Here is a 576,716-nt window from a genome sequence, read left to right as displayed (position 1 = left end):
AAGTGGCATTTGGGAACCTGCCACTGAGGTACCGCACATTCCACAAACTCACGGAAGGGGGCAGAGTCTACCAACTGAAAAGGCAGCAGTTGAAGTGCTAGCAATTTAACCAAGCTAGCATTCAACCGCTGGGCATGTGGATGGCTGGAAGCAAATTTCTTTTGGCGCTGCAGCAGCTGGGGCAGGGAAATTTGCCTGGGACAATCTGACGTCGGTGTAGCAGATTGCCCGCAAGTACTTGGCTGTGACAAACCTAATTCTACACCTTAATTCCTCTCAGTGCAGGTTTCAGAGAGGACTGAAGGTATAGTGGGGTTGGAGATGCCAGCTGATGAGGAGCAGGGAGAGGTCCGCTCTTTTTGGTGTGGGTCTTTTAGGTACTCTTGGCAAAGAACTGCATGGCACGTCGACATATGTCTGGTCAAGCACGTGGTGCCCAAGCGGGTAAAGTTTTGGCCTCGTGAGATACGCTTGAGGCATATGTTGCAAATAGCAGCAGTGCGATCTGATGCACTCGTCTCAAAAAGGCCCACACAAAAGCGCCCTGCACATGCAGAGCGATGCAGTCGGTGTGCTGCCCTTAAGTTGACCCCTGAAGGGCATCCTGCCTTGTTGGAGATGTGCCTCCTTCTCCTCTCTCCTATCAGGCACCCAGGTGGAGTCAGTGACTTCATCATCCCCTCCTTCCTCATCACTGTAGAAAACCTGGCAGTATGCTGCAGCTGGGGGAACATGACTGCCAGATTGCTGTCCTTCTTGGGCACCCCCTCTCTCCGGGGACTCTCTGGGCTCACGTTGCTGCCTTCTTCTAGCTGGGTACATCATGGGAGCCTTCAAAACGCTGCGCATTCTCCTGCAGCATGTACCCAACACTGTGTTCAAGTAGTTGGGGGACTCCTCAGGAGGACATGGTGGGGCTAGGGAAGGAGTGACTGATGCCATTGAGCAGAGGGAAGAGGCCGCGTTTGCAGCTGCTTTGCCAGACAAAGTACCCTAAGCCTGGGTGAGAGAGGATGAGGACGGCTTGGTCATCCACTCTACCAAGTCTTCGGCATGTTGCGGCTCAAAACGGCCAGCTGCCGAAAAAAAGGACACGCCTGTGCCACGGCCATGTGCTGATGAGGATGCACCGCGTCCACGACCAGTACGGTTGCCTCGAGACGCAGAGCCTGCTTGCCCTCTGTCAGGGACCTGCCAATAGGCTCCGGTGTGCACGCATGCGCACACATACTAATGGCCAGAATCAGCATCAGTCATCTATTCATGTGCGCAGGCGCGCGCCAAATGCACACGGTTGTGCGCCAAATGTGCGCGCATGCGCCTACTACACGTGCGGCGCCGATTGCACGCGTGGCAGGAACGCACGCGTGCTCGTTAACGCGCGATTGGCGCCACTCTACCTTTAAAAAGCTAGCAGCTGCCGTGACACTTTGCTGTCTGATCTGCAGCGTTGTATCTGTAAAACCTGTGACCTGTTGAACCTGTTACCCCAACCGACCCGGCTCTGTCTGACCATCCGAACCTCTCCAATTCGACCCCTGGCTTGCTCTGACTCCGCTCTCCTGCCCACCGTTACCAGACCCTGCACCTGAATCTGACCACGCTTGCATTAACCACCTGATTACCTGCTTGACCCGGCTTGTTGTCCCTGACATCAGCTATTGTTCTGCCTGGCTTGCTCCACCAGCTCCTGCTATCCAGTACCTGTGCCGGCTCCAGAGACGCTGTCTCCTGCACCAACCGTCCTGAAGGACCACCAACCGTGCCGGACTGCTGTCATCACCAGGCACTCCTACCTCGCCCCCGAGCTTGCTGTCCCCACTCCAGCAGCTCCAGGGCCGGGGCTGTAAGAGAGGCCTTCTCCTGCACACTAGGCTCTGCCTACAAGGTACGTTCCAGATCAGTACATAACACCCTCTTTTTTTGGCTCGTGACTGTCTGCCTCTCCGTGTTGTCCTTCCAGACATACTAATGTCTTGCAGAGAGATGTAGCTGCACAAAGCTGGGATGTGTGTGTGTGTGTGTGTGTGTGTGTATGTATATATATGTGTGTGTATATATGATTGATTGATTATACTGCAGCTAGCAGAATCAACTGCCTGCCTGTAGTATTATTAGTAAGAGAACACCAGCAATTGTCTTCAGTTAGCTTTAGGTGCACACTGTGCAAAGGACACAATACACTAACTGGCAATACTTGCAGATCCCTGCCTGTGGTATTAGTATGAGAACATCAGCAATTGTAGTCAGGTACTTTAGGTGCACACTGTGCAGAGGACACAGTACACCAAGTGAAAATACTTGCAGATCCCTGCCTGTGGTATTAGTATAAGAACACCAGCAATTGTATTCAGGTAAGCTTTTTGGTGCATACTGTGCAAAGGATACTAAAACAAACTACTGGAGGTCCCTGCCTGTATTTGTATGATAACACCAGAAATTGCATTCAGGTAGCTTTAGGTGCACACTGTGCAAAGGACACAGTACACTAAGTGAAAATACTGCAGCTAGCACAATCACCTGCCTGCCTGTCAGTATATTATGAAGAGAATAACAGGAACGGTTCTAGCTAAACTGAATACAGTGTATAAATATATATACAACACTTGGGATGCATACAGTATATATCCTCTACACACTGTAACTGCAGCTAACTGACTCGCCTGCCTGCTCTATCTAACTCAAATGAAATGACTCTCTCTCTCTGCATACCGGAACACACTACACAAGGCCGACTTCCAGGCGGCCTTATATAGTGTGGGGCGTGTACTAAATCCCCTGAGGCATAATTGGCCAAAGCCATGCTGGCTTTGGCCAATTATGGCTCTACGTTTTTTCCGCGTTGTGATTGGCCAAAGCATGCGGGTCATAGTGCATGCTTGGCCAATCATCAGCCAGCAATGCACTGCGATGCCGCAGTGAATTAGGGGCCGTGACGCGCCACTCGAATTTGGCGTGAACGGCCCATAAAGTTCAAAATTAGACGAACGATCGAACATAAAGTAAAGTATATGCAGTCTTCACTCAGGTCCTCCTTGACCATGCAAATGAGGACTTGAAATAGTCAACAGGGATTGGTCCAATAGCTTGGATAGAAAGACTTGTGTATTGAGACAGAAGCCCCAGGGGGTAATCAATGTACACAATAACCCGGTCTACTTAATTACTACCTCTGAGAGGTTACATTCCTTTAGACAATAGAATGCTAATTCAATACAGCTGACAGGAGGCTTCTGACCTTTAGAACAATACAAAGTCCCTTAGCGTAAACACATACATCTTCAACCATACATAATAGATTCAATTAACCTTCAATCCACAATTCTAGCCAGACGGACTGTCTCCGACACCGGCTCTTAACCTGCAGAACACAATAAAAGGTATTTCACAAGCTAGTTCCACTTCGCATTTCAATAGTCTGAGCTAAGCATTGAAGGGTCATTGTCTATTGACCTAGTCAGAACAACTAAACCACTTGTAATGTGTCCAGTATCTCCTGCAATGAACTGTCAGTAATGCCCCATCTTCTGAAATACATGAATTAGGATTTCAAGTAGAAACATTCCAGCACTGCAAGGCCAGGTCCATGACAGTACTGTATGGTATCATTGTGGTTCCCTACTGCCAGTGGGTTCCACAATCACATTATTGTCCAGTTGTGTCAAGGGAGGGTTTGAGCCAAACTTCTGGGGTTGATAGGCAAAGCGTAGGCCCAAATCGAATCCAGCAGCTCCTATGGGGGTAGCGCTACATATTGTTTTGGCAAATTATTTATAGGCCACGGTGTTGTTCAAGGGGTAACCTGATAATGTATTAAAATAAATTATGAAGCCATTCTGGCTATAATGAATTAACATAAGAATTTCACGGTTTCCATCCAGACAATGTTGGACGACTATTCCCCACTAAACAACACCTATGACTAATTTCTGAAAAAAAGGGGAGGGGATGGTGGGAGTCTTGTCATGAAGTGAGGGGGTCTGCAGGTAACTTCCTCCTTATATATGCTCTGGATTTGCGGGCTTTGGCAACCCGCCAATTCTGTCCAATCCTCATGCCGCGTACAGACGGTCGTTTTATGCGATGTAAAAAAACTATGTTTTCTGTGAAGTAAAAAACGACGTTTTTGAAACTTAAATTTTTAAAAACGATGTTGCCTACACACCATCGTTTTTTCACAGTGCTCTAGCAAAGCGAGGTTACGTTCACCACGTTTTTCCATTGAAGCTCGCTTCATAACTAGCTTCTGGGCATGCACGGGTGTAAAAACGTCATTTGAAACGTCGTTTTTTGCTACACACGGTCAATTTCTGTGAAGTAAAAAACGACGTTTTGAAAAACGACACATAAAATTGAAGCATGCTTCAATTTATTTTGGTCGTTTTTCAGAAGACATAAAACGACGTTTTCTCCCACACACGGTCAATTAAATTGACGTTTTTAAAAACGTCGTTTTTTTACATCGCATAAAACGACCGTCTGTACACGGCATTATTCTGTTGATGCGCAGATAACTACCACAGTAACCAATGACAACCTGTTAAAATATTAATCGAAAACAGCATCCCCCTTCGAGCTTTCCCATGTTGGTTCCGCATACTGCATGAACCTTTCGTTTTCTAAAACAGCAAACGACTTGCGTTCTTATCAGACTCATGTTAGACCCAAACCAGAACATTATCTCCAAATATAATCTTTTAATTTCAAACAAGCTGAACCTTGAGTAGGTGTCTGACATTTTAGGATGCATCTGAAGGAATTAGCATCATTTTGGTACAACTGTAAAAACATTAGTGTTAATTTAGTTTGATGTGTAAAACTGAATACATTTTCAAAATGTGGATTTTTTATTAAATAAAATATTTTATATGAATATTTAGGATTTTGTTTATCTTATTAACTAATGGATTAGTCTTTTGGCTATGGGGGCCAGGTGCTGAAGTGAGATCTCCTTTACATCCTCACACTAATGCTACATCAGTAATAGGTTTCTTGTGGCACTATCATTTTTTTATCCTTTCATTTGAAATGACCTATGTGCACAGTTTAAAGGAGTTGTAAAGAAAATAGTTTTTTTTTTGCTGAAATTACAGGGTATAGAGACATAATAGTTAACTGATTCCTTTTAAAAATGATTAAAAATAGATAAAAATCAATCATATAATGTGCCTGTAGTTTAAGTTTCGTTTTTCATCTAGTTTCATGCTTCTATGAAGTACAGAGACACAGAGCCAATACAGGGCAGTGTTTGTTTTTAAAAATGAAACTGATTGGTTCTGAGGGGTTTTAGGCACACAGTAAAAGCTCCCATGACTTTTTTCATAAGGAAACAGACAGCCAGGGAGTGTCCAGAACAGAGAAGAATTACAGCAACATCATAGCAAAAACAAACAATGAGGACATGAAACCAGGACTGCAGTAAGGTAAAGGAAGCTATTTAGCTAAAGAAAAATCCTTTAGTGACCCTTTAAGTTTGTTTTCATAAGTGTTTCCATAAACACCCGTGCAGATTTAAGGGCATACAGTATTTTACCCAATTAATCTTGTGACGTGTAGCACGCTGATAAGGTTTTATTGTGCCATCTCTTTTACATTTTTCAATTGAATGTTGGCAATGTTGCACTAGCCAGAACACTGAGTTGTAACACGTTGATCAAGCTGTTTTCAAGACTTGGTAATGAACCTTTATACTAGCTATTGCACCCTTGTTAGGCTCACCACACGCAAAGATCTGCCTAATTGGATACAAATTGATTGGATAGTTTAGGTAGATACTCATATTACATAGTTTTGGTAATAGTACATTTATTGTTCATTGATTGTATGGTAATTGGTAAGGTTGTAATGTGTATGGTAAGCCTTAAGGATGAATAAATTGATAAGCTATTTTGTTGCTCATTATCACAAGGTGTGTCCTATTGACTGAAAAGCCTTAGAAGGCTGTAGCACAGTGGAGCCTGTAACCGTGTACTTTAGTTATCCTAATGTATAATGTACAATATGTATATATCCTAATGTATAAAGGAAAATACCCTGACATTATAACAAGAATCCTTGATAATTGGATAGTTACTTCAGCCTCCTAAAATTCAACTTATACAATAACTAATCAAGTGTCAAATGGTTAACTAACAAAAGCTCACTTGTTAAAAAAAAAAAAAAAACATTCCTAAATGTGTCAACATTTTTCTACATAGGTAAGCACTCAGATTACTGGATTACCACTTCCTGTAAATTATTAATGTTTTGTGAGTAATGGAATGTTTTACAGCACTTTATTACTTGTGAAGAGCAATTACTAGCAAGAACTTAGGTAAAAGATATAGCAGTAGTTAAAGGCAAACAAACTGTAATGAAGATCATTTAGTCTCACGAATTTGCATGAAGGTCCAGGTAAAGTAATTTTTTTTGTGAGTTACACAAAACACCTGATTTTTTTTTACTTAAAAATACAATGAAATAAAAGTTCTCATAATAAAGCAAATGTATAATGTTCCTTTTAGCTATGTACAATGCAAAATACGTGTGACCACAATAAGTAAATATGTATTACTGCCACCTTTGCACTGTCTGCTGTTGATAATTGCGTTCCTATGACACTTGTTTACTAGGCCTTGTTAGTTGAAAAAAAAAAGCGTGCAACAGGCTGAACATTGATAATTGATAGCCAGTAATTGTTTTTTAATTTTCAGGCAATATAAAAATCCAAATATTTGCCTGTTATTCTCCTGTATTATAACATCTGCTTCCTGTGGGACCAGTGGTGTAGCAGAACCTAGTTTATAAGGTTGAAAAAAGACATCGATCCAGTGCAACCTCTGTGTGTGTGTGCATTTTATTATCTAACAATTTCCGGAGCTCTGTATATTCTGCTTCCTTAAGCCTCATACACACGATCGGACTTCCAACTGACTTTTTCATGGATTTTGCTCCGAATGGGCGTTGGCCATGAACTTGGTATGTATACACACGGCAGGAATTTTTCTGCCAACTTTCACCAAATTAGGTGTTTTTTCAGCTCTTTACCGCCACCCTGTGGGCAACTTTGCTATTGTTGTCTGATCTTTAGCATTGGTTCTAAGCATGCGTGTTTGTACTTTGGACTTTAGTCTGATAGACTTGTATACACACGATAGGATTTTGCTCCATCGGACATTTGTTGCCGGAAGGTTTGTCTATTCTCACTGTGAACATTTGTCTGATGAAAAGCGAAAATGTTTGTCCGATGGAGCGTACACACGGTCAGATTGTCCAATCAAACAGGTTCGTCGGACATTTGTTGTTTAAAAAGTCCTATCGTGTGTATGGGTCTTAAGAAAGACATCTAAAGCCTTGTACACACTTTACGATTGTTGGCAGGGGATTGTCTGTTGACAGACTGTTGTCCTAAAATCTTTCCATTAGTATGGTCTGTTTGACAATTGTCCAACTTTCCGCCAACAAATGTTGGATGACATACTAGTAAATTTTCTATGGACAACGGTTTGTCATCAGATTTTCTGATGGTCAGTACACAAATCCGTCACACAAAAGTCGAAAGTACAAACACGCATACTCAGAATCAATGCTCACCAAACACAAAATTAGCAGAAGGGGCCCAAAGGGTGGCGCTCAAGAGCTGAAATTTCTCGTAGTACGTCACTATGTTCGTGTTTGTGGCACGAAAATTGTGTACCGTTAGTATGCAAGACAAGATCCTGGCACACGCCCTTTTGACAAAAATCAGACATTTGGTTGGCCAACAATCGTATCATGTGTATAAGGCTTAAGGCTACGTTCAAATTTGTGTGTTGTGGGAACTTGTACAAAATAATGCACACATATGGAGGTGCCAATAATTCTTAATGGCACCCCCCACATCTTGCTAACGCGTGTGGCACAAAGCACCATGCGTTTTTGGTGTGGTGGGATTTTTATTGCGTTCTTTATTAAATTGTATTCTTCCAAAAATTTCAATAACGTGAATCCATTCAATTATCACAATCAGTGATGTGACATACAGTATATTGTAATAAATGCAAGCTATGTAAATATATACTGTAGCTCTCAAAATATGCCTTTAGAGCAGTACAGAAAAAACATTAAAATCAATGTTAGATGAAAAATAGTTTCATGAGATATGGTCTATTCGTGTGTAACACAAACATTGAAATGCCATACCATGTACATTATCTAGCTTCTCTTTCACTGCTGTCATTCCAGAAGCATTGGATTAGGAATTTCTTGATCTGTAACAGAAGAAGTAGGTCCACCAGGAATAAGTGGTCCAATAGTACCATGTCTTGTGAAATTTGTCATATGTATTTTTCAGGGAACTTATCAGATTTTCCATTGATCTAATGTCCAATTGAATCTTTGTTTTAAGGATTGTGGAGTTGTAGATCGTCAGATCGTCAGAGAGTAGGGATGCACAAGCAAGCAGAATTTACTAAATGGCACACTACAGATTACTTGTATGCCTGCAGTGGCAAAGTGTTATGGTGTAAAATTAAAAACGTGGGACTTTTTGGTACCTAGTGATCAGTAAACTTCTGTATTATAGTATGTTCTCAGGACCAGAATGTCTGAAGGACTGGACAAGACCAAAAGATATGCAACATATCTCCTTTATACAACCCACAACACCAAAGCTCTGACACAGTGGAGGTCATTTACTATAGCGCCGCGGTGCTTATTAGCTACTCAAGCTAATTGGTGCTAAAGCAGTATTTACTATAGCGCTGGACGTGGTGTGTGTACTGTCTGTGTCCTCTGCACATTGTGCACCTAACGTAAAGCTGGTGTTTCTCATATTTACTCCTAGAGGCAGGGATCTGCTCATATTAATACTACAGGCAGGGGATATTTCTGCAAGTACTTTCACGTGGTGTACTGTCTGTGACCTCTGCAGGCCATTAGTATGTCTGAAAGGACAACAAGGAGAGGCAGAGAGTCACAAGCCGATAAAAGAGGGCAAGCAGGCTCTGCGTCTAGAGGCAACAGTGCTGGTCTTGGACACGGTGCATCCTCATCAGCACATGGCCGTGGTACACGCTCGTCCTTTATTTCGGCAGCTGGCCGCATTGAGCCGCAACATGCCGAAGAAGACTTAGTAGAGTGGATGACCAAGCCGTCCTCATCCTCCTCATCCTCTCTCACCCAGGCTCCGTAGTATTTTGTCTGGCAAAGCAGCTGCCAACGCGGCCTCTTACCTGTGCTCAATGGCATCAGTCACTCCTTCCCTAGCCCCACCATGTCCTCCTGAGGAGTCCCCCGAATTGTTTGACCACAGTGTTGGGTACATGCTGCAGGAGGATGCGCAGCACTTTGAAGGCTCCAATGATGGTACCCAGCTAGAGGAAGGCAGCAACGTGAGCCCAGAGAGAGGGGGTGCCCAAGAAGGACAGCAATCTGGCAGTTATGTTCCCCCAGCTGCAGCATACTGCCAGGTTTTCTACAGTGATGAGGAAGGAGGGGATGATGTGGTCACTGACTCTACATGGGTGCCTGATAGGAGAGAGGAGGAGGAGGGAGGAGAATGCCCTCCAGGGGCCAGCTTAAGGGCAGCACCCCGACTGCATCACAGCGCAGAGCTCTGCATGTGCAGGGCACTGCTGTCTCTCAGGATTATTCCAAAAGTTCTTTGGTGTGGGCCTTTTTTGAGACGAGTGCATCAGATCGCACCGCTGCTATTTGCAACATATGTCTCAAGCATATCTCGCGTGGCCAAAACATCACCCGCTTGGGCACCGCATGCTTGACCAGACATATGTCGACCTGCCATGCAGTTCGTTGGCAAGCATACCTCAAAGACCCACACCAAAGAACAAAGCGAACCTCTCCTTGCTCCTCATCAGCTGGGATCTCCAACCCCACTATACCCTCAGTCCTCTCTAAATCCTGCACTGATAGGACTGAAGGTGTAGAATTAGGTATGTCACAGCCAAGTACTTGCGGGCAATCTACTATCGCTACTCTGACAGCAAATTGTACCAGGCAAATTTGCCTGCCCCAGCTGCTGCAGCGCCGAAAAAAGTTCTCTCCCAGCCATCCACATGCCCAGCGGTTGAATGCTAGCTTAGCTAAATTGATAGCACTTCATCTGCTGCCTTTTCAGTTGGTAGATTTTGCCCCCTTCCGTGAGTTTGTGTAATGTGCGGTACCTCAGTGGCAAGTTCCCAAACGACACTTTTTCTCACGGAAGGCGATTCCGGCTCTCTACCGGCATGTGGAAGGCAATGTCCATGCCTTGCTGGACAGGGCGGTCAGTGGTAAGGTGCATATTACCGCTGACTCATGGTCCAGCAGGCATGGACAGGTAAGTTACCTATCTTTCACGGTGCATTGAGTGACTCTGCTGGCAGCTGGGAAGGACGCAGGACAAGGTACAGTAGTGTTGGAGGTTGTTCCGCCACAACGCCTCCAAAATGCTACTACTGGTTGTGACACACCTCTCTCCTCCACCCCCTCCTCTTCTTCTTCCTCTGTGGCCTCTTCCTGTGCTGATGTGTTCTCGGAACCAGCGAACCAGATGCACACAGACAGCAAAACAAATGTTACAGGGGTGATAACCCTTCTCTATGTGTTCAGAAAAGCTTAAAAATAGATTTTTTGGGCTGGAGCTACACTTTAAAAAAAAGTACCAGTTCAAAATTAGAAATAGATTCTACTTAACAACAAACCTACAGTCCCTGTCTTGTTTGCACCGCCTGTATACTGCTGTTCAAAGAATATAGGGCCGAATGGGCTTGTAATGACCTGGGGGGAGGGGGGGAAACCCATGCTATTTTTCTCAATGATTTTCATCCATATTGCAGGGACCAGACATTACATTAAAGCCGCAAGCAGTTTTAAATTACTTTTTTCTTATAGTAATCTCATTTTGTGAAGGGACAGTTCTAAACATGTGCCACTTCACAGGCATACTATAGACACCCAGCAGGTACGATATTTAAAGGAATTAAAAAAAAATATTTCACTTTAAGCATCATTAAAATCACTGCTCCAGAAAAAACAACCGTTTTTCAAACTTTTTTTTTACATTGATACATGTTCCCTGGGGCAAAACCCGGGTTCTCAAACCCATTTTACGACAATAACTTGCATATTAGGCTTTAAAATTAGCACTTTAGAATTTTAAATGTTCGTGCGAACGTTCGGTCTGTTCGAAGGTTCTGGTGCGAACCGAACGGGGGTGTTGGGCTCATCCCTAGTCTTTACCAAGTAACTATAGACCTGTTAGTTTAACTTCTATAGTTGGGAAGATACTGGAGCATGTAATAAAAGACCACATAGATGAATTCTTGCTGGAAAAAAACAATTTAAGCAACAGACAGCATGGATTCATGAAAGACAGAAGTTGTTAGACAAACCTGATTTATTTTTATGAAGAGGTAAGTCAGGGCCGTCTTACTGAGCGGGCACCCCTGGGCACAGCCCGGGGGCCCCATGTTCTCCTGGGGGCCCAATCAGGACCAGACGTTTCAAGCACCGCCTGACTCGCTCCCTCCCGTGTGGCTTTGACTCTCAGGTGTTTCCTGTAATCCGCCGCTCTCTGCGCTGATACGATGCAGACATCGGGAAGGTGGACAGTAAGGAGCAGCAGGGCCGTCTTACAGAGCGGGCACCCCCCCCACTCCCAGAACTTGGATACCTCCACGGTCCTCCTCTCTGCTCCAGGAACCTGCGCCGTGCGACCCGGGCCAGAGGCTGGCTGGGAGCCCGGTAAAAAAGAATGACAGGTGACAGTGGCAAGTGACACGCTGTAAAGTAGGTGCGTAAATTGGGGCTTGTAGGGGCCCCATAGCATTACTTTGCTAGGGGCCCATGACGCTATTAAGATGGCCCTGAGGTAAGTAAAACCTTGAACAGAGGGGTGGCGGTGGACGTGGTATACTTGGATTTTGCAAAAGCGTTCGATACAGTTCCGCACACACGGCTCATGTGTAAGGTAAAGTCTACAGGATTGGAAATATCAGTTTGTAAATGGATAGAAAACTGGCTGAAAGACACTTTTAATATATTTATAAATGATATTGGGTCTGAGATCAAAAGTAACATTTCTGTCTTTGCAGATGACACCAAGCTATGCAGTGGAATAACGTCCTTACAGGATGTCTCCAATTTCCAACCTCAATGCTCTGTCTAATTGGTCTAATTGGGCGACTATGTGGCAGATGAGGTTTAATGTTGATAAGTGTAAAGTTATGCACTTGGGGGCTAAGAATATGCATGCATCATACATACTAGGAGGAGTACAACTGGGGGGATCCGTAGTGGAGAAGGATCTGGGGGTTTTGGTAGATCGTAAGCTCAATAATAACATGCAATGCCAGGCTGCGGTTTCCAAAGCGAGCACAGTCCTTTCTTGTATTAAGAGAGGTATGGACTCCAGAGAGAGAGAGAGAGATAATTTTGCCCCTGTTCAAATCATTAGTACGACCTCATCTGGAATATGCAGTTTAGTTTTGGGTACCAGTTCTCAAAAAGGATATCGGGGAACTGAAGAAAGTGCAGAGAAGGGCAACCAAACTGATAAGAGGCAGATTAGAGGAACTGAATTTATTCACTCTTGAGAAGAGGAGAATAAGGGGAGATATGATCAACATGTACAAATATATAAAGGGGTCCATATAGTGAACTTGGTGTTGAGTTATTCACTTTACGGTCAACACTGAGGACAAGGGGGCACTCTTTACGTCTAGAGGAAAAGAGATTTCATCTCCAAATACAGAAAGGTTTCTTCACAGTAAGAGCTGCGAAAATGTGGAACAGACTCCCTCCAGAGGTGGTTCTGGCCAGCTCAGTAGATTGCTTTAAGAAAGACCTGGATACTTTCCTAAATGTACATAATATAACTGGGTACTAACATTTATAGGAAAAGTTGATCCGGGGAATATCCAATTGCCTAATGGGGGCTCAGAAAGGAATTTCTTCCCCTGCTGTAGCAAATTGGATCATGCTTTGCTGGGGTTTTTTGCCTTCCTCTGGATCATCTGTGGGTATAGAATTGGGTATATGTGATTGTATGATATTATTATTATTTTATTTCTTATGGTTTAACTTGATGGACTTGTGTCTTTTTTCAACCTGACTAACTATTTAACTATGTAACTATGTAAAGGGTCCTGTTTTTACGAATCATACTTTGTCCCCCCCCCTCTAAAGGACCCTTCTCCAAACAGACCATGGAAGGGGAGGTAAAACAAATGAGCAAGAGAGCGGTCACTGCCTCACAGGTATCCTTATCACAAACTGAGAGAGGAAGTGTATCGATGAGAGGTGCACCAAATGGGGGGACTAGGGGTTCCCCATCAAATAGAAGCAAGCTTTTTCCTAGGAGGGAAAGTGGTGCTATACCCAAAGTGCTGCGCACTATGTTGGATGATTTCTTGGACAAAAACGATGTACCTCAGGTGCCCCCTTTGCCGCAGATACCAACAATGATGGAGATTCCCCCCAAAATTGGACAGGAGGTGGACTTAACATCATCATTCTGCCCCAACAGCGGTGTGGATACCTTTGAGGCAGTGAAGGATATAAATCTCTTTGCCTGTAGACTTTTTTATAGAAGTCTGTACGTCAAACATACAGACCGAACAGTAGACTTGGCTCCGAATTTAAAAACAGCTGATTTCAAGGCTCTATGAGACCTGAATCTTTTGCTCCAGGAGAATGCCACCCTGGATGGAGCTTGTGATGTCGACGTGTTGGGGGAAGTGGATATTGGAGAAAAGGAGGGAACTAAAGACAAAATAATTAAATTTAAACGTAAATCCAAAAAAATTCCCATACTAAGTCAGAACCCTGCCATTTCACTTTTTGTCGGACAAACCTCCAAGGAGTTGGAGGCAATGAAAAAGGGCAACACTCACCTTAATTTAAATGTGGAGCAACAGCAAGCTTTAAAAACTCTTAAAAATTTACCAGAAATAACTATAAAAGCATCAGACAAGGGAGGCAATGTTGTACTTATGAACAACCAAAATTACGAAAAAATGTGTTTAAAAATCCCAAACATCAATGTTATTGCAGAATTTCATCAGCTGCTGTCGATGGATTTAATAATGAGTTTTACCGACTAGTTGATGATTTTTTCAGCAGAGGTATTATCATCAAAGACCTATGGGACTTTGTTCGAACTCAACACCCACGGCAGCCCACAATGTATGCCCTACCAAAAGTACATAAGAACGTATTGGACCCACCCGGGAGACCCATTATCTCGGGGAATGGATCTATTTCAGAGGGTGTTAGTCAAGTTATAGATCAGTACCTGATGCAATCCTAGTCACCATCGATGTTGAGTCCCTATACAATAGTATTCCTCATAGTTTGGGATTAAAAGCTATTGAACATGTATTAAAACAACGGCCGACTACAGATTGGAAGTTCAACAGTTTCATTTTGACCATGTTGGACTTCATCCTCAAACACAATACTTTTCTCTTCCAGGGCTCCCACTACCTCCAGGTACAGGGTGTGGCTATGGGGACGTGCTGTGCACCCTCCTATGCCAACCTGTACCTGGGGGAGTGGGAGCGGGATTTGATCCTGGGAGAGAATGCATCTATGTGCGCTGCCAACATTCTAATGTGGCAGCGCTACATAGACGATATCTTTATTGTGTGGGATGGCCCTGAGAGCAAACTAGTGGAATTGCTGAGGTTAATGAACATCAACAAATTCAACTTGTTTTTCACCATTTTCTTTGATCACAGTGAGGTCAGCTTTTTGGACATCTGTATCAAAAAGGATGATGAAGGAAAAATCAGTACTACACTTTTCAGAAAAGAGACTGCAGGAAATACATTACTTCACGCAGAAAGCGTCCATCCAGAGCCCTTAAAAAATTCAATTCCATTCAGTCAATTTCTCAGACTTAGGAGAAATTGTTCCTTGGATGCCGATTTCCAGGAAAAATGTGATTCCCTGACACTTCGTCTCCTTGCTAGAGGATACACTAAAACATGCCTTAGAAAAGCTTTCAATAGGGTTAAAGTTATCAATAGACGCATCTTGATTTTCAAGCCTAAAATCAACAAAACAAAAACAGAGGAGAACAACTCAAGAATTATTATTGGATATTCGAATGAACGTCTATGAATAAGGAAAATAATTTCAAAATTCTGGCCGATCCTGACAGAGGACCCCATCCTCAAAAATCTTCTATTAGATAGACCCCAACTAACTTTCAGACAGGCTGGATCAATTGGGACCATGCTGGTCCAAAGTGAATACAAGGGGAACTCCAAAAAAGACCCCTGTAAAATTCACGGTACTTTTCAATGTGGGGCCTGGTCCCTATGCAACACCCACGGCAGCCCACAATGTATGCCCTACCAAAAAGTACATAAGAACGTATTGGACCCACCCGGGAGACCCATTATCTCGGGGAATGGATCTATTTCAGAGGGTGTTAGTCAAGTTATAGATCAGTACCTGATGCAATCCTAGTCACCATCGATGTTGAGTCCCTATACAATAGTATTCCTCATAGTTTGAGATTAAAAGCTATTGAACATGTATTAAAACAACGGCCGACTACAGATTGGAAGTTCAACAGTTTCATTTTGACCATGTTGGACTTCATCCTCAAACACAATACTTTTCTCTTCCAGGGCTCCCACTACCTCCAGGTACAGGGTGTGGCTATGGGGACGTGCTGTGCACCCTCCTATGCCAACCTGTACCTGGGGGAGTGGGAGCGGGATTTGATCCTGGGAGAGAATGCATCTATGTGCGCTGCCAACATTCTAATGTGGCAGCGCTACATAGACGATATCTTTATTGTGTGGGATGGCCCTGAGAGCAAACTAGTGGAATTGCTGAGGTTAATGAACATCAACAAATTCAACTTGTTTTTCACCATTTTCTTTGATCACAATGAGGTCAGCTTTTTGGACATCTGTATCAAAAAGGATGATGAAGGAAAAATCAGTACTACACTTTTCAGAAAAGAGACTGCAGGAAATACATTACTTCACGCAGAAAGCGTCCATCCAGAGCCCTTAAAAAATTCAATTCCATTCAGTCAATTTCTCAGACTTAGGAGAAATTGTTCCTTGGATGCCGATTTCCAGAAAAATGTGATTCCCTGACACTTCGTCTCCTTGCTAGAGGATACACTAAAACAGCCCTCAAAATTTCCACTCGCCTACTAGCATTTGGCGAGTAGATTTAAGCTGGGGGCGAGTGATGACAGGGCTGCATGACCAATCTCCCTCCAATCTGTGCCTACACTTAGAGTCCCGATGAGATTGGCGGCCGAAGAGGAAAGGTTCATGCTCGGGAAAAGTAGTCTGTTGAGCCGCGCACAGGCAGAGCAGTACACAGGTGCTCTCCTTACAATTCTCATTAAGCCATGGGACCTAACAGTATGACCTCTCTGAGCCTGCCCCCCTCCCCCGACCAATGTAGCAGGAGAGCAGAAAGTAATGAGTGAGGTGGAGGATTGCAAAAATTACCACTCCGGTGCAGCGCTCACTGAAAGTTGCCCTGACATGAGAGCGGCAGCCTTCTAGTTTGTGCAGTTTTCTTCTCCTTGTGCTCTATGCAAGTGTCCAGCAGTTCAGCCTGAGCACTGTGAACAGACTGGTCTCAATGTGTGCTGTGCAGGGTCAATGTGCACTGTGCTATGGTGTCAATGGCTGTGCAGTTGTGTGGATCTCAGCGCTGGATAGTACTCCCTCCCACTGTGCTGCAGCTCCTCTCCTCTCTGCCAGCCTGAATAAAAGGGGGAAGTGGGGACATGCAAGCGTGGAGCCGCACACACAGGCTCCTGATGATGAGATGAATGGGAGAGAGAGAGAGGATGGGTGGGAGTTGCAGAGGAGACAGCAAGAGAATGGGGAAGAGACCCAGTTCTAGTGCCCTGTCCCTCTGGTCTGCCCCCAGTGCCCTGTCCCTCTGGTCTGCCCCCAGTGCCCTGTCCCTCTGGTCTGCCCCCAGTGTCCTGTCCCTCTGGTCTGCCCCCAGTGCCCTGTGCAATTTTTTTTAAGTTGTTGTTGGTAATATTTAATGTTGTAACTTGATTCTGCATAAAACATTGTCATTCCATGAGATAATCTACGAGGGCGTGTTTACGGGTGCAATTAGGCGCAGGGCAGTGTATGAATTAGGTGGGGCAACTGGTGGCGAGTAACTCTTGAGGCCTGGCTAGTAGCTCAGGACTTGAAATTTTGAGCCCTGCACTAAAACATGCCTTAGAAAAGCTTTCAATAGGGTTAAAGTTATCAATAGACGCATCTTGATTTTCAAGCCTAAAATCAACAAAACAAAAACAGAGGAGAACAACTCAAGAATTATTATTGGATATTCGAATGAACGTCTATGAATAAGGAAAATAATTTCAAAATTCTGGCCGATCCTGACAGAGGACCCCATCCTCAAAAATCTTCTATTATATAGACCCCAACTAACTTTCTGTCAGGGCTCCATTCCCGGCTCCATTGAGCTCCCGCGCATGCGCGGTACGGCAGCGCGCCGTGTGCGTGGAAGCGCACACCCTGGGGCCAATCAGAGGCCGGACACTCCTATTTAAACCAGCAGCCTTCCCTGAACAGGTTGCTGGTTTGTCTTCAGCTCCTATGTGTTTACCTGTTGCCGTACCTGCCTGTTTTGACCCGGAATTCCTGACGACTCTCCTCTCACCTGGAACCTCTGACCCTTTGGCTAATGTTACCTGGATTGCTGTTGTCTCCTGCCCCTTGACCTTGGCTTGCTCTCATGGACTCCCTCTGAACTCTCCTGCCCTTGACCCTCGGCCTGTGACTCGGATTTGCCTTCATCTCCTGTGGACCCTACCAGACGTACCTACCAGTTCCTGCCTGACCAACGCTTGTCTCCAGTCTTCTGCACCTGCCCTGCTTCTGTCAGCTGCACCAAGTCTGCCTGCCAGCTCCCGGCACCGGTGCCTCCTTGTGCCGTCCCTCCTCTGTCCCAACTCCAGGGAGTGGTCTGCACAGGGTCGCAAAGGTGAGCCGCCCTCAGCATCTCGGTCTCGGTGAGTACAGGCTCTGACAGTACAAACCAGCCAGATGTCTGAGACCGACAGGGCGCGCTCACCCTTTGAGACGCTGTGCCAACAGGTCTCCGCCTTAACAGAGGCAGTCCAGAAGCTTCAGGAAGGCTACCTCCAGATTGATGGCCGCCTCCAACAACTGGCCGGTTCCCCAGGTCCATCCGCTGCAGCCCTAGCCTCTTCACCTGGACCTTCTACTGCCCAAGCTCCTGCAAGCCCTGCCATGATGGGGAGTAATCCCGAACCCCGGGTCTCCATGCCCGAGCGATTCTCAGGCGACCGCCGGAAATACCGGGCTTTCAAGAATGCCTGTTCCCTTTACCTGGCCTTGCAACCTAGAACTTTTGTGACTGAAGCTGTTAAGGTTGGATTCGTAATCTCTCTCCTTTCTGAGGAGCCTCAAGCATGGGCACACTCCTTAATGGAACAACGCAGTCCAATACTTGACTCTATGGACACCTTCTTCACCCACATGGGGAAATTATACGACGATCCTCTACGTGCAGCCACAGCGGAGGGTACTCTGCACAGCTTAAATCAAGGGAGACGGCCGGTGGAAGACTACACCGCCGAATTTAGAAAGTGGTCTGCTGACACAGGCTGGAATGAGCTGGCCCTCAGGTACCAATACCGCCAGGGCCTCTCTGAGAACCTAAAGGATGAGCTTGCAAGGTCGGCACCCCCTGCCTCTCTGGAGGATTTAATCCAAACCGCCACTCAGCTGGATAGGCGCCTTCGAGAACGTCGTTCGGAGAGTTTCCGGTCCAACCGGCCTAACTGGGTTCCACCAAGATATGCTCCAGTACCTCCGCCTCACCCAGCTCCACCAAACACCTCATTACCCGACCCAGAGCCGATGCAGCTTGGTATAGTACGGGCCCCTCTGACTCCAGAAGAGAGACTCCGGAGGCGTCAATCTAACCTCTGTCTGTACTGCGGAGCCGCCGGACACTTTTTGCGGACACTTGCCCAGTAAGGCCTTGTAAGTCGAAACCTCCATCTGCTATCAATTTCCCTGTTACCAGTTTGCCTCATACTTATGTTATCCTCTTTCTTTCCCTACAGCTCCCGGAAGGGGCAACACGTCTGCCGGCGATAATTGATTCCGGGGCCTGCAGCTGCTTCTTGGACTCATCCTTGGCCCAAAAGCTGCGTATCCCCTGCCGTACCAAGGATTTTCAGCTGCAAGTTCATCTGGCTGACGGCTCTCTTCCCCGTTCCGGATTGATTACCCAGGAAACCCTTCCTCTTTGTGCCATCTCAGATTCTGGGCACCGGGAGTTCCTCTGTTTGGACTTGATCCCGTCCCCCATGTTCCCTATCATTCTGGGTCTCCCCTGGCTACAAGTTCATCTGCCCTGCATTGATTGGCTCAAGAAAGAAGTCAGCTTCCCTTCCACCTACTGTTCCCAGCACTGTCTCGCACCCGTTCCAGTCTCCTGCTCCACGTTAGCTACTCCACCTGAAGACCTACAGCATGTTCCTCCAGCCTACCTAGACTTCAAGGATGTCTTTGACAAAAAACAAGCCGATTGTCTCCCACCACATCGGTCATATGACTGCCCCATTGACCTCTTGCCCGGATCTGAAATTCCCTTTGGGCGCATATTCCCCTTGTCAGAGACTGAGTTGAAGACCCTCAAGGCCTATATTGAAGAAAATTTAAGTAAGAAGTTCATCCGTCCCTCCTCCTCGCCAGCGGGGGCGGGGATCTTCTTTGTCGAGAAAAAAGATGGATCGCTTAGACCCTGCATTGATTATAGGGAGTTAAACAAAATTACCATCAAGAATCGGTACCCGCTGCCTCTAATCCCCGAGCTCTTTCAAAGGTTCCGATCAGCTCAGGTTTTTTCTAAATTGGACCTCCGGGGCGCCTACAATTTGGTCCGAATAAGGGCAGGAGATGAGTGGAAGACTGCGTTCAGGTCCAGATTCGGGCACTTCGAGTATCTGGTCATGCCCTTTGGGCTTTGTAATGCGCCCGCCACTTTCCAGCATCTAGTCAATGACATTTTTCGACAATTTTTAGATGACTTCCTCGTAGTCTACTTGGACGATATTCTCATCTTTTCAGCCACAAAAGAATTACATCGGCAACATGTCAGGCAGGTTCTCACCATCTTGAGACAACACCGGCTTTATCTCAAATCAGAAAAATGCGAGTTCGAAAAGACATCAGTGCAATTTTTAGGATTCATAATTTCTGTGAATGGGGTAGCCATGGATCCCCAGAAAATCAGTGCTATCCAGGAGTGGGCACCTCCAACAGACAAGAAGGGCGTTCAGCGCTTCATTGGCTTCGCCAATTTTTATAGACGATTCATCATCGGTTTTTCATCAATTGTTTCTCCCATCACCAAGTTGACCCGCCAGGGGCACCGCTTCCAGTGGCCACAAGAGGCTCAGGAGGCCTTTATCAAACTCAAAGCGGCCTTTACCTCGGCACCTGTACTTTGTCATCCGGATTCTACGTTACCTTTTGTTCTAGAAGTGGACGCCTCGGAATCTGCTACAGGCGCTATTCTTTCCCAGAGACAGGGACCGAAGTCGCTTCTTCACCCAGTAGCCTACGCCTCTCGGAAACTAAGTCCTCCTGAGCGCAATTATGACGTAGGCGATAGAGAACTACTGGCCATAAAATTTGCACTGGAAGAGTGGAGGTACCTGCTGGAGGGGGCAGCGCATCCCATTATCATTTTCACTGACCACAGGAACCTGGAATACTTACGGTCTGCAAAACGCCTTAGGCCCAGACAAGCCTGTTGGGCTCTTTTTTTTGCTCGCTTCAATTTCCATATTACCTATCGTCCTGGCGCAAAAAATGGAAAAGCTGATGCTCTCTCCAGGATGTTTCCAGAGACGCCCGATACTTCCGAGCCCAGCACGATCCTGTCACCTCAAAATTTTTTGCTTCTCCCTCAAACAGATTTGTTGACTGCTCTAAAGACCGCATGCCAACGGTGCCCTGATCATGAGGTTTCCTCCTTGGAGAAAAAGGACGACCTGCTGTGGTCTCGTGGGAAGATTTTTGTTCCAACAGAGGCAAGACAGTTAATTCTCAGCACCTTCCATGATCGTAAATTGGCTGGCCATTTTGGTGCTCGTAAAACTTCCGAACTGATCTCTCGCTCCTTCTGGTGGCCTAAATGGAGGTCCGACTGCAAGGATTATGTCTCTTCCTGTATTCGCTGCCAGCGGAGTAAGGGGCCAAACACGAAGACCTGGGGGCTGCTGAAACCCCTTCCTATCCCAGAACGGCCCTGGATTGACATCTCCATGGACTTTATTGTCGACCTGCCTCCTTCAGCCGGGTTTACCACGATCCTAGTCGTGGTGGACCGTCTGTCCAAGATGGCGCATTTTTTGCCCATGGTGGGTACGCCCTCCGCGGCAGACACAGCCAAAGTCTTTTTTAAAGAAATTATCAAGCTCCATGGAGTGCCCAAAAGCATAGTATCTGACAGAGGTACTCAATTCACATCCAAATTTTGGAAGGAACTTTGCAGAGCTTTGGAAGTGGCGATCTGTCTGTCCTCGGCCTATCACCCTCAAAGTAATGGCCAGACAGAGAGCACTAATCAAACGCTAGAACAGTATCTACGATGCTTTTGCTCAGTCTCCCAAGACGATTGGTCCTCCTTGTTATCTACAGCCGAGTTCGCTTACAATAATTCCATACATTCTTCCACAAACCAAACCCCGTTCTGGGCTAACTTCGGTTTCCACCCTTCCTTTTTGCCGGACTCCATCCCGGAAACATCTGTGCCAGCGGTCCAGGAACGTGTGACCTGCATCCAGCAAAACTTTCAGAAGTTACAGGAAAGCATGCAGCAAGCTCAGCAGGACTATAAGAGGTTCCATGACAAGGGGAGGAAGGATTGCCCTGTCTTCAAAGTGGGTGAGAAGGTCTGGCTATCCGCCATCAACCTCAAGTTACCTATTCCCTCTCGGAAGCTGGGTCCAAGGTTCATCGGGCCATTTGAGATCAGGCGAGAAATCAACCCAGTAGCTTTTGAGTTGGCTTTACCCAGGTCCTACAAGAGCCACCCTGTGTTTCACGCCTCCCTGCTTAAGCCCGTTGTGTCTGACCCCTTCAACGGTAGAGAAGAACTGCCGCCACCACCAGTGGAGATTGAGGGGGAAAAGGAATTTGAGGTGGAGGCCATCTTGAATTGTAGGAAGAGAGGAAGACAATTACAATACCTCATCAAATGGAAGGGGTATCCCCCTGAAGACAACTCCTGGGAGCCTTCCCGAAATCTCCATGCCCCTCGTCTGATTCGGGCCTTTCATGCGGAGCACCCTGAGGTGATGGACAGTTTGGGCGTCCGGAGTCCGCCCCTTGGGAGGGGGCACTGTCAGGGCTCCATTCCCGGCTCCATTGAGCTCCCGCGCATGCGCGGTACGGCAGCGCGCCGTGTGCGTGGAAGCGCACACCCTGGGGCCAATCAGAGGCCGGACACTCCTATTTAAACCAGCAGCCTTCCCTGAACAGGTTGCTGGTTTGTCTTCAGCTCCTATGTGTTTACCTGTTGCCGTACCTGCCTGTTTTGACCCGGAATTCCTGACGACTCTCCTCTCACCTGGAACCTCTGACCCTTTGGCTAATGTTACCTGGATTGCTGTTGTCTCCTGCCCCTTGACCTTGGCTTGCTCTCATGGACTCCCTCTGAACTCTCCTGCCCTTGACCCTCGGCCTGTGACTCGGATTTGCCTTCATCTCCTGTGGACCCTACCAGACGTACCTACCAGTTCCTGCCTGACCAACGCTTGTCTCCAGTCTTCTGCACCTGCCCTGCTTCTGTCAGCTGCACCAAGTCTGCCTGCCAGCTCCCGGCACCGGTGCCTCCTTGTGCCGTCCCTCCTCTGTCCCAACTCCAGGGAGTGGTCTGCACAGGGTCGCAAAGGTGAGCCGCCCTCAGCATCTCGGTCTCGGTGAGTACAGGCTCTGACACTTTCAGACAGGCTGGATCAATTGGGACCATGCTGGTCCAAAGTGAATACAAGGGGAACTCCAAAAAAGACCCCTGTAAAATTCACGGTACTTTTCAATGTGGGGCCTGGTCCCTATGCAGGGTTATAGGTAGGAGGACCACACTGGCGCTGCCCAATGGAGAGGCTTTCTCCCTGAGACACTTTGCCAATTGCAAGACTCAGGGGGTTGTGTACCTCATGCAGTGCCAGTGTGGTTCCTTCTACGTAGGAAAAACTAAACAAGATTTTTGTAAGAGAGTGGAGAAACATATCCACTCGATGAGGATAGGTAATTTATATCTACCTCTAGGCAGACATGTGGCCAAAAGCCACAATTATCATATGCCTCAATTTCACTGTTCTGGATAGGGTCCATATTCCACTCCGTGGGGGGATTGGAATAAAGTTCTGCTCCAGCGCGAAATGCGCTGGATCAGATACCTGAAGGCCACTACACCCCCCGGATTAAATGAAATGGAGAGCTACAGACCCTTTCTCGAGGGCTTTAGCTCAGGGAAAACTGATTACGTTTATTTCATATTTCTTTTTCTCCTTTTCCACATACTCCATTTCAACAATATCCACATGCAAAATTCTGTGAGCCACATTCCTGTGGTCTCCCCCTGATACAAATACCCCAGGTAGTAGACCTGATGGGAGACTCTTTCTCCCTTTAGATTTGGATCTAGTCCTTTAGGATCTGAAAATAGGATTTTCTTTTTTCTTTTCTTCTCTTCTTCTTATGTAAGGAAATGTTGGGCCAGATCCTCAAAAGAGATACGCAGGCGGATCTGCTGTTCCGCATGCGTATCCCTGTTTCTATCTTTGGAACTGATCCACAGAATCAGTTTCCAAGAGATAGACAGAAGATCCGACATGTGTAAGGGACTTACACTGCCGGATCTTAGGATGCAGTACCGCATCCGCCGCTGGGGGCATTTCGAGTTGAAATGCCGCCTCGGGTATGCAAATTAGCACTTACGGAGATCCACGAAGCTTTTCAGCTTCGTTTTTTCTCCGTAAGTATTAGTTTGCAATCGTAAAATTAGGGCTGCTTTTACAAAGTGTAAAGTTAGTACACCTTGTAAAAGCAGACCCTTCTTTCCAGCGACGCTGTCTTTTTTTTTTTTTTTAATTTTTTTTTCCCGCCGCAACTCGTTTTTTTTTTCCCGACGCAACTTTTTTGACCCGGCGCAATTCACGAAGCTCGGCGTAACGTAATTTCGCGCTATGCATGTCGGGAAAATGACGTCACGAGCATGCACAGTACGTTCGGCGTGGGAGCGCGCCTAATTTAAATGGGACTCGCCCCATTTGAATTGGGAACGCCTTACGCTGGCCGGATTTAAGTTACACAGCCGAAAATTTCTAGGTAAGTGCTTTGTGGATCGGGCACTTAGGTAGAAATTTTCAGCAAATGTAACTTAAATGGGAATATTTAAGTTACGGCGGCTGGCTGTGGATCTGGCCCGTTATTCTTTTGTTATTGACAAATATGGTTTGAATATAATAATTGTATTTGTATATTCGTATATATAATTTTTTGTTTTGAACATGTGGGCATTCATTGAAGAGGTGTGCTTGAGACTCCGGGATTGTGCAGCTCTTGGCCCTTGCTATCTGTTTGGTTTTTGGTGCCAGGTGTGATCTTGGGGTTTCCCAATCCCTGTCCCATCCGCTGCCGGGGGGGGGGGGGGTAACACAGGTTATCCTATTTTTCCTTGCCCATTGTGATGTAGGTTACATCCATTATGGCATAATACCCCCCGGCAGTGGTGGTTTTCGTTCCTTACTTTTGAATGCTCTGCTTTACCATCAGCATTGAGCATTCCTAGACATTTTCAGGGACTTTTTCCCCCCTTTGAGTCCCCCATAATAGGGTCAATATTGATCTGTCTCTTTCTTTCCTTTCCCTTTTGAGATTAGGAAAGAAATAAATAGAGACCTCAGACCTTTCTTCCATCCTCCCTTAGCCTATTTTGTATTTTTATACCCCCTTTTTTCTTTTCCAGTTTACAACAAGGTCAGGCATTTTTTCATAGTCCGATAATGGAAGTTATTTTCTATGGTTGAAACATTATATTAACCTATATGGCCCCCTTCCCCAATGGGAACTGTGGTTGGATGACATCAGGAGGTGTCTAAGCCTTGAACCCCGTTTGTTTGGAGCTCATGCAAGTTTCCCTTTTATTTTTCGGGATGTCCTCCTGTGTCTCCCTACTTTGCCACTACTTTGATAAACTTTTCCCATTTTTAAAATGGCCACTTTGTCGTTTCCGGTATCGACAACGACGTGGGCGGAGGTCCATGGAGTGCCCTGTCTTACCGCTTGCCGCGCATCTATGACGCGGCACGTATGCTGTGCCTGCGCCTGTAGTGACGCGGCTGTATGATGCAGTATGTTTGGGATCTTGCGTGCAGAGGGATCCTTCCACAGGACATGGCACGCATGTGTCGCCGCTGACTGTGTATCGCGCCCGAATGACGCGGCACGCATGTGACTCGGCAAGCATGCCTCACCGCTGACTGTGTGTCGCGTCTGAATGACGCGGCACACATGGCGGGGACACAGTATGAGACGGCAGTTTTTTGGTCTGTTTGTTGACCCACCTGCTTCTTCTCCCTTTTTCCGCTAATGAGGCACAATTAGGGGAGGCTCTTACCACCTGGATCGGGGACAAAGGTAAGTATTTAAGGACGCCAAGGGGGCCTCTTGGCATTCATTCCTCTCCCAGTTCTTGGAGGAGTGGGAGTACATGTGTGTGAAGGAAAATTTCATCCCTTCTCATTCCATATGGAGGGATAGTCGATGCTTCCCACTTTGGTTGGGCAGAAATCATCTGGCTTTTGAAAAAATCTCTTTCCCTCTTCGTTCTTTCCGAGGCTGGTGAGTTATCTTGAAAACTTTACCCCCATTTTATTATTTGGGGAAATCTTTATATATAGATACCCCATTGACCCTTTCAATGTAAGAATGATTTCTTGGTGGAACTTTTTGTATACTTACACACATACATACATATCCCTTCCTCCTCCAGTTACATGCCGGCCAAATGGGAATTTCCTTTTATTCCACCCCCTATGGATTTGAGGATTGGGGAACACCCATTTCTATCTTTTGTGCCCTTCCGAGCTTCCTTGCTTGGGTTCTTGAGAGCGCACATTTCGAATGCTTAGGCACATGTCTCTTCTGAAGAGAGTGTGAGTCATGTTTTGTGTCAACTCATGTTGGGGGACCTTCTGGATGACAGCCCTCTCTCTATGCCTAATATGTTCTCGATTATTTATTTATTCTGTTTTTATTTCTCTATTGTAGAAATTGATACTGTACAACTTTCCCTGAGGAAGAATGTATATCATTTGAAACGCGTTGGAAACTTGTCCTGCACGCTTACAGCTCGCTGTTATTGGGCATGCGGTGACTTACAGTATTCTCTTTAAAAGTTTTTATTACTGTTCTTGACATTATCTTTGTTTGTTTTTTCAGAATTTCTTTTTTTGATAAATATTTATGTGTTGTAATAAATTTATAATCTTTTATGACCTGGTTGTCGCACACATTTTGTTGCCTTAAAAATCCCATTCCTATTGAGTTTTTTTCAGTTTTTCAATTTATTCAAGGGATGATGGCAACTACATGCCACTATACATGAGCTACATTTTTCTTCCTCTCTAAAGGAGTTTTCTTTTTCTTCTTCTTTTTTGGGAGGTGGGGTTGTATCATTCGTGCATGTATACATCGTCGTGTAGTGCTATATATACACATGTGCGATATATTGTGGCCAATATTTTTATTTTATAGTTGGTTATGTTTTATTGTGATTTTCATCTGTATTTGTTTATCTATATATATATTTGTTTTTGGATTTGATAAGTTACAACTTAAACATATTTCATAGTATGTTTTATACAATGCGTCTGAATAATGGGGTTAATAAGAGGTTTTATATGTCTTTATTATGTACATAAAATGTATAATAGTTGTAATGATTATGCTTTAAACAGCTCGTCACTCATCTGTGCATATACTGATTTAGGTACGTGTCAATGGACACATCGTCCGTCGACATCTGGTGGTGTATGTGCCCATTGATTACGTCCATCATTCTACCATATATATTTTTTAATTTGGATTTGTGCCTATTCATAGATTTCTTATGATATACATTTGTCATTTCACTTATTCATTCACTTGTCTAGTCGACACTTATTGATTTATTTGATTTATTAATCAACTTAATTAATTAATTTAGTGACACCGTATATACATTTATTACGTAGCATGATATATATATGAAGGATGTCATTCCGTTCATTATCTTCATGCTTCATTCTTTCACAAGGGTTTTTGTTTATATCTATGTATGTATCATACATTATTGTCACTTCTTTTCTTTTCCCTCCTTTTTGGTTGACACTTTTACTGGTATATATATATATATATATATATATATATATATATATATATATATATATTGTAAGGGGTTAGCTCGGTAGTGGGGTGTGTGACCTCCTGGATGGGTTCACTACACACTGAATCTATACAGACAGGCAGTCGAAGACGGTTGAAAACAAAGATTTTGGTTTATTCTTCCATCTTGCTGGAAAACAAGTGCAAGCATCCAAACCGCATAAACAAAATCAAACATAAAATAAACCCTGGCCACTTGGGGCGTCTACCTTCACCACACAGGAACCTATCTAGGGAGTCTGGCACAGCCTAGTGCTGGGCAGACACTGCTGGTCATACGGCATAAAAACAGTCTCTTTTTGATTTTTGTCACACAGAAAAATCAATCACCACCTCACCTCCTCAGAAGACTTTCAGCTACTGCTCTCTTTCACTCAGAAAGCCTCAGGATGCAGCAAATCAGTGGTAATCCTCTGGATTACTCATAGAGGCCTTAATTGCCTCATTCTGAACAGCTGAAGTTTTCCAACGCCCTTAAACCTTTTCTGGCTGCTTCTGCAGCCGACGCCTAATAACAATTGGTGTATTGTCTAAACAAGGCAGAAATGTATCTCCCATCTGTGACAACACCCACAGATTTACCTGACTTCCTGTCACATACCCCCCCTCTTGTTTCAACCCTAGGGTTGGGACACAGGTTGCCATGCAGATTTGCACTCGGGACAACCCATCTGCATTCCCCATTTTAGCACTGGGGCGATGCGTTACCACAAAACTAAATTCCTGGAGTGCCAGGAACCACCTATTTATTCTCCTATCGGTCTCTTTGTTCTGTGCCATCCACTTCAATGGGGCATGATCCGTCACCAGTTCAAACTGTCTACCCACGAGAGAATCCAAAGCCCATTTCACCGTCAAGCGCTCTTTTTCAATGGTGGCATAATTCTCCTCATGGGCCTTCAACTTTCGGCTGAGGTACATAACAGGGTGTTCCTCCCCCTTGATAATCTGAGACAGTACAGCTCCTAACCCCACATTTGACGCATCTGTCTGAACCACAAAGTCCCGTGAAAAATCAGGTGAATTTAAAACTGGCTGACTACATAAAGCCGGTTTTAAAGCCTAAAAAGCTGTTTCTGCTTCGGGAGTCCATTTGGTCATGACAGACTCCTTCCCTTTGGTCAAATTGGTCAGGGGAGTAGCCTGTGAGGCAAAATGGAGGATAAAGCAGCGATAATACCCCGCGATCACTAAAAATGCACGAACCTGTATCTTGTTGGTGGGACGTGGCCAATCCTGAACAGCCTCAACTTTGTTTATTTGGGGCTTGATTAGACCTCTTCCAATGGTATACCCCAGATACTTCGCCTCTTCTAGCCCAAGGGTAAATTTTTTTGCATTGGCTGTAAACCCGGCTTTCCAGATAGAATCCAACACAGCCTGAACTTTTGGCAAGTGTGATTTCCAATCCTCACTGTGGATGACAACGTCATCGAGGTATGCAGCAGCATAGGCTCGATGAGGCCGAAGGGTCTTATCCATGGTGCGTTGAAATGTGGCGGGAGCATTTAGTAACCCAAAAGGCATCCTCCGATATTGGAAAGATCCGTCTGGAGTTACAAATGCTTTTTTTTCCCTGGCCGACTCCGAGAGAGGAATTTGCCAATAACCCTTGGTCAGGTCTAATGTTGTCATCTACCCGGCAGTGCCTAGGCGATCAATCAGTTCATCTATGCGGGGCATAGGATAGGTGTCAAACTTAGTGATTTGATTCAGGCGGCGAAAGTCATTACAAAACCGCCAACTTCCATCGGGTTTGGGCACTAAGACAATGGGACTGGACCAATCACTATTTGACTCTTCTATCACCCCCAGCTCAAGCATTTTTTTACTTCCTGGCGAATTGCCTCTCGCCGGGCTTCTGGAATTCTATAAGGCTTCAACTTGACCTTATCCCCTGGTGTGGTGATAATGTCATGTTCAACTCCGGAGACCCAACCTGGCAGGTCTGAAAACTTCTCCTTATTACGGAGCACAAATTCTTTAACCTCCTGTTGCTGAGTTTTGGATAGAGTCTCCGCTATCTCCACATCAGGGACAGCCAGGTTAAATGGAGCAGAAAATTGGGTAGTCTTTGCGACCAAGGACTCTCTATCCTTCCATGATTTCAGCAAGTTCACGTGATAGAGCTGCTCAGGTTTTCGTCTTCCCGGTTGGCTAATTTTATAATTCACCACTCCCATTTTTTCCAACACTTCATATGGACCCTGCCATTTGGCTAGGAATTTACTTTCGACCGTGGGGACCAGCACCAACACCCTATCACCAGGTGCAAAGGAACGGACCTGGGCCCCACGATTGTAAATCCTTCGTTGAGCCAATTGGGCTAAATGTTCCTTCATAATCGGCATCACTTGGGCAATTCTATCTTGCATTTGGGCCACATGTTCAATCACACTTCGATGAGGGGAACTCTCACTCTCCCATGTTTCCCTGGCAATGTCCAGTAGACCCCGGGGGTGCCTCCCATACAGTAGCTCAAACGGAGAGAACCCGGTGGACGATTGGGGAACCTCTCTTATGGCAAACATCAGATAAGGTAGCAGATAATCCCAATTCTTTCCGTCTTTATCCACCACCTTCCTCAACATTTGTTTTAAGGTTTTATTAAACCTTTCCACTAACCCGTCTGTTTGAGGGTGATATACCGATGTACGTAATTGGGTCACTTTCAGGAGTTTACAAAGTCCCACATGGCTGAAAACCTGAAATAACTCTTTGGCAATTGTTTTAGCAGAGATGTTTCAGAGAGGAATCGCTTCTGAGTAACGGGTGGCATAGTCCATTATTACCAAGATGTGCTGGTGCCCTCTAGTGGACTTCAGTAAGGGGCCAACCAAGTCCATGGCGATCCTCTCAAAAGGGACCTCGATAATGGGCAGGGGTACCAACGGACTGCGGAAATGTGGCATGGGTGCAGTAATCTGACACACTGGACAGGAAGAGCAGTACAATTCCACTTCCTTAGTGATCCCAGGCCAATAAAACCTCTGGGTGATCCTCTCCCGGGTTTTTTCTGCTCCCAAATGTCCCCCAAGAATGTGCCCATGGGCCAGTTCCAAAACCATCTTGCGGTACGGTTTAGGTACTACCAGTTGCTCAATGGTGTCCTCTATCCTCTGAATGAATGAATGAAAACTTATATAGCGCAACACATGCAAACTTAATCGCCTCTGGGCGCTTGTTGTTCCTGTCTCCTTTGGTATCAAAAGAGATGAGTCTTGATCTTTCTCCTGAACGCCAAGTGGTTCTCCTCCAACCGAATGGTGGTTGGTAAAGCGTTCCATAGTCTAGGCCCTTGGACCGCGAATCTCCTTTCTCCTTTGGACTTGTGGTTGGCTTTCGGTATCTGGAGGAGATTTTGATTGGTGGATCGCAGAACGCGATTGGGATTATGAGCTTTTATTTTTTCGCATAGATAATGGGGAGCATTCCCATAGATACATCTATGCGTTAGACAGAGTGCTTTAAAAGTGATTCTGTCTTTTACTGGTAACCAGTGAAGGGTTCTCAGTGAAGGTGAGATTGATTCCCAAGGTTTTTTCCCAGTCACAAGTCTAGCGGCCGTATTTTGAACGACTTGTAGACGAGCGATTTGGTACTTGGGGAGTCCGAGGTAAAGGGCATTTGCATAGTCCAATCTTGAGTTTACAATAGCTCTCACCACGACCGCTATGTCTTCCTTGGGAATAAAAGGAGCAAGTCTGCGTAGTAGGCGCAGCAGATGGTGAGATCCGCTGACTACTGACCCTATTTGTGCATCCATTGTCATGTAGGAGTCAAAGATGACCCCAAGACTTTTGACTTTGGCGCTAGGGGTGATGATTTTGCCCAGAATGGGCGGGGGGGGTCCAAGTTGTTGCAGGTTGATTCATACGTTTGGCGTGAAACAGGAGAAGTTCTGTTTTCGCTCCGTTAAGTTTAAGATAACTCTTTGTCATCCAGTCCTCTATCAAAGAGAGGCATGTCTCTAGATTGAGGTGATGATCCTTTTTATTGCAAATGCGGAAATATAGTTGCGTGTCGTCTGCATATGAGTGGTAGAGCAGTTTTTGACTGCTAATAATCTCAAAAAGAGGGCGAAGATAGATGTTGAATAACACCGGCGACAGGGGGGATCCTTGAGGGACTCTGCACGATAATGTGCGTTTCTCAGAAGTGAAAGGTCCTAACTTCACTATTTGCGATCGGTTTTCCAAAAAAGAGAACCAAGATAAATCGCCTTCTGCGACTCTGGCTACTTCAGCTAGCCGAGTCAATAAAAGCTTGTGGTCTACTGTGTCGAAGGCTGCGCTTAGGTCCAACAGAACCAGAAGACAAGATTCTCCTTAGTCTGCGGCCTCGAGAGCGTCGTCTGATATTTTGAGCAATGCGGTTTCTGTCCCGTGTGCAGGCCGGAATCCCGATTGAAATGGATCAAGTAGGTTGTGGGTATCTAGATGCTGTTGCAGCTGTTGTACCACTACTTTTTCCATTACCTTTGAGAGTACATTTAAGCCTGTTATTGGACGACGGTGGAGTGGGTCCTTGGGGTCCAGGTTGGGTTTCTTCAAGATGGGTCGAATTATACCCTCCTTCAACTGGGAGGGCACTATGCCTTCCCTGAAGGATTGGTTGATAAGCTGCGTGATAGTAGGTGCCAGGATGTCGGTGCATTCCTTCAGCAGTTTAGTGGGGATGATATCATTCGGCGTGGTGCTGTTACGCAGAGTACCGATGATATTTTTTGTGGCATGGATAGAGATAGGTTCCAGCGTGAACTTACCTGGTTGTGGTGAATTACTGCAGGTATTGTGTAAATCATTACGGGGAGGGTTGAGGGGGGAATTATTTTGCTGAATGCTTTGTCGGATCCCCTCGATTTTATTAATGAAGTAATCCGACAATTCACTGCAAAATTCTTGTGAGTCCGAATTGGGGGCTTCAAGACATCCTGGATTCTTGGTCTGAGTGACCAACTTGAAGAGTTCGCGTGGGCGATTAAGGGCGCTGTTGATAGCCTCGGAAAAATAGTTTTTCTTGGCTTTGAAGATTTCTTTGTGGTATTTTCTTGTTGTTGCTTTGTAGACGATGAGGTTCTCATCTGAAGAGCTTCTTTTCCAGGCGGCTTCCGCCCTTCTGCGCTCTTGCTTCAGTAATGCCAGTTGGTTGTTGAACCAGCTGGAGTTATTTTTCCGGATGCAGGTTTTACGTTTCGGCGCTATTAAGTCGGCTGACTGTAATAGGGCTGTGTTTATGGAATCCAGTGTTTCTTCAGCCGTTTGATGCGGCTGAATTGTATTTATTTTTGTTCCTTAACGTGGCTTTGAAGAGTTCCGAGTGGAGCTTCTTCTGACATCTAGTCCAGTGTGTTATCACTGGATTTGATGTTTTAGTTAAGGGTGGGAAATCGGAAATAATTAATTTAATTGCATGGTGATCTGTCCATGGCAATGGTTAATTTTCCAAGATTTTTATTTCCAGATCTTGTCTGAAAATAAGATCGAGTGTGTGACCTGAAACATGTGTGGGCCCACATACTAGTTGTTGTAGCCCTAATCCTTCGAAGTGATCAATGCAGGCGTCGGCAACGGGGTCTTGCGGGGAGTTGGCCCAGAGATTGAAGTCCCCGAGCAGCAAAAGGTGTTTGCTGTTAAGGGTATAGGTGGAGATAAAGTCCGTCAATGATGGGAGAAACTGCGATTTTGGGCCAGGTGGCCTATAGCAGAGTAGAATCCAGACGGTACCTGGGAGTTTGTTTGTAGTTGCAGGGTAAGGGTTTCCATGAATGGAAGAGGGTTTTGAAGGACAAGTTTAGTGATTGCAAGATGAGTCTTATGGATCACCGCCAGTCCTCCTCCTCTTTGCCCTATTCTGTTTTCAGTTATGATACGATGGTTTTCTGGCACCAGTTCTCCTAGAATGGTGTTGCAGTCGGCTGTAAGCCAGCTCTCTGTAACAAAGAGGCAGTCTAAATCGTATTGTAGAATGAAATCATGGATTTCCAGTCTGTGTTTTCCTGCCGATCTTGTGTTGATAAAAGCACATGATATATGCTTAGGCTGGGGTAAACGGCTGAGATTTTTAATAGTCGATCGTCGATCGATTCTCAAAAGTCGCCCAGTTTTTAGGGCTTTTTTAGTGATGGCTGGTAGTATTGCGGCAAATTGCCTCAAATCCCCAATGGTTTCTGCAGAATATTGCAGATTAACCATAGTCGCCAAACACCAGGGGGAGGAGGGAGGGGGGGATTATCAAGGATTAACTTAATCCTCGGTCCTGACTTGGTCCAGAGGAAGGCAAAAAAAAACCCTGGTCGTGCTACGCCAATATGCTACGACAGGGAAAAAAATTCCTTCCTGACCCCTTGAGAGGCGATCGGGCGAACCCTGGATCAAGTACAAATGGTATTTGAGAAAGGGGGAGTGGGGCTAGGGTGTTGCAAGATGACCACCACTCCGGCTGCAAAGAGCCAAGGTGGTGACCTCGAGGGGGGGCAGGGGGGGGATTGCCAACTGGTAGTTATTGAGTCAGGAGATGGTGGTAAGTGACCCAATTACAAAGGGGTAGGAGGCTGGTATCTGGAGAGGAGGAGTGGGGGGCCACTCGGTCGCCGCGATGAAGGGGGGGATTGGGCCCTACCTATCTACATCCATGGGCCACACGTCCTACTCCTAGGAAGCGTGCGCCGGTAGCTGCCGGGATGCAGTTCTAGCCCTAGGGAAGAGGGGGGTCCAGCTGGTGTCCGGGGGGGATTGATGAACAGCTGGCAGGTCGCGGCAGTGAATCGGGGGATGGGGCCCTACCCATCTACATCCCGTGGGCCACACGTCCTACTCCTAGGAAACGTGCGCCGGTAGCTGCCGGGATGCAGTTCTAGCCCTAGGGAAGAGGGGGGTCCAGCTGGTGTCCGGGGGGGATTGATGAACAGCTGGCAGGTCGCGGCGATGAATCGGGGGGGCCCTACCTATCTACATCCCGTGGGCCACACGTCCTACTCCTAGGAAGCGTGCGCCGGTAGCTACCGGGATGCAGTTCAAGCCCTAGGGAAGAGGGGGGTCCTGCTGGTGTCCGGGGGGGATTGATGTGCAGCTGGCAGGTGAATGGTGTATCAGGGGGGGGGCGCCAAGCCAGGGAATGCCAAGTTGCCGCCGGGGGCTACGCGGCTGGATTATGTGAGGAGGCGGCTCAGGGGGTGGCTGGTGGTATCACTATCGATGGGGTGAGCAGACTAAGGTGAGAGCGTCTGCTGCACCACTGAATCTATATAACAAGAGTTCCAACTTTATTAGCTGCAAGCTTGTTCTGGATCAGTGATTGAAAAAAAATAATGAAGACTCCTGTCTTACCTCCTGTTTTAAACTCCTGGTTTTTAACTCAGGCACTTTTGTTCAAAGAATGCACTTCTGGTCAGAGAGTCCACATGTGAAGCCACCATCAACTGGGAGCCAGCTCCAATGGGAGTTTGTACAGACAATTTATACTCACCTGTGAAGACCTGTGAACAAACACACCTGTGAACAATTAAACCCTCCCCTTAATTAGCAGAAAGGAAAAAGAAAAAAAAACTGTTTAAAAAGTGTCAGAGAAAATCAACCCTTGCAAGCAGAAGCAGTTGATAGAAAACTCCTGTTTTTTAACTCAGGCACTTTTGTTCAAAGAATGCATTTCTGGTCAGAGAGTCCACATGTGAAGCCACCATCAACTGGGAGCCTGTGACACTCGATATAACAGGTCCCTTTCAATAATGAAGTAAGGGAGGGCAACCCTCTCGTCAGGGTTAACTAACTCCCCATCTATCTTCACTACATTCTCCCAGGCTCTCTGCAATGTGGGGTCCCTCAATTGCTCAGTGACAAAATTTTCTCTGCGCACCTCGAGGTCATCAAACCCTATCGGCCGCTGTTCCTCTTCTGAGGTAGCAGGCTCCTCCCTAGGGACTGGTGTTTCCCCTGCTAATACTGAGAATGGAAACTCAGGAGAATCCTCACAGTTATAGGTTTCTGGAGTAGATGGTTCATACTCAGAAGAACCACCTACTGAGGAATCTGGGCAGTCCCAGAGTTCCCAGAATTTTGGGAAATCCCTTCCCACAATGGCGTCATGTGGCAGTTTGGGAACTAAACCCACCTGGTGACACAAGTTACCGAGGGAGGTTTCAAAGGAAACCGTAGTCACCGGATATTCTCGAGTGTCCCCATGTACACAAACTACAGCCATTTTCCTCGGATGTAAGGTTTTTCCCACCACTAGATCACTTTTCACTAAGGTGACCAGGCTACCCGAATCCAACAATACCACAACATTTTTACCATCTAAGCACATTCTATATAAAGGTTTCTCATTTCCCTTTACTGCAGTGCATGTGGTTGCAAAAAGGGACTGGCGTCTCTCTGTCAGAAAGTCACACTGCATGGGTTCATCACCCGCTGGGCAAACCGCTGCTACATGTCCCTCTTCCCGGCAACGGTAACAAATCAACCTTCTGGTCCTCTCCTGTGGGATGGGTCTTCCAGGCTGCTCTCGCCAAACATTAGCAGTAGTCCCGATAATTCCTCTAGTTGCTCCTTGGTCCCTCTCTCCACCCCCATCTCTTGATGCAGTCTTACCTATAGGTGGGGAGGGTCTGGTCTTGGGGTCAAAAGTCTGTGCGTCTCTGGTGGAAGAGGACAAATTCTCTGTTGTTGGGTACCTTTCGACCAGGTCTACAAGTTTGTCTGCGGTTTCCGGACCACCATGGTTCACCCATTTCTGCAGGGTGTTAGGAAGAGACCTAAGAAATTTTTGGTCCAGACAGAGTTTCTGGCTGCAGCCATTTCCTAGCCAAATGAATGAGGTCATACATCTGCGACCGAGGTGGCTTCCTCTGCTGATAACTCCAATTGTGGACCCGCTAAGCACGGACATCCAGGGTTACACCGAAACATGCCAATATTTCCTCTTTTAATCGATCATAGTTTTTTGCGTCTGCAAGCTCCAAATCAAAATATGCCTTTTGGGCTTCTCCAGATAATAGGGGGGCCACTAGTCCAGCCCACTGGTCTTTAGGCCAACTCTCTCTTTCCGCTGCTCTCTCAAACGTGGTCAGAAACATCTCAGGGTCCTCATCTGCAGTCATCTTTGGCAATAAGTGTCTTACCCAAAAAGTCGGTATGTCACTGGCCTGACTCCCAGCCTCGGTCTGCTGTCTCTGAAGCTGGTGAGCCTGTTGTTGAGCTGCAAGGCTCTCTTGGTGAGCCTGTTGTTGAGCTGCAATGCTCTCTTGGTGAACCTGTTGTTGAGCTGCAATGCTCCCTTGGTGAACCTGTTGTTGAGCTGCGTGAGCCTGTTGAGCTGCAATGCTCCGCTGCAAACCTGCATTCGTCTGCTCTTGATTTGCATTTGCTATAGCCAGCTGTTTCAGTATCTCCTCCATTTTGGGTTTACTTTAACTGCCCGCGGCACTCCACCATGTGTAAGGGGTTAGCTCGGTAGCGGGGTGTGTGACCCCCTGGATGGGTTCACTACACACTGAATCTATACAGACAGGCAGTCGAAGACAGTTGAAAACAAAGATTTTGGTTTATTCATCCATCTTGCTGGAAAACAAGTGCAAGCATCCAAACAGCATAAACAAAATCAAACATAAAATAAACCCTGGCCACTTGGGGCGTCTACCTTCACCACACAGGAACCTATCTAGGGAGTCTGGCACAGCCTAGTGCTGGGCAGACACTGCTGGTCATACGGAAGAAAAACAATAGTCTCTTTTTGATTTTTGTCACACAAAAAAATCAATCACCACCTCACCTCCTCAGAAGACTTTCAGCTACTGCTCTCTTTCACTCAGAAACCCTCAGGATGCAGCAAATCAGTGGTAATACTTTGGATTATTTATAGAGGCCTTAATTGCCTCATTCTGAACAGCTGAAGTTTTCCAACGCCCTTAAACCTTTTCTGGCTGCTTCTGCAGCCGACGCCTAATAACAATTGGTGTATTGTCTAAACAAGGCAGAAATGTATCTCCCGTCTGTGACAACACCCACAGATTTACCTGACTTCCTGTCACAATATATATATATATATATATATATATATATATATATATATACACACACACACACACACACATATATTTTTTTTCTATTTCCTCATTTGTTTTTTCATATGAATCTGTTCATTTTATAAACACACACCTGTGCATTCATTGCCTTTTGACTTCTTTCACAAGGTGCTTTCAATAAGGCACCTCTACCATTAATTAGCCAATTAGATCTAATTCACATGGTTTTAGGAAGGTTGTGTATAATTTGAAATGATTTGCTGTATTTGCTAGCTATGATTAAGCACTAGACTTAGTGCGAAATGCGTCAGCTGCCCAGGTTTCTGATTTGTTTTCTGTGACTTGTAGTGCTGTTCCTAATTCAATAAAGGCAACCATTGTTCAGAGTGCGGCTGTCCAGAAACATCCTTTGTTCCTACCACACCCCAACTCTCGCTAGTAAATGGGCAATCCCGAGTCACCCCTTATGGCAGTGTCCTCGAATGGGACTGGGGGACCCCTTGCAAAGGTCACGTTACCTATACAGAGAAGACCTACCACTTTCCTTGTTGACTCGGTTGCAGCCAAGAGAGTTTTGAGGGCTGAGGACCTGCCTGCTAATTCTTTTCCTATTGATGTTTCCTGCGTGGGTGTGGGAGGAGTGCCCTGCTCCAGTCCACTTACTGAGCCACTCCAAGTGGGGACATTTCTTGATTTGCTTGCCAGATTTGTGGTGTCCTCTACATGTCCCATGAATTTTCTGGGAGCTGATGTGCTGTCCAGACTACAGGCCTCAAACATTTTTACGCCTGAAGAAGGAGTGAAGCTACATACTCCCCTATCCTTAGAGATACTCATCTGCCTTGTATCCTCTGTCTCTCATGATGATATTTCATGAAGCAATAACTCCAAGTTCAATACCACAAGAAGTACTTGACAGAATCCCTGCGTGCCTATGGTCCTCAGGACCGGAAAACATCGGTCATTTGAAAGTGCCACCAGTTTCATTGCCCCAGAGACCACAATACCCCCTGAAGCCAGCTCAACTCTGCAGCTATCTCAAAACAGGTCGAGACCCTTGTGTCCAATAGAGCTCTGATACCCTGTACTTCCGAATGCAATACACCATTGTTCCCAGTGAAGAAACGGACCCCAAGAGGAGAACCAGAGAAATACAGAATGGTACAAGACCGAGCAGTTAACGAAGCCACAGTGTTGGATACCCCAATTGTGCCAAACCCACACCCATTATTATCAGGTATACCTCAAACGGCTGAGTACTAGAAAATCCATGTATCGGCTTTTCCTCTATCGTGTCTGACAGACGTGAGTAGAGGAGAGCCAATCGGCTGCTCTCCTGAAAGGGGGGTCTGTGCTAATTGATTATCAGCACAACCCCCCAGAGGATGCCCACACAGGACCACCAGGACTGCCACCAGGGATGCCCACCACTGATGACCACCAGGGATGCCAATCTGTGTCCGCAAATGATGCCAATCAGTGCCCCACCACTAATGCCTGCCATTGCCTGCTTATCAGTGATGCCCATCAGTGCCATCTATCAATGTCTATCAGTGTCACCTATAAGTGCCCACCAATGCCCATCAGTGCCACCCATAAGTACCCATCAGTGCAGCCTTTCAGTGCCCATCAGTGCCGCCTATCAATGCTCACCAGTGCCACCTCATCAGTGCCCATCAGTGCAGCCTCATCAGTGCCCATCAGTGAAGGAGAAAACTTATTTACAACATTTTAAAACAGAAACTAAGAAAACCATTTTTTTTTCAAAAATTTCCATTTTTTTTTTTTTATTTGTTTTGCAAAAAATTAAAACCCCAGAGGTCATCACCACAAGAAGAAAGCTCTATTTGGGGGAACAAAATTATAAAAAGTGACAGCGCTGAAGGCTGACAATTGGCCTGGGCAGGAAGGGGCAAAGTACCTGGTATGGAAGTAGTTAAAGGGTCACTAAATTATTTATGTGCCATGCTCTAAACTCACACTCTGCTTATCTCTAAAGTCATTAGTCTCATACTTTCTAACGTTTCAGTTTATTGTATACTCACATTACTACGGTAAACAATGAAAGGTCATTTACACTGTCATAAAATTCAATGTATTGCCTAATGCACTAAAAGCACAGCTATTCTTGTTTTATTGTATGTCATTTCAGGTTTCTATTCCTCCGTTTACAATGTTTTTTTCTACCATAAATGCAATAAGCCAGCAAATGAGTACATATGTTTTGATACAACCTTGTGGCAGTGACCAACGAAAGATTCTTTGTAGGGGTTTAATTTCAAATTAGTGAGGCCTGCAACGGAAAAGACAAAAGAAGAGTAGTGCAGGGCCGGGCATGACAGTGTGTTTAGGGGATACAACACATAGGGTTAACAGGAAATATTGAGGGGGGAGGTGACTGAGAAGAAAGTCCGAGGGGGAGTGGCAGTATTTAAGAGAGAGGCGGGACCAGGAGGGCAATAGTAAGCTGAGGAAGAGAAAGGAGGAGGCAGTTTTACCACCCGCCCTCCCTATATGTTGTTGGTATATTGTTTGTGTGTTTTCTTTCTTTCAGGAGCATTGGAAGACGGTCGTCATAACAGCTCAGGATTGGCAGCGTTTTTGTTGGTCTTTGATGGTGGCAGTAAACAAATGTGAGGAAAAGGGGTGGGGGGCTCATCAGTAGTATGTGCCCCTCCGGTGTATTCCAGCTGAAAGGTTGATGGAATACTGTAATGGTTGCACTGCGGGACAGGGTTTGTCTCCGAGTTGATTCCACGGCTAGAGGACTATCATGCTATAAAGAACTGTAGTGTATTGGTGGTATATGTGTTGGAGTTTGGGGTGCCGTCAAAGACTAACAGACTGGGGTTGAACAAGTTGTTTACAGATGTTATATTTTGTTATATTTTATAATGGAGTATTTATTTATAGTGTGTTAATAAGTAGGCTGTTATGGCCATTTTACTCCAAAATTAAGGTGTGGTTTCATCATTTTAGGAGGGTAAGAAATGGGGGTGTTGGATTATAAGTGGTAAAACAGTAAGGCCTCGTACAGACGAGGGGACAGTCCGCTGAAAACGGTCCGCCGGACCGTTTTCAGCGGACATGTCCCCTCGGAGATTTCTGTCTGATGGTTGTACACACCATCAGACAGAAATCCGCGCGGACAGACAGCGCGGTGACGTGTCCGCGCCGTCGCCGCGACGATGACGCGGCGACGTGCGCGACGCTGGAAGGTCAATGCTTCCACGCATGCGTCGAAGTGATTCGACGCATGCGAGGGATGGCGGCTGCTCGGACATGTACGGTGAGTATGTACAGACGACCGAACATGTCCGACGAACAGGATTCCAGCGCACATGTTTCTTAGCATGCTAAGAAACATTTGTCCGCTCGAAAACGGTCGGGTGGACAAATGTCCGCTGGAAATCTGTCCGGTCGGCCGTACAGATGACCGAACATGTCTGCTGAAACTGGTCAGCGGACCAGTTTCAGCAGACATGTTCGGTCGTCTGTACGAGGCCTAAGAGGAAAGTTGGGTACCTCTGGACTACACTGGTCAAGTGCACAAACCTCTATTCTTATAGAAATTGATTACTAAACCTTGAAAAATCAAGTATCTAAATAGGAGGCTATGGCCCAGATTCATGTAGATCGGTGCATCTTTATGCCGGCGTAGCGCATCTCATATGCGTTACGCCGACGTAACTTAGAGAGGTAAGGTTCGTATTCTCATAGCAAATGTGTCCAATTTTGCGCCGGCGTAACGTAAATTAGTTGGCATAAGCCGGAGTAATTCAAAGTAGGAAGGAAGTGGGCGTGATCCATTTAAATGAAGCGTGACCCCATGCAAATGAAGGGCCAAACGAACGGCGCATTCGCCGTGACGTGATCGTATGTCCTGTGCCCCTCTGCACATGCTCACAACTACGCCCGGGGTAAACCCTGAGATACGCCGGCCCACCGTTTACGCCCAGGGCATAAATACGCCCAGACATGCGCCCATCGAGTGCAAAAGTACACCCGTCTGTTTGTTAGTGGTGTAAGTGCTTTTGCGGTCTTCCTTTGTGCCATGTCTGCTCCCTGCAGTGATAGGAGGAAGAAAAACTTCTCCCCAGAGGAGAGAGCCATTATCATATCGGCCATGGAGAGGTATGATGCTCGCCTCCATGGGGCACAAAGTAAAGACACAAGCAAGGGGAAGAGGGATGAGATCCTGATGAGGATCACCACCCAGGTCAATGCCCTTGGGAATGAGGTGAGGAGGCCCAAGGACATTGTGAAAAAAATGAACGACCTGTGTAGGAAGGTCAAAGAGAAGCTGGGCAAGATGAGGAGGCATGCCAGCGCCACTGGAAGTGGACCAGCCTCTACTCTTAGGCTGACTCCTGAGGAGCAGGTGGTTGCCCGGTGCTTAGAGAGGGAGCAAGTGGAGGGAGTGGAGGGCTATGACTCAGTTGAACCGGCCTTGAGGACAGGTAAGTGTGTTTTATCTCCTATCCGGTGTGTAGCATGTGAGGGGGTGGAAGGGAATATGTGACAAGTGTGTGGGTCCTCCAACATGTGAATCTTTTGTGTCATCCACAGATGTCCAGGAGGGAGCTGGGCCATCATCTGCCTCTACCCGTCCCACACCATCATCCCCAGAGCATCATGACCCTGACCCCCTGGGAAGCCAAGAGACATTGGTGGAGGGGAGTGCCCAGACCTCCAATGAAGAGGTGGTGGAGGATGATGTTGTCCCTATGGGTGAGGAGATGTGCCTGTATTTGGAGGACTCCTCCCTATTGGCTGAGTCGTCGTGAACGTCAAGCCCCATCTCTTCCAGCCCCTCGGGATCCATCCCCAACACACCCACTCCCTCAAGTGCCTCCCCGTATGCCAGGCCTCAAGCCTCTCCTGGCCCCATGAAGGCTACCAGGAAGACCAGGGGGGTTCCTGAGTTCCTTCCGGAACATTTAACCAGGGCACAGGACTCCCAGACCCGCCATATGGGTGAGATGGCCGTGGAGATGTGGCGTGTGGCAGACAGCCTGGCCTCCATGGGCCACATAAATGACGCCCTTCAAGATCTCTCTGGCAACAGTGCAGCGGTCATCACCTGCCTGGGGCAGCTGCAGGCCACAACGGCTACCCTCGTGGCAGAGGTGAGGTCCCTGACAGAGGCCGTACAAGGCAACACAGCTGCCATTGAGGCGGAGGGGAGGCAGTCGCGGCTGGTGCAGGCAGAGACAAATACCATCCTCACCCGTATTGCCGTGGCTTTAGAGGGCAGGCCTCCAGCCAGGGAGAGACCAGGGGATGCTCCTCCACCTGATACCCTTGCCTCCCCCCACCTGAGCCTTCTATCAGACAATTAAGGAGCCATGGCCGTGGCAGTAGGCTTGGCCCACGACAGGGCAACTGATTTTTTTGTTTTGCCTTTTTTGTGCTCTGGTGAAGAGCGTTTTTGTTTTTTTTTCCTCATGTCATGAGGTTTTTTTTTTTTCAATTACTGCACACGGTGAGGCGTGCAGATTATAGTGTGACTGGTGTGGGAATGGGGGGGTGACACTCCTGCCAGCAAAGGGGTGTCACCCTCGGTCGTTGGGGAGAAGTTATCCCCATGACCGTGTGAATGTGGTATGAATGGACAGCGACATAGTTGGGGCCTTGGCGTGGCGTTGCTGCTCCCAAGTCCTGCATGGTGGACTTGGGCTAATTCAATGTGATGTGGATGTGGTGTGTGTGAGCTAGGGACCACAGTGGTGTGCATGCGTGCATTCTCCTTGTGCCATGATGAATGTGTGTATAACGTGCAAAGATGCGTTCCACGAGGCAAATCCTGACTGCTGTTCCCTCAGCTGACGGGGGTAGCCTCGGGCAGGGGGTGATTGTGTGGTTTCGGGGGTCAGGTCATCACATATGTCAATCTCCAGGCCCTTTCTCTCGGCAAAGTTGTGCAGCACGCAACATGCACCGATGATCTGGCACACAAAGTTTAGGGAATACAACAGGGTCCCCCCGGACTTATCCAGGCATCGGAAACGGGACTTCAGGATGCCAAATGTGCGCTCAACCACTGCACGGGTACGTATGTGTGCTTCATTGTAGTTTATCTCTCCTCTGGTTTGGGGATCCAGGAATGGAGTCATGAGATGGGGCCCAAGTGCATATGCAGAGTCACCTGGAAGGGAAAAGACAGGAGGATGTTAGTCGTGCATGTGCCCCACGTGATGTCTGCATCATGGGGTCGGACAGTCATGCCTGACACCCATGTCACTCACAAACCATCCAGCTGTCCCCGTACACGTTCTGTTCAAATTCTGTTGGGATGGTGCTTTGACGGTATATGTAGCTGTCGTGGCTGGACGCTGGGTGTTTGGCATGGACGTGACATATGAGGCCTTGGCCATCGACTATCACCTGTACGTTGATGGAATGCCAGTGCTTCCGATTGTGGTATATGTGCTCTGTGGCACGGGGGGCCGTAGTGCCACATGTGTGCAATCAATGGCCCCCACGGTGCGTGGGAATCCTGCATTACTGACGAAATCCTGCATTGCCTTATGCCGCAGCTGCTCCTGGGTGGGTCTGATGATGTGGTGGGACATGCGTCTGAGGATTGCGGGGACAACCTGGTGCACACATCTGCTCATGCTGGTTTGTGACATCCCAGCCACTACTCCACTTGTACGCTGGAATGATCCACCGGGGAGGAAATGCAGTGTTGCCAGGACCTTGACCAGTGGCTGCACTGCATGTGAGCGTTGTGTCTGGCTGGTGATGTCATCATGCAGGGTTGTGGCTAATTCCAGGATGGCATCAGTGTTGAATCTGAAGATACAATACACCTCCGAATCCCCCATGCCAAAGACATTCATGCGCGTTCGGTATATCCTCTCCTGTGCCCTCCTCCTTCTACGCGCCTGGGCACACACTAGTAGTGCTATGACCATGCCTGCCCCTGGCATGTTGGCATACGGATGTGTTGTCCTGCAAGTGTGGTTGCTCAGCTCGTCCGTAACGGTGCTGCTGAAGCTGCTCTCCAGCTCACCTGCACACGTCTGGTGCAAAGTTACCCCTGCTTTATGAGGGGTAACTTTAGGCCGCATGTACAGCTTACGCGCACCGCGCGTAGCCTGCGCTGGACAAACGTATGTTCGGGAATCGGCGTATCTCCTTCATTTGCATATTTGAATACAAAATCAATGGGAGCGCCAGATGCGCCCAGCATAGATATGCGCCCACGCTACGCCAGCGTAGAAAAGTTACGTCGGTCGGAAGAAGCCTATTTTCAGGCGTATCTGGTTCTGTGGGTACAGCGCATAGATATGCCAACGCATATATACAATTACGCCGCGCATCTCGAGATACGCCGGCGTAACTTCTTTGAGAATCTGGCCCTGTGTGTTTTATTTGTTAAAAATTATGTTATACATTTGTTATGGCCCTAGGTTGGCAGCCTGATGTGCTTGCTAGTTAACCTATTTCCCTCTCTCTTCCCTTCACACACACACTCTCTCTTTCACTCACTCGCCCCTACCTTTTCTCCATTTCTCTCCCTCCCTCTCTCAACTTTCTTTCCATCCTGCATCCCCTCCACACCCTCTCTCTCCCTTCTTTTCTCACCCTCTCCCTCCCTCCCTGTCTTTTCCTCCCTTCTTCTCCCTCCTTCGTTTGTCAGAAAAAAATTGAGTTAAACAGGCAGTGAGGAGGCGTTGCATCGCTTCCTTGCTGTCTGTCTGTAGCCTAACACCTCTGAATGACTTACTTTCATTAAACTGAACCAGACCTGGATGACAAAACTCCTACAGGTGATACTCCCCCGAAAAAATGTCACTGTACATATTGCCAGCTCCTGACATTACTGTTGGCCTACCACCAATACCGGTTGTTGTTACATTTGCTGGCCTACCACTATAACCAGCCTCTACCATCATTACCATCTCCTCCTACCTTTGCTGGCCTGAAAACATTACCATCTCCTGCCACTGCTGCCGGCCTGCTACCATTACCAGCTCATGTCACCTCTGCTTGCCTACCATCATTACAAGCTCCACCTGTCTTGGACCATCATCCAATCCTTACTCCTGCCACCTCTGCTGGCCTGCAACTATTACCAGCTCCTGCCATCACTGGTATCTTGTCCCTGTCACCATGATTAGCTCCTGCTACCTCTGCTGACTTGCCACCATTACCAGCTCCCTGACGTTACTATTGACCTGCCAATATTAAGAGCTTTAGCCAACCAGCCTTTTGCTGCCTCCAAGTCCAGTTCCTGTCACCTCTGCTGTCCTGCAACTATTCACAGCTCCTAAACTAAAAATTAATAACGAATTTTCGAAAAAGATCACTCTTGAGAGGGGGACGAGACAGGGGTGCCCCTTGTCACCCCTGCTCTTCGCCCTAGCGATGGAACCGTTGGCAATAGCCATAAGGTCAAGTACTGAGATAACCGGATTTCAGAGGAAGATGGGAGATGAAAGAATCGCGCTATATGCCGATGACATTCTCCTCTTCCTGGGGGATACGGAACAATCATTGGTAAAGGCAATGAGTCTGGTAGAAGCATTTGGGAGCTTTACGGGTTTAGAAATAAACTGGGGGAAATCCGAGCTACTCCCGATAGATCCACTTGGAGAAATGGCGATATTGGAAATGCCACAATTAACGGTGGTAGACACAATGAGATATCTGGGGGTATTGGTGACGAAAGATCCGAATCAATACATTCACAAAAACCTAACCCCGCTATTGGCTAAATTTAAACAAAAAATCCATATTTGGAAACGGCTTCCGTTGTCAGTCACCGGCAGATGCAGTTTAATAAAAATGATTTGGCAACCACAACTGCTATATATACTGCACAATTCTCCAATGTGGATCTGCAAGAAGTGGTTTAATAAAATCGAAACTCTCTTTAGAGAGCTTATATGGAAAGGGGGGCAAGCGAGGATCCGTCTCCGTACATTACAGCTTCCGGTGGGGGAAGGAGGACTTGCAGTCCCCCAACCCGAGATTTACTACCTAGCGGCACAATTGCAACAAATAGGAGGATGCAATGTTCCGGGAGGAGGTACCCCTAATGGGAAGATACTGCTAAATGGGGTTCCCCATGATACCATCATTGAAGCACTAGAGGCAGATTCCTTTAGTCACAGGAACCCAACAGTAAAAATGATAACTAAAATATGGAAAACGGTTAAAAAGCTGATGGGATACACCGGGTTTACTGAATACTCTCCATTGTGGAATAATATTAAAATTGAAGGAAATCCTCCAGATAGGAAAAGTTAGGACATGGGAAACAAAGGGTATTAAAAGGTTGAGGCAACTGTATAAAGAGGATAGGTATAGGAAGTTCCTGGACCTGAGAGAGGAATTTGATATACCGCAACACTCATTTTTTACCTACATGCAGGAGGGGCATGCCCTTGGGGCCCAATTTGGGTCACAAACCCCAGAATGGAGTGAAACGCCCCTCTTCCAGGTTTTTGTTAAGGCAGGATCAACTAAGGGACTCATTTCGGAGATATACGGACAGATAAGTAAAAAGGTTAATATAGGTACTAGTCTCCCAAAAATAAGAGAGAAATGGGAGGAGGACATCGGGGAAATAACACAGGATCAGTGGAGGAGGGTCTTGGAGATGGGACCGAAGGTCTCGGTCTCACCTCCACAGAGGGTCTCCCATCTGATGCTGATAAATCGAGCCTATTATACGCCTAAACGTTTGTTTAAATACGGAAGAAGAATAGATGATAAATGCCCTAGATGCCAAGGGACTGGAGACCTAATACACATGATGTGGCGCTGCCCAAAGCTGTTCCGATACTGGGAGGGAGTGATAAACTATCTAAGTGACACATTCGGAACACCTTTGGAGGCGGAGGCCACACTGTGTGTATTGGGATATAGGAAGGAACGGGAGGAGAAGAAGACTACAACAGTTGTAATATTGAGATGCCTGTTCCAAGCCAGGAAATTAATAGCTACAAGATGGCAGGCGACAACACCCCCGGCAATAAGAGATTGGATCAGGATAGTAAATGAGACGATTTGTAAAGAAAGAGCAGTCTATATAAAAAGAGGCAATCTTAAGGATTTTGAGGAGATGTGGAAACCATGGTTGGAAAGAAGGGATATTCCTCTCTAGAGGGTAAGAACCATAGACGGGCGGAGAATAATTTAAAATAATACCGCAAGACAAAAGTATATGTGAGTTAACCCAGAAAAACTAAGGGTAACCTTGAAACCTCACCGGGGAGGGGAGATATTGGACCAAGGGAGTAATGCTACAGGCCTAATGGCGAAAAAAACCTTTTTTCCACCTTCCTCTTATTGTGTGTTTTTTCTTTATATCAGAAAGTTAGTTAAGATGACTCCACTCTTCATACTCTCTGTATTCTGTAATAAGATGATGATATATACGCGGAATAATGTTTGTTCCTGATTTTATTGAATGAAATGTTAAATAACTGAATGTGAAAAAGAAAAAAGATAAATAAAGAATGAATATTTAAAAAAATAAATAAAAAAAATATTTCCAACTATTCACAGCTGACACCTCTGCTGGCCTACCACCGTTCCCAGTTCCTGTCACCTCTGCTGGCCTGCCACTGTTACCAGCTCCTCCAAACACTCCTGGCTGGTCAGTGCCACCTTTATCAGATCCTGTCACCTCTGCTGTTCTAATAAAGAGCTTCAACTCAGTGCTTGTGATAGCAAAAAAAAAAAAAAGTATCAGAAAAATTATGAACAATCAAACTTTACAAAACCTAAACGATTGTGCAAATATAAATCCAAAATATAGTGAATCCAGTGCAAACTAAATTGTGTCAGTGATATATTTACAAAAATAAAATGATAAAGTTTGTTTTAATTATATAGAAATCCAATCCCCTTGAATGCACATGCGATGACTCTCGGTCTTACAGAGGTCGCGACTCCGCCACAGCACTGCCTGACACAAAGTCCTTGATTGCAGATCCAGGCCAGGGTCCCAAGAGTGAGATCTCACCCCCTCACAAGCCTTTTATCTCCTTTCCCAGCATCCGGTTCTTCTTTCTCAGCCGGCTGTTATTTGTAGTTCAAAACAGTCCAGCTGAAAGCAAAATCTTGGCTCCCTGGACTACACATCTCAAGATGCTTTGCTTTACCATTGGAACACAGTCACTCTATATTCAGAAAGTAATGGCACAGAGTCCAGGCTTAACACTAGGAGAAAATGGGTTCTTCAGAATGATCTGATGCAGAATTTGATCCACTCTGACAACATAGACAATCTTTCCCTTCTGCACTGGTGTGTTTGCTCATAAATCAGGTCAGGTAGCTTCTCCACTTTTCCGTAGACAGCAGACAAAGCCTTGATGTAGTCCATTGCCACACAGACTGGTTTTCCTCTTTCCTCTTCGGATAACTTCTGCTGCTGGGCTTCTGAGACTCTTGCTTATCTTCTGTCTCTTCACTGTCTCTGGCATATTCCACTCTTCCACTGCTTGCATAGCTTGAGCTATCCAGCTCTCAAACGCTTTTTCCCCTTCTGTGGTGCGGATGCAGCCCAAGAAGAACTGCAGCTTCCTATACCCCTGGTGGGCTGAGATGGTACTGCTCTTTATCAAGCTTTCAACCAATCTGCTCATGTCAGTATGGAAAGAAGCTGGTGGCATTTCCATGGCAGGGGTGTCTGCTTCCTCTGAGACTGGACTCACAGACGTGAGCTGGGTACATTCTTCACCTGGGTCTCCTGCTGGCAGTAATGAGATTATTCGTGCCTCCAATTCCTCAGCCAAACTCACCAGGCTCTTCCTAAACCTAGCTGGGATACTCTTCCCGCCACTCCATCAGGATATAGGTGCAATCTTCCTGGTGCTCAGACCTCATATCAATGATGTAGGCCCCTTTTTCTGGAATGGCCTTCCTCACTGACGTACCTCTCTTTCGGCCATCCGATTCATGGCACCCTCAACACAGTGGTCAGGTCTGGTCGATCTCCATGCTCTTAACCCCAGTCAGTGGCGGTGACCGAGTCCATTCTCTCTTCAGCCCTGGATTTGTCACATGACTTGCTTGGGCATCCAATGAGGGGTAGCACTCATGTAGCCCTACTAATGTGAGGGCCACTTGTTGAATCAGTACCCCACTGGTTGCTCCGGCCTTGCAAGTCCTCTGACACCCTGGGTTCAGACATTTTTATCAGTGTGACGGACCCATCCGTATACTGGACATATTGTGTTCGTCTGCTTGCTATTCCCCAATAATATGCCCTCAGTTCCAGGCTATCTGGGGATACGTTATATGAATATAAAATGTTCGGCAGTTATAAAGTCATAGATTTTAATGTACGTCGTAACTGGGATGCATGCTGGGAAATGGTGGGGATGTATGTTTGAAATGTCCCCATGTCGTTCTGTTATTTCAGTCTCCCATCTGGTCCCCTAGGGGAGTGTCCACCAGGCGGGAGACCTGCATAAATACGGGCGGGTAGCCCACAGTAAACAGTTCGTGTTTTACCCTCATGATGGAGCTTGGTCTCGTTATTGGAGGGGATTGGGTTACTGGCCACTAAGGACGGTGTATGGAGAGGGTTGCCGGTTGGAACCTATTGCACTTCGGCGGTTAGCAGCGGTTCGTGCACTTTGGAGCTCGGGAAGAGAGGTACCGCAACAATCAGTAACCAAGACAACCTCTTGGTAAGTACTGCTAATGACATAGACAATAATAGCAGCAAATAATAACTGATGGCAGAATATAAAGAGCAATTAGATATAGTCAAAACCCTGTTCAGACAAATGAAACCTATGGGAACATGCAGAAGGAGGGCAGGGGAATGACCTTTACCTTTGTCAGACCACTCCCTTCTGCACCTCAACTCACAGGTCCAGACAAAATAGAATATCGTATGCAATCCAACGCAAATGGCTTAACCTGTAAAAGTTTAACCTGCTCCCTTAAGAGGTAGAGTCCCAGGTAAAACAAGACCCTTTTAACACTACAAATATCATCCCTTGTAAGGGGGAGGTTAGGTGTAGTCCCTTGAATCTTTGTCTAGCACTTAGGTGATGTTCTGACACAAGATGAACACTGCTTGGTGTAAGTGTGGCAGAGTTCTACAGATGTAGGAAGAAAGAAAGACAATGTTGTCTGCATGCAGTGTCTCTATCAGAAGAGGATGGGCAGGTGCCCGCCTACTGATCCCTGTGACTGGTGGTGTTGAAGACAAGGTGTGAAGGCTTTACAGCAACTCCCTCAGGGTCCTGGCTCAGGGCATGGTGTCCAACCTCGGGTTGCACCACGGCCCAGGTTGATCTGGTGTGGATGGAGTAGGAACAGCCTCCAGACTGCTGCCAAACAATAAGATGAAGCTGGCAATGAATGCCCCATGAATGCACACAAGATGACTCACTCTCTCTTTCACAGGCTGCGAATAAGCCACAGCACTGCCTGACACAGAGTCCTTGCTTACAGATCCCACCTAGGGTGCCCACGTGTCCCGGATTGCCCGGGACTGTCCCTTAATTGGCATCTGTGTCCCTGTTCCCGGGTGCCTTCATTCCGGGACAATACAGTGTCCCGGAATGAAGCACTGGGTAAAGTCATGATAATTTCAGTGGGGGAGTCTAAGCCGCGGTAGTGCTGTCTCCGGCATGCAGAACCACCTCCGCTCCACCTGACTTTCATTGTACTCAGTGCTCACTGGTTGCTAGAGCCGCTTGGCGTGTAGCAACCAGTGACATCACGGCTGCAGTGCACCCCCTCTGTGTTCAGAGCTGAAAGCGCGGGAGGATTTCACTTCCTTCTTCTGCTCTGTCTGCCTCCTGGGACCCAAAGCAGCTGAGCTCTGAGGCTGCCCCTTGACATACCAGAGAGGGACAGTTTCACAGCATCTGATGTGAGAGGGAGAGCAGCAGCATCTGAGAACAACAGAGAGTGGCGGCCCCGGGGAGCAGCAGGAGGCTGACTGGAAGGAACAGTACGAGAGGGAGTGAGAGAAGACCTGACCTGAGCAGCAGTGACATCCTCCCAGTCCCAGAGCCTGCTGCACACCTTCCCCCAACGTTGGCTCCAGCTGTGCCTATCATCAAGAAGGCTGACAGAGAGGACAAGGATGGTCTGGAGGTAGGTGCATACATCACCCACACCTACCCACAGACAGGGGCTGGGACAGGGGGTACAGGAAGGACTGCAGGCCAGCTTAGGGGGTCAATTTCACTCACCACCCCCCCTCTCTCATCCATCCACCCCTCTCTCTCTCTCTTCCATCCCCCTCTCTCATCCACCCCTCCTCTCTTTCACCCCTCCTCTCTCTCTCATCCACCCCCCTCTCTCTTTCTCCCATCCCCCTCTCTCATCCACGCCTCCTCTCTCTCATCCACCCCCCCTCTCTCTCTCATCCCCCCCCCCCTCTCTCTCTCTTCCATCCCCCTCTCTCATCCACCCCCCTCTCTCTCTCTCTCTCTCTCTCATCCACCCCCTCTCTCTTTCATCCACCCCCCTCTCTCTCTCATCCACCCCCATCTCTCTCTCATCCACCCCCCTCTCTCTCTCTCATCCACCCCCCTCTCTCTCATCCACCCCCCTCTCTCTCTCTCATCCACCCCCCTCTCTCTATCTCTCATCTACCCCCTCTCTCTCTCTCATCCACCCCCCTCTCTCTCTCTCATTCACCCCCTCTCTCTCTCTCATCCACCCCCCTCTCTCTCTCTCTTCCATCCCCCTCTCTCATCCACCCCTCCTCTCTCTCACATCCACCCCCTCTCTCTCTCATCCACCCCCTCTCTCTCTCTTCCATCCCCTCTCTCATCCACCCCTCCTCTCTCTCTCATCCACCCCCCCTCTCTCTCTCTCTCTCTTCCATCCCCCTCTCTCATCCACCCCCCTCTATCTCTCTCATCCACCCCCTCTCTCTCTCTCTCATCCACCCCCTCTCTCTCTCATCCACCCCCTCTCTCTCTCATCCACCCCCTCTCTCTCTCTCATCCACCCCCCTCTCTCTCATCTACCCCCCCTCTCTCTCTCATCTACCCCCCTCTCTCTCTCTCATCTACCCCCCTCTCTCTCTCTCATCCACCCCCTCTCTCTCTCTCATCCACCCCCTCTCTCTCATCCACCCCCTCTCTCTCATCCACACCCCCTCTCTCTCTCTCTCATCCACACCCCCTCTCTCTCATCCACCCCCTCTCTCTCTCTCTCCCACCCCTTCTCTCTCTCTCTCTCTCTCTCCCACCCCTTCTCTCTCTCCCACCCCTTCTCTCTATCCCACCCCTTCTCCTCTCTCTCCCTCCCTCTCTCTCTCTCCCTCTCTCTCTCTCTCCCACCCCTTCTCTCTCTCTCTCCCACCCTTTCTCTCACCCTCACCAAGCCCCTCTCCCCTCCCAAGTGGACACTAACAGATGACAGCAAGTGAGAGTTAGTGATCCCATCCCTTCCCAAGCACTGCCACTTAACCCATGCCCCCAGAACTGCCAGTCTGCCACTGACATCATCCTCCTAATGAAGGACTACAGGTCCCAGCATTAGTCCCTTAGAGCTGAGGATCTGACATGCTCCCCCAATGGACGGGGTAGGAATCGGGTAGGTCAGTTTAATGATCAGATAGGTCAGTGTAGGAATCAGGTTAGTGTAGTGGTCAGGTATTTCAATGCAGTGTAGAAATCAGGTACAGTAGGTCAGTGTAGTAGTCGGGTAGGTCAGTGTATGTGCAGTTTTTACCCCAGATCCCTTGGGTCATTTGTATTTCTTTTGTGGTATAAAGTACAGGGTTTTATATACAACTTTAGTGCCTTAGATATAAACAGCATTTGTTTCATGTATGTTAGCCCAACATTGCAAGAACAATTACACTCTGTGAATCTAAGTGGCTGCCTGCAGCTGCAATGTTGGGCTTCCATACATGAAACAAATGCTTAAATAGGTAAGGGGCGGGGCCTCTCGGCCACGTCATATGGCGGCACTGCCTCCTTGTGATGTCACCGACCGCTGCTTGCTGGGGGGGGGGTGTCCCTGAATGGCTGTATGGAAATGTGGTCACCCTAATCCCACCCCCTCACAAACCATTTATTCCCTTTCCCATCCTGTTCTTCTCTCCCAGGCGGCTGTTATTTGTAGTTCAAAACAGTCCAGCTGAAAGCAAATCTTGGCTCCCTGGTCTAAACGCCCAAGATGCTTTGCTTTACCCTTGGAGCTCAGTCACTCTATTTTCAGGAATCGACAACAGAGTCCAGGCTGAACACTAGGAGTAGCATTACTAGCAGTAATGCTGCACAGTGTCTCCTGTCTGCAGGAAATAATAGCCGACTCTGGGCTACATATCATAGAGATTATCAACTCTTCTCCTCCATCTCTCCTCAGTGTACAACTGGTATTTCAACATAAATAACTTCTTAGTGTAGGATGTAATAAGATTTTTATAAATTACATATAATAATCTACTCACAGGACAATAAGTACAACAGCCTCTAAACTGTCAATACTGCAGGAAAATAAAAGGCTCACCGGAATTTTTTTACCTGCTAAGTTTTTTACCAAGCAAATCCAAAGAGCACACTTCACATAGGGTCAGCAGGATATAATTTTTCTTTTCACCGACACATTCCACATACATACAGGCAGGGTTGGCCCTACCATGGGTCCCAGTGGGTCAGTGGGACACAGGCGGCACTTTAAGAGGAGTGGCAACAGGGGCGCACTGCCCAAGAACCCGATGCTCCCTCTAGCGTGCAGTCAGGGCCGGCAGTAAGCACCCGCCTAAAGCGCACGTCAGTGTGGGGCGCTGCCAGTGGTGTGCAGTGGCATAGCGTGGAGAGGCAGGCGGGTTGCAGGAATCCAGGATTAGTGGTGGCAGTGGGTGACCGGACATCTATCTCCACTCAGGCACAACGGGTGTTTAGCAAAAGGCAGCGGTGGACTGACCGATCGGGTCATGAAGTTCAGGTCCGGTGGTGGGGAGCAGGCAGTGAAGGCAGTGAAGGCCTCGGAGCACGGGTGTTGCATACCATCTGGGAGAGCCTGACAAGGGAGACCGTACAGCCCCGGCTCAAGGACCACTGGAGTTCTAACAGTGGCCGCGACAGCATGGTGATGTAAGAGCGCCTGCAAAGTGGTAGTGGCAGCTGATGAATAGCAGGACCAGACCTGATTGCTGAGCAGCAGAAGGTAGCAGAAACAGCTGATGCAGGTATGCTGTTGATGCAGGACAGCGGATGCAGGTAAGTTGTAGATGCAGGATGGCAGTACACAGGCTGGAAGCAGAAGACTGAAGCAGAGTCAGACAGGCCAGGTCATACAAGGTCTGGTATGGATATTAAGGGGAACCATGCGCCATTTTTTTAAATGGCATGGGGTTCCCCCTAAAAATCCATACCAGACCCTTCAGGTCTGGTTTGGATCTTAAGGGGAACCCTGCACCAGAATAAAAAAAAAATGGCGTGGGGTTCCCCCCAAAAATCCATACCAGACCCTTATCCGAGTACACAACCTGGCAGGCCGCAGGAAAAGAGAGGGGGATGAGAGAGCGCCCCCCTCCTGAACCGTACCGGCCACATGCCCTCAACATGGGCAGGATGTCCCCATGTTGATAGGGACAAGGGCCTCATCCCCACAACCCTTGCCCTGTGGTTGTGGGGGTCTGCGGGTGGGGGGCTTATCGGAATCTGGAAGCCCCCTTTAACAAAGGGGACCCCCAGATCCGGCCACCCCCCTATGTGAATTGGTAACGGGGTACATTGTAACCCTACTATTTCACAAAGAAAAAGTGTGAAAATGTTAAAAATGACAGACGACGGCTTGGGACAAGTCGTATCACAAAGTCCTGTTTTGAGAACTTCTGGAGGCTCACCTCAAGGTGGGGCTTCAAGAGGTTTTGATTCCCCCGTTTCTTCATCAACTACTTCTCCACCTGGATCCGAGGTTCTGGTCAGGAAGAACAAGTAGATAGCTCGGTAAGAGATATGTTTACCAGAGGATTAACAATTGTAGGATCTGCTACCCCACTTGTACGCCCACAGGGTAGCTAAATGGAACTAAGAAATCGACCAAATAGACAGAGGAGACTAGATGAGATAGAGGGAACTCAATATCATCCTTTTATGACTATAGAAAATAACATGAATAAAAAAGATGATTGATATTTAAGATATCAACCGCATTGTTAAACATTGTCCAAAACCAACTCAGTCTGCCTCTGCAGCCTTGTCCTATTTGAAAAAGGCTTGTAGTGGGAGAAATTATACACAGGAAGATATGCGATTGATTGTGGATGGTGTCATTGGACACACATCCGCAATTGATTGGACTAAAGTAGCATCCATAAATGAAATTGAAGATCCAAAAACAGTAAAGGCTGATGCATATAAATTAAATACTGAAGGGGGAAAAACCACCATGTGCGATCAATTAGAAGCCAAATTAAATAATGCCTTTAGAGCCGGTTCACATTGGGGCGACTTGCGATCCGACTTCATGTCACCTCAAGTCGTCCCAAGTCGCGCTGTAGAGAAAAACAATGGAAGTGAATGGGAGCGGTGTTAATACACACGACTCAAGGCGATCCGACTTCAGAAAAGGTTCCTGTACTACTTCAATCTGACTTGTAGGCGATTTGTACCCATTGATTTCAATGGAAGTCGCCTCAGAAGTCGGATCACTGTCTTAAGTGAAGCGACTTTCCAGGAAGATAACATACATTTCTCAGGCAAACCTCTCCTGCCCCCCTCCCTCCCCCTCCCTCTCCCAGAGCTGATTGTTGTTTTATTGGCCACTGGAAAGTCTTCTGTCCTGGAGACGACTTCAAGTTGTGTTGTAAATCGCCCCAGATCGCCCTGTGGTTCATGTTCAAGTCGTGTCGGAGTCGCCTCTGAAAGTCGTGCTGGAAGTCGTGTCGCCCTAGTGTGAACCGACTCTTAACCACTTAAGGACAGAAGGTGTTTTTCAGATTTGGTGTTTACAAGACCAAACCATTTTTTTTTGCTAGAAAATTACTTAAAACCCCCAAACATTATATATATATTTTTTCTAACACCCTAGAGAATAAAATGGCGGTCATTATAATACTTTTTGTCACACCGTATTTGCGCAGCGGTCTTACAAGCGCACTTTTGAAAAAATTCACTTTTTTGAATTAAAAAATAAGACAACAATAAATTTGGCCCAATTTTTTATATATTGTGAAAGATAATGTTACACCAAGTAAAACGATACCCAACATGTCACGCTTAAAAATTGCGCCCGCTCGTGGCATGGCGTCAAACTTTTACCCTTAAAAATCTTCATAGGCGACGTTTAAAACATTCTATAGGTTTAATTTTTTGAGCTACAGAGGAGGTATAGGGCTAGAATTATTGCTCTCGCTCTAACGATCGCTGCGATACCTCACTTGTGTGGTTTGAACACCGTTTTCATATGCGGGCGCTACTCGCGTATGCGTTCGCTTCTGCGCGCGAGCTCGTCGGGACGGGGCGCTTTAAAAAAATTTTGGGGGGTTTTCTTATTTTTTTTTATTTATTTTATAATTTTGTACACTGAAATAAAAAAAAAAATGTATCACTTTTATTCCTATTACAAGGAATGTAAACATCCCTTGTAATAGAAAAAAGCATGACAGGTCCTCTTAAATATGAGATCTGGGGTCAAACAGACCTCAGATCCCATATTTAGACTTAAATGCAAAAAAAAAAAAAAAAAAAAATGGAAATTTTGTAATTTGAAAAAATGACAACAAAAAAATGTCTCTTTAAGACCCTGGGCGGGACTGACGTTTTGACGTCACTTCCGCCCAGCAATGCTATGGGGACGGATGGGGGCCATCTTGCCCTCACTCGCATCCCCACAAAGCAGCTGAAAGGACCCGATCGCCTCCGCCGCTACCGACGGCTCCGGTAAGTGGCGGAGGGCGCGGGAGAGCGGCAGGAGGGTGAATCCGCCGCGGAGACCGTCGTTATCGTTGACAGGACCGCTCACTGAAGAGATGGATATCTCGGTTGTGGCAGCAGCTACTGCCATTACCGAGATATCCATCTTTAAAAACAGGACGTATATATACAGTGGGCGGTCGTTAACCGGTTTTAAAAACAGAACTTCCCTTCCTACTGCCATAGCTTATAAACAAAAGTCATGAGAAATTGCATTTGAATTTTGAAAGAGATTTATGGATGTGTGGACGCAGGAAGCTGAATTATCAATACTACCAGATATGCATAGTTTGATGATTCAGACTCATTGGTAACCTAAAACCACAACATGGTTTAATGGTTAAGCAAATTATTTCTGATTGGCCTACAAAGACCATACCGGAATTCCTGAAAGCAGTCACAGAGAAGGATGCAGCAAGATGTTTTGACATACCGAAGGGTCCATGTACACACTTCAAGGGAGGACTGTCACAACAGCAGACCTACCCGGTAAGTGGTGCGCAGCAGAATAGAGACAGTGACAGAGGAAGAAGGAATTATAGTACATTCTAAAAAGATTTCCATTCGAAGGCAATTTCTCTTTACAGAACACAATGATGGTGATTTACTAGGCAATTTACTAGGCCCTACACACAGTTTGGTCCTCAGACAATTTAGATGTTGGGCTCAATTCATGCACCCCTTATGGGGCTATGTTGAAGCCCGTAGCCCAACCCATTTATCATAAACAAATTCATCATTCTAGAGAAAGGTAAGAGGGGATTGTGTCTATTATTGAAAATTTTCTGAAACAAGGCATAGTGAGAGAAATCACCAGAAATAAATGGAATACCAATAAATCCTGTAAAGAAGCCTGATGGTTCTTATAGACTTGTACAAGATCTTAGGGCCGTTAATAATTTAATTGTCCCCATAGCTCCTATAGTGTCTGATGTGCCATCCCTCCTTACCTCCATACCATCCGATGCAGAATATTTTTCTGTTATTTACCTTAAAAACTCATTTTTTTCTCTGTTCCTGTGGACGAAGAGGCACAGCCCATTCTTGCTTTCAAAATTGCCAAAAGACATGGGCTGGATTCAGAAACGAGTTACGACGGTGTATCTCCTGATACGCCGTCGTATCTCTGAGTGCCGGCCGTCGTATCTATGCGAGAATCAGTTACACATAGATTTCCCTAAGATCCGACTGGTGTAAGTGTCTTTCACCGTCGTACCTTAGGCTGCATATTTACGCTGACCGCTAGGGGCGCTTCCCTAGACTTCCGCGTAGAATATGCAAATTAGGTAGTTACACCGATTCAGAAACCAACGTCCGCCCGGCGTATTTTTTTTACGTCGTTTGCGTTAGGCTTTTTCCAGCGTAAAGTTACCCCTGCTATATGAGGGGTATATGCGGCGTATCCTATGTTAAGTATGGCCGTCGTTCCCGCGCCGAGTTTTGATTTTTTTTTACGTAGTTTGCGTAAGTTGTTTGCGAATAGGGCTTTGCGTAAGTTATGTTCACGTCGATACCAATGAGGCTTTGCGGCGTAATTTCGAGCATGCGCACTGGGATTTTTTCACAAACGGCACATGTGCCGTTCACAAAAAACGTCAAATACGGTCAAGTGAAATTTAAATAAAACACGCCCCCAACATCCCCATTTGAATTAGGCGGGATTATGCCGCCACACATACGTTACGCCGCCGTAACTAAGGGCGCAAGTTCTTTCTGTATACGAAACTTGCGCCCAAAGTTACGGCGGCGTAACGTATCAGAGATACGTTACGCCAGCATAAAGATCCGCTGATCTTTCTGAATCAAGCCCATGGTGTAGAATGCCCCAGGGTTATGTGGACTCCCCTGTAGTCTACTTAGTTGTGCTCTATGCCACATTGCGGTCCTGGACTCCCCGTCATGGTTCTGTCCTACTCCAATATGATGTAACCCAAGCCAGGTACCCTGCTAAAACTGCTAAATTGGTTGGCAGATAATGGTCATAAAGTTTCCAAAAAGAAACTTCAGTGGTGTCAAGAAACTGTTGAATACCTTGGTTTTACACTCACAAAAGGTAAAAAGAAAGTCAGTTACAAGAGAGCTGTGGCTATGCTGTCCTTCCTTGGCATGATTGGTTACTGTCGCCAATGGATACCTGACTATTCCTACTATGATAACATTTTGAGATAAACCACAGGTACTGACATACCAGATTGTATAAAATACACCTCGAAACATCTGGTCTTGGCCTCCTTGAGCATAGAAAAGGGTTTCACCCATTTCCTAGGGACAACTGTTAGGCCTTGTACACACGAGGGGATATCCGATGAAAACGGCGGACCGTTTCCATCGGATATGTCCACTGGCGGATTTTGATCTGATGGCTGTACACACCATCAGATCAAAATCCCCGCGGAAAACATCTGCGGTGACGTGTCCGCGCTGTCGCCGTGACGATGACGCGGCGACGTGCGCGACCCTGGAAGGTAAATACTTCCACGCATGCGTCGAATCATTTCGACGCATGCGAGGGATGGGGATCGGACGGACTTATCCGGTGAGTCTGTACAGACGACCGGATAAGTCCGAAGGACAGGTTTCCAGCGGATAGATTTCTTAGCATGCTAAGAAATTGTTATCCGCTGGAAAACCGTCGGCTGGACAAATGTCCGCTGGAAAATGTCCGCTAGGCCCTACACATGACCGGATCTATCTGCTGGAACTGATCTGCGGATAAATCCCAGCGGACAGATCCGGTCGTGTGTACGGGGCCTAAAACCATGTTGGAAGTCTTAGCGCAAAGAACATGGGGGCAAACTGCGCACTATTGTTTTTTTCTCAAGAGTGATGCCTATGCCAGTTCAGGGTATGCAGGCGTGTCAAAGAGCTCTAGTGTCCTGTGCTATGGTTGTGACAATGGCCACATTTTTCACTTTAGCTCACCCAACATATGTTCGCACAGTGGCTGAGTGGGTATGAGGTAATTTTGCTCTCAAACCCTAATTTGGAAATAAAATATGCCTCCCCCACCTCAGGCCCAGCCCCAATCTTGAATGCTCTCCTGCAATACTGGGAGCTTAAAATGTGTTTGTAGATGGGTCTTGCTCAAGACCAAATGACCACACTCATCATGCTGGATAAGCTGTGGACCAGCTCCCTGACATTGTACTTGAGGCAAATCCAGTCCTATTTTAATCTGCACAAGCAGCTTCCAAACAAGAGGCCACTATCAGGTGCCTTCTCTAGCCCCTGAAATACCTTTGCTTGACCAAATACTCTCAGACTTACAAACATATGCCACTGAAACTGACATAAACAAAAAATTGAATATTGCAGGTGTGCAGAAAAGTACAGAGTCTGGGCTTATCTGCAAAGAGGGGAAACCATGTACAGTATATCTGTAGCTAGTGCCCCATTATTCATTTCATAATACCATGGGGTGGGACACAGAGGCTGGCAGATGACATGTGAATTACTGCATAAAGATTTTTTCATCCCAGATCTTCCCTCTCTTGTAAAATCATATGTTTTTAGGTGCATTACATGCATCCGGAACAATCCAAGGAATTCACACAAGGCACAACATGAACACTTGATATATCCATCCACACCATTCACTCATTTACAGATTGATTTCACCCACAGACCCACATTAGGCAAACAGGAAGATGGGTAGAAACATTTGTAACTACAAAAGAAGATGCTCAAACACTGGTAAAAAAAAAAAAAAAAAAATCCTCATTCAGGAGATTATTCCTCGATGGGGATGCCCAGTACAGATCAACTCAGACAATGGCTCTGCTTTCATAGCCAAAGTTTGCCAAGATCTGGTAAAAGCATTACAAATAAATTGGACGTTTCACATTCATTACCATCCTCAAAGTTCAGGAATTGTAGCAAGAATGAACAGAACAATAAAAGATAAGACCAGGAAGGCTACAGGTGGAACTTATACCAAATGGAAAAGGGTGCTGCATGCAATTCTAGCAGAGGTAAGAATGACCCCAAATAATAAAACAGGTTATTCTCCCTTTGGAATTCTTATGGGCAGACCATTTCCCACTCCCTGGGCCAGACAACCTTTAAATGTTAGAAAGAGGGGATCTTGATCTTATTCAGGAAGAATATGCAAGAATATTAATTGAAATGTTGGACAAAGTTGAAATAAATGTCGCTCACCTCTCCTTCTTCACAGGAAGTAATACACCCCTTTAAGGTCGGTGACCTAGTGGTGGTCCAGCAGCTGAGCCGAACCAAAAAGCAGGAATATCCTTTTGGACCCCCAACTACTGTGATCGCGGTAACCAGCACAGCAATCCTTGTGGAAGGACAACAGTTTTTTTTTTTTTATAACCACTTCAGACTCAATCACAGCAAGAGACTTGCTTATGATTTCATTCATTTATTAATACAGGCATACCCCGCTTTAAGTACACTCACTTTACATACACTCGCGAGTAAGGACATACCCACGAGTGTATGTAAAGTGCCTTACAATTACTGTACAGACATTTTGCAGCCACAGTAGAAGGAGCTAAAGCTCTGAGAGCATAGCCCGTCCTGTTCCAGTGTGCCCCTGACACCCCCAATACAGACCCTGAGACCTCAACTACAGCTCCTGACACCCCCACTACAGCCCCTGACCCCCTACTACACCCTAGAAGTGAAAAAATATATTGTTTCACTTTAAGTACATTTTCGTTTTACATACATGCTCTGGTCCCATTGTGTACTTAAAAGTGGGGTATGCCTGTATTGTCTCTTCATCGGTTTCGCATCATTTGTGGTTTTCCGAATACTATTTTATATATTTATCTTTACTTAATTTGTTTTTCCTTTTTTTTAATATTATTTATCAGTTTATCTATCAAGTTTAATTATAAACCCTACCCGCCCCCCTCCTACCCCTGTCCCCTAATGGTTTGTTCCTTCCTCTTTACTTCTTTTATCTTCCGTTATCCACTAATATCCTCTATTATTTTTCCCAAGTATTCCTCCGATGATTTAAAGTCTTTCCACTGTCTCCATCTTTTATTATGTTTATTGAGTTGGCCCACATCACAACTACATAGATATTCCATTTTATTATAGTTTTCCACTCTTTCTAACCATTCTTTTATGTCTGTTTTTTGTACTTAACCAGTTTTTTGGTATCAGTCCTTTTGCGGCATTTATTAATGGTGGAATTAATGTTTTCCTGTAGCTTATATTTGATTATTTTGATTTGTGAAACACACAAGCTTGTATGCTATTAGATATCTTTTCTCCAGTTATTACTTCCACATATTCCCGGATTTCCTGCCAGTATTCCTTTATCTTTGGACAGTCCCACCATATGTGTGTAGTTGTTCCAATCTGTCCACATTCTCTCCAGCACAATGGGGTTTTGTCTTTACTATATTTATGAATCACTTCGGGTGTCCTATTTTTTCTAGTGCTGTTAATTCCTTTTCATCTCTTATGCCACGTACATCATCTGACGAACCGATCGTGTGTGGGCCCCATCAGTTTTTTTCCCATCGGTGAAAAAACGTAGAACCTGTTTTAAAATTATCTGATGGTTAAAAAACCGATAGAAAAAAAACGATCGTCTGTGGGGAAATCCACAGGTTAAAAAATCAACGCATGCTCAGAATCAAGTCGACGCATGCTTGGAAGCATTGAACTTCATTTTTCTCAGCACGTCGTTGTGTTTTACGTCACCGCGTTCTGACACAATTGTTTTTTTAACTGATGGTGTGAAGGCAAGACTGATGAAAGTCAGCTTTATCGGATATCTGATGAAAAAATCCATCAGACCGTTTTCATCGGATGAACCGATCGTGTGTACAGGGCATTATAGGTGAGGGTATTGAGTTTACCAGGTGTTTTAATTGTAGGTATTCCCATTCATTGATATCCCACCTGTTTTTTCTTTTATCTCCAAGAGTGTTTTTATCTTTCCCTGTTCTATGATATTCTTTATTTGTGCTGCCCCCATTTTATTTGCCAACCGAGTCCCTTTCCCAGGTATAAAAAAAGTAGTTTCCGTGAGTGAAATTAAAGATGAGTTATAAGTCCATTTATTCTGTCTATAAATTAAATCCCAAACTTTGAAAACATTTTTTTGTTAATCAGTGCGTGTCTTCATCCAACTCTCTATACTTTCGTGGTATCCATACATTTTTGTGCAGTGTTGTTTTACTTATAACATTTTCCATTCAAACCCATTTTTTCTCTTTCTGTTTGTGTTTATTTCCCCATTCTACCATTTGTGCAATAATCGTGGCCTTGTAATATCTATTTATGTCCGGTGCTGCTAATCCTCCGTGTTTTTTTTCCTCTTGATAACGTTGCAAAATTTACTCTCAGCTTTTTATTTTTCCATATAAATGTTATCAGCATTGTTTTGATGATCTTAAAAAAGCTCTGTGGGAAGTCTATGGGTAGCATCTATAGTTTATATGTTATTTTTGGGAGGATAACCATCTTGAAAACATTTATCCTTCCTAGCCAGGTAAGTGGTCTTGTTATATTATTTTTTAGATCTGTTTTTATCTCATTTAGCAGAGGGATAAAGTTAGCAAGATACAGGCCATCTACTGTAGGTGTCAATTTAACCACCAAATAAGTCAACTCTCCTCTGACCCACGTAAATTGATATTGTTTTTGCAACACAAGTTCTTCTTATTTCTCTACCCCGATATTTAAAAAAAAAATATTCTGTTTTTATAGGATTTATTTAAAGTTTGAAAGTTCTTCGTACTTTTTTATTTCCATAGCTACGTTTGGCAAGGTCACCCTTGGATTAGTTATGTACATTAAGATATCATCGGCATATGCCGCTACTTTGTATTCTTCTTCGCCTATTCTCGCCCCCTCTATATTTTGGTTATTTCGCAAGGATGACAGAAAAGGTTCCAGCGTTAGTACATATAGGAGTGGCGAGAGCGGGCACCCTTGTCTAGTCTCATTATGCATTTCAAAGGGCAATGACATCTTACCGTTAATCTTGACCATTGCCATTGGTCTACTGTATACATTTTGTATCCAGTATCTGATTCTAGGTCCCATTCCCAGATGTTGAAGCATGCACATCATAAATCCCCAGTCTACCCTGTCAAATGCTTTCTCGGCATCTATTGACAGGAGTAAGACTGAGGATTTTCCGCTATTGTTTCCCTGAAGTAGTAATATCGTTTTTAAACTATTGTCTCTTCCTTCTCTTCCCGGTATAAACCCAGTCTGGTCTGGGTCGACCCAATCTGGCATTAAGTTCTTTAATGCCAGATTGGGCATTAATGTGTCTTCCTTTCTAATTGCATAAAGTGCACTATAGTATGTTTGGAATGCTGTTTCGATATCGGTTGTTTTATTCACCATTTCTCCTCTTCCATTCTTTATCTTCTCTATATAATTTAGTGACTTATTACGCCTTAACATTTTTGCAAGGTATTTTCCGGGCTTATTTCCTCCTTTGTATCTGTCCTTTCTAAGTCTATTAAACTCTTTTCTTGTTTCCTGTTCCATAAGATCTTTCAATAGTTCCCCTTTTAGTATTAAGGCTCGTTGGATTTCCTTTTCCGAATTTCTTTTATGTCTTTGTTTCAGGTCATGTATTTCTTTTAAGATTTTTTGCATATTAGTTTCTCTTTCTTTCTTTTTTCTAGACCCAATAGCTATCAGTTGGCCCCTTATAACGGCCTTATGTGCTTCCCAAATTGTTGCTTTACTTAATTCTGGTGTATCGTTGGTCAGGAAATACTGGTCAATTTCTGTTTTTATAATCTTCTCTACTTCTTGATTTTCAATTATATCTTCATTTATTCTCAAAACTCCTCTCCCCGGCACTTCCCTTTTTAATTTTAACTTCATTGTAACTGGGGCGTGGTCTGATATTGTGGCTATTCCTATTGCTGTTTCCTTGACTACTTCCAGTGCTCTATGTTCGATCAATATGTAGTCCAGTCTGGAGTACATTCCGTGTATCATTGAGTGATATGTAAAGTCTTTTACATTAGGATGTTGGATCCTCCAGATGTCTACTAATTGATGTTCAAATAGTTTTCCTTTTACCCTTTTTAATACTTTTTTTTCTTTCTCTGCACCCCCGGAAGTGGAATCAAATTTGCTGTCCATAGTAAAATTTAAATCTCCGGCCAGTATTAAATAACTTTTCTTAAATTCGCCCAGTTCTTTTAAGATCTCCAGCAAATATTTTTTAGGGTGCTTATTGGGACAGTATACATTTGCCAAGGTATATTTTATGCCTGATATAATTCCTCTTAGAAACAGCAATCTGCCTTTGGGGTCAACCTTCCTGTCCTCAATCTCAAAGCCAACGTTATTTCCAAAACCAATTGCCACCCCTTTTGCCCTTTTTGTGAGGGAGTCTCCGTAATACCATGTAGGAATCTTCCTAGAATATAATTTAATATTAACGTCCAATGCCAGATGGGTTTCTTGTAAGAATATTATTTCTGCACCCATTCTTTCTAGTTCCCGTAGCGCCATATGTCGCTTCTGCGGAGAATTTAACCCCCTGACATTGTACGTTATAAATTTTATCGAACCCATTCTTTTTTCCTTTCTTCTTCTCTCCCTTTCTTCCCTTTATACAGGGATGGAAAGACCCCAGGCACTGATTTGCGCCGGGGGTCTCTCCCTCCCCCCGTTTCTGGGGACATCAGATCACCTGGGAATTCTTTTTCTTCTCCTTTTTTTTTCCCTTTAACAAACCATTTTTTCCCCCATGAGAGATATACAAGCTGAAGGAAAAAAGGAAGTAAGTCTTACTGATAAAGATGCTTTTATTAAAATTTAAATATAGCTATGCTAATAAAGCCTACCTCATTATGTATTACAATAAGGCAGCTACCTATATTACAATGAAGGGAAATTGAGCCATTTAATGTCTCCTTTAAAATTGCAGAGACCAACACCTTTGACTGTGTGTGTGACGTCATGTCCGCTAAATGTCTGTCGTCATTCCTCAGAATGTGGCCAGTTCCTGTCACCTCTGCTGGCATGCAACTATTAACAGTTACTCCAACCTCTCCTGGTTGCCCCCCGCCACCATTACCATATCCTGTCACCTCTGCTGGTCTACCACCATTACTAGCTTCTGCACCACTGCCATAATTAACAGCTCTTGCCACCTGTGCTAGCATGTCTCTATCACCAGCTCCTGCAACCTTTGTTAGCCTGCCACTAGGGATGAGCCGAACACCCCCCCGGTTTGGTTCGCATCAGAACCTTCGAACGGACCGAATGTTCGCGCAAACTTTAGAACCCCATTGAAGTCTATGGGACTCAAATGTTCGAAATCAAAAGTGCTAATTTTAAAGGCTAATATGCAAGTCATTGTCCTAAAAAGGGTCCTGCCCCAGGGAACATGTATCAATGCAAAAAAAGTTTTAAAAAAACAGCATTTTTTTTTCGGGAGAAGTAATTTTAATGATGCTTAAAGTGAAAAAAAGTGAAATATTCCTTTAAATATCATACCTGATGGCTGTCTATAGTATGCCTGTGAAGTGGCACGTGTTTCCCGTGTTTAGAACTGTCCCTGCACAAAATGAAATTTCTAAAGGAAAAAAGTCAATTAAAACTGTTTTTGCGGCTTTAATGTAATGTCGGGTCCTGGCAATATGGATGAAAATCATTGAGAAAAATGGCATGGGTACCCCCCCCCACCAGGCCATTACTAGGTCCTTTGGGTCTTGTATGGATATTAAGGGGAACCCCGCACCCAACTTAAAAAAAGGAAAGGTGTTTTCTTCTGAAAAAAAAGGAAAGGTGTGGGTCCCCCAGGCCCTATATACTTTGAACAGCAGTATACTATTAAGTAGAATCAGTTTGTAATTTTGAAATGGTACATTTTCAGCCAAAAAATCTATTTTTAAGCTTTTTTGGAAACCTAGGAAAGGGTTATCACCCCTGTAACATTTGTTTTGCGGTCTGTGCATCTGTTAAGATGATTTCACCTCACTTTCTGTCCCAATGACAAATGTTTTTTTTTTGAAAATTTGTTTTTTTTAGTGAAACAAGGATTGGTGATAAAGCAGCAGTGGAGAGGAGACACCTCTTACAGGAGAGAATTTCCCTTCCTAGGGGTAGATTTCCTCTCACTTCCTGTTTGCAAGTCGTTTGTAAGTTGGATGTTTGAAAGTAGGGGCCTGCCAAATTTGGGCCTTAGGTGTTGGTGTTGCCACAACACTGTAAGCCCTCACAGTTAGTCTTGGTGGGCACTGGAACACTCCGCTGTGAACTATTATATCAATAATTGTAACTGCATGCCATTGTTGAACAGTGGTAGAAAAATCTGGCCTTTTGTGGTGGTGGTGGTGTTGGCCTCAAAACACTGTAAGTCCTCACAGTTACTCTTGGTGGAGCGCAGGAATGGGCCCTGCTGTTAAATAGTGATGTCGCGAACCTAAACTTTTCAAGTTCAGGGTACGTGGCCTCTGAACACTGGGCATTATTCTAGGGCCAAAGGGAATCACAGCACCATGACCACGACGGCCCCTGCGGGGTGGCCTGCCTCTGCCTGTCATTTTTTTAGATTAGTTTAGTTGTACTATGCGTGCAAGCTACTGTGCCACCAGATATGAGATGTGGCACTGGACAGGTGGGCACAGTTTACCCTGTGAGGCAAAGACACCCTGGCAGACAAATGACTACTATTATGTATTGCAGTGAATTTTGTTTTTATATCTTATCAACTGTGCCAACTAGGGATGAGCTTCGAGTTCGAGTCGAACTCTTGTTCGACTCGAACATTGCCTGTTCGCCTGTTCGGCGAACAGCGAACAATTAGGGGTGTTTGCGGCAAATTCGAAAAGCCGCGGAACACCCTGTTAAAGTCTATGGGAGAAATCTAAAGTGTTAATTTTAAAGGCTAATATGCAATTTATTGTCCTAAAAAGTGTTTGGGGACCTGGGTCCTGTCCCAGGAAACATGTATCAGTGCAAAAAAAAGTTTTAAAAACGGCCTTTTTTCAGGAGCAGTGAATTTAAGAATGCTAAAAGTGAAACAATAAAAGTGTAATATTACTTCGTACCTAGGGGGGGGGGGGGGGGTGTAAAGTCAGCATGTGAAAAAGCGCATGTTTTCCCATACATAGAACTGTCCCTGCACAAAGTGTCATTTCTGAAAGAAAAAAAGGCATTTAAAACCGGACTTGCGGCTCTAATGAATTGTCGGCTCTGGCAATTCAGAGATGATTCATTCATAAAAAATATAAATAAAAAAGCTGGGGGTCCCCCCAAATTCCATTAACAGGCCCTTCAGGTCTGATATGGATATTAAGGGGAACCCCGCCGTCAATTTAAAAAAAAATGACGTGGGGTTCCCCCCAAATAACCATACCAGACCCTTCAGGTCTGGTGTGGATTTTAAGGGGAATTCCACCCCAAATTAAAAAAAAAATGGCGTGGAGTTCCCCCAAAAATCCACACCAGACCCTTATCCGAGCACGTTAACCTGGCCGGACGCAGAAAAGAGGGGAAGACAGAGTGCGGCCCCCCTCTCCTGAACCGCACCAGGCCACATGCCCTCAACATGGGGAGGATGTCCCCATCTTGATAGGGACAAGGTCCTCATCCCCACAACCCTTGCCCGGTGGTTGTGGGGGTCTGCGGGCGGGGGGCTTATCAGAATCTAGAAGACCCCTTTAACAAAGGGGACCCCCAGATCCTGCCCCCCCTATGTGAATTGGTAATGGGGTACACTGTACCTCTACCATTTCACGAAGGAAGTGTAAATAGTTAAAAAAACACACAGACACCGTAAAAAATCCTTTATTAATAAAAAAAAAAAAATCCAGCGATGTGAATCCACTCTTGGCCCGCTCCAACGTGGTCTTCTATCCAGCGACGGATGATCTCTCCAGCGACGGGTGATCAGCGGCCCGGTCCAGCGATGAGAAGATCCATCAGTCCAGAGCGCAGCAGGCAAGCTCCTCTCTCCGCTGGACACAGCCCAGCGGAATGACGCGTTGGAGCTGTGACATTTCTTATATAGGGGAAACGGCCACCCGTCACGTGACCCCGTCCCCTCTGACGCACCCTCGTACGTCACTGGGAAAGCCCGGTCTTTCCAGGTCTTTCTCAGTGACGTACGAGGGTGCGTCAGAGGGGGCGGGGTCACGTGACGGGTGGCCGCTTCCCCTATATAAGAAATGTCACAGCTCCAGCACGTCATTCCGCTGGGCTGTGTCCAGCGGAGAGAGGAGCTCGCCTGCTGTGCTCTGGACGGATGGATCTTCTCATCGCTGGACCGGACCGCTGATCACCCGTCGCTGGAGAGATCATCCGTCGCTGGATAGAAGACCACGTTGGAGCGGGGGGGCCGGGCCGAGAGTGGATTCACATCGCTGGATTTTATTTTTTATTAATAAAGGATTTTTTTCTACGGTGTCTGTGTTTTTTTTTTTTAACTATTTACACTTCCTTCGTGAAATGGTAGAGGTACAGTACCCCATTACCAATTCACATAGGGGGGGCAGGATCTGGGGGTCCCCTTTGTTAAGTCTTTTGATAATTTTTGGGGGAACTCCACGCCATTTTTTTTAAATTTGGGGAGGAGTTCCCCTCAAAATCCACACCAGACCTGAAGGGTCTGGTATGGATATTTGGGGGGAACTCCACGTCATTTTTTTTTTAAATTGACGGCGGGCATCCCCTTAATATCCATATGAGACCTGAAGGGCCTGTTAATGGAATTTGGGGGGACCCCCAGCTTTTTATGAATGAATCATCTCTGTAATTGCCAGAGCCGACAATTCATTAGAGCTGCAAAGCCGGTTTTAAATGCCTTTTTTTCTTTCAGAAATGACACTTTGTGCAGGGACAGTTCTATGTACGGGAAACATGCGCTTTTTCACATGCTGACTTTACACCCCCCCTAGGTATGAAATTTAAAGTAATATTACACTTTTATTGTTTCACTTTTAGCATTATTAAATTCACTGCTCCTGAAAAAACGTCAGTTTATAAAACTTTTTTTGCATTGATACATGTTTCCTGGGACAGGACCCAGGTCCCCAAACACTTTTTAGGACAATAACTTGCATATTAGCCTTTAAAATTAACACTTTAGATTTCAAATGTTAGAGTCCCATAGACTTTAACAGGGTTCTAAAGTTCACACGAACATTTGGTGTGTAGGCAAGTTCTGATGCGAACCGAACAGGGAGGTGTTCGGCTCATCCTTAGTGCCAACACAATATAGATGAGATGTGGCACTGGACAGGTGGGTACAGTTTACCCTGTGAGCCTGGGCCCCTTACATTACACAGCACCCCACAGCTCTGGGCCCCTTTACATAGCACCCTGCACCACTGGACCCCTTTATATTACACAGCAGCTTGCACCACTGGGCCCCTTACATTACACAGCACCCTGCACCACTGGACCCCTTTATATTACACAGCACCTCTGGACCCCTTTACATGACACAGCACTGCACCACTGGACCCCTTTACATTACACAGCACCTCTGGACCTCTTTACATTACACAGCACTGCACCACTGGACCCCTTTACATTACACAGCACCTCTGGACCTCTTTACATTACACAGCACTGCACCACTGGACCCCTTTACATTACACAGCACTGCACCTCTGGACCCCTTTACATTACACAGCACTGCACCACTTGACCCCTTTACATTACACAACACTGCACCACTGGACCCCTTTATATTACACAGCACTGCACCACTGGAGCCCTTTATATTACACAGCACCCTGCACCTCTAATCTAACTAAACTATACAGTGTATACATATATGTACAACTCCTGGTGATGTGTATATATCCTCTACACACTGTAACATTAACTGACTAGCCTGCCTGCTCTATCTAACTCCAAAAAATTACTCTCTCTCTCTCTCTGTCTCTCTCTGTAAACCACGCAGCACAGATTACAGAGAAAAAAAAAGCAGACTGATTGATTAGCCCTAACAAGGGCTGTTTGGGGTGCTGTTCTAACAGCAGAGATCAGATGAGTCTTTCAGGACTGGAGTACACTGGCCTAAGCTAGCGCTTTCCCTATAAAATCTGTCCCTCCTCTCACTAAGAATGCAAGTTCAGAATGAATCTAAAATGGATGCTGCCCGAGAGGTGGGAGGGTCAGGGAGGGAGGGTATGCTGCTGATTGGCTGGAATGTGTCTGCTGACTGTGAGGTAGAGGGTCAAAGTATGCTTAATTTTAATTAATAGGAGGCGGATCGAACATCGCATATGTTCGCCCGTGGCGGCGAACAAGCGAAAAGCACCGCAAACTATTCGCCGGCGAACAGTTCTGTACATCTCTACTGTTAAATATTAGATCAAGAATTGTAATTACATGCCCCTGTTAAACAGGGGCAGAAAAAATGGGCCTTAGGCACTGGTGCCACAACACTGCAACCCCTCACAGATACTCTAGTTGGAGCGCAGGAATGAGCCCTGCTGCAAAGTATTGCATCGAAAATTGTAATTACTGCCCCTGTTAAACAGGGGCAGAAAAATTGGGCCTTAGCCACTGGTGGCGGTGCCCAGAACCAAAAATGTTCTTACAAGCTATCAGCATGATCATTGAGGAGGAAGAGGATAGTCACTCAGCATAACAGGATAGTCACTCATCAGCAGTCTTGAAGGGATCTGACATTTAAAAAAAAAATATTCTGTTACATCAGGATCAGGTGCTTGGTAGCTGGTGGTGATCCAAGACTGATTCATTTTTATGAAGGTCAGTCGATCGACCGAGTCGGTGGACAGGCGCACCCTCTGATCGGTTACAAAGCCTCCAGCAGCACTGAATGTGCGTTTCGAAAGAACACTGGATGCAGGACAGACCAGTAGCTCAATTGCATACTGTACAAGCTCTGGCCAGTGATCCATCCTCAAGACCCAGTAAGTCAGAGGATTTTAGGTGGGAAAGGTATCCAAGTCTGATCCCCAGGTATTCTCGCACCATGTAAAACAGACGCTGGCGATGATTGCTGGAACCAATCATACCTTGGGGCTGCGGACTAAAAAATTGTCTGAATGCATCGGTCAGAACGCCACCTTCTCCACCGCTCCTTCTTTGACTGACCGAAGCCTAAGCAAAACACAATCACAAGCCGGAGGCATTCAGAGGAGACGTACGACGGCGCTGTGAACGCTGCGTCTTGTATTACTTTATGCCCATATCTTTTTAATTCATGTAAGAGTCCATTCTTAGTTTAATAAAGACCATCCTAGTTTACAATACTTCACTATTGGAGGCATCCTTCTTTTCCTTCCCTGCATACATGGTGCTCCACCTACTAGGTACATTAATCTGTGGAATTAGCAAGATCACTAGGTGTAAGTGGCAACCCCACAAGAGAGGACCTGGAAAGGATTGATTCCTGGACACGCTAACATCCATGCTACATGCACTAGCCAACAGCCGTAAGGTGAGAGTTCTGGGAGACTGAGCACGGATTTTCTCACTCCACTAGAGAGATTCACATCCTATTGGACTCTAAGGGAAGATTGGGACATTATTTTAATCACTCATACTCCATTTGTTAAGGACATTGGGCCAGATCCACAAAAAAGGGCGTAACGTAGAAATTCCCATTTAAGTTACACTGCCTTAAAATTTCTACCTAAGTCCCCGATCCACAAAGCACTTACCTAGAAATTTTCGGCTGTGTAACTTAAATTCCGCCGGCGCAAGGCGTTCCTCTTCAAATGGGGGCGATTCCCATTTAAATTAGTTATATTTAGAGTTACGATTGCCCTGGGGTGGTAATCAAACACCCCTTAGTATAAGGTGCCACATCCTAAATAATGTAGATATATAGAAAAAGACTGTAAAGTCTGAGACTAAGAGAAAGTGGACTTTGTAGGCACCAGATTTAAAAAATATATAAATAATTTTAATTTAAACAGTACAAAAGCACAAAAACACTGGACAATTGCTCAAATGAAAGAAAAAGAAAACAAAAAATACAATAAGATGCACAAAGAACTCAATTCCTATCCCTTTCTGAAGACACCGCTGATAGCCACAGGGCTGGATGTATGAAATACACAATGAGCGCTGGGTGGCGTTGTAACTTCGAGAGGTAGTACAGGATGAGTTTTGATAAAAGTGGGGTTCAGCTCGACATGTTTCGCGACGTTGTCGCTTCTTCGGGAGCTTCTGGGTATTTAAAAGACAATACAATGTTGCCATTAGAGATATGCATATAAATAAATACAATACAATATTGTTTTACATTAGGCATATTGTACATAAGTACATAGAGGCCTCTGAGCATGTTGAAAAAAAGCATTTTAACTGTGACCATAATACTCACCGGAAAACGGTGTATAGTAACTTTGGAGAATGCTCAGCAGCATCCTGATACGATCAGACCATTTGCCTTAGGAGGTGGAATAAGATACCATGGGTCACACCCACATTGACCATGCTCAGTCGGGCAAAATTGAACCAGTTGGGGTATCTAAGAATGGGTGGTAAACAGAAGTAATGGGTCCAAAACTAAATGGGACCATAAAAGGTAAGAAACGGATTTTTGAAAAAAGGAAAAGGCAGGTATAAAGAGAATATGAATAAAACAGTATGTATATATATTTTTATAGCTAATATGGCATACCTTGGAAAGAGGTATAGACGCCTGGGCATTGAGAAGACAATTCCAAGGGTTAGAAAAAGGGAACACCCTTAGAGAAAAATTATTGTTGGAACAGCAGAAGGAAAACAGTCCATATGAATCCCCTCCTAACTGTAAAAAATCCAAAAAGTAAAGAATGAAAAAAATATATATGAATATAAAAAACAGATATAAATAGTCTTATTAATTGCCAAATCGTAGGCTTAATATTGATGAACACTTGATTTGTAAGGAATGTTGTTAATGTTTTTTAAACAAAAACTAGGCACTGTGCAAAATGTTGGTGCATTAACAGTCTATTACCTTAATTATGGAAGACTGGATGACAGGTCAATTCAAAAACTGCCACAAGATGGCAGCGGTGAGCGTTAAGCTGATACAAGGAGAAAAGAAACCCCCAGGGAGGAACAGCAATCAGCTGTTGAAAATACAGAGAAAACGCTCTTAGTGAAGGCATAGTCATATACAAACGCTAACAAAAGTAATAAAAGAAAGGATGTACATACCCAGAGTTTTGCTAACAAGTGGGAAAATCGTGAGCAGTGAGATGGCATGCGGTCCCGCTGGACGTCAGTCCCAGCTAGCAATCAACAAGAGCACCTGCAAACACAGGCTCTTGTTGAGTTTAAATACCCCGCACGGATGACGTCATGTGATTGACAGTCATCCGGCTGGCCAGAGAAAGATACACCGCGCATGCGCGTGCGCATGCGCACTAGGAGCCGCGATTGGGCTCCTTGTAGAGATGAAAAAACGGGTGTATATAATATGGTGTTTCCCAGATGGAAAGAAAAATAGGGAAATTGAGACACCATATTGAAGATGCCATCACATGGTCTAAGGTCTAGATGAAAAACATCTGACCAGACAATGTGATGGCTTACCTGGCCACTGGTTCATTCGCTCGGCGGCGCATGGTACTGTGGTGACTAATGGTAAGACAGGCATTGGTCTGAACATAAAAAAACGCTTGGTGAGCAAACAGTAAGAAAAAAATGATGAGACATTTATATACAAAACATGCAAAATACATGCGTAACAATGTTAAATCCATCATATGATGGACGTATAGGGAACATTAGTAGGTGGTAATCACGATGCTGTTTCTACTTATTGGGAAAATAAATGAAGAAACTGCACAATATTTGTCGCAGACCATACTTTAAAACCTGGAAAATGGGAAAGGGAGATGGAAACGGCCAAAAATAGGGCCAAATGAGCCACTAGAACAGACTAGCTGAATACTGTAGCTTGATCAGGTTACAGGAACTTAGGATAATAATTTTATCAGATTGATCTGTAATAGAATTTTTTGATAAAACAAAAACAAAAACAAAAATAAAAACAAAAACAAAACAAGAATGAAATCCACGTTTGTTTCGGTTAATGATAATCAAACCAGAAACGGGGGCTCAAACGTCAAACATCAGCTAATATTGATTTGATGAGTAAAACACTGGGTATGGGAGCTGCCATACAGGTCCCTCAAAGGAAGGGCCTGTATGACAGCACCTCATTGATCCCAGGTAATTTGGTGGCACCCAGACGCTCTATCCACAGAGTCTCCCTCTGAAGAATAGTTTTGTCCCAGTTCCCCCCTCGAGGGTCACGTGGGACAACCTCCAAAACAAGAAATTGAACAGAAGAAGTATCAAATTGATGAAACAACCCAAGATGGCGACTTATGGGTGTGAGCATCTTAGCATTTTGTGAATAGTAAATGTGATCGTAAATTCTTTTCCTCAATTTGCGTAGTGTTTTACCAACATAATAGGCCCTGCATTTACAGGTCATTAAGTAAATGACCCCCTCGGTGTCACAGCTGGCTTGAAAACGAGGTCTAAATGTTTCCCCATTGGGCAGGCTGAATTGGTGCCAGCCTGCACCCATGGGCAATAGGAGCAATGGCCACATTTAGAGATACCTAGACTTTGATTGTGGGTCAATGGATTGGTTTTAACTTGGTAGTGGCTTGATGTTAATTTATTTCCAATTGAGGTGTTCTTTCTAAAAACTATTTCAGGTCTGCATTTGACATATTTGCCGATGGTCACATCTTCGCTCAAGAGGTGCCAATGTTTTTCTAGGCAGCTGCGTAGTTGATAATGTTGGGACGTATACTTTGTTATAAATCTGGTGATTTGTTGATCTTTGTTTTCTTGTTTATGGGGGTGTATGAGAGAGGGTCTATCTCGATTGAGAGCTTTGTTAAAAGCTTTCCTCAAAAGAGATTTGCTGTAGCCTCGCAATAAAAGCCGAGAGCGCAGCTCATTAGCCTGAGATCTAAAATCCGTATCATGTGTACAATTCCTCCTTAGGCGGATGTACTGAGCATACGGAATACTGTGGATGAGATGTGTCGGGTGGCTGCTTTGGGCGTGTAGCACCGTGTTCCCTGCTGTTTGCTTTCGATACAGCCTAGTTGCAATGTTGTTGGAGGAATCTCGATATATTGATAGATCTAAAAATGATAAAGTGTCTCTATTAAATTCAAAAGTAAATTTTAAATTGAATGTGTTTTTGTTCAAACAGTTTATAAATTCATGTAGACTTTGTATAGTGCCTGTCCATATGAGAAAAATGTCGTCGATATATCTATACCAACACAGTACTTGGGCCATGAAGTCATCGTAAGCCTCATTGGAGGCTATTTCCCTCTCCCACCCCCCCAGGTACAGGTTCGCGTAAGCCAGTGCGCAACAAGTGCCCATGGCTACGCCCTGTACCTGGAGGTAGTGGGAGTCTAGGAAAGTGAAACTATTATGGTGGAGGATAAATGACAACAGTTTCAAGATAAAAGATTGAAATTTCCAAGTACGATGATCCTCCTTCATGAGGAAGGATCTGATGACTTCAAGGCCCAAATCGTGCGGTATACTCGAATACAATGCCTCAACGTCAATGCTAACAAATGTAGCGTCCGATGGTATTGTTACGCCATCAAGATGTCGCAATAGGTCTGATGTGTCCTTGACATAAGATGGGAGGCTAATTACATAAGGCATCAAAAAGAAATCCACCAGTCTGCTGGCATTTTCGGTAATTGACCCTATCCCCGAGATGATGGGTCTACCCGGTGGTTTGGATTTGCTTTTGTGAATTTTGGGGATGGCATAAAATATCGCCTCCCTAGGGAAGGCAGTATTTAGATACTCATAGGTTTGTTGGTCAATTAGGGCTTCGGAAAAGGCAGAGTAAAGTAATAACTTAAATTCCAAATGAAATTGGGCAATAATATCTCTTGAAATGGGTTTATACCAGTCTTTATTTTTTAGAATGTTAAAGCACATTTCTTCGTATTGGTCACAAGTGAGTAGAACTATATTGCCCCCCTTATCCGAAGCCTTAATGACTGTGTCCTGCCTAGCCTGTAGGGATTTAAGTGCTTTTTGTTGGTCGATACTGAGATTGGAAGGTGTAGATGAGGTAGACATATTTTTGACCTCATGGACCATAGCAATTAGGAATGCTGAAACTTGTTCATTAGTGTGTAAATCTGGGAATTGATTTGATTTGCGCTTAAAAGCACTGATGTCTTTTTTGCGTGGTAAAGAGTTAGCATTGGTTTCATTGAATGTAGGGATGATAGTGCCTTCATTTTCCTCAAGTAACAACATAAGATCTTTTAAAGCTCGAAATTCTTTTATTGTATATTTTTTTATTTGTTCTGAAAGTTCTCTCTCTGCCTTTATTCGCTGTTTGTCTGGGTCAAAGATGTGTTTATAGGTGAGTTTCCTAGCGAACAAATAAAGGTCCTTGATCACCTCATATTTGTCCATGTTGTTACTTGGGCAAAAGCTCAAACCTAGTTTGAGGACGGCTAACTCATCATTCGATAGGGGGTATGGTGTGAGATTAATCACGCTCAGTTCCTCATAGGTGATGCTCCCAGGAGGGTCTCTCCTAAAGGGATCTCCAATTGCACTGAACGTGTGCCCAGTGCAGTTAGAGAACGTGATTGGTGGGAAGGGGTACCTGACGAACTAGGTATTCCCGTCTCCACCAATCCTCCTTCAGGGTGCAGGCTTGCATTAGGTCTGGAGGTTTGCGGTGTACTTGGCGGGTGAAGTTGTTTAACCGCTTTGGCTGCTAGGGGTCCCGTGTAGGAAAAATGAGATAGTCCTAGATTATGTGAAGACCCTTCACCCCTAATGGGAACACCTTGTGAGTGACCCTGCGTGGGATTGAAACCTGCCACAGTATTGGGTTTCTTTTTGGTGCTGGGTGTGTTTGGGTGCCCACCACCTTGGTATTCCCTCTTACGTGTCCGAGAATTCGCCCGTGCTGCCGTCGGTCTTTGTTGTATCTGCGAAAAGGAAGAAGAGGATAAGGATGAGTCAGATTCAAGGTCTTCTTCAGATAGCCCTGAGTTTCCAAAGCCAAGTGGTGGGTATTTGCGAAAGCCTCTACCTCGACCCTTGGCTGGAAAATCCCATCTATAGGCATAGCCTTCAACAAAGGCCATGCGATCTTTAGCCCATTTAAATTAGGCGCGCACCCGCGCCGGCCGTACTGCGCATGCTCGTGACGTCATTTCCCGACGTGCATAGCGCGAAATTACGTTATGCCGAGCTTTGTGGATCGCGACGGGTCAATAAAGTTGAGTCAAAAAAAAAAAAAAAGATACGGCGAAAAAATAAAAATTAAAAAAAATAAAAATAAAATTTAAAACAAAAAAAAAAAAACGCGTTGCTGGACAGAAGGGTCTGCTTTTACAAGGTGTAAACAGTTTACACTTTGTAAAAGCAGCCCTAATTTTACGATTGCAAACTAAAACTTAAGGAGAAAAAACAAAGCTGAAAAGCTTTGTGGATCTCCGTAAGTGCTAATTTGCATACCCGAGGCGGCATTTCGACGCAAAATGCCCCCAGCGGCGGATGCGGTACTGCATCCTAAGATCCGGCAGTGTAAGTCCCTTACACATGTCGGATCTTCTGTCTATCTCTTGGAAACTGATTCTGTGGATCAGTTCCAAAGATAGAAACAGGGATACGACGGCGTATCAGTAGATAGGCCGGCGTATCCCTTTTGAGGATCTGGCCCATTATTCTTAAATTTTTGATAATTTCTCATCATTTGTTTTTTCATTATGTCCTCTCTGTGAGCACTCACTAACCTTTGTTTGTTTTATACTTTGGTGCACATTGCTTTTTATTGTGTTTTATATGATATTATCACATATCTTTTGTGGATACGTACCTCAGTAGTTTTTTTTAATCACAGTTTTGAGCGCTTATCACCTTGGTATTGAATTTATATTTTGTGTACAGTGAACACTATCAGATACTGCTGCTTAGAACGTCACTACTCATTTATGTATTTTAAAGCGGGAGTTCACCCATTTCTAAAAAAAAATTTTTTCTTCCCCTAGATTCCTGCTCGTTCGGTCTAGGGGAATCGGCTATTTGTATTAAAATATGAGCCGTACTTACCCGTTTTCGAGCTGCATCTTCTTCCGTCGCTTCCGGGTATGGGTCTTCGGGAGCGGGCGTTCCTTCTTGATTGACATTCTTCCGAGAGGCTTCCGACGGTCGCATCCATCGCGTCACTCGTAGCCGAAAGAAGCCGAACGTCGGTGCGGCTCTATACTGCGCCTGCGCACCGACGTTCGGCTTCTTTCGGAAAATCGTGACGCGATGGATGCGACCGTCGGAAGCCTCTCGGAAGACTGTCAATCAAGAAGGAACGCCCATTCCCGAAGCCCATACCCGGAAGCGACGGAAGAAGATGCAGCTCGAAAACGGGTAAGTACTGCACATATTTTAATACAAATAGCCGATTCCCCTAGAGAAAATGAGCAGGAAGCTAAGGGGAAAAAGTGCCCTCTAAGGGTGAACCCCCACTTTAACACTGATTTACTCATAGTAGCGCAGAAGTTTTCACACATATCACCTAAGCAAAACACGTTGTCCAGGACCAGGATTTTGTAACCTCCCAGTCTCTGGGAACGCATTGCACAGACCTTTCTGCAAGGCCTCCCGAAGATGTTTCATCCTCTGCTCCCTCTGCGATGGCAAGATAAGGTCCGCAACCTTACCCTTGTAACGTGGATTTAAGGAGGGTTGACAGCCAATAATGATCCCTCTCCTTGATAGCACGAATACGAGGATCCTTCCACAGGCTTTGTAGGATCAGGGAGGCCATGCAGCGTAGGTTTGCTGAGGCATTCGGTGCGGAGTCCACTGGGTCACTGAGGACAACATGATCCGCAGCTACCTCCTCCCAGCCACGTACAAGTCCATGGGTTTCTTGGGACTGTAATTGATCCCCTTGAAGACTGCTGCTGATGCTGAGTGCTAGGCTCCACCTCCATGCTGGCACAATCCTCCTCCTCCTCGTCCTCTTCCTGTGTGATAGGCGGGCAATCAGGAACACTGTCTGGATAAAGGGGGCCTTGAGAGTTAAGGAAGTCCTTCTATTCCTCCCTCTATTCTGCCTCAAGTGCCCTGTCCATTATTCCATGCAGCGTGTGCTCCAACAGGTGGATAAGAGGAACAGTGTCACTGATGCATGCACTGTCACTGCTCACCATCCTCGTGGCCTCCTCAAATGGTGACAGGACAGTGCATGCATCCCTGATCATGGTCCACTGGCGTGGTGGAAAAAAACAAACTCCCCTGACCCTGTCCTGGTGCCATATTGGCACAGATACTCATTGATGGCCCTCTGCTGCGTGTGCAGCCACTGCAGCATGGCCAACGTAGAGTTCCACCTGGTGGGCATGTCACAGATTAGGCGGTTCTTGGGCAGGTTGTGTTCCTTTTGGAGGTCAGCCAGCCGAGCACTGGCATTATATGACCGTCGGAAATGCACACAGTTTCCTGGCCTGCTTCAGGACATCCTGTAAGCCCGGGTAACTGCCCAAGAACCGTTGCACCACCAAATTAAGGACGTCGGCAAAACAGGGCACATGGGTCAGTTGTCCCTGTCGGAGGGTAAAGAGGAGGTTGGTGCCATTGTCACAAACCACCATTCCTGGTTTAAACTGGCGTGGCATCAACCACTTCTGAGCCTGCCCCTGCAGAGCTGACAGAACCTCTGCCCCAGTATGGCTCCTGTCCCCCAAGCACACCAGCTCAAGCACCGCATGGCATATTTTTGCCTGCGTAGCCCCTTGAACGCCTATGGAGCACCGCTGGTTTAGAGGACAAATCAGCACAGGAAGAGGCCACGGAGGAAGAAGAAGAGGGGTGAAGGAGAGAGGTGTGTCACAATCACCAGTAGTAGCATTTTGGAGGCATAGTGGCGGACCAACCTCCAACACTACTGTACCTTGTCCTGCATCCTTCCCAGCTACCAGCAGAGTCACCCAATGCGCCGTGAAAGATAGGTAACGTCCCTGTCCATGCCTGCTGGACCATGAGTCAGCGGTAATATGCACCTTACCGCTGACCGCTCCCCTGTCCAGCGAGGCATAGCCATTGCCTTCCACATACCGATAGAGAGCCGGAATCGCCTTCCGTGAGAAAAAGTGGCGTTTGGGAACCTGCTACTGAGGTACCGCACTTTACACAAACTCACGGAAGGGGGCAGAGTCTACCAACTGAAAGGCAGCAGTTGAAGTGCTAGCAATTTAGCCAAGCTAGCATTCAACCGCTGGGCATGTGGATGGCTGGGAGCGAACTTCTTTTGGCTCTGCAGCAACTGGGGCAGGGAAATTTCCCTGGTACAATCTGACATCAGTGTACCGATAGCAGATTGCCTGCAAGTACTTGGCTGTGACACACCTAATTCTACACCTTAATTTCTATAAGTGCAGGCTTCAGAGAGGACTGAAGGTATAGTGGGGTTGGAGATCCCAGCTGATGAGGAGCAAAAAGAGGTCCGCTTTTTTCTTTGGTGTGGGTCTTTTAGGTACACTTGCCAACGAACAGCATGGCAGGTCGACATATGTCTGGTCAAGCATGTGGTGCCCAAGCAGGTGATGTTTTGGCCACGCGAGATACACTTGCGACATATGTTGCAAATAGCAGCGGTGCGATCTGATGCACTCGTCTCAAAAGGCCCACACCAATGAACTTTTGGAATAACGCGGAGAGTCAGCAGCTCTGCGGTGTGATGCAGTCGGTGTGCTGCCCTTAAGTTGGCCCCTGGAGGGTATCCTGCCTCGTTGGAGATGTGCCTCCTCCTCACTTCTATCAGGCACCCACGTGGAGTCAGTGACCTCATCATTCCCCCCCTCCTCATCACTGTAGCAAACCTGGCAGTATGCTGCAGCTGGGGGAACACGACTGCCAGATTGCTGTCCTTCTTGGGCACCCCCTCTCTCTGGGCTCACGTTACTGCCTTCCTCTAGCTGTCTACCTTCATCAGAGAATTCAAAACACTGCACATCCTCCTGCAGCATGTACCCAACACTGTGGTCAAACAGTTCTGGAACACCTCAGGAGGACATGGTGGGGCTAGGGAAGGAATGACTGATGCCATTGAGCAGAGGCAAGAGGCCGCGTTGGCAGCTGCTTTGACAGACAAAGTACCCTGAGCCTGGGTGAGAGAGAATGAGGAGGATGAGGACGGCTTGGTCATCCACTCTATCAAGTCTTCGGCATGTTGCGGCTCAACTTGGCGAGCTGCTGAAAAAAAGGAAGAGCTTGTCCCACGTCCATGTGCTGATGAGGATGCACCATGTCCATGACCAGCACCATTGCCTCTAGACGCAGAGCCTGATTGCCCTCTTTTGTCGGCTTGTGACTCTCTGACTCTCCTTGTTGTCCTTATAGACATACTAATGGCCTGCAGGGAGATGTAGCTGCACAAAGCTGGGATGTATATACAGTATATACTGATTATACTGCAGCTAGCAGAATAAACTGCCTGCATGGTCACCTGGTGACCACGCCCAATGTCTATGTAAGTCGTTGCGTAGCGCTCACACGGCATTACAGCGGGAGAGCTCGTCGTGTCAACATCGCTAGAATAGAAGACCCGGCCCCCTCGGTGGAGCCCGGCAGAAGAGGCAAGAGAGAAGACAGCGGAGAAGACCGCCTCCCCCCCGGCAGAAGGTGGCGGTGAAGTCTGGCTCCCCCCCGGCAGAAAACGATGGAGAAGACCAGGCGCACCCACCCGAATGTAAAAGAGCTTAAAGGGGGAGGGTGCCCCGGCAGAAGGCTGTGGTGAAGTCCGCCCCCCCCCGGCAGAAGACGGCGGTGAAGTCCGGCTCCCCCCCGGCAAAAAACGATGGAGAAGAGTGGGCGCACCCCCCGAATGTAAAAGAGCTTAAAGGGGGAGGGTGCCCCGGCAGAAGGCGTCGGTGAAGTCCGGCTCCCCCCGGCAGAAGGCGGTGGTGAAGTCCTGCTCCCCCCGCAGAAAATGGCGAAGACTGGGCACACCCACCCCCCATGTAAAAGAGCTTAAAGGGGGAGGGGGCTCCGGCAGAAGACCCCCGCTGACTAATAAATTACTTCAAAAATCTGTGTCGTGTGTTTTTTTAACTTAACATTTTTCCCACAGGTGAATGGGTAGGGGTACGATGTACCCCATACTCATTCACATAGGGTGGGGGGGCTGAAATCTGGGGGCCACCTTATTAAAGAGGGCTCCCAGATTCCGATAAGCCCCCTGCCCGCAGACCCCCATAACCACCGGGCAGGATTGTGGGGATGAGGCTCTTGTCCCCATCAACATGGGGACAAGGTGCTTTGGGGGGACCCCAAAGCACCCTCCCCATGTTGAGGGCATGTGGCCTGGTACGGTTCAGGAGAGGGGGGGGCGCACTCTGTCCCCCATATTTTCTGCGGCCGGCCAGGTTACGTGCTCGGATAAGGGGTCTGGTGTGGATTTTTGGGGGAACTCCACGCCATTTTCTTTTTATTTGGGGTGGAGTTCCCCTTAAAATCCATACCCGACCTGAAGGGCCTGATATGAATATTTGGGGGGGAACCCCACGTCATTATTTTTTTTTTTTACAGAGGGGTTCCCCTTGATATCCATCGCAGACCTGAAGGGCCTGGTAATGGAATTTGGGGGGACCCCACTCTTTTTATTTTTTATGAATGAATTTGCTCTGAATTGCCGGGAGCTGACAATTCATTATAGCCGCGAGTGATTTTTTAAATTACTTTTTTTCCTTCAAAATGTCATTTTGAGCAGGGACAGTTCTAAGTACTAGAAACATGCGCTATTTCACATGCTTACTTTCCCCCCCCCCCCCCCCAGGTACAAAATTTAAAGGAATATTTCACTTTTATTGTTGCACTTTAAGCATTATTAAATTCACTGCTCCCGAAAAAACGGCTGTTTAAAAACAAAAACAAAACATTGATACATGTCCCCTGGGGCAGGACTCAGGTCCCCAAACACTTTTTAGGACAACAATTAGCATATTAACCTTTAAAATGAACACTTTTGATTTCTCCCATAGACTTCTAAAGGGAGTTTGGCGGCGGCTTTACATATTAATTGCATTGCGCCCTCTGCTGCGCTGGTTCATGCGCCTAATTAAGGATTCATCCGGCGCACTAATTAAGCCATGAACCGGCGCAGCGCATTGTTAATAGTAAATCAGCCCCAGTGTGTACTACAGATTTTACTTAAACGTAAAAATTGCTACAGCAGATACTGTGATGGGTGCGTGTTTTTCTGAAAGCATGTGGTGAAAGCTATTGTTCTGTGTGTAGTGTGTTAACTGTACAGTTAACCAACCTAAGTGACAATGTCACTCAATGTTCCCCTGTAAGATGGAAAATCTCTGTGCAGGGGAGGCAAGAGTGCCCTTGTCGCACATGTATATCTATACGCATGTAAGTTAGTGTATTTCAATAAAATAACGCAAAAGAAAAATATTATTTTAGTGACAAACTGTAACTGGGGTGAACCAACAAATCCCATTGTTTTAACAATAACTTTAAATATTTATATGCAAATTTATTTTAACCACTTTCTTGAATAGCCTTCATTTTTTCTTTGGACTTTACAAAAGGACATTTTCAGAGTTTTCATAGGTGTTCCTTAACTGTATCACTTGGCAAAGTGTATATATTTCCATCAACTATACCTGATGTATTACAGTATGTAGCTTGTTTATTATCTTTGGTTTATGAAAGCGTAAAGTATAAGTGTAGCCAAGGCATTTTTTTTATTATGGTTTTTACTGTTATCTGAACTAGGGATAATGGTAGAAGGACAAGAGGCAGCTACAATTGAACCTCTGTGGCTCCAAAACTTAAACAGGATCTTTAGAAACTTTGTAAAGACCTCTCTGTGGGTAGTGATGAGTTTATTGATGAATATTAGGCATTTATGGTGTAGGCAGCCATCTTGGATTCCTTCTCTCTGGATATCATTCAATGGCACACATCAAATAGGCTGTTGTAGGACAACTCTGAAAAAAAGGACAATTGGACATGAACAGAAAAAAAATGCTTTTTCTGGTCCTTCCTACTAAACATATCTGACACATATTTATGGTGTTGCTGTTTGATATTTTCTGTAGTTTGAAACTGCTGTCATAATAAAAATATATATATATTTTTAAAAGCATTCTTTATTTTAATATGTAACGCGTAATAGAACAGTGTGACGTACCTCCTGTCACTCAGCCTGAGTGCCTCCACTAAGTTACAGCTTCTTCCACTCTGGAACCAGGTATTACCATGTATTATAGTTGAGAATTGCACTCAAGTACTAGACGACACAAGCTTAGGTGCAAACTGTAACTGACTCCTTATTGTAAATTCACACCGAATTTATACCACACAAAATCGGATAAGAGCTTGATCATATTATCCTAAACAATGCAAACTTTAAACAGTAATATTATTAGTACATCTAACGGTTTATCTCAGGAACAGTTAACAGTGAGCTAATCAACAGCTAGCACCTGACAAAGCTTTGTTTAGTCAGGGAGTCTACCCCCCAGATAGTCCAGCACTAGTATTCAAGAAGATCCAAGACTTTCCAAATCTTATTAACCAGCTTGCTTTTCATATCCATCTTCTTACTGAGTTTCAAGTTGGCAGAGACCATCATGGCTTGCTTGACTGTTAAATGTGGTAAAAATATGTCATCTTGCATGATATAACAGGACATCTTCCTTAATGCTTGTGGCTCCCTCAAATGCTAGGGCTGATAGTCAGTAGGCAAAAGGCTACCCTGCAGTCCCATCCAAAAGCCCCTGTACTGGTTGGGTCTGTCACAGACATGTAGCATTACAAGTAGTTTTTTACTTTTCCAGATGTGGAAGCGACACAGTTTCAACAGACCATAAAATAATGGCTCATAAAAAGAAAGTATAAAGTACTGTAACAATTAATGAACAATGTGGAACAGTCAAATCAGACTTGTACATATTGAACTTGTAGCACATAACAATCCAGGAAGAGGTTAAAGTAAAGTGTTACAGCTGCACAAAAAATGTGCGAGGAGTAACTGAAAGACAACCTCTTAGGTTTTGTAAGTAGAGTCATAATTATACGGTATTATAGGTATGGAAGAAAAGCGTCAGAAAATTGAGAGAAAGAGGGAAGGGGGACAAAGTGAAGAGGTGGGAAGGTTGGGGATGGGAGACTGGGGAAGGGGCAGAGAGGAGGGCTTGCCAGGCAGGGGGGTGCCCACAGAGACATATTCAGGAGGTGCAACAATAAAAAGGGCCAGTTTTCAATCAGACAGTGATCGGGTAAATTCATCGTGTACATCGAAATTACCATGTAGCAGTGTGTTTAGAATTTTTATCTTTAAGCGAACTTGTGAGAATCTCCATTGATTATCCTGATGTCCTCAACCTGTCTTATCCATTGGTGATTCTAGTGAGTGAGGGGGATTTCCAACATATCAGAATATACAAGCATGCCGCATTACAGAGGTGCCTCAGTACAGAATTTTGATATACTTTGGTGGGTAAGGAGTTGTAATATAGTAGGTAGAACACTGGTGACTATGGAATGTGTCTGTCTATAGACCATACCTTTTTGAGTTATTTTGTACACTTTGGACCAAAAAGAGTCTATTGCAGGATATGACCAGAAGACATGTAACATATCCCGGGGGGACTGTCCACACCGCCAGCAAGTAGGTTTGGGTACATAGTATGGAGTCTGGTTGGGATGGGATACCAGCAGGTGATAATTTTATAGCCAAACTCCTGGTAGTAAGAATAAATATTTTTAACAGTGCTCAGATAATAGTAAATCTGTGACATGGGCTCTCATCTTTCGTCACACTATTCAAAATGAAAAAAAAAAAAAAGTTTTAGTAAGACATACACTTAAAGGATCACTAAAGGAAAAAAAACTTTGGGCTAAATAGCTTGCTTTACCTTATAGCAGTCTTGATTTCATGTCCTCATTGTCCGTTTTTGCTTTGAAGCAGCTGTAATCCTTTGCTGAAATCCTCACTTCCTGGTTGTCTGGCTCCATAGCAAATTTCTCATGGGAGCTTCTCACTGTGGTCTAAGCCCTGCTCGTCCCCGTTCTCTGAACTACAGCACTGCGTGTGACCATGCAGCAGGGAATTGAAGGGGGTGTGAGCATTGTGTGGCTAAGACCATAGTACCGCCTCCCTTTGAATAACTTTTGTTTCTGTTTCTGTCTGCAGGGCGTCTATGTCTGCTGCTGCTGTGTCTGGCTGGCTGTGTGGGTGGGTCGAATAATTGTAATATTCATCGTTGGCTGGTATAGTGGGAGGTATAGTGGGCGGGCTATTCAAATCTTTGAACAGAGCGCGCGTCCCGCCTTTTTGTAACTGCGCATGCGCGATGCGCAAAGCATACTGGGAAATGTAGTTCCCGCAACGATCTCAACATCGCTGTCACGAACGAGCGGCGAGAATCAGGAAGTAAAAGACTGAAACGAAACCAGCTAGACGCAGGTAAGAGATAGGATTGAATTGAATGACTTTTCACTAATTAAAAAAAAAAAAATCAATAAACTATTTTGAGTTTAGAGCATACCGCAGGTCATTTTAGCTAATAAAATGTTTTTGTTTAGTGATCCTTTAAGGAAACAGTCAATACGTACCTAAAGCCGTATTTAGTCCTTACAACCATGTGCAGATGAGTGTATAGAACTGGCCAAAACTGTGTGTGCCAGTCGTTACTTTCATTCTGAGAAAAAGAAAAACACTAATGACATTCAGTGTATTACTAAACCACACAGGCAATCCTTGTATGTGAAAATATATTCTGAGAAGAAATGGCAGTGGAATGCATTATAATAATACACTATTAGGCCCCTTTCACATGTACGGATCCCGTGACGATCCGTACCTTTCTCATCCAATTGCTCAGCGGGGATCGCTCCGTTGATCCCCGCTGAGTCGGCAGGTGACAGGGCAGTCCCTGTCAGATCTCCGCTCTCCTCAATGGGGGGGATCGGATGAACACGGACCGTCTGTCTGTGTTCAACCGATTTGATCCGCAAACGGATGGAAAATAGGATTTTCCTCCGTCTGCAGAATCGGACCGTAGCGGGTACCGATGAGATTGGGTGTCAGCGGATGTTCATCCCATAGGGATACATGTATGTCCGTATTTCATCCGAAAACGGATGGATGAAATACAGACATACTGTTCGCACGTGTGAAAGGGGCCTTATGCCGCGTACACACGACCGTTTTTAATGTCATGGAAAAAACTTTTTTCTCGATGTGATTCTTGTCAAGCCTGCCTTGCATACAAACAATTGTGAAAAAAATGCTCTAGCAAAGCGCGGTGACGTACAACACGTACAACGGCACTATAAAGGAGAAGTTCCATTCCAATGGCGCCACCCTTTGGGCTTGATTATGCAAATTTTCCTTCTCATAACTTGCTTCTGCGCGTTTTTTCCCCGTCGTTAAAGCCTACACACGACCATTTTTTACGACGTGAAAAACGACGATGTGAAAAACAAGAAAAAATAGAGCATGCTCTAAATTTTTAATGCCCATTTTTCACGTCGCAAAAAAAGCTCTGAAGCCTACACACAATTTTTTTTTAATGACCAATTTAAAAAATGCCATTATTATTACATGGTGAATTTATGGGATTTGTAGTTTATGCAATAAAAGGTAAGGTTCTTTAAGATTTATTTTAATTTCTCAGAAAGTCAGAAGGACACTACAGTTCTGGCAAGATCAACAGGTATTCAAAATCTACTGCTGCAGGATTACATGCAGCAAAGGCCTCTGGTCTGCAAGTACCTAACACAAAGATGTGCAGCAAATATCTACCCTATACCCAGAACACCAAGCCCCAATGCCAAGAAAAATAAAGATAAGCTATTTCATGAAAAGCCATAAATGCACAGATATTTGTGGTCTTTTTCCCAACAACAGGCAATTGCCTATTTACTGCAGATATAAATAGCAGCATGCAAACTTGGGAGGAGCAGGCCCTGTGGCACCTGACCAGTGTAGATAAGATGTGCCACCTTGTTTTGTGTCTGCCCGACCATGGGTACTGTGACAGGAAGTCAGGTAAATATGTGGGTGGTGTCACAGATAGGAGATACATTTCTGCCTTGTTTAGACAATACACCAATTGTTATTAGGCGTCGGCTGCAAAATTAGCCAGAAAAGGTCTAAGGGTGTTGGAAAACTTCAGCTGTTCAGAATGAGGCAATTAAGGCCTCTATAAGTAATCCAGAGGATTACCACTTAATTGCTGCATCCTGAGGCTTTTTGAGTGAAAGAGAGCAGTAGCTGAAAGTCTTCTGAGGAGGTGAGGAGGTGATTGATTTTTCTGTGTGACAAAAATCAAAATACTATTGTTTTTCTGCTGTATGACCAGCAGTGTCTGCCCAGCACTAGGCTGTGCCAGACTCCATAGATAGGTTAATGTGTGGTGAAGATAGACGCCCCAAGTGGCCAGGGTTTATTTTATGTTTGATTTTGTTAATGCTGTTTGGATGCTTGCACTTGTTTCCAGCAAGATGGAAGAATAAACCAAAATCTTTGTTTTCAACCATCTTCGATTGCCTGTCTGTATAAATTTAGTGTGTAGTGAACCCATCTAAGAGGTCACACACCCCGCTACCGAGCTAACCCCTTACACATGGTGGAGTGCTGCGGGCAATTAAAATAAACCCAAAATGGAGGAGATACTGAAACAGCTGGCTATAGCAAATGCAAATCAACAGCAGACGAATGCAGGTTTGCAGCGGAGCCTTGCAGCTCAACAACAGGCTCACGCAGCTCAACAACAGGCTCACCAAGAGAGCATTGCAGGCTTGGAACAGAGACACCAGCAGCAAATGGAGGCCATTGTGAAACAGTATCAGAGACAGCAGATCGAGGCTGGGAGTCAGGCCATTAACATACCGACTTTTCGGGTAAGAAACTTATTGCCAAAGATTACTGCACCCATGCCACATTTCCGCAGTCCGTTGGTACCCCTGCCCATTATCGAGGTCCCTTTTGAGAGGATCGCCATGGACTTGGTTGGCCCCTTACTGAAGTCCACTAGAGGGCACCAGCACATCTTGGTAATAATGGACTATGCCACCCGGTACCCAGAATCGATTCCTCTCCGAAACACCTCTGCTAAAACAATTGCCAGAGTTATTTCAGGTTTTCAGCCGTGTGGGTCTTCCTAAGGAAGTCCTAACTGACCAGGGCACCCCGTTTATGTCCAGGGTGACCAAAGAACTTGTAAACTCCTGAAAGTGACCCAATTACGTACATCAGTATATCACCCTCAAACAGACGGGTTAGTGGAAAGGTTTAATAAAACCTTAACAAATGTTGAGGAAGGTGGTGGATAAAGGCGGAAAGAATTGGGATTATCGGCTCCCTTATCTGATGTTTGCAATAAGAGAGGTTCCCCAATCATCCACAGGGTTCACTCCGTTTGAGCTACTGTATGGGAGGCACCCCCGGGGCCTACTGGACATTGCCAGGGAAACATGGGAGAGTGAGAGTTCCCCTCATCGAAGTGTGATTGAACATGTGGCCCAAATGCAAGATAGAATTGCCCAAGTGATGCCGATTGTGAAGGAACATTTAGCCCAAGCCCAATTGGCTCAACAAAGGATTTACAATCGTGGGGCCCAGGTCCGTTCCTTTGCACCTGGTGATAGGGTGTTGGTGCTGGTTCCCACGGTCGAAAGTAAATTCCTAGCCAAATGGCAGAGTCCATATGAAGTGTTGGAAAAAATGGGAGTGGTGAATTATAAAATTAGCCAACCGGGAAGACGAAAACCTGAGCAGCTCTATCACGTGAACTTGCTGAAACCATGGAAAAATAGAGAGTCCTTGGTCGCTAAGACTACCCGATTTTCTGCTCCATTTAACCTGGCTGTCCCTGAAGTTGGGATAGCGGAGACTCTATCCAAAACTCAGCAACAGGAGGTTAAAGAATTTGTGCTCCGTAATAAGGAGAAGTTTTCAGACCTGCCAGGTTGGGTCTCCAGAGTTGAACATGACATTATCACCACACCAGGGGATAAGGTCAAGCTGAAGCCTTATAGAATTCCAGAAGCCCGGCGAGAGGCAATTCGCCAGGAAGTAAAAAAAATGCTTGAGCTGGGGGTGATAGAAGAGTCAAATAGTGATTGGTCCAGTCCCATTGTCTTAGTGCTCAAACCAGATGGAATGTTTGGCGGTGAAATGGGCTTTGGATTCTTTCCGGTACTACCTCGTGGGTAGACAGTTTGAACTGGTGACGGATCATGCCCCATTGAAGTGGATGTCACAGAACAAAGAGACCAATAGGAGAATAAAAAGGTGGTTCCTGGCCCTCCAGGAATTTTGTTTTGTGGTAACGCATCGCCCCGGTGCTAAAATGGGCAATGCAGATAGGTTGTCCCGAGTGCATGCCTGCCTGGCAACCTGTGTCCCAAACCTAGGGTTGAAACAAGAGGGGGGGTATGTGACAGGAAGTCAGGTAAATCTGTGGGTGGTGTCACAGATGGGAGATACATTTCTGCCTTGTTTAGACAATACACCAATTGTTATTAGGGGTCGGCTGCAAAAGTAGCCAGAAAAGGTCTAAGAGCGTTGGAAAACTTCAGCTGTTCAGAATGAGGCAATTAAGGCCTCTATAAGTAATCCAGAGGATTACCACTTAATTGCTGCATCCTGAGGCTTTCTAAATGAAAGAGAGCAGTAGCTGAAAGTCTTCTGAGGAGGTGAGGAGGTAATTGATTTTTCTGTGTGACAAAAATCAAAAGACTATTGTTTTTCTGCTGTATGACCAGCAGTGTCTGCCCAGCACTAGGCTGTGCCAGATTCCATAGATAGGTTCCTGTGTGGTGAAGATAGACGCCCCAAGTGGCCAGGGTTTATTTTATGTTTGATTTTGTGTATGCTGTTTGGATGCTTGCACTTGTTTCCAGCAAGATGGAAGAATAAATCCAAATCTTTGTTTTCAACTGTCTTCGACTGCCTGTCTGTATAAATTCAGTGTGTAGTGAACCCATCCAAGGGGTCACACACCCCGCTACCGAGCTAACCCCTTACAGTACTCATAACTAAATTAATGTGACCACACATGAATTGGAGTACAAATGGCTATAGCAGCTTTTGTATTAACAAAAACAACTTATTGGTCTTATGACGCACCCAGAACTCCAACTTGTTCCACTTGTAACACTGCAGGACCTTTTACCATACCAGGCCTCCAGCCATAATACACCAGCTTGGAGACAACCCACACCCGCAGTGCAACCATTACCGTATTCCAGCTAACCTTAGTAACTTGAATAAACCAGAGGGGCACATACCACTGATGAGCTCCCCACACGTCCATCCCAACCATATTTTCTTCCACCGTCAAAAGACCAACCACCGCCACCGCCCACTAGGGTGACACCTTACCCTTGGGGGCCCCTCCACACCCGCAATGTACATTGAATGCCATCCTGCAATCCCCAAGGACCACAAATCAATACACACCCAAGATAAATGAACCCCTATCCCCCCTTGTAGTATCGCCCGGTATCAGACTCCAATACTAAATGGCAAATGACCATGCCCCATTACGAATAAAATTTGACCCACCACTTTATAAACTTTTTTTTTTTTTAAATCTCAGAAATTACAGTGCCATACGCCAAGTAGTCCGAGCCACCATGTCGGACTACATGACCAGCATATATGCAAAGGCTATACAGTGCCGCCGGAAATGTAATTCAACCTCCCGAATTAGCTAAATTACTGTAGTACCAGAATGTCCAGTGGCCTGTTAAGGCGTGCAGAGTAATGCACCTCATTCACTTCCTTGCTCCACCTCATGCCCGGTACCCCTAACCAGCGAATACCCGCCTCCCCCCTGAAAAATGCCTAGCTACCTACCATCTGTCTTAACAGCAGCTCGCCTGGCCCCCAGAACATAAGGGTAACCCCAGATCCAGATGAGGTGTGCTGCACTCCATCTGAAAGAAAGAACAAAACACTGTTTAACCCCCACACAACCATGGATACTTGCCCAGCATGCTAAATCCCACACCCCCATTTTCCACAATTAATCAGCCACCACAGAGGGCGAATGTAACTTCGGAATGTTCTGGAGTCCCATCTCCTACTCCGCTCCACAGCTGCCTCATCCAACCCATACAGAGCAGCCACTGTGGCCACCCTGATATGGAAGGAATGCAAGGCATACTGTCTTTTTCCAAAATAACGCTGCCCGTAGACCCCCAAAATTGGCTAAAACTGAAAATTGGACAACGGGACCCATGCCACAGCAATGCCCCCCCCCCCAACTAGCGGGCAAACCTCCAACAACTGCCACACCACCCTCACCGAACAAACCGTGGAACCTGGCAAGGGAAACAGTTGCACCCATGCATCCTAGCCCTCCTGGTCAGCCTTTGACCTGTGCAACAAATGCGCTCCACCTGTCCTTACTACCAGAGCACCTCCTGTACCCAAATACCCCCGAAACCTCCTAGCCGTACTGACCAGCTCGAAATGGCCCCAAAAAGCCAGTGAGAAAAAAAACCTCTCGAATAAGGCAACTTCGTAGCTGAATGAACGCAGCGATCCCAGCCATGCCAAATTGGCCTACAAATTTGCAAAGACCACTGGCCGCTTAACATCCTAGCGTTTTTTGTGATTACCGATATCTATTTACTATCTGTCTAACCCAAAATATTTTTGTAACATCCACCCCGCCCTGTAACTTAAAGAAAAAAGCTAAGTCCGCCAGCTTCTTCTCTATAGAAGACACCGACACACCTTGCACCATGTTCCTGGAGACAAAATAAAGGACCCTCATCCTTACCTCTGACTGCACCTGATCCACCCACGCTAGCCACCAGACCTACCACCATTACCGTTATAACTTGGTGTAGGCTGTCCCCGTAATCTCATTCACCGACCTCCTGATCCAACCGGTTCCAATACAATCTTCCACAGCCACCCGTGCCAAGGAACCACCTGTTGCTTGGCCGCTGGTGCCAGCCCTCTGAACCTATCCTACTGAACCAAGACAATGAGTACTCTAGTGTATTGTCTACCCCAGGGAGGTGAACAGCATATAGAAAGATGTTCAATTCTAGGCAGCAAAGCACCCTGTGGCGCAACAGCCTTAGACCGGGTTGGGACGAACTGAGATGCGGTCAATGACTTGAACCACTCCCATGTAGTCACAATTCAACCTAATTTTAATTTTCAAATGACTTACCCCAGATTTTCATGGCCAGCACTACTGAAAAAAGTTACCGAAAAAAACTGCGTTTATAACATGATGACCCTGTAGCATCCATAAAAACCCCAATTCGAGTTATCTCACCCCCCTCCAATATATAAACCGATCTCCCATCATACTCTACCAAAATGTGTGACACGCTCTCAAGTCCGCCCAATTTTTCCAATTAAGACGGAAAAAATGTGTAGGGGACTTAACCCCCGCCGTAGCAGCCGATAACCGGCTGCAAAAAACCCACCCCATGGGGAGAATGCGACAAGCAAAATTAACTTACCCAACGGTGATTGTAGCTTTTTAAGCTGTAACTTGCGCATTCCCAACATCCTACAGATCTCTGCCTTGAGGGCCACCAATGTATCCTCTGAGTGAGTGAGTGAATTACTTATATAGCGCTACAAATGCGAACTGAATCGCCTCTGGCAACCGACACTCCATAGTGTCTGAAACGATCACTATATGTGAAACAAAATAAACATGGCAGTCTCCTTCCCACCCGCCAAGGGAATACCGACTCTGCCCTAAATGTGCTGTAATATAGACACAAGTATCCCACGAACAATGGATAAGGCAAAACTTGTGTGATTCACCACCCCTTGAGGCGCAATCCCTAAATCTGGCAAAGGCATCACCGCCCATGCGACCCCAGCTATTTTCTTACCCAGCTGTACAGAGACCCCCCTGGATGTTGTAAAGCGGAACACAAATACCGTGACACAGGCGTAGCCGCCCAAACTGAACCAAGGGTTCCTAACCCTCCAAGAACCCCACGCAGCAACCTCACAGCCTCATGGTCCGGATAACAAATTAGGAAAGGTTGCATTCTTATCCTCCCTTACTGGTGTCTTCCCTCTTGTTTGTAGGCTCCCGACATGTCCCTTGCCCTTTTTATTTAAAGAAAACCTTGGTACCCAGGAGAAGAACCTCCCCACCTTGGTGCACTCGTGAATAAAATGACAGAAGCTTGCACACTTGCAATTGCCCTTGTCGTACTGCCCACATAAAAACCCCACTGCTTAGTGGCTGGTTGTCCAGGGCAAGCTGCACCACCGGCCCCTCCTGTAAAACTGTTTTGGAGCCTGTGCTAAGGACATGAGCCTTATCCAGGGGCTGATGTCTTAGTGGTCGCCATATAACAACAGAGCGTTGAACCGTACTCTGGATTCTTTTACCTAGGACACTCCCCCTAATGGCAAACGCATGTAGCCAATTGGCGAAAAACTTTGGTATCAGTCTGTACTGCCTCCTTCCTCATCCTCCCTCTTTGAATCCTCTGGCATAACCCTATCCGCACAGTGTCCAGCTTTCCCAGGACCCCTGCAAAGTTCCTTCCGGCCTCCTTCCCTGATGCTGCAACAGCAGCCACCTGTTCTGGGGGGGATACTATGGGCCCTGCGGTAGTGGGTGCTATCGCCGTAACCAGGGGGAGGGGGGTACCACACTATATCCATTCTCTATCCCCACCACGACTATTCCACCATGGCGCCACCTGTGGGGAATTTCCCCGTTCCCTCCTGTAAAACGGTGCACCAAATTACTCAGCCCCCTAATAAATCCTGCAACTGCACTTCCATCCTGTGCTGTGCCGAGACCACCGGGCGCGTGGGATGCTCCGCCCCCCGCTACTGACCTAAACCCTAGGCCTCAGTTTCCACTAGTGTGACCCTTCATGCGACCTGGGGCTGCAAAGCCGCATGACAAGATATGCCCCATGATTTTTAATGAGTATTGTCTCCTTCCCACCCGCCAAGGGTAGGAAGGAGGGATTTGGGTTTCTAGAGCACTGGGCTGACTTTTCATTGGGGTGCAACCTATATGCTAAAGACGGTTTGCACTTGAATGGAAGGGGGTCTGCTGTGCTGGGGGAGAGGTTTATGGGAATGCTGGAGGAGTATTTAAACTAGGATTGAGGGGGAGGGAAAACTAGAATTACATCGGGCACACAGGTCAGCTAGGGGTCAGACATTAATGGAGAGTGGAATGGGGATAGGTGGGGGGAGGGTTATGGCAGGTGACAAGAAAGTTCCCATGTTGCAAACAGCCATTGGAAATAATAGTGCCATTTGTACTACTATAAATTATATGAAAAACACCAGAGAAAAATGTAACAATACATTTAAGTGTTTGTTCACCAATGCCAGAAGTCTGCCAAGCAAAACAGGTGAGTTGGAAGCTCTGGCGCATGAGGAGAGCTATGATGTAATCGGTATTGCTGAAACTTGGCTTCAATCCTCACATGACTGGGCTATTAATATTCCTGGCTATGCTCTCTTTCGGAAAGACAGGGTAAAAAGGAAAGGTGGAGGGGTCTGTCTCTATGTGAGAAGTGACCTCAAAGCAAGCGTGAAAGAGAACCTGGTTGATGGAGAGTGTGATGAGGCTGATAGCATTATGGGTGGAACTGCATACAGATGTGCGTAGTTCAAAATTAATCATTGGAGTTTGTTATAAACCACCCAATGTTAATGAGGAGGTGGAGACTCAGCTCCTTGCACAGATGGAAAGGGCTGCAGGGGCTGGGACGGTGATAATAATGGGGGATTTTAACTACCCAGAAATTGACTGGATTAATGGCACTTCTGGGACAGTTAAAGGACAAAAATTTAAAAACCTATTGCAGGACAATTTTATGGTGCAGTTTATTGAGGCCCCAACTAGGAATGATGCTCTGTTGGACCTGATAATCTCAAACCATGCAGAGCTTATTACTAATGTTCAGATAAAGGAACACCTGGGTAGCAGTGATCATAACATGATTTCATTTAATGTTAGCTATAAGCAAGAAATACATACAGGAAATATTAAAACACTACATTTTAAGAGAGCAAATTTTCCAAGGATGAGGGCTGCTCTCCAGGACTTGGACTGGGAGGGATTTTTGGCAGCGATGAACACAGAACAGAAATGGGAATTCTTCAAAAAGACTGTGTGGAACCTCACTGCAAAGTATGTTCCCATGGGCAATAAGTTTAAAAGGCTAAAAATAAAACCTATGTGGCTCACGGTCAAAGTTAAAAAAGCTATAAACAATAAGAAAGTAGCTTTTTAAAAATATAAAAATGAAGGAACACTAGCGTTGTTTAAATGTTACAAAGAATATAACAGGATATGTAAAAAGGAAATCAAGGATGCAAAAATTCAAAATGAACGACAGATTGCAAAAGATAGTAGGACAAACCCCAAAAAATTCTTTAAATATATTAATAGTAAAAAGGTGAAGTCCGAGCATGTAGGCCCCTTACAAAATAATCTAGAGTGGGTGACTGGGGACAAAGAGAAGGCAAATTTATTAAATGCTTTCTTCAGCTCTGTGTATACAATGGAGCATGGGGGAGCTCATGTCCAAAATGGGGGTGGGAGTGACACAGCCCCAAATCCACAATGGCTCAAAAGTGATATGGTCCAGAAATATTTAGACAGAATAAAGGTGGATAAAGCACCTGGACCAGATGGCATCCACCCACGGATCCTAGGTGAGTTGAGCTCTGTCATTTCAAAGCCACTGTATCTAATATTTAGGGACTCATTAATGACAGGAATAGTACCACTGGATTGGCGCAGGGCCAATGTGGTGTCCATATTTAAAAAGGGAACAAAGTCTTTACCAAGTAATTATATACCTGTTAGTCTAACTTCTATAGTTGGGAAGATACTGGAACGTTTAATAAAAGACCACATGGATGAGTTCTTGCTGGAAAAAAACTATTTAAGCAGCAGACAACATGGATTCATGAAAGACAGAAGTTGTCAGACAAACCTGATTTCCTTTTATGAAGAGGTAAGTAAAACCTTGGACAGAGGCGTGGCTGTGGACGTGATATATTTGGATTTTGCAAAAGCATTCCATACAGTTCCGCACACACGACTCATGTGTAAGGTAAGGTCTACAGGATTGGATACATCAGTTTGTAAATGGATAGAAAACTGGCTGAAAGACAGAATTCAGAGAGTCGTGGTTAATGATTCTTACTCTGAATGGTGAAAGGTTATCAGTGGTGTACCCCAAGGTTCAGTGCTGGGACCCTTACTTTTCAATATATTTATAAATTATATTGGGTCTGAGATCAAAAGTAACATTTCTGTCTTTGCAGATGACACCAAGCTATGCAGTGGAATAATGTCCTTGCAGGATGTCGCCAATTTACAAGCTGACCTCAATGCTCTGTCTAATTGGGCGACTGAGTGGCAGAGAGATGAGGTTTAATGTTGATAAATGTAAAGTTATGCACTTAGGGAATAAGAATATGCATGCATCATACATGCTAGGGGGAGTACAACTGGGGGGATCTGTAGTGGAGAAGGATCTAGATCATAAGCTCAATAATAACATGCAATGCCAAGCTGCGGTTTCCAAAGCGAGCAAAGTCCTTTCTTGTATTAAGAGAGGTAAGGACTCCAGAGACAGAGATATAATTTTGCCCCTGTACAAATCATTAGTAAGACCTCATCTGGAATATGCAGTTCAGTTTTGGGCCCCAGTTCTCAAAAAGGATATCGGAGAACTGGAGAAAGTGCAGAGAAGGGCAACCAAACTGATAAGAGGCATGGAGGAGCTCAGCTATGAGGAAAGATTAGAGGAACTGAATTTATTCACTCTTGAGAAGAGGAGAATTATGGGGGATATGATCAACATGTACAAATATATAAGAGGTCCATACAGTGAACTTGGTGTTGAGTTATTCACTTTACGGTCAACACTGAGGACAAGGGGGCACTCTTTACGTCTAGAGGAAAAGAGATTTCATCTCCAAATACGGAAAGGTTTTTTCACAATAAGAGCTGTGAAAATGTGGAACAGACTCCCTCCAGAGGTGGTTCTGGCCAGCTCAGTAGATTGCTTTAGGAAGGTCTGGATACTTTCCTAAATGTAGATAAAATAACTAAGATTGTAGGTAAAGTTGATCCAGGGTAAATCCGATTGCCTCTCGGGGGATCAGGAAGGAATTTTTTCCCCTGCTGTAGCAAATTGGATCATGCTCTGCTGGGGTTTTTTGCCTTCCTCTGGATCAACTGTGAGTATGAATGTTGGGTGTATGGGATTATACTGTGTTTTTTATTTTGTTTGTTTATTTTTTGTGGTTGAACTGGATGGACTTGTGTCTTTTTTCAACCTGACTAACTATGTAACTATATATGATATCTGTGCAACTTCAAGTCGCAGGGACTTCAAAGTAGTCCCTGCATCACTTTGATCCGACTTGAGGTCCATAGACCTCAAGAATATACAGGAAATTGTTTCAAGTCGCATCAAAATCGCTGCAAAAATTTGCAGTAAAATCTCGGCAAAATCATGCGCCTTTAGGGTTGTAATAACGAAAACAGTTCAAAGTCCTCTGTCCCCCCCTTGAAGCTGCCGCAGCCGTGCCTGGATCATGCCCACCTGTCCATACTTAAAGTGGTTGTAAACCCTTTACAACCACTTTAACCTACAGGTAAGCCTAGATTAAGGCTTACCTGTAGGTGCTTGAAATATCTCCTAAACCTCCACGGTTTAGGAGATATTTACTATAATCATGGGTGCCGCTGTCTACGGCAAATGCGCACTGTAGTGTGCCATTCCTCATTGAGGCTGTGCCATTACTGCTGGCTCCCGCTCGCATAACGTCATTGCGGCGCCGGAGCCGCGATGCGCGGCAGTAACTCCCAGGTAAGTATTACGTAATGAGCTACAGTGGGGATAGAAAGTTTGGGCACCCCAGGTAAAAATTTGTAATAATGTGCATAACGAAGCCAAGGAAAGATGGAAAAATCTCCAAAAGGCATCAAATTACAGATTAGACATTCTTATAATATGTAAAAAAAAAGTTCGATTTTATTTCCATCATTTACACTTTCAAAATTACAGAAAACAAAAAAATGGCGTCTGCAAAAGTTTGGGCACCCTGCAGAGTTAATATCTTGTACTGACCCCTTTGGCAAGTATCACAGCTTGTAAACGCTTGTAGCCAGCCAAGAGTCTTTCAATTCTTGTTTGAGGTATCTTTGCCCATTCTTCCTTACAAAAGTCTTCCAGTTCTTTGAGATTTATGGGCTGTCTGTCACGCACTGTTCTTTTAAGGTCTATCCATAGATTTTCAATTATGTTGAGGTCAGGAGATTGTGAAGGCCATGGCAAAACCTTCAGTTTTACGCCTCTTGATGTAACCCCCCGTGGATATTGAGGTGTGTTTAGGGTCATTATCCATTTGTAGAAGCCATCCTCTCTTTACCTTCAGCTTTTTCACAGATGGCATCAAGTTACCATCCAAAATTTGCTGAAATTTTATTGAATCCATTTTTCCTTCTACTCGTGAAATGTTCCCTGTGCCACTGGCTGTAATACAACCCCAAAGCATGATTGATCCACCCCCATGCTTAACAGTTGGACAGAGGTTCTTTTCATTAAATTCTGTGCCCTTTCTTCTCCAAATATACCTTTGCTCATTCCGGCCCAAAAGATCTATTTTAACCTCATCGGTCCACAGAACTTGTTTCCAAAATGCATCAGGCTTGTCTATATGTTCATTTGCAAAGTTCAAACACTGATTTTTGTGGTGAGGATGTAGAAGAGGTTTTCTTCTGATGACTCTTCCATGAAGACCATATTTGTACAAGTATCTCTTTATAGTGGAATAGTGTACCACAACTCCAGTGTCTGACAGATCTTTCTGGAGGGATCGTGCAGTCAAACATGGGTTTTGAATTGCTTTTCTCACAATCCTGCGAGCTGTTCTGTCTGATATTTTTCTTGGTCTTCCAGATTTTGCTTTAACTTCCACTGTTCCCGATGACTGCCATTTCTTAATTACATTCCGAACAGAGGATATTGACATCTGAAAACGCTTTGCTATCTTCTTATAGCCTTCTCCAGCTTTGTGAGCGACAACTATTTTCAGTTTCAGTTTTCTAGACAACTGCTTAGAAGAACCCACGGTGCTGATTGTTGGGGCAAGGTCAGATGAGTCTGGGCATTTAAAACCTTTGAGATTGACATCACCTGGTCTTCCCAGACGATGATTGAGAACAATCCATGACATTGGCAGGTCTCAGCTTTTCAAAGGGGGCAGTGCATGCTATAAATTCTGCAGGGTGCCCAAACTTTTGCAGACGCCATGTTTTTGTTTTCTGTAATTTTGAAAGTGTAAATGATGGAAATAAAATCTAACTTTTTTTGACATATTATAATAATGTCTAATCTGTAATTTGATGCCTTTTGGAGATTTTTTCCATCTTTCCTTGGCTTTGTTATGCACATTAATACAAATTTTTACCTGGGGTGCCCAAACTTTCGATCCCCACTGTAGTATGCCATGCATACTAGCTCATCATGCCTTTGTCTTGCAGGTGGTGTCCCCCCCGGGTTTACTTCCTCTTTAAAATAAATAGTTTTTTATGACAAGCAGCGGTGTGGAATAAACTGCCTGCTTGTCATCTGTCCCTTCTCTGCTGTCCAGGAGACCCCAGCTATTCCTTAACTAACTACCCCTCCTCATCCTGTTGCTCCAACCAATCCACCTCTCCCCCATTCTCCACCTTCAATCCGGCCCTGCACTATCTTTCATTTTATTTTCTCTTGCTCCAGGCCTTACTAAGCAGGCAGCAGAGTGAACATTGTGTGAATATGGACAAATAAGAGTACATCTTGTCGGGGTGATCGTGGATTGATTATTGGAGCGAACTTTTAAGTCCACTGGAGTTAATTACATTAGATATACAGTATTTAAAAGCCACAGGAAATACCCTTAGTGAAACATGGCTAGGAGGAAGTCAGTCACGTATTGATAAAAAGGCAAGTTCCTAATATCATTTACAATTAACATTATTCTGACTCCGATTGTTGTGAAGCGATTATCCCTTGTGAGACCTATATGCCTGGCCTGTATAAGCAGATATAATCACTGAGGTCAATCCTCATCAGATAGCTTGAACTCACCAAGTACCGATTCGCAGAGGTGCTTTAATCCGGAAACAGGTTACAGAAAAAGACAGGATACAAACAGATGAATAGGTTGTGGTACTTATGCGGTCAAAAGATGATACTGTCTGTAGCTTACTATGCAGGATACATGTGCCCACATTAGATGTGGCCTGTTAGCTATCTCCATTACACAGGAAGTACAAAACTCAGGAAGAAGGGTGGAGCATTACATAGAAAGGAAGTGTGTCATAAATCAGACAAAGAAACATAGAAAATAGCTGCACCCTCTGATAATCAACTTCTCTGTGCTTTAATCTGCTCTATTCCTCTGTCCAAGCTAGGACTTAAAACCATGTGTAAGCTCAGGGTTAAATGGTGTTGGAGCTAAAAGAGGATTAACCTCTTACTCCTCCTCTTCAGTTAATGGTGTTCCAGCTCTAAAGTGGAAGCACTATCAAATGAGATGGTAAATACTTAGGTTTTCCCGGATGTTGTGTCAGGGTTTTAGCAAACAAAGCTAGATAAAGACATTTCCATTCTTACAACACAACTGGAAACTTGCCAGAGCTGTAAACCATTAAAACGCATGACTACATAAGATAAGGAGTATGAGGTAAGCAATGCGTCCTCTGAAATAGTCAATCACCTGGAAAAATTTGCTTCATATTGTTACGTGTTTTTTTTTTACCTCCTGGTTAAATGGAAAACTCATCACTACAGCATTAAAATAATAGAAAACATCAAATCATGTTTCCTGCCTCTAAAACTGTATTGCTACACAAAGGAAAACCAGTCAACCAAGCCATCTATATATAAGAGTTTTTTTTGTAGGAGAATAGGTACAGACACTTACACCCCTTTACCTTGGGCCCTGGAGAAAAGCAGTAAAGCAACATGTAGTGCACCTTGCGTGGCACCAAATGACGTGTGTGGCCAATTGGAGGGCCTTAAAGGAACATTAATTAAATTCAAATATGAATCTATTTACTGGATTCACAGCATGCATATCCCACAGTCAATGTACCCACACAATATGCTTTAACTACTGTGTCGCAAGCGAGAGTCAGACAGACATTTACAATACTCAGCATAATCATTTTAAAAACACAGACAAAGGCAGATAAATGACAGGAGACCATAACTTAGTTGGCACTTACTTTTCGTTATTATGTCAAGGTGGAATGAAAGCTTCCTGTTGTCAATAGTTGCTAAGGAAGCAACTGGTACCTGCACTTGTAGTGCCTTGACAACCACTGACATCCCCAGGGCCACTCATTTACATGGCCACTATTTAGATTTGGAGTTCCCCTGAACCCCCAGTATGGTTCATGTAACACTACATAGAACAGGACCTTATGCCGCATGCACACGACCGTTATTCATGTCATGGAAAAAAATGAAGTTTTTCTCGACGTGATTCCTCTCAAGCCTGCCTTGCGTACACACGATCGTGAAAAAAAAAATGCTGGAGCAAAGCGTGGTGACGTACAACACTTACGACGGCAATATAAAGGGGAAGTTTTATTCGAATGGCGCCACCCTTTGAGCTGCTTATGCTAATTTCCCCATCCCAAAACTTGCTTCTGAGCATGCGTGTTTATTTCCCCCTCGTTAAAGCGTACACACAACAGTTTTTCACGACGTGATAAACGACGAGAAAAAATAGAGCAGGTTCTGCATTTTTAACGGCCATTTTTCTCCCGAGAAAAATGCTCTGGAGCCTACACACGACCGTACAGACTCACCGGATCCATCCATCCAAAGGGATTCCCCGCACGCGTCGTAATGATTTGACGTATGCGTGGAATTCCTTATATGACAGCGTCGCGCCCGTCGCCGCGTCATAATCGCGGCGACGGCGCGACACGTCATCGCCAGAGGATTTCCGTGCGGATTTCAATGCGATGGTGTGTACACTCCATCGCATAGAAATCTGCGGAAATCTTTGAGAGGATTTTTCCGTGGAAACGGTCCGCTGGACCGTATCCGCGGATAAATTCTCTCGTGTGTATGGGGCCAAAGAATGCTTTGTGAAAATGTGTGAATCTTGGGTAACAGTTGTGAGCCTCTTGAGTGAAAACATTGATAAATAGACCCCATTGTTCGTTACTGAACTAATACAGTTGGGATTTAAGCAGTTTATATAATAGGTACAACTACATTTTAAAGTGTGCACAGTTGATTATTTTTTTGTACTTCCCAGCACATCTTTAATGCAAGTAAAATTGAAAAGTTCAGAGCAAATCCAAAAAACTCCCTTACAAAATCAGCATGTACCATAAGTTTTGTAAGTAAGCCCAGATCCAATAAACGTATTTAATTGGTTGTTTTCTGTTTTTTGTCCTCATAATCATCTCAGGAATGTGCTAAATCTTTTAGTTGACCTATTCTGTGAGCGTGTTGGTTCCACAGTATGGTTTACAGATCTGACTACAATGACTAGGTGAGTTACTTCAATTCTAAAATCTATGTGATTTTTTAATATTGGTTCGGGTAATTTTAATAGTTTAAACTTAATGACATACATTACTGAAACGAAAAAAATGAATGCAGTTGAGTTATAAAGCTGTTGCATAAAATCTTTAACATGTCTCACATGCACCATCATAAAATCATGTAATATGAAGATGTAAATTAATTGCAAACTACAGTCATGTATGTTTCTGTATATTTTTTAAAATTGATGCTTTAAACACATTTAGGATATAAAATTAAGAAAGCAGTTTTCAGTGTGATATAATGCGGTTTCAATATCTTTCCAGCTTTTTGTATATTATAATGCTTTGGCAAATGTTTGTTTTAAGCATTTAAATGTTTAATTGGAGGAGCAAGACATTCATTTAACCAGGTGATTTATGCAAAAAGTTTTAGATAAGGCAAACAAATTGATTGGTGAACACTGCTTGCTGTTAATAATCAAAACATGTGTTTATTCCTAATGAGAAAAAAGATCAGCACTGTGGCTCTGGGCATATTGCTACCACAGTTATCTTCATGAAGTTTAAAGCCACGTACACACGATCAGTCCATCCGATGAGAACGGTCTGATAGACCGGTTTCATCCATTAACGGATGAAGCTGACTGATGGCCCGTCGCGCCTACACACCATCGGTTAAAAAAACGATCGTGTCAGAACGCGGTGACGTAAAACACGACGACGTGCTAAAAAAAATGAAGTTCAATGCTTCCAAGCATGCGTCGACTTGATTCTGAGCATGTGTGGATTTTTAACCGATGGCTGTGCCTACTAACGATCGGTTTTGACCTATCGGTTATGAATTAAATTTAAAGCAAGTTGGCTTTTTTTTAACCGATGGGGCCCACACACGATCGGTCTTGACCGATGAAAACGGTCCATCAGACCGGTGTCCTCTGTTTAACCTATCGTGTGTACGAGGCCTAAGTTCTCTTTCAGGTAGATCCTTCTAGAGAACCTAGAAGCTGTCAGTCACTGTAAAGTCAGTGGTACTGTGGAATCTCTAGTGTCAAAGTGGTATTGTATCTCAGCTAAGGGAGGGTCCAGTAAAATGTGTGTCCATACTGCTGCAGGCAAGCTGCATTGTAACTTACATTGGGTGAAAATTTGAAAAATGTTTGCTCTACTATATCATTCATGCATTTTCACTGGTTTTTAAAGTAGTGGGATATTGCCTTATTGAATTGTTAGCATGAATCCTTGCTTGTTTCTAACCTTACCTGTGCTGCCTTGTGACTGTTTGACCCTAAATGTACACCTAGTGGAATTTAAGTGACTCCAAAGTAAACTATAGCTTGGACACATGGGAACATCCTTGACTGTACAAGTGTAGAACCCTCTCAGATTTATAAGGAAGCTGCTGTCCATTGCAAGCAATCTCTCATCCAATTCAGAGTACAAGGCAGTGCCTGCAATACTCATGTCTTTGGGCATTGAGGCACTTTGTGGCACATTGCATTAGGCAGCCCATTCAAAAATGAACGGGCTGCAATGCAATTTGACAGATTAAACAATAGTGCAGGATGCATTTTCTTGTTGTGCACAACATTGCAGCACACAGAGCACTGTGTGTTGTAACATTTTGCAGGGCACATGCGTTTAGTACTACAGTGTTGCAAGTGGTGTGAATAAATTGTTATGGATTATGACTTTTTGATGTCTTGACCCCTAGATTGGATAGTATAAAGGTGCGCTAATGTAAAGGGTGGGAAAACCCACAATGATATCAAATATAATGCACAATAATGTTGTGCAATGTGAACACAATGGGTAAATTGGAAACAAGTGCGTGGTCTAGATTGACCTGTAACACATGTGGATAAGCAACATTTCTTAAAACTGTATATGCATAATCCAAAAATATAAACAATGCAATTCAAACACAACATGGCTATAATCTAAAAAAAAAAAAAAAGACTAGAGAGTAAATATATATCATCAGTCTCTCTCAGGTTCCAAATAGTCTATGTGAAAGCAAATCAAATTCAGCAGAGTGAATAGGCTGAATTGAAAACACATCCAATTATCTTGTGAGTCCCAAATCGAAACAGATGCCTATCTCAAAGTGTTTAGTATGCAGACACCACGATGCTCAAAAGTAATACAATTGTCTGCTTACCAGACAATAATGCACATTATTGTGCATTATATTTTATATCACTGTGGGGTTCCCCACCCTTTACATAGAATCAGCGCACCTTTAGGCTCGATTCACACGGATGCGTTTTTTGGTGCATTTTTCAGAAATGCAGGGAAATTTTTTAACATGGATTCCTATGGAATATGTTCACATCAATGCATTTTTTTGCCTCTGCGTTTTTGGAAAGGGTCGGGGACTTTTTGCCGCAAAAAGCAGCGTTTTGCATGTAATAGAATTCAATGGACCTGCATCCAAAATGCAAGTACCGCGATTTTGCTGTGTTTTTACTGCGATTTTGCCGCGATTTGCATTTTTTTAAACCTGTTTATAGCTGGTTGCTAAAGGAAATGTAAAAAAAATATATATATAAAAAAAACGCAAAACGCAAATCGTGTAAAAAATCACGGTAAAATCGCGGTAAAAACGAATGACGAAAAACGCAGCAAGCATCGCAAAAAGCACTGCAAAAACGCTCAAAAGCAACATGCATAGGTGTGAATCGAGCCTTACACTAGCAATCATTTTTCATTCCTAGTATTCAGAGTTTTTCAGGTGTAGCAGACTTAATTAATTGAATTGTCAGCACTTCACTTCACCTACACACATTGACCCCTAGATTGTTAATGAAGTTTATTCTTGCAAAATTTCAATGCATGGTAGCATCAATGCAATGAGCATTAAAAAGTTCAAGGGAAAGAAAGGCCTTAATGGTTGCGGAAATGGATAAGTATAATTGACTTTCTAAAGCATTCGATCAAAATGTGGTTTATAAAAATAATTCTTGCTTGCAGGATATACTTATGTTGGTAATATTAGTAATATCCATCATCTTGTATAGCTGTTGGTAAATAAAACAATGAAGGCTTAAATAGTAAATAAACCCCCAAATCTAAAAATACAAAATATTGCTGCTTACTAGTGCTTAGATGTGATTGTTGGTTTGGTTTTCCATCTCCTCATCTCTTTATCATATTTAGGGTGTAAAATGTAACATGCTCCAGCTCCTGCAACCCCTGATTGCCCCCCCCCCGCAATGACAGCGGGAGGAGGATCCTCTCTCCACACTCACTGCCACATTTCAAAATTGGTGCGTCATTCATTCACAGGAATCTCTGGATGATTAAATTACTGCTATGAGGGCCCTCGCAGTTCATTCACACTTCGTCCAGCTTTCTAACCAAAAGTCGGTACCAGGGGCGGACTGACCATTGAGTCACTCGGGCACTGCCCGAGGGCCCCATGTCACTAGGGGGCCCCATCAGGGTTGCCAGGCTCAGTAAAACCAGGGACAGTATGTAAAAATCTATGTTTTTTTTACATCTGTCCCTGATATGTCTGAAACCAACATGCTTCTGATGTGAAAATACCGAGATTTTAGCTGCCCCGCCTCTGCACTGCCGCCTGGTGTGGTGGCCATCTGTAGGCCCCATAGTCTTCTATTGCCCGGGGGCCCCATGAGTTGTCAGTCCGCCCCTGGTCGGTACAGGTTTACAGGCACAAAACTGGAGGACATGTCAGAATAAAATAATAGATGAAAATATTCCTGACCTGCCATTTGCATGCTCGGATAAGGGTCTGGTATGGATTTGGGGGGGGGACCCCACACCATTATTTTTTCTTTTGGCGTGAGGTTCCCCTTAAAATTCCATACCAGACCCGAAAAGCCTGTTATGGATTTGGAGGGGACCTAACGCCGTTTTTATTTTTTCAGATTTTTTTCCTGTTTTTTTTTTTTTTACATTCAGATGTCAGCAGGGAACCCTGCTGACAGCTAAAGACTTATCAGTTTTTAAGAATGCGGCTGCGGGCTTCCCGGCCCGCTCCTTTGGAACCAGCATAATGCATAAAAAATGTGTGCAAAAACTTGGGTTTAAAAATGCAAAACGTGCGTGAAAAATGCATTGATATGAACCTAAACTTAAAGTGGTTGTAAAGGTTCAGGTTTCGAAAGTCCGGCGTTGAGAACGCACTTGATTTCGGCCCGGTCTTCTCGGCTCTTCGTTGGATAGATTGATAGCAGCGCAGTTATTGACTCGCACTGCTGTCAATCAAATCCAATGACGTGGGCGCCGGGGTGTGGGGCCGAGTACAGCATTTATGTCTATGGACGTAAATGCTGGACTCGTGAGCGCGCCCGCAAGGTAACACCCTTGGGAAAGTGCTTCCCAGGGGGGTTAGCTGATGCGGGGAGGAGCCGAGACAGCCGCCGAGGGACCCCAGAAGACGAGGATCAGGGCCACTCTGTGAAAAACAAGCTGCACAGCGGAGGCAAGTATGATATGTTTGTTATTTTTTTATATTTTTTTTAAACAAACCTTTAGTAACACTTTAAGGTGCTGTTATGTAATCATTATGTTTAGACCCTCCCAAGTATATTCTTATTAATTGACAGTACATTATATTGCTTACAGTTGTTACATGCTTAATTATTCCATTCCAAACATGTTCTTATGTCTGTTACACACCTTTCAATTCATTGTATTCCTTCTATATAATTTGTTTTATTATATAAAAACACATATTTTACTAATGTCTACCATTTATTGTACAGTTCAGCTTTATTTAATAATTTTTTATTACTTTGTGATAAACTCCAGACAAACTGGTTAAGAACATTCTACTGTGGATTAATAAATCGCACAACACACTCCTGGAGCAGGTCATGAAAAGTTATACTCCTCTTAATTGGATGCAGACATGCATCCCTTTGATTAAAAGAATAACAAACTCATCAATATGTCCCCAGGGAAAGTTTTAGGTTGGGCTTGAGCAGGCAGGGAGGTTTTGATGTTGGCTGGTCAGATGTCCAGTGTGAGGTCCACAGTATAATGATTAATGTTAGTATAATTATAGCTTTAAACTATAGGGCTGTCCAATCACAGAACCTACACAAAGTCTACTTGCTTATTCATTAAATAAAGGTTTACATTCATTATCTGATTAGATACACAGAAACACACATATAAGTTTTAATGAACAACTAGGACACACCTCTCCGGTATATGTTTATAACAAATATGTGTGAACAAATGCAACGATGGCACACGTTTACTTATATACCTACCAAAATTCAACTCTTTTGGCATGAAGCATTAGATACATTCATGCATTAATTCAAGAATTTCTATATTGCTTTTACAGGTTGTGCATAGATCTACTCAGGTCGAAAAGTTCATAACATTTGTTAAACTATAACAAAATGTGCGTTCAGCTAGCAATTACCTGCACTTTTGTTACAATTACATGATAACATTTATTGAATCTTATCACTGAAGAATACATATAAATTATATGTTCAAAGGTTATTTTTTATGACATGATGTACTAGGAGAGTTATTTTCAAATCATGTTTCTTTTAGCAAGCCTGTCACAATATGTGTGTACATTAAATAGAAAGGATGATGATAAAGCACGACCTTGGTACCTGAGTCCAAAACCCGCAACAAGTATCATGTAGATTAAACCTTTGTACAAGTGTATTCCCTGTCAGAGATTTCTGTTCATCTGATAAGAAATACATGAATTACAAAACATGAATTGTACGGTAAGTTCACCTTTTCAGAAAAAAAAGAAAATGTTAACTAATACTGTAAACCCTCCCCACCGCCCAGTCCCCATTGCCCCAGTCCCCACTGTACCTACCCCACTGTGGGTGATGAGCTGCAGAAAGAAGAGGGAGAAGAGTGGGGGTTTCATATCCATGGCTGCTGCACTGGCTGTGTGGGCAGGCACTGACAGCTCATCACTCATGGAGGTAAGTACAGCAAGGACCAGGGTGATGGGGAAGGGTGTAGGGTCTTTTTATCTGAAAAGGTGATCTAACGCTTTAGGCTGGGTTTACACTATTACGATTTGGATGCTCTATGGAGCCGGTTCACACATCTTCAGAGCAGCTCTGTTGCGAATCACACAGTAGTCCTGTGCATCTTCCGGTCTGTTTCAGGTCCGAATTCAGCCAAATATTTGGACTGAAATTGGACTTGAATTGGTGAACGGGGACGCACCGGACCCCTGCTGTGAGCCGATCCGTGCTGTGGTGTGAACCCAGCCTTAAAGTGCAGCTAAAGCCAAATGTTTGAAGAATGAAATAATGTAACAACATAACGAATGATCTGAATTGATTAGGATCTATTTGTTTTTATTCTAATGATGAGCATACAGTAACTTGAATATTTTAATAAGATCCTTTTGTAGTGGGGTTGAGAGACCATTTATTTAACAGCTTGCTGACATGCAGAAGCACATATGCTGTGGGGGGGGCGGGCGCAGGTCGTACAGGCATTGTAATGTACTAGTACACTGCTGCTTTCTTCAGGGTTCAAGGTGTGCACGCACCCATGCCCGTCGGCTCTGCTGTGATTGAACACAGTGGGACTTAGTCAGTAGGGTTCCAGCCAATGATTTATGGCTGGGACCTGCTGATCGACTGTGTCCAATCACAGCCCAGAGCCCAGATTACACATTGTTAGGCACACAATTAACCCCTTGATTACCCTGAGATGTTAACACTTTCCCAGTCAGTGCATAGTATTAGCTCTGATCACTGTATTAGTGTCACTGGTTATGTCAGTGTCAGTTAGCCAGTTCCCACAAAGTTTCAGTTAGTGTCAGATTGCTCACTGCACTATTACAGTCCCACCATAAGTCGTGATCATCTCCATTACTAGTGTAGCGCTACCCCCGTAGTGGCCGCCGGGGATTGTGTTTTTTCTCCCACTCTGCATAGCCTGTCACAGAATTTCCAAGCAAACCAAGTCAAGAAGAAGTCCTTGTACTTTTTTTTGTTTTATTAGAGGAATTAAACTTGGATGGGGATGGGGTACATATGGAATGTCCACTTGATTGCAGAAATATACACTGGGACTGAACTATATACACTCCGGTATATACAATTTCTTCTCCTCAATCTCCAGCACAAACACTTGCTTGCAGACTATCACTCCCAGGACCAGCTAGCACCGTTGTGGGGACCTGACACTGACTCTGTTAGGCCCAAAGCAAATGCCCTTTTCAGGCAGGGACCGTGGGCCCCTTTGGTATAGCAAAAATAAGGTAGTCATTTATGCTAGCTGTTCCACATGTGGCTACTGCTCCCAGTACCACTTCTTCAGGCACTGCCATCCCACCTGGCTGCAGCTGCCCCTTTCCACTGCCCCTGCCACCACAGTCCTCCTGATTGGATCGACACCCATCCCAGACTGCTCCACCCCAGTCCCCTGACTGTGTGCCACTCACCAGCTCTCTTGGCTGTTACTTGTCCTACTGGAGACGTGCCTGGCAGTGTTCTCCCGCTGTCCTTTTGCTCCCAGTGCCTCCTGGCCAGGACACCTCTGTGACTTTATGAAGGCCCTGTCCACACACAAGCCCAGGCCCAAGATCACCCCCCACCCCCCACCCAGACTGGGGAGGTCCCTCAAAGGCCACGGCAGCCTAACACTCCATCTCCAGCTTCCACCCGACCTCTGCTCCCCAGTTGGGCTGACCCAGTGTATTTGAGGGGACCTGCCCCCTGCCAACCCAAGTTGGGGATTGATCAGGGCCCTCAGAATACTCCAGGCAGCTCTACCTCACTTCCCTTCTCATCTTTCTAGAAGGTTCCAGCACATTCTAGAATTACAGGGGAGGTCTCAGTGATGCTGCCGGTTAGTCATCCAGCTCTCCCTCGATCTCTGCCCAACCCAGGAAAAAAAAAGCCTGCATACATTTACCTAAACCACACTACTTACCTAGCACTCTAGCAACACAGCTAGGGGGTGCTACACAAGTATTGTTACAACTACCTTAGAAATCATGGAATGGCCAGCTCAGTCTCTAGACCTAAACCCACTCAAGCAGATTTGGGATTATATAGTCAGAAAGCTAAAAACAAAGCAGCATTTTTATTTTTCAAACACCTCTCTAACAAAATGGATAAGAATTTTGTAAACACGATGGCTAAAATTGTGTTCAACTAAGTATAGAACTTAAAATAAAGTAACACATTTTTGTATGTTTTATTCGGAATAATATGAAATATTGCATATGAACATATTGTATTTGCAGCCAGGGAGTGGTTTTCTGTAGTGTCTTTGCATCTATTTCAAAGATGGTTATTAATATGGTGTACTTTAATCTGTAGCTTTTCAGCTCTGTTGTGAACACAGAGACACCTGGACGAGAGGGGGAAACCCCCCACATATCTGTTCATAAGGTCCAGTATGCATTTTTCAGTATATTGCAAAGAGAAAATCGATAACTGCAGAGCTAGTGCAACCCCTGAAATCACTAAAGGATTGCACATACTATTCAGTAAATGTAATTCATAGAAAGATATCAGAGACTGGGGACATCATATACTGTAACAAGAGTTTATCCAAGACTACTAGGATGCTAGTCGCAGACTGCAGACATGGTAAACGAGATGGTAAGAAACTGCAGGTGTGCTATGGAAGTTGTTAAAAACTGTGGTAATGTTTCAGGAGACAGTCATTTTCATATGAGGCTGCTAGAGTTCACTGCTGTTACAGCCCCTTTACAAATCAAGGCACTCACAATTGTGTTCCCACAGCCCCATTAAAAGTGCCATATTTCATATGTCTGTAGCGCTATCCCCGTAGGAGCCGCTTAAGTATGTTTGGTTCCGTACTCTGCCTCTCAACCCCAAGAACTGTCCCAGCCCCTCTGGCACACCTAGCGAACAGTGTACTTGCAAACACAGTAAAACAGACACAAATGCAGTGATCTGCTAACTTAATAGTAAAGAATGGCAAACTGTGGTTTTTAATAGTGTTAATCAAAACCAAAATGCAGACTTCAAAATAGCGCAGTCAAACAACTAAATAAATCTAGAGTGGCCTATGCACCCAGGCATACAGGGGAACAGATCTGACTTAACAATGGTCAGTCTGTTTCCCTCAAATCCTGAAATCACAGACCCAGGCAATAAACATGTGAGGCAATAGGCTACAAAATGCAAATTATTACTTTAACAGTTAAAGTGAGAGAACCCCTTTAAGAGGTAGTCACTGGAATCACTAAATTACTGATGCAGAACAAATAACAAAAAGGGTCCTTATGATAGAGATATCCAGGATTTTTGGCTAGCCTGGTGTTGGTGCACTTGATGTCCTGTTGAGCAGGATAAACAAAGGGGTACTTGAAAGTATCCTGGTAGGCAAAGTGACATGTAGGATGCTAGCAGTATCCTGGTAGGCAAGTGGAATGTAGTGACTGTTCAGCAGGGTGTAAATGTTCCTACACATGTGGGCACTGTTAAGGTAATGTAGCCTGACTGACTACCGTGTCTTTGAAGATAAGCAAACACCGATCACCTGTCCTGCGACCAAAGGATCAAGCGACAGGTTCCCCCAAAGTCCTCACTGGCCACTGTGTAACCGAAACGGCCCACGCCCTCAGAGATGCCTAGAGATGCACCCAGGATACCTCTCGGGTTGGGAGGTCCGTCACCGTCTGACTACTGGAACTGTGGCAGGATCATCACACCGACTTCTGAAGCTGTTTCAGGATCAACACACTGACCTCTGGAACTGTGGCTGGATGGATCTCCTTCGTGGGTAACAGAAGCCCCTCAGATCACGTCTATGTCTTTCTCTGACTCGTGGAGAACTCTCCAGCCTTCCAAAATGTAGTCCTTAGCCAGCCCTCTGCTTTGCAGAGCCCTCTGGTATTTTCAGTACCGCCCTTTTAAGAGTAAGTTAGGTTTCTCTGTGCTGGGACTTAATGTCCCATGATTCTCTGCTGCTGTTGCCTTTCATTGGTTCTCTCCCTGGCAATAGGGTTACAGGGGAGGAAGCAGAGCAGCCTAATGCCTGTGTGTGAGAGAGGAGAGGGAGGGGGGAGAATCCCCCGCAGGAGCTGGCAGGCAGTTCACCCTGTGTGAATAGCCTGTGTAATTCTGGTGGCGACCAGCTTGGTATGGCAACCACTACACACTCCCCCACCAAAAAAACTTTGGTCCTCCAAAGGAGGTAAAGAGTCTAACGTTACAGCCCTGAGGCATGTGGTCAAATTAAAAGAACCCCACCAGGGTAATGAATGCGCTCTTCTCCCGATCCTCAGAATGCATGGGGATTTGATAGTACCCGCTCTTCAGGTCCAGCACGCTGAACCATTTTCCCCCTGACAGGCTCTGCAAAGCGTCTTCTATCCAGGGGGTGGTGTACTAGTCGGGAATGGTCCTTCTGTTCAGCATTCTGTAGTTGATACACAGCCTTAGCGACCCGTTCTTCTTCCATACCACCACTATCAGAGAAGCATATGGACTTCGGGACTGTCGGATGATACCTGCTCTCTTCAAATCTGCCAGTTGTTTACACAGGTCTTCCAAGTCCCCTAAGGAAATCTGTCGGACTCTTTCTCTTAACGGCTTATCTTCTTGTAGACGGATCCAGTGTTGGGTGCTCTTTGCACACCCCACATCAAATTCACTCTTCGAGAATGCAGCCTGCCATCTCAGGAGCTGAGTCTTGGCTCTCTCTTTCCATTTGGGTTAGAGAGGAGTGTTCTTCGGATACAACTCCTCATCAGGGATCCCATCCTTTTCTCTCCCTACCAAATCAGATGGTGAGACTTGGGTAGCCGGATTCTCTTGTCTCAGCAATATCCGAGCCGGCATTTTCACTGGCGAGGCTCTTATGTTGGGGACACTGACCGAGATCTTCCTGTTACTTCTCTGCAATACTTTAGTTGAAACCACTTCAGGAATCATCTCAACTCCCATGTCTTCTCTCTGTCTGTCTGCTTCAAGGACAATGAAAACTTGGTTGCTTCCAATGTAGTTTGACGGATGCCCGTAAACAAACCACTCCACCAGGCTGTAACACCTTCTCACACCGGTCCAAGCGCCAAATCTTTCCCACTCCTTCAGCTATGGTTTCTGTTCTTGTACCAGGCGCTGTTAGGCTTGTCTCAACATGAGGTGCACACTTGTAGTTGAAGTGTCCGTCTCTTGGACAAAATGTGTCAACAGTCTTCTGACAAGATAAGTATTAGTCCTGATGATGACACAACTCTTACTGACCCCTGGTGGGAAGTGAGGACAGACCACTGCCAAAGTGTCAAAGGTCTCAGCTTTCCCAGCTACGGAGGGGTGGAAAGTCAGCTTGACTGGTAGATAGCCATCATAGGGGAAGTACTGCGTCCCAATGCCCCATATCTCTAGCTTTTGTAGAAGGTAAACCACCATGGAAAAAGATCCGAAATGCATTGCCAACATCCCTGAACAATGTATAAAAATTGTACATGTACTCCTCTGTACTTTGGGATTTTTAGGGAAGGCTCAGTGGGAAGTGGTAGCCTTGGCCTGTTCAGTGGCTTGTATCCGTGCTCCTTTCTTGCAGAAGTTCTGATCCGGCTTGAGTATCCGTTAAGCTCTGGGAGTCTGCTGTGCACTGACTCTCCGACGTCAGGTGACATCTGTCGAAAGGAGCAGGACACTGGGTTGCTTAGAGACAACCACAGGAGCCCTCAGAGAGGGTTGGAACTCCCGCTGTGTTCTCCTCTCTTCATTGCTTCTGGAGCTAGCTGCTGTAAGTGGGTACCCGGTTGGCTCCTTCACCAGGGCCCTCTGGAGTTTCCCGTCGGCTTCTGGCACTCCAGTTCAGGCTTTGCTGGGCTTGGACACACCAATCGACAATGTCCCACTCCTCCACAGTTGAAGCATACTTCATTGCTTATCGGCCCTTTTGCCAGAGGCAGCAGGTGGGTTTGGAGGCACCTCTAACACTCTCGTCTGGGTTCTTAGATTTTCACAGCCAGCAAGGTTATCATTACCATTATGCCGTTTGAGACTTCAGGGTGGCTATTTCAGAGTTTTGCAGTGCCCTCCAGTGCCACCTGCCAGTGCCCACCAGTGCCACCTACAGATGCATATCAGTGCTGCCTACCAGTGCCCACCAGTGCCCATCAATTCCCAACTGTTTCACCTATCAGTGCCCATCAGTGCTGCCAACCAGTGCCCATCAGTGCCTCATCATCAGTGCCCCATATCAGTGCTGCCTATCAATGTCACCTACAAGTACCCACCAGTGCCACCCATCAGTGCCCTTTAGTGCCGACCATCAGTGCAACCCATCAGCGCCACCTCTCAGTGCCCACCAGTGCCACCTTATCAGTGCCGCCTTATTGGTGCCCATCAGTGTAGTCTATCAGTGCCCATCAGTGCTGCCTCATCAGCGCACATCAATGAAGGAGAAATATTACCCGTTTTAAAAATTTTATAACAAACTATAACATTTTATTTTCTGTTTATTTTATTTATTTTTTGAAAAAAATTCAAAACCCAACAGTGATTAAATACCACCAAAAGAAAGCTCTATTTGTGTGGAAAAAAAAATAAAATTGTCATTTGGGTAGAGTGTTGCATGACCGTGCAATTGTCATTCAAAAAGTGCGAGCGTTGAAAGCTGAAAATTGGCCTGGGCAGGAGGGGGGTTTAAGTGCCCAGTAGGCAAGTGGTTTAAGCTAGGAGGTGGGCTTCCAAGTTATGTGGGTGTCGTCATTGGCTGTCATAATGGTCACATTATTTGGGGCACCCAATCATAAACAAGGACCTGGAGATGCCCATGACAGCTTGGTCACTGTGCTGGGAGCATGCAGTAAGCACGCTCTTACAACAGAATGGAAGCATATGTACAGCACCTGGGCATTAAGTCCTATATTATACACATGCGGCCAGCGAGAACAGGTTAAAGGCATCTTCCTAGCATGTAATTTTAAAGGATTTTTCTGTGTCACCTTAGAACTTGCATTAAAGGAGAATCCTTTCTCCACTGTACAGTATGTAAAAAAAAATATACATGCCAATCATGCTCCCCATGCCCTTTATTTTACATTTTCTCATCCCTATTGTTTGCGGATAAACTGAAACTTTAGCTACAAACTAGTCATAATGTATTTGGGAACAGTAATTACCGTATTTATCGGCGTATAACACGCACAGGCGTATAACACGCACCCTAACTTTAAGAGGGAAGTTTCAGGAAAAAAATGTCCACAGCCCCCTGCGTATAACACGCAGGCACAGTTTACAGTCTATTTTTAGGGTAAAAAAGTGAGTGTTATACGCCAATAAATACAGTATATTAAGAATTATAAATATATCAAAGAAAATGTATAAAACAGACTTTTATTCCACCTTGTTACCAAATTCTAGTTTCCGATAATATTTTTTATTTCATTTTATATCAGTATGACAACCAATCTTTACATTATGAGATATACTGTAGATGGCATTGCAGACGGTATAGATAGCTGATCTAGGGAATGTTTGGCATTTATCCAAAGCGGCCATTCAGCATTCTTGTATAATTTTTTTAATGAAATTAAATGTTTTATTTTATTTAAAAAAAAATTTTTATAACAGGGACAAGGCCCACATGGGCCGACATGGTACAAATAACATAATGACAGGTCATAGGACATAATATCATATTAAATAGAACAACATTACAAACAACAAGATGCGTCATGTTGGGCACCAACATTACATCATAACCATAAAGTGGCTCACTTGTGATTGCCCAGACGTATCTGATTTAAGAGGCTTATAGTGATAATAGAGGAAGCCTCCATCATGGAGGCGATTATTTGTTGTGTCCATATGTACTAAGATGTCGGGGGCCATGTGCCGATCCCTCCAATTTTCTCTTTTTGTCAAAGAAAAGACCACCAATCTTGGGAGTATAGAAAAATAGTAAGATTGAAAATAGAGAGAAGTGAAAAGAAAAAAGTGGTCAGAGGATAGAAGGTGAGGGGGAGGGGAGGGGTTTGGACCCCCCACACATGTAGTGCCGGGGGGAGTTCACCAATATTACGATCCTGGTCGCCTGCATTTGCAATGGCCAGGAGTGGGAGGGAGCCTACTAAAGAGTGTACATTCATACGTCAGCAGCTGGTCCTCTCAAAGCTTGACCCTCAGCCGAGTATATGAAAATGTTCCATAGTTGCCAAGTTTTAGTAAATGTTTCCTGCCTATTTTGCGCTGTGAGGACAAGATCCTCCATGTGCTTAATTGCTTCCACTTTCGTGAGCCATAAGGGTATTGTCGGTGGAAGTGTAGCTTTCCAGTGAAGCAGAATGCAGGCCTTGGCTGCGTCTAGTAGGTGTCTAATCACTGATTTTTTGTATACTTTCTCCAGAATGTTAGACGCATTCAGGAGTTTGTAATTGGTCTTCTGGGTTTTGGCACAAATGGAGGACTTGTGTGTAAATCTCAGGATTCGCTGTCTTTTGGTTGCGTTGAAATTACAATTTAGTTCAGTTACCCACTTAAGTAAACCCGAAGGTAGGAAATCTGCCTGTGGTGCATTTAAGAGACTATAGGCTAGGGATAGCGTGTGCTTCACAGTGCCTGCGGTGCTACAGTGTTCCTCCAGCGCTGTGAGAGGTTGGTTGTTGGCGACAGGGGGCACCAAAGAATGAAGAAAGTGGCCTAATTGACGGGACCTCAAAAAGTCCAAGCGAAACGGGCCTGGGGGGGTCGGAGAGTTTAGAATTGTACTAAAGTTGGAGGCCTGGTGGAGGCCCTCCTTGCTTAGCCTCCGAAAGGCCGCATCCTGTATGCCCGGCGTGAACCCGGGGTTACCCAGTATGGGATACAAGGGTGAGTTGGGGAGAATATGGATGTCTGAGAGATAAGTCGGGCGCAAACTCGTGTGGTGTTGCCAATCAATGGGTGGCGTATTTCTCAAATTCCCTTAGCAGGTTCGGGAGAGAGATGGAGGGAGTAGTAAAGAAGAACATAAGATCGTCGGCGTAGGCCGACACCTTTTGTTGGAGTCGGTTGATCATCACTACTGATATGTTAGGATTTAGTCGTACGTGGCATAGGAATGGTTCCAACGAGAGGGCAAGTAGTAGGGGGGACAGAAGGCAGCCCTGTCGCGTCCCATTCGTGATTGCCAAAGAGTCAGAGGTCACTATATTAGCACGGACTCTAGCCTGTTAACGCTCAGACCTATATGTTGTAGCGTAGCAAACATGAAGGTCCAATTGACCCGATCGAATGCTTTTTCGGCATCAGTGCTTATATAGACACTAGGGCCCGGATTCACAAAGCACTTGCGACGTAAGTGCAAATATGTGCTGTCGTATCTGTGCGCTGGACCCATAAACTAAGATACGCCTAAAAATAGGCTTCATCCCACCAACGTAACTTGCCTACGCCGGCGTAGAGTGGGCGCATATTTACGCTGGACGCACGGTGGCGCTCACAATGATCAGCTTTTCAAATATGCAAATGAGAAAAATACGGCGATTCACGAACCTGTGCCCGCCCGACGCAGGCTACAAGAGGTGCGCGTAAGTTGTACGTCCGGCGTAAAGTTAAGCCCCATAAAGGAGGTGTAACTCAGCAGCAGACATGTAAAGGTCTGCATCAGGGACCAGAAGCCGGCGGTTTTTACGTAGTTTATGTTGGATGTGTTTCTGGATGGGCGCAGATTACGTTCATGGTGTAGGCAGTGATCCGGCGTATCTTAGGCAGTTGTTCCGACGTGTTTGTGAGCATGCGCACTGAGATGCGCCCACTGGGACGGCGAATGCGCCGTTCGTTATACGTATCTGTCTGGAGCTCGGCCCATCATTTGCATGGGATCACGCCTCATTTGCATGGCTCACTCCCACTTCCACCTACGCCAGCTTACGCCTAGGAAACCCTGCACAGTTTTGGGAGCAAGTGCTCTGTGAATTCCATGCTTGCCTCTCTGCGCTGCGTCAGCGTAGCGTACAGGAGATACGCTACGGCGGCATAAATGTGCGCCGCTGTCTGTGAATCCGAGCCCAGGTGTTTTATTACGGGTGGCCAAGTAAAGCAAGGTCAGGACTTTGGTGGTATTGTCCCTTGCTTCCCTTGTTGGGACGAAGCCTACTTGGTCCAGAAGGAATTAGGTGGGGTAGGTGAGACTGTAGTCTAGTGGCTATAATTTTGGTAAACAATTTAAGGTCTGTATTAAGTAGGGATATAGGTCGGTAACTCCCGCAGTATGACGGGTCTTTACCTTCCTTAGGGATGACAGATATCTGTGCCTGTAACGTGGAGGCAGGTAGTGTGCCTCCCTCTTTAAGGCCGTTAAACAATTTAACTAGGAGATCGTCTAGTGACGGTAGCAGTGTCTTGAAGTATTGAAGCGTGAGACCGTCCGGTCCAGGGGCCTTTCCTAGTTTGGTGCTGCCTATCGCAAAATGTATCTCGGGTAACGTGATGGGGTCTTCTAGCAAGTCGTGCATCTCAGTAGGTAGAGTGGGCATATGGGAGGAGGTTATTTCGGAAAATTCGTAATTTCTAAAATTTAAAAAATCAAATTCCACAATTTCGAAAATCCGATTTTTCTAATTTTTCAATTTTCGAAAATTCTAATAATTCGAAAGTTCGAATATTCGAAAAGTACAGATTCGAAATCCGAAAATTCAAATAATCGAAAATTTGAAATTGATAAAAACCTGAATTTTTGAAAATCGGAATATAACAAATTCGAAAAAAATTTAAAATTCGAAATTTAGAAACTGTAACATTCAAAAATCTAAAGTTCGAAAATCTAAAATATGAAAATGGTAAATTTCCGAATTTTTTGAATTTCCGAAAAAATACATTTTTCATTTTCGTTTCATTCGTTTTTTTCCGAAATTTCGTATTTGTTCCGGAAATTTCATTTTTCCAGTTTTATTTGTTTTTTGCTTATTCGAATTTTCGAATTTCCGAATTTTCGAATTTACCGAATTTACGAAAAAAGCAAACAAACTAATAAAACGGAAACATTTTTTTTCGAATTTCCCGAATTTACGAAAAAATAAAAAAAACGAAAATAACAAACGAAAAAAACTAATTTTTTGGCAGTGCACATGTCTACTTGCAAGTATTTTACAGATACTTTAGTTACCCAGCTAGGCTGGTTAGTGCCCGCTGCGGGCTTACCTCTTCAGTGGACGCATCTCCCTCCCCTGCAAAATTCAGAATTTTCAAATAAATTTTTTTTTTAATTCGAAAATCCTGAATTTCGAAAATTCGAATATTAAAAAAATAAAAAAAATCGAAAATTCAGAATTCGTAATTTTCGATTTTTTTTATTCGTAAATTCCGAATTTCGAAAATAGGAAATCCAAATTTCCAAAAATACGAGTTTCCGAAATTTTGGAAAATTCGGAATTTCTAAAATTAAAAAATTAAAAAATCGAAAATTCCACAATTTCGAAAATTCCACAATTTCAAAAAAAAAACAAAATTTCGAAAATTCATATTTTTGAATTTTATAATTTTTCAATTTTCGAAATTTCTAATTTTCTAATTTTTCTATTTTTTTCTCGAATTCGAATTTATGAATTATTTAATTTTCGAAATGTTTAATTTTCGAAATGTTTAATTTTCGAAATTTTTAATTTTCGAAATTTTTAATTTTCGAAATTTTTAATTTTCGAATTAAAAATATTTCAGAATTTCGAAAATTCGAAACCCAAATTTCCAAAAATCTGAATTGCATAATTCGAATAAAATTTAGAATTTCCGAAATTGAGATTTTTTTTTTTAATTTCCGAATTTTCGTATTACCGAATTTTCGTGTTTCCGAATTTTCGTATTTCCGAATTTCGGATTTTTTAAAAATAGAAAAATTCGAATATTAAAAATCTTTTAATGCGAAAATTTTGAATTTCTAAAATTGAAAAATTAAAAAATTCGGAATTTCGAAAATTAAAAAAATCGAAAATCAAAAGAAAAATTATTCGGAATTTCGAAAATTCGAAAATTGCAAAAATTGCAAAATTTGAAAAACTAAAATTCGAATAATGTTTGTATTTCCAAATTTCCGATTTTTTTTTAATTCCCGAATTTTTTAATTTCTAAATTTTCGAAAATTCGGAAGTTAATAAATTCGAATTTTCGAATTTTAGAATTTACCAATTTCCGAATTTTTTTCGTTTCCGAATTTTCCTATTTTCGAATTTCGAATTTTTGGGAAATTTGGAATTCGAAATCGAAATTTGGAATTCGAATTTTTTAATTTTCGAATTTTTTAATTTTCAATAAAATTCAAAATTTCGGAAGTCCGAAAATTCGGAAATACGAAAATTTGGAAATTCGAAAATTTCGGAAATCCGAAAATTCGGAAATAAAAAATCCGGATATACGAAAATTTGAAATTAACTAATTTCCGAATTTTCGTTAAAAAACGAATTAGAAACTAAACAAATTGGACATGTCTACTTGCAAGTACGCTCCCAGTGTCACCTGGGTAATGAGCGTCGTCCAGCAAGGGCTCATGGGAGGCTCCCAGTCCCTTCCCGACCACACCAGCCATATCTGAGTGTGTGGATGTGGGCCATAGATGAGTGATTGGTGGTGCATGGCTAAGAAATGTGTGGAGTTATACAGGACATTCAGATGACATGGAATTACATTTTTTTACTTTCGTGGAAGGTGATTTTTCCACAGACCTTAGGGGTTGGGTGCGTCAATCATCCTGACACCATAGTACCGACGCCATGTTGGTGGTATGTTGTTAGGACGATCGAAGTTCATTTGATTATTTATATTATTACATTGTGATATATAATGAAATAATTCAACTCACCATAATTAAAAATCAATGGGAGCCCTGGGCTTGTTTTCCTGCAACTAGAAGATCACTTGCCACTATAAAGCCTGCCACCAGATGCAGTTTGTCACTTGCCAGTGTAGCCTGCCACCAGATGCAGCTTATCACTGTAGCCTGCCACCAGATGCAGCTTATCACTGAAACCTGCCACCGCATGCAGCTTTGTCTGGATTTTCTCTGTGCAGTAATGTAAAACCTCTGTCTATATGCAGCCCCTCTCCAGCACTATAACCTCTGCTCAGGCATTAGTCCCCGTTCACACCTAGGCGTATATACGCCTGTAGTGCGATGCCGCAGCCGCCCCTGAGACGCCAGAGGGATGATTTAGCATGCACCTCTATAGAGATGGTTCACATCTCCACGCCCAACGCCGAACGCCGTACTCCTGCCGCCTGAAAAAAAGTCCCGGGCCTTTTTTTCAGACGGCTTTCGGCGTTCGGCATAGGAGATGTGAACCATCTCCATAGAGGTATTAACAAATCGCGCTCTATCCTACAGTCACTCCTCCTCCCTCAGTCATTGCCTTCGGCCCTTTCTCCTATGTAAAAGGCTGATCCAATCAGCGACCAGTAAGTCATATCCCAGCGTCGTGGCGCTTTTTGCGTTTCACAGATGAAACACAGACTACAGAGACTGACTTGCTTGACTGTAGACTGGCGGTAGTAGTAGGTGCTGTCAGCATGGCAGAGGCTGGTAGAAGGAGTCAGGGCAGAGTGCGGGCCAGGCGGCCAGCAGGAGGGATCTGATCTCCCGGTCTGTACAGAGTGCGGAGCAATGTCTGCGGGATCACGACTATGGCTGCATTCACAATCGCGGCGTTTTGTCGCCGCGAATCGCGGTACAAAACGCCGCTATTTGTCGCCGCAATTCGCGGGACAAAACGCTGCGATTTTGTACGCCGAGGTGTGAATGCAGCCTAAGATTCTCAAGCAGCGGTAAACCTTGGAATGGGACATGTACAGTTGACAAAAGGGTTCCACTCCTATGAGAAGTGAATGCACTGCTGAGGAGGTTGGACCCCACGGAGGTGGTGCAAGCGCCACTGTAGCCAGGGCTGGACTGGGACAAAAATTTGGCCCTGGACTTCATCCAGACTGGCCCACTTTGACAGGTCTCTCCCACAGCGGCCGGACAACTCCCGCACCCCCCCCCCCGGCCACCCAAGCCCCCTCTCCCCCTTCACTAGCCACTAGCCGTTTTACTTTATTAGAGTAGAACGGCTGGTACTGGTACTCTTATAGGCAGTACCATTGGGGAAGCTAGACATTATTTCTCCCGGGGCAAAGAATCAGTTTGGTGCCCCCCCTTATGGGACAAGATTAGGCAGAAGTGAGAAACTCCCAGGCTGCTGTCACTGAAGCCGGCCCACTGAGCCATCGGCCCACCGGGAAACTCCCTGTAGTCCCAATGGCCAGTCCATCCCTGACTGTAGCCATCAAACCAGGTCTCTGCTCACTCACCAAGCACCTCCAGAAGTGTGGCCTGTATGGCCCGGTTTCAAACAGGCCACAGGGTCCCCAAAAAAGGTAAGCCAATATTGGCACAGAGCAAATATGTAGAACTTTTTAAAATTATTTTAATTTAAAAAAAAAAGGTTTAGTATCACTTTAAGTGCAACATAAAATAGACAATAGTTCATGTTAAGAGTAACTTAAAGCGGTGGTTCACCCTCCTTAACAACAATGCAGCATAAAATCCGGCATAGTAGCGCGAGCTACACTATGCCGGTCTTAATTTTTTTATCCCCGTACTCACGGTTATATCGTACATAGACGATTCCGTCTGCCGCGGGGAATGGGCGTTCCTAGCAAGAGGGAGGGTGATTGACGGCCGGCTCTGGCACGTCACGCTCCCCGAAGACAGCCGGAGTAGGTCTCGGCTCTTCACGGCGCCTGCGCACAGGCTATGCGCAGGCGCCGTGAAGAGCCAAGCCTATTTCGGCTATTTCCGGAGAAGCGTGACGTGCCACGGCCGGCCGTCAATCACCTTCCCTGTCCATAGGAACGCCCATTCCCCGGAATCTTCTATGTACGCCAGGGGTGTCCAAACTTTTTTCAAAGAGGGCCAGATTTGATTAAGTGAACATGCGTGAAGGGCCGACTATTTTGCCTGACATTCTTTGAACCATTTAAATTCTGCCTAAGTGTGTTCGTCTGAGCGACTAATACCCGGCCCAACAAGAATTCTCTTACCTTTGTGGCTGTGTGTGGTGAAGAGATGAGCTTGGGCGTGTTATTTGGATCTACTGTATATATTTTATTTGTGGCCCCAATGGATCCCAGAGCGCTGCTTAGGACTAAGGATGAGCTTGGGCGTGTTATTTGGATATACCGTATTTATCGGCGTATAACACTCACAGGCTTACCATTGCCATGTATGCAGCCTCACCATTGCCATGAATGCAGCCTTACAATTGCCATGAATGCAGCCTTACCATTGCAACCAATGCAGCCTTACCATTGCAACCAATGCAGCCTCACATGTGCCATAAATGCAGCCTTACCATTGCCATCAGTGCAGCCTGAACGATGCCCATCTGCAGCCTCGGAGGGCAGAGGGAGGGGGCGGGACGAGTGCCAACAGATTACAAACAGGAGAATGTCTTGTTTATCCTGTGGCCTCTTTAATAGACAGAACAGTCGTCCAATGGCATCCCAGGAGACGGGACTTATAATAGAGACGCTGCTGAGTAAACAGGAGATCCTCTTCATGTAATCTGACGGCGCTCGTCCTGCCCCCTCCCTGTCCCCTCCAAGGCAGCGCCAATAAATACAGTATATATCTTTTGTGGCCCTGGGGGCCACAAACAATATATACATCCAAATCCCCAGGGGGGCCATATTAAATCAACAGGGGGGCCGCATTTGGCCCCCGGGCCTGACTTTGGACATGCCTGATGTACGCTATAACAGTGAGTACGGGGAAAAAAAAATTAAGACCGGCATAGTGTAGCTCGCGCTACTATGCCGGATTTAATGCTAGAGGGAAAATTTTTATTTATTTTTTTATATAGGGTGAACCCCCGCTTTAATAGCAGTGGCGGCCGGTATTTTTTTTTTTTTTTTCGGGAGCGGCAAATAGTTTCCTCTCTCCTCCTCGAGGGCCAATTGGGACTTTTTTCTTTTTGGCTGATCGGAAAACGGATCTCAGACCCGCTTCTGATTGGCGGTTTGAGGATCAGTGTTTCAATAACGAATATCCATTCGCTGTTGTAACACCTGGGTGGGCTCGTAGCTTATTGCTCTGGACCCGGAGCTGACCCTATTTTGAAGCCTATTAGAGCCTCTGGCTTCAATCAGGTGCTTTAAAAAAAAAACCCGGTCCGGACGCATGACTAGAGGGTGGCAGCCGTGGTTAGAGGGGACGGCGCTCGGGCACCCTTAATGGACGGGTCGCCACTGCTTAATACGTACCTTATGCACATTTGGTCTTTAAAACTTTACCTAATAACGATGTTCAATTAATTTATGACGTTTAAATATTCTGTTGTGACATTATCAGGGAGGAAGATATAAATAAATAAAACAAATTAATCAGGATGTAATTTTCCTTTTATTGCTAACACCATATAATGATGATGATAGTAATAATAGCATGTTTAAATAGAAACAAGATAAAACCTTTATACAATGTTATAAAGAGGACCTTTGTGGCACTAAGTTATGTGAACTCTACAGCTATATACAGAGATAGCTGACCTTTGCACTCCAGGCACTTAAATATTTGACACTCAAAGTAAGTTTTAGTTAAAGGAGTTGTAAAGGAAAATGTTTTTTCACCTTAATGCAATCTATGCATTAAGGTGAAAAAACATCTGATGCTGCCGGCCTCCCCAGAGCCCCCCTTACTGTATACTTACCTGACCCCTCAAAAGTCTCCCGACCTCTTCGCCTGGCCGCTGATTGGCTAGAGCGGGTGGATTGAGAGCAGCACAGCCATTGGCTGGCGCTGCTGTCAATCACATCCAGTGACGCGGCGCGCCGAGGGGCGGGGCCGCGTGATACAGTGAGTGGCTATGGCCGCTCGCTGTATCACGGGAGCACGCACGCAATTACTGACCACCATGCAAGCTCTCTCATGACTGTGGTGAGTAATTGCGGGGAGGACCAGAGATGTGGATCGGGGCCACTCTGTGCAAAACAAACTGCACAGTGGAGGTAAGTATAACATGTTTGTTATTTTAAAGAAAAAATAAAACTTTTTTTTCTTCATTTGTACATGTTTTCCTTTAACATAATTACAAAAAAGGACAGCTTTCATTTTCCAGTATACATCCCACCCTTTATCAATATCCAAGCCATTTTAATATTCCTAAGGGGACTTTTTGTCTTCAGGTGTACATCACCCGTACAAAGCACTATAAGCACACTCTCTACTGCACAGCAGTAAAAGGACACTATTGACCCATTTGCTATTTTTATAAACATAGCTGTTCCTTTTTAATTACACAGTCTGGTCTGAATAATGTGTCCGTGTTTCAGGCAGACATGAATTAAACCCTGGACAGGTGGCAACCCTAGCAGTGGCGTCCCGCGCTGCCCCCCCCCCCCCAGTTGTATCCCTACTTGTGCTCGAAGGTGGGATTAGGGGATCATATATGTGCTGTATGTGCTGGGGGGAGTACTTCGAGAGTAGAGTGGGCTTGTGCTAGAAGGGGGAGTAGGGGGCAGATATGTGCTCGGGGGCGCTTTGGGACTGGAGAAGACTTGTGATAGTAGATGGGTTGGGGAGATTTTAAATGAACCACCCTTCTAGCACAAGTCCAGCACATATCCCCTTACCCCCCGGCACCCTCCTCACCAAATCATTCCTCCAAGTGTACACCCTTACCTACTCCACTTCACCTACCCTTCCCAGTCACTGTACCCCCCTCCCCTGTCTCCATCCATATTAAACACTGCAGACCTCAGATTATCAATGCGGCTCATGCAGAGCGGTGTCCCTTCTCCCCAGCTCCACCTCCTGTGTATGCATTAGAATGTCAGAACCGAGGAGGCGGCACTTTACTGTATGTTATACAGGCAGCCAGTGGAGAGAAATGCTGGCTGCCATAGAGGTGTAGATTGGATTGTGGCATGTAGAACCCCAGATGCTCTGCAAGAGATGCAGGGCAGGTGTGTTGGGTGCCCATGCTAGCATGCCCTTGTTAAGCCAGTTACTTGAGCTTAGTGGCAGAACTTATTCCTGCATTGGGCTCCGGGATTTAGCAGAGATTCACAGGGATGCTGGGATAAAAATCAAATTTCGAGATGGTCCCAGCGAAATCCTGGACAGGTGGCAAACCTAGCAGCAATACCCCTCTCAATGCAGGCCACACGCTCTCCCTGCAGACCCCCCCCCCCTCCCTAGTTTCGACCCTGCCAAGATGCATTAACAGGCAGGAATAATAACTTAAATAACAATGACTTGGCTATACTGCCGGTATGCACTAATGACATGAGCGGGAGCTGATGCGCGTGGCCGGGATGTCCGCTGGCCAAGCGCGTTAGCTCCACTGAGAGGCAGAACGGGCATCTGCCTATGTAAACAAGGCAGATCCCCACTCTGACAGGGGATGACACTGAGATCGTCTGTTCCTAGTAATCAGAAAACACGATCTCTGTGTTGTCCCAGACAGTCCACCCCCCACACAGTTAGAACACGCACTGAGGCAACACGGTTAACCCTTGAATTGCCCCTAGTGTTAACCCCTTCCCTGCAAGTGTCATTTATACAGTAATCAGTGCATTGTTTTAGCACTGATCACTGTATTGGTGTCACTGGTCCCCAAAAAGTGTCACTTTTTGTTAGATTTGTCTGCCACAATCTCGCAGTTCTGCTAATAATTGCTGATCGCCACCATTACTAGTAAAAGCAATAAAAAAAATGAAAAGTACCTAAATCTATCCCCTATTTTCTAGATGCTATAACTTTTGCGCAAACCAACCAATATACGCTTATTGGGATATTTTTTTATTAAAAATATGTAGAAGAATACATTTTGGCCTAAACTGATGCAGAAATTAGTTTTTTTTACCTTTTTTTGGGGATATGTATTATAGAAAAAAGTAAACCCTTATTTTTCACTTTTACCTACAGGTAAGCCTATAATAAGGCTTACCTGTAGGTATAAAGAATATCTCCTAAACCTGTACGGTTTAGGAGATATTCCCCTCGCAATGCGCCGCTGATTGCAGCGGCGCATGCGCAGGGGGAATCCATGGAGAAAGATCCGGCAGTCGCCGGACCTTGCCGATTTTAAATCTCCCGCGCGGACGTCATCGCCGCTTCACCCAATCACAGCGCTGGAGCGGCGATACCCGGAAGACACGCCGGAGCAAGATAACATCTCGCTCGGCGTGAACCAGGTAAGTGTTCTTCACCTCGTTTTGAGGTAAGTATTTCATAATCAGATATTATGCGGTGCATACTAGCTGATTATGCCTTTTGCCTTGCAGGTTTAAAAAAAAAAAAAAATTATATATGCGGTTTACAACCGCTTTAAGTGTATGCTCAAACTGACATACACTTAAACCTAGCTAAGATACGACGGCCTGCGCCGGCGTAACTTAGGGTGCAATTTTTCACTTGGCCGCTAGGTGGCGCTTTCGTTGAGTTTGGCGTAGAATATGTAAATGACTAGATACACCGATTCACGAACGTACGTGCGCCCGTCGCAGTAAAGATACGCCGTTTACGTAAGGCGTTTTCCGGCGTAAAGTTATTCCAACAAATAGCTGGCCTAGCCAATGTTAAGTATGGCCGTCCTTCCCGCGTCGAAATTTGGAAATTTTACGTTGTTTGCGTAACTCGTCCGTGAATGGGGCTGGACGTCATTTACGTTCACGTCGAAACCAATACGTCCTTGCGGCGTACTTTGGAGCAATGCACACTGGGATATGTACATGGACGGCGCATGCACCGTTCATTAAAAACGTCAATCACGTCGGGTCACAAGTAATTTACATAAAACACGCCCCCCCCATCCTCATTTGAATTAGGCGCGCTTACGCCGGCCCCATTTACGCTAAGCCGCCGTAAGTTAGGAGGCAAGTGCTTTGTGAATACAGTACTTGCCTCTCTGACTTAAGACGGCGTAGCGTAAATACGATACGCTACGCCGCCTTAAAGATGCGGCGACCTACCTGAATCTGGCTAATTGTTTTTTTTTTCAAAATTGTCAGTCTTTTCTTGTTTATAGCGCAAAAAATAAAAACCGTAGAGGTGATCAAATACCAGTAAAGGAAAGCTTTATTTGTGGGGGGAAAAAAGGACATCAATTTTATTTGGGTACAGCGTCACTCGCCCACACAATTGTCAGTTAAAATAACGCAGTGCTGCATCACAAAAAATGGCCTGGTCATCAAGGGGCAAGGGCAGACTGACAACTCATGGGGCCCCCGGGCAGAACAAGAATATGGGGCCCCCGGGCTTACAGTTGGCCGCCATACCAGAAGCAAGTAACAAACAAAACAACATATTGAGTACAGCAGTCAGGATGAGCGCCACGCTCACATCAGAGTCCTGCCTTACACCAAAGTCCCAACATCCTCCCTATACATCACAATCCGCAGAGTCCCACCCTATTGCAGAGCCCCCCCCAGTGTGCCACCCTATGGCAGAGCCCCTCTTTCTGTGTCACACACACCTTTGCACCTTAGTGCTTGGTGTGGCAGGCAGATGGCAGGAAAAGGCTTTTAATTAGAAACAAAAAATCCACTTGTTGCAGGCTCTGAACTTAGAGCCAGCGGAATAGTGAACTGTTGTGGTTGGCCTCAGATCGGGCAGTGGGGCATGTGAATAAAAGCCATGCTTGATGTGTGCCATGATATCACCACACCGCATGCACCCATACCTGCCCTGCTCCCTGATCTGAGGCCGGGCTCAGCAGTTCACCATTCAGCGGCCTCCGAATGGCAACAAGTGGATTTTTCATGGGCATGGGATTATTAGATCGACTTCTGTTGAGCAGCAGTAGGCACACATGGAACATACAGTGTACACACACATATACATATACACAAAGTATACATATATACACAGAAACACAGTATACATATATACACATAGACACACATTATAGATATATACACAAAGACACACAGTATACACATAGACACACATTATACATATATACACATAGAGACACACTCAACAACGTTGATGTAAAAAAACAAAAAAATATCACCTTCCCGCGGTAGCACCCCATACCCCCTCCCCCCCACCGCTCATCAACTTTGATGTCAGGTAAAAAAATGTGAAAGAATGTCCTGCAATTGAACTTTGAGTTGGGAGGTATGGTATACATATATAAACATAGACACACATTATACATATATATATCTATATATATGTGTGTGTGTATATATATATATATATATATATATATATATATATATACACATACATACATACATACATAGACACTAAGGGCCAGATTCAGAGAGATCGGCGCATCTTTAGATAGGCGTAGCGCATCTGATATGCGCTACGCCGATGTAACTTGGAGAGGCTTGTACTGTATTCACAAAGCACTTGGTCCCTTTTTTGCGCCGGCGTAACGTAAAATGGCCGGCGTAAGCCCGGCTAATTCAAAGTAGCAAGGCAGTGGGCATGTAGTATTATAATGAAGCGTGACCACATGTAAATGCATGGCCGAACGAACGGCGCATGCGCACGCATTCTCAGAATCACGTCAAATTTACTCCCTAAGATACGCCGGCTCCATTCATACGACGTGAACGTAACCTACGCCCAGCCCCATCCACGTACAACTTACGTAAACAACGTAAAATACGACGGCTGTTCCGACGTTTCCGACATCCATACCTTAACATGACTTACCCCTACTTTATGAGGGGTAAAGTTACGCTGGACGTACGCCTTACGCAAACGGCGTAGCTTACTGCGACGGGCGCAAGTACGTTCATGAATCGGCGTATCTAGCTCATTTACATATTCAACGCGTAAATCTACGGAAGCGCCCCTAGCGGCCAGCGTAAATATGCACCCAAGATACGACGGCGTAGGAGACTTACGTTGGTCGTATCTTGGCAAAATTCAGGCATATCTTGTTTCCTGAATACAGCGCATAGATACGACGACGCATCCTTGAACTTACGCCGCGTATCAACAGATACGTCGGCATAAGTTGGCTGTGAATCTGGCCCACAGTATACATATATACACATAGACACACATTATACATATATACACATAGAACATAGGCGTGCGCAGCCTATTGGATTAGGATGTGCACCCCAAAACTCAAACACACACGTGTGTGTGTGTGTGTGTGTGTGTGTGTGTATATCTATCTATCTATCTATCTATCTATCTATCTATATATATATATATAGACATATATACAGACACACACACACACTCTTTTAAATAAATGTAAACAAACATTTTGAAATGTGTTAAAACAAGTTTTAATATTTCAATACATTTTACATCTTATGGCAGATCTGATCAGAGGGAGAAAGTGGGGGTGAGAGAGGGGGAGATGGGATCAGTTGGCAGTGGTGGTGGGGGGAGGGGAATGGATTCAGTGGCTGGGGTGATGGAATGAGTTGAAGTGCTGGAGGGCATGGGATTAGTGACAGTGCTGGGGGGGGGGGTGATCAGTGGCAGTGCTAGGGGGTTGATGGGATCAGTAACAGTTGTGGTGGGGGTAATGGGATCAGTGGCAGTACTGGGGTGGGATGAGAGGCAGTAGTGGGGGGGTGGGGATCAGTGGCAGTGCTGGGGGATGGGATCAGTGTTAGTGTTGGAAAGTTGATGGGATCAGTAGTGTTGATGGTGGTTGTGGTGGGGGTAATGGGATCAGTACTGGGGGGAATGGAATGAGTGGCAAGGTTGGGGGGGATCATTGTCAGTGCTGGGGGTTGATGGGATCAGTGGTGATGGTGAGGGTTGTGGTGGGGGGATTTGTGGCAGTACTGGGGGGGTGAGTGGCAGTGGAAGGGGGATCAGTAGCAATGCTAGGGGGAGATAGGGTGAGTGGCAGTGTTGAGGGGAATGAGATCAGTGGCAGCAGTGGTGGAGGGGTGGGATCAGTGACAGTGCTTGGTGGGGAGATAGGATGAGTGGCAGTGCTGGGGGCATGGGATCAGTGGCAATGCTGGGGGGGCATGGGATCAGTGGCAATGCTGGGGGGGCATGGGATCAGTGGCAGAAGTGGTGGGGGATGAGATTAGTGGCAGTGCTGAGTGGGGGAGATAGGATGAATGGCAGTGCTGGGGGGCACGGCATCAGTGCAGTGCTGGGCGGGGGGATGGGTGGGATTGGTGACAGTGCTGGGTGGGGGATGGATGGGATCAGTGACAGTGCTGGGTGGGGGATGGATGGGATCAGTGGCAGTGCTGGGTGGGAGGATGGATGGGATCAGTGGCAGTGCTGGGTGGGAGGATGGATGGGATCAGTGGCAGTGCTGGGTGGGGGGATGGATGGAATCAGTGACGGTGCTGGGTGGGGGGATGGATGGGATTGGTCTCAGTGCTGGGTGAGGGGATGGATGGGATCAGTGGGTGGGGGAATGGATAGGATCAGTGACGGTGCTGGGATGGATGGGATTAGTGGCAGTGCTGGGTCGGAGTATGTTTTCATTTTGTTTTTATTCAATTTTTTAAAACACAGATATAATTTACATTTCGTTGCCAATAAGCATACAGAAACAAGTTCACATTTAAAATAAGTTCAACATTTCATACACATATATAACAAAAACAACTACACATAAAACAACAATATGGGTCAATCCTGCATTCTCCTGATCTTTTACTCTCTTTTCCGTCTTTGCCCTCTCCCCCCCCCCCCCCACCCCAGGAAGACAGGTGAAAAAGAGGAAAGAAAAAAAAAGGGGGGGGGTGAAAAAAAAGGGGGTTTAAGTGCTAGTTGCCCAATTCCCATTTCTAATCCTTCAGTGCCTGTGCCCTCCACTTTCTATTGTTATAAGGGGACAAGGGTAACACTCTTGCCCTATTACCTATCCTATATTATTGAAAGTGCAAAATGCATATTTATCCCATCATTTATCTTAAGTTAATTCTTGTGACTCCTATAAATTTCTATCTATAAAGAAAGAAGAAGGGGAAGAGAGGGAAGCTGGGTCGGGGTATGGATGTTTTTTTTTTTTATTGGTTGAACTAGATGGGCTTGTGTCTTTTTTTTTTAACCTTACTAACTGTGTAACTATGTAATGTGGGCCCAAAGCCCTCTGAACGACATCCAGAGATGGCGTTAAGCTTTTTGGTGGTTGAAGGGGCCTCTTTGGTACAGTTCTGGTGCTGCTGCAATCCATTCGGCAAGAAGGAGGAAGCTGGTGAACTCTCTGGTCTCTCCAGCAGGCCCATCAGGTCAGCAAAGCTGGTCCTTTTGACAACGTCACTTCCCACCTTGAGCTCTCTAGGGCTGGCTCTCCTGCTACCACAGTCAGGTCTCAATTTACAGACTCCTATAGAGCAGGCTTTTCCCAGGCAAAATAATATATTGGCCCCTTCGGTTCCTCCTGCATCCAACCTCTTGATGGGATCAGCAGTTAAGAAAATTGGTTGTTTCGTTACCTGTCCGATACCTTGAACTATACTTCCCAAGATTCCAGATGTCTTTCCTAAAAGTCCATGGGTATGCATTGACTTTGCATTCTCCCTGCTGGCCCGGAGGAGAATTTTAAAGGTCAGCTTTTAACTCAGACAAGGGAAAATAGATACATATCGATGTCTTTGTTTCCATATTGTCGTAGCCTAGTACCTGGCTACAATAATTTCAGAGAATATTCACATATAAACCTAAAGTAATACTTTTACTCAGTTTGCTTTTATTTTCACAGCTTGTCTTTCAAATTCAGTTGATTCCTAATGTGAAGAAAAATGAAAGATAAAGATTGTAGTCAATATTTGTGGCATCAGGTGAGACAAAGCAATGAAAAAGTAATTTTCTGTCACTAAAGTACACTGAAAATATAATGTTTTTTTTTTTTTACAAGTTTTTTATCCATGTCTCAGGTAAAACCCTGAACAGAATGAAAAAAAAACAAGGGTGCCACAATATCCTTCAGTAAGAATGTAATAAAGTAGAACTATAGGCAATTTTTGCCATATATGCCCCATTGGGGAGATTTCCCTTCACATCCTGTCCCATAGCCAAAACCGTAAGTGAGAGAAAATCCTGCAAATTAAGGGAATCCCTTGGGGACCCTCAGGTCACCAGAACCTTTCTTGGGGACAAGCCAAAATTTTACTCTAACATGGGCACAGACAGAAAAAAAAATTGACAGATGTTCTAATCCCTCTCCACTCAAACAGACAAGAGTCAGTTCAGGGAGGGAGAGGAGCACAGAGCAGGTACAGAAAGTATAGAGATTTTTGTTATTTATTAATTAATTTATTTTTTCATTACAATCGCTTTAATCTTGATAAAATATCAGAGGATGATGCCAAAGCATTTAAGGAGCTCAAAACTCTTAATTAGGGCTGACAAACACGCTTCTATAATATATATCAAAAGATCTAAAAAATCCAAAACAATGACCACTTATAAAAACATAGTATACTGTAAAGTCATATGTGTAACTCTCTAATAAAAGTATACAGTATATATAAACAAACTAAAAAGAGAAACTGCCTACTCAAAAATAACAAGCGCTCTTGGAGTAGTGAAATTAACCTAATTATTTAAACCAGCCAATTAGGCTACAGCTGCTACCTAACAACTAGCTCAAAAATCCAGTGAAAACAAATTAAAACAATAAAGTCAAGTAGACACAGGCTGCGCTATGCACACAATTCTTCAAGGCGCATAAAAAAGTCAATATATGCACATTCGATGTAGTCCATAAACTATTTCTAGACAGGCTGTTGTATGAAACGAAGGTAAAGCAATTCAATCCATGGCTATCACATATGTAAGTATTGCAGGAGAAGAGGGGGGGGGGGGTGTGCAGAGAGACCCCCTCTTGTAAAAACTCTTACCAAAAAGAGCTTGATCAATGCGCATTAATCACAAAGTATAAGGCCCCATACACACGACCAAACATGTCTGCTGAAACTGGTCCACGGGCCAGTTTCAGCAGACATGTTAGGTCGTGTGTAGGACCGAGCGGACAGAATTCCAGCAAACATTTGCCCGCCGGGCCTTTTCCCAGCGGACAAATATTCCTGGACTTGTTTTAAAACAGTCCGCTGGAATCCTGCCCGCTCGGACATGTTCGGTCGTCTGTACAGACCTACCGTACATGTCCGAGCACCCGCCATCCCTCACATGCGTCGAATGACTTTGACGCATGCGTGGAAGCATTTAACTGGCAGGCCCACCCACGTCGCCGCGTCATCGTCGCGGCGACACCGCGGACACGCCCCGCGTATTGTTCTCGCGCGGATTTCTGTACGATGGTTAGTACAGCCATCGTACAGAAATCCCCGGGCAGACATGTACGGTGAAAACGGTCCGGCGGACCGGTTTCATCGTACATGTTTGCCCGTGTGTACACGGCCTTACACGTTCTCCATGGGTGTCTCCTTTACCAGATCGAGCAGTGCCAGACACTATGATCCCTCAGTCATTCATATAAAAGAAGGGACATATAACATAGCGTAATCCCGTTTTGACAACTTTTAATTTAGTTTAAAACAAACCCTCCTTTTAAAAAATACACTTACAAAATCTACATATAACAAGGCATTGTTCACATATAGTCAGCCTAGATAATCGAATAACCAGCAGTAGTCACTGGCCGTGTCCCCGAATGTGCCGACATCACAACGGCTCATCATATGCTCCAGCCTGACGCGTTTCGTCATTCACAACATCATCTGAGGGTGTGGCCATACGACATACACCGCTCCTATATACACAAACTTAGATAGCGGTAATTAACCCTCTTTTTGACTGCGCAGATCTCCACGTCCAGCCAAAATAGCCCACATCAACTAAGTTGATCAGACAACAGACTGAGCAAAGGAGGAACAGCCTGCCCAATAGTCAATAGGGCAGCTCCTACACACAGACCGATGTCTGCAAAGCCCATCTTCTATACGGACAGAGTGTGGCATACATTATAACAGGGTTATCAACATACATAACACTTATTAGCACATATCATACAGTCACCTATATTTACAGCCAAAGCGTCATACTAAATATTCATTCTTAATAAAGCACACTAGCAAAGATACAGCCTAAAATCAATACAAGTGGGCAGAAAAACAATATGTATAAATAATTAAAATAGACATAAATATCAACAGTCTATATATAAATGAATCTAAAATTACAAGTTATATAATTATATATACCCGTTATCCTGTCTCACTATCTAGATATATAGGGGGTTATTTATGAAAGGCAAATCCACTTTGCACTACAAGTGCAGTCGCTGTAGATCTGAGGGGAAGATATGAAATGAGGGGAAGCTCTGCTGATTTTATCATCCAATCATGTGCAAGCTAAAATTATGTTTTTTATTTTCCTTACTATGTCCCCCTCAGATTTACAGCGAATGCACTTCCAAGTGCACTTGCAGTGCAAAGTGGATTTGCCGTTACTAAATAACCCCCATACTGTCATCAATTAAATTATTAGCAGTATGTAATACTCACTAACCAGAGTGTCCCAAGGGGGCCCACTGAGGATGGGGGATCTTTCTATTATAATTCATTATTAAAATCAAGGAAAGGACGATATTAAATTGTCACCCAAAATCCAGCATCTCAATGGGTGATGCTCAATATCTACAGATTGAAGATAAATAATACGCTACATATTAATTCACCTAAGTAAGATGGATACACAAATTGATCAATTCACCATACTACATCTACTCCACACTTCCACCACAGGGTGTAAAGTCTGTCAAAATTAATTTAAAACTTAACATTTTTAAATTTCAAGATTGTTATTATCGCTGATGAAACAATTGACATCCAGTTCTACATTTAAGCCACTGGGCGTCAATGTATTCAACTGGAATATCCAGCGAGTCTCACTCTTGGATATTTCTCATACTAAATTTGAACCTCTACAATTTGGGTGAATCCTATCAACACCCCAAAATTTTAAACCAGAGGGGCCCTGATTGTGGTATCTTTTAAAATGCACAGAGACACTATTTAAACCCATCCGTTACTGACACTGCAAGAACCCCATCCATGAGCGCATGGTAAGTGCGGAGGTTGTAACCTCTAACCAAATGAGCTTACTTGCTGTAATGCTCTAATTTATACCCTCTTGCTTTCTTTTCCTTTTTTCCCTTTAGGGACTCTGCTTGATACTTATTGCAGACTCTATCCCCCACTTTACATCTGTCAGCGCTCAGGGTGCTCTCAGTGTGTATGCACCCTAATGATTCAGTGTCTCTATATCTAATGTCAGCCGCCTTAGACCCGTATTTGATTTCATCTTTGGGATCTCAGGTAGGCTCAGCTGCTGTAAGATGCCTTATTTATTGATTTTTTGCTGCTATGTATGTTTCTCAATTATTGGCTCTGTTGCTAAATTAGTGATATGAATTTATTATGTGGTAATACTAACATATTAATTATTTAATGCTCTGCTTTAGCTGCCATATTGAGGCCAGATCATTTCACCATTCCCCTGAGGGGCCACCTCACTAGGCTGCATGCAGTATTTTGGGTAGGTGCCTTTCTACCCCTATGGATGTCTGTGTCCCCCCCTTTTCTCCTTAGCGTGGTTCAGTACTTGGGTTGGTGGGGAACTTTGGGTCATGCTTTGGCGCCCCTTCCCTTTTTGGGACCATGGTTCTTGACGCCCGACCACTTATCCCAGCCAAACTCGTTATTATTTAATACTGATTGTTAATTATAAATCTGTCTATTTGATGAATTGTTAAAACTGTTCTGTTTCATTCTAGAGCCTTTTTCTTTGAGACGATCAAGTCCTAAAACCCCTGAGGAAGCCTAAGGGCGAAACTAGTAGGGTAGACTTGTTCAAGAAAAATTTGTCTCCACATATAGCTCCCACCATTGGATGTTGTTAAGCTGATTTTAATCTTTGTATGAATTGAATAAAATATTTTCTATTTTTGATATAACAATACGTCTGTTTTTTATAATTGGCACTGCAATAATCCTCCATCCTCTCAAAACCCTCTATTTAACCTACTTGGGATGAGGTGCCATATGCTTAAGAGGACCTTCGATCACTAACCGCTCACCCAATCTCAATATTATATATGTGTTCAGAGATGCGTTTCTTAAGCGTTTTGTCCGTGCGACCAACATACATCAAGTTGCACGGACACTGCAAGACATATACAATATGTGTAGTACCGCAGGTTATGAATTCTCTGATCTTAAAGGGGTTGTAATGGTAAAAAAAAATGTCCCTAAATAGCTTCCTTTACCTTAGTGTAGTCCTCCTTCACTTGCCTCATCCTTCGATTTTGCTTTTAAATGTCCTTATTTCTTCTGAGAAATCCTCACTTCCTGTTCTTCTGTCTGTAACTAAACACAGTAATGTAACACTTTCTCCCTGGTGTGGAGAAAGCCTCTTGAGGGGGCGAGCTGGAGTGTCAGGACGCCCACTAACACACAGCTCCTTTCTCTATCTGCAAAGTAGATAGCGTCCTGACCCTCCTGCTCGCCCCCTCCCCCCTCAAGAGGCTTTCTCCACACCAGGGAGAAAGTGTCACATTACTGTGTTTAGTTACAGACAGAATAACAGGAAGTGAGGATTTCTCAGAAGAAATAAGGACATTTAAAAGCAAAATCGAAGGATGAGGTAAGTGAAGGAGGACTGCACTAAGGTAAAGAAAGCTGTTTAGGGGAAAAAATTAACTTTACAACCCCTTTAAAACTCTTATTGTTGCCTGTCGAGGTGAATTCAGTCAAACCACAAATTGGTTAACTCACTTTGGCACAAGTCTGGCACCTTCTACAGGCGAAAAACCCTGCACAGTCCCAAAACATCACCAGTCTCACAGGTGGATCTAGAACTTTTTTAACGTCCCTATCCCCAAAATTAAGGACTTTTATATATATAAAAGTGGGATTCGGTGGAAGAGCTTGGTTAAGAACTTTATCCATGCACAGTATGTAGAGAAAACAAGCTGCGCAAATAAAGGTGAAATTTCAAACAAAAAACCAACTAGCATACAAATTTGAAATAATTGTGCTGATGATGTGTTTAAATCACTGTAACAAATAGGCTGCCATTTTTGTATCACATTCTAAAAAGTCCCAGTGAAAAAAAAGTGAACAAATCAATGTCCTATTTTAAAAGAAAGGATGCATCAGATGGTGGTTTGAAAACTGGAAATGTACTGCTCTCCTACAGGTAAAATGGTGACATCAAACCAAAAGGAACCACAGAACAGTGATGTGATAGAAAGGAAATCCTCCACCTTCTTAAATGACTGCCTCTTACCGAAAGGGAAGATCCCAACCAGAGATCTTCTGTTGGCATGTGGCTTTCTTTTTTTTTTTTCTTTTTTTTTTCCACGTCAGACATAACCACAGCAAGAGACCTGCTCATGATTTTATTCATAATTCCGTCTCTATTTCAGGTATAGCATCATTTGTGGTGGTTTATTTTATTTTATTTTATTTTTTTGCTTGATTCTATATTTGTTATTCTGCTATTTGCATATTGCTTAATAGTTTTTTTTTTTTTTTTTATTTATTATAAACATAGCTTCTTTCAGCCCTTTAACAATTTAAACGGGCTAAAGCGTTCCTCATATATACTCGGTCCAACATGCTATCATTACGTGATAACGTGGCGCAGCACCCCATCCTAGTCCCTTCCCTCCCCTCCCCCCCCCCCACTACCCTTCCCACCCCTCCCGGACCATCTCCCGACTCCACCTAGTATTTTGATTTCCTGTAATGCTGCATTCTTATTCCTCTCTCATATTTTCTGCGTATTTCCGAGACTTTTTGAAATCAATCCATGTTTCCCAAATATCCTTATTTCCTGCCTGTTTCTTTTCGACACCGTATTTTACTTTCTCCCTCCTATAAGTACCCTCTACAGAGTCAAACCACTCCCATATTTGCGGGCTTACCGGGTTTCTCCATTTTAGGGGTATCAATCGTTTCGCGGAGTTCAACAAATGCGGAATTAGTGATCCCCTATATTCGTTCACTGGCGTTTCTCCCCCGTGAAAGAGGACTATCCAAGGGTTATTTTCCAATTCTTTTTTAGTTATCTCCTTTATCAAGGCCAAAACTTTTCCCCAGAACGTTTTGATTTTTACGCAGTCCCACCACAGGTGGGCCATCGTTCCTCTTGCCTCACATCCTCTCCAACATTCCTCTGACTCCCCTACTCCGAATTTGGCCATTTTATCTGGGGTAGTGTACCATCCTGTCAGACACTTGAAGTTCATCTCGGCGGTTTTTACATCAACCGCCGAAGTATGAGTCAAATTAAGGATTCTCCCTATTGTCGTCTTCCCCCTTGGAACTCCTAGGTCTCCCTCCCATTTCTGTATGTAGTTTAGCGTATCCGACTCGTCTATTTTCTGCAAATATTTATATACTTTGGAGATATTTCCTTTTGAGCTTTCGGTACTGCACATCTGTTCCAGTATAGTGTACTCCTCTCGTGACCTTAATGGGTGTGGGAGGCACTTAACGAATGACACCAACTGAAGGTATCTCCACTCGCTGAGTGCCTCCATTTCAATCCTGATTTCGTGTAGGGCCATAATTTTGCCCTCTAGTGTTATGTCTTTTAACTGTGTTCTATTTTTAATCCACTTACCACCTACCTCTTTAGTCCCAGGTGCAAAATATTCGTTTTCTTTCAAATCTATAAGGGGTGAGTTGAATTTAGTTTTTAATTGTTTGTGTAATCGATCCCATATCCTTAAAGCGTTATGTGTAATTGCGTGTGTTGACGTGTGTAGGGTTCTACAATGTGGGGGGTTCCAGATTAATCTCCCTAACTGTGCCCTCGCTAAAGTGCATTCAATACTTATCCACCTTTTATCCTGTGACTCTTTAGCCCATTCTATGACCCGTGTGAGGACCGAAGCGTTATAGTATAATCTAATGTCAGGTACAGCCAGGCCGCCTTTTTTCTTAGTTCGTTTTAGAGTTTGGGCAGAGACTCTGTGTTTTTTATTGTTCCATATGTATTTCATTAGAAGGGAGTTAATTATTTTGATATATGACGGGGGCAAATAAATTGGGACCATTTGGAATTTATACAAAATTTTGGGGATAAGTACCATTTTTACCACATTTATCCTCCCAAACCACGATATTGGTCTATTGTATATAGTTTTAATTTCTCTTTTAATCTCGTCGAGAAGGGGGATGAAGTTTATTCTATATATTTTTTTCAAAGTATTTGCCATTTTTATACCCAAATACTTTATCTCTCTTTGCCAGGAGAAATTGTATTTCTTCCGCAAATATAGTTCTTCATCTTTGTGGATATTAATATTCAAAATCTCCGTTTTTGTTGTATTCATTTTAAAGTTTGAGACCTCGCCATATTGTTTTAAGGTATCTATTAACTTCGGGAGAGTGACTCTTGGGCTGCTTATGTAAAATAATAAATCATCTGCAAAGGCCGACAGTTTATGCTCGTCTTCACCTACTTCTACCCCATAGATTTCTGGGTTTTGTCGGACCATTGCCAGGAGGGGTTCCAATGATAGGACAAAGAGGAGGGGGGATAGGGGGCATCCTTGCCTAGTCCCATTTTTCATCTCAAAAGGAGCGGATAAGGATCCGTTAATTTTGATCCTTGCACACGGGTGGAAATATAGGGTTTTGATTCTCCTTATCCTCCCTGGACCTATTCCTATGGATTCTAGGGTTTGTATCAGGAATCCCCAGTCTACCCTGTCGAAAGCTTTCTCAGCATCGACCGACAGGAATAGACCGGGGGTCCCACTTTCTTTGATCTGCTCAAGGAGAAGGAGCGCCCTCACACCATTGTCTTTTCCCTCCCTCCCAGATATAAAACCTACCTGGTCTGGGTGGACGATGGCTGTCATCGCTCCCTTCATTCTTTCCGCTAAAATTTTTGCATACAGTTTCGTATCTGCGTTCAGGAGTGAGATCGGTCGATAACCCGAGCAAGTCGTATTATCCTTTCCCTCTTTTTTGATCACTGTAATCGTTGCTGTTAAAGCCTCTCTACTCATTTCATAGTCAGTTCCAAGACCATTAAAGTATTGGCAGAGTCTGGGGATTAAGATGGTGCTGAACTTTTGTAGGTAGGCAGATGTAAAGCCATCTGGCCCGGGACTTTTCCCCTTAGGAGTGTTTTTTAAGGCCTCCCTTATTTCCTGTTCCGTTATTGGACCTTCCATCTCTTCTACCTCCTCTTCTTCTAATTTTGGGAGATTGGCTAGCTGTAGTATTTCCCTACTCTTTTCCATTTTTTCGCGTGGGCACCTGATCTTTTGTTGGATATCGTAAAGTTCTTCATAGTAGCCCCGGAATACTTCTGCTATTTTATTTGTCGCATGTACTAAGTCACCATTCCTGTCTCTGATTTTTTCTATAAAATTCCTAGTTTTCTTTTTTCTTACCATTCTGGCCAAATTTTTACTAGGTTTGTTTCCCCAGACATATCTTTCTCTCTCTGTCCGGTCTATATATTTCTTAGTTTCTTGTTCCACCAGAGCTCTATATTCATCCCTTCTTATACTCAGCTTATGAAATATTTCCCTCTTTTGCCCCTGTGATTTATGCTCCTGTTCTAGCCGATATATCTCCTCCCTTAATGTTTTTAATTTACTCGTTCTTATTTTGTTTTTCCTTGCCCCTTCTACAATAAAGATTCCCCTTATATACGCTTTATGGGCCTCCCAAAGGGATGCTCTTGAGATACCCTCCTTGTCGTTCTCCTGAAAATAACATTCCAACTCTTTCTGTATCCTCTCCACTACCCCCTCGTCCCCCAACAGACTCTCATCCAATCTCCATTCTGGTGGTGTGTCTTTTTGTATAGAAGTTTTTATTTTTAAGGTTATAGGGGCGTGGTCTGATAACGTCATGATCTCACACCTTGCTTCTATCACACTGTCCAGAAGTCTGTGGTCGACGAGGACATAGTCGATCCTCGAGTACGTCCCATGCACAGGTGAGAAAAACGTGTAGTCGCGGGCCCTCGGATTTAGGATCCGCCATACATCCACCATTTGATTTTGTGTCATTTGTTTTATCAGTATTTTTAGTTGCTCACGATTTGTCCCCTGTGCACAGGACGTACTATCGAGGCTTGGACTCATACAGATATTGAAATCTCCCATCATAACTACATGGCCCTCTTCAAATTCTTTTAGTTTTCTCATGATTTTACTAATATATTTAACCGAGTTTACATTGGGGGCGTATACATTAGCTAGGGTATAGATCTCTCCTCCAAGTTTTATTTTCAGGAACAGAAATCTCCCCTCCGGGTCTGTTTGTCTATCCACCAATGTGAATCGGATTCTACGAGCGAATCCAATAGCAACCCCCCGGGATCGCGATGAAATTGTATCCCCATAATACCATATCGGATATTCTGTTGAGTAGAGCTTTATATTGGATTCCAAGGTAATATGGGTCTCTTGAAGATAGGCAATATCTGTTTTATGCTGTGTTAATTCACAAAGAATTTTGTGCCTTTTAATATGGGAATTTAGTCCCTTTACATTATATGAGAGAAACTTGACATCTGTCATATATGTTTTTTTTGTTTTGTTTTTTTAAGTGTTTGGAATATTTTCTTGTGAAGTCGGTCAGATGGTCTCCCTGCCCCCTCCCTTTTTCCCCCCTCCCCCCCCCCAGCGCCCCAGCCCCCCCTCCCACCCTCCCCACCCCCGGCCCACACTTGGCCTGGGAGCCTCTGATGGGGGATTTTTCGCCCTCATCCTTGACTCCTCATTCGTGGTGGTGCTCGAGGCACTCCCCCGACCCCCCCCCCCTCCCCCCCTCCCCACCCCGAACCCCAACCTCGGGTCGTACAGAGCCCAACTAATCTACCCATTCTGGGAGCTCTGGTGTCGTTAAGTCCATTTTGGAGCAAAATTCATTCAATTCCTCCGGGTGTCTGAGTCGTGCTGTTTTACCTCCTTTGATGCCAATGAGGCACGCCGGAAACCCCCACTGATACCTTACATTTTGTGCCCTCATGAGCTCCAATAGGGGTTTCAAATGCCTTCTCCTGGCCAACGTTTCTTTAGACAGATCAGAGAAAACTTGTAGCTCAATGTCTCTATATCTCAAGGGAGGTTTTCCCCTGAGGCTTCTCCAGATTTCCTCTTTATCCACATAGTTCTTAAAACGTACAATCACATCCCTTGGGCCATATTTTCCTATCTGTTGGGGGTTTCCCACCCGATGTACTCTCTCAATCTTAAGGGGCTTGGATTCTACTGATCTTACTAACAAGGGGTTCAATAGAGTGTTCGTAATGTCCCTGAGGTCTTCATCTTTTTCTTCTACAACCCCTCTAATTCTGAGATTCTGTCGTCTATTACGATTCTCCTGATCCTCCATCCTATATGCCGCTAATCTCTGATTTTCAGTCAGGGCTTTTACTTGCTTTTTCAAGGAGTTTATTTCCTGGTCCTGCTCCTCTATTCTTCTTTCCGTCTCGACCACTCTGTCGCGGAGCCCACCTAGGTCTGCTCTTACCTTGTTAATTTCTGTCTTGATGATGTTTTCCATGGCATTTTCCATCCTCATCAGCATGGCATTCATCTCTGCCTTCGTGGGGGGGTGTGTATCTTGATCTGACTCCCCTACATTATATTGCTCTTGCTCACTTTCAAGTGTCGTTTCACCTCTAGAGCTCTCAGCGCTACCTGTTCCTATACCCTTTTTTGTATCAATCTTTTTTTTTTCAGATTTTTTTGCAAGACCTGGGCTTTTACTATTCCCTTCTTGAGTCATGTATTGTTGTATGGAGCTATTCCCTGAAGTGTTCTTAATTGGTTTTGTAGTACCCCCTCTCGTTGATCTATTCATTTTATTTGTGGGTCTGATTCTCTTCCCCAGTTTGAAACGAAAAAAATAATAAAAGGGGCCACGGGGAAAAGTAAAAAGATAGGGCAGCAATCTAAAGGGCCCCCCTTTACACCCGATCAGTCCGTTGTTCCAGGTGACCCTGTCTCCTTTCCCCTTTTTTTTTTTCCCTTTTCTTCCTTTCTCTCACCCCTCGGGTTAAAAAGCCTGTTTACTTCTTTTAGATTGAGTTCTCCTAGTACGGCCTGATTGTTATTTTACTGGGGAATACCTTCTGTGTTTTACCGAGGATGTTTCCTGTATTACGTCAGCCCTGTTTATCGTGTATGTTCCTGAAGTAATGCAGACGTAAGGATTTTGAAGGATTTTGTAGCTGCGATATCCAAAATTATAGTGCCTCTATGGCCACTATTCAGCAGTAGGGGTCTTTCCTCCAAAAGTCATTACAACAATATCCAGGACACTAAGATACCGTTAAATCCGCTTAATCAGTTCTCGGTAGGGGGTGTTCTCAATGGGGGGGGGGAATTATAGTTGAAATCCAGCTCCAATCTATCCCCCTGTTTATCTCTACAGGCCCGTCAGAACCGGCAGAGATGCTCCATAAAATTCTGTTCAGTTAGAACATTGGGCCAGAGTCTTACTATATCTAAGGCGGACAGCAATGCATGGGAGTCACTACCAATGGAATAATGAGTTAATCATAAGTTATTCCAAGTATATAGCTCTCAGATATTCCACTTTTACTTCTCCCTGCACCGAGCTGGTGGTATATATTAATTTCAATTTATAGTCGTTCTCCTCCTGTTCACTTCAATTGAACTCTCCCCACTGTTGAACCCCGTAAAAAACTCTGCAGCTAGATATAGTCCATATGTACACATAGATCTCCTTATATGCTATAGTTGAGGATGTTTATGGGGCATGTTCTATGCCTGAGTTTTACTCTCCACAATAAGGGGTCTCCTACTACACATACAGGTTTACCTCCTGCACTCAGTTCGGCCCGCTATGTTCTAGTGATTACAATCCCGCCTTGTTATTTGTCTCCATATGTAGAGCTATAAATTTCATTTGGGCTGGTCGACTCATTTATGCCCGCATTTAGCAATCAGAATATTATGCCACTTATATGCTGTGGGGGGGGGGGGGTTGCAAAGACACCCCTGTTTATGTGGATAACTCTGCTCCCCCTTTTTTTTATAGCTTCCAGATACTTCCAGATACTCCAGTCAGAAAAACAAAAGGAAGGCTTCTTGCACTGATCCTTTTTGTATCAGCTGGGCTAAGCATTTGACTCCCAGGTTGGGCATACAAGATAGGAGGGGGGGGGATGAAACCAGGGGGGGGGATGCAGCGGGACAGCGCCCGACCCAGCTCGGCTCACTGAGCGTCTCACCCGACCCGGTATATTCAAATCCGCCTGCTGCCGCCGCGCAGTTCCCCTTCCCTGCAGCGCTGCTTCCTCCTTATCGCGGTTGCTCTCGGCATGTCCTCGGTCAGCATCCAGCTCCGGGTTGGGGTTGGGAGATCCCGCAGCTCCGCGGCGTCCGTCCTTTTGGCCGTTGAGTCTCCGTCTCAGCCGTCGGGGGGGAGTCAGCCTCTCACGCTGACATCTCTCCGATTCCTAGGCTGGGATGATCGAATCTTCGGGTCCCGCCGCCACACGCTACAGCGAGCCAGGGAGCGCTCCGGCACCTCCCACCCTCACACACGTCACGTCCGCATCCACATGACCGATTGCCCACCGGCATGTGGCTTTCTAACCCAGCCTAGGGGTCTATGTAGTAGGATATCGTTTCTCCGGTATCCGGGAGAAGGGAGGGAGAAGGGAGGGGGGAGAGGGAGAAGGAAGAGGGGGAGAGAAGGAAGAGGGGGAGAGAAGAAAGAGGGGAAGAGAAGAAAAAGGGGGAGAGAAGGAGGGGATGAGAAAAGGAGGGGATGAGAGAAGGAGGGGGGAGAGAAGGAAGGGGGGGAGAAGGAGGGGGGAGAAGGAAGGGGGAGAGAAGGAGGGGGGAGAAGGGGGAGAGAAGGAGGGGGGAGAAGGGGGAGAGAAGGAGGGGGGAGAAGGGGGTCTGGTCACAGTGCTCACTTACTTGAATGGTCTCCGGGGGCTCTCAGTCAGTGACATTGTAGTCTTTGGCTCCTTCATCCTCCCGCCCCCTCATCCCCTTCATAGACGTAGCAGCACACATGCAGGGAGAGAGGGGCGGGAGAAGGGATGTGTGTCATGCTGGAGGGAACGTGACGGAGCAGCGTGGGGATCTCTTCCAGGACGGCCACACCTCCCGAGTCGCTTGTCACTGCACATTGAGCAGTGAGGATGGAGCGGATCAGCAGCTATGAAAAGAGGGGAGGAGAGGAGAAGCTGGATTGAACTACAGGTTTCCTGGCCATTCCCGGGTGTGCTGCTGATGTTCCGCGAGTGACGGAAGGTGTTTCTGAACTTTCTGGTGCTGTGGAGAGACTTAGCTGGTATCTTCGGCGGTGATGTGGAGCTGTACACCGCCGAAAATACCAGCTAACTAAGGCTCTCCACAGCACCAGAAACACCTTCCTCCGCTCGCGGAACATCCACAGCACACCCGGGAATGGCCAGGAATAAATGCACCCTACCAAGCTTCCTCCCTCACTTCTTTCCTCCTATAGAGCGGCCAACTAGTACTCATTCAGCGCACCTCGAGCGCACCAACCGACACTCCCCTGGCTAAAGCTATTTATCCAGCTCTGATGGGGCCCCAGATGAATGTGGGGTGCTCGCTCAGTAAGACGGCCCTGGACACCAGTACACGTAGGTACACTTTTCAACCCCTGCACCCTTCCCCCTGTCACTGTGTCACCCAGTGCAGTGTTCATATTTTCTTTTGATCACTGTATTGGTGTCATTAGTGACAAAAATCTGTGTTAGGGTAATTAGTGGTAGTTTCAGATAGGTCTAGGGCCCTCCCCTAACCCCCCCAATAAAGGTTTAACCACTTGATCACCCCTCGTCACCAGTGATCACCATATTACTGTCACGGTTGACTCCGGTTAGTTCGTTTTTTTTTTGCATCAGGGCACCAGCCATATATTACCTAATAAAAGTTTAACCCCCTGATCACCCGGCGGGTGATATCAGGTTTTAGCGTCAGATAGGGTCTGCGTGGCCCAAGGCAGCATGAGATTAGTGCCAGTAGCGCTAACACCCTTGCACACACCATACACCTCCCTTAGTACTAACGTCCCCAGCATTTTAGGGTTCCCAAAAACACAGTGTTGGTGGGATCAGCCCAGATACCTGCTAGCACCTGCATTTAGCCCCTCCGCCCAGCCCAGCCCACCCAAGTGCAGTATCGATCGATCACTGTCACTTACAAGATACTAAACACATAACTGCAGCATTCGCAGAGTCAGGCCTAATCCCTGCGATCGCTAACAGTTTTTTGGTAGCGTTTGCATCAGTCGCTGACAGTCGGGAGCTTTTTTCCAGTGAGTCTCACTACTGTACCAGTAAATTTAGAGACCAAAATGTCAAATCGAAGGTACAATAGTGAAGAGGCCTACATTTTTTCTGAGCATGGCAGATAGTGAAGAAGAAGTCACCCATCTGCAGGATTTAGGCTCAGAATACGAACCAGTAGACAGCAGCGGCACCCTGACAGATAGCTCTGATGACGGAATAGTGGTCCCTGGTAAGGTCAGGCGTACCCGACCCCGTTCTTCTGCTGTCGTTGAGGTGCAAGAACCGCAGGGCTCTCGTATGGAGCAGAGAGCCAGTACTAGTGCCGCTCATCCTTCTGGTGAACTGGCAAGCACCAGCGGCCTAGCGGTCTTGCATCCAGCACTGCAGTATCACCTGGTGACGTGGCGAGTCCCATAAGTGCAGTTCAAGCTGGCGAGGTGGCTGGCAGGAGTAGAATCATGCTGCCATGAAGAAGAAGACAAACACAGGCCCATCGTGCCCATAGTGCCCTTCCTGCTGCATTTGCCAATCCTAATTGGGAGCCCCCCACTTCTGCAGCACCCGTACTTCCCCCATTCACTGGCCACCCCGGAATTCAGGTGGAAACAGTTGATTTTACGTCACTTTTTCACGGAAGATCCGTATAGATCTTTTGTGGACCAAAGCAATTTGTATGCTGGTCAATTCATCGCCACTAATCCCCAGTTGCACCTTGCCAGAGATCTCCGAATTAAGACCTTCCTGGGCCAAACACTCCTAATGGACATAACAAAAAAGAGTGAGTTGTGGTCATATTGGTCTACTGACCCAATTCATCATATGCCGTGTTCTCTGCCTCCATGACCAGGACATGATACAAGCAGATCTTGCGGTTTATGCACTTCAATGATAATTAACTCTGTTGTCCTCGGGGTGACCCTGAATTTGATCGGCTCTACAAAATTCGGCCCCTCGTAAACCACTTCAACCGACGTTTTGCAGCCTTGTATACTCCCAATCAAGTTGTCTACGGTGATGAGTGTCCGATTACGTTTTTTAGCCGCTTGTCTATCAAACAGTATCTTCCCAGCAAGCGTGCCAGATATGGGATCAAGATGCATAAGCTCTGAGACAGGGCAACAAACTATACATCTAGTTTTATGGTTTACGAGGGAAGAGATAGTCACGTAGAGCCGGAGAACTGCCCAGACTACATAGGGAGCACTGGTAAGATTGTGTGGGACTTGGTGTCACCCTTATTCGGAAAGGGGTACCACTTGTACGTGGACAATTATTACACGAGCATGCCACTTTTTAGTCACCTTTTTGATTGTGGAATTGGTGCATGTGGCACTGTGTAATCTAATCACCGGGGCTTCCCCCAACGGCTTGTAGAATCCCAACTTAGACGGGGGAGAGAGCCTGCTTGAAGTATAATAATTTGTTAGCAGTGAAGTGGAGGGATTCACAAAATGTTTCGTTCTGTCCTCCCTTCACGCAGATAAGACAGTCCGAATTTCTATGGCGACTGGTGTTGTGGAGAAACTCCTCTGTGTTCACGAATACAACCTTAACATGGGAGGGGTGGACCTCAACGACCAGTTGTTGGCGCCGTACCTAATTGCCCATAAGGCCAAATGCTGGTACAAAAAAGTGTCTGTATATTTATTTCAAATAGCTTTGCTGAATGCTTATGTGTTATACAAAGCTTCAGGACTAACTGGATCCTTCCTAAAATTCCAGGAAGAGATCGCAGAGCCTTTGTTTCCATGAGAGGCATTTTCAGTATGTCCTCCCTGGTACCCCTAGCCAAAGAATATCCCAAAGAAGATGTCGTGTCTGTAGAAAACGTGGATTTAGGAGTGACACTGCTTTTATTGTCCTTCCTGTCATGACCAACCTGGTCTCTGCATCAGTGAATGTTTCCAACGCTACCACACTAGTGGAGTATTAGCGTTGGGTACAGTACTGCACAGTCCTAGGCACACTAACACAGGGTCTCGTAAGATGAGATGGCCATCTCAAATTGAGAGAGCCTAATCTGGAAGGTTCACAGTTTACAGTTTTTTTAAAAGTGCAAAAAAAACACACACACAAAAATGTAAAAAAAAGCCAAAAATAGTTGTGGTTTTATTTTTGTTCTCTATCTCTTTCGTTCTCTCTCTTATGGTCGTTCTCTATCGTCTGCTCTATTGTTCGATCACTATTGTTCTATATATATTGTTCTCTCTCTATTTAGAAGTGTAATGTTTTATTTTTACTATGTTTAATTGTATTTGCTTTGCAGGTATGGTATGTATTACTGTTATACTGTAATGTTGTTTTATTGTTAATCATCATTTGCTTAGCAGGTATGCCATTCAGCTGAAGCATGGATTTATTTATCTTGACAGCGGTTGCTCCCACAATACGTAAATCAGTGACTCCAGCGATGTAGGATGTGATTTCACCACCAGAGTTAAAAATAAAATGGTGCATATATGCCCATCATTAGAAGTGGGTGGATGAAGGGAGGTATTCTAATGGTGGCCATATCCACCAACCAATCTCTTTTTTTTGTTCAGCCCACAGGCTGCATGAGATTGGTATGTTGCCTGGACTTTGAGTGGTTATACCAGAATGATACCTGCAGGTTTAGGTATCATCTTGGTATCATTCTTTTCAGCCAGCGGTCGGCTTTCATATAAAAGGCTAATTAGCCTCTAGACTGCTTTTACAAGCAGTGGAAGGCTACGTCCCCCCACTACCACCGTCTTCTGTGGTTATCTTGGGCTCTCCTGTCCCAACAGAGAATCTTAGAATGCAGCTGGTGGTTCCGCCAGCTGACCATAAAGCTGATCAGTGACCAGAGTGGCTCCATTCATCTCTATGGCCTAAGAAACCGGAAGCTATGAGCATTTCAGTACTACTTATTGCTATCATAGGGGATATTTACATTCCCTGAGATAACAATAAAAATGATAAAAAAATTAAAGGAACAGTTTAAAAAAATTAAAAAAGGACCCTTGTCCCCCCTGTGCTCATGCGCAAAGGCGAACGCAAGTGTCAGTCTGGCATTATATGTAAACAGCAATTGCACCATGCATGTGAGGTAGCACTGCGAAGGTCAGATCGAGGGCAGTCATTTTAGCAGTAGACTGTCTCTGTTAATCTAAAGTGGTAACAGGTAAAGGCTTTTAAAAATGTATGTAGTTTGTTGCTACTGCACGTTTGTTCGCAGTTTTAAAGCATGTCGTGTTTTGTATCCGGACTAAGATCATCTCTTTTATTTCATCAAACATTTGGGCAATATAGTGTGTTTTAGTGCATTAAAATAAAAAAAGTGTGATTTATCCCCAAAAAAATGCATTTGAAAAATGACTGCCCAAATACTGTGTGAAAAAAATGCAACACCCACCATTTTAATCGGTAGGGCCTTTGTTTAAAAAATATATAATGTTTGGGGGTTCAAAGTAATTTTCTTGCAAAAACATTTATTTTTTCATGTAAGCAAAAAGTGTCAGAAAGGGCTTTGTCTTCAAGTGGTTAGAAGAGTGGGTGATGTGTGACATAAATGCCAGGACAGTTCAAAACCCCCCCAAGTGACCCCATTTTGGAAAGTAGATACCCCAAGCTATTTGCTGAGAAGCATGTTGAGTCAATGGAATATTTTATATTTTGTCATAAGTATCTGGAATATTATTAAATGATATATTGCTCAAACATTCCATGGGCATAAGTGGAAATACACCCCAAAATACATTCTGCTGCTTCTCCCGAGTACAGGGATACCACATGTGTGAGACTTTTTGGGAGCCTAGTCGTGTACAGGACCCCGAAAACCAATCACCGCCTTCAGGCTTTCTAAGGGCATAAAATGGTGATTTCACTTCCTCACTACCTATCACAGTTACGGAGGCCATGAAATGTCAAGATAGCACACCCCCCCCCCCCCCCCCCAATTACCCCATTTTGGAAATAAGACACTTCAAGCTATTTTCTGAGAGGCATGTTGAGTCCATAGAATATTTTATATTTTGCCACAAGTTTCTGGAATATTATTATTATTTTTTGTCACTAGATGATATATTGCTCACATATGGCATGGGCATATGTGAAATTACACCTCAAAATACATTCTGTTGCTTCTCCTGAGTACGGGGATACCACATGTGTGAGACTTTTTGGGACCCTAACCACGTACAGGACCCCAAAAACCAAGCACAGCCTTCAGGCTTTCTAAGGGTGTACATTTTTGATTTCACTCCTCACTGCCTATCACAGGTTCGGAGGGCATGAAATGCCCAGAAAGCACAAACCCCCCCCAAAATGACACCATTTTGGAAAGTAGACACCCCAAGCTATTTGCTGAGAGGCATGTTGAGTATTTTGCAGATCTCGCTTTTTGTCACAAAGTTTTTAAAATTGAAAAAAAAAATAATAATTCTTAATTAAACAAAAACAAATGAGAGCTGCACAATATTCACCATGCCTCTCAGCAAATGCCTTGGGGTGTCTTCTTTACAAAATGGGGTCATTTGGGGGGGTTTATGCCATCTGGACATTTCAAGGCCTCCAAAACTTTGATAGGTAGTGAGGAGTAAAATCAAGAATTCACGCCCTTAGAAATACTGAAGGCGGTGATTGGTTTTCAGGGTCCTGATTGCAGCTAGGCTTCCAAAAAGTCTCACACATGTGGTATACCCATACTCAGGAGAAACAGCAGAATGTATTTTTGGGTGTAATGTCACATATGCCCATGGCATGTTTGAGCAATATATCATCTAGTGACAACTTTGTGCAAAAAAAAAAAGTTTGTAATATTCCCGCAACCTGTGGCAAAATATAAAATATTCTATGGACTCAACATGCCTCTCAGCATATAGCTTAGGGTGTCTGCTTTCTAAAATGGGGGGGGGGGATTGTGCTATCTTGGCATTTTATCGCCTTCAAATCTGTGATAGGTAGTGAGAAGTGAAATCAAAAATTTACGCCCTTAGAAAGCCTGAAGGCGGTGATTGGTTTTTGGGGTCCCGTACACGTCTAGGCTCCCAAAAAGTCCCACACATGGGGTATCCCCATACTCAGGAGAAGTAGCAGAATGTATTTTGGGAAGCAATTCCACATATAAACATGGCATGTGTGAGCAATATATCATTTAGTGACAACTGTGTAATTTTTTTTGTTATTTTTCAATCACTTGGGACAAAAAAAAAATATTCAATGGGCTCAACATGCCTCAGCAATTTCCTTGTGGTGCCTACTTTCCAAAATGAGCTAATTTGGGTGGGGGGGGGGGGTTGTACTACCCTGCCATTTTAGCAACTCAAGAAATAGGATAGGCAGTCGTAGACTAAAAGGTGTGTAAATTCCAGAAAATGTACCCTAGTTTGTAGACGCTAAAACTTTTTTACCAAAGACATGTGGCTGAATACATTTTGGCCTAAAATTGAGTTTATTGGATTTTTCTTATAACAAAAATTAGAAAATATATATTTTTTTACAAAGTGTGAGGTCTTTCTGTTTATATCGCAAAAAATAAAAATCGCAGAGGCAATCAAATACCATCAAAAGAAAGCTCTATTTGTGGGGAAAAAGGGACGCAAATTTTGTTTGGGTACAACATGGCATGACCGCGCAATTACCAGTTAAAGCAGTGAAGTGCCAAATTGTAAAAAGTGCTCTGGTCATTCAGCAGCCTAATCTTCCGGGGCTGAAGTGGTTGAAATGTTCACATCCAAAAAGTAAATCTGATCTCTGTTGAACTCATAATCCAACACTATATTATTATTGTTGGAATTAAGTTCAACCATAAATTTGTGTAATGAACTTTCTGTACCCTCCCATATAAACAGGAGGTCATCTATGTACCTGTAAAAGAGAAGACATTCCCTCCTCTTGACAAATACAGACTTTATTAGCTAAGCTGGGGGCAAACTTAGCCCCATAGCAACTCTTTTTTCTGTGAATAGAACTGGTGATTGTACCAGAAGTAGTTATAAGACAGGCAAAAATCCAGTGCCTGTCTTAAAAAAACGTTCTGCTCAAAAGGAGTATCGTCTCTTTGACTGAACACCCAATTCAATGCCAACAAGGTGTCATCATGTTGAATAATGGTGTACAATGAAGAAGAAGAGAAGTCTGCTGTCACCAGAAAAACGGCATATTAAACAGATAAATCAATTTGGCTAATAACCTGTAAAAGATTCTTTGTATCCCTTTTGTCCGTAAGACACTAGCCTGTAGAAAGGTATCCAGGTACTGTCCAAGTCTAGCAGTGACCGATCCAATACTATTTACGATTGGACGTGCTGGTGGGGTCTTGTGATTTTTATGTACTTTAAGTAGTGTGTAGATAGTTGGAATTCTACAAAAACTGGGCACTAAGGGCCATATTCACAGACAGCGGCGTATGTTTGAGCGGGCGTAGCGCATCTCATATGCGCTACGCCGACGTAACATAGAGAGGCAAGACCAGTATTCACAAAGCACTTGCTCCCTAAGTTACGGCGGCATAGCGTAAATGGGCCGGAGTAAGCCCGCCTAATTAAAATTTGGAAGGTAGTGGGCGTGTTGTATTAAAATTACCGTGACCCCATGTAAATGAATGGCCGAACGAACGGCACATGCGCGCGCATGCTCAGAATCACGTTGCATATACTCCCTAAGATACGACGGCTCAATGCGTACGACGTGAACGTAACCTACGCCCAGCCCCATTCACGTACGACTTACGCAAACGACGTAAAATCCGACGGCTGTTCCGACGTCCATACCCTAACATGACTTACCCCTGCTTTATGAGGGATAACTTTACGCCGGACGTACACCTTAGGTAAACGGTGTCGCTTACTGCGATGGGGGCAAGTACGTTCGTGAATCGGCGTATCTAGGTCATTTACATATTCAACGCGTAAATCAATGGAAGCGCTCCTAGCGGCCAGCGTAAATATGCACCCAAGATACGACGGCGTAGGAGACTGACGTCGGTCGGATGGAGCCAGAATTCAGGCATATCTGGTTTTAAGAATACGGCGCATAGATACGACGGCGCATCCTAGAACTTACGCGGCGTATAAGAAGACACGTCGGCGTAAGTCGTTTGTGAATCTGGGCCTTAGAATTTAATCTCTTTTTTTTGTTCAAAACTCTTTTTTCTGATCCTAATTTAACTAGCTTTTGGAGATCCTTTTGATAGAATGAGGTGGGTTCAGAGTTCAATTTGGCATATGTACTACTCACATCAGACAGCATTTTATCTAACTGGGTGTCATAAAATATTTTGTCAAGAATGACTACCCCCTTTGTCCGCTGGTCTTATTACAATGTTGTTTCTATCTTCCAATTTTTTCGATTCCATCTTGGATTTATATTTTTCTTTGGAACCACTTGTTTGAGATCCTTTAGAACTAAATTCCTAAAAACCTCCACGTGTTGGTTTGCAGTATTTAAAGGGTTAAATAGTGAAAGTTTTTTTAAAACCACTATTAACATCTATCACATTTGTGTTCGCCCTATTAATATTTCCAGGTCCATTATTCATAAAGTATTTTTTTTTTATTAATTTTACGGATATATTTATGAATATCCATATAAACGTCAAATTTGTTTAGTGATTTCTTGAGAGCACATTTTAGTCCAGACTGCAGAATATTTATTTCCCTTTGTTTTAATTCAATTTTACTAAGGTTATAAATTCCTACTGTTCCAACTCCCTCCTTCTTTTTTTGTTTAATTTGGATCCTCCTGCCTGCCTGCCCTACATCCTCTACTTCCCTTACTGGGGGTTCTGGTGGGTGTGTGTATGCCCTCTCTTCGTAGGGAGGTGCTACAGGGCCTGGAGGCCAATTCCTGTATGGTCTGTTCCCTTGATAATCTTGAGTCCCCCTCTTCCCTCTCCCTAAAAAAGGACGCGGGGAACTAGGGTTTCTCCATTCATCTTGTCTGATCAGAGGTTCAAATCTATTATACGTAGGTGCCCCTGCGTATTGTTCATTATAGGCATACGGTTGTTTATATTGCGTGCCACCTCTATTGCCTCCCCGTGTGTCTCTTCCTCTACCTCCTTTACCTCTAAATTGTGGGTGCCGGTACCCAATGATGCGGCTGGTAGGGGGATAGATTGTTCGAACGGGATCAGATTTCTTTCTATAGATCTCATTTGGGGTGTTATGGGGGAATTAAGCATAGACCTTGGAACTGATGGTGGAGTAATTTTATTTTGCCACGTATAAATACATTCATTTTTAAAATTATTCATATCCATATGGAATTTTTTAACTTTTTTCTTTTGTGTATCCTTATCTATTTGATCAAGTTTTTTATTTATAACATTATTAAAATCAACACATTGCTAAATATTTTTAATGGTGTCCAATTTACTATAAAGATCCTCAATCTTTTTCTCAACTTTTAACATTTTCCTTTGTTTCCTCTTCAAAACGAATTTAAAACCTACCCCATTAAAAAAATCTAACCATTCTGTCATTGATTCTAGATTGTCAAGACCATTATGAGGAGTTACCTTATTACCTTATTTATTAATTTATTAATTTTTTCATTACAATCGCTTTAATCTTGATAAAATATCAGAGGATGATGCCAATGGATTTCAGGGGCTCAAAACTCTTAATTAGGGCTGACAAACACGCTTATATAATATATAGCAAAAGATCAAAAAAATCCAAAACAATGACCACTTATAAAAATATATTTAAATGTAAAGTCATGCGTGTAACCCTCTAATAAAACTATACAGTGCATATAATGGTAATTGCTCAAATGTAGTGCCTCAAGGACACAGTTCACTCACCAAAAGTTACATTTTAGGATTTTCCTACCTACTTTTATTTAAAAGGAGTTCAAAATCACAAAAGGTTATTTACTATCTCTTTGCCAAAAAGAGTCCTGTTGCTCTTGCCTTTAGGCCTAGGGCCCTTGTCTGTTTCTTCTCTACACAGTTCTTTCAAACTCCTTGGTGGAGACCTCCTTAGTCTTCCAGGGTGAAGCCTGAGCCTGCTCCCTGACCATACACCTAAAACATCACAAATAGCTGCGGACTATCCACATGAAGCAGCTGTGATGCTTACATTCATTGTCATTGCGAACTTAAAGTGGTTCTAAAGGTAGAATGTTTCTGTGTGCCTCAGCCCCCCTAATACTTACCTAAGCCCATCTCGATTCAGAGATGTTGCACAAGAGGCTGTCCGGGACGCCTCTTCCTCTTTGTCTGAGACAGCAGCGGGCGCCATTGACTCTTCAGCACCATTAGTAACAGGTTATGACTGTAAACCCTCATTTAAAAAAAAAAAAAAAAAAAAACAAGCATATACTTATCTCCACTGTGCAGTTAGTTTTGATTGAGTGGCTCCGACCCTCGACTTCTCGGGTACCACGGCGGCACTATCAGTTCCTCCCCACACCAGTAAACCCCCTAGGAGAAGCGCTCCTCCTGGGGGTTACCGTGCGGGTACGCTCCAGATACCAGCATTTGCGTCCATAGACACAGAATGCCAGACTCGGCCCCGCAACCCCCGCGCCCGTGTCATTGGATTTGATTGACAGCAGCAGGAGCCAATGGCTATGCTGCTATCAATCTACCCAATCAAGAGCCGAGACAACGGGCAGAGGTAGAGCGCATCTCCACCGAGGGAATGAACGGCTCAGGTGAGTAAAATGGGGGGCTGGTCAGCATTAGAAGGATGCATTAAGGTGAAAAAACACAAGGGTTTACAACTCCTTTAAGGTTATCTTCTTGGTCACAGCCTTTCAAGATTGGGGATACCAACCTGTATGTCTGGTGTGTTTGGCTGTTAACTTTTGGGGGTAGGGGAGACGCAATATACTTTTCTTAAATACAACAAAGTACAATAACAAACAAAAAAGGAAAGGATTATTCCCAAATTTTAGTTGAATAAGTCCAGTCCCAGAGTAGAAGTTTGAACTTTGAAGATTATTCACTCATCTCTACTATAAAACTTTGCTTTGTTAGAAGCACACACCTATTAACTTTTCATTGCTACAATCTGTTTTATAACCAGAAATGTTATCAAACTGTAAACATGATTGCAGCAAGATATTTTGTGTAAATGATGTGCTTATTATATTATCCTTCCTACAAGTGGAGGAAATTTTTTTTTTCCAGAGCAGAGCCATTGAGAAGCACAATAAAAACAACAGATCTTTAAACTGCACTGATACTGATAAGGCATTAATAATTAGAAGAGCTCATTTGCTGAAAGTTTTGCTGACATTTCTTTCTGCTTTAGGTGGTGCTTTTTTCACATGAGTGCCAAAGGTTCACTATAAATACCATCTGCTTACATTGAGAGTCATCACTTTCATTAAACATCAGACTGTGCTCTTTCATCTACGTATGTAACAAGAAAGTGACATCCTTTACATCATGGTGAGGCTTGTGCTACCAAACCCTGACCTGGAAAGCAGGATACAAACATATGAGGAGCTTGAAATACTAGAAGAAAAAGAGGCAGGTGAAAGACCACAATGGGATAACAAAGCACAGTATATGCTTACCTGTATAGGTTTTTGTGTAGGACTTGGAAATGTATGGAGATTTCCTTACCTGTGTCAAAGCCATGGAGGAGGTATGTACCTTAAGATGTATTATGATAAAAGTACAATGTAATAACCAAACTGTAGAAAGCTGTGAATATGTTTGAACAAAACAGTTTTATTCCTCTCTTTATTTAGCATATAAGTATGAAAGTGCTTATTTATATATATAAAAAAATATATATCAGTTTGTATAGGCTTATACGGGAATGTTAATGAATGTGTTTTTTTTTTGTATGTTGTTATTAGGGGTAAGTGAGATTGACACTTTTCTATTTTTCTGGAGACTTCTGTGAAATTTTTGTTGAAATTTATTAGTCAATAGGGAGGATGAAATTAGGGTGGCTTTTGGTTGTTCTTAGGGGGAAAAAATGCTTCTAACTTTAGGAAGCATTCGTTATCACACACATTGATTTTTCAGCTTGTTAAAAAATCTTAGCATTATGAAGCAAAGAGTGAAAATAAGCACTTCTGACTTTAGGAAACACTGGTTATAACAAACATTGATTTTTCACCATCGCAGAATGGTAAAGCAAATTTTTAAGAATAACAAAAGAAATTGCTCACACATGTACCTCTGTCCATAAGACAGGTAGAAAGATATGTAGTAGAAGTTACTGGTGTATTCAAAGACGGGCAGGGGCGTCTTTAATAGGGATGAGCCAAACACCCCCCGGTTCGGTTCGCGGCAGAACATGCAAACGGACCGAAACTTTGCGCGAACATTCGAACACCGTTAAAGTCTATGAGACTCGAACATCAAAAATCAAAAGTGCAAATTTTAAAGGCTAATATGCAAGTTATTGTCATAAAAAGTGTTTGGGAACCCGAGTCCTGCCCCAGGGGACATGTATCAATGCAATGATTTTAATAATGCTTAAAGTAAAAAAAATAAAAGTGAAATATTCCATTAAATATCGTACCTGGGGGGGTATATATAGTATGCCTGTAAAGTAGCACGTGTTTCCTGTGTTTAGAACAGTCCCTGCACAAAATGACATTTCTAAAGGAATACAAGTCATTTAAAAGTGCTTGCGGCTATAATGTAATCTCGGGTCCTGGCAATATAGATGAAAATCATTGAGAAAAACTGCATAGGTCCCCCCTTTGGTTCTGGTATAGATATTAAGGGGAACCCTGCACCCAAATTAATAAAAAAAGGTGTGGGGCCCCCAGGCCCTATATACTCTGAACAGCAGCATACAGGAAGTCCCTGGGTTACAAACAAGATAGGGACTGTAGGTTTGCTCTTAAGTTGAATCTGTTTGTAATTTGGAACAGGTACATTTTTTAAGTGTAGCTCCAGCCAAAAAATCTATTTTTAAGCTTTTTGGATAACATAAGGAAGGGTTATTATCACCCTTGTAACATTTGTTTTGCTGTCTGTGACCCTGTTCAGAAGATTTCACCTTACTTTCTGTCCCAATGACAATTGGATTTAGAAAATTTTGGGTTATTAGGGAAACAAGGATTTGTAATAAAGCATCAGCGGAGACACCTTTTTCCCATATTATCTCTTACAGGAGAGAATTTCCCTACCTAGGGGTAGATTTCCTCTCACTTCCTGTTGTCTCCCTCCATTTGTAAGTAGAAGTCATTTGTAAGTTGGATGTTTGAATGTAGGGGACCGCCTGTATATACTATACGGCCTGCCCTATATACTCTGCAGAAAATTGGGCCTTAGGTGTTGGTGGTACCAAAACACTGTAAGCCCTCACAGTTACTCTTGGTGGGCGCTGGAACGGGCCTTGCTTTAAAATATTATATAAAGAATTGAAATCACATGCCCCTGTGGATCAGGGTCAGAAAAACTGGCCCTTAGGCAGTGATGGTGGTGGCACAACACTGTAAAGCCTCACAGATACTCTTGTTGAGCACAGGAACGGGCACTGGTGAGAAGTATTACATCAAACATTTTAATTATGCGCTACCTGTAAAACAGGGGCAGAAAAATGGTGCCTTAGGCAGTGGTGGTGGTGCCACAACACTGCAACCCCTCACAGATACTCAATACTGCAAAAATTTACAGCACAAATTGTACTTGCACGCCCCTGTTAAACAGGGGCAGAAAAAATGTGCCTTAAAAGCTATCAACATGAACATTGAGGAGGGATAGGATAGTCACTCAGCATAACAGGATAGTCACTCAGCATAGGCAGTCTTCAGGGGATCTCACATTCATAGTAAAATTATTAAGTTACATCGGCATCAGGTGCTTGGTAGCTGGTGATCCAAGACTGATTCATTTTTATGAAGGTGAGCCGATCAACTGAGTCTGTGGACAGGCGCACTCTGTGATCAGTTACAAAGCCTCCAGCAGCACTAAATGTGCGTTCCAAAAGAACGCTGGATGCAGGACAGACCAGTAGCTCAATTGCACACTGTACAAGCTCTGACCAGTGATCCATCCTCAAGATCCAGTAACCCAATGGATTTTCAGTTGAAAAGGTCTTCAAGTCTGATCTTGCCCCTAGGTATTCCTGCACCATGTAAATCAGACACTGGTGATGGTTGCTGGAACCGATCAGACCTTGGGGCTGCGGACTAAAAAATTGTCTAAATGCATCGGTCAGGCGGCCACCTTCTCCACCACTCCTTCTGTGACTAACCGAAGCCTCAGCAACACGTTGTCCAGGAGGACCAGGAAATTGTAACCCCCCAGGCTCTGGAAACGCATTGCACAAACCTTTCTGCAAGGCCTCATGAAGATGTTTCATCCTCTGCTCCCTCTGCAAAGGCTGGATAAGTTCCGCAACCTTACCCTTGTAACGTGGATCAAGAAGAGTTGCCAGCCAGTAATGATCCCTCTCCTTTATACCACAAATCTGAGGGTCCTTTCACAGGCTTTGCAGGATCAGAGAGGCCATGCAGCATAGATTTTCTGAGGCATTCGGTCCGGAGTCCTCTGGGTCACTAAGGACAAAATGATCCACAGCCTTCTCCTCCCAGCCATGTACAAGTCCATGGGATTCTGGGTTCTAAAAACAATCCCTTGAAGACTGCTGCTGATGCTGAGTGCTAGGCTCCACCTCCGTCCTGATTGGTGGGCCAGCAGGAATACTGTCTAGACAAAGGGCCCTTAAGACGTAAGGAAGACGTGAGGAAGTCCTCCTCTTCCTCCCTCTGTTCTGCTTCAAGTGCCCTGTCCATTATTCCACGCAGTGTGTGTTCCAACAGGAAGACAAGAGGGACAGTATCACAGATGCATTCACTGTCACTGCTCACCATTCTCGTGGCCTCCTCAAATGGTGACAGGACAGTGCATGCATTCTTGATCAGTAGCCACTGGCGTGGCAAAAAAAGCTAAGCTCCCCTGACCCTGTCCTGGTGCCATACTTGCACATGTACTCATTGTTGGCCCTCTGCTGCATGTACACCTGCTGCAGCATTGCCAACATTGAGTTCCACCTGGTGAGCATGTCACAGATGATGCGGTTCTTGGGCAGGTTTCATTCCTTTTGAAGGTCGGCCAGCCGAGCACTGGCATTATATGACTGGCGAAAATGCTCACAGATTTTCCTGGTTTGCCTCAGGAGAGATCCTGTAAGCCTGGGTACCTGCACAAGAACCACTGCACCACCAAATTAAGGACGTCAGCCAAACAGAGAACATGGGTCAAGTGTCCCTGTCGGAGGGCGGAGAGGAGTTTGGTGCCATTGTCGCAAACCACCATTCCTGGCTGAAGCTGGCGTGGCATCAACCACCTCTGAGCCTGCTCCTGAAGAGCTGACAGAATCTCTGCCCCAGTGTGGCTTCTGTCCCCTAAGCAGACCAACTCAAGCACCGAGTGCTTGTGTAGCCCCTAGAATGCATACGGAGCACCGCTGTTTCCGAGGACAAATCTGCACAGGAAGAGACCATAGAGGAAGAAGAGGAGGGGGTGGAGGAGAGAGGTGAGGCAGAATCACCACTACCAGCATTTTGGGAGCGTGGTGGCGGAACAAGCTCCAACAATACTGCACCCTGTCCTGCATCCTTCCCAGTTGCCAGCAGAGTTACCCAGTGCACCATGAAAGAAAGGTAATGTCCCTGTCCATGCCTGCTGGACTATGAGTCAGTGGTAATATGGACCTTACCGCTGACCGCCCTGTCCAATTAGGCCAAGACATTGCTTTCCACATGCTACCTAGGACATGACAGAGATCGCTGTTCCCGATGACTGGGAACAGAAGACCTCTGGCATGTCACTAGGCAGAACGGGGAATCGCCTTGCAGTTCCCCGTTCTGCCTCTGTACACAACGATCGCGGGTCGCTGGCGGACATCGAATCTGCTAGCCTCCCTGCACAGACCAACGTATACCTACAGCTGTTTGCGCAGGAGATGACCTGCTGCCGTATAATGACGTTAAATACTGAAATTTGCAATTAAAACTGTAATTTTGTAACTTGTGGAAATGGCAGTAAAAACTTGGCAGTACATTTTGTGTGTTGTGTCAGTAAATTTCAATCTGGTAGGTTGGCAACACTGGCTGTAATCATTACTTCCTGTGTGGTCACAAAGGCAGTTAGTGAGCAAAATCTCATCTAATCTTACAGTAGTGTGGGGAAAAGTGGGAGCTTCTGTAAGGTTTATTAAAATCAATTACTCAGTTAAACATACATTTAACAAAAATATTTAAAGTGTGTAAATATGTACAGTATTTATCGGCGTATACCGCGCACTTTTTTTCCCTTAAAATAAGCGGAAAATCGTGGGTGCGCGATATACGCCAATACCCGTTTCCCGCGCTGAGTTTGAACTGCGCCGCCGACATATACCGAGCGCAGTACACTCGGGTACATTCGGCCAGGCTTGGCTTCGCTTGCGGTCACGCTCTGTGACGCCTCCTAGCCTTTATGCGTGAGAAGCCGAGCGTGCCCGAGTGTACTGCGCTCGGTATATGTTGGCGGTGGCGTTCAAACACAGCGGGATTTGACTCAGAGACAGCGTGGGAGGACACCACCGAGGCCGCAGACGGACGCCAGACCGGACAAGGTCGCCGATGGACGCCGGGCAAGACACCAACGAGGGGCATTCAAACTGTAAGTATTTTTTTTTCTGAAATTTCCCTTCCAGGTTGGGGGTGCGCGCTATACTCGGGTGCGCGCAATACCTCGATAAATACGGTATTTATTTATAGATAATAATACTATTTAAAGCAGGGGTCAACAATTTTCTTAAACAAAGAACTTGTTCAGAATTCATCAAAGTGTTTGGGGGCTGGACTGTGAGTAAAAACATTTTTTTATTGCATCGAAAATTACTAATAGTAACAATGAGCTCCATTCACAGAACCAGATCGCATGCAGTGTATAGGTGTTTTGACAAAATACAGCATGCGATCCTGAAAAAGTAAATTCACCAATGCTTTATGCGGTAATTACTGCATAAAGCAAAAGCGCTTGGTAAATACAGCATAAAAAACGTGAAAGCAAATTCACAAAAAAAATAAATGCATGCAGTAAATACCGTAAGTAGTCGTCCTGGCATGCGATATTTAAGGAACCGGCTTTCCCCAGCATCATTAACAAGTCATCAGCAGCAATAAAAATTAAGAAAAGGCATGGGGTCCCCCACAATCATATCCTTTGAGTCTGGTATGGATTTTGAGGAGAACCCCCAAGTCCAATTTTTTTTTCTATACCAGACACTTATCTGAGCATGCAGCCTGGCAGGTTAGGAAAAGGAGGGGACAAGCGAGCCCTCCCCCTCCTGAACCATACTTGGCCGGTGGTGGTGGGGGTCTGCTAGCGGGGGGCTTTTTGTAGTCTGTAAGCCCCCTTTGACAAGGGGGCCCCCAGATCCCAGCTCCCCCCATATGTGAATGAGTATGGGTTACATGGTACCCCTACTAATGCGCTAAAAACAGATGTACAGTAGTGTAAAAAAAAGTCCTTTATTTAGAAAATAAAAAATTTATGTCGGCCAGTGTAGATCCATCATCAATCATGATGCCCGCTGCCACCGCTCACCCAAAAAAAGTTAAAAAAAAAGCTCCACTCGCACTAAAGGCTTTCGCCATCTGCCAGCTCCACTGCCTGACAGTTCCTAAATAACTGAGGACAGGGCCACTGATAGAAATCATGGGGCCCCGTACAGTCTACCTGACGGGGCCCCCTTCAGCCCCACCCCTGGCCCCTTCCTAGACCGTGCCTTGAAACAAAGTGAAGATTTGTCTTCAAGTGATATTTATCACTGCAGACAGTGCCACCCAATAGTATAATGCATATTGCAGCATGGGTGGCACTGTCTCTGCAGGTAGCACATGCGTTATGGCATTAGCGTCATGGGTGGCACTGTCTTCAGCACATTACGGCATTGACGGCACTGTCTCTGCAGACAGCACATGCATTATGGGCCATAATGCATGTGCTACCTGCAGACAGTGCCATCCATGATGCTAATGCCATAACGCATGTGCCAGTGGTGTTGCTATGGGGGTGCGGGGGGTGTGGCCCGCACCAGGGTGACACCCGCCAGAGGGTGACACCCAGCTCAGACTGGAGCCGCATTGGGAGGGGCGCGGCGGCTCCCTCCTTCCCTTCCTGGATCTGCACTGCTCCATGCGATGTGCGGGGAGAGTGGGGGAGGAGGGAGTGAGGCAGAGACAGACTGGGTGCCTGGGGTCCGGCCGTCCCCAAACAGACGGCTATACCCGGCTCCGACTGGCGCCACATTGAGAGGGGCGCCGCGGCTCCCTCCTTCCCTTCTGGGATCTCCTCTGCTCCATGCGATGTGCTGGGAGAGTGGGGGGGGGGAGAGGGAGTGAGGCAGAAAGTGTGCTACCTGCTGACAGTGCCATCCATGCCGCCAATGCCAAAATGTGCTGCAGACAGTGCCACCCATGCCGCCAATAGTATAATGCAATTGGCAGCATGGGTGGCACTGTCTTTGCATGCAAGTAGCACATGCGTTATGGCATTAGCGTCATGGGTGGGACTGTCTGCAGCACATTACGGCATTGGCAGCATGGGTGGCACTGTGTCTGCAGACAGCACATGCGTTATGGGCCATAATGCATGTGCTACCTACAGACAGTGCCATTCATGACGCTAATGCCATAACGCATGTGCTACCTGCTGATAGTGCCACCCATGCCGCCAATAGCATAATGCAATTGGCAGCATGGGCAGCACATGCGTTATGGCATTGGTGTCATGGGTGGCACTGTCTGCAGGACATTACGGAATGGGTGGCACTGTCTCTGCAGGCAGCACATGCGTTATGTGCCATAACGCATGTGCTACCTGCAGAAAGTGCCACGCATGCCGCCAATGCCATAATGTATAGGTGCTGCTGGCTGCAGTAGTAGTAGATCTTTCAGCCCCCCCCCCCCAAGCAAGCACAGTAGCACACACTTGTGTAGTGTTGTTAGCTGGGCCCAAGGAGTCCTGATCCTGCTGCTGCCTGGACTTGTGTCTCCACAAACTATTCATTTAGATGGGATGCTGATGCCTCTGCCGGTGTCCTGTGCCGCCGCTGCTCGCCTGAGTCACCCCTCACTGCTACTTCTCACTCGGAGAGAGAGGAGAATCACTCCACGGCGCCAGGGGGATAGCACTAAAGAGGGTGCGCTGTCCTGGACTTGAGCCAGCGTGAGGAGCGGACGCAGAATAATGCCTCTTCCGCGCCCGAAATACAAGAAATAGTCCCTCCCCTGCAGCCACCTAATCATCCACATCGCTATTAAAAAAAAAACTTAAAATGTAACGGAGGGTGATAGGTGAGACGTTAAGGGATGACTGGATGTTTTTTTAAATTAAACTAAACAACTCTACTGTTTAGTTGGCTGGACGGGCCCAGTACAACAGGGCCAGTTGTACTGGCCTATCAGTGGCCCTGACTGAGGAGCAGGGCCACCCGGTGACGTCAATGGGTAATCCCGCCCCCTTGTTATATAGTTACATAGTAAGTGAGGTTGAAAAGAGACACAAGTCCATCAAGTCCAACCTATGTGTGTGATTATATGCCAGTATTTCCTTGTATATCCCTGTGTGGTGTTGTCATTCAGGTGCTTATCTAATAGTTTCTTGAAACCATCTATGCCTCCCGCTGAGACCACCGCCTGTGGAAGGGAATTTCATATCCTTGCTGCTCTTACAGTAAAGAACCCTATACATAGTTTAAGGTTAAACCTTTTTTCTTCTAATTTGTTATGTCGTCAGCCAGGGGGGGTCGATGGTGTCACAGGGGAGCGGGATCACCGGGTGGACCTGCCTCTTAGTTATTTAAGAACTGTCAGGCGGCTGAGCCAGCAGATGGCGGGAGCCTTTGGGGAGAATGGAGCTTTTCTTGTTTACTTTTTCTTGGTCGGCGGTGGTGGAGGGCATTGCAATTGACAATGGATTTACACTGGGGGACATGGTTGGGGGGAAAAAGGCACTTGTCCCCATCAACATGGGGACAAGGTGCTTTGGTGGAGGGCAGATCCCCAAATTCCAAAGCACCCCCCCATGTTGAGGGCATGTGGCCTGGTATGGTTCAGGGTGGGGACAGCGCTGGCTCACCCCCTTCTTGCCAGGCTGCATGCTCGAATAAGGGTCTGGTATGGATTTTGGGGGGGACAGCATTGCGCTTTTTCACATTTTTAAATTGTCGGCAATTGTTTTTTTACTTTCAGCAGGGAAGCCCACTGACAGCTGATGACTCATCGGTTGTTAAGGACGCAGCGGCCGCCCACTCTTTAGTGTTTAGTGTTGTTTAGTGGTTGTTAAGGACACGGGCAGCTGTCTGCTTCTTAACAATGCCTATTATTTAATGTTAATAAATATGCCGGCTGCCACTAGGTGTTAAATTTCAGCACTTGTTCACTATTAAAATACTGCTTAACTTCATAAAATAATGAATGTGGTATTTTAGTAGCGTTTTTTTTTGTAAATGCTAAAAAACTTTTTGAAAAACGCTATGCGGTAAGACACTGCTTTGTGAATGAAGCCCAATGTCTTTTTATTGGTAGTTAGTAAGAGTGAAACGAATGCCTCTGCATTGGTGGTCAGTTAGAGTAAAATAATGCTTCTGCGTTGATGGTCAGTGGGAGTAAAAAATACCCCTGTGTCTTTGGTCAGTGGGAGTAAAAAATGCTTCTGCTTTGGTGGGTCAGTGGGAGCAATTAAAGGCCTATTTCTCCATCCACCATGGGCACTTGTGTCAATATTAACCACTTCAGTACAGGGCAAATTCCCCCTTCCTGCCCAAGGAAGTGTTCAGCTTTCAGCACTGTCACATTTAAATGACACGGTCATGCAACACTGTACCCATTTTTTTTTTTTTTGTATTTTGTTCACACAATAGAACTTTCTTTTGGTGGAATTCTGATCACCACTGGGGTTTTTATTTTTTGCTAAACAAATAAAAAAGACAGAATATTTTGAAAAAAAAAAAAGTTTTTCTTTGTTTCTGTTATAAAATTTGTAAATAAGTACGTTTTCTCCTTCACTGGTGGGCACTGATGAGGCTGCACTGACGGGCACTGATAAGGCGGCACTGATGAGGTGGCACTAATGAAGTGGCACTGATGAGGGGCACTAATATGTAGCAATGATGGACACTGATAGGCGGTACTGATGGGCACTGAAAAGTGGCACTGATATGCAGTTCTGATGGACATTGATAGGCGGCACTGATGGGCACTCATAGGTGGGGCTGATGGGCACTCATAGGTGGAGCTGATGGGCACTGATAGGCGACAGTGATAGGCACTGAAAGGCTGCACTGATGGGCACTAAAAGGTGGCACTGATGGGCATAGATACTTATGGGTGACACTGATAGGCAGCACTGATGGGCACGGATAGGCGGCACTGATGGGCACTAAAAGGTGGCACTGATGGGCATAGATGGGCACTGATAGGTGGCACTGATGGGTGGCTTTGATGGATACTGATAGATGGCACTGATGGGCATCACTGATATGGAGGCACTGGCAGGCATTAATGATGGGCCTTGATTGGCATAATTTATAGGCACTAAGAGGCATCCCTGGTGGTCATGGGTGGCATACCTGGGGGTTATCCATGGTCCTTACATCAAAGTCCACAGGGCACCCTTTACCTTGCTTTGAGGCAGGAGGGAGAAGGGAGGGAGGGGTGATACTTTGGTTACAGACATTGGATGGTGAGCTCACTCACCCGAGGATGGAGGCTCTGGGATTGACACCTTCAATCCACCATGTATCTGACCTAGTTGTAATTCTCACACTGTCCTGTGGTACCAGTGACACCTACTGGCAAAAGTGAGAAATGCACAACTCAGTCAAGTTTAGAACAAAACCAAATATACAATCAAATCTGAGCTGTTGACATCTCAGCCAAAATTTACACTATAGCACCATTTTTAGGAACAGGGGGCTACACATAGATTGTACTGTATACTGTATTATTAGCGCCCCCTTTGACCTACAAGAGCTGCTCATCTTTCAGCACAAGAAATGTGGATGGTGGGCGGTAATCATACAGTGTACAATTTGATCTATGGGTCCAGCCAGTTTCATGTGCTGTATAGAGAAGCTCTGGTATTACAGGAGGGGGAGAGGTTTGTAGAGGGGAGGGAGGGTTGCTATTTGCACAAGTAAGGTACATTTGGGCAAGGGTATTTTTTCTAGGAGGAAGAATGGGGGGGTTTTGACCCCCTGTACCCTGCCCTATTGACTCCTATTCTCTGTCCTGCTGACCCCTGTACCCTGTCCTATTGACTCCTGTCCTCCATTCTTTTGACCCCCTGTACTCTGCCCTACTGGCTCCTGTCCTCCGTCCTGCTGACCCCCTCTACCTTGCCCTATTGACTCCTGTCCTCTGACCTGCTGACCCCCTGCACCCTGCCCTATTGACTCCTGTCCTTTGTCCTGCTGACCCATGTACCCTGTCCTATTGACTCCTGTCCTCTGTCCTGCTGATCCCTATACCCTGCCCTATTGACTCCTGCCCTCTGTCCTGCTGATGCCTATACCCTGCCCCATTGACTCCCGTCCTCCGTCCTGCTGACCTATGTACCCTGCCCTATTGACTCCTTTCCTCTGTCCTGCTGACCCATGTACCCTGCCCTATTGACTCCTGTCCTCTGTCCTGCTGATCCCTATACCCTGCCCTATTGACTCCTGCCCTCTGTCCTGCTGATGCCTATACCCTGCCCCATTGACTCCCGTCCTCCGTCCTGCTGACCTATGTACCCTGCCCTATTGACTCCTTTCCTCTGTCCTGCTGACCCATGTACCCTGCCCTATTGACTCCTGTCCTCTGTCCTGCTGATCCCTATACCCTGCCCTATTGACTCCTGTCCTCTGTCCTGCTGATGCCTATACCCTGTCCCATTGACTCCTGTCCTCCGTCCTGCTGACCCATGTACCCTGCCCTATTGACTCCTGTCCTCTGTCCTGCTGATTCCTATACCCTGCCCTATTGATTCCTGTCCTCTGTCCTGCTGACCCCTGTACCTTGCCCTACTGAGTCCTGTATTTCGTCCTGCTGACCCCTGTACCTTGCCCTACTGAGTCCTGTATTTCGTCCTGCTGACCTCTGTACCATGCCCTATTGACTCCTGTCCTCTGTCCTGCTGATTCCTATACCCTGCCCTATTGATTCCTGTCCTCTGTCCTGCTGACCCCTGTGCCTTGCCCTACTGAGTCCTGTATTTCGTCCTGCTGACCTCTGTACCCTGCCCTATTGACTCCTCTCCTCCGCCGTGCTGATTCCTGTCCTCTTTCCTTGTGACCCTCTTTCCCTGCTTTATAAACCATGGGTCCTGCCCTGCTGACCCCTTTATATGACTAAGCATTGGTTATCAATGTGAAACTAGTTAGCTCTATTACCCCACTGTTTGCTGTTTTTTTCTTGCTTTTGTAGTATTTTTTACCAGAATAAAAGGCAATACCTTTTTACCTTTTATTGGAGTGCGGCTGTCCAAAATTTCTTTCCTCCCATTTATGCTCTGTGCATTGCCTGCACCCACTGGATTTTGGGCTATTTTATTTATCACTGAGGCACATCATCTGGAGCGGCGGTTCTTTCTTTCTACTGACCCCTTTATAGGTACAAGGAAGCCCAGGTTTTGTTTAACCACACTCTTTAAGCCCCTCCCACTGTTAACTGTCTGGCCCCACCCACATTTTCCTACACGCGCCGCATATCATTTCCATCTGGAGTCCCTCATTTTGAACTTCAAAAAGTTGGGAGGTATGTCCTTGGTTTGTATTCTAGTACCTGTAACAATAATATTTAGTATTTGAATTATTTTATTTTCATTTGTATGCTTAGATTTATATTTTTCTTTTCATTTACATATACATACAAAAAAACCTGCATAACAAGTTGCAGGGAACACATTGCTGGGGAGTTAATTACAACAGTTAAATATTGTTTAAAATGTTATTTAAAAAAGGACAAGTGCTGTAACTGCTAAATAAAAGTGATATCTGAAATTGGGATGCAGTTTGTTTGTCATTTATTTAAAGTCCATCCTATTACGGTTGTACTGCACATTAATACAACACAATTATGAGAATGGGCTCTACAAGTATTCTGCATTTTGCCATTTGCCATTAGGGAAAGTCTCATTCATGCACGAAGAAAGGATTTAAATGATAAGAGGTGACATCTAGTGGCTCCTACAAGTAATTATAAAGTGGAAAAATGCTTTAATTGGATCTGTAACAGAAATAAGAGCCTGTGTTATACAAATGACTACCGATAAGAAGCTATGAGATTTGGCCAATCTATTTTCTGAATGGGGGCACAGAGCACCTTTTTAAGCACAGATCTAAAGTATGGGAAAAAAATCACACAGCACACTGAGCACTGAATGAAGATTAGGGGCCAGATTCACGTAGATCAGCGGATCTATAGATCCGCTCGATCTACGTGATTTAAGATCCGCTCCCGCAAGTTTGGGAGGCAAGTGGGTAATTCACAAACCACTTACCTCCAAACTTGCGGCGGCGGATCGTAAAACCCCCGGCGGAATTCAAATTCCGCGGCTAGGGGGAGTGTACTATTTAAATCAGGCGCGTTCCCGCACCGATTTAAATGCGCATGCGCCGTCCGGGGAATTTCCCAGCGTGCATTGCTCCCACTGACGTCGCTAGGACGTCAGTGGTTTCGACGTGAGCGTGACTTGCGACGCGCGTGTTTGTGAATCGGCGTACGCAAACGACGTAAGAAAATTCAAACTAGACGCGGGAACGACGGCTATACTTACCATTGGCTGCGCCTCATAGAAGCAGGGGTAAGTATACGCCGGGAAAGCCGCTACGGAAACGTTGTAAGAAGACTGCGTCGGGTCCGCGTACGTTCGTGAATTTGCGCATCTCGCTGATTTACATATTATTCAGTGTAAATCAGCGGGAACGCCCCCGGCGCCATTTTTAAATTGAAAATAAGATCCGACAGTGTAACACAGTTTAACACTGTCGGATCTTAGCCATATCTATGCGTACCTGATTCTATGAATCAGGCGCATAGATAGGACCAATTTCAGGCAGTGTAAGTCAAAGATACGACGGTGTATCTGGAGATACACCGTCGTATCTCTTTGTGAATCTGGCCCTAGATGTTCATTTATTCAATGAGTTTGGGTTTATGTAATGATTTCACATTTTTAGTTTGTGCACTTTTCTGTTTGGTGTATTTTTTTTATATTTAAAGCGTGTAGCAGGGATATATTCTATATGTCGTTAACTCGTTACACATCAAAATAGTGCCACTAAGCGCTTTTATTGGAAACCCAACCCATTCACAATATCTATGTTAAAATTTCTGACCCTTAAAAAATGTCTAATATGCACTGTCATGACAGACAGGGATATTTCAGAGATTAACAATATAGTAGCACTCTTCAAGGAGACAGGGATTCTTTAAGTTCAGGTTACGTGCATTAGAGATAATTTAACTTTTTAAAATATTATTTATTAAAGTATAACTAAAGGCAAAATGTCCTGTTTGGCTATGGGACAGGGAGTGAAGGGAAATCTCCCCAATGGGACACAGATGGCAAAAAAAAAATCTGACAGGGGTTATAACCCTCCATTGCTCTGTCCAAAATGAAAAAAAAGTTTTGCCTATAGGTCTCCCTTAAGAGAGAAAAGAAAAAAACATTAAAAGAAATATAAAAATAAAAATAAAAAAAATAAACAACAAAATTGTAAAAAAAAGAATAGATAATAAGATAATAAAAACCAAAAAACTACTGACACCATCCACTAACCTACTGACACTGTTCGTGTCCTCTGTCAGTGTTTGTAAATTTTTTGCCAGTCAGGGCACACTTGAAATATACCCCTAGGGGAATGGGGCTGCACTTCAACCACTCCAAATCAGGGTTAAAACAGGCGGTCAGTAGGCAACATATTGCCTCTTTACCGGCTGTCAAATGCCTCTGAAAAGCGATCTGTGCATGGATCACTTTTTGGAGGAACAGCATTTTATTGCTGGCACTATGAACAAGCAAAAATAAAATAAAAAAATAGGTTCTGATTGTACGCATATAGGGGGTCAGGATTAAAACCGCATACATTAAATGTGCATACATACATGTAAACACACACACATATAAACCAGTGGCAGCTGCAGCTGGTGCTCAATTTTTTTAGGGTGGCGCAAGCAAACTGTAAATAAAAAAAATAAAAAAACACCAATTGTAGCCACTGTGCTCATCAACTGCAACTACAGTGCCCATCAAATTCTGCCACTGTTCCTATCAAATGCCACCACTGTTCCCATCAAATGCCGCCACTGTGCCCATCAAATTCCGCCACTGTGCCCATCAAATGCCGCCAGTGTGCCCATTAAATGCTGCTAGTGTGCCATAAAATGCTGCCACTGTGCCCATCATAAGCCGCCACTGTGCCATCAAATGCCACCAATGTGCCATCAAATGCCGCCACTGTGCCCATCAAACTCTGCCACTGTGCCCATAAAATGTTGCCAGTGTGCCCATCAAATGCCTGTGTGCCCATTAAACACTGTCAGTGTGCCATTAAATGCTGCAACTGTGCCTTCGAATGCCACCACTTTGAATCCCCACCGCCCGCTCGCCCGGCACTTACTCGGTGGGGCAGCGGTTGACAGCTACGAGCGGGGTCCTCCATGCGTCTCCTGCTGTCCTAATCTCCAGTCCTCTCATCCTGATAGGCGTCCAATAGCCACGTCTATCGTTTCAGCCAATTAGGTGACGGGTAACAGACCCGCACCCCCAATTGATGAAGAGGTGGTTCAATGTTAGGAAAGTGAATATTATTTTGCTTTTCTAAAACACCTGGGCGGTCGCAGTTCACGTATTTTGAAGCCTATTAGAGCCTATGGTTCTAATCAGGTGATTCAAAAACACCCCCCCCCGCTGTAATTCAGGCACCCAGTGCTCGAAAAGGGGACAGGCACCTAAATATGGGGGTGGCAGTGGTGGCCATGGATCGATTCATGCTATGCATGAATCGATCCATTGGTCATAGAGGGGGTGGTTGGAGAGAGGGGGTGGCACCCATATGGACGCACCGCCACTGATAAACACATGCATACATACATGCACACACACATACATGCACACACACATGCATACATTCACATACATACATGCACACACATGCATACACGTATAAATACACATACAGTAGATAGTCATAAAAAAACAGTAGACCTTTACCTTGGCTCTTCCTGCTGGGTACTGTACTGTAGGGGGAGACAAAGAGCACAGCACACACTGCTTTCACTTTAGGTTAATGTGACAAGCTCCCTGCACAGTTCGGCTGGTGTTCGGGGAGCTCGTTTTAGCCACCCCTGCCGCCCCTCAAGGGCCCCCTCCAGCAAGGGGCCCAGTCGCCATGGCGATCTCAGCGACCCCTATAATTCCGCCACTGCTACCCACCTCCATACATGCCGCACTCCTCTCCTGCACATAATACCCACCACCAAACACACCCACTCCTCTACTCATCTCCATACACTTCATACCCTTCTTCCTGCACATACTACCCACCTCCATACCCCCCGCACTCCTCTCCTGAGCATAATATCCACCACCATACACTCCACACTCCTCTCCTGCACATACTATCCACCGCCATACACTCCGCATTGTACATTCCCTATTTAACATTACTGCATTCTGCACTATGTAAGTCATCTCAAACTCTATTAAACCACACCCCATTAAGCCATGTCCAATATTTTAGTGCACACATTTTAGCCACACACATTTTTTGCCGCATTTTTTTTCTGTCACTAGGGCCCACTTTTTAGCTTGCACATGGGCCCACTTATTTCATAATACACCCCTGCGTACAGGACTCTTTTTCAAATTGCATGTCTCTGCAAGCAAAATCTGTGCTGTTTTCCCATCAGTTTTCATGAATGTATGGGAAACCAGCGAATGCACAGATGTGCCACTGGCTCTCCCAAGACCGATGCAAAGGGGTTGGGAAGAAAGTCTCACCTAGGCGAGAAATGTGGAAGTTCTGCTTTACAACATACGTAAAGCACCTTGTTAAAAAATATTATGTCCACTTGTAAAAGAGTGACAGGGAGGAGTCAGGGCAGCACAACATGACATTGGGGGTGAAGAAATGCTTTACCAAAGTCCTGGGCTCTTTGGGTTCCATAAAACAGTCAATGGCATAAAATTGTTTAGATTCTGTGGCTTAATACAATTTGGCAAAAGATAGGCATATATCACATGCCACAATTAGGGATAAGGCAATGGTTCAGTCTGAACCTTGGTTATTCGGGTGTTAAGCTGAATGATCAAGCTTTTGACTGTTCTCAGGGGATCATATAAAGAGGCAGTATTTCTACAGTTTCTATAAATGACAGCTGCCCACTGTCAATGGTTCCTAAGAAAGCAATAAGTGCTAGTAAGTCACTGCTTACTTGCAATTTTAAAGCAACAAGGTTGCCCACACAATATTGGGGTGCTCAGACCTCATCATCACACCATTCAGTGGTTATTACCATTACCATTAGACTATGTTGTCTAAAATCAGCTAATGTGCAAAATGCTATAATCAGAAGGACTGATGGAACAATTTGTCGCCAGGATGCCTCAACCGAATGGTTTGCTGTATCCCTGGTTCCAGGGTTTGGCATGTGGTGGACCGGGTTGATAAATTACTGGGATGGGGCTGGGCATGACCCAGCTGTCTTGGTCCAAGATGAAACCAATGACAGAATATATGGAATGTGAAGGCTTCTTAAGAACCAATTCAAAGAACTAGGCTGCAAGTAGGGATGAGCTTCGAGTTTGAGTCAAACTCATGTTCGACTCGAAAATTGCCTGTTCACCCATTCGCCGAACAATTTGGGGTGTTTGTGGCAAATTCGAAAAGCCGCGGAACACCCTGTAAAAGTCTATGGGAGAAATCTAAAGTGCTAATTTTAAAGGCTTATATGCAAGTTATTGTTATAAAAAGTGTTTGGGGTCTTGCCCCAGGGGACATGTCTCAATGCAAAAAAAAAGTTTTAAAAATGGCAGTTTTTTCGGGAGCAGTGATTTTAATATTGCTTAAAGTGAAACTATAAAAGTGAAATATTCCTTTAAATTTTGTACCTAGGGGGGTGTATAGTATGCCTGTAAAGTAACGCTTGTTTCTCGTGCTTAGAACTGTCCCTGCACAAAATGTAATTTCTGAAGGAAAAAAGTAATTTAAAAGTACTTTCGGCTATAATGAATTGTGGGCTCCCGGAAATACAGAGAAAAGTCATTGAAAGTCATTGATAAAAAAAAAATGCGTGGGGGTCCATCCAAATTTAATTACCAGGCCCTTCAGGGGTACATTTTTACACTTTCTTTCACATAGGGGGGTCGGGATCTGGGGGTCCCCTTTGTTAAAGGGGTCTTCCAGATTCCGATAAGCCCCCGCCCGCAGACCCCCACAACCACCAGGCAAGGTTTGCGGGGATGAGGCCCTTGTCCCCATCAACATGGGGACATGGTGCATTGAGGGGTCACAGACCACCAAAGCATCCTCTCCATGTTGAGGGCATGGCCTGGTACGGTTCAGGAGGGGGGGCACTCTCTCGTCCCCCCTCTTTTTCTGCGGCCTGCAGGTTGCGTGCTTGGATAAAGGGTCTGGTATGGATATTTGGGGGGAATCCCACGTCATTTTTTTTTAAATTTGATGCAGGGTTCCCCTTAATATCTCTACCAGACCTGAAGGGCCTGGTAATTGAATTTAGGGGGAACCCCACGCATTTTTTTTTATCAATGACTTTCAATGACTTTTCTCTGTATTGCCAGGAACCGACAATTCATTATAGCCGCGAGTACTTTTGAATGACTTTTTTCCTTCAGAAATGACATTTTGTGCAGGGACAGTTCTAAGCACGGGAAACAATCGCTACTTTACAGGCATACTATACACACACCCCAGGTACAAAATTTAAAGGAATATTTCTCTTTTATTGTTTCACTTTAAGCATTATTAAAATCACTGCTCCCGAAAAAACGTCAGTTTTGAAAACTTTTTTTTGCATTGATACATGTCCCCTGGGGCAGGACCCGGGTCACCAAACACTTTTTATGACATATAAGCCTTTAAAATTAGATTTTAGATTTTTCATGTTCAAGTCCCATAGACTTTAACGGTGTTCGGATGTTCGAACAAATGTATTGCCTGTTCGCATTGTCTGATGCAAATCGAACTGGGGGCTGTTCGGCTCATCCCTAGCTGAAAGTTGAAGGGAAGGACTTCCATGGTGATATTTTTTGAAATATTGCCTGTTCCATGCGCAACACAGGAAAGTCAGGGGAGAGATTAGAGAACCTAATGCTTGAGCATGTAGGCCCTTTACAAAATAATCTAGAGTGGGTAACTGGGGACAAAGAGAAGGAAAATGTATTAAATACTTTCTTCACCTTTGTGTATACAAAAGACCATTGGGGGAGCTCAAGTCCATAATGGGGATTGTATTGACACAGCCCCAAATGATCCACAATGACAATATGGTCCAGAAATATTTAGACAGAATAAAGGTGGATAAAGCACAGGACCAGATGGCATTCACCCACAAATCCTAAAAGAATTGATCTCTGTAATTTCAAAGCCATTGTTTTAGTACCACAGGATTGGCATAGGGCCAATGTGGTCCCCATATTTAAAAAGGAATCAAAGTCTTTACCAAATAACTATAGACCTGTTGGTTTAATTTATATAGTCTGGAAGATACTGGAGAGTTTAAAAAAAGACCACATAGATGAGGTCTTGCTGGAAAAAAATATTTTAAGCAACAGACAGCATTGATTCAGGAAAGACAGAAGTTGTCAAACAAACCTGATTTATTTTTATGAGGAGGTAAGTAAAACTTTGGACAGAGGGGTGGCGGTGGACGTGGTATACTTGGAATTTGCAAAAGCGTTTGACACTGTTCCCCACACACGGCTTATGTGTAAGGTGAAGTCTAGAGGCTTGGAAAAATCAGTTTGTAAATGGATGGAAAACTGTCTAAAAGATAGAATTCAGAGAGTAGTGGTTAATGAATTTTACTCGGAATGGTCTAATGTAATTAGTGGTGTACCCCAAGGTTCAGTGTTGGGACCCTTACTTTTTAATATATTTACAAATGATATTGGGTCTGGGACTAAAAGCACCATTTCAGTGTTTGCAGATGACACCAAGCTATGCAGTGGAATAACGTCCTTACAGGATGTCTCCAACTTACAAGCCGACCTTAATGCATTGTTTAATTGGGCAACTATTTGGCAAATGAAGTTAAACAATCAAGTCCTCATGAGTGAAACATAAATAATGATAAGAAATGTCCAAAAAAACTGAAATTCCGGAACGAACAACACCCAGTGCACTGGTAAATATGTGAGCCGCCACCACATGGACTGAGGCTTACCAAAAGGTGGTTAAATAACAGCGTTATTTATAATCCACAGCGGGATAATCCAGGGTATAGGATCACAGCACAAGATGAATCAAGAATGCCAGACAGACTACAGCTGATCACAAGATCCACAGCGGGATTTAGCCAGACTCAGCATGGGATACTCCTCCATTGCTGTACTAAAGTGAATTTCCTGGCCGGATCTTCCCCCACACTACAAGCGTTGCCTCTATGCAGCCGTCACGTGACCCCGCCCCCTCTGACGCACCCTCGTACGTCACTGGGAAAGACCGGGCTTTCCCAGTGACGTACGAGGGTGCGTCAGAGGGGGCGGGGTCACGTGACGGGTGGCCACTTCCCCTATATAAGAAATGTCAAAGCTCCAGCGCGTCATTCTGCTGGGCTGTGTCCAGCGGAGAGTGGAGCTCGCCTGCTGCGCTCTGGACGGATGGATCTTCTCATCACTGGACTGGACCGCTGATCACTCGTCGCTGGAGAGATCATCCGTCGCTGGATAGAAGACAACGTTGGAGCAAGGAGCTGCATCGAGAGTGGATTACCACCGCTGGATTTTTATTTTTTTTATTAATAAAGGCATTTTTTCTATGGTGTCTGTGTGTTTTTTTTTAACTATTTACACTTCCTTCGTGAAATGGTAGAGGTACCCCATTACCAATTCACATAGGGGGGGCAGGATCTGGGGGTCCCCTTTGTTAAAGGGGTCTTCCAGATTCTGAGAAGCCCCCCGCCCGCAGACCCCCACAACCCCCGGGCAAGGGTTGTGGGGATGAGGCCCTTGTCCCCATCAACATGGGGACATCCTCCCCATGTTGAGGGCATGTGGCCTGGTGCGGTTCAGGAGCGGGGGGGCCGCACTCTGTCCCCCCTCTTTTCTGCGGCCAGCCAGGTTAACGTGCTTGGATAAGGGTCTGGTGTGAATTTTTGGGGGAACTCCACGCCATTTTTTTTTTAAATTTGGGGTGGAGTTCCCCTTAAAATCCACACCAGACCTGAAGGGCCTGGTATGGATATTTGGGGGGAACCCCACATCATTTTTTTTTAAATTGATGGCGGGGTTCCCCTTAATATACATATCAGACCTGAAGGGCCTGTTAATGGAATTTGGGGGACCCCCACGTTTTTTTTTTTTATGAATAAATCATCTCTGAATTGCCAGAGCCGACAATTCATTAGAGCCGCAAAGCCGGTTTTAAATGCTTTTTTTTCTTTTAGAAATGACACTTTGTGCAGGGACAGTTCTATGTACGGGAAACATGCGCTTTTTCACATGCTGACTTTACGCCCCCCCAGGTACGAAATTTAAAGTAATATTACACTTTTATTGTTTCACTTTTAGCCTTATTAAATTCACTGCTCCTGAAAAAACGGCCGTTTTTAAAACTTTTTTTTGCATTGATACATGTCCCCTGGGACAGGACCCAGGTCCCCAAACACTTGTTAGGACAATAACTTGCATATTAGCCTTTAAAATTAACACTTTAGATTTCAAATGTTCTAGTCCCATAGACTTTAACGGGGTTCTAAAGTTCACATGAACATTGGGTGTGTTCGCAAGTTCTGATGCGAACCGAACAGGGGGGCGTTCGGCTCATCCTTACTCCCCATGTTCAACTCCTGCAAGTTACATTGCCCCGAAAACAAAACTCAAAAAGACAAAACAAAACACAACAAGACAAAACAAAACAAAATAAAAAGACGTAAAAGGGAGGAAGATAAAAATAAAGGTAAAGCAACCAGGAATGGGCACTTGGACATCACCTCGCTCATCCCAACTCTAGTCCAGGTTTAAATCTTACAACAATCCTGTAAAAATATTTTGCATTTCAGCAGATTCCCTGAACAACTTCCAAGGGAGCCAGATTTGACAACATTGTTCATATGTGTCCAATTCATGTGACAGGATTGTCTCTATCCTCTCAATATGGTCAGAGGACAAGGGGGCACTCTTTACGACTGGAGAAAAAGAGATTTCATCTCCAAATACAGAAAGGTTTCTTCACAGTAAGAGCTGTGAAAATGTGGAATAGACTCCCTCCAGTGGTGGTCTTAGCCAGCTCAGTAGATTGCTTTAAAAAAGGCCTGGATTATTTCCTAAGTGTACATAATAATAACATTTATAGGTAAAGTTGACCCAGGGAAAATCTGATTGCCTCTGAGCCGATCAGGAAGGAATTTTTACCCCTGCTGTAGCAAATTGGATCATGCTTAGCTTTTCTTTTTTTTTTTTGCTTTCCTCTGGATCAACTGTGGGTCTATAATTGGGTATATGGGATTGTATGATTTTCTTTTTTTTTTCTTTATTGGTTTAACTAGATAGGGCCAGATTCTCAGAAGAGTTACGATGGTGTATCTCAGGAAACACCGTCGTATCTCTGTTTCTGAGCCCGGGTATCTATGCGAGTGATTCCTAGAATCATTTTCGCATAGATACGGCCAAGATCCGACAGGTGTAAGTCACTTACACCGTCGGATCTTAGATGTAATGCGACGCTGGCCGCTAGATGGCGTTTACGTTCAGTTCTCATTTGACTATGCAAATGAGCCTGATACGCCGATTCCCGAACGAATTTGCGTCGCGTAGTCGTCGTTTACGTCGTTTACGTAAGCGTAAGGTTACCCCTGCTATATGAGGGGTAACCTTACGCCAGTCCGCCGTATGTCATGTTAAGTATGGCGTCGGGTCAGCGTTGTCTTTTTCCATCGGTTACGTCGTTTTACTAAGTCGTCCGCGAATACGACTTTACGTCAATTACGCTCACGTCGGCGTCATTGACGTTTTCCGTCGTGAGCTGGAGCATGCGCAGTTCGATCGGCGCGGGGGCGCGATTAATTTGAATACAAGCCGCCCCCTTTGAATTACGTGGCCATACGCCGGGCCATTTACACTACGCCGCCGCAAATTACGGAGCAAGTGCTTGGAGAATACGGCACTTGCTCCTGTAAGTTGCGGTGGCGTGGTGTAAATGGCTTACACTACGCCAACGCAGAATCTTAGAGAATCTGGCCCATAGTCTTTTTTCAACCTGACATATGTAACTATGTAATGTATGAATGGAATGTTCCTTTGTGAAGGTTGGCCATTTTAATGTTTTAGTGCGTAGCTCATTTCAAATTTGAATAATTTTAATATTTAATCATCAAAATGGAACTAAAATATGTTGCAAGTGCACTTAGAAGTTCACTTGGAAGTGCAGTTGCTGTAGATCTGAGGGGGACATGCAAGGGAAATAAAAAAGCTTCCGCTCATTTAAGATCTTCCCCTCAAATCTACAGCAACTGCACCTCCAAATGCACTTCCAAGTGCACTTGGAGTGCAAAGTGGATTTGCCTTTAGTAAATCAACCCCATAGTTACATAGTTAGTCAGGTTGAAAAAAGACACAAGTCCATCTAGTTCAGGGGTGCCCAACCTTTTGAGGAGCGAGGGCCACCTTGGCAACTTGCTAACCGGTCGCGGGCCACAATGAGTGTAGCAGGCGGATGGCAGGTCCATGTCCACTCTGCATACGTAGAGAGACATGGATGTAGGCTGCTCTACCCTAAGGGCCCTCCGATCTGCCCAGACAGAAGAGGATCGATCCACCTTCTGTTTTTATTAAGCAGATTGGATTTCAGATAGGCAGGTGTAAACATCTGCTGCTCTATAGAGATGAATGAAGGGTCTGATTGGGTATGCCTGAAAAACAGACAGGCAGACCCGATCGGACCAATCGTGTGAAAGGGGCCTAAGGATGCTTTCGCACTGATGCACAGCGGTTTACATGCACCTCAACTTACCTCAATCTTTACTTCTTTCTCAAGATTCCTGCAGCTGGTTGCTGCTGTCCCCCAGGCGGTTATGGTTGATGGCTGCTGCTGGCTGTCCTCCAGAGCTGATACTGGTACTGCTGACGTAGAGAGACATGGATGTAGGCTGCTCTACCCTAAGGGCCCTCCGAACTGCTGTTGGGTACTGCTGGCTGATACTGCTGGCAGGTACCGCTGGCTGGTACTGGTACTGCTGGCTGGTACTGCTGGTGGGTACTGGTACTGCTGGCAAGTACTGCTGGCTGGTACTGGTACTGCTGGTTGGCACTGCTGACAGGTACTGCTGTTGGGTACTTTCTGCTGGTACTGCTGGCAGGCACCACTGGCTGGTAATGCTGGTTAATACTGGTACTATTGGCTGGTACTGGTACTGCTGGCTGGTACTGCTGCTTGGTACTGGTACTGCTGGTGGGTACTGCTGGTGGGTACTGCTGACTAGTACTGGTATTGCTGGCTGGTACTGGTACTGCTGGAGAGTACTGCTGGCTGGTACTGGTACTGCTGGCAGGTACGGCTGGCTGGTACTGCTGACTGGTACTGCTGTCTGATACTGCTGGTGGCTACTAGTACTGCTGACTGGTACTGGCACTGCTGGCTGGTACCGGTACTGCTGGCAGGCACCGCTGGCTGGTACTGCTGGTTGATACTGCTGGTGGCTACTAGTACTGTTGGCGGGTACTGGTACTGCTGGCTGGTACTGCTGACTGGTACTGGTACTGCTGGCTGGTACTGGTACTGATGCTGATACTGGTGACTGGTACTGCATGGCTGGTACTGGTGGCTGGTTCTGGTGACTGGTATTGGTGGCTGGTACTGGTGACTGGTACTGGTCACTGATACTGGTGACTGGTACAGCAAGGCTGGTACTGGTGACTGGTACTGGTGACTGGTACTGATACTGGCACAGCTGCTGGCTGCTGTCCCAGATCGCGGGTTCCCATTAATTAATTTGACAGAAGCACGCGGCTGCAGTAGAGAGCCGATGCTTCCTGTCACAGGCGTGGTACATTTGGTATCACTCCGCCTGTGAAGGAGCCGAAGCTATAAAGGAAGCACTGGCTCTGCTTCCTATAGCGGCGGCTTCGTTCTTCATGCTGGTGCTCAGAGATGGCGGGTCTGGAACCGGCGATCTGGGCTTGCCGACCCGCCATCTGAGAGCAAGACGTGGCGGGCCACATCGGAGGATGCCGTGGGCCGGCCAGCGACTGGGCACCCCTGATCTAGTTCAACCAAAAATAAATAAATAAATAGCTATTTAACTTTATTTATGAATACACCCCTAACTGTCTTAGAAAAATACTGTAACCCTCCACCATATGCAGTGTGAAAGAGTGTGTGAATCAGTGTTGGCATTTACATATATGATACATACAATGCACCTGTGCATAGCCAGCACCTTTTTGGTTAAGCGGGATGGAAGCAAAGCCAAGGGATCAGCAGTTTTTACAGCGGTATCATCTCTCACGGCATAATCATAAAGTAGTGAATCTGACATTCACCAAACTTTCATTGAAGATGTATCTTCAAGTGTATGCTTTACAGTGATTGATTCACTTTCAATCAATGTTAAGTAAATGTCATATTCACTACATTATAAATATAAATATATTAGAGTGGGTTTACAGTTGTCTATAACAATGCTAGTAAATGCCACATCTGTGTAAAATATTGCTTTTTGCCAGTCCACCATTCCTCTATCCTCATAAAGACGTTACAATGTGTCATTTAATGAAGATGGAAATTCTAAACATCAAAATTGTTTGCTAATCATTGGGGGTTATTTACTAAAGGCAAATCCACGTTGCACCACAAGTACAAACTACAAGTGCAAAGTCCACTTGAAATTGCACTGAAAGTGCACTTGGAAGTGCAGTCACTGTAGATCCGAGGGGAACATGCAATGGAAATAAAAAACAGCATTTTAGCTTGCACATGATTGGATAACAAAATCAGCAGAGCTTCTCCTCATTTCAGATCTACCCCTCAGATTTACTGCAACTGCACTTCCAAGTGCACTTTCAGTGCAATTTCAAGTGCACTTTGCACTTGTACTTTGCACTTGTAGTGCAAAGTGGATTTGCCTTTCGTAAATGTAACAGGAGTAACTTTTGGGCACATGGTGACCAAGAAAATAATGAACCCTGAGAATATGATTGGATTACTTCAAATGAGACCGTAATATTCATTAACAATAACTTTCAAGAAATATGAAGATGCTGCCCCCTGTACACTGTGAGGGCTATGCCCAGGAAGTATACCTCCTTATATAGGCATTACAGGAAGTTCAATGTAAGAGTCATTAGATCCTCATTGTTGCTTGTGGTAATTAACTCTGCTATTGTGTGAAGGAGTTCTGTGTTGATTTGTGATAATGTTGATTGTGTCTTCTGAGCTACCAGACGACAAGTCTAGCCCAAAGGTAATGTCTCTGAGTTATTTAGGCTGTCAAAAGGGATTAGTTAATGAGCTCATGTTAATTAGGCTTCTGGTCACAGGTGTATTGCTGGAGTGGTATGAGCAGGTTGTAGGAGCCTCCTCTCTTTCTGTATATAATATTGTATTCCTTAATAAAGATATATATTCCTGTTTGACCTTCAACACGGACCTCGTCTCGTGTTTGGGGGAGAATTATTCGTATGGGTTTCTTCTTCGGTTGGTTGGAGTGTCCGGTAGCTGCATTTGTGTTCGGGAATGGACTGTCCTAAACGACGTTAACCCCTTTCATACTCGAGGTGTCGTTACAGTAATAACCCCCATTGTGTTGCATTCACCTAAAGATGGTCAATAAATGATGGTCAGTAAATTATAGGTGTGACATGCTTTCTTATTTTATATCTACTGAACTGTAGATTTATGATGAAACTATAATTATGGCAAAGTACAGCTGTCACAAAGGTAACATGCAGACTGCCATTGCTGACGTTTCCTTGTGAAAATGTTGGTTGCCTGGTTGTCATGCTGATGCACTTTCATAGCCAATAACCTGGAAAAAGTATCGAAATAAGGAATTCTAAGCTTTACTACTTACCAGTTCAGAAGTACTGAAATACACAGCCATACAACTACAGTTGTATTTAAATAATAGTATGGATTGTGAAAACAATAATGCAAATTTTTCGATGTTACATTTTTGCAAGTAATGTTCTGTGCACACATTAAATAAACATTAAAATACTGCTTTTTACAGGAGCGTTCATGATCCCCTTCCTTATACTGCTGGTATTTGAAGGCATTCCACTTCTACATGTAGAATTTGCAATTGGACAACGTCTAAGAAAAGGCAGCGTGGGAGTATGGAGCTCCATTCACCCAACACTAAAAGGCGTTGGTAAGCTTTATTACTAAGAATTAAGCAATTTAGGAACAAGAAACGTAAATTAACAAATATACATATAGTGTATGATGGCAATGTCAAATGTCGTTATATAAAGTTATCTTCATTTGTGGTCCTCAAGTACATTGTACAACCATTGGTGTGTATCCATACTTCCAGTTAGTTGCACATCTGTGACTTATTATACTTGTAATAAACCAAATTGTATTGTTTGTAATGGTAAATAATTTGGTTTACAAATATCGATACAGTGGAACCTTGGATTACGAGCATAATCCGTTCCACGAGAATGCTTGTAATCCAAAGCACTCGCATATCAAACAGAGTTTCCCCATAGAAGTCAACGGAAACAAAGATAATTAGTTCCACATTGACTTCTATTTTATGCAGTACAGCATGTGACCAGAGGTGGGGAGGCCCCGGAGAGACTCGGAAATACTCGCCGACAGTTTGGAGCTGCTCGGATGCACTCGAAAACCCTCAGAGACGGAGTCTTTCCGAGTATTTCCGAGTGTTTTCTAGTGCATGCAAGTGGCTTCAAACAGCTCAGAATGTCACCGGCGCCCCCGAACAACTGGCTAAATGCAGTACTTCACACCGCAGAGGCTTGAATCTTGCTCATTTTGTGAGACAACACTCGCAAACCAAGTCAAGATTAAAAAAATGAATAGCTCGTATTGCGAAATGCTCATTAACCACGTTCCTCGCCCTGCCAGTGCAACACCTCAGTGTGAAAAGCTTTTTGCTTGCCTTTATCTTAATCCTCACTTCCTGTTCTTCTGTCTGTAACTCCACACAGTAATGCAAGGCTTTCTCCCTGGTGTGGAGTGTCGTGCTTGTCCTTCCCTTGTACTACAGGAGAGTCAGGACGCCCACTAACACACAGCTCTTTTCTCTATCTGCTCTGAAATCGTCCTGACTCTCCTGTAGTCCAAGGGAGGGGGCGAGCATGACGCTCCACACCAGGGACAAAGCCTTGCATTACTGTGTGGAGTTACAGACAGAAGAACAGGAAGTGAGGATTTCTCAGAAGAAATAAGGACATTTAAAAGCAAACTGGAAGGATGAGGTAAGTGAAGGAGGACTGCACTAAGGTAAAGGAAGCTATTAAGGAAAATAAAGTGTACCTTTACAACCCCTTTAATGGTGCTTCACAGCGGCTTTCAACGCCTCCATTGAAGTCTATAACAAAGCGTGTCCGAAGCCATGTTTTGAATCAAGTGTAAACTAGCCCTTAGGATTTGATGGGGCTTTGGTGAGTCTTTGTGGGGCTTTGATGAGGCTTCAAGCAAGCTTTGCCATAGACTTATATAGAGGCTTTGAAGATGCTTTGAAGCACCACTAAAGCTACATAGGGTATCATTTTTGAAGCGTAGCCAAAGCAAAGCAAAAGCAAGGTGTAAACAGGACAGTAAGATAACTATTTTATTTAGTGACAGGAGCTTTAACTGGAATTCAAAGAGCTTTAACAAAGCCTGTCCGAAGCCTTATTTTGAAGCAAGTGTAAACTAGCCATTAATATGTGTTGAAGCCGAAGCAAGTGTAAATGAGCCCTTATTGTCTCAGGTCTTTTAAACAAAATTTTAAATAAACATTTTCTTTCATTCATTAGAAAGTTCAGCATGCTTTATAATGAACATATTACGAACGCATCATGTATTAAATGTTTATTTATAAAACAAAACTTATTTCAAGTATAAAAAAAATCTAAAAGATCAGGTTATAAACTTGTTAACACTAACAAATTAAAAAGCCTATCATAGTTTCCCCTAAGTATAAATAGCATCTGTCTTTAATCACATCTAAAAACACACACACAAAAAATGGTAAAAATTTGCTGAGTGGAGGGCTTGTGAAAGAAAAAGCTCAAAGACGCTCAAAGGAGCCCAAAGAAGCTTAGTAAAAATGTGTAAAAGAAGGCAAAAAAGTACAAGCTTCTTCAAGCTGAAATAAAAGCTCAAATGCCTGTAAAAACAGCTTTTTTTTAGCTACAGTGTGCATGAGCCCTAAGGCCTTTTGACACAGGGCGGATCCGCCAGATGAATCCCTGCTGAGCAAGTGGATGACAGGTCCATCTCTGCTCACTGTGCAGGGATGGACATGTCACAGCCCAGCCGTCCTCTATGGGGAGATCGGATGAAAACGGGCAGCCTGTCTATTTTCATCTGATTCCATCCAATCCGTTGGACGGATGGCGAACGTATCACCATCCATTTGTTTTGAGCAGGTCTTGTCAGATCGAATGGCAGGCGGGTGTCAGCAGACACATTTCCGCTGACACCCGCCTGCCCATAGAAGTCAATGGGTTGCCCACACGGATCCGCCTGAAAAATGGACAGGCAGATCTGAGTGGGCTGATCATGTGAGAGGGGCCTGATGCTGCGTATACACGACCATTTTTCATGTCACGACGCGATTCCTCTCAAGCCTGCCTTGCATACACACGATCGTGATCAAAAATGCTCGAGCAAAGCACGGTGACGTACAACGCGTACAACGGCACTATAAACGGGAAGTTCCATTCGAATGGTGCCACCCTTTGGGCTGATTATGCAAATTTCCCTTCTCATAACTTGAAAAAAATAGAGCAGATTCTAAATTTTTAGAAAAACACGACTGTTTTTAACAAACAAATAAAAAAAGAGGCATTTTTCTCATCATGAAAAACGGTCGAGTGTACGCGGCATTAGAGTTCAGTGACCATTTGGTGTCAGTATTTAGATAAAGCAACTATCAACAACTCATTCAGGGATTTCCGGGATGAAAAAGTCCTTTGTGACCCTGGCCCAAGCTTTATTCTTTGAATTTGAATGTAAATAGAAATAAATTAATAATGAAAAAAATGTTTTTTGTATGTTTATCTTTTAGGAATTGCATCAATGCTGGTGTCTTTTTTGGTGGGTTTATATTACAATACCATTATAGCCTGGGTTATGTGGTACTTTTTCAACTCATTTCAAGAACCTTTGCCATGGAGTGAATGTCCACTAAATCTAAACCAAACAGGTAAAACATTTAGAATATTTTTGTATATTTAAAAAACGATACTGTATTTTCAATGATCATACATGCTAGTCATATCAAACTTTTCTGATGATACAGTATTTCATATATTGTACATATTTTTTAGATTCTTCCTCTAGCAAATTTCTTTGTATAAGGCATTGTTGAACAACTAGTTAGATACATAAATAATTTATGGGATAACCCATCTTTCCAAGGTTTCATAGCATACAACTTCACTCTTGTTTGTATCATTATTAGGGCCAACGTGTGCCCTAGAAGATATACCAGTACTTCTATTTAATTTAAAAATTGGAAGTCAACTTATTTCAGACTGAATCCTAACTAGGCTAAAACAAGTTTCAGATTTGAAGTCCCACAGAAAGTACAAATCCTATGTACTTCATAAATAATCAGTGCAGTGCTACATCAATAAATAAATAAAAAACAAATTCCAAAAATACATAAATAGTGTACAGAATATACATATGAAACACACTCATATGGCATTAATAAAAAATAGTCCATAACACATCCAAGATGTAGGGATAAGAGAAAAGCAAAAAAAAACCTGATAGATTAAGATCCCCACAATTTGTGACAAGTGTGCTCAGAAGCTTCTCATCTGAGTGCATCCGTATCAGTGCCTCTACCATAGACAATACAGGCCGCTCACCTCCTTGTGTGGACCTCTGAATCAACAGGTCAAACAAGCCTTCCCATAAAGCAGGGGTGGGGAACCTGCGGCCCGCAAAATCATTCCATCCGGCCCCCCCCCCCCGCCGCTGAGTGTGTGTCTGCGGAGCTGTCTGCACTACTGTGGGGGTTACTGTCTGAGTTCTGCACTACTGTGGGGGTTACTGTCTGAGGTCTGCACTACTGTGGGGGTTACTGTCTGAGGTCTGCACTATTGTGGGGGTTACTGTCTGAGGTCTGCACTACTGTGGGGGTTACTGTCTGAGGTCTGCACTATTGTGGGGGTTACTGTCTGAGGTCTGCACTACTGTGGGGGTTACTGTCTGAGGTCTGCACTATTGTGGGGCTTACTGTCTGAGGTCTGCACTACTGTGGGGGTTACTGTCTGAGGTCTGCACTACTGTGGGGGTTACTGTCTGAGGTCTGCACATTTTGTACGGCCCCCGAATGATGTTACAAAAATCCAAATGGCCCTTGGCAGAAAAAAGGTTTCCCACCCCTGCCATAAAGGGTGTAATGAATGATTATTGCATCTGTGGGGCTCCGATTTCACTATGATCATTCCGTTCCAGACAGCCAGCTGGTTCTCAGACTCAGTACAGACAGGACAGGATCGTTATACTATTTAAAATCAATAAAAAATATATAGTGCTCTTTGCATGGTTTAAAGCGTTTTAATAAAAAAAAAAATTGCAGTGAATATAGTGAATGAAAGGTAGCTGCAGATGACGTGACAGAGTCGTCCCAGTGTGTGGGACTTCTTCAGCGATTACGGAGACTCGTACACCATTACACTTAAATAAGCACCACCTAATCAATTAGCATAAGTGAACCACCTCCTCTAGTTATCAGTTGCCATAGTGACGGGATGTTAAGCCTCACTTAATTGGTTGCCATTGAAACCTATACACTAATCTAGCTCGGCATAATGGGCACCCGAGCCAGATAGTGTTACCATCAACTAGTCAGACATAATGCTACAGAGGAGTGGAAATAACAAGTTAAAAATGCAATGTTACAGTGGGGATCGAAAGTTTGGGTACCCCAGGTAAAAATTTGTATTAATGTGCATAACGAAGCCAAGGAAAGATGGAAAAATCTCCAAAAGGCATCAAATTACAGATTAGACATTCTTATAATATGTTAAAAAAAGTTAGATTTTATTTCCATCATTTACACTTTCAAAATTACAGAAAACAAAAAAATGGCGTCTGCAAAAGTTTGGGCACCCTGCAGAATTTATAGCATGCACTGCCCCCCTTGCAAAGCTGAGACCTGCCAGTGTCATGGATTGTTCTCAATCATCGTCTGGGAAGACCAGGTGATGTCAATCTCAAAGGTTTTAAATGCCCAGACTCATCTGACCTTGCCCCAACAATCAGCACCATGGGTTCTTCTAAGCAGTTGTCTAGAAAACATCATCTGTTCGGAATGTAATTAAGAAATGGCAGTCATCAGAAACAGTGGAAGTTAAAGCAAGATCTGGAAGACCAAGAAAAATATCAGACAGAACAGCTCGCAGGATTGTGAGAAAAGCAATTCAAAACCCACGTTTGACTGCACGATCCCTCCAGAAAGATCTGGCAGACACTGGAGTTGTGGTACACTATTCCACTATAAAGACATACTTGTACAAATATGGTCTTCATGGAAGAGTCATCAGAAGAAAACCTCTTCTACGTCCTCACCACAAAAATCAGCGTTTGAACTTTGCAAATGAACATATAGACAAGCCTGATGCATTTTGGAAACAAGTTCTGTGGACCGGTTATGAGGTTGAAATAGAAACTTTTTGGCCGGAATGAGCAAAGGTACGTTTGGAGAAAATAGGGGACAGAATTTAATGAAAAGAACCTCTGTCTAACTGTTAAGCATCAGGGTGGATCAATCTTGCTTTGGGGTTCTATTGCAGCCAGTGGCACAGGGAACATTTCACGAGTAGAAGGAAAAATGGATTCAATAAAATTTCAGCAAATTTTGGATGGTAACTTGATGCCATCTGTGAAAAAGCTGAAGTTAAAGAGAGGATGGCTTCTACAAATGGATAATGATCCTAAACACACCTCAAAATCCACGGGGGATTACATCAAGAGGCGTAAACTGAAGGTTTTCCCATGGCCTTCACAATCTCCTGACCTCAACATAATTGAAAATCTATGGATAGACCTTAAAAGAGCAGTGCGTGACAGACAGCCCAGAGATCTCAAAGAACTGGAAGACTTTTGTAAGGAAGAATGGGCAAAGATACCTCAAACAAGAATTGAAAGACTCTTAGCTGGCTACAAAAAGTGTTTACAAGCTGTGATACTTACCAAAGGGGGCAGTACAAGATATTAACTCTGCAGGGTGCCCAAACTTTTGCAGACGCCATTTTTTTGCTTTCTTTAATTTTCAAAAGTGTAAATGATGGAAATAAAATCTAACTTTTTTTGACATATTATAAGAATGTCTAATTTGTAATTTGATGCCTTTTGGAGATTTTTCCATCTTTCCTTGGCTTCGTTATGCACATTAATACAAATTTTTACCTGGGGTGCCCAAACTTTCGATCCCCACTGTAAATAGACTAGAGCAGGGAGGGTTTAGAAACCCTGTTTTTTGCTGTCCCTATTCTACATTTAGTGCTGCTAGGCTGTACTTGTCCCTGGGCATGGATTGATAGTTCTGCTTTCCCTAGTTTCTTCCTGAGGTAATTTCTATAGGTGTGTGCAGCCTATTGCATTAAGGTGTGCACACTAAAGCTCAAAGCCAAAAGCTGCAGCGGATGGTGGGTAGCAGTGGATGGTGGGTGTGGCCAAATTTTATTAACAGTAGTAGGGGGCTTAAAGAGACATGTTTAAAAAAAAACGAAAGCCTTCCTGTACCCATAAAATATGCTTTTGGTCCTCTCTTGCCCCAGTAGGTTGCTTTCACACTGATGCAGTGGGGTTTTCCCGCACCATGGGTGCAGTGCAGTGTACCCATGGTTTTTGTGTGGGATAGCCACAGATGCACTTTCTGAAACATAAAACTGAAAGTGTGGTTTTGATGCACTTTCTGAAACATAAAACTGAAAGTGTGGTTTTGGTGCGCTTTTGGAAAGTGCATCAGAACTGTCAGACATAATAGAAGTCTATTGCAGATAACCCAACTCGACTACGCAAACTCCCTTTACTTAGGACTACCCAAATACCAGATTTTGCATCCACAAGTCGTCCAGAACACTGCAGCCAGACTGGTAACTGGTAAAAAAAACGTGGGAAACAATATCCCCGGTCTTGAGGTCCCTCCACTGGCTAGCTGTAAAGGATCGGGTCACATTCAAGACCCTCTGCCTCACTCACAAATGCTCACAAGGAAACGCTCCTCAATACTCAAGCGAGAAAATAAGACCCTACGTCACCAATCGCGTCTTCCGTTCAACCAATCAAAACCTCCTCCAAAGCCCCAAATCCCGCTACAAATCTAAGGGAGAACGAAGATTTGCAGTCCAATAACCTTGGCTCTGGAACACTCTACCCACGACCATCCCCATGGAAGAGAACCATCGGGCTTTTAGGAAAAAACTAAAGACCCACCTATTCTGAAGGAGCAGGACGACACTGGATGCAAAAAGCGCCTTGAGGCGATTTAGTTCGCATTTGTAGCGCTATACAAGTTACTCACTCACCTACATGAAAACCACAGGTACATTGCTGCACCCATAGTGCGGGAAAACTGCACTGCATTAATCTGAAAGCCAAGCTGTCTATTAATTACTACTGAACTCTTGATTTATTACTGCTGATCCTGGTGCTTCACTTACTACTGACCTCTGAGTCACTTCTGAGCTCTGCGTCACCAACTACAGTGTTCAAAGGTCAGTGATAGGTAATACAGAGTTCAAAGGTCAGTACTAAGTGAGACAGAGGTCAGTGCTAAGTAAGGCAGAGTTTCCAGGTCAGTGCTAAGGGAGGCAGAGATCAGAGCTAAGTGTGGCACAATTCAATGTTAAGTGATGGAGCATTCAGAGGTCAGTGCTAAGTGAGGCAGAGGTTGGGGGTCAGTACCAAGTGAGACAGAGGTCAGAGCTAAGTGATGCAGAGTTCAAAGGTCAATGCTAAGTTTAGAGGTCAGTGCTATGTGAGGCAAAGTTCAGAGGTCAGTGCTAAGTGAGGCAGAGGTCAGGGGTCAGCAGTGACACAGAGTGCAGTAGTAACTGTCTGTCTCACCTCTGCACTGATGCAACAATAATCTAAGTTATGAATATTTATGTCTCCTTCGATAACCACTAGGAGGTGTATTTCCTGTGGTACATGCTGGGGAAGTATATAAATATTTCTGGTGACTTTGGAAAGCTTTCTTTCTCCCAGGCCTGCGGACTGGGGAGGGAGTCTTTTTGAGGTTCCCGGCTTCCCAGACCTGCTGCTTTGTGATGGTGGGCCATGTTCAAGTCTGGAACCTGAAGCTTCCAGCTAGAGGCTAAATCCAGGGGCAGGGGTGCAGGAAGATGATTACCTAGATTGGGGCACCAGGGATTTTCCATTTCCTGAAGAGCTGGATACAAGCTATAGACATTGCAGAGAGTTCTAGTGGTGTATCTAAGGAGTACAGGTGCTGCATTAAAAATGCTTTACAGTCTGAAGAATACAGAGTGCCAGTCAGGGCTCAAGTCCTGCGGGAACGCGTGGGAACTGAGTTCCTGCACTTTTTTCACAGCAGGAACTCAGTTCCCTTTGCAGGACTAGAGCAGCCGAGAGCAGCTGAGCCGCCCGAGCCAATCGTTCACTAAGCGGCAATGCCCAGCTCGAGTCACTGTCAGGGGCAGGCGAACCGTAGTAATCCTTTATGTTACTGGCCGCTTCCTGTATATGGATTCATCAGGTAGTCTACGGGTATTCTGTCACTTCCTCAATGCCGCAATGTCTCCTTTTGTCATTGTTCCCAGGAGACATTGCGGAGGTCTGCCACGAGTTATCGCAGGATTTAAAAAGAACTTGCTTCTTTCTAAATCCTGAGATAACTCGTGGCAGACCTCCGCAATGTCTCCTGGGAACAATCACAAAAGCTCCCAGGAGACATTGCGGAGGTCTGCCACGAGTTATCGCGGGATTTAAAAAGAACTTGCTTCTTTCTAAATCCTGCGATAACTCATGGCAGACCTCCGCAATGTCTCCTTTTTTTGGTGGGGGAGTGGATCTTGGGGGGGAGTTCCCACACTTTTTTCCCAAGGACTTGACCCCTGGTGCCAGTTCAACTTAAAGGTCATTCTTCTGTATTCAGATTCAGAGTGTTCCTTTAGTGGTCTTTTTGGGTATCCCATTCTCTAACCTCCCTCTCACTGAGTTTTTTCATCTTATATAAAATTCTGGTAAACTGTCTATAGTGACTGCTTAAACTGCTTAAAGTGACCTACAGCGATTCCATCCTGAGGTTAAATGCTAGCCCATAGAGTCACATGTGGGTCCCTTGCCACTGCCTAGGAGAGGACCAATACACTTTAACAATATTTCCTGTTAATATATGGTCATGGTATACTCTGTACATCAATGATATATAGATTTGAAGTGTATTTTGTGTTTCTCTGAAAGTTGATACTTAATCATTTATGAATGGTAGTAATAGATTAATGTTTCTTTACCAGCGACCTACTTTTTATATTGGATGTAATTATTGAATATGGACATTAGAGGGTGATATTTCATTTGGGATTTTAATCATGAGTTTTGTTACAAATACCTGCAATACATATTGTTCTAATTACATACAGTTTGTGTTAATGTGAAGCAACACTTCCTTTGCAACATAGTAAAAATAGGTTGTTTATTTCTGTTTTTTCATATTAACTGGTAACACTTTTTCATCATCATTTGCATTTGAAAAAAGTTCCATTCACTCAGAAATTACCATTTCTATTAACCAGAAGTGGAAGGCTAAAAGCCTAACTAACTGCATAGCTCCCCAATTTAGAACTTTAGATGAGTTAAGGGATTAGGTCTCAGTCACCTGCTCTCAGTATACTTAGCCAGTCTGCGGGTACTGGCCAATGATTGAAAAATACCTGCTAATCAGCGAAGAGGATAAACAATACAGAGCTCTGTCCTGTCAGCGGAGATATGCTGGTTTTTATTTCCCGCGCAAACCAATCAATATATGCTTATTGTGATTTTTTTATAAACTATATGTAGCAAAATAGATATTGGCCTCAATTTATGAAGAAATTCGATTGTTTTAATTTATTTTATTGGACATGTTTTATATCGGAAAGTAAAAAATATATATATTTTTTTCAAAATGTATTTTCTGGTGTAAAGTGCAAAAAAAAAAAGAAAACAAGAAAAATCCCAGTGGTGATCAAATACCACCAAAAGAAAGCTCTATTTGTGTGGTTAAAATTATATAAATTTCGTTTGGGTCCAGTGTTGCATGACCACGCCATAGTCACTTAAAATAATGCAGTACCTGGTCATGACGAGGGGTAAATCTTCTGGATGACAAGTGGTTAAGAATTACAAGCTTCACTGTATAAAAGTAATATTACAAGTACATGCCAAATAACATTTTACTAAACATTTTAGGTATTAACACTGAGTGTGCACGGAGTTCACCTGTGGATTATTACTGGTACAGAGAAACACTGAATATTTCTACATCAATTGAAGATTCAGGCACTCTACAATGGTGGCTTGTGATAAGTTTGGCTTGTGCTTGGGGTGTTCTGTACGTGTGTACCATCAGAGGCATTGAGACAACTGGAAAGGTATTTTTTTAGCTAAAAGTGATGCATAGTACATTTTTTGGTGTCTTTCAGATTGTTAGGAATAATGGATATTTGATACTGTGGTTCTAAAGGCAAAAGTTTTTTTTTTTACCTTTATGCATTCTCTGCATTAAGGTAAAAACCTTTATCTGTCTATGCCTCCTGCCCCAAACACTTACCTGACACCACTCTTGATTCAGTGCTGTCCCCTCAGTAGTGCTGCTCTCTTCTTTTCCTGCATTTGCTTTCTTCCTCTTCCTGTCATTGGCTCCCACTGCTGTCAGTCAAATCCTGTGAAGAGGGAGCAGGGGGTGGGGCTGAGTCACTGTGTGTGTCTACAGCCATGGACAGCTCAGCTTGGGAGTGAGCCCGAGTTCCCTCATAGCAAACAGCTTGCTATGGGGGCACTCATAGAAGAGGAGGATCTAAGTGCACAAGTGGGGGACCTTAGAGGGATTATATTTTTAATAAAAAAGGAAGCTTTACAATCACTTTAAAATCACTTTAATATAACCCTCAGAACAATAGTAAACTGATGGGATCCTAAAAACAGTAGACTAAGGCCTCGTACACACGACTGAGGAAACAGGCCGTGTGTACATTTTTCATCGAGGAAACTGTCGAGAAACTCGACGAGCAAAAAAGAGAGCAAGTTCTCTTTTTCCTCGACAGTAGTCTGAATTTGCTTGTCGTGTTCCTTTTTTGGGCTGGTTTTCGATGAGAAACTCGAGCGTGTGTATGCTAAGAAACCCGCGCATGCTCAGAATAAAGTATCAGACGGGAGTACAAGTAGCATTTGTAATGGAGATAACACATTTTTAAAGCTGTAACAGACTGAAAAGTGCAAATCGTCTCTTACCAAACTTTTATTTAACACGCAAACACATAAGATTAGCAAAACCAGCCCCAAGAGTTGTGCCAGTGGAATCGAACCTGTATGTGTTGTACATCACCGCGTTTGAGAACGAGGAGATTTTGTCTTGACAGTGTGTACGCAAAGCAAGCTTGTCGAGTTCCTCGACAACCTAACAAGGAACTCGACGAGGAAAACGATGTGTTTCGCCCAACGAGTTCCTCGGTCGTGTGTACGAGGCCTCACAGTTGGAATTAGTGTATACAGTTGTATAAAACCACAGTCACTGGAGTGACCGCACATGGACATAATAATGTAGCCAAAATTATTTAGCTGCTTGATGATCGCACACACAGGTTGAATGATTGTAAACACACACACACTTCTAGTCAAGGATAGATCAGTAAATCAACAATACAATACATATACAGAGTAAAATGCAGTCACTCTAGCAGCTCTTAGCCAAAGATAGATTCAGCAGAGGAGCCTTCACCTCCCAGTGATAGAATTCAATGCATATAAAAGATAAAAGCAATCAATTCCCATCCACTGTTAATTGATAAGGATGAGCCGAACACCACCCGGTTCGGTTCGTACCAGAACATGCAAACAGGCGAAAAATTTGTGCGAACAAAAACTATGGGACACGAACATGAACAATTAAAAAGTGCTAATTTCAAAAGCTTATATGCAAGTTATTGCCATAAAAAGTGTATGGGGACCCGAGTACTGCTCTAGGGGACATTTATCAATGCAAAAAAAGTTTTAAAAACTACAGTTTTTTTCAGGAGCAGTGATTTTAAGAATGTTTAAAGTGAAACAATAAAAATTAAATATTCCTTTAAATATCGTGCCTGGGGTCCCCTTAGCCTGCTTGTAAAGTTGCGCATTTGTGTGATGAGTTTTTACAGTCCCGCAGGAAAATTACACTTCTAAAGGAAAAAAAATAATTTAAACTTGCTCGCAGCTGTAACGTATTGCTGGCTCCCGCTAATATAGATAAAAATCAAGTAATGAAACGGAGTGGGTCCTCCCCCAGTCCATACCAGCCCCTTTGGGTCTGGTATGGATATTAAGGGGAACTCCACGCCAAAATTTTTTAAAAATCAGCGTGGGGTCCCCCAAAATCCATACCAAGTCCCGTCGGGTCAGGTGTGTATTTCAAGGGAAACTCCACGGCAAAATGTAAAAAAAAGAATTGTTGTGGGGGTCCCCCCAAAATCCATACAAGACCCTTATTCGAGCATGCAGACTAGAGAATAGGATAGGGAGGGGGCGAGCAAGCCCCCCCCCTCCTGAACCATACCAGGCCACATGCCGTCATCGAGGGGAGGGTGTTTTTGGGTCCCCCCCCCAAAGCACCATGTTGATGGGGACAAGGGCCTCATCCCCACAACCCTTCCCCAGTGGTTGTGGGGGTCTGAAGGTGGGGGGCTTATCGGAATCTGCCTGCACGCACTAACTAACCTGCCTGCCTAATCTAGCTCAATCTATGTCAGTCCACACACTATACATGGCCGCTATGTAAGAAGCCTTATATAGTGTGGGGCGTGGACTTAGTCCCCCTGAGCCATGATTGGCTAAAGGCACCCTGCCTTTGGCCAATTATGGCTCTCACACCAGATCGCACTGTGATTGGCCAAAGGATGCAGGTCAAGTGCATGCTTTGGCCAATCATCAGACGTCAGTGTGCTGCGATCTCGCAGTGCATTATGGGGTGTTCCGTGGCACTCAAATTTCCCGCGAACACCCCATATGTTCGGTTCGTTTGCGAGCAAATGAACACCCAATGAATGTTTGCTTGCAGTCAACTTCAAATCACTGCTAGTGAAGTAATGTGCCTTACTCCCTGCATGCCATCTCACTCACCGCTAATTATTGCTTCTCATTTCTGATTGACAAAACTTGCCTAATACACCAAGCTCAGCACAGATCAGCAACCTTGTTCCCGGGTACTGTTGAAAGTTAAAACATAGAGGACACAAAAAACTCATAAAATATTGTACACCCTTACAATGTTTAAAAATAAAAAAAGCTCATCAATATTGTATCAGGCTACTGCCGTCTGTGTATTGCATTGCGTCTAAAGCCGTATGTGACGTAGACCTGGGAGAGCGGCAAGACACTATGCAATACATAGCCCGATACAATATTGATGAGTGTTTTTTTCATTTAAAAAATTTTGAGTGTGTATTCTACGAGTTTTTAATAAAGAATGTGAAACAGAATTACACTATGAGGATCACCTGTGTCCTCTGTTTTAACTTTCAGCCATACGAGTTTGCTGATCTGTGCGGAATTTGGAGAATAAAGCAAGTTTTGCTAATCAGAAATGAGAGGCAATAATTAGCGGGGAGTGAGGTGGCATGCAGGGAGTAGGGCCGCGTACACACGATCGTACATTCCGACAACAAAACCGTGTTTTTTTTTTCCGACTGAATGTTGACACAAACTCGTCTTGCATACACACGATCACACAAATGTTGTCGTAAATTCCAAACGTCAAGAACGTGCTCATGTAAAACACTACGACGAGCTGAGAAAAATAAAGTTTAATGATTCCGAGCATGCATCAAATTAATTCCGAGCTATGCGTAGGATTTTTGTGCGTCGAAATTGGCTACAGACAATCAGAATTTGGAAAAATTGAGAACCAGCTCTCAAACATTTGTTGTCGGAAATTCCGACAGCAAATGTCCGATGGAGCATACACACGGTCAGAATATCCGACCGAAAGCTCACATCGAACATGTGTTGTCGGAAATTCTGACCGTGTGTACACGGCATTAGGCACATTACTTCACTAGTGATGATTTGAAGTTTACTGCAAACAAACATTCATGGACTGTCAATTAACGGTGGATGGGAATTGACTGCTTATATCTTTTATATGCACTTCTATCACTTTGAGGTGGAGGCTCCTCTGCTGAATCTATTTTTGGCTAAGCGCTGCTGGGGTGACTGTATTTTCTCTTTATATGTATTGTATTAATTTTGATAAAGGCAGCAGCTATATTGAGCAACATTTTTGGGATGATTTACTTAACTCCAGGAGCGCATAGTATTAAGATCATTTTAAATCAACAATATAGTATTTGATTAATAAAATGTATTTTACTTTTCAGGCAGTTTATGTGACTTCAACGCTTCCATATTTGGTTCTCACTATTTTCCTGATAAGAGCTCTGACCCTTAAAGGTTCTGTGAGTGGAATCAAATATCTGTTTACTCCAGACGTAAGTTTTGTCATCTTACTACCATTGGATTTAATGAAAGTTGTTTTATTTTTGTTATCCTGCTGTTTCTAGAACAATTGTCAGCTGTGCTTTTGTAAAAATTCCTTCCACTAACATCATTATGGGGCACCATTCTTCCCACTGACACCAAATATGGGGCACTATTTCTCTCTCTTACACAAACAATTGGGCACAGTTCCTCCCACCAACACCATTGATGGGGCAATGTTTGTTCCACTGGCCACAAAAATGGGTTATGATTCCAACCACTGACTCAAATGGTGGCGCACAATTCCTCCTACTGACATCAATGATGGGGCATAACTTCTCACACTGACTCCAACAAAGGGGCACAAATCCTCCATCTGACACCAAGGGAGCACTATTTCTCACACTGAAACTTACAATGAGGTATTGAGGCATTACTCCTTCCATTGACACCAACAACCATTGACCACAGACACTAGGTTTGTTGATACTCTCACTGAAGCTTAAGCATTGTTTCTTCCCACTAATGCTAATGAAATTGTATACTTCTAAGGGCTACAGTATGACTCCTGCTTTAAAAAGTATATTATAGATACAATTTTTGACAAAGGTCTTTACCCATTGTTGTTTGCAGTTTTCTATTAAACATTTTAGATCTTGTTTGCATGTTGTACTATATATACAGTATATATAGTGATATGGGGGATGTTTAGCTCAGTGATAGAAGCATTTGTAAGTGAGACCATGCCATTCCGAACTGTGTTTTAGGGCAGGGGTAGGCAACCTTTGCCATCCAGCTGTGATGAAACTACAAACCCCATCATGCCTCTGCCTCTAGGAGTCATGTCTGTGATTGTCAGGGTCTTGTAATGTCTCATGGGACTTGTAGTTTCAAAACAGCTGGAGGGCTGAGGTTGCCTACCCTGTTTTAGGACTTGCCAGCCCACTTTTATTAAACACAGAGGGCCAGATCCACAAATAGCGGGCGTAACTTAACTTTTCCCATTTAAGTTACACTGCCGCAAATTGTCCAAGCTAGTGCCCGATCCACAAAGCACTTACCTAGAAATTTGCAGCTGTGTAACTTAAATCTGTCCGGCGCAAGGCGTGCCCAATCTAATGGGGCGAGTCCCATTTAAATTAGGCGCGCTCCCGCGCCGGACGTACTGCGCATGCTCCCGACGCGATTTTCCCGACGTGCTTTGCGCGGATTTACGTTGCGCCGAGTTTTGAGAATTGCGACGGGTGTAAAAGAAAAAAAAGAGTTGCGGCGGGAAAAAAAAATGTGAAAAAAATTTGACAGCGACGCGGGAAAGAAGGGTCTACTTTTACATGGTGTACTAAGTTTACACTTTGTAAAAGCAGCCCTAATTTTGCGACGGCAAACTAGCACTTACGGAGAAAAAACGAAGGGAAAAAGCTTTGTGGATCTCCGTAAGTGCTAATTTGCATACCCGACGCAGAATTTCGACGAGAAATGCCCCCAGCGGCGGCCGAGGTACTGCATCCTAAGATCCGACAGTGTAAAAGTATTACACCTGTCGGATCTTAGGAATATATTTATGCGTAACTGATTCTGTGAATCAGCCGCATAGATAGAAACAGGGATACGACGGCGTATCAGTAGATACGCCTGCGTATCCCTTTTGTGGATCTGGCCCAATGAAACTAAAGTCCATAAAGATTTCCCACGCCAGGGTTTTAATTTCACACAGCAAAACAGGTTATGAAAAAAACAAGCTACCTGGCTCGCTCTTCAGCAGCACTGCTGCTCTTGTCAGTGATCCCTCAGACCTTCTAACCAGCTCTCCTGGCTCTCTGAACTCTCTTCTGGCTCACTCAGCCTATACTCATAGCACTCTGCTTTAGAGACCCACTTCTGGCCTCTCAATATTCTCAATATCCTCTAAATGTCTCCTGACATTTCAGGCTCTTTGACTCCTCTGAGACTAAACTAGGGTATCCACTTTGAGTTTTTTTTTTTTTGTTTAAAGGGGTTGTAAAGGTTTGCTTTTTATTTTCTAAATAGGTTCCTTTAAACTAGTGCATTGTTGGTTCACTAATCTTTTCCTTTCTAATTTTTTTTTCTTTGTCTGAATTTTTCACTTCCTGTTTCTCCTCAGTAAGCTTGACCCCATCATCCGAGTGGGGGTTAGTCAGCCAGAACAGCTTACTGAGGAGGAGGAACAGGAAGTGAGAAATTCAAACAAACAAAACAAAGAAAAAAACTTTAGAAGGGAAATTGAAGGAAAAGGAAAATAAACCAACAATGCACTAGCTTAAAAGGAACCTATTTAGAAAATAAAAAACGAACCTTTACAACCCCTTTACCAGCGGGTTGAACGAAATCAACTCTCAGATCCCTGCATCTACACAAGTGAAGTGGATGCAGGGATCTCCCCCACTGCGCTATTTCGTCAGTGGGGGTTCTCACAGAGCATGCTCTGTGGATCTCCAGATCAGCTGTCGGGTGCAGCCACCCCGATTCCTGGTAAGGAAACCCAGCAGTGAAGCCTTTCGGCTTCACAGCTGATTCCCTACTACACATACTCAAAGCGTGCTGCGCTTTCTAATTGGTCCGGTGGCGGAGGAAGGAGGAGGGGGCCGAACTTCTGGGAGACAGGGGCCATGGCCTCATCTTCCGGAAGTGGTGGTAATCCACTCTCGATCCCCGCTCCCCACCCGGGTGATCTCCTCTCCGCTGGGGTCCAGCGATGAGAAGATCATCCAGGTCCGGGATTCAGCATCGCCGGCCGCCTGTCTCCACCGGAGACAGCCCGGCGAATGACGCTGCTGGAGCTAGTGACAGTTCTTATATAGGTGAAGTAGGCCACCCGTCACGTGACCCCGCCCCCTCTGATGCAAGGGGGAAGCCTGGGCTTCCCCAGTGACGTAGCAGAGGGTGCTTCAGAGGTGCGCTCTGGATCTGGATGATCTTCTCATCGCTGGACCCCGGCGGAGAGGAGATCACTCGTCTCTGGATACTGACAAGGTTGGAGCGGGGAGCAGGGATCGAGAGTGGATTACCACAGCTGGATTTTTTTTTTTAATAAAGGACTTTTTTCCATGGTTTGTGTGTGTTTTTTTACAATTATTTACACTTCCTTAGTGAAATGGTAGGGGTACCCCATTACCAATTCACATAGGGGGGCCAGGATCTGGGGTCCCCTTTCTTAAAGGGGTCTTCCAGATTCTGATAAGCTGCCCGCCTGCAGACCCCCACAACCACCGCCCAAGGGTTGTGGGGTTGAGGCCCTTGTCCCCATTAATATGGGGACATTCTCCCCATGTTGAGGGCATGTGGCCTGGTACAGTTCAGGAGGGGGGGGCGCTCTCTTTTCTGCGGCTGGCCAGGTTGCGTGCTCGGATAAGGGGTCTGGTGTGGATTGTTGGGGGAACCCCACGTCATTTTTTTTTTTAAATTGATGGCGGGGTTCCCCTTAACCACTTAAGGACCGGACCAATATGCTGCTAAATGACCCAAGGGGTTTTTACAATTTGGCACTGCGTCGCTTTAACAGACAATTGCGCGATCGTGCGACTTGGCTCCGAAACAAAATTTGCGACCTTTTCTTCCCACAAATAGAGCTTTATTTTGGTGGTATTTGATCGCCTCTGCGATTTAAATTTTTTGCGCTATATACAAAAATAGAGCGACATTTTTGAAAAAAAAACTATTTTTTACTTTTTGTTATAAGAAAAATCAAATAAACTAAATTTTAGTCAAACATTTAGGCCGAAATTTATTCAGCCACATGTCTTTAGTAAAAATAAAATCGCAATAAAAAAAATTAGCTACCTAGCGGCAACAGTGACACTAATACAGCGATCAGAAAAATGATCGCTTAGTGACACTGGCAGTAGGGAGTGAGGGTTAACTAGGGCGGTGATCAAGGGGTTAAAACTTTATTAAGGGGGGTACGGGGCTACCCTGAACCTAACACTAACTGCCTGTCACACTAACTGTCACACTGACACTAAATGCAGTGATCAGTACATATATGATCACTGCATTCAGTGACACTGTGACAGGGGGGTGGGGGGGGGTGATCGGGGGGTTAATGTGCCTATGTGTAGTGTGTGTCAGTGTAGTGTTTTGCAGACTTACTTTGTGATGTATTCTGTCCTCAACGGCAGTTGAAAATACCGCCGAGAGGAGAGAATACATCACTTCCCCCTTCCTGTGTTTACACAGGAGGAGGAAGTGACACACGGGGGAGTGCTCGCATTGACTGTGAGCGATCCGGAGGGGGCGGACAAAAACGAACAGCCGCCCCCTCGTCCCGGATCACTCCTGAAGCCACGGGAACCGCCGCATGTACCGGGGGGGTCCCGATCGGACCCCCGACCCACGTCTAGGCAGGGACGTACAGGTACGCCAATGTGCCTGTCCGTGCCATTCTGCCAACGTAAATGTACATGCGGCGGTCCGGAAGTGGTTAATATCCATACCAGACCTGAAGGGCCTGGTATTTGAATTTGGGGGACCCCCACGCTTTTTTTTTTTTTTTAATGAATGAATTCTCTCTGAATTGCCGGGAGCCTGAAAATTCATTATAGCCGCAAGTGATTTTTAAATGACATTTTTTCCTTCAGAAATGACACTTTGTGCAGAGACACTTCTAAGTACGGGAAACATGCGCTATTTCACAGGCATACTTTACACCCCCCTATGTACGAAATTTAAAGTTTAAATATTTCACTTTTATTGTTTCACTTTAAGCATTATTAAATTCACTGCTCCCGAAAAAACGTCCGCTTTTAAAACTTTTTTTTCATTGATTTATGTCCCCTAGGGCAGGACTCGGGTCCCCAAACACTTTTTAGGACAATAACTTGCATATTAGCCTTTAAAATTATTTCAAATGTTCGAGTCCCATGGACTTTAACAGGGTTCTAAAGTTCACACAAACTTTTGGTCTGTTCGCAGGTTCTGATGCGAACCGAACAGGGGGTTGTTTGGCTCATCCCTAGTGATGGCAGTGGGAGCATGGTCTGATAACGTGATAATTCCAATGTCGGCTTTAACTAAGTTAATCTGATCTCTTTGGGATACAAAAATTAAGTCCATTATTGAGTACCTTTTGTGGGGGGTAGAAAAGTATGTATAGTCTCGACCTGTGGGGTGTATTGATCTCCAATAAATCTACCAAAGCTAGAGATTGCAGTAGTACTTTAATGCGTTTTAAGATTTTGTATGAGACATGGGAGTGACCTGTTGATGTGTCTTGAAGTCTCCCCCTAAAATTATGCATCCTGCAAACCAATTCAATTTGTTAACTATTTTATTGCAGAAGGTCATATGAGCTTTGTTTGGGAAATACACATTCGCTAAAGTGATAGGGGAACCATGTTCCCTTAAGAAAAATATATCGACCTTCAGGGTCTGTGATTTGTTGTTTCAATTCAAACGGAGAGTTATTTTTCAGAAGGATGGTGACCCCTTTGGTTTTAGCTAATGGATTTGTGTAGTGATATGCTTTAGTGAAGAGGTTGTTGTTAAGTTTTGGGAATATTTTGGTCTTTAAAGTGTGTTTCTTGGAGATAGACTATTGATGGGCTTGCTTTTTTAAGTTATTTTAATCATTTTGATCTCTTTTCGGGAATGTTGAAGCCGTTTACATTGTGGGATATTATAGTTGGCGATTTTCCTAGAAAGGAGTATGCCATTTTGGAACTGGGTCTGAAAAAAAAGAGGGGGGAGAAGCAAGGGGGAGGGTTACAAGAGATGTAGGGGATTGGTTTAAGGAGGGTTAGAGAGGATGGGGATGTAATAGTAGTACCGTAAGTGAGTCTTAGCTCAGATATACGCCTATATGGCGTAGAGCTAGTTAGTGTTTTATAAAATAAACACCAAATGTGACTCTGGGGGGGTAGGTTGGAGGTACGTTTATAGATAGAATGTATTGATTTAATATAGTAGAGATTTCATTAGAACATAGGGAGTTCCGAGAGAACTTAGGAGCAGGTATCATGAGTTTTTAAGTACTCTTGTAAGATTTGAAAGTAACTTTTTAATGTGTGCGCTAGTCTCTGTGGTTTTATCCGCCATATCATGTCACAGGTGCTCCAGACATGATGTCCACCCTTTCCATAGTACTCTGATATTCCTGGCCTGAGGCCCACTTTCTGGAATAACGAATGTCCACACAGGATGCTTTTTCAATGCTTTACTGCAAAATAACTTGCATGTCAAACTGGCACTGTTACATCACTTCCTTTGTACACCCAGCTCTGGATCCTTACATGAAATTTCTCTATGGGCCTAGACCCTGAAGGCCTGCCACTCTAGTCTACAGACCTATATTATATAAATTAGGGGTGGCCAGTTTCCATCCACCTTCTGTCCAGGGCTCCCCCCACACCAAGATATGTTCTGGACATAACTCCAGCCACTAACATCACCAGGTGAGTGGTCTCTCTAAAAGGGCACTACCACCTGCCAGCACATTGAATGCCTCTGCCCAGTCTTACTGCTCAGCCCTTCCCAGTGTTGCCAAGCCACCTCTTGATTTATGCTGTTCTTCTTATTAGGGACACCAGAAAAACAGTGCAAGCATATGTGTGTTACAAATGTTATGCTTAGGGCACAACACTGTATACTCCTCTCTGTGTAACATAAATGAATGAGGAAACTGCAGCTGATATACCAATGTATATATTTTTACACTTTAGACATCATATACATTTATGTCTAGATCATTTTAGTAGAGTAGATACTTAATGTTACTTGCTTAAACATGCAGATGCATGGTGAGGTTGGTAATGCACATTCAGGGCAGGTCGATGCACACAGTGAATGGTCTCCATGCTTATTCTAGCCTGTCTGCTTTTGATGTGCTTTGATCTCATAAGCATAAATCCAAAATGAAGTATCTACATAATTGTAAAACGGTCATTTAATCTCAAAACCACTTCCATTAGCATATTTGCTTCAAAATGAAGAGATTATTCTTGAAATAGTTTTGCTTGCTTGTGTGACCTTTGTTCCCTAGAAATCTAAAACATGTAACTTATTACAACAAATAAGTAATCTATTTCTTAAAATTAGCACTAGGTTTGGTAAAATCATCGGACCCATAAAACAGTCAGCAATATATTTGTCTGTTAAAGTTGAATTCTAGGCAGCTATATAAATATAATTTAATGCAGTTAAGTATTCATTAAAAAATATTTAATTAGATTGTTAAATGCAGTTAGTTTAATTACCTGGATTTGCCTTGTTATCAGTTATTATCACACACAATGGGCCAGATTCACGTATCTGGCCGTATCTTTGTGCGGGCGTAGCGTATCCTATTTACGCTACGCCTCCGCAACTTGGACAGGCAAGTGCAGTATTCACAAAGCACTTGCTCCGTAAGTTGTGGCGGCGTAGCGTAAATTGGCCGGCGTAAGCCCGCCTAATTCAAAATAGTCTGGTAGGGGGCGTGTTGTTTATAAATGAATCGTGACCTCACGTTAATGACGCGCCTAACGCGCATGCTCAGTATCACGTCGACTCTACTCCATAAGATACGCCAGGCCCAATGCCTGTGACGTGAACGTAACCTACGCACAGCCCCATTCACGTACGACTTACGTAAACGACGTAAAAAGATACGCTTGCCGACGTCCATACTTTGCATTGGCTGCGCCTCATATAGCAGGGTTAACTTTACGCCGGACGTAGGCCTAACGTAAACGGCGTAGCGGGCGCAAGTACGTTCGTAAATCGGCGTATCTACCTAATTTACATATTAGACGCGTAAATCTACAGAAGCGCCCCTTGCAGCCAGCGTAAATATACACCCAAGATACGATGGCGTAGGAGACTTACGTCGCTCGTATCTTGGCCAAATCTATGCGTAACTGAATATGGACATTTTTTTTCTCAGTCTAGGCGATACGTATTCTTCTACATATTTTTTGGGGAAAAAAAAAAATCGCAAGAAGCGTCTGGTTTGCGCAAAAGTTATTGCGCTTACAAAATAGGGGACAGAATTATTATTATTATTATTATTATTTTTTTTTTTTACTACTAATGGCGGCGATCAGCATTTTTTTCGTGACTGCGACATTATGGCGGACACATCGGACACTTTTGACACATTTTTGGCGCCATTCACATTTATACAGCGATCAGTGCTATAAAAAATGCACTAATTACTGTATAAATGTGACTGGCATTGAAGGGGTTAACACTAGGGGGGTAAGGAAGGGGTTAAATGTGTACCCTAAATTGTGTTCTAACTGTAGGTGGAGGGGGGGTGACTGGGGGAGGTGACCGATCTATGTCCCTATGTACAAGGGACTGTCAGAACCTGTACTCACCGAGACCGAGATGCTGAGGGCGGCTCACCTTTGCGACCCTGTGCAGACCACTCCCTGGAGTTGGGACAGAGGAGGGACGGCACAAGGAGGCACCGGTGCCGGGAGCTGGCAGGAAGACTTAGTGCAGCTGACAGAAGCAGGGCAGGTGCAGAAGACTGGAGACAAGCGTTGGTCAGGCAGGAACTGGTAGGTGAGTCTGGTAGGGTCCACAGGAGATGAAGGCAGATCCGAGTCACAGGCCGAGGGTCAAGGGCAGGAGAGTTCAGAGGGAGTCCATGAGAGCAAGCCAAGGTCAAGGGGCAGGAGACAACAGCAATCCAGGTAACGTTAGCCAAAGGGTCAGAGGTTCCAGGTGAGAGGAGAGTCGTCAGGAATTCCGGGTCAAAACAGGCAGGTACGGCAACAGGTAAACACATAGGAGCTGAAGACAAGCCAGCAACTTGTTCAGGGGATGAGGCCAGTTTAAATAGGAGAGCCAGTCCTCTGATTGGCCACAGAGCTGTCACGTGCACGGCCGTGCGCGCGTCCACGCACACGGCGCGCCGCTGTACCGCGAATGCGCGCGCACATATTGCGCCCGTGCCCAGTCGCCCGTGCCCAGTCGCCCCGCGCATGCGCGGGAACTCAATGGAGCCGGGAATGGAGCCCTGACAGGGACACAGATTGGTCTCCTCTCTCCCCTGACAGGACATGGATCTCTGTGTTTACACAGAGAGCTCCACGTCTTGTCCCTGTAGCCGCCGATCCCGAGTCCCAGGCGGACATCACGGCCGCCAGGCACTCGCATCGGCATCTCAGCGATGCGGCGCCGATCCGCTGGATGCGCGCGCAGGCCGTAAAAACACGGCCTGTTAGAGATTCAGAACCACCCCGCAGCCGTATAAAGTCGTACGGCCGTCGGGTAGTGGTTAAAGGGAAGGTATCCTGTGTAGATGTAGGCCAATGTGAAGGAAGTTGACTGAAGATATATAAAGTAATGAATGTGATTGTAGACATGGTATGTTCATTTTGGGAGATAACTGAGCAGTAGAAATCTCTTCACGAATTGCACCTACCTTCGTTTTTAAATTATGTTAAATACTTAAAAGCGTTAGTGGATGGCAGCTGTGGGAGACAAAGTAGAGCGTTAAAGGTAGAAAAAAGTTGGCAAAGATTGGATGAGGGGGTGTTAAAAAGAGTGATAGCATAGGTCTTTATGGCAGCACAGAGTGAGGAAGTACATTTTAGGAGGGCAGCTTTATACAGGATGAAGTCTTACAAGGGCCTAGTCTTACACACACTCACTCAAGAGCGCAGCTATGTCTTTTGACTTTTGGTGTGGCCTGCCTGCCAGGGTTGTAGTGGTTGGGGCCTAATTTTTAATGTAGTGAGGGGGCAAGAATGTCCAGAGAGGAAAAGAGTGAGTCTGGTGTGGCAAGAAGTGGCCAGATCAGGGCAGAATAGAGAACAAAAGGGTTAAAGAGTGAATGTGAAACTAACAAGGTTGTGTCAAAGACAGGACAAGGGGTGTTGAAAAGGTTGCAAGAAATGCAGTGGCAGGAGAATACAAAGTCAATGGTGTTGCTTAGGAGAACTCAAACAGGGAAAAGGAGGGGCAGTACTCTGGGCAGATTAGGCTATACTACATGAACATGTGTTGATCTGGAAAATGTTGCATAAATGAGGAGAGAAAATGCTTTCTTGTTGAATCCCAGGATGAGGAGAGGGAGGTTATCAAGATGTATTACTTGAATACAGTGAAGGAAATTGAGGTCACCACCAACCTGGTCTTCAGCTTTAAATAAAATATTCATAAATATGCTCTGGTTTAATAACAAACGATTGTGTGTTTATAATTAATGTTATGATAAAAAAAAAAACCGAAATGTTTTGTATTTATATGCATTAACACTGTTGTTCTATAGCCATGCTTTACAATATACAATTAATACCATATTTTTACAAATAAGCATTTAATACATGACAAAGGACAGCAGCATGTTTTGGGGCTAGAATTAAACTTAGGAGTTAGCTGTCTCATGAGGGATGAGTCACTGCTCTGAGCCATTTGCTTGTCATTGAAAATCCTGTTTAACCACTTCAGCCCTGGAGGATTTGGCTGCCAAATGACCGGGCCACTTTTTGCGATTCGGCACTGCGTCGCTTTAACTGACAATTGCGCGGTTGTGCAACGTGGCTCCTAAACAAAATTTACGTCCTTTTTTCCCACAAATAGAGCTTTCTTTTGGTGGCATTTCATCACCTCTGCGGTTTTTATTTTTAGCGCTATAAACAAAAATAGAGTATCAATTTTGAAAAAAAAGCAATATTTTTTACTTGCTATAATAAATATCCCCCAAAAATATATTTTTTCAGTTTAGGTCGATATGTATTCTTCTACATATTCTTGGTAAAAGGGGCTACAAAATAGGGGATAGTTTTATGGCATTTTTATTAATATTTTTTTTACTAGTAATGGTGACAATCAGCGATTTTTTTTATCATGACTTGCGTCATTATGGCGAACATATCGGACACTTTTGACTCTATTTCGGTACCATTGTCATTTATACAGCGATCAGTGCTATAAAAATGCACTGATCACTGTGTAAATTACACTGGCAGGGAAGAGGTTAACCACTAGGGAGCGAGGTAGGGGTTAAGTGTGTCCTAGGGAGTGATTATAACTGTGTGGGGGCTGGGCTAGCAGGGACATAACACTGATCACTACTCCCGATGACAGTGAGAAGAAGATCAGTGTCCTATCACAAGGCAAAACAGGGAGATGTCTTGTTTACACAGGCATCCCCCTGTTCTGCAGCTCTGTGACGCGATCTTGGGACACCAGCGGACATCGAGTCCACGGGGTTCCACAGGCGCGGTCATGGAGCTTGCAGCAGGGGCGCATGCACGCCCGTACGGCGTGAAATTCAAAGAGGCGTATATATATGTTGCTTTGCACAGCTGTTACTATCATATAATGTATATTTAGCATTGGCTAGTTTTGTAAATAGCACAGCTTTTTTTTATATTTTATTTAAAAAGTTACCTTATATTCATGCTGCTTGGGCATTCCCATCTTACTTGTGGGCAGGCGAAGCCCACAAGCATAATCTTCCTGGATACGGTGCTGCTGTATAACCAGCATGCATCGCCCATGCATGAGCAGTAAGGACACCTAGCGGCGCAGGAAACTTCTGAGCTTGCCATCACAACGGAAGTGTCCGCACTGTTGTGATGTCAACTAAGATAAGCCTTAAATCCACCCTAAATCCCGTCATTTCCTGTCTGGAAATAATGCAATTTTTTCACATAGTCCTGCCCACTGACTTCGGGGAAATTACTCACATTTTCCAGGAGCACAGGCAAGAGAGGAAGTGATGTGGAGTGCCGCGGAGCCGAAAGTGGCAGATTAGGAGCCACCACCTAGCAACAGGGCACTTCTGTTAAGTAAAAAAAAAAATACTCCAAATGTTTTTTTATTATTAATAAAGGACTGGGAAAATGTAAAAATATACTGAAGCTCCATCTGCCTGCTCAAATAAGGAATAAAACATGTTAATATGCAATTTCAGGTTTACCTTGGTTAAAAAAAGAAAATCATAAAAAACATTAAAAAACATTAAAAAACATTTCAATCGTAGTAGGCCTGACCATAGTAGACCAGACCATGAAAATAGGGCATGGCTGGTCAGTGGAGTAGATGGCTGCTAAAGACCTCTGCTCTCAGCACCCGTGGCTTGTCAGAGTCTTTATCAGCGGCACTGAGCACCGGAGGACGACCGTTTTTAGCCCCTGAGGGTCGGGCACACATGAGCTACAAGTCCTTAAGGAGGAAAGAAAGATCCCAGCTGGGGAAAGTTACTGATTTTTTCTCCCAGCCTTGCAGGCACATTTTCCAAGATGGCACTGGTGGCTCTCCTAAATCTCCTCACTCCCCACATGACTGCTTGACAGACCCAGAGGGCATCCCACAGCACCACTCATTGAACCATAGCCCTAAATAACATCAAAAGGACTCATCATCCAGGACATCTTCTACCACCTCCAGCCCAGTGAAGACTAAAATGAGAGTGCAGGTTTCATCTCAATCTTTTCCAGAGGTGAGTGGGAACGACTTAGGCCTAAATGACACCAGGGAACTTTATGATTCCATACTAGAATTCCCCACAAGTGATCAACCTGTCCTGAAGGACATCACTTGTCCTTAAGGAGCACCAACAGACATTTTGTCACTAGCACAACAATTTAAGTCCGACTTAAGAGAGGTGGAAGAAAGTCACACATATTGAAGAAAAAATGGGGGAAACCTTTAATAAATGATTAGATGCGCACAACAAGAGGGAAGATGACCCAGTCTGGATTAAGTCAAAACTAACGGATCTAAAAGACAAATCTAAAGGAAATAATATAAAAATATAAGGCATTCCAGAATTTGTCAAACGCCCTGATTTGAGAGCCTATCTAGTCAACCTCCTATGGGAAACTCTACCTGACGCACCTCTGGAAGAGCTAATTATTGATTGCATTCATAGGCTACCTAGGCCAAACCATATTCTGGCTCATCTCCCCAGGTATACAACTGCCTGCATATATCACTTCCGCATACATCACTTCCACATTAAAGAGCAATTTGTGTCAGTTTCTAGGAAAGCAGATCCACACTCGGAATGTCTTCAGGGGTTTTCTGTTTTTGTCGACCTTTCCGCCTATACAATGCAGCAAAGGAGGAAGCTCGCTACCATCACCAAACCGTTGCACGATCATTGCATATCCTATTAATAGAGATACCTGGCAAAGCTGCTCATTAACAATAATAACCGTTTTCACTCATCACTATCCAAAGGCAAAAAAAAACTGGAAAATCCTGGGAAATAGAAGCTCTACTGCTGACGCATCACCTTCACCAGAGCCAGACCTTCTCAAACATCAGTATCTAGCAACTGAGTAAGGCCCACTATCATTTATTTTATATTTGGTCTCCAGCAGGCCCACACGGTGCATTAGCTGATGATATACAGTGCCTTGCGAAAGTATTCGGCCCCCTTGAACTTTGCGACCTTTTGTCACATTTCAGGCTTCAAACATAAAGATATAAAACTGTAATTTTTTTTGAAGAATCAACAACAAGTGGGACACAATCATGAAATGGAACAAATTTTTTTGGGATATTTCAAACTTTTTTAACAAATAAAAAACTGAAAACTTGGGTGTGCAAAATTATTAAGCCCCCTTAAGTTAATACTTTGTAGCGCCACCTTTTGCTGCGATTACAGCTGTAAGTCGCTTGGGGTATGTCTCTATTAGTTTTGCACATCGAGAGACTGACATTTTTTCCCATTCCTCCTTGCAAAACAGCTCGAGCTCAGTGAGGTTGGATGGAGAGCGTTTGTGAACAGCAGTTTTCAGTTCTTTCCACAGATTCTTGATTAGATTCAGGTCTGGACTTTGACTTGGCCATTCTAACACCTGGATATGATTATTTGTGAACCATTTCATTGTAGATTTTGCTTTATGTTTTGGATCATTGTCTTGTTGGAAGACACATCTCCATCCCAGTCTAAGGGCTTTTGCAGACTCCATCAGGTTTTCTTCCAGAATGGTCCTGTATTTGGCTCCATCCATCTTCCCATCAATTTTAACCATCTTCCCTGTCCCTGCTGAAGAAAAGCAGGCCCAAACCATGATGCTGCCACCACTGTGTTTCACAGTGGGGATGGTGTGTTCAGGGTGATGAGCTGTGTTGCTTTTACGCCAAACATAACGTTTTGCATTGTTGCCAAAAAGTTTGATTTTGGTTTCATCTGACCAGAGCACCTTCATCCACATGTTTGGTGTGTCTCCCAGGTGGCTTGTGGCAAACTTTAATCGACCCTTTTTTGGATATCTTTAAGAAATAGCTTTCTTCTTGCCACTCTTCCATAAAGGCCAGATTTGTGCAGTATACGACTGATTGTTGTCCTATAGACAGATTCTCCCACCTCAGCTGTAGATCTCTGCAGTTCATCCAGAGTGATCATGGGCCTCTTGGCTGCATCTCTGATCAGTCTTCTCCTTGTATGAGCTGAAAGTTTAGAGGGACGGCCAGGTCTTCATAGATTTGCAGTGGTCTGATACTTTGATTTCAATATTATCGCTTGCACAGTGCTCCTTGGGATGTTTAAAGCTTGGGAAATCTTTTTGTATCCAAATCCGGCTTTAAACTTCTCCACAACAGTATCTCGGACCTGCCTGGTGTGTTCCTTGTTCTTCATGATGCTCTCTGCGCTTTAAACGGACCTCTGAGACTATCACAGTGCAGGTGTATTTATACAGAGACTTGATTACACAGGTGGATTCTATTTATCGTCATTAGTCATTTAGGTCAACATTGGATCATTCAGAGATCCTCACTGAACTTCTGGAGAGAGTCTGCTGCACTGAAAGTAAAGGGGCTGAATAATTTTGCATGCCCAATTTTTCAGTTTTTTATTTGTTAAAAAAGTTTGAAATATCCAATAAATTGCGTTCCACTTCATAATTGTGTCCCACTTGTTGTTGATTCTTCAAAAAAAAATTACAGTTTTATATCTTTATGTTTGAAGCCTGAAATGTGGCAAAAGTTCGCAAAGTTCAAGGGGGCCGAATACTTTCGCAAGGCACTGTATATTTTTTTATATCTGCACCTCCATATTTAGTGGCTGATATCCCACCCAGATTTCTGTTAGGGACCACTGTTTTTTCCCGTTTGTTGTTTTGTGACAATTGCTTTTTATTCTTCCTTTTTGTTTTTTGCTCTTGCAACCTTTCTTCTTCAGCCTCTTCCCAATATTGTAGCCTATTAGCGTCAACTTCAGCCAAGTGTCGCAATTCTCCTTTTCGTCTTCTTCCTGAGAGTACACTGGCAGACCTTTATCATCACTCCTACTTCATCCACTTCATACCTTTCTCCGCACTTTTATTTGGAGTCTGCCTTTGGGTCAGCTAGTTTTTGACTACCTTTCCCCAGCCCACACATCCGCCTAAAGCACCACATACTGCTGGATAAATTTACAGTAAAGCCACGAGATGCAATTTAAACTGTTCTCTTTCAACGCCAAAGGCCTTAACAGCCCAGCCAAATACAATATGGTATGGAGAGAGGCTTTCAAGCCTACAGGAGACTCACTTTAAACTGAGCAAGCCTTCTTTTGTTCCTGAACAAAAGATACCCAAATGTATTTTGCGCTAACGCCACCTCTAAAAACAAGGAGGGTGTATATAGCAATTAAGGAAACGTTGACCTTCCAACTTCAGGCATCTTTGACTGATCCACAGGGTCATTATCTGGTTATAATCTGTACAACCAACGCTACCACAATATCGGCCCTGGAAGAAAGTACAACATATGTGCAAGGGGCATATTATCTTATGTGGAGATTTTAATGCTGTCCCTTGCAAGTTGATGGACACTTCAGATCCCTCCCGCAATCGGGCACACCGAGCAACTCTATCACATTTTCTTAAATAAAAAAAAGTGATCAGTGCAAATGTAGTTAAAAAATCACATGTATGTGCTAAACTGACTAATAAATCATATGCAAATATCTGCTGTGCAAGATGAGCAATATATCATACTGTGCAAAATAAGCAATATATCAAACTGTGCAAAATAAACAAAGTGTCAAAATTACTGAGCAAAGAAGCAATAACAAATCCGAAATTACTCTATAAGTAAAGTGCTGAAATAACATCTACAATATCTCAAGTAAACAAATAAATAAAGTTCTAAAGTGACGGTGATGAAAAAGTGGTGTCAAAAACAGTGTCTTCTCTAGGGAATCTTCGTGACTACCACTCAATGTTCTCTTGTAAGTTCCCATTTGGCAGTTTAAATAAACCTATTTTATTATAATGGGAGATTTTTCTTTATCCCCTTTATATGCCTGACTCCTGTGAATAAATCACACTGGGGAGTTTGGAAGCCATCATCCTTATTTGGAACACATAATTTGGAGAGACACCACTGGCCATTACTGGAGTTAAAGACCAGGAGATCTACCCCGTTCCCCCAGTATAGGAAATCGTCAAGGCAATATATACTCCGTACTGAGGTAAGAGTCCAGAGAGCATTGAGTGGTAGTTACAAAGATTCCCTATAGAAGACACTGGGGCAGATCCACAAAGATCTGCCCCGGCGCATCGTATCCGAGATACGCTACGCCGCCGTACCTTACCTGGCTTTAAATCGAATCCATAAAGAATTTGCGCCGTAAGTTACGGCGGCGTAGTGTATCACAAGCGGCGTAACGGTGCGGAATTCAAATCGGCGATTAGGGGGCGTGTTTCATTTAAATGAAGCGCGCCCCCCGTGCCAAACGAACTGCGCATGCGCCGTCCCTAAATTTCCCGCCGTGCAGTGCGCTAAATGACGTTGCAAGGACGTCATATTTTTTAACATAGACGTGAATTACGTCCATCCCGATTCACGGACGATTTACTCAAAAAAATAAATAAACGCAGGAACGACGGCCATACTTAACATGGCAAGTCTAACTATACGCCGCAAAACACCAGCTTTAACTATACACCGGAAAAAGCCGACTAGAGACGACGCAAGAGAATGCGACGGCCGCGCGTATGTTTTTGGATGGTCGGAAATAGCAAATTTGCATACTCGACGCGGAAAACGGCGAGAACTCCACCCAGCGGACGCCAAAGTATTGCATCTAAGATCCAAAAGCGTACAAAGCCATACGCCTGTTGGATCTAACCCAGATGCCGTCGTATCTTGGTTTGAGGATTCAAACCAAAGATACGACGCGGATAATTTGAAAGTACGCCGGCGTATCAGTAGATACTTTGGCGTACTCGCTCTGTGGATCTGCCCCACTGTTTTTGACACCACGTTCATCACAGTCACTTTAGCACTTTATTTATTTGTTTACATAAGATATTGTGGAAGTTATTTCAACACTTTACTTATCAGAGTCATTTTGGATTTGTTAATGCTTATTTGCACAGTCATTTTGACACTTTGTTTATTTTGGACAGTTTGATTCATTGCTTATTTTGCACAATATGATATATTGCTCATCTTGCACAGCAGATATTTGCATATGATTTATTAGTCAGTTTAGCACATACATGTGATTTTTTAGCTATTAGAAATTTGCGCTTATCACTTTTTTATTCATTACCAATGTATGTGCACTGTGTACACTTTAGTTCTAACAGCAGTTTTCCACATTACCAATTAGATTTGATTTATTCACTTTATAGCGTGAAGGACTAAACTTTCCTATCACATTTTCTTACCTTCTCCCAGTTCTTTGATGTGTGGCGCTGTCAACACTCAGCGGAAAGGGACCACACTTATTCACATATAGACTTGGTAAATATGTTTTTACTCCAAAATGCAAGCAGATCTGAGCTTGGTAATATTACTTGGTCAGACCACACTCCTGTGTCTATCACGGTGGGTGGGTCACGGGTGAGGACAAGGACCACAGTTGGAGAAATTATGTACTTTTGATGTCACAACCCAAAAATAAATCAAAAATCCAGGAAGTCTTACCGGAGTTCTTTGAAACTCAAAATCAATGGCCCCTCTACCTCAGATCCCTTCACACTGTGGAATTTACACAAGGCGGTTTAGAGAAGTCATCTACTCCAAATTAGTTCCATTGCTAAGAGGCACAGGACGCAGTGGCTTGATAGCCTCCTCCTATCCATAAACCAGTTGGAACATGCACACAAGCAAAACCCAATGCCTCTCTTATTAGAAAAGTTGAATCGTACAAGAAATGATCTTAGACTACTTTTGTTGTCGCAACATCATAGACTAATTAAATATATACAATGTAACAGTTATTATCACAGCAACAAAGCGGGTAAACTACTAGCACAACAACTCCAAGAAAAGTTAGCAAAACAGAAAATTCCACATCTATTTCACCCTACTAAGGGCAAGAAACTCTTCAATCTGCAAGATATAGTGGATGCCTTTAGTTCTTAATATAGCTCCCTATACAATCTTCACCAAGACCCCTGCACTGTTCAACCAATCCCCAAGCATATTTTCCATCTGAAATGCTTGAACCAACCATTAGTACACTGGCTAAACCGGGAAAATATCCTATTTCCCCACAGAACTTTTTTTCCTATCTCTCTACTAAATGTGGATTTGAAAATCTATGCTAGACCTATAACAAACAGACTTATTAATTTCCTACCTTCATTAGTGAAATTTGATCAGGTAGGCTTTTTTCCAGGTCATCAGGCTCCAGATGCTGTCACATTCTTAACCTATTGCGCCATGTTGAGGTCACTAATAGACATTCTCTGCTCCTTACTTTGGATGCAGAAAAGGCATTGGATAGGGTGCACTGGGGCTATCTCTTACAAGCAGGGCCGGACTGGGAATGAAAACCAGCCCTGGAAATAATTTCATACCAGCCCCACAGCATTAATATACCAGCCCAAAAAAAAAGAGAGAAATCCATGAGAGAGCCAGAGAGGGGCCGGGCTGCAATGGTGAGAGAGAGGGGTGCAACGATGAGAGAGGGTGCAACGGCGAGAGAGAGAGGGTGCAACGGAGAGAGAGAGAAAGGGTGCAACGGCGAGAGAGAGGCGTTTCTACTGAAACTGCGCCCCTGTGAAAACATTTGAAACCCATCTTTCAGATAACCATAACAAAAAAAAAAACACCCAAGATTGCAGTAATATAAGCACCCATAATTGCGGCCTTATCACCCATAAATATGGCCTTACCAGCACCCATAAATGCGGCAATATCAGCACCCATAAATGTGGCAATATCAGCACCCATAAATATGGCCTTACCAGCACCCATAAATGTGGCAATATCAGCACCCATAAATGCGGCAATACCAGCACCCATAAATGCGGCAATATCAGCACCCATAAATGTGGCAATACCAGCACCCATAAATGCGGCAATATCAGCACCCATAAATGCGGCAATATCAGCACCCATAAATGCGGCAATATCAGCACCCATAAATGTGGCAATACCAGCACCCATAAATGCGGCAATATCAGCACCCATAAATGTGGCAATATCAGCACCCATAAATGCGGCAATATCAGCACCCATAAATGCGGCAATATCAGCACCCATAAATGCGGCAATATCAGCACCCATAAATGCGGCAATATCAGCACCCATAAATGCGGCAATATCAGCACCCATAAATGCGGCAATATCAGCACCCATAAATGCGGCAATATCAGCACCCATAAATGTGGCAATATCAGCACCCATAAATGTGGCAATATCAGCACCCATAAATGCGGCAATATCAGCACCCATAAATGCGGCAATATCAGCACCCATAAATGCGGCAATATCAGCACCCATAAATGCGGCAATATCAGCACCCATAAATGTGGCAATATCAGCACCCATAAATGTGGCAATATCAGCACCCATAAATGCGCTGTATGCGTCGGTCGGATGCCTGTCAGTCAATTAGGAACGCCCATCCCCACCATCATACCAGGAAGCGGCGGTGAGAACACAACGGTATGTATGGACGTATTTTCTTTAAAAAAACAGCCGATTCTAATTGTCATTAATCTCATAAATGCAATGTTAAAAGTTTATTTTTAGGGGAACCTCCACTTTAAGGCCTCTTTCACACTGGGGCGGTGGAGGCATCGGCAGTAAAGCGCCGCTATTTTTAGCGGCACTATTCAGCCGCTAGCGTGGGCAGGGGTGCTTTAGGAGCCGCTCCTACTGCGCCTCAAAGATGCTGCTTGCAGGAATTTTCTATGTCCTACCAGCGCACCGCTCCAGTGTGAAAGCTTTCGCATTGGAGTGAGAAAATAGGCTCTTTCAGGGCGCTCTGCAGACGCTATTTTTTGCATTATAGTGCCTGCAAAGCGCCTCAGTGTGAAAGGGGTCTTAGACTACTTTCACACTGAGGTACTTTGTAGGCGCTACAAAATAGCGCCTACAAAATGCCCTGAATGAGCCTATTTTCTCACTCCAATGCGAAAGCTTTCACACTGGAGCGGTGCGCTGGCAGGATGTGCAAAAAAGTTCAGCTAGCCGCATCTTTTAGGCCCTGTAGGAACGGTGTATACACTGCTTCTAAAGCGCCCCTGCCCATTGAAATGGGCAGCAGCGCTGAACCACCAGCAAAGCACTGCTGCAGCTGCGCTTTGCGGACGTTTTTTTTATCCTTTTGGGCCGCTAGCATTGTGCTGGCAGGACGCTCAAAAAAGTCTTTGAGGCGCCCTGCTAGCGGCCGAATAGCGCTGCAAAAACGACAGTAAAGCGCTGCTAAAATAGCGACACTTTACTGCAGACGGCGCAACGCCCCAGTGTGAAAGTAGCCTAAGTCACATGCCCCTCCCCCATCCTCTCTGAGATTATTATACAGATTTCAATTTTATTGCAAGGGCAGCAAAGGTAGGTGACAGAGAGAGAAGGGGGGGGGGGGTGCAGATATGGGACACTGGGATGGGAGCACAGGGGGACACTGGGATGGGGGAGGGAAGTAAAGGGGGGACACTGGGATGGGGGAGGGGAGTACGGGGGGACACTGGGATGAGGGAGGGGAGTACGGGGGGGAACACTGGGATGGGAGCACAGGGGGGACACTGGGATGAGGGAGGGGAGTACGGGGGGGACACTGGGATAGGGGAGGGGAGTACGGGGAGGAACACTGGGATGGGAGCATAGGGGGGACACTGGGATGAGGGAGGGGAGTATGGGGGGGGGGACACTGGGATAGGGGAGGGGAGTACAGGGTGGGACACTGGGATAAGGGAGGGGAGTACAGGAGGGGACACTGGGATGAGGGAGGGGGGACACTGGAATGGGGGAGGGGGGACACTGGGATGGGGGAGGAGATCACAAGGGGGACACTGGGATGGGGGAGGAGATCACAGGGGAGACACTGGGATGAGGGAGGAGATCACAAAGGGGACACTGGGATGAGGGAGGAGATCACAGGGGGGACACTGGGATGGGGGAGGGGAGTACGGGGGGGGGACACTGGGATGAGGGAGGGGGACACTGGAATGGGTGAGGGGAGCACGGGGGGGACACTGGGATGGGGGAGGAGATCACAGGGGGGACACTGGGATGGGGGAGGAGATTACAGGGGGGACACTGGGATGGGGGAGGAGATTACAGGGGGGACACTGGGATGGGGAAGGAGATCACGGGGGGGACACAGGGATGGGGGAGGGGAGTACGGGGGGGACACAGGGATGGGGGAGGGGAGTAAGGGGGGGACACAGGGATGGGGGAGGGGAGTACAGGGTGGGGGGACACTGGGATGAGGGAGGAGATCACAGGGGGGACACTGGGATGGGGGAGGGGAGTACGGGGGGGACACAGGGATGGGGGAGGGGAGTAAGGGGGGACACAGGGATGGGGGAGGGGAGTACAGGGTGGGGGGACACTGGGATGAGGGAGGAGATCACAGGGGGGACACTGGGATGGGGGAGGAGATTACAGGGGGGACACTGGGATGGGGGAGGAGATCACGGGGGGGACACTGGGATGGGGGAGGGGAGTACGGGGGGGACACAGGGATGGGGGAGGGGAGTACAGGGTGGGGGGACACTGGGATGAGGGAGGAGATCACAGGGGGGACACTGGGATGGGGGAGGAGATTACAGGGGGGACACTGGGATGGGGGAGGAGATCACAGGGGGGACACTGGGATGAGGGAGGAGATCACAGGGGGGACACTGGGATGGGGGAGGAGATTACAGGGGGGACACAGGGATGGGGGAGGGGAGTACAGGGGGGGGCACTGGGATACAGAAACATTACTCCCCTTCCCCATCCGATCACCCCTCCCTCCTGTACATTGTATTACACACACACACCCCCCCCCCCCCTACTGCAATTGTCCTATCCTGTCCGTCCCTCTAATATTAGAGAATGTCAGTCTATTTCTTCACCTTGTGCTTCAGGCAGGGTGGCGACGCCGTTCACGTCTCCTCTGCCCTGCGACTCTCCCCTCACTCGTGACCCTGAAGAGACATTGTGGGCGGTGCTGGCGCCGCACGGGCCGATGGAACTAGTCCCGATGTTTGTTTCTTCTTCTGCTCGGCTCCTCCCCTTAGACACATGATCAGTGATGCTGCTCAGTGCTCACTGATTAGCTAGGTAAGAAGCAGGGGAAGTGCGACGGCGAGCATGGCGGCTGCAACACGCCGGCCCGCGCGGCTGCTTTTAACTACCGGCGCAGTGACACTGACAGTCTGATGCAAAAGCAGCCCCAGGGTTAGGGAACTCAGTGCAGCCGTCACCCCTGCGCAATTGATAAGAGCGGCGGCCGCAGCAGCGGCGATGGCGGCCGCGGCTACGGCCCGCCGCTGATTGCATTTGATTGAAAGGCAGTACAGCAGGCAAAAGCAAGCGGCCTACCGGGAATTTTCCCGGTATCCCGGTAGGCCAGTCCGGCCCTGCTTACAAGTAGTATAGGGAAGGCACACTTTCCTTCGTCAGACATTTTTTTATATTTTAATATTTTATCATATTTTTTAACATATATAAGATGTTTCAAAGAAGTCTTAAATATGCTGGCATGTGGTGTTATATCATTGTAATAATATGCGAAAATCAAAGTAAAATATTTCGGCTCTCCCAGCAGGCCAAGGGATTAAAGAAAACCCCTGCCCATTGGCTGGGACACCCACATACCCATATCCTGACCTTGGGTTGCCCTTCTCATATCTACTACCACCAAGTGCCCGGCCACCTAATGGTAGAGGAGAAAAGTACAACAAGGCCAAACTTAGGGAGAAATCAATGGATCTCTAACTATTTAACTATGGTAGCTACCCCTGCTAAGGGATTTGGTGAGAAGTTCCCTGACTAAACCCCAGGGCACTACATAAGCATCAAACCCAATTCCCTCAGGCCATTCTAAGTATTAATATTGATATAATTCCCCAGGACTTAAGGCCTATAATCATGCATGTGCTGTTTGCAGCGTGACTTATTTTACTATGGAAATGGCAATCAAATTAATTTCCGAACATAGACAGATGTCAGGTGACAGATGTCTATACATTGGAACAGATCATGGCTTGTAAGGAAGGCAAGCTGACTAGATTTTTTAAACTTTGGGCTCCCTGAAGGGCATTTAGAAAGGACAATACCTTGCTGTCTTACCAACTTTAAGTTGTTCTGTCAAACCCTTTAATGAGGACTACTCAACTGTAAGGCGCTATGTAGGGATATCTTGTTCGACATAACTTCTGCCTCAGAGGGCAAACATGCTGGTCTGCAGTAGGGACCTTTATCACAGAGGTACTCAGTCCTACGTACCTTATGTTTAACACATAGCATTGGTAATGTTATTATACATGTTGACGTGTAATGGAGGATGATTTTCTATTTTTCATATTTCGACTCTGGTGTCGATATGAGTCAAGATATCTATGACTATTTGTTTTCTTATTATTGTTATCAGATCCAAGTCCTAGTTGCATTATACCTTGCAATGTGTTCTTTCTCTTTTTTGTTTATTCTTTATTTTTTTTCACCACTTCAGACTCCACCAAAAACAAGAGACTTGCTCACAGTTTATTTGCTTATGTCGTCTCTGCTACGGTTTGGCATCATTTGTGTTTTTTTTCCCCTCCCCTTTTTACTTTTTCTTTTCTTTTCCTTTTCTTCCCTTTTTAATTACTTTATATATATATATATACATATATATATATATATATATATATATATATATATATGTAATCAAATATATATATATATATGTTATCAAAAAGTTCCAATCGTAATTACTCCACTACAATTCCAAAATATACAAATATCGAATATATGACCGTATATGAACATTTAAGAAAACTCCCTGTTTTAACCCTTATCCCCACCTCCCCCCCCCGGGGGAGGTGGGCACTTCACCTCCTGCCATTTTTTTGGGATCAACCTTTTAGCCGCGTTTAACAAATGTGGTATCAAGGATTCTTTGTAGGATTTAACCGCTTTCTTACCTCCATGAAAAATTACTATCCATGGATTGTTTTTTATCTCCCTCGTGGTAATATCTTTTATCAATCCTAATATTTTCTCCCCAAATGTTTTAACTTTTGGGCAATTCCACCATATGTGGACCATTGTGCCTGGAGTCTTGCAACCTCGCCAACAGTCCGCCGACTGTCCCTCTTTAAATTTGCTCAATTTATCTGGTGGTGCATACCAGCCCGTTATGCACTCATAATTAATTTCTGCGGTCCTATTGTCCACAGCTGAGGAGTGGGTCAGTTTTTAAATTTTTCCTATAGTGGTTTTATCCTTCTGTGTTCTTAACTCCCGTTCCCATTTTTTGATGAATAGGGGCATCTCTAGTTTGTCCACTGCCAATAATATTTTATAAAGCCTTGATATAATGCCTTTAGATTTATCCGTAATACATAACCTTTCCAATGATGTAAGCTGTTCCCCTGACCTTAATGGTTGGGGTAAATTTTGGACAAAGTGGCACAACTGTCGATATCTCCACTCGTCAACTACCATTAATTCCTTATTGTGTTTTAACTCCTGCAATGGTGTAATTTTCCCTTTTTTTATTATATCCCTTAGCGGTGCTTTATCTTTTTTTTATCCAATTCCCACCCACTGTTGTTTTTCCTGGGGCAAAATATAAATTTTCCTTTAAATCTATGAGGGGTGAATTATAGTCCTTGGGCCAGATTCAGAAAGAGTTATGCCAACGTATCAGTGATACGCCGGCATAACTCACACTTTGCGCCGGCTTATCTGTTTTTCTGTATGCAGAAAACAAGATAAGCCGGTTTGCAGCAAAGATCTGAAAGCTGGGGGCGTTCTCGCTGTTTTACGCCGAGAATATGTAAATCAGCGAGATACGCCAATTCACGAAGGTACGCGGGCCCGACGCAGTCACTTTACGCCGTTTACGTAAGGGTTTTCCCGGCGTAAAGATAAAGCTGCCCAAAGCAGGCACATCCTATGTTAAGTATGGATGTCGTGACCGCGGAAAATTTGACATTTTTTACGTCGTTTGCGTAACTCGTCCGTGAATGAGGATTTACGTAGATTACGTTCACGTCGAAAACACCGCCATAATTCGGAGCATGCGCACTGGGATTTTTCTAAGGCCGGCGCGTGCGCAGAACGTTCGGCGCGTGGACGCGCCTAATTTAAATAGGAGACACCCCCTACCCGCCTATTTTGAATTAGGCCGCCCAATTTACGCTACACCGCCGCAACTTAACACGCAAGTGCTTTGTGAATACAGCACTTGCGTGTTAAGTTGCGGCGGCTTAACTTAAATAAGAAAAGTTACGCCGCCGCAACTTTGCGCGCGGCTTTCTGAATCTGGCCCCTTATCTATTTGTTTGTGCAACATATCCCATATTTTAAGTGCATTGCGTGTTAACTCGTGAGTATTCTCATCCAGTGCTCTATACTGAGGGGGATTCCAAATAATGCCTCCCAATTTTGTCTTGGACAGTGCATTTTCTATCTTTACCCATCTTTTTTCCTGATTATCTCTGGCCCACTCCACGACCCTTTCTCTCTTTTGTTTAATACAACCATCTGCGTATCACTGTAACTGTGAAAATTTCTCAATAAAAATTATTTGAGTTAAAAATTGATGAATAAAAAATTATAATCTAGGATAATATTTTAACCTTGTATTTTTTCTAGATTGCTGAACTGGCAAATCCGGTTACTTGGTTGGATGCTGGTGCACAAGTCTTCTACTCTTTTTCTCTTGCATTTGGTGGCCTTATTTCCTTTTCAAGTTACAATTCTATACAGTAAGTATACCTTTTATGTTTATTTTTTCTAAAACATCTACTACAGTGAGAGATATATGCCACAGAATTTTATTTTTAAATAATTATACATGAACATAATTTTTTTAATTAGCCCTTCCCTAAATGCTCATTTACTCCTATGCAAAGCTAGTAGTTGCAAATTTAAATTAACAGGGAAGCAAGGAAAGTAGATTTTTTGGACAGTACAACTTTCACTAATATATAGTACAAATATGTGCAGCAATGTAGGCAATCATTTGGCAAAACAAAAAGTGGCCAGAAACCCTGTGCCATGAATGAGAGTCTCAGACACAAATAAAAAAACGCACAATCGTTTTTTTTTTAAACTGAAACCTCTGTTACATATGCATTTCTGTCCACTGAATATAGGTCTAGAACTAACACTGAGTCTGCCTTAACCACTTAAGACCCTGACCATTATGCAGGTTAAGGACCTTGCCCCTTTTTGCGATTCGGCACTGAGTCACTTTAACTGACAATTGCGCGGTTGTGCGACGTGGCTCCCAAACAAAGTTGGCGTCCTTTTTTTCCCACAAATAGAGCTTTCTTTTGGTGGTATTTGGTCACCTCTGCGGTTTTTATTTTTTGCGCTATAAACAAAAATAATGCGACAATTTTGAAAAAAAATCTATATTTTTAACTTTTTGCTGTATTAAATATCCCCTAAAAATATATAAAAAAAGTTTTTTTTCCTCAGTTTAGGCCGATACGTATTCTTCTACCTATTTTTGGTAAAAAAAACGCAATAAGTGTTTATCGATTGGTTTGCGCCAAATTTATAGCATTTACAAAATAGGGGATCGTTTTAGTGCATTTTTATCAATATTTTTTTTTTACTACTAATGGCGACGATCAGCGATTTTTTTTTTGTGACTGTGACATTATGGCAGATACATCGGACAATTTTGACACATTTTTGGGACCATTGTCATTTTCACAGCAAAAAGTGCTATAAAAATGCACTGTTTACTGTTAAAATGACAATTGCAGTTATGGAATTAACCACTATGGAGCACTGTAGGGGTTAAGTGTGACCTCATATGTGTTTCTAACTGTAGGGGGCGGGGCTGGACGTGTGACTCCAGTGATCTTCTTTCCCTATATCAGGGAACAGACAATCACTGACACTGCCACAATGAAGAACGGGGAAGGTGTGTTTACACACACCTCTCCCCGTTCTTCAGCTCCGGTGACCTATCGTGGGACACCGGCGGCGATCGGGTCCCGCCTGCGCGGTCACGGAGCTTCGGACGGGCGGCGGCGCGCTCGCGATCCTACGGCTGGGCTTGAAGAGACACGTACAGGTACGTGATTGTGCCCAGCCGTGCCATTCTGCCGACGTATATCGGCGTGAATGGGTCCTTAAGTGGTTAAAAAGCACTGCATTGAACTAGCCAGGGGCTAATTAACAACCAGCAACTGTTACGACAATGAACACGTCAGATGGCACTCAGGAGTATGTAATTACAATACAGTGCCTTGAAAAAGTATTTTTACCCCTTTTTCTACATTTTGTCATGTTACAACAAAAAACGTAAATGTATTTTTATTGGGATTTTATGTGATAGACCAATACAAAGTGGCACATAATTGTGAAGTGGAGGGAAAATGATAAATGTTTTTCAAAATTTTTATACAAATAAATATCTGAAAAGTGAGGTGTGCATTTGTATTTAGTCCCCTTTACTATGATACCAATAACTACAATCTTATGGAACCAATTGCCTTCAGAAGTCACCTAATTAGTAAATAGAGTCCACCTGTGTGTAATTTAATCTCAGTATAAATACAGCTGTTCTGTGAAGCCCTCAGAGGCTTGTTAGATAACCTTAATGAAAAACTGGCATCATGAAGGCCAGGGAACACACCACACAGGTCAGGGATAAAGTTCTGGAGAAGTTTAAAGCCGGGTTAGGTTTTAAAAAAATATCTTAAGCGTTTAACATCTCACAGAGCACTGTTCAATCTATCATCTGAAAATAGAAAGATTGGGCCAGATTCACAGAAAACTCTGGCGGCGTAACGTATCGTGTTTACGTTACACCGCCGCAAGTTTTCAGCGCAAGTGCCTGATTCACCAAGCACTTGTGTGTAAACTTACGGCGGTGTATCGTAAAGACGTCCGGCGCAAGCCCGCCTAATTCAAATGTGGCGTGTACCATTTAAATTAGGCGCGCTCCCGTGCCGAATGTTCTGCGCATGCTCCGTTCGCAATTTTCCTGACGTGCTTTGCGCGAAATTACGGCGCCCCAACGTGTTTGTGAATTGCGACGTGCGTAACGTACTTACGCCGAAAAAAATAAATTAATTAAATTCGAAGCGGGAACGACGGCCATACTTTAACATGGCTGGTGTAAAGTTAAGCAATGAAAAAAATTGCTTAACTTTGCGACGGGAAAAAACGACGTTACGCACGCGAGTAGCTTCGTGGATCGCCGTTAAGGCTAATTTGCATACCCGACGCAGGAAAACGATGCAAACTCCACCCAGCGGCGGCCAAAGTAATGCAGCCTAAGATCCGAAGGCGTATGAAGCCGTAAGCCTGTCGGATCTTAGCCAAAAGCCGTTGTATCTTGTTTGTGAATCACAAATTAAGATACGACGTGGCAAATTTGAAAATACGCCGGAGTATCAGTAGATACTCCGGCGTATTTGTTCTGTGAATCTGGCCCACTATGGCACAGCTGCAAACCTACCAAAAAATGGCCATCCACCTAAACTGACAGGCCGGGAAAGGAGAGCATTAATCAGAGCAGCCAAGAGGCCCATGGTAACTTTGGAGGAGCTGCAGAGATACACAGCTCAGGTGGGAGAATCTGTCCACAAATCTGGCCTTTATAGAAGGGTGCCAAGAAGAAAGCCATTGTTGAAAGAAAGCCATAGGAAGTTTGCAGTTTGCGAGAAGTTATGTGGAGGACACGGCAAACTTGAAAGAAGGTGCTCTGGTCAGATGAGACTAAAATTGAACTTTTTGGCCTAAAAGCTATTTGTGGCAGAAATCTAACACTGCACATCAACCTGAACACACCATTCCCACCGTGAAACACGGTGGTGGCAGCATCATGTTGTGGGCAAGCTTTTCTTCAGCAGGGACAGGGAAGCTGGTCAGAGTTAATGGGAAGATGGATAGAGCGAAATAGAGGGCAATTTTTTAAGAAAAACTGTTATGCCACGTACATCCGATCGGTTCATCCGATGAAAATGGACCCATGGATTTTTTCATCAGATATCCGATGAAGCTGACTTTCATCAGTCTTGCCTACACACCATCAGTTAAAAATCCGATTTTGTCCAACGCGGTGGCGTAAAACACAACGACGTGCAGAGAAAAATTAAGTTCAATGCTTCCGAGCATGCGTCGACTTGATTCTGAGCATGCGTGGATTTTTAACCGATGGACTTGCCCACAGACGATCGTTTTTTTCTATCGTTTTTTTCTATCGTTTTTTTATCCATCAAGTAATTTTAAAACAGGTTCTAAGTTTTTTCACCGATGGGGAAAAAAAAACGATGGGGCCCACACACGATCGTTTCGTCCGATGAAAACAGTCCATTGGACCGTTTTGATCAGACGAAGCGATCGTGTGTACAGGGCATTAGAGTCTGCAAAAGACTTGAGACTGGGGTGGAGGTTCACCTTCCAGCAGAACAATGACCCCAAACATACAGCCAGAGCTACAATGGAATTGTTTGGTTCAAAGCATATTCATGTGTTAGAACGGCCCAGTTAAAGTCCATACCTAAATCCAATCTGTGGCAAGACTTGAAAATTGCTGTTCCCAGACACTTTCCATTTAAGTTTAAGCTATTTTGCAAAGAAGAATGGGCAAAAATGTCACTCTCCAGATGTGCAGGGCTGGTGAAGACATACCCAAAAGACTTGCAGCTGTAATTGCAGCGAAAGGTGGTTCTACAAAGTATTGACTCAGGGGGGCTGAATACAAATGCACGCCACACTTTTCAGATATTTATTTGTAAAACATGTTGAAACCCATTTATTAATTTCCTTCCACTTCACAATTATGTGCCACTTTGTGTTGATCAATCACATAAAATCCCAATAAGATAAACTTATGTTTGTGGTTGTAACATGACAAGATGTGGAACATTTTAAGGTGTATGAATACTTTAAGGTACTGTATATAGCATATATAGAGTGCAGGGGTCTGGAGTAAATAACACACAAAGGGCCAGATCCACAAAAGGGATACGACGGCGTATCTACTGATACACCGTCGTATCCCTGTTTCTATCTTTGGAACTGATCCACAGAATCAGTTTCCAATAGATAGGCAGAAGATCCGACATGTGTAAGGGACTTACACTGTCGGATCTTAGGATGCAGTACCGCATCCGCCGCTGGGGGCATTTCGAATCGAAATGCCGCTTCGGGTATGCAAATTAGCACTTACGGAGATCCACAAAGCTTTTCAGCTTCGTTTTTTCTCCGTAAGTATTAGTTTGCAATTGTAAAATTAGGGCTGCTTTTACAAGGCCTAAACTGTTCAGGCCTTGTAAAAGTAGACCCTTCTATCCCGCGTCGCCATCTTTTTTTTTCAAATTTTTTTTTTCCCGCCGCAACTCGTATTATTCTTTTTACGCCCGTCGCGATTCTCAAAACCCGGCGCAACGTAAAACCGAAAATGACGTTGTGAGCATGCGCAGTATGACCGGCACGGGAGCGCGCCTAATTTAAATGGGACTTGCCCCATTTGAATAGGAACGCCTTGCGCCGGCCGGATTTAAGTTACACAGCCGAAATTTCTAGGTAAGTGCTTTGTGGATCGGGCACTTAGGTAGAAATTTTCCGGCAGTGTAACTTAAATGAGAATATTTAAGTTATGACGGCTGGCTGTGGATCTGGCCCAAAGTGCATTGACTAGGAGTACGTATATCAAGTACAGCTCAGCAAACCAAGTGCAGCAGCCTTAAGTATGTAATGTACAACAGTAAAGGATATGTACCATGCAGCACAGGGTACACACTATGGCCCAGATTCTCGTAGATGGGCGCAAAAATATGCGGGCGTAACGTATCTCATTTATGTTACGCCACCGCAAGTTTTTCAGGAAAGTGCTTTATTCACAAAGCACTTGCCTGTAAAGTTGCGGCGGCGTAGCGTAAATCACCCGGCGGAATTCAAATTCGGCTGGTAGGGGGCGTGTTTCATTTAAATGAAGCGCGTCCCCGCACCGAACGAACTGCGCATGCGCCGTCCCTAAAATATCCCAGCGCGCATTGCTCTAAATGACGTCGCAAGGACGTCATTGGTTTTGACGTGGACGTAAATTACGTCCAGCACCATTCACGGACGACTTACGCAAACTACATAATTTTATAAATTTTCGACGCGGGAACGAAGGCCATACTTAACATTGGCTGCGCCTCATATAGCAGGGGCAACATTACGCCGGGAAAAGCCTAACGTAAACGTCGTAACTTTACTGCGTCGCGTACGTTCGGGAATTCGCGTATCTAACTAATTTGCATACTCAACGCGGAAATCGACGGAAGCGCCACCTAGCGGGAAAAAAAAAATTGCAGTTACGATCCGACGGTGTAAGAGACTTACGCCTGTCGGATCGAAGGGATATCTATGCGTAACTGATTCTAAGAATCAGTCGCATAGATACGACGGCCCAGATTAGGACTTACGACGGCGTACATGACGCTGCGCCGTCGTAAGTCCTTTGAGAATCTGGGCCTATGTTTCTAGTAACAGGATTCACATCTCTCAGTCTTTGACTCTTTTCTTCCAGCAAAGCTTCTTCCTCTCTAACCTCTCGTATCAATTCAGGATAGGTTGGTACCACCTGGGTCCTTTTCAGTAACAGCTTCAGCACAATAGGATGATTTGGCCGAACCCCATGTAGCACCCGATCCAGTCGTGCTTGGTCAGCTTCTTTGGGGTCAAGACCTCTCTTGAGGATGATTTGGTGTAGCATCTGATCTACCCAAGAGATGTATTTGGACAAACTTTCCCCTCTTTGTTGATGATGTGGTTGACCTTGAAGATCAGGTCAGCAATTGTCTCAACTCCAAAAACAGCACACAAATCTTCAATGTAGTCCATGGCAATACAAATCTTCTTGCCCATCCCTGGATTACGGATCACGTCGGCTGCTGGGCCTCGAAGGCTCTCACTAAGCCCCTGTCATTTCACAGCCTCTGAAACACTCCACTCTTCCATCGCCTGTAAAGCTTGACTCATCCAGGTTTCAAACTCGTCTGCTCCCAAAGGCGTCGGCAACTGTCCTGAGAAAAATCGAAGTCTCTGATAACTTTGATTTGCATTCCCAGGCCCATTCTTCACCAAGCTAGATGACTCATATCTGTGTAGAAAGAGAGTGAAGGGGCGCTGTCCCCTTGAGAATCAGTCCCCATAGGCACAGAGCTTTTCTCGTGAGCCTTTGTTGGAGGTGGCTTCTCACTCCCTCCTCTCTCGCTTCTGAGGGGGAATACCCTTGCCATTACATCCTCCGTCAAGCTGATCTCTTCCTCCTGAAAGCACACTGGTACTTCTTCCTGACATTCTATCAGTGCCCTGACTTCAGCCATCTCCATTGAGGCTTCAGTTTACACCAGGCAAGGCCAGTGTCCTGGCACTAAAGCTCTCAGATACCTTCTGATCTCTCTCTCGGTATGTTCACTCCCCGAGTTCTCCAGAATGGTGTTTCTGTCGATGGGAGTCCCATAACTTTTACCCCACTCGATCGTGGTCATGGATGCGGCTTCCTACTCAGGTTGAAGCTCTGATTTAGGTCTACTGGGAACTGCTGCAGATAGCATCCTGGACGAGCCCTCAAATGTAGCACTGCCCCCTTGAGGAACTGCTAAGAATTACCTGCTCATCTGCAAGGCCATGACCAAGTGAACCTTCCAACTCGTCTGGCATTCTGAGTTCAGAAATCCTGTTAATACTATAAATCAATAATCAAGCAAATAGGGAAAGTTATTTTACAAAGAAAGGAGTAAATCGGCAGATTTGTGATGACAATTCAGGAAACAGACTCCTCACAAACACAACAATGGTTGAACAATGAATAATTTTATATTCACAATGGTACACTATATTCAGATCCTAGGTCACCTTATAGTGGATGTTTCAGTTAACTACACATGTGGCCACACTGAAATAAATGCAATCTAAACAGCCTATGCTATATTCATGGTAGAGCTAATCTCCCACTGATGTTATATATGTATATGTTGTAGTATTGGGGGTGTTTAGCTCTCGTGGTAGATGCATTTTTTCGTGCAGTCGACACCAAACAGGCATATAACGTTAAAGGCCTGGTGGCCCACGTTTATTAAATCAGGAAAAACAAAACAAAAGTCCACTCTGGATTTCCACGCAGGGGTTTAAACGATGATCAGAAACAACTGAAAATACTAGACCACCTGGCTACTCTTCGACATGCACTGCTGCCATAGGTACTGGTCCCTTAAACCTGCAGCTCCTCCAAAACCACAGTCCTGGATGCACACGGCTCCGAAGCCCTTCAAAGCACACAGCGTCTGTCCCAACACAGAGACACCAGCAGCCACTGCTGCAAATCCACCTTCCTCTCCCCAGCCCTTCATTATATGAGCTGTGTGCACTGGGGGACACAGCTTGCAGGCTGTCTTTAAAACCTGGACACAGGGTTGGAGATCCCGTCCCACCCATATCTCTGAAGGATCTCCAAGCCACAGAACCCCATGTAGAAAAAAGAAAAATCAGAGAAAACTGCCAGAGCAGTTTTCTCCGTTTTTAAATTTAAGCTCTGCAGCTCTGCATTCAGCCAATATTCAGACTCTGTGTCTACTTCAACATCATTTTCATTGGGACAGAGCCTCGCTCTGCCACAATGTATACAGGTTTCCTATAGGTGATGGCAGTGGAGTTCCACATGGCAGATCTGTTATTCTTAGCTAGCTAGTTGGAGCTCATTAATTGTAATCCGTTTGATGGCAGATGAAACAATAGATTACAAGTAGTGTAGGCCTAAGGTTTCTGAGTACACTGACACAGCAATGCAATAAAGTGTTGGCGCTATATAAATCCTGTATAATAATAATAATAATAATAATAAAGTGTTCTTGGGTAAAGATGTGTGTGCACTGTGTTTGGCAATAGTGGTAGTGGATAGGTAAGGATTGAACAGGTTGCTCTCTCACCAATGAACCAAACATTTTGCTGTCTTCCACACAGAAACATAGATTGCAACACTCCGGCAGTTGCTTCTCTGTCTCGGTCTTCTGTAGCGACTTTCCCCACATGTTTGCACCGATGGTTAGGCTCTGTAGATAATGCTAGTAACAGGATGTCCATCAGTGGGTAACAGGACTCAGCCTCTCAGGCCTTGTGGTGGAAGTAATGTTCCACGTGGTAGGGAGCGACCTCTCTGAGAGGCCACACAGAGAGGTCCGTCTTACATCAGGCCCAGCAACCTTCAGGCCACTGCAAGAGTCCCTGGGATTTGTAGTCACAGGATACAGGAATATATAGCAGCAGGTTCCAGAAAGACTATACACCCCATAACTCACTCCGCTGGCGCACAGGTATGAGGTCACTCACTGTTGAATCACAGGGCAAACAACATTCAAAACACTGGAAGGTATGAAACTTTCTGGTTACAGTCCACATCGCTATATATACAGTAATTGTAACTACTGCACACTTTACACTGGCCTGCATATTACTTTGCTCACTCCTAACTACTGCATTCCCAGCAAACAAAGTGGTTGCCCATTTAACCTATAGCCCAAAGTACAGAGTTCAGAGGTCATAAGTATGTAACATACAGCCCCACTTAAGGAGAGCATTGGTCAGAAGTATGTAATGTACACCCTAGCGTACAGAGTACAGGACTTTGGAATATGCAATATACACCCCACTGTACAGGGAGAAGCACTCAGTACAGTCCAATGGGCAAGTACATAACATATGAACATACAGTACGATGTATGTAACATATAGAACGTTATACAGAGTAGGTTGGTCAGGAGTATCTAATGCACATGGTAAATTACATGATCCTGACCTCTGCGACCTGAATGCAGTGTCCTACAGCACATACTGTACCTGTTGCCGAGAATGTGTTTCCAGCACGACAGCATTACGCTGATTCTCGGCGACAGGGTGCCTACATCTCGCACTCGCTGGAATAAACAAAGCAAATTCCAGCGAGAGCGTCATAGAAGTGACAGGGATTCGACTTGGATTCCCGCCAATTCTAGCTGCGGCGTTTGGTATGCATCCCGAGAAGGAACTCCACGCCAAATTTTTAATAAAAATCCGGCATGGGTTCCCCCCCCAGGAGCATACCAAACGCTCTTGAGGGTCTTCTCCGCTCTCCGGGGGTCTTCTTCTATCTTCTCCACTCTCCGCTGTTGACTCGGCGCTCCCCGGTTCTTCTCCCGCTCGCTGTCCGGTGCCTTCTCCTTCAGGGCTGGTCGCCGCTATCTTCTTGTGTTAGCTCAATTACTAGCGGTGGCCAGCCTGGCTCTTCTGTGACATCTTCTTCTCTTCTTCTGCCTTCTTCCAATGTTGATCCGACGCCTCTTCTTGCTGCAATGACAGGTGCGCGATTTGCATCCGATTTATATAGGCCTCTCTTATAATGTCACAGTCCCATCATGCTCCGGTACCTACCCACGTGGTACCTACCCACGTCGTGTGTTTATTTACTTTTACACTTTGCCTCCAGGTGAATGGGTAGGGGTACGATGTACCCCATATTCATTCACTTAGGGTGGGGGCCGGTATCTGGGGGCCCCCTTATTTAAGGGGGCTCCCAGATTCCGATAAGCCCCCCGCGCGCAGACAACGACAACCAATGGCCATGGTTGTCGGGAAGAGGCCCTGTCCTTATCAACATGGGGACAGGGTGCTCTGGGGTGGGGGGGGGGCCGCAGTGCGCCCCCCTGCCCCAGAGCACCCAACCCCCCCATGTTGAGGGCATGCAGCCTGGTACGGCTCAGGAGGGGGCCGCTCGCTCGTCCCCACCCCCATTCCTGACCGGCCAGGCAGCGTGCTTTGGATACGGGTGGGTCTCCTTACAACCCATACCAGACCTAAGGGCCTAGTATGCTCCTGGGGGGGGGAACCCATGGCTTTTTATTTAAAATTTGGCGTGGAGTTCCTTCTTAGGATGTATACCAAACGCCGCAGCTAGAATTGGCGGGAATCCAAGTCGGATCCCCGTCGCTTCTATGGCGGCTTTGTCTCCATCGCGGCAAGCCAGCTCGGCGCTGGCTCCCGCGATAGGGCTCGTAGGTGGTCAATCTCGCTGAGAAAGGGAGCGAGATTGACACAATATCGCAGTCACCCACTGTACTCTTCACTTTTGAACTCTGTAAGCTGTGATGTTCCTTCCCCTCAAGCAAAAATCTCTGCATTTCCCAACTTGTTGAAGGCTCACCATAATTCCACAACTTATTTTTTCAGCCCCCCACTCTCCTCAGCTGTCTCCTTCCTTCAAATAGCATGACCAGCTCATTTCACTCACAGTGTGGGCCACAAACTTTTCCACTTGTGTCCATGCTGCTGCCTCCTGCTTGTACATTGCATTGAGAGTTTCTCAACACATTTAACACAACTTCAGCCACAATTTGACCAACAGGCACCTGGGGAACCAGACAAAAAATGCTGGTCACATACCCTAAGTGCTGCCACTAGTGATGTCCCTGGTTTAACGGAAAGCTAAAATTATAATTTAAGGCCAAATCTGGATAGCAAAGGTCTCACTACTTTAATGCCAAGGAAACATAAGCATATTGTGTGCGCCACATATTAACATCTAGCCAATACTGACATATTATTGAAACATTGCTTGTTCCCAAAGAAAATGTCAATCTTGGTTTTGACCTTAGAGTAAATCAAATTAACTGATATAACCACTTGGGGGCACCATTCTGACCCTCTTCCCGGCTGAATAAGCCATGAGGTAAATCCTGACGCACCTTGAATGACTTTCATCCCTATCTCTATAGGCTGCTAATAGAAAGTCTTGTCTAGTAGGGATAGAGGTAGAGAAAAGGGATGAGCTGAACCAACCCCCCACCCAGTTCGGTTCTCATCCAGAACATGCGAACTGACCGAAAGTTTGTGCGAACATTCGAACACCGTTAAAGTCTATGGGACTCGAACGTGAAAAATCAAAAGTGCGAATTTTAAAGTCCAATATGCAAGTTATTTTCCTAAAAAGGGTTTGGGGACCCGGGTGCTGCTCCAGGGGACATGTATCAATGCAAGAAAAAGTTTTAAAAGGAAGTTTTTTCGGGAGCAGTGATTTTAATGATGCTTAACCACTTAAGCCCCGGACCATTTGTCTGGTTAAAGACCGGGCCACTTTTTGCGATTCGGCACTCCGTCGCTTGATGTGCTTTTTTTCCCACAAATAGAGCTTTCTTTTCGTGGTATTTGATCGCCTCTGCGTTTTTTTTTTTTTTTGCGCTATAAACAAAAATAAAGCGATATTTTTGAAAAAAAATCAATATTTTTTACATTTGCTATAATAAATATCCCAAAAAAAGTCCATTATTACCAAGATGTGCTGGTGCCCTCTAGTGGACTTCAGTAAGGGGCCAACCAAGTCCATGGCGATCCTCTCAAAAGGGACCTCGATAATGGGCAGGGGTACCAACGGACTGCGGAAATGTGGATTCTCGATATTCTCGAGTGTCCCCATGTACACAAACTACAGCCATTTTCCTAGGATGTAAGGTTTTTCCCACCACTAGATCACTTTTCACTAAGGTGACCAGGCTACCTGAATCCAACAATACCACAACATTTTTACCATCTAAGCACATTCTATATAAAGGTTTCTCATTTCCCTTTACTGCAGTGCATGTGGTTGTAAAAAGGGACTGTGGTCTCTCTGTCAAAAAGTCACACACTGCATGGGTTCATCACCCGCTGGGCAAACCGCTGCTACATGTCCCTCTTCCCGGCAACGGTAACAAATCAACCTTCTGGTCCTCTCCTGTGGGATGGGTCTTCCAGGCCGCTCTCGCCAAACATTAGCAGTAGTCCCGATAATTCCTCTAGTTGCTCCTTGGTACCTCTCTCCACCCCCATCCCTTGATGCAGTCTTACCTATAGGTGGGCAGGGTCTGGTCTTGGGGTGAAAAGTCTGTGCGTCTCTGGTGGAAGAGGACAAATTCTCCGTTGTTAGGTACCTTTCGACCAGGTCTACAAGTTTGTCTGCGGTTTCCGGACCACCATGGTTCACCCATTTCTGCAGGGTGTTAGGAAGAGACCTACAGTGGGTAACCGTGATATTGTGTCAATCTCGCTCCCTTTCTCGGCGAGATTGACCACCTACGAGCCCCATCGCGGGAGCCAGCGCCGAGGTGGCTTGCCGCGATGGAGACAAAGCCGTCCTAGAAGCGACGGGAGATCCGACTTTATGCATTCTGAGAGGGAGAACTCCACGCCAATTTTTAAATAAAAAACCAGCATGGGTTCCCCCCCCCCAGGAGCATACCAGGCCCTTAGGTCTGGTATGGGTTGTAAGGAGACCCCCCTACGCCGACGTAGGGGGTCCCCCTACAATCCATACCAGACCCGTATCCAAAGCACGCTACCCGGCCGGTCAGGAAAGGAGTGGGGACGAGCGAGCGCCCCCCCCTCCTGAGCCGTACCAGGCTGCATGCCCTCAACATGGGGGGGTTGGGTGCTCTGGGGCAAGGGGGCGCACTGCGGCCCCCCCCCCAGAACACCCTGTCCCCATGTTGATAAGGACAGGGCCTCTTCCCGACAACCCTGGCCGTTGGTTGTCGGGGTCTGCGGGCGGGGGGCTTATCGGAATCTGGGAGCCCCCTCAAATAAGGGGGCCCCCAGATATCGGCCCACCACCCTAAGTGAATGGATATGGGGTACTTCGTACCCCTACCCATTCACCTGGAGGCAAAGTGTTAAAGTTAAAAAAAACACGACACAGGGGTTTTAAAATAATTTATTGGTCTGCTACGGGGGCCCCCCTGTCTTCTTTAGCTCTTTTAGCAGGGGGGCCTTCTTCTTTCGCTCTCTGGGGGGTCTTCTCCGCTTTCCGATGGTCTTCTCCGCTCTCCGGGGGGTCTTCTTCTATCGTCGCCGCCCTCCACTGTTGACTCGGCGCACCCCGGTTCTTCTCCCGATGTCCGGTGCCTTCTCCTTCAGCGCTGGCCGCCGGCTATCTTAGTGTGAAGCTCAGTTACTAGCAGGTGGCCAGCACCCTCTTCAGTGACATCATCTTCTTCACTTCTCTTCTTCTCCCTTCTTCCGCTGTTGACACGTCGCTTCCTCCCACTGCAATGACAGGTGCGCGGCTTGCATCCGACTTATATAGGCCTCACAGTCCCATCATGCTCCGGGAACCTACACACGTGGGTAGGTATCACGTGGGTAGGTACCGGAGCATGATGGGACTGTGACGTCGTAGGTGGCCTATATAAGTCAGTGCAAGCCGCTGCACCCGGCATTGCAGCGGGAGGAAGCGACGTGTCAACACCTAAAGGAAAGAAGACAGCAGAAGGCGACAGAAGAAGAAGCAAGAAAGAAGACAGAAGAAGACAGAAGCCGACAGAAGCACACCACCCCCCGCCGAAGACGTCGGAGGAAGCCCGCCGGGGGGGCGCTTTTATAAAAGCGACCCCCCGGCGGCGGAAGAGAACCAGATGGCGGGAAGAAGAGCGGCCCCCACCCGAAGACGTCAAAGAAGCAAGCCCCCCTTGTGAAAGAGCTAAAGAAGAGAGGGGGGGCCCCGGAGCAGACTAATAAAATATTTTAATACCCTGTGTTGTTTATTTGTGTTTACACTTTTCTTGCAGGTGAATGGGTAGGGGTACGATGTATTCACTTAGGGTGGGGGGCCGGTATCTGGGGGCCCCCTTATTAAAGGGGTCTCCCAGATTCCGATAAGCCTCCCGCCCGCATACCCCGACAACCAACGGCCAGGGTTGTCGGGAAGGGGCCCTGTCCTTATCAACATGGGGAAAGGGTGCTCTGGGGTGGGGAGACCCCGTAGTGCGCCCCCCTGCCCCAGAGCACCCGACCCCCCCATGTTGAGGGCATGCAGTCTGGTACGGCTCAGGAGGGGGGGCGCTCGCTCGTCCCCACTCCCTTCCTGGCCGGCCGGGTAGCGTGCTTTGGATACGGGTCTGGTATGGATTGTAGGGGGACCCCCTATGCCGTTTTTTCGGCGTAGGGGGGTCTCCTTACAACCCATACCAGACCTAAGGGCCCGGTATGCTCCTGAGGGGGGAACCCATGCCAGATTTTTATTTAAAATCCGGCGGGGAGTTCCCCCTCAGGATTCATACCAAATGCCGCCCACGTGTAGAATTGGCGGGAATCCAAGTCGGATCCCCGTCGCCTCTATGACGCGCTCGCTGGAATGTGCTTTTACTATTCCAGCGAGTGCGAGATGTCGGCACCCTGTCGCCGAGAATCAGCGCGATGCTGTCGTGCTAAAAAACACATTCTCGGCGGCAGGCACTGTAAGAAATTTGTCCATGACTACTCGCTCCAAAATCTTTGGTCCGGACAGAGTTTCTGGCTGCAGCCATTTCTTAGCCAAATGGATGAGGTCATACATCTGTGACCGAGGTGGCTTCCTCTGCTGATAGCTTCAATTGTGGACCCGCTGAGCACGGACATCCAGGGTTACACCGAAACGTGCCAATATTTCCTCTTTTAATCGATCATAGTTTTTTGTGTCTGCAAGCTCCAAATCAAAATATGCCTTTTGGGCTTCTCCAGATAATAGGGGGACCACTAGTCCAGCCCACTGTTCTTTAGGCCAACTCTCTCTTTCCGCTGCTCTCTCAAACGTGGTCAGAAACATCTCAGGGTCCTCATCTGCAGTCATCTTTGGCAATAAGTGTCTTACCCGAAAAGTCGGTATGTTACTGGCCTGACTCCCAACCTCGGTCTGCTGTCTCTGAAGCTGTGTCACGATGGCCTCCATTTGCTGCTGGTATCTCTGTTCCAAGCCTGCAATGCTCTCTCGGTGAGCTGCAAGGCTCTCTTGGTAAACCTGTTGTTGAGCTGCCATGCTCTCTTGGTGAGCCTATTGTTGAGCTGCGTGAGCCTGTTGTTGAGCTGCCAGGCTCCGCTGCAAACCTGCATTGGTTTGCTGTTGATTTGCATTTGCTAAAGCCAGCTGTTTCAGTATCTCCTCCATTTTGGGTTTACTTTAACTGCCCGCATTCTCCACCATGTGTAAGGGGTTAGCTCAGTAGTGGGTTGTGTAACCCTTTGGATGGGTTCACTAAACACTGAATTTATACAGACAGGCAGTCAAAGACGGTTGAAAACAACGATTTTGGTTTATTATTCCATCTTGCTGGAAAGGAGTGCAAGCATCCAAAACAGCATAAACAAAATCAAACATAAAATAAACCCTGGCCACTTGGGGCGTCTATCTTCACCACACAGGAACCTATCTATGGAGTCTGGCACAACCTAGTGCTGGGCAGACACTGCTGGTCATACAGCAGAAAAACAATAGTCTTTTGATTTCTATCACACAGAAAAATCAATCACCTTCTCACCTCCTCAGAAGACTTTCAGTACACTGCTCTCCTTATTCACAAAGCCTCAGGATGCAGCAAATCAGTGGTAATCCTCTGGATTACTTATAGAGGCCTTAATTGTCTCTTTCTGAACAGCTGAAGTTTTCCAACGCCCTTAGACCTTTTCTGGCTAGTTTTGCAGCCGACGCCTAATAACAATTGGTGTATTGTCTAAACAAGGCAGAAATGTATGTCCCGTCTGTGACAACACACACAGATTTACCTGACTTCCTGTCACAATATATATATATTAAATGCACTGCAGCTAGCTGAATCAACTACCTGCCTGAAGTATATTAGAAACAGTACACAGTGGAGAGGGAGGAACTGGAAGGAGGAGTGCTGATGACAGCATTCAGGTGCTGCTTCCAATGAGCTGTGTGGTGAAAAGTAACGTGTCTCTTCATACACGTGATACCCAAATGACCAATGGTATTGCCATGCTTGATGAGCTTTAGACAGAGATTGCAAATTACTGTCATGCTGTTTGCAGCACGTGTGTTGAAAAACGCCCACAGAGTTGAGGTCTGGGAAAAGACTGGGGAATTAGAATGCCCTGTACCTATAGAGCTCTGCCATCTAGTGTAGGGTGACCAGACATCCCCAGTTTCAGGGGACAGTCCCCTGATTAAGGACACTGTCCCCAGACCAAGTCTGTCCCTGGTTTTGTCCCCAGATTGGATTTAATAGGGGACAGGGGCAATTTCAAAGACAGTCAGTGCCGAATTAAATTAACAAAAATTAGAATTACACACCCCCGCTCCGCCGTGCCTACTAGCATAGGAGGTTGTATTTTTCCCATTATCTGTGCCCACTTCTGATGATCATGTGCTGGTCGGGGCGGAGGGAATATTTCTTCAGTTTCGGGGACATGCCCATTCAGCTCCACTCGCATGTTCTTCTGCCTTGGCTCAAATCCTGGCCAGCCACCTGCCTATCTCCTTGCCTTCCTTGGCGAAGAGATCTTCATCCGCTCCCCATCCAGTAGTAGCCGGGGCCCAAGGCCGCCATCAGGAATAATGGGGCCCCTTACACAGCTTTAGGCATGGGCCCCCTGTGGCAGAGAACCGGGGGGGGGGGGTGCTGCCGCCTGAAATTGAGAAGCGGGGGGGCTGCCGTGAATTGAGAAGCAGGGGGGCCCCTTTACACAAAAAAGAAGAAATAAAAAAATATATATATAAAAAAAGGGGGTAGCCATCCGGGGCCCTGGGGACCTCTGGGCCCTTTAATAAAAAGAAAAAAAGAAATAAAAAAAATATATAAAAAATATATATTTATTTTTTTTAAAAGGGGGGTTGCCACCTGGGGCCCTGGGGACCTCTGGGCCCTTTAATAATTTTTTTTGTTTATGAAATGAAATTACAAAAAAGGGGGGTTGCCATCTGGGACCTCTGGGCCCTTTAATAAAAATTAAAAAAAGAAACCTCTGGGCCCTTTAATAAAAATATATAAAAAAAAATTAAACATTTATAAAAAAAAAAGGGGGTGGGGGTTGCCATCCAGGGCCCTGGGGACCTCTGGGCCCTTTAATAAAAAAATAAATAAAAACAAATATATAAACAAAAATAAAAAAATAAACATTTATAAAAAAAAGGGGGGTTTGCCACATGGGGCCCTGGGGACCCCTGAGCCCTTTAATAAAAAAAAAATATATAAAAATATAAATATATAAAAAGAAAAAAAAATGGAATTTTTTTTTTTTATAAAAAAAAGGGGGGTTGCCACCTGGGGCCCTGGGGACCTCTGGGCCCTTTAATAATAATAATAATAATAATAATAATAATAATAATAATAATAATAATAATATTATTATATATATAAAATAAATAAAAAAATATATAAAAAAATTATTATTTTTTTATAAAAAAATATGAAAAAAGGGGGGTTGTCATCCGGGGCCATGGGGATCTCTGGACCCCTAAAAAAAATTGGCCCTTTAATAAAAAAAATATATATATTAAAAAAATATATATATTTTTTTATAAAAATAAAATAAAAAAAAAGGGGGGTTGCGATCCAGGGCCCTGGGGGCCTCCAGGCCCATGGGGACCTCCGGACCCTTTTTAACGGGGGTTGACCTCCCGGCCCCTTACAGGTGTACTGCCTATACCCCCCTGATGGCGGTCCTGCCGGGGCCTGAAGAGTAAAACTTGAGAGGCTGTGAGGCAGGCAGCGACGGGAAGAGAGTCGTTAATTGCTGCCATTGCTAGTAAACAAAACATATGTCCCCGGATTACATTTTAAAAATCTGGTCACCTAAATCTAGTGGAGTAAGATGGCTGCTCCCACCACTTTTCTTACTGCAATCTGCCTCTGGATGACATCCTGCCTCCCTAAGTTTGGTCAGACCTCATCATCACTACCCCCCCCCCCCCCCAATCACTAGAGCCAACTTGGCAGTAGACTGCATGTGTGCCAATCGGTTTCTTGTATGCTCCTAATTCTCTCCACCTCAACCTCAGATGCAATTAATTTCTGCACATCCAGGTGGTGGGGTAACAGCAGGAGTAGAAGAGGAAGAACAGGGCACGTTAGTGCTGCTGATCAATCTACGCTGCATAAAGAAAGGAGGGTGATAATAAATGCTTAATTAGCCATTTCTTCAACTTTTTTCCACAGGCTCTGCGTGTATAGAACGCTCAGTGCTATAAAACACATACTCTGCCTGTAGATGCTGCACCCAAACCATTACTTTGATCTGTAGACATGAATGCTGCTTGCCCCCTAATCACTGCACAGGAACTACTTCTACTTCTGTTGGGCCTCCCAGACATGATGTTAATGTGCTTATTGTCTAATTTTATTCTGTACTCTGGAAAAAGGTGAATGTGGGGCATGTGCTTAGGTGCACAGGCCAAACTGCTCTTGTGGACAAAACTGTACCACAATAATTTGCCATGCTCAGTTGCAAGCAAATGCCAGTTTCTGCGCTGTTACCAATAACCTCACACTGTGTTTGCTGCTGCTGACCCTGTCATGATAAATAAACAAATTAAAAAAAAAATCCCCCTTTGTCCAATGACAGATTTTGCAAAGCATTGTGGAACACTTGGCAGAGCAATTCTTGCAAAATGTCCCAAAAGCTCAGATTTCTTCTGTACAGCCAAAATATGGTCCAACTGTAGGTTTGGACCACACTCTGTGCTCAACGCTGTATCTTGGCCTAGGCCAACAAGGACAAAACTTTGCATGGGGGCAGCATAAAAAGAGCCCCGCCGGCTTGCGCTACACTTTTAGTGTAGCCCCAGTCTTATGAGGTGGACAGGGCCGCAAGACAAGTCGGTCTGACGCCCCCTTAAAGCGGCTGCACTGCTGCCGGTATGATAGGGATGGTGCAGACGCAAGGGACATCGACATGGTCACCTATGCCTGGCAGGTAGGTAGTAGGACTCTCCTGCAATCTTTTGCTTGTGTCAGTTGTACATATTAAGGAATCTTAATTTTATTTCTGATTGCTGATGCAAAAAATAAACAGTTGGATTTATTTGTTCCAGCCTCCAATCCTTCCTTTGCTCAATGCCTGGACCACATACTGATGAACTGATGAAGGTTTTACCAGTTCACCAGTGTGCTACACACTTCACCAGTGTGCTACATGTTTTCTGCTGCACCACTGGCATGGTTATATCCTCTTAGTCCTCTAGAAATTTAGCAGAAATTTGTGCTTAAAGTAGAACTATAGGCAACAATTTTTTTCTGATTTTGGATAGAATAAGGGATGGTTATAGCCCCAGTTATTTTATTTTTTTGCCATCCGTTCCTTTCCCTTCATTTCCTGCACCATAGCCAAACAGGAAGCGAGAGGACATCTCTGCAGATTAGGGTCATCTCTCCACCCCAAGGCTCTCAGAACTAGTGTCCCCACTGGAAAATTTCAGGGCAGGTCCTTAACAGGAAGGGGTGTGGTGTTGACAAGAAGGGGTGGATCATATTTAAATTAGGGGTTGCACAAGTTTAGTCAGGCTTAGGGCAGCACAAAACCTAAATACACCACTGTCTGTGCTCATCCCTACTGCTAATCCGATCTGCTAGTTGTTTAGTGGTGTTTTGACTTAGACCCCATTCACATCTAGGCGTTTTTACGCCTGTAGCGCTACGCCTCTGCCGCCAGAGGGCTGGAAATACATGTCCCTCTATGGAGATGGTTCACATCTCCACGCCGAACGCCGGACGCCTGTCGCCTGCGGCGTGAAAAAAGGTCCCGGACCTTTTTTTCAGGCGTCTTCGAGCGTTCGGCTAGGAGATGGCAATCATCTCCATAGAGGGGGTCATCTTGGGGCACATCTAGGCGGACAATACCCGCGTTTTGTCGCCGCAAATCGCGGTACAAAACGCCGCTATTTTTACCGCGATTTGCGGCGACAAAACGCCGCGATTTCGTCCGTCTAGATGTGAATGCAGCCTTATTACTGCATGGAAAACTTTTTTATATCTTTTGAATTTTTGTTTGAAAAATCTTCATCAGTTAATATTGCCACATTTCAATGGTATTGCGATTCTGGCTAGGCTATTTAAAAAAAGTAATTGCTTTCTTTTTTAGCCACTGTATGATCGTTTTTGTTTTTTGATTTAGATTAAAGATTTTATATAGATCACAGATTGATACCATTATATTTTGTTGTGAAAAAAGTATGGTACAACTAGGAATAAATTGATTCCTGAATGATACCACACATCATAACTTTCTATTAAATAAGGTTTAATGAGGTTTCGGTGTTTCTCCAAACATACTGTTACATACATTTATCATCCTAGGGTTCTTATCACTTGTTTGAGAATTGAACTGCCTGCCCTTGCACTAATCTTTTTCCATGATTTAAATTGCCCTCTTCCTAGAGATTGACATTCTTTGCTACCAATTATCTTGATTGCTTAACCTATAGGACCTGATTTACTAAAAGGAAATACATAGGGGCAGAAAGAAATGGATAATTGTCACACTTGCAGTGTGGGTGCAGATTACAATCACGATCCCCTTACTGATCTACTTAAACGTACACCCATGTTCAATGCAAAAATTGCTTTCCTAGATTGCAGTGTGCCTAGAACATATAAATAGCACCACTGTGTTCTTGCTTTTATGCTGAGTGCACTAGGAAATGTGTGTGTTCAGTTTCTAACCTAATTTTCATTTTATTTTTTAAAGTGACTAATGTTCCAATTGCTATGAAGTGCCCATGTGCCAAAAAGGGAGCAGCCGCAAAAGACCCACAAATTATGATATTGGAGTAACTGACTTCAGCAAACCTTTGTGAATTTATCAGTTTATTCTCCGTTCACAAGAAGCAGTGATTAAAGCGGGGGAATTTTTTTTTTTAACATTAGATTCATGCTCATTTTGTCAAGGGGAATCGGGTAGTTTTTTAAAAACGAAGCAGTACTTACCGTTTTAGAGAGCGATCTTCTCCGCCGCTTCCGGGTATGGTCTTCGGGACTGGGCGTTCCTATTTGATTGACAGTCTTCTGACAGGCTTCCGACGGTCGCATACATCGCGTCACGAGTAGCCGAAAGAAGCTGAACGTCGGTGCGGCTCTATACGGCACCTGCGCACCGACGTTCGGCTACTTTCGGAAAATCGTGACGCGATAGATGCGACCGTCGGAAGCCTGTCGGAAGACTGTCAATCAAATAGGAACGCCCATTCCTGCAGCCCATACACGGAAGCGGCGGAAAAGATCACTCTCTAAAACGGTAAGTACTGCTTTGTTTTAAAAAAAACTACCCGATTCCCCTAGACAAAATGAGCATGAATCTAATGTTAAAGATTAACATTTTCGGGTGAACCTCCACTTTAAAATGATTTACACATGCTCGATGTAGCCAAAGCCTGTGCTTCTGCATATACACATCATATATGTGCATTGTAGAACCTCCACCTACCATTGGCTGGGGCCTTTTTAAATGTTAGCCCCTTTTCACACATACAGATTATCTAACAGATGTCAAATAGCTCCAAAAACTTTAGAAAGAAAATCTAATTTTTATTGTAGGTACACCAGAACGTGGTGTATGTGTGGATGCTGATGCATACAACTTTTAACAAAGCACATTTTTAATGAATTTGTATGCCAACTAGTGTCTGTGTATCCATGAGCATCATGGGTCTTTATTATTGTGAGGATACAATTATGTTGTATGGTCTGTTACGTGTGTGCACAAAACATAAAATGCTGCATATAATGATTGTCAAATAACACTGTCATTAATAATATAACTTTTTTGAAAGTCTGATCATATTTTGATAATCATTTGTGCAGAAATCCAAATTATTTTAAAGGGTTAATGTGATTTCTCTTAAAGCTGCATTTGTAGTTATTGTTTACCAAATTGAAATTACAACAAAGGTGCTTCATTAATATTATGCATGGAAATAAATGTGTTTTTATTTTACAGCAACAACTGTGAACGGGATGCCGTTATTATCTCTATCATTAATGGTTGCACATCTGTATATTCTGCCACAGTTATTTACGCAATCATTGGATTCCGTGCTACAGCTAGATTCGATGACTGCTTTGCCAGGTGAGCAATGGAAAGGAATCCTAATGTTGCTCTTTATAAAAAATGAGTGTTGAGAGGGAGTAAAATTGTTAAAGGGAGGAAAAGGTTAAAAATGACCATGTAGAGGAGTTATTAGGTATATGGTACTAATCTAGTCTGTTTACACATATAGACTGAAGATCTAAAAAATGAAATGCTCCGAAATTAGAGATTGCAATTTACAGTTTTATTACTAGGGATGATCTTGGCAAACTCGATTGTATGTTTATGTTTATATTAGTAGTTTATGTTTATCAACATTTTTAGAAAATCCGCCTCTAATTTTGCCTTGTGGCACTGCAAGAAAAAGACTACAGTTAAAATGCTTGCAATTTGAAGGCAAGAATTAAAATGAAAAAAAGTAGGATTGTCCCGATATACCTAGCATTTCCCAGTGTACTTGTTCTCTGGGAAATGCTTTGATGCTTCACCTGATACATGGGCAGTCAGGGATGATTGGTGCGGCAGGGGAGTTACATGCACCGATCTGACGTACACATTTCAATAAAGCCTGACAGCTTCTCCCGGACCCCCCTCCCCCCTTTTCAGCTCCTTTAGTGAAATTTATACAGCAGTGATTGGTGCTGCTCTCCTCCACGCTCTGTGTCCCGTGTCCTCCTCCATGATGCTGCTCTCACCCTCCGCGCTCCGTGTCCCCCTCCAGGCTGCGTGTCCCCCTCCATGCTGCTCTCCCCTTCCGGGTTTGTTGTCCTTCTTCGTGCTTGGTGCCCTCCTCGGTGCTGTGTGTCCCACTCTGTGCTGCTCTCCCCCTCCGGGTCCTTGTCCCCCTCTGTGCTGTGTGTCCCCCCCCGTGCTGCTCTCCCCTTACGGGTTTGTTGTCCTTCTCGGTGCTTGGTGTCCTCCTCGGTGCCCTCCTCGGTGCTGTGTGTCCCACTCTGTGCTGCTCTCCCCCTCCGGGTCCTTGTCCCCCTCTGTGCTGTGTGTCTCCCTCCATGCTGCTCTCCCCTTCCGGGTTTGTTGTCCTTCTCCATGCTTGGTGTCCCCCTCCGTGCTGTGTGTCCCACTCTGTGCTGCTCTCCCCCTCCGGGTCCTTGTCCCCCTCCGTGCTGTGTGTCCCCCTCCGTGCTGCTGCTGTCCCCCTCAATATCCACCTCCACGCCCTCTGTCCTCAAGGACTGACTCTGTCCATTCACATAACTGAAACATCGTAACCTGTGTTTACGATGCTTTAGTTTATGACGGGAGAGGACCTTCTGTTTCTATTGATTTTAGCTGAGGCTGAAGAGAAAGGGACTGGGTAATCTGTGTGCTTAGTCCCTTTCTCTGTCTCAAAGGGGAGATGTCACATGTGCCACTGTCACATGACATTAAAAAAGTATCGGTAATCGGTATCGGCGAGTACTTTAAAAAAAGTATTGGTACTTGTACTCAGTCTTAAAAAAGTGGTATCGGGACAACCCTAAAAAAAAGAGATCCTCGTTGTTTTAAAACAACAGTGTGTGATATAAAACCATAGCTACTGTCCCCTATCCCCCTCTTCACACCAGGGTCACTCATGAGAAAGCTTTATTCAGTAGACCATGCCTTCTCACTTACAAATCTCCCAATGAAAAAGTAAAAATGTACAAAAATATTTTTGGGCCTTTTCCTTTTTTTTGTGTGTGTATTTTGCTTTTTTTTAGACAATAGGGAAAAAAGCTAAATTAAAAAGCAACTTAGAAATGAAGAGAGAGTACACCAATTTTTGTTTTGATACATTTTTTGGTATATGTTATTAATTATATGGAAAAAAAAAACATACATTTTTTTAATTTACATAAAGTAAATAAGGCAAAAAAATCGCGCAATTTAAAATTTTTACCATGATGTTTTTATTAATGTAAACAATTAAATTATAGTCCAACACTATATAATCTGTATATATTACAATCTGTAATTGAAAGGGACAATGTATCTTTCCTATTTTTGTTCCTTATATACCTTTAAAGCGGTAGTTCACCCCCCCCGACACATTTTACCATCGAGACAGGCATTGTAGCGCGAGCTACAGTATGCCTGTCCCGATTTTTTTAACCCCGTACTCACCTTGTAGTCGTCCATCATAGATTTTGGCTCCCGCGGGGAATGGGCGTGCCTATGGAGAGGGAGGATGATTGACGGCCGGCCCTGGCACGTCACTCTCTCCGAAGACAGCCGGAGTAGGTCTCGGCTCTTCACGGCGCCTGCGCACAGGCTATGCGCACGCGTCGTGAAGACCAAGCCTATTTCGGCTATTTCCGGAGAAGCGTGACGCGCCAGAGCCGGCCGTCAATCATCCTCCGTCTCCATAGGCACGCCCATTCCCCGGTATCTTCGATGGACGACTACAAGGTGAGTATGGGGCTAAAAAAAACGGGACAGGCATACTGTAGCTCGCGCTACAATGCCTGATTTTAAGGTAAAAGAAAAAAAAATGTTTTTTTCCCGTCGATAGGGTGAACCCTCGCTTTAAGTTCTGACTTGGGGAAATGTACATTCAATGCAAAGCAAATTTATGATGAAATTTGATTTGTTTAATTTTTTTATTGCATATGTTTTATAGCAGAAAGTAAAAAATTTTTTTTTTTTTTTAAATTCACCGATCTCATGATTACGATTGCTTAGTAGCCGCAATCGCGGCTTTGTTTACTTACGGGGACCCGGGCGTGACGTCATCACATCGCACCCGGGTCCTCCGACGGTCATAGAGATCTCTATCTCTAGTCATCTCTATGCTTCCTGCCAGCGCTGGACGATTCTTTCTCTGGGCCCCCGATGGCACGGGAGACCCCCGGAGAAGCACCGGATGGCGGCGGGAGGGGGGATGTCCGGAACCGCCGCTATGATCATTCTTATGTTGCACAGAATCGCCGGCAGAAGAGAAGGATATCTGAATAATGCCTCCACAAAGTCCAGGACGTCATATGATGTCCACACGGGATGGGAGATCCCCTCTGTGGACGTCATATGACTATGGGCCGGTATTGAAGTGGTTAAAACAATAAAAAAAAATGAGCCCAATTGTATGATCTATACTTGATGTATATGTACAGTGGGGATCGAAAGTTTGGGCACCCCAGGTAAAAATTTGTATTAATGTGCATAACGAAGCCAAGGAAAGATGGAAAAATCTCCAAAAGGCATCAAATGACAGATTAGACATTCTTATACAGTACAGACCAAAAGTTTGGACACACCTTCTCATTCAAAGAGTTTTCTTTATTTTCATGACTATGAAAATTGTAGATTCACACTGAAGGCATCAAAACTATGAATTAACACATGTGGAATTATACATAACAAAAAAGTGTAAAACAACTGAAAATATATTTCATATTCTAGGTTCTTCAAAGTAGCCACCTTTTGCAGCAGACACATCTCTAGAACTGTTAAGAGGAGACTGTGTGAATCAGGCCTTCATGGTAGAATATCTGCTAGGAAACCACTGCTAAAGAAAGGCAACAATCAGAAGAGACTTGTTTGGGCTAAAGAACACAAGGAATGGACATTAGACCAGTGGAAATCTTTGCTTTGGTCTGATGAGTCCAAACTTGAGATCTTTGGTTCCAACCCCCGTGTCTTTGTGCGACGCAGAAAAGGTGAACGGATGGACTCTACATGCCTGGTTCCCACCGTGAAGCATGGAGGAGGAGGTGTGATGGTGTGGGGGTGCTTTGCTGGTGACACTGTTGGGGATTTAATCAAAATTGAAGGCATACTGAACCAGCATGGCTACCACAGCATCTTGCAGTGGCATGCTATTCCATCCGGTTTGCGTTTAGTTGGACCATCATTTATTTTTCAACAGGACAATGACCCCAAACACACCTCCAGGCTGTGTAAGGGCTATTTGACAAAGGAGGAGAGTGATGGGGTGCTGCGCCAGGTGACTACCTCTTGAAGCTCATCAAGAGAATGCCAAGAGTGTGCCAAGCAGTAATCAAAGCAAAAGGTGGCTACTTTGAAGAACCTAGAATATGAAATATATTTTCAGTTGTTTCACACTTTTTTGTTTTGTATAATTCAACATGTGTTAATTCATAGTTGTGATGCCTTCATAGTCATGAAAATAAAGAAAACTCTTTGAATGAGAAGGTGTGTCCAAACTTTTGGTCTGTACTGTATGTCAAAAAAAGTTAGATTTTATTTCCATCATTTACACTTTCAAAATTACAGAAAACAAAAAAATGGCGTCTTCAAAAGTTTGGGCACCCTGCAGAGTTAATATCTTGTACTGCCCGCTTTGGCAAGTATCACAGCTTGTAAACGCTTTTTGTAGCCAGCCAAGAGTCTTTCAATTCTTATTTGAGGTATCTTTGCCCATTCTTCCTTACAAAAGTCTTTCAGTTCTTTGAGATTTCTGGGCTGTCTGTCACGCAATGCTCTTTTAAGGTCTATCCATAGATTTTCAATTATGTTGAGGCCAGAAGATTGTGAAGGCCATGGCAAAAGCTTCAGTTTACACCTCTTGATGTAATCCCCCGTGGATTTTGAGGTGTGTTTAGGATCATTATCCATTTGTAAAAGCCATTCTCTCTTTAACTTCAGCTTTTGCACAGATGGCAACAAGTTACCATCCAAAAATTTGCTGAAATTTTAATTGAATCCATTTTTCCTTCTACTCGTGAAATGTTCCCTGTGCCACTGGCTGCGATACAACCCCAACGCATGATTGATCCACCCCCATGCTTAACAGTTGGACAGAAGTTCTTTTCATTAAATTCTGTGCCCTTTCTTCTCCAAACGTACCTTTGCTCATTCCGGCCAAAAAGTTCTATTTTAACCTCATCAATCCACAGAACTTGTTTCCAAAATGCATCAGGCTTGTCTATATGTTCATTTGCAAAGTTCAAATGCTGATTTTTGTGGTGAGGACGTAGAAGAGGTTTTCTTCTGATGACTCTTCCATGAAGACCATATTTGTACAAGTATCTCTTAATAGTGGAATAGTGTACCACAACTCCAGTGTCTGCCAGATCTTTCTGGAGGGATCTTGCAGTCAAACGTGGGTTTTGAATTGCTTTTCTCACAATCCTGCGAGCTGTTCTGTCTGATATTTTTCTTGGTCTTCCAGATCTTGCTTTAACTTCCACTGTTCCTGATGACTGCCGTTTTCTTAATTACATTCCGAACAGAGGATATTGACATCTGAAAACACTTTGCTATCTTCTTATAGCCTTCTCCAGCTTTGTGAGCGTCAACTATTTTCAGTTTCAGTTTTCTACACAACTGCTTAGAAGAACCCATGGTGCTGATTGTTGGGGCAAGGTCAGATGAGTCTGGGCATTTAGGGCCAGATTCACAAAAGGGATACGACGGCGTATCTCCTGATACGCCGTTGTATCTCTGTTTCTATCTATGCGACTGATTCATAGAATCAGTTACGCATAGATATCCATAAGATCCGACAGGTGTAATTGTTTTACACTGTCGGATCTTAGGATGCAGTACCGCGGCCGCCGCTGGGGGGAGTTTGCGTCGTAAACCAGCGTCGGGTATGCAAATTAGGAGTTGCGGCGATCCACGGAGGATTTTCACGTTCGCTACGTCGCCGCTAGTCTAGTTTCCCGTCGCAAAGTTAGTCGTCGTTTTGGGTGCCCTAACTTTAGTCAGCAATCGTATTGCTGTCTAAAGTATGGCCGTCATTCCCGCGTCGAAATTTAAAATTTAACGTCGTTTGCGTAACACGTCTGGGAATACGGAAGTACGCTACGCGCGTCGCCGTTCGAAAAAATGACGTCACGGCGCGCAAAGCACGACGGGAATTGCGAAACTGAGCATGCGCAGTAGGTCCGGCACAGGAGCGCGCCTAATTTAAATGGCACACGCTGCCAGCGTAGTTTTCATCGCAAGTGCTTTGTGAATCAGGCACTTGCGATGAAAACTTGCGGCGGTGTAACGTATCTACGACACGTTACGCCGCCGCTCACCTACGTGAATCTGGCCCTTAAAACCTTTGAGATTGACATCACCTGGTCTTCCCAGACGATGATTGAGAACAATCCATGACACTGGCAGGTCTCAGCTTTGCAAAGGGGGCAGTGCATGCTATAAATTCTGCAGGGTGCCCAAACTTTTGCAGACACCATTTTTTTGCTTTCTGTCATTTTGAAAGTGTAAATGATGGAAATAAAATCTAACTTTTTTTGACAGATTATAAGAATGTCTAATCTGTAATTGGATGCCTTTTGGAGATTTTTCCATCTTTTCTTGGCTTCGTTATGCACATTAATACAAATTTTTACCTGGGATGCCCAAACTTTCGATCCCCACTGTATTAGACAAATATAAAATGATGCATTTTGTTTTCCATTTTAGCATCACACCTAAAATATAAGTATATGACCTACTAAATTTATAGGCAATATACATTTTCTGTTACAGCAACATCCTGCAACTATCAAATTCCTTTGATGCACCAGAAGGGGTTATAAGCGTAGATAACTATAATGAAACACTCTACTATTACAATCAAACACATCCAGACGTGATTGCATCTCTTAATCTTCCAACATGTGATTTAGACAAAATTTTGTCTGAGGTAAGTTTTCTTCTCATGCAAACTGATTAAATAAGCAAAATATCCATAAATGTTGACTTTTGATTCAGATTTTTAACCCTCTAATAACATTGTATAAATATGGCCTCGTATTGAGGTAGTTATAACGGAATTATGGTTGAGGCTACAACCATGATTTTTCCACCTGGCAATTCTCTTTCATGTAAGAAAACTGCTGGATCACTTTTACAGTAGGTGGAGGAGGGTGCCCTCCTCCCACCACCACCTTTACCAAGCTCTCCTGTTCTATCAGGGAGCCTGGTACTGATGTGACCGCTTCAGTCAATTTCACTGAGAAGAGGGGCAGCATTGAAAGTTCTTCTTCTGTGAGGTCAGAAACTGCAAACGGGATTTTGTCACTTCCGCTTTCAATTTGCTTGTTGAAAGGCCATTACCGGCTTGTACAGCATCTGATATTTAAAAGCACAACTTTGGAGTGCCAGTTGGGCTATTAATTATTATTTTGTTCTTTCTAGGAGGAGGAGTAAATATTGTTTGGACTTTTACATGTTAATCTATCAGCAATTTCTATGTACTTCTTTTTTAATTTAAATAATGCAAATATATAAAAAAAAGTCAAAGTTTCTATTCTAATCTCTGCTATCTCTTAACCCTAGCCCTAAAGCCTCGTACACACGATCAGTCCCTCCGCTGAAAACGGTCTGAAGGACAGTTGTCCTAGGTTAACCTATGAAGCTGACTGATGCACCATAGGTTAAATAACCGATCGTGTCAGAACGCCGTGACGTAAAACACAACGACGTGCTGAAAAAAACAACGTTCAATGCTTCCAAGCATGCGTCGACTTGATTTTGAGCATGCGCGGGTTTTTAACCGATGGTTTTGCATACTAACGGTCGGTTTTGACCTATCGGTTACCATCCATAGGTTAAATTTTAAAGCAAGTTGCCATTTTTTTAACCTAAGGTTAAATAACCTATGGGTCTTACACACGATCAGTTTGGACTGATGAAAACGGTCCTTCAGACCGTTTTAATCGGTTTAACCTATCGTGTGTACGAGCCTTAACACGTAGATTTACACCAATTTAGCTTAATCCTTAAATAACCCCTATTCTGTGGCATACCCACCTCATCTTGTGCTGATAGAAAGCAGTCCCTTGCCATAATCATACTGCACCAAAATCTTGGCACCAGAAAAAAAAAATGTGTTTTGGATACAAAGGTAATTGTGTTAGTTCTTTGTTGTAGGTATTTCAATTGCTATAATAAACATCACTATAATCACTTTTTCTACATTTACAGGGTGTGGAAGGAACAGGACTGGCATTTATTGTGTTCACTGAAGCTATAACAAAGATGCCAGTGTCTCCCCTTTGGTCTGTTCTGTTTTTCATCATGCTGTTTTGCTTAGGCCTGTCTTCAATGTTTGGAAATATGGAAGGCGTGTTGGTACCATTAATGGATCTTAAGATAGTACCAAAATCATGGCCAAAAGAAGCTGTGACAGGTAAGCTGAAATATTAGTAAGCTGGAAATCATGTCATTTTGAAATACACACTGGTCCATATAATAATAATAATAATGATAATACCATAGAAATAATGAACAGAAAAGGTGTAAAAAGGCAACTAAACTATCTATTATTCTTTTCTGTAATATACTGTACATACTGTGTATAAATATATATATATAAATATATATATATATATATATAAAATTAATGTTTGCTTTTGGGATTAATACCGCTTTGCGTTATAGACACACTAAATAACACATCTTTTGTTTATTGTTGTTTTTGTTTATTTTGTTTGTTGTCCTAATGAAAAACAATGGGCCAGATTCAGGTAGAATCGGCTTACTCTGCGGCGGCGTAACGTATTACATTTACGTTACACCGCCTCAAGTTTTACGGGGAAGTGCTTGATTCACAAAGCACTTGCCTGTAAAGTTGCGGCGGCGTAGCGTAAATCCATCTAATTCAAATGGGGCGGGGACCATTTAAATTAGGCGCGTTCCCGCGCCAAACGTACTGCGCATGCTCCGTCCCTAAAATTTCCCGACGTGCATTGCGCTAAATGACATCGCAAAGGACGTCATTGGTTTCGACGTTAACGTAAATAGCGTCCAGCGCCATTCACGGACGACTTACGCAAACGACGTGAAATTTTAAATTTTGACGCGGGAACGACGGCCATACTTAACATTGGCTAGACCACCTAGGGGGCATGTTTATCTTTACGCCACGTATCTCTACGGAAACAACGTAAATTTACAGCGACCCGCAAAGCGTACATTCGTGAATCGGCGTAACTAGTCATTTGCATATTCTACGCCGACAGCAATGGAATCGCCACCTAGCGGCCGGCCTAGAATTGCAGCCTAAGATCCGACGGTGTAAGTCACTTACACCTGTCGGATCTTAGGGAGATCTATGCGTAACCTGATTCTATGAATCAGGCGCATAGATACGACAGTTGTATCTCAGTTGTATCGCCGTCGTATCTCTTTTATGAATCTGGCCCATTATATATATATATTGTTTTTCATAAGGATAACAAACAAAATAAACAAAAACAACAATAAACAAAAGATTTATTTCTCTCCTTTATTTTCATCTAGTAATCTGACCAGTAAGTCTGTTGTTTTTCAACAGAACAAGCTCTCCTGCAAATGTATCAATTTGTGTTCAAGAGTTGTGTATCAAGAGTGTTGAGACAAAAACTTCATCCCAAAAGGAACAAAATTGCAGCTGTAACTGCTTAAAAAGTGTGAGCTGGAATTTAGCTTCAATTAGTTAGTATATTTAAAGTGGAGGGTCACCCTCAAAACAATTTCTGACATCACACGGAGCCGCGCCATCCTACCGACAGAATGCCGGTGGTTTTTTTTTTTCTCAGCACATACCTCTTAATCACGGCAATCCCGCGGGAGTGGGCGTTCCCAAGCACTGCCTGTGATTGACAGGCTTCCGAACGGCGCATACTGCGCATCACAGGTTGCCGAAAAAACCCGAACGTCGGTGCGACTCTATACGGCGCCTGCGCACCAACGTTCGGGTTCTGTCGGCAACCTGTGACGCGCAGTATGCGCCCCGTTCGGAAGCCTGTCAATCACAGGCAGTGCTTGAGAACACCCACTCCCGCGGGATTGCCGTGAGGTCAAAATCGTGATTAAGAGGTATGTGCTGAGAAAAAAAAAAAACACTGGCATTCTGTCGGTAGGATGGCGCGGCTCCGTGTGATGTCAGAATTTTTTTTAAAGGGTGAACCTCCACTTTAAGTCTGCTAGTGCATCTAGCACTCCCCTCCCTAAAGACTGACAATACTAGAGCAGCCTTCCTCAACTTTTTCAACACAGAGGAACCATTGAAATAACTTTACAATCTAAGTAACCCCTATACTATATCTACAACTCATGATATATTAGTGTATGAGTCAGTAGGGAGAATTATCCTTGGGAAGAATCCCCCCTTACAGATAGCTAAAAAGATCATTAGTGTCAATGGAAACTTATCTGAGAGGCACTAATCACTCATTGCTCAAAGAACCCCGAGCAACCTCTGAAGGAGCATAAATGTTGTTATTCTTTCTCTCGTATGTGATTAGGTATTGTTTGCAAAGTGAAATTTCACCACTTTCACTAAGCTCTGGGGCAAATCCCCTTACATAGTGAACAACCCCAATACTTCACTGTTGGTTTAAGCTTGTGTTATGTTTTATTTTAGCTATTAATTAAAAAAATATTGTTAAACCAAGTATGAGGTATGCATACTTTTATTTTCCTACTTGGTCTTGTTACAAGTTGTGTTCAACTAAACTGCATACTGGCAAAAGGAAACAAAAATAGTTTTTTTCTCATGTCAATTTTATTATTTATGATTTATTTATTTGTTCTGCAGGTACAATATGTATCGTCTCATTTTTGATTGCTCTCATATTTGTCCTGAATTCTGGAAATTATTGGCTGGCATTGTTTGATGGATATGCTGGATCAATTCCTTTGCTGATAATTGCATTTTGTGAAATGGTTTCTGTCGTTTACATATATGGAATAGACAGGTATGTTTAGAATTGAATATAAACAGGTTTAATGTGTGTGTATATATATATATATATATATATATATATATATATATACACACACACACACGTTTATCTTTTTAGAATATAAATGTGATAACGTTTTTCTTTACTTTTATAAACAGACCTTCATCTTTATAATATTTTTTTGTTCCAATTTCTCTGTCAGTAGGGTTGAGAAATATAAATTGTAAATCAAAATAATAAGATAATAAGTTCCCCAAGGGAGTGGGCATCTGTTTTATACTTCTATTGGTAAAGTACTTTGGAGAATCCAATGATCATGAAAAAGAACACTGAATACCACATTTAATCATGACAATCCTCATATTTGTAAGTAGGAATGGGTTTGGATATTCAGAGGGTTATTTATGAAAGGCAAATCCACTTTGTACTACAATTGCAAACTACAAGTGCTTGAAATTGCACTTAAAGTGCACTTGGAAGTGCAGTCGCTGTAAATCTGAGGGGTAGATCTGAAATGAGGGGAAGCTCTGCTGATTAATTTTTCAATCATGTGCAAGCTAAAATTCAGTTTTTTATTTTCCTTGCATGTCCCCCTTGAATCTACAGCGACTGCACTTCCAAGTGCACTTTCAGTGCAATTTCAAGTGCACTTTGCACTTGTAGTTTGCACTTGTAGTGAAAAGTGGATTTGCCTTTAGTAAATAACCCCCTCAGGGTGGAAATCGTCATCTCAAAAGTCAAGCTAATGCCTGCCATGTTTCTTGAGTTAGTGTGTTGTTAGGGTTGCAATATTGTTACACGTTCTATCTTGCTACAAAGGCAACGTGTGCTTGGCATCTGTGAGCAGGGCCGCCATCAGGGAGGGACAACCCATATACTTGTAGGGGGTCTCGGCTTCCTGAGGTGCCCGGCCACCCCACAGGGATGGGAGAAGGCAGTGGAAGAGGAAGACCTCTTTTACAAGTAGGGGCTGTGTGTACAAGTGAAAGGAGGGTGCTGTTTGTGCACAGGGGAGGCCAGAGCTGTGTGACATTGCTAGACTGGAATATCTTGTTGCTTTATGGAAGTGTCTAGTTGCTATATGAAGAGGTCTCTTTGCTGGATTGGGTTGTCTTTTTGCTAAATGAGGATGTCTATTTGCTATTGTAAGATGCCTCTTTGCTATATGAGGATGTCTCTTTGCTGGATTGGGCTGTCTCTTTGCTATATGGAGATGTCACGTTACGATATCAAGATGTCTCTTTGCTGGATTGGGCTGTCTCTTTTCTATATTGGGGTGTCACGTTGCTATATGAAGATGTCTCTTTGCTGAATTGGAATGTCTCATTGCTATATGGGGATGTCTCTTTGATGGATTTGGCTGTCTCTTTGTCATATGGGGATGTCTTATTGCTATATGGAGATGTCTCTTTGATGGATTGGGCTGTCTCTTTGCTGGATGGGGCTGTCTCTTTGCAATATGTGAATGTCTCACTTGCTATATGGAGATGTCTCTTTGCTGGATTGGGATGTCTCTGTGTTATATGAGGATGTCTCTTTGATGGATTGGGCTGTCTCTTTGCCATATGATGATGTCTTGTTTCTATATGGAGATGTTGCTTTGCTGGATTGGGCTGTGTCTTTGCTATATGGAGATGCCCCTTTACTGGATTGGGCTGTGTCTTTGCCATATGGGGATGTATTGTTGATATATAGAGATGTCTCTTTGATGGATTGGGATGTCTCTGTTGGATTGGGCTGTCTATTTGCTATATGGAGATGTCTTTTTGCTATATGGGGATGTCTCTCTTTGCTATAGGGAGATGTCCCTTTGCTGGATTAGACTGTCTCTTTGCCATAGGGGGATGTCTTGTTGCTATATAGAGATGTCTCTTTGACGGATTGAAATGTCTCTGCTGGATTGGGCTGTCTCTTTGCTATATGAGGATGTCTCTTTTCTATATGGGGGTGTCTCTTTGCTATATGGAGATGTCTCTTTGCTGGATTAGGCTGTCTTTTTGCCATATGGAGATGTCTTGTTGCTATATGGAGATGTCTCTTTGCTGGATTGGGCTGTCTCTTTGCCATATTGGGATGTGACATTGCTATATGGAGATGTCTCTTTGCTGGATTGGGATTTCTCGTTGCTATATGGAGATGTCTCTTTGCTGGATTGGGCTGTCTCTTTGCTATATGGGGATGTCTCTTTGCTATATGGAGATGTATCTGCTTGATATGCTGTCTATTTGCCATATGGGGATGTCTTGTTGCTATATGGAGATGTCTCTTTGCTGGATTGGGATTTCTCATTGCTATATGGAGATGTCTCTTTGCTGAATTGAGCTGTCTCTGCTGTATTGGGTTGTCTCTTTGCCATATGAGGATATCTCATTGCTATATGGAGATGTTGCTTTGCTGGATTGGACTGTCTCTGTCATATGGGGATGTTTTGTTGCTATACGGAGATGTCTCTTTGCTGGATTGTGTTGTCTCTTTGCTATATGGTAATATCTCCTTGCTATACGGAGATGTCTCTTTTCTGGATTGGGATGTCTCTTTGTTATATATAGATGTCTCTTTGCTATATGAGGATGTCTCTTTGCTATATGGAGATGTCTCTTTGCTATATGGAGATGTCTTTGTTGGATTGGGCTGTCTCTTTGCTATATTGAGATGTCTCTTTGCTATAAAGAGTCTATCTTGTCATGGTGGCAGGTTGCATATTTTTTGGCCAAAATATAATTCCTTACTGTTAAATCTAGGAAGCACTGATGACTTGAATTACACTTTTCATTTTCACATATTACGTTTTAAGCGTGTTAAAAGGAAATTGGTGGCCCTGAAGGACTGCCATTGGACGGATTCGGTGGGATATAGGGAATATTGGCGGTCAGGCCTGGGGGGCGGGGGCAGTCCTTATGCTGTGTAAGTGGCCCCAACATTATTCATGGCTGCCCTGTCTGTGAGTGCTTTCTTTCTAATCTTTCTTTTTTCCTCTTTAATCTATGATAATATATATAATCTATTGTACAGCTCTTAAGTGAATTGAACAGCTGTCTACATAAGTTTGTCCTCTACAGAAACATTACAGTGTGAAATGAGAAAGGTAATAGCAAAAGTACAAAGAGACAAAGGACTGAAGAGTAGGGATTAGTGAATATGATTGGGTTCAGATCGTGGCCCATTTGTTGAAGCCATGGTAAATCTTGTAATTTGTGAAACTAAGTGGTTGTAAAGTTTCGATTTAAAAAAATAAAAATAACAAACATGTACTTACCTCCACTGTGCAGTTCATTTTGCACAGAGTGGCCCCAATCATCCAGTTCTGGAGTCCCACGGCGGCTGTCTCGGCTCCTCCCCGCAATAGCTAACCCCCTCTGGGAAGCTCTCTCCCGAGGGGGTTACCTTGCGCGCTCACTCCCGTGTGATACACTCAGCGTTCATAGCCACCGAGTGTATGACTCGGTCCCGCCCCCTGGTGCCTGCATCATTGGATTAGATTGACAGCAGCGTGAGCCAATGGCTGTAACTGCTATCAATCTATCCAATGAAGAGCCGAGGAAAAGCCCAGGAAAAGATCTAGCGTGTTTGCGATGCAGGACTTTCCAGGGCTCAGGTAAGTAAAACTGGGAAATTTCTCACCGCTCCAGGTGAGCCCCGTAGGCAATCAAGGGCTGTTGAACCACCAAGGTGCTGGCAATGCTGATGATAGCATAGAGAGAGAACGAAAACTGGATAGCCGCACTCCAAAATCACTTAAAAATAAGTTGTCTTTATTTTTCAACCGTACACACAGTCACTGCAACCAACAAAAAACAGTATGGCTGACGCGTTTCGCACATACATTTAGTGCTTAGTCATGGCTAAGCACTAAATGTAAGTGCGAAACGCGTCGGACATACTGTTTTTTGTTGGTTGCAGTGACTGTGTGTACGGTTGAAAAATAAAAATAAAGACAACTTATTTTTAAGTGATTTTGGAGTGCGGCTATCCAGTTTTCGTTCTTCTATTTGCTAAGTAAAACGGGGTCGGTAAATTTCAGATGCGTTAAGGTGAAAAAACACAAACCCTTACAACCCCTTTAATTCAAACCATTTAAGTTTATAGGGGGAAAATCTGTAAAATCAATTCTGGTCATTTTCAAGGTTAACAGGGAAGGAATTGTCAATCAAAGGGTAAAAGGGTATGGGGACCTGGGCACTGCCTTGGGGGACAAGTATCAATGCACAAAAAATGTAAATACCATTTAGCAGAGGGAGAGAGTCCTTTGTTATGCAACCTTGAGGGCACCATTGGAAAAGCACCAACCCTTTAATTACATATTTTCAACATGCGTCTATGTAGTGTTACAGAATAGCGACATTTCCACAAACGGCCACAGCGACTCTGTACTCTAGCATCACATAGCTTGCATTTGTAAAACATATTTTCTTCTACATTATTCCTCGGCTATAATTTTGCCACCTCATTCCCATTCATTGTAACCAAAAAAATATAATTTTTAGGTAGTTTTATTAGCAAAATCTAATTATTTATAACAGTGGTAACAGACATGAATAGACCAGTGGCAGTAGCACCCACAACAGATATAAAAAGCTATAGGAAAGTGTACACAAAAACAGCTTAAAGCGGGGGTTCACCCTCAGAGGGCACTTTTCCCCCTTAGATTCCTGCTCGTTATTACTAGGGGAATCGGCTATTTATTTTAAAATATGTGCAGTACTTACCCGTTTACGAGACGCATCCTCTCCGTCGCTTCCGGGTATGGGCTTCGGGAATGGGCGTTCCTTCTTGATTGACAGGCTTCCGAGAGGCTTCCGACGGTCGCATCCATCGCGTCACGATTTTCCGAAAGAAGCCGAACGTCGGTGCGCAGGCGCAGTATAGAGCCGCACCGACGTTCGGCTTCTTTCGGCTACGAGTGACGCGATGGATGCGACCGTCGGAAGCCTCTCGGAAGAATGTCAATCAATACCATACCCGGAAGCGACGGAAGAAGATGCAGCTCGAAAACGGGTAAGTACTGCTCATATTTTAATATAAATAGCCGATTCCCCTAGACCGAACGAGCAGGAAGCTAAGGGGAGATTTTTTTTTTTTTTTAAATGGGTGAACTCCCGCTTTAAGGCCACGTACACACGGTCGTTCCAAACCGATGAGAATGGTCCGACAGGCCATTTCCATTGGTTCCTCGCTGAAGTGGCCTGATGATCTGATGTGCGTACACACCATCGTTCCAAAAACCGATCGGGTCAGAACGCTGTGACGTCAAACACACGACGTGCTGAATAAAACGAAGTTCAATGCTTCCAAGCATGCATCGACTTGATTCTGAGCATGCGCGGGTTTTGAACGGATGCTTTCTGTACTAACCATCGGTTTGGACCGATCGGGCAGCTGGCCATCGGTTCGATTTTAAAGCATGTTTTATAATTTTGGACCGAAGGACAACAGACCGATGGCCTATACACACGGTCGGTTTGGACTGATGAAACTGAACCTCGGTCCATTCTCATCGGTTTTGTCCGACTGTGTGTACGCGGCCTTAGCCCTCAACATAGTACAAATTGGTCAGTGGAACAACAATTTCAAGTGTAACTAAAGGCAAAACTTTTTTTTTATTCTGACTAAAGTAAGGAGTGATTCATTTGTAACTTTAGAAGTTTATTGAAAACGTCACAGAAATACAAATCAGGACAAATAAGATGGCAATTACATTTCTTAACAACGTATAATTGTGTGTCTTTCCAGCAATGAGTGCAATAAAGGTTATTGAGCACAAAAATAAATTTACGGAAATACAATGTTTAAGATTAACTTTATCCAAACAAAGCTGTCAATCGTGTATAGACTTGTGAAACTAGTTTCCTTCTATATGTGATACAAAGACAAAAGAATAAGGAGTGATTATAACCTCCATCAGTTTTTTTTTTGCCACCTGTGTGCCATTGGGCAGATTTCACTTGCCATCCCATAGCCAAAACAGGAAGTGAAAGGAAATCCCTCCGAAGTGATGGAATCCTGGTTTGTCACCAGAACGAATGTCCTCGTTGTAAGAGATCCTCTCTACAGTATTACTGTTCTGGTTTAACCCCAACACTTTTACTTTTGATGATAACAATAAACTGGGCAAATTTCCGTAATGGGGGTGCAGACAGCAATACAAACTGACAGGTGTTGTAATCCAACTCCACTCTATCCAAAACTAAAAATAAAAAAAAGTTTTGCCCTTAGTTACACATTTTAATAGTATAGTTTGTACAGTTTTTTTTGCACCGTACAACACAGCATTGTTTTGAAGGTTTATTAGAATGTCTAAACCGAGTGCAAGAAAACAATAATGTTATAGATGTTGTTGGTGGCCTGTTATTTGCTAAAACTGTATATATTGTATATGTTTTTTGCTTTCTTTTACAGGTTTAACGAAGACATTAAATTTATGATTGGTCATAAACCAAACATTTTTTGGCAAATTACATGGAGAGTTGTCAGTCCACTTATTATGTTAGCTATTTTTATTTTCTACTTTGTGATCAAAGTTTCAGAAAAGCTGGTCTACATTGTTTGGGATCCAGACTATGTAAGTACAATAAAGAGTTACACTGACATATATATCAATATAGTTAGAGTGGTTCTAAAGCCTAAATATTTTTGTTGCCTTTATGCACTCCTTTGCTGTGACAAACGTGCGTAGGGCAGTCTATTCAAGTGATTGGGCTACCCTGGGTATAACGCGGAAATAAGTGAGAATCCCTCACACAAAATTGCGAGCGGGAATGCAAGTTTCTGCTATACTCGATATGAATGGGGCCTTAGAGATGAGTGAATAATAAAAAAAATCTAATTTGTCTGTTGCTCTGCTCTTTGAGCTCTTTCAGTGCAGCACAGGGTATTCCTGCTAAAGAATATTCTCTGCCTTTTGATAGGCCCTTTTGACAACTAGCCAAAAACCATTCCTGTTTTGGAGGTCGTCTCATTGTTGCCCATCTAGTGCAACTGTTGTTAATTTCAATTAACAGCAAAGCAGCTGAAACTGATTAACAACCTCCTCTGTATACACCCCTCTCCCTCTGCTACTTAACTGACCAGATCAATATCCCAGGAGTTCTGATTCAAAAGTGTTCCTTTAATTCTTTTGACCAGTGTAGTAGCCCATTCATTTGAATAAGCTGCCCTATGCACAACAAAAACGTTCTACTGTTGGCCATGTTTGAGCTTGTATTGCAATTTTATGGCACCGCAAGAATGATGCATTTTTTTCACAAGATCTGGAAATGGGTACAAAATTGCGTGTTTCTGTGTGTGTTCCTGGAACATGCAGATTTGAATACAGCCTAAGCAAATTGAGAAAAAAAGTAATAAAAAGGAGAAAGGCATACAATTGGAAAAATAAAAAAACACAGCAGCAAATATAACTAAAAACAAAAGAAAAGCTAAACGTGTAACTTGACGTGAGACTTAGGCCCCATACACACGAGAGGATTTATCCGCGAATACGGTCCAGCGGACCGTTTGCACGGATAAATCCTCTCGAGGATTTCAGCGGATTTCTCTGCGATGGAGTGTACTCACCATCGCATTGAAATCCGCGCTGAAATCCTCTGGCGATGACAAGTCGCGCCGTCGCCGCGATTATGACGCGGCGACGTGCGCGACGCTGTCATATAAGGAATTCCACGCATGCGTCGATTCATTACGACGCATGCGGGGATTCCCTTCGGACGGATGGATCCGGTGAGTCTATACAGACCAGCGGATCCATCCGTTGGGATGGATTCCAGCAGATAGATTTGTTTAGCATGTCAGCGAATATTCGATCTGCTGGAATCCATCCCAGGGGAGAAATATCCGCGGAAACAGATGCGCTGGAGTGTACACACCATAGGATCTATCCGCTGAAACCCATTCGCTGGGATTTTTCAGCGGATGGATTCTATCGTGTGTATGGGGCCTAAGGCTGTCCATTTGTAAAATATACTATTTTGTTTGTAACAGTATTGATACTTTTTTACACAGTTGACATATATACTGTATATTAGCTGTATTTTGTAGTACAAGGTTATGAAAAAAGCAGACATAGATGGTCATCTGCATCCTTGCCTAAACTTTGTGATAGATTAAAAAATTTTGAGAATCACTCATATAAAGAGTATGAAATATACTGAAGTCATTCAGAAAATTGAAATAAAATTAGGCATATATCTTACATTTCTATAATCTCACATGCGGCATGAAATCAAGATTATGATATTTTCTAAATATGTGCCATCTTACTACCTTTATCATGACCAATTTCAAAGCAACTGTCAGTCCCGTAACAACTCTGTTTTAAAAACGTTACTTAAAATCTATTTGGATTTAAAGGGTTAGTTCACCTTTACCATAACACTGCCTGTGCAGGTAAGGGCACTTATAAATAAAAACAAACTGTGCAGCTTTGACTGAAATTGGGTAGGTCCCTTGCTATAGGTGTAGGCCCTTTACATACTTCCCGAAGCCTGGCCGAAAAAACTCCCATACATGGCATCATCCCACCCTGCCTTGTTGCTATGATGTTGCTAAGACACTCCCATCCATTTATGCTGACCTCCACTATCGTAGGAACAAGACTCAAACCCAGAGATAGTGTGGTCCACTATCTTCTCCATTGCAGCATCCTTGAGCTCAGAGGTATGGCGAAAAAGGAGAAAGAGTGCATGCAAGAGGGTTTAAATCTACTGGGAGTGCTTTAGCAATGTCCTAGCAACAAGGCAGGATAGGATGATGCCATCTCTTGGAATTTTTCAACCAGGTAGGTACCTTAATGGCCTACACCAGGGATATGCCATTAGCGGACTCCAGCTGTTGCAAAACTACAAGTCCCATCATGCCTCTGCCTTCGGGTGTCATGCTTGTGGCTGTCAGAGTCTTGCTATGCCTCATGGGACTTGTAGTTCTGCAACACCTGGAGGTCCGCTAATTGCATATCCCTGGCCTACACCTATAGCAAGGGCATTATATAACTTTGGTTACAGCAGTTTGTTTTTATCTACAGGCCCCCCTTACCACATAGACAGACAGTTTTTTGGTAAATTCAATATATACATTCTAGGTGCATCAAAACAAAAGGCTTTTCAAGTTTTACAGTTCATTTTTTTTTCTAAAGCTGTCACAGCCACAGTAGAATAAACTGTTTCTTGGCAGTAGCTGCAGAGTTGGACACTTGCTCTCAGTGTGAAAACAGTTTGCATGCGCCCCACGCACCCCCTGCAGGGCACGCGCTGAGATCACGAGTCACCGATCACCGAGTCACTGAGACTGGGGTGATCATGGATCCGAGTAAGGGGCCCCTTACCACGTGATCAGCTGTTAGTCAATGTCACCTACCAGTGCTGATCAGTGCCCATCATTGCCACCCATCAGTGCCCATCACTGCCACCTATCAGTGCCACCTATCAATGCCACCTATTAGTGCCAATTCTCAGTGCCCACCAGTGCCACCTATCAATGCCCTTCAGTGTCACCCATCAGTGCCACTTCTCAGTGCCCATTAATGCCACCTCGCAGTGCCCACCAGTGCTGCCTTTTCGGTGTCCATCAGTGCAGCCCATCGGTGCCCATCAGTGCAGTCCATCAGTCCCACCTTTCGGTGCCCATCAGTCCAGCATCATGAGCGAGCGTACATCAATGAAGGAGAAAAAATACCCGTTTGCAAAATTTTACAACAAAATATAAAACGATTTTGGATTTTTTTTTGGATTCTGACTTTATAAATATAAAAACCGCAGAGGTGATCAAATACCACCAAAAGAAAGCTCTATTAGTGGGGAAAATTATAAAAATTTCATTTGGGTGCAGTGTTGTATGACCGCGCAGTTGTCATTCAAAGAGTGAGAGCGCTGAAAGCTGACAATTGGTCTGGGCAGGAGGGGGGTTTAAGTTCCCAGTAAGCAAGTGGTTAAGATAACACCTTATATTTTGATGCACGTGGAATGCATTTGGCAGATTCAACGTGAGGGTTCAATTGGATTTCCAGTATTTTTTTTTCTGCAGCATTTTCCCCTTTTAACCATGTAGGATTAAGAAGTTATTGTATGCATGTACATGAATATGTACTTAACATTTCTTATGTGTATCACTTACAGAGTGAATTTCCTAAGTCAAAAGAAGTACTTCATCCAGACTGGGTTTATGCCATTGTTGTTATTCTTGCTGGAGTTCCAAGTGCAGTAATACCTGGTTATGCAATTTACAAGGTTATTCGAAACTGTTTTACAAAGGATGATGACCAAAGAGAAATTATAAATGCTACATCTCTTGCATCTATCAATGGTGATACTAAAAAACTATAAAGTTTACATGCAAAATACTTTGTAAAAGACATTCCGTTTTGAATCATACTTGTATGTTTCTGTAATTGAAAAATGTGAAGGAAAGTGAAGAACTGATATCAACAAAACATCTCAAAGAAGAGTTTCAGTGAACATTGTAGATAACAGAATGACGATTCTGTGTTCATGTGCTGGATAAACACCATCATGTTTCTTTTACAAATATTAAAAACACTGTTTTGTATTCAGGATTATTCTGATTGCTCTGATATTCTACATTTTAAGACTCTAACTAATTGTAAAGTGTACTACTCGAAGTAGAATACATAGAAATGTACATTGTTTGATTATTATATAAATATAAATAAACCAAACTCTTTTAGTGCAGTACCAAGAAAAATATGCAGGATGCCATTGCTGACCTTTCTCCTGAAAAAGATAGTTGCCTGGGGGCTACACTGATCCACTTAGTTCAAATATTTGATTCAATGACCCTGATAAAGTATACAGGGCAAGAGTTTTGACATCCCTGGATACATGTTTATTCTGGGCAAGTCACTAAAATGCTACAAGTACAGTAAATGACTCATGAGTCATACTTATGACAGTTTTTTTTTTAAGAGAGCTGTAATGAAGAATTTCCAATGCTGGTTTGCTTAACTTTGCATACTGAGGTTCGCCAAAAAGGGAGGCTTCATTAATGGAAGGGTTCAATTGGATTTCCAGTATTTTGCCTTTTATCTCATTAGGCATATCATGGAAGATTGTGATTTTTTTTATAAACAACTCAGGGTGCATGCCAGGTTAAATATGTGTGCTTAGACTAGTCTGGTTTTATTTCATGGACATTACCTTGCCAGGGTTTAGACTTTTTATTACTTCTATGTGGCACCTATTTAGTTGCAAACAACCACCTCTTACAACCACCTTCCCTTCCCAGAACTTGATAGTCTCTGTGTTCTCTCTCATTGACCACGGCCAAAACCAAAAGGTGTGGTTCCAATTTTGAAAAAGAATAATCAAGCCAGACTTCATGTCTGAGCATGAATTACTGAAACAATTGTGTTGTTGTGGTTTAGGTTTCTGAAAAAATGTGCAGCCTTCCATGGTTCAGATTATTAGAACTGAAAGTCTCATTACAGTCAATAGGAATCTTAACCAGACTCCACACAACTATATTAAAGTGTATGTAAAACCTAACAATTACCTTCTCTTATTTGCTCCCTTTTGTCCTGTTATACCATTGAATGTGTTTTGTTTTATCTGTTCAATTAGTGCAATAAAAACATTGTTGATCCCATCAGTATTCTTGTGAACTGACACCTTCATGTGCTCTTTGCCTATGCTTCATTTTTTTTTTTTTTTTTCAGTTAGCATTGTTCCTAACTCTCTCTGTTGACTACTAAACCCCCCTCTCATGTTATAGCAAAAAAAGTTTTGTAAACCCTTTTATCCTAAGGTGACTAGTGTTGTCACCCTAATGCTGGCCATGCACTATACGAAAAATCAGCCAATAGTTTGGCCATTTAGACAGTTCGTTTTTCAGCCAGTTAATGGGCACAAATCAGTTATTGGTTGGGGCGTTTTTGAGCCGAAAAAAGGAAGGACAAGTTTGAAAATTTTCTGCCGAACCATAACCATAAATTGAAAGGTTAATGTGTTTCCCGTCCAAACTGTTTGCACTAGGTATATGTGAAAAAACAAACATAAAATTGATTAATTTATGTCCATTGAACAATTTATCAGTCATTACACGATGGCACTATTGTTTGCTCTCGTAGACTAATGTTTGTTTTTCGAAAATGGGGTTGAACAATTTTTCGTATAGTGTATGGCCAGCATAAGACACAATGGGGGATTACATAAACTAAACTAAAAACATGAACACACAGAATTTGGTGCAGCTGTGCATAGTAACCAATCAACTTCTAACTTCAGCTTGTTCAATTAAGTTTTACAAATAAAACCTTGAAGCTGAATGGTTTCTCTGCAGAGCTGCACCAGATTCTGTGTGCTTCAGTTTTAGTAAATAACCCCCACAGTATGTTACTGAAAGGAGTACTGGGTAAAAATAAAATAAAAAACCTAAAAGAGAAAACGAATACACCCCCACATCTAAGGACTGGTAAGCTACAATATATACAATTTTTATTCTTGGGTTTACATATGCCTTATAGATTCAAAAAAGAATACAAAGATGTCCAGAATGTTTTGGCAAGCTCCTGGCATCCATGCCCAATGAGATAATGAGGCCAATTTTTTTTTTTTAAAAGGGCAATTAGAAAAAGCAGCAGCAGCTTTTAGCTAAAGTCTGATAATATGTTAATCTTTCTGGATAGGTCGGCATAAATGCAAAAATAGCACTAGAGTCACTTATTGCAAAAACTTGAAAACTTGGGAAAAAAATGCTTTTTATAAAGTTGCAACACCCTATTTTGTAGCCAGTCTCTTCTGGTAATAAGTGGGGGCCCACAGGAAGCTTCAAGGGGCCACCATTAATGTAGAGCCCCCACATGGACCTCTTGACACCTGGAGAATGGTTGGGGGCCACACACTATCTAAGGTTCACACTGCATCTCCGAGGCCCAGCCAGGGGTGGAAGCAGTGTGTGGGCCCTTGCATGCCACTATGGCTCCTTGTGACGAGTCCCAATACAAGTATCTATTGGAACAGCTGAATATTACCTTTAAGGACTTTTGTATACCTCAGCAGAGGCTACTTCATCACCTTTTGGAGAAACACTTGTTGGTGCAGACCACCATTCTTGGGGACTACAAGTTGATTAAAGCCATCGACCACCCATTTCATACAGGGGAATACACAGCCCAACCGAGAGCAGTTTTGCCACATTCCCCCAGCGTTGTGCCAAGAAGTCAAGGAACTGCTTCACATTATAAGGTGGGGTGATCCAGGAAAGTCACGGCCCCTGGGCAGCTCCCGTTGTGCTGGTGCACAAATAAGATAGCAGTCTGCAGTTCTGTGTGGGCTATCACAAACTTAACACATGTACCCACATGAGCATCTACCAAATTCCTTAGCTTGAGAAATCTCTCATGGCACTTGGATGAGCCAGACTCCTCTCCACTTTAGACCTGACCTGACCAAATGAATATTTGCTTTCTTAACACTAAACCACCTCTACTCCAATCAGGTGCTCGGAGTTGTTACCTGTCCTGTACCTGATTGGCTGAAACGACAGGCACTGTGATTGGACACCTATCAGGAGGAGAGGCATGGAGGACACTGCTCAGAGGACACCGCTGGTATGGTTCAGTAGGGGGGGTTCTCGCTGCCCCCCATCCTGTCCTCCAGGCTGCATGCTTGGATAAGGGTCTGGTATGGATTTTGGGGGGGACCCCACGACATTTTTTTTTGGCATGTAGTTCTGCTTAAAATCCATACCAGACACAAAGGGCCTGGTATGTACTGGGGGGGGGCATGCCAATTTTTGTCTTGATTTTTCATCTATATTGCCAGGAGCCGCCAATACATTACAGCCGCAAGCAAGTTTGAATTACATTTTTTCCTTTAGAATTGTAATTTTGCTGCGGCACTGTTCTACACATCACACAGATGTGCCATTTTACAGGCAGACTAACGCATGATATTTAAAGGAATATATAATTTTTATTGTTTCACCATAAGCATTATTAAAATCACTGCTCCTGAAAAAACTGTCATTTTGAAAAACTTTTTTTTTGCATTGATACATGTCCCCTAGGGCAGTACCTAGGTCCCCATATTCTTTTTATGTCAATAAATTACCATGTACCATAGACTTTAATAATGTTCGCATGTTCGCTCAAACTTTTTGCCTGTTCGCATGTTCTGGTGGGAACCGAACCGGGGGGGGGGGGGGGTTGCTTGGCTCATCCCTAGTGTTAAAACAGGAATAGAAATGTACTGAATGTGAAATGTAAAAACATAAACGTGTGAGATATATAGAATGCCACACCACTGAATGTTACATGTTTAGGCATTTAACGATGGATGGGTTAATGGATTAGTAGTGTTTACTTAAGGCAACAAATTCACGAATACCCTTAAATATCTGTTAGAGATTAACTTTCTTTGTAGTTTCCTGTAAATGAAAAAAGAAAGTAATTATAAAATCAGAAACCTCATCCTTTTCATACCAATTGTTTTTTTAAAAGGTATCTGCAAATGTGCATATTAATGCTGGTGTAACTGAATACATTATTTTCCTGGGTGTTTAAAAAGACGATTTCTTTGAGCCTACTGAGAAGAGGAACACAGATACGGCCATGTCAAGTAAGGAACTTACAAAGGTCCCAAATGAACAGGAAAGACCAAAGTGGGATAATAAAATCCAGTATCTTTTGACATGTATTGGATTTGCAGTGGGCTTGGGAAACGTATGGAGATTTCCATATTTATGCCAAACATATGGAGGAGGTAAGCACATTTGAAAAAGATTAAGCTTAGAATTTCCAAAAACGTAATTTTATAACCGGTGGGACAGAGGATTTGTAATCCTGTCTGACCAGAATGTTTTTTTATGTTGTAAATTCATTATTTTAGAACCAATTAATTATTTTCATAATAGTCTGATGTAATTACATATCTTTTTTATCATTTTAACATTGTAGTATTAAGACTATGAATGCCTTTACTATAAAATGTAACTACAAGCAAAAAACTTTTAAAAACATAGCGGAGAAAGATTAGAACACCTGTCAGGTTTTTATCTCTGTCCATGTCCTCATTTGAGAGATTCACTCTATTTATTTGTACTGTTTATCATTGTCAGTGAGAGTGAAAGTGAAAAAATCCCAAATTTTGGGTTGGCCCCAGAACAGTAATAGAGGGGAAGTCTTCCTAAAGGTATACTAGTTCTGGTGACCCTGGTAACAATGAAGAATTGCCTCACTTTGGAGAGATTTCCTGTTTTGGCTATGGGACAGGGAGTTAAGGGAAATCTTCCCAATGGGACACAGATTGAAAAAAAAACTGTGAGTTTTAGGTTAAACCGAGGACAACGGTCTGATGGACCGTTTTCATCAGTCAAAACCGATCGTGTGTGGGCCCCATAGGTTATTTAACCATTGGTTAAAAAAAAAGCCAACTTGCTTTAAATTTAACCGATGGATTCCTAACCGATAGGACAAAACCGATCGTTAGTAGGCACGACCATCGGTTAAAAATCCATGCATGCTCAGAATCAAGTCAACGCATGCTTGGAAGCATTGAACTTATTTTTTTTCAGCACGTCATTGTGTTTTACGTCACCGCGTTCTGACACGATCGTTTTTTTAACCGATGGTGTGTAGGCGCGACGAACCATCAGTCAGCTTCATCAGTTGACTGATGAAAACAAGCCATCGGTCCGTTCTCATCAGATGGACCGATCGTGTACGCGGCATAACCCTCCCTTGCTCTATCCAAAATGAAAAAAATAAAATAAATTGTCTTTAGTTCTACTTCAAATTTACAGACTTTAATTTGGAAGTAAAAAAAAAAAAAAAAAAGAAATCCCTATTCTGAAATTCTTTATAGTGTATCTACATAATAAGTACAGTCCCAGAAACAGAAAATTGCTTTCCTGAATACTGAAGGTTCTCCGGTCTGGTCACACAATCTCCCCAGCAGCTGGCTTCAGTGAAGAGGAGAGATTGTCAACAATGGCTGCAATGCCTCTGCGGTGATGTCATCCATAGGCTTACTATGGGGCATCCTTTGCCAGCTGTCCCTGCTCTAAACTGAAGGGGTTGATCATGTGACTGGACTAGAGTGCCCTCAGAATGTGTAGGCATAGACATCTTTCCTTTATAGGATTTCGTTAGAATAGGCTTAGAATGGGTGTGGGAGAAGGCTTTAGCTTAGAAAGTATTTGACTAGACTTCTACATATTATGTTATAATAACTGTAGTGAGATGCTTACAGGCTTAAAGTTTTGTTAACCCCCAAAAAATAATTCAGATCCTGGTCCCTTAAAGCAGCTTAAACAGCACAGTGCTTGTGCACTTAATCTGCCCCCCTCTAAACTGTAAAACTGCTGAGCCCTGACTACCTTGGTCAGAGTTTGTCCCTCCATCATCTGCAGCCTGCTCTCAGCTCTCCTCTCCCCCCACACCCCCTCCCTCCCTGCTTGTCAGCTCTGTGTCTGCCCCCCCCCCCCCCCGCCGCTATTGTTAAAAATGAAAAACTTTCAATGGTCACTGCCAGCCCATCTATTATAGACAGGCATACCACACTGTATAAGTATCTATTTAGAGTGATCTTCAGGCCGGTCACGTGACTCGCAGCCGCTTTAAATCTCCGATACAGGGATTCTGCAGGAGGGGCTGAGTGGCCATGTGACCTCCCCGGTTGACGTCAGAGGGAGATCTCGGCCCCTCCTGCAGAAGCCATGTATTGGAACTGTAAAGCGACCACAAGTCACATGACTGGCCTGAAGATCACTCTAAATAGGTATTTACAAGCCTCGTTTTTAGAAAAGACTTACATAGTGTGGTATGTCTGTCTATAATAGAGGGGCTGGCAGTGATTTTTAATTTAGATTTAACACACACTTTAAGCGTAGATAGTATTTGACTGGACTTAAAACTTAAGACCCATATTGTCTGCATGAAAGATATAGTTACTAAAAAGTATCTTGTATAGCAGCTCACTAGCCAGGGCTATCCCTAGATCATTTAATATAACATGCAAAGAATGCATTAGACAGTCCATTCCAGCACTAAGCATTCATTGCTACTCTACATTGTCCTTCTGGTTTTACCCAACTCCTTGCAGAATACTGGACACATGGGGCCAGATCCACAAAGAAGTTACGTCGGCGTATCTATTGATACGCCGCGTAACTTCTAGGATGCGCCGGCGTATCTTTTTTCTGGATCCAGAAAGCAAGATACGCTGGATTTTTGCTTAGATACGACTGACGTAAGTCTCTTACGCCGTTGTATCTCAGTTACATATTTACGCTGGCCGCTAGGTGTCGCTTCCGTAGATTTACGCGCAGAATGTGCAAATTAGGTAGATGCGCCAATTCACAAACGTACGTGCGCCCGGCGTATCTATATGCGTCGTTTGCGTAAGGCGTCGGACCGGCCTAAAGTTATCCCTGCTATAGTCGTTTGCGTAAAACGTTCGCGAATAGGGCTTTGCGCAAGTTACGTTCACGTCGTCTAGGCATTGAGCGGCCGTAATTAAATTTAAAAATTCGACGTGATACTGAGCATCCGTGAGCATGCGCCGTTCGAAAAAAACGTTATTTACGTGGGGTCATGCTTAGTTTACATAAAACACGCCCCCCTGTTCCTCATTTGATTTAGGCGCGCTTACTCCGGCACATTTACGCTACGCCGCCGTAACTTTAGACGCAAGTGCTTTGTTAATACAGAACTTGCCTCTCTAAGTTGCGGCGGCGTAGCGTAACTACGATACGCTACGCCCGCTTATATTTACGCCTATCTACGTGAATCTGGGCCATGGTGCTTGATGCTGCACCCAATGACAATGAAGTCCTAGGCCCTAGTCCACTAGACCCTAGTGGAAATCCAGCCCTGCTGAGTCCACCATCAGGGAAAAGAACCCACTCCAGGTGTCTAGGTCACAAAAAAAATCTTCTCCTCAAATGATGATAATTCAATCCGGATGGCCGCACTCCAAGAACAATTTTTTTATTGGTTAAAAACCATACAGCAAAAGATGCAATCAACAGCTGACACATTTCACACCGTAACTACTGGTGCTTACTCATAGCTGATTGCATTTTTGCTGTATGGTTTATAACTGGAGTTGAGCGGACACCTGGATGTTTGGGTTCAATGGGTTCGGCCGAACTTCGAAAAAAAGTCCGGGTTTGGGACCCCAACTTGACCCCGAACCCGAACCCCATTGAAGTCAATGGGGACCAGAACTTTTGAGTACTAAAATGTCTCTAAAAAAGTAATGGAAAGGGCTAGAGGGCTGCAAATGGCAGCACAATGTTGGTAAGAGCATGGCAAGTACTCTGCAAACAAATGTGGATAGGGAAATAACTTAAAATAACATAAAATACACAAAAAATATATATATAATCTTGACCTAGGAGGACGAGGTCCATATGGAGTAGGAGGTTTAGGTGGCGGTGGATGTGGCAGTGTAGGTGGAAGCGGCGGTGGAGGAGGACGAGGTAGCCAACACAGGTTTTTGTTTTTAATTTATTTATTTTTTAAATTAGGGTACACCCCAAAAGAGTGAGAAAGATCAAAAATACAAGAATGGCTGGGTAAGGCCGGTATACGTGTCCATTCTGCACAAGGTACGGACAAGTCCTGTGGGATCCATGCCTGGTTCATTTTAATAAACGTGAGCTTGTCCACAGTGCCGGCCCAAGACATTGTGCTGCCTGGTACCAAGAATGAAATGCTGCCCCCCCCCAAAAAAAATTACGCCCACCAAAATGCCCCCACATCCATTATTTTATATCATGATAACTAAAATGGACCTATCATGGCTCTATACATGTATATAGGAGTATAAAAAAGACCTGTTATGGCTCTATTCATGCAATTAACCCCACAGTGGAGCCGAGAGCGGAACGGGAGGAGCGGTCAGGCAGAAATTAGCCCCAAAGTGGAGTGGAGAGTGGAGCTGGCAGAATGGGATGGCGTGCAGGCAGGAAATTTGCTGCCCCCCTGAAAGTGCTGCCTGGTACAATAGTACCATCGGGACCCATGGTAGGGCCGGCCCTGCTTGTCCACATTGGCTCTGGACAGGCGGCTGCGCTTGTCTGTGATAACGCCCCCTGCCGTGCTGAATACACGTTCAGATAATACACTGGCTTCAGGGTAGGCCAGCACCTCCAAGGCGTAAAGGGCAAGCTCAGGCCATGTGCCCAATTTGGAGACCCAGAAGTTTAAGGGGGCAGAGCTGTCATTCAGTACGTGTAGGCATGTGCACACATACTGCTCCAAATGTAGGATCTTGCCCTAAATGAGTGTTTTTTGAATAGCACAATAGAAGAACAGTATCTAAAGGGTGTATCTCACACGTACAGATATGCAGGAAACGCACCAAAAAAAATTATTTGCCCTAAATAATTTTTTTTGAATAGCACAATAGAAGAACAGTATCTAAAGTGTGTATCTCACACGTACAGATATGCAGGAAACACACCAAAAATTTTTTTTTTCCCTAAATGGGTGTTTTTTGAATAGCACAATAGAAGAACAGTATCTAAAGGGTTTATCTCACACGTACAGATATGGAGGAAACACTGCAAAATATATTTTTTTTCCTAAATGGGTGTTTTTTGAATAGCACAATAGAAGAACAGTATCTAAAGTGTGTATCTCACACGTACAGATATGGAGCAAACACTGCAAAATATAATTGTTTGCCCTAAATGGGTGTTTTTTGAATAGCACAATAGAAGAACAGTATCTAAAGGGTGTATCTCACACGTACAGATATGGTGGAAACACTGCAAAACATTTTTTTTTGCCCTAAATGGATGTTTTTTGAATAGCACAATAGAAGAACAGTATCTAAAGGGTGTATCTCACACGTACAGATATGGTGGAAACACTGAATTTTTTTTTTTTTTTTGCCCTAAATTGATGTTTTTTGAATAGCACAATAGAAAAAAAGTATTTAAAGGGTGTATCTCACAGTAACATATGCAGTGCTGGTGTAATTTGATTTCTGAAGCAGGACTGACTCCTATCTATTTATCTCCTAAAACCAACACCAGGAACCTTTCCCTAAAGTATACAAAGCAGAGTGACTTGCTGTGCTATGTAGATCGCTGAGTAATTTGATTTCTGAAGAAGGACAGAGTCTGACTCCTATCTAATTCTCTCCCTCAGAGCAGCAGCAGTGCCTGCCTTTCCCTACCCTAACTAAAGCAGAGTGACGTGCTGTTGTGCTATGTGCCTCTAGCTTATATAGAGGCTGGGTCACATGCTGCACTGGCCAATCACAGCCATGCCATTAGTAGGCATGGCTGTGATGACCTTTTCAGGTCACACGAGTTAAACAAATGTTGATTGGCTGCCCTGCAGTGCGCCATTACATTACCGAACCCGAACTTATAGTAAATTGTTCGGGTTCGGGTCCGGGTACCTAAAAACCAAAAGTCTGGTACGAACCCGAACTTTACAGTTCGGGTTCGCTCAACCCTATTTTTAACCAATAAAGAAATCTTTGTTGGACTGAGTCTACCATCACTCGGTTTTTATCAGGTATCAAAGTGTTTCCAAAGTCACAAAGTCAGGCGGCCCTTGTTTGGAGTAGTAAGACATCCAGTGGTCATCCTGAAATCTAGTATGTAATATGGTGCGCAATTGAGAGGCGGCACTTGACAATAAATTAGTGACAAGGATTTTTGGAGTTTCATAGTGTGAGTATGCGACTGGGACTGGAGGGTGTGTCTCAACTGCAAGAATTGGAAAAACCAGTGCCGTGGAATCGCAAATTCAGTACATATTTGTTCAAATTATTTAAGAGTATCATTATTATACAGTTGTGCAACAGATTTGATCCTTTTATTGTACCAAACTATGAAGCCTTCAAGATTATATAACTCCCCATATTTGGCATTCTTCCACAAGGGTGTACAGTGTAAGAACCCATCGATTTACATTATTCTTTTATCACTTCCTATTTTGAGCCAAGAATTGAAGGGAAATCTCCCTAATATAATGCAGACCACAAAAAAAAAAAAAAAAAAAAATCCTGACAAGGTTTATAACCTTCCCTTAATACAGTACAGTATATCCAAAATGGAAAAACATGTCTTTTGTTCTGGCATTAGGGAGAGACCTGCTCTCAGTTTGTGTTCTTGCCTTTTATTTTGGAAAGTTTTGAAAAGACCATCCCACCTGGGCTATCCTTTTCCCACTGATAGCAAAAGCTTAAGCAGTCAGTCTAGTATATACTGTGTATATATATATATATATATATACAGCCCTCAAAATTTCCACTCGCCTACTAGCATTTGGCGAGTGGATTTAAGCTGGGGGCGAGTGATGACAGGGCTGCATGACCAATATCCCTCCAATCTGTGCCTACACTTAGAGTCCCGATGAGATTGGCGGCCGAAGAGGAAAGGTGCATGCTCGGGAAAAGTAGTCTGGTGATCCGCGCACAGGCAGAGCAGCACATAGGTGCTCTCCTTACAATTCTCATTAAGCCATGGGACCTAACAGTATGACCTCTCTGAGCCTGCCCCCCTCCTCCGGGCCCCGACCAATGTAGCTGGAGAGCAGAAAGTAATGAGTGAGGTGAAGGATTGCAAAAATTACCACTCTGGTGCAGCGCTCACTGAAAGTTGCCTTGACATGAGAGCGGCAGCCTTCTAGTTTGTGCAGTTTTCTTCTCCTTGTGCTCTATGTAAGTGTCCAACAGTTTAGCCTGCGCACTGTGAACAGACTGGTCTCAATGTGTGCTGTGCGCTGTCAGTGTGTGCTGTGCTATGGTGTCAATGGCTGTGCAGTTGTGTGGATCTCAGCGCTGGATTGTACTCCCTCCCTCTGTGCTGCAGCTCCTCTCCTCTCTGCCAGCCTGAATAAAAGGGGGAAGTGGGGACATGCAAGCGTGGAGCCGCACACACAGGCTCCTGATCATGAGATGAATGGGAGAAAGAGAGAGGATGGATGGGAGTTGCAGAGGAGACAGCAAGAGAATGGGGAAGAGACCCAGTTCTAGTGCCCTGTCCCTCTGGTGTGCCCCCAGTGCCCTGTCCCTCTGGTGTGCCCCCAGTGCCCTGTCCCATTTTGTTAAAGTTGTTGTTGGTAATATTTAATTTTGTAACTTGATTCTGCATAAAACATTGTCATTACATGAGATAATCTACGAGGGCGTGTTTACGGGTGCAAATAGGCGCAGGGCAGTGTATGAATTAGGTGGGGTAACTGGTGGCGAGTAACTCTTGAGGCCTGGCTAGTAGCTCAGGACTTGAAATTTTGAGCCCTGTATATATATATATATATATATATATATATATATATATATATATATAGAGAGAGAGAGAGAGAGAGAGCAGGTTACCTCTATATACTCGTTGTCCAGGGTAATAAAAGAGAGTCTGAGGAATTCCAATGTCCACAAGATGTGCTTCTTTTTCTAAGATTTATATGCAGAATGTAGTAGAAAAGAAGATAGAGGGGTGGAAGGGTAAATAGGTTCAGGTGCAAACTCTCAAATTAGGAAACACTCCTGCTTTTAGCAAACAGTTCTCGTCGCCACTCTAGCCAGAGTGGATATTGCTCACCCGGATAGGTCCCTCTCACTGGCCTAGCAGCCGGAATGACACACGGAATATTGTACAGTCTCTGCCACAGACCTTCCTTTGTGAGGAGACACTTTTAGTCCAGAATCCTCTGCCTCAGGATTCAGCAACCGGATCTCTCCAGATTAACTTTAGTAGAGCTTAGATTTGACAGGCGATCGTCATCAAGCCTCTCAGTGTATGGTGCATCCTTCGATGAAGTCTCCAGGCCTTCTTCCAAGATACCAGCCTCTTGCATGGTCCTCCCCTGGTTTCCTTCATCAAGTGGCTTCTTCCCGCAGGACAGACAGCACAGGATCACCTTTAAAGAGCAGGCCCTAGTCTGACTATTGGGCCTACCAGCGAAGCCGCAACCCTAAACCAACGTGGTCCCGGAGCCAGGATTCAGGATACGCACCCCAGGCCAGGCAGGCCACGAGGCGCGTGGGACGACAGACCCCCGCCAATAGTGTCTGTCCCTTAAGTACCCCTCCCCAGCATGCACAGTGGGGAAACAGCTCCCACTGATTGGCTGCTGAGGGGAACACCCAATACACGTGGGAGAATGGATGGACAGCCGCACTCCAAAAAGTCTTGTTGAAAAAAGACGTGCTCTTTATTGTAAAAAGGAAAAAATGCACAGCACACAACAGCATACAGTGGGATAGACAGCTGACGCGTTTCGCATTAACAACTAATGCTTAGTCATAGCTATGTCCATCCATTCTCCCACCTGCTTAATTCTATGCATTGCCAGCACCCGTGTGATTCCTGAGTGGACATTGATTACCTGCCTGTGCTCACCTGGAGCGGCGGTCTCCCTACCTATCGAACACCCAATACACACTGACTCTGCTGCTGCCACCCTTGGCCTGGGACGGCAATAACATCCCCAGGCGAACAATGGTGGTTACTCCCAGCACAGCCATGGCTGGAACAGAGGCTAAATTGCCCATAATTACACATGTCTGAGTCGAATAACAACTCAGACCCCCTCTAAATTTACAGCAGCACCTGTTCAACAGGAGCTGGCCGCTACATATATATATATATATATATATATATATATATACTGCATCCAGTGTAGCCTATATCTACAGTGCATTCTGTGGTGTATTGTTTCTAATACACTGGTGGTGTATTAATATATATCACATTTTGTGAGTAGATTTTGAGGGCTGGCGAGTGTAGGCTGCCTGGGAGCAGGGGGTGAGCACCGCTGGCAGGTGGGTTGTATGGGAGCCATTCTCCCAGTGATCGGAGGGGAAGAGAGTGGAGAGCCGCCGCTGCCTGGTTGATTAGAGCACTGGGAACATAATAGCTTTCATTTCAATTGCTGTGTTTCCCGCCCACGCTGTCATATACAGTTCCTCCTCTTTGTCCGGGCACTTTGATAGACAGATCACCCGTCCAATCCTGGGGCTGTATATGACGGTGTGCGGCAGGGAACACACAGCTATTGAAATGAAAGCTGTTATGTTCCCAGTGCTCTAATCAACCAGGTGGTGGCGGCTCTCCTCCCTCTTCCCCTGAACAGGTAGGCTGCATTGGGGACACAGGCTGCATTAGTGACACAGGCTGCATTGGGGAGACAGGCTGCATTGGGGACACAAGCTGCATTGGGGACACAGGCTGCATTGGGCATACACATGCCTGACCAATGGGTCCTGCATGACTCTGAAACGTTGCACTCTCCTTGTATTGTGATCATGCAATAAATTATCTGTTTGGAAGCTATTCATGTCATTCCATGGTGTGCTGGCAAATATCTTAATACAGGCTGCATTGGGGACACAGGCTGCAATGGAGGACACAGGCTGCATTGGTTTTACATGCTGCATTGGGGACACAGGCTGCATTGGAGACATAGGCTGCATTGGTGAACACAGGCTGCACTGGCGACACAGTGTCACGTACCTCGGAGGGTGAGCCCGACGTGCAGGAAGTGGCAGCCGTTACTCCTCTGATTCCGGGACCCCTGGTAGAGTAGACAGGGGGAACGGAAATACAGAGTCGCACAAGCGCCTGGAGTGACGCTGATGCAGGGGCTGGTTGATGCTTCTGCAGGATCTGATGGAGTCTCTGGAAGGCAGGTGCAGCCTGGCAAGTAGCAGACCGGAGGGAAGGTGTTTTGTAGATCAGGCAGCAACAAGTCCCAGAAGACAGTGAAAAGTCCCAGAAGCCGGAGAGAAGCTGGACCAGCCGATCAGGCACAGGAAGGTCAGGATGGTAGAGGGGTCGTCAAGCCGGGTCAATAACAGGCGGGCGGCAGAGTACCAGGGATGAGGCAGAGGGATGGTCGGAGCAAGCCAAAAGGTCAGGGCAGGCGGAAGACAGGGTCAACAGGAACAAGCCGGGTATCAGGATCTGGATCAAGCAGGGGTAACAGGTACTGGTAGGTTCAGGAAACACTTTAGACCGGACAGCAAGAGGCCAGACTCTCAGGACGCCTTAAGTACCCCGTTTTGGCGCCGAATTGCCGTTTGCGCGCGCCCGTGCGCCGTTGCCGCCGGTGCGCGCGCCTGTGCGCGCCGTAGTACCGCGAACGCGCGTGCATGCGCGCCATTGCCGCGATTGCGCGTGCCCCGCGCCGATGCGCCGCTAGCGCCATCTGGTGGCTGGGGTATTTCATGACACACAGGCTGCACTGGCGACACAGGCTGCACTGGTGACACAGGCTGCATTGGTGGACACAGGCTGCATTGGTGGATACAGGCTGCATTGGTGGATACAGGCTGCATTGGTGGACACGGGCAGGCTACATTGGTGAACAGGAGCAAGCTGCATTATTGGGCATGGATAAAGTTTCATGAGATAATTTATGAGGGCGTGTTTAGGGGCGGAATTAGGGGCAGGGCAGGGTAGGGGTTGGGCGGGGCAACTGGTGGCGAGTAACCCTTGAGGCCTGGCTAGTAGCTCAGGACTTGAAATTTTAAGCCCTGTATATATATATATATATATATATATATATATATATATATATATATATAAAAAGAAGGCCAGTATGGTGGCCTGAATTTATGGGAGGAGCCCAGAGGGTATTTAAGCAGCCCACTCACCCATGCTTTTTGTCGGTTCAGTGCGCAATACTACACGTTACTGGGTCGACTCTTCCCAGCTCACCTCATGTTCGTGAGTCTGCGCATTCAATCGCAAGTGCATTGCGGCTTCTTCATTCGTGGTCTTCATCAGCGGTTCCCGCTCACTGTCACAGGTAATATTCAAACCTTTTTGTATCATGTGCAATCTTGCGATTCGTCATGCTTCCTATCCTGCATCCCTTTTTGTAAAAATCTGCCTCTGAGTTGTTGTCACTCATGTCCCGACATCGTTTGGCACAGGCGTTGTACATTCGTAAGCTCCTTCTGCCAAAAATAAGATTCATTTATAAATCCAAGCCGCTGTCAGTCGTTGTCCGATATCATTTACCATAGGCTTCACTGGTTATAAGATTCACTGTCCATGGGGTTGCCGTCTCATCTATTTGGAGATTAGCATGTATTGTTTGTACGGGTTCTGTGGCTGATTGGGGTGGTAATCAGACCCACCTGGTACCTTGTCTGCACTGGATTAGCCTGGGGGGATGGGTGGTTGGTAGGTGTTCTGTTTCAGAGCAAGGGGTGGCATACACTCTACAACCAATTCGTATCAGATTTGTTCAATACTCCTTACTACCGATTCGTATCGGATTCATTTCATACATTTTTACTAGGGTGGTGGAAATTAAAGATGAATTCCTTGATTCATCGTAAATTTTTTTGATCGATCAAAATTTTGATCGTACTAGTGGTGCAATGGATCGTAAATGATCCGTGATCCGAACGGGTCACCATATGCAGATCGGCACACCACGTGATCCGCGGAGCTCCGCTGCTGCCTCGGCCATAGGCCCTGTCTTCGTCCTAGCTCCTGGAGCAGCGGCCATCTTGGTCTACCCGGCGGCGGCCTAGGTGAGCCTAGAGCGGCGCGCTGACATCATCACCCGGCCTCAACTGCTCGTGTTTGGCCGGCTTCTCTGGTAAGACCAAGCAAGCACTAATCTTCCTAAACAGTGGGGGGAGATGTGGACCATATTACAGTGGGGAGATGTCTGTGGATTACAGTGGGGGGGATGTCTGTGGATATTACATTGGGGGAGATGTCTGTGGATATTACAGTGGGGGGTGATTGTGGATATTACAGTGTGGAAGATGTATGTGGATATTACAGTGGGGGTGATGTCTGTGGATATTACAGTGGGGGAAGATGTCTGTGGATATTACAGTGGGGGAAGATGTCTGTGGATATTACAGTGGGGGAAGATGTCTGTGGATATTACAGTGGGGACTATATATAGTGGTGATCCAAAAAATGTATGCGCGTTATAATTAATCGAAGTTAGTCAATTAATCGATTTTAAAAAAATCGATCAATCGAACACGAAATTTTTAATCAGTAACAGCCCTAATTTTTACAACCGATTCATATCATAGTAATTTCTCTTTACTACCGATTCATATCAGATACATTGCATACTTTCTACCATTGCCATTTGTTGTATACCCCATGCCATGTGTTTTAGTTCCCGCAGCGGAACGTAAGAATCGTTTGTACACGGTGCTTCTCTCATTTATTTACCAAACCAAACTAATTTTCTGTGTGTCATGCATGGCATCACACCACACTTTTCGGATGTGTTGCGCACCCACTCCAGTCCAATGTGAACCAGTTGCACGATCACTGGTAGGGTTTGCTACTGTCATCTCAAAATTCGTGGCCACTCGCAGTGTCGCCCCTACCATGTTCGGTTCCCGCAGTGGAACTTACGAGTCATTCGTACGCACTTCTTGCAACATAATTTCTACACCAAACCTTGCTCTTGCCTTGTGCACGGCATCACGCCACACCTTTAACATGTTGCACGCCTGCCACAAACTCATTCGCATGGCCCACTGTCGCAAGTAAGATTCGTTACCATAATCTTTATGTCCTATCAATTCATTACCATTCGTTACAAAAGAAAAGCCGCGCCACAAAAGTCTATTAGGTCACATTCAATTAGGATGTAATAAGTCCGTGGTTGATCAAATGGCACATATACGATCACAGGTATTCTGATACGGTCTTTGTAATGGCAACTCCTACATTCCACACCACCCAGTGACACATATACATGAAGTGACCCTCCACCGGAAAATGGAAAGCCGCTTACCGGAAGGCAAGCGGTTTAGACCGGATGGCTATAACCCAGCCTAGGCCTTTAATCCTTGGATGTTTCTACCAGGAAGTTCTCCGTCCCCTGATCGTGATGTACTCAGCACCACCATTTAAATGTAAAATGAAAAAAGAGAAGCGCACATAGCGTGACTCTGCGACATACACTTTTATTTAAAAAAAGGTAAAATATATACTCACAAACGAGCATTTAAAATCAGCATAAACAATAAATTTGCCGGCCGGCATTCAGGAGCCCTACTCATTGTCGTGGTGACGTCACTGCGTGATCCTTCCCAGACGCGTTTCGTCGCTAATTGGACGTTGTCAATGGGGGTAGGGCCAAGCAGTACTTCACCATCTATAAATAGACCCACCGCCTATTGTGAACGGCTGTCTATGAGTCCAGGTGCGCCATCTTTAGTCCGCTCAACCTCACTACCGCCATCTAGCGCATGCGGGGGAGTTTGCTTCCCTCAAGCGAAAAACCAAAAAGATATAAGAAATGTACTCATACTCACCGCAATCCTACCAGCAGCTACTCAAGCCACATGCAAGATCGAGGCAATCATGTACAATCATGAAACTAGATTCTTCTGGAAATGTATCCATAAAAAGGAAAAATATTTAACCAATGAAAGTGTAATATATTATTAAGAACAAATTATAACACAAGTGTAAACTTATTACTAATTAATTAGTGAAAACCTATATCAATTATGATGCCATCTGACACTATCAATGTCAGTTAGCCACCTATTTGTTTATATACGTGCTAAATGGGCACGAATTGGGCAAGCAGCAAAAACTTAACCCTCTAAGTCATATACAGGGAATTAACCCCTTGTGTTTCACAAAAATTTATTGACGGTGTCCGTGAGATGTTGGCTATTCGCCACACCACAACATTTACCAACCACAGTGTTAGTGTGAGTGTACATTTAAATGTGAAAAAAGGGAAAAAGAAAAAGAAAAAAGAAAAATATTTATGTGACTATAAGAATAGCTTTTGTGTCTACGGGGACTGTTGTCCCTGAAGTGCATAGATCAAGGCAACCCTGCACATATGATCTATCTATTGACAATTAATCACCAAAAATGTATTATTTACTATCTAAATAAATTATATACATGTGCAAATTTTAAATATTAGATACCTGTACAAAATGATTATACACATACAAAAAAATGTTTTAAAAGAAAAAAAGATGGATAAATACCCAAATTGATGGTGTTACTTCACAGAAGCATTTATCGTAGAAAAAACTGTTAATCCCACCCTCATAACAGCCGATCACATTAAGCTTACATTAGGCATTGTTAATGAAGGCGTTAACATCTGTTTCTATATTCAGGCCGAAAGGGGTATAAGTTTTAAGGCGAAAAATCCACCCCATTTCCATCTGTGAGATTTCACGTACCAAATTCCCTCCTCTCCAATGGGGCCTATATTTATCAATCCCTAGGAACAGTGTATTAGAGGGATCCTTCTTATGTTTAAGCCGGTAGTGATTTGAAACGGAATGGTTTCTGAACCCCGAGAGTATGTTTGTGATATGTTCATTGACACGTATTTGAAACGCCCGTTTGGTACGGCCTACGTACTGGAGACCGCACGGGCATTGTATCAAATAGACCACGCCTAAAGAGGCGCAAGTCACACAGGGTCCAATCTTAAATTCCTTACCCGTTGCCGTAGAGGTGAAAGATCTAACACATCTTTGTCTGTTTGAATTTAAAGCACAGACTTGACATCGGCCACACCTATAGTAGCCCTTTAATTGATCGAAAATAAAACCCGATCCCCTGAGGGGAGGGTCAATAACATTACTAGAGATCTTGTTCCTCAAAGGCTGGACCCCCCTGAAAATCACCCTAGGTTTCGGAGGCAAGATGTCCTTTAGGTGTGGATCACTCATGCCAAAGCAGCCTATACCACTGGCTCCAGAGAGAGAGCGACATCATTTTGCTCCTGTACAAATCATTAGTAAGACCTCATCTGGAATATGCAGTTCAGTTTTGGGCACCAGTTCTCAAAAAGGATATCGGGGAATTGGAGAAAGTGCAGAGAAGGGCAGCCAATCTGATGCATGAGTTCCTCCATGCAAGAGGCATGGAGGAACTCAGCTATGATGAAAGATTAGAGGAACTGAATGTATTCACTCTTCATAAGAGGAGATTAAGGGGGGGGTATGATCAACAAGTACAAATATATAAGGGGTCCATGTAGTGAACTTGATGTTTTGTTATTCACTTTACGGTCAACACAGAGGACAAGGGGGCACTCTTTATGTCTAGAGGAAAAGAGATTTCATCTCCAAATACGGAAAGGTTTCTTCACAGTGAGAGCTGTAAAAAAGGGGAAATGACTCCCTCCAGAGGTGGTTCTGGCCAGCTCAGTAGATTGCTTTAAGAAAGGCCTGGATAATTTCCTAAATGTATATAATTGTTAACTAGTCATGTGATTATGTGCATACACCTCAATCATTGTAGTTGTATGAACATACACATATCTAGCTCTGAGAGATCTTGTACAAAAGGTAGTTTGTAGAGGAAGTTCAATCAGCAATAGACATTTATTGATAGGGTTACATCATATATACAAATTACACACCACACAGTATTTACAACACAATGTACAGTGTAGGTCCCCTGGCTTACATGGTATTTACAAATTACCCACAACGTCCATATCTACAATACAATATAAGATACAAGTATAGAGTTAGATTACCTGGTGCCAGGTCAGCCCATGGTGGCTGCTTTCTGTTCCCAATTCTGCAGCCCCCTTAGCTTGCATACAAAGCATTATATATCCTCCCTCCTTTCTGTAAGGTGGCTAATATAATTCTCCCTAATTGGTCACTGTACCTAGTAAATGTATATTGGGCACAGCCTGATTGGATGAGTCACAGCAGGCTTTTGTTTACAGCCCATGTGCGATGTAAACAGGAAATCATTTCACACACACGACCCATCTACCCTTATCGTAGAATATATATATATATGTACAATTATGGCGATTAGACAAAACCTTTCTCATAAGGCAACAGATGACCCCTTGTGGCAAGCTGAGACAGATGAGACGAGGCCACACTTAAGTGAGTAATTGTTTATGTCTAATCTCCATTAGAATGTTAAGTTTCTCCCTCTGCCATTTTAGAAGTTGGCTCAGATATATCATAATGCCCGTCATGAAAATCAATACCCTACATTGCAATATGAGAAGACCTTTTATTCTTATTTCCATCCAGGTCCTAGTGGTGACTAAGCTAAAATCCCCATCATGTAAAAGTTTGTTCAACCTTTCCTCTGTTTTCACCATATCATTACTAATTTGAATTATATGGGTATCCTTCCTTGCAAGCAGATTGTGGAGGTTTACTGACAAAGTATACATTTTTACATCAAAATGGGGTATGTATGTGCTAGGATCTAGGACATCAGGGGTACTCTCAATGATATAGTCTTCTGTTAACACTGGTATGGGGGTTATTATAGTTTGCCCAATAGTAGTGTACTCATGTGGAATGAAGCAAAAATTTGGATAGGGTATTGGACACGGCTGACCCCCATAGAGAAATGTCTGGTGATTGGTAACGAAACAGTACAGTCTATCCATGTGGTAGGTGACCCTTGTGCTTGGTGTTCTCCATTTTGACAACTTCACTGGGCAGTTAGCCTCCATTTCACTTGGAATGGTTTCTTGAGGTGGTTGGCGTGGACTTTAGAGTTGGGGGTCCCTTGCTACGTTGGCTGTGGGATCCGGGTCATTGTTTAGACCACAGACTGGAGTGTCAATTTCAAACACATCACAACTGCATAAGTATCTATTGTCTTTAACAGTGCAGCAGGCAGTGTGCGGTGCTTTCCATCGCCCTTGAACTTGAATGAGCATTTCGAGGAGGTGCAGCCTTTCCTTGTACACGTCGTTCTCGAGGTATCCGAGGAAGTGTATGGACGCCATTGTGTTAAAGTAGTCCTCTTGTGGATGGAACACGGGCAGCGACATTGTGAAGGATATGTACATTAGGTTTACGTTAGGTGCACAGTGACTGGATTTTCTTGCAAGCAAATGGCCCTCTATTTGGGTGTGGTGTCACTATCCCTATACTTCGAATTGTGGAAACTGGCAACGGTTTGCACTTGTCTCCAAAATGTACATTCATTCCACCACTAGTATTAGTGTAAGTACAATACCATTGTGTTAGATCTGTATCTTTTAAAATAAAATTTCCATACGCAGTGCATATTACCTTTTGGCCCATACCATCCTCTCTAGCTTTATGTTATAAACCGTAAAAAAAACAAAATAACAAAAACCTTTCCTCCCCTGCAAGCCCCTCAACACCCTGCAGAACTGGTTTCAGCACTTGCCGACCCTCTTCCTGTTGACAATTTCCGATATGCCTGCGAATCGCTGACAAATCGGCTTGGTTCCAAATTGACATGTCAGATCCAAAGAGTTCTGGGATGGATGCAAGTATGCTGTCTACGCCCTTTAACTTTCTGGATCTGAAAATGCCCCTGTGGGGAGGAAGGTTTGGTTCTGCAAATGGATCCTGAGTTTGGCTTGCATGGGAGGCAATCACATCTACTAGCAAGGAAGAGTAAATCAAAGATACATTTGTCCGGGCACATGAGCCAAATTCAGCCATGTTCCACTGGGACAAATTAAGTACCACCTGCACATGAATGAACTTAACGTTATTAAACAATATTCCAGGGATTGAGGTTTCCGTTAGGCCACTAGGTGGTCCCTCTTGCAGTGTTGGGCATTCCAAAGAGGTTGGTTTGTAATAGGGGATTGCCGCTGTATGTTTGGGCAAAGTTGTAGGAGCAGGGGTGTTGGGTTTTGGGGACACCTGCAAGGTAATTTTCCCTGGGACATACTGAAGAGTGGATGCATGAGTGTTGCTGGACAATGGGATGGAGATACCAAAAGAATATTTCCACTCTCCGGCATCCCTCAACCCTGTCTCTTGAATCAATAAGGATCCGTTCTGAAAACTCATGACTCTTTTCTGATAGTCCGTGATATTCCCAGCAACGCCATTTATCCAGACTAGATGGTTATCAATGGGACTCCACCAATAAACTTGCTTCCCTACAGTCCCTACAATGGCCACAGGCAATAAGACGGATTCCCCCTCTAGATAGTAGACCGGATTCTGGTCAACGATCACGCTGATGAGCGGTCCAGTCTCCTCTCCCTTGGTATGTCCGATCAGATGGAGCAGGATCACAATCCACATCGACTTCATGGCTCTAAAAGGGAAAAAAGCAAAACATTTTAGTTGCAGAATTTTGTGATGGCACAAACGATGGGGCACAAGACTGAGTCCAGTGCTGATATGACTTGACATTATCAAAAGATTGATGTTTGGGTCTTTGCATGTGGATCGATAATGTAAATTCCAAATCCAGCATGTGGGGAACCCTCCACGTAAAAACATGATCCATCTGTGAAAATTGGGACTGCATTTTCCGGGACCTTTTCATTTGCTGACAAAGGTCTAGAGAAATGTTGTGCCGCTGATTGTGGGGTGATAGCACATTAATGTGGTATTCCTTAGTAAAGGAGGCCATGGGCCCTAGTGGAACAAATATTTGTTTGTTTAATGTCTTGATTTTGGAGCAACAGAGCCCAATGGGCCTGTCTGGCATTGAATACCTTGCCATCCTTCACTCTGTCTGTGAGTAGAAACTTAGTGGGTGTGTGCAGAATGACTGTGTTAAGTCCTATGATGTATGTGTAGTATTTCGCTGCCCACAACGTGACAAGAAGGTGTTTTTCACATAGAGAGTACTTAATTTCCAAAGGAGATAATGCTTTAGAAGCATATAATATGGGGGAAACATACTCTGTCCGAGATGAAGTGGTGCACGTGAAGCACGCACGTCTGAGGGAGGAGCAGCTCGCGCCATGGATCTGACTCGGCTAGGGGAGATGGAAGGACAGAGACCCGGTGGATCTCCAGCGGCAGCGGACGCGCCGCAGAGAGGGAGCCCACCGAGCGGTTAGCCTGTCCAACCCTCGGACTACACCTGCCCCCGCCGCTTTCCGGGATCCCCTCATCCTCCGGCCCCCCTCGCGTCCCCCTGGGAGACACCAGGTGAGGTACAGCATGGAGGGATAGCAGGGAAGCCTCCACTCGTGGCGCGTTGGTCGGCCGCCCCCCTCCCCCCTCTGCACACAGTGATTCCAGGCTACCTTGCCACCGGTGAAAAAAAAAACAACAACAAACAGCTAACAGGTAATACAAAGCCTTTTTCTTTCTGCTATAAGATTGTACCGTCGCAACGAGTGGAACCTGAGACCTGGCCCTGACAGGGTAAGAGAGCTGTATCTGCAACTTTATTTACAGATATCACAAATGTTGTCACTGTAAGTGTGAGGAAGGAACGAATAATGTGGAGATCCTGAGTAACCCGGTAAACTTGTGGAACACCAGGGGGGTACCTGCTGTGAAGTTGTCTGTATAAGTTTTATATCTTTCTCCTCATATCTACCTACTCATGAATTCATGCATTTATGGTTTAATAGCCTTATACACTGTGGCCATTTGTTTTGGCGGATAAGTTGAAAAGCATCAGTCATCCCAGAGACACTGTACCTGCCTCCACAAAATACAGTCAAATCCCGGTGGGGTTTTGTACCGGAGCACTGGTTGAAACATCAGGGGTCGGCATGAAATACGTCCCATTTTATTAAATAAGGCTGGCTACGAATTCAAAATAGAAAAAATTTAACTGCCTTACTCAATGAGCTTAAGCACGTAAGGACTACAAGTTCCCAGTCCACATATACTGCGGACATAGACCTTGGAGACCAGGGGGAAAGGTGTCAGCTGTTTGAGAGACCCTACTCCTTCCTCCACAAAACTTCTGCTAAACCACTGGGGGGTGGGGAGGACATTACCAGCGTACAGCGTATAGTACGCCCCACTATATCCAAAGTGTCTATTAACTATAAAAAAAAAGGGGGGTGTAAATACTGCCCCCCCTAGGATTGTTGCTGCTTAAAGACCGCCAGGTCCCCTGCAGTGGAAAAAGCCCTAAGAAGGCCTCTAATTTAAACAGGGGTTGCATCGCCTTCAAAACAGAGGGCGAGCAATCCTCCTTTTCCGAACTCGCCTAAGGCCCCTTTCAGACTGGGGCGGGAGCTGCGGTGGCGGTATAACGCCGCTAAAAATAGCGGCGCTATACCGCCGGAATTGCAGCGGGTATCAGCCGCTAGCGGTGCGGTATTAACCCCCGCTAGCGGCCGATAAAGAGTTAATATCGCCCGCAATGCGCCTCTATAGAGGCGCATTGCGGGCGGTATTGCCGCGGTTCCCATTGTTTTCAATGGGAAGGAGCGGTGAAGGAGCGGTATACATGCCGCTCCTCTCACCGCTCCAAAGATGCTGCTGACAGGAGATTTTTTTGTCTCCCGCCAGCGCATCGCCTCAGTGTGAAAGCCCTCGGGCTTTCACATTGAGTCTGCAGTGCAGGAGTTTTTCAGGCGGGATAGCAGCGCTATTTTTAGCGCTTTACCGCCTGAAAAACTCCTCAATGTGAAAGGGGCCTTAGTGCAAACGGGTGTATCCCCGGAATCTTCTTAACCTACGGAAATACCCGGTGCTCAATATCCATCAAGAATTAATTAACACCCCCAAAATTTCACCTAATTGCTCCTTAGTGAGCTATAAAAATCTCCCTTTAAAAAAAAAAAAAAAAAAAGGGGGGGGTGAAGCTCTTCACTCACCGTTCAAACTGGGGAAACGCATCAGAGCGATAAAGAAACATAATATGAATAGATCAACAAGGGGGGCTGCCCCGAAAATCCCTAAAGATATCTCCTCTACTAGTACGATTAGACACTACATGATGCCCGAAGGGAGTTCCAAGAGCCCAGGCCTGACAAAAAAAGCAGAAAAAACTGGGACAAACAAAAAGGGAATAGGGGGGGCGGCAACCCCAAGTGCTGATACCTCAACAGAACTTGAACATGTAGTCAGCCAAATGGAAGATCCTAGTTTGGAATCTCATATCCCCACCAAGGGGGAAATGGATGCTATGTTAAAGAGGTTGGAGAATGTAATAACAGAGGAAATCAGTACATTAAGAACGGACTTATTCCATATGCTAGAACGGGTAGAGGAAGCAGAGAAAAAAATAGAAAAGCAGGATCTTGAACTAAAAGAATTAAAAAACCAACATCAGACCATGAAACAAAATCAGAGGTGGCTGCAATACCGATTAGAAGATCAAGAGAACCGCAACAGAAGGCAAAATCTAAGGATACGATCTGTTAAGGAGGAGAAGGGTGAAGACCTGAGAAAAATTCTCAATGATTTGCTCCTCCCCCTCCTTGACAATGGCTCGGAAGGACCCCTCAAAATAGAACGGGTTCATCGTGTGGGAAAGAGTAGGGAGGGAGGAGGTAATTGGCACAGGGATATAATTGTTAGGTTCAGACACTTCGAAGATAAAGAGGAGATCTGGCAAAAACTGAGAAGAAAGCCTCCCTTATCCTATGACGGGACGGAGATCCAGATCTTCACGGATTTGGCCTGGGAAACCCTGGCCAGAAGAAGGCACTTAAAACCCTTATTGGAACAGATGCGGTTGTTTAACATAAATTACCAATGGGGGTTCCCGGCCTGTCTGATAGGCCATAAAGAGGGGTTGTCAGCAAAATTAATATTCCCTGAGGACTTGGTAGGGTTTTGTCGTAAATTGGATATCCCTGTTATGGAATTACCCGGTTGGGTTGAATAGAAAATCGCTGGCCCCCTTGGGGCGGCCTGGAGAGATGCGATTTGGCATAGTGGGGGGGAGGAGGGGGGAGGGAGGGTGGGGGGGCGACTAGAGAGGGGAATAAGGAGGGCAGATCCGTAACCCCACCCATACAAGATCAAGCCCCCGGGAAATCCCTGGGGATAATGGGTGGGAGGGGCGCTGGGTGTTACACCTCATCCATGAGAACCGACGGGTAGGGGGTACCGAGGGTCCCCACGGTTCAGAGGCAATGTTCTGGCCTAGGCAGGGGGGGGAGGGGGGAGCGGAGGTGGGTGGGTGGGTTCGGAAGGGGAGAGGAAACTTTCCTCCTTCAAAACTGTGAGGGAATAGGGAATATGGCTCCCAGGGAATCTCTTAGAAAGTTCAGCATGTCCAAGGAAATGATTTAGTTATAGGAAATGACAGAAGTAAAATTTTTATCTTACAATGTAAAGGGATTAAATTCAGCCGTTAAAAGAATGAAGGTCCTGGCTGAGATAGAACAACTCAGAGCAGATGTGGTATTTATCCAGGAATCTCACCTGACCATAGAAGCAAATATTAAGCTTTACTCCCCGGCGTACCCTATTTGGTTTTACGGCGATTCCATTTCAAAACGCGCAAGGGGCGTGGCTATCGGGTTTACAAGAGGGTTTGGGTTTACTCTTGAGGCGAGGATGACGGACCCAGAAGGGAGATTTCTATTACTTAAAATAAAGATTGATAACATTGTTTATACCTTAGCAAACATCTACGCCCCAAATGTACACCCAATCCAATACTTAAGTAAAATCTTGGGAAAACTGAATAATTTTGCCGAGGGATATATAATCCTGATGGGTGATTTAAATTTTGTCTTCAATCCGACAGAAGATAGTACGTTCCATGGGAAGGTGACAAATAATGCGCATCTACAGAGAATCAAACATAAGCTCCACGACCGCCAACTAGTGGATGTTTGGCGGATTTTCCATCCAAAAGAACATGATTACACATTTTTCTCTCCTCCCCATGGAACGTACTCCAGAATTGACTACATCCTGGCGGACCATGGGCTGCTCGACTCTATCACGGAGACGGAAATTGGAATCATGACTGTCTCAGACCATGCTCCAATTTCTATGAAAATTATACTATCTACACAAAAGAGACATCGGCCGATGTGGCGCCTAGATGATAGCCTGATTCGAGACGAAGGAGAAGTAGGGTGGAGGCCGAACTAAAACAATTTTTTCTCATCAACGATACAGAAGGGATTTCCAGCGCAACCCTGTGGGAGACGCACAAAGCTTACATGAGAGGAATTCTAATTGCTGAGGGCGCTAAAAAAAAAAAAGAGAGGAAAAGTAAAGCTAACTCCCTGATGAAAGATATAGAGACCCTAGAACGTAAACATAAAGCGCAGAGATTAAAAGAGACCCACCACAATTTGACCCTGAAAATAGACGCACTTAAGGAAATCATGGAACAGGAAGCAAGGCACAAACTAAACTGTATTTCCAAAGAGAGGTACTTATGGGGCAATAAACCAAGTAAGCTCTTAGCTAAAATGGCTCAAAAAAAGAAAGCTAGGAATTACATCGAAAAAATCAAAAGGAAAGACGGGAATTTGGTTTACGCAACCAGTGAAATTGCGGATACATTTAAAAAATATTATGAGGAATTATACACAATAAAATACCCAGGTTGGCAGGAAGGGGAAAGGGTGGAAGAGACCCGAGATTTCCTCAGTAAGGCAGGACTTTCTAGAGTGGAGGAGACGGAAACTTTGAACATGGATCGCCCCATAACTGAGGAAGAAATAAAAATAGCTCTAAATACCACCACTGGCGGAAAGAGCCCGGGGCCGGATGGGTTTTCCACCCTGTACTATAGGAGATTTAGTAACATTCTGATACCAAGGATGTGTAAATATTTCAATGGGCTAGGGTCTGAATTCGAAACTAGTAGTGAAGCTACAGCGGCCATGGTTGCTATAATCTTGAAAGAAGGGAAAGATAGCTCTCTCTGTTCGGGATACAGACCTATCTCCCTGTTAAATACAGACATCAAGCTTTTCGCCAAAATTCTTGCGGGGCGCCTGAAAGGGGTTATGCACTCCTTGGTGCACCCCGATCAAGTAGGGTTTGTATCCAACAGAGAGGGCAAAGACAATACTTTAAGGGCAATTCTCCTGCTTCAGACCATAAGGCAGAACGAGTCCCCCGGTCTATTCCTGTCAGTTGATGCTGAAAAAGCTTTTGACAGGGTAGACTGGGGGCTCATGATGGAGACCCTTACTGCAATGGGAATAGGAAGCAGGATGTCCCGTTGGATTGAAGCACTTTATCTCCATCCCATCGCAAAAATTAAAATCAATGGTATGCTATCGGAACCCTTCGAGATGAAAAATGGGACAAGACAAGGGTGTCCCTTGTCTCCCCTCCTTTTCATCCTATCATTAGAGCCTTTGTTGGCTACTATTCGTAACAACCCCGACATTAATGGAGTCAGAGTAGAAGGGGAGGAACATAAATTATCGGCTTTTGCCGATGACATTCTATTTTATCTAACCAACCCGGTCAAATCTATCCCAAAGCTCTCCAAAGTATTGCAACAATACGGTACCATTTCAAACTTTAAAATCAATGTAACCAAATCAGAAATCTTGAACATTAATTTAAATAAAAGAGAGGTAGGCCTAGTGAAGGAAGTCTGCGCGTTTCCCTGGACTAAAGAACTAAAGTACCTAGGTATCAAACTTGCCAACGCAGTACAGTAGATGTATAAAATAAACTATGTTCCCTTACTAAACGAGATCAAGAATGAATTAAAAAGCACGGTAAATAAACCCATATCATGGATCGGACGCATAAATATGCTGAAGATGGTAGTAGTTCCAAAAATTCTTTATACATTCTTATTGGTTCCAATCGCTCTCCCTCAGCAATTTTTGAGAATTCTTAACACCTTGTTACTAAACTACGTTTGGAAAAACAAGAAGCATAGAATATCCCTCTCCACACTAAAACAGGGAAAGCCACTCGGCGGTCTGGCTGTACCGGATATCAAAAGTTATTACAAGGCGGCGGTTCTATCGCGAGCGGTAGAATGGGCACGGGACAGGACAGATAAAAGGTGGGTGCAAATTGAGAAAGCGCTAACTAGTAAATATTTGAATAATATCATTTGGATCCCTGCACAACACAGAGCACTAGATCACAAAATACACAATATAACAGGAGACACTTTAAGAATGTGGGACAGGATTCAGGCACAATTAGAAGGCAAATTCAATTCCCTATTAATGAACTTAAAAGAAAATCCTTATTTTGCACCCGGGGAAAATAAAATCGGAGGGAATTCCAAAGCGAGCAAAGTCCTTTCTTGTATTAAGAGAGGTATGGACTCCAGAGACAGAGATATAATTTTGCCCCTGTACAAATCATTAGTAAGACCTCATCTGGAATATGCAGTTCAGTTTTGGGCACCAGTTCTCAAAAAGGACATCGGAGAACTGGAGAAAGTGCAGAGAAGGGCAACCAAACTGATAAGAGGCATGGAGGAGCTCAGCTATGAGGAAAGATTAGAGGAACTGAATTTATTCACTCTTGAGAAGAGGAGAATAAGGGGGGATATGATCAACATGTACAAATATATAAGAGGTCCATACAGTGAACTTGGTGTTGAGTTATTCACTTTACGGTCAACACTGAGGACAAGGGGGCACTCTTTACGTCTAGAGGAAAAGAGATTTCACCTCCAAATACGGAAAGGTTTCTTCACAGTAAGAGCTGTGAAAATGTGGAACAGACTCCCTCCAGAGGTGGTTCTGGCCAGCTCAGTAGATTGCTTTAAGAAAGGCCTGGATTCTTTCCTAAATGTACAGAATATAACTTGAGTATTAAGATTTGTAGGTAAAGTTGATCCAGGGTAAATCCGATTGCCTCTCGGGGGATCAGGAAGGAATTTTTTTCCCCTGCTGTAGCAAATTGGATCATGCTCTGCTGGGGTTTTTTGCCTTCCTCTGGATCAACTGTGGGAATGGAGTTGGGTGTATAGGATTTTACTGTGTTTTTTATTTTTGTTTTTTTATTTTTTGTGGTTGAACTGGATGGACTTGTGTCTTTTTTCAACCTGACTAACTATGTAACTATGTAACTATGTAACTATGGAACTGGATTAGGAAAGACACTGTGCACTTAGGAGATATTATTAAAGATGGAGAGATAATGACCTACGGAGATTTGAAATCCAAAACGGACTATTGGAATCTTGATAGGTGGCATTATTCCCAGTTGCATCACTTTGTGCGGCACCTCCCCCGCCCATTACGGACGGAGGCGGAGCTGACTCCACTCGAGAGGATTTGCAAATCTAAGAATTCAAAGGGCACTATCACTAAACTGTACGGGATACTGGTCAAGATAGGTTCTCGGGGTGAAGCACCCTTCATAGATAAATGGGAAAGAGAGCTAGGTACCACGAGAGGGACAAACACTTTCCAGAGGATCATTCGATGAACTCACTCATCTGCAATAGATATACGTACAGCCGAAGTAAATTATAAGTGTATTTCAGGGTGGTATATCACTCCGGACAAAGCAAATAATTTTAAAGCGGACCAGACAGCAGAGTGCTGGCGGGGCTGCTCAGAGAGAGGCACAATGGCCCATTTATGGTGGCTATGCCCAAAAATTCAAACCTATTGGGACACAATACTGAGCCAAATAAAGGCCATTACGGGCGAGGAGATAAAGAAAGACCCCTGGGTCGTGCTCTTTCACGGCAGCCAAGAGGGGGTAAAAAAATACAAGCAGTCCTTACTCCCCCATCTTTTAAACGCAGCCAAGAGACTCATACCCAAAAAGTGGCAGGAGACGGAAAGTACACACGTTTGGAATTGGATAGACGCAGTGGAGGAAACGTACAGGTTAGAGGAGCTAAAGGATAGTCACCTGGAGATGAATAGCGAATATAGGGAGAAATGGGCAAAATGGAAGGAATACAAAAAAACATGGAGCTATGCTGAGAGAGTCAGGGTATGCTAGGAACAAGATATGTGCAAGTAGATCCTAAACTATATTCATCCCTTTCACTGTCTTTTTCTAGAGAGACATACACACATATTTTCCATAGTTGAACTTCTGAGGTAATTTCTTTGAGGGAAAAAGTATGAGATCCCTGGGAGCCATGAGGGGAGGGGGGGCGTAAATATTTTTAAGAATTTTTGTCATATGGCACTTTGTCTCGACCAGCCCAGAAGGGGCATAGAAGGTTATGTAGTAGGGTTAAGGCCTTGCTGCCCCAGCAGTTGGCCGACATATAAATTGATATGCACACGATTAACTTTCAAAAAAAAAAAAAAAAAAAAAGAGAGCATAGAATATATACCACATATGATGCAAACCACAACCTGAGACGTAAGAAGCATCAAATCATGAGCTGGTCTCTAGAATTTGGTAAAAAGCTGAGGTGGTAAATAAAGAAAAAAAAAAGAAGCATATAATATGGGTCTCTGTTGCCCATGGATTTCCTGTGACAGAACAGCTGACAGGACTGTCTCTGATATGGCAGTCTCAATGTGAAAGGGCAGTTGGTACTCTGGGTTGGCTAATACTGGCGCTTGCGCTAAAGCTTCTTTAAGCTTCTGCACTGGATTGGTGTGTTGCTCAGTCCCGTGCCTTTGGATATCCTTTTTCCCCCAATCATACAGTGGTGCAGACTTATGCGTACCATCAGGGATGAAATCCCACAAATAATTTACCACTCCTAGGAAAGATCTGAGAGTGGGCATACTCACTGTTAGAGGGAATTGTAGAATGGTTTTTACCTTCTCCATTGCTATCTTACTACCGTTTGCTGCCACTGTAATCTCTAGAAAAGACACAAATTCCTGCGACAATTGTGCCTTAATGGGATTACACTTCTGTCCCGTTTTTCCTAGGATCCGTCGGAGCTCCTCCAATAGCCGCAAATGCTTTTCTTTGTCGCATGTGGCTATAGGCAAATTGTCAATGTACTGAAAAATATTCTTAGTAGAAGAAAAATCAGTTAAAATATCTCTCATGGTTACATGTGAAGTATTGTGTTCAAAAATGTTTGATTTCCTTCATTAGAAGATAAGATCTGGGGAGTACCTTTAAATTTTCCTTTCTTAGGCCCCATACACACGAGAGGATTTATCCGCGGATACGGTCCAGCGGACCGTATCCGCGGATAAATCCTCTCGAGGATTTCAGCAGATTTCTATGCGATGGCGTGTACACACCATCGCATTGAAATCCGCGCCGAAATCCTCTGGCGATGACGTGTCGCGCCGTCGCCGCGATTATGACGCGGCGACGGGCGCGACGCTGTCATATAAGGAATTCCACGCATGCGTCAAATCATTACGACGCGTGCGGGGAATCCCTTTGGACGGATGGATCCGGTGAGTCTGTACAGACGAGCGGATCCATCCGTGGGATCCGATTCCAGCAGATAGATATTCTGTGCATGTCGACAAATATTTATCTGCTGGAATTCGGAAATATCCGCGGATAAATATCCGCCGGAGTGTACACACCATAGAATCTATCCGCTGAAACACATTCGATGGGATTTATCTGCGGATAGATTCTATCGTGTGTATGGGGCCTTAGATTCATGTAACTGATCTTGCAGCACTTTGTATGCAATAGTTACATGGTCCAGTTCAGTTTCAACTTTATTTAGCATGCTTTTATATTGTACCACGTCTTTTTGGGACAATTTGTAATTTTTTCAATTTTCCTCCTGTGAGGCATTAACTATTTGATTAAGGGTAGTTAAGGTTTGTACTTGGCTTTGTAAAGCTGTATTCTCCTTTTCCCTTTCAGAAATTGTAATATTTTTATTACAGACTATACCTTCTAATTTCTTTATTTTAGCATTCATAGCCATGCAAGCAGCAAACATGCCTGCTAAGGCTAGATTTTGAAGTTTTTTGTTATTTTTGGTTGCTTTTGCTTGTTCTTCCAATACTTTAGTATCACAGGCAAAATCATTGGGCCAGATTCACAAAAGAGATACGACGGCGTATCTCCTGATACGCCGTCATATCTCCTGATACGCCGTTGTATCTCTGTTTCTATCTACACGACTGATTCATAGAATCAGTTACGCATAGATATCCCTAAGATCCGACAGGTTTAATTGTTTTACACTGTCGGATCTTAGGATGCAGTACCGCAGCCGCCACTGGGGGGAGTTTGCGTCGTAAACCAGCATCGGGTATGCAAATTAGGAGTTACGGCGTTCCACGACGGATTTTCGCGTTCGCTACGTCGCCGCTAGTCTAGTTTCCCATCGCAAAGTTAGTCGTCATTTTAGGTGCCCTAACTTTACACAGCAATCGTATTGCTGTATAAAGTATGGCCGTCGTTCCCGCGTCGAAATTTAAAAATGAACGTCGTTTGCGTAAGCCGTCTGGGAATACGGAATTACGCTACGTGCGCCGCCGTTCGAAAAAATTACGTCACTGCGCGCAAAGCACGACGGGAATTGCGAAACGGAGCATGCGCAGTAGGAGTAGGAGCGCGCCTAATTTAAATGGCACACGCCCATTTGAATTGGCCCGCCTTGCGCCGGACGTCTTTACGATACACCGCCGCAAGTTTCCAGGTAAGTAGTTTGTGGATCGGGCACTAAAACTGGAAACTTGCGGCGGTGTATCGTAAACGGGTTGTGTTACACCGTCGCTCTTGTACGTGAATCTGGCCCATTGTTCTCATGTTTAAGAGAAAACATTGCTACAAAACTTTCTAGACAGGCATCCATTACGAACAGCTAGTATGCACAATTTGTGAGCTGAATTAAATTAATTGTTCCCCTCTACTATAAAGTCATTTACAGTAAAGGAGAAAGAGAAGCAGAAAAAACAACCAAACAAGAACTCAAATAAGATAAAATGCCCAAAAATACAGTTTAAAAAAAAACAATATTTTCAGCTGTCCCTTTTTAGATTAGAGGGGAAAACAAATTATCCTTAACGAAGCATTGTGCCTACCTTGTCTGAATTTACATAATAGACAAAGGGAACAATAGACGCCCCCAAGGATCAATTAGGATGAACACCTCTAAGCTTTCAATAGCAAAGGTAAATATAGGAGTGTTTACACTACTCTGTGTAGCACTCAATTCAGTAAAAACTGAACTACAAAAAAAAAAAAAATTCAAGGTATAATGTATTTTTTCTTTCAACGCAACTTATTTTACATTAATAAACATCTTTCTCAGATGTTAGTTTCAGTGTCAAGCCTTCCACAGTCTTGTACTTTAATTGACATTAATGAGAACATTACTGCTTGTAACTTCCCACAGTTAAAAAAAAAACAACACAAAACTAAAACCAAAGAACAAAATCTATTGGACATACAATTTAACTAACAAAAACTTGTTGAACTCTTTCAACAAAAAAGTCCAGACTACTTTTTCAGTGTCTTTCTATAGACAACAGAAAACCAGCATGTTTCTGTGTCAACAACAAAAATTTATAAAAATAAAAATAAAAGCTAAAACTAATACTATATATAAAAAAACTGAAATCTTAAAACAAAACAAAAAATTGTATAAATTGCAAAAAAACTATAAACATTTATTTTTTTCCACAAAACCAATGACCGGCTCTTTCAGTGTGTCAATAACAATTATAATTAAAACAAAAATGTTTCTATCCCATATATCCTCCCCATTAAATTGACTGGTTATAATGGTACATCCAAGATACTTTATCAATTATGATTTTGGGATATTAATGAAACAAACAAAAATAAATTGAAAATCAAAAAATAACTATATATTTTTTTCCTAGATAGATAGATTGAATAAGCTGACTCAGCTTGAATTTCTCTACTAACCTTAAAAATAACCTGTGGTATATATTTTCTCCTTAGAGGTAATACCCAAAAAACAAACAAAAATATTTTCCCTAGATAGATTGGATAAGCTGACTCAGCTTGAATTCCTCCTAATAAGCTTTAATCTCTAATACACAAATATTCTGTTATTATATTAAATACTTTCAGTCTGTACATATATTCCGCCAACTCTTAACAATTAATTCTATATTTAAGATTTAATATCTCACATATATGATATATGGTTAAAATAAGAGAGTTCTATTGTCCAGAGCGAAAGCTTTAACATAACACACATTTATTAGAGAAAAAGATATTAGTCTATCTAATATACTGCATACATTTACAGTCTTTAAAGTAAGGGAGTAAAAGTTCATTTCAAATACAAGATAAGTACATTACACTAAGAATATTAAGAAAACAAATTATGACAACGTATATGGTAAGTGCGTGGGAGAAGATAGATTCTGATAAGTTACCTTGCTACTGACGTCCCGGCCCGGGAGATCTCATCATCTCTCTGACCGTGTACATACCAGCAAACATGTACGATGAAACCGGTCCGCCGGACCGTTTTCACCGTACATGTCTGCCCGGGGCTTTCTGTACGATGGCTGTAGGTGTCCCAAGTACTTGCAGCCAATATGCTATCAGTACACCATCATCATATTTTAGCAGGCAAATTTCCCTACCCCAGTTGCTGAACCGTAAAAATAAATTCTGTCCCAACCACCCACATGCTCAGCATCTAAATGTTAGCTTGGCCAAATTGCTAGCACTGCAACTGCTGCCTTTTCAGCTGGTAGACTCTGCCCCTTTCATGAATTTGTGGAATGTGCTGTACCTCACTGGCAGGTTTCAAAATGCCATTTCTTTTCACAGAAGGCCAAACCGGCTGTCTACCTGCATGTGGAAGGCAATGTTTTGGCCTCATTGGACAGGGCGGTCAGCTGTAAGGTTCATATTACCGCTGACTCATGGTCCAGCAGGCATGGGCAAGGACGTTACCTTTCCTTCACGAGCACACTGGGTAACTTTGCTGACAGCTGGGAAGGATGCCTGACAGGGTTCAGTGTTGGAGCTTGTTCTGCCACCATGCCTCAAAAATGCTAGTGGTGAATCTGCCACAGCTATCTCCTCCACCCCCACTTCTGCAGATTTGTCCTCTGAACCAGCAGTGCTCCGTAAGCACTGTGCCATGCCATCAAATGCAGCCACTGTGCCATCAATTGTCGCCACTGTGCCATCAATTGTCGCCACTGTACCCACTGTGCCAGAGGGTCATCAATGAGTACCTGTGCGAGTATGGCACCAGGACAGGGTCAGGGGAGCTTGGCTACTGATCAAGTAGCACTGGGTTGATATTTTTATGATTTTTTGGGGGAATATTGCACATTGTGATTTAAAATACTTTATAATATATTTGTACTTGATTTGTTTTGCACACTATATTTATTAAGCACCAGCTGTAGGATTTCCTTTTCAAGCAGCAGGGTATATTTACCCACATATTTATATATGTATTTTGCACGATAAAAGATTGGCAATAATAGTCAGCGCAATCCACAATCGGTTACATCTTAAAAAAAACTCCCTACTTCTAATTTATGTACATCTAGCAAGCTTTTTAAAAGGTTTTCAGCTATAGAAATGACTTTTATTAATTTGGCGTGATCGATGCAACACTTTTAGGGATTTGGGCACTAGTCAACCTAATTTGGTCCAAATGCCCCTGCATGCTCATGGTAAGTAGAACAGCCACTGCTTGGAAACATTTCTGTACGGTATTGTTTAAAATCACACAAATGCTAGCATTCTGTAAGGACCCAAGTAGCATGTTTGTGATTCGGTCATTTTACGCTCATTTTAGAAAAGCTGATAGATTTTGAAATATTGTACCTAACACCCATCTAGTTGGCTTTTTGTTATAAGAGCTGATAAATTGATAAATGAATGCTTGTAAACAACTTCATGCTTACATGTGTGTAAAAATAATGTGATGCTGGTTGCTTTGGTGTGATAATGGTAGAAATTAAAACTGCAATGCCTTTTTATTCAAAAAGTGTAAAAACAAAAATGATTATGCAAGTTGTTTAGATAAAGATGTGGAAGACTGCATAATTCCTTACACCAAAGCATGTACACCCCACTCTGCTCCACCATTGAGCATTTTCATGGTTGCATATGTTTGTAAAGCTGGCTCTTACAGTATATAATGTACGAGTATGTCAGGCCTGAACAAATGTTTCCAAAAACTATGTGACTAAGCTGACACGAGGAGGTGAATTGCAAAATGCAATTAACGTTAAAAGTATTGCCATTGTTAATACTTACTACTAAACAATATGTTTTCTTTTTTGTTTAGGTGCATTCTTAATTCCATATGGCATAGCTCTTGTATTGGCAGGAATACCTTTATTCCACCTAGAACTTGCAATTGGACAACGTTTACGGAGAGGAAGTATTGGAGCCTGGAATACAATTTCACCATACTTAGGAGGCGTTGGTATGCATGTATTATTTTAATACACTTACAGTTTGGCAGAAATTCAGCCACCATGGAGGGTCAGGGATGGACTGGCCATTGGGACTACAGGGAGTTTCCCGGTGGGCCGATGGCTCAGTGGGCCGGCTTCAGTGACAGCGGACCGCCGCCCCCCTCCCCCCTCTGTCTCTACCTCCCGGCAGAGCTCACCTCCTCTCCCTCCCCGCAGCGCTCACCTGGGGGGAACAGAGAATCCGGGGGAGGACCAGAGGAGCAGGGGGGACAGACAGCTGACTCAACAGCTATGGCCTGGGAGTTTCTCACTTCTGCCTAATCTTGTCCCATAAGGGGGAACACCGAACTGATTCTTTGCCCCCCAGGTGAAATAATGTCTAGCTTCCCCACTGGTACTGCCTATAAGAGTACCAGTACCAACCGTTCTACTCTAATAAAGTAGAACAGATAGTGGCTAGTGAAGGGGGAGAGGGGGCTTGGGTGGCCAGGGGGGTGCAGGAGTTGTCAGGCCGCCATAGGAGAGACATGTCAAAGTGGGCCAGTCAGGATGAAGTCCAGGGCCAAATTTTTGTCCCAGTCCAGCCCTGTGGAGGGTACACATGTTGGTTCCTTTTCCCACTTTGGAGGGCATTTGCATGTTTAGATCTCCAAAAGGCAAGCTCTTTTTTTAAAGAGCAAAGCTTTATTATTTTTTTATTAAAATAACAGATACAGCCATCAGATATGGAGGGGGCAAAACCCCACATCAAGACACCAATAAACAGATATTCAGTACATGTCAAGTACATTGTATGATAAGCGGTTTATATCAGATGACCAATGGGCAGTGGCTCTCCCTATCCCCTACGCAAAAATGAACTCAATTATTTATTTTACATAGGACTTATCATACACCTTAAGAAGTTATTTAAATGGAAGCATAGAGACACACCCGTCTGCCATTAATAGCTCACTCACTAAAGGCCCGTCACTTAATGAATGTTTTACAGGACAACTTAATGTCCCAAATCGTGTACTAGAGCAGCCTTTCTTAACCAGTGTGCAGAGGTTCTCAGGTGTGCCGTGGGGTCAGTGAAGAGAAGGCAGTCAGATGAGCTCTCCTGCCGAACTGTGAAAAGCTTTGTCGGCTTCAAAAGTGAAAGAAAAGTGCAGGGGAGTGTGCTGTGCTCTCTGCTTCCCCCTAGAGTGCAGTACCCGGCTGAACGAGGAATCTGGCAAGGTACTGAGCTAGAAGCTAGATTAATTTTAAAATGGCTTTATACATGTGTCTGTGTGTGTGCACATGTGACTGTATGTGTGTGTGTGGGTGTGCACATGTATGTGACTGTCTGTATGTGTGTGTGTGCACATGTGACTATCTGTATGTGTGCACATGTATGTGACTGTCTGTATGTGTGTGTGCACATGTGACTGTCTGTATGTGTGTGTGTGTGTGTGTGTGTGTACATGTATGTGACTGTCTGTATGTGTGTGTGTGCACATGTGACTGTCTGTATGTGTGTGTGTGTGCACATGTATGTGACTGTCTGTATGTGTGTGCATGTGTATGTATGTGTGTGTGTGTGTGTGTGTGTGTATGCGTGTGTCTGTATGTATGTGTGTATGTTACTTTCCTGTACCATCAGAATGGCTTTTGTAGGGCTTGTTTGATAGCAGCAATGACTGCTGCTCCTCTGAAAAGCAATCCATACACAAATCGCTTTTCAGAGGCATTTGAAAGGGTAAAGAGGCATTATGTTGCCTCTTTACCATCTGTTTTAAGCCCGTAAATGCAGTATCACTACACCGCAACCGTGCAATGCACACAGTTGCGAGGTAGTTGCAGTGCAGCACCATTCACCCTCAGTATACCTCCAGTTGCAGCCACAGCATGTGAACACCCCCAGCTGCTGCCTCTGCAACTAAAGGTGGAGAAGTTGGGGTGGTAAAAACGGCTCAACCATGTGGTTTTACCACCTTATGACATGTGAACAAGCCCTTGGTTCACATCTGTGTAGCTGCATATAGGGCAGCCTATTCATTTCAATGGGCTTCTGTACCCACAAAAATGCAGGAAAACAAGTCCCCAACCTTCTTCTTTTTTTTTTTTTTATTGCACTGTAGCAAAAGCACCCCACCAAAATGGTACCCCTAAAGAGCAGAGCATTTGTCTGTGTGTCAGGAATGAGCGGGATTTTGCGCATGTTCTGCGACACACCGTAATGTGAACCAAGCCTTGGACTAGGGTGCCTCAAGACTGAAAATACTTTTTAAGGGTGCATCGACTGGAAAAAGGTTGAGAAACACTGTACTAGAGTACTGGTGTACAGTAAATGTATTCTCGCTGGAGAAAGGACGCTTGAGAGGGGACATAAAGATTCCCAAATATCTTAATGGGGATCCCAGCATCGGAAATAAACTATTCAGTCCTATGGAGTGTAAAAGGACAAGGAGCCACACAATGAGACTGTCATAGTTGCCAACATTGTAAAAAAAAATGGGACAGCAGGCAGGACCCCTTACCAATTAATAAATAACTTTAAAAGAATAACAAACTAACACTTGCATGGAATAAATAAGGCCGCAGCTGCTTTTATTATTGGTTTAAAGACAATTTAATTCATAAAATTAATTTATTAACACTTAAACATACCCAGCCACTACGGCTCAGGCTGTATAAACTTCAGATTTCAAAATAACCCAAAAGACACGTGACAACAAAGTGGTCACCTGTCACCAACTACCCCAAACCGCGGCCATTTCCATGCAAGTGCCCAAATTAGCATTGAAAATATCCAAACCAATGTCGGATAAATGAACCCCATCTGTCCTATAAAGACCTTTAACAAAACCCTCCAACTCTGAATGCCTAAAAGACAGAATGTTCAAATGTGTTAGCAACCTAGCAACCGCTCTATTGATACGGCGCCTAATCTTCTCAAAAGGGTGCTTGACAGGCAAGGAAAGCCAACAAATCCTTTGCACCACTTCAGAAAAGATTATCACTGTGTTAGGAAAAGATATCTGAAGCCTAAGAAGATCATCCCTGATCGTAAAAATAATTTTCAATGATTTAAATTTACCTATATCGTTACCCCCTAGATGGATTATCAAACCATCAGGAGGGGGAAACTTCTGAAGAAGCCTACCAACTTCTGGCAGCAAATTAGACCACACCATACCCCTTTTACCAAACCACAAAACTTCAAAACGTAATGGATCCAAACCTAAATTACAGCAGCTCTTTATTGCGCCCAATAAACAAAAGAATGGCCAATAATCCATATCGTTCTGTAGGGCTGGACTGGGACAAAAATTTGGCCCTGGACTTCATCCAGACTGGCCCACTTTGACATGTCTCTCCTATGGCGGCCGGACAACTCCCGCACTCCCCCCCCCGGCCACCCAAGCCCCCTCTCCCCCTTCACTAGCCACTAGCCGTTCTACTTTATTAGAATAGAACGGTTGGTACTGGTACTCTTGTAGGCAGTACCAGTGGGGAAGCTAGACATTATTTCACCCAGGGCAAAGAATCAGTTCGGTGCCCCCCTTATGGTACAAGTTTAGGCAGAAGTGAGAAGCTCCCAGGCCATAGCTGTTGAGTCAGCTGTCTGTCCCCTCCCCCATGCTCCTCTGTCGTCGTCCCTGCTCCTCTGGTCCCCCCCCCTGATTCTATGTTCCCCCCAGGTGAGCGCTGCAGGGAGGGAGAGGAGGTGAGCTCTGCAGGGAGGGAGAGACAGAGAAGCGAAGGGGGGCAGCGGTCCGCTGTCACTGAAGCCGGCCCACTGAGCCATCGGCCCACCGGGAAACTCCCTGTAGTCCCAATGGCCAGTCCATCCCTGTCGTTCTGGCATGACCTATAAAGAGTGGTTAGGGTGAACATATAAAAGATAGCTGTTCGACTTCCATCTACCCACTTTCTTAATAAAATCAGTGTCTAATCCTAACTTAGCTGCTTCAGTAGCAGCACCGATTCTGAAAGAATGCGATGTAATATGAGAATCTTGTAGATGTAAGGTTTTTAAACATTTTTTAAAAACACAAATAAATTGATATTTTGTCAGTCGGGCACCGGATTCGTGGATAAAGAAATTATTACCACCTAAAGGTCTAATCTGAGAATAACAGTTTAGTAAACCTACCGGGCAACTAACAGAATTAGAACAGGAGAATAAATTTATCCAAGCACCTCTACCAAACTGATCCGTTTTAGAACGACGAATGAAAATTCTAACCATAGTAGCTAAAATGAAAACATCAGAAGCCTGAATGATATTCAGTTCTGAAACCTGAAGAGCTGCAAAAAGTATAGCCTCAAAACTAGAAAAACAAATAACCGAAACGACTGAACAAAGCTTCTCCAGAATAAGGGGGTGATGGGCGAACGCCGATTTTTGTGAAAACGATCCCTCTTATACCCCTTCAGAGCCTGTTGAACAGAAAAGAATTGAAAACAAGAAGGTTGGTTGTGTAATTTTAGAAAAAATGAAACACCCGCTAGAGTCTTCTGGACATAAGACCATGAATACTGCTTAATGAACAAAGACTGTAAAAATAACCAAATGTTCAGAAAAGGAACCGATAGGTTCTTGGGTAGAGGCCAAAAATGACAGCAACATGAACCAGGCCGATCGGTATCCAGCCATGGTTGAAGGAGCAACAGAATTTTCAATAGATTCAGAAACCGGCATCAAATTAGGTCCCATAAAGCGGGAGGGCACCGCAGCCCTACTGGATTTGCATCCGGACAAAGCTGAAAAAAATCGATCCATCTGAAATCAAGATAGAGAATCCGCCATATCATTATCCTTACCTGCCACATGAACTGCTTTCAACCAAATATTAAGACTCAAACATTTAAAAATCATGAGGCGCAGAAGGACAATGACAGGCGGAGATTTTGAAGTTAGACAATTAATAGCAAACATGACCCCTTTATTGTCAGTTCTTACCAAAATGTGTTTATTCTTAAAGAAGGGGCCCCATAGCTCCAAGGCTACGATGATTGGAAATAATTCCAGTAAAAAAATATTTTTCAGAAAACCTTTTGCACGTCAATTGGAACTCCAATTGTGACTGCCAAATAGCAGCAAAACCGCAGGACCCGGCAGCATCAGTGAATAGAAGGAAGTCTTTGTCTAAGGCCCCGTACAGACGACCGAACATGTCTGCTGAAACTGGTCCGCGGACCAGTTTCAGCAGACATGTTCGGTCGTCTGTACAGCCGAGCGGACAGGATACCAGCGTACATTTGCCCGCCGGGCCTTTTTCGAACGGGCAAATATTTCTAAACATGTTTAGAAACATGCCCGCTGGAATCCTGTCCGTCGGACATGTTCGGTCGTCTGTACAGTCCTACCGTACATGTCCGAGCAGCCGCCATCCCTCGCATGCGTCGAATGACTTTGACGCATGCGTGGAAGCATTGAACTGCCAGGGCCGCGCACGTCGCTGCGTCATCGTCGCGGCGACGGCGCGGCCTCGTCGCCGCGTATCGAGTACGCGCGGATTTCTGTATGATGGTGTGTACAGTCATCATACAGAAATCTCCGGGCAGACATGTACGCTGAAAACGGTCCGGCGGACCGTTTTTATCGTACATGTTTGCCCGTCTGTACGAGGCCTTAGACAAAGTCCTCCTGCCAAACAGTCCTACCGTTAAAATGTGTGGGAAATTGTAGCCATACTAACAGATCTTCTTTCATATCCTGAGTGACCCTAACATGTGAATAGGGGGATTTTAAACCAGAGATAGCAAGGTACAATCTCTGAGAAAAAACCTTACCAACCGGCATGATTCTGGAGGCAAAAGCCAACAAACCAAGTAGAGACTGCATTTCTTTTAAACACATTTTCTTCATTCTTATCACAGACAATAGTGAAGATCTAATCTTGAGTATTTTTTCTTCTGGTAAACGAAACTCCAATAGGTCAGAGTCAATGGTGATACCTAGAAATTCAATACAAGTCGAAGGCCAGGCTGTTTTTTCCAGAGCAAGCGGAATGCCGAAATGACTGCACACTTTGAAAAAAGTATCCAGCAAAAAAGAGCACCCCAAAGAACCTGAAGGGCCTAAAAATAGGAAATCATCTAGATAATGCAACAAAAATTCCGAACTTTCTAAAAAAGATGAAAAAGACTCAAAATAAATACAAGATAGAGAACAACCCATGGGTAAACACTTGTCAAAATAAAACTTGTCATTAAAGAAAAAACCCAGGGAATTAAAACAAACTGGATGTACAGGTAGCAAACGAAAAGTGGATTTTATGTCCGCTTTCCCCATAAGGGTCCCCTTACCTAGTGTTCTAAGCTTGGCTAATGCATCCTCAAAGGAAGCATAACATACCGAGGAAAGACTACCATCAATTTGGTCATTCAGAGATTGGCCTTTGGGGAAGGACAAGTGATGAATTAACCTGAAGGAATTTTTTTCTTTTTTAGGAACAATACCCAAAGGGGAAACTCTGAAATTTTTAAAGGAAGGGAAATCAAAAGGACCTGCCACCCTTCCTTCAAGAATTTCTTTAAAAAGAAAATCAGAAACAATATCAGAGAATTGATAAACAGATTTAATTTTTTTTACCAAACAACAGCCAGTACCAGAAAAAGGGGGCAATAAAAATCCATCCCTGAAACCCTCAAGGAGCAACCTGGCCTTCGACTTGTCTGGGAACACTCTGAGCCACGGGAGCATATTTCACCATTTCACTGGAGTGTAGGCTCTTAGGAACAGGTCCTGACTGCTGGGCAGCAGACATTCTCTTGAAACACTTAGCGACCGAGTGTGCTCCTGAGGAAAAAGCACACTCATGTCGGTACCTACAGGAATTGGGCCATCATTGTAATTGAAACAGATTCCTTTTTTGTAAGTGGTTTTAGAGATCTGTGGAGAGGATTGGCTTGGCTTGGGAAAACTAGCTCTTTGGGGGAGAAAAAGATTGAGCCAGAGGCCCACATCATTTACCCCCCATTTCAAAGAAGGGTGTACAGACAATTTCTGTCTAAAGGCTTCGTCGTAGTTGAACCAAGCCGTGCCACCAACATTTTTGAAAGCCTCTAAAACAATATCCAAGTGCTGAAAAAGACCAACACTCTTTTCAGGATTTTTTTCACAAAGAACACCAGAGAATATGCAGAAAGCCTGTAACCAGTTGTTAAACGACCTAGTTACAGGCCTTCTCCTCTCTTCCTCATCTTTTTTATCTTTATCAATAAATTCCTTGGCAGAGGGAAGTAATGATGGAATATCCAAAAATTCCCCACGTTAAATTTTTTCTTTTAATACAGAAGAAAGATGATAACCTAACGGGGAAATTTCACAAGAAATCGGTTCTTTTAAACTTTTTAAATTTTGCAGTCTAGCAGAATTAAAATTAACAGATAATTGAGAATCAGTATTAAGAAAAGTCTGCTCGTCATTTGCTAAACCTCCACTAGATGGTGCCCAGATTCCAACAGAATCCTGAGCCTGAACCTGAGCACTGCTGACAAGCTGAATGTCCTTAGCTACTTGTGTCAGTAAGTCAGCAATGGTTGACAATGTGGGTGTATGAACAGACTCACCACCTTGCTGTGGAGCTTGCTGGCTAGGAGGAACAACTGGAAACGATCCACCTGAAGACTCCGCAACGAATCTCCTATGGCTCTCTTGAGGCGTCGTTGGTTGCCATGGCGATGAACTTACCACCGAGTTCAGGGAGCTCCGTGCTGAAGCACCGCCCCCTGCTCCGCCCCTAGGTCTTCCCCCTCTGCTGGCCACGCCTCCCGCCGAACGTACGGCCGGGGTTTCTTTCACCTCACCACGGGACGACATGCTGGCCGCGCCTCCTGACGCTCCTCCTGCTCTGCCTCCTTGAGTGGTCGAAGACCGCCCCAGAAGGGCACAGACGATCTCGGAGGCGAAGGGGAGTGCCTTTTTGGGGGGGCGCGCCTTCTCTTCTGGGCCCCGCTCCTTCTGTTGGAGGTGACGCTGCTGCTCCTTCTGCAGCTTGGCCCCGAGACAGCCTCTTCCGGGCACAGCATGGGCTCACCGACGGGGGAACCACCAGATGAGGATTTGTCTTCAGCCACGGGAACGCAGGGTCCAGGCGCGACCGATGCAGCTCCCACCGGAGCCTCTTGACCCGGAGCTGGAGGTAGGTCAAGGCATCGCCGGATCCAGGCTTCTCCCATTTCTTCGCCTGCCCGCTTGATCAGCCGCCTCAGAAGGCTCATCTTCTGGCCTCAGAGAACCCTGTTTGCCCAATGGAGATAACTCCTAGGACACCACAATCCTGTTCTCTGAGGCGACTGATCAGCTGCACGGAACCCTCTCTTTTATAGCCCTAACTAACACTGGACCTAACTGGCTAAAACTGGTACTGGGCCCAAAGAACCCTAAAAGCCCGGGAAAATCACGTGCAACCCTCTCCCAGGCCTCGTGAACACCAGGTGTTCAAGGAAAGCCCGGGAAAGTCAAGTTTTTTGCTTTCCCAAACCTCGTGACAGGTAACCCTTGCAGAGCCAGAGCAGGCCCCTTCAAGGGGAGCCTTGAAACCACCTGCCCTGCCGCTCTCCCATGAGAAAAGGGGGGAATTGAAACTTCTCCCCCTTTTCAGTATAGGGACACTTTTTTGGCTGTAGGTGGAGTCTTATTATAATTAGGGGCAGGGCATGCGTTTGTAGGCCTGACATCACAAAAAATAATAAAGCGTAGTGCGCCGCCGTGGAAAATGGGCGTGGTTTACATGGATAGTGGGTGTGGCTTAAATGGGCGTGGCTCAAAAGGGTGTGTGGTTAGAGTCTGAGATGAATGAGGGATGGAGGGAGAAAGAAAGGGTGAAAGAGGGAGATAGAGAGAAAGCAAGGGGGAAAGAGAAAGAGGGAAGGCGAGAGGAGAAAGGAAAGAAAGAGGGATGGAGGGACAGCAGGCCCAGATCCTACACCACATTAGAAATATGTATATTCCAGAGTTTAACAATCAGCAGATAAAGATACTCCAAACACCTGGTGTTAGCGCTTCAATCATTCCGACACCATGGTCGTTATGGAATAAAACAAGGAAAGGGGCGCCTCTTGTATATATATCATACAAGCAATTTATTAAACAGCAATATCCACTCACATGAAAAAAGAGGAGTTGCATTCAGATCCATTTGCTGGGCTGAAGAGATGGGATGGGACTACAAGTCATAGCAGATCCTGAGAGGCTGGCACCACATCAGATCCAGGCAGGATAGGATGGGATGGCTGAACGTAGCACAGTCTCCTTCAGTTATCCAGACTTTTATATATCACAGTCAGAGAAGGTCCATTAGACACGGATATGGGTTAGGGTGACCATTCAGGGACCCCCCTTCCCAAAAATCAGCTTGTGCTGTAACGAATCACAGCACAGTGATTGAACACAACAGGCATGATTTATGATTTCTCCAATCACAAGCAGGGGCGGGGACTTTGCTCCTCCAGGCATTCCCGGCCAGGACAAGTACTGTCAGTGAGTAAAGTGGTGATGTGGTGGCCTTTTTTGGGGGCATTAGTTTGACTTGGGGGGGTGGCTGTGTTAGTTTCATTCCGGGACACTGCATTTTCCTGGAATGAAGGTGCCTGGGACAGACCTGCAAAATGCGGGACTGTCCCAGGCAATCCGTCTGTCCGGCAATCCGTCTGTCCGTCGCCACTCCAACTAGAGTGGCGACGAATAATAATTTGGTACTTCATTGAGCAAAGACTGCTTAATTAATATCCGGGCCTGACACTGCAAGGTTCTCCCTTTTCTTCATCAACCTGCTCTTCCCATTTGATGTTGATGTTGGCCGTGTTTGGCCTGGAATAAAGCATTGGCAAACCCTTTATTCACTGTCTGGACCTTCGCTCACTGCTTTGTTCTCCAACTGCACCCATACGCCACACTAAGGTAACTCAATATGCCGATCCCAATAACAAATCAGCGGCTCCTGCGGGGGTAGCGCTACATATATATATATATTTAAAAAAAAAGAAAAAAAAATATATAATTTTTTTTTATTTGTTTATAAAAAAAGGGGGGTTGCCATCCGGGGCCCTGGGACCTCTGGGGGCCCTTTAATAATAATATATATATATATATATATATATATATATATATATATATATATATATATATATATATATATATATAAAATACATTTTATTTATTTTTTTATAAAAAAAGGGGGGTTGTCATCCGGGGCCCTGGGGATCTCCTGGGCCCCTGGGGACCTCCGGACCCCTAAAAAAAATTGGCACTTTATTAAAAATTCAAATAAAAAGATATTAATTTTTTTTTTTTATAAAAAATAAATAAAAACAAGGGGGGGGTTGCTGCCCGGGGGCATGGGACCTCCGGACCTCTAAAAATATATATTTTTTTAATTGACCCTTTAATAAAAAATAAAAGAAAAATATATTGAAAAAAATATATATTTTTTTAAAAAAGGGGGGTTGCCATCTGGGGCCCTGGGGGGCTCTGGGCCCCTGGGGACCTCCGGACTCCTAAAAAAAGGGGGTTGCCATCCGGGCCCCTTACAGGTGTACTGCCTGTACCCCCCTGATGACGGCCCTGGCCACGATGATCAGGAGTGCCTGCGCCTGCTACTTACAGTGCCCAAATGATGATCAGATGTACCATTGGACTCTATGTGCATGGGGTCACCATCCTGCTGTGGGCACTGTGTATGGGGTCACCTGTCCTTCTGTGGGCACTGTGTATGGGGTCACCTGTCCTTCTGTGGGCACTGTGTATGGGGTCACCTGTCCTTCTGTGGGAACTGTGTAATGGGTCACTGTTGTGCTGTAAGCACTGTGCATGGGGTTAATGCACAGTTAATTGTGCTGTGGGCACTGTGTATGGGATCACCATTGTGCTGTGGGCACTATGTATGGGGTCACCTGTCCTTCTGTGGGCACTGTGTATGGGGTCACCCATCCTGCTGTGGGCACAGTGTAATGGGGCACCGTTTAATGGGTCACCGTTGTGCTGTGGGCACTGTGTATGGGGTCACCATTGTGCTGTGGGCACTGTGTAAGGGGTCACCTGTCCTGCTGTGGGCACTGTGTAATGGGTCACCGTTGTGCTGTGGGAACTGTGTATGGGGTCACTGTTGTGCTGTGGGCACTGTGTAATGGGTCACCGTTGTGCTGTGGGCACTATGTAATGGGTCACCATTGTGCTGTGGGCACTGTGTATGGGGTCACCCATCCTGCTGTGGGCACTGTGTAATGGGTCACCGTTGTGCTGTGGGCACCGTGTAATGGGTCACCCATCCTGCTGTCACTCCTGTCAGATATTCCATCATTACTTCCCTCTGCCAAGGAATTTATTGATAAAGATAAAAAAGATGAGGAAGAGAGGAGAAGGCCTGTAACTAGGTCGTTTAACAACTGGTTACAGGCTTTCTGCATATTCTCTGGTGTTCTTTGTGAAAAAAATCCTGAAAAGAGTGTTGGTCTTTTTCAGCACTTGGATATTGTTTTAGAGGCTTTCAAAAATGTTGGTGGCACGGCTTGGTTCAACTACGACGAAGCCTTTAGACAGAAATTGTCTGTACACCCTTCTTTGAAATGGGGGGTAAATGATGTGGGCCTCTTCTGTTGGAGGTGACGCTGCTGCTCCTTCTGCAGCTTGGCCCCGAGACAGCCTCTTCCGGGCACAGCATGGGCTCACCGACGGGGGAACCACCAGATGAGGATTTGTCTTCAGCCACGGGAACGCAGGGTCCCGGCGCGACCGATGCAGCTCCCACCGGAGCCTCTTGACCCGGAGCTGGAGGTAGGTCAAGGCATCGCCGGATCCAGGCTTCTCCCATTTCTTCGCCTGCCCGCTTGATCAGCCGCCTCAGAAGGCTCATCTTCTGGCCTCAGAGAACCCTGTTTGCCCAATGGAGATAACTCCTAGGACACCACAATCCTGTTCTCTGAGGCGACTGATCAGCTGCACGGAACCCTCTCTTTTATAGCCCTAACTAACACTGGACCTAACTGGCTAAAACTGGTACTGGGCCCAAAGAACCCTAAAAGCCCGGGAAAATCACGTGCAACCCTCTCCCAGGCCTCGTGAACACCAGGTGTTCAAGGAAAGCCCGGGAAAGTCAAGTTTTTTGCTTTCCCAAACCTCGTGACAGGTAACCCTTGCAGAGCCAGAGCAGGCCCCTTCAAGGGGAGCCTTGAAACCACCTGCCCTGCCGCTCTCCCATGAGAAAAGGGGGAATTGAAACTTCTCCCCCTTTTCAGTATAGGGACACTTTTTTGGCTGTAGGTGGAGTCTTATTATAATTAGGGGCAGGGCATGCGTTTGTAGGCCTGACATCACAAAAAATAATAAAGCGTAGTGCGCCGCCGTGGAAAATGGGCGTGGTTTACATGGATAGTGGGTGTGGCTTAAATGGGCGTGGCTCAAAAGGGTGTGTGGTTAGAGTCTGAGATGAATGAGGGATGGAGGGAGAAAGAAAGGGTGAAAGAGGGAGATAGAGAGAAAGAAAGGGGGAAAGAGAAAGAGGGAAGGCGAGAGGAGAAAGGAAAGAAAGAGGGATGGAGGGACAGCAGGCCCAGATCCTACACCACATTAGAAATATGTATATTCCAGAGTTTAACAATCAGCAGATAAAGATACTCCAAACACCTGGTGTTAGCGCTTCAATCATTCCGACACCATGGTCGTTATGGAATAAAACAAGGAAAGGGGCGCCTCTTGTATATATATCATACAAGCAATTTATTAAACAGCAATATCCACTCACATGAAAAAAGAGGAGTTGCATTCAGATCCATTTGCTGGGCTGAAGAGATGGGATGGGACTACAAGTCATAGCAGATCCTGAGAGGCTGGCACCACATCAGATCCAGGCAGGATAGGATGGGATGGCTGAACGTAGCACAGTCTCCTTCAGTTATCCAGACGTTTATATATCACAGTCAGAGAAGGTCCATTAGACACGGATATGGGTTAGGGTGACCATTCAGGGACCCCCCTTCCCAAAAATCAGCTTGTGCTGTAACGAATCACAGCACAGTGATTGAACACAACAGGCATGATTTATGATTTCTCCAATCACAAGCAGGGGGCGGGGACTTTGCTCCTCCAGGCATTCCCGGCCAGGACAAGTACTGTCAGTGAGTAAAGTGGTGATGTGGTGGCCTTTTTTGGGGGCATTAGTTTGACTTGGGGGGGTGGCTGTGTTAGTTTCATTCCGGGACACTGCATTTTCCTGGAATGAAGGTGCCTGGGACAGACCTGCAAAATGCGGGACTGTCCCAGGCAATCCGTCTGTCCGGCAATCCGTCTGTCCGTCGCCACTCCAACTAGAGTGGCGACGAATAATAATTTGGTACTTCATTGAGCAAAGACTGCTTAATTAATATCCGGGCCTGACACTGCAAGGTTCTCCCTTTTCTTCATCAACCTGCTCTTCCCATTTGATGTTGATGTTGGCCGTGTTTGGCCTGGAATAAAGCATTGGCAAACCCTTTATTCACTGTCTGGACCTTCGCTCACTGCTTTGTTCTCCAACTGCACCCATACGCCACACTAAGGTAACTCAATATGCCGATCCCAATAACAAATCAGCGGCTCCTGCGGGGGTAGCGCTACATATATATATATATTTAAAAAAAAAGAAAAAAAATATATAATTTTTTTTTATTTGTTTATAAAAAAAGGGGGGTTGCCATCCGGGGCCCTGGGACCTCTGGGGGCCCTTTAATAATAATAATAATATATATATATATATATATATATATATAAAATACATTTTATTTATTTTTTTATAAAAAAAGGGGGGTTGTCATCCGGGGCCCTGGGGATCTCCTGGGCCCCTGGGGACCTCCGGACCCCTAAAAAAAATTGGCACTTTATTAAAAATTCAAATAAAAAGATATTAATTTTTTTTTTTTATAAAAAATAAATAAAAACAAGGGGGGGTTGCTGCCCGGGGGCATGGGACCTCCGGACCTCTAAAAATATATATTTTTTTAATTGACCCTTTAATAAAAAATAAAAGAAAAATATATTGAAAAAAATATATATTTTTTTAAAAAAGGGGGGTTGCCATCTGGGGCCCTGGGGGGCTCTGGGCCCCTGGGGACCTCCGGACTCCTAAAAAAAGGGGGTTGCCATCCGGGCCCCTTACATGTGTACTGCCTGTACCCCCCTGATGACAGCCCTGGCCACGATGATCAGGAGTGCCTGCGCCTGCTACTTACAGTGCCCAAATGATGATCAGATGTACCATTGGACTCTATGTGCATGGGGTCACCATCCTGCTGTGGGCACTGTGTATGGGGTCACCTGTCCTTCTGTGGGCACTGTGTATGGGGTCACCTGTCCTTCTGTGGGCACTGTGTATGGGGTCACCTGTCCTTCTGTGGGAACTGTGTAATGGGTCACTGTTGTGCTGTAAGCACTGTGCATGGGGTTAATGCACAGTTAATTGTGCTGTGGGCACTGTGTATGGGATCACCATTGTGCTGTGGGCACTATGTATGGGGTCACCTGTCCTTCTGTGGGCACTGTGTATGGGGTCACCCATCCTGCTGTGGGCACAGTGTAATGGGGCACCGTTTAATGGGTCACCGTTGTGCTGTGGGCACTGTGTATGGGGTCACCATTGTGCTGTGGGCACTGTGTAAGGGGTCACCTGTCCTGCTGTGGGCACTGTGTAATGGGTCACCGTTGTGCTGTGGGAACTGTATAATGGGTCACTGTTGTGCTGTGGGCACTGTGTATGGGGTCACTGTTGTGCTGTGGGCACTGTGTAATGGGTCACCGTTGTGCTGTGGGCACTATGTAATGGGTCACCATTGTGCTGTGGGCACTGTGTATGGGGTCACCCATCCTGCTGTGGGCACTGTGTAATGGGTCACCGTTGTGCTGTGGGCACCGTGTAATGGGTCACCCATCCTGCTGTCACTCCTGTCAGATATAATGTCTAACATAAAACACTATAGTACAGTAGCTATCTCTATCCCTTTGTTAAGACCACCAGGCAAGAGAACATCAAGACAATAGATCCAGAATATGAAAAGAAATGCTACCGTCGCAAAGGAAACATATAGATCTCTGTTAATTAGGTATGCTGCAATCAGATGTATGACACTCTAGAGTGGGATGAATGTAATGTAACCAGTTGTGGATTGCGCTGACAATTATTGCCAATTTTTTAATTGTACAAAATACATACCGTATTTATTGGCGTATACCGCGCACTTTTTCCCCCTGAAAATAGAGGGAAAATCACAGCTCGGTGATTTCCGGCAGGCGCTCGTCCCCCTCCTTCCCCTCCGAGGTATGCCATAGGTACGCCACTACGCTACAGTCTCAGCCAGCGCTATAGCGCTGCCCGCGTTTAAGGGTTTCCTCACCCTCCCCTTCACCACAGACTGCTGAAGCCTGCTTAGAAGCCCTAAGGTACTGTACATTTTTTTCATTTGTGAATGTGATTGGACCTATTTTATTTTATTCATTGTTGTGGAGGAGCACTTTTCATATATTCACTTGGTACACACTATTGCATGAATTATTTGGTATGCATCCTATTTAATATTGCATATATATTCACGTAATTTACTAACCTGCTTAGAAGCCCTAAGGTACTGTACATTGCTGTTTATCTTAAAAAACAATTTTTTCCCGAAAATTCCCTCTTAAAATTGGGGTGCTCGTTATACGCCGATAAATACGGTATATAAATATGTGGGTGAATATACCCTGCTGCTTGTAAAGTAAATCCTTACAACTAGTGCTAAATTAATATAGTGTGCCAAACAAATCAAATATCATGTAGTATTATAAATCCCAATGTGCAATGGTCCAAAAAAAAAAAAATCTCATTAATAAATCCACCCAATGTGGGTGCCCAAACACCTGTGCAATGTTCTCAATTTTTTCAAGCCTGGAATAACAAAGTGCAAATGCAAATAATGGACATATAAACCAGCAACAATAAATGCTACCCTCCAACTTGTTCCAGTATATCCGTAAAGTGCAATGTGCAAAAAAAAATAGAGGGGGCGTGGCCTAGCGTCGGACTGTGATGGACGCCTAATCCCTTTCCTCTAGCACGTGTGGGCAACTAACTTCAGCCACAGGCAAAAAGAAGACGCTTACCGGCCGAAAAGCAAGCGATCGGGCCGCCAGAACACCCGTGGACCCGATGGAGCCAGGTCAGCAATCCTCCCCTGTAATCCCGGAGATGTTCCGGGCGGCGCAGATAATAGGCCTCAAAGCCGCGGCCTCGAGTAAGGCCCCTATGCTGCTCGGCGGCTCCAGCACCTCCGCGGACGGCGCGATCGGCGCCCAGAACGCCCTGACACCCCCAATCTTACCACAGCAGGCACAATTCCTTAGCCTAGCAGACCTGCAAGCTAATCTGCAGGCAATGGCCATGGATATTAAATCATCCTTTGCTGCAGCCATAACGGACATAAGAGCAGACATCCAGGGCATAGCAGTGAGGACAGGAGCTATAGAACAGGCCTCAGCCCGCCAGACAGATGCCATTAAACAGATACAAAAAAATGCTGACATGCATCTTGGCCACATTATTGAAATACACCGCCATTTAGAAGATTTAGATAACCGCGGAAGAAGACACAATATAAGAATTAGAGGAGTCCCAGAAATGCCTGACCAAATTCCTGTGGAGAGAACTGCAGAAACCATATTTAATGATATTCTGGAAAGACCTCCTGATTCTCCGATTGAGTTTGAGAGAGTCCACAGAGCCCTAAGACCCAGGGGAAGAGAAAATGATCCCCCTAGAGACATAATCTGTTGCCTGGTAAACTTCCCTCTCAAGGAGGCCATATTGAGAAAAGCCAGAGAGAAAAATAGAGTCATCTTCAACGGCACAGAAATAAAACTCTATCAAGACCTCTCAAACATCACTTTACAGCAACGCAGAGCACTCCGCCCGATCACAGAACAATTGCGATCAAGAGGTATACCATACAGGTGGAAATTTCCGTTCTGTCTCTCAGCCACTTCAAGCGGACACACGGCACTACTCCGAACACCTGATGACCTCCGAGCTTTCTGTGAAGCCATGAACATCGCTAGAACGGAAGTCCCTGAATGGTACAACTCCTTCATGCTGAATGAATCCTGGATCACACTCTCCAACAATCTTACTCCAAGAGCACAGAGGCAAAGAGAACGACGCCCCAGATCGCCGTCTCCTCAACGCAACAGACGAGCAGACTCCCCACCCAGACGCAGAGATCGACCCGATCATCAGGACCATATGGACACCTAAACCATGCCTAAAGAGCAGAAGATGAACGTGCGAATCAACAATGGAGCAGCACACGTGTCCTTTCGACCACCTAATTCTTTCCGCCACAGCCTGATATTACAGAACCTCAACACGGAGATTTTGAACTTATGTCTCCCAAAGATATCAGACCTGCTATCAACCAACCAGATAGACAGACCTTCATCACACCGAGTTGACAAATTTTGTCATAAGAGATCTAGATACCTGTGAGTATCGCTTCCTTACACCCACATATCAAAAAGCAAAAAGACATCCATTAAATGAACATGCTATACAGATTCCAAGGTTGGGTATCCACTCCAACCCACACATATATGGTCCTCCTAATAGAAAGACTTGAATATGCAAACTCAGCCTCCGGCCATACTCAAAGCCTAATTCTAATTGTGGCGGATTTGAATGTGGTCAGAGACGTGTGATAAACTGTACTCCTTTTTTTTTATTATTATTCTATGTTACACATTCTTGGTTCGTATACTCTTACCTAATCATCTGACTGCCAATACCTGTAATACATGACTGGGTGAGACATGGCGGTGATCAAGCTGCAAATACTCTGAAAGCTAGTGATCCATGACACCAATGTGAGTTAAACCTGCTCATATGCTCAAATACTAAGAAAAAGCGTCCAAATTACTGAAACATGTCACCACCTGATCCACATGATGTGGAATGTTAACCACACATATAGTGAATGTTCTTGATCATAGCAGTGTCTCATGCACATGTTAAATTCTTCAGGATGATGTTCAGGAACACAGCATAAGTTGAACAAGTTAAAACAAGTTAAAATGTTTGTTTACCCTGGTTATTGCTTTACACCCCTTAAAGCGGGGGTTCACCCTTAGAGGGCACTTTTCCCCCTTCGCTTCCTGCTCGTTATTACTAGGGGAATCGGCAATTTATTTAAAAATATGTGCAGTACTTACCCGTTTACGAGACGCATCCTCTCCGTCGCTTCCGGGTATGGGCTTCGGGAATGGGCGGTCCTTCTTGATTGACAGGTTTCCGAGAGGCTTCCGACGGTCGCATCCATCGCGTCACGATTTTCCGAAAGAAGCCGAACGTCGGTGCGCAGGCGCAGTATAGAGCCGCACCGACGTTCGGCTTCTTTCGGCTACGAGTGACGCGATGGATGCGACCGTCGGAAGCCTCTCGGAAGGCTGTCACTCAAGAAGGAACGCCGGCTCCCGAAGACCCATACCCGGAAGCGACGGAAGAAGATGCAGCTCGAAAACGGGTAAGTACTGCACCTATTTTAATATAAATAGCCGATTCCCCTAGAACGAACGAGCAGGAAGCTAAGGGGAGATTTTTTTTTTTTTTTTAAATGGGTGAACTCCCGCTTTAAGTTGTTACACTGGTTTAATACTTATAGGAGAAAAGTGTTCAAACTCACAATACCTGACATACACCTTGGATGGATTAGTAAGGCAACACTCCCATCTAGTGGATAAAAATATAATTGCCTTCAGATACTTTTTACACCTATTATCCATGATTCTGACTCCTTGAAACTCTTGAATTAAAGGCAGCTTCCCTCCGGTTCTAAATTTACCCCACAGGTGTATTTATACAAGTAAGCTGGCTAACCACTGAGACTCAGAGCAAAACTAAAAACTTACTTTTTAGTAATATTCAGGCCCAACCTTCCAAAATTTTCCCTGTGAATACGCCTGCTTTCTTTTTATAGTTGTCCCAGAGTGCTGACTTAATTGGTATACAGACAGAGTAGAAAGACAGAGAGAGTATAAGGAAGAATAGTTAGACAATCTTCTCTGGCTGTGTACTACTGTGACCAAAACCGTAGCAGATCCGATAATAGCCACAACCCCACACAAAGGGTTTTTTCCTTAAATGCCCTTTGACCCAGTTTTGTTTCTTCCCTTAACCCTCCCCCCTCCCTCTTCTTTTTCTAGCTAAACTTTTTCTCCTTTTCTCTTTTTTTTTTTTTTTTTTTACTCCGCCCCCACACCTACTCTATAAACATGACTTCAAATACTCAGCAAAGCATACCACTATCCATTAAACTTCTTTCTGTGAACGCAAAAGGCCTCAACATACCTGAAAAACGAACCAAGTTCCTTAACGAGTTTCACAAACAGAAAGCAAATATCATATGCATACAAGAGACACACTTTAAATCAGATAAAATCCCGAAATTTCACGACAAGAGATACCCCACCACTTTTCATGCCTCAAACACAGAAGGGAAAACGAAAGGGGTCTCAATACTAATTTCAAATCGAACCCCCTTCCAGGTACAAGATACCATGCTAGACCCTGGGGGTAGGTATATATTCATCAAAGGTAAACTTGAAAATCATCCAATGACAATTGCTAATGTTTATGCTCCGAATTCAGGACAGGTAACCTTCTTTCGTAAAATCAAAGATCTGCTGACAACCTTTGCCTCGGGCATTCTAGTTTTAGGGGGAGACTTTAATATCCCACTAGACCCCCTCATTGACACCTCGAACGGAACATCGAGCCTTCCCTACAGGGCTTTAAAACAAATCAAAATACAACTGAAAGAGCTGATGCTTCATGACACTTGGAGAACCCTGTATCCCCAGACCAGAGATTTTACCTACTTTTCCACCACCCATCAAAAATACTCTAGAATAGACTACTTCTTCCTATCACAACCAGACCTAACCTTCCTAACAAACTCGACTATCGAACCTATGACACTATCTGACCATCATCCTATAACCCTTTCGCTGACTTTCCCTGAAAAAAAAACAGTGACAAAAACGTGGAGACTAAATACTGCAGTACTAAAAGACCCTGCTGACGTATCAGAACTACGCGAGAAACTTCTCGATTATTTCTCTAGAAACGAAAATGATGAAACCTCTTCTCTAACGCAGTGGGAAGCACACAAATGCGTCATCAGGGGTGAATTCATCAAAAAACTAGCGAGGCTAAAAAGGGAAAGCCAACTTAAAATAAAATCCCTCATAGATCAGATCCACAAGCTAGAAATGTCACACAAAAGAGATATTGCCATCTCAACGCTTGATGAGCTAACTAAAATGAGAGCAATTCTTGCAGAGGAACTAAATTTGAAAACAAAAAGACAATACGTACTGAGACATAGGATATATTATGAGCAGGGTAATAAAAGCGGGAAATTACTTGCAAAGGCAGTTCAGAGCAAAAAAATTTCTTCAACGATACATCAAATTAGAGATAATCAAGGGAAATCATATTCCACAAACGAGGAGATCGCCAACCAGTTTGAAGCATATTACCATTCCCTTTACAACCTTCCGTCAGACCCAAAATGCCCCCAAAATTCAGAGAAAAGAGCTAAAATGATCCAGGAATTTCTAGAAAAGTACAGCCCACCTAAGCTTGCCACAAATAAAGCCCAAGAACTAGAAGCCCCTATTTCAGGACCAGAATTTGATAAAGCAATTAAAGAGATGAAAATAGGCAAGGCGCCAGGACCTGATGGTTTACCCTTACAATACTACAAAAAGTTCATCGACATCCTGAAGCCAAGATTCCTGAAGACATTCCAAACTCTTAAATCTGAACGCCAACCTCCAAAACAATTATTAGAAGCTCACATTACAGTCATTCCCAAAGAAGGTAAGGATACCTCACAAGTAACTAATTATAGGCCCATATCTCTTATTAATGTAGATGTTAAAATCTACGCCAAGATCTTAGCTAATAGAATAGTGCCCTTACTCAACTCCCTTATAACTTTAGATCAAGTGGGTTTCATCCCAGGAAGAGAGGGTCGCGACAACACAATTAAGGCCCTTAATATTAGTCACTGGTTAACTTCAAATAAGAAGCAAGGCTTCTTTCTGTCTTTAGATGCTGAGAAGGCGTTCGATAGAGTGGCCTGGGATTTTATTGACGCAGTACTAGATCACATAGGCATTCTACCCCAAATGAAAGCTTACATCACTGCACTTTACACCAATCCAACAGCCAGAGTACGTGTCAACGGCCACCTATTGGACGCCTTCCAATTAAGAAATGGTACGAGACAGGGATGCCCCTTATCCCCTCTACTGTTTGTTCTAACTCTCGAGCCACTCCTAAACAGAATCAGATATAATCAGAACATCAAAGGAATTGAAATTCATAAAAACACTTATAAAATTGCTGCATTCGCTGACGACATGCTTCTATCCCTCGCAGAACCCCACATATCCATACCTAACCTCTTAAAAGACCTGGATCACTTTAAGTTATTGTCCAACTTAAAAATCAACCACTCTAAATCAAATGCCCTAAACATTACACTCCCCTTAAAAGTTGTAGATCTGTGTAAAAAGAATTTCCCGTTCACATGGGCCAAACATAATATAACCTACCTAGGAATAGAAATCCCTTCTAATCTAAATGACCTCTTTAGACTTAACTTTTTACCTATACTAAAAGAAGCGCATGAGGATCTGAAAAGATGGAATACTCTAAACGTCTCTTGGTTTGGTAGAGCCTCCCTAATTAAAATGACAATACTGCCTCGCTTTTTATATGCTATGCAGACAATACCCATCTTTCTACCCTCATCTTTCTTTTCGTCATATCGTAAAGCTTGCACTTCCTTTATTTGGAGAGGCAAATCACCTCGTATTAAACTTAGCAGATTAAACTTACCAAAGAACAAAGGTGGAATAGCACTACCAGATCTTAAAAAATATCATCAGGCGACTCTCCTCACACGGATAGTAGACTGGAATATTCACCAGGCAGTCAAAGATTGGGTTAAACTAGAGCGTATCCAGTTCCCCCAAGACCTGCATATCTTACCATGGATCCACCCTAAATACCACTCGAAGGCTATAAAAGCACACCCCATGATAGGTCCTACTTTAAAAATCTTTCACAGCACATTCAAACAATCAAATGCGACCCCCTGGCTCAGCCCCCTGACGTCACTGAGAAACAACCCTGAATTCCCCCCCGGACTTGAGAAAAACTTTCTAAAGCTCCATTGGCCCCATGAGCGAATCTTATCCATGCATTTCTTTAAAAAAGGGAAAATATTATCTAGAGAAGACCTAAACGATATCATTAAACCCTTCGTAATACCACACTGGAACTACATACAAATCAGACATTACCTGACCAAAGCCGACAGTACACATATCTGGACAAAACCACTCACAAAACTGGAAGATCTGTGTACCAAAAAAACCCCCCACAGACACATCATCTCGTATTTATACAGATCCCTGTTTGAGGATATGTCAGACTTCTCAAGTTCGTCATGTCGAAACTGGGAAAGAGATATAGATTTTTCTCTAACAGATGAAAACTGGGAAAAAAATGTACGTACGCACATAAAGGGTCGCTCAACGTAGCCACACAAGAATGCAGTTTTAAAATCATTACCAGATGGTACAGAACACCATCAGTTCTCCACAAATTCTCTCCCCTTATCTCTGACAGATGTTGGAGATGTAAGTCAGAGGAAGGCTCGATGATCCACATTTGGTGGTCCTGCCCATTGATACAAACCTTCTGGAAAACAGTCCATGAGACCATCACTTTAGTCACCTCAGAGAACCTCTGCTATACTCCTGCACAGTATCTCTTACATTTTAATTCTCTTCCAAGAAAACGCTACATGAAATCGCTAGCAATGTTCATGATCAATGCTGCACGACAATGTATTCCCACCCATTGGTGCTCCGATGTTATTCCCTCTAAGACAGAATGGTTCAGGAGAATAAATAACATAGAGAAAATAGAGGAACTCATAAGCATTTCCCAGGAGAAAATAATGAAATTCTCAGAAACATGGCGTGATTGGATGATTTTCAAGGACTCACAGTCAACTAGCACAAATATTCATTGAGACTCAAAAGTATCAGCAGCAGAACTATAAAAAATGTACATTGAAGTGGAAGGATTATACTTGATAAACACCCTAAGTCAAGCAGATCTGTGTTAAACCCTCTACCCCCCCCCCCTTTTTTTTTTTTTTTTTTCTTTTTCTCTCTCTCTCTTCTCCTCTTCTTCTTTCACCTCTCTTCCTTCCCTTTCCCTTCCCCAACCCCCCTCCCTACCCCTCTTGACCATTAAAGAATTACTACTACTAAAAACCCTATATACTGGTCAAGATGGACATAACAAAAATGTTCTAGGATGAACCCTATGGTTCATAATGCATAATGAATATTGTACAATCTTCTATGTCTTACCTGTATGCCTTGTATATGCCCTCTTCAGATGAGGATTGACTTGCAACACATGATTGTATGCTGAAGTTTAAAAAAAAAAAAAAAATGTTTGCAGTAATTTCTGTTCATAGCCAAAATAAGCTATATTCTCGCTACTTTTTTTTTTTCTGGTTGTATCATTGTACTATCCTGTATGCTCTCATGTTCACCCAATAAAAACTTATGAAAAAAAAAAAAAAAAAAAAATATGCAAAAATTGACAAATATCAAATATAAGGTAGCAAGTATAAATGAATTTCCTTAGTGAGTGATTACTCTTTTCACTGCTGTTCCTATTTCGTGGTTCATTGTTTCTATTTCCACCTTTAAAGTGCCCGCCACCACCATCTAGTAAAAATGGCCACTCACCAGATGGATGTTTGGCTCTAATATTTCTCATAGAAAATTAATAGCCATCATAGTGTAATATGTTGCCACTGGGGTAGATTCAGGTAGGGCTGCGCACTCTTACGGAGGCGCAGCGTACCGTTTTAACGCTACGCCTCCGTAAATTACTTGCTCTACGCTTCATTCACGAAGCAGTAGCTCCGTATTTTGCGCGGGCGCTCCGTAAAACTGGCCGGCGTAAGCGCGCATAATTTAAATGATCCCGTAGGGGGCGTGGATCATTTAAATTAGGCGGGTTCCCGCGACGAACGTAGTGCGCATGCTCCGTCGGGAAACTTTCCCGACGTGTGTTGCGGTAAATGACGTCGCAAGGACGTCATTTGCTTCAACGTGAACGTAAATGGCGTCCTTTTGACAACGTGTACTTACACGAAACGCGTCAGAGATGACTCCAATGTTGCCATCACTATATTGAAATGCGCTGTATTCTCATCTGATATGTAAGTGCAACCTTTAAATTAAACATTTATTGATTTTTTACGGTGTTACACTATGGCGTCCCCTCTTCTCTTTTCCACGTTTACATGTGACCTTTAAAAACGGATGACCATCTCCTGCATTCCCTGAGCGAGAGACCTTCCAGCTTCTCCCCAGGTTATTGTACTAGGATCATTCGCTGACCCCTTCCTGAAGTAACTCCACACCGTGGTTTCCAGTTTATACCAAGCCTGATTGACTCTGGAAATATACATTTCGCAGAGTCCACACGTTCCGGTAAGCCTGCATTCACACTGGTGATGGGATATTTCTTCACTTGGAAATTCACTTATATCCATTTATTTTATCTCTGGAAGATTCCATCTCACTTCCATTGATTCTTCAACTTTGAACTTTGTGTCATTCACTCAACACTTGGTTTACTTTGGACTTTTATATTCATGTTATGACATCTGTGTCTTCATATACATGTGCATTTCACATTTTTGCACATTGACCACGCATGGTTTTGATTTTATTGTCATACTTTTTTTGTATCAGAGCGCTACACTTTTTTGTCCATATTTCGTTTTTTGCTTCTTGTTTTTCAGTAGCTGTGTATAGCAGCTTGATACATGCACACTTAGCAGCGCAGTAATTCACACCACACCATTTTGCCATTCACGATTCACTTACGCAAACGACGTAATTTTTAAAAATCGCGACGCGGTTACGACAGGTATACTTAGCATTGGCTGCCCCTGCTAATAGCATAAGCAGCCTTACGCAGAAACCGACGAACGCAAACGACGTAAAATGCGAACGCAGGGCGCGCGTACGGTTGTGAATCGGCGTGAGTATGCAATTTGCATACTCTACGCTGACCACTACGGGAACGCCACCTAGCGGCCATCGTAAGAATGCAGCCTACGATACGACAGCATAAGAGCCAGTCATATCTTAGGCTGCAGTCGGCGTATCAAGCTTTCTGAATACAGAAAAGTCGATACGGCGGCGCAAATTAGCAATTGCGCTGCGTATCTATGATACGCAGACGCAATTGCTTTCTGAATCTACCCCACTATTTATTAAAAAAGGTTAAAAACTAAAAATTGCCATTATGCCAGCACTAAGCTAATCCAGCCGTGTATGCAGGGATGGTGCTATGGGCTATTCCGCCGCTGTGTGTTCTCTGTCGGCGTGCGCCTCACCCCTTGTTCTCATATGTCAGAAGAATATAGCAGATAAAATCTCCCAGTTTGCATCGTCAGGACTCAGGAGCTTTGATTTTCTTTACAAGCAGCAGGGTATATTCACCCACATATTTATATATGTATTTTGTACGATAAAAGATTGGGAATAATGGTCAGCGCAATCCACAACTGGTTACAATAGATCCAGAATTTCTTAAAGCGTTCGGCCTCTGTCATCGATTAGGGAATTTGCTCGATGGCCCAGACTGTGACTCATTGCCATATATATTTATGGGTGTTAATTAAATATGGACCTGTTAAAAGATATAGAGATTCATAGACACAATGAATTAGAAGAACTGTATACCATCTTACCCTCTACCATTTTCTCCAAAGATACTAAATCAGGGGTGCTCAGCCTGTGGTCCTTCAGCTGTTGCAGAACTACAAGTCCCATGAGTCATTGCAAGGCTGACAGTTACAAGCGTGCCTCAAAAAGAGGCATGATGGGACTTGTAGTTCTGTAACAGCTGGAGGGCCACAGTTGAGCACCCATGTACTAAATTAACTGGGCCCACTAGGTACACACTCTGTGGTAAATTTAAACACCTATAGCCGGATTCTCGTAGTGCGGCGCATCTTTTGGCCTGGCGTAGCGCATCTCATATGCGATACGCCGACGTAACATAGAGAGGCAAGACCAGTATTCACAAAGCACTTGCTCCGTAAGTTGCGGCGGCGTAGCGTAAATTGGCCAGCGTAAGCCCGCCTAATTCAAAGTAGCAAGGAAGTGGGTGTGATCTATTAAAATGAAGCGTGACTCCATGTAAATGAAGGGCCGAACGAACGGCGCATGCGCGCGCATGCTCAGAATCGTGTTGCATATACTCCCTAAGATATGACTGCTCAATGCCTACGACGTGAACGTAACCTACGCCCAGCCCCATTCAAGTACGACTTACGTAAACGACGTAAAATGCGACGGCTGTTCCAACGTCCATACCTTTGCATGGGCTGCGCCTCCTATTTGGTGGTTTAACTTTACGCCGGACGTACGCCTTACGTGAACGGCGTATACTACTGCGACGGGCGCAAGTACGTTCGTGAATCGGCGTATCTCGGTCATTTGCATATTCGACGTGTAAATCAATGGAAGCGCCCCTTGCGGCCAGCATAAATATGCGCCCAAGATACGACAGCGTAGGAGACTTACGTCGGTCGGATAGAGCCAAAATTCAGGCGTATCTTATTTCAAACGACGGCGCATTAGTGCACTTACCCGGCGTATCAGAAGATACATCGGCATAAGTGTCTGTGAATCCGGGCCCTAGAGAGAATTGTTAAACACACCAATCAACAATGGTGGGACAAATTCTTCCTAGAAAAATATATTTCTACTAAGGTCTCACCTAGAGGCCTTAGAATTACCAAAAATTGTCCTTTTCTAAACACTGCCAGTCAAAAAGAATGGGAAAATATTTCTGAATTCTGTACATTAAAGTGGATGGAAATCCTCATTGAACACAGATCACACCTCTTTAAGAAACTCAGACTTGAAGCCAAAACCATAGCAACAGGTATTATTGATCGGGAGGTCATTGTTCCGCTCTACTGGCTTGATGTTCTCAAAAAAAAAAAACACCAAATCTGATGAGGACTTCCTGATTAAAATGAAATTAGGTAAATTCAAAAGAGACCGATGCCCCATATACACGTACGGATTTCCTGGCAGACTTTTTACCGCCGGGAAACCCGAGGGGAAACCCGAGAATCGGCTCGGCAGCTTTTTCCCCCTACACATGGCCGGTTTTCCTGGCAGGAAAACTGCCATGAGAGCTTTGGCCGGGTAACCCGGCCGTGTGTATGCTCCACCGCAGTGTTTCCCATGGGAAAACTGCCGGGAAAAAGACCGCCGGGAATCGCGGCAGGAAAAAAGAGATTCCAGGCGGTTTTCCTGTCGGGAAAACTGCCATGGAGCATACACACGGCCAGTTTTCCCGGCCAAAAGCGGTCATGGCAGTTTTCCCAACAGAAAACTGATCGTGTGTACGAGGCATTAGATGATTTAAATTTAAATAGAGTTTTCAATTGAAAATTGAAATCTATGCCATCCACTTCTGATACCAAACCTATACGTCCTCCTCCTCCCCATCCCTCACCACTTATCCCTTCTCACAGACCCACGCATATTCCTCATTCCCATCGACAGCCTCCTATTTCGCTTCCACCCCTGCACCATTATCCCCCTCCTTTAATGGGAATTTCCATCACTCATAGGAATCCTCGGGGCACCCCTTCTACCTGTTCTGGTCAGCTTGTTGATCTTAACAGATTCTATAACAGACCCTCCTATAGTTTCATAGTCACATAGTCACATAGTTACATAGTTAGTCAGGTTGAAAAAAGACACAAGTCCATCAAGTTCAACCATAAGAAATAAAATAATAATAATAATAATATCATACAATCACATATACCCAATTCTATACCCACAGTTGATCCAGAGGAAGGCAAAAACCCCAGCAAAGCACGATCTAATTTGCTACAGCAGGGAAAAAAAATCCTTCCTGATCCCCCATGAGGCAATCGGATATTCCCCGGATCAACTTTACCTATAAATGTTAGTATCCAGTTATATTATGTACATTTAGGAAAGTATCCAGGCCTTTCTTAAAGCACTTTACTGAGCTGGCCAGATCCACCTCTGCAGGGAGCCTATTCCACATTTTCACAGCTCTTACTGTGAAGAAACCTTTCTGTATTTGGAGGTGAAATCTCGTTTACTCTAGACGTAAAGAGTGCCCCCTTGTCCTCAGTGTTGACCGTAAAGTGAATAACTAAACACCAAGTTCACTATATGGACCCCTTATATATTTGTACATGTGGATCATATCCCCCCTTAATCTCCTCTTCTCAAGAGAGAATAAATTCAGTTCCTCTAATCTTTTCTCATAGCTGAGCTCCTCCATGCCTCTTATCAGTTTGGTTGTCCTTCTCTGCACTTTCTTCAGTTCTCCTGCGGTGTTCCTGGTTCCGCAGCCATGCTGACCCAGAGCATCTGAACAGGGACAGGGACCCAGTGAGTGACTGGGTTCCCACCTTTGAGGATCCCAAGCTGTACTGCTGTTTGGTGGGGAGTCTGAGGAGCGCCATTGAGAGGCTGGCGGTCCAAAAGGGCCTGGACAAACCACCCGGGATCGAGGTAGCCGGACACTAAAGAATTAATCACCTGTCAGTCGGTACCTGGGCGACAAGTTGAAGGCGATCCAGACATAACTCATCTAAGGAGAGATATCTCCAAGAATTCAATCCAGAGAGGGCCTGTGGCAGAGGTATCTTTCTGAGGCCGGGTACACACGGACAAACATGTATGGTGAAAGCGGTCCGTCGGACCGTTTTCACCATACATGTCTGCCAGAGGGCTTCTGTACGATGGTTGTACACACCATCGTACAGAAGTCCGCGCGTAAACAATACGCGGGGCGTGTCCGCGGTGTCGCCGCGTCGATGACGCGGTGTCGCCGCGACAATGACGCGGCGACGTGCGCGGCCCGCCTTTAAAATGCTTCCACGCATGCGTCGAAGTCATTCGACGCATGCGAGGGACGGCGGGCGCCTGGACATGTACGGTAGGTCTGTACTGACGACCGTACATGTCCGAGCGGGCTGAATTCCAGCGGGCTGTTTTAAAACAAGTCCAGGAATATTTGTCTGCTGGGAAAAGGCCCGGCGGGCAAATGTTTGCTGGAATTCGGCCCGCTCGCGCCCACACACGACCAAACATGTCTGCTGAAACTGGCCTGCGGGCCAGTTTCAGCAGACATGTTTGCTCGTGAGTATGGGGCCTGAGGCTCATTGAGAGGGGTCTGTGGCAGAGACTTTCTCCCAAGTTCAAGTTCACCAAGTAGGGTCTGTGGCAGAGACTTTATCCTACAATTGTCCGAGTGATACTCCGGCTGCCAGGTCAGTGAGAGAGGCCTGTCCGGGTACGCTAAACCCACTCCGGCGGGAGTGGCGCAAAAAAGTGTTACGTTGAAAGCAGGGCGGTTTCCTATCATTACGCCTGAATCTGCTATTCTCCTTTCTTCTTCAACTTCATTTTCCTCACCACAAGTTTACTGTTTTTACCCGGCTGGGTAATAAAGAGCACAGCAAAGAGCACCTGTCGTGGACATTCCTTTACTTCTACTTCATGCAATACGCATCATTTACCCCTAGGAATTTCGGAGGAGCCATCAGGTAACATGCCGCCCAAAAATCCAGCAGCTCCACTGGGGGTAATGCTACAGTTACTTTTAATCTCAGACCCAATATCATTTATAAAGATATTAAAAAGTAAGGGTCCCAACACTGAACCTTGGGGTACACCACTGATAACCTTCGACCATTCAGAGTAAGAATTATTACCCACTACTCTCTGAATTCTGTCTTTTTCTGTCGTTTTCTATCCATTTACAAACTGATATTTCCAATCCTGTAGACTTTACCTTACACATAAGCAGTGTGTGGGGAACAATATCGAACGCTTGTGCAAAATCCAGGTATACCACGTCCCCTGCCACGCCTTCATAAAAAGAAATCAGGTTTGTCTGACAACTTCTGTCTTTAATGAATCCATGCTGTCTGTTGCTTAAATAGTTTTTTTCCCAGCATGATCTCCTCTATGTGGTCTTTTATTAATCTCTCCAGTATCTTCCCAGCTATAGAAGTTAAACTAACAGGTCTATATAGTTACTTGGTAAAGACTTTGGGCCAAATTCTCAAAAGAGATACGCAGACTTAACTCAAGTTTTCTAAATTTACACGGCGCGTATCTTTGCGCGCGATCTTCAAAACTAGTTAAGCGCAGATTTCCGTATTTTCAGCCGTACTTAAATTAGTTACACCTGCGCATCCCCGGGCGCAAATTATGCTAGTCCCGCCGCTGTTTTTGATAGGCAAAGATGCAAATGAGGGAGTTAGGGCGATTCTCAAAATTAAGTGTGTGCGGCGTATTTTCCGCCCTGTGCGCACCTGTTAGTTTCCCTGACTAAATTTCCACATTATAAAACCAGCCCTAATTTTACACATGCCGTGGAAGGGTTTGCTGTAGGTAGTGACTAGAGCTATAGTTGAGAAGGATCTGTCTTTAAAAATGCCAGGGGCATCTATGATTCTTACGGCACTTGCCGCCTTACAGGCACAAAGGAGGAGGAGGGCACAGAGGAGGAGGATGAGGGCACAGGCGAGAGTTTATCGGCCACGGCGTGATCTTTTACAAATGCCAGATTATGAGGTGTATGGCAACTACAGGTTTGATAGGGAAGCCATCCTGGAGATCACCCAACTACTTCATGAGGATCTTATCACCCCAACCAGACTCTCCCATGCCCTGACACCTCTACATAAAGTGATGGCAACCCTCCATTTTTTATCCAGTGGCTCATTCCAGCGTGCATCTGGAGGTCTGGCTGGGATGGTGCAGTCGACAATGAGCCGATGTGTCGATCAGGTGGTTCCTGCCATACTGCGGCGCATGACCAATCAATTTGTGAAGCCCACCCAGGAGGAGCAGCGTCTGCAAGCCATGACTGACTTCTACAGCATTGCTGGCTTCCCAAGGACCATCGGGGCGATAGACTGCACCCATGTGGCACTACAGCCCCCCCATGAAACTGAACACCTGTTCAGAAACAGGAAAGGCTGGCATTCGATCAATGTCCAGATGATTGTAGATGCCCATGGCCTCATCTGGAACGTTTGTGCCAAGTTTCCAGGGTCGTGCCACGACAGCTTCATTCTACGGCAGACCAGGATCTACCAAGACTTGGAGCAGAATGTGTATGGAGACAGCTGGCTGATTGGTGAGTGACATTGGTGTCAGGTATGCCCCCCCCCCCCATGATGCAGACATCACAAGGGGCACATGCATGACTAATATCCTCCTGTCTTTTCCCTTACAGGTGACTCTGGATATGCCTTGGGACCCCACCTGATGACCCCCTTTAGGAACCCTCAAACACCCAGAGAACGGAAATTCAACGAGGTGCACATCCAGACCCGGGCAATAGTAGAGCGGACATTTGGCCTTCTCAAGTCCAGATTCAGATGCCTTGACAAGACTGGGGGTACACTCTTGTATTCCCCAGACTTTGTCTGTCAAATTATTGGGGCATGTTGCATACTCCATAATTTTGCTCAGAGAAGGGGCCTGCATGTTGAGTTATGTCCTGACCTAACACCCCACCCAGGCAATCCCCCCCCCAAACCCCTCTACCCGGGCTGATGAGGGCCAGGCAATAAGGAGACAACTGGCTGAAGGCATCTTTGCCCAGTAAATGGACCCTAATTATCTTTATTTTTTTGCTTTGCCAAGAATAAATCACATAGATTATGTGACCTTTAAACATTTTCTTTGCACATAAAATGCACATTACTTATATGTCAATGAGAATGTCTTTTTTGGTACAAAACGCACATTAATTATCTCACAATGAGAATGCATGAATGCACGTCACTGTGGTCCCTAGCACAGACACATCACATGCACATCGAATTGGTACTTGGGAGCAGTAACGCCCCACCACGGCTCCAATTATGTCACTGTGCATTCATACACCATTCAGGAACCTAGGATGACTTCTCCCTGGTCCTGGGGATCCCTACTCCACCAAAACTGAGAGTGACACCCTTATGTTTTCAGGAATGCCACCCCCCCCACATTCACACATCATTCACACACATAAACCAAATCATAAGTACAGTATAAAAAATCAAAAAAAAAAAATCAAAAGTACCCCTGCAACTTAAGGATGTTGCCGAGTGCTCCTTCTGGGCTGCCCACGGGCACGGGCACGGCCACGGGGACGGCCACGGCCGACTGGGGGATCTTCACGGGGGGGGTTTGTGCAGGGGAGGGAGTATTTTCATGGGGGGGGGTCTGTGCAGGGGAGGGAGTATTTTCATGGGGGGGGGTCTGTGCAGGGGAGGGAGTATTTTCATGGGGGGGGGGTCTGTGCAGGGGAAGAAGGAGCCTCCCCTGGTGTCTGTCCTCCTGCTGGCCTTCCCTCCAAGGCAACGGCTATCCTTGTCAGACAGGAAGTAATGTCAGCCGTATTAGCCTGGCCAGCCCGGGTATTGGCCTGCACAGCCCGGGTATTGGCCTGCACAGCCTGGGTGAGGGCAGTCACCTCCTGGGCCACGCCTGTTGTTGCGTTTTTCAGGTCCCACAAACACGTGATGACCCCCACTGAGTTGGTGGCCACGTCACCCGGTGACTCCCTCATTGCACCCAGGCTGTGCTCCACCTTGCTCATTGATTTTTTGATTTCAGCCAGACTGCGGGTCTGCCGGGCATTGTCCCTCAACAGACTGACCGGCAGACGCACAAACCCCCCCCTGGTTTCCGGGGTCGGCCTCCTACTTGCCCCTGAGGCTTGTGGCCTTGGAGGAGGGGTTGGAGTGACCCGTGGGTGCTGCTGCATGTTGGAGGAGGGTTGGGAGGGGCCACCCATGATGGTGGCCTGACTGCTGGGCGCCTCTGGGGTTCCCTCAGGGGATGACTTAAAGGTCATATCTTGGCCCATCATGATTTGCTGCCCAATCTCAATATTGTCATCTTCCTCCCCCTCATCCTCCTCCCACTCAACATCCAAATTAGGGGAGTTGTGGGCACTCCCCTCCCATGGCAAATCCTGCCCTTCTTGGGACTCTGCATCAGCCTGTCTTGGGGGTGGTGCAGCAGCCTGCCCTGATGGGCCAGCAACCTCCTGCCCTGATGGGCCAGCAACCTCCTGCCCTGATGGGGCTGCCACCTCCTGACCTGATGGGGCTGCCACCTCCTGGGCTGATGGGGCTGCCACCTCCTGACCTGATGGGGCTGCCACCTCCTGACCTGATGGGGCTGCCACCTCCTGGGCTGATGACCCAGCAACCTCCTGGGCTGATGGGGCTGCAACCTCCTGGCCATCTGGGGAGGACACAAAACAATCACAGGTTGGTGGATCCACACACTTGGCACATCTTCCCTTCCCCCACCCACACATGCTAATCACCAGATAGAAATTCAAAAAAATTACCTGTCCTCATAAGAGGATCAGAGTCAAAGCCAGGCAGGCCCACCACCTGCTGTGGGTGGAAACACTGGGCCACTGCCCATTCCTCCTCACTCATCCTGACTGGGCAGGGTCCCCCTCCTCCAGTGCCCCTGGTATGGGCATGCAGCGTTGCCAGCTTGTTCCCGGGACACGCTCCTCAAGTCATTGATCTTTTTTTGAACTCCAGCGATGGTCCTGGTCTCCCCCCCCGCCGCATTGATCCGATCGGTGATATTTTTAAGGATCTCCTTCCTCCTGGCCGGGGTGGTGTTGTGGCTCTCAGGGCCATGGAGAAATCGCCCATATTTAATGACGCCCTGAGCAAGTATATGCTTCTCTGCCACTGTAAAATTTAGCTTCCTGCACTTGGGAGCCATGACAGACAACACCCAGCAACAGGGAACTCACCCAAAAAACAAACAACAATACACACACACAACAAAGAAAATAAAAACAAGCAAAAAAACAAAAAAAAAACAGACAGCTACTATAAATTCAAAAACAAACAGGCAAAAAAGGGAAACAAAAAACAATCACACACCAAAAAAGAAACACTTATCAAAAACAATCAGGCAAACAATCAAAACAAAGAACAAATTATCAAAAACAAACACCAACTATACCCTCCAACTCCACAAAAACTTTTCTCACAAACAAATCTTACCAACAAACACTGACAAACGTTCAAAGCAGAAGCAACTTGCTTTAGAAAGGGAACACAGGGAAATACTTTTGCAATAGAAGTGTGTTTGACTGGGGCTATTTAGACACAGGGCGATCCTCAAACTAAGTACGCTTGGCCTTTTACCTATCTCACTGATTGCGATGACCAAAGTTCTGCACATGCGCAGTGAGGTCCAGATTCTTCCTCGCATGCGCAGTACGGCCGGCCCTTCATTTGCATGGGGTCACGGCTCATTACAATGAAGCACGCCCACTTCATTCCCACTTGCCATAACCATGCCTTACGCATTGGAACTTAGGTTAAGGATGGCGCAATTTTGTGCGCAAATGCGCTGTGGATACGGTACTTACGACACCAACTTAGGGCGCCGTAACTTAAATGACATAAGTTAGATAATCCTAAATTTGCAAAGCTTTTTGAGAATTTGGCCCTTTGTTCCCTTTTTAAATATGGACACTACATTGGCCCTGCGCCAATCCAGTGGTACTATTCCTGTCATTAATGAGTCCCTAAAAATTAGATACAATAAGCTAGATTCACATAGACCGCCCTAACTTTGCGGCGGCGTAGTGTATCGTGTTTACTCTACGCCGCCGTAAGTTAGCGAGGCAAGTACATGATTCACAAAGTACTTGCCTGCTAAGTTACGGCGGCGTAGCGTAAATCGGGCGGGTGTAAGAAAGGCTAATTCAAATTCGGCTGAGGGGCGTGTTTTATGCTAATGAGGGGTGACCTGACGTGATTGACGTATTTTACGAACGGCGCATGCGCCGTCCGTGTACATATCCCAGTGTGCATTGCGGCAAAGTACGGTCCTATTGGTTTCGACGTGGACGTAAATTACGTCCAGCCCTATTCACGGATGACTTAAGCAAACGACGTAAAATTTACAAATTTAGACGCGGGAACGACGGCCATACTTAACATTACTATTCCAGCTATTTGATGGAATAACTTTAGGCCTGAAAATGCCTTACGTAAACGGCGTATCTTTACTGCGTCGGGCAAGCGTACGTTTGTGAATGGGCGTATCTACTCATTTACATATTCTAGGCCGACTGCAATGGAAGCGCCACCTAGCGGTCAGCCTAAAAAGTACACTTTAGGATACGACGGTGTAAGACGCTTACGCCGCTCGTATCTGAGCCTAATTTAAGCGTATCTGGTTACCAGAATACGCTTAAATTTGCGTCGGCGCAGATTCAGACTTAGGCTGGCGTATCTACTGATACGCCAGCCTAAGTCTTTCTGAATCTAGCTAACAGGCTTTAAAATGACAGAGCTCAACTCTTTTAGGATCTGTGGGTGGATGCCATCAGGCCCATGTGCTTTATCCACCTTTATTTTGTCAAACTATTTCTGGACCATATCACTTTTGAGCCATTGTGTATCATTTGGGGTTTTGTCACTATCACCCCCATTGTATACACAGAGCTGAAGAGAGTATTTAATAAATTAGCCTTCTCTTTGTCCCCAGTCACCCACTCTAGATTATTTTGTAAAGGGCCTACATGCTCAGACTTGACCTTTTTACTTTTAATATATTCAAAGAATTTCTTGGGGTTTGTCCTGCTCTCTATTGCAATCTGTCGTTCATTTTGAGTTTTTTTGCATCCTTGAGCCATAGCTGCGCTGTCCCATAAGCCGCCATTATAATTATGGTCATCTGCCTTTAAATTGCTAAAAACAATAAAAGGACTCAAAAGTAACTGGATCCTAAAGCGAATATTACTCACATGCATGAATGGTGTCTGATCCGCATGTAGATTTAGTAATAGAGCCGGCAGATCGCTCTGTATACTTCACTCTGCCACTCAGTGTGTAACCCGTAACTCCATGAGTCATGTGACACAGTAACCCGGAAGTCCACAAGTCATGTGTCACAGTAACCCGGAAGTCCACGAGTCATGTGACACAGTAACCCGGAAGTCCACGAGTCATGTGTCACAGTAACCCGGAAGTCCACGAGTTATGTGACACAGCCGCCCTATCAGGAACGCTCTGCATTCCTGCGGCTAGAATTACCATATGCAAGATGGGCAAAACTGCCCTTACTGATAGAAAGGCACTATGTGCCTCCGTTACGAGCCCAAAAACAATACACTGTGCACACATATGGTGCATCACTGTGAAAGAGAAGGGACGGATGGACAAACCACTAGTTAGCCTGAACCAATACAATAAACCGCATGTTAATAACGGCCAATGATAAATTAATGTTAGTCTGCTCCCACCATATTAACTATGGGCACTTGCTCTACTCACCCCCATACAGATAAATCCATGATGGCCAAATGGGTGTAAGTTAGGGTGCAGGCTACCACCAAAAAATAATATTGTTAATCTAACTTTTGTTTCGTATCGGAAGGATAACCAGACATACCCCACTCTGACATCAATTAAGATATCTAAAGCGGGTACGTCAAGTCAGAACTCAACAGCAAAGAACCTCAACTGCACTGTATATATATAAAAAAAAATATTTGGTTAAAAATAAAAATTAAGAAAGCTGGACATTTACAAATGGCTTGTAAAATATAACATTTATGGTCATGGCCCTATGATCGAGAGGGAAGTGAATCACATAAACACGCGACAAGACTTACAACATAAATAGACCTGGAGTGTGCTTTGATGGTCTGGTCGGAATGCCCAGAAAAAGGGGGCATACAGGAGATAGATAATGGTAGTTGTGTGGAAGGATGTGTTTGAGAACTGCCTTGAAAAGGGAAGGGTGGGAGGGTATCGTGCACTGGAACCGACAGTGAGTGTGGCTGAGTGCTCTGTTTAAATAGTCTCCGGGCTCCTCCCATAAACTCAGGCCACCATTTTGGCCTTCTAATTTGTATTTGAGAAGAATAATCAGAGTTCTGACTTGGTGTACCAGACTAACATTAATTTATCATTGGCCGTTATTCACATGCGGTTTAGTGTATTGGTTTAGGCTAACTAGTGGTTTGTCCGTCCGTCCCTTCTCTTTCACAGTTATGCACCGTATGTGCGCACAGTGTATCGTTTTTGAGCTCGGAACAAAGGCATATAGGGCCAGATTCACAGAAAAAGTACGCCGGAGTATCTGCTGATACTCCGGCGTACTTTTAAATTTGCCGCGTCGTATCTTTATTTGTAATTCACAAACAAAGATACGACGGCATTTGGCTAAGATCCGACAGGCTTACAGCTTCATACGCCTTCGGATCTTAGGATGCAATACTTCGGGACCGCTGGGTGGAGTTTGCGCCATTTTCCGCGTCGGGTATGCAAATTAGCTGTTTACGGCGATCCACGAAGGTACGCGCGTTCGTCGCATTCTCTTACGTCGTCGCTAGTTGGCTTTTCCCGTCGTAAAGTTGCGATTGCTATTTAGGTGGTGTAATATTAGACAGCCCATGTTAAAGTATGGCCGTCGTTCCCACGTCGAATTTTAAATTTTTTTTTTGCGTAAGACGTCCGGGAATACGAAAGGACGTAACGCACGTCGCCGTTCAAAAAACACGTTGGGGCGCCATAATTTCGCGCAAAGCACGGCGGGAAATTTCCTAATGGAGCATGCGCAGAACGTTCGGCGCGGGAACGCGCCTAATTTAAATGGTACACGCCCCATTTGAATTAGGCTGGCTTGCACTGGACGGATTTACGCTACGCCGCCGCAAGTTTACAGGCAAGTGCTTTGTGAATCAAGCACTTACGCTTAAAACTTGCGGCGGTGTAACGTAAATGACATACGTTACGCCGCAGCGCAAGTACGTGAATCTGGCCCAGAGTACCTTTCTATCAGTAAGGGCAGTTTTGCCCATCTTGCATATGGTGATTCTAGCCGCAGGGATGCAATGCGTTCCTGATAGAGCGGCTGTGACACATGACTCGTGGACTTCCGGGTTACTGTGACACATGACTTGTGGACTTCCGGGTTACTGTGTCACATGACTCGTGGACTTCCGGGTTACTGTGTCACATGACTCGTGGAGTTACGGGTTACACACTGAGTGCAGAGTGAAGTATACAGAGCGATCTGCCGACTCTATTACCAAATCTACATGCGGCTCAGACACCATTCATGCATGTGAGTAATATTCACTTTAGGATCCAGTTAATTTGAGTCCTTTTATCGTTTTTAGCAATTTAAGGGCAGATGTCCATCATTATAATGGTGGCTTATGGGACAGCGCAGCTATGGCTAACCATTTGTGATTGCAGGAAGATGGATATGATTTTTAAATTTACACACTTTCTGTCCCTCCTACCTGTTGCTAAGTTTGTGTAGGTATTCTCGTTGTGATGAGGAGAGAGGGGGACTGGGGCACCCAGTGGTTTAGTGCTTTAAGGGCATCTTTCCCAATATGGCAACTTTGGTCATGGGGATTCTGGAAACTCAGATGGGGGCGGTCCTGCCTATATTGGAGATAAAATAGCAGTGAGTCAGCATGCCGCTCGTGCCCCAGGACGAAGTCGGTTTGGACGAAACGTCGTAGGGAGAAGCGGTGTGCTGACGTCATCACTAAACAAGAGAGTCCCAGAGTGAACGGGCTGTGTTAGCTGGCAGGCTATACAATTTTCACATGTGATTTTTTTATCTTTACACTGTAAGTGTAATTTAATCAATTTTTATATTAAATGTTTACTGGATTACGCTATGTTGGCCTTTCTTTCCTTCCTCACCTGGCTATGATCATACATGACTGCTTGTGAGTGGTTGGGGAACGATTTATTGCCGAAGAAACGACATCCAGTCGCATAGACCCTTAGGCCGGGTTATAAGCTATAGATCTACAGAAGATCTCTAGTTGGGATCTTCACCTTCGGTAAGAGGCAGTTATATAGAAGGTGGAGGATTTCTTTCCTATTACATCACTTTTCCTCGGTTTGCTCTGGTTTGAAGTCACCAACTTACCTATGGGAGGACTGTACATCTTTAGCCTTTTTTGATCATCATCTGATGTGGTTTTTTTGAAAAACAGAACATTCACTTGTTCATTTTGTATTTGGACACATTAGAATTTACTGCAAATAGGGATACCTGTTTTGTTTTATGATATCAGGAATATCCACAATATATGCATTCACTTACTTGGTTATATTGGTTTTCTTGGATATTTTCACGTTCATTTGTGCAGCTTGTTTTTTATATATGGTTTGAGATTACCAGGTCCAACTGTCCCAGTAGTGCCATTACTCCAGGTAATTTCTGGGTAGTTAAAATCCCCCATTATTATCACTGTCCCAGCCCTTGCAGCCCTTTCCATCTGTGCAAGGAGCTGAGTCTCCTCCTCCTCGTTAACATTGGGCGGTCTATAACAAACTCCAATGATTAACTTTGAACTATGCACATCTGTATGCAGTTTAACTACTACTCAAAAGGCAAACCTACTAAAAAAGAGAGTAAAAAACAGACCACTCCACGAGATTTATTACTACTTTTAATTCCCACATACTGAGCAAACACTGGAATATCTTGCAACAGGACCCCCTTCTTAAAACCATCCTTCCACCAGTACCCAGATTCACTTACCGCAAAGCCGCAAACTGACCAGACCACCCCCAACTTCACCACTAGTAGGTATGTACCAATGCAATTGAAATCAATGGGAAAGCACGGTAATACCTGCTGTAATACCGCGGTAATACCGCCGCAGCGCGGGCGGTATTAACCCTTTTTCGGCCGCTAGCGGGGGTTAAAACCTCACCGCTAGCACCCGAATATCGCGGTAAACACGATGGTATAGCTGCGCTACAAATAGCGCGGCTATACCGTCACCACGGCTGACGCTTCAGTGTGAAGCCAGCCTAAAGGCAGAACCTACCCACTAGACCACTTCTACAACTGTTCATTCAATTTTGTTGTGTATGGCCTCACGTGCCCTTGTGGGTTGATTTATGTTGGGCAAACAATCTGCCCCTTAAGGCAGCATTTCGGCCAGCATCGATGGCTTATTGAGGGTGATAAGGACATGCATTAGACATGTGCAATTCGTTTAGTTTCTAATTCGTTTTTTTAACAAAAATTCGGAAATTCGTTAATTTCGAATTTTCGTTTAAACAAATATTTTATTTCCAAATTTTCGGACTCCCGAAAATTTTGAATTTCCGAATTTTCAGATTTCCGAAAAATCGAATTTCCGTATTTCCGAATTTCTCATTTCCAAATTTTCGTATTTCGGAAATACGAAAATTTTTCGTTTTTTTATTTTAAAAATCATGAATTTTAGACATTTCGAATTTTTCATTTTTTATTTTCGATTTTTTCAATTTTTTCAATTTTGAATTTTAAATTTTTTTAATTTTCGAATTTTTCATTTTCGATTTTCAAAATTTCGAATTTTCGCATTTTTAATTTTCAAATTTTTCAATTTTCGAATTTTCGAATTTTCGAATTTTTCAATTTCGAATTTTTCAATTTCGAATTTTCGAATTTTTTAATTTCGAATTTTCGCATTTTCGAATTTTTCGAATTTTTCGAATTTTCGAATTTCCGAATTTTCAATTTCGAATTTTCGGAAACTGGAAAATACGAAAAATTTTCGTTTTTTTTAATGTTAGAAATTCCGGATTTTCAAAATTTCGAATTTTTCATTTTCGAAATCTTTCATTTTCGAAATCTTTCATTTTCGAAATGTCAAATAAAAAATTCGAAAAAAAAATATTTTAAAATTCGAAAATTTAAAAAAATCAGAATTTTCGAATTTTCGAGATTGTGAAATTTTCGAAATTGTGGAATTTTCGTTTTTTTTTATTTCGAATTTTAGAAATTCCGAAATCCCACATTTTCTAATTAAATTTTTTTCGTACTTTCCAAATTTCCAAATTTTCCCGAAATTTTTGAATTTCTGAAAATTATTTTTATTAACTTTCGTTTCATTCGGAAATTTCGTTTTTTCCGTTTTATTCGTTTTTTGCTTTTTCGGAAATCCGAAAATTCCAATTCCCAAATTTCCGAAAAAAAAAAAAAAACGAATGAAACAAACAAATTTTTTTTTTTTCGATTTTTCACGAATTTTTTGGCAGTGCACATGTCTAACATGCATAGTGTCCCTCTGCATTTTGCCGAGCACCACAAAAAATCCACTACTGGTCTCAGTCTGGGTCATTGAGCAAATTCCCAACTCGATGACAGAGGCCGAACGCTTTAAGAAATTGTGTGCCAGTGAGACATTCTGCATCTATTGTCTTGATGTTCTCTTTTGCCTGGTGGTCTTAACGAAGGGATAGAGAAAGCTACTGTATTATAGTGTTTTATGTTAGACATTATATCTGACATTACTATCAATAATATGTTCTCTTATGGTATCATTTATTTATTTATTTCATCTATATTTATATATATGTAGCACTACCCCCGAAGGAGCTGCCGGTTTGTTTTGGGTGGCATGTTACCTCCGCCTTCTAAGGGTGTATGTAGCATTAACGGAATGTCCATGACAGGTGTCTTTTTCTGTGCTCTTTGTTGTGATAGAAGAGTTGAAGTAGAAAGGGGAAATAGCAGATTCAGGCGTATCAAACACTAAGGCCCAGATTCTCATACATTTACGTTGCTCCTGGGCAGCGTAACGTATGTGATTTACGTTACACCGCCGCAGGTTTACAGGTTTACAGCCTGATTCTCAGAACACTTACCTGTAAACTTGCGGCGGTGTATCGTTAAATCGCTCTGCGCAAGCCCGCCCAATTCAAATGGGGCGGGCACCATTTAAATTAGGCGCGCTCCCGCGCCGAGCGCACTGCGCATGCTCCGTCGGGTAAATTACCCGACGTGCATTGCGCTAAATGACGTCGCCCCGACGTCATTTGCTTAGACGTTTACGTAAATGGCGTCCAGCGCCATTCACGGACGTCTTACGCAAACGACGTAATTTTTTTTAAATTCGACGCGGGAACGACGGCCATACTTAACATTGGTTGCCCCTCCTAATAGCAGGGGCAACCTTACGCGTCGCATACGCTACGGAAACAACGTAAATTCTCAGCGTTGACCGCGCGTATGTTCGGGAATCTCGCGTAATTACCTAATTTGCATAGACGACGGGGAAAACAACGATGCGACACCTAGCGGCGGGAAAAAAAATTGCTTTTAAGATCTGACAGCGTAACAGCCTTACACCTGTCAGATCTAATGGGTATCTATGCGTAACTGATTCTAAGAATCAGTCGCATAGATACCCGGGGCCAGATGAGGAGTTACGGCGGCGCAAATGGTGTTGCGCCGTCGTAACGCCTTTGAGAATCTGGGCCTAAGTCTTCTTCGCCACTCCAGCCGGAGTGGGTATAGCGTACCTGGACAGGCCTCTCTCACTGACCTGGCAGCCAGAGTATCACTCGGAACTTAGAGGAAAAGTGTCTGCCACAGACCCTCCTTAGGATTGAGGTAGCGGAGGTAATTATCCTTAAAAGAATTTGGCCTGGATCTCCTTCAGGTAGTTTACAGGTCACTACTGACAGGCGACCAAGAAGAAGAACCCAGAACAATGGCGTCTGTCTCAAAAAATACCCTCCCCCAGCATGCACAGCGAGGAGAAACCCTCCTGATAGGCTACTGGGGAAAAGCACCCAAACCTCCACTGCTGCCACCTATCGTCCTGGAGTGGGAACAGCACCCCAGGAACAACAGAATAAGCCCACAGCACAGCCAAGCTGAGACAGAGACCCAATTTGAATAGATTAACTGGATCAGAGCCAACTAACTCTCTGATCCCCCTCTAAATTTAACAAAGCACCGGTACTTGGAAGTAACCAGGTGCTACATATATTTTTGTCATTCTTCACCGCAGGTCTCTTTATATTTTATCTTTTTTTTATACATGGGGGTGGCAGGTTAATTTTTTCAGTAAGTATACAGTAATTTTAGAGGTAGCATGATTTTATGCCCTGTCTTTAGTACTATCCCATTGTACCCAATATTCATTGCTCCTCTGCCTCCCCCCAAAACCCTCCAGTCCCTTCTCTCCCTCCCCCTCCATCCCTTCCCCCCTCCCTTCTCATACCCCATCTAAGATTTACTTTGTTTGATCTATTGATTTAATATAGATATTTATTTATTGATAGCCCATATACATAGTATTAATGGACTAACTTAATTTGAGATCCATTACTATGTTCTAGATATTAATTTGAGATATTCATTTGACATATCTTATAATGGTATTGACCTATATCCATGGGTGTCCGCTCCATAGGGCAAGGGGGGGCAAATGACCCCCCCTGGAAAATCAAGAAGGTCTGAGCAGTCCTGGGCCGGATGTCACACAGGCACAGTGAGCAGAGTGAAGCCGCCTCCCCCTCCTGTGTTTATGTGTACACAGAGAGAAGGAACCTGCTGCCTGTGCTGCGCTGATGGCTGATCTGAAGTACTGAATGGGATCGGGGAGGGGGGTCCATCTGTGCTGAAGGGGGGGGTTTGTGCTGAATGGGAGTCCATCTGTGCTGAAGGGGGGTCTGTGCTTAAAGGGGGTCCATCTGTGCTGAAGGGGGGGTCTGTGCTTAAAGGGGGTCTATCTGTGCTGAAGGGAGGGTCTATGCTGAATGGAGGGGTCTGTGTGGAATGGGGGGGTCTGTGCTGAAGGGGGGTCCATCTTTGCTGAATGGAGGGGTCTGTGCATAATTGGGGGTCCATCTGTACTGAATGGTGGGGTCTGTGCAGAATGGGGGGTCTGTGCTGAAGGGGGGTCTGTACATTCTCAAGGCTATATTTATATGGGCATTGAGTGAAGCTGAATTATCTCAAGAGCTATTTCACACTGCCAGCTGGCCGCGTTATCAGTAAAGCGCCGCTAAAAAGCGGCATTTTACCATCGTTTTAGCTGCGCTATTCGGCCGTTAGCGGGGCACTTTTAATCCCTGCTAGCGTTTGAAGAAAGGGTTAGATGCAACTGTATCGCCGCTGCCCCCCCCCCCCTGAAAAAATTTCAGCGGATGCCCATGCCTATATACTATCAAATCATAGTGGTTTTTATTCATTAATTCATGTCTATTTTTATCATGGAGTTTAACCACTTAAGGACCGCCTCATGTACATATACGTCAGCAGAATGGCACAGGCAGGCACATGTACGTATATATACGTGCCCTGCTTGACGTGGGTCGGGGGTCGGATCGGGACCCCCCCCCGTACATGCGGCGGTCCCCGTGGCTTCAGGAGCGATCCGGGACGACGGCGCGGCTATTCGTTTATAGCCGCTCCGTCGCGATCGCTCCCCGGAGCTGAAGAACGGGAGAGAGCCGTGTGTAAACACGGCTTCCCCGTGCTTCACTGTGTCGGCGCATCGATCGCGTCATTCCCTTTATAGGGAAGACACGATCGATGACGTCATTCCTACAGCCACACCCCCCTACACTAGTAAACACACACAAAGTAAACCCTAACTCCTACAGCGCCCCCTGTGGTTAACTCCCAAACTGCAAACTGTCATTTTCACAATAAAGAATGCAATTTAAATGCATTTTTTGCTGTGAAAATGACAATTGTCCCAAAAATGTGTCAAAATTGTCCGAAGTGTCCGCCATAATGTCGCAGTCACGAAAAAAATCGCTGATCGCCGCCATTAGTAGTAAAAAAAAAAAAATAATTAAAATGCAAAAAAACTATCCCCTATTTTGTAAACACTATAAATTTTGTGCAAACCAACCGATAAACGATTATTGCGATTTTTTTTACCAAAAATAGGTAGAAGAATACGTATCGGCCTAAACTGAGGAAAAAAAAATGTTATATATGTTTTTGGGGGATATTTATTATAGCAAAAAGTAAAAAATATAGCATTTTTTTCAAAATTGTCGCTCTATTTTTGTTTATAGCGCAAAAAATAAAAACCGCAGAGGTGATCAAATACCACCAAAAGAAAGCTCTATTTGTGGGGAAAAAAAGACGCCAATTTTGTTTGGGAGCCACGTCGCATGACCGCGCAATTGTCTGTTAAAGCGACGCAGTCCCGAACTGTAAAAACCCCTTGGGTCTTTAGGCAGCATTTTGGTCCGGGGCTTAAGTGGTTAATGTAACGACACCCCAAGTATGAGAGGGTTTAAAGTCATTTAGGACATTCCATTCCCGAACACCAAGGCAGCTACCGACACTCCAGTCAGGCGAACAAGAAACCCATACGAATAATTCTCCCCCAAATACGAGACGAGGCTCTGTATGAGGTTCAAGCAGGAATCACAATCTTTATTGAGGAATACAGGCTTTTATATACACCAAAAGAGGAGGGTCCTACATTCTACTCATATTACTCTAGCAATACACAGAGACATAAATTAACATGAGCTAATTAACTAATCCCTTTAAGCAGCCAAGATGACTCATATGCATGACCTTTAAGTTTCCTAGCCTGGCTGTCTTCTCTCCCTAACTACAATACACATTAACACAGAACTCTTTCACACAAAAATGGGGTCAATTAGCACAAGCCACAATGAAATATCCTTAGAAGTTATCCTAGACTAATTTACATTATAACAGACAGACAGGTGGCTGGAGTTGAACACATTAGCATCTCCTTACAGTATATGTCCCAATATGTCCCAGCATCCCTGGAGTATACACGTGTAGACTGAAGTCCCATCCACTTGTGGTAGGTGAAAATCCCCCAGTGCTTGCAAAGCAAGGCTGGCATCCTCCTGTGTCAATGTCGCACCATTTTCTGGGGTTGTGTCAGTGAAGACCAAAGTCCCATTCACTACCACAGGAACTCCCTCTTCTGTTAGTTGAGGGCAGAGGCCAGCAGGACTCTGCTCTGTTGCCAGCTCTTCTGCTGGGTTGCTGTGAGTGGAAACCACAGTCCCATCCCCCGATATCAGCTCAAGATGCAGTTGTGTGCAGAGGCCAGTAGCATTCTGCCCTGCTGCCAGTGATTCAGCTGGGAGTAAAAGCTTTACTACCTCAGCTTGTCGCTGGAGAGAGGGGCAAACTGCCCCCACTCCCTGGAACTTCACAGTTGTTGCCGGTGCTGGGCAGAGGTTGGTAGGTCTCTGCCCTGTTGCCAGCACTTCTGCCTGGGACTCCACATCATCCGCTTCGGAGATGGCAATCTCCTGATTCTCTGGCATGCTGCTGGACAGGTACATTCCTCCATCCAAGATCATCCTAAGCAGAAACAGGATCATAAAGGTCAGTCAGCACTTCAGCTTTGGGGATGGCAATTTCCAGATTTTCCACTGCCGATTCTTCAGCCAGGATTTTAGAGTTGTCAACTGGTGTTTCCTGATAGTCCCAGGCAAAGGGAGCCCCACACTGCTGCTGAGCAGAGTCTAGCAGCTGTCTGTAAGGGGTCTCCAGCTCCCATTCCTGAACGGTCAGAAACTCCAAATCTTCCTGTGCCCAGATCCCTTCTGAGACATTCAGTATTTGCTCTCTGTGCTCCATTATTTCCTCCAAACGCCACTCCCAATCATTCCCAAAGTCAGGGTCCCTGGACAGCCCTTCAATACAACAATCCCAGGCCATCATAGTCAAGGCTTTCCATGGGGATGTCATCCACTGACCACGGGCACTCTTGGGCTACATACCACCGGAGGGCTCTGTAGCTCTCGTCCAACCACATCTCTGCCCGGATCAGCCTGCTTTACTCAGCTGTCCACTCCTGCTTCGGTTGTTCCCCCAATAACAGAATTCGTATTTCATACTGCGACCAGTACCTTACATGGATGGAGGAGAGAACTTTTCCATGGTGTTGCTGCTCGAGAGCTAGCGCTTTCTTTCCAGAGTTCGTGCGGATAGAATCAGCCCATCCCAGCAGGACCTCCTCTGATACTGGTCCTCTATGCTGTATCTTCATCTCTCGCAACCTCCTTCTGAATTCCTCTTCCATGGCAGCTGGTATCAGTACCTCTCCTCTCCTTTCTCCTTCCTTGGTGCTGCTGTGACTTTTTTTTTATTTTTCAAATAACAGTTTTTATTAAGCACAGATCAACACCGTAATACAACAAAAAGAAAGAAAAAACTTCAGCACAGCAGCAGCAAGAAATAGTGCATGTCAGAATACTGTACCTCACAGGGCAGACTGCAGGGGGAGCACGCTGACTCCACATAGAAATTGCTAGACCACAAACAAAATCTGCTGAAAACGACATTAAAATTCACAGTAAGGAGAAAAAACATGAGAAAAAAGAGAGAGAGAAGGAGGAGGGAAGAAGAAAAAACGAAACTGCAGATAGAAGAGAAGTAGAGGGGGGAGGGGGTGGAGAGGGGGGTGGCGTTACCTTAGGGCGGGTCCTCACGACGATGCCACTCCTACCAAACTGTATCATGCATTTCCAGTCTATCCTGCATTCTGGCTGTCATTTTTTCCATCAGCTCTATTAGCTGGATTCAGGTAGGGTCTGAATCTACGCCGGCGTAAATTTAAACGTATTCTGGAAACCAGATACGCTTAAATTAGGCTAAGATACGAGCGGCGTAAGTCTCCTACGCCGTCGTATCTTAGGGTGCAATTTTTTCGCTGGCCGCTAGGTGGCGCTTCCGTTGAGTTCGGCGTAGATTATGTAAATAAAAAATCCAAAAATGCAGCGCTAAGCAATGACTAATAAAAAGACAGTGATGTCTTATGTTGAACACACATATAAATAAACAAAAAAACGTGAGTCCATGATAGGTGTATAATTCATATAAATAAATAGTGTGATGAGACACCTTAGACCTAAGTCTAAATGTTTATAAAATTAAAAGTCCATAATGTGAACGTGAAATCAGAAATCAAGATGGTCAATCAAACGACAGTGATGAGACACCCACGGTGATTCTAATTAATCTGGAATGTTAGTGATAACGCCCACCACCAGGAGGGAAGGCTTACCAGATGCGATGGATCCAAGTGAGCTTATGCCCAAAGGATCAGTAAAGCTTTGTATATGAGATGGAGAGATATACCAGGACACACCAAACAGAGCGACCAGCAGGTAACGATGGAATCTTCGCTTAGTAACAGGTGGAAGGAATAACCTCAGCTGGGAGATGACTCATGGGAGTTGGAAAAAATTAAGTTGATAAAAAGGACATCAATGTGGAAAAGTGCATGGCAGCACTAGATGACTAGATACGCCGATTCACGAATGTACGTGCGCCCGTCGCAGTAAAGATACGCCGTTTCCGTAAGAGGTATGCCGGCGTAAAGATAAAGCTGCCCCCTAGGTGGCGTAGCCAATGTTAAGTATGGCAGTCGTTCCCGCGTCGAAATTTGAAATTTTTACGTCGTTTGCGTAAGTCGTCCGTGAATGGGGCTGGACGTAATTTACGTTCACGTCAAAACCAATACGTCCTTGCGGCGTACTTTGGAGCAATGCACACTGGGATATGTACACGGACGGCGCATGCGTCGGGTCACCACACATTTGCATAAAACACTCCCCCTCATCCTCATTTGAATTAGGCGTGCTTATGCCGGCCCCATTTACGCTACGCCGCCGTAACTTAGGAGGCAAGTGCTTTGTGAATACAGCACTTGCCTCTCTGACTTACGGCGGCATAGTGTAAATACGATATGCTATGCCGCTGCTAAGATACACACATGTACCTGAATAAAGCTATATGTCTTTTATCCGTGTGTACAAATCCTCCTGAGAGGGAGGGGATTGTCGCTTCTAGTGGAGAGCAACCAGGCACCTCGCAGCTGTCAAAACATGTCTAAGCAATTTCTTGGAGCACTTTGGAGTTTGCAGAGGTGACACCCCCAGTAAGAATAATTTCGGGGTCCTGGGGACCGGTACCCCCAGAAAACGGGTCAGCAAGAGCTGTGTTTCCGTCCAAAATAGCACTATCTTGGCAGGTCCAGTATATATGGTATAGGGTCCCCCTGGCTCCCTGACAGCGCCAACACCTATCTGAGCTGGAGGGATAAATAGCGTGGAGTACATCTGGTGTCAGGTACCAAAAATAAAGAATTTTGTAGGCGTTCTCTAAAGGATTACTAAGGTACAGTGGATCGGGAAAAAAAACATGCGGTTTAGTAACTAATTATGCATATTAATGTATCATTTTTTTTTGGTAGGGGAGTGAATCTTGGGTGGAAGTTCCCACACTTTTTCCCTAGGACTTGACCCCTGCCCAGCACCCCTTCCCAGCGGAGCATGTACGCATTGAAATAGATTGATTCCTGATACAACCTCAGGTCTAACCCCATTTCTGCTGTTTGACCCAAATCATAATAGTGAGACATGCAAACCAGAGAGACTAAAAATTTCACATCCTCACCTTTCAGCGTTCAGCCAGCAAAGAGACCAAACCCCATTTCTGCCGTTTGACCCAAATCATAATAGTGAGACATGCAAACCAGAGAGACTAAAAATTTCACATCCTCACCTTTCAGCGTTCAGCCAGCAAAGAGACCAAACCCTTTATTTCCTATACAGTAGCTTTATAAACATCATGACATCATTCACATGAACACACTGATTGGTTAATTCATATAGTCCAGTCCCATTCTACACGCCCCCCTGTGACGTCTATTCTTCGCACATGGCACACATTCTCCTTGTAAGTCCATATAAGGGTCTTCCTGTGGGTTTATTCTTGGCATGCTGTACACGTTTCAAAGTCTTTGGGGGCTATCTTCTTCACTCAATGGGATGGGCCGGAAGGAGGGAGTTTAGGAGTGCGTACAAGGAAGGGATAACAGCTGTCTTAATTTAATTACTCCCTGAAGGTTCCTTTAACCCTATAATGTCTCCTAAGGAAAGTAACAGCACTGTGGTATATTTTCACACATACATATGTAACATTTGAGTAGCTCAGAAGGAAAGTAATCATAACACAAAATAGCATAAAATAAAATATTCATTTTATTTCACTTCCATCACAGCATGCTTATCCTGAGTGGGGAAGGAGCAAGAGTTTAGGAGCTGGTATATGTCTGATATCAGACCTCAGCGAGCAGAGCCCTCTAATACCAGCCTTTCGAAGGGGGTTGGCGCAGAAAATTGGAGATTCGGGGAAAAAGATTGTGCATAGTGTCAGTAGCCACCTTTACATCCGTATCCCCAGTGCAGCAGAGCCCTCCTTTACATCCGTGTCCCCAGTGCAGCAGAGCCCTCCTTTACATCCATGTCCCCAGTGCAGCAGAGCCCTCCTTTACATCCATGTCCCCAGTGCAGCAGAGCCCTCCTTTACATCCATGTCCCCAGTGCAGCAGAGCCCTCCTTTACATCTGTGTCCCCAGTGCAGCAGAGCCCTCCTTTAGAAAAGGTAGTAGTACTCTTGCGCTATCTATACTGGACACCGGGGGGCACTGCTGCAATCACCTAAAAGTCTGCCTGACACAGAAAAAATTTAAATATGGATAAGTGATGGTAAAGCGCTGTGATAACTAGTAATAGAAGGGAATCTCAATACCCATGTGGGTAGGTGACCCTAGGGTGAAATAAATAAATAAATAAATATATACTAAGTGATAATTATAAAGCAAAGAAGGTGAATAAACGACATATAATGTGAACATAGAATGACACAATGTACCAGGCTGAATAAGCCAGAAACACAGTAATACAAATTGGTGCACAAAAAGAGCCCTCCTTTACATCTGTGTCCCCAGTGCAGCAGAGCCCTCCTTTACATCTGTGTCCCCAGCAGGGCCGCCATCAGGAATTATGGGGCCCCTTACACAGCTTCAGGCATGGGCCCCCTGGAGCAGGAGAACCGGGGGGGGGGTGCTGCCGCCATAAATTGAGAAGCGGGGGGGCTGCCGCGGATTGAGAAATTGAGAAGCGGGGGGGGGGCCTTTACACAAAAACGAAGAAATAAAGAAAAAAATATATAAAAAAAGGGGGGTAGCCATCCGGGGCCCTGGGACCTCTGGGCCCTTTAATAAAAATAAAAAATATATATAAAAAAAATATATATTTTTTTAAAAAGGGGGTTGCCATCTGGGGCCCTGGGGACCTCTGGGCCCTTTAATAATATATATATATATATATATATATATATATATATATATATATATATATATATATAAATGTATGTGTGTGTGTGTGTGTATATATATATATATATATATATATATATATATATATATATATATATATATATATATATATATATTTTAGATATATATATATAAAGAAATTGCAAAAAAGGGGGGTTGCCATCCAGGACCTCTGGGCCCTTTAATAAAAATGAAAAAAATAAACCTCTGGGCCCTTTAATAATAATAATAATATAAATATATATATATATATATATATATATATATATATATATATATATATAATTAAAAATAAACATTTATGAAAAACAGGGGGGTTGCCATCCAGGGCCCTGGGGACCTCAGGGCCCTTTAATAATAATATATATATATATATATATATATATATATATATATATATATATATAAAAACAAAAATAAAAAAATAAACATTTATTAAAAAAAGGGGGGGTTGCCACACATGGGGCCCTGGGGACCTCTGAGCCCTTTAATAATATATATATATATATATATATATATATATATATATATATATATATATATATATATATATATATATATATAAATATATATAAAGACAAAAAATATATATATAAAAAATATATATATAAAAAAAATTATATTTTTTTTATAAAAAAAGGGGGGTTGCCATCCGGGGCCCTGGGGACCTCTGGGCCCTTTAATAATAATAATAATAATAATAATAATAATAATAATAATAATAATAATAATATTATATATATATATGGGGACCTCCGGACCTCTAAAAAAAAAAATGGCTCTTTATTAAAAAATAAAATAAAAATATATATAAAAAATATTTTTTTTTTATAAAAAAAAAAAAAAAAAAAAAAAAAAAGGGGGGTTGCCATCCGGGGCCTCGGGGACCTCCTTTTTTTTTTAAAGGGGGTTGCCATCCGGGCCCCTGGGGACCTCCGGGCCCCTTACAGGTGTAATGCCTGTACCCCCCCCTGATGGCGGCCCTGGTCCCCAGTGCAGCAGAGCCCTCCTTTACATCTGTGTCCCCAGTTCAGCAGAGCCCTCATTTACATCCGTGTCCCCAGTGCAGCAGAGCCCTACTTTCATCTGTGTCCCCAGTGCAGCAGAGCCCTTCTTGTCTACAGCAGCGGCGATCGTCTCCTTCATGTGCAGCGGCAGCTACACAGTTCCCAGCTTCCACGTATGTTCAATGGAGAGAGGAGGGGCCTCCGATCGATCCATGCAGCCAATAGGCTTAAGTGTACAAAAGAATACTTGTACACTGAAGCGAAAAGCCAATTGGCTGCAACCCCTCTCTTCACTGAACACAAGGCGAAATGTACTGGCAGAGGCGACGGCAGCCATTTTTTGTAGCCCGTCGGCTGTTTTTTTCCCTAAAACATTTCCGGTTTTCCTGGGACATAAGCAAAATCCAGGGAAATTTCAGTCTGACACACCGAAACACCAATCTCTGTAAAGAGCCTCTGACAGAGGCTCTTTACCATGTGATCAGCCATGTCCAATCACTGCTGATTACAGTGTAAACAGGAAGAGTCATTTATCGTTTTTTCCTCACTTGCGCCTGACAGACGTGAGTAGAAGAGTGCCGATCGGCTGCTTTTCTGACAGGAGGGTCTGCGCTTATAGGTTATCAGTGCAGCCCCACCGCAGTTGACCACACTGGACCACCAGGGCGCCCACAACACATGGATGACCAGTTATGCCCCCAATGGACACCAGGGATTCCACACAGTGCCTTAAAAGATGTCAAGTGCCCACAAAAGGTGCCAGTCAGTGCCCACTACAAATGCCTGGCAGATGTCTCCTCATCAGTGATGCCCAGCAGTGCCACCCATCAGTGCTACATACCAGTGCCACCCATCAGTGCTGCATACCAGTGCCACCCATCAGTGCCGCCTATCAGTGCACATTATCAGTGCTCATTGGTGCCACCTTATCAGTGCCCGTCAGTGCATGTGTCTGTATGAGTGTGTGTATGCATGTGTTTGTATGTGTGCGTGTGTGCGCGCGCATGTCTCTCTCTCTCTCATATATATATATATACAGTACAGACCAAAAGTTTGGCCACACCTTCTCATTCAAAGAGTTTTCTTTATTTTCATGACTATGAAAATTTTAGATTCACACTGAAGGCATCAAAACTATGAATTAACACATGTGGAATTATACATAACAAAAAAGTGTGAAACAACTGAAAATATATTTCATATTCTAGGTTCTTCAAAGTAGCCACCATGGGTGTAGGAACCCTTACAAATCTGGGGGGGACAGCATTTTTACTCGCCAATACCCACCCCTCTCATGTACATACTACCCACCCCTCTCATGTACATACTACCCACCTATACCGTATAGGTGGGTAGTATGTATATGAGAGGGGTGGGTAGTATGTACATGAGAGGGGTGGGTAGTATGTCCACAAGAGGGGTGGGTAAAGGTGGGTAGTATGTACACAAGAGGGGTGGGTATTGGTGGGTAGTATGTACATGAGAGGGGTGGGTAGTATGTACACAAGAGGGGTGGGTATAGGTGGGTAGTATGTACACGAGAGGGGTGGGTATTGGTGGATAGTATGTACATGAGAGGGGTGGGTAGTATGTACACAAGAGGGGTGGGTATAGGTGGGTAGTATGTACACGAGAGGGGTGGGTATAGGTGGGTAGTATGTACATTAGAGGGGTGGGTATTGGTGGGTAGTATGTACATGAGAGGGGTGGGTAGTATGTACACAAGAGGGGTGGGTATAGGTGGGCAGTATGTACATGAGAGGGTGGGTATAGGTGGGTAGTATGTACATGAGAGGGGTGCGTATAGGTGGGTAGTATGTACATGAGAGGGGTGCGTATAGGTGGGTAGTATGTACATGAGAGGGGTGCGTATAGGTGGGTAGTATGTACATGAGAGGGGTGGGTAGTATGTACACGAGAGGGGTGGGTAGTATGTACATGAGAGGGGTGGGTATAGGTGGGTAGTATGTACATGAGAGGGGTGCGTATAGGTGGGTAGTATGTACATGAGAGGGGTGGGTAGTATGTACACGAGAGGGGTGGGTAGTATGTACATGAGAGGGGTGGGTATAGGTGGGTAGTATGTACATGAGAGGGGTGCGTATAGGTGGGTAGTATGTACATGAGAGGGGTGGGTAGTATGTACATGAGAGGGGTGCGTATAGGTGGGTAGTATGTACATGAGAGGGGTGGGTAGTATGTACACGAGAGGGGTGGGTAGTATGTACACGAGAGGGGTGGGTATAGGTGGGTAGTATGTACATGAGAGGGGTGCGTATAGGTGGGTAGTATGTACATGAGAGGGGTGGGTAGTATGTACAAGAGAGGGGTGGGTAGTATGTACAAGAGAGGGGTGGGTAGTATGTACAAGAGAGGGGTGGGTAGTATCGAATACACCACTGATGCATTAGTGACCAGTGCCAGTTATTTAACCCCTTTGTGCTGCATTAGTGGCACTGGTATATGAGTTTATGAACCCTTTGATGCTGCACCATAAATGCAGCACAAGGGGGTTAATTAACTGGTCACTAATGCAATAACCCCTTCCATGCTGCATATTTCAAATACCAATGTAAACCCCCCCCCAAAGAGTTAAACACTTCAGGCAGGTTGACACAGCTAAGCCACTGTGACAACAGTGATTTAGGTTACGTTTTTAGCTTGGAAAACTTACCTGCACTTTTGCAGGGGCTTCACTGGCTCCTCACAGCAGCACTCTCCTCGGCTCTTTCTTCCCGCCTCCCGGTCTGTGAATGACATCACGCCGGGCGGGACTAGGAAGCTCCTGTCGGGCGGAGAACACTCTGCCTGAGTCAGGCAGCCTGACAGGGAAGTGAATGGTCCGTGATTCACTCACAGCACACTCGCACCGCTCTGCTGCAGACAGTGTACCGGCGGCCGGCAAGGCTGTCTTCAGCAGTGCGGAACAAGCGGCATCCTTAGCCTCCCTTACCCCCCTCAGTCGGCTCCTGGCGGGTTCAGCAACTGTCGGCCTGGCCGCTCCGCCTCCACCTCCCCTACAGCGCAGCCCGCTCATGCTGCCAGCTTGTTGGACACTGACTGGACGAGGCTCGGCGGGTGGGGGGGATTTTACCATACCTGTCCCCCCCGCATTATTATCTGGGGGGGATCCGTCCCCCCCGTCCCCCCCGGTTCCTACGCCCATGGTAGCCACCTTTTGCAGCAGACACATCTCTAGAACTGTTAAGAGGAGACTGTGTGAATCAGGCCTTCATGGTAGAATATCTGCTAGGAAACCACTGCTAAAGAAAGGCAACAATCAGAAGAGACTTGTTTGGGCTAAAGAACACAAGGAATGGACATTAGACCAGTGGAAATCTGTGCTTTGGTCTGATGAGTCCAAACTTGAGATCTTTGGTTCCAACCCCCGTGTCTTTGTGCGACGCAGAAAAGGTGAACGGATGGACTCTACATGCCTGGTTCCCACCGTGAAACATGGAGGAGGAGGTGTGATGGTGTGGGGGTGCTTTGCTGGTGACACTGTTGGCGATTTATTCAAAATTGAAGGCATACGGAACCAGCATGGCTACCACAGCATCTTGCAGCGGCATGCTATTCCATCCGGTTTGCGTTTAGTTGGACCATCATTTATTTTTCAACAGGACAATGACCCCAAACACACCTCCAGGCTGTGTAAGGGCTATTTGACCAAGAAGGAGAGTGATGGGGTGCTGCGCCAGGTGACTACCTCTTGAAGCTCATCAAGAGAATGCCAAGAGTGTGCCAAGCAGTAATCAAAGCAAAAGGTGGCTACTTTGAAGAACCTAGAATATGAAATATATTTTCAGTTGTTTCACACTTTTTTGTTATGTATAATTCCACATGTGTTAATTCATAGTTTTGATGCCTTCAGTGTGAATCTACAATTTTCATAGTCATGAAAATAAAGAAAACTCTTTAAATGAGAAGGTGTGTCCAAACTTTTGGTCTGTAATTATATATATATATATATATATATATATATATATATATATATATATATATATATAATGTGTGCACAGATCGCTTTTCAGAGGCATTTGACAGGTGGTAAAGAGGCAATATGTTGCCTCCTCACCACCTGTTTTAAGCCCATAAATGCATCATCACTACACCACAACTGTGCAATGCACACAGTTGTGGGGTCACACCTGACATGTAAACAAGCCCTTGGTTCACATCTGTGTGGCTGCATGCAGCGTGTAGGGCAGCCCATTAATTTCAATGGGCTTCCCTAGCCACAAAAATGCAGGGAAAGAAGTCCCTGACCTTTTTTTTTATTATTGCACTGCACCTAAAGCACCCCACATTTTCCAATGTGTGAGGTACCATTAAAAATTAACGGTACCCCTAATGATCAGAGCATTTGTCTGTGTATCAGGAACGGGCGCGTTGTAGCGCGTGTTCTGCGACATACAGTAACGTAAACCAAGCCTTGGACTGGGGTGCCACAAGACCGAAAATACCTTTAACCACTTAAGCCCCGGACCAATATGCAGCCTAAAGACCCAAGGTGTTTTTACAGTTCGGGACTGCGTCGCTTTAACAGACAATTGCGCGGTTGTGCGACGTGGCTCCCAAACAAAATTGGCGTCCTTTTTTCCCCACAAATAGAGCTTTCTTTTGGTGGTATTTGATCACATCTGCGGTTTTTAGTTTTTGCGCTATAAACAAAAATAGAGCGACAATTTTGAAAAAAAAGCAATATTTTTTACTTTTTGCTGTAATAAATATCCCCTAAAAACATGTATAAAAACATATTTTTTCCTCAGTTTAGGCCGATACGTATTCTTCTACCTATTTTTAGTAAAAAAAATCGCAATAAGCGTTTATCGATTGGTTTGCGCAAAATTTATAGTGTTTACAAAATAGGGGATAGTTTTATTGCATTTTTTTTTTTTTTTTTTTTTACTACTAATGGCGGCGATCAGCAATTTTTTTCGTGACTGCGACATTATGGCGGACACTTCGGACAATTTTGACACATTTTTGGGACCATTGTCATTTTCACAGCAAAAAATGCATTTAAATTGCATTCTTTATTGTGAAAATGACAGTTGCAGTTTGGGAGTTAACCACAGGTGGCGCTGTAGGAGTTAGGGTGCACCTAGTATGTGTTTACAACTGTTTGGGGGTGTGGCTGTAGGAATGACGTCATCGATCGTGTCTTCCCTATAAAGGGAATGACGCGATCGATGCGCCGCCATAGTGAAGGACGGGGAAGCCGTGTTTACACACGGCTCTCCTCGTTCTTCAGCTCCGGGGAACGATCGCGACGGAGCGGCTATAAACAAATAGCCGCGCCGTGGTCCCGGATCGCTCCCCGAGCGGACCCGACCTCCGCATGTAGCGGGGGGGGTCCCGATCGGACCCCCCACCCGCTAATAGGCGAGGACGTACCTATACGCCCATGTGCCTGTACGTGCCACATTGTGGACGTATATGTACATGCGGGGGTCGGGAAGTGGTTAAGGGCGCCCCAACTGGAAAAAGGTTGAAAAACACTGGTGTAAGCTTAATTGAACAAGCAGAAGTTAGAAGCTGATTGGCTACCATACACAGCTGCACCAGATTTTGCACTCACTGGTTTTAGTAATACAACCCCTATGTATGTGTCACTGAACCTCAAGCAATAGAAGCAGTGAAAAGAGTACTGGGACAGAACAGGCAACCTGTCTATGTACCATACAAAGTAAATTCAAATGTCAAATATCTATAACCTACTGTATATGATTGTCTAGGTATTTGTCAGTCATTTATATTTCTTTTATATTCTGTTTTACAGGTATTGCTTCATTGCTTGTTTCCCTTCTGGTAGGAGTGTATTATAATACTATTATAGCATGGATTCTATGGTATTTCTTCAATTCGTTTCAAAATCCACTTCCATGGAGCTACTGCCCTACAACAGAATACAATAATACAGGTAGTAACACTCTTGTGGTAACAAGTGTCTAATTAACTATACTGAGGCGTAAACCTGTTCCACTGAGGCCACATAGTGCCACTATGACAAAATGCATTCCAATAGCAGATCCTTAGTACTATACAAGAGACACAACCCAACAAGCTGTTGCCCTTAAGTGTACTACAATGTAGCACTTTGGTCCCACATGTACAGACCTAGGGTGGGTGAACTATAATCAGGGCTTTTTTTCAGCGGGAACGCAGGGTACCTCTAGCACTGAATGTATGTGATGTCAAGGGGTGCTGGGTTGTGCTACAGTGTCGATTGCTGCTGGGGGATATAGTGTTGCTGGAAGGAATCTATTTTTGCAGTGGGAGAGTCCATTGTTACGGAGGAGGTATATTTTTGCTGACGGAGTATCTATTGTTGCTGGGGTGGGTCTTATGTTGCTGGGAGAGTCAGTTGTTGCCTGGAGAGATCTACTGTTGAGAGAGAATTCTACTGTAGCTGGCTGCTGGATAGTCTATCGATACTGTCTGCGGGGGGATCTTTTGTTGCTGCTGGGGGTCTCTTGTTGCTAGGGGGGTTTATTTTGTTGAGGGTGGTCTATTGTTGCCGGGGGATCTATTGTTGCTGGGGGTCTATTGTTATTGGCTGCAGGGAATCTATTTTACTGCTTTTCTTGTCATCATTAACAAATTAAAGGGGCAGTACTGGGAGGTGGTTGGAGGTGGGACCAAGGAATGGTGCTCGGAGGTAGGTAGTGGTGAAGACGGGGTAAGATGGGGTAAGTCCAAAAGGGAGAGTTCCTGCACCTATTCTCTGAGAAAAAAAAGCCATGACTATAATTAAACCATACATTACACCAACAAAAATGCACTAAGCGTACATACCACAATGCCGACCTGGATGGATGGCACTGTAGAGAAAGGCACCAGTGTGGAACATTTTATTATAAACATAAATGTGTTACTGACAGCAACATGATATTTCACCCCCGTAGCATTGCCACCTTTGACAGTGCCTTGAAAAAGTATTCATACTCCTTGAAATTTTCCACATTTTTTCATGTTACAAATAAAAACGTAAATACATTTTTTGGGGATTTTATGCTATAGACCAACAGAAAGTGTCACATAATTGTGAAGTGGACAAAAAAGGATACGTGGTGTTCAACATTTTTTACAAATATCTGAAAAGCATGACATGCATTTGTATTCAGGCCCCTTTACTCTGATACCTCTAACTAAAATTTGTGGAACCAATTGCCTTCAAAAGTCACCTAATTAGTAAATAGAGTCCACCCGTGTGTAATTTAACCTCAGTATAAATACAGCTGTCCTGTGAAGCCCTCAGGTGTTTGTTAGAGAACCTTAGTGAACAAACAGTATCATAAAGGCCAAGGAACATACCAGACAAGTCAGGGATAACATTGTGAAGAAGTTTAAGCATGGGTAAGTTATAAAAAAAATATCTCAAGCTTTGAAGAATCAATCACCTGAAAATGGAAAGAGTAATGCCCTGTACACACGATCGGTTCGTCTGATGAAAACGGACCGATGGACCGTTTTCATCGGACAAACTGATCGTGTGTGGGCTCCACCGTTTTTTTTTTCCATCGGTGAAAAAAAGAATAGAACCTGTTTTAAATTTTTATTATGGTTAAAAAACCGATAGAAAAAAAAACGATCGTCTGTGGGGAAATCCATCGGTCAAAAATCCACGCATGCTTGGAAGCATTAAACTTCATTTTTCTCAGCACATTATAGTGTTTTACGTCACTGCGTTGGACACGATCGGATTTTTAACCGATGGTGTGTAGGCAAGACTGATGAAAGTCAGCTTCATCGGATATCTGATGAAAAAATCCATTGGTCCGTTTTCATCAGACGAACCAATCATGTGTACAGGGCATAAGGCACAACTGCAAACCTACCAAGACATGGCCGTTCACCTAAACTGACAGGCTGGGCAAGGAGAGCATTAATCAGAGAAGCAGGCAAGAGGCCCATGGTAACTCTGGAGGCTCTGCAGAGATTCAAAGCTCAGGTGGGGGAATCTGTCCACAGGACAACTATTAGTTGTGCACTCCACAAATCTGGTCTGTATGGTAGTAGCAAGAAGAAAGCCATTGTTGAAAGAAGCCATAAGAAGTCCCATTTGCAGTTAGCTGGAAGCCATGTGGGGGGACACAGCAAACATGTGGAGACCAGATGAGTCAGATGAGACCAAATTTGAACTTTTTGGCCTAAAAGCGAAATGCTTTGTTTGGCGGAAAACTAACACTGAACATCACCCTAAACACTCCATCCCAACTGTGAAACATTGTGGTGGCAGCATCATGTTGTGGGGATGCTTTTCTTTAGCAGGGACAGCAAAGATGGTCAGAGTTGATGAGAAGATGGATGAAGCCAAATACAGGGCAATCTTAGAAGAAAACCTGTTATGCCCTGTACATACGAGCGGAATTTCCGTAGGAAAAAAGTTGGATGGTTTTTCCAACGGAATTTCACTCAAGCTTGCATACACACGATCACACAAAAGTTCTCTGAACTTTCGAGCGCTAAGAACTCAGTGACGTATAACACTACGAAGAGGCGAGAAAAAGAAGTTCAATGCTTCCGAGCATGCGTCGAATTGTTTCCGATCATGGATGTTTTTTTCCCGTTGGAATTCCATACAGACAAACAGATTTTCTGTCTAAAAAATTGAGAACCTGCTCTCTATCTAGGTACATCGGAAATTCCGACACAAAAGGTCAGATGGGGCATACACACGGTCGGAATATCCGCCGAAAAGCTCCCATCTGACTTTTTCCCCATGGGAAAATCTGATCGTGTGTACACGGCATTAGAGTCTGCAAAAGACTTGAGACTGGGGCGGAGATTCACCTTCTAACTGGACAACGACCCTAAACATACAGCCAGGGCTACAATAGAATAGAATGGTTTAGATCAAAGCATATTCATGTATTAGAATGGACCAGTCAAAGACCAGACCTAAATCCAATTGAGAATCTGTGGCAAGACTTGAAAATTGCTGTTCACAGATGCTCTCCATTCAATCTGACAAAGCTTGAGCTATTTTGCACAGAAGAATGGGCAAAAATGTCACTCTCTAAATGTGCAAAGCCCACTGCTTGTGGGCTGTGCAGTACAGGTTCAGAGCTATGTGATTAGGGCAGGCCACATCTACCTAATGCTTACTGCAACTATTTGTAATATCTATTTTAGATATTGGTCAACAAAATAGTGATTAGTGTGTCATTCAGGGCAGCTCTATTACAAATCTTTGTTAGGCCCCGTACACACGACCGAACATGTCTGCTGAAACTGGTCCGCTGACCAGTTTCAGCAGACATGTTTGGTCGTCTGTACGGCCGACCGGACAAATGTCCGGCGGATCGGACAGGTTTCCAGCGGACAAATGTTTCTTAGCATGCTAAGAAACATGTCCGCTGGAACCATGTCCGTCGGACATGTTCGGTCGTCTGTACAGACTCACCGGACATGTCCGATCGGCCGCCATCCCTCGCATGCATCAAAGTGATTCGACGCATGCGTGGAAGCATTGACCTTCCAGGGTCGCGCACGTCACCGCGCTGTCTGTCCGCACGGATTTCTGTCTAATGGTGTGTACAACCATCAGACAGAAATCTCCGGGCGGACATGTCCGCTGAAAACGGTCCGGCGGACCGATTTCAGCGGACAGTCCGCTCGTCTGTATGGGGCCTTACAGTTTGGGGTATTAGTCGTATATATCCCCTAGATGTTACATTGTGGTGGGTCAGTTATGGTTTATATTATGCATATAATGCATTGTGAAATCTACATTTTTTTTTTTTTAACTGAAAGATCTATTTCTAAAACACTGTCAAATTATTTAGGTGCGTATGAGGAGTGTAGTAGAAGTAGCACAGTTAACTACTATTGGTACAGAAAAACATTAAATATAACCACAACTATCAATGAAAATGGAGATTTGCAATGGTGGATGGTGATTTCTCTAGCAGTAGCGTGGGGCGCTGTATATCTGTGCACGATAAGAGGGATTCAATCTACAGGAAAGGTAATTCTAAAAAAGTTTATGTTTTGTAGTGTGTTAATGCTTGCATTGTTTCATATATAAGGAAATGCTGTTTCTCTTTTAGAAAGAGGGTATTATGCAATGTTTGAGGGCCCATTTAGATATAAAAGATCTGTTGCGGACTTGCAGTGCATTACTGTACAAGCATTAACAAGCTGTATGGTGCATGTTACTATGCATTGTGTTAAAGCCACCCATTCATTTTGAATGGGCTGTCAATGCACCTCAGTTGAAATAGTAAGTAACCATTTTAAATTGCAGTGCACCATCTTGCGCAGCAGTACAGCATTGCATTGCCAGCTGCTGTATATACTGCATATTTCTTATAACATCAATATACTACACAGGAGAAAATAATGGAGGCAGACTTCTCTTTAGTATTTGTTTTTGTTGAATACTGTAGTGCAGAAAAGACTAAGGCCGCGTACACACGATCGGTCAAAACCGATGAAAACAGACCGAAGGACAGTTTCATCGGTCCAAACCGATCGTGTGTGGGCCCCATCGGTCAGTTAACCTTCGGTCAAAAAAATTAGAAATTGCTTTAAAATTTAACCAATGGACGCCTAACCGATAGGTTAAAACCGATCGTTAGTATGCAAAAGCATCGGTTAAAAACCTGCGCATGCTCAGAATCAAGTCGACACATGCTTGGAAGCATTAAACTTCGTTTTTTTCAGCATGTCGTTGTGTTTTACATCACCGCGCTCTGACACGATCGATTATTTAACCTATGGTGTGTAGGCACATCAGACCATCAGTCAGCTTCATCGGTTAACCGATGACAACGCTCCTTCGGACCGTTCTCATCGGATGGCCTGATCGTGTGTACGTGGCCTAATCCTGTATAATATAACATGTATTAATGCATATTACCCAGTCTAATTTACTTGTATATTTATGTTTCTTTAACAGGCAGTTTACATTACTGCTACATTCCCTTACATTGTTCTAACCATATTTCTCATTCGTGGTTTCACATTGCCTGGTGCAATTGATGGACTGAGGTACCTTTTTACTCCAGATGTAAGTTTTTTTTATTTATGAACATCATATGAAGTGTGACAACCCCAGCCCCAGTGCTGTATTAATCCTGCAACATGTAATGTCTTTGAAGACTATAAATACAGGCAGAAGAAAGGTTTACGCTCTTATTATTGTTATCTAGCTTGGCTATAGTCTCAGTCTGCAAGCCATTGTAATACAGCTACATTTTTGACAAAGCAAGACATTTCTTGTGAAACGCATTAACCTCATCACCTTTTGCCTGTCTGTGCTTGATTGTTTTTATTCAATTTTTTGATACCAATAAAGTCGATATTGCATTCGTCCTTTTTTCTTTTCACAGATAACAAAAAGTTAAATGTCAGTTTAACTGGCATTCACTTTCACAGTCCATCAGCTTTGTTTTTGTATTTTATTGGGGGATTAGAACTTGGATGGGGTAAAGGGATGCCCAGAAAATGATTAATGCATGGTATAGGATAGTTTGGATATTCTCTTCCTTCTGCACAACACTTGCTGCAGACAATCTCTCCTTCTCCCTCCAGCACAATTCTTCAGGCTCAGCTAACTCTGGTTTCAGCCAGGCCTTAACAAAGTTCCTTATTACAGGCAGGGACCATGGGTCCCTTTTAGTTTAGCAACAAAAATAGGAAAAGACTTTAGTGCTAGCTGACCTTTTTGGTGGACTACTGATCCCAGTCAGCCCTTTGCAAGCCCTGACAGTCCTCCTGACTGCAGCAGCTTGACTTTAGCGCAAAAAATAAAAACCGCAGAGGTGATTAAATACCACCAAAAGAAATCTCTATTTGTGGGAAAAAAAGGAAACCAATTTTGTTTGGGAGCCACGTCACACGACCGCACAATTGTCAGTTAAAGCGACGCAGTGCCGAATCGCAAAAAGTGGCCCGGTCATTGACCAGCAAATTGGTCCGGGGCTGAAGTGGTTAAAAAATGCTCTGCGGGCGTGGCCTAGTGGAGCATGTGAATGGAAGCATCTCAGCAGCGCATTGTGTATCCCCTGCATCTACCCATGATCTCTTTGGGAAACCCCCTGATTCCTCTCCGCAGTCCTCCCACAGTCCTCCCCGGGTGTCCCGGACCCGGGTCATCCTACCATATTTGGTAGCCCCTAGCCAAGAATGAAGGGGATGGCGCTGATGGTGCGGTCCGCGGGCATGAGCCTACCATCAAGGTGAATCATACTGATCTAATGGGGATGGTGGCTGAAATTCAGACTGACTTTGCAATCATCTAGCAAGACATAAAAAAGATATGGGGTCGGGTTACTGAAACCGAACTCCGCATTAGTGATCTGGAGGACACTGTTAACCCCATACTGCCTAAACTTAGTACATATGGCAGGAAAATCACAACCCTGGAGAACAAGCTGGATGACTTTGAGAACCGCCTCCACCGGAACAACCTGCGGTTTGTGGGCCTCCCTGAATAAGTGGAGGAGTCTGACCCGGTGGCTTTCCTAGAGAGCTGGCTGGAGCAGGAGTTCAGCCGTGACCACTTATCCACGTGTTTCCCAGAAGGAAATCCTCCCTGCACCATGGTGATCCGTCTGCTGAACTACAGGGACCGGGATTCCATCCTCCGTGCTGCTCACCTGAAGGGGGAGCCTCAAAATCAACAGGGCGGTGGTCTCGCCATTTCCAGATTACTCCATGGCTGTTCACAACCAGAGAGCCAAATTCCAGCAAATCAAGCAGAAGCTCAGTTCAATATGCCATGTTGTTTCCTGCTACCCTTTGGGTGGTCCACCAAGAGAAAACCCACTCCTTTAATCTCCTAAGGATGCCTTACTGTGATCAGAATCACTGCCACGGCTTCCTCAGCTCCCCACTTGAAGGGTGCTGTGTTAAATTTCTCTTACCAGGAACTGTGGAACTTTCAGCAACTCCTTCACTGTGTGACTTGACCGCGTACACATGATCGGTCAATCCGATAAGAACGGTCTGATGGACCGTTTTCATCAGACAAAACCGATCGTGTGTGGGCCCCATCGGTTATTTATCCATCAGTTAAAAAATTTGAAACTTGTTTTAAAATTAACCGATGGATACCTAACCGATAGAAAAAAAATTATCGTTTGTAGGCACGTCCATCGGTTGAAAATCCACGCATGCTCAGAATCAAGTTGACCCATGCTTGGAAGCATTGAACTTCATTTTTTTCAGCACGTTGTTGTGTTTTACGTCACCGCGTTCTGACACGATTGTTTTTTTTAACTGATGGTGTGTAGGCACGACTGACCATCAGTCAGCTTCATCGGTTAACTGATGGAAAAATCCATCAGACTGTTTTCATCTGATTGACTGATCGTGTGTACAGGGCATAAGACTTTTTAATTTCTTTCTTTTTGGTTTATGGAAACAGGCCATGCACCCCACACATGGTACAAGTTTAGGGCCTAGGCCCGCTCTGTTTTTCAGGAGTTGGGCAGGGCCGTTGTTGCCTTTTGGTAACTCCTAACTTTGGTAACTTTGGTCCTGCTAAGACTTACTTCATATGTTCTGGAGTTGCCTGGGGCTGGCCTCTTACAGGAGGGAACGGTTCAGTTTTTTTGAGAACCAAATTACACTTCCTTTACCTCAGACTCAAGAGGTTGGGTATATTAAAGGACTTTGTACACAGAACCCATACTCGAATCCAACTCCGCACAGTTCTGTATTATGTACGGAAAGTTATATTATTACAATGGAAGGATGTAAAATCTCCAACGACCCAAACCCTCTATCGCATTATCAATGGGGAACTCCCCAAGCTCAAGCTAATATATAAAAGTAGAGCTTGTACAAAAAAACTCACTAAAATATGGCAGCCATGGCTGGATGTCACTAATTCATTGTGGGGTACAGTTTTTTCATCCCAGACGACCTAGCCTAGCTGGAGTTACAGTGAGTGATACCCTTGCACTCAAGGAGGAAATTATAGTACATAGTGAAACCAGGAGTGAGGTGGGCTGAGACCTAGGTAGGTTTAAGTTGCATAATTTGCGTATGCCTGTATGAGTGTGTGTATGACTGCTGTTGTCTTGTTATAGGTACCCTACTGCTGCATCCTAACTCCATGAAACCCCCCCATGGATTTGGGATTATGATTGTGATTATTGAGTTATGACATTGCTCACAATGGGTCACCAAGACCTCCACAACTGTACTTGTTTTAGGCAATGGGTAACTGGTGCCTTGTTGCCCCCCCCCCCCCCCCTCCCCATTTTTTTTATTCACTTTACTGTAATATGACTTTTGTGTTTAATTGCAAAACTTATAAATAAACCTTTAAAAGAGCCATCTTCTCCTTCTGCTGTATTCTCCCCCTGCTGTCGTCTTCCTTGACGCCGTTTAACTGCAAAAAAAACAGAAAGTCGCTCTTCTTCTGTGGCGGTCTTCCTCAATTGTGTTGTCGCCCGCTCTGTGGCATCTCTTATATAGTCATGGGGCGTGGTCATCCGATGAGGTCACCCAGAGAGCCCACCCCTTGTGACGTCAGTCAGCTGATGACTCATCTGTTAATGATGCGGCGGCCAGCTTCCTGCCACCTTCATAGCAACCAGCTATATTCAGTGTTTTAAACAGAAAAATAAAAAAGCAAAATCCAAAACGCATACAAAAAATCACATCACAAACACAACACTTGTGTTTCTGGTGCGATTCCATTGAAGTCTATTACACGCAAAAAAAATCCCTGACACTTTTCTAAAACGCATCGGCCGCAAAACGCTTAGATGTGAACGTGTACCATAGGAAACCATGTTAAATTGATAGTGCATTTCTGCAAACTGCAAAACACACAAAAAAAACGCATAGGTGTGAACCTAGGGTAAACGTGGCGCATCGTGTGACAAATTCAAGTACGATTTCTAGTACTTTTAGAACGCATGCAAGAAACATTCTCAAAATCTGCCTGCACTAGTTGCAGGGAGTCCTACTGAGATGAAGTTAAACTGTAGGAAAAGCAGGTCAAATGCTGGTTCTTTTAGGGCCAGGTTCACACTATGAATCGCACAGGAACGCTCAGCGCATTCCTGTGTGTTTTACATGCAGTTAAATGTGATGCAAATTGTGCCCATTCATTTAGGGTATAAATCACTCTGCACCACACTGGATCAATAAAAGAATTTGGGTAGGGGGGTTGGTAAGGCACAGCAAGTGGCAAAACATTTTTTACGCATTAAGGTAAAAAAACGTTTACCTTTTTAGAACCATTTTAAATTTTGCAATTGTTACAACTGAACTAACCATATATCAAATATAACTAGGAACATCTTTAACCATTATACTGCACCTCTATAATATTTGCGCAAGACATTAGGTGCTAGCACTACAATAAGGCCTCGTACACACGATAGGTTAAACAGAGGACAACGGTCTGATGGACCATTTTCATCGGTCAAAACCGATCGTGTGTGGGCCCCATAGGTTATTTAACTATCGGTTAAAAAAAAGCCAACTTGCTTTAAATTTAACCGATAGATTCCTAACCGATAGGTCAAAACCGATCGTTAGTAGGCACAACCATCGGTTAAAAATCAAAACATACTCAGAATCAAGTCGACGCATGCTTGGAAGCATTAAACTTTGTTTTTTTCAGCACGTCGTTGTGTTTTACGTCACCGCATTCTGACACAATCGTTTTTTAACCGATGGTGTGTAGGCGCGACGAACCATCAGTCAGCTTAATCGGTTAACCGATGAAAATGGTCCATCAGACAGCTGATTGGAGGAAAGGCACACCCCCCCCCTCCACATAGGCAGAGGAACGAAGAAACTTGAAACTTGCAAAACTGTACTGTGAATAGGCAAGCTCTCTGCTTATCTATCTCTAATTTCCCTCCCCGACACAAATTTCTAGCTGCTTTTATCTCATGTGTCGGAGAACTTTTCAGAAGTTATCATGCTGATAACAGAAGAATGGAGCAGAAGAAAGATACAGGGCTTTGGAGAGAGATAAGTAAACACTACAGATATATGTTTGGCTCGGGAGCGAGAGGCACGGCTTGCTAAGGGGGCACCCAGTGGAAGAAGTGCTGGCAGGAGACTCCAGAATAGAATATTGTTGCATAGCGCAGGTATTTTTTAGCTGGAAAAAAAAACTTTAATATCACTGTATTCAGAGGTAACGGTTTCACCCCTAAAAAATGTGGATGATGTCTGTACCTTAAAGGAGTTGTAAAGGTTCATCTTTTATTTTCTAAATAGGTTCCTTTAAGCTAGTGCATTGTTGGTTCACTTACCTTTTTCTTTGATTTCCCTTTTGAATGTTTTTTTTCTTTGTCTGAATTTCTCACTTCCTGTTTCTCCTCAGTAAGCTTGCCCCCATCATCTGAGCGGTGGAAAGTCATTTAGAACAGCTTACTGAACAGCTTACTGAGGAGGAACTGGAAAAGAAGCTCTTCAAAGGAAAACCACACCACCTATAAGATAATAACCAAGAAATACCACAAAGAAATCTTTATGGCCAAAAAAAATCACATCTCCAACACAATCGCAAATGCCCCAAACCACCCCTGCAAACTCTTCAAACTGGTCACTCAAGACTATGAACCCAGTTTGTTTAGAGGCCCCCAATTCCAACTCACAAGAATTTTGCAATGAATTATCGGATTATTTCATCAATAAAATTGAAAAAAATCTGTGTAAGCATCCAGCAAAATAGAGCCGTCAGCAACCCCTCCCCAAAGCCCGAACTAATTACGCACATAAAACCATCCCAATCAACCAATTTCTCTCTAAAACCAATTTCCATCGAGGCCACTAAAAATATCATCGGTACTCTGCGAAACAGCTCAGCGCCAAATGATATCATCCCCACCAAACTGCTGAAAGAGTGTGCCGACATATTGGCACCATCTATCACGCAGCTCTTAAACCAATCATTCAAGGAGGGCACGGTGCCCACCTTGCTGAAACGAGGTATAATAAAACCAATCCTAAAAAAAAACACCCTCGACCCAAAAGACCCAAACAACCGTCGACCCATAACAGGCCTAAATGTCTTCTCCAAGGTAATGGAGAAAGCAGTTGTACAACAGCTACAACTTCATCTTGACACCCATAAATTACTCGATCCGTTTCAATCGGGTTTCCGTCCAGGTCACGGAACAGAAACGGCGCTGCTCAAAATATGGCGAAAGAGAATCTTGTCTTCTGGTACTGTTGGACCTAAGCGCTGCTTTTGACACGGTAGACCACGGATTACTACTGACTCGGCTAACAGAAGTAGCCAGAGTCGCGGAATGTGATTTAGCTTGGTTCTCCAACCGATCACAAATAGTGAAACTGGGGCCTTTCACTTCTGAAAAATGGACGGTATCATGTGGAGTCCCTCAGGGATCCCCTTTGTCGCCGGTTCTGTTCAATATTTATCTCCGCCCTCTTTTTGAAATCATCAGCAACCAGAAGTTACTTTATCACTCTTATGCTGATGATACACAACTGTATTTTCGCATATGCAACAAAAAGGATCATTCTCACTTGAGAAATCCCTTACTCTGATAGAAAACTGGATGACAATGAGTTATCTTAAACTCAACGGTTCGAAAACAGAACTTCTCCTGTTTCAAGCAAACCGGAAAAATCATCCAACAAAAACATGGTCACCCCTGCCCATTCTGGGTAAAACTATCACCCCTAGCACCAAAGTCAAAAGTCTCGGAGTCATCTTTGATATCAACATGACAATGGATGCACAAATAGGGTCAGTAGTCAGCGGATCGCACTATCTGCTGCGCCTACTACGCAGACTCACCCCCTTTATCCCGAAAGAGTACATTGCAGTCGTGGTGGGAACAATTATCAATTCCAGACTTGACTATGCAAATGTCCTCTACCTCGGACTTCCCAAATTCCAAATCACTCGTCTGCAAGTCGTTCAAAATACGGCGGCACGATTAGTGACAGGCAAAAAAACATGGGAATCAATCTCATCTTCACTGAGATCCCTTCATTGGTTGCCGGTAAAAGACAGAATCTCCTTCAAGGCACTGCGCCTAATGCATAAGTGTATTCAAGGAAATGCCCCACAATATCTATGCGATAAAATAAAAGCTCACAACACCAATCGTATTCTGCGATCCACCAATCAAAACCTTGTCCAGATTCCCAAAGCCAGATACAAGTCCAAAGGAGATCGAAGGTTTGCCGTCCAGGGACCACGACTGTGGAACGCTCTACCAACCACCATCCGTTTGGAGGTGGACCACTTGGCCTTCAGAAGAAGGATTAAAACCCATCTCTTCTGAGGTCAAAGGGTTTCACCCACGAAAGGGTTACAGCGCCCAGAGGCGATTCAGTTCGCATGTGTTGCGCTATATACGTTTTTCACTCACTCAGGAACAGGAAGTGAGAAATTCAGACAAAGAAAACAAAGAAAAAAACATTTAGAAGGGAAATGGAAGGAAAAGGTAAGTGAACCAACAATGCACTAGCTTAAAGGAACCTATTTAGAAAATAAAAAACGAACCTTTACAACACCTTTAAAGCAGTGGTTCACCCTCCTTAACAACAATGCAGCTTAAAATCCGGCATAGTAGCGCGGGCTACACTATGCCGGTCTTAATTTTTTTATCCCCGTACTCACGGCTATATCGTACATAGACGATTCCGTCTGCCGCGGGGAATGGGCGTTCCTAGCAAGAGGGAAGGTGATTGACGGCCGGCTCTGGCACGTCACGCTCCCCGAAGACAGCCGGAGTAGGTCTCGGCTCTTCACGGCGCCTGCGCACAGGCTATGCGCAGGCGCCGTGAAGAGCCAAGCCTATTTCGGCTATTTCCGGAGAAGCGTGACGTGCCATGGCCGGCCGTCAATCACCTTCCCTGTCCATAGGAACGCCCATTCCCCGGAATCTTCTATGTACGCTATAACAGTGAGTACGGGAAAAAAAAATTAAGACCGGCATAGTGTAGCTCGCGCTACTATGCCGGATTTAATGCTAGAGGGAAATTTTTTTTTTTTTTTTATATAGGGTGAACCCCCCGCTTTAAGTTTCACTTTAAATTGATAACTTATAACACTCTGTTATGTCAGTTTATTGCTAGGATCTATTGAAACGATTGCAACTGTTACATAATTGTACCGCTATATACGACATGGTTGTAAATAGAGTACCCGGTATATGCTTTTCTTACAAAGTGTTTATAGTAATATATGCATTGTTTTTTTTTTCAAATGTAGATACAAATTTTGTTAAAGCCACGAGTATGGTTGGATGCTGCTACTCAGATTTTCTTTTCTCTTTCATTGGGCTTTGGAGGATTGATAGCATTTTCAAGTTACAACCCTGAGAAGTAAGCAATTTTATGTATTTGTTTGTCAGGATTACTTTTTTTTTAAAGTTTCCATTTCTCATTCAAGCATTTGTTTTTAATGCATCAACTTGCCTTTTAAATTAAAAGGAGTTTTGACCACTCTCCGACTGCCCTATAGAAGGGCGGCAGCTGTGCGCAGGATCACATACTGTGTATGTATGTATGTATGTATGTGTGTGTGTGTGTGTGTGTGTGTGTGTGTGTGTGTGTGTGTGTGTGTGTGTGTGTGTGTGTATATATTGTACAGGACGCCAGGGTTGGGTCCTGGACAGGTGCTATACAGCACCACTATTTGGGCTATGGTCCCTTTAAATAGCTGTAAAAGTGTTCAGGGGGTCACCCAAAATGATGAAGGATTCCAGGCGTAAGAGTTAATCCAGAGTGGACTGGCTCGCAGTCCTCTCTGTCTTGGTAGAGTCATTTGGGGCCTGGAATTTTGGAGGCTCTAAAGTGCTATTCGGGTGGGAAAGAGCCTCCACCCCTAACCACTGGGAGTCGGCACACAGAGAGTTAACACTTCCAGAGAACAGCCCATAAAACAGGAAGTGGTGCTAGAGGTGTGTGGAGGAGTATGGGGATTGCACCTGTGAAGATGAGCTGGGAGTCTGCTGGGTGCCGTTAAGAATACAGTGAGGACTTTTGAAATACGGGGGGCGAAGACCCGTCTACAACCAAACTGTATGTGTTTTTGCTTTGACATATATTGTGCTGAAGAAAAGCAGACTTTTATTTAATGCCGAAGCTAAGCGGACTTTTGTGTTATAGTTTTTCCCTGTGAATAAAAGCCTTCCCCCCCCCCCAAACGGTTTATGCACTTAATCCTGCTGAGCTATAGCCCCCAAACTTTACAACTGGTGTCGAATGCGGGCCAAGTGCATTTGCAGGTGCAAAAAAACGTTTAAAAATAAAAACTGACATTTAAAAAGACAGTGTGCTTATGGCATGTCTTGGGTGAAGTCAGCTCAGACATTGCAAGCAGTGGCATGGAGGAGGTCATCAAGGCTTTGGCACAAGCCAATGTGACCCAGAAGCAAGCTTCAGCAGAGGCAAACCGTCACCATGAGGAAGCGATGGCTCAGCAGCAGCAGGCCCTGGCACAGGCTATAGCTGCGCAGCAGGAAAACACACGGCTGCTAGCCGCCCAGTTTACGGCCCAGCAGGAGTCCACTCAAGCTCAGGTAGCTGACTCTCAGAGTGGGCGGTACAGCAGCTGGCTCAGGGACGAGAGCAATCGATCGTTGCCACTGGCAACCAAGTGTCCGTGAGAGCCAGACTTTTTTTACAAAAATTAACACCCAGCGATGACGTAGAAGCCTTTCTTACTACCTTTGAAAGGATAGCAGAGAGAGAGGGGTGGCCTTGTGACCAATGGGCTGGCATTATCTCCCCTTTCTTCACCGGTGACCCGCAAAAAGCCTATTTTGACCTCCCATCTGAGCACATCAGCGACTATGAGCGACTGAAGGCAGAGATCCTGGCTCGCCTGGGGGTAACCACGGCTGTCCAGGCTCAGAGGGTGCATCGCTGGCAGTACAAACCTGACAGACCACCCATATGCGGAAAATTGCAACAAAGGGAATTTGGGACTTTAAATGAAACAGTGGGCTAAATGGGGACAAAGTAATGAAACAAACCATAGATGAAATGTTCATGTATTGAGAAAATAGAATATTTGGTAGAAACAAATAGCTTGTACAAAAGTACAGAACATACATTTCATACATAATACAATAGTTGATATAAAAATACATTAAATAAATAACAGTCGATGACAACATATATAGCCACATAGAGGTTGGACATAACCACGCAATAGGTGAAGTATAAAATGTAAATAGATCATAGAAGTACTGGTTGATCAGAATGGGTCCCATAAACGCGTATAGATACATCTTTATAAGCCCGACGCGGCGTTTCGTGTATATGAAAAACACTCATCAGGGGCGGATGTAGTGGGATATCTGGAATACAGATTTGATTAGTGATCAAGGTATTAAAATTGGATCCACCAAAAAAGAGGTAGTAAGTCAATTCTGGTTACTTACATAGTATATAGAGTTTAGCTCTAGGGTCCCCAACCCGAGAGCAAAATGGGGGGAGTAAATGGGCCATCGTTGGACTATCACGGTACTGGTAGTATATGTGGGTAGTGTACAACAAAACAAGTAAAAAATAATAGAAAACAATTTTATTAAATAAAATGTCGATAACGACACAAAGTGGATACATTGGTAACAAAACAACACATAATGTATGACCAACAAAATCGCCAGTATAGTAGTCCCCAGAAGGGGGAGAAGCATAGTGGGTAGAAGGTCATATCACGACATCTTAACTAGTTTCGTGGCTGTGCGCCACTTCATCAGAAGAGTCTAGAGTTAAAAATAACAAAGATCAGACAATAATACATGAAACAACAGTACAGTAAAATACATTGGGGAAGGGTAGACTCCGCTGCTCACCTAAAAACCCCCCCACATATGAAGCCAGCGGGGGAGGCGGCCATCGCCTCAGAGGGTCCCGTGTACCGACCATGGGGCACGTGTATGGGCGAATGGACCTACTTCTCATGTACAAAAGATAAGGATATGATAAATATATAAAGCCCAGATTGTAAAAAGGGAGGTGGGTGAATCACGCGTGATGGAAGCCGGTGGTGCGATATCACAATGAAATGCACAGGGATAAGTAAGTGTAAAAGGTGACATGGTGTGATGGTGAGGGGACAAATGAATAAGGATAGGGAAAGGAAAAAAAATAATAAAAGAGGGAGATGAGGGGGAAAAAAAAACAGGAATGGGAAAGGGTCAAGTAAAAAAGATAAAACAGCCAATAAAAATGAAAAATGAGGAAGGTGGAAGGTGAAAATAGTACCTTGAATACAGGGATTTGTAGTGCAAGTAGGGGGCCCCGAGAACAGGAGCCCGGATAAGGATTTCTCGGGCCACTAGTAGCCTCCACAGAGGGGGATCCATGGTATTGGACCCGCAAGAGAGGGGGACCACATAAGGTCCCATGGTGGCCTCGGGGTAAGGACGCCTACCAGTGGTACCTAGAAAACGTAGAAATGAGTGAATAATAATGAATGAATGAAAAATGGTAGTGGGGGAGGGGGGGAAAGAGGAAGGGGAAGGGGGGGAACACTCACTGTGCTTCCCTTCCTCCCCTTTGGGGGAACGGGCGGTTACCGTCAGTGCATCGGCGTTACGTGCTATCCGAGTGATGTCCTTATTGGGCGTCGCCCTGTTGTATGGCTAGTATCCATCACAGCTGATCAAGTGGGTGTGTGTAGCATCTCTTCAGTACAGGCAATTGTGCTGTCTGATTGAGGGCCCCACCCCCACACTGTCCAGCTAACGTGACGTTGGGGGCAGTCTGGTGCATTTGCTGGAAGTATTTAAGCACCTTCCCAGCTATTCAGCCAGTGGCCATTTTCTATGCAGGCCTTACAGCCGTCACTAGCTGTGGCCATCCTACTCGCATTCCAGGTATCCTTTGTTAATTTCTATGTATTTGCTATGCCCTTATCCCCCTACCATGTGGGTCACTGTTTGATGGACCTATTCATTCATTCATTACAGATACCTACCTGTACTATGAGGATACACTATAATTTTATTTTACCCATGGTCGCTGTGCTGTCTGGGAAGGATGCTTTATGCGCTCTGCTGTTTGCCTGCTGGTCTGCCACCTCTGTCCCGGGACGGGCATATGTTTGGTCTTAACTGTATTTATATTACCACTTTGACATACTATGTAAGTAACCAGAATTTACTTACTACCTCTTTTTTGGTGGATCCAATTTTAATACCTTGATCACTAATCAAATCTGTATTCCAGATATCCCACTACATCCGCCCCTGATGAGTGTTTTTCATATACACGAAACACCGCGTCGGGCTTATAAAGATGTAGCTATACGCGTTTATGGGACCCATTCTGATCAACCAGTACTAAGTACTATGATCTATTTACATTTTATACTTCACCTATTGCATGGTTATGCCCAACCTATATGTGGCTATATATGTTGTCATCGACTGTTATTTATTTAATGTATTTTTATTATTTTTATTTTTATTGTATTATGTATGAAATGTATGTTCTGTACTTTTGTACAAGCTATTTGTTTCTACCAAATATTCTATTTTCTCAATACATGAACATTTCATCTATGGTTTGTTTCATTACTTTGTCCCCATTTAGCCCACTGTTTCATTTAAAGTCCCAAATTCCCTTTGTTTCAATTTTCCGCATATGGGATGGAGATATAGTATGGATGTAATCTCATATAAAGTCCAGACACAAGGATGGAGATACATCACAGAGGTATTCTCATTTAAAGTCCCAAACACCTTCGGGTGGTCCCCCCCCTTTTTTCTGACAGACCACCCAGGTCCCAAATGCACGAACTGATACGGTCAAAAAATGGCTGCAGCCAGAAAAATAGTCAGGTCCACAAATGGTGGAACGAGTGGTGATGGACTGGTACCTACGGTCCCTGCCAGATGACCTACAGTGCTGGGTAAGTCATGGAAACCCTACACACGCTGACCAGCTGGTCGAGCTGGTCGAATGGTACACTGTGGTGGAGGACCTGCTTGGGCCTGCCAAGCGTCAGGAACCCACACCAAGGACACCCAGACCAGCCACCGCCCCTGAGGAGAGAAGTCTTGCGGGACGTTGGAATCCGCAGGTCTACACCATCTGCCATAGAACCACGGAGGTCGGTTCCAGTGCCAAAGATGGAGGACATACAGTGTTGGCGATGTCAGGCCTGGGGGCATACCCAGGCACAGTGCCTGCTTCAGGAGGAGCATATGGATTGCGGGACTGCCTGAAGAAGCTCTTTTTATTTGCAAAGAGCGTGTGCCACGCATCTTGATCTTGCTTCCGGACGGTTTGAGTGTGAAGTGTGGGTGAACCACCTTCCTGCCAGGGCTCTACTGGACTCCAGTAGCATGGTAACACTGGTACATGCCAGGGAACTTGGGAGGCTTGGTCCAGTAACTAAGACTCTACAGGTAGTATGTATCCATGGGGACACTAAGGAGTACCCCTTGGTCCCGGTGACGGTTTCCTATGGCCATACCTCAGTTACACAGGAGGTTGGGGTGGTAAAAAGTTTAATTCATGACATCATAGTGGGGCAGGACTGTCCACTATTTCTGGAACTATGGAACCAGGTACAGATGGGGCTGCCAGGAGAACTGAGGACAATGGGCCTGGAAGGGACAGGGTCTGAGGGTTCCGATCCTGAAACCTCCACAACACAGCCCTCTGAGATGGAGATACCTGTCACCGATAATAAAATTGCAGAGAATGCTAATGTGGAGGATAATGCCCCTGTCCCAGGTCTTAAAACTGAGTTGATCTCTGAGGGGGGGGAAGTCTTCCCATTACAAGTTATGCTGGGGGAGGATGAGGAGGAGCTCTCCCCGGTTGAGGAGGGTGAAGGGAAAACATCCTCAAGGCCAGTACATCCAGACCTGGATGTATTCAGGGGTGCATTTGGCACCGCCCAATTACAGGACCCTACTTTGGTCAATGCTCAAGAGCAGGTTTCTGTTATTGATGGGGTCTCACAAATTCCAGGCGCAGATCAGAGGTTTCCTCACTTTGCATGGAAGGTGGACTTGGTATATCGAGTGGCTGAGAGCCGAAGGGAAACTATAGAGCAGTTGCTGGTTCCCCAACTGTATAGGCGGCTGCTCCTTGATCTGGCCCACAACGATGCACTGGGAGGACACCTGGGGGTGGAGAAAACAGAGGCCAGGATAACCGACCGGTTTTACTGGCCAAGGGTGAAGGCCGAGGTTAAAAGATATTGTGCGTCTTATCCCATTTGCCAGTTAACCGCCCCAGTGCCCCACTATAGAAACCCTCTGGTACCCTTGCCAATTATTGAGGTCCTGTTCGAGCGGATCGCTATGGATCTTGTGGGCCCCCTGGTAAAGTCAGCACGGGGGCACCAATACATATTAGTCATCCTAGATTACGTGACTAGGGATCCAGAAGCGGTCCCTTTAAAGGAAAACCTCCTATAAGGCCATTGCCAGGGAATTATTTCAAATGTTCTCACGAACTGGGTTCCCCAAAGAGATACTGACAGACCAGGGTACCCCTTTTATGTCAAAGGTGATGGCGGACTTGTGCAAACTGTTTCAAATTAAGCAGTTGCGGACGTCCGTCTATAACCCACAGACCGATGGCCTAGTTGAGAGGTTTAATAAAACCCTAAAGTCCATGTTGAAAAGAGTGGTCCAGAAAGATGGGAAGGATTGGGATATGTTACTCCCTGCCCTGTTGTTTGCTATCCGGGAGGTTCCACAAGCATCCACAGGCTTCTCACCATTTGAGTTAGTGTATGAACGAAGGCCCCGGGGGTTACTCGATCTGGTAAAAGAAACGTGGGAAAGTGAGTCCTCACTGCATAAAACTGTGGTAGAGCATATCTCTCAAATGTGAGAGAGAGTGGCTAAGGTGATGCCACTGGTGAGGGAGCACATGCAGAAGGCTCAGGATGCCCAAAGAAGAGTGTATAACCAGTCAGCTAAAATTAGACAGTTCCAAGTAGGAGACAGGGTGGCTGTTCTAATACCCACGGTGGAGAGCAAATTCTTGGCCAAGTGGCAAGGCTCGTTTGAGGTGGTAGAGAAAGTCGGTGAGGTAGACTACAAGTACACCAGCCAGGGAAAAGAAAACCATACCAGATCTATCACGTCAATTTGTTCAAAACCTGGAGAGACAGAGAACAAGTGTCCGCTGTAGTAGGGGTACAGTCAGGGGATCATTCATGGATCGACCTGGTGCAGGTTGCTGCTACCCTGACTAGGCCACAAACCCAGCAAACAAAAGAGTTTCTATAAAGAAATAGGGACATGTTTTCAGGGTTGCCCGGTCTCACCAACGTCATCGTCATGACATTGTGACCAAGCCCAATGTAAAAATCCGGTTAAAGCCTTACCGTATCCCGGAAGCTCATAGGGTGTCCGTGTCGGAAGAGGTCAAAAGAATGTTCGAGCTTGGAGTCATTGAAGAGTCGCAGAGCGAGTGGTCAAGTCCAATCATGTTGGTACCCAAACTCAATGGCACCCTCCGCTTCTGCAACATCTTCAGAAAACTTAATGAAGTCTCCAAGTTTGACGCATTTCCCATGCCAGTAGATGAGCTAATTGAGATGTTGGGTCCTGCCAGGTACATCACCACGCTGGACCTCACAAAAGGGTACTGGCAGATTCCCCTGACTAAGGAAGTCAGGGAGAAAACAGCCTTCTCTACCCCGGAAGGCCACTTCCAATATAAAAGGATGCCATTTGGTCTACACTCAGCCCCCGCCACGATCCAAAGGGCCATGGACAAAACTCTGCGTCCACACCAACGGTACGCTTCCGTCTACCTAGATGACATAGTCATCTTCAGCACCGATTCGGATCGTAGACTCCTTGAGAAGAGCAGGGTTCACCATCAATCTGAAGAAGTGTGCCATTGGGATGGAGGAAGCAAAATACCTAGGGTATATTGTGGGTAGAGGGCAGGTGAAGCCCCAAATGAGTAAGGTGGAAGCCATACAGGGCTGGCCCCGTCCCCTAACCAAGAAGCAGGTCAGAGCTTTTTTGGGCAAAGTTGGCTATTATAGGAGGTTTGTCCCCAACTTTGCCACTATTGCTGACTGACTTCACCAAAGGCAGAAAGTCGTGATGATAAAGTGGAACGCTGAGGCCGAGACAGCTTTTCAAAAGCTTAAGACAGCATTGTGCCAAGATCCGGTGCTTGTAGCTCCAGATATTACAAACGATTTTGTAGTGCAGACAGATGCTTCAAGTGAAGGGTTGGTAGCGGTCCTGTCTCAGGATATCAATGGAGAGGAGCACCCCGTGGTTTTTCTTAGTAGGAAGCTGATGGCAGCTGAGAGAAACTACGCGGTGGTGGAGCGGGAGTGTTTGGCCATCAAGTTGGGCTTTGGTCTCCCTACGATATTTCCTCCTGGGTAGGAGGTTTCGCTTGGTGTCAGACCACGCTCCCCTTCCCTGGATGAGACAGAACAAGCACACCAATGCCAGGGTAACAAGGTGGTTCCTTTCGCTCCAGGAGTTCAATTTCATGGTAGAGCACAGACCCGGGAGACAACATCAGAATGCTGATGCCCTCTCCCGAGTCCATTGTATGATGTCAAGTGGTGCCTCCAACACCTCCGCGTTGAGGAAGAGGGGGGGTATGTACAGGACTCCAGGGTTGGGTCCTGGACAGGTGCTATACAGCACCACTATTTGGGCTATGGTCCCTTTAAATTGCTGTGAGAGAGTGTTCAGGGGGTCACCCAAAATGGGTGAAGGATTCCAGGCGTAAGAGTTAATCCAGAGTGGACTGGCTCGCAGTCCTCTCTGTCTTGGTAGAGTCATTTGGGGCCTGGAATTTTGGAGGCTCAAAAGTGCTATTCGGGTGGGAACCCGAATAGCACTTTCACCTAATTCCACCCCTAACCACTGGGAGTCGGCACACAGAGAGTTAACACTTCCAGAGAACAGCCCAAAAAACAGGAAGTGGTGCTAGAGGTGTGTGGAGGAGTATGGGGATTGCACCTGTGAAGATGAGCTGGGAGTATGCTGGGAGCCGTTAAGAATACAGTGAGGCCTTTTGAAATACGGGGGGTGAAGACCCGTCTACAACCAAACTGTATGTGTTTTTGCTTTGACTTGTTTTGTGCTGAAGAAAAGCAGACTTTTATTTGATGCCGAAGCTAAGCGGACTTTTGTGTTATAGTTTTTCCTTGTGTGCTGAGCAAAGCCTTATTTTGGTTTGTCTGTGAATAAAAGCCTCCCCCCCCCCCCAAACGGTTTATGCACTTAATCCCACTGAGCTATAGCCCCCAAACTTTACTAAATATATATATATATATATATATATATATATATATATATATATATATACTGTATTTATTGGCGTATAACACTCACTTTTTTACCCTAAAAATAGAGGGTAAACTGTGCCTGCGTGTTATACACAGGGGGCTGTGGAAAGTTTTTTTCCTGAAACATCCCTCCTAAAGTTAGGGTGTGTGTTATACGCCGATAAATACGGTATATATAAACAGTATTTCACAAAAGTGAGTACACCCCTCACATTTTTGTAAATATTTTATATCTTGTCATGTGACAACACTGAAGAAACACAATTCTACAATGTAAAGTAGTGAGTGTACAGCTTGTATAACAGTGTAAATTTGCTCTCCCCTCAATAACTCCACGCACAGTCATTAATGTCTAAACCGCTGGCCACAAAAGTGAAAATGTCCAAATTGGGCTCAAAGTGTCAATATTTTCTGTGCAATATTTTGTGTGGTCACCATGATTTTCCAGCACTGCCTTAACCTTCTTGGGCATGGAGTTCACCAGAGCTTTACAAGTTGCCACTGGAGTCCTCTTCCACTCTTCCATGACGGCATCACGGAGATAGCGGATGTTAGAGACCTTGCGCTCCTCCACCTTCTGTTTGAGGATGCCACACAGATGCTTAATAGGGTTTAGGTCTGGAGACATGCTTGGTTAGGCCATCACCTTTACCCCAGCTTCTTTCGTAAGGCAGTGGTCATCTTGGAGGTGTTTTTGGGTCGTTATGTTGGAATACTGCCCTGTGGCCCAATCACCAAAGGGATGGGATCATGCTCTGCTTCAGTATTGTGAATTTCCATCTGCAGGAGGCTTCTGTGGTAATAGCTGTGTAGTTGCAAGTAGGGACCATAATAGCGAACTTGGAGATATTATCCACAAACACCAGGGCATATCAATATCCTGAGGAGGTTTTAGACACTGTCAGAAAGACCATAGTTACTAGTTTAAATGGCTCTGATGTGTAAATCTCAAGGGCAGTAGCGTGTTCGGGCAACTCTTTTTGGAGTGCACAGTTCTGAAACTTGACGCAAACCTACTGTACCGAATCAGACAATTCTGGGAGTATGAATATCGGCAGGTATGAGTTTCAGTCCAGTCTGCCCCAAAATGTCCCATCGTGCTGTGTACGACTTGGCAGAGTTTTTAGGTCTGTGGACTGTGAAATCAAGAGTTGAAAGGTGTCTTGTTGTCGACTTTTAATTGTGCAAAATCTCTGGTTGAACTGTATCTCGTGTCTAATTTAATCCCTCTGTTCATCGGGTCATGTTCTTGTTTTATGTATTTTTTTGTTACGTACTCACAGGTGTTCCTAATACAACCCATACAACTCCTGCATGGGTATGTTATGTTCAAACCCTGACTGTAACACAACTTAAAGCGGAAGTAAACCCATCGATTGGATAGTTTAAAAAACAGTTAACATTCCTGGCATGCCGGAAATGTTAGCTGTCGCATTGGTTGTGCTGTCAACCAAACTTTCACACCATCCAATAATTGGTGTCATAACTGATCACATGTGCAGAATCATGGCAGTTGAAGGTTAAACAAAGGCCAAGATGGCAGCTGCCTTGGATAAAAACGATAGGAGGGCTTACTTCCACTTTAATACTCACTGTATACGCCATGTCAGAATGTTTATACTGAAGTATTAAACAGTTTTATACTTATGAAAATAAGCAAGCATAATTAACGAGATTTACATAAGTCAACATAATAACTCAAATTTGTTTATTCGCGCTAACCTTAAGACAAAGGGAATACAAAAGTGTGCAAATTATATATATATATATATATATATATATATATATATATATATATATATTTATTTACTAAAAATCTTTGCAAAATAAGATCAAAATATAATAGGTTACATGCAAAGAATATGGATCAACATTTCAATAATGTGGCTAATACCAATGATAAGAATATAACCTCAGGATCTTGTTTCAAAATATCATTGTAACAAAACTGAGTAATTCATTAAGAGTAATTAATAGCTTATCAGTGGCTCAGCAGAATGTGAAAACAAGGTTTCGACACGTGACCTTTTTCTCAGTCAACAGATTTCGTAAGCTCAATTACTTTAACAGCACATGGACAAACTTGTTATACCATGTACAGAATTGGTGCTTTAACCAGGACTTATATTTAAGGTAAAGATCATTTCCAATAAATTATTTTGTTTTAAGCATACATCATAACTAAACCATTTACTAGAAACTGAAATCAATTTCAATTGGAATAATACATATATGTGTATTGCTCTGTTTGATTGGAAAAAGAACAAATCATACTGCAGTTAGAATTATTACAATTCCAAATTTTCTATGCTACAAGAATTAAACAGTCATCCAGGTATATGTCTCTAGTCATTGCCTACAGATATATAGAAATCTATACTTTACCAGAAATCTCAAAATCTTTTGTCTGAGAGATGTCAGCTTTCTTTCCTTCTGGACAATTCTTCCGTTCTTCTTTTTTTTTTTTTTTTTTCGTTCTCCTAAATCTTACTTCAAACTCCTATCCCCCAAAGAAAGCAGGCATGGATATGTTTTACATGTAATTATTGCCATCAAATGACATATTATTTGTGAATCAGGCACTTATGCTGTAAACCTGTGGCGGTGTAACGTAAATGGGATAAAGAAGTGATAAGCGGCACTTGGCTCCACCCTCAGATGATGTACTTGTGACGAAACTAGTCAGGGCGGAACCAAGTAAAGCAGGTGGAACATCAGACGGCATCAGTGATCGCCCCCCTCCTCGCAGCTAGACCAGCAGTGAGTGGTAGGAGACGCCGACGGCTTGATGCTAGCACTGACGCGGGTATTTTTGTGATACATGCCGATAAAAAGTTTACTTCATGTGAGTGTATTGGATGATGTTTTTATTTGGAGATTAAAAGTTTGAAACAGGATCACGCTATGTGTTGGTTTCCTGTGTCTCTTTCTATGGTTGAACCCTGTTTAAATCAGAGAAGCTGATCGGAGATCGTGGCTGAGATTGTACTGCTGACACTCTGATAGACTTTCGCTCTAGGGTAAGAGGATACTCAAGAGGGGGTCTCTCTTCACACATCCCCCTCTAATTTCTACGAGCACATGCGTGGAGGTGTTTTTCGCTTGCATCTAACGTCTCATCTTGGGTTTAATTGGACTCCGCTTTGAAATAGACTTTTTCATCCCAGTCTTTTCACCAAAGATTGACACTATTATATAAGGACTTTTTAACCAGAGACACTGTTTGAAATTTGTTGAAAGTTTTAAATTTTTTGTTTTCTGCTTAGCGCTGCCTGGTTAATTTTGATACACTTTCTGATATAATATTTTCAGGTCTCATTATTCACCCTACAATTGATTAAAATTGATATTGGTGAACATTATCAGTGACCTCGGAGTATATAGTGGGGGAAACAATCATCCGAGAGGCTTGCTTAGAGGTGGTTTGAACACCAATCACCATCCAAAGGAACGGAGGAGGAATTCAGTTCCCAATCGGGGAGCGTAATGGCTACTAGCTGTTCCAGCTAGCTCCAAGGTGGATGCCGTGGCTAGATGGTAACCATCAGGAGTGGTGGAAAGGCAGCCTGTATGATGATGACCGTTCCAGAGGGAATCACAGCAACAGAACAGTGGACATCTGAACAGCTGACTTCAGGGCACTTCCCCTTTCATCCACGGCATAGCATTGACGTCACAGGAGGCGCGCAGGCGCACTGAAAGTATCGGCTCTGCTCGACTTGCTTGTTCCCTCTGGAGCCATCATCATCATATAGGCTGCCTTTCCACCCCTCCTGCTGGTTACCATGTAGCCACGGCATCCACCTTGGAGCTAGCTCTTCCAGCCATTACACACCCCCTTTGGGAACTGGATTCCTCCTCCACTTCTTTGGATGGTGATTGGTGTTCAAACCCCCTCTAAGCAAGCCTCCCAGATGATTGTTTCCTTCACTATCCACTCCGAGGTCACTGGTAACATTCACCAATATCAATGTCAAATTTTGACTGTGAACTTTAATTTCTTATTAACTTTATGAATTAAACAGCACTGTTCATCTTAACGGTAGCAAGCATTGTTTATACATACAGCATTACTTTGGAAATTTGATCATTCTTGCAGAGCGCTGCACTGTGTTGAATGTTAATTTATGAAACTACATGGATTCCCCTTTAATCTAGACCACAATGTGGAACTTATCAGATCCACATGTATAGCAAAGCGATATAATAAATTGTTGAAAATGTAAATATAATACCATTGCTCATTAATTACCAGGAATAAATGATTGGCTGTTTTACCCCAATAGAAATGGATAACATGCATTTAACAATTTTTATATAAATAAATAAATAAATAAATATATATATATATATATATATATATATATATATATATATATATATATATATATATATATATATATATATATATATATATATATACATTGTGGCAAAGTCGCTTGGGTTAGTAGAAATAGTGAAACATGCAGCGCAGCAAAGTCACCAAAATAGCAATAAATATGGCTTTATTGCATCAAAAATAATAATACAAACAAAAAGGCCTACTCCAGCTTAGGAGGCTAACTAAACAGTAGTGTCCCTCACTACGGGTTACTGGAGCGGCTATTCCGGCCTCCAGTATAAACAAACAAAAACAACAGTTCAATATAAACAATAAGTTCTGACAGACCTTGTTCCTCAGATACACAGACAGACTTCAGTCTGCCCATCCAGCACAGCCTGGATCTCACACTGAGCTCTCCCTCTCCCAGACTCTATCAGGTGCAGGCTAATTAATAGGGAGAGAGAGGAGGTTTACCTGTTGGGCCAGGCTTAACCCTTTCTAAGACAGGGAAAGCTGACCTTTCCAATCTCACACTGACATACCTGGAATCATGTACTCTGTCACATATCCTCCCCCCCAGCTTAACACCTGTGTGGGAAGCGGCCACCTCTGCAAACCCTTGTACTCGGGACAGAGCATCTGCGTTACTGTGGAGGAGACCTGCCCTGTGTCGTACCACAAAAGAAAAGGGCTGTAGGGACAAAAACCACCTCGTAACCCGAGCGTTCTTGTCCCTGTTGGTGTGCATCCATTTTAACGGAGCATGGTCTGTGACCAGGGTAAACCGTCTGCCCAACACGTAGTAGCGGAGTGTTTCTACTGCCCACTTAATCGCCAAACACTCTTTTTCGACTGTGGCGTAGCGCTGTTCTCGGGGTAACAACTTCCGACTCAAATATAGGACAGGGTGTTCCTCACCATCCACATATTGGGACAACACTGCACCCAAACCCACCTCTGAGGCATCAGTCTGGAGAAAGAACTCCTTCCCAAAGTCGGGAGCCACAAGCACGGGTTGGGCACAAAGCGCTGCCCGAAGACCAGCAAAGGCTTCCTCAGCCTTGCTGTTCCACTTTACCGTGTCTGAACTTCTGGCTTTAATAAGGTCAGTGAGCGGGGCAGCCCTTGTAGCAAAGTGAGGAATAAACCTCCGATAGTAGCCTACGATCCCCAAAAAGGCTCTGACTTGTTTTTTCCTCAACGGCCTGGGCCAGTTCTGTATAGCTCCTATCTTGTTCATTTGCGGTTTAACAAGTCCCCTGCCAACCAGGTAACCCAAGTATCTAGCCTCAGCTAGACCCAATGCACATTTAGAGGGGTTAGCTGTCAACCCCGCGCTTCTAAGAGTGTCCAAGACTGCCTGCACTTTGTCCAGATGGCTTTCCCAGTCCGGGCTATGAATGATCACATCATCCAAGTATGCGGCTGCATATTCGGTATGGGGCCTGAGCAACTTATCCATTAGCCTTTGGAAAGTGGCTGGAGCTCCATGGAGGCCAAAAGGCATAATCCTGTACTGGAACAGGCCATCAGGAGTGGCAAAGGCTGTCTTCTCTCGAGCATGCTTTGTCAACGGGATCTGCCAATAACCCTTTGTCAGGTCCAACGTGGTGAAGAACCTATCTTTGGCTAATCGCTCTACCAGTTCATCCACCCTAGGCATGGGGTAGGCGTCAAACTTAGACACCTCGTTTAACTTCCTGAAGTCATTACAGAACCTGATGGACCCATCAGGTTTAGGCACTAGAACAATGGGGCTGCACCACTGGCTGTGGGACTCCTCTATCACTCCAAGCTCAAGCATTTTCCTGACTTCAGCCCTTACAGCTTCCCTCTTGGACTCCGGAATGCGGTAAGATTTCACTCTTATGACAACCCCTGGTTCTGTAATAATATCATGGGTAATTTCTCGGGTTTGTCCAGGGTCAGGGGAGAAGACATCACTATTCCTCTCAACCAGGCCTCTAGCTTCCTCTACTTGCTCAGGTGTCAGCTCTGGAGAGATTGTCACTGAAGAACTAGGTGCCTGTGGAACAGGTGGGTTGTCACCCACTGTGGCCATGCAGTCCTCTCTAGCCCTCCATGGCTTAAGGAGGTTTATGTGGAAGATGGCCTCCTTCTTCCGGCGTCCTGGCTGACTAATTTTATAATTTACTGGGCTCAGTTTTTCCAGGACCTCATAGGGTCCCTGCCACTGTGCTAGAAGTTTGCTTTCTGCGGTGGGTACTAGAACCATTACTCTGTCCCCCCTTTCAAACTGTCTCACTAGGGCCCTCTGGTCATAGTAGGACTTCTGCCTACTCTGCGCCTGCTCCATATGCTGGCGAACAAGAGGGGCAATCTGAGCCATACGCACCCGCATATCTTCAACATACTGGAGGACATTGGTCCCAGTTACCCCCTGTTCTTCCCAGGTTTCCTTTAGGATATCCAGTATACCCCGGGGATGCCTACCATATAAAAGCTCAAATGGGGAGAAGCCCGTAGAACTTTGGGGAATCTCTCGAACCGCAAATAACAGGTAAGGAAGTAACAAGTCCCAATCCTTCCCATCCCTGCTAACGACTTTTCTCAACATCCCCTTTAGGGTCCGGTTAAACCTTTCTACCAAACCATCGGTCTGGGGGTGATACACTGACGTTCTCAGAGTCTGTACATTAAATAGCTGACATAGCTCTTTCATAATACGGGAGACAAACGGTGTCCCCTGATCCGTGAGCAATGTCCTGGGTATCCCCACCCGTGTAAACATCTGAACCAGCTCTTTAGCAATACTTTTAGCATTAGCCTTGCGTAGTGGAATGGCTTCTGGGTATCTGGTGGCATAATCGAGGATGACAAAGATGTACTGGTGCCCTCGAGCTGTTTTCTCTAAGGGACCCACTAGGTCCATGCCAATCCTCTCAAACGGAACATCAACTATAGGGAGAGGTATGAGTGGGGCTCTCAACTTCGGTCTGGGAGATGCCAGCTGGCATTCCGGGCAAGAAGCACAATATCTTTAAATCCCCTCATATACCCCAGGCCAAAAGAACCTCCTGAGCACCCGTTCTTGGGTTTTCTCCACCCCTAAATGTCCCCCCAGAAGATGAGAGTGAGAGTAATCCAGGATTTTCCGGGTGTATGATGAAGGCACAACCAGTTGTTCAAGCTCTTGTCCCTCATCGGAGGTCACTCTGTAAAGGAGATCATTTTTAAGGACAAAATAGGGATAGGCCTTTCCCGTTACCCCTTCCACTGGTACCCCATTAACCTCCACAACATTACTCCTGGCTTCCTGCAACAGGGGATCATCTGCCTGATCCCGGCCAAAGCCACTACCCGAAATATCCAGGACATCTGTATCCCCCTCGTCCCCTTCACTGGTAGCCTCTGGGGGGGGTTCCGGTTGACCAACCTCTGCCTCATCTTCTGTCTGTCGTGGGGCCCCGACTCTCCTGGACTGCTCCCCACGCTGATTCAACAGGACTTCCTTGACAGCCCTATTAAATCTTAGCTTGCTCCCCCTGCGTTCCCGTCTCGTTTTACCTCTTTTTGGATTAGAGATATACAAGTCAGGATGAGCAAAGGGAAATACTTCATGGACCCCTGTATTTCTCTGCTCCACTTCAGGTTCCCCTTGTTCTCCCATCACAGGGGACTGTAACAGAGCATGGAAATTAGGGAAATTCCTTCCTATTATCAAAGGATATGGTAGACGAGGAACTACCACTGCTACGATCCTTACCAAACTGCCCTGTACTAACACTTCTATGTTGGCAGTAGGATACCGCACAGTACACCCATGAATACACAATACCCCCATGGTTCTATGCTTCTGTATCCAACAAGGTTTTACCAATTTACTGGCTACCAAAGTCAGGGCACTGCCAGAGTCCACCAGGGCCACTGTCTCTTGTTTGTCCAGCAGGACAGGTACTCGGAAGGTATGTCCCCCTTCTACCAGGCCTGCTAAACAAATGAGTCCACAAAAATCATAGGAATCTTCCCCTAGACCACACTGCATGGGCTCAGGAAGATTGGGGCATCTCGCCCTGACATGTCCTTTGGCGCCACACTCAAAACAAGTTATGGAGTTTCTCCTAGGGTGGTCCTCTTTCCCAGGGTTTTGACCTCTAAAGTCTGTTTTGGAAAAACGGGCTCCCGATCCGAAGTCTGCTTCCACTCCACTCCTCCGGTCTCCTGTTCTCTGTGTTTTCCCGGTCGTCCTAGAGAGAGATCGGTCCAAATTTTTGGTAGACAGGTACCGCTCCACTTGTGCGACCATACTATCACAGTCCAGGGGATTTCCCTGAGTGACCCACTCTCGGAGGCCACTTGGAAGCTCTCTCACGTACCGGTCCAGTACAAGCGCTTCTATAATCTGTGCAGGGGTTTGAGTCTCTGGTTTGAGCCACTTCCGAGCCAGATGAATTAAGTCAAACATCTGGGATCTTGGCGCTTTTCCTTCTTTGAACCTCCAGTTGTAGAAACGTTGGGCCCTCACTGTGGAAGTCACCCCTAAGCGAGCCAGGATCTCTCCTTTCAGTTTGGGATAGTCTGCAGCAGCCACCTCATCCAGATCAAAATAGGCTTTCTGTGCTTCTCCCAGGAGGAAGGGTGCAAGGATTCCAGCCCACTGTCCTGGGGCCCAGCCTTCTCGGGTGGCGGTCCGTTCGAACGCCAGTAGATAAGTCTCCACATCATCATCCGGGGTCATTTTCTGCATACAGCTGCTTGCACGAATTTGGCTTACCCCCCCTGCTGGTGGGTTAGTAGACCCTTGGGTAGTCATCTGATCCAGGGTTGCTTTGAGAACAGCATGGTCTGACTGTTGTGCTTTAGTCAAAGCTTCAATCTGCAAAGTCAGGAGCCTGTTGGTCTCCTGCTGTACTGCAGCTGCTGCAGCGGCCTGTCTATTAGTCTCTTGCTGCACAGAGGTAGCTTGTAACAGGGCTTTTACAATATCTTCCATTTTCTGGGTCCTGTACCTTTAAGGCCACTGTAACTGTAAAGTGACCGGTACAACAGCGAACATCCCACTTCTGACACCACTTGTGGCAAAGTCGCTTGGGTTAGTAGAAATAGTGAAACATGCAGCGCAGCAAAGTCACCAAAATAGCAATAAATATGGCTTTATTGCATCAAAAATAATAATACAAACAAAAAGGCCTACTCCAGCTTAGGAGGCTAACTAAACAGTAGTGTCCCTCACTACGGGTTACTGGAGCGGCTATTCCGGCCTCCAGTATAAACAAACAAAAACAACAGTTCAATATAAACAATAAGTTCTGACAGACCTTGTTCCTCAGATACACAGACAGACTTCAGTCTGCCCATCCAGCACAGCCTGGATCTCACACTGAGCTCTCCCTCTCCCAGACTCTATCAGGTGCAGGCTAATTAATAGGGAGAGAGAGGAGGTTTACCTGTTGGGCCAGGCTTAACCCTTTCTAAGACAGGGAAAGCTGACCTTTCCAATCTCACACTGACATACCTGGAATCATGTACTCTGTCACAATATATATATATATATATATATATATATATATATATATATATATATATATATATATATACACACACAGTACAGACCAAAAGTTTGGACACACCTTCTCATTCAAAGAGTTTTCTTTATTTTCATGACTATGAAAATTGTAGATTCACACTGAAGGCATCAAAACTATGAATTAACACATGTGGAATTATACATAACAAAAAAGTGTGAAACAACTGAAAATATATTTCATATTCTAGGTTCTTCAAAGTAGCCACCTTTTGAGCAGACACATCTCTAGAACTGTTAAGAGGAGACTGTGTGAATCAGGCCTTCATGGTAGAATATCTGCTAGGAAACCACTGCTAAAGAAAGGCAACAAGCAGAAGAGACTTGTTTGGGCTAAAGAACACAAGGAATGGATATTAGACCAGTGGAAATCTGTGCTTTGGTCTGATGAGTCCAAACTTTGGTTCCAACCCCTGTGTCTTTGTGTGACGCAGAAAAGGTGAACGGATGGACTCTACATGCCTGGTTTCCACCATGAAACATGGAGGAGGAGGTGTGGGGGTGCTTTGCTGGTGACACTGTTGGGGATTTGTTCAAAATTGAAGGCATACTGAACCAGCATGGCTACCACAGCATCTTGCAGCGGCATGCTATTCCATCCGGTTTGCGTTTAGTTGGACCATCATTTATTTTTCAACAGGACAATGACCCCAAACACACCTCCAGGCTGTGTAAGGGCTTTTTGACCAAGAAGGAGAGTGATGGGGTGCTGCGCCAGGTGACTACCTCTTGAAGCTCATCAAGAGAATGCCAAGAGTGTGCCAAGCAGTAATCAAAGCAAAAGGTGGCTACTTTGAAGAACCTAGAATATGAAATATATTTTCGGTTCGGTTCGCAGCAGAACATGCGAACAGGCAAAACATTTGTTCGAACACGCAAACACCGTTAAAATCTATGGGACACGAACATGAAAAATCAAAAGTGCTAATTTTAAAGGCTAATATGCAATTTATTGTCGAAAAAAGTGTTTGGGGACCCTGTTATCAATGCAAAAAAAAGTTTTCAAAACTGCAGTTTTTTCGGGAGCAGTGATTTTAATAATGCTTAAGGTGAAACAATAAAAGTGAAATATTCCTTTAAACTTCGTACCTGGGGGGTGTCTATAGTATGCCTGTAAAGTAGCACATGTTTCCTGTGCTTAGAAAAGTCCCTGCACAAAATGACATTTCTAAAGGAAAAAAAGTAATTTAAAAACTACTCGCGGCTATAACGAGCACACAACCTGGCAGGCCGCAGGAAAAGAGGGGGGAAGAGAGAGCAGGCCCCCCTCCTGAACCGTACCAGGCCACATGCCCTCAACATGGTGAGGATGTCCCCATGTTGATGGGACAAGGGCCTCATCCCCACAACTAGGGTTGTCCCGATACCGATACTAGTATCGGTATCGGGACCGATTCCGAGTATTTGCGGGAGTACTAGTACTCCCGCAAATACCCCCGATACCAAAATAGATTACTTCCCCCCCCCGTCGCCGCCGTTACGCCGCATCCCGCCACCGTTACGCCGCATCCCCGCTACCGCCGACTGTGTAATACGCACCGGGAACATTACAGCTTTGAATAGCTGTAATGATTCGCGCCGCGCATAGACACTCCCCCTTGCTCGGGTGAACTGTCCAATCCCGAGCGAGGGGGAGTGTCTATACGCAGCGCGGTGCCAATCATTACAGCTATTCAAAACTGTAATGTTCCCGGCGCGTATTACACAGTCAGCGGTAGCGGGGATGCAGGTAAGCGGGACATGGCTGGATATGAGGGGGAGACATGGCTGCATGGGGGGGAGACATGGCTACTTGGGGGGAGACATGGCTACATGGGGGGAGACATGGATACATGGGGGGAGACATGGCTGGATGGGAGGGAGACATGGCTACATGGGGGAGAGACATGGCTGGATGGGGGGGAGACATGGCTACATGGGGGGAGACATGGCTGGATGGAGGGGGGGGAGACATGGCTACATGGGGGGAGACATGGCTACATGGGGGGAGAGACATGGCTGCATGGGGGGAGACATGGCTGCATGGGGGGAGACATGGCTGCATGGGGGGAGACATGGCTGGATGGGGGAGACATGGCTGGATGGGGGGGAGACATGGCTCGATGGGGGGGAGACATGGCTGGATATGGGGGGGACATGGCTGGATATGGGGGGAGAAATGGCTGCATGGGGGGAGACATGGCTGCATCTGGGGGGGACATGGCTGCATCTGTGGTGGGACATGGCTGCATTTGTGGGGAGACATGGCTGCATTTGGGGACACATTTAAAAAAAAGTATCGGTAGTCGTACTCAGTCCTAAAAAAGTGGTATCGGGACAACCCTACCCACAACCCTTGCCCGGTGGTTGTGGGGGTCTGCGGGCTTATAGGAATCTGGAAGCCCCCTTTGGCGCAACGCGGGTTTCTCATGACGCATCGGGGGCGGGGTCACCCGTACACATCAGTGGGTAACCCCGGCCTTTCTCCGTGGGTGGCCCCGCCTTCAGCTATAAAAGAGCTGTCACACCAGGAGAGCGCCATTTTGCCGGGCACCTCCTATGGAGGGGGTATCGTTCGTTTATTTTTAATAAAGGACTTGTCCCAAACTGTCTCCTATGGCTTCGTTATGCACATTAACCACTTAAGGACCGCCTCCTACACATACTGTACTTACAAACTGATTATGATAACACATTTACTGTGGCCTTTGCAGTAGCATTTGCCACTGGACATCCAGAAAACATGTCCATACAGACAAAATGCATACTTGTAAGATCCTGACTTGGGCATCTGCATATATCTTTTTGTAATCTCCTAAATCTATTATTAATGTTTTAATTGACATAGTTATTAATTTTATTTTGGTCATATCACATCTATGTCACATATGTCACTTATGTCACAGTAACACTACATGTGTTTGTTTTAATCTTCAGCATGCATTTATTGTGTGATATTCCAAAGCGCAGCATATAATTTACTATTAAAAACTATAAAACAATAGGCTGCAGGTGGCATCTACCCTAACAGGGTGTGTGGACTTGATGTGATGGGTCTGTTATATTTAAATTGTATTTATTATTACTCTCACATCATGGACCGCACATTATTATCAGACCTTTAGATTTCATTTTTTGTAGAAAATCTTCTTATGCCGCGTACACACGATCGCATTTTCTGTTGGAAAAAAATTCCACTCAAGCTCGGCTTGCATACACACGGTCACACAAAAATTCTCTGAACTTTCGAACGTCAAGAACGCGGTGACGTACAACCCTAAGACGAGCCGAGAAAATTAAGGTTAATGCTTCCGAGCATGCGTAAAATTGTTTCCGAGCATGCGTCTGAGTTTTGCGTGTCGGAATTGCTACAGACGATCAGATTTTTTCAAATGGAATTTTTTTCCATCTGAAAATTTGAGAACCAGCTCTCAATCTTTTGTTAGCGGAAATTCCGACAGCAAAAGTCCGATGGAGCATACACACGTTCGGAATTTCCGTTTAAAAGCTCACATCGGACTTTTACTGTCTGAATTTCCGATCGTGTGTACGGGGCATATGGTATCCCACCCATCTTGGCATTGTTAAATATTATGGCAGCTGTATTCCAATTAACAACCTCATCTTAATCTTTTTTTTCTCTCAATAAGGGTTTATTGTATAAATGTAAAATTACAAAATTATTATCTTAATCAAAACTAATCCCATTTTACAAATTTCCCCAATAACCTGTATTTAATTTCCAACCAAAGATTGTCTAAACCAGTTACAATATATCTATATTATTAATAATAAAATTGTTAAACTCATATCAAAAATGTATACTCAAGTGATAACTCAACATCGCATACTAATTCTAATATGTATCCACAGATATATTTCCTTAATGGAGGACATTTTACTTAAAATGTCTCTCTTTTCCTTTTTTCCAATATCAAAGGATACTCAATCTGTGTAATAGTTAAATGTAACCTTTATTTTACCATGTTTGAAAAAAAGAGTCAAAAATATTTGTGATCACATTGTTTATTATTAGATTAATCAACCCAGCACATTTTATTATGATATACCGGCACTCGACTTTGCCAACTTCTATCCCTGCACATTCTTTCATGAGATATGGATAAGGGAGGGGTACATGTCTTCAGGCTAACGTGACACACACACAAGATTTAGTACTAATGCCGCGTACACACGATCGGAATTTCCGACAAAAGTTTGATGCGAGTGTGTGTGTAGGCCCCATCGGACTTTTTCTGTTGGAATTTCCAACAGCAACAATTTGAGAGCTGGTTCTGAAATTTTCCGACAGGAAAAGTTCTTGTCGGAAAGTCTGATTGTCTGTATGCAATTCTGACACGCCAAAAAAAAAAACACGCATGCTCGGAATCAAGCCGACGCATGCAAGGAAACATTGAACTTAATTTTTCTCGGCTCGTCGTAGTGTTGTACGTCACCGCGTTCTTGACGGTCTAAATTTTGTATGACCGTGTGTATGCAACACAAGTTTGAGCCAAAATTAATTCGGAAAAAAATCCACGGTTTTCTTGTCGGAATTTCCGATCGTGTGTAAGCGGCATAAGAGTTCCAGTATTTACACACATACACTAATGTGTGCCTCAGGCTCTTATCACATGCTTCTTAAAAAAATTAAATAAAAAATAAAACCCCCATTGGTATCCATGTGCTCAGCACCCTGCATGTAAATTAGGAGCCGGGATTAGGGGGGAGTGCCCCTGCACCCTGTATGGATGGGCCGCCGCTGGAGATGAATTTGGACTTTTTATTCTAATGTTGACTATATTTGCAATAAGCATAAAATACTGTATATGCATTAAAATGTCAAACTTGAGCAACCAGCCATAAAAAACATTTACTTCATTTCAGGAATGACTGCGAAAAAGATGCTATAACAATAGCGATTATCAACAGTATGTCATCGTTATATGCTTCTATTCCAATATTTTGCATCTTGGGATACAAAGCAACACTTGCTTACTGGGATTGTTTGGACAGGTAACAATTATAAAATGTTTGCCATGGCATGTAAGTGTTATATTTTATATATAATATGAATGAACAAACATATGTCATTTTTATTTCAGCAATATCCTTTCCTTAATAAATGAGTTTGAAATAAGTGAATGGAACATTACAAGAGATAACTACAATGCGGTTTTAGATAGTCTCAATGCTACCTACCCTACAACAATTCATCATCTTAATCTAAAAGGATGTAATCTTCAAGCATTTTTGGATCAGGTAATGATCTTTACTTATTAAAGGGGCAGTTTACCAACAATTATATTTAGGTAAGGGTGGAATCAAAATTTCACCTAGGTATATTTTTTTTTCATCTCTTAGGAACTGTAATTACAACATCTCCCTGCTATACTTTTAAGTTTCTACCCATGTGGGAGTTGTGGGTATTCCCATCCTGGGTATCCCACTCATTCTCCTGCATTCTTCATAACATGGATTTAAAATCTAGAAGAAGAGCTAGTGGGATGCCTTACAAATTGCTGAAACCTAATTGAGAAGGTCAGCAGAATCCACAAGAGATTTAAAAAAAACATATGATTACAAACTATGGTCGTCTATGTAATTAAAATGATTTAAGCTGAACTCCTGGCAAACATAAAATTACACAGATGAAATGTAGAAAGAAAAAATTGTTTTACCAGCCAAATTATTTTGTATTTCTGTCCATCCATTCCTGACATTTAAACTAAACATTTAAACATGACACTACTTTTTCTGTTAAAGTTGTGGACTGCGGAGGGTATGCTTTAGTTTCCTCTCTGCATCCCCAGCATGTTGACATGACAGTGAAAGAATAGCAAACAAATAGAGCCATTTCATTGGGGTAGATTCAGATAGGTTAGCTGATCTTTAGATCGCGCCGATTTAACTGCGCACGCGCCGTCTGCGTATTTTCCCGGCGTGCATTGCTCCCAATGACGTCGCTAGGATGTCATTGGTTTCGGCGTGAGCGTAAATTACGTCCATCCGTATCCGCGAATGACTTACGCAAACGACGTAAAAATTCAAAACTCGGCGCGAGAACGACGGCCATACTTAATATAGGATATGCCTCACATAGCAGGGGTAACTATACACCGGAAAAAGCCAAACGCAAGCGACGTAAAAAAAAAACGACGGGCGGGCGTTCGTTTCTGAATCGGCGTAAATGCTCATTAGCATATTCGACGCGTAAAAGACACGGAAGCGCCACCTAGCGGCCGGCCTGGAATTGCAGCCTAAGATCCGACGGTGTAAGTCACTTACACCTGTCGGATCTTAGGCATATCTATGCGTAACTGATTCTATGAATCAGTCGCATAGATACGACAGGCCGGCCTTAGAGATACACGGCGTATCCTATACATTAACATCAAAGGATGGGAGACGCAGCTCTTGATTTTGCTGCTCAGGAGGGGCCCTACAGACCATAGATGCCGTCCTTTAGAGGTTCATCAACGGGTAACTATAGCCGCAACTCATTCCTGTAATTGTTCCTGTAATGGACTGTAATCCAACGGTGAGTCACTTTTCGATTTTGCTTTTTGCCTATCGATGGTCCCTCTGTAAGAAAAATTGGTTATCGGTACTCAGATGGACTGACGAGGTGAGACTATTTCATATTTTTATCCATTTTTTTTTTTGAGAACAAATTTTTTTATCAGCTTTACATAGCCTCAAATATATGATTTTTTGCTTGCAAATCTGTCGTTTTGCCACTTAGCTCCCGATCTGCTAGAAGATCTGCTAGAAGGGAAATATTAGCCTCACTACTTATTTCATTAGTCCGCTATTTAACCGCCGGAACTGTCTGAGTGGTCAGTAGTGGAATAACTGTTCAGGATTGAAAACTCTCATAGCCGATCAATTGGCTGTGACCAGGGCATTTGGGTGGTCGACCATCATCATTTCTGTGCAAGTATCAGAGTATAAGGTATAAGAAATGAGAGGTCGCCCAGTTAGGGGTGCCGTAGTCAACGCCCCAAAATAAGTGCCAGCCCTGGCACTATAAAAAAATATATGACACAAAATACTTCCAAAGACTGTCCTAGTGAAACATCTGGGGCCAAAAGTAGATTATCATCAGGCCAACAAAAAAATGGTCAGAGAAGATATTCTGAAACAGTGTCAATCAGAGAGACAGATGAGGATGTCGCGGAACTACAGGGCGCCACCCATAAAGATTTACCTCCATCAAAAACAGAGTTATTAGAGATGTTTTCACGATTAGAATCATCCATCTCACGAATGGAGCTCTCGTTAAAAAACGAGATATCGATTGTACATGAAGACATGAGTCACCTATTGAGAAGAGTGGAAGAAACTGAAGAAAAACTGGATAATCAAGCAGCAGAGGTGACAGAGTTAAAAATGCAAATGAAGGAATTACAAATGGAACAAAGGAATTTGCGGTACCGAATGGAAGATCAAGAAAACCGTAACCGGAGGAAAAACTTGAGGATCCGCGGTTTACCGGACCAGGAAGGAGAAGATCTCCAAGAAAAACTTGATAAATTATTCGGACACATTTTGGGTAAAATAGAAACGGAAAAAATCAAATTCGAGAGAATTCATAGGATTAGAAAACCGGCGGAATTGGCAGCAGAAATACCCAGAGATGTGATCGCAAGATTTCATAATTTTCAAGATAAAGAACAGATTTGGCAGCGTCTTAAAACCATCAGGCCGGTTACATTTAATGAGACTGATTTACAGATCTTTCCGGACCTTGCTATTGAGACCCTCTCTAGAAGGAGATTATTAAAACCGCTACTCGCACATTTAAAAATTCACAATATCCAATATTCTTGGGGTTACCCAGCGTGTTTAATTGGGAAGAAGGAGGGCAGGTCCGCGACCCTAAGGTTTCCTGAAGAGATGACAAAGTTTTGTAAGAGACTGGAGATTCCATTGATAGAGATACCTGGTTGGAGTGAACCACAGGAGAAGATATCTCCTATACCGGGTCATCAGACATGGCACCTTATGTCACGAAATAAAAGAGGAAAATAATCAAGAAACGATCCGCATAGGATAAATAACCAGAATTGAAAATGATGATGCAAGATGTCGGGGGGTGGGGTGCGGGGGGGATGGGGTGGGGGTTCGGTGGTTGGGGGGGGAGGGTATGGGGGGGGGGGGCCGGGTGGCTTGTGCTCGGGGGGTTGCTGGGGCCCCGGGGCTACTCACCTGCCCCCAGCCCTTGGGTTGGGGGGGTTGGTGGTGACAGTCCTGGATGTAGCCCCACATGCAGAGCTCAACCTCCGGGGCGTGAACCGTAGGGCCGGGTGGAGTAGGTTGGCCACGGATCCATGTGCCTATTTAAGGCCGTAATGCCCCAATTGGTAGGGGAGGGGGGAGGGATAGGGGGAATGGGGTGGTTATAGTGCAGAAGAAGTGGGGGGGGCAAGGGAGAGGGTTCGGGGGGGAATATCTCCGATTATCTGTTTCAGAAATACGTTACCTGTTGAGGTTTTGCCCTGATGCTTATTGGAAAACCTGTCTATACAAGATTAAGATTAATATGTCGCAATCTACAGAGACCTACAATAATAACAATAAAGTAGCGGGAGTGGTTGGGGGGAGATTGACTATCTGGTAGATAGAACAGGAACCTTAAAAATACTCTCATATAATGTACGGGGACTAAACTCCCCTTTAAAAAGGGGCAATATTCTAAGAGAAATAAAACATCTTAAAGCAGATATAGTACTCATACAAGAGACACATATCTCGCAGGAGTCAAATCTTAAAATAAGTTCACCGGAATACCCACTATGGTACTACGGAGACTCACCGACTAAACGGGCAAAGGGAGTTGCCATAGGTTTTGCCAAGGAAGTAAGATTTGTCCTGGGAGAGAGAAAAGCAGATCCCGAGGGGCGGTATCTTTTACTTAGAGGAAAAATAAATGAAGTGGATTATTCTATTGCAAATATTTACTGTCCAAACACGAACTCCATGAGATTTCTTAGGGGGGTCACCGAGATGTTTATGGATTTCAGGATAGGCCGGGTAGTTGTTGCTGGCGACATGAATCTCTGTCTGGATCCAGAAGTCGACTGTACGTCTCGTGTACAGCGGACTGGAGATGCACAAAGAAAATTACTTAAAAAAAAATTACATCAACTTCAACTGATAGATGTTTGGAGAATACAACATCCGAAAACACGGGATTACTCATTCCACTCCGCTGTACACGGGACGTACTCCAGGATCGACTTCTTTTTAGTGGATCATAGCTCACTGGATGTAGTGACAGGTTCGGGAATTGGAATAACTACCCTGTCGGATCATGCGCCAGTTTCAATTAATGTAAAAATCGAGGGAGCTCCGAAAAGTAACACCACATGGAGACTTAACGAGGATTTAATACAGGATGAAGAGGTTGTAGAAAGGATAAAACGGGAATTAGAATGGTATTTCAAGGCAAACTGCTCAGAACATATGCCGGAATCATTAGTTTGGGAGGCTCACAAGGCATACTGATCGCAATAGGATCAGCGAAAAAAAAAGAAAGTAAGAAGAAATACGATGAGTTATATAAAAGTATCTTTGATCTTGAACAGACCCATAAACAAACAGGAGGGCATGAAGCAGAGCGTAATGTTATCCTAAAAAGAGAGGAATTAAGAGATCTTATTGAATATGAAAATAGAGCGGCATTTCATAGACGTAAGAAAGAGAAGTATCAATGGGGAGACTTGTCGGGTAAATTCCTAGCAAAAGGGCTCAAAAACAAACCTAAGGGTAATTTTATAGAAAGCATTCAAACGGGTAAAGGGGGTAAGGTACATACAACATCTGAGATCGCAAGAGTATTTCAAGAATACTATGGGAAGTTATATTCGATATCGCAAGGGGACCCCCCCGAAAAAATTAAAAGGAGAAGTGATAATGCAAAAAAATTCCTAAACAACACAAGTTTAAATAAAATACCCGAGGATAAAATTAGCTTTTTAGAAGAACCTATAACGGAAATGGAAATTCGTAACAATTTAAAGGAGTCACCAAAGGGGAAAAGCCCAGGCCCCGATGGGTTAACAACTGCATATTACCTAAAGTTCAGTGACATTCTGATCCCCAGGATGTGCTCTTATATAAACGGTATTGGTTCAAATTGGGATATTCGCCGAGAGGCATTAGAGGCCGCTATTACAATAATTCCCAAGATAGGTAAAGATCCCTCCTTATGTTCTAGTTTTAGACCCATCTCGCTATTAAATGCGGACGTAAAATTGTTTGCTAAAATCTTAGCCGGGAGAATGAAAATAATCATGAAAGATTTAGTACATACTGATCAAGTAGGCTTTGTCCCTGGGAGGGAAGGTAGGGACAACAGCATCAGAACACTCCTGTTAACACAGATATTAAAAGATAGTAAATCCCCAGGTCTACTCCTGTCTATAGACGCCGAAAAGGCGTTCGACAGGGTAGACTGGGGATTTCTACTGAACACATTGGAGTTCATTGGGATCGGTCCAAAAATGATGGGGTGGATAAATGCTCTGTATAAACACCCAACAGCAAGAGTCAAGGTGAATGGGATACTATCAGGGACTTTTGAGATGTTCAATGGGACCAGACAGGGGTGCCCCCTGTCCCCTCTTTTATTTATCTTATCTTTGGAACCATTGCTGGACGGGATTAGAAATAACCCGGACATCAGGGGGATTCAAACAAATGATGGGGAACATAAACTCGCAGCATTCGCCGACGATATCTTATTATATATAACGAATCCAACTATAACCCTCCCGAATCTATTAAAAACTCTTAAATTGTATGGAGATGTGTCAAATTTCAAAATCAATCCTCTAAAATCAGAAATCCTTAATATTAGCGTGAACGCACAGGACGTACGGAGATATAAGCAAGAGTTTCCATTTATTTGGAAAGATATCGAGATAAAATATTTGGGAGTTAATATCACAGCATCCCCGGAGCTAATTTACCTACAGAATTTTATCCCGTTATTAAATGATATTAAAATTGATTTAAAGAGAATTGCATCTAGACAAAGATCTCTACTAGGGAGAATAAATTGTTTTAAAATGTTTATTCTCCCTAAGATATTATATAAAATTCAAATGTTACCAATCGTATTACCGGGTGCTTACTTTAAAATATTAAAACAGTTATTAAATAGGTTTATATGGCGGAGCAAAAAAACGCGCATAAGTATGGAAATATTAATTAGAGATAAGGAACGTGGTGGTTTGGGGGTACCTGATATCTACACATATTACACGGCTATTCACATGGCACGGGTGGTTGATTGGGTTAGAGATAACAATGAGAAAAGGTGGGTTAGATTAGAAAGTTGCTCAAACAAGTCACTGTTAGGAAAAGAGATTTGGATACCGCCACATTTCAGACAACAAAATACGCACATGCACATGATCACATTGGCATCCATGTCCATATGGGATAGGACACACAAAAAGCACAGATGGGGCTTTAACTCCTCATTAATCCCTCTATTCGACACAAATTTTTTTGCACCAGGGAAAATAGGCCTGTTTGGTAACTGGATTAAAAAACCAGATGCACAATTAAAAGATATATTAAAAGACGGCAAAATTCTTACCTACCAGGAATTAAGTAAAAAAAAAGAATTGTTTGAGCTGAACTGGTGGCGATATATGCAGCTGACGCATTTTGTAGATTCCTTCCCCTCCCCCCGAGGTCAGATAGAAATCTGCTCCCTTTGGAGCGTTTGTGTTTGGCACCAAAAGGAAGAGGCGGGATCTCCTCAATTTACAAAATTTTGATGGGATTGAAAGATCCCGGTTTCCCTCCTTATATTAATAAATGGGAAGAGGAATTGGAAACGGGTAAAACCGAGTTAGAGGTCAGGAAAATATTAAAAAAGACGCATACTAGTTCAACTAACTGTGCATTAATCGAAATGAACTTCAAATGTTTAGCACGGTGGTATATAACCCCGGTCATAGCACACCGTTTTCGAGATGACACCTCCAAATATTGTTGGAGGGGCTGTCTTGAAGTGGGTACTATGTCACATATATGGTGGACCTGTCCAAAAATTAAAACATACTGGAATAACGTATTATTAGTAATTGAGGAGATAACCGGAATTAAAATACCTCCTGATCCATGGGTCTGTCTGTTCCACGGGACAGAAATGTCAACCAAACAGTACATGAGAACTTTACTTCCCCACGTACTAGATGCAGCAAAGAGTCTGATCCCCAAACAATGGAAGGACCCTATGAGTCCAACAGAGAGGAGCTGGTTTTGCAGAATCAATGATATATATTATGCTGAACAGCTCAGGTTCATGGGAGAGGAAGGAGAAGGAGGATTTAAATTAAAATGGCAGGATTGGGTTAATTTTAAACTTTCACCGCGGTATATAGATAGGATGATATAGTGTAAGAAGTATAACGGGCAAAGAGAGATACAATACGAGACAGAATTTCGGAGATAGGGGAGGGCGGAGGGTGGGGTTAAGGGATGAGGGTAGGATGAGGGTCTGTTCGGCTAGGGGAAATTAATGTATTCATTCACATATTTAAGTATTTTTTTTCTCTTTTGTATATTTATTGACATATATTTAAATGCACTTTTGCAATAACAAAATAACCAAAAAAAAAAAAAAAGTTTCCCACCATGATGTGAACTAAGGAGACTGCGAATGAACGCAAATTGATTAAGTCTCCTGATAGTTCTCTGAGGCGGAACAAAAAAAAAAAAAAAAAAAAAAAAAAAGGAGATACGCCGTCGTATCTCCTATCTGAATCTGGGCCTCTGTCTCATTCACAGAGGCCCATACAGCATGTATGAGGTATTTGTTTACATGTCTGGAGCTGCTTGATTGGGCATGCAGGCAGCCTTTAAAAGCAAATGGAGATGCAGCCACTGTATGGACATACTGGCACATCCAAGTTTGAAAGGCCTGCAGGGGCGGATGCATGGCCTTGAAAACACTATGGCCTGGATTCACGTAGCACTTACGCCGACGTATCTACAGATACGCCGCGTAAGTGTAAATGTGCGCCGTCGTATCTATGCGCCGTGCCCATAGAATTAGATACGCCTGAAAATAGGCTTCCTCCGACCGACGTAACTTTCCTACGCCGGCGTATCTTGGGCGCATATTTACGTTGGCCGCCTCATTGGAAATATGCAAATGAGTGAGATACGCCGATTCACGAACGTACTTGTGCCCGGCGCATTCTTATACGCGGTTTACGTAAGTCGTACGTCCGGCGTAAAGTTAAGCCTCATAAAACAGGTGTAGGTCATGTTAAGGTATGGACCAGGTAACAGCCGTCGTATTTTACGTAGTTTACGTAGTAGTACGTGAATATGGCTGGGCGTAGGTTACGTTCACGTCGTAGACAGTGATTTGACGTATCTTAGGGAGTATTTCCGACGTGATTCTGAGCATGCGCATTGGGATGCTTCCACGGGACGGCGCATGCGCCGTTCGTTCGGCCCATCATTTGCATGGGGTCACGCTTCATTTAAATGGATCACGCCCACCTCCACCTACTTTGAATTAGACCGGCTTACGCCGAAGAATTTACATTACGCTAGCGCAACGTTGGGAGCAAGTGCTTTGCGAATACTGTGCTCGCCGCTCTGCGCTACGTCGGCGTAGCGTATATTCGATACGCTACGCCGGCATAACTATGCGCCGAGGTACGAGAATCCGGGCCACTGTCTGCATTTGGGGCCATGCAGCTCTCCCTGCTGGCCTGTCAAACTGGGATGTGCAGGTATACCCATACAGCTGCTGCATCTCAATTCAATTGTATAGGCAGCCTGCAAGCAGCTCCAGACATGTACGTAAACACCTCAATCTTGCTGTACTTGCCCTTGTGAATGTGTGAATGACGACTTAGTGCTGCTGTACAAAGGATTTCAAGAGGCTAACAGCAAGTCAAATTTTAGTTCAGGTTCTTACACTGGATGTACTTATAAATTATAGTTTTAATGACTTATAAAACAATACTTAGCTACATTCATTTGTATATTTTAGATCTGCTGGGAGCTCGAGCTTGTAAGCAGGTGCTTACAAAATGGTCTTGTGTTAAAAGGTTTTTCTTCTGTTGTGGTATATGCTTATTTCAACTGTATTTATGTGCAAAAGCCATTGTAAACGTATGACACTGTCTCCTTGGTTAACCTGTGAGTTTGTGGTTTCTGAGAAGGAAGGGTTATTGCTGCTGGCCAGGTTTTTCCACTCTTTTCAGGAAGGTAACTGTCCCCTACAGGTCATTTCATGAAAATAGGGGCTCATGGTGCCCTGGAGAGGTTGTTTAAGGGAAAGTCTGCCAAAATGTAGCCATTAGTCTATTGGCTTGTACCACCCCTTGGGGGGAGCCCAGTCATGGTTCCCAATGGGGTAGGAAGCCTATGGACTTCTAATACCTGTTACTTATGAATTATTGCTACCTCATGTGGATTTACTGCCAGTTATGGAGTCTTGCATTGGAAAGGACTCTTGTATGGATTTTACTACCTAAACAAAGTATGACTACCTCATGGCACAATATTCAAGGGCACTTAGAGAGCTTTGTTAGGGATGTGTTGAAGATGTTATCAAGTGTAGCATTACCCCGTAAGGGCTTCTAATAGACTCTATACCCCACTGATTACCTTGACTCTGCAAGTCCTCCCTTACCTCTGACACCCTGGGTTCTGTCATGTCACCAGCTGTGGTAGTAAATAAAGACTCACACAATATTAAAGTAACAACTCAGATATGTGTACTGTAATATCAAAACAAAAGATACATGTACTGTATATATCAACTTTGTTCCAAATGTAAATGCTTATAGAATAAACACAGTATATTAATGTAAAGGCCCCTTAATTGTGAATACACACAAATATTAACTCAATACAAGAATCTATGTGAACAGGTTGACTGGAGAGTAAATATCTGGCACTGTATTGTAGGTGTCAGATGTCTGTCTCCCTTCTATCTCCTCCACCCACAGGACGCAATCCTGCACAATATAAACAGTATAAACAATATTGTATTCAAAAGGATGACTCTTCTGGAGTTCAATGCAATAGAGTTGATGGGAGGAGAGAATTATAAAAAGGGAGAGGAAAGGTATTCCAAGAAATCCAGATGTCTTCAGCTAGCCTCTTTATGTTGTAAAAGAAGAAATCCAAAATTACACATTGTAAAAGAGTTAGCAAAGCAGTGATTTATCCTGGTATTAGTGCAAATTTCGTATTTTATGAGCCTAAAGATGTCATAAAATGTGACTACTGAAATCAGTAAGGTGTACTGAGCACAGGCATCTGCTTGCTGTGTCCGTTAAAAGAGGATGCAACTCCTGTGGAACTGCAAGTACCACCTGCTAAACTGTGTGGGTGATATCTAACAGCAGTGTCCTTAATTATAACATGGGCAGCCCGCTCACCACTTTGGATCTCTGATGGATTAGATGACTGTATAAATGATGAGAAGACTCCAGCCAGGCTTTCTGTGTCTTGTCTTTGCTTTGTGTAATGGGGGCCGTCGCGCCACTCTGCAGCTCACTGGATCCTGAATTGCAGATGCCTCCGGAGGACATGGAACACCCTCCTGTCCACAGCGCTGAAGAGCGATGCTGTCCACAGAGATCCCTCTGGGCGTAGCTATCCGGCTCCCCGATGTGTAGGCTGAAAATCGTCAACAAACCCCCTGTCAAACATCTACTGATACGCCGGCGTAATTTTAAATTTCCCGCGTCGTATCTTTGTTTTGAATCCTCAAAACAAGATGCGACGGCATCTGGTATCGATCCGACAGGCGTACGTCTTCGTTCGCCGTCGGATCTAAGATGCAATTTTTCGGCGACCGCTAGGTGGTGTTCCCATTGAAATCTGCGTTGAGTATGCAAATGAGCTATTTACGGCGATCCACGAACGTACGCAGGCCCGTCGCTTTTTTTTCCGTCGTTTGCGTTCGGCTTTTTCCGGCGTCAAGTTAAAACTGCTATACTGAGGCGTACTCAATGTTAAGTATGGCCGTCCTTTCCGCGTACAATTTTGAATTTTTTACGTTGTTTGCGTAAGTCGTTCGAATAGGAATTTGAGTAGAATGACGTCACCGTTGTAAGCATTGGCGGGTTCCGGTTTAATTTCGAGCATGCGCACTGGGATACCCCCAGGGACGGCGCATGCGCAGTTAAAAAAACGCTGTTTACGTCGGGTCACGACGTATTAACAAAAAACACGCCCCTATCACTCCTATTTGAATTCCGCGCCCTTACGCCGCAACAGATACACTACGCCGCCGTAACTTACAGCGCAAATTCGTTAAGGATTCGAAACAAAGCCAAGTAAGTTACAGCGGCGTAGTGTATCTTAGATACGCTACGCCTGGTGCAATAATGCACCATTGTACGAGGATCTACCCCCTTCTCTCTTTCTCCTGAGTAGAAATGGATCTCCAAATTGCATCAACCTGCATAGGTTCAGCTGTGTCAGAATCTGGAGAAACTCTTGGATCCTTCTGAACAAATTGAATAGCAGGAAAACGCATGCCACCATTACTTCCAAACATTCTCAGTCTCTCCTTCCTCCTTTCTGTAAGTCTTTGATCAATTTGGATACATAGTTGGATGAAGGCCTCAGGATCATTAAGAGTCTCCACTCTGGCAAGTTCATCTTTTACCTGTTCAGAAAGCCCTTGGCGGTACTAACTTTTTTGCACTGCTAGGATCCAAGTGGTATCTGTGATCCAACGTCTAAATTCAGCTGTGTACTCAGCAACAGAACGTTTACCCTGCCATAAACTATGCAACTTTGCTTCAGCATTAGCACAGCGATTAGGATCCTCAAAAACCTGATTCATCGCAGCCTCAAAAGTCAGGAGGTTGATAACAAACATTACCTTCTGTTTTTCAGAAATGAACGCAGCAGTTCGCATTTGGAAATATATGTGACACTGGTTAAGAAAACATCTGTAATGGTGGCGATGACCCTTAAACTTGGGTCGGTGAGGCATTTGTGCATTAGCGTCATCTCGGGATAGTAGGTCCAGCAATTGTTTTTGCAGAGCATGGATCTCTTCATGTTTCCCTTTCACCACATTTTCCTGTCCGGCAAATTTTTCTTGGTAGGGGACACCAAACTCCTGCAGCTTCGCAATTTGCTGCCTGAAAGGAGCCATGGCATTTGCTATAGCGGCTTCCATGTTTTAGGCCAGGTTATTCTGTCAGGATCAGACGTCGGGCTTGCAGGACAGGTATACAGGCAGTCACTTCTGGCCGATGACACAGGCTCACCTGAGGTGCAGAGTCTAAATACTAGCCAGTGTTCACCAGAGCTCCTGATGGTGGAGATGGATTTAGCTGCGTGCTAGTACCAGGTCGCAGTCCTCGAGTTTTCCCCAGCAGGGTGTGAGCAAGCCGGGGTCCAGTAGCAGATGAGTAGATAAGGGTTAAATAGCAGCATGGTCAGTAAACAAGCCAAAAGGTCGGTAACGAGCAGTTGCAGGTTGGGATCAGGCAGTAGAGTAGTCAAGTAACAAGCCAAGGGTCAATCACAAGTGGTAAAAAAATACAGATGGGAGCAGGGAAGTCCAGAGCAAGGCACTGGCTGAGAAGGCACAATAACCTGGCAAATAGGTAGTGCTGAAACAAGGTTTTTATAGGAAGTTCATGGGAGGAGCAAGGAGTTCAAGGTTTAATAGCAATCAAGACACAAGGCAGAGTTGTCCAATGGATCAGATAGGATTGTCCATCAGATCAGGCAGGGAGCTGTCCAGCATCCCAGATAGCTCAGTGGGAAGAGTTGACGCTAGACACATAAAAAGTCCCAGGTTCAAGCCCAGGTCTGTCATGTCACCAGCTGTGGTAGTAGAGACTCACACAATATTAAACAAACAACTCAGATATGTTTACTGTATTATCAAGATACATGTATATATCAACTTTTAGTCTATTAATGTTAATGCCCCTTAATTGTGAATACATACAAATATTAACTCAATACAAGAACCTATGTTGATAGGAGAGTAAACATCTGGCACTGTATTGTAGGTGTCAGATGTCTCCCTTCCATCTCCTCAACCCACCGGCTGGCAATCCTGTACAATATAAACAGTTTAAACAATATTGTATTCAAAAGGAATCCTCCCTTCTGCAGTTCAATGCAATAGAGTGGATGGGAGGAGAGAATTATAAAAAGGGAGAGGAAAGGTATTCCAAGAAATCCAGATGTCTTCAGCTAGCCTCTTTATGTTGTAAAAGAAGAAATCCAAAATGACAAATTGTAATAGGGTTAGCAAAGCTGTGATTTATCCTGGTATTAATGCAACTTTCTTATTTCATGAGCCTAAAGGTGTCATATAATGTGACTACTGAAATCAGTAAAGTGTACTGAGCACAGACATCTGCTTGCTGTGTCCATTATAAAAGAGGATTCAACTCCTGTGGAACTACAAGTACCACCTGCTAAACTGTGTGGGTGATGTCTAACAGCAGTGTTCTTAATTATAACATGGGCTATGCCCGCTAACTACTCTGGATATCAGATGGATTAGATGACTGTATAAATGATGAGAAGACTCCAGCCGGAACTCTCTCTGTGTCTTGTCTTTGCTTTTTTGTAATGGCGGACGCCACCCCACGCTGCAGCTCACTGGATCCTGAATTGCAGGTGCCTCTGGATGACACAGAACACCCTCCGGTCCACTGCATTGAAGATCAATGCTGTCCGCAGAGATCCCTCTGGGTGTAGCTATCCGGCTCCCCGATGTGTAGGCCGCAAATCATCAGCAAACGCCCTGTCACACAGACCTCTTGCTGGCAGAGTCAAAACGGTGTCCAGAGAGAACGATCTAGGCCGCACCAGCACCTTTTATATCATCTCCTAGCAGTCTGTTCGGTTTACTCAGCATTCTGTTCCCTGTAGTTCAGATCAGTCCTGCTGGTAGAGTCACTTCAGCATTCTGAACTACACATCCCATGATGCTTTGCTCTATATCCTTACACAGCAAGAAAGGAAATTCAAACATAGAGTCCAGTAAACACTAGAGGAAGCCAACGCTGCAGTAACAACACAGAATATGTCTCTAACTTGTGAGCATAATAGCTAACTTTGGCTACACAAGTATTGTTCAAATATCTAATTTAACTACTTCAGTGAAAAAAAATCTTTATTGTTCCTTTAAATTGCATTGTCTGAAGTCTTCAAAGATGTGCATTAAAGGTATATCCAAAGAACCGGGCTTAAAACAGAGGACAGTTAGAGAAGATACAGTACATAGGTCTAATGAGCAGAGAAGCTGTCCTAAGGAGGCTATCTTGCCTTTGCAAAGGACTACAGTGTTTGTGTCACTTGCTTAAGTATCCAATCAGCCAGGAAAAGGGTGACATGGCAAGAGTGATGGATATTCTGGTGAGGGTTGTTATGCTTGACCCCTTCACTAGTGACTGGTTCCCCGCATAATGAGACTTTGATTTTTGATTTTGTGACACAGAGGGCCAGATTCACAAAAGAGATACAACGGCGTATCTTCTGATACGCCGTCGTATCTCTGAGATCCGCCCGTCGTAACTATGCGCCTGATTCATAGAATCAGGTTACGCATAGATCTCACAAAGATCCGACAGGTGTAATTGACTTACACTGTCGGATCTTAGGCTGCAATTCTAGGCCGACCGCTAGGTGGCGATTCCATTGCGGTCGGCGTAGAATATGCAAATGACTAGTTACGCCGATTCACCAACGTATGCTTTGCCCGTCGCTCTAAATTTACGTTGTTTCCGTCGAGATACGCGGCGTAAAACTAAGGCTGCCCTCTAGGTGGTCTAGCCAATGTTAAGTATGGCCGTCGTTCCCGCGTCGAAATTTGAAAATTCACGTCGTTTGCGTAAGTCGTCCGTGAATTGCACTGGACGCCATTTACGTTAACGTCGAAACCAATGACGTCCTTGCGACGTCATTTAGCGCAATGCACGTTGGGTAATTTTAGGGACGGAACATGCGCAGTACGTTCGGCACGGGAACGCGCCTAATTTAAATAGTGCCCGCCCCATTTGAATTAGGTGGGCTTGCGCCGGGCGGATTTACACTACGCCTCTGCAAGTTTACAGGCAAGTGCTTTGTGAATCAAGCACTTACGCTGTAAACTTGCGGCGGTGTAACGTAAATGGGATACGTTACGCCGCCGCAGCGTAGCCGGATTCTATGTGAATCTGGCCCAGAATGTCCAGAGACCTAGTCTGGAGTCATGGAGAGAGAGAAAGATGTAGTAGGGGCACAAGGAGAAGAACAAGCATTTGTGTCTCTTGCCACCTTACTTTCTAAGCATTCCATTAGGAATCAGTATGATCAGTATCTACCTGTATAATATAGAATATTTTTTCTCTTGTAGAGCGTTTCTGGCACTGGTTTGGCATTCATTGTCTTTACTGAAGCAATTATTCAAATGCCAGGTTCCCAAGTGTGGGCTGTTCTCTTCTTCATAATGTTATTTACCCTTGGTCTGTCTTCAATGTTTGGAAACGTGGAGGGAGTACTGACACCTATATTGGACCTTAAAATATTTCCAAAGTCTGTTCCAGTGGAGGCTATTTCAGGTAAATTTATGAAATAGACACGATATATGTTTTTTCTAAAAGTGCATTGTGTCATCCATTATATATTTCAATGCAGTTTGTCCTGCAGTGAACAAAGGTAGGGTATGTGGTCTACAATGGCAACAATGCTGCATATGCCTTTTCACATTGTTGCCAAAGCTTCTTAAAAGTTTCATATCTTCTCTAAAATTGTCTTCCACATATCAGTTCAGCACTTTTATTTAAAGGTACCCTTAAAGGGGTTGTAAAGGATTTTTTTTCCCTAAACAGCTTCCTTTACCTTAGTGCAGTCCTCCTTCACTTACCTCATCCTTCTATTTTGCTTTTAAATGTCCTTATTTCTTCTGAGAAATCCTCACTTCCTGTTCTTCTGTCTGTAACTCACCACCATAATGGGAGGCTTTCTCCCTGGTGTGGAGAAAGCCTCTTGAGGGGGGAGGGGGCAAGCAGGCAAGTCAGGACACTCTCTACTTTGCAGATAGAGAAAGGAGCTGTGTGTTAGTGGGCTACCTGACACTCCTGCTCGCCCCCTCCCCCCTCAAGAGGCTTTCTCCACACCAGGGAGAAAGCCTTGCATTACTGTGTGTAGTTACAGACAGAAGAACAGGAAGTGAGGATTTCTCAGAAGAAATAAGGACATTTAAAAGCAAAATGGAAGGATGAGGTAAGTGAAGGAGGACTGCACTAAGGTAAAGGAAGCTATTTAGGGAAAAACATGTTTTCCTTTACAACCCCTTTAAAGTATATGTGAACTCTTAACTTATAAAACAACCCATTCAGTTTAAAATCAAAATTCAAAACATTGGTGTGTGTGTGTGTATATAAATACAAAACAATCAGTGGGGCTGATTAACCACTTCAGCCCCGGACCATATTGCTTGTCAATGACCGGGCCACTTTTTGCGATTCGGCACTGCGACGTGGCTTCCAAACAAAATTGGCGTCCTTTTTTTCCCACAAATAGAGCTTTCTTTTGGTTGTATTTGATCACCTCTGCGGTTTTTATTTTTTGCGCTATAAACAAAAATAGATCGTCAATTTTGAAAAAAAAATAATATTTTTTTTACTTTTTGCTGTAATAAATATCCCCAAAAATATATAAAAAAAACTTTTTTTTTCCTCAGTTTAGGCCGATACGTATTCTCCTACATATTTTTCGTAAAAAAATGTGCAGTAAGCGTTTATTGATTGGTTTGCGCAAAAGTTATAGCGTCTACAAAATAGGGCATATTTTTATGGCATTTTTATTAATATTTTTCTTTTACTAGTAATGGCGGCGATCAGCCATTTTTATGGGTACTGCGACCTTGTGGCGGACACTTCGGACACTTTTGACACATTTTTGGGCCCATTGGCATTTTTATAGCGATCAGTGCTCTAAAAATGCATTGATTACTATAAAAATGCCACTGGCAGGGAAGGGGTTAACACTAGGAGGCAAGGAAGGGGTTAATTATGTTCCCTGTGTGTGTTCTAACTGAAGGGGGGGTGGGACTGACTTGGGGAAATGACTGATCACTGTTCATACATTGTATGAACAGATGATCAGGTATTTCTCCCCCTGACAGGACCGGGAGCTGTGTGTTTACACACACAGCTCCCGGTTCTCGCTCTGTAACGAGCGATCGCAGGTGCCCGGCGGTGATCGCACCCGCCGGGCACATGCGTCAGGACCAGGGGTGAGCAGGCGGCGCACGCGCCCCCTATTGGCTGAATCGCGAGATGACGAATAGCTACGTGATCTCGCGCAGCCGAGCCAACCTGCCGCCGTATAACTGTTATACGGCGGCTGGTCGGCAAGCGGTTAAAGACCTCCCCATGCAGCTTTGCAGCTGCTATATGGAAGGCTGATCAGAACTATGACAGCTCTGCTTGACCCAATTAGAGCTTTCTTTTGGCGGTATTCAATCACCACTGAGTTGTTTTTTTTTTTTTTTTGCGCTATAAATAAAAAAAGACCGAAAATATAGTAAAAATTTTAACATTATAAAAATTTTCAAATTAGTAATTTATTTTCATAAATTTTGGACGATATTTATAGTGCTACATATCTATGGTAAAAATAACCAACATTTGTGTAAATTATTTGGTCTGTGTGAAAGTTAGAGAGTCTACAAGCTATGGTGCCAATCACTAAAAATTGATCACACCTGATATACTGACGGCCTATCTAATTTCTTGAGACCCTAACATGCCAAAAAAGTACAAATACCCCCCAAATGACCCCTTTTTAGAAAGCAGACATTCCAAAAGTATTTAGTAGGAGACATGGTGAGTTTTTTTAAGTTTTTCCACAATTCTTTGCAAAAAAAAATGTTTATTCCCCCACACACAAAATGTCATATTAACAGGTTATTTCTCTCACAAGACCTTTGCATACCACAAATGACACCCCAAAACACATTTTGCTGCTCCTCCTGAGTATGGCGATAGCACACATGTGAGACTTTTTTTACAGCCTTGGCACATACAGAGGTCCAACATGCAGGACATAAGCAGGTGTTCTAGGGACAAAAATTGCACATTTAGGGCCAGATCCACAAAAACCTGACGTAACTTAAAAAATCCAATTTAAGTTACACTGGCTTAAAGTTTCTACCTAAGTGCCTGATCCACAAAGCACTTATCTAGAAATTTCAGGCTGTGTAACTAAAATTCCGCCGGCGCAAGGCGTTCCTATTCAAATGGGGCGAGTCCCATTTAAATGAGGCGCGCTCCCGCGCCGGCCGTACTGCGCATGCGCGTCGGCCGTACTGCGCATGCGCGAAGTTACGTTACGCCGAGTTTTGAGGATCGCGACGGCTTAAAGTTGCGTCGGGGAAAAAAAAAATGACAGCGGCATGCATTCCTGAGGGAGAACTCCATGCCAATTTTCAAAGAAAAAACCGGCATGGGTTCCCCCCCCAGGAGCATACCAGGTCCTTAGGTCTGGCATGGGTTGTAAGGAGACCCCCCCACGCCGAAAAATTGACGTAGGGGGTCCCCCTACAATCCATACCAGACCCGTATCCAAAGCACGGTACCCGGCCGGCCAGGAAGGGAGTGGGGACGAGCGAGCGCCCCCCCCCCCTCCTGAGCCGTGCCAGGCCGCGTGCCCTCAACATGGGGGGGTTGGGTGCTCTGGGGCAGGGGGGCGCACTGCGGGCCCCCCCACCCCAGAGCACCCTGTCCCCATGTTGATGAGGACAGGACCTCTTCCCGACAACCCTTGCCATTGGTTGTCGGGGTCTGCGGGCGGAGGCTTATCGGAATCTGGGAGTCCCCTTTAATAAGGGGGCCCCCAGATACCGGCCCCCCACCCTAAGTGAATGGATATGGGGTACATCGTACCCCTATCCATTCACCTGGAGGCAAAAAGTAAAAGTTAATAAACACACAACACAAGGCTTTTTAAAATATTTTATTATTCTGCTCCGGACGCCCCCCCTGTCTTCGTTATTAGCTCAATTACCAGGGGGGGCTTCTTCTTCCGCTCTCCGGGGGTCTTCTTCCACTCTCCGGGGGTCTTCCGCTCTCCGGGGGGGCTTCTCCGGACTCCGGGGGGGCTTCTCCGGACTCCGGGGGGCTTCTTCCATCTTCTCCCCTCTTCCGCTCTTGACTCGGCGAACCCCCCGGTTCTTCTGCAGCTCTCCGGTGCCTTCTTCTTCAGCGCTGGCTGCCTGCTATCTTTGTGTGTTAGCTCGATTTCAAACAGGCAGCCGGCGCGGTCTTCTGTGACGCCAGGGTCTTCTGGTCTTCTGTTCTTCCGATGTTGTCTCGTGGCCTGTTGTCGCTGTAATGATGGAAGCGCGCCTTGCATCCCATTTATATAGGCATCACCGTCCCATCATGCTCCGGTAGGTACCCACGTGGTGGGTGCACGTGGGTAGGCACCCACCACGTGGGTACCTGCCGGAGCATGATGGGACGGTGATGCCTATATAAATGGGATGCAAGGCGCGCTTCCATCATTACAGCGACAACAGGCGACGAGACAACATCGGAAGAACAGAAGACCAGAAGACCCTGACGCCACAGAAGACCGCGCCGGCTGCCTGTTTGAAATCGAGCTAACACACAAAGATAGCAGGCAGCCAGCGCTGAAGAAGAAGGCACCGGAGAGCTGCAGAAGAACCGGGGTTCGCCGAGTCAAGAGCGGAAGAGGGGAGAAGATGGAAGAAGCCCCCCGGAGTCCGGAGAAGCCCCCCCGGAGTCCGGAGAAGCCCCCCCGGAGAGCGGAAGACCCCCGGAGAGTGGAAGAAGACCCCCGGAGAGCGGAAGAAGAAGCCCCCCCTGGTAATTGAGCTAATAACGAAGACAGGGGGGGCGTCCGGAGCAGAATAATAAAATATTTTAAAAAGCCTTGTGTTGTGTGTTTATTAACTTTTACTTTTTGCCTCCAGGTGAATGGATAGGGGTACGATGTACCCCATATCCATTCACTTAGGGTGGGGGGCCGGTATCTGGGGGCCCCCTTATTAAAGGGGACTCCCAGATTCCGATAAGCCTCCGCCCGCAGACCCCGACAACCAATGGCAAGGGTTGTCGGGAAGAGGTCCTGTCCTCATCAACATGGGGACAGGGTGCTCTGGGGTGGGGGGGCCCGCAGTGCGCCCCCCTGCCCCAGAGCACCCAACCCCCCCATGTTGAGGGCACGCGGCCTGGCACGGCTCAGGAGGGGGGGGGCGCTCGCTCGTCCCCACTCCCTTCCTGGCCGGCCGGGTAGCGTGCTTTGGATACGGGTCTGGTATGGATTGTAGGGGGACCCCCTACGTCAATTTTTCGGCGTAGGGGGGGTCCCCTTACAACCCATACCAGACCTAAGGGCCTGGTATGCTCCTGGGGGGGAACCCATGCCGGTTTTGTTTTTTACAAATTGACGTGGAGTTCTCCCTCGGGAAAGCATACCAAATGCCGTCGCTGCAATGGGCCTTTACAAGGTGTGACTAACTTTACACTTTGTAAAACGAGCCCTAATTTTACACTTGCAAAATAACACTTACGGCGCAAAAAAGAAGCTAGAAAGCTTTGTGGATCGCCTTAAGTGCTAATTTGCATACTAGCAACGGCATTTCGACTCGAAATGCCCCCAGCGGCGGATGCGGTACTGCATCCTAAAATTAGGCAGTGTAAATCAATTACACATGCCGGATCTTCTGTGTAACTTTGGAAAAAGCCTTTTGAGGATCGTTTCCAAAGTTACACACAGACTGAACAGCACTTAAGTCGGAGTATCTCTTTTGAGGATCTGGCCCATAATTTCTTGACTACCTATTACACTTTTGAAGGCCCTGGAGCACCAGAAATATGGAAACGCCCACAAAATGACCCCATTTTGGAAAGAAAACACCCCAATGTATAATCTACAAGACACAATGGCCCGGATTCAGAAAGGACTTACGCCGACGTATCTTCTGATACGCCGCGTAAGTCCACGGATGCGCAGTCGTATCTATGCGCCTTATTCAGCAAACAAGATACGCCTGAATTTTGGCTTCATATGACCGACGTAAGTCTCCTACCCCGTCGTATCTTGGGCGCATATTTACGCTGGCCGCAAGGGGCACTTACATTGATTTACGCGTCGAATATGTAAATGACCAAGATACGCCGATTCACAAACGTACTTACGCCCGTCGCAGTAGTCTACGCCGTTTACGTAAGACGTACGTCCGGCGTAAAGTTATTCCACATAAAGTAGGGGTAAGTCATGTTAGGGTATGGACCAGGGAACAGCCGTCGTATTTTACGTCGTTTACGTAAGTGGTACGTGAATGGGGCTGGGCGTAGGTTACTTTCACGTCGTAGGCATTGAGCCGTCGTATCTTAGGGAGTATATGCGACGTGATTCTGAGCATGCGCACGCATGCGCCGTTCGTTTGCCCCTTCATTTACATGGGGTCACGGTTAATTTAAATGTATCACGCCCACTACCTTCCTACTTTGAATAAGGCAGGCTTACGCTGGCCAATTTACATTAAGCCGGCGCAAGTTTGGGAGCGAGTGCTTTGTGAATACTGCACTTGCCTCTCAGAGATGCGCCGATCTACGTGAATCCGGCTAAATGAGTCTTCTGAGCATTGATGTGGCAAGGATGAGCACTGATGTGGCATGGATGTGGCATGGATGAGTACTGATGCGGGATGGATGTGGCACGGATGAGTACTGATGTGGCATGTATGTGGCACAGATGAGCGCTGATGTGGCATGTATGTGGCACAGGTGAGTACTGATATGGCATGGATGTGGTATAGATGTGGCATGGATGAGTACTGATGTGGCATGGATGAGCACTGATGTGGCACGATCTGGGCATAGATGAGCATGATTGTGTCATGGCTGGGCATGGATGAGCATGGATGGGCACAGTCAGATGAGCATGGCTGGGCATGAATGAGCATTGATGAGCCTGGTTGGGCATAGATGAGCACAGATGGGCATGATGGCTGGGCATGGATGAGCATGGATGAGGATGGATGGGCATGAATGACCTTTGCTGGGCACAGATGAGCATGGCTGGGCATGGATGAGCATGGCTGGGCAAAAAATGAGCATGGCTGGGCATGAATAAGCATAAATGAGGCATGGATGAGGCTGAATGGGCACAGATCAGCGCTGTGGGCGGCACTTCACATTCAGCCCACAAGCGCTGCTGCATCGACTCCATCCTCTCCTCACATGCTGTACCGATCGGTGTGAGGAGAGGGGAGGAGTTGAAGCGCATATGCGCCGGCTTGTTTTGCAAGTGATTACTTCATCATTGGTAAAGGGCCGCTGTCATTGGCCCTTTACACAGATCTGGAAGACCCGGCTATCACAGACAGTGTGCGTGCTCCAGGGGGCGCGTGGGAAGCGGGGGTTCTGAAGGACCTCCCTGGATGCCCTCCCAAAAGGTCGGCAAGTGGTTAAAGTGATTATAAATGACCACCTTGTAAAACACAACCCATTCAGTATAATATGGAAATGAAAGGCAAAACATTTTTCTATAGATATATAAAAGAGAAAGAAGGTATTTATAAAAAAAATTATATACGTGATCATATTCCCTATGTTCTCAACTGTATCAGTGCTGGAGGAGAGGAAAAGTAGCAGCACACTGAGCTTCCCAGTGACCAGCTGTGCAGTGGGGGGGGGGGGACAAGTCTGATCATTGGAGGAAACTACTCTGAGTTCCCAGGGTAGCTAGAGAACTGACCACTGTGTATTCTCCTGCTTAGTGTGGTCAATTGTTAATAGGAAAGCAAGAGGGCTAGCAAGAACAGCAGGGATTTCACGAAAATAAAGAGGTTACTAACAATACGAACATTTTCGTACGACAGATAACAACTTCAGAAGTGACGTAATGTGTTGAAATGTTTTGTATGTGTTCTTTTGTTTCTGAGCATGCGTTATCTTGCTCATACGATCTTTGTCGTACGAAAACAGTACTAATTAAATGTAAATCGGACATTGAGTCAAAAATGTTATAGTCTGCACATCCAGCTGTTGTCTGACAAAAGACAGAATCGGCTGTCGAAAGCACCATACGAACAATCCGAATATCGGCAGATTGTTAGTCGCACAAAATTTTACTTATAATTTTCGTATCATGTGTAAGGGCCTTTAGTCTGAGATCCCTTTCTGTGTCTTTCTACATTCCCCCTCGAAAAATTGGACTGATCCTTGCAAACTATACTTTGGTAGACCTATTGCAGCTCATCATCAATTGACTTGGAAGTTGACAAGTTTATAATAAGGCTTTAATGCCTCTGTTTTTTATCTCCTCTAGGCTTAATCTGCTTGATATCGTTTGGACTTTCTCTTATTTTTACAATGAGATCTGGAAATTATTGGCTTCAAATTTTTGACACCTTTACAGGTTCCTTGACACTTCTTATAGTTGCATTTTTTGAAGTAATTGCTGTTTCATATGTGTATGGAATTGAAAGGTAAACAGATTGCAACTTTTCACGTACTTATGTATCTTAAATTGCTCGCTTTGATATAAAAATACAGAGGATTGAGAGAAAGTTTGGCAGCTTTCCCTATACTGTCCCTATACTAACACTATGGCTGCTCTGCTGCCCTTCCCCAACCTTTTGAGTGGGATGGCTTACCCAAAATATGGCTGCTCTGCTGCCCATCCCCAACCTTTTGAGTGGGATGGCTTACCCAAATAGTTCGAAGGCTATGCAGTGCATTATGGTTCTTAGAAAATGATCCCAGGTGATTCAGTACATAAATCTATTGGGACCGTGGATCTCAAATTTACATAATCACTATTCGTACTGAATATTTGTGGAATATCCATTTTCATAGTTGCCAACATTGTAAAAAAAAATGTATAGGGACACTTTTTTTGCCTGTAGGCGGGGTCTTTTTAGAATTAGGAAGCGGGGCATTTGTATGTAGTGGCATAGCGAAAAAGAAAATGTGTCGGGGAAATGGGCGTGGTTTCATTAAATGGTGGGTGTGGCTTAAAGGGCATGGTTCTAAGGGGATGTGGTTAGAGTCTGAGATGAACGAGGGATGGAGGGAGAGAGAGATGGAAGGACAGCAGGCCCAGGTCCTACACCACAATAGAAATATGTGTATTCCAGAATGTTAAATAATCAGCAGATAAAGATACTCCAAACACCTGGTGTTAGTGCTTCAATCATCCCGACACCATGGTTGTTATGGTGTCAGGATGTTTGAAGAACATTATTTATATTATTACATTGTAATACAAAATTAAATCATTCAACTCACCATAATGCCCCCAGTGGAGTCCGTTCTTACATCAGGTGCCCCCAGCAGAGTCCCTTCTTACATCTGTGTGTCCCTGGCAGCAGAGCCCTCCTTCATGCCACATCTGTCCCCTTCAGCTAGTCAGTTCCCGACTTTCTCATGTGTTCACTGGAGAAAGGAGGGGCCTCTGGCCCGTGCAACCAATCGCCTTCGGTGTACAAGAGAATTGTCCACTTGTATACTGAAGAGAGAAGCCGATTGGCTGTCCCTCCCCTCTCCACTGAACACAGGGGATTAATCCTCACGGCAGCCAACTTTTTGTAGCCCACCGGCCGTTTTGCTAAAACATTCCTGATTTTCCCAAGACAAAAGCAAAATCCCAGGAATTTAATCGGGACAAGCTCTGATCGGGACAAGGGTCCCAAAATCAGGATTGTCCCAGGAAAATCGGGACTGTTGGCAAGTATGCACTTTAAGTGAAGCACTACTTGAAGGCAATATATTTCTCTCTGTGGTATTGAAACAACAGGGCTCAGTTAATTGTTTTAATCTGGAAACAATTGTAAATGTATAAGGCCTGATTCACACCTATGCATTGGTGCTTTTTGAATTTTGCAGATTTGAACTACAGTCCATTTAACATGGTTTCTTATGGAACACGTTCTGTAGTGCTTATCTGCAAAATGTAAAAAGCACTAAAAAATGCATAGGTGTGAATCAGGTCTTAGGCCCCACTTACACACGATAGAATCCACCGCTGAAAAATCCCAGCAAATGGGTTTCAGCGGATAGATCCTATGGTGTGTACACTCCAGCGGATCTGTTTCCGCGGATATTTCTCCCCTGGGATGGATTCCAGCAGATCGAATATTTGCTGACATGCTAAACAAATCTATCTGCTGGAATCCATCCCAACGGATGGATCCGCTGGTCTGTATAGACTCACCAGATCCATCCGTCCGAAGGGATCCCCCGCATGCGTCGTAATGATTCAACGCATGCGTGGAATTCCTTATATGACAGCGTCGCGCACGTCGCCGCGTCATAATCGCGGCGACACGTCATCGCCAGAGGATTTCGGCGCGGATTTCAATGCGATGGTGAGTACACTCCATCACATTGGAAATCCGCTGAAATCCTCGAGAGGATTTATCCGCGGAAACGGTCTGCTGGACCGTATCCGCGGATAAATCCTCCCGTGTGTATGGGGCCTTAGACCAGGGGTAGGCAACCCCTCGCACTGGCCCCGGCCAGAGAAAGCATCTTTCTCTGGCACTCGACTCCCTCCCCATCAGCAGAGCAGCGCAGGGATGTGTCAGTGAGACACTAATGAATTTCAATTTCAGAATTCCCCACACCACACCTGCACTGAGGGGGAGACCCTGTGCCCCCACACATTGTAATAGATGGGAAACATTGTTTGGTTGTCTAATTTTGCTGTAGCTGGATTCGTCAGCTTTTGTGATGGGAAGCGATTGGGTGCAGGGGGGGTCCCTGTTTTTAGGAGGAGGACTGTCTTGGCCATTGCTAAAGCCAATCACAGTCCTGCTCGCCCCGTCCACCATGGAGTAAGACGACTCGCTTGGTTGCCACTACCAATCTCAGAAAGAAGGGATTTCACTGTAATTGAGAAAACCACAGATTGTGCAATTGCTGTTGAGCTTCTGGGAACTTTGTTGAAATTATTCCTGAACCTTTGTGTCACTTACTACTGAACCCCTTTAAGCCACAACAAGTATTCAGCACAATGAAAATCACACCCAACCACTTTTTCTCAGCTGCAGGGGGGGGGGGGCAATTTAAGATCCTGCACAGGCCCTCAGAAAATACCCCTTATATGAGCTCATCATTGTGCATATGCTGGTATGTGATGTCACATACATTACATACAAGCACATGGGCTTATGGCGAGAGGTGGATCAGCAGGATGAGTGTGCCGGGGCAGGTAGACATGTCTCATCTCTGCTTCCTTTCACCACTCTGCATATCATACATATCTTAGATGAGAAGAGGATACAGCGATGGAGCAGATGAGCAGGAGGGTATAGTGGTGGGGAAAATGAGCAGGAGGGGTTCAGATGTGAAACAGAAGAGCAGGAGGGTACAGAGGTGGGGCAGATGTGCAGATGTACAGTGGTGGAAGAGATAAGAAGGGAGTTCAGCAGTGGGACAGAAGAGCAGGGGGGGTAGAGTGATGGGCTAGATGAGCAGGGGGGGTTCGTGTTGGGCTAGATGAGAAGGGGGGTTCAGTGTTGGGCTAGATGAGCAGGGGGTTCAGTGTTGGGCTAGAAGAGCAGGGGGGTTCAGTGTTGGACTAGATGAGCAGGGGGGTTCAGTGTTGGGGCAGAAAAGTAGGGGGTAGAGCAGTGGGGCAGATGTGAAAGGAGGTGTATTAGTGGGGCAGATGAGCAGAGGGTTACAGTGGTGGCCAATGGGGCAGGAGAGCAGGGAGAACAGTGGTGGGGCAGGAGAGCAGGGGGTACAGAGGCAAGACAGGATGCAGGAGGTACAGGGCAGATGAGAAAGCGGGTTACAGTGGTGCGGCAGATGAGCAGATGGGTTCAGTGTTAGGACAGTTGAGAAGGTTATTCAGTAGTGAGACAGAAGATCATGGTTATACAGCGGAGGTACGGTGGTGGGGCAAATGAGAAAAGGGGTACATTGATGGGGCAGATGAGCAGTGGGGTTACAGTGATGGGACAAAAGAGCAAAGGGGTACAGTGGTAGGACAGATGTGCAGGAGGTACAGTGGTGGGAGGGATGAGAAGGGGGTTCAGCGGTGGGACAGAAAAGCAGGGGGGTACAGTGATGGGGCAGAATAGCAGGGGGTTACAGTGGTGGGACAGATGAGCAGGGGGTTACAGTGTTGGGGCAGAGGAGAAAGGAGATACATTGGTGGGACAGATGAGCAGGGGGTTACAGTGGTGGGGCAGAGGAGAAGAGGGTTTAGAAGTGGGGCAGATGTGCAGAGGGGTACAGAGGAGAAAGGAGGTACATCGGTGGAACACATGAGCAGGAAGTTACAGTGGTGAGGCAGAAGAGCAGGTGGGACAGATGTGCAGGAGGTACAGTCTTGTGGGGCAGATAATAAAGGGGTTACAGTGGTGGAGTAGATGTGCATGGAGGTACAGATGAGAAAAGGGGAACATTGGTGGGGCAGATGTATGGGGGGTTACAGTGGTGGGGCAGAGGAGCAGGGGGGTTACAGTGGTGGGGCAGAGGAGCAGGGGGCTACAGCGGTGAAACAGATTTGCAGGGGGACAGTGATCTGAGGTGGGGAGTTGCAGGAATTAGGGCTTATCTGAGGCGTGAGAGTGCAGGATCACTACTAAAGTTCATTTTTCTTGTTATAAAATTGGCACGCTCAATTTCTTTGAAAACATTTTTGAGCACACTGTGCTCAAAAGATTGCCTACCCCTGCCTTAGACATTTACAATTGTACCATCTTCCATTTTATTACCAGCCACTTTTTTTTTTTATCAAAGTGAAAGTATAACTAAATGTGAAACTTTTATAACTAAATGTAAAACATGGGGAGGGCTGAGATCCCTGTTTGGGTTTTTAATGCTGCCTGTTCACCCTTTAACCACTTCAGCCCCGGAAGGATTTGACTCCTTCCTGACATTTTTTGTTATATGGTACTGCGTCGTTTTAACTGACAATTGCGCAGTCGTGCGATGTTGTACCCAAACAAAATGTATGTCCCTTTTTCCCCACAAATAGAGCTTTCTTTTGGTGGCATTTCATCACCTCTGCACTGTATAAATGTCAATGGTCCTACAATAGTGTCAAAAGTGTCCGATCTGTCGGCTGCAATGTAGCAGTCCTGATAAATTCGCAGATCGCCACCATTACTAGTAAAAAAAAAAATAATAATTAAAATTCCATAAATCTATCCCCTATTTTGTAGAAGCTATAACTTTTGAACAAACCAATCAATATATGCTTATTGCGATTTTTTTTTTTTTTCACCAAAAATATGTAGAAGAATTGGCCTAAACTGAGAAAAAAAATTGTTAAAAAAAAAAAAATGGGATATTTATTATAGCAAACAAAATATTGTGGCCCAGATTCACGTAGGAGTTACGACGGCGTATCTCCAGATACACCGTCGTAACTCTGAGTGAGGGCCGTCGCAACTCGGCGCCTGATTCATAGAATCAGATACGCCTCACAGTTGCCTAGATACGAGCGGCGTAAGTCTCCTACGCCGTCGTATCTTAGGGTGCATATTTACGCTGGCCGCTAGGTGGCGCTTCCGTAGATTTCTGCGTCGAATATGCAAATTAGCTAGATACACCGATTCACAAACGTACGTGCGCCCGGCGTAGCAAGATACGTTGTTTACGTAAGACATACGCCGGCGTAAAGTTACCCCTCATAAAGCAGGGGTAAGTCATGTTAGGTATGGACGTCGGAAAGGTACGAACAGCGTCGTATTTTACGTCGTTTGCGTAAGTCGTCCGTGAATGGGGCTGGACGTAAGTTACGTTCACGTGGAAAGCATTGACTATTTGCGGCGTAATTTTGAGCATGCGCACTGGGATACGTTCACGGACGGCGCATGCGCCATTCGTTAAAAACGTCAATCACATCGGGTCACGAATCATTAGCATAAAACACGCCCACACCAGGCTACTTTGAATTACGCGGGCTTACGCCGGCACAGTTACACTACGCCGCCGTAACTTTGGGCGCAAGTTCTTTGAGAATACGGGACCTGCCTCACTGAGTTACGGCGGCGTAGTGTATCTGAGATATGCTACGCCCGCCTATAGATAGGCACGTCTACGAGAATCTGGGCCTCTGTTTTTTCCAAAATTGTCGCACTTTTTTTGTTTATAGCACAAAAAATAAAAACCACAGAGGTGATCAAATACCACCAAAAGAAAGCTCTATTTGTGTGGAGAAAAAAAGACATACATTTTGTTTGGGTACAACGTCGCACAACTGCGCAATTGACAGCTAAAGCGACGCAGTGCCACATGGCAAAAAATTGCCTGGTCAGAAGGGGGACAATCCTTTGGCTGCTGAAGTGGTTAAAAGCAAAATTTTGAATTACATTCATACGTCATTTGTGTTTGTTAGAAAATCTACTAGTGTATGGTAAAGTTTAGCCAATGCTTACAAATGCTGCAAAATTTGATTTGCGAATCTCTACCTTTTGGGTGTCATGCATAGGCTAAATAATATGCTGAAAGTATGGCAATATAAATTAAGTACTTTTTAAAACAGACTGGCTTTGATAAAAAGTCTGGTGTCATAACTGATCACATGTGCAGCATCATGGCAGTTGTAGATTAAACAAAGGGAAAGATGGCAGCTTTCTTGGCTGAAAACGATAGGGGGGTTTACTTACACTTCAGGGGCCAGATTCTCAAAGGACTCACGACGGCGTATCTCCACGTACGCCGTCGTAAGTCCGAATGAGCGCCGTCGTATCTATGCGCCTGATTCTTAGAATCAGTTACGCTAGAATTCGGCCAAGATACGAGCGACGTAAGTCTCCTACGCCGTCGTATCTTGGGGTGCATATTTACGCTGGCCGCTAGGGGCGCTTCCATAGATTTACGCGTTGAATATGTAAATTAGCTAGATACACGATTCACGCCCGCTACGCCGTTTACGTAAGGCTTACGTCCGGCGTAAAGTTACCCCTGCTATATGAGGCGCAGGTAATGCAAAGTATGGATGTCGGAACAAGCGTATCTTTTTACGTCGTTTACGTAAGTCGTACGTGAATGGGGCTGTGCGTAGGTTACGTTCACGTCACAGGCATTGAGCCGGCGTATCTTAGGGCGTAAATTCAACGTGATACTGAGCATGCGCTGTTCGTAAGGTGCGTCATTTACGTGGGGTCACGATTCATTTACATACAACACGCCCCCTACCAGCCTACTTTGAATTATGCGGGCTTACGCCCATTTACGCTACGCTGCCGCAAATTATGGAGCAAGTGCTTTGTGAATACTGCACTTGCTTGTCTAAGTTGCGGAGGCGTAGCGAAAATAGGATACGCTACGCCCGCACAAAGATATGCCCTCCTACGTGAATCTGGCCCTAACTGTTTTGGGTTTAGGAAAAGCCTCATCATTTTTAATAGCATGTATTTAGAAAGAAAATAAAAAAAGTTGTGCAATATATTTGCTTTGAATATCTTCCACCAACAACATTAATGTCCCCAAGGTTCAGCGAAGATATCAAATGGATGACAGGAAGATATCCAAATATATATTGGCAAGCAACGTGGAGATTTATTAGTCCGTTGCTAATGGGAGCAATGTTTTTGTCGTATATAGTCGTTCAATTTTGGACACCTTTAACTTATGAAACATGGGATCCTAGTTATGTAAGTATGTGATATAATCAAGAATAAAATAATTTGTATGTTTTCTTACTATTGAGCAGTTATACTTCATGGACTGGGTATATGAGTGTTCTGCCCTCACTATACGTGGATTAGGTATAATTAGACAGACAGCTAACCCTAATCCCTTAACAATTCATTGCAGCAGGCGCAAGGTCATTTTTTCAACTTTTATTGCAGGGGAGTTAGAGTAAAACTAGATAAAAAGAAATGACATACAATAAGTATACACGATATACAAAATAAACAGTCCTAACACGCTAGTCTATCTAGGGAAAAGGAATGTACATACCAGCGATGTTTCCATAAGGCTGACATAAGAATTGCAGCTGAACAGGTATGGATTGCTCTGGAGCAGATGCATGTATGAAGAAGGGAAGATGGATACTGTGGGAGTGTCTCTCAAGCCTCCTGGTATAGTCCTGTGGACTTAGGGCAGGGGTGGCCAACCAGTGGCCCGGGGGCCATATGTGGCCCGCGGAGACCTCTGATGTGGCCCGCGACCTTCTGCTCTGGAATAGTGGGTTGGCAAGCCCAGATCGCAGGTTGCCGACCAGCCATGCCACAGCATCAGTGTTGTGAATGAAGCTGGTGGTAGTGGAAGAAAGCGGCTGTGGACCAGAGCCCCATAAGCTGATTTTTTTTCTCTACAGGGCCGGCTTTGCCACAGGGGGAGTCTATAACAAAGTTCAGCTAACCCGCAGGATAGACACACTCGCGGTGTGGGTAGACCGCAGCACATCAGTGTGAAAGCAGTTTTAGGCCCTTTTCACACGATCAGCCTGACCAAATGGGGCCCTCAATTCACCTCTATAGAGTGACAGACGTCCATTTATGCCCGCCTACCTCCAATCCGAAAATCAGAAGGGAATTCGTCCCCTTCCATCTGGGCAGATCGGAGGGCCTATAGAGTAGCCGTGACCTGTCATCCGCCCCGCTCTGCTCATTGTGGCCCGTAATTGGTTACCAAGTTGCTTAAGTGGCCCTCGTTATTTAAAAGGTTGGGCACCCCTGACTTAGGGGAAGCTACGTGGCTTATAAGCAACAATCCCTATATATCTTCTGGTGAATTATTAACAAATACTAAATATGCAAAAGAGCCACTAGATGGCGATATTACAATGTATTTACAAACCATTAGCATATTCAATCATTAAACATAGGCACATAAATACTTGCTGAAGGCATGACAATGGGTATAACATAGGCAGCATTTTTACAGAATTATAACAATGTGCCCTAGCTTTATACACATTCCAAGTTCCCTTCTAACAGAGAAATTGACCAACTACAAATGAGACTAGTTACAGAATGCTGGGGCTACAGGTGAGCTCAAATTTACATGAGTTAGGTCCTGGAACCATGGGGGGGGCTATACCCAGCTGTGCTGCCATGGAACTCGTCAGGAGAGAAAAATTGCGGTAAGTATCCGTCATTCAATTTTCCTTTTTTAATATCACTCTACCACTTTTCTCCATATTTAGCCAATACTAGATCCCCCTCAGATAAAATTTTCCACTTTATCTTCCTTTTCGGGGATTTGCAACAAGATCTCACTCAAAGCAAAACAAAATCACCTACATAGTGTGAAAGCTTTAAAACCAGTGTTTTTATTAGGTTTATTATATTTGTTATTAACCACTTAAGCCCCAAACCATTTTGCTGGTCAAAGACCAGGCCACTTTTTGCGATTAGGCACTGCGTCAATTTAACTTACAATTGCACGGTCGTGCGACGTGGCACCCATACAAAATTGATGTCCTTTTTTTCCCACAAATAGAGCTTTCTTTTGGTGGTATTTGATCACCTTTTTATTTTTTTGTGCTATAAACAAAAATAGAGTGACAATTTAAAAAAAAAATGCAATATTTTTTACTTTTTGCTATAATATAAATCCCCAAAAAATATATAAAAAAAATTTTTTTCCTCAGTTTAGGCTGATACATAATCTTCTACATATTTTTGGTAAAAAAAATCGCAATAAGCATTTATTGATTGGTTTGTGCAAAAGTTATAGTGTCTACAAAATAGGGGGTAGTTTTATGGCATTTTTATTAATATTATTTTTTTCACTAGTAATGGCGATGATCAGCGATTTTTATCGTGACTGCGACTTTATGGCGGACACATCGGACATTTTGACACATTTTTGGGACCATTGTCATTTTTACAGATTACTGTGAAAATGACACTGGCAGTGGAGGGGTTAACCACTAGATGGCGCTGAAGGGGTTAAGTCAGTACTGGGGAGTTATTCTTATGCCGCATACACACGATCATTTTTTGGCATGAAAAAAACGTTGTTTTAAAATAATGTCATTAAAAATGATCGTGTGTGGGCTTCACATCATTTTTCGGGTTCTGAAAAACGACAATTTTTTTTTTTTTTAACATGCTGCATTTCTTAACGACGTTTTTCGGGTTGTAAAAAATGATCGTGTGTGGGCTAAAACTACGTTAAAAACCTGCTCATGCTCAGAAGCAAGTTATGAGACTGGAGCGCTCATTCTGGAAAAACGACCGTTCATAATGGAGTAAGCACATTCATCACGCTGTAACAGACAGCAAAGCTCGAATCGTCTTTTACTAACACGGAATCAGCTAAAGCAGCCCCAAGGGTGGCGTCATCCGCATGGAACTTCCCCTTTATAGTGCCGTCGTACGTGTTGTACATCACTGCGCTTTGCTAGAGCATTTTTTTAAAACGATGGTGTGTGGGCAACATCGTTTTAATGATGAAGTTGGAAAAACTTCGTTTTTTCTACATGCCGAAAAACGTCATTTTTTTTCATGCCGAAAAATGATCGTGTGTACGCGGCATTACTGTTAGGGGGTGTGGATACGAGTGACACGTCACTGATGACCGTTCCTAATCACAGGGAACAGTCACCAATGACAGTGTCACTAGTCAAAATAGGGGAATGCCTTGTTTACAAAGGCATCCCCTGTTCTGCCTTTGCCAACCGCAATCGCGGGCCACCCGGGAACATAGAGTTCCTGAGACCACATGGCAAATTTAAAGGGACGTACAGGTACGCCAATTGGCCTGCCCGTGCCATTCTGCCGACGTACATCGGCGGTCGGCAAGTGGTTAATAAATCAGTGCTTTATTATTATTATTCACAGAATCATAAAAGTTGTATTCCACCTAAAGGGGGTTGTAAAGGTTTGTTTGTTATTTTCTAAGCTAGTGCATTGTTGGTTCACTAACCTTTTCCTTCGATTTCCCTTCTAAATGTTTTTTTTCTTTGTCTGAATTTCTCACTCCCTGTTCCTCCTCAGTAAGCTGTTCTGGTTAACTAACCCCCAGCCAGAACAGCTCGGATGACGGGGGCAAGCTTACTGAGGAGGAACAGGAAGTGAGAAATTCAGACAAAGAAAAAAAAACATTTAGAAGTGAAATGGAAGGAAAAGGTAAGTGAACCAACAATGCACAAGCTTAACCACTTAAGGACCGCCTAACGACGATATACGTCGGCAGAATGGCACCGCTGTGCACAATCACGTACCTGTACGTGACTGTATAAAGCCCAGCGGTGGGTCGCAGGCGCGCGCCCATGGCGCGCGCCCACGACCCTGTCCGAAGCTCCGTGACCTCGGCTGCGGGACTCGCGGACCCGATCGCCGCTAGAGTCCCGCGATCGGTCCCCGGAGCTGAAGAACGGGGAGAGCTGTGTGTAAACACGGCTTCCCCGTTCTTCACTGTGGCGCTGTCATCGATTGTGTGTTCCCTAATATAGGGACGCACAATCAATGATGTCAGACCTACAGCCACACCCCCCTACAGTTGTAAACACACATGAGGTCACACTTAAGCCCTTCAGCACCCCCTTGTGGTTAACTCCCAAACTGCAAATGTAATTTTCATAGTAAACAATGCATTTTAAATGCATTTTTTGCTGTGAAAATGACAATGGTCCCAAAAATGTGTCAAAATTGTCCGAAGTGCCCGCCATAATGTCGCAGTCACGAAAAAAATCGCTGATCGCCGCCATTAGTAGTAAAAAAAATTTTTTTTATAAAAATGCTATAAAACTATCCCCTATTTTGTAAACGCTATAAATTTTGCGCAAACCAATCGATAAACGCTTATTGCAATTTTTTTTAACCAAAAATAGGTAGAAGAATACGTATCGGCGTAAACTGAGGATTTTTTTTTTATATATATATATATATGTTTTTGGGGGATATTTATTATAGCAAAAAGTTAAAAATATTGCATTTTTTTTCAAAATTGTCGCTCTATTTTTGTTTATAGCGCAAAAAATAAAAACCGCAGAGGTGATCAAATAACACCAAAAGAAAGCTATATTTGTGGGGAAAAAAGACGCAAATTTTGTTTGGGAGCCACGTCGCACGACAGCGCAATTGTCAGTTAAAGTGACGCAGTGCCGAATTGCAAAAAGGGGCCTGGTCTTTTACCTGCATTTTGGTCCGGGTCTTAAGTGGTTAAAGGAACCTATTTAGAAAATAAAAAACAAACCTGTACAACCCCTTTAAAAACAATATAAGTAAAGGAATAAAACTTGAAAATCTTGTAAAAGGATGGTAAAGTGGAGAGTTTTATCCCAGCTGGATCTGGTATTGGTAAAATATGGAGGAGGGTGGGGGAGTGATATTGAAACATGCTTTTTCGATTGACTTTATAAGAGAAGGAGTCAAAAACTTATTATGAGCCATTTCTGGGTCGCTTGGAAACACAGTTGGGTTGAGAGTGTAAAATCTGGTCTAGCTGTGTATAGTAGCCAATTAGCTTCTAACTTCAGCTTGCAGAGCAGACATGGACAGAGCCTGCTCTGCAGTATGGGCATCTTGGAATAAATGGACTCCACTGTTTGGTTGCACCTGATGATTACCCTCAAAACTGATCTGTCTAAATGGAAAAGGGTGGATCCTCTTCCATTCTTTTTTTTTTTTTGTGAAGCGGATCAGTTTCAGAGGTTGGTGGGTGTAAACAGACACAAGTCCATTGACACCCGCTTGTCCATAGGAGTGCATGGACCTTCCAGTCAGGTCTACCTAAAAAACTGTAAAGGTAAAAATACTGCGCTGTCTAAAATATTGAGTATTGGATGTAAATAAATACGACTTGCTGTTGCAACTAACCATGTGAGACATACCATAGGAAACAATGTTAGAGAAAATAGCTGCTCTGCAATATGAAAAACAACAAATATAATGTGCACTAAAACGTGATATCTAGGATCACATATATTCCAATTACCATGGTGTATGAATGGAGTATGAATGTGATAGATGTGATGACCAATGTGAACAAACAAATTGAAATGACAGCTGACCTGTCCATTCACAAAATAGTCAAACAAGCTCAAACACATCACATGAAGTGGAACTGAAATCCACTTGCTAACACCAGTGCCGATGTTGTGAAAAATGTGTGATATAAACAAAAAACATATAATAAAAAGTCCAAATGTTCTGAAAATCCAAGTGTTGGTTTCAATATGAGAGTCCTCTCCAAACGTGATATCTGTGACTTCAAACAGACAAAACACCCCAAGAAAAGTGATGGTCTCAGATAAAGAAAGGTTCCTCCACCAATACATATACTGCTGCTTACCAGATTTAATGATCTCGTTTGAAGGAGATCACAATCGCTTGTGGCTTACACCCCAGCCAAGGTCTCTATAGTTCCCAGCAGAGTCCCTCCACTTCCTGATTAAGTATACCTCAATGAGATTCGCAACTCAGCAGCTCAGCAGTTCCACATAATAGGGCAAAGAAGAAGCTCCCATAGCGTAATCAAGCTAATAACATTTTATTAAAACAAGTAAAAACAGTGGTACACTCACATTGTGTAGATAAAACATAAAGTGTTAATTTTGTAAAGCCGGCTGGCTCCCACAGCCCGTTCGTTCCGGGACCTTGCGTTGTTTGTTGCGGTAACGTCAACACGCCGCTCCTCCCTACACCGTTTCGTCACAGATGACGTCGTCCAGGGGCACCGGAACAAACGGGCTGTGGGATTTCAGTTCCACTTCATGTAATGGTGTTTGAGCTTGTTTGACTATTTTGTGAACAGACAGGTCAGCTGTCATTTTAATTTGTTTGTTCACATTGGTCATCACATCTATTACATACACTCCATTCATACACCATGGTAATTGGAGTATATGTGATCCTAGATATCACGTTTTAGTGCACATTATATTTGTTGTTTTTCATATTGCAGCATAGCTATGTTCTTAGTGATTGATTAGTTTGTGCAAAAGTTATAGGGCCAGATTCACATACATTTGCGGCGGCGTAACATATGTCATTTACGTCAGCCCTCAAAATTTCCACTCGCCTGCTAGCATTTGGCGAGTGGGTTTAAGCTGGGGGCGAGTGATGACAGGGCTGCATGACCAATGTCCCTTCAATCTGTGCCTACACTTAGAGCCCCGATGCGATTGGCGGCCGAAGAGGAAAGGTGCATGCTCGGGAAAAGTAGTCTGGTGAGCCGCGCACAGGCAGAGCAGTACACAGGTGCTCTCCTTACAATTCTCATTAAGCCATGGTACCTAACAGTATGACCTCTCTGAGCCTGCCCCCTCCCCCCGACCAATGTAGCTGGAGAGCAGAGAGCAGGGAGCAGGAAGTAATGAGTCAGGTGGAGGATTGCGAAAATTACCACTCCGGGTGTCCCAGGTAGGCAGTGCAGCGCTCACTGAAAGTTGCCCTGACATGAGAGTGGCAGCCTTCCAGTTTGTGCAGTTTTCTTCTCCTGCTCTATGTAGGTGTCCAGCAGTTCAGCCTGAGCACTGTGAGCAGACTGGTCTCAATGTGTGCTGTGCGGTGTCAATGTGCGTTGTGCTATGGTGTCAACAGCTGTGCAGTTGTGTGGATCTCGGCGCTGGATTGTACTCCCTCCCACTGTGCTGAAGCTCCTCTCCTCACTGCCAGCCTGAATAAAGGGGAAGTGGGGACATGCAAGCGTGGCGATCAGCGATTTTTAACGGGACTGCGACAGACAAATTAGACCCTAAGTGATACTTTTTGGGGACCAGTGACACCAATACAATGATCAGTGCTAAAAAAATGCACTGATTACTATATAAATGACCCTGGCAGGGGCGATCAAAGGGTTAAAGCGTTTGTTAAGCACCAAAAAAATGGATCCTGCTCCTTTAAAGCATGTTATATGACACAGTGCTTGTCCTGTGTCATTTGGCCGCCAGGCTGTAACACCTCAAAAACCTCCCCTCCCCTATGTAAACTGACCACGGTATATCATGGCTGCTGAGCCCTGACACCGTGGTCAGTTTAAGTGCCTCCATCATCCGCAGCCCTGCTTTCTGTCTCCTCTGTGCTCCTGTGTCCTCCCCCCCTCTCCTACCTTTCTGTGAGCTTGTGACAGTGGCACCCCCTCCAGACCGCAATAGCACTTGGACAACGATCCAAAAAATACAAGTCCACCTCCGAATGGCTAAAATAAAAAACAAAATTAAGGTTTTGGAGTGGCCTAGTCAAAGGCTTAAATATGGTTGGGATGCTGTGGCATGACCTTTTTCAGGCCGTTCATGCTGGAAAACCCTTCACTGTGGCTGGATTAAAAAAATTCTGCAAAGAAGAGTGGGCCAAAATTGCTCCACAATAGGGATGAGCCGAACACCCCCCTGTTCGGTTCGCACCAGAACTTGCGAACACACCAAACGTTCGTGTGAACTTTAGAACCCTGTTAAAGTCTAATTTAATTTTAAAGGCTATTATGCAAGTTATTGTCCTAAAAAGTGTTTGGGGACCTGGGTCCTGCCCCAGGGGACATGTATCAATGCAAAAAAAAGTTTTAAAAACGACCGTTTTTTCAGGAGCAGTGAATTTAATAATGCTAAAAGTGAAACAATTAAAGTGAAATATTCCTTTAAATTTCGTACCTGGGGGGGTGTAAAGTTAGCATGTGAAATAGCGCATTTTTCCCGTACTTCGAACTGTCCCTGCACAAAGTGTCATTTCTGAAAGAAAAAAAGTCATTTAAAACCGGACTTGCGGCTATAATGAATTGTCAGCTCCCGGAAATTCAGAGAGGATTCATTCATAAAAAAAAAAAAATTGCGTGGGGATTCCCCCAAATTCAATTACCAGGCCCTTCAGGTCTGGTATGGATATTAAGGGGAACCCCGCCATCAATTAAAAAAAAATGACGTGGGGTTCCCCCCAAATATCCATTCCAGGCCCTTCAGGTCTGGTGTGGATTTTAAGGGGAACTCCACCCCAAATTTTTTTTTAAATGGCATGGAGTTCCCCCAAAAATCCACACCAGACCCTTTATTCGAGCACGTTAACCTGGTCGGCCGCAGAAAAGAGGGGGGGACAGAGTGCGCCCCCCCTCTCCTGAACCGTACCAGGCCACATGCCCTTAACATAGGGAGGATGTTCCCATGTTGATGGGGACAAGGGCCTCATCCCCACAACCCTTGCCCGGTGGTTGTGGGGGTCTGCGGGCGGGGGGGTATATCAGAATCTGATAGAAAAAAGTCCTTTATTAATAAAAAAATAAATCCAGCGATGGTAATCCACTCTGTCCCGGCTCCCTGCTCCAACGTTGTTTGTATCCAGCAACGGGTGATCTCCTCTCCGGTCTAGCGATGAGAAGATCTTCCGGGATCCAGAGCGCAGCATCGCCGGGCCCTTCCTCTCTACGCCGGACACAGCCCGGCGAATGACGCGGCTGAAGCTGTTACATTTCTTTTATTGGTGAGGCGGGGGCCATCCATCACGTGACCCCGCCCCCTCTGACGCACCCTCTGCTACGTCACTGGGGAAGCCTGGCTTCCCCCTTGCATCAGAGGGGGCGGGGTCACGTGACGGATGGCCCTGCCTTACCAATAAAATAAATGTCACAGCTTCAGCCGCATCATTCACTGGGCTGTGTCCGGCAGGGAGAGGAGGCCGGCAATGCTGCGCTCTGGATCCCGGAAGATCTTCTCATCGCTGGACCAGAGAGGAGATCACCCATCGCTGGATACAGACAATGTTGGAGCAGGGAGCCGGGACCGAGTGGATTACCATTGCTGGATTTATTTTTTATTTTTTTATTAATAAAGGACTTTTTTCAACGGGGTGTGTGTTTTTTACAACTATTTACATTTCTTTTGTGAAATGGTAGGGGTACAATGTACCCCATTACCAATTCACATAGGGGGGCCAGGATCTGGGGGTCCCCTTTGTTAAACGGGGTCTTCCAGATTCTGATAGGCCCCCCGCCCGCAGACCCCCACAACCACCGGGCAAGGGTTGTGGGGATGAGGCCCTTGTCCCCATCAACATGGGTACATCCTCCCCATGTTGAGGACATGTGGCCTGGTACGGTTCAGGAGAGGGGGGCGCACTCTGTCCCCCCCTCTTTTCTGCGGCTGGCCAGGTTAACGTGCTCGGATAAGGGGTCTGGTGTGGATTTTTGGGGGAACTCCTCGCCATTTTTAAAAAAAAATTGGGGTGGAGTTCCCCTTAAAATCCACACCAGACCTGAAGGGTCTGGAATGGATATTTGGGGGGACCCCACTTCATTTTTTTTTATTTACGGTGGGGTTCCCCTTAATGTCCATACCAGACCTGAAGGGCCTGGTAATTGAATTTGGGGGGACCCCCACGCTATTTTTTTTATTTTTTATGAATGAATCCTATCTGAATTGCTGGGAGCCGACAATTCATTATAGTCGCAAGTCCGGTTTTAAATGTCTTTTTTTCTTTCAGAAATTACACTTTTAGCATACTTTACAGCCCCCCTAGATAAGAAATTTAAAGGAATATTTCACTTTTATTGTTTCACTGCTCCTGAAAAAACGTCAGTTGTTAAAACTTTTTTTTGCATTGATACATGTCCCCTGGGGCAGGACCCAGGTCCCCAAACCCTTTTTAGGACAATAACTTGCATATTAGCCTTTAAAATTAGACTTTAACAGGGTTCTAAAGTTCACACAAATGTTTGGTGTGTTCGCAAGTTCTGGTGCGAACCGAACAGGGGGGTGTTCGGCTCATCCCTATTGTGGAGCAATTTTGGCCCACTCTTCTTTGCAGAATTGTTTTAATCCAGCCACAGTGAAGGGTTTTCCAGCATGAACGGCCTGAAAAAGGTCATGCCACAGCATCCCAACCATATTTAAGCCTTTGACTAGGCTACTCCAAAACCTTAATTTTGTTTTTTATTTTAGCCATTCGGAGGTGGACTTGTATGTTTTGGATCATTGTCCAAGTGCTATTGCGGTCTGGAGGGGGTGCCACTGTCACAAAGCTCACAGAAAGGGAGGAGAGGGGGGAGGACACAGGAGCACAGAGGAGACAGAAAGCAGGGCTGCGGATGACGGAGGCACTTAAACTGACCACAGTGTTAGGGCTCAACAGCCATGATATACCGTGGTCAGTTTACATAGGGGAGGGGAGGTTTTTGAGGTGTTACAGCCTGGCAGCCAAATGACACAGGACAAGCACTGTGTCATATAACATGCTTTAAAGGAGCAGGATCCATTTTTTTGGTGCTTAACAAACGCTTTTACCCTTTAACTTGCATATTAGCCTTTAAAATTAGTACTTTAGATTTCTCCCATAGACTTTAACAGGGTGTTCCGTGGCTTTTCGAATTTGCTGCGAACACCTCAAATTGTTTGTTGTTGGCCGAACAGGCGAACAGGCAATGTTTAAGTCGAACATGAGTTCGACTCGAACTCGAAGCTCATCCCTACTCCACAGCAATGTGAAAGACTTCTTGCCAGTCATCCCAAATGAATGCTTGATTGTAGTTGTTGCCGCCAAGGCACAACCAGTTATTAGGCTTTTACGTTAATGCCCCATTGGCTACTCAGCAAAGCACATACACTTGGGGCTGGATTCACAAAGAGTTACGCCGGCGTATCAGTAGATACACCGACGTAACTCGGAATCTAAGCCGTCGTAAGTTTAAGTGTATGCTCAAACTGAGATACACTTAAACCTAGCTAAGATACGACGGCTTGCGCCGTCGTATCTTAGGGTGCAATTTTTCCGTGTAGAATATGTAAATGATTTCGGTGTAGAATATGTAAATGATTAGATACGCTGATTCACGAACGTACGCTTGCCCGTCGCAGTAAAGATACGCCATTTCTGTAAGAGGTACGCCGCGTAAAGATAAAGCTGCCCCCTAGGTGGCCTAGCCAATGTTAAGTATGAAATTTGAAAATTTTACGTTGTTTGCGTAAGTCGTCCGTGAATGGGGCTGGACGTAATTTACGTTCACGTCGAAACCAAAACGTCCTTGCGGCGTACTTTGGAGCAATGCACACTGGGATATGTACACGGACGGCGCATGCGCCGTTTGTAAAAAACGTCAATCACGTTGGGTCACCAATCATTTACATAAAACACGCCCCCCTCATTCTCATTTGAATTAGGCACGCTTACGCCGGCCCCATTTCCGCTACGCCGCCGTAAGTTAGGAGGCAAGTGCTGTATTCACAAAGCACTTGCCTCTGACTTAAGGCGGCGTAGCGTAAATACGATACGCTACACCACCGTAAAAATGCGCCGATCTACGTGAATCCAGCCCTAAATGTGCTTTTTAACCCCCTTAGCGGTATTCCCGAGCGTGACTCGGGGTTGTTTTTCAATGCAATTATCGGTAACCCCGAGTCACGCTCGGGGTAGATGTGCAGAGCCTGCAGCGCGCGCTGGCTTACCTTTTCCAGGCAGGGTTACTGTACTTACCTTGTCCCTGGATCCAGCGATGCATCCCTGCTGTGTGAGCGAGCGGCGTCCTCCATTCGATTCACACAGTGCCCGCGTGCCGCCGATCTCTGTTCCCTGCGACGTTATGACGCACGGGGGCGGAGACCGGCGGCAAATTCAAAAAAGTAAACAAACACATTACATACAGTATACTGTAATCTTATAGATTACAGTAGTGTATGTAAAAAATACACACCCCCTTGTCCCTAGTGGTCTGCCCTGTGTCCTGCATGTAGTTTTATATAATAAAAACATTTTTTTTGTGCCTGCAAACTGTATATTGTCCATAGCAACCAAAAGTGTCCCTTTATGTCAAAAGTGATTTTTAGAGCAGCTAGAAAACAGCGATAATAAATTATAATCACTTGCAGAATTGAGCGATAGCGATTTGTGGGGAAATCCGTCATAAAAAAATAAAAGTAATGACAGCGACAATTCTGCAACTGAGCAAATTTCAGTGATTTTGATTTGATTACATTATTGAATAATTTTTATTATAATTACATTATCATTTGTTATAATTATTTATAGTTATTTATTATATTATAATTTTATGATTTTGTGATTCAAACTTTATCATACCCGGGATGCCTATTAGAGAGTGAGTTATTTCTAAGAATTGCAGGCCTACAGTATAAAACGCAGAATTTCCATGCAAAATAATTGTACCGCTTTTGGTACGTAATTCCAGACAGAATCATACCGCCAGGGAAGTTACCTGCAGCAACTTTAATGTAGAAGCCCGGCTCGCTGGCCTGGAGCCGGGAGTGGAATGTTTAAATCACTAGGACTAGGCCACATTACACCAGCCACTCTCAAACACAGTCACTGGTCTACACCACTTCTCCTATAGCTAGATCCAAATTCACAAGCCTACACTACACCCTAGCCTAAAGGCAACAATGTATGCCTACCCTCTTTCTGAATCTTCTCTCACTACATGAACTAAAAGAAAAAGATCTATCCCACTCCCTGAACTGTTGCCCACATCCATCACCTATCTGATAACCAGATCCTGCAAATAAATAGAGATATTAAGATCAACTGAAAAAAACGTTAATGATTACTGGTAGTTTATTGTGATTAGCATTCACTGAGTGTGCATTTTTGTTCTTTTTTCTTTCTTATGCAAATATTAATTATAGTAGCTGACTTAAAATACAATACATTTTTTTTTTTGTAGAATCTGTGCTAGAATATGTACTGCAAAGGTTATAATGGTGGTAACCTTATAACATTATATATTTTATTCCCATATAGGAAAAATTCCCTATGAAGAAGGTACAAAGCTATCCAGGTTGGGTTGTAGCCATCTGTGTATTCTTGGTAGCCATACCATCCATGTGCATTCCATTAGTTGCGCTGGTTCACCATGTTAAAATAAAACTGACAAAGAAACCAAACTATGAACCAAGTGATCATGCAAACAATTTAAGTTAGAAGAAAATAGGCTTGTGCTGTATACTTTATATTACTGTAAATTCTATGTAATATATACTGTACATTCTTTTAAAGATGAAGTTTTTTTTGCCTGAAGATATGATGTTAAGTAGTATAAGGAATAAAGAATAAAAAACAAAAAATTTTTTTTTAAATGGTGGGGCATATAGGGCCAGATCCAGAGAGAATTGGATCTGTGCAGCGTATCAGAGATACGCTACGCCGCCGTACCTTACCTGGCGGAATTTCGAATCCTCAACGATTTTGCGCCGTAAGTTACGGCGGCGTGGTGTATTTCTGGCGGCGGAATTCAAATCGGCGATTAGGGGGCGGGTTTCATTTAAATGAAGCGTGTCCCCGTGCCGAATGAACTGCGCATGCGTCGTCCAGAAATTTTCCGCCATGCTTTGCGCAAAATTACGTCGCAACAACGTCATTTTTTTAACTTAGACGTGAGTTACGTCCATCCCTATTCACGGACGACTTACGCAAAAAAAAAAAAAATTCAAATTTTGACGCGGGAACGACGGCCATACTTTACATGGCAAGTCTATCTATACGCCGCAAAATACCAGCTTTAACTATACGCCGGAAAAAGCAGACTACAGACGATGTTAGAAAATGCGACGGCCGCGCGTACGTTCGTGGATCGTCGTAAATCACTAATTTGCATACCCGACACGGAAAACAACGCGAACTCCACCCAGCGGGCGCCGAAGTATTGCATCTAAAATCCGAAGGCGTACGAAGCCGCACGCCTGTCGGATCTTACCCAAATGCCGTCGTATCTTGGTTTGAGGATTCAAACTAAAGATACGACGCGGGAAATTTGAAAGTACGCCGGCGTATCAGTAGATACGCCGGCATACTTGCTCTGTGAATCTGGCCCATAGTGTATAAGGTATATGATTATACACCATTTAGATTTTTTAGTGGCAGGGCAGTCTGCCTGTAGCACTGACTTTAGCAGTTGGTTCTCCAAATTGTGGTGGTCACAATTACGGATGAGCCGAACCCCCCCCCCCCCCCCCCCCCCCGGTTCAGTTCGCAGCAGAAAATGCGAACATGCAAAAAATTTGTTCGAACACACGAACACTTAAAGTCTATGGGACACGAACGTGAAAAATCAAAAGTGCTAATTTTAAAGGTTAATATGCAAGTTATTTTCATAAAAAGTGTTTGGGAACCCGGGTCCTGCCCCAGGGGACATGTATCAATGCATAAAAAAAGTTTTAAAAACTGAAGTTTTTTCGGGAGCAGTGATTTTAATAATGCTTAAAGTGAAACAATAAAAGTGAAATATTCCTTTAGATTTTGTACCTGGGGGGTGTCTATAGTATGCCTGTAAAGTGGCGCCTTTTTCCTGTGTTTAGAACATTTCCTGCACAAAATGACATTTCTAAAGGAAAAAATGTAATTTAAAACTCGCGGCTATAATGAATTGTCGGATCCCGGCAATACAGATAAAAGTCATTGAAAAAAACGGCATGGGTTCCCCCCTAGTCCATTACCAGGCCCATTGGGGCCCGTAGGGGTCCCCCTCAAAATCCATACCAGACCCTTCAGGTCTGGTATGGATTTTAAAGGGAACCCCTGTGCCAAAATAAAAAAAATGGCGTGGGGTTCCCCCCAAAAATCCATACCAGACCCTTATCTGAGCATGCAACCTGGCAGACCACAGGAAAAGAGGGTGGGACAAGAGAGCGCCTCCCCTCCTGAACTGTACCAGGCCACATGCCCTCAACATGTAGAGAATGTCCCCATGTTGACGGTGACAAGGGCCTCATCCCCACAACCCTTGCCCGGTGGTTGTGGGGGTCTGCGGGCGGGGGGATTATCGGAATCTGGAAGCCCCCTTTAACAAAGGGGACCCCCAGATCCTGCCACCTATGTGAATTGGTAACGGGGTACATTGTATCCCTACCATTTCACCCAAAAAAAGTGACACAAATGGTAAAAAAACACACACAGCTTGGGACAAGTCCATTAATAAAAAAAAAAAAAAATTCCAGTGATGTAATCCTTCCACGACCCAACGATACACGCCGCCACGATCTGGTCCGCCTCTATGGGAGACACCTGCCGAATGATGCGAGACCCGCAAGTGAGGCCCCCCTCTGACGCAACAGGGAAACACCGCGGGCTTACCCAGTGACATGCATGGATGACCCTTCCCCCCTCTGATCAAACTGGGATTTCCCATTGCGTCAGAGGGGGCGGGGTCACACGCACACAACACGTCACATGCCATTGAGGCGGAATTGATCCTGGCGTTGTGTATCGTCGGGTCGTAGAAGGATTACATCGCTGGAATTTTTTTTATTTTTTATTAAAGGACTTGACCCAAGCTGTGTGTTTTTTTTACCATTTTTGTCACCAATGTGAATTGGTTACAATGTACCCTGTTACCAATTCACATGGGGGGGCTGGGATCTGGGGGTCCCGTTTGTTAAAGGGGGCTTCCAGATTCTGATAAGCCCCCCCGTCTGCAGACCCCCCACAACCACTGGGCAAGGGTTGTGGGGATGAGGCCCTTGTCCCCATCAACATGGGGACATCCTACCAATGTTGAGGGTATGTGGTCTGGAACGGCTCTCTCGTCTCCCCTCGTTTTCTGCGGCCTGCCAGGTTGCGTGCTCGGATAAGGGTCTGGTATGGATTTTTGGGGGGAACTCTACACCATTTTTTTTGTGTGAGGTTCCCCTTAAAATCCATACCAGACCTGAATGGTCTGGTATGGATTTTGAGGGGGACCCCTACGCCTTTTTTTTTATTTGGCGCAGGGTTGCCCTTAATATCCATAACAGACCTGAAGGGCCTAGTATGGAATTTGGGGGGACCCCCAAGCATTTTTTTTTCGGGGTTCCCCTTAATATTTATACCAGACCCAAAGGGCCTGGTAATGGACTGGGGGGGGGGGCTGACAATTCATTATAGCCGCAAGTAGTTTTAAATTACTTTTTTCCTTTAGAAATTTCATTTTGTGCAGAGACTGTTCTAAACACTGGAATAATGTGCTACTTTACAGGCATACTATAGACACCCCCCACGTACGAAATTTAAAGGAATATTTCACTTTTATTGTTTCACTTTAAGCATTATAAAAATTACTGCTCCCGAAAAAACGTGTGTTTTTAAAACTTTTTTTTGCATTGATACATGTCCCCTGGGGCAGGACCCAGGTCTCCAAAAAATTTTTATGACAATAACTTGCATATTAACCTTTAAAATTAGCACTTTTGATTTCTCCCATAGACTGTTAAAGGGTGTTCTGCGGCTTTTCGAAATTTGCCGCGAAGACCCCAAATTGTTCACTATTCCGCGAACAGGTGAACACCCGATGACATCGGGCTCATCCCTAGTCTCAATTCATAAAAAAAATCCTCAGAGACTAAGCAAAACAAATCTGTATTTGCACCGTTTTGCCTGGACCAACCTACCCTATTTATACTCTTTAGCTAACGGTCCAAAGAAAGAGGTGATTTGAAGCTGAATAGTTGTTCACCCAAGAAAGATAACAGGAAGACTGCTCATATGAAATATGCTTTGGAGACAAACTTCACATGCAAAGATCAACCTGCAGGGCTGGAACGTTGTCAGACAAACAATCTATTTCTTCATCTCAATACTTGTATAACTGAACGATCATATACAATGTGCACTCATATTTCCTGAAAAGTATTACTTTCCATATTGTCTAACACCACTTGTATGTATATTTTTCAAACCAATAAACTTTTCAAAAAGTAAGATCATTCTTTCATCTTTCAAAAGTCTCCCAAACGTGAAAAGATGGTTGTAGGCCCAATTCAAACAAGGTGAAACAAAAGGTGCATCCAACGACTGTTTCATGTACAGCAATATGATCTGACAATTCAGCCTATTGGGGGGGTATCATATCCTTCATATCCGGTGAGGATCTTAATCTGAATCACCTTCTTAAACAGTAAAATTTTATGTAGGTAACATCTAATTTACATTTATACATTCCATTATTTATTCCATCAAACTTTTAGTTTGTGGCAGGTTAAAATTATGTCTGTAACTACAAATATCCTCAGTTTGAAACAAAAGGATACTTATGTAACATTTCTAAAAATAATTGATACAGTGGCAACACTTATGCCGTGTACACACGACCGTTATTCGGGGTGTAAAAAATGAAGTTTTTTTTTATGTCATTAAAAACGATCGTGTGTGGGCTTCAGAGCATTTTTCACAATGTAAAAAATGGGCATTAAAAATTTCGAACATGCTCTAATTTTTCACGACTTTTTTAACGTTGTCGTTTTTAACGTCGTAAAAAATGGTCGTGTGTGGGCTTTAACGACATGAAAAAAACGCGCATGCTCAGAAGCAAGTTATGAGACGGAAGCGCTCGTTCTGGTAAAACTAGCGTTCGTAATGGTGTAAGCACATTCATCACGCTGTAACAGATTGAAAAGCGCCAAACGTCATTTACTAACACGAAATCAGCAAAAGCAGCCCGGTGCCATTCGAATAGAACTTCCCCTTTATAGTGCCGTTGTATGTTTTGTACGTCACCGCACTTTGCTAGAGTGTGTAGGCAAGGCCGTTTTAATGATCGGGTTGAAAAAAACGTTTTTTCTAGACCATTAAATATTTCATTTTTTTACAACCCGAAAAACGATCGTGTGTACTCGGCATTAGATTTTCAAGCACCTTTTTCATTCTACTTGCATATCTTGGGCTTTGATAGCATGTACCTGTATACTTTGATTTGTTTAAAAAAATTCTCTGTAAAAACACTAATTTCATTATCTGTCATTGAAAGTTAAATCCAGATCAACCGCCAACAGTGACCACGACAAAACTTTAAAATGCTGTTGCGCGAAAGTGACGTCATCATGGCTAGTGTGTCACTGGAAGGGTGATTCTGGAATGTAAATACGGAAAATATGAATGTGCCATAAGCAGACACTACTGTATTTTGTCCATTAAAAATGCACCTTGTCTAAATGTTGTTAAATATCATTTACATGTTTTACTTTTTTTAAATACAACATCATATAGGCATTTCCTGGGTTAGTTTGCTTGCAATATATTCAGTAAAAATGAGAGAATATTTTCTTATCCCCATGGCAAAAATATTTTTTGGCTTTGTGTATTTACTTCAGAATTCTACAAACTAGGTCATATTCAGAGGAATTCCCTTTTATCTTTTTGCCTACAAGATTGTAAAAAACGCACACGTGTAAAACCAAAAAACTTAATAATCTAATAGTGTAGACTAGGGCAACAATAAAATATGGGTGCAAAGTGCTCTAATGTGTTTCTAAAGGGTTTTGCAGTAGTAACTGTAATAATAATGATACACTGTACATGTAAAACAAAACTCAAATGAATTATTAGAAATAAAATATTAAATTAACAGAGAAACGTGCTGTCCTGGTGACCCACATGCTTCTTAGTCTAGGTTCACATCTATGTGGCTGCGTTTTTCAGGCACAATTTTCAGTGCATTTTCCCTTTTTTAAACCAGTGTTTTTTCTGAATTTCTGCATGCATTTTTCATGCATTTTGCATTTTAAGTTTTTGTTCTGTGTAAACGCACTGTAAAACACACTGGGCTAGATTCAGAAAGGAGTAACTTCGGCGTATCTCCAGATACGCCGCCATAACGCCGAATGCGGGCCGTCGCATCTCGGCGCCTGATTCATAGAATCAGATACGCCTCAATGTTGCCTAGATACGAGCGGCGTAAGTCTCCTATGCCGTTGTATCTTAGGGTGCATATTTACGCTGGCCGCTAGGTGGCGCTTCCATTGATTTCCACTTAGAATATGCAAATGAGCTAGATACGCCGATTCAGAAACGTACGTGCGGCCGGCGCATTTTTTTACGTTGTTTACGTAAGGCTTTTTCCGGCGTAAAGTTACCCCTGCTATATGAGGCGTAGCCAATGTTAAGTATGGACGTCGGTACAGCATCGAATTTTGCGTCGTTTACGTTGTTCGCGTAAGTTGTACGCGAATAGGGCTGTGCGTAAGTTACGTTCACGTCGCAAGCATTGACTATTTGCGGCGTGATTTCGAGCATGCACACTGGGTTACTTTCACGGACGGCGCATGCGCCGTTCGTTAAAAGCGTCAATTACGTGGGGTCACGACTATTTTGCATACAACACGCCCCCTACCAGCCTATTTTGAATTAGGCGGGCTTACGCCGGCCCATATACGCTACGCCGCCATAACTTCGGGCGCAAGTTTTTTCTGAATACGGGACTTGCCTGTCAAAGTTACGGCGACGTAGTGTATATGAGATACGCTACGCCCTCCTAAAGATAGGCATTTGTATCTGAATCTAACCCACTGTTTATAGCTTTCTGCTAAGGAGTGGGCGGGGAATCCGGCCGCTTCATCCTTAGCAACCATTGAGTCATCAGCTGTCAGTGGGATTCCCCACTGAAAGCTGAATGTAAAAAAAAAACTATTTCCGGCAAAAAAGTCCATACCAGGCCCTTCCGGTTTTGTATGGATTTGGAGAGTTTTTTCTTTTTAAATATCGTGGGGTTCCCCCCCAAAATACATATCAGGCCCTTATCTGAGCATGCTGCCCGGCAGGTCATGAAGTGTCAAGCGAGCCCACCCCCCCCCCGAACCATACCAGGCAGAGTGCCCTCAACACATCCTTCCTGAGGACTGGTGCCCAGAACTGGGTAGCATACTCCAGGTGTGGCCGTACCAGAGTCTTGTAGAGTGGGACAATAATCGTTTTATCTCTGGAGTTATTCCCCTTTTTAATGCATGCCAATATTCTGTTTGCTTTGCTTGCAGTAGCTTGGCATTGCATGTCATCTACTAGCAGGCCCGGATTTACTCCCTTTGCTGCCCCAAGGCCAGGTCCTTCAATGCCGCCCCCCCCCGGCCAAAAAAAAAACTGAAAGTCCCCCAACCCGACAGGTGAAAAGAAAGAAATCCTAAAAAAATTAGGACTAATGTAATCATCACATAATATAGCTGCAATATAATAAATGCTTTGGGCTTTAAGCAGATTGTACAATCAGATTGTGAGCAGTGATCATTAAACTATCCCCATATCTCATTGATTAAAAAAAACTCCTTAGCAAGTTGTAGTGAGCAGACATGTCCTGGGCAGAGGCACAGATACAGATATCACACACCTTACAGGGCAAACCCCCCCCCCACTAACACCCCAATACATGGGGGGGGGTCTGAATTCTGCTCATTGAAATGAATGGACAACAGCCAGGTGATGAACATCCATGCTGGGTCACTGAACCCCCAGAATCAGGGGGAAACCCCCAAACCGACACTGACATTACAGACAGCCTGACAACCCCGTTACATGTCATCACCCTGATCCCACGGTACCTGGAGTGCTCCGCTGTCCCCGTGCTCTGAGCGGAAGTTGATGCCTGTTGCCAGGATATGGGTAGACGTGCACACGCACAGGAGAGTTCATGTGGCTGGGAGCGGTTGTCATGGTGACCAGACGGAGCAGGGGACGGAGCCAGCGATCAAAGGGGATCCTCCCTCTCCTCCCTTGTAACTTGCCCACCTCCCCTTAACTGCCATCCATCGGGGTCAGGGGAGAAATCACAATAAGGAAGACGGAGCCCCGGGAGTGAAGACAGGTGTCACTGATGGCGGCTCCTCCGATCTGCCTGGCAGAATAGAGCTGTGTGTCCTCCTCTTCTTTTTCTTTTCCCCGTGCCGCCCCTGTACCCACTGCCACCCCGAGGCCTGGCCTTGGTGGCCTTTTTTAAATATTGGCGCTACATTGGCTTTTCTCCAATCATCTGGTACCATTCCAGTTAGTAAACTGTTCGTAAAAATTAGGAACAATGGTCTGGCAATTACATGACTGAGTTCCTTAAGGACCCTCGGGTGCAAGCCATCTGGTCCCGTGACTTATTAATGTTACGTTTTTCAAGTCTATTTCTAATTCTGTCCTCTGTTTGCCATGAGGATAAACACTGCAATTTTGGTTACTGAAGCCCCCCGTTTCCCTTGTGAAGACTGAGGAGAAGAATAAATTCAATACCTTCGCCATCTCTTCATCCTTAGTAACCAGATTCCCCTCATCATACTTTATGGGACCAATATGATCTGACCTCCCTTTCTTACTATTTATGTATTGTAACCTGGGGGTAGCTCTGTAATAACCACCAGCCAGTTTATTGAAAGCAAACAGTTTATTTATTTCAATTGCGACTAAACAAAACAACAGCTTACTTCAGCCACAGTAATAAACAGTCCAAAATCCTGGTATTGATAATTTAAGTAGGCTCATCTTTAGTTTTATTTTGGTCCCATACAGGGGTTAGGCTTCTCCAGAGCAAGGGTGCCAGGCAGGTCATGACCAGTGTAGATCAGATGTTACCAACTTTCTTTGTCTGCTCGACCACCGTACTCAGCTTACACCTTAAAGAGGAAGTAAACCCAGGGAAAAAAAGAAAAGAAAAACACCATCTGCAATACAAAGGCATAATGAGCTAGTATGCCTGGCATACTAGCTCATTATGTAATAATCACCTCCGATCGAAGCCCCTGCAGCCGTCCTCCTCCAACGCCTGGGCAGCCGACATCTTGCCCGGGGGTTTCTTCCGTGTATCGCAGCTCCGACGCTCTGATTGGCCGGAGCCGCAATGACAACACTCCCTCAATGAGGAAGGCACACTACAGTGCGCCTGTGCCGCTTGTCTACGGCGCATGCACCGTAGACAGCGACGCTCGCGATTATACTAAATATCTCCTAAACCATGGAGGTTTAGGAGATATTTCAAGCACCTATGGGTAAGCCTTAATCTAGGTTTACTACAGGGTTGTCTTTAACGCAGGGAAAAAGGGGTATCTGCCCAGGGCCCTGTCATTGTTGGGGGCCCTCCGCTGCCCGCTCCTTGAGCCCCGCGCTGCCTGCTGGAGTTTGGCCACCTCCAGTGCTGGTCCCACGCTGGCTGCTCTCTCCTGTCACTTGGAAATACACAAGCGCTATGGAGTAGATTCAGGTAGCAATTACGCCTGCGTATCCATAGATACGCAGCGTAATTGCTAATTCGCGCCTGCGTATCGACTTTCTGTGTATAGAAAGCTCGATACGCCGACTGCAGCCTAAGATATGACTGGCATAAGGCTCTTATGCCGTTGTATCGTAGGCTGCATTCTTACGCTGGCCACTAGGTGGCGTTCCCGTAGTGGTCAGCGTAGAGTATGCAAATTGAATACTCACTCCGATTCACAACCGTACGCGCGCCCTGCGTTCGAATTTTACGTCGTTTGCGTTCGTCGTTTTCTGCGTAAGGCTGCTCATGCTATTAGCAGGCGCAGCCAATGCTAAGTATACCCGTCGTTCCCGCGTCGCGATTTTTGAAAATTACGTCGTTTGCGTAAGTGAATCGTGAATGGCGCTGGACGCCATTTACATTCACGTTGAAGCAAATGACGTCCTTGCGACGTCATTTACCGCAATACACGTCGGGAAAGTTTCCCGACGGAGCATGCGCAGTACGTTCGGCGCGGGAACGCGCCTAATTTAAATGATCCACACCCCCTACGGGATCATTTAAATTACGCGCGCTTACGCCGGCCACTTTTACGGAACGCCCCCGCAAATTACGGAGCTACTGCTTCGTGAATGAAGCGTAGCGCAAGTAATTTACGGAGGCGTAGCGTAAAAACGGAACACTGCGCCGCCGTAAGAGTGAGCAGCCCTACCTGAATCTACCCTGAATCTAATCTATGTTTTTCCGATAGAAAAAAAAGTGCAGATAATGGCATGCTGCGTCCCATTGACGACATCGCAAATTCATGTCCCATTAACTTCAATGCAAACCCCCCCGACCCTCACTGACTGCAAAATCAGGTCCCATTGACCTCAATTCAAAAACGTCAGCCACATTAATTTAAATAAAAAATAAAAAAGTACCAAAAATTTTCGTTTTGGTTTTCGGTCAAGTGCATTCTGAATTTTCAGTTTCATCACCGGAATTTTTAAATGTTTAATTCTTTCAGTAGGTCTTTAAAATTTGAGCAGAAGCAGGAATTACATTTTATTTGTTTAATTGTTAGTTGTTTAATAGATTTATTTGAATAATCAGAAATAAAATTTGATCAAGAGTGCAAACCAACAAATATTTTGCTAGCTACACTAGATGAAGACGGCAGTGGCCCGGATTCACATACATCGGCGCATATTTATGCCGCAGTAGCGTATCTATTTTACGTTACGCCGGCGCAGAGCAGAGAGGCAAGCACTGGATTATCAAAGCCAGTTCTGCCAAATCTGCGCTGGGTTTCTTAAACGTAAGTCGTCGTAAGTGGAAGTGGGCGTGAGCCATGCTAATGAGGCGTGACCCCATGCAAATGATGGGCCAAGCGCCAGATAGATACGAATAACGAACGGAGCATGCGCTGTCCCGTGGAAGCATCCCAGTGCGCATGCTCATAATCACATCGGAACGAATGCCTAAGATACGACGGATCACTGCCTACAATGTGAACGTAACCTACGCCCAGCCATATTCACGTACAACGTAAACAACGTAAAATACGACGGCTTGAGTTCCCTGGTCCATACCTTTGCATGGGTTGCGCCTCATATATGGGAAATAACTTTACGCCGGACGTACGATTTACGCAAACCGCGTATATTATGCGCTGGGCGCAAGTACGTTCGTGTATCGGCGTATCTCCCTCATTTGCATATACGAATAGAAAATGAATGGGAGCGGCAAATACGTCCAGCGTAAATATGCGCCCACTCTACGCCGGCGTAGGCAAGTTACGTCGGTCGGATGACATATCTTAGTTTGTGGGCACGGCGCACAAATACGACGGCGCATATTTACACTTACGCGGCGTATCTCGAGATACGTCGGCGTAAGTGCTTTGTGAATCCGGGTCAATATGTTTGTTTAACAAAAACACAGTCTTGTGGGAAATTTTACCCACTGTATCTCAATGCAATGCAAATTGGGATTTTGGAATTCTGTACAAGAAAAAATTGAATATGCTTTTTGACCCAGATGTTTAGAAAACGGTTTGTGCTACAAAAAAATTAAATATTACACAGTACTGTCATGCAAATTTTACAGTCTGTGACACTATGTAGCACAAATTAGGGCACATCCATGGGGTTTTGTAATTCTTTATAACAATTTGATTTTGTGCGTGCTTAATGCATGGTTGCTTGGTGCACTTTTTCAATCCTTGCTGAAATTCTAGGCAACACACAGAGACACAGTAAAGGTTTTCCCAACAATTCCCTTTCTCTAACTATACCTTATATTTTTATCTTCCCCTATTCACTAGCACATCTTAAGCCCATTCACATTAAACTTACCTGTTGCAGTTTGTTAATGTGAGTTGCTTTAACCACTTCCTTACCGGGCACTTACGCACCTTCCTGCCCAAGCCAATTTTCAGCTTTCAGCACTGTCGCACTTTGAATGATAATTGCGCGGTCGTGCTACACTGTACCCAAACAATTTTTTTATCATTTTGTTCCCACAAATAGAGCTTTCTTTTGGTGGTATTTGATCACCTCTGCGGTTTTAATTGTTTGCGCTATAAACAAAAGAAGAGTGACAATTTAAAAAAAAACACTATTTTTTACTTTTTTATTTAATAAATATCACAATTTTTTTTAAAAAAACTTTTTTTTTCCTCAGTTTAGGCCGATACGTATTCTTCTACATATTTTTGGTAAAAAAAATCGCAATGATCATATATTGATTGGTTTGCGCAAAAGTTAGAGCGTTTACAAAATAGGTGATAGATTTATGGCATTTTTATTTTATTATTTTTTTTACTAGTATTGGCGGCGATTTGCGATTTTTTTACTGTCACCGTGACATTGCGGCGAACACATCGGACACTTTTGACACGTTTTTGGCGCCATTCACATTTATACAGCGATTAATGCGATAAATATGCACTAATTACTGTATAAATGTGACTGGCATTCAAGGGGTTAACACTAGGGGGTGAGGAAGGGGTTAATATGTATACCTGTATTGTGTTCTAACTGTGGGGGAAGGGGGGTGACTGGGGGAGGTGACCGATCTGTGTCCCTATGTACAAGAGACACAGATCGGTCTCCTCTGTCCCCTGACAGGACGTGGAGCTCTGTGTTTACACACAGAGCTCCACGTCACTGCTCTTTCGTTACTGATCGCTGGTACCTGGCGGACATCGCGACCGCCAGGCACGCGCATCGGCATCTCGGGGACGCGCTCGCGCGCCCCCCAGTGGCTGGAGGAATACAGGACGTCAATAGACGTCCTGTTGAGTTTTCAGAGTCACCGTGGAGCCGTCATTTGACGATGGCCCGGTACTCTAGTGGTTAAGGTAGTCCATTCATTATAAACATAACATGAAAAAATGTGCATAGCCCTTTTTTTAAATGTAGTACACCACCACACATAGTATGTGCAATGTGGTGGGCTGTAGTGTGTTGGATGGTAATGCTCACTGATGGCACCAACACATAAGGCTCGCCCCCTCCCCCCTCAAGAGGCTTTCTCCACACCAGGGAGAAAGCTTTGCATTACTGTGTGAAGTTACAGACAGAAGAACAAGAAGTGAGGATTTCTCAGACTAAATAAGGACATTTAAAAGCAAAATTGAAGGATGAGGTAAGTGAAGGAGGACTGCACTAAGGTAAAGGAAGCTATTTAGGCAAAAAATGTTTTACCTTTACAACTCCTTTAAGGTCAAAGTGACAACAATGCTCTTCCATAGATACAATACAGTGAGAGCCGGTTCACACTGGGGCGACTTGGGATCCGACTTGAAGTCGCCTCAAGTCGTCCCAAGTCGCGCTGTCGAGAAAAACAATGCAAGTGAATGGGAGCGGTGTTAATACACACGACTCGAGTCACTCCGACTTCAAAAGAAGTTCCTGTACTACTTCAATCCGACTTGTAGGCGATTTGTACCCATTGATTTCAATGGAAGTCGCCTCCAAGTCTGATCCAAGTCTGATCACTGTCTTAACTGAAGCGACTTTCCAGGAAGATAACATACATTTCTCAGGCAAACCTCTCCCTCCCCCTCCCTCCCCCTCCCTCCCCTAGAGCTGATTGTTGTTTGATTGGCCACTGGATTTCTCCCATAGACTTTAACAGGGTGTTCCGGGGCTGTTCGTTGTTCGCCGGACAGGCAATGTTCGAGTCGAACATGAGTTCGACTCGAACTCGAAGCTCATCCCTATTCGCGAGTTCACCTAATTTCGTACATTATGGGAACATTATGGGCGCGCCAAATTCGAGCGGCGCGTCACGGCCTATAATGCACTGCGTCATCGCAGTGCATTGCTGGCTGATGTTTGGCCAAGCATGCACTATGATCCACATGCTTTGGCCAATCACAGCGCGTCAGCACAGAGAGCCATGATTGGCCAAAGGCAGGGTGCCTTTGGCCAATAATGGCTCAGGGGATTAAGTACACGCCTCACACTATATAAGGCCCCCTGCGCGTAGTGTGTTGCGGCGTTCAGAGAGAAAGAGAGTGTCATTTAATTTCAGTTAGCTAGATTGAGCAGGCAGTTGATTCAGTTAGATCCAGTATATTTAGTATGTATATACATTCCAGGCTTCGTGTATATATATATATATATATATATTGTATACAGTTTAGCTAGATCTCACTGCAGAGCATTCCTGTTGTTCTCTTCCTAATATACTACAGGCAGGTAGTTGATTCAGTTAGCAGCAGTATATTCAGTATACTGTATCCTGTGCAGCTAGATCACTGCAGAGCCTTCCTGTTGTTCTCTTCCTAATATACTACAAGCAGGCAATCGATTCCGGTGGCTACAGTATATTCAGTCAGTATACTGTATCCTGTGCAGCTAGATCACTGCAGAGCGTTCCATTTCTCTTCCTAATATACTCCAGGCAGGCAGTTGATTCAGGTAGCTGCAGTATATTCAGTCAGTATACTGTATCCTGTGCAGCTAGATCACTGCAGAGCGTTCCTGTTGTTCTCTCCCTAATATACTACAGGCAGGCAGTTGATTCAGTTAGCTGTAGTATAATCAGTATATATATACATCCCAGATTTGTGCAGCTACATCTCACTGCAGGCCACTCCTGCTGTACCTATTCAAATACATGACTAGTGTACTGCTAGCTTGGTTGCTGGCCTAACCACCTTACCACCCCTTGCATATATTGCTATCTAGATTAAACACATAACGCATTCTGGATTAAATGGCCAACAAAGGCCCCTTTATTAACCACTAGCCGACCAGCCGCTGTAGTTATACGGCGGCAGGTCGGCTCAACTGCGCGAGATCACGTAGCTATACGTCATGTCGCGTTTCAGCCAATAGGACCGCCGGGCACCCGTGATCGCTCGTTACAGAGCGAGAAACGGGAGCTGTGTGCATAAACACACAGCTCCCGGTCCTGTCAGGGGGAGAAATGACGGATCGTCTGTTCATACAATGTATGAACAGCGATCAGTCATTTCCCCTAGTCAGTCCCACCCCCCTTCAGTTAGAACACACACAGGGAACATAATTAACCCCTTCCTCGCCCCCTAGTGTTAACCACTTCGCTGCCAGTGGCATTTTTATAGTAATCAATGCATTTTTATAGCACTGATCGCTATAAAAATGCCAGTGCTCCCAAAAATGTGTCAAAAGTGTCCGAAGTGTCCGCCATAAGGTCGCAGTACCGATAAAAATCGATGATCGCTGCCATTACTAGTAAAAAAAAATATATTAAAAAAATGCCATAAAACTATCCCCTATTTTGTAAACGCTATAACTTTTGCGCAAACCAATCAATAAACGCTTATTGCGATTTTTTTTTTACGAAAAATATGTAGAAGAATACGTATCGGCCTAAACTGAGGAAATTTTTTTTTTTTTATATATATTTTTGGGGATATTTATTACAGCAAATAGTAAAAAATATTAATTTTTTTTTCAAAATTGTCGCTATATTTTTGTTTATAACGCAAAAAAATAAAACCGCAGAGGTGATCAAATACCACCAAAAGAAAGCTCTATTTGTGGGAAAAAAAGGATGCCAATTTTGTTTGGGAGCCACGTAGTAAGACCGCGCAATTGTCAGTTAAAACGACGCAGTGCCAAATCGCAAAAAGGGGCCCGGTCATTGACCAGCAATATGGTCCGGGGCTGAAGTGGTTAAATCCAAAAGATATAAAAATAACTTATAAAATAACCATTTTAATAAAAATCTAAATACAGTGGGGATCGAAAGTTTGGGCACCCCAGGTAAAAATGTGTATTAATGTGCATAACGAAGCCAAGGAAAGTTGGAAAAATCTCCAAGGCATCAAATTACAGATTAGACATTCTTATAATATGTCAAAAAAAGTTAGATTTTATTTCCATCATTTACACTTTCAAAATTACAGAAAACAAAAAGTTTGGGCACCCTGCAGAGTTAATATGTTGTACTGCCCCCTTTGGCAAGTATCACAGCTTGTAAACGCTTTTTGCAGCCAGCCAAGAGTCTTTCAATTCTTGTTTGAGGTATCTTTGCCCATTCTTCCTTACAAAAGTCTCCCAGTTCTTTGAGATTTCTGGGCTGTCTGTCACGCACTGCTCTTTTAAGGTCTATCCATAGATTTTCAATTATGTTGAGGTCAGGAGATTGTGAAGGCCATGGCAAAACCTTCAGTTTACGCCTCTTGATGTAATCCCCCGTGGGTTTTGAGGTGTGTTTAGGATCATTATCCATTTGTAGAAGCCACCCTCTCTTTAACTTTAGCTTTTTCACAGATGGCATCAAGTTACCATCCAAAATTTGCTGAAATTTTATTGAATCCATTTTTCCTTCTACTCGTGAAATATTCCCTGTGCCACTGGCTGCAATACAACCCCAAAGCATGACTGATCCATCCCCATGCTTAACAGTTGGACAGGGGTTCTTTTTATTAAATTCTGTGCCCTTTCTTCTTCAAACGTACCTTTGCTCATTCCAGCCAAAAAGTTATATTTTTGGTATAGGCTCCTTCCCTATCTGGGTAAATGGGCTATTAGTCATCAGGCTCTATAGAGAAAGTAGGATCGAGTCATTCGTGTCTGAACTAGTGGGAGCTAGGCTAGAGGCCAGGATACGATGGTGATGATGGACAGTTGATGATATAGCATTTGTTCTTACATTCTCTCAAGAACCTCTGACACAGCAGAAAAAAGTTTATTTTGTTTGAGTTAAAATGTTTATCTGTTAATAAATTTCAGTTTGTTGAATCTCTTCCAAAACCACTTCACTGTGTTGAAAGGTTTAATTCATGGGAGAGATTAATAGACCAGGGGGGGATAAGTAGAAAAGGGATGATCTCTAAAATATATAGGTTGCTGATAACCTCCATGGACGATGGGTTAATGCATCCTTTAGAAAAATGGGAGATAGAATTAAACCAAGTAGTTCCAGAGATGTTGAAGAAGAGGGTTATGTACATTCAACCTCAAAGGATACAAGGATGAAAGAAATGAACTATAAATTATTGACCAAGTGGTACTACATCCCCACTAAAATGCATAAAATAAACCATGATGCATCACTCTTGTGCTGGAGGGAATGCGGGGAAGAAGGAAACCATGCCCATATATGGTGGCAATGTAGCTTGATTTAAACATATTGGGTGGAAGTACTAGATCTGATGAAACAGATAGAAGGGAAGGAGATAGAACTAGACCCTTGGAAATGTTTATTCCATGCAATAGAAGGACCGAGAAAGAAATATAGAGGGGCTCCTACCCCATTTTTGTTAAATGCAGCAAAAGCATTAATCCCGAAATATTAGAGACTGAAGGAACGGCCAAGAATAAAGGAATGGTTTAGAGAGGTAGATAAAACGAGGGTAATGGAGGAACTGATAAGCCTTCAAGAAGACCCGGAGATAGGATTTCAGGGTATATGGGGGAAATGGATGAATTTTAAGCAGTCCCCGACCTATTTGGAGATTATGGGGAGTGGGGAGAGTACATAAAGGCTGGTGCCTGGGTGGTGACCCTCCTACCTATTGGCCCCGGCCCCTCCCCCCCTTTTTTTTCCTCTTATCTCTTGGCTTGAGGGCAGGAGATATATAAACACATATATATGGCAATGGTATAAGGGGGGGGACCATGGATACATAAAAATACGTCTCCATATATGCTCCCCTCTCTCTTATTCCCTCTTTTCACTTTTTGGGGAGGTGTTTTTTTCTTTTTTTTACATTATATGAAGGGATTTAAGGGTGGGTGAGGAGATGAAGGATCACCCATTTCCCTTATCTAAAAGTAAGGGCACTGAGATAGAGATGGGATGCACGCTAAAAGGGGTAAACAATGCACAAAACCCCCTCCGGGTTGCTCTGGTCTCTGTGTCTCAAAGAGGCGTCTATCTATATCTCTTTTTGAGGATAAAAGAGAAGGTGCCACGGTATGGAGAGACCTACTTTAGGTGCATGATCCAGAGGATGGACCCAACTATGTACCCAGACATGTATTTTTGTATTGTTGTACATGTTTTATGTATGAATGTATTTATGTGATTTTTATAATGGTTTTTGATTTTAAAAATGTTTTTGAAAAGTTTGTAAAAGTTTTTTTATGTGAAAAAGTATAAAAATAATTTAAACACAGTGTGTAACTGTTTGCCGAGAGGTACGGGCAGACAGCTACACAGTGTGCTCGACCATGGCATTACACCCACGATCTGCTGACAGTGGGTGCAAAAGCTTTACAGGTTCCTAACAAACAAAAAATATGCTTTAATAAAAAAAACTGTAACGGTGAACTTATCCTTTAACCACTTAAGCCTTTAGGCAGCTAAATGCCCAGGCCAGGTTTTGCGATTCGGCACTGCGTCGCTTTAACAGACAATTGCGCGGTCGTGCGATGTGGCTCCCAAACAAAATTGGCGTCCTTTTTTTCCCACAAATAGAGCTTTCTTTTGGTGGTATTTGATCACCTCTGCGGTTTTTATTTTTTGCGCTATAAACAAAAATAGAGCGACAGTTTTGAAAAAATTGCAATATTTTTAACTTTTTTCTATAATAAATATCCCCCAAAAAAATAAAAAAATTTTTTTTTCCTCAGTTTAGGCCGATACGTATTCTCTACTTATTTTTGGTAAAAAAAATCGTAATAAGCATTTATCGGTTGGTTTGCGCAAAATTTTATAGCTTTTTCAAAATAGGGGATAGTTTTATTGCATTTTTATAAAAAAAAAATTTTTTACTACTAATGGCGGCGATCAGCGATTTTTTTCGTGACTGCGACATTATGGCGGACAACTTGCAGTTTGGGAGTTAACCACAGGGGGCGCTGAAGGGGTTATGTTTCACCTAGTATGTGTTTACAACTGTAGGGGGGTGTGGCTTTAGGAGTGACGTCATCGATTGTGTCTCCCTATAAAGGGGATGACACGATCGATGCAGCCGCCACAGTGAAGCACGGGGAAGCCGTGTTTACACGCAGCTCTCCCCGTTCTTCAGTTCCGGGGGCCAATCGCGGGACCCCAGCGGCGATCGAGTTCGCGGGTCTCGCGGTCCCGGAGCTTCGGACCGGGCCACGGCTGGGTAGATGTAAACGACGTGTCGGTACGTCAATCTGCCCAGCCGTGCCATTCTGCCGACGTATATCGTCGTGCGGCGGTCGTTAAGTGGTTAACCACATCCCTACCGCATCATTGTAAAATCACGGCGGCCGGAACCCCTCCTCGATCCGGGTGGACGTCATATGACGTCCTTCGTTCCCGGCGATCTAGGGCGCGCGCACGCCCGCGGCGACGCTCGTGACCCGGCGCGGGCGTCCGGCGGCCGCGATTGCCGCCGGTTGCCCACGATTGTCGGTAATCACGGCAGGAGTGTGGATCTGTGTGTGTAAACACACAGATCCACCTCCTGTCAGCGGTGAGGAGACCAATGTGTGTTCCCAGTACAGAGGAACACACATCGGTCTCCTCCCCTTGAGAGTCCCCTCCCCCCTACAGTTATAACACATATTGGGGAACATATTAACCCCTTCAACGCCCCCTAGTGGTTAACCCCTTCCCTGCCAGTCACATTTACACAGTAATCAATGCATATTTATAGCATTAATCGCTGTATAAATGTGAATGGTCCCAAAAACGTGTCAAAAGTGTCCGATGTGTTCGCCGCAATGTCACGGTAACAGTAAAAAAAAACGCAAATCGCCGCCAATACTAGTAAAAAAATTAATAAAATAAAAATGCCATAAATCTATCACCTATTTTGTAGACGCTATAACTTTTGCGCAAACCAATCAATATATGATTATTGCGATTTTTTTTTACCAAAAATATATAGAAGAATACATATCGGCCTAAACTGAGGAAAAATTTTTTTTTTTAAAAAAATTGTGATATTTATTAAACAAAATTAAAAAATGATTGTGTTTTTTTTTTTAATTGTCGCTCTTCTTTTGTTTATAGCGCAAAAAATAAAAACCGCAGAGATGATCAAATACCACCAAAAGAAAGCTCTATTTGTGGGAACAAAATAATAAAAAAATTGTTTGGGTACAGTGTAGCACGACCGCACAATTGTCATTCAAAGTGCGACAGTGCTGAAAGCTGAAAATTGGCTTGGGCAGGAAGGTGCGTAAGTGCCCGGTATGGAAGTGGTTAAGGAAGGAGTGAAAATTGAACAGAGAGCCTGTCGCCTAGAGCTGATTCCAGCTGTTAAAGGAGAACCTTTAAAACGAAGGCTTCACGTTTCAAGGTGAGCGGCCAGATCCACAGCCAGCCGCCGTAACTTATCTTTTCCCATTTAAGTTACACTGCCGGAAGATTTCTACCTAAGTGCCTGATCCACAAAGCACTTACCTAGAAATTTTCGGGTGTGTAACTTAAATTCTGCCGGCGCAAGGCGTTCCTATTCAAATGGGGGGCGAGTCCCATTTAAATTAGGCGCGCTCCCGCGCCGGACGTACTGCGCATGCTCGTGACGTCATTTTCCCGACGGGCATAGCGTGGTTTTACGTTACGCCGAGTTTTGTGAATCGCGCCGGGTAAAAAAAGTTGCGTCGGGAAAAAAAAAAGATACGGCGGGAAAAAATAAATAAAAAAATAAATAAATAACAGCGTCGCGGGTAAGAAGGGTCTACTTTTACAAGGTGTAAACAGTTTACACTTTGTCAAAGCAGCCCCAAAGTTACACAGGCAAACTAATACTTACGGAGAAAAAACGAAGCGTAAAAGCTTCGTGGATCTCCGTAAGTGCTAATTTGCATACCCGAAGCAGCATTTCGACTCGAAATGCCCCCAGCGGCGGATGCGGTACTGCATCCTAAGATCCGGCAGTGTAAGTCCCTTACACATGTCGGATCTTCTGTCTATCTCTTGGAAACTGATTCTGTGGATCAGTTCCAAAGATAGAAACAGGGATACGACGGCGTATCAGTAGATACGCTGGCGTATCCCTTTTGAGGATCTGGCCCCATATGCTCCTGACCTTATGGTACAAGGGTTCTTTTATTTGAGCGCAGCAACCATCTTTTGCCTCAAGGTGGTGACGCTATTTATATTAACAGAGTGGATTGGATGTGAAGATTACAGTCAATTTTCATTTTTAATCATTTTGGGACTTATTTATGTACACCAATTGGATTCTTATCACATCAATTGCATATATTTGTTTAACTTGTTTGATATTTTGTGATTCACATACATTTATATTGGTACACTTATATTTATTTATGGTTTACACTATTGTGCGTGACCCTGATAGTATTTGTATTTTAAAAAGGTTGGAAACGTTGTGTGTTGCAGCCTATAATTCATTTTATATATAATTTTGCACTATAATAAGTAGGTGACCACGAGAGATCTTGTGGAAGAAGTAATAAAATCTGCGCTGTGAAGGAAAAAACACTGCCAATTTGGCTAAGTGTAATGAAACAAAAGGGGGGGGGGAGGGGGAGGTTGGGGTGAAATTATGGCCCGTGGGGGCAGTAAGTGAAATGGGTAGGTGATACCTCTAAGTGAAACCAATAGTGAATACAAATAAATCGAATGATAAAGACAATGCAAACATCAAGAACAATATCAGAGTGAGTCAGTTCATGGAAATAGCATAACAGTCCAAATCCAGCAATCAACGAAAAAAAAGGGGAGATCCAGGTGCAACCTGGGAAGTGGATACATCAATGTGTAGAGAGTCTAAGTGTGAAGATTCCAGCAGCCGAGTCTGTGAAAAAGCGCAGCCAAAAATCCAAACGTGCAGCCCACACCTCCTGTGATCCTAGCAGCTTACCTTATAGCTATTGCATATAGCCAACACACAGGGAAAGACTGCAGACTCCTAACAGATGTTTGTCCTCCCAGGGGGTGGGGTGGTAGGTCTGGTAAGCCCCAATAGCAGATGGTGCATGTGACACAATAAAAAGCAATATTGCGTAATCCTATCACTGCTAGGAAGCTTCCACTAAAGTGTATAGGTATGCACTTACACAGAGTACAAGAAAAGGGTGCCTATCTCCACGAGCGGTGAGCTTGTCAATATCCTGGTTCTTCTCTTGTGAAACTCCCTGTGGTCACATCGATCCCACCAATAGCTCAGGCGATGGTATTGCAGGCGGGGAGAAGAGAAGGAGGGCACATCGCATAACACAGTAACATTTTATTAAAAACACGACATCAGTAAAAAACAAACTCACATTTGAGCAGTTTGAGGCGGTCACACATCCACAAGCTCATCTACCGTCCGTCAGGTGCTGCAGCAGGTCCAGTGCTCCAATCCTGACGTGTATTCGTCACACCAGGTGACTTCACCCCCTGATGAAGTCACGTGGTGTGACGAATACGCATGTGAGTTTTAATTTACAGCTTGGCTGGTCTCACAATTGTATATGCCACAATTTTATTTTCCCACCACAAGTGGAGTTACCTTTTAATTCTGAAATCAGATGAGGCTTTCCAGACAGTTCTAAATATTAATTGTTGTTACTGTCTGTGCTGGGCTGGTGCATTGCAGCATCTTTTTTACATAGTAGGCAAGGTTGAAAAAAGACACAAGTCCATCAAGTCCAACATATGTGTGTGATATGTCGGTATTTCATTGTATATACATGTTGCGGTTGTCCAGGTGCTTATCTAATAGTTTTTTTTTAAACTATTGATGCCCCCTGCTGAGACCAGTGGCATCACTAGGGTTGGTGTCACCTAGTGCAGAAAAAATTGGTGTCACCCCCCCGTCCACCAACTATAGTCCCCCTCAGTACAGACCCCCCTCCACTAACTATAGATCCCTCTAACTAAGTACAGACCACCCTCCGTCAGTATTGACCCCCCCACTAAGTACAGATCACCCTCCCTTCGTATAGACCACCCCTCAGTACAGACCCCCTCATCAGTGTAGAATCCCCTCTCTTAGTGTAGACAGGCCCCTTTAGTGTAGACCCCCATCAATATAGAATCCCCACTTAGTACAGACCCCCCCATCAGTATAGAATCCCCCCTTAGATCAGACCCCCATCAGTATAGAATCCCCCCTTGGTACAGACCGCCTATCAGTATAGACACCCCCGTTAGTTCAGACCCCCCATTAGTATAGGCACCCCCCTTAGTTCAGACCCCCATCAGTATAGACACCCCCCTTAGTACAGACCCCCACAGTATAGACACCCCCCATTTAGTGCAGACCCCTGCAGAATAGACACGCTACTTGGTGCAGACACCCCATCAGCATAGGCACCCCTCTCCCCCCGCACATGTCCATCTACTTAAAATAGAGTGCAAGTACCATACAGACCTCAGAACAGCGCAGCCGCAGATGTGTACACACAGCGGTGTGTGTCCCTCAGGCTCCTACTCTTCACTGGATATAAACAGAGGAGGAGGTGCCGGCAGCTTCAGTCTGCTCCAGTGACACAGAGCGAGGCACGGATTATTGTAGGGCAGCGGTGGTGTTAGCGGCGCCACTATCCACGGGTGACCCCCACACAGCTCCCGGTCCTGTCAGGGGGAGAAATGCCTGACCGTATGTTCATACAATGTATGAACAGCGAACAGTCATTTCCCCTAGTCAGTCCACCCCCCCTTCAGTTAGAACACACCCAGGGAACACACTTAACCCCTTCCCTGCCAGTGGCATTTTTATAGTAATCAATGCATTTTTATAGCACTGATCGCTATAAAAATGCCAATGGTCCCAAAAATGTGTCAAAAGTGTCCGCCATAATGTCGCAGTACCGATAAAAATCGCTGATCGCCGCCATTACTAGTAAAAAAAATATATTAATAAAAATGCCATAAAACTACCCCCTATTTTGTAAACGCTATAACTTTTGCGCAAACCAAACAAACGCTTATTGCAATTTTTTTTACGAAAAATATGTAGACAAATACGTATCGGCCTAAAGATTGTTTTTTTTACATTATTATAGCAAAAAGTAAAAAATATTCATTTTTTTTCAAAATTGTCGCTCTATTTTTGTTTATAGCACAAAAACTATCCCTCTGATAAAGGGTATACCCTTGAATGGTTTCCAGCCAATCATGAGAGCTGCTGAACCAAGTCTCTGAAATTCCCACAAAATCCAAATCCCCCTTATTTAAAAGTATCTCTAGTTCACCCATCTTGTCTGCCAGGCTGCTGGCATTGGTGAACATGCCTAGTAGTTTGTTTTATCTAAGCTTTATTTCTCCGGTGGGTTCGATACTGGCAGATTGTTGTCATGTGGCACAGCTTTCGTGGCTGAAGGCAGACTGTGCTATTTTTAGCAGAAATAATAAGTCTGTCATGTGATCATTTTGTTCTTGCCATATCATCGGGAAAGAAAACAGTATTGATGGCCGAGTCCCTCTGAGCTACGCTCTACGTTTGACAGTATACCTTGCACAACAAATGTGAGGAGCCCAGGCCTTGTCTTGATCACTAATCTTACAACCAGTACAGTACAGTTCATACGCTTTCTTACCAAATGCAGTCATTGTACATCGTTGAGGCTTAAACCTGTACTTCCCACAAATGTGATCAGAATGTATCACGGCTTTTCCCCAGACATTGTTTTTTCTGCTCTCATCAATCGTCCTATAGCAAATCAATAACCCAAGCTGGCCCAAATGAACTAGTTCCATTACATAATGAGGCAGCCATTGTGTGTGTGCTGCAACATACTGCTATTGAATTCGCTACACACAGTAAGCAGCACAGTGTTTCAACAGCAGTACTGGTGACATTCCGTCTGCTGCTCAAATTAAAAAGAGTTGGGCTGAGTGCCTCGCCGGCATTCAGAATTTTGGGAAGGGGTTAACATCTAGTGGGTATCAAGGGCTTAAATGTGTGCCTTACTATGTGTAATGTGTGTTGTGTTTTTACTAAGGGAACTTGCTGTTTTTTCACCCACTTTGCGGGGAATAATAAAAAAACTAAGAAATAAAAAACAGCAAGATCACCTGTCAGTAGTTGGCGCTCTGTGTTATTTACAACACAGAGATGCCTTCCTTGAATGACAGAGGCAAGGGAAAATGTGACATGTAAATGTACCACAACATAAAAAATAAGCAGATTTGAAACCGAACAAAATGTACGTGTATTGATGGTTCAGTAAAATGTATTTGTTGTATGCATTAAGCATACTAAACACAAATAACAGCTTAGGCAAGCTAGTGCGTAGACCTTTTAAAGAAGAAATTTATTTACTGCAGTATATGAAAGGCCACTTTTTCTACAACATGAGTTTCAGCAGTGGGGATAATGTTTGTCCATCCACCTATAATAATGTTCAATACATTTGTAAACATTTTAAAATGTTTGTGGCTGTTAAGAGCCCATTCACACAGGGGCGACTTGGGATCCAACTTGAAAGGGGAGTTCCAGCCAATATTTATGTTTATTAAAAGTCAGCAGCTACAAAAAGTGTAGCTGCTGGCTTTTAATAAACAGACACTTACCTGCTCCAGCGACGCGCCGGCCGGGGCCCGGCTCCACTCCCCCTCTCCCCGGCCAGCGTCTTCATTGTCACTGTGGGCACCCGGCCGTGACAGCTTTCGGCTTCACGGCCAGGCACCCACTGCACATGCGCGCGCGGCCCGGCGCTGCGCTGTTTGATTGGACAGGCGATCGCCTAGGACCTGTCACGTGTCCTAGGCGATCGCCTACAGGGAGGGGCTGCCAAAAGGCGATTAAGCTTAATCGCCTTTGCAGCCCCTCGGCGGAAGGAGGAAGTGGGACAGGAAGTCCCCTTCTCCTGAAACCCCCACTCACCCCCCCAAAAAAAATTACATGCCAAATGTGGCATGTAAGGGGGTGAGGAGTGGGATAAGCGGAAGTTCCATTTTTGGGTGGAACTCCGCTTGAAGTCGCCCCAACTCCCGCTGTTGAGAAAAGCAATTGAAGTGAATAGAGCCGTGTTAATGTACACTACTGATGTCGCTCCGACTTCAGAAAAGATTCCTGTACTACTTCAATCGGACTTCTAGTTGACTTGTAGGCAACTTGTACCCATTGATTTCAAAGGAAGTCGCCTCAGAAGACGGATCACTGTCTTAACAGAAGCAACAATACAGGAAGAGAACATACATTTCTCAGGCAAACCCCTCCCTCCCTCCCACAGAGCGGATTCTTGTTTGATTGGCCACTGGAAAGCCTCCTGTCCTGGAGGCAACTTGAAGTTGCCTCATGTCGCGCTGTGATTCATACTCAAGTCGTGTCCAAGTTGTCTCCCAAAGTCGCGCTGGAAGTCGTGTTGCCCCTGTGTGAATGGAGTCTAAATCACATAGGCTAGTCCAAAAAGCCACCATCCAACCACATTATCTAACAGAGCCGAATAAACCCTTTAATGACTGTCTACCGGGATCTTTGCTGATATTCACCAAGCACTGCACAAACTGTCGGCTCTATATAAATCCTGTATAATAATAATATTCTATGCATTGGTTGCTCCCATGGTGTCATATTCCTTTGAATACCCATTTATGCCTGATAAGCAGTCCTCTTCTATGACTACAAGATCAGAGACTTTCTATCCCCCGTTTGTGCATCCAGCTACACATAATGAGAATGCTGCGGTTGTAAACACAGAAGAAGTTTTCACTGTAATTGTCCTTTAAAGCATTCTTACTGGCTGTCCCCAGGCCCGGATTTACTCCCTTCCCCTGCACCCACTGCCACCCCGAGGCCTGGCCTTGTTGGCCTTGTCTGGAATCTGGCCCTGGCTGTCCCTAGATACATTCTAAAAAGTAAAGGAAATTGTAATCACATATTTTGTACAGCAATACAGACTTTGATTTAACCCTGTTCAGTAACAAAATAACTTGTATATAAATTATTTATATTCAGTTAGTTTACAAATATAACGATAGATCTGATCAGTAAAAGCTTCAGAGGAAAAATTTTCCAAAACTCTTGCATGTCCAGACTTTCCCATGGTTGCTTTAAGAGAAGGGTTTCTAACAAATTTTTCCATGGCATCAGCAAATGCTTCCGCAAGAGGGGGGCACAAAAAACCTGTCACATTATTTACAACTGATTCAAGAGGCCCACCTGAATTGACAGCTATTACTGGGCAGTGCATGTACATAGACTCGACTGGAACAATTCCAAAATGTTCATTACTGGGAGTGTATAAGATGCATGTACAATTATGAAGCAGGTTAAGCTTTTGCTTGTCAGAAAATGATCTTAGAAAAGTAACATGATTACCAATTTCATATTTTTCTGCAAAGTTTTTCAGCTCTTGATAATATTCAATATTCTCCAGAACTCTCTCATCATAACCTCCAGCTAGGATGAGATGAATCTTTTCCCAGTCCACAGAATTCAGTTTAGCATGTAGAACACATAAGGATTCAAGTGCAAGGGTAAGATTTTTCTTCCGCTCATATCTATTGATTGAGAGAAAAACGATTTCTCTGCCCACTGGAACAAGTTCACTGAGACCATCAAAATTGCTGCATTCAAAGTTGCTAATATTTAATGATGGATACAAGACGTCTGGCTGTATATGAGATAATGTAGAAAAGGTTTCTTGGAATATTTTAGCAGTGAAATGACTGTTGACTACAATGCAGTCGGCCATGCCAGTGGTCTTCTCTTCTAACCAGTCAATGGGAGCTCTGTAGACTTTCTTAATTAATGACATCCTCTGAGTAAGGAGCTGATCGGGAAAATGGCAATAAAATAAAACAGGTTTTTTGTTTCTAGCCAGTTTGAAAACAGGAATGCATGCAGATACCTACAAAAGAGAAACAATTAGGAAATGTACCATGTGTTACACAAAGGAACTACAAGCATTTAGACAAGTTTACCTCTCCTACTTAATAAAAGTGCATGCCCACGGTGATCCCTCTGCAATATATTTCTTAAAAGGACAGTTTTTTTTTCTCTTTAATATGCTTGTTTATCCTCGAATATATTTTTTTCATATTGCTATAGTGTGTGATGTTTATACAGTTATTGTATTGCTGTATTAAAGTGGTTGTAAACCCTTTACAACCACGTTTTGCTACAGGTAAGCCTATAATAAAGGCTACCCCACATATCTCCTAAACCTGCACGGTTTACGAGATATCCCCTGTATCTGCATGTGCCGACGTCATCGGCACATGCGCACTGACACAATCTCACGTACGTGCCATTGCTTCAGTGAGTGTGCCGTTACCGGCGGATGCCATGCACATCTGGCCAATCCGGGTATCGCGGGCTCCAGCCAATCACAGCGACGAAGCCCGCGATACCTGGAAGCAACTCCGGGAGCGATTTGCCGGCTGGAGCAGTGTACAAGGACCGCTGCTGGGCTTTGATGTAAGGTAAGTAATTTATAATAAAGAATACCCATGATTAAGTCACGTGACGAGTGACGATACATGTGGGGGAGGAGCCTACAGTGACGGACCATCGGATGTCTATCCCGAGTGAGGAGTCCACTTAAACTGAGCGGCAACATACCCTGCCTATAGCTTATGCGAGGATACGTGAGTGCACTAAGTGCAGCCTTTATCCACATCTATATTGTACAATATTGCGCTATTTCCTTTCCTCCTCTTTTGCATGTGACTGAATGAAACTGGAAACATCTGATCGCTGCTGGAGGTTGTTGTAACCTGATCACATTGAAGTGAGAGCTTGGCAATTAGGAAAGGATCACTGCAGACTGATTCATTAATCAGGACTTTTTCATGATCTACTCACATATATTAAGAGTTTCTTCAACAGGTTTTTTGCTTCATTGTATATGCACGATTCACATTGCACATGAGTTAATACGAGCGCATCAGTATTTATTCAATTTATAATGAGCCTTTGTTTTTTTTGTGGGTTTACAACCACTTTAAGGGGGTGGATAATTCTCTTTCATTTTACTATGATTCAATTACATGTCACAGTTTCCTGTCGGTCAATAAATTAACATTACAAACATAATATAGGCACTGGGAATGATTTGTGCTACTTTGTCTAGTATACTGGGAATAGTGTGTTCTTCTCTGTACTAATCCCAGTATACTGAGAATTGCTGGTCACATTGTGCGAATTAAACATGGTAATGGTCTACAATGCTATATCCAGTATACTGAGAAAGGCATGTAATGCCTTGTACAGTGTAATGGGAATGATAAGAGATGCTGCGATGCCATGACAAGTGTACTGGGATTAGTGTGTCTTACTGTACTGGAAATGGTGTATGTGTGCATATGTGTGCCAAGTCTAAGGTGCTGGGAGTGATGTATGCAGCAGTGTCCAATGCGTTGGATATGTTGTGTGCTGGATTTGGATTTTGCTGCATGATGTGCCCTGTCTAGCGCACCGATTATAGCAGGGTTTGACAAATTTGCTTGGAATCTAGGAGCCAGCTTAAAAAGTTAGGAGCCAGAAAACGCGCCCCGTCCCGACAAGCTTGTGCGCAGAAGAGAACACATACGTGAGCAGCGCCCGCATATGTAAACGGTGTTCAAACCACACATGAGGTATCGCCGCGATTGGTAGAACGAGAGCAATAATTCTAGCCCTAGACCTCCTCTGTAACTCAAAACATGCAACCTGTAGAATTTTTTAAACAACGCCTATGGAGATTTTAAAGGGTAAAAAAGTTTGTCGCCATTCCACGAGCGGACGTAATTTTGAAGCGTGACATGTTGGGTATCAATTTACTCGGCGTAACATTATCTTTCATAATATTTAAAAAAATGGGGATAACTTTACTGTTGTCTTATTTTTTTATTTAAAAAAGTGTAATTTTTTCCCAAAAAGTGCGCTTGTAAGACCACTGCGCAAATACGGCGTGACAGAAAGTATTGCCACGATAGGATAAAAAATATACATAATGTTTGGGGGTTCTAATTAGAGGGAAGAAGATGGCAGTGAAAATAGTGAAAAATTACATTAGAATTGCTGTTTAACTTATAATGCTTAACTTGTAATACCAATGGCCACCACCAGATGGCGCCAGCTTACACATCTAGTGGTAATAACTTGTAATACTAACGGCTCACCACCAGATGGCGCCAGTTCACAAAAAAAATGTTTGTTTTTTTTTGCTTCCCCTTCCAAGCCAAGTCGCCAGGACCCTATTTCTAGTCGCCATGGCAACCTGGCGACCGGGATTTGTCGAGCCCTGGATTATGGTGTGTGTTGCTTTATGCTATGCCCATTGTGCTGGCCACTGAACCTTCACTTCCTTTAATCAATTTAGAGTTTGTAAACTCCAGCATGGGCTAACCCTAAATAACATCAGAGAATTATGGGAACAGAATAAAAAATTATGTAAAAAAAAAATCAGACAATTCTTGGCACACAGTTATAACACAATGGTAGCTCTGAATCTGCAAATTTGCGATCACAGAGATTTACTGTATGTAAATAAAATAAACATTTTAGTTTAACATACCTGGTCACAGAACACCACATCAAACTGCTCCCCGCTGAGGAATACTATATAAAAAGCCAGAAATATCATGCGAATGTAAGCACAAAGTGCAAAACATTTCCCAAAAATACTGCGAGGAAGCCAGTCTCCACAACATCTAATGGAAATTCCAGAGTCCAGGGTCTCCGAAAAACAGTGGTTGGTGTCATAATGAGCTGTCCACACCTGTATTTTACAACCACGAGATTTCAAGGCCAGAGCTGCATCTACAACCAATCTCTCAGCGCCACCAATTCCTAGGTCTGGATGAATAAAAAGCACTGTCGGTCCCATGACTATTGACAACAGCACACAGGCAGGAAAACAGCTGTGAGAAACAAAATATTGCATTATTTACATTGGTATTTTATTTTAAAAAGCTTTAGGATTAGTGAAATCATAGGCATGCAGTGATTTAACCACTTCAGCCCCGGAAGGATTTACCCCTAATAAACAGGCCATTTTTTTTGCGATACGTGCAACGCTGTACCCAAATAAAATTGATGTCCCTTTTTTCACCACACATAGAGCTTTCTTTTGGTGGTATTAGATCGACTCTGTGTTTTTTTTTTTGCACTATAAACCAAAAAAATACAGACAATTTTAAAAATAAAGCAATATTTTTTTATTTTCTGCTACAAAACATACCCAATAATAATATAAATATAAAATATATAATTTCTTTATCAATTTTTAGACCAATTTGTATTCTGCTACATATTTTTGGTAAAAATAAAAACAATAAACATATATTGCTTGGTTTGTGCAAAAGTTATAGCGTCTACAAAACAGGGGATAGATTTATGCCGTTACATAGTTAGTCAGGTTGAAAAAAGACACAAGTCCATCTAGTTCAACCATAAAAATAAATACATAAAACAAAAAATAATATCATACAATCCCATATACCCAGATCTATACCCACAGTTGATCCAGAGGAAAGTGAGAAACCCCAGCAGAGCATGATCTAATTTGCTACAGCAGGGAAAAATTCCCTCCTGATCCCCCGAGAGGCAAACAGATTTTCCCTGGATCAACTTTACCTACAAATCTTAGTACTCAGTTATATTCTGTACATTTAGGAAAGAATCCAGACCTTTCTTAAAGCAATCTACTGAGCTGGCCAGAACCACCTCTGGAGGGAGTCTGTTCCACATTATCACAGCTCTAAGGCCCCATACACACGGGAGTATTTATCCGCGGATACGGTCCAGCGGACCGTTTCCGCGGATAAATCCTCTCGAGGATTTCAGCAGATTTTAATGCGATGGAGTGTACTCACCATCGCATTGAAATCCGCGCCGAAATCCTCTGGCGATGACGTGTCGCGCCGTCGCCGCGATTATGACGCGGCGACGTGCCGCGACGCTGTCATATAAGGAATTCCACGCATGCATTGAATCATTGCGACGCATGCAGGGGATCCCTTCGGACGGATGGATTCGGTGAGTCTGTACAGACCAGCAGGTCCATCCGTTGGGATGGATTCCAGCAGATGGATTTGTTCTGCATGTCAGCGAATATCCGATCTGCTGGAATCCATCCCAGGGGAGAAATATCCGCGGATAAAGATCCGCTGGCGTGTACACACCATAGGATCTATCCGCTGAAACCCATTTGCTGGGATTTATCTGCGGATGGATTCTATGGTGTGTATGGGGCCTTACTGTGAAGAAACCTTTCCGTATTTGGAGATGCAATCTCTTTTCCTCTAGACTTACTAAAGGAAAATCCACTTTGCATGGGCCTGACGTACACCTACAGTGGTTCGCGCAGCCGAGCCAACCTGCTGCAGTATATATGGAAAAAAAAAAAGCTTTTCTATGTTTTTTTAAGACATGGGCTTTACTCCTGGTGTGTTCATCACTTCCTGGTATGTAGATTTAGGATATATAAAGACACAGAAAGGAATTCATCATCTGACCTCATTAGCGCACCCATCATCTCTCCAGGCGTGCATTTGCCTGGCTTATCAATGTAGGCTGCTGCGACTTCTATATTTGCACAGCATCCCTGGTGTCTCTCCAGAAGGACTTGGGCTTCATGCTAAATTCTCTGGGGTCGCAAGCGGCCTGTGGGCTGGACATCCCTGATGTAGTACAAGGGCCTGCCTGATTGGATACCGAGCGAACAGATAGATAGGTGGGTCCTCCTATTCCATAGTATTAGCAAAGCTAAAGAAAATTGTACAGAGATTGGACAATCATATTGTATAGTGTATGGCCACCTTTGTACAGGCAGTCCCCGGGTTATAAACAAGATAGAGTCTGTAGGTTTGTTCTCAAGTCGAATTTGTTTGTAAGTCGCAACGGGTACATTTTTTAAGTGTAGCTCCAGCCAAAAACATTTTTTTTTTACATTTTTTTTGGGTAGCATAGGGAAGGGTTATCACCCCTGTAACATTTGTTTTGCTGTCTGTGCCCCTGTTAATAACATTTCACCTCACTTTCTGTCCCAATGAAACAAGGATTGGTGATAAAGCATATTAACCCTTACAGGTGAAAATTTTCCTTCCTAGGGGTAGATTTCCTCTCACTTCCTGTTGTCTCCTTCCGTTTGTAACCCGAGGGACCGCTTTCAGTGCCATTAATTGCTAGGAAACACACATTTTGCCGCGTGGAAAAAAAAAAGTGTCAAACGCAGCAAAACGCATAGTAAAAATGTGCAAACTGCAACACACCTAAATGTCCCATAAGCTACTTTGCTGCATGTAGGGAATCAATGAAATCAATGGGCTGTGCTATGCATGTCATGGGGGGAAAAAAAAAACAAGCCAAAAAATAATAAACAGTCCTACTAGGTTAGATGTGAATGAGGCCTGAAAGTGAAATTGGTGCTTTTAGACAAGAACAATGAGGCTCCATTTGCCGCCAGGTTTTAGAAAAGCGATGCAAAGGCACATGCCGCTTGCCCTACCATTACATGGTAATGGCACCTCAAGCACGGGTATCATGTCCATGTTTGTTGAAGGGCAAAAGTGTCCGCTCTGTCTGCCGCAAGGTCGCAGTCCTACTAAAAATTGCAGATCGCTGCCATTACTAGTAAAAAAAAAAAAAAAAAAAACATAAATATATCCCCTATTTTGTAGACGCTTCAACTTTTGCGCAAACCAATCAATATACACTTATTGTGGGGTATTTTACCAAAAATATGTAGAAGAATACATATTGGCCTAAATTGATTAGAAAAAAAAGGTTTAAAAATAAAAAAAAATAAAAAAATTGGATCTATATTATAGAAAAAAAGTAAAAAAAAATATTGTTTTTTTTTTTTTTTTTCTAAATTGTGGCTCTTTTTTTGTTTATAGTGCAAAAAATACAATACCACCAAAAGAAAGCTCTATTTGTGGGAAAAAAGGACATCAATTTTGTTTGGGTGCAACGTCACACGACTGCACAATTGTCAGTTAAAATGACAAAAAAATGGCCCGGTCATTAACCCCTTAAGCCATTTTGCTGGTTAAAGACCAGGCCACTTTTTGCGATTTGGCACTGCGTCGCTTTAACTGACAATTGCGCGGTCGTGCGACGTGGATCCCAAACAAAATTGATGTCTTTTTTTCCCCCACAAATAGAGCTTTCTTTTGGTGGTATTTGATCACCTCTGCGTTTTTTATTTTTTGCACTATAAACAAAAAAGAACAGCAATTTTGAAAAAAAAAATATATATATTTTTTAATTTTTGCTATAATAAATATCCCAAAAAAATATATATAAACATTTTTTTCCCCTCAGTTTAGGTCGATACGTATTCTACATATTTTTGGTAAAAAAAACCCGCAAAAAAGCGTATATAGATTGGTTTGCGCAAAAGTTATAGCGTCTACAAAATAGGGGATAGTTTTATGGCATTTTTATTATTATTATTTTTTTTACTAGTATCTGATTTTTATCGTGACTGCGACTTTATGGCAGACACATCGGACACTTTTGACACATATCTGGGACCATTGTCATTTTTACAGCGATCAGTGCTATATAAAATGCACTAATTACTGTGAAAATGACACTGGCAGTGAAGGGGTTAACCACTAGGTGGCGCTGAAGGGGTTAAGTGTGCCTAGGGACATATTCTAACTGTAGGGGGGGTGGGCTGTGTGTGACACGACAGTGATCACTGCTTCTGAAAACAGGAAGCTGTGTACACTGTCCTGTCACTACAAAGACTGGGGAAATGCTTGTTTACATCAGCATTTCCCCCTTCTTCCTCACCGTGACACAGTTGCGGGTATGCCCGCAGACATCGAGTCTGCGGGACACGCAGTCGGAGTCACGGAGCACCTGGCGGGCGCGCAACCACAACGCCGGCTTCTTAAAGTGGACGTGTGTACATATATATATCCTTCCGCCTGTCTGTGCCATGCTGTTGATGTATATAGTCGTGTGCTGGTTGGCAAGCAGTTAAGCAGGAAAATCTTCCGGGGCTGAAGTGGTTAAACCAGGGGTCTCAAACTGGCAGCCCTCCAGCTGTTGTGGCAGTCATGCTTGTAACTGTCAGCCTTGCAATGCCTTATGGGACTTGTAGTTTCGGAACAGCTGGGGGGCTGCTAGTTTGAGACCCCTGCTTTAAATTGTTCTAGAAACGAATTCTAGAAACACTGACCACAAATCGTTTAACAACACTCAATGCCTTTTCTCTGGAAACGACAGGAAAAGAAACAAGGCAACAAATAAGTAGCTTTTACTCACAACGAATGAACTTGTTAGTGTGGTTGTCACAGAAGACTATTCCCTCCAATAACACCTTCATAAGCACAGGGCATTATGGCTGAGCCCTTTTCTTGTCAGGTTAGCGTCGTACCACACTTATCATTAATATACTACAATGGTTCCAGGAAGAGTACTACATGCCGAGCACTGCCCATAACCTCAGCACTACCAATTACTTCCGGCTTATCCCACACTCACGAAAGCCCTCCCCCCACCGTCTGACAACTAAACACTTCTTCTGCCAGACAGCCGACGTGTCCCTCACTCCCACCTGGTACGCTACATAAAACAAGCATAAAATAGTCGTAAACTACGGCGCCATAATTGATGAGACATTTTCCATAGGTCCTAACCACTCTTTAATCTTCGACAAAATGGCTGTCTCCCCGAACATCAGACCAATGGAACGGAAGACGACGTGGACTAAAGAGGGCGTAGAATAGAAAGGCTGCACTGCCCGTATGAGGGAGAATCGAGGAGCGTGATTGGTCAATAAAGCAGCTTCCTGTTACGTGGGAGCTCTTTTCAGCATTGAAGTGACGCTGCCTTCCCATTTGTGCCGAATCCTAGCGGAGCATTCGTGTGTGTAGTGGACTCATTCATCTCTCAGCAACATGGTAAGACGGAGATTTAGGTGTCTGTATGTGTGGGTATAGGATGTTAGGTCTATCTTTGTGGGTATAGGGGGTTAGGTTTATATGTGTGGGTATAGAAGGTTAGGTTTATATGTGTGGGTATAGGAGGTTAGGTTTATATGTGTGGGGCATAGGAGGTTAGGTCCATCTGTGTGGGGCATAGGAGGTTAGGTCCATCTGTGTGGGGCATAGGAGGTTAGGTCCATCTGTGTGGGGCATAGGGGGTTAGGTCCATCTGTGTGGGGCATAGGGGGTTAGGTCCATCTGTGTGGGGCATAGGGGGTTAGGTCCATCTGTGTGGGGCATAGGGGGTTAGGTCCTTCTGTGTGGGGCATAGGAGGTTAGGTCCATCTGTGTGGGGCATAGGGGGTTAGGTCCATCTGTGTGGGGCATAGGGGGTTAGGTCCATCTATGTGGGGGGCATAGGAGGTTAGGTCCATCTGTGTGGGGCATAGGAGGTTAGGTCCGTCTGTGTGGGGGTATAGGAGGTTAGGTCCGTCTGTGTGGGGGTATAGGAGGTTAGGTCCGTCTGTGTGGGGGTATAGGAGGTTAGGTCCGTCTGTGTGGGGGTATAGGAGGTTGGGTCCATCTGTGTGTGGGGTCAGGGTCTCTGGTGTCGTTTTTCCTAAATAGATGAAGCATTGGTAACCCAGACTGCAGTGTTGGCAGTTCTGGAGCTTTCCATACACTTCTACAATGTCATTGGTTTTGGGGCTCATGCCCTAAACGTGGCATTGTTCTATTTTCTTCGGCACTAAACACAGGATTATTTTGTATGAACCCCGTGCACACAGCTGTGATGTGATCAGTAATCATGCCCAGCGTTCAGATCTTTCTGTCTATAGACCAAATGTGATGCCCCTTTTACGTTTTGGTATTTTGAGCAGAATGTGACTGTGCCTGCGATCTCTAAGCACACCACGATAGTGGCAAGCCGCGCTACGCACATTTGGGTGCCATTCACTTTTAATGGCACCTAAACACCGTGAAGTCTTGCCACGTGAATCCTTATGCCCAAAAAGTAGCGGGAGATCCTTTTGGACAACAAGCTTTGCACAATGTGAATTGCAGCGTGATTTGTCACAGCAAAACCACACCGCGTTTTAGGTGCCATCGGAAGTTCATGGCACCAGAACGCGCATTTTGCCAGTACTGCAATGCTATTTGGGATCAAAGCCAGAAATACAGCGATTCTGCCTGAGATCCTAAAATGCCAGATGGGAACAGGGACTTGTGATGTATGTTTGCGCTAATGTTCACATGCGTACTGAGCAGATGTACGCTAGTGGAATACCAGAATCACCTGTGTCCTGCAACCAATAGACCACTTGGGGTGTGTATATGTGTGTGTAATATATATATATATATATATATATATATATATATATATATATATATATATATATATATATATATATATATATATATATTTCTCTCTACATTTTTTAATTTGTGTGTATTTTCATATGTCTGTGCAGTTACCCATCAATTCTAAAGAATCCCAGATATACATAAACAAACATATGTACATTGGTGCAGCTTGGACCTATGTATATCTGTGTATATACCATGTGTGGCGGATCCACCTAGAAGCTGGAAACTTGCTGAGGTAGACGTCTCTATTCCAGTGATCACTTGCTTCTGGGTCCCGTGCTGATTGGTTGGCCCGCTGAATTTTTGGACACAGGTCAGCTGCTCAGTACAGGTACAGTTTGGAGAATGCTTTGTCTTCTGAATGGATGGAAAGCATTTTTTGATTGGACAAGGTGGGGCGGTGATGACACACTCACCATCTAATCATCTAATCCTATCACAGAATACTTTCCATTAGTTCCGAAAAAGTAAAGCATTCTCTGACTGGGACGTGTGCTGAGCAGCCAACCTGTGTTCAGAATACAGCAGCCAAACCAATCGGCACAGAATCCGAAAGCAAGTGAAGATCACAGGAGTAATGGTGTCTACTTAAAGCGTTACTAAAGGAAATTCTTCTTCTTCTTCCTTTTTTTTTTTTTTTTATTACAAACATGTTATACTTGCCTCCACTGTGCAGTTCGTTTTGCACAGTGGCCCCGATCCACGTCTTCTGGGGTCCCTCGGCGGCTGTCTCTGGTCCTCCCTGCAATTACTCACCACAGTCATGAGAGAGCTCGCATGGTGGTCATTAATTGCGGGCGCGCTCCCGTGATACAGCGAGCAGCCTTAGCCGCTCACTGTATCACTCAGCCCCGCACCGCGTCACTGGATGTGATTGACAGCAGCGCCAGCCAATGGCTGCGCTGCTCTCAATCCATCCGCTCTAGCCAGGCTGAGCGGCGAAGAGGATCTCGGGACCGCGCTCTGGACTTTCGAGGGGTCAGGTAAGTATAAGGGGGGGCGGCAGTATCAGATGTTTTCTCACCTTAATGCATAGATTGCGTTAAGGTGAGAAAACATTTTCCTTTACAACTCCTTTAAGTGATTTCCAGCTTCCAGGGGAATCGTCCAGATATGATATATGCACATAGGAGGTTATTTACTAAAGGCAAATCCACTGTGCGTTTGGAAGTGCAGTCCCTGTAGATCTGAGGGGGACATGCAAGCTCAATAAACAGCCCTACAACAACTGCATTTGCAGTGCAGTGGATTTACCTTTTAGTAAATCATTCCCATAGGTAAGTTGGCCCAAGCTGGATCAACGTCACTTTTTATAAACTTGTCTATACCTGGAATTCGTCTTTAACTTTCGACACATGAAAAAAAATAAAACCAAAGATTTCACAAGCATTTAACCCATTCAATGCGAGGAGGTGGAGGTCCCAAGGACCCCCCCCCCCAATTCAACAAGCCCAGAGTTGGGCTTTAACCACTTCCTGCCTGGTCAATGGCATATTGACGTCCAGGTAGTGGTTTTGTTATCCTGACTGGATGTCTGTTAACGTCCAGCAGGATAACATGCCGGCACGCGCCCGCGAGGGCAGCGTGTCATTCTGACATGCCGCATCTCCGATCGTAATAAGAAGCCTCTATCAGAGGCTTTTTACCACATGATCAGCTGTGACCAATCGCAGCTGATCACTGCGTGAACCAGGAAGTGCCGGTAAACTGCATTCCTCGGTTCGCGCTGACAGGGAGAGCCAATCGGCGGCTCTCCCTATCAGAGGGGGGGTTTGTGCTGATAATCGACACATTGATTATTAGCTGGCACAACCGATGGAGCCATAAGTCGGTGACCCCTCAGAATCGCCACCACAGTGCCAGTCAGTGCCCATCACATTGCCAATCAGTGCCCTACATTAACACCTGTCAAAGGCCATTTAAACAGAATTTTGTAAAAAAAAAATGAAAACTAGTTCTGAACCTGGGAAATTTAAACCAATGGGAGAATGCTGCGGCAGAATCATTGAAGTGCCAACAAAACTACCAGGTATATCCCTAGCATAATTGAGATGTCAAGATGGTAATTTTAAAGTGGAACTAAACTCTCCTATCTTTGTACAGTCAATGAAGCTGCCATCTTGGATTTTGTTTGACCTGCAGTTGCCATAGTGCTCAGCTATGACACCAACCATTTATCTGATGGCTTGACAGGTCGGTTGCAAGCAGAAGCAGCTGTGACCGTTCTCATTCACAGCTACCTTGAATATACAGAACTAAACCCATCGATATAGGACAGTGATGGCGAACCTTGGCACCCCAGATGTTTTGGAACTACATTTCCCATGATACTCGGTTATAATGTAGAGTACATAAGCATCTTGGGAATTGTAGTTCAAAAACATCTGAGGTGCCAAGGTTCGCCATCACTGTTATAGGGCCTCGTTCACACCATACGTTCAGAAAAACTAATTGGGGGGGGGGGGGGGGGGGGATACGCAGATTTCCTTTGCAGAGACACAAGTTTTACATCAGTTTTCATGTGCGTTTGGTGAGTTTTATTCACATTGCTGTGCAGAAATAAATCTGCATATGATACTAGTGTTGTGGTGGGAACTGAGGCACATGGAGAACAAACTGACCTCTCTACATATGGTGTGAACGAGGCCTAACAGTTTAGAAAAAACAGTTGCATTCCTGGCATGCCAGAAATGCTAACTGTCCCATTTGATTCTTCCCTCAACCAAACTGTCAAACCATCAATTGACTGGTGTCATAACTGATCACATGTGCAGCAACATGGCAGTTGCGGAATATCGGATGGGGAAAAACGCATTTGGAGCGATCGTCTGATAATCTGATCATTGGTACACGGCTTTTGAGAGCCGATCGTGACAGTTCATGCGAAAATATCTGAAGGAACAAACATGACTCTTTTTCTCATACAATAACAGAGCAAACTATTATTGTGTAGCTAGTATGATAGCTGTACGGAAAGAGAGCGCGTGACCAGAACCACGCATGCTCGGAAACTAAAGCATACAGTACATTGCATAGCTTCCGTATTCTGTCGTATGGGCATTTTCTTTCGTAACCTATTGGTTTTCAGTATGAGACTAGCATGCAAAAAAAAACTATAAATTGTCCGATATTCTCATGTGTATGAGGCTTAAAGTGATTGTAAAGCTTCATTGTTTACAACAAAAAAACGCATGTTCTACTTTTTTCCTCTGTGCAAGGGTTTTGCACAGATCGGCCCTGATCCTTATTTTCTGTGGTCCCCCCGCAGCGCTCCTCTTGAGTGCCCCCACTGAGAGCCGTTTTTCCATGGGGGCGCTCGTGCGAGTTCTCTCCTGAGACGGCAGGACTCGGCCCCGCTCCCGTGTCACTGAATTTGATTAACAGCAGTGGGAGCCAATGGCTCCTGCTGCTATCAATCTATCCAATGAGGACCCGAGACAGCAGCTGCTGTTTGTTCCTGTGGCTGGAATGATCGTGCTCAAGTAAAAAGGGGGGGGGGGCTGTATGGGCACAAAAGGTTTTTCATCTTAATGCACGGAATGCATTCAGGTGACAAGCTGAGGGTTTACAACCACTTTAAGACTTTCCTTGGCTAAATAGGATTTTTAAATCATGGATTTAGTTCCACTTTGTTTTTCAGTTACTGGAAAAAGCATTTAATTTTGGTAAGCTAAAGCCAGGTATACACTATAAGCTTAGATTGAGGTTGAACCCATTTATTTTTCTCTATGTTGAGCTGCAAAACGAACCTCCATCATGGGGAAACAGTGGTTTGGACTTGCCCTCCTGGCATTACCCTATGGAGATGAAATTGGTCTCTGAGCACACACTCACCACCATTTGTGTTGGTGGTACAAAGATGGTTGTAGTGCACACCATTATTTACCTGTAGCCTAATCTAGAAACCCTTTCACCCTTCAGCTCCATTATTGTGGGCCTTGTCCAGCAAGCTCTTGTAAAGCTTGATCTCTGATTCTGTGACAGTGGCTTTTATAGGTGATGCCAAATGTATGCATTTTATATTTCAGCCTGGCCCTGCAGCAAGTTCCGCCAGTGTTGGTGCCTCTGGCCGATCACCAAGTAAAGCAGTTTCGCCGAGAGCAGCAGGATCTACTGTGAGACAAAGGTAGGATGAACAAACTTCTTGGGTGACACTAGTTTGCATGTAATGCATTTGGAATAGAACTTCTGAACTTTTATCCAATGATTAAAATTATTGGAGCTAGGTCCATCTACCCAACCAGGTTTTAATTGCCAGAGGCTTATTACCTCTTGGAGGTTTCGTTATCTGTCAACAGGGGTTGTAAAGGTAAAAAACTTAGTGCAGTCCTCCTTCACTTACCTCATCCTTTGATTTTGCTTTTAAATGTCCTTATTTCTTCTGAGAAATCCTCACTTCCTGTTCGTCTGTCTGTAACTCCACACAGTAATGCAAGGCTTTCTCCTGGTGTGGAGTGTCGTGCTCGCCCCCTCCCTTGAGGGCGCCCTCTAACACACAGCACCTTTCTCTATCTGCAACATAGAGAGCGTCCTGACTCTCCTGCTTGCCCCCTCAAGGAAGGGGGCGAGCACGACAGTCCACACAGTAATGCAAGGATTTCTCCCTGGTGTGGAGTTACAGACAGAAGAACAGGAAGTGAGGATTTCTCAGAAGAAATAAGGACATTTAATAGCAAAATCAAAGGATGAGGTAAGTGAAGGAGGACTGCACTAAGGTAAAGGAAGCTATTTAGGGAATTTTTTTTTTTTTTTTTTTTTTAAATAAAAATGAAAGGTCTCTTTTACACACGATTCCCAATTCCCCCCCCCCCCCCCCCCCCCAAATACAAATAGTTTAAAAAAGATTATTTAAAATTGGTTGCCCCAAAAAATCATAATTTTTTATTTAATTTTTTTAACTTGGCCTAGCTTCTGATGTTTCCAGGAGGGGTAGGGGATGTCTCTGTGCTTCTTGGAGAGATGGAAACTCAAATCTGAAAAAAACTGAACTCCAGCTCTGTGAATGCCACTATTTTGTTTCTAATTACATTCTCTTATATTTTTTTTTTTTTCCCCCTCTACCTTCTAAAGAAAAACTACGAGCAGTAGTGCAAGAAGTGCTGGGCGGACCACATCTGCTGGCACAGGAGGCATGTGGAGATTCTATACAGAGGACTCTCCAGGTCTTAAAGTGTAAGTTTCATGTCGTCTCAGCCCCCCCTCCCCCTTTTTTTTATTTTTTATTTTTTTGTCCCCCCTTTACAGCCTTGATTTGGTTCAATCAAACATACTAGAGATTATTCAATATAACGGAGTGGTCTAAGTCAGCGGTCACAAACTGTTTTGACTAGGGGTGCAACGGATCAAAAAACTCAAGGTTCGGATCAGGAGTCACGGATCGGATCATTTTTTGGATCGGCAAAAAAAAAAAAATCTCCCCCACTGTAATATCCACATGTCCCCCCCCCCCCCACCAACTATAGTACCCCCCCTCCTCTGTACAGTGACCCCCCCTCCTCTGTACAGTGACCCCCCCTCCTCAGTACAGTGACCCCCCCTCCTCAGTACAGTGACCCCCCCTCCTCAGTACAGTGACCCCCCCCCCCCTCCTCAGTACAGTGACCCCCCCCCCTCCTCAGTACAGTGACCCCCCCCTCCTCACAGTGATCATCCCCCCCCCCTCCTCACAGTGATCATCCCCCCCCCCTCCTCACAGTGATCCCCCCCCCCCTCCTCACAGTGATCATCCCCCCCCCCCCTCCTCACAGTGATCATCCCCCCCCCCCCCTCCTCACAGTGATCATCCCCCCCCCCCCCTCCTCACAGTGATCATCCCCCCCCCCCCTCCTCACAGTGATCATCCCCCCCCCCCCTCCTCACAGTGATCATCCCCCCCCCCCTCCTCACAGTGATCCCCCCCCCCTCCTCACAGTGATCCCCCCCCCTCCTCACAGTGATTCCCCCCCCCCCCCTCCTCACAGTGATCCCCCCCCCTCCTCACAGTGATCCCCCCCCCTCCTCACAGTGATTCCCCCCTCCTCACAGTGATTCCCCCCCCCCCCCTCCTCACAGTGATTCCCCCCCCCTCTGTACAGTGACCCCTCCTCAGTACAGTGACCCCCCCTCAGCTAGTACCGACAGGCACTCCCCGAGCGGTGTGTCCGAGTGCGGGCTCCTCCTCTGTGGGTGTAAACAGAGGAGGGCCGCCGCCGGGTGTACCAAGATGGCCGCGGCTCCGGAGCTAGGCCGAAGCCGCGGTCTTTCCTAATGTTACGGCGGCGGCTCCGGAGCTAGGCCGAAGCCGCGGCCTTTCCTAGCGTTATGGTCGCGGCTCCGGAGGTAGGCCGAAGCCATAACATTAGGAAAGGCTGCGGCTTCGGCCTAGCTCCGGAGCCGCCGCCGTAACATTAGGAAAGGCCGCGGCTTCGGCCTAGCTCCGGAGCCGTGGCAATCCGCGGATCAGTGTGATCCGAAGGGGGTGACCCGTTCGGATCACGGATCAACTGTGATCCGTTGCACCCCTAGTTTTGACACAAGGGACAGGTTTCATGGCAGGCAATTTTTCAGGGGGGGGGGGGGGTCACAGTGTACTCAGTTCCCTTTTACATTTGTCTCCTTAGACCCCCCCCAGGGTGCCAATTTTTTTTTTTGTTGGGGAGGTGCAGCGCATATCCGGTCCCCACTTCCGGGAGTTCAGGCTGTGGTGCATTACGTCACAGCTCGGTTCCCTCCTCCCTCTCCCCCACACCTGGCCAGTAGGAGAGGGCAGTGGTGCCTCGCGCAGTAGGGATCCGACGTGAAGCTGTAATGCTACACTACAGGGTTCCCTTGCCTGTGGTGGTGGCAGCACCCAACAGCTTATATAATCAGCAGCAGTGCTGGACTCCAGGATAGGTACGTGTCTTATGTGGAGCTACTGACTTTTAATTTTTGCAGGGGTGGGTGAACCACTTACAGAACGGAAGATTTTTTTTTTTTTTTTTTTCCCCCCTTAATGATCAGGCCATTTTTTATAGTACGACACTGCGTTGCTTTAACAGACAATTGCATGGTTGTGCGATACTGTACCCAAACAAAATTGACAAGCTTTCTTTTGGTATTTTATCACCTCTGCGGTTTTTATTGCGCTATATACAAAGAGCGTAAATTTTAAAAACTCTTATTTTATATTTTTATAAAACCAACTTCATCAGTTTAAGCCTATATGTATTCTACATATTTTTTGGTAAAATAATTGCAATAGGCGTTGAGTAATTGGTTTACGCAAAAGTTATAGCGTCTACAAAATGGAATATATGTTTATGGCATTTTTATAAAAAAAAAAAATTACTAGTAATGGAGGTGGTTTTTTATTTATTTTTTTCATGGCACTTAACCATCTCAAAAAGTTGGGAGGTATGGTTATCAGGAACACCTATTGGCAAAAGTATATAGACATAGGACACAGCCCCTGCCACAAAGCCCCTTAACCCCTTCCCGACCAGCGGCCGCAGTCATACTGCGCCAGGTTGGCTCCGCTGGGCGAACCAACATAGCTGTACCTTGGTTTGCCTTTTGACCACTAGGGGGCGTGCACCCTCAATGATCTCCGTGCTGTCAGTGGTGAGGAGAGCGATCTGTTCATACGAAGTATGAACAACGATCGGTCTCCTCACCCAGGCAGTCCCATCCCCCCCACAGTTAGAATAACTCTGTAGGACAAAGTTAACCCCTTGATCGCCCCCTACTGTTAACCCCTTCCCTGCCAGTGACATTTACACAGTAATCTGTTAATTTTTATAGCACCGATCGCTGTATAAATGCCAATGGTCCCAAAAAAATTGTCAAGTGTACGATCTGTCCGCCGCAATGTTGCAGTCCCGATTAAAAATCAATGATCACCGCCATTGATGGTAAAAAAAAAATTAATAAAAATGCCATAAATATTTACCCTAGAAGCTATAACCTTTTGCGCAAACCAATCAATATACGCTTATTGCGATTTAAAAAAATATTTTTTTTCCCCCCACTTATTCCTGTGTACTGGCTTTTGGAATTTACAAATGGGGCAATTTAGAAATTGGATGAAAGATTTGGCACTGGGAATTGCTTTTTGATGGCTGCATACTATAGATTTTATAACTATATAGATCCAAAATGAGGAGGAAAGAGGGACTTTGTGCCCAATGAAGGACAATCCCTCAAAATCAAGGACGGTTGGGAGCTATGTTTACATATACAATACATTCACATCAGTCCCCCTCCCCTCAAAGAGATTGCAATCTACCTACCGACATGTCTTTGGAGTGTGGTAGAAAACCGGAGTACCGGGGTAACCTAAGAAAGTACAGGGAATATAAGCAAACTGTGCCGTGGTTGGGATTCAAACTGATGACCCTAGTGCTGCTGGACTAAAGAGATAACCACTGTGCTCCCCATGCATCATGTTGCAGTAGTGTACATCATCTCTCACCCTACAAGTATTGTTATGTTAATACATATTAATTTGATACAATTTTTTTATTTTTTATAGAGGGCCTGTTCCAGTACTGGTGATGAGTCTACTTTTTATTGCTTCTGTGTTCATGCTTCACATCTGGGGTAAATACACACGTTCCTAAATGTCTCCGCTCAAGGCTACTTTGGACCAAATAAGCTTTGGACTTCTTAAGAGAACTACCATCTTGCATTTAAGAGTAGACCTAACTTGTGGTTTTGGCAAACTTTTAAAATATCAATTTTGTAAATAAAACAAGAACAAAACAGTGTAAATGTTTTCTTCTAGTTTGTATGGAAATACAGTGGCTGCTGTCATTTTTAATATTCTGGATGATGTAAATTCACAAAACTATTGCATTAATTGTCTATTGGTTGCTAATAAAAAAAAAAAAAAAATCCTATTGCATTTTAAAATGTATTTAATGGGAATATTGATACAGATATTGGTGTTTGGATATAGATGCCCTTTACCACAAAAAATATGATTACAAATACACTATTAAAAAAAATATAGTGGAGGGGGGATGTTGTATTGAAAGAATGGATTATCCTCTCCTTACTGTTCTGACATTTTAAGTGTCTGTTGCCATGTCCTGATAAATGTCACTTTAAAAAGGTTACCAATAGTTTTACCATTATATGAAGTATCAACATTAATGGTAAACCCTAGGAATATGTAACCTGATTCTACCAATTTTAGAGATCTTAAGATGTACCGTATTTTTCGCGCCATAAGACGCACCTAGGCTTTGGAGGAGGAAAACAAGAAAAAAAATATTCAAAATTTTGAAAATTTGAAAAAGGCAAATGCTAAATAACTATTACATTATAGGTATTGGAATTTCATTTTTAAATCTTGGTTGTTGGTGAACGTTACAAATTTATCTGAAGTTACCAATTATCCGAAATAAAGAGTGCTGCATCTAAACTAAATACGTTTTTATTAGTTCCGTTCCATTTGTTACAGATAATTTGTAACGTTTGGATAAATTGGTTACGATTACAGACACATTTGAAAGGCAGTTCCAATACCTATTATATAATAACGTTTTTTGGGTTTTTACATTTTCGGATTTTCTTTCTTTTTGAAATTTCTAATTTCTCCACATGTCTAGTTGCTGTGCAAAACTGTCCCTAAAATGACTACTGTGCTGATCACAGTAGTTTGTGCACAGAGAATGTAGTGTGGTCTATAATGTATATACAGTTGATATAAAAAAAATCTACACACCCCTGTTACAATGTAAGGTTTTGTTATGTAAACAAATTTGACAGAAATTATTTCAGAACTTTTTCCACTTTTTTTAATGTGATCTATAAACTGTACAATTCAGACAAACAAATCTAAATCTTTTAGATGGAGGGAAGTAAAAATGAAAGAATATGGTTGCATACGTGTGCACACTCTCTTAAACTAATACTTTTGTTGAAGCACCTTTTTGATTTTATTGCCGCACTCAGTCTTTCTTGACTTGGCAATATTTGCACATTCTTCTTTGCGAAAACACTCAATATGTCAGATTGTGAGGGCATCTCCTGGGCACAACCCTCTTCAGATCACCCCACAGATTTTCAATTGGATTCAGGTCTGGGCACTGGCCCGGCCATTCCAAAACATTTAATCTTCAGGTGAAGCCATTCCTTTGATTTGGATGTAAGCTTTGAGTTGGTTGTCTTGCTGAAATATGATGTTCATCTTCAGCTTTCTAGGAGAATCCTGAAGGTTTTGTGCCAATATTGACTGGTATTTGGAACTGTTCATAATTTCCTCTACCTTGATTAAGGCCCCTTTTCCAGCGAAAGAACAGCCCCAAAGCACAATGCTGCCACCACCATGCTTCACTGTGGGTATGGTGTTCTTTTGGTGATGTGCAGAGTTTTTGCGCCAAACGTATCTTTTGGAATCATGGCTAAAAAGTTCAACCTTTGTTTCATCAGAACATTACGTTTTCCCACATGCTTTTGGGAGACTTCAGATGTGTTGTTTTTTTTTTTGTTTTTATTTTTTAGCAAAAATTTTGCCGGGCTTGGACCATTTTCTCTGTAAGAAAAGGCTCATGTCTTGCCGCTCTACCCTATAGCCCAGACCTATGAAGAATACGGGAGATTGTTGTCACATGTACCACACAGTCGGTACTTGCCAGATATTCCTTCAGCTCCTTTTAGTGTTGTAGGTCTCTTGGCAGCCTCCCTTTTCCGCTTGTCTTTTCATCAATTGGAGGGATGTCCAGTTCTTGGTAATGTCACTGTCGTGATATATTTTCTCCACTTGATGACTGCCTTCACTATGTTCTAGGGCAGGGATATGCAATTAGCGGACCTCCAGCTGTTGCAAAACTACAAGTTCCATCATGCCTCTGGGTGTCATGCTTGTGGCTGTCAGAATCTTGCTATGCCTCATGGGACTTGTAGTTCAGCAACAGCTGGAGGTCCGCTAATTGCATATCCCTGTTCTAGGGTTTATCTAATGCCTTGGAAATTCTTTTGTAATCATCTCCTGACTGATACCTCTTAACAATGAGATCCCTATGATGCTTTGGTAGATGTGTACTTGCTCTTTTTTTTTTTTTTTTTTTTTTTTTTTTTTTTTTATAATGATTTTGAATGTGATTGCTTAATTCTGAACACAGCTACGTCCCCAGTTATAAGAGGATGTGCACACTTATGCAACCACATTATTTGAGGGTTTTTTTAACATCAGAAACCTGACATTTTATATCCACTGTATGTACAGTATCTCACAAAAGTGAAAACACCTCTCACATGTTTATAAATATTTTATTATATCTTTACATGTCACAACACTGAAGAAATTATACTTTGGTACATTGAAAAGTAGTGAGTGTACAGCTTGTATTACAGTGTAAATTTGCTGTCACCTCAAAATAACTCAACACATAGCCATTAATGTCTAATCTGCTGGCAACAAAAGTGAGTACACCACTAAGTTAAAATGTCCAAATTGGGCCCAATTAGCCATTTCCCCTCTGGTGTCATGTGACTGGTTAGTGTTACAAGGTCTCGGAAGTGAATGGGGAGAAGGTGTGTTAAATTTGTTGTTATCTCACTCTCTCATACTGGTCACTGGAAGTTCAACATGCACCTCATGGCAAAGAATGATGATCTGAAAAAAAAAAAAAAAGAATTGTTGCTTTACATAAAGATGGCCTAGTCCAGGAATCCTCAAACTATGGCCCTCCAGCTGTTGTAGAACTACACATCCCATGAGGCATTGTAAAGCTCTGACATTCAAAAACATGATGGGAATTGTAGTTCCTGAACAACTGGAGGGCCATAGTTTGAAGACCCCTGCCCTAAGCTATAAGAAGATTGCCAAGACCCTGAAAACAGGTTCCACTCAAAACAGGCCTTGCCATGGTCAACCAAAGAAGTTGAGCGCACATGCTTAGCATCATACCCAGAAGTTGACTTTGGGAAATAATGTATGAGTGCTGCAGAGGTTGAAGGGGTGGGGTCAGCCTGTTACTGCTCAGACTATACCCTGCACACTGAATCAAATTGGTCTGCATGGCCGTCGTCCCAGAAAGGAAGCCTCTTCTAAAGATGATGCACAAGAAAGCCTGAAAACAGTTTGCTGAAGACAAGTAGACTAAGGACATGGACTACTGGAACCATGTTCTGTGGTCTGATAAAGATAAGATAAACTTATTTGATTCAGATGGAGTCAAGCATGTATGGTGGCAACCAGGTAAGGAGTACCAAGACAAGTGTGTCTTGCCTACAGTCAAGCATAGTGGTGGTGGGAGTGTCATGGTCTGGGGCTGCATGAGTGCTCCCAAGCTACGGTTCATTGAGGGGACCATGAATGCCAACATGTACTGTGACATACTGAAGCAGAGCATGATCCCCTCCCTTCGGAGACTGAGCTGCAGGGCAGTATTCCAACATAACGACCCCAAACACACCTCCAAGACGACCACTGACTTGCTAAAGTTGATGGACTGGCCTAGCATGTCCCCAGACCTAAACCCTATTGGGCGCAGGCCCGTCGGAACCCGACAGGCAAAGCAAGCACTTGCCAGGGGCCCCAGCAGGGAGGGCCCTTGCCGTACCGCTGCATCCTCCTGCAGTCCGGTCGGCCATGTACCATAACCGCGCGGTACAGGAGAATCAGGTTCCTGTTCCCGGCCGGACTGACAGGAAGTGCACACACTGAGTGTTCACTTCCTTTCATTCCGGCCCTGGGAACAGCAAAGTGAATCTCCTGTACCGCGCGGTTATGGTACACGGCTGAACGGACTGCAGGAGGACGCAGCGATGCGGCAATGTCCCTCCCTGCTGGGGCCCCTGTGCGGACACCAACATCTGCCAACATCACACCCTGTGCGTGTGAGGCGGAGGATAGAGGTAAGCCGACAACACCCCCACCCCCCCGCTTCTCAACTTGAAGTGTCACTTTTTTTTGCTTGGGGCCCCCAAATGTCTTCGAACGGCCCTGCAGGCGCGTACCTGTATGTCCCCTTTAAGTGCCCAGCCGTGGGCCCCGCGACCCGGTCCGAAGCTCCGTGACCGCGGCCCCGATCACCGCCGGTGTCCCGCGATCGGTCACAGGAGCTGAAGAAGAACAGGGAGAGGTGTGTGTAAACACACCTTCCCCGTTCTTCACAGTGGCAGTGTCACTGATCGTCTGAGGCGATCAGTGAGGTCACACGTCCAGCCCCGTCCCCCTACAGTTAGAAACACATATGAGGTCACACATTGTAATTTTCACAGTAAACAATGCATTTTTATAGCAATTTGTGCTATAAAAATGACAATGGTCCCAAAAATGTGTCAAAATTGTTCGATGTGTCCGCCGTAATGCCGCAGTCATGAAAAAAAATGCTGATCGCCGCCTATAGTAGTAAAAAATGTTTTTATAAAAATGTCATAAACTATCCCCTATTTTGTAAACGCTAGAAATTTTGCATAAACCAATCGTTAAGCGTTTATTGCGATTATTTTTACCAAAAATATGTACAAGAATACGTATCGGCCTAAACTGAGAAAAAAAATGTTTTTTTATATCTTTTTGGGGGTATTTATTATAGCAAAAAGTAAAAAATATTGCATTTTTTTTTTCAAAATTGTCGCTCTATTTTTGTTTAAAAACCGCAGAGGTGATCAAATCACCAAAAGAAAGCTCTATTTGTGGGGAAACAAGTACGGCAATTTTGTTTGGGAGCCACGTCGCATGACCGCGCAATTGTCAGTTAAAGTGACGCAGTGCCGAATCGCAAAAACTGGCCAGGTCCTTTACCTGCGTAATGGTCCAGGTCTTAAGTGGTTAACATCCACCAGCGTGGAGGAGGATTCCAGTGGCAACCTGTGAAGCGCCAGTGAACCCCATTCCCAAAAGGGTTAAGGCAGTGCTGGAAAATAATGGTGGCCACACAAAATGTTGACACTTTGGGCCCAATTTGGAAATTTTCACTTAAGGGTGTACTCACTTATGTTGCCAGCGGTTTAGACATTAATGGCTGTGATTTGAGTTATTTTGAGGGGACAGCAAATTTACACTGTTATACAAGTTGTACACTCACTACTTTACATTGTAGCAAAGCCTAATTTCTTCAGTTTTGTCACATGAAAAGATATAATAAAATATTTACAAAAATGTGAGGGGCGTACTCAGTTTTGTGAGATACTGTATATGTGTGTATGATAGAGAGAGATTAAGTATAGAATGCATACACAGAACTAGCATCATGCTTTATGGCACTTTTTTGGTTTGTTTTCTTCCAAACAATGCAATATTTGTCCATATGTCACAATCCCCCTATGTGATAGTAAAATGAGTGTGACAAATTCTCTGTATGGAAAGAGTCCTGTTATCTGCTTCTTACCCAGCCACTACAAGCTAGGATTTGACAACCCTGGTTCAAGCATTGCAGAGGACATTCTGGAGAGGGTACAGCCACTTGGAGCAACTATAGAAGTGATTGGGTGACGTTTCAACTGCCCCAGTTAGCTCTGCAGCATTCACCTGAGTTGGTACTGAAAAATGCAAGGAAACTCATTGCTGCTATTGTGGCTTGTTTACAGCCTGTTACCGTCTCATCATAGAATTTGTGGCGGCACTGCAGTAAAAAGGTTCAAATCAAAGTTTATATGGCAAACAAATTGATACTGAGCCTAAAAGAACATCACCAGAATAGGTGTGGAAATATGTTTGCTATACTTCAGCTCGGTCAATGTGTTGGAAACGCACTCAACACACAATCTCATATCTACGTCCTACATTAACCTAACCACATTTTGGAACATAAACCTATTACAGCAGGATATATGAAATATGTATGTTTGATAATGGTATGTTCAGCTATAGGTCAACATTGGTCAAGACACCAGTCTCACAAATGTGTATTTGTAAAACTGCATACCAGGCCATTTACGACAGGGCCTCTAGCTGAGGTTTTTTGATACCCTGCAAACGGTATAGGAAAGAAGCTGAAAAGAAAGAGGTGGAAGGGCTAAAATTTTGAAAATGCTACATAGCAAAAACTTTTGCAGATCCCTCTTGAGAATAAGAACTTTGAAAAAGAAAGAGAAGGCTTTGGATTATCTAATGTGTCATTCTACATAATGTTTCAAGGGAAGCATAACTGCCAGGTGGAAATAAGGCCTGAGCATACTGGATCCATAGGTACTATACATGAAATTTTAATCTGATGTGGGGAAAATGAGGATAGCAATGTATTCAGTCCCACTTCCCACACAGTTTGGAGTTTGTCAGACCTCAGTATCATCACACCTCTTCTCTTTAGGAGGTTGCATGGAAGAGATTAAAAGTTACTTTTAACAGCATTGACTTTGCTGGTTCTGCTTGACAGACAATCCATCAGCATTGCAATCCCGAGCCAGCAGAGCATCAGCAACCTTGTCTGCCTTGAGAGGGTGTAGTGCCACAGCCTCTGGGTACCAGGTGGCATAGTTCTCTACTTTCAAGATAAATTGCCTGAAATGCTGGAAATGAATAGTGGCCCAGTGATATCCACGACCACACTCTTACAAGGTTTAGCATTTATAGGCAAAAATTGCAATGGAGCCCTATGAACATTGACAACTGACTGGCAGGTAACACAGGACAGACAGTAGTTGGCTATGTCTGCAATTATGTTGGATCAGAAAAAATAACTCGGGCCATGATCTTAGTGATTCCCAAGTGACCTGCTGGGGAATTTCATGTGCCAACTTCAACAAGTGTTAAAGGCTGGCCTTTGTCCATTTCTGCCTTCAGTGGACAGATCCTCTCTGTACAGCTTCCCATTGTCCCAGTGGCAACACTGGTAATACATTGTCATCAGGTTCAACAATTACATTTCTACATCAGGCATACATGTACTGGGTGTCTGTGCATGCAAGTTTGTTACTCCTCCAACCCAACTTTTTTACTCTATCCATGTCCATATTACCAAGATGTCAAACCCACATCTTTGCACTCTACCTTGGTATTTCCAGTGGGTCAGGTTGGTAAATCCTGGGTGACATTAGAGGGTGCGTAGTGCAAGAAGTTTCCAGATCTACACCTAACAGCACTAGGAAATCCCATCAGAAACTACAACCTCTCTTTTCCCACTCCCAGCCCCCCAATCTATGAAAAGCCATGCATGTGGTAAACTGCAGCAGGTTCCCCCAACTCAAGTGAGAGTAAAGAACTTATCGAGGATGATGTTGTTTTTGTCTACCAGTTCAGGCAAAAGAGTGACTTCTGCTCCAGTCTCTCAAAAGTCAGTAGCTGTTACCCATAATGACAGGCTGTAAGGTTGCTTATGTTGCCCTTGGCTTTTCCAGCACAGAGGAAAGGGTGCTGGCCAGCTGAAGTTGGTTTCTTCTGCTCAGAACAAGTGTTTCTAAGGTGTCCAGGCTTGCTTCAAGTACAGCAACTGCAGGTATTAGGTGATATCTTCTTGCTACCAGTACTTTCAGCTGCTGGTCACAGGGAAACTTGACTGACAGCTGAAAGAGTTGGTGGTGGATTCCCTCCTTTCCAGCTACTAGGTGGAGCCCTTTTGCAGTCAGACACCCCCTATTTATGTAGATATCTGCATTTTCTGCTGCCACTTTTGCTGACTCTTGAAAAACATCAGGTTATGGAGCAAGATTGTGAGTAACCTCTTCACTTTCAACATTAGACTAACATGACACACAAAAAACACGTTCGTTCGTCTGAAAATCTAAGCATGTGTACGAGGCTCCTCAATAGACTAAAGGGATCTCTACAGCAGTAAAGTGCAGTAAAATCGAATATTTATTAATGAAAAGAGAGAATTAGCAACTCACATGTAGTGAAAAATCAAGCACCAGTCATAAAGTCTTAATCCCAGGAATGGACTGGCCATTGGGACTACAGGGAGTTTCCCGGTGGGCCGGTGGCTCAGTGGACCGGCTTCAGTGACAGCGGACCGCTGCCCCCCTGCTCCTCTGTCTTTCCCTTCCCGCAGCGCTCACCTCCTCTCCCTCACCGCAGCACTCACCTTGGGGGAACAAAAAGGCAGGGGAAGGACCAGAGGAGCATGGGGGAGGGGACAGACAGCTGATTCAACAGCTATGGCCTGGGAGTTTCTCACTTCTGCCTAATCTTGTCCCATAAGGGGGGCACCGAACTGATTTTTTGCCACTGGTAAAATAATGTCTAGCTTTCCCACTGGTACTGCCTATAAGAGTACCAGCTGCTCTACTCTAATAAAGTAGAACGGCTAGTGACTAGTGAAGGGGGAGAGGGGGCTTGGGTGGCGGCCGGGGGGGGGGGGGGGGGCGGTAGTTGTCCGGCCGCCATGGGAGAGGCCTGTCAAAGTGGGCCAGTCTGGATGAAGTCCAGGGCCAAATTTTTGTCCCAGTCCAGCCCTGCTTAATCCACTAAAGCTTTAAATACGCACCATAAGGTGCTACAGTATTAAAAGTGACAATGCGATATATAAAGTGCCTAAACTGAAAGAATCCATACAGTGCTGGAATCTTCAAGGTGATAGTGCAATATGAAAATAAGAGAAGTTCATAGTGATTGTGAAGTGAAGTGATTGTGTGAAGAAAAATTGAATCCAATGAATCCAGATCAACAACAAGGTTTCCACCATCCCTAGTGTGCTTGTGGTTTAACCCAGCCGCTCACCGCCTACAGGTCCAGTCAAGCTTATTACACAATAAGTGTCTCCAGAATCCAGACTCAAACAACATCCTATTCCTGGGTCATGCAATCAGATAGGACACGCTTTCCAAGAATAACGCCAATGGGCCGGATTCAGAAAAGAGATACGATGGCGTATCTCCTGATATGCCGTCGTTTTTCTGAGTGGGGTCGGTCGTATCTATGCGCCTGATTCAGAGAATCAGTTACGCATAGATATCCCTAAGATCCGACAGGTGTAAGTGTCTTACACCGTCGTATCTTAGGCTGCAATTTCAGGCTGGCCGCTAGGTGGCGCTTCCGTATGTTTACGCAAGGAATATGCTAATTAGGTAGATACGGCGATTCAGAAACGTACGTCCCGCCGGCGCATTTTTTTACGGCGTTTACGTTCGGCTTTTTTCAGCGTATAGTTACCCCTGCTATATGAGGCGTAGCTAATGTTAAGTATGGCTGTCGTTCCCGCGCCGAGTTTTGAAATTTTTACGTCGTTTGCGTAGGTCGTTCGCGAATACGGCTTTACGTCATTTACGCTCACGTCGATTCCAATACGTCCTTGCGGCGTACTTTGGCACAATGCACACTGGGATATTTCACGGACGGCGCATGCGCCGTTCAAAAAAAACGTAAAAAACACGGGGTCAAGGCAAAATTTAAATACAACACGCCCCAACATCCCCATTTGAATTACGCGGCCTTACGCCACAACACATCGTTACGCCGCCGTAAATAAGGGCGCAAGTTATTTCTGAATACAGAACTTGCGCCCAAAGTTACAGCGGCGTAACATATCGGAGATACGTTACGCCAGCAGAAAGATGCGCGCATCTTTCTGAATCTGCCCTATTATCTCTAAGGAGGTCCCTCCATATAATTTTCACATGCAACATAAAGGAAACTCCATAGTGTAGTAGTTCAAAGATATGTTTAATAAAGAGCAGTAAACTACAGTTTAAAATCAGGATAAACAGCTTCACATATTGTACTTCCGGTCTCGCCTTGCCAACACCTCCTCCCAAAACATTGCGTCACTTATAACGTGCCTTCATCAAGGGTTTGGAGTCAGGTGAACAATGTCAGACTTATATACACAGCTCCGCTGTCATAGCAAGCATCAGAGATCATCCAAACATTTCATATTTATTCATACAAGTCCTCTCAGAATCTCCTACAAGGGTACACATATACTAGTATTCGGTTTAAAAAACTCAAATATACAGTATTAGACGAATTCTAAATTAGGAATTTATTAATTACAAGACGTTATTGTAATGCGAGTCACTTTATAGCTTCTTGCATATATGTTATTACTTTTTTTTCATATATTATATCAGTTAAATCTTCATTGGATTAGTATACTCTTGTATATGCGCAAAGGAGTTTCTCCCTTATGATTGTATTTGTTATATGTTACTTGTACAAATTTTCTCTGAATCACATAATAAAGATATTTTGACAAGGAAAAAACTCAATATATAATAAAACATACATATGTTCCATATAAACTTTAAGTACTAAATAAGGTATATCACTCAAATAATGCACTCCTTTGCACATAATTTGCTGAAGATTATTATATCTGATTACTATAATATGATGATTAATTGAGTGAGCGCCAACATACATTTTTATTCAAATTGTCACTATGTGGGAGCACTTATCCATGTTGGCATCTACTCAGTCTTATTTACATTTATAGTCACTTGGTTTGCGCATTAGTACATTTAATTAAATCCACTAAAGCTGTCATCTGAATGGCAATGATGCATACTGCAGCAGGAATCCAGTCCATGATCTATAAAACCTCTAGTGGCCGAGGCTTGAGAAAAATACCCCTTTGATGCCCCTTGTCTCCCGGCAGACCCAAACCGGCAGAAGTGTATGGATCTTGGACTGGGTTCCTGCTGCCGTGTGCATCATTGCCATTCAGATGACAGCTTGTGTTTTCATCCCATATGCTAACTTCTTTAGTCCACTGTCTGAATGCAATAGGTCGTGTCTTGCAAATCACAATGTAATTTCTTACTTATGTATTTGCCATATGTTTTAATCTGCCACACCAGGCATGAGTGCCAAATAAAACATAGGACAGAAAACTTAAAAATATGGAGGAAACTATTGCTCTTTCTTGCGAGTCTGACCTTGTCTGTAAGGCCGCGTATACACGATAGGATCGCCAGAGGAGAACGGTCTGAAGGACCTTTTTTATCAGTCCAAACCGATCGTGTGTGGGCCCCATAGGTTCTTTAACCTTCGGTCAAAAAAATGAGAACTTGCTTTAAAATTGAACCGATGGACGCCTAACCGATAGGTCAAAACCGATCGTTAGTATGCAAAAGCATTGGTTAAAAACCCGTGCATGCTCAGAATCAAGTCAACGCATGCTTGGAAGCATTGAACTTTGTTTTTTTTTCAGCACGTCGTTGTGTTTTACGTCACAGCGTTCTGACACGATCGTTTTTTTGATCGATGGTGTGTAGGTGCGACGGATCATCAGTCAGGTTCATTGGTTAACCGATTCTCGGACCATTCTCATCGGATGGACCGATCGTGTGTACGCGGCTTACACTTTCTGCCATGCCCAGACAAGAATATAACAGATATTGCTGTAGCTTTCTTTAGATAGTTAGAGTACCTTATTTTTAGTTAAAGCAGAACTTGACTTTCTCAATCAACTATTTTTAATCTTTATGCTACCAGTTCATAAATAGATAGGAAGGTATATTATATCTACTGGTACTTGTTTTAAAGGTTTTTTTTACATTTACCCAGTTGCTTTCTGGTTTCTAACTTAAGCCAAAATGATACATTCCAGTCTTCATGTTTTGTTTTTTTTCATCTGGAGGAGGGAAGGAGGGGCTTTTTCGGCTAAGCAACGGCCTGCTGCCTGCATCTCTGAGGGGTTGTTTTTCAAAGTGATTTCTCATCAAAAAAAATTTGGAGCCATGAATGAATGGGTGGGTTTGCTTTGACTATTAAAAAAAATAAAATAATTAAATAGTGGTTTCAGATTGTGGTGCCTCAGATACAGAAAAGTTCTGCTATAAAACATTCCAGATATTCAGCCTAATGATTTTAAAAATATTGTTTAACAAAAGTGCAAGTTATTTTAAACAGATATTTATTACAAAACAGATGTAGGTAACTGCAAAAATAAAAGGGTTTTAAAAATGAAAAACAAAAAAACTTAAAAGGTGTTACTAAGTCCACAACAGTAAAATCAGTCTGTACATGCACAATAGCATGCTTGTTATACTCAATGTGGAAATTAAGGGGTTAATCCTCTGCATTGTGTAAAAAAGGCTCAGACAGATCCTCCCCCTCTTGCAGGGGCTCTCTTGGCAAGGCCAGATAAGACACAGTGGGGGTAATACTGCTGCACATGCTCAGCTTGGTCTCTATTGCAGGAGGGAACATTTCCTTGTTGATCAGAGCTAGCCAGTTCCCATGATATTGACATCACACATGTGGGCGTGTATACAGATCATAAATAACAGCCCAAACCATGCTTCCTCCTCCATGCCCAGTAACTAAAAAAGAACACAGTGGAAGGGAGGTCACATCTTGATTCATAGATGATCTACCTCCCATAACAGCAGGAGGACACAGGCTATAGTGGAAATATCCTCCTACCTGAACACTCAGCACTCAGGCAGACCCTGCAGTTTATCACGTGACTGTGGTATACAGATCAGGCAAAAAGGTATATAGTGGCAGCATTTTAATGTCAAAAGAAGATTTATAAGCTGTGGGCACTGTGAAGGGGCAGATGAACTATTTTCATATTACTAGGTTAAGTAACACTTTCACTTTTTACAACAATACTCTGTCATCTCAGGTCTCAAACGTAAAGGGCTGGTACACACGGGCTGACATTCGGCCCATGTGTACAGCAGCTTGTCCAACAGAAGCCAGCCTAAGGACTGGCTTTTATCGCACAGGCATGCTGGAAAATCAGCAGGGGGATTACTGTACTAACATCACTTGTGTTAAAAAAGTAATGTCAGCTGTTAAACAAAGAAACAACTCCACATGTGTACCAGGCATAAATCCCAAGTGCTAGATGTAACACTAGATGCACAAACTCTCCAAAATGTAAAGAACAATTTTCACTTTAAATGGAAGTCAGATGCCCCTCACTATTTACGATACACATAAAGCCCTCACTCCAAAGTCTGAGCATCAGAAAAACTATCTTCCATTATATAAAGAACTGACGGAAGATTTGAAAGGTGGAAAGTGAGTCTCCCTTGGTTTAGTAGAATATATGCAATAAAAATTATTATCCTCCCCAGAATATTAGGACATTATCAATAGGTATCTCAGGTCATGATCTCAAACTGTTTCAGAATAAACTGCTTTGATTTATATGGGGTGATAAAAGACCCAGGTTGAGCAAGCAGACTTTATACACTTCAAAACAGACGGGGGGGGGGGGGGGGGGTTGGGAGTAAAGACCTCTTGAAATACTTCCAGGTGGCGCAACCATCACATCTTATCAAATTATACTTGAAAACAATCAAACCCTGGCTGATGCAGATAGAATCTTATTCTTGTAGTCCAAGACCAGGCAACAACCTCATGTGGATGGCAATGAAAGTTAGGCCCCCAATCCTTTGTCCATCTCTATCATTCACGTTAAACTTCTGGGACCACTTGAACGCCACTCATAAATTTAAGTCCTCTTATAATACGTTAGCCATCATTCTACATAATCCAGCCTTCTACCTGGGTCTCACCAGGCAACATTTTAATTGGTGAACTAATAAAGGACTCTTGCATATAGCTATTTTTGTAATGACCAGGGTTCCTTATCGAGATGAAAGAAAAATTCTTATGCTACTGTGGAGAAATATTGTTACACATAGATAAGGCATTTTTTAAAAGAGAAGTTTGGAAATGGAAAAAAATAAATACTCATCTATATAGATGCAGCACCAATCCCAGCTGCAGTTGTCCCCCGCAGCCTCTAGACTGAGAACTAAACGATCTGCTCACTGAGCAGAGAGCCGGTGAACTGTCAGTCCCCGACTCTCTACTCTGCCCCTCCAGCGCTCACTAAAGCATCAGGCTGTGGAGGGGATGGCAGATGGCTCAGTTCCCCAGAGGGTCACTGAGAGGCCAAGGTAACTGCCGGTCCAGGCATCTGGGTCACAAACCTTAAAGTCGGGATCGATCCAGAGCCGGATCAGCTGAGTGGCATCAGTCAACAGCGGACTTTTGACCACTGTCAGCTGAAAATAAGTACAGAATGAAATGCGATCCACAGAAGAAGTACTTCTCTTTTAAAAACTCTAGAACGTCAATCAGACTGGACCACTATGATGTCAATGGAATCTTTGTAAACATATCAACAAGATATTAGGCCACATCTCTGAAATATTTTTGAATAATAAGTCACAATCTGACAACCTACTCTATATGAATAAGTGGGAATGAGATTTTGATAAGGATTTAGACCTCAGTGGATGGAATCTGCAAATAGAAGCTGGCCCTCGATGCCTCCAAGTCCTATATAAACACTTCAATTATACTGTAGAAACAAACTATAAAGTGCTTTTAACCACTTGAGGACCGCTGCACGCCGGAATACGTCGGCAGAACGGCATGGCTGGGCACAATGGCGTACAGGTACGCCCCTTTAAGAACCCATCTGTGGTCCGAAGCTCCGTGACCGCGCCCGCGGGACCCCCAGACCCGATAGCCTCAGGTGTCCTGCGATCGGGTCACAGAGCTGAAGAACGGGGAGAGGTAAGTGTAAACAAACCTTTCCCCGTTCTTCCTAGTGGCTTGTCAGTGATCGTCTGTTCTCTGTCATAGGGAACGACGATCAGTGACGTCACATGCCCAGCCACGCCCTCCTACAGTAAGAATCACACACTAGGGCACACTCAGCCCCTACAGCGCCCCCTAGAGTTTAACCCCTTCACTGCCATTGTCATTTTCACATTAATCAGTGCATTTTTATAGCACTGATCGCTGTATCAATGACAATGGTCCCAAAAATGTGTCAAAAGTGTCTGATGCGTCCGCCATAATGTCGCAGTCACGATAAAAATCACTGATCGCCATTAGTAGTAAAAAAATAAATATTAATAAAAATGCCATAAAACTAACCCGTATTTTGTAGACGCTATAACTTTTGCGCAAACCAATCAATAAACGCTTATTGTGTTTTTTTTTACCAAAAATATGTAGAAGAATACGTATCGGCCTAAACGGAGGGAAAAAATATGTTTTTATATATTTTTGGGGGATATTTATTATAGCAAAAAGTACAAAATATTGTTTTCTTTTCAAAATTGTCACTCTATTCTTGTTTATAGCGCAAAAAAATAAAAAACGCAGAGGTGATCAAATACCACCAAAAGAAAGCTCTATTTGTGGGAAAAAAATTACGTCAATTTTGTTTGGAAGACCGCGTCGCACGACCGCGCAATTGTCAGTTAAAGCGATGCAGTGCCGAATCGCAAAAAGGGGCCTGGTCTGAAACAATAGTGAATAAAATAAATAACGGTCATTTTTAATGATACATTATATTTCAGGTGAACAATAAATAGTTCTTATTTTTTCTTTCTTTTTTACTCTCTTTTTTTCTTAATGGAAATACAAAATTTTGGCAAAATGTGATCCATGACTTCCAACTATGGAGGCGTAACATTGTTTTATGGTGATGAAAAGCTGTTTATGACAACAATATATGTTTCCTTTTTTTGCACGTGTATTTATTGTTGACAATGACAAGCATTATGTATATGATTGCAAAGTGAATCATACGTAAGTTTTCACACCTTGTTGTTTGCATGTACATCCAGTGGCGGCTGGTGCTCAATATTAATTCGCTATTGTCATACAACTGGGTGGGCTCAGGGCGCAGAGCTCTGCGCCCCGAGCCCACCTTTTCTCGAAGCCAATTACAGGCTCAGGCTCTAATCATGTGCTTAAAAAAAACTATTGAAATCGATGTGTCCGTCGCCCTGCATGTAGATTAGGGGCCGGGCGCATGGATTGGGGGGGGGGGGCGGCGCCACTGTGTACATCAATGTTATCTTAAAAACAATAAAATAAATAAATTGTAGTAGAATAATAATTTGAAAAAAAGATAACCCTTTATAGCACACATAAATATTTGAGATCTTTGCGCTCGCTTGTGTGTGATTCAAACAAACTAATATCAGCAGATCGTTTCAAATGAGACTATTGCACAAACAGTACATGCATAAATGCAACGTGTGAGACCAATAATTATATTCCCACAGGAAAGCATTGAGAAATAAATTGTGACTTAGAGGATAGCAACATTAAATCCCGAACAGGCAGTAAATACATCACTTTGACATGTGGGAGTGCTCTGCAATTGCTGTTAAATTTCTGCAAAATACCCAGAGAAAAGTCACAGCTTGAACAAGTAAAAATAGCAACAGAACTTGCTCAGAGAACAGAATACTCACTGAGGAAACAGCTGAGAATATCTGGACTGAGTATCCAGTAAAGAATGTATTGGACAGTGTCTAGATGTAATCTCCTCAACCATGTGTTTGAAGAGCCAATCCAAAGCTGGCCATATACTAGTAGATTTTCAATCAAACATGTGTATGGAAATTCATACAAACAATCTCAGTACATTCAATGACTTGACAAATGTTGTTTGAAAGTACTTCAAAATCCCATTTGCTTTTAACATTCAAATTTGGAGCGAATGGACTTTCTCAAATCAGTTTGAGATTATTTTTTTTCCATCCTGCTCCTTTGAGTTTTCTTGTGCAGCCCTGGCTCAGGGTCCCTGATGTTGTAAAAGTGGCCACGAGAGCATGGTGGTGTTAGGATGCCTGAACAGTCTTCACCAGGATGGACCAGGAAGCGGGGCAGCAGGTGTTTGCAGGACAGCAGACTCTGGGCTGGTGGCAGCAGACAGTAGGAGTCAGGCAGGTCCATACAGAACAAGAGAGACACAGGATACTTGGTCAGATAAGCCAGGTTAGTAAAAGACGGTCAGATGCAGGCATAGACGGCAGACAAGAATGGTCAAGGTACAGGCAGAGCGCGTCAATGTGACTTCAGGCAATTAAGCGGGAGGCAGAGAAAAGGTACGAACAAGGCTCGGGGTATGAGAGGTTCAATGAAGTCAGATGCAAGCCGGGTAAAATACAGGAATAAGCAGGATCAGATTTAAAGAACACAGGTACAGCTGCAGATCAGACAGCAAAGCAGTAGTGCAATTGCTGCACTTATATTTCGATTGGCGCCAATGTTAATGTGCATAGTCGCGCGCATCTCTGTGCGAACATTCGTGCGTGCCTTGTACCTTATGGAGGCCGAGATGCTGAGAGTGGCTCCCCTTGCAGCTGGGTGCACAATATACCCCTGGAAGTGGTACAGAGGGTATAGGACACAAAGAGGCACGATTCACCAGCAGGCATAAGCAGGACTTGACTTATGATCACTGGGAAACCACTCAAAGGAGATGACTCCTGGGAGAGCTGTAAAACTTTGCAGTGGTTAGGCTTGAAACCAGTTGGAGTAAGAAGCCCGGCTGAGGTTCTAACCCGGGAGATCAGGCAAGTGATAGTTGCAGAGGAGTCCGTGGAGAGAGCCGGGTCAAACACAGGTAATTAGGTAATAGAAGCAGAAGCAAGTCCGTATTACTGGCCAGAGTCATACACAGGTGGTCAGGCAGATGAGGCACTATGAAGTCTTTATTACAAGCCGGGGTCAAATACAGGGAGCAGGCAGGGTAAGCAGAGACCTTAAGCAAGCTGGGGTTTAAAGTGCTGGAGAGATATCAGAGCAAGTTAGGGTCAATCCGGGTCACAACAGGTAATTACAAGATAGCAGAATGCTGAGGCAGGAAGGCAGGAAGCGGAAAGGCAATCCAGCAATTAGCATGGGGCTTAGCAGCCTTTTATAGGCCAGCAAAGGGATTCACATTATGCACGCCTTTCCGTGCATGCGCCCGTGCCGTCCCGCTGTATTGCGCACAAGCAATGCGCCAAAGAGTTATCTTCTGGAGGGTACCCCTTCCATTTTATGAGGTACTGAACTTGTCTTCCCCTTTTTCTACAGTCCATTATAGCCACCACTTCGAACTCAGCTTCGCCCTCAATCACGCCTGGGGGAGGTGGCAACTCCTTTCTTCCTGAAAAGGGGCTGGGGACTGCTGGTTTTAATAATGACACATGAAAAACAGGATGCACTTTGTAGGAGCTAGGTAGTGCTAATTCAAAAGCCACTGGGTTCACCATTCTCTTGACCTCGAAAGGGCCAATGAATTTCGAGCCTAAGTTCCGTGATGGGCATGCCAATTTAAGATTGATGGTGGATAGCCAAACCTTATCCCCTACTTTGAAAACTGGGTTTCTCCTCCTTCCCCTGTCTTGGTATTTTTTGTAGCTGTCTTGGGCCTTCTGCATGGTTTCCCAGATTTGTTGAAAATAGCTTTGAATGAAATCTATTCGATCCTGTACTGCAGGAACTGAAGCTTCAGGAATAGAATCAGGAAGGAAGGAGGGGTGAAAACCGTAATTGGTCCAAAAAGGAGATTTGGCCATATATATGGAAATATTGTAAGCGAACTCTGCACATGGGAGAAGATAAGCCCAGTTGTCTTGAGAGCAAGTGCAAAAAGAGCGAGGGTATTGTTCCAAAGTTTGATTTGTCCTCTCCGTTTGGCCATTGCTTTGAGGATGATATGCTGAGGAAAGGTAGACTTCGATTTCTAAGGGCTTGCAGAGATCTCTCCAGAACCTGGAAGTAAATTGCACTACCCTATCTGATATGATGTTATCTGGTTCCCCCGTAGAGCCTAACCACCTCTTTGATGAATATGTTCACTCTATCAACAGAAGGAGTGCCAACCATGAGCAGAAAATGTGCCATCTTTGAAAGGCGGTCTACTACCACCAAAACAATGAAATCCATAGAGATTTTCTTCCAGGGCTGTTCTGGAATGGGTAAAGGTCTTAATTGACCCCAGAATATGGTGTTGGACCCCTTGTTGCGTAGGCAAAAAATACATTAATTGACGTAGCTCTTACAGTCTTGTCTCCAACCTGGCCACCAAAAAGAGCATTGTATTAGTTCAGAGGTTTTTTGTACTCCAAAATGTCTTGCAAGTTTGTGATCATGAAAGGTTTTTAAGACTTGAAGTCTTACTTGCTGAGGAAAAAATATTTTATTCTGAAACCACAGTAGACCATCCTGTTTCTTCAAGGAAGACACCTCTGGTTCTGTACACTGGCCGGACGCCTGTCTGATGGCAGTCTTTAGGTCAGGTTGAATAAGAAAAAAGTTTTGTGCAGACAGGATGGTACTAGGTTCAGTTGTCTGGGGGGCTCTGGAAACATCCAGGAGAGTGCATCTGCTTTTTCATTCTTGTAGCCTATGAGATATGGAGGTTGAAACAACAGAAAAATAATGCCTATTGAGCCTGCCGATTTTATGATCTGTGAAGATCATGATGAGATGGGTAGCTCCCTCCAGCAAGTACCTCTACTGTTCTAGAGCAAATTTGATAGCTAGCAGCTCTCGATCACCCACATCGTAGTTTCTTTCTGGTGGACTCAACTTCCGAGATTGCAAAAGCCACAGGGTGAAGAAGGGCCTTATGACCTTGTCTTTGGGACAAGATCGCTCCCGTGGCAGTCTCTGAAGCATCCACTTCCAATACGTAGGGCAAAGCTGGGTCTGGGTGCTCCAGTATTCGGGCGGAAATGAACAAATTCTTAAGTTTGTCGAAGGCTTCTTGGGGCCACTGAAACCGGCTTTGCTGGTGGGTCAGCTGGGTAATGGGTGAAATGATTCGATAAAAATTGGCAAAGCCCACAAATCGCTGAACCCTTTTTTTATCCAGGGGGGCTTGCCATTCCAAGATTGCTTTTACTTTCTGTGGGTTCATTGCAACCCCTTCCGTGGAAATAATGAGTCATAGGTAACTGTTTTTTTAATCAAATTTTTACGCTTTAACGTAAAGTCCATGTTCTCTGAGAATTGTAAGCACCTTTTTTACATGGGTTCAGTGAAGTTACACTGTGGCGGAAAAGATGAGGATGTCGTCCAGACAAACCATTACAAAGTTGTCAAGATATTCCCGAAAACAATGTTTTGAGCAGAAGGTAGAGGAGAAAGAAATCTCTTTCCTACGCCAGTTTATTTCCTGGGTCATCATGGGCCTGTAACCATGGAAGTTCCAGGATGATGGGGAACATGGGTGAACATGGTAGGTAACCGTCAGCCAGGTGTATCTGGAGGCTTTGCTTTTTGTCCCGAAGAGGAATGTGAAGTCTTTGGGCCAGGGACAAATCCAAGAAGCAGCTGCACCGCCCAGAATCAATGATGGCCAGCAGCTGGATCTCCTCTTCTGCCACCTGTAGGGAGACAGGGTTTTTAATCTCCCACAAATTGCTCGGCTCCCTGTACCTGTCTATGAACTGGCCCATGAAATCAGGGTCTTTGTACTGTTTCATATTGTCTGCAAGACAAAACACAAAAGACAAACACACTAATGTCAGGCTAAACTCTCCTAATCTTATCCCAATATAGGCCTCAATCTAGAATCAGTATAGGTCACTGATGCCCCAAGTTTAAATTTTACCTTCGTTCTCACGATCAGCGCTTCAGTTACTCCTTCCTTCGCTCACAGATCGTACGTACGTCACACGCATTAGCTTTTTATACACTGAGCATGTGTGAAACTCCACCCGGGTTGCCCGCCTCTGACGTTCTTTCTAGTATTTTCCCCGCCCCTTCTTTTTCGTCGCAGTGGAAGAGGAAGGTGGCGGAGACACAGCAGGTGCGTGAGAATAGCAGTAATGAGGAGGAAAAAGCGTAGCCAGAAACGTACCGATCCAGAAGATATAAGGCCTCAAATATGTCCTTTGTAGAAAAGGTGGAGATGGTGGACATCTTGAAGAGGACCGACTTTGATGGGAAGTGTGGACCGTACCCCAACCCAAATGTGAGAAAGGCCAAGATCATGTCTAAAGTTGTGAGAAGTCTGCACAGGAATTTTGGGGTACAACGAACCAAGGAACAATTGAGGAAACGCTGGTCAGACCTGAAATTGTGGGAGCATGATCAGTACAGAAGAATCAGGAAACTGCTTCTAAATAGTAAGTATTTGTCCTGTGTTCCTATTATTATTATTACTTGCAGGTTGCTCCATGTGCTTTTCTTTACTGTTGGACAGTAGGGATGAGCTTTGTGTTCAAGTCGAACCCATGTTCGACTCGAACATCATATGTTCGACCGTTCGTCGAATTACGAACGTTACGGGCCGTTCGGGCCAAATTCGAGTGGCGTGTCACGGCCCATAATTCACTGTGGCATTGCAGTGCATTGCTGGCTGATGATTGGCCAAGCATGCACTATGACTCACATGTTTGACCAATCACAGTGCGCAAAAAACGGAGAGCCATAATTGGCCAAAGCCAGGGTAGCTTTGGCCAATTATGGCTCAGGGGGTTTAGTACACGCCGCACACTATAAAAGGCCGCCTGCAGGTCGGCCTTGTGTAGTGTGTTGCGGCGGTGGTTAGAGACAGAGAGAGAGACATTTTTTCTAGGTAGATAGAGCAGGCAGGCTAGTCAGTTAAAGTTACATAGCCAGATTCAGGTAGATGGGCGCATCTTTGTGCCGGCGTAACGCAACGTATATGCGCTACGCCGGCATAAGTCAGAGAGGTAACTACACAATTCACAAAGCACTTGCTCTCAACGTTGCACCGGCGTAACGTAAATTTAAAGGCGTAAGCCGGCGTAAGTGTAAGTGGGTGTGACCTTATGCAAATGATGGCCTGAGCGTGGAGCAGTGGCTTACGCCCGTCTTATCATCAATGTGCGCATGCTCACAACTACGCCGGCCCAACTTTCTGGTATACGCCAACCTACCGGCTTACGCCGAGCGCACAAATACGCCCAGACACGCCCGTCCGACGCAAAATTACATCCTGCTTTTTCTCCCCCTGAGCAAGGTAATTTTGCTGTGCAATGGCTGCTACAGTAGAGAAGAACAGGAGGAAGAGGAATTTTTCTCCCCAGGAGAAGGCAGTCCTCATCGCTGCCATGGAGAGATATGACACCTTCCTCCATGGTGCCCAAAGTCGGGATACTAGCCGCGCCAAGAAACAGGTCATCCTGGAGACCATCGCGACTGAGGTTAGTGCCCTTGGCAATGCGACCCGGAGCGCCAAGGACATTAATAAAAAGATCAATGATCTGAAGCTCCGTGTGCGGGAGAAGCTGGCCACCATTAGGAAGCACCAGAGTGGCACAGGGGGTGGACCACCATGCAATGTCAGTTTGACCCCGGAGGAGGAGGTGGTCGCCCGGTGTCTGCAGAGGGAGCAGTTGGAGGGCGTTGAGGGCTATGATTCCCGTGATGATGCCTCGAGGACAGGTAAGTGTTTTATATCCCCTATCCGGTGTGTAGCATGTGAGGGGGTGGAAGGGAACATGTGACAAGTGTGTGGGTCCCCCAACATGTGACTGCTTTGTGCCATCCACAGATGTGCAGGAGGGAGCGGGCCCATCTGCTGCCGGTGGCCGTCCCACGACATCTTCCCCGGAACAGCCTCAGCTAGACCCCCTAGATCCAGTGGTGGAGGGGAGTGGCCACACCTCTCCTCTCGAGGAGGTGGTGGAGGAGTCGGTGGACCTTGGCCAGATTTTCCTCATTATAGAGGAGTTCACTGTTCTGCCTGGGCCCTCTCACAACTCTCCCCCATCAGACAAAGCCCCTCTCTCTCAGCCACCAGCAGGGGAACCCCCTCAAGAGGCTCACCCTACAGCCACTCCCAAGCGTCTTCTGCCTCAAGGAAGGCGACACGGAAGACTAGGGGTGTTACTCAAAGTGTACAGGACCAAATAGCCATGGACCAGGGCCGGCAGACCCGGCATATTGGGGAGATAGCCGGGCACCTGCACCGGGTGGCAGAAAACACAGCCCAGATTTTGGACGCAGTGCAGGATGGCAATGCCAATAGCGCAGCAGTGGTCACCTGCGTTGGGGAGTTGCAGGCCACCACAGCGAACATAGTGGCAGAGGTTAAAACTCTTATTGGGGCCGTCCACGCCAACACGGCTGCCATCCAGGAGGAGGGGAGGCAGAGGCAGCGCAACCAGCGTCAAAACCTCACACGCCAGCTGAGGATGCAGGCCCAGACCAACCACTTTCTGAGCCGCATTGCCGTGGCCTTGGAGGGCAGGCAGCCATCACCTGCCAGGAGTGGCACACCCGGGGATGAGCCACCTCCAGATGTCCCACCCCCCCACCCCAGGTTCCCCCCAGGCAGCTGAGGAGCCAGAGAGCTGCCACCAGGCGCAGCCCCCATCAGGCCAAATTAGTGCATTTTTTTTTTACTCAGGAGTTGTTTTCTTTTTGGTTATTTATGCTCAGGATTTGAGTTATTTTTTTTATGCTCAGGTCATGAGCCTTTTTTTATTTATTTATGTAAGCACACGGTGAGGAGTGCTGGCTACAGATTGACTGGTGTGTGAATGTGGGGGTGACACTCCTGCCAGTAAGGGGTGTCACCCTCGGTCGTCGGGGAGAAATTATCCCCACGACCGTGTGAATGTGGTATAAATGGACAGCGACATAATTGGGGCCTTGGCGCGGCGTTGCTGCTCCCAAGTCCTGCATGGTGGACTTGGGCTAATCCAATGTGATGTGAATGTGGTGTGTGTGAGCTAGGGACCACAGTGGTGTGCATGCGTGCATTCTCCTTGTGCCATGATGAATGTGTGTGTTTAACGTGCAAAGATGTCTTCTGTGAGGCGTCTCCTGACTGCTGTTCCCTCAGCAGATGGGGTAGTCTCATTTAGGGGGGGATTGTGTGGTTCGGGGGTCAGGTCATCACGTAGGTCAATCTCCAGGCCCTTTCTCATGATGTAGTTGTGCAGCACGCAACATGCACCGATGATCTGGCACACAAAGTTTGGGGAATACAACAGGGTCCCCCCGGATTTATCCAGGCATCGGAAACAGGACTTCAGGAGGCCTAATGTGCGTTCCACCACTGCACGGGTACGTATGTGTGCAGCATTGTAGTTTATCTCTCCACTGGTTTGGGGATTCCGGTATGGAGTCAGGAGATGGGGTCCAAGTGCATATGCAGAGTCACCTGGAAGGGAAAAAGACAGGAGGATGTTAGTCGTGCATGTGCCCCTCGTGATGTCTGCATCATGGGGTCGGACAGTCATGCCTGACACCCATGTCACTCACCAACCAGCCAGCTGTCCCCATACACGTTCTGTTCAAAATCTGTTGGGATGTTGCTTTGACGGTATATGTAGCTGTCGTGGCTGGACCCTGGGTGCTTGGCACGGACGTGCCATATGAGGCATTGGGCATCGGCTATCACCTGTACGTTGATGGAATGCCACTGCTTACGATTACGGTATATGTGCTCTGTGGCACGGGGGGGCCGTAGTGCCACATGTGTGCAATTAATGGCCCCCACAGTGCATGGGAGTCCTGCAATCATGTAGAAATCCTGCATTGCCTTCTGCCGCAGATGCTCATGGGTGGATCTGATGAAGTGGTGGGACATGCGTGTGAGGATTGCGGGGACAACCTGGTGCACGCATCTGCTCATGGTGGATTGTGACATCCCAGACACGACTCCACTTGTACACTGAAAAGATCCACTGGCGAGGAAATGCAGTGTTGCCAGTACCTCAACCAGTGGCTGCACTGCATGTGCACGATGTGTCTTGCTGGTGATGTCATCATGTAGGGTTGTGGCTAATTCTAGGATGGCATCAGGGCTGAATCTGAAGATGCGATACACCTCTGAATCACCCATGCCAAAGATGTTCATGCGCGTGCGGTATATCCTCTCCCGTGCCCTCCTACGAGTCGGTGGACCCATTAGTAGTGCTAGGACCACGGCTGCCCCTGGCATGTTGGCACACAGATGTGTTCTCCTGCAAGTGTGGTTGCTCAGCTCGTCCGTAACGGTGCTGCTGTAGCTGCTCTCCAGCTGACCTGTGCACGTCTGGCGCAAAGATAATGCAGCTTTTTGATGGAATAACTTTAGGCCTGACGTACGACTTACGTGCACCACGCGTAGCCTGCGTCGGGCGCACTTACATGCGTGAATCGGCGTATCTCCCTCATTTGCATATTTGAATAGGAAATCAATGTGAGCGCAAAATGCGTTGTGCATAAATATGCGCCCACGACACTCCGGCGTAGGAAAGCCTATTTTCAGGCGTATTTCATTCTGTGGGTACGGAACATAAATACGCCGGCGCAGTCTTTCTGAATCTGGCTAAATTACTATACCCCTTTATAACACAATAGACTACTCTCAGAGTTTCTCTTGATCCCTGACACAGAGATATGGTGCGAACATGGAATATATTATTTGCACCACATAATTTACAATGGCACACTTGAGGATCTTCAAAATTAGTTCTTGCTGCCTAATTCTATGCTTTTTAGGTTCTCCCAAGTGCGTCACGCAGCCCAAGCTCAGTTCCCCCAGTATTTGCCACAATCTACACCCAATGTCATCATGGCAGTGATTAAGAAAACTAATCTCTGATTTTTACGTCATGCTCCTCACCCCATCATCTACCACGCTAGCTTACTGCCTTAAACCAAGATGGGAAAGAGAGGTGGGCCCAATGGAGGATGAGGAGTGGAGTGAAGCACTTGACGCATGCAAGACTGTATCCCCCAAGCTCTCCGACAGGTTGACCCAGTTATACGTGGTGCACTGGGCATATCTCACCCCCCCTAAAAATCGCCCGCTTTCGACAACAGTCTTCTACCTCGTGCACAATGTGTAATCAAGCGACAGGCACATTCTTCCATCTACTTTGGGCGTGCCCGGTCCTTCAGGGTCTGTGGAAGCAGATTGTGGACTTCCTCCATGATGACATGGGATCCCCATTGACCCTGGATGCCAAACAATGCTTACTGGGGATATTTCCTGATGCGGAAATAGACAAATTCACTAAAACATTTTTGCATGAAACATTGTTTCATGCAAAAAAATTATAGCCTGACAGTGGATGAGCCCCACTACCCCCAGCTTCAACGACTGGAAACTAGATATAAATAACACACTTCCCTACAAAAAGTTCATATACATTAACAGAGGTTGTCCGGATAAATACAACAAAATCTGGGATAGATGGCTTGAGTCCACAGACACATGCACTGAGGGTCCGTAAACCTATATATTCTTCTAGTGTACAATCCCATGAATAGCGTAGACATAAGGTTTTCCACTCATTTATAGTTACTGAGTCCATTGTTCGATCTGAATACATTTTTTGATCTACTGTGCCTATATGTGTATAAGCCATATTTCTTTGTTTTATGCATTTCTCCAGTATTGCCTTGTAACTTGCAGAACTATGTTTCAAATGTAAATTGTTCAATTAAAACTTTTTTTCAAAAAATAATAAAAAAAAATAGAAATTTGGCTGGAGCTACACTTACAAAATGTACCTGTTCCAAATTACAAACATATTCAACTTAAAGGGGTTGTAAAGGTAAATGTTTTTTCACCTTAATACATTCTATGCATTAACGTGAAAAAACATCCGACAATACCAGCCCCCCAGCCCCCCCCTCCCCGATTACTTACCCGACCCCTCGAAAGTCCTGCGCTGTGAACGAGCAGGCTTCTCGGCCGTCTTCCCGGCTCATTCATTGGTTGATTGAAAGCAGCACAGCCAATGGCTTGCGCTGCTGTCAATCACATCCAATGATGCGGCGCGCCGGGGGGGCAGGGTCAAGTGATACAGTGACTGGCGGCTGTATCACGGGAGCGTGCCCACAAGCACTCAACACCATGCGAGCTTGCTCGCATGAAGGTGTTTAGTCCTTGCGGGGGGAGCCAAGACAGCCGCCGAGGGACCCCAGAAGACCAGGTTCGGGGCCACTCTGTGCAAAACGAGCTGCACAGTGGAGGCAAGTTTGTTTGTTATTTTAAAAAACAAATTCTTTAGTGATCCTTTAAGAACAAACCTACAGTCCCTATCTTGTTTGTAACCAGGGGACTGCCTGTATACTGCTGTTCAGAGTATAGGGCCTGGGGACCCCACGACTTTTCTTTTTTTTATTTGGGTGCAGGGTTCCTCTTAATATCAAAACAAGACCCAAATGGCCTGGTAATGGGCTGGGGGGTACCCATGCCATTTTTCTCAATAATTTTCATCTATATTGTCGGGACCCAACATTACATTACAGCCGCAAGCAGTTTTAAATTACTTTTATTCCTTTAGAAATTTAATTTTATACAGTGACTGTTCTAAACACGGGAAAACGTGCCACTTTACAGGCATACTATAGACACCCCCAGATACGATATTTAAAGGAATATTTCACTTTTTTTCACTTTAAGCATTATTAAAATCACTGCTCCTGAAAAAACTTTAGTTTTTAAAACTTTTTTTTTCATTGATACATGTCCCCTGGGGCAGGACCCAGGTCCCCAAACACTTTTTATGACAATAACTTGCATATTAGCCTTTAAAATTAGCACTTTTGATTTCTCTTGTTCGGGTCCCATAGACTTTAACGGTGTTCGGATGTTCGCGCAAACTTTCGGTCCATTCGCATGTTCTGCCGCAAACCGGGGGGGGGGGGGGGGGTATGTTCGGCTCATCCCTAATAACAAGCAGGAAGGTAAATCTCCCTCTTTATTACAGAGGACATGTTACTCATGATTGCCAAAATGAATGTAAAATTTTATTTCGTCTGACCACAGAACAGTTTTCCACTTCCACAACAGACCATTTTAAATGAGCTTTGGCCCAGAGCAGATGGCAGATTATCCTTTTTGGATGGCAAGGTTCTAACTGTGTTTACAGAAAGGGATTTTTGGAAAAACTCCTGAGTTCGTGCAGTGATTTTCATCACAGAATCATGCCTCTTTTTAATGCAATGCTGTCTGAGGGCCTGAAGATCATTGAAATCCAATATTGTGTGTAGCGCCCCCTTACTTTCAGTATGGGCACTATGCTAAAGTTAGTGGGGAATGGGAGAGTTATTTTTCTCCCATTCACAATTTGTTAAATTGCAGGGCTGCTGTCCTTTCAGAACTGTCTTGTAGGTCAGTCTGCGTTTCAGGGGTGCGTTTCCACCCCTGGGCGGCAGTTGGCGCTAGAGGGTTGTGGCAGAGTCACTTTTGCCCAGCAGCCAATTAGAGGAGTTTTCCCTCGCTGGGCATGCTGGGGAAGGGTATATCTGGGGCAGGCGCCATTGATTCTGGTCCGTTTTTGCGGGGTCCGAGTTCCAGGTGCGGCATCCACCTTCAGGGTGCGCGCATCTATGGACCCCGCCACCATGGCCTACCTGGCCGGAGTTGCGCACCATGCGGAGCTTCATCCTGATGATGACAGAGGCCCCAGCGTCTTGCTGGGTCCCAACCTTTGCTAAGAGGATCCTAAGCTGAGAGCTGTGTGGTGGGGAATCGGCTCAGGGAGAACCAAGAGAGAGGTTATCCAGGAGGCCTGAACGAACCATCGGGGATCTGGTCACCACGATACTGACAGGTATATTGCAGCTGTCAACCAGTGACCGTAACTGAATTTACTGGGAGGATTCGCTCAATCCAATTATTGCACCTTAAATCGCTAGGCCTGTGGCAGAGGTCCCGAGCCAGGCCTGTGGCAGAGGTCTGTTCCTCCCAGCGATTTACAAGTGACACTTCGGCTGCCAGGCTTGTGGCAGAAGTCTGTCCGGGGGCACTTTACCCACTCTGGCTGGAGTGGCGACAAACTGATCCTATTATTACTAAGAGCAGGACTGCTCTTTTCATATCCAAGGCCTGATACTAAAGTTGTTCTCATGCTTCATCAACCTTTCCTATCTTGTCTTGTCTTGTTGATGTTGGCCATGTTGGGCCTTGGAATAAAGCATTGAAGAAAACCCAATTGATGACTGGACCTTCGCTCATTGCATTAAGTCACTAGTATCACCCCTAGACACCCTGCAAGGTAACTTAATATGCCGATCCCACAACCAACCAGCGGCTCCTGCGGGGGTAGCGCTACATGTGTTTCAGCCTTGTCCCTTCTGCACACAGATTTCTCTAGATTCTTTTGATGATATTAGGTACTGTAGATAATGATTTATTCAAAGTCTTTGCAATTTTACATTGAGAAGCATTATTCTGAAATTGTTCAACAATTTAGATGCAGCTATTCCCAGATTGGTGAATCTCTGCCCATCTTTACTTCTAAGACACTCTGACTCCCAATAACGCCATTTTTAAACCCAATCCAATACGGACCTGTTTGCAATTAACCAATTAGTTGCAAAATGTTCTTCCGGCTCTTCCTTGTTAGTACCACTTACTTTGCCAGCTTTTTGTTGCCCCGTCCCAACTTTTTTGAGATGAGTAGCTGCCATCAATTTCAAAATTATACATTTTCTTATTTTTAAACATTTGATATGTTTTCTATTTTCTATTGTGAATAAAATATGGGTTTATGAGATATGAAAATCATAGCATTCTGTTTTATGTAGATTTTACACAGTGTCCCATCTTTTTTGGCAATTAGGTTTTAAATATTCATTAGATTATTGGACTTGATTGTTATTTGATTGTCTGCTTACATCTGAATACCCATTATACCTTGGCCAGTTATATATCTGTAAAAGTCATACACAAAATACATACTCAGTTTTATCTGCAGTTTTGTATATTTGTGACACTGTCCTATAAGCTTGTTTAGCAATGTGGTCATATCAGTTGCATCTAAATGTATAACAGGGAAATTATTCATTTAATGTGTAATTAACATTCCACATTCATTTTCAGAGTACCCAAATTACAGGCAGATTTGGAAAGTTATACACACGTATGTTTTGCACTTTAAAATAAACAGATGTTTATGATCTATTAGCAAGATTCTCAGGAGAGTGATGCTCACTTGTAAATTTTTATGAATAATAATATGTATGCTAAATGCATCTATTAATAGTGTATTACACTTACCATCAGAAATCCATTTTATACCATTTTTTTACACCAGCTTTTAGATGTGCATCCAAATGTCTTCAAGCTTACATACAATTTTGTACTTGGGTTTACATATGATTTTAATGTAATTGTTCTGTATTAATTTTAAATATTTTATTACTAAAACTATGTAGCGCATGAAATAATGGGGGGAAATTAATTCAGCTGATTTCTAACTTGTCACAAGAGGTCAAATATGGCTCAGGAAGAGAAGCAGTACCTAAACTGAACTGTACTGCCTCCAGTGATACAAATTTGACAATGATCATAAAATAAAATGCAAAGCTTATTTTCAAAAGCAACAAATATGGGTTAAACCTCTCTTTGCCAAAGATATTGGAGATATTAAAACTTGTATGCATTGATGCATCATGTCTTATCTTTAGTATAATATTTTAGGCACTGGTGAACACGATGGCCCTTAGAGAGAACGTGCCACTACAATTTATGAGTCACCCATTGCTTCTTTGACTGAATCTTGTCATCTGTGTGCTTGTCAGGATGAATTTCAATCACTATTACCCTAGAGGAAAATGTCATGTATTGTTTCTAGTTGTCTGATTTCTAGCAGATAATATCCCATCTTCACATTCTTAATAGAAATCAATGTCCTGAAACATCAAGTTATATTCATTAAAGTGCTCAAACTCAATGTATTGTTTACACAAGCTACACTCCAGAATAATGTCATATAGTTTACCTGTTTATGTGCAAACATCAAATAGGGCAGATATAACATCTAGATTGTAATGTAAACTCTTGTCACTTTTATAACCAATGCCTAAAATTGCATTTAAAAATGAACTAATTTGGTTTGGAAGATGGATGATTGAAAAACAAAAATATTAATACAGGCATACCCCGCTTTAAGTACACTCACTTTACATACACTCGCGAGTAAGGACATACCCCCCAGTGTAAAGTGCCTTACAAGTACTGTACAGACATTTTGCAGCCGCACTAGAAGGAGCTGAAGCTTCGAGAGCATAGTCCGCCCTGTTCCAGTGTGCCCCTGACACCCCCACTACAGCCCCTGAGACCTCAACTACAGCTCCTGACACCACAAATACAGCCCCTGACCCCCTACTAAACCCTAGTAGTGAAAAAAGGTATTGTTTCACTTTAAGTACATTTTCATTTTACATACATGCTCTGGTCCCATTGTGTACTTAAAAGTGGGGTATGCCTGTATTTGGCAATGTAGAAAAATGTATCTACTGTTAGCTTGATGGGGGTTGTGTAAAGGGTGATGATATAGCCTAAGGCCTTCCTCGCGGTAAGTCTAAAGCTAGCCATACATTAGTAGAACTTTGATAAAAAAAATCTTGTTTTCACAACATTTGTTTGATTTTCTGATGATTAGGTGAAGAACAACTACAAATAAATGTATTCTCTCTGGAGAAAAGACATTTAAGAGCGCATATGATGGGGCGTGTCCAAGATGGCGACGTGAGCGGTCGCACTCTCCACAAGCTCCACCAGCCACATGTCAATCGACCCTCACCCCCAAGATTGAGGCGGTACAACTGGACGTAGGGCTCATAAACTCCATTTCAGGGTCACGGAAACTGAGCAGAGGATCGGGTAGACAGAGGATGACGTTATTGAACACTCAACGGCCCTCCGCACCCTCCAGACCAAGGTGAAAGTTTGAATATAGGGTGGAGGATGCCGAAAATAGGAACAGGAGGAACAACCTCTGGATAATTGGCCTGCCTGAGGGGGCTGAGAGGGGGAACCCGACGGGCTTTGTGGAAGACATGCTCTGCAATCTCCTTCCTGACGCCACTTCTCCCCCACTACACCGTGGAGAGGGCCCACAAGTCCCGCCTGAAGCCGGGTCCCCCTGGGGCTCCCCCTAGAACTTTCATCCTCCACATGCTGAACTTCCGGGACCAGGATGAGATCCTCCACGCCTTCAGAGTGCTGGGGGATCTGAGATTTCAAAACTCCAAACTGATGATCTTCACTGATTACTCCGTTGAGACACAGAAGTTGCACAAGTCGTTTGACGCGGTGAAGGCAGTGCTGAGAACCTGTAACATTCGCTACAGTGTCCTCTTCCCAGCGCACCTTCAAGTCCAGGATGGGGAGACGTCCCGCTTTTTTCACACTCCGAGAGAGGCCTCTGCCTGGCTTGATTCCCTGCCACTGCATCGCCCTGGGTGACAATGAGTACAGGACATCGTTTTGGCACTGAGACTGGGGCACCCTGATCTGTGGCAGGCATGACCGTGATAGGGGCCCTGTTGTTCCCCCTGGTTTGCACCTTGTGACCGGAGGGCCCGTGGAACCCAGAATCCCTTGGAAAGTATGGGATACCCTTGTTTCAGCTCCGCATGCACCTCTTATGTCTAAGTCCCCCTGTGCTATCCTGGCACAGGGTGACTGAAAAAATATATCTTGGATTACTTAAAATGGGACAGTAATATTTATCCACAATATCTCCCAGGATATATATATAAAGAATATTCTTGGTTTGTTTGATTCTGAACTCAACATTCAGAGGATGTTATAGATTATGCCTCACTTGCTCAAGTACTGGCAGCAGGACAGAGTACTGCAGACCCCTGCTCTACATCCGTGGCAGTTTCAGAGGCCCGAGGTGAGAAGATGATGGTTCCTCTTTCCCAGTGGATTTCAGAGATTCAGGGAGAAGAAGCAGCCATTTCCCCTCCCCAACAAGGGTTCGTGCACCTGGGAGACAAAACCAGTAAAAAGGGAGTTCCAACAGCAGACGGCGCCCCAGAATGATGACACCAACCCAGCTGAAGCATTGGATCAGGAGACACTTTTCCACCACATGCCTTTCAGAACCTCTGGGGTCTCTCTTTGCAGGAACTCAAGATTCCCAGGTGGTTTGACATTACTTTGCTCTGGGGGGTATAGAGACTGTTTTTTCTTTTTTCCCTTGCCCCTGATGGGGGACTATTCCATGAAACCCAGTAGCATTCCTGTTACCGGTGGAGGAGCGTGCCGTGGAGTACTGTCACACTCAAGGGACCCCTCTAAATGGGATCCGGAGGGGTCTAGCTCGCCTCTTACACAGGTCCCCCCTTTGAAAGAGGAGGAACCCCCCAATTGGGACTTTAAGGGCAACGACAAAGTATATAAATAGATAATGGTTTTATTAACAAATTATACAAATATACAAAAGTACAGTTTTAAAAGCATGAATGATATGATGATATGTGAAACCCCTGGCAATAAAACCCCTAGCTGTCCTTATTAGAGCAGACAGGGAAGTAAGGGGTATAAAGGTAGGGACCATCGAAGAAAAAGTTTCCCTTTACGTGGATGATGCCCTGCTTTATTTAGCAGACGCATCCGCATCTCTTCTTAAGGCTGTATCCCTATTCGATCGGTTTAGCGAATTCTCCAGAATACGCATCAACTGGGACAAGTCGGTACTTTTCTCTCTCCACTCTTTGCCCAATTATCCCAACACCCAGATGCAGCTCCAATGAGTCGAGGACATTAAATATCTAGGGATTAAGGTCACCAATGCGATAACAGACTACGTGACTACAATCTACAGCCCCTAATGAAACAGGTTACCACTAAACGTAATGCCTGACGCACTCTCCCTCTTACGCCAGTAGGTAGGGTCAATTTATTAAAAAAATTGTTTTTATCTAAATTCCTTTATTTTTTTAGGAATACCCTAATCCACCTTCCCAAGAGCTTTTTCAAGCGCTCGGAGGGGCTGCTGATAGCCTTTGTTTGGGCTGGGAAACCCCCCAGGATGGCAAAACGTATCCTTTACCTCCCCCTTTTGGGCGGAGGGCTGGCACTCCCCAACTTTCAGATTTACTATTGGGCCATCGTTCCTGTCACCGTTCGCTGGTGGTTTTCCCAACACAGACAGAATCCGGCAGTTTTGGAGGCGGCCACTCTGGGGTCGTACACTGCCCTCAGTAACCTCATTTTCCGGGGAGGCAGGCTTGTCCCTCTATAACCACCCCTATGCGGACAACGGTAAGGGTCTGGCAGGAATCTAGAGCAGTTTACAAGAAGCCCTTTTATATCTCCCCCACATGACCTTCTGGGGGAATCCAATGCTTCCTTACTTCCACACTTTGCCGGACCCCTCATTGTGGGCACAGGAAGGGATGATGACCATGAAACACATTACCAAAAATTCCTGGGTATTATAACCTTGGAGTCGGATTCCGTAGAGCGTCTCTTGACTTCTAGTACTATGGGGAGGCCCCTCTCTTCCTTATACCTGTGCCTGATGGTGGGGTATGACATTAAACCAACCCAATCTCTGGACAAATGGAAAGTGGACATACCAGCCCTTGAGGATGAGGAGTGGGAGAACTGCGTTGCTACGCTCATCCCCTCAATGATAGTGGCGAACGATAGGTTTATACAGCTCAAATTTCTCCAGAGCGTCTATTACACCCCAGAGAGACTAGCCCGTATTTTCTCCCACCGCGACCCCCTATGTCCTAGGTGTAACCTGGAGATAGGATCATTCTGGCACATGCCCTAAACTTCAACCTTACTGGCAGGCGATACTCTGACTGAGGTGTGTGGGACACGGATCCCGCTCAACCCCCTGACCCTTCTACTTAGTCACCTGGAGGAGGTGCAGGGAGACAGATACACTAAGCTTTGTTTGACCTTCTCCCTGTTTTATGCCAGGAGGGAAATCCTTCTTAGGTGGAAATCAGTGGAGCCACCCACGAGAGAATCCTGGTGCCTTTCTGTAAACTCGGTGCTCCCACTCTACAGGCTCACCTATCAGAGTAGACAATTCCCAGCGAAGTTTGACAAGGTCTGGTCAGGCTGGATATACGCTAATGGTTGATAATATTGAACTTAACCTGGGGGAGTACATGAGTTAATGAACCCTATAATGGTGTTTATCCTCTCCTCTCTCTTTCCCTACCCTCTCCCCCCCCTCCTGGACTGACTTACCTTTCATTTGCTCAGGTTATGGATAGGGGAATAGGAATCTCAGACCTTATGCTTATGGAACTCTCAGGTTGACGTTAGGAATATTATATGTGTACTCTGAAAGATTTTACCTGCTCTAGGACTAGGTCCCCAGATTTATACTGATTTCATGTTGATTTCTTTGTACTGTGTCTATGTCTCTAATGCTTTGACAATGTAATGCCAATTTGTATTTCAATAAACATCTGTTAAAAAAAAAAGAGCGCATATGATGGCAATATGCAAATCCTTGAATGGTGAGTCTAGCATTGGGAGAAAGCTTTTTCAACTTAAGTCTCTAAACCAAATGTAGCGAGGTACCAGACCTCTAGAGGCCTAATGGTGACCTCCAGGGAGATCTGACATACTTCTTGGTAGAGTGGGTTACAAGGCATAGTGGGTGTAATACAAGCTGAAGTGATGGGCACCAGACACTTTTTGAATGCAAAGAGATTTATTGTCTTTTGAACAAGAACTGTGGGAGAGAGGGTTAGGGCCAGGACAAACTTAAGTAGATGCAATGATAATTGGCAGACTCCAAGACTTCTATAGGTAGACAGCTATACAGTAGAAGGTCTCCAGCTGGATACCACGTCTGTATAGGTAGGACCGCTGTCTCTTTTGACAGCAAATCTTGTAACAGTCACTAATAGTAATTGTACTTAACTATTGGTAACAGAATAGTTCTTGCACGCTATAGTCTTTCACTGTAGGTCTTCACTCACTGATTCAAATCCCACGGGGGTAGGGGTGGCCGAACTGGAGGGGCCACCTGTCGAACCCCTTGCGCAAACATTCTCACCAGTGGAAAAGCCGCCAAGCGATGTTGAAAGAAAACAGCCAAGGCTGAAATCTGACCCTTTATGGTGCTTAGAGTAAGACTTTGCTCCACCCCATGGTGTAAAAACAGCAGGATTCTGGAAACCAAATAAGACCGTGGGCGCCACTCTATCTCCTCACACATGGAGATGTAGGCCTTCCACGTATGATGATAGATCTTCCTAGAAGAAGACATCCGTGCCCTCAGCATGGTGGAAATTACAGAGTCAGACAGAACCCGGTACCTCAGCAATGCAGTTAAAGCCAGCGACTGTAAAGCAGGATGAAGAATAGGACCTTGCGACAGAAGGTCCTCCCGCATTGGCAGTCACCAAGGGACATCCGCCACCAGGCGTACAAGGTCATCGTACCAAGGGCACCAAGGCCAATCTGGAGCAATTAGAATCACCGGAATACCCTCGGTCTCCACCCTGCGAAGCAGACGAGGAAAAAGCTTCAGCGGGGGGAAGGCATATATCAGCCGATACTGACCCCACGGAGCCACCAACGCATCCGTAGCCTCCGCCCCGGGGATCTTTTGACCTGGCCACAAACCTCAATACCTTCTGATTGAGTTGAGAAGCCAGGAGATCTATGTCTGGCGTGCCCCATTTCCAGCAAAGTAGTTGAAACACAGCCGGGTGTAGAGACCATTCTCCTTGGTCCAACATCTGGCGACTTAGGTAGTCTGCTTGCCAGTTTTCTACGCCCGGAAGGTATATGGCCGACAGGGCCGGCACGCTCCGCTCTGCCCACCGAAGGATGTGAGCGACCTCCAATGCTGCACCCAAGCTTCTTGTTCCTCCTTGATGGTGGACATACGCCACTGCCGTGGCGTTGTCCGACTGGATGTCCCTGAGGCCTCAGAGACCATGTGGAGAGGCACAGTCTGATTGCCTGAAGTTCCAACACATTGATCGGTAGACGGGATTCCTCCTGTTGTCCATCCAACCTGTGTTGACTGAACGCCCCAGACACCCCCCAGCCAGTCAGGCTGGCGTCTGTCGTGATCACCGTCCAGTGAAAAGGAAGGAACGACTTCCCTGACTGAAGGGCCGGAGATCTCAGCCACCATAACAGGGAATCCCTGACTAGTTGACTCACCCGGATCTGACAATCTGAGGGACAACGGAGACTTGTCACATTTGGACAGGATTTCCTTCTGCAAGACACAAGTGTGAAATTGAGCATACGGTACCGCCTCGAAGGTGGCCACCATGAGACCCAGGACTCGCATGCAGAAGCGCAGTGTCGACCACCTGCGAGATGCCAGCAGCTTCACCGCCGACCGAAGAGTTTGCAACTTCTCCAAGGGGAGGTAAACTCTTGCTTCCGGGGAGTCCAGAATTAACCCAACATATTCCAGGCGTTGAGTCGGCACCAATACCGACTTTTGTAGGTTCGATACCCAACTGAACTCCTGAAGAGTCTGACTGGTGATCGCCACATCCTCCTCTAAGTCTGAGCCCAAAGCGGCTCTGAGCAGGAGGTCATCCAGGTAGCCTACGATCTCAGCAAGGCCAGAATCTGAGCGAACACCTTGGTGAAAACCCTTGGTGCTGATGCCAGACCGAAAGGGAGAGCCACAATAAAAATGGCCGCTGCTCGCCACATTAAAAAAAAGAGCGCAAGCTACAAGAAAATGGCCGCCGGCTGCAACTGCATTAGAAACAGTGTGGCTAAAAGAAAATGGCCGTCAGCTGCAATAAAATAAATACAGTGTGGCTACAAGAAAATGACGCCGGTATGGGGTCACTGTCAGCCAAGGCCCACCGTGACACAGACTGCATTAGCCCTGTCATAAGTGAGCCCCGAGGCATGTAGCTCACCAGCCACACCTGGAGTAATGGGGTAAGTCATGGCTGACCCAGCCAGCAGCAGCTAAAGGTCTGCTCACGCTCGATGGCAGGACTGGGGAGACTACAAGGATCTATATTATCCAGCCTGTCACCCAGCAGGCAGTAAATAGTACATCCCAGGATCAAAAAAAAAAAATAAGTTCTCCTAGGACCAACGGGCCCCTAGGGAGCCAGATCCTTCTCCTATGCTAGGCAGAAAAAAAAATAGCTGCTCACTGCAGGGTGAGGGGTTATGACCAGAGGGCCCGCCCCCCTGGGCGGTGCTGTTCGGCTTTGCTGTATTACATGTTTTTATACCATTTAACATGTCTGCCTAGTCCTCTACTGATAGACGGAACATAACCCTACTGTCAAGATTATTTGAAGCTGTGTCCATCCATGAACGAAAAAGAGAAATAACTGTTGTGCCAGAAATATAGTGTGCTCCTTCCTCTTTGATATGTCAACACAGCTCTGAATTTCTAAGCACATGGTGTCAGCCCTGCCTAATAATGTCTGATAGAATACAAAGAACACTCTCCCCCCCCCCCTCATTCTCCCCATATCCCCTCCTTTTGGCACAGTTATCAACTCCTATATACAGTACTTCTATACATAGATCACCCAAATGGGAATGTTTTTTTCTCTCTCATGCTTTAAATTACATTTTCATTCTGCATTTTTCAAAAACTTGTGGCAAAAAAATGAAGTCTTCAAAAGATTCCCCATGCCTCTTACAAAATACCTTGGGGTGTATGCCTTCCAAAATGTGCTCATTTTATGGGGGTTTCCACTGTCCTAGTCCTAGTCAGGAAATAAATGTATAAATGAAGCCCCTTAGAAAAGCCTGAAGGTGCTCCCTGGATTTTGAGCCCCTTTGTGTGGCTAGGCTGTGAAAGGCTCTGTCTCATATTCAGGAGATTAGCGGAGTAGCATATATATATCTATATATAGTATATATCTCATTAGCAAATGCCTTGGAGTCTATGCTTTTTAAAATGTGATCATTTTGTGGGTGTTTCCACTGTCATGGTGCTCCAGGGCCTCCAAAAGTGTGAAAGGTAGTCAGGAAATTAGATGCATAATTTATGTGTATTTTATGCTCCTTGAAAGCCCAAAGGTGCTCCTTAGATTTTGGGCCCCCTCTATGTGGCTAGGCTGTGAAAAAGTCTCATACATGTTGTATCCCCATACTTGGGAGGCATAGTAGAATGTGTTTCGCGGTGAGGATCTGAAAGAAAGAATTGTTGCTCTACATAAATATGGCCTAGGCTATAAGAAGTTTGCCAAGACCATAAAACTGAGCTGCAGCACGGTGGCCAAGACCATACAGCGGTTTAACAAAACAGGTTCTACTCAGAACAAGCCTCACCAGGGTCGACCAAAGAAGTTGAGTGTCATATCCAGAGATTGTCTTTGTGAAATAGATGTATTAGTGCTGCCAGCATTGCTGCAGAGGCTGTCAGTGCTCAGACCATACCCTGAACCCCCTCCCTTTCCTTCGAAGACTGGGACGTAGGGCAGTATTCCAACATGATAATGACCCAAAACACACCTCCAAAATTACCACTGCCTTGCTAAAGAAGCTGAGGGTAAAGGTGATGAACTGACGAGGCATGTCTCCAGACCTAAACCCTATTGAGCATCTGTGGGGCATCCTCAAACAGAAGGTGGAGGAGCGCAAGGTCTCTAACATCCACCAGCTCTGTAATGTCGTCATGGAGGAGTGGAAGAGGACTCCAGTGGTAACATTTGAAGCGCTGGTGAACTCCATGCCCAAGAGGGTTAAGGCAGTGCTGGAAAATAATGGTGGCCACACAAAATATTGAAACTTAAGGGTGTACTCACTTTTGTTGCCAGGGGTTTAGACATTAATGGCTGTGTGTTGAGTTATTTTGAGGGGACAGTAAATTTACACTGTTATACAAGCTGTACACTCACTACTTTACATTGTAGCAAAGTGTAATTTCTTCAGTGTTGTCACATGAACAGATATAAAAAAATATTTTCAAAAATGTGAGCGATGTATTCACGTTTGTATATGCCATAACTTTCCCACAGACTAAATAACATTTGGGTTATGTTTACCAAAGAAATATAGCAGAATACATTTGGCCCTAAATTTATGAAGAATGATTATTTATTTGCAAACATTTTTTTTTTTTCAGTATATATTTTTTTTTATATAGCAGAAAATAAAAAATCCAGTGGTGATTAAATACCATCAAAAGAAAGCTATGTTTGTCTAAAAAAGAAATGATAAAAAATGTATTTGGGTACACTTTGCAATCAGAAATTGTCTGGACAGGAAAGAGAAAAAAAGGGTCTAGTATTGGGGTGATGAAAATCATGCAAAAGGTTGTTTATTTTTTTTTAATTATCAAAATTTTTATTAATTTTTCAACATTTCCATTTAGCAATATGTTACATTATATCACACCATTATACTTTAAACATCCCTATCTATGTCCCGTACTCCCCCCCCCCCCCGGGAAATAAAGAGAAGTAAAAAGTTTAGAGAAAAAAAAAAATAAAAAAAATTAAAAGGGAGAGAAATTCTCCCCCCACCCTCACTTATTCCCAGCGGCTCTCTCCCCCCCCCCCCCTCCACACACCAAAAAAAAAAGAAAGAAAAAAAAAAAGGAATATATTTCCCTTCCCTTTGCCTTCCTTTTTCCTTTTCTCCTTTTCCTTGCCTTCCCCCTTCCCTTTCCCTAGTGACTCCTTAGATATGAGGCTTCTAAAAAGCCATTCTATAACTTATCGGTCATTGTTCCTTATTATTCCTTGTTAACCCATCCCCTAAAAACACTTTTACCAAGTGTTTGAAATCTGAGGCCTCTAAAAGACCATGAAACCACTAATGACTTGCCCCCCCCCCACTTTTTATATCCCTTCATCCCTTCCCTATTCCACACACAAACCCCCCCCCCAAAAAAAAAAAAATGTATATAACCCACACACCTTATTATGTATTATATCCCCATCCCACCCTCTGTGCCCCCTCAGTGCCGCACGGGAGTTCATATTGAGAGCTAAAAAAAAAAAAAAAAATAAAGGGAAGAAAAAGAACAAAAGGGGTTAGTCTCCACCCCCCCCCCCCAACAGGCTGTCTACTTGCGTTTTCCTACAGCTCCTTAAATTATTCAATCTCTCGTGAGAGTTTTTCCCATTCTGACCATGTTTCTCTAAACTTTTCCTTTCTATCTTTAACCCTGGAAATCCATCTTTCTGCCTCCATAATTAAATTCACTTCTCTCTTCCATTCAAGAATAGTTGGCCTTTTATCCTGTTTCCATAGTCTAGGTATTAATAATTTTGCCGCATTTAACAAATGAGGCGTAATACTCTCCTTATATGATCCCATGGACCTCGCTGACCCGTGGAATAGGAAGTTTAAAGGTGTCAGTTCTATTTCCTCGCGAGATAGCCTTTCAACCCAAGGGGCTATCTCTTGCCAAAATCCTCTGATCTTTGGGCATGCCCACCACAGGTGGAGTAGGGTGCCCTCCTGTCCACATCCCCTCCAACGCCTGTTGTCTGCAAGCCTATACATCTGTGCCAATCTCACTGGGGTTCTATACCACCTAGATAGAAATGTATAAGACATCTCTTGAATCTGTGAGCTTACAGATGTATGGTGTGCGGAATCAATAAGTTTTTTAATTTGTTGCGTGGTAAACCTGTGATTTAGCTCTCCTTCCCAGTCTCTAATATAGTATGGTGTTGTTTTTCTCCGTGTCCCTAGGATTAATCTATACATTTGAGACAGTAAGTGTTTGGCCCCGCTAATCTTTACACATCTAGTTTCAAATATAGTAAGTGAATTTAGAGGCCTTATCTTGGTTTTCCACTTTTGAAAGAAGCACCCTAATTGGTGATACCTCCACTCCGCCATTGGGACTGTTCCCAAGCTCCGTCTCAATTCAGATAATGGGATCAGGGTTCCGCATGGGGCGAATTTGCCGCATGTGGTTTCCCTGTCTCTTCCCCAGGCCTTCATTGATCCTACTTCCTCACCTGGGGGAAACCATGGGAATCCCTCTAGGGGAGCCAAGGGGGATATCCCAGGGGCATAATCTCCTAATTGATTTATTTTATCCCATATCCTTAATGTATTATTAGTTAATGGTGACATCCATTTTGAGAGCCCTCTTTCTGTCTTCGGTATCCAAGGAGTTCCTGCTAGGTTCCTTCCTGCCATTGTTTGCTCTAATTTTACCCATATTTTAGTTGAGTGATCGTGATTCCAATTTAGTATACATACTAGTGCCATTGCCCTATAATATGATGTTACATCTGGCAGCCCCACTCCACCCTCTGACTTTTCTCTACACAAAATTTCATAGGCTAATCTAGGGCGTTTATCATTCCACACAAAGGACACGAAAGCCTTCCGTATGCCCTTAAAAAAACTCTGTGGGAGGGGAATTGGCACTGTATGTAAGACATAAATTATTTTAGGTAATATGCTCATTTTTATTGCATTCACCCTTCCAAACCAAGTTAAAAACTGCCCCTTCCATTTCTGAAGATCCTCTCTTACCCCTTCCATTAAGGTACCATAATTCAAGTCATATAGAAGTTTAGGGTCAGGCGTTATATGCGTCCCTAAGTAAACTAGTGATTTTTTATTCCATACGAAGCGATATGCTTCTTGTAGAGAGTTCTCCATACTTAAAGGTACATGGCTAGGAAATAATATAGACTTCTCCAAATTAATTTTAAAATTGGATAGGGCCCCAAACCTAGATATTTCTTCCATCAGAGCAGGTACTGAAGTCTGTGGTGTGGATAGATAGAACAACAGGTCATCGGCATATGCCGAGACCTTATGTTCATCCGGCCCAATACACGTTCCCTGTATTCCATTATTTTTTCTTATTTTGCAGAGAAAGGGTTCCAATATCATTGCAAATAATAAGGGAGACAAGGGACACCCTTGTCTCGTACCATTGTATATTTGGAAATGGTCTGACAAGGTGCCATTCACCTTTACTCTTGCTCTTGGGGACGCGTACAACGCCAGCACCCAACCCATCACACGCTCTCCCACTTTCATCCACCTCAAAACCTCAGTCATAAACATCCAGCTAACCCGGTCGAAAGCTTTTTCGGCATCCATAGATAATATTATTCTGGGTACTCTGTCCAGGCCGTATTGCATCCAATGGAGGACATGTAATGCTCTTATGGAGTTGTCTCTAGCTTCACAGCCCTTCATAAAGCCTGTTTGGTCAGGATGAACTAGCTTCACTAAATGATCTTGTAGTCTAAGTGCCAAGATTTTTGACAATAACTTTGTATCAGAGTTTAACAAAGAGATTGGTCTATAATTGGCACAATGTTGGGGGTCTTTTCCTGGTTTTGGGAGGACTGTGATGTGTGCCAATAGTGCTTCTGGAGGAAGTGGATTCAGAATGTTAATCGAATTGAAGTAATCACATATTGGAGCGCCCAGGTTTTCAGAATTTTTTTTATAATATAAATTCGTAAAGCCATCTGGCCCTGGGCTTTTTCCCATTGTTAAATTTGCTATTACTCCATTCACTTCTTCCACTGTGATCGGCCTGTTTATCATCTCCGTAGCTTCTGATGGCAGTGAAGGTAACTCTGAGTCCACAATATATTCCCTAATCTCCCCCACTCTGTATTTATTAGTGGTATTTGCTGATTCTGCAAAAGGTTGTTTAAAGTGGGTGTAAACCCTCACATATTCCCACAGAAGTGACTGGCCTCAGGTGATACACAGAGATGAAACAAATCATCCTACATACAAGTTGTACCTGTCTCTGTATCTGCAGTCTTCTCTTCTCTAGATCTGTTCAAAGTGCTGAATTTATAGGCTAAAAAAGGGGGTGGAAAGCTGAAGTTCCACTTTGCAGAACTCAGAGAGGAGAGCTCTGAGAGCTGATTGGAGGGAAGAGACACACCCCCTTCACACAGCACACAGGAATAGGTGTCAATCTGTCAATCAGTTGAATATCCCTCCCATATAGTAACAAAACAAAAGTCCTCAAGTGCTAAACCATGGACCATAGCAGGAAAGTCAAATCAACAGTTAAATAATCAGCGGAACCCAGTGCTGCTGACAGGGGACCTCTGGAAATGTGTCTTGCAGAGAACTGGCATATAGTCAGCACTCAATGGGTTAATGAAAGAAAGTTACTGTCAAGTCAATGGGGCCCAAAGGTGGTGAAAAGAAAACAATTGTATTTTTTTTTTAAGTACCAATGAATAGGTGAAAATGAAACAGAGCCTATGATACCGCTGCAGGTCACAGTGGCAGTGAGGAGCCAACAACATCCAAGATGCCAGCAGTGGGGTATGGGGGGCACCAATGACCGTACTATTCCAGATGGAGTACAAAGGGGGGATGTGGGATCCACTTGCTGGAGGTGAAACAACAAACCGACACAGAGCTGAAGCTGCTGCGGGATGCAGTGTGTTGTATGTATTGGATGCGGCCTGGAGAAGAATGTTGCTGCAATGTCTTGAACACTGGTCATGTGAGGAACGGATCAGCTGACCTGGGCAGCCTGAGCACGAAGCCGGAAACAGAAAGAGCCAAGCCGTGGATGGAACGTGCTTGCGTTGATGTTGGGCGATATCAGAGGCTCTGTTTAATTTTCACCTATTCATTGGTACTTTTAAGAAAAATGTTTTAACATGCAATGAAGGAATAAAACTTTTCTTTTCATCACCTTTGGGCCCCATTGACCTGACAGTAACTTTCTTTCATTAACTCATTAAGCGCTATCTTCCAATTCTCTGGAACCGTGCAAAAGGCAGACGGAAAGAAAAAGAACAGGTTCTCTATCTAAGGTCCATCAGACTTCCGGAAAAAAAAAAGTCCGATGGAAGCTACACACGGCCGGACTTTCGTAGAAAAAAAGCCAGTCTGACTTATTTTTTTCTAGGAAAATCCAGCCGTGTACGAGGCATAATTGAGACACTACACACTATAGAAGTATAGGCTTTTTTCATATTTCATGTCTGAGGTTTACAACCACTTTAAGGCTACATCAAGCTCTCCCATGAAGACAAAGAAGAAATTATCTCCCCCTATGTGGCCAAACAAAGTGTTGAAATATAAAAAGGTTTATTAGAAACAGGTACACACAATGGCACTTGATGGTGGTACACGTCACAAGCACCTAATGTACATATAAAAAAGACAAATAAACAAATACCAGACAATAAAACAGCATTTCCCCTAGTGTCCAGGCACCTGCTTACTAGGGGAAATGCCATTCTCTGACCCAGTTGCTTTGAGTCTGAAGATTGATTGGGTCTATTTAGACTCTGATAAGGATCCAGGGTATTTTGGAGTGGGACTTGGGCAGGACGTGATCTGGGATGATTACACCAGAAATATCTGGGCCCACCTATTTCCTGTCCATCCGGGCTTGAGGAACACTCAGACTTACATCTTATCTTTAATAGATGCAGGCAGCCAAGGAGGGTCTATACCCATGAAATGACATGGTTCGTGTGAAAAAAGAACCACGACTGCACTACTCTTCCTTTGTGGCCCCTGATGACGGTCTATTTCCAGAAACGCGTCGGGCATTCATCTATCATCTAATAGGAGAGTTTTTTGGCTAGTTGTCACACTCAGTGTGGTGTATGTGCTGTTTTATTGTCTGGTATTTGTTTATTTGTCTTTTTTATATGTACATTAGGTGCTTGTGACATGTACCACCATCAAGTGCCATTGTGTGTACCTGTTTCTAATAAACCTTTTTATAGTTCAACACTTTGTTTGGCCTTTAAAGTCCCACATATGGGGAGGTACTTTCTTCTTTGTTCATTGCCATAGGGATGTGGCCAATACAAATGTGTGAGTCAGTGAACACCTCCTCTTTTTCCCATGAAGACATCTATTTAGCAGTGCCATACTGGAGCTAAAGGATGCTTTAAAGGCTTTAAGAAAGCTGCTTAAAGCTTTAATGCTTTGTAAATGCTGCCTGGATCTGATACACTTTAGACTAGAGTTAAACTCATTTGCAAAGATGATATGTGTAATGCCGCGTACACACAACCATTTTTCGGGATGTAAAAAATTAAGTTTTTTTATGTCATTAAAAACGATTGTGTGTGGGCTCCAGAGCATTTTTTCACAACTTAAAAAATGGGCATTAAAAATTTAGAACATGCTCTAAATTTTCACGTCCTTTTTAATGTTGTCGTTTTTAACGTCGTAAAAAACGGTCGTGTGTGGGCTTTAACGACGTAAAAAAAACGTGCATGCTCAGAAGCAAGTTATGAGACGGGAGTGCTCGTTCTGGTAAAACTAGTGTTCGTAATGGAGATAGCACATTCGTCACGTTGTAACAGACTGAAAAGCACGAAGACTGAAAAGCGCAAATCGTCTCTCACCAAACTTTTACTAACACGAAATCAGCAAAAGCAGCCCCAAGGGTGGCGCCATCTGAATGGAACTTCCCCTTTAGAGTGCCGTTGTACGTGTTGTACGTCTCCGTGCTTTGCTAGAGAATTTTTTTTCACGATTGTGTGTAGGCAAGACCGGCTTAACAATAATCGGGTTGAACATTAAAAATGGTCGTGTGTACGCAGCATAAGGCTTGCAATTTCTCCCATAGCTGAAGTTTACAGAGGCAGCACATTTCTCGACGTTCATATCACCAAATATATAAACAATGTCTTGCCTTTTAATTTATTTATATTGATTAAAACAACATGAAGGTAAATAAAACATTGAAGCACAAGACCTAAGTTATTAAACATTACAGCAGAGGGTTATTGTTACAGAATTTTTCTGCTGCCAGAATTTCTCTAAGGCCTTCACACTAACGGTATATAAACAGAACTACTAGACAACATGGTTCAGTAATTCACTGGTGAACAAATGGTTATCCAGCATAGCCTGTAAATGCAATTTGATTTTAGCTTTTGTTTACACAGTTTAACATATAAAATAAGCAAACAAAAAAATTATTTAGGGCCATTTCACACCATAAAAACGCAATCTGGATGTGTTGCAGGTGCTTTTTTTGCATGCACATTTTTGACGCGTTTTTGATGCGTCCCAGTGCGTTTTTAATGCAGTCCAGTGCTTTTTTTCACCCCTCTTTTTTATTAACCATAGATAAGTAAAAGGGTGTTCCAGTGCATTTTTGGTGCATTTAACCGCTTAGGACCGCCCACCGTAGTTTTACGGCGGCAGGTCAGCTTGGTTGCGCAAAATCACGTAATATAACGTGATTTTGCATTGCAGTACCGATAAAAATCTCAGATCGCCGCCATTACTAGTAAAAAAAATTATTAATAAAAATGCCATAAAACTACCCCCTATTTTGTAGACGCTATAACTTGTGCGCAAACCAATCAATAAACGCTTTTTGCGATTTTTTTTAACAAAAATTATGTAGAAGAATACATATCGGTCTAAACTGAGGAAAAAAAAATGTTTTATATATATATTTTTGGGGGATATTTATTATAGCAAAAAGTTAAAAATATTATTATTTTTTTAAATTGTCGCTCTATTTTTGTTTATAGCGCAAAAAATTAAAACCGCAGAGGTGATCAAAAACCATCAAAAGAAAGCTATATTTGTGGGGAAAAAAGGGACGTCAATTTTGTTTGGGAGCAACTTTGTACGACCGCGCAATTGTCAGTTTAAGCGACGCAGTGCCGAATCGCAAAAAGTGGCCCGGTCATTAACCAGCAAAATGGTCCGGGGCTGAAGTGGTTAAGTGCGCTCTGGTGCGTTTCAGCGTTTTACATCGCTTTAGTACAGTCCAGTGCAGGTAAAATGCAGCATGTTCTACTTTTTTTCCTGAAACTGCAAGCAATGGTGTGAACTAGGGTTGTCCCGATACCACTTTTTTAGGACTGAGTACAAGTACCGATACTTTTTTTCAAGTACTCGCCGACACCGAATACCGATACTTTTTTTTAAATGTGTCCCCAAATGCAGTCATGTCCCCCCACAAATGCAGCCATGTCCCCCCACAGATGCAGCCATGTCCCCCCATATGCAGCCATGTCCCCCCATATGCAGCCATGTCCCCCCCATATGCAGCCATGTCCCCCCATATGCAGCCATGTCCCCCCCATATCCAGCCATGTCCCCCCATATCCAGCCATGTCCCCCCCATATGCAGCCATGTCCCCCCCATATGCAGCCATGTCCCCCCCATATGCAGCCATGTCCCCCCATATGCAGCCATGTCCCCCCCATATCCAGCCATGTCCCCCCCCATATGCAGCCATGTCCCCCCATATGCAGCCATGTCCCCCCCCATATCCAGCCATGTCTCCCCCATATCCAGCCATGTCCCGCCATATGCAGCCATGTCCCCCCCCATATCCAGCCATGCCCCCCCCATATCCAGCCATGTCCCCCCCCCATATCCAGCCATGTCTCCCCCATGTCCCCCCATATGCAGCCATGTCCCCCCCCCATATCCAGCCATGTCTCCCCCATATCCAGCCATGTCTCCCCCCATATCCAGCCATGTCCCCCCCCATATCCAGCCATGTCCCCCATATGCAGCCATGTCTCCCCCCATATCCAGCCATGTCCCCCCCCATATCCAGCCATGTCCTCCCATATCCAGCCATGTTCCCCCCATGCAGCTATGTCCCCCCATATGCAGCCATGTCCCCCTTACATCCATCCCGCCGCATCCCCGCTGCCGCCGACTGGTTAATACGCGCGGGGAACATCACAGCTTTCATTTGAATAGCTGTAATGATTCGCGCCACGCTGCGTATAGACACTCCCCCTTGCTCGGGATTGGACAGTTCACCCGAGCAAGGGGGAGTGTCTATATGCAGCGCGGCGCGAATCATTACAGCTATTCAAATGAAAGCTGTGATGTTCCCCGTGCGTATTAACCAGTCAGCAGCGGCAGCGGGGATGCGGCGTAACGGCGGCGGCGGCGGGGCGGGGTGGTATCGGATCTGGCATCGGGGGTATTTGCGGGAGTACAAGTACTCCCACAAATACTCGGAATCGGTCCCGATACCGATACTAGTATCGGTATCGGGACAACCCTAGTGTGAACTATGCCATTGAAAACCGTATAACCTAGCGCCTGCAAACCCACCCTAAACAGCCTGAGGACTTTCACACTGGAGTGGTGCGCTAGCAGGACTGCTGCAAAAGTCCCGCTAGACGCATCTTTGGAGCGGTGAGAGGAGCGGTGTGTTTACCGCTCCTCCACCGCTCCTCCACCGCTCCTTCCCATTGAAAGCAATGGTTAACCGCGGCTATACCACCGGCAATGCGCCTCTGCAGAGGCGCATTGCCAGCGGTATTAACCCTTTTTTGGCCGCTAGCAGGGGTTAAAACTGCACCGCTAGCATGGACACACCTTCTCATTCAAAGAGTTTTCTTAATTTTCATGACTATGAAAATTGTAGATTCACACTGAAGGCTTCAAAACTATGAATTAACACATGTGGAATTATACATAACAAAAAAGTGTGAAACAACTGAAAATATATTTCATATTCTAGGTTCTTCAAAGTAGCCACCTTTTGCTTTGATTACTGCTTGGCACACTCTTGGCATTCTCTTGATGAACGCAGGGCTCGCGCAACGTTGTGAATCGGTTTTAGTATGCAATTTGCATACTATACACAGATCACAATGGGAGCGCCCCCTAGCGGCCAACACAAGAATGCAGCCTAAAATCTGCGTGGCATAAGAGCCTTATGCCACGCAGATTTTAGGCTGCAGTCGGCGTAGCGATGTTCCTGAATCAGGAGCATTCGCTACGCCGGAGCAAGTAAGCAATTGCGCTGTGTAACCTATGGTTACACAGGCGCAATTGCTTCTTGAATCTGGCCCCTTGATTTCATGTGGGTTATTCACTTCCTGGTTCATTCTTCCTAACCATTCAAGGTCGAAGCAGTATTAACCACTTGCCTACTGGGCACTTTTACCCCCTTCCTGGCCAGGCCAATTTTAATCTTTGTCACATTTTGAATGACAATTGTGCAGTCATGCAACACTGTAGATATATGATTTTTTTTATTTTTTTACACTAATAGAGCTTTCTTTTTGTGGTATTTAATGACTACTGTATTTTTTATTGTTTGCTAGATATAAGAAAAAAAAAACACCAAAATGTAGCAAAAATTTTTTTTTCCATAGTTTGTTATATAATTTTGCAAACAGGAAATTTTCCCCCTTCATTGATGTGCGCTGATGAGGCTGCACTTATGGCCACTAATGAGGCGGCACTGATAGGCAGCACTGATGGGCGCTAATTGGCAGCACTGAAGAGCACTGACATGCAACACTAATAGGTGGCACTGATTGGCAGCACTGGTTTAGAAGTGTACATATCCTTTTCACACAAGACAGTTACCAGATCCCCTCTCCTCATGCTATCAGCCTGAGGAAAGGAATGCTGATAACCGGCTTGTGCTTACAACGTGATCAGCTGTGATTGGACAAAGCTGATCATGTAGTAAAGAGCCACTGTGATTTGCTCTTTATCCCGATCTGTGATCAGCTGTGTCCTAAGTCACAGTGGGCATGCGGGAAGCGTGATCACAGGATATGATGCCCTCCTGGGAATGTGCGACCGTGCTGCAGCCATCATTCTGGATTTTTTTAATTGATTTTTTATTAATAAAGGACTTTTTTCTACGGTGTGTGTGAGTGTGTATTTTACAACTATTTACACTTCCTTCGTGAAATGGTAGGGGTACAATGTACCCCATTACCAATTCACATAGGGGGGGCCAGGATCTGGGGGTCCCCTTTGTTAAAGGGGTCTTCCAGATTCTGATAAGCCCCCCGCCCGCAGACCCCCACAACCACCGGGCAAGGGTTGTGGGGATGAGGTCCTTGTCCCCATCAACATGGGGACATCCTCCCCATGTTGAGGGCATGTGGCCTGGTACAGTTCAGGAGAGGGGGGCCGCACTCTGTCCCCCCCTCTTTTCTGCGGCCGGCCAGGTTAACGTGCTCGGATAAGGGGTCTGGTGTTGATTTTTGGGGGAACTCCACGCCATTTTTTTTTTTTTATTTGGGGTGGAGTTCCCCTTAAAATCCACACCAGACGCTGCAGGGTCCTGGAGTGGATATTTTGGGGGGAACCCCACGTCATTTTTTTTAAATAGCGGCGGGGTCCCCTTAATATCCATACCAGACCCCCACGCTTTTTTTTTTTATGAATGAATTCTCTGAATTGCCGAGCCGGCAATTCATTATAGAACGCAAGTCCGGTTTTAAATGACTTTTTTTCTTTCAGAAATTACACTTTGTGCAGGGACAGTTTTAAGTACGGGAAACATGCAATATTTCACATGCTAACTTTACACCCCCCCTAGGTACGAAATTTAAAGTAATATTTCACTTTTATTGTTTCACTTTTAGCATTATTAAATTCACTGCTCCCGAAAAAAACAAGCCGTTTATAAAACTTTTTTGTTGCATTGATACATGTTTCCTGGGACAGGACCCAGGTCCCCAAACACTTTTTAGGACAATAACTTGCATATTAGCCTTTAAAATTAGCACTTTAGATTTCTCCCATAGACTTTAACAGGGTGTTCCGCGGCTTTTCGAACACCCCAAATTGTTCGTTGTTCGCCGAACAGGCAATGTTTGAGTCGAACATGAGTTCGACTCGAACTCGAAGCTCATCCCTACTGGCCAGTCAGCAGTTTTTGGTCCCATTCCCTTCTATAGAGATTCCTTGCCCACACTTCTTAACAGCATATGGCCATTCCTGCCTTTCATGACCACTAACTGAGCTGACCTCTGTCTATTGGAACACAGTAGGTACAGGGGCACCTCTATTTTTGGGGGGTGCTGTCACTTTAGTGTTTTGGCACTCCTATCAGCTGAATGGCCCCTTCCCATTGGGTTACAGGCCAATCATATCTTAGCAAGCTATGGCTTCTTCCAGGCAGAGAGGTGATAAGAAGGACAACGAGGGACTCCCTGATTCTTTTATCAGGTAGGGAAGTCCTTCTGCAAGGTTCACCCTGCAGTGGTTCTTCTATGGGTCAGATTAGCTTTGAATCCCTGTCCTTATATGGTATTTCCACTTTTTCAAGATAACAATCCTCCTCTTCCTTTGTGTCAAGGGACAAATTCTCTGCAATCATTTCTGGACTATGAGATCAGCTCTCTGGAGTTCTCACTAACGTGGGCCACAAATGCAGGTGCTCTCCTTTCCTTCTTGTTTGAGGATGATGCATCAGTGGAAGTTCCTCTGGAGGAGTAGGAAGAAAAAGTGAAGGCCATTGAGGTTCAGGAAACCTTTTTAAATTAGTCTTCTCAGGTAGAATATCTGGGTCCAGGGCTGTCTCAGACACACGGTAGGCATCCTGGCAGATGTGTTGCACTAACCGTTGCCACTACCTGAATCTTCCCCTATATTGGAACCTGGTGGCTGCCAAAAAATGCCAAAAAATCCCCAAGTTCTTTCCAGTGATGCATCCTCACTCAAGAGGGTGAATAAGGTTTAGGAGGGCAGTTTTTTCCTTGTCAAAAGTCTTTATTTGTGATTTGTCAAAGGAGTTATACAAACATTGTAGAATAAGAACACATTGTAATTAAGGAGAGAGTTCTTTCGCATGTTAGTTATTGTAGCGTTAACTTATAACAATAACAATACGTCCTTGCTAAAAAGGTTTATAAAGATCTTGCAATATTATATTTCCGTGGTGGGATAACTTGAGGTGTAACTTAGTATCATACCAACTATATTAATATTTCCACACACAGATCTGCTTATAGAGTATTGCAGTGAAAGCTTCAATATTGTTATTCTTCGAAGATACCTGGGGTGAGATATGTATCATAAACCTATTAACGATCCATATCACCAGGACGAAGACAAAAACTGAGTCAAAACAAGACAAAAAGAAAAAAAAAAAGGGGAAATAAGAGAAATAAGGGAAATAAGCGAGAGGAGGGGACAGGAGGGAGAAGGTAGGGCAAGGGAGTCTGCAGGACTAGGCCGGGGGACAACCACCTTCAGCAAGAGATGCCGCTATCGCTCCATTGGCTGGGCTACCATGGCATCAAAACCTCATTATTGAAAGTATTAGACATTGTATAAGTAATCCAAGGTTTCCATTCTTGTTCGAACTTGGTAATCGTGTCCGTTTCGATGGCCGACATTTTGGCGTGAGTCATTGCTGTGTTTGTTCTGCCGTGGACTTCCTCCACTGACAAATTTGGGGATTTCCATGCTTTGGCCATTGTTTGCTTTGCGGCTGTGAAAAGTTGTCTGATAAGTTTGAATTGTGTATTTGATACATCCACCAGTTTTAAATTGAGTAGGGCTATTTTAGGATCTAACGTGAAATTCTTCCCCAGTAAAATGTAAGCTATTTGAAAAATTTTCAGCCAAAATATTTGCGCTTTCGGGCACGACCACCAAGTGTGAAAATAGGTTCCTATATCCGTGCATCCCCTAAAGCATAGGCCTGAATAGTTGCGAGTAAATTTAGCAATTCTGGCAGGTACCAGGTACCATCTAGCAAGCACTTTGTAATTGGTCTCTGACGCTATCACATTTGGGGATGCAGTTTTGATGTTGAGCCATATTTGATTCCATTCCGATTCACTCAGTTCTGTGTTTAGGTCCTCCTCCCATCGACGCATGTATAGAAGTTTCCCTGTGTAGGGATGTGTGATTATTTGGGAGTATATGGTAGATATCAGGCCTCTAGCATGTGGATCCTTTGTACAGATGGTTTCAAAAATTGACATCTGAGTTGGCGGAGCAGGTGCATCTGCCAGGGGTTGAAAAAAGTTTTTTATTTGTAGGTACCTGAAAAGTTCCTTTTGAGGGATTCCCTGTGATTCACATAGTGCTGGGAAGGGAATAATGGAGGAAGAGTTTAGGAATTTGTATTTTTGTGTGCAATCCCTTTTCACCCATTCTTTGAATGTACCTGGGTATACCCACGCTGGATAGAATTCAGGGTTCTTGATAAATGAGAGTAATGGTGAGTGCGGGGATTGTAGACTGTACTTGGCTTTGATTTTGTCCCATAAGGATAGGGAGTGTTTAAGAATGGGGTTACATACATGTTTGCGTAATTTTGGGGAGATCCAGAGCATATTGGAGATTGAGATAGGATCGCTTTCTAGCGCTTCTATAGCCACCCATAATGGAGCTTCGTGTTTTGCGTGGTACTTCACTAAATTGCTAGTTGTGCTGCGTTGTAGTAATGTAAGAAGTTGGGGTAACCCAGACCTCCTTTAACTTTAGGTAAATATAGGGTTTGGGGCTTAATTCTCGGTTTGGAAGAGCCCCATATGAAGGATGAAACTCTTTTTTGGATTATTCTAAAATAATGAGCCGGGATGGGGATGGGAAGTACTCTGAAGAGATAAAGTAATTTCGGCAGGATTGTCATTTTGATAGCGTTTATTTTACCCAAACCATGACAGCGAGAGTAGGGTCCAAGATTTCATAAGGTTTGTTATGTGTTTTAGGAGAGAGGATAGTTAAACGAATATAGATCAGCTACTGCAGCTGTTAGGTGTATTCCTAAATATGGGATGCTTTTTGTTTGCCATTCAAACGGGAGACCTGACCTAGCGGCACTTAGTTCAATGGTGGATAATGATATGTTTAAGGCTCTACATTTTTTAGGATTTATTGCTAAACCTGAGAATGAAGCGAACTGGTTGAGGATAGGGAATAAGTTGGGGCCTGATACCTGGGGCGACGAGAGGAAAAGTAGGATGTCATCTGCATATAAGCAAATTTTGTGCTTGATACCTCCCAGTTCTATACCAAGAATTGTAGATTCAGTTCTGATCCTTTGTGCGAGGGGTTCTACAAGGAGGGCGAACAATAATGGGGATAAAGGACATCCTTGTCTAGTACCTCTTTGTATTTTGAATGTCTCTGATTTGTACCCCGCATATTTAACATATGCTTTGGGATTTTTGTACATTTCCAGAATCCACTGAATATAATTGGGTCCGAAACCCCATTTCCGCAAATTAAATGCTAGATATGCCCAGGAGACGGAATCGAAAGCCTGCTTTAAGTCTAGGGAGACAAAGCACGCTGGGATTCCTCTTTTTTTAGCGATATGTGCAATTAAATTCGCCCTCCTTATATTGTCCCCCGCCTGTCTATTGGGCATGAATCCTACCTGATCGCGATGGATCAGTGTTCCAATGAATTTATTAAGACGACGCGCTAATATTTTCCCTAGTAGTTTAATGTCAACATTCAGCATAGATATTGGACGGTAATTTTCACTTAAGGTTGTATCTGTGTGAGGCTTAGGGATCATACAGATAGTGGCCATTAGTGAGTCTTGCCTGAAGGATTTCTGTTTTAATACGTCATTAAATGCATCTGCCAACCTGGGGGAGATTAAGTCCTTGAATGTTTTGTAATATCTAGCTGGGAACCCATCTGGGCCAGGCCGTTTATTCAATTTTAGGTTGTCGATGGCCTCCGCTACCTCATCTTGCGATATTGCTTCATCCAACTGTGATTTTTTGGGTTTCGTTAAGTGCGGTAATTTGATCTGTGAGTAAAAGGTTTCAGCTTCCGATTCATTAAACGAGGTTGTTTCCGAATATATTTTCTTTAAGTGTTCACTAAATTTCTTCACTATTTTGCATGGGTTACTGGAGGTATATTTATTTGCTATTTTTAATTTTATTGGGTTATAAGATTTGTTGGTCGAGTTTAGTGCTCTAGCTAGGTAAGTCCCTGATTTGTTGGCATATTTATAGAATTTGTGCTTAGACCTAAGAAGGGTTTTGTCTGCCGATTCTGTCAGGAATAGGTCATATTCTAAGCTCGCTTTATCGAGCCGCGATTTGGATGTGGGGGTGTGATGCTGTTGGAAGGCCATATACGCTAACTCATGTTCTGTTTCAAGGGTTTTTGCTAATTGAATCCGTTTGCGCTTAAGGTTTCCTATTTGTCTCTGTAGGGTCCCTCTCAGAACCGGTTTGTGTGCTTCCCAGAGTGTGAGTGGGGAGATTTCTGGGGTTGCATTCAGTTCTAAGTATTCTTTGAAATTACGTTCTATTTCTGCGCAGTATGTTGGGTGCTTAAGCAGTATCTCCGGGAGATACCACGTTGGGTCATGGTTCTTCGGAATTGCTGAAGCTACTGTGGTAAATACTGCGTCGTGGTCCGACCAGGGGATGGGAATGATGCTGGATGCGATCACCTCCGGCAGCATTCCTGTAGTTAAAAATATGTGATCTATGCGGCTAGAGGACTGATGAGGGTTGGAATAGTAGGTGTAATTGCGTTTTGTTGGGTTAGTTTCTCTCCAGGAGTCCACCAGGTTGTATTTGGCTAACAGATTGGAAAGATTCCATTTGGATTGTTTGTTTAGGGGGGAATAGGGTGTTTTGTCTAGGAAAGGGAGGAGAACCTGATTGGAGTCTCCGCAAACAAATAGGGCTCCCCTCTTATGTGTATTAATTGTTTGAAAGAGGTGTGACATAAATGCCAGTGGGTTAACATTAGGTGCGTAGTAGGACACTATGGTCACTGCCAAATCCATGATGAATCCAATCAGGATTATGTAGCGACCCTCTGGATCTTTAATTTCTGACGTCATTGTGAATGGTGTTGTTTTGTGGAATGCGATTAAGGTACCCCTCTTTTTGACAGAGGCTGAAGCCAAGTATGTTTGTGGATAGGATGCGTTAAAGTATTTTGGGGTAGTGGAAGGGGTGAAATGGGTTTCTTGTAAGCAGATTACGTGTGCTTTTTTGGACTGAAAATACCTAAAAGCTTTTGTGCGCTTTTGTGGTAGGTTTAAACCTTGGACGTTCAGAGACAGTATGTTCAACGGGGCCATGGTAGCCAAACCAATATGCCTATCTTACCGTGATTCCATGAGCTGCGGTCTCCCGACCCAATCCGTGCAGACATATAGGGAAGAGGGATAGGGGGGGGATGCAAGAAAGAAAGTGTAACAAAAGAAAAAAAATAAGGTGCGTTAGTACATGTTACTTTGATAAGCAATAGCATTCTACCAATGCAGTCAAGTGAGTCCCGTGATGGGGAGAAAATATCCCCAACAGGGGAGAAGGTGCCCTCATCTAGTCCCCGCATATTAGTGCGAGGACCAGAGGGGAGCTCAGTGAAGCGCATGTAGCATCCGTGTCATGGAGGCCCGCGTACTGAAATATTTTATTGTATCCATATGGGTAACTCTAATATAATGCTATAAATAAACATATTATAAGCTGAACTAGCTAGATTAACGTTTGAGCATACCTTTTAACGTGTGGGTGTCAGGGGAGACAATCTTGCTAACAGCAGCCAGTTGTGCTGACTGTGTCTTAACTTTTTAATACTAAATAAGTAAAGTGGGAGTGTTCTTGGAGAATGTGCGTGGTGTATGACCGAATGTGTTAAACTAAAACCTTGTTTTTGTACAGGAGAAAGTGATTTTGTCGTTTCATTATTATCGCCTGTAGGCAGTTATGACCAGGCTTTTTAAGGGTAACTTGCTCTGGGAGTACCCAGGGTGGGGAGGTGGCTAAAATTTGCTGTGGGCACGGGTGGCGTGCCTTGTGATTTATGAGGGGTTGCCTAAATGATCCCTTTTTCCCTTTGAGGGTGTAGGGAGTGGATGAATTGATTGTTTAAACTATGTAAATCCAAAATAAATATTAAAGTCTAAACAGAAAAACATTTAAATTGTAACATTCACTCCATTCTGGGGTATTATAATGCTGAAATGGGAGAGAAAAAAAAAGAGTGGTTAGTAACTTTATGCAGAGTTAATTCAGTCCATTGTGTCCTCTTGGTCCTGGGTCTGCGTGACAAATCTGCCCCTTTTGTGCGTCTGCTGTAGGCCGTTGTTGTGATCCTGCCGAGGTGGGCTGCTGTGGGAGGATGCAGATGCTGGTCTTCTGCGAGCCGAATTAGTTGACGTAGGGCTCTCCATCACCTTGAAATCCATCAGGGCTTGGCGTAGCTGCTCTGGGTTTCTACAGACAATTTTAGTTCCTTGTATTGTAAAGCGTAGGGAGAAGGGGAATCCCCACTGGTATTTTATATTATGACGCTGCAGTTCCAGCAGGAGAGGTTTCATGGCTCTCCTTTTGGCTATAGTTAACTGAGATATGTCTGCAAAGATCTGATATTCATATCCTTGAAATGACAGGTTTTTTTTCTCTCTAGCCGCCTCCATTATTTGTTCCTTGGTCTTATAAAAGTGGAACTTTGCTATAATGTCCCTAGGAGGGCCGTCTGCTCTTTTTGGTGTCAGTGCTCTGTGGATCCTGTCCATTTCCAATCTTTCTACCGCTATTCCTGGCACTAGTTCTTGACACAACGCCAATGCGGTGGCTTGTAAGTCTATGACTGCCTCAGGGATTCCCCTGAACCTAATGTTGGACCTCCTGTCGCGGTTCTCAAAATCTTCCTGTCTATTCTGCAAAATTTCGTTTTCCTCTTTAAGCATGTCTATTTCAGTCATGCATTCTTGTGTGTATGTCTCTATTTCATCCAATTTGGACTCTAAAACTTCTGTTCGATTTCCAATTTCTCTAATCTCTTTTGTGAGGCTAGCAGTTATTTGGTCTGAGGTAATTTTTAGGGCTTTGTGAAGCATTCTTTCAAACTGCTTCAATAAGGCTGAGGGGATTGTAGAATCCTGTTTATTAGCTGACAATATGTCTTCAACCTCTTCCTCCTCACTATCTGTGCCCAAATTACACTGTGCTGCCATCAGTTTAGCTGAAAGTGTCGCTCGTTTCATCCCCTTTCCTGAGGTGATTTTGTCTGTGGAGCCTGGCGCCTTTTTAGCTGTACTTGCGGTCTGCTGTGCTCCGCTAATGGAGGTGGTTTTATTCCTGCTCCTGGCTCCTCCTAACACCATTATGCCTTCGGGGGGTATCCCTCACCTCTCCGGGATATATATCCGTGGTACCGCTCGTTTATATCTCCGGTTACCGGGGTTATCAGCGGGTTTTTTCTCCTACACGGAGCGGAGCTTCAGCCTGACATGTCCGTCCCGCTGGGCTCCGCGCATGCGCCAGGAGGGCAGTTTTTTCAATATGAAACCAAAATCAAGTACCCAGGGACATGAACTCAAACTAACTGGAGGAAAGTTCAAAACTATGCTTAGAAAATATTATTTTACCGAAAGGGTAGTTGATACTTGGAATAAACTTCCAGAAGAGATAGTGAGCCAGTCAACAGTAAATGGCATCAAACATGCTTGGGACAGACTTGCAGTGCATCCGGAAAGTATTGACTGCGCTTTACTTTTTCCACATTTTGTCATGCTGGGTAGGAGAGGAGCCGCCGCCGAATGGTTCAAACCGCGGGGAACATTACAGCTTTCAATCAATAGCTGTGTTCCCCGCTGCGCGCGTCATATACAGCCCCTCCCCTCTTGTCCGGGAAACTTTGATAGACAGATCACCCATCCAATCCTGGTTTGAACGCCGCGGCGGCGGCTTTGCTCTCCTCTCCTTGCTCGCCCCCCCTGCTCCCAAGCAGCCCACACACGCCAGCCCTCAAAATTTACTCGCAAAATGAGAGCAGGCGAGTGTAAATTTTGAGGGCTGGTCTAGGGTGTCACTCCACTGCAGCCATTACAATTTCTAAAAGATGTGACCCCAAAATTGAGATCCCAGCCCACTGTGTCACGCCGGTCATCCGGCGGGTCACTTACGTTTTCGTCAAAGATGGTGGAACTGCGTGCGTTCCACGCCTCAGCGTGGTGGCGTCTCTTGCTTTCCAAGCCTCAAAGTGAATGTGAATGCTATCACTGGGGAAGGATCCATGTACAATCCATTTCTAAATAACGTCTTGAGACCTTCTGTAATTTTGAGCTGCAGTCCCACTCCCCGCTCGGGTTGAACGGGGAGTGGGATATTAACGCTTTTATTAATGCATTATATTGCGTTTCATTATAGTGTCTAACATTCTTTAACATTCTTAACATTTTTAATTTTCCATAACATTTTATTATTTTCTCTAACCATTTTTTAGCACATATTTAGCACATATTCACCAGTTTCTTACACATTTTAATTGTGTTAAGTATAATTAATTAATGATTACTGTTGGTATTGATATCTATTTGTATACATATGCATACATTTTTTCTTTTCAAGTCGGGCAAGTAGTTTTGTTTAGACTAACAGGCCGATGTGCATATTTGAAGGCACATGTGTTTTATCTATTTCTTTTTTTCTTTTAATATAATCCAGATTTGGTTCTATGCATCTTTTCAAATATGTGCGATTATTAACATATAAGTTTCCCCATTTATAGTCGGCTGTGTGTTTCGCATGATCCTTTAGCAGTCGTGTGACTTTGTGTCTAAGTGTTGCTGAGCAACTTTCAACCCGCCAGATGACCGGCGTGACACGGTGGGCTGGGCTCTCAATTTTGGTGTCACATCTTTTATAAATTGTAATGGCTGCAGTGGAGTGACACCACAGATGACATCTATTGAGACGAAACACGTTGGGAGGACTCCGCTGCCACCATATTTTAACTTAAGCGCTTGAAAACCTCCTGCTAAATGTAAGTATCAGCTGTAATACAATTTTTGTACACTTTTTGTACGGAATCACGGGATGTGGCCTTCTTCTTCTTCTCTTATTCCCCTACCAATTTTTATATCATTGACGTGATTTTGATACTATCCATTGTTGAATTATCCATCCCTAAGGGTTGTGTGGTTTGTGTCCCCACGGATGTCTGGATGCCATACGGTTTAACCACTGAGGATTTCCAAGTCTCTACCCTGTCGCTTTTTTTTTACTTACGGAAACATGTTCCTCTGAGTTCAAAACATCCGGTAAGCCTGCACTTTTATCGGTGGAGGGTCAGTGCACTATATATAGCAGTTTCTGTCCACCATTCACAAGTTTGCATAATGCTTTGGAGTTGTTGGTGTTCCTTCTTCACACTTCCCATGTTGACACACGGTGGACTCTAATTTTTCATCTTTTATTCACTTTTTGCATCACATATGGACTTTTGAAGTTATAGACATGTGTCATGTGTAGTTTTCATGTTTGCACTGTATTTTTTTATATTGTTTTATTGTCACAATTCACTTTTGGGGTTTATACCCCTTTATTATTATTTACAGTTTGTCTTTCATGTTTCTGACAAAGTTATTTAAGCGCTACACTTTTATTTATCTCTGTTTTCAGCTACTATCCAATTAGCCGTGTTAGCTGCTAGTCGCATACAGGCAGCGCAGGGTTATTATATACACAATTTTTACCATTAGAAGCATAAAAAGAGCAACAATTTTGCTCGAATACGAATCCTTTAAGGCAGGGGTCGTCAACCCCCATGCCACGGCCCACTACCAGGCCATGGCGTGAGGCATGACATTGTAAGTCGGACTGATGAGAGCCCGGGGGATCAGAGAGGCAAGGGCAGATGAGAGAAGCTGGCTGGTGAGCAGAGATGACATCATCTCTCTCTGCCCGCCTAGCATCACTGCTCTTCCACCTTCACATCATGCAGAATGTCGGCGGTGCAGCGGGGAGCAGAGAGATTACCAATGCAGTGACAATCCACATCTGGTGACACTGGCAGGTGACGTGGCAAGTGGCATTACTCATCTGGTGGCACTGGCAGGTACTGTGGCAAGTGGCATTCCTCATCTGGTGGCACTGGCAGGTGACGTGGCATTCCTCATCTGGTGGCTCTGGCAGGTGATGTGGCAAGTGGCATTCCTCATCTGGTGGCAGGCAGCGTGGCAAGTGACACACTCGGGGCTCCCACTGATTCGGCATTATGGTGAGTTGAACTATTTCATTTATATTACAATGTAATATAAGAAATGATGCGCTTCAATCACCCTGACACCATAACAACCATGGTGCTGTGATGGATGAAGTGCCAACAGCAGAAAACCAGCTATTGCCCTGATAAATTGCCCGCAAAAAATTGCGTACATCCCCTCCTTGCCACGCCTTGGCACAATTTTCTTTCACACAGCCGTTCCCGGGTGCCAAAAAGGTTGGGGACCACTGCTTTAAGGCTAACCGTAAAGACACACCAAAATTATTTTTGGAGGTAGGTAAGGCCTTTATCTGGGGCAGGATCATCTCATATGTAGCAGCATATAAAAAAGGGTACTAGCCAATTATAAGAAAGCAAGTGTAGCCCCGTACATAGCCCAGAAACACTTTCTGAGAGTAGTTACGCTAGAACAGAGGTGGTGTTGTGTCGTCCTTTAAAAAAAAAAAAAATCACAGTAGTGTCTTCTGCCCCTCTTTAAATCACTCCCCCACAGTGGTGTCCTCTGCCCCCTTTGACATCACCTCCCCCAGCAATGTACTCTGCCCCCTCACTGTAGAGTTCCTTGCCCCCTCTCACACACACACACACAGTAGTGTCCTCTGCCCCCCACACACACACACAGTAGTGTCTTCTGCCCCCCCCCCAAAACACACACAGTAGTGTCTTCTGTCCCCCCACACACAGTAATGTCCTCTGCCCACACACACACAGTAGTATCCTCTGCCCCCCCACACACACAGTGGTGTCCTCTGCCCCCCCACACACAGTGGTATCCTTTGCCCCCCCCCCCACACACACACAGTAATGTCCTCTGCCCCCCCCCCCCCCACACACACAGTAGTGTCCTCTGCCCCCCCCCACACACACACACAGTAGTATCCTCTGCGCCCCCCACACAGTAGTATCCTCTGCGCCCCCCCCCCCCACACACACACACAGTAGTATCTTCTGCGCCCACCCCACACACACAGTAGTATCCTCAACCCCCCATGCACACGATAATGTCCTCTGCCTCCCCACACACACGCACAGTAGTGTCCTCTGGCCCCCCCCCCCCCACAGTAGTATCCTCTGCCCCCACACACACACACACAGTAGTATCCTCTGCCCCCCCCCCCCCCACACACACAAACAGTAATGTCCTCTGCCCACCCCCCACACACACACAGTAGTGTCCTCTGCCCCCCCCTGATGCTGGCATCAGTCACAGCGCCTAAACAATATAATCTTGGATTACCTGGCTTAAACATTCGAACCGAAGACCCCATGAACTTTTGCGTGTCCAGGCCAAACCACTGACCAGAACTTGCCCAATACACAATTAAGCTTTTGGCTTATCCTGCAGCCAGTGCGGCAGAGGGCAATCAGTGCAGGGGGTTTTTGGTAACAAATAAATTTGTCCCCTGACACAGCTGACCGGCTCACTTTAAAAAAAAAATTTGGGCATTTCTGGATCAACAATAAAACTCCTGCAGCTTATGTGAATAAATTAATTTTGTTTTTTAAATATGGTTTACAAAAATACATTATTATCCTTGCCAATATTACCATCTCCTGACACGTACTGCTGGCCTGCCACCATTACTGGCTCCTTTTACTGCTGCTGGCCTAACATCATAACCATCTTCTGCCACTTCTGCTGACCTGCCCCCAATATCTCATACTGCCTCTACTGCCCTGTTTTGGTGTTGCAACACTCTAAAAGTGTAATTAATGCATTAATATTCTCTATAAAAATAAAAAAATTAAATTTGTGCTCTGCCATAAACTTTTTTTTTAAAACTCACCAAAATTCCTGTATGCAGGACTTTTTTGTCACATCACCCCCTTTTTTTTCTCTGCACTCATCATGCCTTTAGCACCCATAAGGCCTATCCACCTCCTCCTTTCCCCTCCCAATGCACCCATTACAAAGCCCTACCCCTTCTCTCACCCCCCACTGCACAGCTTTCTGACTACCTGCCATGTTTGTAGCTCCCATTCTCTGCACCCACCATATCTGCTCCCCCACCCTCTTTTACCATCCACCAGACAAGCAGTCATCCTTCCAGCAATTCATCTTTCCCCTCCTCTCACCACTGCACCTTTGCATGCTTCCCCCCACCCTTGCACTTGCACCCTGCCCTTTCTCTCCCAGCCCCTGTGCATGCTCCTACCCTACATCTCCACGCACCCTCTCCAGCTCTTACCGTGCACCTGTAGAGGCTGCCCCCACATTCTCAACTAACTGCTGCATGCTCCCACTCTTCTACCACATTCATGCCTGCACACTGCTCCCATGCTCTCACTATTATCATACCATAGGTACAAGCCCCTTTCACATCAACAGACCTCTATCCTCAACATCCAAATCGTACTCCTCCTGCTCTTAACATTGAGCCTGCAACCCTATCTCTGTAAGGTTCCCTCTGTTATCAGTGAATGCCTGCAGAAAGTGACACACCTTTGCCTATGTTCTGCATGCCCTATGCATGTTTCCCCCCAATCTCACAATGCACTTGCATACCTCCTAACATTTTAAAGATCCACTGCGGGACATTTTTGTTGAGCGGGGGGGTCGGCCAATCAAAGTTGTTGAGGGGGGGGGTCGACCAAGCGTTGAGCGGGGGGTGGGCGACGATCGCGGAGGGGTGATCGTGGGTGGTGAGCGGGGGGTTGCCGTGGATGGATGTAAAGTTCTTGCCACTCACCACTGCACAGCCTGTCAGTTCTCCTCTCCTCGCATGTCTCCCCTCAGAAAGTTTGCTTCTCCTTCTTGTGCGGGAAAGTTAACCACTTCGCGGGATTGCGGAAAGATGCAGTCTTTGCGTGAAGTTCCCGCAGAATCCGGGCGGGTTGGGAGGTATGCACTTGCAACACCACCTAACTACTAACCAACCCATAGACTGATTGTTCAACCCATGTCTGCACAAGGTGCCCCCCTGTCAACACTCCACCTACACTAAGGCGACCAGATTTTTTAAATGAAATCCTGGGACATATATATATTTTTTTACTAGTAATGGCGGCAATCAGCGACTCTCTGCCCATCGCCGCCCACCTCACAGCCTGACAAGTCTTAAGGCCCCGTACACACGATCCGAAAATCGTACGAAAAATTCCGCTTTCGACATGATCGTACGATAATCGGATCATTAGTACAGAGCCTCCGAGACCCGATCAGGACAGGTCATCCGATTTTATCCTATCGGACATGCACGTAATTTTGCCAGATCGTACGCTTTTCGTTTAATCAGTACAGCTGTCGTTCGAAAATGCATTACAACACAACATCACTTCCGATTTTTTATTTTGGCGTACGGGAATTTTTGTGACTTTAGTAAACTCGTCAGATCCGACGTGAAATTAGCATACAAAAAAAAAAAATGGATGATCATTCGTCCGATAATCGGATCGTGTGTACCGGGAATTACTTTCTGGGCCTGGCTACTACTGGGTGGGGAGCGGAGGAAGATCACTCCGCCAGGAAAGGCAAGGAGATAAACTGGCAGGCGGCTGGCCGGGACTGGAGCCAAGGCAGAAGAACATGCAAGCAGAGTTGGATGAGTTGGATGGGCATGCACCCGAACAAGCACATGATCATCAGAAAGGGGCACAGATAATGGGAAAAAAATACACCCCCTAAGCTAGTAGGGGCGACAGAGAGGGGGGTGGAATTCAGAATTATTTTTTTTTTATTCTGCACTGACTGTCTTTGAAATTTCCCCAGCCCCTGTTCAAATCCAACCCGGGGACAAAACTGGGGACAGACTTGGTCCGGGGACAGTGTCCTCAATCCGGGGACTGACCCCAGAAACCGAGAATGTCTGGTCACCCTATCCTACACACCTTAATTCCCCCCCTTCCTCCTCAGTTTCATGGCTGCACCCTTCACCAACCAAGCCCATACAACTCCTGCCTCCACTGCATGCCTATATGCCATCAACTCTGCTGTCACCCACTGCTGTAGGATACACTCCTTTTGAGACCCAATGCCCCGGAATCTCATTCCCCTTTCCCCCTGCTCTAAACATCATGCCTGCAGCCACCCTCGAGTATGTACTTTCCACTCCAACCTTGCCGATTCTGGAATGGGCAGACTTTTGCCAAACTGCTGAACCCTGGAAAGAGTAGAGGGGTACTGCATCTGATTGTTAGGCAGGGGGAGGTAGGAGAAGATGTAGACACAAAAAGATAAAGCTGTTCATTAAAGAATAAGGCCCAGATTTACAGAGAGCAGGCGCACATTACACCGCCGTAGAGTAACCAATGTACGCTACGCCAACGCAGCGCAGAGAGGCAAGCAATGCATTCAGCAAGCTATTGCTCCCAACTCTGCGTCAGCGTGGCGTAGGTTTCGAGGGCACAGGCCGGCATAGGTCCAAGTGGGCGTGACCCATGCAAATGAGGCGTGACCCAATGCAAATGATGGGCGGAGCGCCAGACAGATACGTATCACGAACTGCGCATGCGCCGTGACGTGGACGCATCCCCGTGCGCCTGCTCACAACCACATAGGAACAACTGCCTAAACTACACCGGATCACTGCGTACGGCGTGAACGTAACCTACGCCCAGCCAGACACACGTCCAACGTAAAATACGCCAGCTTGTGTTCCCTGGTGCAGACCTTTGCATGTCTGCTGCTAGGTTGCACCTCCTTTGTGGGGAATAACTTTACGCCGGACGTACAACTTACGCGCACCTCGCAGGTTCGTGAATCGCCGTATTTCCCTCATTTGCATGTTTGAATGGCTAATCAATGGTAGCGGCACCATGCACCCAGCCTAAATGTGCGCCCACCCTACGCCGGCGTAAGCAAGATACGTCGGCGGGGTGTAGCCTGGTTTTAGGCGCATATCTGTGTTTGTGGGTCTGGCACACAGATACAACGGCGCACATTTGCACTTACGTCGGCGTAACTTGTTATACGTCGGCGTAAGTGCTTTGTGAATCTGGGCCTAAGTGTCAGACATGTGTTGAGAGGGAGAAGCGGAATAGTTCAATAAGCACCAGGGCACAGTAAAAACTAAAGGCATTTAGGTTGAGAACAGAGGTAGTGGAATGACAAGAAAGGGTACCTTTGTCTAGTTTATCATTACAAGGCTGAAGTACCAGAGAGTAAAATAGATGCTTTGATTGGATTGGGGCACTTCGGCTCGTTAAAAAAATATGGGTTCCCAAAACAGTAGAACACTGTTCCCATAAATATTACACGGATACTGGGTTTACAATTTTAAAGGGTTGAGTACCACTGCTGTAGGGGACAAAAAGCTGAACTTTTAAATCATCTATGCACTGTCTGCCACCAACATTACAGAAGAACGCAAAGAATGATTATATTCTGTTTTTGACTTTTGCCATTAAAGTTTGATTCAAACTACCAAACAAACCCACTAGAGGTCACCAAATCCCTAAATACATTCAGCAACAATACTCTGTGCTCAGAAGTGCATGCAGCTCTATCACATACATACAAATCTTAACAGCAAATGAGTCACTTCCCCACTACCAACAAACAGTATTTCTGTGTTTATCTAACTATTCTAATTCACCATACTACAATTAGAAATACATGCATAGCTCTCATGCATTCTTAAACAAAAATGGTCATGTTTAGGTTATAGAGAGCAGTTGGGGGGTGCAGTTCAAACACCTCTGTGCCACCTTATCAAAGGAAATACAGTGATTGGACATGGGTTGGTAATCTGTCCAATCGGTTCTTGTGGCATGATAGTTATGTGGCATTACTCCATAGATATTAGATCATACAGAAGACACAGCAACCAACAGTCTCTCTTGATGAAAGGGTGACATAAACCCTGATTTACTGGTGTTTTCTCCTCAATTTTTGGGGGTCTGTATGCCCTACAATATTTCTGCAGGCATATGTTTAATTGAACCTACATTCTTTGACAGACTTTTCTAAGGCCACAGAGTAAAACAGGGGCTTTTGCATTGAAGGACAGTTGGTGGAGAAAATGTGCTTTACATTAATGGTTAAATCCAGTAAGGGATTTCCTAGCAAGCTCCAGAGAAACCATAGGGTTCTATGTACATCTACTGGGGGCCACAAATTACAGGAATCGCCATGGGTATGTATAAAGATAACAGGGACTTCATTCATTTTAAGAGGGGTAGCCTAACGAGAACTTGATTGGAAAGAACTGATCGATTTGGAACTGTTTGTTATAGATGGAAATGTGGCATGATAGTGAGTAAAGTGATCTCCGGGGTGGCTATGTGCCACCACTTACAACCCTGTTGCTCTAGGCAAGCAGAATTCAGCACTTACTGTTCAGTTAATGCATCCAAAAATGGAAGATCTTTTGCCTCAGTCCCAGGCAATCAAAGTAATTAAATGTGAAAATCCATTAGTAGCAGAGGAGAGGTTTGGTTAACTGTCAGAGGTCTGGGGGTCATCAGGGGGGGGGGGGGGCGGAGAATGGTGACCTTCCCCATAGGTTCACCCTGCCCCATGCAATTTATATCTGACTCGCAACTTACTAGTGCCGAATTGTTAAGGATACAAATTCACAATGACCTTTCCAAATTTATTCTGTTTAACCTAGACCCAATAGTATCCCAAATGAAATCTATACTACCGATTTGGGATCCCTTCCCTCTTTTTTAAATTGTTAGTTTACACCTTATAAAGATGATTTATCTTCCAAAATGTCTATATATGTGCTGAAGACAGCACCTATATTTTTACCATGCAAGTTATTCCTAAAAATGTATTCTATAGATTTCCCCTTTTCATCCAGAACAAAAAGCAATTAAATCAGGCTTTGCAGGCTGCTGTATCTGATTGGCGTTTAGCCCAACCAAACTTGGTTACTTTTTGGCATACCAGCTATCCTACAGAATGTGTATTATTGGCTACACCAAGAGAATTCCTCTGCCTTTGCAGTTGTAATAGTAGACCGCTATGGGACTCAGGTTTCCCTGAACGATAGATTATATACTATGAATTCAAATAACCTTTTCCCTTTAGATGTGTCTGTAAAAGCAAAGCTCACATCTGAGGATAAAAATCTCCAGGGTCCCTGTTGCTCCCCTAGAACCCGGCTATGGAACAACAATAAACCACAACAATTATGTGGTCATCCGAACACTTAAGTGGTGGTCAAGTCACAGGGTCATTCTAATTTCCCACATATTTCTAAACTGAACTTTCTTCTTATTTGACCAACTAAAATACTCTTTTGCAAAATGGGGAAAGGGTAACAAACCCTGGGGACTTTTAAACGGTGCCAGTAAATACAATAACACAAATAATATACAAAAGTAGAACATTTATTTATTGGAAAACATTCAATGTAAAAAAACATCCAATGCACATGAATTTTAGTTCAAACAAAGAGCTTGAAGGAACCTGTAGCAGGAGTTGCTCTACATGTTTCTCTCAAATTGAGCTTCTTCAGGAGCTTGAACAGGTAATACTACAAGTCACAAAAAATAAGAAAAACACACAAGATGGGACAAAGATTAATAAATCTACATATATAGGTAAGGATAAACCATACAATACATATAATCGTAAGGAGAGAAATAAATACATATAATAATTTTAAATACATAATGCGATATATGTTCACATACATTAAAGTGCATAATCACGGCACACAAACTTACCAAGCTAGACCAGTCCATATCAAAAAGTGTAAATGCATAATAGGGAAAGAGAAGCCACACAGCACAGCTGTCAATGAATTGGGACCATAAATCCAAAAATTCCCGACATTCAATCAAGGACCATAGTAGGAAAAAGCCTAATGTAGACAAGAAGTATGTATTTTAACCGAATCAGGTAAATCCACTAGGATGTCACGCAATTGTACACATAAAGTATATTCACTTTATTTTAAAGGAGCATACCTTGTTTAGATAATGAGACATAGAATCAATAAATTATCCAAAAGCACAGCTTTTCAGCCGTAGCCTTTAATTGGCGTGCACCACAAGTTTGGAAAGATACAATAAATCCATAATTCACTGGGTGCCACATGTGCACATACAGTGCAGATATCTGTAAAAAAACATAAAAATTAGTATATAGAGAGTATTCAAAAAAATGATGAATGAACAAATAGCGCCAAGGAGAGGGTCAAACCTCTGAAAAGATAATGGCCCCTTTAAAAATGGCAAACTACAAAACTGCATAGTAAAGGGCATTACCTGTAATGGAGAGTCCCAAACTAAAGTCAGGTCTCAGGAGTTGGAGGGACCAAAATGCTTTGTTTCCTAGAGCTTAAGCCAGATATCACAGCCACCGCCGTGCTTTTAAATACCATCCCGACGGCGTCTGACGTCACCGCCGGGATGCGGACACATGACAACGGCGTGAATCCCCACCCGTGGGTTGCGCGTCAACCAATGGGTGCAGGGAAGTCCTGCGAATGCGCAAACAAGCCAACGGGACAAACTGCCGTGGCGCCGAAGCGCTACCCGCTATCTTGGATGAGGGCAAGCAACCTGGCAAAGTGAAATTCTGAAGAAAAAAGGGGGCTGCACGGTAAAGCCTGAAAGGCATGCAGCATAAAAACAAACAAAACAAATGCCAAAACGGAGAGGGATTACAAAATGTATGCCTAAATATCAAAAGGGCCTGTCAACAACTAAGAGATTGATTAGACACTTAGAAGATGACAATCCCATGGTGTCCATATGGTCCAGATCGAGAGCAGGAAGAAAGATAACGATCCCAAAAGACAGCCAATGTGCCAAACCAATCATCTAGTGATTGGCAATTGATTACAGCAATAAATATCAAATTTAGTCCCTGCCTTCAACGGAAACGGAAGAGAGGATTTCTACTAAAGAATAATAAATAGGATAATTAAGGACAAATGCCAGAGAAAGAACAGTCCATAATAATTGGTATTTAGCTGGTCGAGCCTGGGAGAGTGTGCCAAGGTCATGCACCTGTGAACAATGAACTACTGAATAGAAGATTATTTTGAATAGAGTACATAATAAGAATAGTTAAACTATAATCAAGGACAAATTTTAACAGAAGAATACAATTGTTTAATGAGGGAAAAAGCATTAAATATTAAATAACTATAAAAAGGGTTTAAAACTGAATGCGTCATTGAGTCCTGGGTGTTTCAAAGCGGATAAATCATGTATCCACTTAGCCTCCTTTTGAAGGAGTGATTTGTCATAATCCCCCCCCCCCCCTCTATCTCCCGGAGGGATATGCTCCAACGCTGAAAATTTCATTTTGAAACTGTCAAAATTATGGAAAATGCCACTATAAACGGCTAATTGGAGTCTCCATTTTCTTTTTAGAGATTAATGCAACGTGATCGCGGATGCAATGGAAAAAGGGGCGTTTCGTCTTGCCAACATAAAAAGCCACGCAGTCGCATTGCACTCCCGTAAAACACCACCGTAACTGATGTCACAATGCTTCACGCGTTGCGTCACTGGTCACGTGACTTCCTCAGGGATCCTTAGATAGTGTGATTGCATTTGTTTTCTTGTTTTAGGCTTTTTCTCTCTGTTTTCAACTGGTGATCAGGCCAGCAACACACCTCCTATAGAGTGCCCCCACACTGGATAAAGGAGCACAGTGGCACAGCAGCACTGTTAATCTAGGGGGAGGGTATTAGTTGGACTAGCAGATTTAGATACACTAACAAATTGAAGCCAAACTCCAGCTCACAGTTCAGTTACAAAAAAACAGCGTTAGACTTACCGGTAACTCTTTTTCTAGGAGTCTTCCAGGACAGCCACTGAGACATGGGACTCCTCCCTCCAGGACAGTAAACACATTCACCACAAACCTCGAAAGGTGGTCCTCCAGGCCTCCCCTTGAGTATCCTCAAGAACCGCCAGAAGGCACTGGAAAACAGAAACACAAGACATAACACCAAAACCTTTGGGAAACAAAAGAAACTTGGGTGGGAAGTGAGGCTGTCCTGGAAGACTCCTAGAAAAAGAGTTCATGGTAAGTCTAACTCTGGTTTTCTCTTATCTTCCAGAACAGCCACTAAATAGCTAGACTACGTGGCTGCGCTGAAAATCTCTTCCGAGGTGTCGCCGGCCCTCTGCCCATGAAGCCGACAAAGCTCTGGTCGAGTGAGTGTTAACCAAGGGTGTTGGCATACCCGACAGCCTATATGTCTCTGCAATTGCCATCCTGATCCACCTAGCAAAAGAAGAGTTGGGCTTCATGTACACAGGATGTTTTTACAACCTCTCCTGAACAATTTAACTTGACAAATAGTAACCTACGTTTAAAACGTTTGTTTTGCCGCGTTTAGTAGTGTTTTGTCACGTTTGCGTTTAGAAGCGTTTAAGAAAAAGTAAAGCCAAAAACAAAAAACGCCTGTAAACGAGACATGGCTAAATGCAAGTTACCGCTTAGCCACGGTTAGAAGCGATTGGAGCATCTGGCGAAAGGAGGAGGAGTTACACCATGGCGCCGTAGGAGCGAGGGCAGCAGTAAGCTCCGTGCTCCATGTTCCTCCCCAGGTGAAATAGAGAGAAGGCCCCCCTCGATGAAGTACTTATGAAGAACTTTACTCTGAAACTCTTACCCTTGCTCTGTTGAATTGTGCAGCTGGCCGTGCTTCCGGAGTGTCCAGCGTGTGTGGCGGAGTTTCCTGAGCAGTCCCATAGATTCTGACTGTGTGAGCATTCAGCCCGTCTGCATTTAGCTTTGGCTGTAAGTCTTTGCAGCATATAAAGAAGGTGAGCACCTTCAGTGAGCCTCATAGGAACTCTAAGGACTGACTTCCAAAGTAAATTACCTGGTCAAAAAAAAGGAAGGAAAAGGAAAAATCTTTTTTTTTGCTTTGCATATATATCTTTTCCTTCTTGTTCTCTCTACTTGGATATATTGCCGATATACCGTTGAAAGTTTATAAAATAATCTTGCTCTCCAGAGAAGAAAGAGATAATTGGGAGGACTATTGGTCTGGTTAAAAAAAAAAAAAGATTTTTTTTTTAAATCATAAGGACAATTATCCATCTGCCCTGTTATAATGATATTCCATTTCTGTTTTTCCTTATAAGGCCCCGTACACACGACCGAACATGTCTGCTGAAACTGGTCCGCGGACCAGTTTCAGCAGACATGTTCGGTCGTGTGTACGGCCGATCGGACAGGATTCCAGCGTACATTTGCCCGCCAGACCGTTTTCGAGCGGGAAAATGTTTCAAAACTTGCTTAGAAACATGCCCGCTGGAATCCTGTCCGTCGGACATGTTCGGTCGTCTGTACAGACTTACCGTACATGTCCGAGCGGCCGCCATCCCTCGCATGCGTCAAATGACTTTGACGCATACGTGGAAGCATTGACCTTTTAGCGTCGCGCACGTCGCCGCGGCGACGGCGCGAACACGTCACCGCGCTGTCTGTCCGCGCAGATTGACTCTCATTTCTGTATGATGGTGTGTACAGCCATCATACAGAAATCTCCGGGCGGGCATGTCCGCTGAAAACGGTCCGGCGGACCGTTTTCATCATACATGTTTGCCCGTGTGTACGAGGCCTAAGGGTTTCCATGTGGCATCAGAAATCAGATGGAAGTAAATGTTTGGAGGTAGAGGATACTTTCAGTAATTCTTAATATTTGATTCCCAAGGTATATGCACAGCCTGGTCGCCTTTTTGGGTTTGCATATCTCTCTCTTAGCTGTCCTGTATGGGTATTTTACAGAGAGTTTTTCATATAAAAGAAATGTGGGACATATCCCAGTGAAAGAAAATTTAGGAAGGAGTGTTGTATTGGTTAAATATAAATTCTTTTTTTCTTTCCTTTTTTTAGCTTGGTTTAGGTTGAGTAACTAAAAAGATCTAGCCTTTTCAGTCCTCTCTGCCCTGGGTAGAATATACCCTGTTAAGAATACTAATGGTTTTTGGTCACCTAAATACTTTCTTTTAAGGGAAAATGGTGAAGAAGGCCCCTAAAGCCAATACGGGGGAGGGTACTGGGCGGAAAACGATAAAGTCCTATCTAGTGACTGAAGGCACAGATCAAATGGCTGAGAGTCTGTCAAAAATGGAGCATCAAGCTCGCCTGTAAAAAACAAGGGAGGTCTTGGAGATGAACAGATTGAGGAGGGGACTCCAGGAAAAAGTAAATGTAAAAGTAAAACCAAAAAGGGTCAATCTCCAGACACAAATAGTCAGACTAAGGATCAAAAAACACCTGAGACACAACAACAATCTAGACCTCCCCACGACATTTTACAAGCACCCCCCCCCCCCCAACAAAACAAGACATGACAGACCTGATGGAAATGATATCTCGCCTAGAATAATTAGAGGTTAAATGGGAGCAACAAGAAGAGAAATTCAGGGTGTCCTGCAGAGGGTAGAAGGAATAAAAGAACAACTAGAAGAACATAAAAGTGCAATAGTCGAACTAAAAGAAAGAGCCGATATGGATTGGATAGAGATTAGAAATGCTCAGTATAGGCTTGAGGATCAGGAGAACCGAAGTAGAAGGAAGAATCTCCGAATAAGGGGACTCTCTGAAGAAGTGAAGGATATTGAATTAGCGAAGACGATACGAGAAATATTTAACACGGCCCTGAAACGGGAAGTAACTACACTAATGCACTTTGAAAGGATACATAGAATACAGAGATCATATAATAAGGATCTTCCAAGGGATATCATAGTAAGGTTTCAAGATTATGGACAAAAAGGGCAAATATCCCAAAGTACAAGGTACTCTGTCTCTATGGAATATAAAGGCGTTAAGCTACTCATATTCTCAGACTTGTCACCAGAGACGTTAGCACGTAAAAGGGCTTTGAAACCATTAACTAACCATCTCCGGGTAAATGATATTTCTTCCAGATGGGGATTCCCCGTTTGCCTATCTGTAAAAAAAACAGGGGGTCTCAGCGTGTGTTAGGTTTCCAGAAGACAAAGGAATTTTGTAATGAACGGAATATTCAATATATACAGTCTCAGTTCGTAACAAGCAGTACAAACAAAGGAGGGGTGGGTGCTGTGTCCGTCCATGAACTTAGAGAAATGGATTTTACGGTGAGTACAAAAATCCTATTTTCTCTTCCATTCATGGACGGACACAGCAGCCTTTGAATGTAGGGACGTCCCCAAGCAGTGTCAAAAAATGGGTGGGGAAAACACCGCAAACCAAGCTTCACCCCAAACAAAACCGGAGTTACTCAACGGTAGAAATCCAACCTTAAACTGCCGCCTGTAACACCCTGCGGCCGAAGGAGGCATCAGAAAATGCACTCACATCCACCTTGTAAAACTTTGAAAAAGTGTGGACCGACGACCAGGTCGCTGCCTTACACACCTGTAACAGAGGCTTGATGTCGGAAAGCCCAAGGAGGCACGATTGCCCTGGTCGAATGCGCCCTGACCCTGAAAAGGAGGCGGCTGCCCCTTCAGGGCATAGGCCTGAAGCACAACCTGTCGGATCCACCTGGAAATGGTGGCCGACGAGACTGCCAGGCCCTTTCTGTGACCAGTGACCGACACAAACAGTGAGTCCGACATCCGTAACGGAGACGTCGCCGATAAGTATACTCGAAGGGCCCGAACCACATCCAGGGAAAGCAAAATGGCCTCCTTCGGGTTCTTCGGCTGAGGACATAAAGATGGAAGAACAATGTCCTCATTAATGTGAAAGGCCGAAAACGACCTTAGGAAGAAAAGAGGGCTGCGGACGCAGTACCACCTTATCCTGATGGATGACCAAGTAGGGGGCCTTGCAGGACAAGGCCGCCAGTTCAGACACCCGTCTGATTGAGATAATAGCCACCAGAAAAAACACCTTTTGTGACAGAGTCAACAAAGGGATCTTCCGAATGTCCTCAAAGGGAGCTCGTTGAAGCACCGAGAGGACCAAATTCAAGTCCCATGGGGGCAGTGGAGGGCGCACCGTAGGGGCCACATGCCGGACCCCCTGCACAAACATGCGTATCAAGGAGTGCGCTGCCAAGGGACGCTGAAAGTAAACAGCCAGAGCAGATATCTGGCTCTTGACCGTGCTCAAGGCGAGAGCCTGATCCACTCCCCGCTGTAAAAACAGCAGAATCCGGGACACCACATATGTACGAGGGTGCCACTTCATCTCCTCACACAGAGATGTAGGCCTTCCACGTACGATGGTAAATCTTTCGTGAAGTAGACTTCCGTGCACGTAGCATGGTAGATATCACCGAGCCCGACAGGCCCCGGTCCTTCAGTACCTGGCTCTCAACAGCCACGCCGTTAAAGCCAGCGACTGTAAAGCAGGATGGAAGATCGGACCCTGCGACAGGAGATCTTCTCTCAGGGGTAGACGCCAGGGGACGTCTGCCACCAGACGCACCAGGTCCACGTACCAGGAGCGGCGCGGCCAATCTGGGGCGATCGGGATTGTTGGAATCCCTTCGGCTTCCACTCTGCGCAGCAGGCGAGGAAGAAGCTTCAGAGGAGGGAAGGCGTAAATTAGGCGATAGTGACCCCAAGGAGCCACCAACGCGTCTGGCGCGTCCGCTCACGGGTCTCTCGACCTGGCCACGAACCGTGGCACCTTCCGGTTGAGGAGGGATGCTAAAAGGTCCACATCTGGAGTGCCCCACTTTCGGCACAGAGCCTGAAACACCTCCGGGTGGAGCGACCACTTCCCTTGGTCCAGAGTTGTGCGAATTAGGAAGTCTGCTTGCCAATTCTGAACTCCCGGAATGTACACGGCCGATAGAGCCGGAACGGATCTTTCGGCCCACCGAAGGATGTGCGCGACCTCCATCGCTGCAGCTAAGCTCCTTGTGCCTCCCTGTTAATTGACGTATGCCACGGCCGTGTCGTTGTCGGACTGGATCCTGACCGGTTAACTCAGGCATTGCTGGGGAAGAAGTACCTGGTTCAGGCTCCATTATGCCCCACAGCTGTGTCACCCTCACTGCAAAGCAGAAAACACCCACTGGTCACCTCCTGGCCGTTACAGCAGAGTATGGGGGCCCCCAGGGAACTCACCACCCCACCCGGTGCAGCGCAAGCTGAGACAAGCCTGAGGTGTGCTGAGAATCCGGCTGCGCTGCGTCTGTCCCCTCAGGCAGATTTGCGGTCTTTTTGCAGCGCTAAAACGGCCCCACGAGGCCAAACGAAATCCAAGATGGCCGCCTTATGTGAAAAAAACACCATAGGACCACAGGAAAATGGCCGCCGAGCCATATAAAGGGTGACTACGGCAACATGGCGGCCGTTGCGCATTTAAAAGTACCCAAAATGACACAGCACACAAAAGGCCAGCAAGTGAACACACACAGCCCCCGCTATACACACAGGCCCTGGTGAATAAAGAGACCCCAGAAAGCCCCCCCTCACAGCCGCTACCCAAATGGGAAAGGAGGGAGAGGAAATAAGGGAGAGAGAAAAGCAGGGCAAGCCCTCAGTCGACCTCTCAGGGGAAAATTCCAGCTATACCACCTTACCTGAGCAAAGGGGCCACTACTTACCCGTCCTGCGACCACCGGCTGGAGGTATCCCAGACAGAACCAACATCCGCTAAACAGCATGGCTGTCGGCCAGACACACTGTGACAAAGCCATAAAGACCGGTCATATCTGTGCCCTAGAACAAGATGTTCCCCGGCCGCCCCTGGAGCAACGGGGCCTGTCGTGGACGTCCCAAAGCTGAGCTGAGGGCCGGCACACGCTCGATGGCCGAACATGGGGGGACTACAAGAGTCACGACCCAGCCTGTCACCCAGTCGGCAGTTGATAGAAGAATCTCAGGATTCAAAAATGCAGGAACAAAAACAATAAAAAGCGAAAAAAAATAAAAAAAATCGCAAGAATTTTTTTTTCAGAGTACCGGACTCTCGAGTGCCTGTCCTCTCCTGACGTTAGGCAGAGAAAAACTGAGGCTGCTAGAGCAGGGTGTGGGTTATACCTGGGGAACCACGCCCCCTGGGAGGAGCTGCACTAAAGGTTGTTAACACTTTAAGTGCTGTAATTCTGCCTAGCTCTCCTGGAAGGAAGCGGATATAACCCTACAGTCAAAGGCTGCTGTGTCCGTCCATGAATGGAAGAGAAAGTAGTTCCTGCACTACTTTTGCCGATTTTGGGTGCAACTTCAATAGACATCTGTGCATGAAGCCGCACAGATGTCTTACAAGTAGCATATGAAATTGTGCTGACCTGCTACTTTAAAATCACGCTACTTCAAGTGAAGGGCTAACAGCACATTTTACTCTTAAGCCTCATACACACGATCGGATTTTCCACAGACAAAGCCTCATACTTTTGTCCGAAGGGCGTTGGACAAAAACTTGTCTTGCATACAAACATCAAGCAATTGACGGCCAACAAACACGACCGTAGTGACGTACTACGTGTTTTTTCAGCTCTTTAGCGCCACCCTTTGGGCACCTTGTTCTAATGTTGCGTTTGGTGAGCATGGTTTCCGAGCATGTACGTTTGTACTTTTGTCCGACGGACTTGTGCGCACACGATGGGAAAATCCAACAACAGACCGTTGTCCACGTAAAAATATTAAACCCTGCCATCCAACATTTGTCCACGGAAAACCCAACAACAATTGTCCGATGGAGCAAACAGGCTATCAACACACAATTCCCGTCGGAAAATCTGATCGTGTGTACAAGGCTTTAGGCCCCTTTACACGGGCTTTCCGATCTGGTGCACCTGTCGGTTTTTCAGGTGTAAAGGTGTGTATGTGGAAGGGTCTGCACTGCTGTGCTCCGATGAAGAGGCCCTAGACGCCTCGAAACGCGTCAGCTGGCAGTGACACACCTCTACATCCCCCCCCTATTTTGGAGTGTGGTTCGAGGGGTATCCATTTTCACGTTGCTGATAAAGCTTTCCATGTCAGTCCTCTTGTAAGTAGTTTTCTACTATCATTTTATTTGATTAAACCTGTCAACGGTAACACACTAGGCTGGTGCGCCTTTCTTTCTTTGCTTTTTTCAGGTGGACCTGACCGGAGCGTCCATTTACTCCTATGGAGCGGCAGATGTCAGCAGTGACAGGTCCGCTGACATCCGCTGCTATTCGATCCGATCCTGTCCGTGAAATCCAGATGGATGGTGACCCTATTTTCCATTTGTCTGGCGAATCAGATGAAAACAGACAGGCGCTCCGTTTTCACCTGATCTCCACATAGAGAAGAGCAGGACTCTGACAGATCCGTCTCAGCAGTGAGCAGAGACAGGCCCATCATCTGTCCTGCTCAGCGGGGATCAGCAAGTCGACCCCCCACTAAGCGGAAAGCCTGTGTGAAAAAGCCCTTAGGATATATCTATTAACAAGATCCCGAGAATAAACCTCAGTAAACGATTACGTCTAGGGTTGCATCGATAACACTTTAAGACCGAGTGGAAGTACCGATACTTTTTTTTCCAGTTCTCGCCGATACTGATTCTTTTTTTTTTAATATGGCATTAATATGCAGCAGAGTCAGTATTTTTATTTTTTTTTACAATATATATATATATATATATATATATATATATATATATATATATATATATTTATTAATATATATATTACAATGGTTTCTTTTTTGGGGGGGGGTGTTAGTGGAAAGTCAGTGTTTTTTTAATTATTTTTACTTTAAAATATACGTTTCCTTTGTTTATTCAACCCTGTTGGGGGGTAGGGGGGCTTTGGTGAGATGTCACCCCGTTTGAGACATGGAAAGGGACTGAGAACAGATTCCCCAGTCCCTTTCTCTGCAGCCTCAGCTGCACTGAACATGAATGGACAGGAGACAATGGCTCTTAAAGGGACACTAAAGGCAGAATTTTTTTTTTTTTAAATAACAAACATGTTATACTTACCTCCACTGTGCAGCTCGTTTTGCACAGAGTGTCCCTGAATCCGGTCTTCTGGGGTCCCTCGGCAGCTGTCTCGGGTCCTCCTCGCCAAAAGCTTTCCACCTTCATGCGAGCGAACCTGCATGGTGGAAAGCTTTTGTGGGAGCGTTCCCATGATACAGCGGTGGGCATAGCCGCCGACTGTATCACTCGGCCCCGCCATCGGATGTGATTGACAGCTGCGCCAGCCAATGGCTGCGCTGCTATCAATCCGTCCAGCCTAGCCAATCAACGGCCAGGCTGGGAACCGAAGATCACAATTACGCGCACCGGACTTTCGAGGGGTGAGGTAAGTAAAACGGAGGCTCGGGGGCGGTACAGTCGGATGTTTTTTCACCTTAATGCATAGGATGCATTAAGGTGAAAAAACATTTACCACCCCTTTAACCATTCATAAACTGAGACATCATAAACACAGTTTACGATGCTCAGTTATGAATTGACAGACTCTGTGATCACGGAGTGTCCAGGTATCAGACTAGGCATCGGGAGCATGTACTCCTGCAAATGCTCCGTATCGGCACCAATACCAGTATCGGTGCAACCCTAATTACATCTATGTGAAGCTGGACTTAAAAGAAACGTCACCAGACTTTTGTGATGCATTTAGGCGAGATTCAGAGCCTCACGTATCAGAAACGCACTGCCAGTGCAGTGGTGCCAGTTAATTGTTAATGGCATCCACACGCATCGAAAAATGCACTCACAAAACTGCACGGTCAGAACGCCACGTGGTTCGGTGCAGCGCGTTGTTGGAAAACCATCAGAAACTTTTTTCAAAATGAACGGGCAAAACCAACACGCCCACCTGTAGGTGTGAAACAAGCGTTACCCTGAAACAAATTAGGAAAGTGCGCAGCCAGTGTTACACTACCATCTCGCTTATTCACTACGAAAGTCCTCTGAAACGTCCCATACAATGATATAGTAACCTCTAGGCTTCCCCAAACGAAAATTAATATTGTTTTCTAGTAACAGCCGAGATATATTGAAGCTGCTCAGCAATTGTATTTGTATGTAGCACAGTGTAATGAGCGCAAGGTGAAGGGCCGCCTTTTCAGCGCTCAGCACTCCAATGTTAATAAACAGCTGAATAGTAACATCCTCCGTGTTGTAATCTAAGTTACGAGCAGATCCGCTTTAGTGACACGGTGGAAAACAAAACACGGGCGCCGTTAGCATAGGGCAGCCTGTGTATTCCGTTCTAAAAATACGTGACTACAACTATATTTGGCTTGGCCGCCTCACAATCCTCCTCCTAAAATAAACCCGCCGCTCTTATACTGAATGGACCTGTGCTATCTCAATCTCCCGACAACTAAATTTAGCACGAACGGCTTACGTCAATCACGTGCTCACATGCGTCAGCCGCCCGGGTGACCCAGCCCTGCCCCTGGAATAAATGACAGTGTGATTCGTAACCGGATTGGATCTTGTTACAACACGATGCTGTCACATGGTGGTGTGGGTGATCTTCAATTGGATCTTTACTACTGGAAATAATTTTATGGTTTAGGTCACCGCCCAGCTCATTTTTATCTACATTACCTATCACTGTTCATACATTTCATGCACAATCCATTCCAATCCATGTTTGTAAAGTGTGTGACTTGTATGTGTTTCATGCGTTTAAGCGACGTTGTCACACTGATGATGTTAAAGGAGAATGACACCTTTTGCAGAAAATCATAATAGTAGCCATTATTGCAAAAATGTACATTTATTTCTTTTTATTTGAGCCTAAGGGCCCGTTTACAATTTCACACCAGAAAGTGCACATAACTGTGGGTTTTTGACTGCATGTTTACATGCATTTGAAGCGTGCTTTACGTGCGCTTAAATGCAGTTTGCATGCTTTTTGTGCTGTATTTGCACTGCATTTTGCTATACTTTTGTGCGCTTGGCTTCCTTGGCTTAAAGGGATGCATCTGAAGTGCATTTGCAGTGCAAAAAAATGCGCCATGCTCTACTGAACTGTAATGATGGCCCGGATTCACAAAGCACGTCAACGTATCTCCAGATACGCCGTCGTAAGTACAAATGTGCGCCGTCGTATCTATGCTCCGAACCAGAAACCAAGATACGCCTAAAAATAGGCTTCATCCGACCGACGTAACTTGCCTACGCCGGCGTATCGTGGGCGCATATTTTCGCTGGACGCATGTGGCGCTCCCATTGATTTTCGATTCAAATATGTAAATGAGGGAAATACGGCGATTCACCAACGTACTTGCGCCCGGCGCCAAATATATACGCGGTTTGCGTAAGTCGTACGTCCGGTGTAAAGTTATTCCCCATATATGAGGCGCAACCCATGCAAAAGGTATGGACCAGGGAACATAAGCCGTCGTATTTTACGTAGTTTACGTATTTTACGTTGGACGTGAATATGACTAGGCGTAGGTTACGTTCACGCCGTAGGCAGTGATCCGGCGTATCTTAGGTAGTTGTTCCGACGTGATTGTGAGCATGCGCACTGGGATGCGTCCACGGGACGGCGCATGCGCCGTTCGTTATTCGTATCTGTCTGGTGTTCGGCCCATCATTTTCATGGGGTCACGCCTCATTTGCATGGCTCACGCCCACTTCTGGCTTACGCCTTAGAAACCCAGCGCAGATTTGGGAGCAAGTGCTTTGTGAATTCGGTGCTTGCCTCTCTGCGCTGCGTCTGCGTAGCGTACAAAAGATACGCTACGGCGGCATAAATATACACCGATGTCTGTGAATACGGGCCTATGCCTGCAGGATTACCTTGATTTTTGGCTGTCTGTGCAGTTGCAGTTCAAACTGCATGTGAAAGGGCCCTAAAACTATGATCAGTGCATCACAGGTGAAATGCTCTGAATCCTGCAGGCTATTCTACTATTTCAGGTCTATACTTGAAAAATTCAGGCTAAATCTAACTAATCTTATCCCGGCCCCTTACCACGTGATCAGCTGTCAGTGACGGCTAATCACGTGATGTAAACAGACGATTAGCGTCTGAAGTAAACGGGACATCAGTCCCACACACTCCAGACCCACTCCTGCTAAACAGTGCCACCTATACGTGTTGCCAATCAGTGCTGCTCATCAGTGTCACCTACCAGTGCTGCTCATCAGTGTCACCTATCAGTGCCACCTATTAGTGCCCATCAGTGCCACCTAGCAGTGCCCATCAGTGCCTCCTATCAATGCAGTCTCATCAGTGCCACCTAATAGTGCCCATCAGTGTCACCTAATAATGCCCATCAGTGCCACCTAACAGTGCACATCAGTGCCACCTAATAGTGCCCATCAGTGCCACCTATCAACACAGTTTCATCAGTGCCACCTAATAGTGCCTGTGAAGTAATTGCCTATATGCTTCAGTGTAATTCTCCCTGCTTGTTTAAGGCTGTTAATGGTATTTACCCTTCTGCAGCCAGTCCTGTTTCAAATGTTAAGTGCTCTAGTGTGTTGTGTGGAAAAGCCCTGTGTTTACTGGTTACTGTGATTATATAAGTGGCTCATGTTAATTATGGCTCATGTTAATTATATGCGGGGTCGAGCTGTCTAGTTAATGTATTCAGTACAACTAGTAATTAGCGTCACTGATCTCATTGTCTAAAGAAATGTGTCTGATCAGGTTAAACATAGCGGAGCCGAACCGGCTAGATACTGATTAGTTCAAAGAAATATCCTTATTTCAAAGGATCTGTATTGAAGACCCCCCACTGTGTGAGGGGGGGCGGAGATTTGTCATTGTAACAGTTGTAACCACATATAAGCTCTGTGTTATACCATTAAAAGTCTGTCTTGTTCCAGCAGTAAGCTTGTCTCATGTGTGGCTATTTGGGGCGATTCCATGGACTCCTACTTGTGGAGTATTGGGTGATTTTCGTTATGGGAAGAAGGGACTGTTTGACGGGGATATCATACCAATACCGTCACAGTGCCCATCAGTGTCATCTAATAATGCCCATCAGTGCCACCTAATAGTGCCCAACTTCCCATCAGTGCCTCCTATCAATTCAGCCTCATCAGTGCCACCTAATAGTGCCCATCAGTGCCACCTAATAGTGATCATCAGTGCCACCTATGTGGTGGCAAAATAGGTTGTATGCAGAGCAAACAGCCATTTTGCCTGTGCTAAAAAGGAAACACTTCATCTTATTGAAATAATCTTAAACTAAAAGGTTCACTCACCTTCCATGCAATTCCCATTTATTCAATAACCAAACACCACCATCATGTAAGTTCTCAGTTCAGCATCATAGCAATCACTGGTCGCCCAGCTCCTCATGGCTCCTTTTATTGTCACAAAACATCTCACAAATAGGAAGTGATCGCTGCAGCAGCTAATCACCTCCCCCATGGGAGTGGTCATCACAGGATGTCCCCTTCACACAGGAAATGTCCATATAAGGGCATCCCTCTAACAGAATGTCCAATACAATACATGAATATAACACAATAACGATACGATACAATACAATATATTACCAATACAAAACAACAGCAGCATAATAAAACAATAATACAATAACCAATGAACACAGTTCCTGATGAGGGGAGCTTATCTGCAGGTGTATGCTCACATCACAACATCAATGTTGATCAGGCACTGAGAGGTGACAAGAGCACACATCCGCTAAACGGACAATGCGTTTGCAGAGCGGACACATCCCCACAGGCAAATTTCTGTGCATCACACAGGGGCCCTTTTGCCGGCCGACATCCCCACTCCGCAAACACCCTTCTCCAGATCAGGAAGTTTATCTCAACCAGTCTCAGACTGTCCCAGTCAGATCTTTAGAGCAGGTTGTGGAAGTACTAACATTGGGTGACACTATGACAATACATATTAAATACATCTTCATAAAATTTCCACAACACCTATCAATGCAGCCTCATCAGTGCAACCTATTAGTGCCCATCAGTGCAGCCCATCAGTGCAGCCTCATCAGCGCACATCAATGAGGGAGAAAAATTATCTGTTTGCAAAATTTTATAACAAAGTATGAAAACTGTTTATTTTTTTAAAACAAAATTTTGGTATTTTTTTTGTTTGTTTAGG

The 576,716-nt window shown here is 44.4% G+C and overlaps 4 protein-coding genes across 4 annotated transcripts; 3 read left to right on the top strand and 1 right to left on the bottom strand.

The window, feature by feature from the left end:
- The first annotated feature begins 160,190 nt into the window (after positions 1-160,190).
- Positions 160,191-272,220, top strand: SLC6A19 (solute carrier family 6 member 19). The gene is made up of 12 exons (XM_040353351.1): positions 160,191-160,518; positions 187,289-187,429; positions 190,304-190,441; positions 197,671-197,852; positions 201,831-201,941; positions 227,860-227,972; positions 249,934-250,062; positions 256,444-256,600; positions 257,884-258,088; positions 260,480-260,639; positions 267,024-267,186; positions 270,731-272,220. Exons 1-12 carry the CDS (start codon positions 160,317-160,319, stop codon positions 270,935-270,937), a joined length of 1,908 nt encoding a protein of 635 aa, XP_040209285.1. The 5' UTR covers positions 160,191-160,316; the 3' UTR covers positions 270,938-272,220.
- A 2,855-nt stretch (positions 272,221-275,075) lies between these two features.
- LOC120940468 (sodium-dependent neutral amino acid transporter B(0)AT3-like) lies at positions 275,076-447,573 on the top strand. The gene is made up of 12 exons (XM_040353349.1): positions 275,076-275,332; positions 308,316-308,456; positions 366,363-366,503; positions 370,372-370,553; positions 371,487-371,597; positions 379,758-379,870; positions 403,538-403,666; positions 403,756-403,912; positions 419,028-419,232; positions 426,980-427,139; positions 434,108-434,270; positions 447,252-447,573. The coding sequence occupies exons 1-12, from the start codon at positions 275,182-275,184 to the stop codon at positions 447,429-447,431; spliced, it is 1,833 nt and encodes a 610-aa protein (XP_040209283.1). The 5' UTR covers positions 275,076-275,181; the 3' UTR covers positions 447,432-447,573.
- Positions 447,574-473,614: 26,041 nt separating this feature from the next.
- Positions 473,615-482,214, bottom strand: ALG2 (ALG2 alpha-1,3/1,6-mannosyltransferase). Its single transcript, XM_040353347.1, has 3 exons — positions 481,937-482,214; positions 477,231-477,576; positions 473,615-474,581 (listed from the first exon to the last, which is right to left on the bottom strand). The coding sequence occupies exons 2-3, from the start codon at positions 477,540-477,542 to the stop codon at positions 473,673-473,675; spliced, it is 1,221 nt and encodes a 406-aa protein (XP_040209281.1). The 5' UTR covers positions 477,543-477,576; positions 481,937-482,214; the 3' UTR covers positions 473,615-473,672.
- Positions 482,215-482,448: 234 nt separating this feature from the next.
- SEC61B (SEC61 translocon subunit beta) lies at positions 482,449-492,809 on the top strand. The gene is made up of 4 exons (XM_040353348.1): positions 482,449-482,574; positions 487,995-488,092; positions 489,037-489,138; positions 492,458-492,809. Exons 1-4 carry the CDS (start codon positions 482,572-482,574, stop codon positions 492,543-492,545), a joined length of 291 nt encoding a protein of 96 aa, XP_040209282.1. The 5' UTR covers positions 482,449-482,571; the 3' UTR covers positions 492,546-492,809.
- The last annotated feature ends 83,907 nt before the right edge of the window (positions 492,810-576,716 follow it).

The sequence above is a fragment of the Rana temporaria genome, chromosome 5 (assembly GCF_905171775.1).
Source record: "Rana temporaria chromosome 5, aRanTem1.1, whole genome shotgun sequence".
Taxonomy (NCBI): Eukaryota; Metazoa; Chordata; class Amphibia; order Anura; family Ranidae; genus Rana; species Rana temporaria.
The sequence above is the reverse complement of the archived record's forward strand: the minus strand, read 5'-3'. Positions and strand labels throughout refer to the sequence as shown.

Excerpts from the sequence above, each read along its gene's own strand:
- LOC120940468 (XM_040353349.1), top strand. The coding sequence starts at position 275,182 with ATGTCAAGTAAGGAACTTACAAAGGTCCCAAATGAACAGGAAAGACCA. Across the intron at positions 308,457-366,362 it reads ACCATACTTAGGAGGCGTTG|GTATTGCTTCATTGCTTGTT; the intron begins GTATGCATGTAT and ends TCTGTTTTACAG. Across the intron at positions 427,140-434,107 it reads TATGTGTATGGAATTGAAAG|GTTCAGCGAAGATATCAAAT; the intron begins GTAAACAGATTG and ends AATGTCCCCAAG.
- SLC6A19 (XM_040353351.1), top strand. The coding sequence starts at position 160,317 with ATGGTGAGGCTTGTGCTACCAAACCCTGACCTGGAAAGCAGGATACAA. Across the intron at positions 227,973-249,933 it reads TCAAGTTACAATTCTATACA|CAACAACTGTGAACGGGATG; the intron begins GTAAGTATACCT and ends TTTATTTTACAG. Across the intron at positions 258,089-260,479 it reads GCCAAAAGAAGCTGTGACAG|GTACAATATGTATCGTCTCA; the intron begins GTAAGCTGAAAT and ends TTTGTTCTGCAG.
- ALG2 (XM_040353347.1), bottom strand. The coding sequence starts at position 477,542 with ATGGGACCGACAGTGCTTTTTATTCATCCAGACCTAGGAATTGGTGGC. Across the intron at positions 474,582-477,230 it reads ATGTGGTGTTCTGTGACCAG|GTATCTGCATGCATTCCTGT; the intron begins GTATGTTAAACT and ends TCTCTTTTGTAG.
- SEC61B (XM_040353348.1), top strand. Across the intron at positions 488,093-489,036 it reads GGATCTACTGTGAGACAAAG|AAAAACTACGAGCAGTAGTG; the intron begins GTAGGATGAACA and ends TACCTTCTAAAG. Across the intron at positions 489,139-492,457 it reads GACTCTCCAGGTCTTAAAGT|AGGGCCTGTTCCAGTACTGG; the intron begins GTAAGTTTCATG and ends TATTTTTTATAG.